General features: G+C 47.9%; 26 protein-coding genes across 46 annotated transcripts; 9 read left to right on the top strand and 17 right to left on the bottom strand.

The window, feature by feature from the left end:
• The first annotated feature begins 4152 nt into the window (after positions 1-4152).
• ALDOA (aldolase, fructose-bisphosphate A) lies at positions 4153-20021 on the top strand. Of its 3 annotated transcripts, none has more exons than XM_069734979.1 (9): positions 4153-4544; positions 17387-17509; positions 17765-17976; positions 18055-18109; positions 18407-18567; positions 18660-18743; positions 18978-19152; positions 19227-19426; positions 19596-20021. In XM_069734979.1, exons 2-9 carry the CDS (start codon positions 17398-17400, stop codon positions 19689-19691), a joined length of 1095 nt encoding a protein of 364 aa, XP_069591080.1. In that variant the 5' UTR covers positions 4153-4544; positions 17387-17397; the 3' UTR covers positions 19692-20021. The 3 variants fall into 3 exon arrangements, with proteins under 3 accessions (XP_069591080.1, XP_069591081.1, XP_069591082.1); XM_069734980.1 differs by lacking the exon at positions 4153-4544 and adding an exon at positions 15393-15719; XM_069734981.1 differs by lacking the exon at positions 4153-4544 and adding an exon at positions 15459-15719 and having other exon boundaries at positions 17341-17509.
• Positions 20022-25954: 5933 nt separating this feature from the next.
• On the top strand, positions 25955-35802 carry PPP4C (protein phosphatase 4 catalytic subunit). The gene is made up of 9 exons (XM_069734978.1): positions 25955-26112; positions 32323-32440; positions 33211-33262; positions 33341-33391; positions 33474-33575; positions 33781-33954; positions 34127-34253; positions 34333-34522; positions 34600-35802. Exons 2-9 carry the CDS (start codon positions 32343-32345, stop codon positions 34727-34729), a joined length of 924 nt encoding a protein of 307 aa, XP_069591079.1. The 5' UTR covers positions 25955-26112; positions 32323-32342; the 3' UTR covers positions 34730-35802.
• A 1125-nt stretch (positions 35803-36927) lies between these two features.
• Positions 36928-112396, bottom strand: LOC138645566 (T-box transcription factor TBX6-like). Its single transcript, XM_069734974.1, has 8 exons — positions 112171-112396; positions 47726-47978; positions 46644-46911; positions 46394-46540; positions 46235-46305; positions 38916-38992; positions 38508-38799; positions 36928-38171 (listed from the first exon to the last, which is right to left on the bottom strand). The coding sequence occupies exons 1-8, from the start codon at positions 112376-112378 to the stop codon at positions 37838-37840; spliced, it is 1650 nt and encodes a 549-aa protein (XP_069591075.1). The 5' UTR covers positions 112379-112396; the 3' UTR covers positions 36928-37837.
• Positions 99461-116531, top strand: LOC138645567 (T-box-containing protein TBX6L-like). The gene is made up of 7 exons (XM_069734975.1): positions 99461-100268; positions 100489-100756; positions 100920-101063; positions 101618-101688; positions 101821-101876; positions 115637-115967; positions 116042-116531. Exons 1-7 carry the CDS (start codon positions 100246-100248, stop codon positions 116247-116249), a joined length of 1101 nt encoding a protein of 366 aa, XP_069591076.1. The 5' UTR covers positions 99461-100245; the 3' UTR covers positions 116250-116531.
• GDPD3 (glycerophosphodiester phosphodiesterase domain containing 3) lies at positions 116502-128376 on the bottom strand. Of its 2 annotated transcripts, none has more exons than XM_069734976.1 (11): positions 127781-128376; positions 125151-125318; positions 124828-124870; positions 121816-121951; positions 121553-121598; positions 121351-121469; positions 120116-120205; positions 119515-119648; positions 119130-119189; positions 117325-117376; positions 116502-116723 (listed from the first exon to the last, which is right to left on the bottom strand). In XM_069734976.1, exons 2-11 carry the CDS (start codon positions 125287-125289, stop codon positions 116538-116540), a joined length of 1005 nt encoding a protein of 334 aa, XP_069591077.1. In that variant the 5' UTR covers positions 125290-125318; positions 127781-128376; the 3' UTR covers positions 116502-116537. The 2 variants fall into 2 exon arrangements, with proteins under 2 accessions (XP_069591077.1, XP_069591078.1); XM_069734977.1 differs by having other exon boundaries at positions 127877-128216.
• A 7987-nt stretch (positions 128377-136363) lies between these two features.
• NUDT9 (nudix hydrolase 9) lies at positions 136364-147492 on the bottom strand. 2 transcript variants are annotated; one of them, XM_069734954.1, is made up of 9 exons: positions 147350-147453; positions 146719-146807; positions 146361-146573; positions 144666-144761; positions 144194-144280; positions 141091-141202; positions 137004-137147; positions 136745-136829; positions 136364-136668 (listed from the first exon to the last, which is right to left on the bottom strand). In XM_069734954.1, the coding sequence occupies exons 2-9, from the start codon at positions 146778-146780 to the stop codon at positions 136523-136525; spliced, it is 945 nt and encodes a 314-aa protein (XP_069591055.1). In that variant the 5' UTR covers positions 146781-146807; positions 147350-147453; the 3' UTR covers positions 136364-136522. The 2 variants fall into 2 exon arrangements, with proteins under 2 accessions (XP_069591055.1, XP_069591054.1); XM_069734953.1 differs by lacking the exon at positions 146719-146807 and having other exon boundaries at positions 147350-147492.
• Positions 147493-147519: 27 nt separating this feature from the next.
• Positions 147520-340933, top strand: CORO1A (coronin 1A). Of its 2 annotated transcripts, XM_069734951.1 has the most exons (15): positions 147527-147591; positions 193278-193428; positions 271069-271184; positions 330891-331044; positions 331787-331977; positions 332330-332535; positions 334704-334826; positions 334954-335083; positions 339024-339205; positions 339341-339460; positions 339571-339675; positions 339761-339906; positions 339980-340037; positions 340109-340330; positions 340406-340933. In XM_069734951.1, exons 6-15 carry the CDS (start codon positions 332338-332340, stop codon positions 340508-340510), a joined length of 1389 nt encoding a protein of 462 aa, XP_069591052.1. In that variant the 5' UTR covers positions 147527-147591; positions 193278-193428; positions 271069-271184; positions 330891-331044; positions 331787-331977; positions 332330-332337; the 3' UTR covers positions 340511-340933. The 2 variants fall into 2 exon arrangements, with proteins under 2 accessions (XP_069591053.1, XP_069591052.1); XM_069734952.1 differs by lacking the exon at positions 193278-193428 and having other exon boundaries at positions 147520-147591.
• LOC138646204 (E3 ubiquitin-protein ligase TRIM39-like) lies at positions 156426-157907 on the top strand. Its single transcript, XM_069735666.1, has one exon. The coding sequence runs from the start codon at positions 156426-156428 to the stop codon at positions 157905-157907; it is 1482 nt and encodes a 493-aa protein (XP_069591767.1).
• Positions 160159-189251, bottom strand: LOC138645558 (sulfotransferase 1B1-like). The gene is made up of 9 exons (XM_069734956.1): positions 189032-189251; positions 188787-188933; positions 188580-188708; positions 170777-170804; positions 168885-168954; positions 168661-168787; positions 168480-168574; positions 163203-163383; positions 160159-161055 (listed from the first exon to the last, which is right to left on the bottom strand). The coding sequence occupies exons 2-9, from the start codon at positions 188926-188928 to the stop codon at positions 160943-160945; spliced, it is 885 nt and encodes a 294-aa protein (XP_069591057.1). The 5' UTR covers positions 188929-188933; positions 189032-189251; the 3' UTR covers positions 160159-160942.
• On the bottom strand, positions 193043-221029 carry LOC138645556 (sulfotransferase 1B1-like). Its single transcript, XM_069734955.1, has 8 exons — positions 220894-221029; positions 220650-220796; positions 220444-220572; positions 201683-201780; positions 201460-201586; positions 201290-201384; positions 194344-194524; positions 193043-193734 (listed from the first exon to the last, which is right to left on the bottom strand). The coding sequence occupies exons 2-8, from the start codon at positions 220789-220791 to the stop codon at positions 193622-193624; spliced, it is 885 nt and encodes a 294-aa protein (XP_069591056.1). The 5' UTR covers positions 220792-220796; positions 220894-221029; the 3' UTR covers positions 193043-193621.
• On the bottom strand, positions 220960-242227 carry LOC138645564 (sulfotransferase 1B1-like). Of its 2 annotated transcripts, none has more exons than XM_069734971.1 (8): positions 242151-242227; positions 239391-239525; positions 239180-239305; positions 238409-238506; positions 238057-238183; positions 237703-237797; positions 237444-237618; positions 220960-221084 (listed from the first exon to the last, which is right to left on the bottom strand). In XM_069734971.1, exons 2-8 carry the CDS (start codon positions 239521-239523, stop codon positions 221068-221070), a joined length of 771 nt encoding a protein of 256 aa, XP_069591072.1. In that variant the 5' UTR covers positions 239524-239525; positions 242151-242227; the 3' UTR covers positions 220960-221067. The 2 variants fall into 2 exon arrangements, with proteins under 2 accessions (XP_069591072.1, XP_069591071.1); XM_069734970.1 differs by lacking the exon at positions 220960-221084 and adding an exon at positions 233184-233459.
• LOC138645562 (sulfotransferase 1A1-like) lies at positions 247482-252666 on the bottom strand. The gene is made up of 8 exons (XM_069734969.1): positions 252601-252666; positions 251638-251814; positions 251392-251517; positions 251211-251308; positions 249550-249676; positions 249062-249156; positions 248658-248838; positions 247482-248573 (listed from the first exon to the last, which is right to left on the bottom strand). Exons 2-8 carry the CDS (start codon positions 251768-251770, stop codon positions 248467-248469), a joined length of 867 nt encoding a protein of 288 aa, XP_069591070.1. The 5' UTR covers positions 251771-251814; positions 252601-252666; the 3' UTR covers positions 247482-248466.
• LOC138645559 (sulfotransferase 1B1-like) lies at positions 256241-269810 on the bottom strand. 6 transcript variants are annotated; one of them, XM_069734957.1, is made up of 9 exons: positions 269544-269810; positions 268948-269113; positions 262747-262888; positions 262383-262508; positions 262111-262208; positions 261166-261292; positions 260803-260897; positions 256589-256769; positions 256241-256506 (listed from the first exon to the last, which is right to left on the bottom strand). In XM_069734957.1, exons 3-9 carry the CDS (start codon positions 262877-262879, stop codon positions 256394-256396), a joined length of 873 nt encoding a protein of 290 aa, XP_069591058.1. In that variant the 5' UTR covers positions 262880-262888; positions 268948-269113; positions 269544-269810; the 3' UTR covers positions 256241-256393. The 6 variants fall into 6 exon arrangements, with proteins under 6 accessions (XP_069591058.1, XP_069591059.1, XP_069591060.1 ...); XM_069734958.1 differs by having other exon boundaries at positions 268948-269048; XM_069734959.1 differs by lacking the exons at positions 268948-269113; positions 269544-269810 and adding exons at positions 263196-263568; positions 264666-264810.
• Positions 283199-303737, bottom strand: LOC138645561 (sulfotransferase 1C2-like). 5 transcript variants are annotated; one of them, XM_069734964.1, is made up of 8 exons: positions 303642-303737; positions 298555-298716; positions 298282-298407; positions 291550-291647; positions 286704-286830; positions 286356-286450; positions 283547-283727; positions 283199-283464 (listed from the first exon to the last, which is right to left on the bottom strand). In XM_069734964.1, exons 2-8 carry the CDS (start codon positions 298685-298687, stop codon positions 283352-283354), a joined length of 873 nt encoding a protein of 290 aa, XP_069591065.1. In that variant the 5' UTR covers positions 298688-298716; positions 303642-303737; the 3' UTR covers positions 283199-283351. The 5 variants fall into 5 exon arrangements, with proteins under 5 accessions (XP_069591065.1, XP_069591067.1, XP_069591066.1 ...); XM_069734966.1 differs by having other exon boundaries at positions 298555-298703; positions 303642-303697; XM_069734965.1 differs by having other exon boundaries at positions 303556-303695.
• Positions 340934-344964: 4031 nt separating the features above from the next.
• On the bottom strand, positions 344965-352912 carry LOC138645565 (bolA-like protein 2). Its single transcript, XM_069734972.1, has 3 exons — positions 352757-352912; positions 352374-352471; positions 344965-345179 (listed from the first exon to the last, which is right to left on the bottom strand). Exons 1-3 carry the CDS (start codon positions 352829-352831, stop codon positions 345080-345082), a joined length of 273 nt encoding a protein of 90 aa, XP_069591073.1. The 5' UTR covers positions 352832-352912; the 3' UTR covers positions 344965-345079.
• Positions 352913-353290: 378 nt separating this feature from the next.
• Positions 353291-363534, top strand: LOC138645553 (structure-specific endonuclease subunit slx1-like). Of its 2 annotated transcripts, none has more exons than XM_069734950.1 (7): positions 353291-353346; positions 354300-354477; positions 355577-355628; positions 356570-356914; positions 360849-360976; positions 361697-361781; positions 361861-363534. In XM_069734950.1, exons 2-7 carry the CDS (start codon positions 354305-354307, stop codon positions 361888-361890), a joined length of 813 nt encoding a protein of 270 aa, XP_069591051.1. In that variant the 5' UTR covers positions 353291-353346; positions 354300-354304; the 3' UTR covers positions 361891-363534. The 2 variants fall into 2 exon arrangements, with proteins under 2 accessions (XP_069591051.1, XP_069591050.1); XM_069734949.1 differs by having other exon boundaries at positions 353293-353387; positions 361861-362071.
• A 1374-nt stretch (positions 363535-364908) lies between these two features.
• SGF29 (SAGA complex associated factor 29) lies at positions 364909-369588 on the bottom strand. Of its 2 annotated transcripts, none has more exons than XM_069734946.1 (10): positions 369094-369588; positions 367821-367914; positions 367105-367180; positions 366837-366909; positions 366319-366383; positions 366044-366173; positions 365826-365972; positions 365720-365755; positions 365315-365492; positions 364909-365165 (listed from the first exon to the last, which is right to left on the bottom strand). In XM_069734946.1, the coding sequence occupies exons 1-10, from the start codon at positions 369240-369242 to the stop codon at positions 365049-365051; spliced, it is 1065 nt and encodes a 354-aa protein (XP_069591047.1). In that variant the 5' UTR covers positions 369243-369588; the 3' UTR covers positions 364909-365048. The 2 variants fall into 2 exon arrangements, with proteins under 2 accessions (XP_069591047.1, XP_069591049.1); XM_069734948.1 differs by having other exon boundaries at positions 365330-365492; positions 369094-369257.
• Positions 369589-395452: 25864 nt separating this feature from the next.
• On the top strand, positions 395453-401687 carry LOC138645551 (nuclear protein 1-like). The gene is made up of 3 exons (XM_069734945.1): positions 395453-395644; positions 395963-396111; positions 401359-401687. The coding sequence occupies exons 1-2, from the start codon at positions 395545-395547 to the stop codon at positions 396106-396108; spliced, it is 246 nt and encodes an 81-aa protein (XP_069591046.1). The 5' UTR covers positions 395453-395544; the 3' UTR covers positions 396109-396111; positions 401359-401687.
• Positions 401688-401747: 60 nt separating this feature from the next.
• LOC138645550 (uncharacterized) lies at positions 401748-409355 on the bottom strand. Its single transcript, XM_069734944.1, has 12 exons — positions 409165-409355; positions 407205-407316; positions 406734-406827; positions 406573-406627; positions 404503-404643; positions 404109-404269; positions 403883-403981; positions 403661-403806; positions 403415-403586; positions 403220-403332; positions 403053-403137; positions 401748-402978 (listed from the first exon to the last, which is right to left on the bottom strand). Exons 1-12 carry the CDS (start codon positions 409280-409282, stop codon positions 402922-402924), a joined length of 1353 nt encoding a protein of 450 aa, XP_069591045.1. The 5' UTR covers positions 409283-409355; the 3' UTR covers positions 401748-402921.
• Positions 409356-415918: 6563 nt separating this feature from the next.
• Positions 415919-420407, bottom strand: LOC138645547 (sulfotransferase 1C1-like). The gene is made up of 7 exons (XM_069734941.1): positions 420142-420407; positions 419877-420005; positions 419469-419566; positions 419253-419379; positions 418370-418464; positions 418117-418297; positions 415919-417756 (listed from the first exon to the last, which is right to left on the bottom strand). Exons 1-7 carry the CDS (start codon positions 420311-420313, stop codon positions 417644-417646), a joined length of 915 nt encoding a protein of 304 aa, XP_069591042.1. The 5' UTR covers positions 420314-420407; the 3' UTR covers positions 415919-417643.
• A 6303-nt stretch (positions 420408-426710) lies between these two features.
• On the bottom strand, positions 426711-435218 carry LOC138645548 (sulfotransferase 1C1-like). Of its 2 annotated transcripts, none has more exons than XM_069734942.1 (9): positions 434686-435218; positions 432731-432903; positions 432434-432606; positions 432234-432347; positions 427858-427955; positions 427561-427687; positions 427389-427483; positions 427137-427317; positions 426711-426893 (listed from the first exon to the last, which is right to left on the bottom strand). In XM_069734942.1, exons 3-9 carry the CDS (start codon positions 432603-432605, stop codon positions 426781-426783), a joined length of 900 nt encoding a protein of 299 aa, XP_069591043.1. In that variant the 5' UTR covers position 432606; positions 432731-432903; positions 434686-435218; the 3' UTR covers positions 426711-426780. The 2 variants fall into 2 exon arrangements, with proteins under 2 accessions (XP_069591043.1, XP_069591044.1); XM_069734943.1 differs by having other exon boundaries at positions 432731-432846.
• A 4864-nt stretch (positions 435219-440082) lies between these two features.
• On the bottom strand, positions 440083-455695 carry LOC138645546 (sulfotransferase 1C1-like). The gene is made up of 8 exons (XM_069734940.1): positions 455558-455695; positions 455272-455444; positions 445194-445319; positions 444998-445095; positions 444526-444652; positions 440916-441010; positions 440661-440841; positions 440083-440529 (listed from the first exon to the last, which is right to left on the bottom strand). Exons 2-8 carry the CDS (start codon positions 455441-455443, stop codon positions 440417-440419), a joined length of 912 nt encoding a protein of 303 aa, XP_069591041.1. The 5' UTR covers position 455444; positions 455558-455695; the 3' UTR covers positions 440083-440416.
• Positions 455696-468543: 12848 nt separating this feature from the next.
• Positions 468544-480788, bottom strand: LOC138645545 (sulfotransferase 1C1-like). Its single transcript, XM_069734939.1, has 8 exons — positions 480657-480788; positions 480340-480512; positions 472935-473060; positions 472742-472839; positions 470956-471082; positions 469161-469255; positions 468907-469087; positions 468544-468786 (listed from the first exon to the last, which is right to left on the bottom strand). Exons 2-8 carry the CDS (start codon positions 480509-480511, stop codon positions 468674-468676), a joined length of 912 nt encoding a protein of 303 aa, XP_069591040.1. The 5' UTR covers position 480512; positions 480657-480788; the 3' UTR covers positions 468544-468673.
• Positions 480789-483918: 3130 nt separating this feature from the next.
• LOC138645544 (sulfotransferase 1C1-like) lies at positions 483919-490024 on the top strand. The gene is made up of 8 exons (XM_069734938.1): positions 483919-484015; positions 485826-486006; positions 486239-486367; positions 486942-487039; positions 488296-488422; positions 488681-488775; positions 488840-489020; positions 489337-490024. The coding sequence occupies exons 1-8, from the start codon at positions 484004-484006 to the stop codon at positions 489447-489449; spliced, it is 936 nt and encodes a 311-aa protein (XP_069591039.1). The 5' UTR covers positions 483919-484003; the 3' UTR covers positions 489450-490024.
• A 5158-nt stretch (positions 490025-495182) lies between these two features.
• LOC138645543 (phosphatidylinositol transfer protein beta isoform-like) lies at positions 495183-501742 on the top strand. Its single transcript, XM_069734937.1, has 12 exons — positions 495183-495392; positions 495647-495677; positions 495820-495965; positions 496047-496138; positions 496242-496249; positions 499981-500055; positions 500130-500213; positions 500290-500367; positions 500483-500593; positions 500984-501106; positions 501202-501276; positions 501396-501742. Exons 1-11 carry the CDS (start codon positions 495373-495375, stop codon positions 501247-501249), a joined length of 816 nt encoding a protein of 271 aa, XP_069591038.1. The 5' UTR covers positions 495183-495372; the 3' UTR covers positions 501250-501276; positions 501396-501742.
• Positions 501719-548212, bottom strand: LOC138645542 (large neutral amino acids transporter small subunit 4-like). Of its 3 annotated transcripts, none has more exons than XM_069734936.1 (14): positions 547947-548212; positions 531394-531450; positions 531125-531308; positions 530977-531032; positions 524475-524551; positions 512304-512396; positions 510187-510320; positions 509961-510121; positions 509608-509763; positions 508751-508877; positions 508556-508670; positions 508264-508337; positions 508062-508185; positions 501719-502274 (listed from the first exon to the last, which is right to left on the bottom strand). In XM_069734936.1, exons 3-14 carry the CDS (start codon positions 531289-531291, stop codon positions 502128-502130), a joined length of 1431 nt encoding a protein of 476 aa, XP_069591037.1. In that variant the 5' UTR covers positions 531292-531308; positions 531394-531450; positions 547947-548212; the 3' UTR covers positions 501719-502127. The 3 variants fall into 3 exon arrangements, with proteins under 3 accessions (XP_069591037.1, XP_069591034.1, XP_069591035.1); XM_069734933.1 differs by lacking the exon at positions 547947-548212 and adding an exon at positions 532126-533741; XM_069734934.1 differs by lacking the exons at positions 512304-512396; positions 547947-548212 and adding an exon at positions 532126-532397 and having other exon boundaries at positions 501988-502274.
• Between the last annotated feature and the right edge of the window lie 21973 nt (positions 548213-570185).

The raw sequence follows: 570185 nt of genomic DNA, 5'->3' as shown, positions 1-570185 counted from the left end.
TAATGTCCGTTTCCCTGGTGGTTTGGGGCAGTGATGGGGTTAATGTCCGTTCCCCTGGTGGTCTGGGGCAGTGATGGGGTTAATGTCCGTTTCTCTGGTGGTCTGGGGCAGTGATGGGGTTAATGTCCGTTCCCCTGGTGGTCTGGGGCAGTGATGGGGTTAATGTCCGTTCCCCTGGTGGTCTGGGGCAGTGATGGGGTTAATGTCCGTTTCCCTGGTGGTCTGGGGCAGTGATGGGGTTAATGTCCGTTTCCCTGGTGGTCTGGGGCAGTGATGGGGTTAATGTCTGTTTCCCTGGTGGTCTGGGGCAGTGATGGGGTTAATGTCTGTTTCCCTAGTGGTCTGGGGCACTGATGGGGTTAATGTCCGTTCCCCTGGTGGTCTGGGGCAGTGATGGGGTTAATGTCGTTTCCCTGGTGGTCTGGGGCAGTGATGGGGTTAATGTCCGTTTCCCTGGTGGTCTGGGGCAGTGATGGGGTTGATGTCTGTTTCCCTGGTGGTCTGGGGCAGTGATGGGGTTAATGTCCGTTTCCCTGGTGGTCTGGGGCAGTGATGGGGTTAATGTCCGTTTCCCTGGTGGTCTGGGGCAGTGATGGGGTTAATGTCCGTTTCCCTGGTGGTCTGGGGCAGTGATGGGGTTAATGTCCGTTTCCCTGGTGGTCTGGGGCACTGATGGGGTTAATGTCTGTTTCCCTGGTGGTCTGGGGCACTGATGGGGTTAATGTCTGTTTCCCTAGTGGTCTGGGGCACTGATGGGGTTAATGTCCGTTCCCCTGGTGGTCTGGGGCAGTGATGGGGTTATTGTCCGTTTCCCTGGTGGTCTGGGGCAGTGATGGGGTTAATGTCCGTTTCCCTGGTGGTCTGGGGCACTGATGGGGTTAATGTCTGTTTCCCTGGTGGTCTGGGGCAGTGATGGGGTTAATGTCTGTTTTCCTAGTGGTCTGGGGCACTGATGGGGTTAATGTCCGTTCCCCTGGTGGTCTGGGGCAGTGATGGGGTTAATGTCGTTTCCCTGGTGGTCTGGGGCAGTGATGGGGTTAATGTCCGTTTCCCTGGTGGTCTGGGGCAGTGATGGGGTTAATGTCCGTTTCCCTGGTGGTCTGGGGCAGTGATGGGGTTAATGTCCGTTTCCCTGGTGGTTTGGGGCAGTGATGGGGTTAATGTCCGTTCCCCTGGTGGTCTGGGGCAGTGATGGGGTTAATGTCGTTTCCCTGGTGGTCTGGGGCAGTGATGGGGTTAATGTCCGTTTCCCTGGTGGTCTGGGGCACTGATGGGGTTAATGTCTGTTTCCCTGGTGGTCTGGGGCAGTGATGGGGTTAATGTCTGTTTCCCTAGTGGTCTGGGGCACTGATGGGGTTAATGTCCGTTCCCCTGGTGGTCTGGGGCAGTGATGGGGTTAATGTCGTTTCCCTGGTGGTCTGGGGCAGTGATGGGGTTAATGTCCGTTCCCCTGGTGGTCTGGGGCAGTGATGGGGTTAATGTCTGTTTCCCTAGTGGTCTGGGGCACTGATGGGGTTAATGTCCGTTCCCCTGGTGGTCTGGGGCAGTGATGGGGTTAATGTCGTTTCCCTGGTGGTCTGGGGCAGTGATGGGGTTAATGTCCGTTTCCCTGGTGGTCTGGGGCAGTGATGGGGTTGATGTCTGTTTCCCTGGTGGTCTGGGGCAGTGATGGGGTTAATGTCCGTTTCCCTGGTGGTCTGGGGCAGTGATGGGGTTAATGTCCGTTTCCCTGGTGGTCTGGGGCAGTGATGGGGTTAATGTCCGTTTCCCTGGTGGTCTGGGGCAGTGATGGGGTTAATGTCCGTTTCCCTGGTGGTCTGGGGCACTGATGGGGTTAATGTCTGTTTCCCTGGTGGTCTGGGGCACTGATGGGGTTAATGTCTGTTTCCCTAGTGGTCTGGGGCACTGATGGGGTTAATGTCCGTTCCCCTGGTGGTCTGGGGCAGTGATGGGGTTATTGTCCGTTTCCCTGGTGGTCTGGGGCAGTGATGGGGTTAATGTCCGTTTCCCTGGTGGTCTGGGGCACTGATGGGGTTAATGTCTGTTTCCCTGGTGGTCTGGGGCAGTGATGGGGTTAATGTCTGTTTTCCTAGTGGTCTGGGGCACTGATGGGGTTAATGTCCGTTCCCCTGGTGGTCTGGGGCAGTGATGGGGTTAATGTCGTTTCCCTGGTGGTCTGGGGCAGTGATGGGGTTAATGTCCGTTTCCCTGGTGGTCTGGGGCAGTGATGGGGTTAATGTCCGTTTCCCTGGTGGTCTGGGGCAGTGATGGGGTTAATGTCCGTTTCCCTGGTGGTTTGGGGCAGTGATGGGGTTAATGTCCGTTCCCCTGGTGGTCTGGGGCAGTGATGGGGTTAATGTCGTTTCCCTGGTGGTCTGGGGCAGTGATGGGGTTAATGTCCGTTTCCCTGGTGGTCTGGGGCACTGATGGGGTTAATGTCTGTTTCCCTGGTGGTCTGGGGCAGTGATGGGGTTAATGTCTGTTTCCCTAGTGGTCTGGGGCACTGATGGGGTTAATGTCCGTTCCCCTGGTGGTCTGGGGCAGTGATGGGGTTAATGTCGTTTCCCTGGTGGTCTGGGGCAGTGATGGGGTTAATGTCCGTTTCCCTGGTGGTCTGGGGCAGTGATGGGGTTAATGTCTGTTCCCCTGGTGGTTGGGGCAGTGATGGGGTTGATGTCTGTTCCCCTGGTGGTCTGGGGCAGTGATGGGGTTGATGTCTGTTTCCCTGGTGGTCTGGGGCAGTGATGGGGTTAATGTCTGTTGCCCTGGTGGTCTGGGGCAGTGATGGGGTTAATGTCCGTTTCCCTGGTGGTCTGGGGCAGTGATGGGGTTAATGTCCGTTTCCCTGGTGGTCTGGGGCAGTGATGGGGTTAATGTCTGTTTCCCTGGTGGTCTGGGGCAGTGATGGGGTTAATGTCCGTTGCCCTGGTGGTCTGGGGCAGTGATGGGGTTAATGTCCGTTCCCCTGGTGGTCTGGGGCAGTGATGGGGTTAATGTCTGTTTCCCTAGTGGTCTGGGGCACTGATGGGGTTAATGTCTGTTTCCCTGGTGGTCTGGGGCAGTGATGGGGTTAATGTCTGTTTCCCTGGTGGTCTGGGGCACTGATGGGGTTAATGTCCGTTCCCCTGGTGGTCTGGGGCAGTGATGGGGTTATTGTCCGTTTCCCTGGTGGTCTGGGGCAGTGATGGGGTTAATGTCCGTTTCCCTGGTGGTCTGGGGCACTGATGGGGTTAATGTCTGTTTCCCTGGTGGTCTGGGGCAGTGATGGGGTTAATGTCCGTTTCCCTGGTGGTCTGGGGCACTGATGGGGTTAATGTCTGTTTCCCTGGTGGTCTGGGGCAGTGATGGGGTTAATGTCCGTTTCCCTGGTGGTCTGGGGCACTGATGGGGTTAATGTCCGTTTCCCTGGTGGTCTGGGGCACTGATGGGGTTAATGTCCGTTTCCCTGGTGGTCTGGGGCAGTGATGGGGTTAATGTCCGTTTCCCTGGTGGTCTGGGGCAGTGATGGGGTTGATGTCTGTTCCCCTGGTGGTTGGGGCAGTGATGGGGTTGATGTCTGTTCCCCTGGTGGTCTGGGGCAGTGATGGGGTTAATGTCTGTTTCCCTGGTGGTCTGGGGCAGTGATGGGGTTAATGTCCGTTGCCCTGGTGGTCTGGGGCAGTGATGGGGTTAATGTCCGTTCCCCTGGTGGTTGGGGCAGTGATGGGGTTGATGTCTGTTCCCCTGGTGGTCTGGGGCAGTGATGGGGTTAATGTCTGTTTCCCTGGTGGTCTGGGGCAGTGATGGGGTTAATGTCCGTTGCCCTGGTGGTCTGGGGCAGTGATGGGGTTAATGTCCGTTCCCCTGGTGGTTGGGGCAGTGATGGGGTTGATGTCTGTTCCCCTGGTGGTCTGGGGCAGTGATGGGGTTAATGTCTGTTTCCCTGGTGGTCTGGGGCAGTGATGGGGTTAATGTCCGTTGCCCTGGTGGTCTGGGGCAGTGACCTGCTGTGGTGGGCCTTATGGTGGATTTCAGCCTTTGATCTCGATGCCGGAGCTGCATGTAGGACCTTAGGTGACAGTGACCCCCTCGGCCATGTTGAGCCGATGTCCCATGGGTGGTCAGGAGCCCCCCGGGCCCGGACTGTTTGAGGTATGCAGCAGTCTGCAGAGCAATGTCTGCGCTGGGTGAGAGGCCACCGGTGGAGTTGGGGTGGGATGCCCCCCAGCATGGGGCGGTTGGCCTCCACCTCTTGGGGCTTTTGCCCTCCTGTGTATCGGAGGGTTATCGGTTGGACCTGGGTAGAACAATGAGGGCCCAGATGGCATACTGCGATGCCGGGCAGACGCCACGAGGAGCCTCTTCACCTCCTGTGAATGTCACCGTCTCTCCGGTTTCACATGCCGAGGACTCGGGCTATATTTACTCGGGTGGGAAAAGGTCAGGGGTTCTCCATGAAGGTCACTTCATACCAAGGAGGCCGCCTTTATAAACCACCGAACACGCAGAGGCCGGGCACTCAGAGCTGAGTCACTGACTAACCGCCTGCTTCTCCAGAGCACCAGGTAAGAGGTGGGGGCACACAGTACGATGTGAGGAGGTGGGGGCCACAAAGTGCGATGTGAGGAGGTGGGGACCACAAAGTGCGATGTGAGGAGGTGGGGGCCACAAAGTGCGATGTGAGGAGGTGGGGGCCACAAAGTGCAATGTGAGGAGGTGGGGGCCACAAAGTGTGATGTGAGGAGGTGGGGGCCACAAAGTGCGATGTGAGGAGGTGGGGGGCACAAAGTACAATGTGAGGAGGTGGGGGGCACAAAGTGTGATGTGAGGAGGTGGGGGCCACAAAGTGCGATGTGAGGAGGTGGGGGCCACAAAGTGTGATGTGAGGAGGTGGGGGCCACAAAGTGCAATGTGAGGAGGTGGGGGCCACAAAGTGCGATGTGATGAGGTGGGGGGCACACAGTACGATGTGAGGAGGTGGGGGCCACAAAGTGCGATGTGAGGAGGTGGGGGCCACAAAGTGCGATGTGAGGAGGTGGGGGCCACAAAGTGCGATGTGAGGAGGTGGGGGCCACAAAGTGCGATGTGAGGAGGTGGGGGCCACAAAGTGTGATGTGAGGAGGTGGGGGCCACAAAGTGCGATGTGAGGAGGTGGGGGGCACAGAGTACGATGTGAGGAGGTGGGGGTACAAAGTGTGATGTGAGGAGGTGGGGGCCACAAAGTGCGATGTGAGGAGGTGGGGGCCACAAAGTGCGATGTGAGGAGGTGGGGGCCACAAAGTGCGATGTGAGGAGGTGGGGGCCACAAAGTGCGATGTGAGGAGGTGGGGGCCACAAAGTGCAATGTGAGGAGGTGGGGGCCACAAAATACGATGTGAGGAGGTGGGGGCCACAAAGTGCGATGTGAGGAGGTGGGGGGCACAAAGTACGATGTGAGGAGGTGGGGGCCACAAAGTGCGATGTGAGGAGGTGGGGGCACAAAGTACGATGTGAGGAGGTGGGGGCCACAAAGTGCGATGTGACGAGGTGGGGGGCACAAAGTGCGATGTGAGGAAGTGGGGGGCACAAAGTGCGATGTGAGGAGGTGGGGGGCACAAAGTGTGATGTGAGGAGGTGGGGGGCACAAAGTACTATGTGAGGAGGTGGGGGCCACAAAGTGCGATGTGAGGAGGTGGGGGCACAAAGTACGATGTGAGGAGGTTGGGGCCACAAAGTGCGATGTGAGGAGGTGGGGGGCACAAAGTGCGATGTGACGAGGTGGGGGGCACAAAGTGCGATGTGAGGAGGTGGGGGCCACAAAGTGCGATGTGAGGAGGTGGGGGGCACAAAGTGCGATGTGACGAGGTGGGGGGCACAAAGTGCGATGTGAGGAGGTGGGGGCCACAAAGTACGATGTGAGGAGGTTGGGGCCACAAAGTGCGATGTGAGGAGGTGGGGGGCACAAAGTGCGATGTGAGGAGGTGGGGGCCACAAAGTGCGATGTGAGGAGGTGGGGGGCACAGAGTATGATGTGAGGAGGTGGGGGCACAGAGTACGATGTGAGGAAGTGGGGGGCACAGAGTGCGATGTGAGGAGGTGGGGGCCACAAAGTGCGATGTGAGGAGGTGGGGGCCACAAAGTGCGATGTAAGGAGGTGGGGGCACAAAGTACGATGTGAGGAGCTGGGGGGCACAGAGTGCGATGTGAGGAGGTGGGGGGCACAAAGTGCGATGTGAGGAGGTGGGGGGCACAGAGTACGATGTGAGGAGGTGGGGGGCACAAAGTGCGATGTGAGGAGGTGGGGGCCACAAAGTACAATGTGAGGAGGTGGGGGCACAAAGAAGAATGTGAGGGGCTGGGGGGCACATAGTACGATTTCAGGGGCTGGGGGCATAAAGTATGATGTGAGGGGTCCGGGGGCATCCAGGATCATTACAGCACTGGGGATGTGACACTGCAGATGTAAAAAACGGAACAGCGCATGATACACAAACTCAGGGGGCAAAGACCCCAATACAAATGATGCGCTGCTTATATAAAAATATATAAAAAAGAGAACGCCGGCAGCGCCAATATTTACCAATAAATAAAGTGGAGATTATTTCGCTCGTGTGACGATGTTTTGGATGCAATTAACCTTTATTCTTTGAGAGACATCGTCACAACACGGGCGAAATAATCTCCACTTTATTTATTGGTAAATATTGGCGCTGCCGGCGTTATCTATCTATCATCTATCTATTATCTATCTATTATCTATCTATTATCTATCTATTATCTATCTATTATCTCTATTATCTATCTATTATCTATCTATTATCTATATCTATTATCCATCATCTATCTATATCTATTACCTATATCTATCTATATCTATCTATTATCTATATCTATCTATATCTATCTATTATCTATATCTATCTATTATCTATCTATTATCTACCTATTATCTATCTATTATCTATCTATCTATTATCTATCTATTATCTATCTATTATCTCTCTATTATCTATCTATTATCTATATCTACCTATTATCTATCTATTATCTATATCTATCTATTATCTATCATCTATATATTATCTCTATCTATTATCTATATCTATATCTATTATCTATCTATTATCTCTATTATCTATCTATTATCTATCTATTATCTATCTATTATCTATATCTATCTATTATCTATCTATTATTATCTATCTATTATCTCTATTATCTATCTATTATCTATCTATTATCTATCTATTATCTATATCTATCTATTATCTATCTATTATCTATCTATTATCTACCTATTATCTATCTATATATTATCTATCTATTATCTCTCTATTATCTATATCTATCTATTATCTATCTATTATCTACCTATTATCTATCTATTATCTATCTATCTATTATCTATCTATCTATTATCTATATCTATCTATTATCTATCTATTATCTATCTATTATCTATATCTATCTATTATCTATCTATTATCTACCTATTATCTATCTATTATCTATCTATCTATTATCTATCTATTATCTCTCTATTATCTATATCTATCTATTATCTATCTATTATCTATCTATCTATTATCTATCTATTATCTATCTATTATCTACCTATTATCTATCTATCTATTATCTATCTATTATCTCTATTATCTATCTATTATCTATCTATTATCTATTATCCATCATCTATCTATATCTATTACACTGGTCAACAGCATTTTTGGTGCCAAAGATATTTCATCGAATTTGGGGTATTTTTGGGCTGCTGATTCTGAATATGTCATCAGTTTTGCCAGATTGGCTCAAGTTTTTGAGATTTTTGGTATCTTATTTATAGCACTTGTTGGTAAATGCGACGCATCATCTCATTAATTTCTTTGGATTAGTACTTGAACTGAGCAGTTCTCAATATAGTTTTGTGTTAATTAGTGTTCTAAAAGTTTGTTCATAGCTTGATTATTGCACTAACTTTATGTTGTTGTCTGTTTTCCAGTGAAAAGCATGAACTCATCAAGAAGAAGTTGTCTTAACGATCCAGACTCATTCTGTTACATTTGTGGTGAATACACACTGCCAAAACATAGAAGAAACATAACAGACTTCGTAAAAAAAAGTGTATTTTGCCTATTTTGGGGTTATGCTTGGGGACCAAGACAAGTTTTGGGCACCACACATAGTGTGCAAAGCATGTATCGAATTATTACGAAAATGGAGCAAAGGACAAAGAAAAAGCTTCAAATTTGGTGTTCCAATGGTGTGGAGAGAGCAAAAAAATCATCATGATGACTGTTATTTCTGTGCAGTGCAAGTGCAAGGATTCAATAAGCATAAGAAACGAAAATGGGAGTAACCTAACATGGAATCTGCAAGAAGGCCTGTCCCTCATTGTGAAGATGTGCCTGTACCTGTGGTTACCATGTTACCTGATGATGATGAAGTGTGTATTCACCACAAATGTAACAGAATGAGTCTGGATCGTTAAGACAACTTCTTCTTGATGAGTTCATGCTTTTCACTGGAAAACAGACAACAACATAAAGTTAGTGCAAAAATCAAGCTATGAACAAACTTTTAGAACACTAATTAACACAAAACTATATTGAGAACTGCTCAGTTCAAGTACTAATCCAAAGAAATTAATGAGATGATGCGTCGCATTTACCAACAAGTGCTATAAATAAGATACCAAAAATCTCAAAAACTTGAGCCAATCTGGCAAAACTGATAGCATATTCAGAATCAGCACCCCAAAAATACCCCAAATTCATTAAAATATTTTGGACACCAGAAAAAATTTTTTTTTTTGTTGACCTGTGTTATCTATATCTATCTATTATCTATATCTACCTATTATCTATCTATTATCTACCTATTATCTATATCTATCTATTATCTATCTATTATCTCTCTATTATCTATATCTATCTATTATCTATCTATTATCTCTCTATTATGTATATCTATCTATTATCTATCTATATCTATTATCCATCATCTATATATTATCTCTATCTACTATCTATATTATCTATATCTATTATCTATCATCTATATATTATCTCTATTATCTCTATCTATTATCTATAACTATTATATTTATTATCTATCTCTCATCTTTCTCCTTCCTTCTCTCCATCCGCCGTGTATTTGGTAATGTCTCCATGTTTCCACCTCCTTCCTCTTTGCACCATTTCTGGCTTTCTCCATCCTCGCGGTCACTTCCTCTCTGTTGATGTCGCGGGTGATCAGATGCCAGTTTGTTGCCCGTTGCCCTGTATAGGTCACATGATGCTCCCACGATGGCGGTGTCCACAGCTGGCGTGTCATCCACGTGTTATCACGGCCTTTCCCGCTGCTCCCGGGGTCCTTGACAGAAGTTTTCATGTGTCACATGACCGCTGCAGCCAGTCACTGGTCCCAGGGGTGACTTTTGCATGTTCAGCATGTGAGCGCTTGGGCCAGTGATTGGCTGCAGAGGTCAGGTGATGGGGATAATGGGTTAATAACGGCACGACCAGCTCTCCCCTGCAGACTGTGAGCCCTCGCGGGCAGGGTCCTCCCTCCTTCTGGACCTGTTGGTGCCTTGTTTTTTGCTCAGGTTTATTGTATTTGTCTATATTTGCCCCTTTTTTCACGTGTAAAGCGCCATGGAATAAATGGCGCTATAAAAATGAATGATAACAACCCTGCAGGGAGTGCTGTGTCGGCCTCTGCCAGGGCCGCCGTGGGCACAGTCGCCCGTTTCTGTGCCATGTTTACACTCCCATTGTATCTGGCTGGGCGCGGGTGGCTGGGCGCGGGTGGGCGGGCCGGGCTCCAGGTTGCGGTGATTGCTCAGCACTTAGTTGTGCCCCCCGGTGCCCCTCCTCTGCTCGGTGCCTGTCCTACGTGTGCGCTGTCACACTGGCAGCAGCGCCTGCTTACCGTAATTACTCATGTCTACCGTAATTGCAGCTGCTCCTGGCCAGTGGGGGGCATCGTCAGAGCCCCCAATATCCCGCTGACTGGCACATTCCTCATTCGGCCTATAATCCCATAGCACAAAACTGCGGGGACAAGTCCAGACTGCTCGTATTGTCTCCTTCCAGACCGCCCCAGGGTGTTGTGCTCGCCCCCACGCACCGCGCCTAGTGTATGGGGGGTGAAGGGGAAGCCTAAAGGGATTGTCTGCGATCAGGGAAACATGGCCGCTTCTTTCCCAGCCTATGGCTTGTGTGTGGATTGATGTGAATGGGGCAGAGCTGCAGTACAACATACGGCCTGCGGGCAGGGGTGGCGCACTCCAGGCGGCCTGTCCTGTAATACTATGCTTTCCCTGGGGGGGGGCTGGTGACCTCTCTGCCCCCCGTGATGGTAATTACGAGCCGGTGTGAGTAGAGGTCCCCCCAGCTCGTAGACCCTCACTGATGATGTGCCCCCTGATGCCCCCCGCTAAGGTCCTGACAGTACAGACATGGCAGGGTCATGTCACTCTCGCCCACCGGACGACCCCGGCTGGCAGCTGCCATTCTCTAAAGGTCACAGCTATTTCTGGGCCCTGGAGATGAAGCTCAGGTTCTGTCACCCGACAGCTGCTAAGTCCGGACCCCCAGCATCGCCCGTATCCCTGTGACCCGGCCGGGGGCTGTGTCTCCCCCTCATTTCTCAGACAAGACCCTTCCAGGGCTAAGTTTAAAGGCAAAGTCTGGGAAGGAAACTGAGTGTCCCCCCATTAATTACCAAATCCGTTACATAACTATTGTGCGGGGGAAGGGAAATGACAACCTGATAATGACTGCTTTGTGCTCAGAGCTACGGGTGTCACATTTCCAATCACTGTACCTGTGAGGTGGAGGTCTGGCCTCTTACACCCTGGGGTGACTGTACCTGTGAGGTGGAGGTCTGGCCTCTTACACCCTGGGGTCACTGTACCTAGGGGATGGAGGTCTGGCCTCTTACACCCTGGGGTGACTGTACCTGTGAGGTGGAGGTCTGGCCTCTTACACCCTGGGGTGACTGTACCTGTGAGGTGGAGGTCTGGCCTCTTACACCCTGGGGTGACTGTACCTGTGAGGTGGAGGTCTGGCCTCTTACACCCTGGGGTCACTGTACCTAGGGGATGGAGGTCTGGCCTCTTACACCCTGGGGTGACTGTACCTGTGAGGTGGAGGTCTGGCCTCTTACACCCTGGGGTCACTGTACCTAGGGGGTGGAGGTCTGGCCTCTTACACCCTGGGGTGACTGTACCTGTGAGGTGGAGGTCTGGCCTCTTACACCCTGGGGTGACTGTACCTGTGAGGTGGAGGTCTGGCCTCTTACACCCTGGGGTGACTGTACCTGTGAGGTGGAGGTCTGGCCTCTTACACCCTGGGGTCACTGTACCTAGGGGGTGGAGGTCTGGCCTCTTACACCCTGGGGTGACTGTACCTGTGAGGTGGAGGTCTGGCCTCTTACACCCTGGGGTGACTGTACCTGTGAGGTGGAGGTCTGGCCTCTTACACCCTGGGGTGACTGTACCTGTGAGGTGGAGGTCTGGCCTCTTACACCCTGGGGTCACTGTACCTAGGGGATGGAGGTCTGGCCTCTTACACCCTGGGGTGACTGTACCTGTGAGGTGGAGGTCTGGCCTCTTACACCCTGGGGTCACTGTACCTGTGAGGTGGAGGTCTGGCCTCTTACACCCTGGGGTCACTGTACCTGTGAGGTGGAGGTCTGGCCTCTTACACCCTGGGGTCACTGTACCTGGGGGGGTGGAGGTCTGGCCTCTTACACCCTGGGGTCACTGTACCTGGGTGGCGGAGGTCTGGCCTCTCACACCCTGGGGTCACTGTACCTGGGGGGCGGAGGTCTGGCCTCTTACACCCTGGGGTGACTGTACCTAGGGGGTGGAGGTCTGGCCTCTTACGCCCTGGGGTCACTGTACCTAGGGGGTGGAGGTCTGGCCTCTTACGCCCTGGGGTCACTACCTAGGGGGTAGAGGTCTGGCCTCTTACACCCTGGGATGACTGTACCTAGGGGGCGGAGGTCTGGCCTCTTACACCTTAGGGTCACTGTACCTAGGGGTGGAGGTCTGGCCTCTTACACCCTGGGGTCTCTGTACCTAGGGGGCGGAGGTCTGGCCTCTTAAACCCTGGGGTCACTGTACCTAGGGGGTGGAGGTCTGGCCTCTTACACCCTGGGGTCACTGTACCTAGGGGGCGGAGGTCTGGCCTCTTACACCTTAGGGTCACTGTACCTGGGGGTGGAGGTCTGGCCTCTTACACCCTGGGGTCTCTGTACCTAGGGGGTGGAGGTCTGGCCTCTTACACCCTGGGGTCACTGTACCTAGGGGGCGGAGGTCTGGCCTCTTACACCTTAGGGTCACTGTACCTAGGGGTGGAGGTCTGGCCTCTTACACCCTGGGGTCTCTGTACCTAGGGGGCGGAGGTCTGGCCTCTTAAACCCTGGGGTCACTGTACCTAGGGGGTGGAGGTCTGGCCTCTTACACCCTGGGGTCACTGTACCTAGGGGGTGGAGGTCTGGCCTCTTACACCCTGGGGTTACTGTACCTAGGGGGTGGAGGTCTGGCCTCTTACACCCTGGGGTTACTGTGCCTAGGGGGCGGAGGTCTGGCCTCTTACACCCTGTGGTCACTGAACCTAGGGGGTGGAGGTCTGGCCTCTTACACCCTGGGGTTACTGTACCTAGGGGTGGAGGTCTGGCCTCTTACACCGTGGGGTCTCTGTACCTAGGGGGTGGAGGTCTGGCCTCTTACACCCTGTGGTCACTGAACCTAGGGGGTGGAGCGGTCTGGGCTCTTACACCCTGTGGTCACTGAACCTAGGGGGTGGAGGTCTGGCCTCTTACACCCTGGGATTACTGTGCCTAGGGGGTGGAGGTCTGGCCTCTTACACCCTGGGGTGACTTTACCTAGGGGGCGGAGGTCTGGCCTCTTACACCCTGTGGTCACTGAACCTAGGGGGTGGAGGTCTGGCCTCTTACACCCTGGGATTACTGTGCCTAGGCGGCGGAGGTCTGGCCTCTTACACCCTGGGGTCTCTGTACCTGGGGGGTGGAGGTCTGGCCTCTTACACCCTGGGGTCTCTGTACCTGGGGGGTGGAGGTCTGGCCTCTTACACCCTGGGGTTACTGTACCTAGGGGTGGAGGTCTGGCCTCTTACACCGTGGGGTCTCTGTACCTAGGGGGCGGAGGTCTGGCCTCTTACACCCTGGGGTCTCTGTACCTGGGGGGTGGAGGTCTGGCCTCTTACACCCTGGGGTTACTATACCTAGGGGTGGAGGTCTGGCCTCTTACACCGTGGGGGTCTCTGTACCTAGGGGGCGGAGGTCTGGCCTCTTACACCCTGGGGTCACTACCTAGGGGGCGGAGGTCTGGCCTCTTACACCCTGGGGTCACTTTTCTGGTATCCTCGCTCTCGGTCTGTGCACATGTGTTTTTTTTCCGTGAAATTACGCATTTTTCTCTCCCAGATGTGAATCCGTTTCTTTTCTACAACTTGTCGGCTCTTTCAGCATTTTTCACCCATTCTAATAACTGGGGGGAAATAAAACCCGTGCGGATGTTATTCAGCTTTTTCTCTGACAAGAGATGAGTTCTGAGTGCAGAAATAGCAGCAAACACTGAACGTGGAGCCGCAGTCACCACACATCAGCTGGAGGACACTGCGCAGCACCGAGCGTTGGTGGTATAGTGGTGAGCATAGCTGCCTTCCAAGCAGTTGACCCGGGTTCGATTCCCGGCCAACGCAGGAAACTGTTTTTTTTTTGTTTTTTTTTATAAAGGGCAACAAGAAATGTCATAAATATCAAAACAATGGAAAAATCCTCCTATCACATCACCGTGAGATGCTCTGCAGTCTGTGAGATGATCTTCAGTCTCTGTGAGATGCTCTGCAGTCTGAGATGCTCTGCAGTCTGTGAGATGCTCTGCAATCTCTGAGATGCTCTGCAGTCTGTGAGATGCTCTGCAATCTCTGAGATGCTCTGCAGACTGTGAGATGCTCTGCAGACTGTGAGATGCTCTGCTGTCTGTGAGATGCTCTGCAGTCTGAGATGCTCTGCAATCTCTGAGATGCTCTGCAGTCTGTGAGATGCTCTGCAATCTCTGAGATGCTCTGCAGTCTGTGAGATGCTCTGCAGTCTGTGAGATGCTCTGCAGTCTGTGAGATGCTCTGCAGTCTGTGAGATGCTCTGCAATCTCTGAGATGCTCTGCAGTCTGTGAGATGCTCTGCAATCTCTGAGATGCTCTGCAGACTGTGAGATGCTCTGCAGACTGTGAGATGCTCTGCAGTCTGTGAGATGCTCTGCAGTCTGTGAGATGCTCTGCAATCTCTGAGATGCTCTGCAGACTGTGAGATGCTCTGCAGTCTGTGAGATGCTCTGCAATCTCTGAGATGCTCTGCAGACTGTGAGATGCTCTGCAGTCTGTGAGATGCTCTGCAGACTGTGAGATGCTCTGCGGTCTGTGAGATGCTCTGCAGTCTGTGAGATGCTCTGCAGACTGTGAGATGCTCTGCGGTCTGTGAGATGCTCTGCAGTCTGAGATGCTCTGCAGTCTGTGAGATGCTCTGCAGTCTGTGAGATGCTCTGCAGTCTGTGAGATGCTCTGCTGTCTCTGTGAGATGCTCTGCAGTCTGTGAGATGCTCTGCAGTCTGTGAGATGCTCTTCAGTCTCTGTGAGATGCTCTGCAGTCTGTGAGATGCTCTGCAGTCTGTGAGATGCTCTGCAGACTGTGAGAAGCTCTGCGGTCTGTGAGATGCTCTGCTGTCTCTGTGAGATGCTCTGCAGTCTCTGTGAGATGCTCTGCAGTCTGTGAGATGCTCTGCAGTCTGTGAGATGCTCTGCTGTCTGTGAGATGCTCTGCTGTCTGTGAGATGCTCTGCAGTCTCTGTGAGATGCTCTGCTGTCTCTGTGAGATGCTCTGCTGTCTGTGAGATGCTCTGCAGTCTGTGAGATGCTCTGCTGTCTGTGAGATGCTCTGCTGTCTGTGAGATGCTCTGCAGTCTCTGTGAGATGCTCTGCTGTCTCTGTGAGATGCTCTGCTGTCTCTGTGAGATGCTCTGCTGTCTGTGAGATGCTCTGCTGTCTGTGAGATGCTCTGCAGACTGTGAGATGCTCTGCTGTCTGTGAGATGCTCTGCTGTCTGTGAGATGCTCTGCAGTCTGTGAGATGCTCTGCTGTCTGTGAGATGCTCTGCAGACTGTGAGATGCTCTGCAGACTGAGATGCTCTGCTGTCTGTGAGATGCTCTGCTGTCTGTGAGATGCTCTGCAGTCTGTGAGATGCTCTGCAGACTGTGAGATGCTCTGCAGACTGAGATGCTCTGCAGACTGTGAGATGCTCTGCTGTCTCTGTGAGATGATCTGCAGCGGGGGAGGGGGGTCTGGGTACCGGAAGGTTGGGGGAGGGGAGAGCTGACTGGCGTTTCCTCGTGCTGGCTGTGCGTGCTGTCACGTACGGCTGATGACGTCACCGCTGCCTCTATGTGTCATCTCCTCCATCCCTGGTATATACTGTATGAGAACTCCAGGGCGCCGTGCTCTGGCCTCGTGTTACTAGCATAGTCTGCTCTGGGTGGGACTACAGGTCCCAGCCTGCCCTGATGAATGTGTGCCTGCCCCACCCCCTCTGCAGGATGACCTTCAGCCTCTGCTGCATAGAATGGCGCTGTGCGGTGCGTGTCCCTTTAAGTGGAAGCCCCGCCCCTCAGCTCGTTACTTGACGTTCTAACATAGAACCCCGAGTGTCAGTCAGTCCGCAGGAGGAGAGCAGAGAGGTGAGAGCTGCGGAGGGGGGAGAACCGGGGAGGGGGGAGAACTGGGGAGAGGAGAGCTGCGGAGGGGGGAGAACTGGGGAGAGGAGAGCTGGGGAGAGGAGAGCTGCGGAGAGGAGAGGTGAGAGCTGCGGAGGGGGGAGAACTGGGGATGGGAGAACTGGGGAGAGGAGAGCTGCGGAGAGGGGAGAGCTGGGGAGAGGTGAGAGCTGCGGAGGGGAGAACTGGGGAGAGGGGAGGACTGGGGAGAGGGGAGGACTGGGGAGGTGAGAGCTGCGGACAGGGGAGAGCTGGGGAGAGGTGAGAGCTGCGGAGGGGAGAACTGGGGAGAGGGGAGAACTGGGGAGAGGGGAGGACTGGGGAGGTGAGAGCTGCGGAGAGGAGAGCTGCGGAGAGGGGAGAGCTGCGGAGAGGGGAGAACTGGAGAGGGGAGAAGTGGGGAGGGGGGAGAACTGGGGAGGGGGGAGAACTGGGGAGAGGTGAGAACTGGGGAGGGGGGAGAACTGGGGAGGGGGGAGAACTGGGGATGGGAGAACTGGGGAGGTGAGAGCTGCGGAGAGGAGAGCTGCGGAGAGGGGAGAGCTGGGGAGAGGAGAGCTGCAGAGAGGTGAGAGCTGCGGAGGGGGGAGAACCGGGGAGAGGTGAGAGCTGGGGAGGTGAGAGCTGCAGAGAGGTGAGAGCTGCGGAGGGGGGAGAACTGGGGAGAGGAGAGCTGCGGAGGAGGGAGAGCTGCGGAGGGGGGAGAGCTGGTGAGGGGTGATGGCAAGACCGGCCAAGGGACGTAAGGTCGGGGTGGTGATCAGGAAGGTGGGAGCCCTGGGAGGTTGCGGCTGATGGTGAGGGGGGGTGTGGTTGGGGTCCAGTGATGAGAGCGAAGGAGTTGGGGACGGGTGATGGCAGAGTCCCATGATGATGATGGCGAGGTGGGGGACCGGGGGTCAGTGGTTGGATCCTGGGGCCTGATGATGACTGGGGGAGTCTTATCTGTGGGGCTGATGGCGAGATGGGGGGGCAATAGTCAAGTCCTAAAGGCCAATGGCTGAGGCTGATGATGAGGGGGGGTCAGGGGCCATTGGGCAGGGACTAGGGTGATGACAAGGACCCCAGGGATGTTTCGGGTGTGGAAGCTGGTAAGGCAGGAGGGGGTCCTGGGGGGCAGCTGCTGGGCCGTACCCTGTACTGTTGGCACACGGTGGGTTAATACAGTGGGCTCTGTGCCCGCACATCCTCCAGAGGTGAGGGATGCCGGGCAGGAGGCGGCCGGCAGTGCAGGGGTTAAGGCCGCTGTGCTCGGTGCTGGACCGGCCGCTGTCGTCCTGCGGAGCTGCGCTCTGCTTCGGTTTCCTCAGGGATTCTGCAACATTTTTTTTTTTTTGCTTTATCATTTCCGTGATGCGGTGACATCATTAACCCCTCGTGGGCCGCTGTTCTCGCCTGTCCTCTACGTATCCTTCACTGTCAGGGCATCTCCTGCTGCGGCGCTTCTTGTGGATCCGTATCTGTGGCCGGACAGTGGGGGAGGGGCGCCGTACATTGTCGCTGCAGGGGCTCTTTACTGTGCTCACGGTGCGGTATCCTGGCACTGCTGGGGTTAACGCTCGTCCTCTGGTCTATCTGGATTTAGGACTATTGACTGACAACAACCCCCATCCTCCGCTCTGTCCCCGCAGAACGCATCGCCATGCCTACCGAATACCCCGCCTTTACTGCGGAGCAGAAGAAGGAGCTCCATGACATCGCCCAGCGCATTGTGGCTACCGGCAAGGGGATCCTGGCGGCCGACGAGTCCACCGGTAAGTGTCATGTCTGCCGCCCCATGACCACTTTAATGGAATGTTTATTCTAAATCCATTGCCATAGCAACTAAAAACAAGAGTCGGCCATATTGGAGTCTGGCGTGAAAGGAGTTGGCCTTCCTTAAAGGGAACCCGTCATGTGCAAAAAAAAAAAAAAAAAAATGCTGTTTATCAGCAGATATAGGGTTAAAGTGGTGCCCGGCCGCCATACTGACCGCGCGGCTACTGGCTGACCCTGCCCTCCCTCCGCAGGAAGCATCGCCAAGCGCCTGAACTCCATCGGAGCAGAGAACACGGAGGAGAATCGCCGCTTCTACCGCCAGCTGCTGTTCACCGCCGACGAGCGAGTCAACCCCTGCATCGGCGGCGTCATCCTGTTCCACGAGACGCTGTACCACAAGACTGACGACGGCACGCCATTCACCAAGGTCATCAAGGACAAGGGGGCGATCGTAGGCATTAAGGTAAGCGGTGCCCGGGGGCGGCACACCGAGCCAATGCTCTCAACGGCCGGGTCATCCATGCTTGTTCTCCTTCTTCAGGTGGACAAAGGTGTTGTCCCTCTTGCCGGAACCAACGGCGAAACCACGACACAAGGTAAGGAGCGGTGAGAGGCCGGCGGGCGATGCCCAGGTGGCACCCCGCCTGCTGTAATGCTGCGGCCGCTTCTTAAGATGGCAGTCTCCACCCGGAGGCTCTCCAGCGGTTGCAAAACTACAACTCCCAACATTCCCAGACAACCACGGGCTTGTCGAGAGTTGTAATTTGTAACTCTTTTGTCAAAGCGGATAACCTTGGGGGGGAGACATCCGGCACGCTAGGTGCGGTGATTATCAGAACACTGGCCCCGTAGAATAAGGTCCCCTTGGTGGTCTCACGTGCTTCTTCCTGCAGGTCTGGACGGCCTTTCTGAGCGCTGCGCCCAGTACAAGAAGGACGGTGCCGACTTCGCCAAGTGGCGCTGCGTGCTGAAGATCTCCGACCACACACCCTCCCATCTCTCAATCATAGAGAATGCCAACGTCCTGGCCCGCTACGCCAGCATTTGCCAGCAGGTACCGCCACATTGGCCTGTGAAGGGTTAGGTGTTCTCCCCTTCCCCCCCGTTATCAGTGCAGGACCCCTGAGCTTCTTCTTGTTCCTGCAGAACGGCATTGTCCCCATTGTGGAGCCTGAGGTCCTCCCCGACGGTGACCACGATCTCAAGAGGTGCCAGTACGTCACGGAGAAGGTGAGTGCGGTGGAGCCGCGGCGGGTGGCAGAGCGGGCGGTGGAGCTGCGGCGGGTGGCAGAGCGGGCGGTGGAGCCGCGGCGGGTGGCAGAGCGGGCGGTGGAGCCGCGGCGGGTGGCAGAGCGGGCGGTGGAGCCGTGGCAGAGCGGGCGGTGGAGCTGCGGCGGGCGGCAGATCGGGCGGTGGAGCCACGGCGGACGCCACAATTTTCTAACCACATCTGTATGGTTTTAGGTCCTGGCTGCCGTATACAAAGCCCTCAGCGACCACCACATCTATCTGGAGGGAACTCTGCTGAAGCCCAACATGGTGACCCCCGGCCATGCCTGCACCAAGAAGTACAGCCCCGAGGAGGTCGCAATGGCAACAGTTACCGCCCTGAGGCGTACCGTGCCTCCCGCCGTCTCTGGTAAGAGGGGGGGATGTCAGAGGTGGTCGGATGAGACGGTCATGGCCGTGACTCATGGCGTCCCCTTCGTGCAGGTATCACTTTCCTGTCTGGAGGTCAAAGCGAGGAGGAAGCCACAGTTCACCTGAACGCCATCAACAAGTGCCCCCTGCACAAGCCCTGGCCTCTGACCTTCTCCTATGGCCGTGCCCTGCAGGCCTCTGCCCTCAAAGCCTGGGGTGGCAAGAAGGAGAACGTCAAGAACGCCCAAGAGGAGTACACCAAGCGCGCGCTGGTAGGTGAAAGTGTTCGCCGCTGCAGTACTCCATGTGTCCACTAGGTGTCATACAACTGTTAGCATGTCTCCTGCTCAGCACGGCTCCAGAGCGGCGCTCACAATGCTGCGGGCTACTGATTAGACCTCTTCAAAGCACTAATTAGTCTTTATTTTTCTATTCTTTTAGGCCAACAGCCTGGCTTGCCAAGGCAAGTACGTGTCCAGCGGCCAGGCAGGAGCCGCAGCCGGAGAGTCTCTGTTCGTGTCCAACCATGCCTATTAGATGTCTTTACCAGCCCCCCATTCTTTGTGTTGGTGTCACTGGATGCTGTTTCTGTATATTGTAGTGTGAGCCCCCCCACCTCTAGCTGTAAACTGCTATTCCCACCGGCAGAGTATTACACGGTTAACCTTAGAGAGCGAGGCCGGTGGAGTGTCGCCGCTCTGCTGGCTGACGTGTGACAGTGCAGAGGGTGTGAATGGTGAGTGCGGCGGCTGCAGAGTGAGTGCGGCGGCTGCAGAGCGAGTGCTCGTGTCTCTGTCCTCGGCTCTGAGTCGTGTCTAACTTATGTCACTGCTGGTGAAGCCTCAATAAAGCCGGTCGATGAACCTCTCTGGCGTCTCATTTATTTATATGGGGTCACAGATTTAATTTGGGTTGGAGGGGCGGTGTTGTATAGAGCCGGCCCGCGAGCTGCGCCTGCCCCGGATTCAGTAGGATTGGGGCTGATAACAGCAGTTTTACCCCCTTCCACATTGAGGTGACCAGCGCTCGTGGCATCTACTGGCCCCATGATCTTTGCTATGGGGGCCCCGGGCTTCCTGTATGCCTCCTGTAATCCCTGGCGGGGGGGTCGGCACCGATCACAGACTAGTCCCAAAACTATAGATTCACAATTTTTGGTATGTGACGCAGCGCCACCTGGTGGGTAATATGTGAAATGTCATGTCCCATGGAGCTGGATACCTGGGTCCACAGAACTTGGACTCCGGGTCCTCCATAGTAATGGATCGGCGTCCATTGACGAGAGATGACGCTGACCGCGGTAGGAGGAGCGGGGGCCGTGCGCTTCTACACAGCCCAAAAAATGTCCGCTGTACATCAGATACTGCACCTACCTCCAAAACTGGCTGACAAATGAAGAAAATAGCGCACAACTTCAAAACCTTCTGTTCCTGCCCCTTCATTGCACGGGTTCATGGTGGGCCCTCGGTGACTGTATGGGGGGCTCCCACCCTGGGGCTGTAGTTATGAGGTCACAGATGAGACGCCGGTGATGTCATCACTCCCACGGCCTCAGGCCGGCTCCGACCTCCATCTTCTATTACTCCCAACTTCCTCGTCTTTCATCATAAACACAAATCCGGCGGCCGAATCGTCGACTGCTCCTCCCGAAATGCAAATAAAGATTTATCTGCCCCGCGCACGGTGATTATACGCCCGTCAGCCACAACAATAAAACCAGCCGCCTAACACCATGGTCACAGGTGACGCAGAAAACCGGCCCAACGTCATCACGGTCCAGTTCAGATGCTCGTGTGCCCAATATAAGAACCTTTCTATCATAGCTGCGATGCTCTGCGGGTCCCGACACCTTTCTATCATAGCTGCGATGCTCTGCGGGTCCCGACACCTTTCTATCACAGGTGCGATGCTCTGCGGGTCCCGACACCTTTCTATCATAGCTGCGATGCTCTGCGGGTCCCGACACCTTTCTATCATAGCTGCGATGCTCTGCGGGTCCCGACACCTTTCTATTATAGCTGCGATGCTCTGCGGGTCCCGACACCTTTATCACAGCTGCGATGCTCTGCGGATCCTGACACCTTTCTATCATAGCTGCGATGCTCTGCGGGTCCCGACACCTTTCTATCATAGCTGCGATGCTCTGCGGGTCCCGACACCTTTCTATCACAGCTGCGATGCTCTGCGGGTCCCGACACCTTTCTATCACAGCTGCGATGCTCTACATGTCCCGACACCTTTCTATCACAGCTGCGATGCTCTGCGGGTCCCGACACCTTTCTATCACAGCTGCGATGCTCTGCGGGTCCCGACACCTTTCTATCACAGCTGCGATGCTCTACATGTCCCGACACCTTTCTATCACAGCTGCGATGCTCTGCGGGTCCCGACACCTTTCTATCACAGCTGCGATGCTCTGCGGGTCCCGACACCTTTCTATCACAGCTGCGATGCTCTGCGGGTCCCGACACCTTTCTATCATAGCTGCGATGCTCTGCGGGTCCCGACACCTTTCTATCATAGCTCCGATGCTCTGCGGGCCCCGACACCTTTCTATCACAGCTGCGATGCTCTGCGGGCCCCGACACCTTCCTATTACAGGTGCGATGCTCTGCGGGTCCCAAAACCTTCCTATTACAGGTGCGATGCACTGCGGGTCCCGACACCTTTCTATCACAGCTGCGATGCTCTGCGGGTCCCAACACCTTTCTATTACAGGTGCGATGCTCTGCGGGTCCCGACACCTTTCTATCACAGCTGTGATGCTCTGCGGGTCCCGACACCTTTCTATCACAGCTGCGATGCTCTGCGGGTCTTGACACCTTTCTATCATAGCTGCGATGCTCTACAAGTCACGACACCTTCCTATCACAGGTGCAATGCTCTGTGGTACCCGACACCTTTCTATCACAGGTGCGATGCTCTGCATGTCCCGACACCTTTGTATCACAGGTGTGATGCTCTGCGGGTTCTAACACCTTTCTATCACAGGTGTGATGCTCTGCGGATCCTGACACCTTTCTATCACAGCTGTGATGCTCTGCGGATCCTGACACCTTTCTATCACAGCTGTGATGCTCTGCGGGTCTTGACACCTTTCTATCACAGCTGCGATGCTCTGCATGTCCCGACACCTTTCTATTATAGCTGCGATGCTCTGCAAGTCCCGACACCTTCCTATCACAGGTGCAATGCTCTGTGGTACCCGACACCTTTCTATCACAGGTGCGATGCTCTGCATGTCCCGACACCTTTGTATCACAGGTGTGATGCTCTGCGGGTTCTAACACCTTTCTATCACAGGTGCGATGCTCTGCGGATCCTGACACCTTTCTATCACAGCTGTGATGCTCTGCGGATCCTGACACCTTTCTATCACAGCTGTGATGCTCTGCGGATCCTGACACCTTTCTATCACAGCTGTGATGCTCTGCGGATCCTGACACCTTTCTATCACAGGTGCGATGCTCTGCGGATCCTGACACCTTTCTATCACAGCTGTGATGCTCTGCGGGTCCCGACACCTTTCTATTATAGCTGCGATGCTCTGTGGGTCCCGACACCTTTATGTCATAGCTGCGATGCTCTGCGGGTCCTGACACCTTTCTATCATAGCTGCGATGCTCTGCGGGTCCCGACACCTTTATATCATAGCTGCGATGCTCTGCGGGTCCTGACACCTTTCTATCATAGCTGCGATGCTCTACGGGTCTCTACACCTTCCTATCACAGCTGCGATGCTCTGCAGGTCCTTACACCTTTCTATCACAGCTGCGATGCTCTGCGGATCCTGACACCTTTCCTCTTCCCGGGGGAGGGTTTTCTACTGCGCTGACACTAGACACCTTGTGCTCCATGTGTAAGACCTGACCACTAACTAGGAATAAAGTGCCCCGATCCAGGGACCTGAATGCTCCATAGGCCGAGGCTGGAAAGGTGTCTGGGAGACCAAAACTCGGATCTCCACCTCCCAGCCAGAGACCTCACACTATTCCCAGTTGATCATGGACCTGGAAACCTCCGAATAGCGCTCGACCTCAGACATCAGCCACCCTGCCTCCTCTCCAGACTACAAAAAGACACGTCAGCACCCTCCGTATACCGGGAACACCCCACAGGACCCTCCGTATACCGGGAACACCCCACAGGACCCTCCGTATACCGGGAACACCTCACAGGGCCCTCCGTATACCGGGAACACCCCACAGGACCCTCCGTATACCGGGAACACCCCACAGGGCCCTCCGTATACCGGGAACACCCCACAGGGCCCTCCGTATACCGGGAACACCTCACAGGACCCTCCGTATACCGGGAACACCACACAGGGCCCTCCGTATACCGGGAACACCCCACAGGACCCTCCGTATACCGGGAACACCCCACAGGACCCTCCGTATACCGGGAACACCTCACAGGACCCTCCGTATACCGGGAACACCACACAGGGCCCTCCGTATACCGGGAACACCCCACAGGACCCTCCGTATACCGGGAACACCCCACAGGACCCTCCGTATACCGGGAACACCTCACAGGGCCCTCCGTATACCGGGAACACCCCACAGGACCCTCCGTATACCGGGAACACCCCACAGGACCCTCCGTATACCGGGAACACCTCACAGGGCCCTCCGTATACCGGGAACACCTCACAGGACCCTCCGTATACCGGGAACACCACACAGGACCCTCCGTATACCGGGAACACCCCACAGGACCCTCCGTATACCGGGAACACCCCACAGGACCCTCCGTATACCGGGAACACCTCACAGGGCCCTCCGTATACCGGGAACACCTCACAGGACCCTCCGTATACCGGGAACACCACACAGGACCCTCCGTATACCGGGAACACCTCACAGGGCCCTCCGTATACCGGGAACACCTCACAGGGCCCTCCGTATACCGGGAACACCACACAGGACCCTCCGTATACCGGGAACACCTCACAGGGCCCTCCGTATACCGGGAACACCACACAGGACCCTCCGTATACCGGGAACACCACACAGGACCCTCCGTATACCGGGAACACCCCACAGGGCCCTCCGTATACCGGGAACACCTCACAGGACCCTCCGTATACCGGGAACACCCCACAGGGCCCTCCGTATACCGGGAACACCTCACAGGGCCCTCCGTATACCGGGAACACCTCACAGGGCCCTCCGTATACCGGGAACACCACACAGGACCCTCCGTATACCGGGAACACCTCATAGGACCCTCCGTATACCGGGAACACCCCACAGGACCCTCCGTATACCGGGAACACCTCACAGGGCCCTCCGTATACCGGGAACACCTCACAGGGCCCTCCGTATACCGGGAACACCACACAGGGCCCTCCGTATACCGGGAACACCCCACAGGACCCTCCGTATACCGGGAACACCTCACAGGGCCCTCCGTATACCGGGAACACCTCACAGGGCCCTCCGTATACCGGGAACACCTCACAGGGCCCTCCGTATACCGGGAACACCACACAGGACCCTCCGTATACCGGGAACACCACACAGGTCCCTCCGTATACCGGGAACACCACACAGGGCCCTCCGTATACCGGGAACACCTCACAGGGCCCTCCGTATACCGGGAACACCTCACAGGGCCCTCCGTATACCGGGAACACCACACAGGACCCTCCGTATACCGGGAACACCACACAGGACCCTCCGTATACCGGGAACACCACACAGGTCCCTCCGTATACCGGGAACACCACACAGGTCCCTCCGTATACCGGGAACACCACACAGGACCCTCCGTATACCGGGAACACCACACAGGACCCTCCGTATACCGGGAACACCCCACAGGACCCTCCGTATACCGGGAACACCCCACAGGACCCTCCGTATACCGGGAACACCCCACAGGACCCTCCGTATACCGGGAACACCCCACAGGACCCTCCGTATACCGGGAACACCCCACAGGACCCTCCGTATACCGGGAACACCCCACAGGACCCTCCGTATACCGGGAACACCACACAGGACCCTCCGTATACCGGGAACACCTCACAGGGCCCTCCGTATACCGGGAACACCACACAGGACCCTCCGTATACCGGGAACACCACACAGGACCCTCCATATACCGGGAACACCACACAAGAGTTGTCGTTTTGGAGACGCTCTGACCCTACAGATGTCAGTATTTCTCCCTTGTCAGACGCTCGGATTGTTTCTTGCTCATTTTCCTGACTATTCACTTATCTCCCACCTGACGCCCCCTCACCCAGCTTTCCTGGATCCCTCAGGGCACGTTCGTACTTTATGGTACCGAGATCAGAACATCAGATCCACAGCTTTTTGGGCCTCATGTTTCTACCAATCACTGCATGTTATTCATAACAACCAATCAGAGCACAGCATTCACACAGAGCAGCCAATCACGGCACAGCTTTTATTTTACCTAATACCTTGACAAATAGAAAGAAAAATAGAAGCTAAACTGTGATTGGTTACTATGTAGTAAAGCTGCATTGCAATTGGTTAGTATGGCGTAAAGCTGAACTGTGATTGGTTGCTTGGTCGCTTTTATTTCTTCTGTTCCTTTGTAACTCCTACACTGTGATTTTACAATGTGGTGGACAGAACAATCTTATTTCTAACGTCGGAGCAATTACTGAAGCGTAGAACTACAAGTCCCAGCTCCCCGCTGAGGTTTGCTGTTCTGACATGTGGAGCCTTCCTGTCAGTCAGGCCTGTGATTGTTGATGACACGGGAGTCAATAAAGTTTCGGGATTCAATAGTGACGATTTCCCGCCTTCTCGCGTCACGACCGGTTGCCAGGCAGGGCTGCAGGAGGAGGAGGAGCCGGCGACACGGAGGTGACGTCATCCTGTCGCGGGGCTTCGCTCTCGGTGTGTGGAGGAGGAAGCGGGAGACACCGGAGCAGGGAGCGCTGTCACCGCCCGAGCTGCACCGGACACAGCGGCAGGTGAGGCCGCCATACTGTCCCCTCGTGCTCCGGTCCAGCGGCCGGTACCGCCCGGGCCTGTGTGTAAGGGGCGACCGTATACGTGTGCGCTTCTCTGTGCACCGCGCCTGTGTATGGGGCTCTATAGACTCGTATCCCACCCTCCATAGGAGCCTTAATATGTAGCTCCGGTATATGGGCCGCTATAGACCTGTATATACTCCTCTATAGCGCCCTTATATAAGTGTATACAGCTCCGGTATATGGGCCCCTATAGATCTGTATATACTCCTCTATAGCGCCCTTATGTGTGTATACAGCTCCGGTATATGGGCCGCTATAGACCTGTATATACTCCTCTATAGCGCCCTTGTGTGTATACAGCTCCTGTATATGGGCCGCTATAGACCTGTATATACTCCTCTATAGCGCCCTCATGTGTGTATACAGCTCCGGTATATGGGCCGCTATAGACCTGTATATACTCCTCTATAGCGCCCTTGTGTGTATACAGCTCCTGTATATGGGCCGCTATAGACCTGTATATACTCCTCTATAGCGCCCTTATGTGTGTATACAGCTCCTGTATATGGGGCCCCTATAGACATGTATATACTCCTCTATAGCGCCCTTATGTGTATACAGCTCCGGTATATGGGGCCCCTATAGACATGTATATACTCCTCTATAGCGCCCTCATGTGTGTATACAGCTCCTGTCTATGGGGCCCCTATAGACATGTATATACTCCTCTATAGCGCCCTTGTGTGTATACAGCTCCTGTATATGGGCCGCTATAGACCTGTATATACTCCTCTATAGCGCCCTTATGTGTGTATACAGCTCCTGTATATGGGGCCCCTATAGACATGTATATACTCCTCTATAGCGCCCTTATGTGTATACAGCTCCGGTATATGGGGCCCCTATAGACATGTATATACTCCTCTATAGCGCCCTCATGTGTGTATACAGCTCCTGTCTATGGGGCCCCTATAGACATGTATATACTCCTCTATAGCGCCCTTGTGTGTATACAGCTCCTGTATATGGGGCCCCTATAGACATGTATATACTCCTCTATAGCGCCCTCATGTGTGTATACAGCTCCTGTCTATGGGGCCCCTATAGACATGTATATACTCCTCTATAGCGCCCTCATGTGTGTATACAGCTCCTGTCTATGGGGCCCCTATAGACATGTATATACTCCTCTATAGCGCCCTTGTGTGTATACAGCTCCTGTATATGGGGCCCCTATAGACATGTATATACTCCTCTATAGCGCCCTCATGTGTGTATACAGCTCCTGTCTATGGGGCCCCTATAGACATGTATATACTCCTCTATAGCGCCCTTGTGTGTATACAGCTCCTGTATATGGGGCCCCTATAGACATGTATATACTCCTCTATAGCGCCCTCATGTGTGTATACAGCTCCTGTCTATGGGGCCCCTATAGACATGTATATACTCCTCTATAGCACCCTTATGTGTGTATACAGCTCCTGTATATACTCCTCTATAGCGCCCTTATGTGTGTATACAGCTCCGGTATATGGGCCGCTATAGACATGTATATACTCCTCTATAGCGCCCTCATGTGTGTATACAGCTCCTGTATATGGGGCCGCTATAGACCTGTATATACTCCTCTATAGCGCCCTTGTGTGTGTATACAGCTCCGGTATATGGGCCGCTATAGACATGTATATACTCCTCTATAGCGCCCTCATGTGTGTATACAGCTCCGGTATATGGGCCCCTATAGATCTGTATATACTCCTCTATAGCGCCCTCATGTGTGTATACAGCTCCGGTATATGGGGCCCCTATAGATCTGTATATACTCCTCTATAGCGCCCTTATGTGTGTATACAGCTCCGGTATATGGGGCCCCTATAGATCTGTATATACTCCTCTATAGCGCCCTCATGTGTTTATACAGCTCCTGTATATGGGCCCCTATAGATCTGTATATACTCCTCTATAGCGCCCTTATGTGTGTATACAGCTCCGGTATATGGGCCCCTATAGATCTGTATATACTCCTCTATAGCGCCCTTATGTGTGTATACAGCTCCGGTATATGGGCCCCTATAGATCTGTATATACTCCTCTATAGCGCCCTCATGTGTGTATACAGCTCCGGTATATGGGGCCCCTATAGATCTGTATATACTCCTCTATAGCGCCCTCATGTGTTTATACAGCTCCTGTATATGGGGCCCCTATAGACATGTATATACTCCTCTATAGCGCCCTTATGTGTGTATACAGCTCCGGTATATGGGCCCCTATAGATCTGTATATACTCCTCTATAGCGCCCTTATGTGTGTATACAGCTCCGGTATATGGGCCCCTATAGATCTGTATATACTCCTCTATAGCGCCCTCATGTGTGTATACAGCTCCGGTATATGGGGCCCCTATAGATCTGTATATACTCCTCTATAGCGCCCTCATGTGTTTATACAGCTCCTGTATATGGGGCCCCTATAGACATGTATATACTCCTCTATAGCGCCCTCATGTGTGTATACAGCTCCGGTATATGGGCCCCTATAGATCTGTATATACTCCTCTATAGCGCCCTTATGTGTGTATACAGCTCCTGTCTATGGGGCCCCTATAGACCTGTATATACTCCTCTATAGCGCCCTTATGTGTGTATACAGCTCCGGTATATGGGCCCCTATAGATCTGTATATACTCCTCTATAGCGCCCTTATGTGTGTATACAGCTCCGGTATATGGGCCGCTATAGACCTGTATATACTCCTCTATAGCGCCCTCGTGTGTATACAGCTCCTGTCTATGGGGCCCCTATAGACCTGTATATACTCCTCTATAGCGCCCTCATGTGTGTATACAGCTCCTGTATATGGGGCCCCTATAGACATGTATATACTCCTCTATAGCGCCCTTATGTGTGTATACAGCTCCGGTATATGGGCCCCTATAGACATGTATATACTCCTCTATAGCGCTCTTATGTGTGTATACAGCTCCTGTATATGGGGCCCCTATAGACATGTATATACTCCACTAAAGCGCCCTTATGTGTGTATACAGCTCCTGTATATGGGCCCCTATAGACATGTATAAACTCCTCTATAGCGCCCTTATATAAGTGTATACAGCTCCTGTATAGTGGGCCCCTATAGACATGTATAATATACTCCTCTATAGCGCCCTTATGTGTGTATACAGCTCCTGTATATGGGCCCCCTATAGACATGTATATACTCCTCTATAGCGCCCTCATGTGTGTGTATACAGCTCCGGTATATGGGCCCCTATAGATCTGTATATACTCCTCTATAGCGCCCTTATGTATGTATACAGCTCCTGTATATGGGACCTCTATAGACATGTATATACTCCTCTATAGCGCCCTTATGTGTGTATACAGCTCCTGTCTATGGGGCCCCTATAGACCTGTATATACTCCTCTATAGCTCCCTCATGTGTGTATACAGCTCCTGTATATGGGGCCCCTATAGACCTGTATATACTCCTCTATAGCGCCCTTATGTGTGTATACAGCTCCTGTCTATGGGGCCCCTATAGACCTGTATATACTCCTCTATAGCGCCCTTATGTGTATACAGCTCCGGTATATGGGCCGCTATAGACCTGTATATACTCCTCTATAGCGCCCTTGTGTGTATACAGCTCCTGTATATACTCCTCTATAGCGCCCTTATGTGTGTATACAGCTCCTGTATATGGGGCCCCTATAGACATGTATATACTCCTCTATAGCGCCCTTGTGTGTATACAGCTCCTGTATATGGGCCCCTATAGATCTGTATATACTCCTCTATAGAGCCCTCATGTGTGTATACAGCTCCTGTATATGGGCCCCTATAGACATGTATATACTCCTCTATAGCGCCCTTGTGTGTATACAGCTCCTGTATATGGGGCCCCTATAGACATGTATATACTCCTCTATAGCGCCCTCATGTGTGTATACAGCTCCTGTATATGGGGCCCCTATAGACCTGTATATACTCCTCTATAGCGCCCTCATGTGTGTATACAGCTCCTGTATATGGGGCCTCTATAGACATGTATATACTCCTCTATAGCGCCCTTATATAAGTGTATACAGCTCCTGTATATGGGGCCCCTATAGACATGTATATACTCCTCTATAGCGCCCTTATGTGTGTATACAGCTCCGGTATATGGGCCCCTATAGACATGTGTATATACTCCTCTATAGCGCCCTTATGTGTGTATACAGCTCCTGTATATGGGGCCCCTATAGACATGTATATACTCCACTAAAGCGCCCTTATGTGTGTATACAGCTCCTGTATATGGGCCCCTATAGACATGTATAAACTCCTCTATAGCGCCCTTATATAAGTGTATACAGCTCCTGTATAGTGGGCCCCTATAGACATGTATAATATACTCTATAGCGCCCTTATGTGTGTATACAGCTCCTGTATATGGGCCCCCTATAGACATGTATATACTCCTCTATAGCGCCCTCATGTGTGTGTATACAGCTCCGGTATATGGGCCCCTATAGATCTGTATATACTCCTCTATAGCGCCCTTATGTATGTATACAGCTCCGGTATATGGGCCCCTATAGACATGTATATACTCCTCTATAGCGCCCTTGTGTGTATACAGCTCCTGTATATGGGGCCCCTATAGACCTGTATATACTCCTCTATAGCGCCCTTGTGTGTATACAGCTCCTGTATAGGGCCCCTATAGACATGTATATACTCTATAGCGCCCTTATATAAGTGTATACAGCTCCTGTATATGGGACCTCTATAGACATGTATATACTTCTCTATAGCGCCCTTGTGTGTATACAGCTCCTGTGTGTAGATGTGCAGACAGCGGTCCCTCTGTAAACATGTATTCGGAGTGTTGCCCCCACTGTGCGGCCCCCCTCTATAAGAGGTCCCTTGTAGATATGTAAAGCCTCTGTAGAGCCCATACGTACCCTGTCCATAGGGGGCTGTGATGCCCCTCACCTGTGTGTGGGGTCTTCAGCCCGCTATATAGATGCGACCCCCAGTATACAGGGCAGGCTGTGATCTGCGTTCCCTCATTGTGCCCGCCACTCTTTCTCTCGTAGATCGGTGGCAGATTCGCCTTTTTAGTTTGTGTCATGTGAGTGGAACCTTCCCCCCTAATAAATGCACGTAGATACTGGGGGTGATCTGTAGGGGGCAGCGGCTGGTGTCCGCGGGTGTCTGGCACCGCGCTGCGTTGGCTCTTGCACTTTGGTCGGCCTGCGCTCTGCTCCAGGACTGTCGCCGGATGGCAGTGGCCCAGGTTCCTGCCGGTGTCTGGATTGTAGGTGATCTTAGGGGTCCTCCGTCTGCACCGTCACTTCTGCGGGGGCTTCTATCAGGACCCATTAATAACGTATGAATGAGAAGTTAGTACACCCCTCTGCAGCCAGTGTGTCAGTCTTCACTGCAGTTCTGGCTTTCTATTCCTGCTTTGTGCTGTGCAGCGATGACCGAGGGAGAAGGTTTTGCTGTCACACATTGTACAGGAGTCCTCCGCGTCCTGGCGTCCGCTGTAACCTGTCACCATGGAGATTTTTCAGATTTACACACCCAAAATACTTTCCTGCAGGGGATGAAACATGCGGCCGCTTCTCCCGGAGGAGAATGTCTGCACGGCTGGGGACGTCCTCAGGATCCCTGATCCCTTAGATAGTCAGGGTCTTCGGTGTTTGCTCTGCACCCGATGGCTTCTTTAGTGGAGGGGGTCTGAATTATTTCCCCCCATAAAGTCCAACTAACTGTTATTCCAGTCCTGTGCTCTTGTCTAGGGGGGCCGCATTGAGATGATGGGGGGGATCGCCTTATACAAGGTGCAGAGAGCATGACTGTGCCCGGAGGAGCGATCGGCCATTAGGTAACTGAGGGCAGAGGCCGGGCTGCACATTGGGGTCTTAGTTTTGCCTCTCTGGGTTGTAGCGAGTCCCCCTTATCCAGTCCTGTGTGCGTACCCTGCGTGTGCTTGGATTAGTCCGTGCGCGCCGCTGTGTGCAGTAGTCATCCTGCCATGTGACTGCTTATGTTCCTGGAGCAGACGGTGTGAACGGCGATTATCCGCTGACTTACTGCTCCTCGCACGTTTACTCTCCTGTCTGTGGCCCCCAGTAATGCACATTAATGGACCGTGGATTTATAAGGGTCCCGGCTGTACTGATTGTCCCCAGTCTTCTCCCTCAGACGCTCGGTAAGGAGAAGCCATGACCGAAATTAGTGACCTCGACCGGCAAATTGAGCAGCTGAGACGCTGCGAGCTCATCAAGGAAAGCGAAGTCAAAGCCCTTTGTGCCAAGGCGCGGTGAGTCTGGGCATGGGCAGAGGAGAGGATGGCGTGGTGCCGGGGCAGAGGAGAGGATGGCGTGGTGCCGGGGCAGAGGAGAGGATGGCGTGGTGCCGGGGCAGAGGAGAGGATGGCGTGGTGCCGGGGCAGAGGAGAGGATGGCGTGGTGCCGGGGCAGAGGAGAGGATGGCGTGGTGCCGGAGCAGAGGAGAGGATGGCGTGGGGTGGGGCCATGGATGGGGCAGAGGATGGCGTGGGGCCAGGGATGGGGCAGAGGATGGCGTGGGGCCAGGGATGGGGCAGAGGATGGCGTGGGGCCAGGGATGGGGCAGAGGATGGCGTGGGGCCAGGGATGGGGCAGAGGATGGCGTGGGGCCATGGATGGGGCAGAGGATGGCGTGGGGCCAGGGATGGGGCAGAGGATGGCGTGGGGCCAGGGATGGGGCAGAGGATGGCGTGGGGCCAGGGATGGGGCAGAGGATGGCGTGGGGCCAGGGATGGGGCAGAGGATGGCGTGGGGCCAGGGATGGGGCAGAGGATGGCGTGGGGCCAGGGATGGGGCAGAGGATGGCGTGGGGCCAGGGATGGGGCAGAGGATGGCGTGGGGCCAGGGATGGGGCAGAGGATGGCGTGGGGCCAGGGATGGGGCAGAGGATGGCGTGGGGCCATGGATGGGGCAGAGGATGGCGTGGGGCCAGGGATGGGGCAGAGGATGGCGTGGGGCCAGGGATGGGGCAGAGGATGGCGTGCGGCCAGGGATGTGCCCAGTAATGTCTCTTCTCTTGCAGGGAGATTCTGGTGGAGGAGAGCAATGTCCAGCGGGTGGACTCCCCTGTCACGGTAAGGGTCGTTGTAACCTGTGTGCTGACGTCAGGTGCCAACAGCGGGTACTGACGGGTCAGATGCTTGTCTCCTCAGGTCTGCGGCGACATCCATGGCCAGTTCTATGACCTGAAAGAGCTTTTCAGGGTGAGTCCTGTGAGATGGCGCGGTGCTTCCCCGTGTGATGGGGCAGGGATGTTATCTCATCTCTCAATCCTTCTACTCGCAGGTCGGGGGCGACGTCCCAGAAACCAACTACCTGTTCATGGGGGACTTCGTGGACCGCGGCTTCTACAGCGTGGAAACATTCCTTCTCCTCCTGGCCCTAAAGGTGAGGAATGGGTTCGTATGACTTGGACCCTGGAAATTCTTGACTCCTGCATGTAGAGTTTTAGAAAGCTTTTGACATCAGGTGGCGCGTGCCGGACAGGAGAGGCTGCAGGGTGACGGTGTGATGTGCGCTGACCCCTCAGCGGTCGCTCCCGGCATATGACCGGTTTATGTCCCTCAGTAATGACGGCTCCTTGTCTGCGCAGGTCCGCTACCCTGACAGGATCACACTCATCCGCGGGAACCACGAAAGTCGGCAGATCACACAAGTCTACGGTTTTTACGATGAGTGTCTGCGCAAGTACGGCTCGGTGACTGTATGGCGGTACTGCACGGAGATCTTCGACTATCTCAGCCTGTCGGCCATTATTGATGGCAAGGTGACAGTTCAGGGTCTTATCGTGAGGGGGGAGCCATGTAATGCCTGACCGGTGGAGGAGAAGACCACCTCTAAGAGCCCTGCAGGGTCTGGGGGTCTCGGGGCGCCCTGCTGTAGAGGGGATACATCGGAGCGTCTTTCTCTCCCGGCTAATTACCATCTCCTTCCCCCAGATCTTCTGTGTACACGGTGGTCTCTCGCCATCGATACAGACCCTGGACCAGATCCGAACCATTGACCGCAAACAGGAAGTCCCTCACGACGGCCCCATGTGCGACCTGCTGTGGTCAGACCCTGAAGGTAGGTCCATCACTGCCCGTGCTTGCCCCCCGAGCTCTGTCAGTGCCACCTGATGAGTCTGACGTATGACCCCCTTCAGATACTACCGGGTGGGGAGTCAGCCCTCGGGGGGCCGGGTATCTTTTCGGCAGCGACGTCGTGGCGCAGTTCAACGCAGCAAACAACATCGACATGATCTGCCGCGCGCACCAGCTGGTCATGGAGGGCTACAAGTGGCACTTCAACGAGGCGGTCCTGACCGTGTGGTCTGCGCCAAACTACTGTTACAGGTGCGTACTGCTGTGTGCACGACCCGTACCGGGTGGTCCCAGCGCGCCCCCTCTCACCTCTGTCTCGCCCCCATTAGATGTGGAAACGTCGCCGCCATCTTGGAGCTGGATGAGCATCTGCAGAAGGAATTCATCATTTTTGAAGCCGCTCCCCAAGAGACCAGAGGCATTCCCTCCAAGAAGCCGGTGGCCGACTACTTCCTGTGACCAGCCCCCTCCGTGCCAGGGCCTCTCCACTGTTTCCTCCCGGTGTCTCGAACTTCTCTGAAGGCCTCTTCTCCCATCTCCCCCTTCATTGACGGTGGGATTGTCACACGGTGCGGGGGGCCGAGGATTCTGCAGACTTTGCCCCTCTTCTCCTTGTTAAGTCTTACTAGGGTTAATGTGCTGAGTCGGGGGAGGGGAGCGTCTGACTCCAGGGTGCTCTAGGTTTTTTTTTTTAACATTTCAGGGGGCGCTCGAAAACTGTTTTTTTTTTTTTTGTTTGTTTTTTTGTGGGTGGGGTATAGAGGAGCAATGCTCTGCAGTTTGGGAGCAATCGTGCTGTGTGTCTCAGGAAAAGGGCTTTTCTCAAGACTTTCACTGGGGTGGGGGAGGGGCGCGGGCAGTGTTATGCAAGGAAACCAAAATCCTTTTAGAATTGTTTTTTTTTCCCCCTCAATTTTTATGAATTCCTAAAATCCCAAATCCAGTCATTCCTCTCCCAGTGCCCCCTGTATTAGGCTGTGGTGGTCTTTCCCTGCTGGGGTGATGATGATGATAGTTTGGAGTGCCTTAGTGCAGCAGACCCTGGGCCTAGGTCCCAGCAGGACTGACAGGTGGGCTCCGTCCCCCACACGTTGCCATATTGAGGTTTTCTGAAGCCACAGTGTTCACCCTCCTCATCCTCTCCATGTGTTGTCCTGAGGGTGGAGGAGTCGCCACCAGGGGGCTCTCTGCTTCTCCAGGGGGGTCTCCACTGGTCCTGGGGTCCCTGTTTCTCCAGGGGTTTCCACTGGTCCTGGGGTTCCTCCTTGTCCAGGGGTCTCCATTGCTTCTCCGGGAGGGGGGGTCTCCACTGCTCCTGGTGTTTCTGCTTCTCCAGGGGTCCCACCTTGTCCCTGTTTTGTAATTTATTCTTTTATATCCTGCTCTTTCCATATGACCCCCCCATCGCCCCCTGGTTATTGTACACATATGTCAGTCAGGTTTTTATTTTTAATTTTACTTTTTGGTAGATAAAGCCACAGACGTCTGCTAATAAAACAAGAAAAGATTAAAAAAAAACTGGAAACGTAAAAGTGTGATGTGATCTGTACCGTATGCTGGGGGCTGTGCACTGACTCCAGAGCTGCACTCACTGTTCTGCTGGTGGAGATACTACATGATGTAATGTATGTGCACGGTGACTGCACCAGCAGAATAGTGAGTGCAGCTCTGGGGTATAATACAGGATGTAACTCAGGATCAGTAATGTAATGTGTGTACACAGTGACTGCACCAGCAGAATAGTGAGTGCAGCTCTGGATGTAACTCAGGATCAGTAATGTATGTACACAGTGAGTGCAGCTCTGGGTTATAACATTATCAGTGACTTTATTCTATGAATATCCTGACTCTCTGGGTAATCTGGTTCTCTGCAGTGACAGGTTCTCAGATTTGACCGGCCGCCCCTGTTCCGCTCCTGATGGTGAAGGCTGCCGTGTTGGGAGCGGATGGGCTGAGCGTTCTTTATGCTTTTCCTATGTTATATCCCGTGCACTAAGGATTTGTATGAGCGGTTGTGGACTGCCCCTGTAAGTTTACTTTGTATGATTCTGCTTGTAATGCTGTTGATCTCAGACTAGACTGGGTACAGTGTAGCAAACCCTCTGCTGTGTGAACAGGGACAGGTCATTCTGCGTTTAATTTTTTTGAATCATGATGTAAACCTGAATTCTTCCCTTTGCTGAAAACGGTGTGTAAATTGAATATTGTCCTGGCAGATCACTTTCTCATATTGTAGAATAGTGCTAGGATCTCAGCGCTGCGAGGGAGTAGATCACATGAGGATTTGGATCCTGTGTTGTGACTGGTGGCAGTCCTGGCTCCTGCTGCTTGTCTCCATTACCTGGACATAATGCAGCATTTTCCTTTTTGACCACTAGGTGGCAGCATCTTTCAATATTCTCATCCAGGACGATGATCTCCCCGGGTAGCTGTATGCAGAGAAGGGGCCGCCTCGCGGTTATGGTGCGTTGGCAACATCTCCGGCTAGCGGTGGCCGTATATAGCAGCCATATGTATTCTGTAGGGGACTGATGCCAGCACTGACCTTATTAGATTGTGTATCCCTAGCACCCAGCCTGTGTAGTGGGGTCGTCAGGCACCAGGACCATAGGGTGGGCTGGAGGATGGTTCCTCTGCTTGTATTCTGCTCCTGTTATCCCCCTGGACTTCATTTACATGACTGCTAGCTATGGGGTCTGTTGCATGCAGTGTCCCCCTCCTCTGTATGAGACCCTCCTAGAAGTGTGAGGATGGGAAGTTTACATGTTCCTGTGAAATGGGGGTCCGGCGGGGAGGATGTGTGGGTGTGAAACAAGACGCCAGGATGAGACAGATGGCGGCTCCAGGAGTAGCACTGCGGGGTGTAACATTACCGTCTGAGCTAGGAGACTACAACTCCCAGCATTTATATCTCTATACCCATTCCTTTTCTATTGATTTGCCGGTCGGGACCCTCACACAGCGGTGCGGGGGTCAGTGTGCTGGAGGCGACCATTGTTGGTTATCCCCTGCATTAAACATGACACGCGGTGTAACATCTCATTTTAATGTAAAACAAAGAAAAAATAAGTCCAAAAATCTGATAAATAAAATACAAGTATAACTGCGGGAAAGTCGTTCCCGGGCCCATGGGGTGAATGCAGCCTTTTTTAGTAATTCCTTTTGTCACACCCCTGCCCCCCCAGTGCTGAGACCCTTCTATGTGACTGTCGGGGGGGGAACATGCCAGCACTGATCTTGGCTGTACATTATGTGGCCTCAGGGGCCACAAGATGCGACTAATCGACTACAAAAAGTTTATCAAAAAATATGTTCTATACAACAGATTACGGGCAAAATGTACAGATCGTGTGGCCTGTGCTCCGATCACAGCCAAAGCTGCATTCACCGCTCTTCCTACTAACCATAAATGCACTAAATGAAGGTGCCTGATCTCCCACCATGCACCACTGCTTACTCTGGACCAGTAGGTGGCAGCAGTGAGCGCTGTGTGGCACCCAGCAGCCTTGTGAGTGCAGCTCTGGATGTGACTGGTGCACCAGCCCTGGTCTCCTGTAGGCTGTCCGATCACATCCAGCCGCCCCCAGAGTACAGGCGCTGAATCTGGGGCCCGGAGAACTGCAGTCCAAGTTTAGCTCCTGAGTTGGGAAGGAAATGCTGGAAGCGCAGGTCGGGGCTCTTCAGGTAACCTCTGAGGGCCCCTTCCTCCTCTCGCCCTGGTGGGGGGATGGCGCAGGAGGCGGCTCCGTAGTCCCCTGCGCAGGCCATGTCCTGCCCGTAAATCCTGTAGTCTGATTGGCTGTCGTAGATCAGAGGGGCTTCCTGAGGGGCTTGGAACGTGGCAATGAAGCGCTGGGCGGTGGACGTCCGACTGACCCCCGAAGCTTGGGCTGCACTTTGGCTGTCAACAGAGAAGACGCTGATCAGATTACCGACTGACGCGACTACTGTACCTTTTTTTTTTTTTCCGTTTTTTTTTTATCCTTCAAGTGCATTTAGTAAAAATGTACGGTAGGTGTAAAATCTGCCGTTTTGTGTATACAGCTCCAAATCACATCTATAGGTCTCCATGGTAGCGGACCGTGAACAAATCCACGTCTCGTCTGATCGAGCTGCCAAGTGTATATTAACGTAGTGTAAGGAAGGAGAATGACTTCTAATATTAGTATGCATCGGAGCTGTAAACCTAAAACGGCAGCAGACCGCTCGTGAAGGCTATTTTGCACTCCGTACCCACCATGTGTATAGGGTGCCATCTAGTCCGGGTGGCATCTCGGGGTAGGCCTCGCTCTCCGGCCGTAAGAAGTTGTCGGCGGTCTGGGGGTCCATCTCCAGTGTCTCGGCTTGCTCCTGATTGGCTGTGATGGTGAGAGGGGAGGGGTTTGCTGCTTCGGTTGAAGGTGTAGTTGGGTTTGGTGGTGTGATGGGATGGAAAGAACAATCCGGACTGGGGAGCGGCAGAGCGAGACCCCCTCCTATATCCAGGGTGGAGTCGCAGGGTCCTGAATACAGCGGCCTCTTACACTCGGCTGCGGGGAATAAAAGAGTGAATAACGGACCCAGACTGCCATGTTGCCTCACCGAACAACAGCGCCACCTAGAGGTAGTAACCTGAGAATACGCAAATGAGACCAGCGTCACCTACCTGGTGGATACAGCTCCTGCTCCTCTTCCTCCTGCTTTGTCGTTGTCGTTTTCCTCTTTACTCGAACGGATCGATCCCTGCAAGGAAGAGATCATCTACCCTCCTCAACATGGACATTGTAACACACGAAGGAAAAATGGTGGCATGATGGAAATTACAGGACGAGACATCACTGATCTGCAAATTTTGGAAACAAAACTTTCACATCTGTCCGTCCTCTGCTGCTATTGAGGTGATTAATGGTCATTTGAGGAAGGTCCTGCCGCTGAATGCCCTTGGGCAAATCATCCGGATCCGCCGCCGGCAGCTCTCATGTAATCGCCAAACATAGACGTCCCGGATGTGCTAGATGGAAACAAGTCTGGAGACGCTGCAGCCGCGGGAGCCGAGTCTGGAGACGCTGCAGCCGCGGGAGCCGAGTCTGGAGACGCTGCAGCCGCGGGAGCCGAGTCTGGAGACGCTGCAGCCGCGGGAGCCGAGTCTGGAGACGCTGCAGCCGCGGGAGCCGAGTCTGGAGACGCGGGAGCCGAGTCTGGAGACGCGGGAGCCGAGTCTGGAGACGCGGGAGCCGAGTCTGGAGACGCGGGAGCCGAGTCTGGAGACGCTGCAGCCGCGGGAGCCGAGTCTGGAGACGCTGCAGCCGCGGGAGCCGAGTCTGGAGACGCTGCAGCCGCGGGAGCCGAGTCTGGAGACGCTGCAGCCGCGGGAGCCGAGTCTGGAGACGCTGCAGCCGCGGGAGCCGAGTCTGGAGACGCTGCAGCCGCGGGAGCCGAGTCTGGAGACGCTGCAGCCGCGGGAGCCGAGTCTGGAGACGCTGCAGCCGCGGGAGCCGAGTCTGGAGACGCTGCAGCCGCGGGAGCCGAGTCTGGAGACGCTGCAGCCGCGGGAGCCGAGTCTGGAGACGCTGCAGCCGCGGGAGCCGAGTCTGGAGACGCTGCAGCCGCGGGAGCCGAGTCTGGAGACGCTGCAGCCGCGGGAGCCGAGTCTGGAGACGCTGCAGCCGCGGGAGCCGAGTCTGGAGACGCTGCAGCCGCGGGAGCCGAGTCTGGAGACGCTGCAGCCGCGGGAGCCGAGTCTGGAGACGCTGCAGCCGCGGGAGCCGAGTCTGGAGACGCTGCAGCCGCGGGAGCCGAGTCTGGAGACGCTGCAGCCGCGGGAGCCGAGTCTGGAGACGGCCACGGGAGCCGAGTCTGGAGACGGCCACGGGACCAGATTTAGGGCACGAAGGCTGCTTACAGGAGCAAATACAACCTGGAGATGTAATAGCTCCTGGGACACTTTGGAGAAATGGCTGCAACAACGCCGAGCTGTTAGTGACCTGGAAGGAAGAGTAGAGTTGTCCGCATACAGGACATTATGCCCACACCATCCCCACCATATTCCCGCGACTTCCCTCTTCATGACGTTGACCACATGGTCTTATCAGATTGGAAGAATGGCGCATAGTGACCTGTTCTGTGCAGCAAGTGAAGTTGAATGTCACAGACACTAAGACGTCATGCAGCGTCTACACGACATTGGGCTGCGAGCCGGACGATCCGCTACAGATGTCCACTGAACTCACGCAACCGTTCTCAAAGGCCACATTGGTGCAGAGCAAGGCAGCAGTGGAGACCGACACAAAAGTCTTTTCTCGGCGATGAGTTCTGCTTCTGTCTTGGACGCAATGAGAGCTGGAGATTAGTCTGGAGATCACGTGGACAACGCCAGTAAGAGGCCTCCATCAGGGAATGCCACACTGGTTCTTCTCCCAAGATTATGGTGAGGGGTGACATAACTTCCTGTAGCCAGACCCCTCTTATCTTCACTCCTGAAGCACCAGCAGCTGTTACATTGGCGAAATGGCTGTGCCACTGGTTCCACCACCAAATCAGTGTCCCAGGAGCCATTTTTTCACATGACAACAGCAGGCCGCATGTACCTCATACTACTGTGAGCCACCTCCATGGCCTAAACCTGCTTTCGCGGCTGCAGCGGCTCCAGACTTGTCTCCCATCGAGAACATCTGGGACATCATTGGTCGGTTATTACAGAGGAGCTGCCAGCAGCGGCTTTTGATGATTTGCCCAAGTGCATTCAGCAGCAGAACCTTCCTTAGATGCAATTAATAACCTCGGTAATAGCACCCGGGGCTGGAAATGCTGGGATTTCTACACCTGGCTCAGACTCCAGAGGTCAGAATGTCAATATTTTTCATCATTTGCAGATCAGTAATGTCTACATCCTGTGGTTGCCAAATTTTCCTTCCTGGTTTTGCAATCTCACTGGTGAGGAGTGAATGTGCCATGAACTGGAATCAAAACCACGCTGCGCTTTACCTTTACTCTGTATGCGATGAGATGGCTCCATAATCTCTGGTCTATATTTCATAATGACCTTGTTTTTAGTCCATTGCCACCGTCTCATGGGTATATGGCTCTATACCAGACAGGACCCCCCCCCCCTCCACCAGATACAGTCATGGCCAAAAGTATTGACACCCCTGCAATTCTGTCAGATAACACTCAGTTTCTTCCTGAAAATGATTGCAAACGCAAATTCTTTGGTATTATTATCTTCATTTAATTTGTCTTAAATGGAAAAAACAAAAAGAATTGTCCTAAAGCCAAATTGGATATAATTCCACACCAAACATAAAAAAGGGGGTGGATAAAAGTATTGGCACTGTTCGAAAAATCATGTGATGCTTCTCTAATTAGTGTAATTAACAGCACCTGTAACTTACCTGTGGCACCTAACAGGTGTTGGCAATAACTAAATCACACTTGCAGCCAGTTGACATGGATTAAAGTTGACTCAACCTCTGTCCTGTGTCCTTGTGTGACCACATTGAGCATGGAGAAAAGAAAGAAGACCAAAGAACTGTCTGAGGACTTGAGAAACCAAATTGTGAGGAAGCATGAGCAATCTCCAGGCTACAAGTCCATCTCCAAAGACCTGAATGTTCCTGTGTCTACCGTGCGCAGTGTCATCAAGAAGTGTAAAGCCCATGGCACTGTGGCTAACCTCCCTAGATGTGGACGGAAAAGAAAAATTGACAAGAGATTTCAACGCAAGATTGTGCGGATGTTGGATAAAGAACCTCGACTAACATCCAAACAAGTTCAAGCTGTCCTGCAGTCCGAGGGTACAACAGTGTCAACCCGTACTATCCGTCGGCATCTGAATAAAAAGGGACTGTATGGTAGGAGACCCAGGAAGACCCCACTTCTTACCCCGAAACATAAAAAAGCCAGGCTGGAGTTTGCCAAAACTTACCTGAAAAAGCCTAAAATGTTTTGGAAGAATGTTCTCTGGTCAGATGAGACAAAAGTAGAGCTTTTTGGGCAAAGGCATCAACATAGTTTACAGGAGAAAAAAAGAGGCATTCAAAGAAAAGAACACGGTCCCTACAGTCAAACATGGCGGAGGTTCCCTGATGTTTTGGGGTTGCTTTGCTGCCTCTGGCACTGGACTGCTTGACCGTGTGCATGGCATTATGAAGTCTGAAGACCACCAACAAATATCGCAGCATAATGCAGCGCCCATTGTGAGAAAGCTGGGTCTCCCTCAGAGGTCATGGGTCTTCCAGCAGGACAATGACCCAAAACACACTTCAAAAAGCACTAGAAAATGGTTTGAGAGAAAGGACTGGAGACTTCTAAGGTGGCAGCAATGAGTCCAGACCTGAATCCCATAGATCACCTGTGGAGAGATCTAAAAATGGCAGTTTGGAGAAGGCGCCTTCAAATATCAGGGACCTGGAGCAGTTTGCCAAAGAAGAATGGTCTAAAATTCCAGCAGAGCTTTGTAAGAAACTCATTGATGGTTACCGGAAGCGGTTGGTCGCAGTTATTTTGGCTAAAGGTTGTGCAACCAAGTATTAGGCTGAGGGTGCCAATACTTTTGTCTGGCCCATTTGTGGAGTTTTGTGTGAAATGATCAATGTTTTGCTTCATTCTCTTTTGTTTTTTCATTTAAGATAAATTAAATTAAGATAATAATACCAAAGAATTTGTGATTGCAATCATTTTCAGGAAGGAACTGAGTATTATCTGACAGAATTGCAGGGGTGTCAATACTTTTGGCCATGACTGTATATTCCTCATGGGTATATGGCTCTATACCTGACAGGACCCCCCCCCCCCCCCCACCAGATATATTCATCATGGGTCTATGGCTCTATACCTGACAGGACCCCCCCTCCCTCCACCAGATATATTCATCATGGGTCTATGGCTCTATATATGACAGGACCCCCCCCTCCACCAGATATATTCCTCATGGGTATATAGCTCTATACCTGACAGGACCCCCCCTCCCTCCACCAGATATATTCTTCATGGGTATATGGCTCTATATATGACAGGACACCCCCCCCCCCCCCCCACCAGATATATTCATCATGGGTCTATGGCTCTATATATGACAGGACCCCCCCCTCCCTCCACCAGATATATTCCTCATGGGTATATGGCTCTATACCTGACAGGACCCCCCCCCCCTCCACCAGATATATTCATCATGGGTATATGGCTCTATACCTGACAGGACCCCCCCCCCCCTCCACCAGATATATTCATCATGGGTATATGGCTCTATACCTGACAGGACCCCCCCTCCCTCCACCAGATATATTCCTCATGGGTCTATGGCTCTATACCTGACAGGACCCCCCCCTCCCACCAGATATATTCCTCATGGGTCTATGGCTCTATACCTGACAGGACCCCCCCCCTCCCACCAGATATATTCCTCATGGGTCTATGGCTCTATACCTGACAGGACCCCCTCCCTCCACCAGATATATTCCTCATGGGTATATGGCTCTACACCTGACAGGACCCCCCCCCAGATATATTCCTCATGGGTATATGGCTCTATACCTGACAGGACCCCCCCCCAGATATATTCCTCATGGGTATATGGCTCTATACCTGACAGGACCCCCCCCCCCCCCCCAGATATATTCCTCATGGGTCTATGGCTCTATACCTGACAGGACCCCCCCCTCCCACCAGATATATTCCTCATGGGTCTATGGCTCTATACCTGACAGGACCCCCCCCTCCCACCAGATCTATTCCTCATGGGTATATGGCTCTATACCTGACAGGACCCCCCCCCAGATATATTCCTCATGGGTATATGGCTCTATACCTGACAGGACCCCCCCCCCCCCCCAGATATATTCCTCATGGGTCTATGGCTCTATACCTGACAGGACCCCCCCCTCCCACCAGATCTATTCCTCATGGGTATATGGCTCTATACCTGACAGGACCCCCCCCCAGATATATTCCTCATGGGTATATGGCTCTATACCTGACAGGACCCCCCCCCCCCCCCAGATATATTCCTCATGGGTCTATGGCTCTATACCTGACAGGACCCCCCCCTCCCACCAGATATATTCCTCATGGGTCTATGGCTCTATACCTGACAGGACCCCCCCCTCCCACCAGATATATTCCTCATGGGTATATGGCTCTATACCTGACAGGACCCCCCCTCCCTCCACCAGATATATTCCTCATGGGTATATGGCTCTATACCTGACAGGACCCCCTCCCTCCACCAGATATATTCCTCATGGGTATATGGCTCTATACCTGACAGGACCCCCCCCCCCAGATATATTCCTCATGGGTATATGGCTCTATACCTGACAGGACCCCCCCCCCCCCCCTCCACCAGATATATTCCTCATGGGTATATGGCTCTATACCTGACAGGACCCCCCCTCCCTCCACCAGATATATTCCTCATGGGTATATGGCTCTATACCTGACAGGACCCCCCCCCCCCCCTCCACCAGATATATTCCTCATGGGTATATGGCTCTATACCTGACAGGACCCCCCCCCCCCCTCCACCAGATATATTCCTCATGGGTATATGGCTCTATACCTGACAGGACCCCCCCCCCCCCCCCCTCCACCAGATATATTCCTCATGGGTATATGGCTCTATACCTGACAGGACCCCCCCCCCCCCCCTCCACCAGATATATTCCTCATGGGTCTATGGCTCTATACCTGACAGGACCCCCCCCCCCCCCTCCACCAGATATATTCCTCATGGGTATATGGCTCTATACCTGACAGGACACCCCCCCCCCCCCACCAGATATATTCATCATGGGTCTATGGCTCTATACCTGACAGGACCCCCCCCCTCCCTCCACCAGATATATTCCTCATGGGTATATGGCTCTATACCTGACAGGACCCCCTCCCTCCACCAGATATATTCCTCATGGGTATATGGCTCTATACCTGACAGGACCCCCCCCCCCCCCTCCACCAGATATATTCTTCATGGGTATATGGCTCTATACCTGACAGGACACCCCCCCCCCCCCACCAGATATATTCATCATGGGTCTATGGCTCTATACCTGACAGGACCCCCCCCCTCCCTCCACCAGATATATTCCTCATGGGTATATGGCTCTATACCTGACAGGACCCCCCCCCCCCCCCAGATATATTCCTCATGGGTATATGGCTCTATACCTGACAGGACCCCCCCCCCCCCCCCCCACCAGATATATTCCTCATGGGTATATGGCTCTATACCTGACAGGACCCCCCCCTCCCTCCACCAGATATATTCCTCATGGGTATATGGCTCTATACCTGACAGGACCCCCCCCCCCCCTCCACCAGATATATTCCTCATGGGTATATGGCTCTATACCTGACAGGACCCCCCCCCCCCTCCACCAGATATATTCCTCATGGGTATATGGCTCTATACCTGACAGGACCCCCCCCCCCTCCACCAGATATATTCCTCATGGGTATATGGCTCTATACCTGACAGGACCCCCCCCCCCCCTCCCCCCACCAGATATATTCATCATGGGTCTATGGCTCTATATATGACAGGACCCCCCCCCTCCCTCCACCAGATATATTCCTCATGGGTATATGGCTCTATACCTGACAGGACCCCCCCCCCCTCCACCAGATATATTCCTCATGGGTATATGGCTCTATATATGACAGGACCCCCCCTCCCTCCACCAGATATATTCCTCATGGGGTATATGGCTCTACACCTGACAGGACCCCCCCCCCCCAGATATATTCCTCATGGGTATATGGCTCTATACCTGACAGGACCCCCCCCCCCCCTCCACCAGATATATTCCTCATGGGTATATGGCTCTATACCTGACAGGACCCCCCCCCCCTCCACCAGATATATTCCTCATGGGTATATGGCTCTATACCTGACAGGACCCCCTCCCTCCACCAGATATATTCCTCATGGGTATATGGCTCTATACCTGACAGGACCCCCTCCCTCCACCAGATATATTCCCCTCCTACCTCTTATTTTTGAGTCCGTCCTCTCGGAAACCTTTTGCAAACGGATTTGTCTGGATCTTCAGCTGCGTTATCTGCGAGGGATAAGATATCACATCATGATTCCCACTTAGGGTCCAGCCGACTGATTGTTCTCCATGGTATAACCCTTCTTTTACCTACCTTCTCATTCTGGTACGCGGTCACAGTCAAGAACATGGTCTCTGGAAAAGTGAAGGAGGAGCAGCCGCCCCATCTGCGGCTAAATACATCCTGGGCTCGGACAATATGGAAACGGGGCTGGTACCGATGCATGGAGTGCAGGATAATCTGAGGGGTAAAAAGATTGTTAAAGTAATCCCTTCCCCCATGATGGGTGGATTGGTGATGGTCATACTAGTGACCACTGACAGCTGCCACGTTTCCTACTCACATGACCCATCTGGTCCAGTGTATTGTTGGTGAGCTTGATCTTGTGGAAGGAGATTGGCTGCTTCATCCAGTGGGATCCAGGCGCTGGAGAATCGGGGTGGATGTAGACTCTCTCGGGTAACCTCGGTTCAGCTCTTCCGCTTGGCTCCCAGTGATCTTCCTGCCACTTGTATCGGGAATTGTCCACCGGGACGATGTCGGCAAGAAGGACGTATTTACCATCTGGATCAAGGCCGGTGATGCTGACTTTACACTGAGGAAACATTCTTCTACAAGTGACAAAGACAAAGATGAAGAAAAATGGAGGATGGGGTGAAGGACAAAATGAAAAAAGATTCAGGATAAGAAGAGGGATGAAATGTAGGAAGATGGAGCATGAGGAGAAGAACAAGACAAGGGAGTATGAGGCAAGGAATAAGAAGATGGAGGATGAAGGTAGATGGAGAATTAGGAAAAGTATGAGAAGAACAAGATGGAGGAACAGGAGAAGGAAAGAATGATTTAAGAAACAAGATGAAGGAAGATGGAAATAGATGGAGAGAAAAGAGGGGGACAAGATAGAAGATTGGGGAGATGGTGAGGTTAAAGAGGGACAAGATGTTAGATGAGGGGAGGAAGAAGATGAATGTAGATGTTGAGGTTTGGGAAGGATGAAGGTAAATTAATGAGATACAAGAGAAGATGAAGTATGTGGAGAAGGACAAGATAAAGACTGAGAAAAGGGACATGATGGAAGATGAGGCTGAAGGAAGATGGAGAATATGGAAAGGAAAAAGATGAAAGATGAGAAGAGGAACAAGAAGTTGGATGGAGGAAAAGGAGAGAGAAGAAGGGTGGGTGGACGGAGAATGAGGAAAGGGACTGGATGGAGAATGAGAAGAGCGATTATATAAAGAAGGATGAGGAGAGGATGAAGAAACATGGAGGATAAGGAGATTGATATTTTGTGGAGGGAGAGGGGTGGGGCAATCCTACCCTCTAGTGTAAAGGGTTTTTGGGATATCATAGTAAAGCCCACTGACTTGTTTTCCCATGACCCTCTTACACATCCCTTGTCCACACCGCCCTTCCTCCTTTCCTCACCTCCCAGACTTCGTGATGATCATTTCGGTTCCTATAATGTGGAACTCTTTCCAGAGATCTCGGTTTTCCAGGGTCATCTTAACATTCCCGGGAAGTTGGGGCGCCTCACATGGGGGCTGCGGTTGACCAAATCCCAGGGCGGGACCTGGGGGCAAGGAGAGGGGTGTGAGGGGGGCAGCTCCAAGAATCCTTTGTGAGGTATCCAGTGCAGTAAAGAGGCCGTCGTATCGCTGACTGGTCGGAATCTCAAGTTCTGTAGGGAAGGAAGCAGTAAATGTAAGGGAATGGTTATATCCCCAAACCTGTCCTGGGGGTGTCCACTACTGTTCAGGGGACACATTGCTACACAAGAGGACTGAAATATCGTTCAAGGATCTGGAAAAGCTGGTTAATGGGGATGCTTGTATTTTAGGGGGAATGTAGATTATTGGAAGGTCTAGTGGTCTGGCCACCTCGCCTCAGAGGCCTCAGGTCACTCACAAGCTGCTCTGCTTGACAGGTATGTGCTAAATGGCCGCCATGTCCTGCTAATTGGACCCCTGCAGAGGTTAATGGTAACGAGATGGGACAGCTCCTCCTGTTCCCATATAAATCTAAGGTAGACCAGATGTCCGGGAAATCACGAGAACCTACAATGTCAGATCAACAAAACCTTGGACCAGATCTTAATAAATACCAGCACCAACAAAACATGCCCTCAGGCCGTGCCTCACAAATACTGGAAACCTCAACGTTGGAGAACTTGTGGCCAGAACCTCAGAAGGTACAGTGTACCTCAGAAAGTGAGGAGGACCAGAATTTCAGATACTGTTAGATCGTAAATTCACATTCCAGAACCTAAGAACTATACTGGAACTGGACCCATAAAGCCTAAAAGTATTACAATAGCCTTAGGTTCCATGACTGTTAGTCCTCGGGACTGCATAACCACCGCTATACAGCACTCATAAAAACTCTAGACCACCAGACCCACAACTATACAGGATCCCCACTACCATACTGTCCACTACCATAAATGTGGAGAAATAAAAAAAATAACATTTATACTATATAGTCCTATAACTTCCAGAACTGCCAGCCTACTGAAGCCACTAAGTCTTAGGACTCTGAGCACCACAAACTTACTAATAGTCTGAACTTGAATAGTCCCAAGGCCACCAGAACCACCATTGTATTGGACCCTAGGAAAATACTGGACTAACAAATCTTTGGGGAAACTCCAGAACCTCCAAATCAAGATTGCATAGTCCCATTTGAGCAGAACCATCATTATACGTGATCCATAAAGTTGTGGATCCACCAGAACATCACTTCTACCCTGGACTTGCAGAGTCACCAGGCCACCAGAAACCACAATACTGTATCCCAGGAGAACCAAGAAACTAATTTTCATGCAGGACCAATAAGTCTGAGCTGAAACTTGAACCTTATATCTAGACTGGACCTGCATAGCCCCATGACTCTAGAACCATCACTATACCAGATACCCAAAATCCTCAGAGCACTATAACTTTCATACTACACTGGACTTGCAGAACTATGGCCACCAGAGCCACGACTATACTAGACACTCATTGCCATGCTGGACCACCAAAGGTCAGGAAACATCAGAAATTCACGATTTGTATTGGACCTACACAATCACCAGAAGACCAGAATGCCTCTACTCTGCTGGACCAACACAGTGTTTAGACCTCCAGAACCTCAATACTATCATGAACTCGCAGTTTTAGTAAAGAAACATGACATCAGAACCAGAACTACAAAGATAAAACCTAAACAAAAAATGGGAAAGTAAAGCTTGTAAAGAACTTAAACACAATCTCAAATACATTAGTCTAGAACCTTACAAATAAACTGGACTCACACAGAACCACATTAGAAGCTTAGGAGTCACCAAAACCACCATTAATATCAGGAGTATCAGGAGACCAATAGCCAAATATATCAGAACCACAAGTTGTTGGACCTCAAAGCACTTCTATAGAGTGTGGAATGTGTTCCATCCCAAGGTTCTCAAAGCTTGTGACCTGATTCAGGAGGAATTGGACTGAACAAGATTTTTGCTTCTAATGAAACATGGAGGTGGACCTTAGATCTATGGATGAGGTATCATGGGCGTCCAAAGACTCCATTGCTCTTCAGAAACTCACCTTATATCTACTGCGATATGAACGCATGATACAAAATACAGAACACACATACAATCGTAGATCTCTCCTGGACATGATGAAAACACAAGGAACCTCAAGAGATGCCTCCAACAACTACTCAACCAAGCATAGTCATACATACCTGGGTACCTGTAGGGTTCATGGTGCCCACTAGCTGATGGGTAGGTTGGTGTTCTCACAGCATAGGGTGGTCCATATTGCTGAAATATGTCGGTGTGATACATGGCGTGTAGGATCAGAGTATGAGCTTCATGAAGATCCTACAAGAAGTGAGGCTGAGGAGAAGGTCCTTGTGATGGGGCCAGTCACTGGGGTGAAGATAACACATTGACTCTTCCTAAAAGTCCGCCCTGCACCTTTTGATGTGGGACCCTCCTGCTAGGTGAGAGGGGGCAGCAGGAGGAGGTCTCTTCACACATTAGAACTGAATTAAACTTTATTAAGGGTCTTTATGGCCGTTCTGAGCCTCAGTTTGACCAGTTGTCAGGAAATGCAGAATTCAGGGAAAGAAGGAGGAGGAAGAAGCAAGAAGGTTGTAATGAGCTGATCTGTCCGACCATGGAAGGTCCTACCACATGGAGGAGAAGAAGACTATGCCTCTACTATGTCTGATACAGGGCGATCAATGGGTCCTGGTGGTATCACAAGGGAAGGCTCGGATACAGTATCACCCATGAAGGGACTAGATACAGTGCGCATGGTAGTAGTGCTCAGTGATATATGATGGGGGTAGTAGTGCTCAGTGATATCATATGATGGGGTAGTAGTGCTCAGTGACATCACATGATGGGGGTAGTAGTGCTCTGTGATATCATATGATGGGGTAGTAGTGCTCAGAGATATCATATGATGGGGTAGTAGTGCTGTGATATCACATGATGGGGTAGTAGTGCTCAGTGATATTGCATGATGGGGGTAGTGCTCAGTGATATATGATGAGGGTAGTAGTGCTCAGTGATATCACATGATGGAGTAGTAGTGCTCAGTGATATCATATGATGGGGGTAGTAGTGCTCAGTGATATCATATGATGGGGGTAGTAGTGCTCAGTGACATCACATGATGGGGGTAGTAGTGCTCAGTGATATCATATGATGGGGTAGTAGTGCTCAGTGATATCATATGATGGGGTAGTAGTGCTGTGATATCACATGATGGGGGTTGTGCTCAGTAATATCACATGAGGGTAGTAGTGCTCAGAGATATCATATGATGGGGGTAGTAGTGCTGTGATATCACATGATGGGCTAGTAGTGCTCAGTGATATATGATGAGGGTAGTAGTGCTCAGTAATATCACATGAGGGTAGTAGTGCTCAGTGATATCACATGATGGAGTAGTAGTGCTCAGTGACTTCACATGATGGGGATAGTAGTGCTCAGTGATATCATATGAAGGGGGTAGTAGTGCTGTGATATCACATGATGGGGTAGTAGTGCTCAGTGATATATGATGAGGGTAGTAGTGCTCAGTGATATTACATGATGAGGGTAGTAGTGATCAGTGATATTACGTGATGAGGGTAGTAGTGATCAGTGATATCACATGATGGGGGTAGTAGTGCTCAGTGATATTTATTATTATTATTATACATTTTTATAGCGCCATTTATTCCATGGCGCTTTACATGTGAATACGGAGCAAATATAGAGAAATACATTAAACATGAGCAGATAACAAGGCACACGAGTACATAAGGAGGGAGGACCCTGCCCACGAGGGCTCACAGTCTGCAGGGGATGGGTGATGAAACACTAGGAGAGGGTAGGGCAGGTTGTGCGGCGGTTCAGTAGGTTGAGGATCACTGCAGGCTGTAGGCTTGTCGGAAGAGATGAGTCTTCAGGTTCTTTTTGAAGGTTTCTATGGTAGGCGAGAGTCTGATATGTTGTGGTAGAGAGTTCCAGAGTATGGGGGAAGCACGGGAGAAGTCTTGTATACGATTGTGGGAAGAGGAGATAAGAGGGGAGTAGAGAAGGAGATCTTGTGAGGATCGGAGGTTGCGTGTAGGTAAGTACCGGGAGACGAGGTCACAGATGTATGGAGGAGACAGGTTGTGGATGGCTTTGTATGTCATGGTTAGGGTTTTGTACTGGTGTCTCATGGAGTGATATCACATGATGGGAGTAGCAGTGATCAGTGATATCACATGATGGGAGTAGCAGTGATCAGTGATATCACATGATGGGAGTAGCAGTGATCAGTGATATTACATGATGGGGGTAGCAGTGATATTACATGATGGGGGTAGCAGTGATCAGTGATATTACATGATGGGGGTAGCAGTGATCAGTGATATTACATGATGGGGGTAGTAGTGATATCACATGATGGGGTAATAGTGATCAGTGATATCACATGATGGGGGTAGCAGTGATCAGTGATATTACATGATGGGGGTAGCAGTGATCAGTGATATTACATGATGGGGGTAGCAGTGATCAGTGATATTACATGATGGGGGTAGTAGTGATATCACATGATGGGGTAATAGTGATCAGTGATATCACATGATGGGGTAGTAGTGATCAGTGATATTACATGATGGGGGTAGTAGTGATCAGTGATATTACATGATGGGGGTAGCAGTCATCAGTGATATCAGATGATGGGGGTAGTAGTGATCAGTGATATTACATGATGGGGGTAGCAGTGATCAGTGATATTACATGATGGGGGTAATAGTGATCAGTGATATTACATGATGGGGGTAGCAGTGATCAGTGATATTACATGATGGGGGTAGTAGTGATCAGTGATATCACATGATGGGGGTAGTAGTGATCAGTGATATTACATGATGGGGGTAGCAGTGATCAGTGATATTACATGATGGGGGTAGCAGTGATCAGTGATATTACATGATGGGGGTAGCAGTGATCAGTGATATTACATGATGGGGGTAATAGTGATCAGTGATATTACATGATGGGGGTAGCAGTGATCAGTGATATTACATGATGGGGGTAGTAGTGATCAGTGATATTACATGATGGGGGTAGTAGTGATCAGTGATATTACATGATGGGGGTAGTAGTGATCAGTGATATCACATGATGGGGGTAGCAGTGATCAGTGATATTACATGATGGGGGTAGCAGTGATCAGTGATATTACATGATGGGGGTAGTAGTGATCAGTGATATCACATGATGAGGGTAGTAGTGATCAGTGATATTACATGATGGGGGTAGTAGTGATCAGTGATATTACATGATGGGGTAGCAGTGATCAGTGATATTACATGATGGGGGTAGTAGTGATCAGTGATATTACATGATGGGGGTAGTAGTGATCAGTGATATTACATGATGGGGGTAGCAGTGATCAGTGATATCACATGATGGGGGTAGTAGTGATCAGTGATATTACATGATGGGGGTAGCAGTGATCAGTGATATTACATGATGGGGGTAGTAGTGATCAGTGATATTACATGATGGGGGTAGCAGTGATATTACATGATGGGGGTAGTAGTGATCAGTGATATTACATGATGGGGGTAGCACTGATATTACATGATGGGGGTAGCAGTGATCAGTGATATTACATGATGGGGGTAGTAGTGATCAGTGATATTACATGATGGGGGTAGTAGTGATCAGTGATATTACATGATGGGGGTAGCACTGATATTACATGATGGGGGTAGCAGTGATCAGTGATATTACATGATGGGGGTAGTAGTGATCAGTGATATCACATGATGAGGGTAGTAGTGATCAGTGATATTACATGATGGGGGTAGTAGTGATCAGTGATATCACATGATGAGGGTAGCAGTGATCAGTGATATCACATGATGGGGGTAGTAGTGATCAGTGATATCACATGATGAGGGTAGCAGTGATCAGTGATATCACATGATGGGGGTAGTAGTGATCAGTGATATTACATGATGGGGGTAGTAGTGATCAGTGATATTACATGATGGGGTAGCAGTGATCAGTGATATTACATGATGGGGGTAGTAGTGATCAGTGATATTACATGATGGGGGTAGCAGTGATATTACATGATGGGGGTAGTAGTGATCAGTGATATTACATGATGGGGGTAGCAGTGATCAGTGATATTACATGATGGGGGTAGTAGTGATCAGTGATATCACATGATGGGGTAGTAGTGATCAGTGATATTACATGATGGGGATAGTAGTGATCAGTGATATTACATGATGGGGGTAGTAGTGATCAGTGATATTACATGATGGGGGTAGTAGTGATCAGTGATATCACATGATGGGGTAGTAGTGATCAGTGATATCACATGATGGGGGTAGCAGTGATCAGTGATATCACATGATGGGGGTAGTAGTGATCAGTGATATTACATGATGGGGGTAGTAGTGATAATAAGTGATATTACATGATGGGGGTAGTAGTGATCAGTGATATTACATGATGAGGGTAGTAGTGATCAGTGATATTACATGATGGGGGTAGCAGTGATCAGTGATATTACATGATGGGGGTAGTAGTGATCAGTGATATTACATGATGGGGGTAGTAATGATAATAAGTGATATTACATTGATGGGGGTAGCAGTAATCAGTGATATTACATGATGAGGGTAGTAGTGATCAGTGATATTACATGATGGGGGTAGTAGTGCTCAGTGATATTACATGATGGGGGTAGCAGTGATCAGTGATATTACATGATGGGGGTAGTAGTGCTCAGTGATATTACATGATGGGGGTAGTAGTGATCAGTGATATTACATGATGGGGGTAGCAGTGATCAGTGATATTACATGATGGGGGTAGTAGTGATCAGTGATATTACATGATGGGGGTAGTAATGATAATAAGTGATATTACATTGATGGGGGTAGCAGTAATCAGTGATATTACATGATGAGGGTAGTAGTGATCAGTGATATTACATGATGGGGGTAGTAGTGCTCAGTGATATTACATGATGGGGGTAGCAGTGATCAGTGATATTACATGATGGGGGTAGTAGTGCTCAGTGATATTACATGATGAGGGTAGCAGTGATCAGTGATATTACATGATGGGGGTAGTAGTGATCAGTGATATTACATGATGAGGGTAGTAGTGATCAGTGATATTACATGATGAGGGTAGTAGTGATCAGTGATATTACATGATGAGGGTAGTAGTGATCAGTGATATTACATGATGAGGGTAGTAGTGATCAGTGATATTACATGATGGGGGTAGTAGTGATCAGTGATATTACATGATGAGGGTAGCAGTGATCAGTGATATTACATGATGGGGGTAGTAGTGATCAGTGATATTACATGATGAGGGTAGTAGTGATCAGTGATATTACATGATGAGGGTAGTAGTGATCAGTGATATTACATGATGAGGGTAGTAGTGATCAGTGATATTACATGATGAGGGTAGTAGTGATCAGTGATATTACATGATGGGGGTAGTAGTGATCAGTGATATCACATGATGAGGGTAGTAGTGCTCAGTGATATTACATGATGGGGGTAGTAGTGCTCAGTGATATTACATGATGGGGGTAGCAGTGATCAGTGATATTACATGATGGGGGTAGTAGTGCTCAGTGATATTACATGATGGGGGTAGTAGTGATCAGTGATATTACATGATGGGGTAATAGTGATCAGTGATATCACATGATGGGGGTAGTAGTGCTCAGTGATATTACATGATGGGGGTAGTAGTGCTCAGTGATATTACATGATGGGGGTAGCAGTGATCAGTGATATCACATGATGGGGGTAGCAGTGATCAGTGATATCACATGATGGGGGTAGTAGTGATCAGTGATATTACATGATGGGGGTAGCAGTGATATCACATGATGGGGGTAATAGTGATCAGTGATATTACATGATGGGGGTAGCAGTGATCAGTGATATTACATGATGGGGGTAGTAGTGATCAGTGATATCACATGATGGGGGTAGTAGTGATCAGTGATATTACATGATGGGGGTAGTAGTGATCAGTGATATTACATGATGGGGTAGTAGTGATCAGTGATATTACATGATGGGGGTAGCAGTGATATCACATGATGGGGGTAATAGTGATCAGTGATATTACATGATGGGGGTAGCAGTGATCAGTGATATTACATGATGGGGGTAGTAGTGATCAGTGATATCACATGATGGGGGTAGTAGTGATCAGTGATATTACATGATGGGGTAGTAGTGATCAGTGATATTACATGATGGGGTAGTAGTGATCAGTGATATTACATGATGGGGTAGTAGTGATCAGTGATATTACATGATGGGGGTAGCAGTGATCAGTGATATTACATGATGGGGGTAGCAGTGATCAGTGATATTACATGATGGGGGTAGTAGTGATCAGTGATATTACATGATGGGGTAGTAGTGATCAGTGATATCACATGATGGGGGTAGTAGTGATCAGTGATATCACATGATGGGGGTAGTAGTGCTCAGTGATATTACATGATGGGGGTAGCAGTGATCAGTGATATTACATGATGGGGGTAGTAGTGATCAGTGATATCACATGATGGGGGTAGTAGTGCTCAGTGATATCACATGATGAGGGTAGCAGTGATCAGTGATATTACATGATGGGGGTAGTAGTGATCAGTGATATTACATGATGGGGATAGCAGTGATCAGTGATATCACATGATGGGGGTAGCAGTGATCAGTGATATTACATGATGGGGGTAGTAGTGATCAGTGATATTACATGATGGGGTAATAGTGATCAGTGATATCACATGATGGGGGTAGCAGTGATCAGTGATATTACATGATGGGGTAGCAGTGATCAGTGATATTACATGATGGGGGTAGTAGTGCTCAGTGATATCACATGATGGGGGTAGTAGGGCCGGACGGTCCCCATCACCCCTTACAATAACAGCTCTGCAGATGTCCCTAGTAAGGAGGTGACATGGGGCTGCAGACGCAGAGCTGCTCCTTTGTACTCATTTCACAGATAGGTGCAAACCTGACCACCATTAACCCCTTTCTCTCCCACACCTTGTGCAGTCACATGTGGACAAACCACCACCTGCCCACCAGGGAGAAAGGACGAGCCCCCACGGGACAGGTGGACATAGCACATTAGAATAATAGAAGGGGGCATTGCCCGGGGGTCCAGCAAGACCCCCTGATCCCAGATATTTAGACACAGAGCAGTGAACTGAATCTGTCTCTTCCAGTGATCCCAGAGAGACTGGACGATGTGAGATCAGGGATCTGTGAGGCCGGATCATCACTCTCAGGACTCTTCGTTATTAATGACATTGGCTGGATGTTGGGGGTTGTTGTCCGGCTGCAGAATACATTTGGAGCCGATCAGACGCCTCCTGATTATATTCCATGATGGCTCAGTGTCTGCCTGTATTTCTCAGCATTGGGGACACCATTATCTGCACCCCGGTTCCTCTGTTTCCATGCAGAGTTGCGTCACTTGTTTCCATGTAGAAGATTTGGGGTTCAGCTGTAACTCTTCCATGAAGACGACTTCTGGCCAAACTTCTCCGAACACAAGATGGGTGCAGCTGGTCCCAATTCTGAGTTGATGGCACTGCTGGACATCTCCTGATTTTAAAGGGAAGTAATCACAATGTGTCATTCATCTGCTGCACTAAGTTTCCTTGGCTCGACCACTGTGTCTGTGGTCCTCAACGATGCCCAATTCTTGGTGCTTCCATCGAGTTTGGATAGCACATCTTGAATTTTGACCCCCCCAGTCTCTTGTCACATCTTTCCTTGGGAGACACCTAGCTGATTCAGTAGAACTACCTTGTGTCTCGTTGCTGTGATCAGTCTTCCTGCGGTGTATGGCCTGCGATGGTCTTCAACAACCTCACCTTTGTGGCACAGTTTGGCTGGTCCTCGTCCAGTTTTAGGTTCATACACAGCTATTTCCACTACTCCGACTACACCTTCTTAAAAACTATATTACCCTTTATAGATTTAGGCTATCTTCACACGTTCCTGATTTCCCTCCTTTTTTTTCAGGACTAAAAACCGCAGCTCTTGGCAGAAAACGCAGGTCCTTTTTTTGGTGCTTTTTTGGTGCTTTTTTTATGCGTTTTTTGATGCGTTTTTTTATGCAGTTTTCTATGCAGAGTCTGTGTGTTTTCTAGGAAGTTTTTTAGGGTTAAAATGGCTGAAAATACCCTAACCCTAACCCTACCCCTAACCCTACCCCTAACCCTAACCCTATTCTAACCTTAGTGGGAAAAAAAAAAAATTCTTAATTTTTTTATTGTCCCTACCTATGGGGGTGACAAAGGGGGGGGGGGGTCATTTACTATTTTTTTTATTTTGATCACTGAGATATAACCTATCTCAGTGATCAAAATGCACTTTGGAACGAATCTGCCGGCCGGCAGATTCGGCGGGCGCACTGCGCATGCGCCCGCCATTTTGCAAGATGGCGGCGCCCAGGGAGAAGACGGCCGGACGGACACCAGGAGGCCGGGTAAGTATAAGGGGGGGAGATTAGGGCACCGGGGGGCGTCGGAGCATGGGGGGGTGGCATCGGAGCATGGGGGGGTGGGATTGGGGCACGGGGGGCAGCCACACTGCAGCGGTTCTGCACCACAAACCGCAGTAAAACCCGCAGATATATTTTTCATCTGCGGGTTTTACTGCGGGTTTGACCTCACAATGGAGGTCAATGGGTGCAGAACCGCTGCAGTTCCGCAAAAAGAAGTGACATGGTACTTCTTTTTTACTGCGGCAATTCAGCGCGGCTTTTTTCACGATTTTCCGCAATGTGGGCACAGCAGTTCCTGTTTTCCATAGGGTACAGTGTAATGTACCCTGCATGGAAAACAGCTGCGGACCCGCAGCGGGAAAATCGCGGCGATTCCGCATGAAAAAAAGGATGGTGTGAACATGGCCTAAAAATACTCAATATTCATTTGAAACAAAAAAGAGGCCATCTATGTAAAATACTGTGTCACTAGCAAAGACTGTAAATCATAGCCTACCACCGTGCCGCATAGTGTGAGCGACCACCACCAAAAATAAGTCCTATGATGTACTTTATTAAAAATAGCAATACAAATAGGCATACAATACAAAATAACAAGACTCCAATGTTTTCCTTGGGGTGGACCCACAGGACAGTGCGCCGCATCATGCTCCCGGCAATCTGCCTCACCCACATGGCTGCGCCGTACAATTTCTCATTGCCACTGCATCACTTTAAAAGCTCTACGTCTTTCCTCCCTCACACATCCCCCCTGAGGGAGTGTTGGAAGAAACGCGCGTCGGGGCTGAGGGACAGCAGGCAGACCGGATCACTATATATCACTTATAAGTTTTATCAGCAGGGTCCCTGCGTATATCAACATTGATAGCATTGTGCTGCTTATACACTATAAAGGCAACAAAGGAATGCTTAGTGGTAATGGGGGTATCAGTAGTACTTACTGTCGCTCTTATTCATTCCCGTCTGGACTACTGTAACTCTCTTCTGATCGGTCTCACTCTTACCAAACGTTCTCCTCTCCAATCCATCTTGAATGCGGCAGCCAGGGTCATATTTCTGTTCAGCCGCTTCACCGATGCCTCCATCTTGTGCCGGTCATTACACTGGCTACCCATTCACTACAGGGTCCAGTATAAACTCATCTCTCTCACCCACAAAGCTCTCCACAGTTCTGCACCGCCTTATATCTCCTCTCTCATCTCTGTCTATCGCCCTACACGTGCCCTCCATTCTACAAATGACCTAAGACTAACATCCCCCGTAATCCGAACCTCGCACCTCCGTCTCCAAGACTTCTCTCGTGCTGCGCCAGCTCTCTGGAATGAACTTCCCCAGACGATCAGACTGATACCTAGCCCCGACCTATTCAAGCGCGCTTTAAAAACCCATCTCTTCAAACAAGCCTACCAAATCAACTACTCAGTAAACTAACTTTACCCTGTTCCCTCCTTCCAAATATTATTCTGAATCTGCCCCCTACTATTCATCTGTCTCCACACCCTCCATGCACACGATAACTGCACTTGATACTTGACTATTGCATCATGTAGCTTTGTATGAAAATCCCTATTTTGGCCTTTGGCCTCACTCAATGGTCCTCTGAGGCCACTCACAAAGATGGCCACACGCTGGACCTCATCTTCACCCGCCTCTGCTCCCTTACTAACCTCACTAACACACCCCTCCCCCTGTCTGACCACAACCTACTGACATTCTCGTCCCTCTCCTCTCCTAGTGTGCAACCCCCACTCCACAAACTCACTCACCCTCGCCGAAATCTCAAACATCTCAACTTACAATCACTCTCTGAGTCCCTTCTCCCTCTCACAGACATAGCTTCCCTTCATGACACAGATGCTGCTGCCACTTTTTATAACACCACAATAACAACAACACTCGATTCGGCCGCCCCACTCATGCATAGTAAAACTCGTACAATTAACAGGCAGCCCTGGCTGACCAGCCTGACCAAAGAATTGAGACGGGCTTCCAGGATTGCTGAGCGGAGATGGAAGCGATCCCACTCTGCCGACCACTTCACTGCATACAAGCAGTCCCTCGCCAGCTTCAAGTCTGCGCTTACTGCCGCAAAACAAACTTACTTCTCATCCCTCATATCCTCCCTGTCCCACAACCCTAAACAGCTTTTCAACACTTTCAATTCTCTACTCCGTCCCCCCGCACCTCCTCCCTCCCCCCTCATTTCTGCTGATGACTTCGCCTCTTTCTTTAAACAGAAGATCAATACGATCAGAGAAAGCTTTGGCCCACAGCTCCCACTGCCCCTCTTAGCTGCTCAACCCTGCTCCTCCAAAACCAGCTTCTCCACCATGACAGAAGATCAGCTCTCCACCCTCCTGCCAAGATCACACCTCACCACCTGCACGCTTGACCCGCTCCCATCCCACCTCATCCCTAACCTTTCCACGGTCTTCATCCCAACCCTAACGCACCTCTTCAACCTCTCACTCACAACAGGTGTCTTTCCCTCATCCTTCAAGCATGCCAAGATCACACCCATCCTCAAAAAGCCCTCCCTCGACCCATCCTCTGTGTCTAGCTATCGCCCAATATCTCTTCTCCCTTATGCCTCCAAATTGCTGGAGCAACACGTCCATCTTGAACTGTCCTCCCACTTCTCCTCCTGCTCCCTCTTTGATCGGTTACAATCAGGCTTCCGTTCCCATCACTCAACTGAAACTGCCCTAACTAAAGTCACCAATGACCTACTAACTGCCAGGAGCAAGCGACACTACTCTGTCCTCCTTCTCCTGGACTTGTCTTCTGCCTTTGACACTGTAGACCACTCCCTTTTGCTACAAATCCTCTCATCCCTTGGCATCACAGACTTGGCCCTTTCCTGGATCTCGTCATATCTGACAGACCGAACATTCAGTGTCTCCCTCCCCCACACCACCTCCTCACTTCGCCCCTTGTCAGTCGGTGTTCCTCAAGGCTCTGTTCTAGGACCCCTACTCTTCTCCATCTACACTTTCGGCCTGGGACAGCTCATAGAATCCCACGGTATGCAGTACCATCTCTACGCTGACGACACGCAGATCTACCTCTCCGGACCTGACCTCTCCTCCTTGCTTACCAAAATCCCGCACTGTCTGTCTGCCATTTCAGCCTTCTTTTCTGCTCGCTTTCTACAACTGAACATGGACAAAACAGAATTCATCATCTTTCCCCCATCTCACTCTACCCCTCCACCAGACCTATCCATCAATGTCAATGGCTGCTCACTATCCCCAGTCCCACACGCCCGGTGCCTCGGGATGATCCTCGACTCTGCCCTCTCTTTCAAGCCACATATCCAAGCCCTTGCCTCCTCCTGTCGTCTCAAACTCAAAAATATTTCCCGGATCCGTGCTTTCCTTGACCGCAACACTGCAAAAACGCTAGTGCATGCCCTTATCATCTCCCGCCTCGACTACTGCAACCTCCTACTCTCTGGACTCCCCTCTAGCACTCTGGCACCACTCCAATCCATCCTACACTCTGCTGCCCGACTAATCTACCTGTCCCCCCGCTATTCCCCAGCCTCTCCCCTGTGTCAAGCCCTTCACTGGCTTCCTATCGCCCAGAGACTCCAGTTCAAAACCCTCACACTGACATACAAAGCCATCCACAACCTGTCTCCTCCATACATCTGTGACATGGTCTCCCGGTACCTACCTACACGCGACCTCCGATCCTCCCAAGACCTCCTTCTCTACTCCCCTCTCATCTCTTCTTCCCATAACCGCATCCAAGACTTCTCCCGTGCTTCCCCCATACTCTGGAACTCTCTACCCCAACACATCAGACTTGCGCCTACCATAGAAACCTTCAAAAAGAACCTGAAGACTCATCTCTTCCGACAAGCCTACAGCCTGCAGTGATCCTCAACCTACTGAACAGCCGCACAGCCAGCTCTTCCCTCTCCTAGTGTATCCTCACCCATCCCCTGCAGACTGTGAGCCCTCGCGGGCAGGGTCCTCCCTCCTTATGTACTCGTGTGCCTTGTTATCTGCTCATGTTTAATGTATTTGTCTATATTTGCCCCGTATTCACATGTAAAGCGCCATGGAATAAATGGCGCTATAAAAATGTATAATAATAATAATAATAATAATAATAATTGCCAAACCTGTAATAACGAGCACTTTTCACCTATTGTGTCCCCCCATTTCCTTGTAGATTGTAAGCTTGTGAGCAGGGACCTCACCCCTAATGTCACTGCTTAAATTGTCTTAACTTGTACTGAATTTATTGTCTGTACATGTCCTCGCTCAATTGTAAAGTGCTGCGGAATATGTTGGCGCTATATAAATAAAAAATTATAATTATATTACTATTAATAGTGAGTGCAGCTCTGGAGTATAATACAGGATGTAACTCAGGATCAGTAATATAATGTATGTACACAGTGACTGCACCAGCAGAATAGTGAGTGCAGCTCCGGAGTATAATACAGGAGGTAACTCAGGATCAGTAATGTAATGTATGTACACAGTGCCTGCACCAGCAGAATAGTGAGTGCAGCTCTGGGATATAATACAGGATGTGACTCAGGATCAGTAATGTATGTACACAGTGACTGCACCAGCAGAATAGTGAGTGCAGCTCTGGGGTATAATACAGGGTGTAACTCAGGATCAGTAATGTATGTACACAGTGACTGCACCAGCAGAATAGTGAGTGCAGCTCTGGAGTATAATACAGGAGGTAACTCAGGATCAGTAATGTAATGTATGTATACAGTGACTGCACCAGCAGAATAGTGAGTGCAGCTCTGGAGTATAATACAGGATGTAACTCAGGATCAGTAATGTAATGTGTGTACACAGTGACTGCACCAGCAGAATAGTGAGTGCAGCTCTGGAGTATAATACAGGATGTAACTCAGGATCAGTAATGTAATGTATGTATACAGTAACTGCACCAGCAGAATAGTGAGTGCAGCTCTGGAGTATAATACAGGATGTAACTCAGGATCAGTAATGTAATGTATGTACACAGTGACTGCACCAGCAGAATAGTGAGTGCAGCTCTGGGGTATAATACAGGATGTAACTCAGGATCAGTAATGTAATGTATGTACACAGTGACTGCACCAGCAGAATAGTGAGTGCAGCTCTGGAGTATAATGCAGGACGTAACTCAGGATCAGTAATGTAATGTATGTACACCGTGACTGCACCAGCAGAATAGTGAGTGCAGCTCTGGAGTATAATGCAGGATGTAACTCCGGATCAGTAATGTAATGTATGTACACAGTGACTGCACCAGCAGAATAGTGAGTGCAGCTCTGGAGTATAATGCAGGATGTAACTCAGGATCAGTAATGTAATGTATGTACACAGTGACTGCACCAGCAGAATAGTGAGTGCAGCTCTGGAGTATAATGCAGGATGTAACTCAGGATCAGTAATGTAATGTATGTACACAGTGACTGCACCAGCAGAATAGTGAGTGCAGCTCTGGAGTATAATGCAGGATGTAACTCAGGATCAGTAATGTAATGTATGTACACAGTGACTGCACCAGCAGAATAGTGAGTGCAGCTCTGGGGTATAATGCAGGATGTAACTCAGGATCAGTAATGTATGTACACAGTGACTGCACCAGCAGAATAGTGAGTGCAGCTCCGGAGTATAATACAGGAGGTAACTCAGGATCAGTAATGTAATGTATGTACACAGTGACTGCACCAGCAGAATAGTGAGTGCAGCTCTGGAGTATAATTCTATGCTGCAGTGCTCCACCATGCTCAGTAATTCTCCTCTGTGTAGGTGCAGGTATGATCGGTGACTCCATCTTAGCTGTGTTGTCTATTAATATTCAGGAAATCTTATATCTTACATCTTGTACTGCTGTTTTTCCTCCATACTTTACACTTTAGCTCTACTTTACTAGAACACAATTTTGTCATTACTCGTAGCTAGTGTTGAGCATTCCGATACCGCAAGTATCGGGTATCGGCCGATATTTGCGGTATCGGAATTCCGATACCGAATTCCGATACTTCCCGCATATCGGATACCGGAATCGGAAGTTCCCAGAATTCAAACAGAACGCAGCAGCCAATGAGGAATGATTGGAAGTGTGGGCACATCCTGTTTAGCATGGTGGGCATGTAAGTACTGGCAAGGCTTGGATTGGCTGCTGAAATGATGTCACTCTGCACTATAAAAAACGCTGCCGCCATTTTGCGCTTACTCTGCTGTGATTTCAGTTAGGGACAGGACGCTGTGTTCTAACAGAGGGCCAGTTGAGCTTGCTAATTGCTTTATTTTCCTTTCCAAAGGCTAATTTAGCAAAACGCTGTGTGTTCTTCACTGTTCACCTTGCTCTTGCCTTGCAGCGCTGTTTTAACAACGTTCTGCAAGGTCTCTGTGTGTGTGTGTGTGTGCAGTTCACTCTGTAGTCTGTGTGCAGCCATATACCCGGTTGTATTCAGCTCAGGGGGGGTTCACACTGCCTCACACAGTTGTCCTTTTTTGCTCATAGTGCAGCCTGCTGCACATTTTTTCTCAAATTTCCTATTAGTGTTTTTCCACCCGTCTCCAGCTAAATTGTGGAAAAACACTACATAGGATAACCTAGAGGAGGGTTTGTTGGCCTTGCAGCGCCGTTTACGGCTGTCTGCACGGTCTCTGTGTGAGCCCAGCTCGCCCTGTAGTCTGTGTGCAGCCATAGCCGGTTGGATTCAGCTCAGGGTTCGTTACTGCCTCATACCTTGAGAAAAATTTTCCTTTTTTTTCAAATAGTGCAGCCTGTTTAAAATTTGAAAAAAAAAAAAATCCTATAAGTGTCTTTCCACTCGTATCCAGCTAAATAGTGGAAAAACACTATATAGGATAACCTAGAGGAGGTTTTTTTGGCCTTGCAGCGCCGTTTACGGCTGTCTGCACGGTCTCCGTGTGAGCCCAGCTCGCCCTGTAGTCTGTGTGCAGCCATAGCCGGTTGGATTCAGCTCAGGGTTCGTTACTGGCTCATACCTTGAGAAAAATTTTCCTTTTTTTGAAATAGTGCAGCCTGTTTAAAATTTGAAAAAAAAAAAATTCCTATTAGTGTCTTTCCACCAGTCTCCAGCTCAATTGTGGAAAAACACTACATAGGATAACCTAGAGGGTTTTTTTTGGGCCTTGCAGCGCCGTTTACGGCTGTCTGCACGGTCTCTGTGTGAGCGCAGCTCGCCCTGTAGTCTGTGTGCAGCCATAGCCGGTTGGATTCAGCTCAGGGTGCGTTACTGCCTCATACCTTGAAAAACAATTTCCTTTTTTTCAAATAGTGCAGCCTGTTTAAAATAAAAAAATAAAAATTCCTATTAGTGTCTTTCCACCCGTCTCCAGCTAAATAGTGGAAAAACACTATATAGGATAACCTAGAGGAGGGTTTTTGGGCCTTGCAGCGCCGTTTACGGCTGTCTGCACGGTCTCCGTGTGATTTAAACTAGCTCTGTAGCCCGATCTGCACCAAAAAAAAAGGAAAGTTCACCAAACACAACTTAACACTTGTGTAGGCCACATTTGAAAAATAATAAAGTTTAGTCCACAATTTACAACATTAGTGTTTCTTACACCTGTTAGGAGGAGCATTACAGGAATAAGCACACTAAGGCCTTAGTACTTTTCTGCTTATCTTTATCTGTCAACCAAGATGAAGAGGGCAGGGAGTAAGGCACGTGGGCGCGGAGCAGGGAGAGGAGCAGGGAGAGGACGTGGTGATTCTGTGCCTGCTGCGGGCGCCGGTGACTCGTCGTCACTCAGTTTCAGCAGGGAACTGTCCTTCATGCGCAGCTTTGTCGGAGAGCGCCGTGCACCGCTGCTGCGTGAAGACCAAATTGAAGCCGTTGTCGGGTGGATGGCAGCTAACGCCTCGGCATCGACTTCAGTTAGTGCCACATCCTCTCAGGCACAGAGCACTGGAGAGCAGCCATCTGTCTCTTCACCACCTGCCAAATTGGCCATGCAGTCAGAGAGCCCAGGACAGGAGCCGTCTCTACTTCTGTTCTCTGAATCTCTTGGCTTGGAAACAGGGGGCCAGCCAAGCAGCATTGGAGAAATGGAAGAAGAGGCAGTGTGCAGTGATGCCCAAAAGCTTTATCTCTCTGACTCTGAAGAGGCAGGTGGGCCAGTGCCTCCGGTGACCACAGCGCAGTACGCATCTGATGATGAAACTCAGGTGCCGCTTTCTCGTGCGTACTGTGCTGCTGAGACTACCCAGGAGGAGCAGTTGGTGGCAGAGGGTAGTGGAGATGATGAGGTCCTTGACCCATCGTGGCGTGAGGAACAGGAAGGTGGTGGGAGCAGCTCTGAGGAAGAGCTTCCCCTTACGGGCCAAAGAGGGAGAGGGAGGGGGAAGACTGCGGAGCCTGTAGCCTCCACTTTGGCACCCGTTAGGAGCCTGTCTCTTTCCAAAGCCAAAAAGGGCGCTCCCAAGACTTGCAGTGCCTGGTCCTTTTTTGACACAGTTGCAGATGACATTTGTTTTGTCAAATGCAAGCTGTGTCATCAGAAAGTAAAAAGAGGTAAAAGTGTCAGCAACCTCAATACCACAAATATGTGGAAACATGTGCGGACCAGGCACGCGGTGGAGTTACAGAAACACAGTGAAGACGTAGGCCAACCAACAGCGGCAGCTACCACCTCTTCATCTCGTGTTGCCTCTTCCTCCACTGTTGTCCAGAGACCTTGTGTAATTCCACCCACAGCACCACCTTCCCAGTCATCCTCACACTCCCAGTCTACTCTACAGCCATCGGTAGTACAGGCATGGGAGAAAAGGCGGGCCTTCTCGGCCAACCACCCCCGAGCACAGGCTCTGAATGCAGGCATTGCCAAACTGTTGTCCCTGGAAATGCTCTCGTTCAGGCTGGTGGAGACTGACAGCTTCCGTGACTTGATGGCATTGGCAGTCCCACAGTACAAGGTGCCCAGCCGCTTTTACTTCAGCAGGCAAGCTGTCCCTGCCCTGCACAGGCATGTTGAGGGAAACATAAAACATGCGCTACTGAACGCCGTCAGTAGCAAGGTCCACCTCACCACCGATGCGTGGACCAGTCAGCATGGACAGGGGCGATATGTTTCCCTCACTGCCCATTGGGTTAATGTTGTTGAGCCAGGTACAGATCGTGCGAGTGGCGCAGGACGTGTCCTGCCCACTCCAAGGATTGCAGGAATCCAGTCTGTACGCGTCGACTCCTCCTCTTACACCAGTTCCTCTGATTCCTCTCTGCAGGATCCGTCACAGTCCACCTCCACATGGACCCGTGAACGTTTACCTATGACCGACATGAGCACAGCCGTGGCCAAACGTCAGCAGGCCGTCTTGAAACTAGTTTCATTGGGGCATCGAAGCCACACAGCGCAGGAGCTCTGGAATGCCATCAAGCAGGAGAGCGATGTGTGGTTACTGCCAGCGAATCTCCAGCCAGGCATGGTAGTGTGTGACAATGGCCGAAATCTGGTGGCAGCTTTGGCCCTTGGCAACCTCACTCACATCCCATGTCTGGCACATGTGCTCAATTTGGTTGTGCAGAGTTTTCTGAGGGACTATCCGGATCTTGATGCCCTGCTGCACAAGGTCCGCCTAGAGTGTGCTCACTTGCGGCGTTCCAGCTTGGCCAGATCCCGCATTGCTGCTCTGCAGCGCCGATTCCGCCTTCCGGAACACCGCATCATATGTGACCTACCTACCCGGTGGAATTCCACGTTACATATGTTGGAGCGGTTGTGTGAGCAGCAGCAAGCAGTTATGGAGTACCAGCTGCATCAGGCGCAAAGAAGTCGCAGTCAGCGCCGATCAGACTTCACAACCACAGAGTGGGCCACTATGAAGGACGTCTGCCAGGTTTTGCGTCCTTTTGATTATTCCACGCGGATGGCAAGTGCAGATGATGCACTAGTCAGCATGACTGTCCCCCTTATCTGCCTGCTTCAGCAAACTTTGCAAGGGTTAAGGGATGATGTTGTGGAAGAGGTGGAGGATGAGGAGTCACCTTTTCCATCAGCTTCTGGAGAGTCAGCGCCACGTGGTTCCTCACAAAGGGGTACGCAGGGGCCAATTTGTGAGGAGGATGAGGAGGAGTCAATGGAGGAGGAAGAGCTCCGTCCAGAGGAGGGAGCGACACAATTGTCCAGTGGTCAGTGTGTACAGCGAGGGTGGGGTGATGACGAGCGGGCAGAGATCATGTCTCAAGCAGGGAACAGCGTTTCTGGGCCAGTTGGCACTCTGCAGCACATGGTGGATTTCATGCTGCAGTGCCTGAGAAACGACCGCCGCATCGACCACATTCTCAACATGCCTGATTATTGGGTGTTCACCCTCCTCGATCCTCGCTACCGGGACAACGTCCAAAACCTCATCCCTGCGTTGACCCGGGAGCGTAAATTGCGGGAGTACCACGACACACTGGTGAATTCCATCATCTTCTCCTGTCCAACTGAGAGGAGTGCTGCTAGTGCTTTACAAAGCAGCTCAGTGCGTCGAGGCAGTGGGGGAGGCTCTGCCCAAAGAGGGAGCAGAAGCAGTGCCTCTGCCCAAGGCAAGCCCAGTATGGCACAACTCTGGCACACTTTTGTGTGCCCGCCCCAAATGTCTACACCATCACCGGCGGCTCCAGTCAGCAGGAGGCGACGGTTCCGTCAGATGGTGACAGACTACATGGCTTGCCCTCTTACTGTACTCCCAGACGGCTCTTCCCCGTTCAAGTTTTGGGTCTCTAATGGATACATGGCCAGAGCTAAGCCAGTATGCATTGGAGGTGCTGGCTTGCCCTGCGGCTAGTGTCTTATCGGAACGTGTCTTTAGTGCCGCAGGTGGTGTACTAACAGACCGTCGCATGCGACTATCCTCCGATAACGTTGACCGGCTTACTTTCCTGAAAATGAACCAGGCCTGGATCTCGCAGGAATTTGCCACTCCTCTGCCTGATTAAGTAATTGGGTGTCATCCAGGTCTCCTGCTGTGTTCATCTTTCTACCACCTGAACTGCTATTCCTGGGCTCCAACACCGCCAGTTGCGGCTCAGAAGTGCAGGCTGCACAGTAAAAACATACGACCCAGTGTTATTGGGTTTCAGTAACGTCAGCTGATCCCCAGCTGTGTAGCCGGCAATGTGTCCTGCGACCGCCACGCTGGCACAACAACCTAAATGTAAGGGAACCTGTCCCCCCCCCCCCCGTCGTTTGTTACTGAAGGAGCCATCTTGTGCAGCAGTAATGCTGCACAAGGAAAAGGTAGCTCTTTTTTTTTAGCTCCTTGCACACGCAGAACTTAACACTTATAAAATGTGTTCACTGATACCGTTATACTGTCCCGGAGCTGGGACTTTCCTTCGCAATGTGACGCAGCACAGCCGTCATTCCTACCCCCTTGGTGCCATGCGCTGCCTCCTCAGCGTTGTTTTAAGCTGTCACGGAGCCTGCGCTGTTCTGTTATCCCTTGGGCATGCCCTATTTGCGCTGCCTGTCTTCTGACATAATTTGGTGTCAGGCTGGCTGCGCCTGTGCGGCCGCGCTGCCCGAGATCCCGCCTCGCTGTGTCTTCTGATTGAGTCACACTGCGGGCCTGGGATCCATGGCCATGCGCAGTGCATATCTTCCCCTCGGGCTCTCGCTCATTTCCCTCCGCCTTCTTTAGACTGTGCGCCGTCAGCTGCTCCCTAATAGCATGCCACGGCCGTGACACCGCACAGTCTGAAGAAGAGGGAAGGAGGGGAGTGAGAGTCGAGGATATGCACTGTGCATGTCCATGGTTCCAAGGCCCGCAGTGGGATTACGTTGGACGAGACTGCGAGGTGGGATCTGGAGCAGCGTGGACGCACAGGCAGTAACAGCCTGACACCAAATTATGTCAGAAGACAGGCAGCGCTAATTGGGCATGGCCAAGGGCTAACAGAACAGCGCAGGCTCCGTGACAGCTTAAAACAACGCTGAGGAGGCAGCGCACGGCACCAAGGGGATAGGAATGTCAGCTGTGCTGTGTCCCATTACGAAGGAAATTCGCACCTCCGGGACGGTTTAACGGTATAAGGGGACACATTTTTAGTGTTTACTTCGGTGTTTGCAAGGAGCATAATTAAAAGAACCACCTTTTCCTTTTGCATCGTTAGTGCTGCACAAGATGGCTCTTTCAGCTACAAACGTCTTGGGGGGGGTTAAAGGTTCCCTTTCAACTTGCTCCAATCAGGCTTCGGCCTACACTCTGTTCCTCTGCTCCTCCTGCTGTCCCTGGGCTCTAACACCGCCAGTTGGTGCCTGGAAGTGCTGTGTGCACAGTCAACAGTCGCTCCTCTGTTATTGGGGTTCAGTAATGTCAGCTGATCCCCAGCTGTGTGTGCGGCAATACCTCTAATCTGCTCCTCCTGCTGTCCCTGGGCTCTAACTCCGCCAGTTGGTGCCTGGAAGTGCTGTGTGCACAGTCAACAGTCGCTCCTCTGTTATTGGGGTTCAGTAACGTCAGCTGATCCCCAGCTGTGTATCCGGCAACATGTCATGCGACCGCCACGCTGGCACAACTAAAATGTAAGGGGACCTGTCCCCCCCCCCCCCCCCCCTAGGCGTTTGTTACTGAAAGAGCCACCATGTGCAGCACTAATACTGCACAAGGGAAAGGTCGCTCTTGAAATTATGCTCCTTGCAAACGCTGAACTACACACTCATGTAATGTGTCCCCTCACACCGTCCAACCGTCCCGGAGGTGGGACTTTCCTTTGTAATGTGACGCAGCACAGCCGTCATTGCTACCCCCTTGGCACCGTGCGCTGCCTCCTTAGCGTTGTTTGATTCCGTCATGGACCCTGCGCTGTTATGTTATCCCTTGGCCATGCACAGTTTGCGCTGCCCGTCCTCTGACATCATTTGTTGTCGTCCTGGCTGCGCCTGTGCGTCCACGCTGCCCGAAATCACACCTCGCAGTGTCGTCTAATGTGATCCCACAGTGGGCCTGGTATCCATGGCCATGCGCAGTGCATATACTAGCCTCTCACTCCCCTTCTTCACGCTTCTTCAGACTAGGTGGCGTCAGCTGATCCCTAATAGCATGCCACGGCCGTGACGCCGCACAGTCTGAAGAAGCAGGAAGGAGGTGAGTGAGAGGCGATGATATGCACTGCGCATGCCCATGGATCCCTGGCCCGCAGTGGGACTACATTAGATGACACTGCAAGGTTGGATCTAGGGCAGCTTGGACGCACAGGCACTGCCAGCCTGACACCTACATGATGTCAGAAGACGGGCACCGCTAACTGTGCATGGCCAAGGGATAACATTACAGCGCGGGCTCCGTGACAGAACCAAACAACGTTGAGGAGGTGGCGCCCGGCACCAAGGGGGTTGGAATGACGGCTGTGCTGTGTCACATTACAAAGGAAAGTCCCACTTCCGGGATGGTTTGACGGTGTGAGGGGACACATTATATGAGTGTGTACTTCAGCGTTTGCAAGGAGCATAATTTTCGGAGCCACCATTTTCCATGTGCAGTATTACTGCTGTACAAGATGGCTCTTTCAGCAACAAATGCCTGGGGGGGGGGTTAAAGGATCCCTTTCAACTTGCTCCACTGCAGGCTTCGGCCTACACTCTGCTCCTCTTTGATTCCCTGGGTTTCAACACTGTCAGTTGCCACCTGGAAGTGTTGTCTACACAGAAAAAAACACTAGGTGATGTGTCAGTGGGGTTCAGCACCGCCAGCTGTTCCCCTGCTGTGTAGTCGGCAACGTGTCCAGCACAAGCCACGCTGGCACAACAGAACAAAAGCTGCCACCAGTGCAGGCTTCGGCCTACACTCTGCTCCTCTCCTCCTCCTGCTGACCCTGGGCTCAAACACCGCTAGTTTTTGCCCGGAAGTGCTAGCTGCACAGAGAAAAACACCAGCCAATGTGTTAGTGGGGTTCAGCACCGCCAGCTGTTCCCCTGCTGTGTAGCCGGCAACGTGACCTGCAAACGCCACGCAGGCACATGAACTGAAATTAAAGGGAACCTGGCCCCACCCCCCCAGGTGTTTCTATGTATAACAGCCACCTAGTACAGCAGTACTGCTGCATTTGTACAAGGTGGCTGACTTTTTCTCCTTGCCCACGTGGAACTCAACACGTACAAAATGTGTCTCATTGAGACCATTCCACTGTCCCTGAGGTGTGACTTTCCTTTCTAATGATACGCAGCACCCCCCTTGGTAGCGTTTCCCGTCTTTTGTCATCATGGTTAGCTGGCTGCGCCTGTGCATCCGCCCTGCTAGAAACAACGCCCCTCGTTGTCATATTTATTTTGTCAGCGAGGGTGTGGTTTATGGGCACGAGCAGTGCATATGTTCGCCTGTCTTAACTCATCTCCTTCCGCCTTCTTCAGACTGTGCGGCCTCCTGGCCATGGTAGGCGATAAGGGATCAGCTGAGGCCGCCCAGTCTGAAGCAGGTGTAAGGACATGTGTGAGCGGCAAACCTATTTACTGCACAAGGCCACGAATCCCAGCCACGCAGTGTGATTTTTTGAAAACACACTGTGGGTCTGGGATTCATGTCCATCGCTAACCGCAACGGCCGACATGAAATGAGGTCAGAAGACAGGAAGCGCTCACAGCGCATGACCAAGGGATCACAATAGCGCAGACTCCTGTACAGCAAATAACAACGCTCAGGAATCTGCGCCCAGCAGCTAGGTGTAAATTTTGACACCTGTACTGCATCTCCTTAAAAAGACAAGTCACGCCTCCACTACTGTTTGACAGTATAATGGGCTAAATAGTGTACGTGTTTTATTCAGCGTGTGCAAGGAGCAAATTAAATAGAGCAACCTTTTACTTGTGCAGCATTAATGCTGCACAAGGTGTGGCTCTTGTACCTTGCAACACCTGAGGGGGGGTTAAAGGTAACCTTTGAAATTGGTTCAACTAGGCTTCGGCCTACACTCTGCTCCTCTCCTGCTGACCCTGGGCTCAAACACCGCTAGTTTTTGCCCGGAACTGCTAGCTGCACAGAGAAAAACACCAGCCAATGTGTTAGTGGGGTTCAGCACCGCCAGCTGTTCCCCTGCTGTGTAGCCGACATCGTGTCCAGCACAAGCCACGCTGGCACAACCGACCAAAAGCTGCCACCAGTGCAGGCTTCGGCCTACACTCTGCTCCTCTCCTCCTCCTGCTGACCCTGGGCTCAAACACCGCCAGTTTCTGCCCGGAAGTGCTAGCTGCACAGAGAAAAACACAAGCCAATGTGTTAGTGGGGTTCAGCACCGCCAGCTGTTCCCCTGCTGTGTAGCCGACATCGTGTCCAGCACAAGCCACGCAGGCACAGGAACTGAAATTAAAGGGAACCTGGCCCCACCCCCCCAGGTGTTTCTATGTATAACAGCCACCTTGTACAGCAGTACTGCTGCATTTGTACAAGGTGGCTGACTTTTTCTACTTGCCCACGTGGAACTCAACACGTACAAAATGTGTCTCATTAGAGACCATTCCACTGTCCCTGAGGTGTGACTTTCCTTTCTAATGACACGCAGCACCCCCATTGTTAGCGCTGCCCGTCTTCTGACATCATTGGTTGGCTGGCTGTGCCTGTGCGTCCGCCCTGCCCGACACAACGAACCTCGTTGTCTCATATATTTTGACTGCGAGGGTGTGATTGATGGGCACGAGCAGTGCATATGTTCCCCTGTCTTCACTCCCCTCCTTCCGCCTTCTTCTGACTGTGCGGCCTCATGGCCGCGGCATGCGATAAGGGATCAGCTGAGGCCGCCCAGTCTGAAGCAGGTGTAAGGACATGTGTGAGCGGCGGACATATTTACTGCACAAGGCCACGAATCCCAGCACCGCAGTGTGACTTTAGGAAAAGGCACTGTGGGTCTGGGATTTATGGCCATCGTTAACCGCACCGGCCAACATGAAATGAGGTCATGAGACGGCCTGCACTAACAGGGTATTGCCAAGGGATAACACAAGAGCGCAGTTTCCTGTACTGCAAATAACAACGGTAAGGAATTTGCGCCCAGCACCTAGGTGTAAATTTGTACACCTGTGCTGCGTCTCCTTAAAAAGACAAGTCACGCCTCCACTACTGTTTGACAGTATAATGGGCTAAATAGTGTACGTGTTTTATTCAGCGTGTGCAAGGAGCAAAATTAAGAGAGCAACCTTTGACTTGTGCATCATTAATGCAGTTCAAGGTGTGGCTCTTGTACCTTGCAACACCTGAGGGGGGGGTTAAAGGTTACCTTTGAAATTGGTTCAACTAGGCTTCGGCCTACACTCTGCTCCTCTCCTCCTCCTGCTGACCCTGGGCTATAACACCGCCAGTTGTAGCCTGGAAGTGCTAGCTGCACAGAGAAAAACACCAGCCAATGTGTTAGTGGGGTTCAGCACCGCCAGCTGTTCCCCTGCTGTGTAGCCGACATCGTGTCCAGCACAAGCCACGCTGGCACAACAGAACAAAAGCTGCCACCAGTGCAGGCTTCGGCCTACACTCTGCTCCTCTCCTCCTCCTGCTGACCCTGGGCTCAAACATCGCCAGTTTCTGCCCGGACATGCTAGCTGCACAGAGAAAAACACCCACCATTGTGTCAGTGGGGTTCAGCACCGCCAGCTGTTCCCCCGCTGTGTAGCCGGCATCGTGTCCAGCACAAGCCACGCTGGCACAACTGACCAAAAGCTGCCACCAGTGCAGGCTTCGGCCTACACTCTGCTCCTCTCCTCCTCCTGCTGACCCTGGGCTCAAACACCTCCAGTTTCTGCCCGGAAGTGCTAGCTGCACAGAGAAAAACACCCACCATTGTGTCAGTGGGGTTCAGCACCGCCAGCTGTTCCCCCGCTGTGTAGCCGGCATCGTGTCCAGCACAAGCCACGCTGGCACAACTGACCAAAAGCTGCCACCAGTGCAGGCTTCGGCCTACACTCTGCTCCTCTCCTCCTCCTGCTGACCCTGGGCTCAAACACCTCCAGTTTCTGCCCGGAAGTGCTAGCTGCACAGAGAAAAACACCAGCCAATGTGTCAGTGGGGTTCAGCACCGCCAGCTGTTCCCCTGCTGTGTAGCCGGCAACGTGACCTGCAAACGCCACGCAGGCACATGAACTGAAATTAAAGGGAACCTGGCCCCACCCCCCCAGGTGTTTCTATGTATAACAGCCACCTTGTACAGCAGTACTGCTGCATTTGTACAAGGTGGCTGACTTTTTGTCCTTGCCCACGTGGAACTCAACACGTACAAAATGTGTCTCATTAGAGACCATTCCACTGTCCCTGAGGTGTGACTTTCCTTTCTAATGACACGCAGCACCCCCATTGTTAGCGCTGCCCGTCTTCTGACATCATTGGTTGGCTGGCTGTGCCTGTGCGTCCGCCCTGCCCGACACAACGCCCCTCGTTGTCTCATATATTTTGACTGCGAGGGTGTGATTGATGGGCACGAGCAGTGCATATCTTCGCCTGTCTTAACTCATCTCCTTCCGCCTTCTTCAGACTGTGCAGCCTCATGGCCGCGGCATGCGAGAAGGGATCAGCAGAGGCCGCCCAGTCTGAAGCAGGTGTAAGGACGTGTGTGAGCGGCCAAAATATTTACTGCTCAAGGCCACGAATCCCAGCACCGCAGTGTGACTTTATGAAAAGGCACTGTGGGTCTGGGATTTATGGCCATCGTTAACCGCACCGGCCAACATGAAATGAGGTCATAAGACGGGCAGCTCTAACAGGGCATTGCCAAGGGATAACACAAGAGCGCAGACTCCTGTACAGCAAATAACAACGCTCAGGAAGCTGCGCCAAGCACCAAGGCGTTATTTGGGACACCTGTGCTGCGTCTCCTTAAAAAGCCAAGTCACGCATCCACTACAGTTTGACTGTAGAATGGGCTAAATTGTGTACGTGTTGCATTCAGCGTGTGCAAGTAGACAAATTAATAGAGCAACCTTTCACTTGTGCAGCATTAATACTGCACATGGTGTGTCTCTTGTAGTTTGTAACACCTGAGGGGGGGTTAAAGGTTTCCTTTGAAATTGGTTCAACTAGGCTTCGGCCTACACTCTGCTCCTCTCCTCCTCCTCCTGCTTCAACACGGGCTCTAACATCGCTAGTTTTTGACCGCAAGTGCTAGCTGCACAGAGAAAAACACCCGCCATTGTGTTAGTGGGGTTCAGCAACGCCAGCTGTTCCCACACTGTGTAGCCGGCAAAGTGTCCTGCAAACGCAACGCAGACACAAAGCTGCCTCCAGTGCAGGCTTCGGCCTACACTCTGCTCCCCCTGCATACCCTTTGCTCCAGCACCGCTAGTTGGGGCTCTAGGAAGACAATCTTTAATAGGCAACGCATCTGGGTTCCAGCACCGCCAGCTGGTTCTCGGCAGTGTTTTTGTCACTGGTACTCCCTCGTGCCAAACCTGGTTCCAGCACCGTCAGCTGTTTCCGGGTAGTGTCAAGCTCACTGAGACGCCTATGCTTGCCCCGTCGTGTTGCGGTCGGGTTAGCCAACTCCAGGGTGCCTCCAGTTTAGGAGCTTCCTATGTGGGCTGCGTGAACTGGTAGTCAAGGCTGGTTCTGTAGTGCCAGTAGGCCCAGCTCCCCCTGTAGGACTGTTGGGGTTCGGTAACTGTGGCTGCCTCGCGGCCTAGCTGTTCTCTCCTCTCCTGTGGACCTTCGGGTCCACCACCTGGTTCCAGCACCGTCAGCTGGTTCCAGGCCGAGCCTTTGGCTTAGGTGCCTCCTCCTGGGTATCCGAGTTCCGCCAACGCCAGGCGGTCCTTGGTAGTGCTTTTAAGCGCGGGCACCTACAGCTTAGTAACCGGGTTCCAGCACCGCCAGCTGGTCCTCGATCGTGCCATTGGCTCTTGCACACTGGGGCAACGCATCTGGGTTCCAGCACCGCCAGCTGGTTCTCGGCAGTGTTCTTGTCACAGGTACTCCCTCGTGCCAAGCCAGGTTTCAGCACCGTCAGCTGTTTCCGGGTTGTGTCAAGCTCACTGAGACGCCTATGCTTGCCCCGTCGTGTTGCGGTCGGGTTAGCCAACTCCAGGGTGCCTCCAGTTTTGGAGCTTCCTATGTGGGCTGCGTGAACTGGTAGTCAAGGCTGGTTCTGTAGTGCCAGTAGGCCCAGCTCCCCCTGTAGGACTGTTGGGGTTCGGTAACTGCGGCTGCCTCGCGGCCTAGCTGTTCTCTCCTCTCCTGTGGACCTTCGGGTCCACCACCTGGTTCCAGCACCGTCAGCTGGTTCCAGGCCGAGCCTTTGGCTTAGGTGCCTCCTCCTGGGTATCCGAGTTCCGCCAACGTCAGGCGGTCCTTGGTAGTGCTTTAAAGCGCGGGCACCTACAGCTTAGTAACCGGGTTCCAGCACCGCCAGCTGGTCCTCGGTCGTGCCATTGGCTCTTGCACACTGGGGCAACGCATCTGGGTTCCAGCAACGCCAGCTGGTTCTCGGCAGTGTTTTTGACACAGGTACTCCCTCGTGCCAAGCCTGGTTTCAGCACCGTCAGCTGTTTCCGGGTTGTGTCAAGCTCACTGAGACGCCTATGCTTGCCCCGTCGTGGTGCTGTCGTGTTAGCCAACTCCAGGGAGCCTCCAGTTTAGGAGCTTCCTATGTGGGCTGCGTGAACTGGTAGTCAAGGCTGGTTCTGTAGTGCCAGTAGGCCCAGCTCCCCCTGTAGGACTGTTGGGGTTCGGTAACTGCGGCTGCCTCGCGGCCTAGCTGTTCTCTCCTCTCCTGTGGACCTTCGGGTCCACCACCTGGTTCCAGCACCGTCAGCTGGTTCCAGGCCGAGCCTTTGGCTTAGGTGCCTCCTCCTGGGTATCCGAGTTCCGCCAACGTCAGGCGGTCCTTGGTAGTGCTTTTAAGCGCGGGCACCTACAGCTTAGTAACCGGGTTCCAGCACCGCCAGCTGGTCCTCGGTCGTGCCATTGGCTCTTGCACACTGGGGCAACGCATCTGGGTTCCAGCAACGCCAGCTGGTTCTTGGCAGTGTTTTTGACACAGGTACTCCCTTGTGCCAAGCCTGGTTTCAGCACCGTCAGCTGTTTCCGGGTTGTGTCAAGCTCACTGAGACGCCTATGCTTGCCCCGTCGTGGTGCTGTCGGGTTAGCCAACTCCAGGGTGCCTCCAGTTTAGGAGCTTCCTATGTGGGCTGCGTGAACTGGTAGTCAAGGCTGGTTCTGTAGTGCCAGTAGGCCCAGCTCCCCCTGTAGGACTGTTGGGGTTCGGTAACTGCGGCTGCCTCGCGGCCTAGCTGTTCTCTCCTCTCCTGTGGACCTTCGGGTCCACCACGAGGTTCCAGCACCGTCAGCTGGTTCCAGGCCGAGCCTTTGGCTTAGGTGCCTCCTCCTGGGTATCCGAGTTCCGCCAACGCCAGGCGGTCCTTGGTAGTGCTTTTAAGCGCGGGCACCTACAGCTTAGTAACCGGGTTCCAGCACCGCCAGCTGGTCCTCGGTGCCATTGGCTCTTGCACACTGGGGCAACGCATCTGGGTTCCAGCACCGCCAGCTGGTTCTCGGCAGTGTTCTTGTCACAGGTACTCCCTCGTGCCAAGCCTGGTTTCAGCACCGTCAGCTGTTTCCGGGTTGTGTCAAGCTCACTGAGACGCCTATGCTTGCCCCGTCGTGGTGCTGTCGGGTTAGCCAACTCCAGGGTGCCTCCAGTTTAGGAGCTTCCTATGTGGGCTGCGTGAACTGGTAGTCAAGGCTGGTTCTGTAGTGCCAGTAGGCCCAGCTCCCCCTGTAGGACTGTTGGGGTTCGGTAACTGCGGCTGCCTCGCGGCCTAGCTGTTCTCTCCTCTCCTGTGGACCTTCGGGTCCACCACCTGGTTCCAGCACCGTCAGCTGGTTCCAGGCCGAGCCTTTGGCTTAGGTGCCTCCTCCTGGGTATCCGAGTTCCGCCAACGCCAGGCGGTCCTTGGTAGTGCTTTTAAGCGCGGGCACCTACAGCTTAGTAACCGGGTTCCAGCACCGCCAGCTGGTCCTCGGTGCCATTGGCTCTTGCACACTGGGGCAACGCATCTGGGTTCCAGCACCGCCAGCTGGTTCTCGGCAGTGTTCTTGTCACTGGTACTCCCTCGTGCCAAGCCTGGTTTCAGCACCGTCAGCTGAATCCGGGTTGTGTCAAGCTCACTGAGACGCCTATGCTTGCCCCGTTGTGTTGCGGTCGGGTTAGCCAACTCCAGGGTGCCTCCAGTTTAGGAGCTTCCTATGTGGGCTGCGTGAACTGGTAGTCAAGGCTGGTTCTGTAGTGCCAGTAGGCCCAGCTCCCCCTGTAGGACTGTTGGGGTTCGGTAACTGCGGCTGCCTCGCGGCCTAGCTGTTCTCTCCTCTCCTGTGGGCCTTCAGGTCCACCACCTGGTTCCAGCACCGTCAGCTGGTTCTCGGCAGTGTCTTTTGCTCTTGTACCTTCTGCTCCCCATCCTGGTTCCAGTAACGTCAGCTGGTTCCGGGCAGAGCCTTTGGCTTAGGTGCCTCCTTCTGGGTATCCAAGTTCCACCAACGTCAGGTGGTCCTTGGTAGTGCTTTCGGGCACGGGTACCTCCTGCTTAGTAACCGGGTTCCAGTAACGTCAGCTGGTCCTCGGTAGTTCCATTGGCTCTTGGACCTTCGGCTACCCATCTGGGTTCCAGTACCGTCAGCTGGTTCTCGGCAGTGTCTTTTGCTCTTGTACCTTCTGCTCCCCATCCTGGTTCCAGTACCGTCAGCTGGTTCCGGGCAGAGCCTTTGGCTTAGGTGCCTCCTTCTGGGTATCCGAGTTCCGCCAACGTCAGGCGGTCCTTGGTAGTGCTTTTTAGCACGGGTACCTCCTGCTTAGTAACCGGGTTCCAGTAACGTCAGCTGGTCCTCGGTAGTTCCATAGGCTCTTGAACCTTCGGGTAGCCATCCGAGTTCCAGTTCCATCAGCTGGTTCTTGGCATTTTCTCAGCCTTCTTGTACCTTCTGCTACATTTCCAAGTTGAAGACCCTAAAGTCGACGACCCGGAAGACCACCCCGATGACGACGACCCGGAAGACCACCCCGATGACGATGACGACGACGGCGGAGACGACGACGGCGGAGATGACGACGGCGGAGACGACGACGGCTGAGACGACGACGGTGGAGATGACGACACTGGAGACGACGACCCTGGAGACGACGACATGGAAGACCGAGAAGCAGAAGAACAAGAGGCTGCAGAACAAAGAGCAGAAGAACATTAAGCATAAGACTTAATATCAGAGCAAAAGATATTATCTAAATTATATGCAGAAGAAGACTAAACAGTGTATGGGGGTGAGTCCGTTCCTCCTCGTGGTGCCCCTGGATAAAGCCTGATGCTGCAGGCCAAACTGAACGCGGACAAATGTAACTTTTGTGACTGGCAGAACGGAAGGTGTAATCTTCCAACTTTTATAGATAACAACTACGGGAATGCCTGTCACAAATGAGAATATGATGAAGAAGTAGAATAGGAAGAATAATAACAGTGGAATAAAATGAATATGTAGAATAGGAAGAATAATAATAGTTGAATAAAATGAATATGAAGAATGTAATAAAAAAAAAAAAAAAAGGTAAAGGATGAAGAAGAAGATGAATAAGGTGAAGAAGAAGTTGATGTCAAAGATGCTGATGATGATGAAGATGAAAGTGTGGGAAAAGAAAAAAAAAAAAGAAAAAAAAGAAGGGGAAGGGCGTGGAATAGTGAAACATCAATATCTGACAAAATAAAAAAAAAAATGTACATAGTCAATATCTTTGTCACTCCGAACGTCTTAAAAAAAAAACATGCTATTCTATTTGATTGGGATAAACCTCTATGACTTTAATGTCTCCGCCACCTCCCCCATACATCCTACATTATTCTTAGTTGTTTTCCTTCATGTAGAATGAACCTACAAGGCAAGAAAGGGTTTATTTTAATTCCGATATTTTGGTCCCATTGACTTGCATTGGGATCGGGTATCGGTATCGGCGATATCCGATATTTTTTGAATATCGGCCTATCCTATCCGATACCGATACTTTCCGATATCGGAAGGTATCGCTCAACACTACTCGTAGCTGATTTGACTATTGATTTGTAAGATGAAAAGGTCTGAAACCTTCCTGACATCTTTCGGGGCTGGAGCGGCTGCTCTGCACGTCCCTTATACTTTACACTTCAGCTCTAATTGTCCTCTGTGCATTGGGGGCTGCAGATCCTGACATAAAGGCTGGAGCTCGGTGACCTCCTGGAAGACGCTGGAGACCGCAGACTGATGACTAATGACAGCGCTCATATTATTAGTGCCGCTCCGGCCGCGTTCACACGGTCAGTATTATCAGGAGACGTGGTGACGAGCTTCTGTGATACTTTCCTCTGATTGTTCCTCTCCTGGTTACAAATACTGACCATATACTGACCATATACTGACCACATACTGACCACATACTGACCATATACTGTCCATATACTGACCATATACTGACCATATACTGACCACATACTGACCATATACTGACCACATACTGACCATATACTGTCCATATACTGTCCATATACTGACCACATACTGACCATATACTGACCACATACTGACCATATACTGACCACATACTGACCACATACTGACCATATACTGACCATATACTGTCCATATACTGACCATATACTGACCATATACTGTCCATATACTGACCATATACTGACCATATACTGACCATATACTGACCACATACTGTCCATATACTGTCCATATACTGACCATATACTGACCATATACTGACCACATACTGACCACATACTGACCACATACTGACCACATACTGTCCATATACTGACCACATACTGACCATATACTGACCATATACTGTCCATATACTGACCATATACTGACCACATACTGACCATATACTGACCACATACTGACCATATACTGTCCATATACTGACCATATACTGACCACATACTGACCACATACTGTCCATATACTGACCATATATTGACCATATACTGACCATATACTGTCCATATACTGACCATATACTGACCATATACTGACCACATACTGACCATATACTGACCATATACTGTCCATATACTGACCATATACTGTCCATATACTGACCATATACTGACCATATACTGTCCATATACTGACCATATACTGACCACATACTGACCATATACTGACCATATACTGACCATATACTGTCCATATACTGACCGCGTGATCGTGGGCTTATGGCGCAGTCGAACGGCTGTATGAATCGGTGCGCGGACTGACCGGCGGCTCTCTCAGCTCGAGTGTGGCAGCCGCATAGAAATACATGAATCTGTCCCGGTCCGGTCCGGTGAGCCGCCAGCCAGTCCATGCACCGCGCTCCCATCTCAATCCGTCTCACTGTGGCCTTGTTTGCAGCCATTGCTCCTCGTTATTAACCATTTCACCCCAGTCAGGGTGGTTTGCAACAGGAACTATAGAAAAGCAACATGAGATTTATTGTGTGCAGCTGAAAAATGTGTCCCCAATGTGATGGGTCCCACTAGCACATACAGAAGGAACCTGTCCGATCGCTGGGTTTATCTCACCCGGCCTCATTATGATCGGGTAATGTGGAAATTTAGACCGTGAGCCCGAATGGGGGCAGAGACCAGAGCGAGCGGTGATCGTCTCTGTGCCACGCTGCGGTATATTCTGGCGCTACACACTCCGAATCCTTGTACACCGCGTGCAGAATTATTAGGCAAGTTGGATTTTAGAGGATTATTTTTATTATTGATCAACAACTATGTTCTCAATCAACCCAAAAGACCCAAATATCAAAGCTTAATATTTGTGGAAGTTGGAGTGGGTTTTTAGATTTGGCTCTTAGGTGTGTAGGTGACTATTACTGTGCAGAATTATTATCAGTCCATAAAACCTGTGAGAAGTCTTCAGATATTTCTTGGCCCAGTCCTGACGTTTTATCTTCTGTTTCTCGTTTTCCAGCCTTCCTTACCTCGGCCGTGTCCCTGAGTATCGCACACCAGTAACGTTGCAGCTCTGAAATATGGCAAAACTGGTGGCAAATGGCATCTTGGCAGCTTCACGCTTGATTTTCCCCAATTCATGGGCAGTTATTTTGCGCCTTTTTTGCCCACCACGCTTCTTGCGACCCTGTTGGCTATTGGCCATGAAACGCTTGATTGCTCGGTGATCACGCTTCAAAAGTTTGGTAATTTCGAGACTGCTGCTCCCTCTGCAAGACATCTCACAATGTGGACTTTTCAGAGCCGTCAAATCTCTCTTCTGACCCATTTTACCAAAGGAAAGGAAGTTGCCTAATAATTACGCACACCTTATATAGGGTTCTGATGTCATTAGACAACTCCCCCCCTCATTACAGAGATGCAATCACCGGATTTACTGCATTGGTAGTTGGCGCTCAGCCTGAACAGCTTGGAGTAGGACAACAAGTATAAGGCCGGCGTCACACTTGCGAGTTTTACGGACGTTAGAGCGCAGAAACTACGTCCGTAAAACTCGCAAAACATACGGCACAATTATTCTCTATGCCCCTTCTCCTATCTGCCGTATTTTCCTGATCAGTATTATCCGGCTTTCTACGGCCGTAGAAAATCGCAGCATGCTGCGTTTGTCACCGTATTGCGCAAATAAAACGCCAATGAAAGTCTATGGAAGCCCCAAAAATACGGATTACACACGGACCAGCAGTGTGACTTGCGAGAAATACGCAGCGCTGTTAGAGAGAAAAGCCGATAATTCAGTGCGGTGTACAGTAAAATCACACTGACAGCTTACAGTAGAAAAGGTAGAATAAATGTGTACACATAGAATAGGTACAGGTCCTTCTCAAAAAATTAGCATATAGTGTTAAATTTCATTATTTACCATAATGTAATGATTACAATTAAACTTTCATATATTATAGATTCATTATCCACCAACTGAAATTTGTCAGGTCTTTTATTGTTTTAATACTGATGATTTTGGCATACAACTCCTGATAACCCAAAAAACCTGTCTCAATAAATTAGCATATTTCACCCATCCAATCAAATAAAAGTGTTTTTTAATAACAAACAAAAAAAACCATCAAATAATAATGTTCAGTTATGCACTCAATACTTGGTGGGGAATCCTTTGGCAGAAATGACTGCTTCAATGCGGCGTGGCATGGAGGCAATCAGCCTGTGACACTGCTGAGATGTTATGGAGGCCCAGGATGCTTCAATAGCGGCCTTAAGCTCATCCAGAGTGTTGGGTCTTGCGTCTCTCACCTTTCTCTTCACAATATCCCACAGATTCTCTATGGGGTTCAGGTCAGGAGAGTTGGCAGGCCAATTCAGCACAGTAATACCATGGTCGGTAAACCATTTACCAGTGGTTTTGGCACTGTGAGCAGGTGCCAGGTCGTGCTGACAAATGAAATCTTCATCTCCATAAAGCATTTCAGCCGATGGAAGCATGAAGTGCTCCAAAATCTCCTGATAGCTAGCTGCATTGACCCTGCCCTTGATGAAACACAGTGGACCAACACCAGCAGCTGACATGGCACCCCACACCATCACTGACTGTGGGTACTTGACACTGGACTTCAGGCATTTTGGCATTTCCTTCTCCCCAGTCTTCCTCCAGACTCTGGCACCTTGATTTCCGAATGACATGCAAAATTTGCTTTCATCAGAAAAAAGTACTTGGGACCACTTAGCAACAGTCCAGTGCTGCTTCTCTGTAGCCCAGGTCAGGCGCCTCTGCCGCTGTTTATGGTTCAAAAGTGGCTTTACCTGGGGAATGCGGCACCTGTAGCCCATTTCCTGCACACGCCTGTGCACGGTGGCTCTGGATGTTTCCACACCAGACTCAGTCCACTGCTTCCTCAGGTTCCCCAAGGTCTGGAATCGGTCCTTCTCCACAATCTTCCTCAGGGTCCGGTCTCCTCTTCTCGTTGTACAGCGTTTTCGGCCACATTGTTTCCTTCCAACAGACTTACCATTGAGGTGCCTTGATACAGCACTCTGGGAACAGCCTATTTGTTGAGAAATTTCTTTCTGGGTCTTACCCTCTTGCTTGAGGGTGTCAATGATGGCCTTCTTGACATCTGTCAGGTCGCTAGTCTTACCCATGATGGGGGTTTTGAGTAATGAACCAGGCAGGGAGTTTATAAAAGCCTCAGGTATCTTTTGCATGTGTTTAGAGTTAATTAGTTGATTCAGAAGATTAGGGTAATAGGTCGTTTAGAGAACCTTTTCTTGATATGCTAATTTATTGAGACAGGTTTTTTGGGTTATCAGGAGTTGTATGCCAAAATCATCAGTATTAAAACAATAAAAGACCTGACAAATTTCAGTTGGTGGATAATGAATCTATAATATATGAAAGTTTAATTGTAATCATTACATTATGGGAAATAATGAAATTTAACACTATATGCTAATTTTTTGAGAAGGACCTGTATATATATATATATATATGTCAGTAGACACATATATGTATATATATTCTTACTTCATACAGCCGCGATATAGCAAAAAGCCGGTAATTCAATTACCGGCTTTTGCTTTCTCCTTCCTAAAACCCGACATGATATGTGACATGATTACATACAGTAAACCATCTCATATCCCCATTTTTTTTGCATAATCCACACTACTAATGTTAGTAGTGTGTATGTGCAAAATTTGGCCGTTCTAGCTCTTAAAATAAAGGGTTAAATGGCGGAAAAAATTGGCGTGGGCTCCCGCGCAATTTTCTCCGCCAGAGTAGTAAAGCCAGTGACTGAGGGCAGATATTAATAGCCTGGAGAGGGTCCATGGTTATTGGCCCCCCCTGGCTAAAAACACCTGCCCCCAGCCACCCCAGAAAAGGCACATCTGGAAGATGCGCCTACTCTGGCACTTGGCCACTCTCTTCCCATTCCCGTGTAGCGGTGGGATATGGGGTAATGAAGGGTTAATGCCACCTTGCTATTGTAAGCTCCCAGGCTTTCTAGGAAAGTTCCCACGATCTATGAACAGCCAGCAGAGGGCGCCTCACCGCAAATGAAGCTAAATATAGATCATTGATCTATATTTAGCTTCATTCCCCGGGGTTTTGCAGCAAGGAGCAGCCTGCATTAGCGGAACTCCTTGCTGCAAAATGTTTTAACCCCTTCAGAAGGATTTACATCGTTGGACTTTCCAGATCTGCGGAAGGTAAGGATATTGTTGGTTTATTATGTTTTTTCTTTTACAGAACAAGGGTCTTCAGTGATTGGATTGGGCGTTAAATAAAATATTACAACAACCTTTGTTTTTATTTCATTAAAATAATTTTTAATAATGTGTGTGGTTTTTTTTTAACCCTTTACTAGTATTGGATTAATAATGGACAGGTGTCATAATTGACGCCTCTCCATTATTAATTAGGCTTAATGTCACCTTACAATAGCAAGGTGGCATTAACCCTTCATTCCCCAATATCCCACCGCTACACGGGAATGGGAAGAGAGTGGCCAAGTGCCAGAATAGGCGCATCTTCCAGATGTGCCTTTTCTGGGGTGGCTGGGGGCAGATGTTTTTAGCCAGGGGGGGGGGGGGGCAATAACCATGGACCCTCTCCAGGCTATTAATATCTGCCCTCAGTCACTGGCTTTACTACTCTGGCGGAGAAAATTGCGCGGGAGCCCACGCCAATTTTTTCCGCCATTTAACCCTTTATTTTAAGAGCTAGAACGGCCAAATTTTGCATAGACACACTACTAACATTAGTAGTGTGGAATCTGCAAAAAAAAATGGAGAGAAGACATGGTTTACTGTATGTAACCATGTCTCATATCATGTCGGGTTTTAGGAAGGAGAAAGAAAAAGCCGGTAATTGAATTACCGGCTTTCAAGCTGTATAGCGCTGGAAAAAATATTAATATATATACATATATGTGTCTACTGACATATATATATATATATATATATATATATATATATATATATATATATATATATATATATATATATATATATATATATATAACAGTATATATGTTTTTTTTTTTTTTTTTACACATGGATCCCTTGTATAGCCGTATGTCGGTTTTGCAAGCCTGCGATAAAAACACGCAGTACGGCTGCCATACGGATTACATACGGAGGATGCCATGCGCAAAAAACGCAGAAACACCCTGCCTACGGAGGAGCTATGGAACACTATTTTCGGGACTTTTCAGCGTATTACGGCCGTAATATACGGACCGTATTGTCTTACGCTGAGTGTGAAGCCGGCCTAAGAAGTATCAAAATACAACTTGTCTAATAATTCTGCACACGGTGTATTCATCCAGGAGTTTCTCACAGGGATATTCCTGGGTGATGGGGCTGCTGTGTGTGGGCTGAATACCAGGATCCGGCCAACAGGTGGCGCCCTGCACACGGCCCGACACTTCACACATAATTAGTGTCTTTATTTTGTATTAGTGCTAATTACTTTATGTTATTACCATGACACCCAGAGACATCACACTGGCTCCATACACTGTCCGGGGTGTGCCAAGTTGTTAGGACGCAGTGACGCCCATCTCACCCATCAGGTACACTGTAAAACTGAACGGTGTGTGATGAGGGTGCTCTTGTTTAGATATTATACTCCAGAGCTGCACTCACTATTCTGCTGGTGCAGTCGCTGTGTACATACATTACATTACTGATCCTGAGTTACATCCTGTATTATACTCCAGAGCTGCACTCACTATTCTGCTGGTGCAGTCACTGTGTACATAACATTACATTACTGATCCTGAGTTACATCCTGTATTATACTCCAGAGCTGCACTCACTATTCTGCTGGTGCAGTCACTGTGTATATACATTACATTACTGATCCTGAGTTACATCCTGTATTATACCCCAGAGCTGCACTCACTATTCTGCTGGTGCAGTCACTGTGTACATACATTACATTACTGATCCTGAGTTACATCCTGTATTATACTCCAGAGCTGCGCTCACTATTCTGCTGGTGCAGTCACTGTGTACATACATTACATTACCGATCCTGAGTTACATCCTGTATTATACCCCAGAGCTGCACTCACTATTCTGCTGGTGCAGTCACTGTGCACATACATTACATTACTGATCCCGAGTTACATCCTGTATTATACCCCAGAGCTGCACTCACTATTCTGCTGGTGCAGTCACTGTGTACATACATTACATTACTGATCCCGAGTTACCTCCTGTATTATACTCCAGAGCTGCGCTCACTATTCTGCTGGTGCAGTCACTGTGTACATACATTACATTACTGATCCTGAGTTACATCCTGTATTATACCCCAGAGCTGCACTCACTATTCTGCTGGTGCAGTCACTGGGTACATACATTACATTACTGATCCTGAGTTATATCCTGTATTATACCCCAGAGCTGCACTCATTATTCTGCTGGTGCAGTCACTGTGTACATACATTACATTACTGATCCTGAGTTACCTCCTGTATTATACCCCAGAGCTGCACTCATTATTCTGCTGGTGCAGTCACTGTGTACATACATTACTGATCCTGAGTTACATCCTGTATTATACCCCAGTGCTGCACTCACTATTCTGCTGGTGCAGTCACTGTGTACATACATTACTGATCCTGAGTTACCTCCTGTATTATACCCCAGAGCTGCACTCATTATTCTGCTGGTGCAGTCACTGTGTGCATACATTACTGATCCTGAGTCACATCCTGTATTATACCCCAGAGGTGCACTCACTATTCTGCTGGTGCAGTCACTGTGTACATACATTACATTACTGATCCTGAGTTACATCCTGTATTATACCCCAGAGCTGCACTCACTATTCTGCTGGTGCAGTCACTGTGTACATACATTACATTACTGATCCTGAGTTACCTCCTGTATTATACCCCAGAGCTGCACTCACTATTCTGCTGGTGCAGTCACTGTGTACATACATTACATTACTGATCCTGAGTTACATCCTGTATTATACCCCAGAGCTGCACTCACTATTCTGCTGGTGCAGTCACTGTGTACATACATTACATTACTGATCCTGAGTTACATCCTGTATTATACCCCAGAGCTGCACTCACTATTCTGCTGGTGCAGTCACTGTGTACATACATTACATTACTGATCCTGAGTTACATCCTGTATTATACTCCAGAGCTGCACTCACTATAATGCTGGTGCAGTCACTGTGTACATACATTACATTACTGATCCTGAGTTACCTCCTGTATTATACTCCAGAGCTGCACTCACTATTCTGCTGGTGCAGTCAGTGTACATACATTACATTACTGATCCTGAGTTACATCCTGTATTATACCCCAGAGCTGCACTCACTATTCTGCTGGTGCAGTCAGTGTACATACATTACATTACTGATCCTGAGTTACATCCTGTATTATACTCCAGAGCTGCACTCACTATTCTGCTGGTGCAGTCACTGTGTACATACATTACATTACTGATCCTGAGTCACATCCTGTATTATACTCCAGAGCTGCACTCACTATTCTGCTGGTGCAGTCACTGTGTACATACATTACTGATCCTGAGTTACATCCTGTATTATACTCCAGAGCTGCACTCACTATTCTGCTGGTGCAGTCACTGTGTACATACATTACATTACTGATCCTGAGTTACATCCTGTATTATACCCCAGAGCTGCACTCACTATTCTGCTGGTGCAGTCACTGTGTACATACATACATTACTGATCCTGAGTCACATCCTGTATTATACTCCAGAGCTGCACTCACTATTCTGCTGGTGCAGTCACTGTGTACATACATTACATTACTGATCCTGAGTCACATCCTGTATTATACTCCAGAGCTGCACTCACTATTCTGCTGGTGCAGTCACTGTGTACATACATTACATTACTGATCCTGAGTCACATCCTGTATTATACTCCAGAGCTGCACTCACTATTCTGCTTGCTTCTTCTGGAATCCGTTAGCATGCTTTTGGACATACACCGGTTTTCCTCCGTTTCCTGTACAGTATGATATATATCTGTACAGCTGACTAGTATCCTTACTTTATGGACACCTTATACGGCGCCTCCAGTGGTTGATTAGGATACGGCAGATCCATTGCTGAGTGTTGTACGTTGTGTGACCCGTAGGTTGATGGTCTGTGGATCTTTTCTTTCCCCATCAAGTGAAATTCTAGAGCAGTAATCTGTAGTCTGTGGCTGTCAGCACATGATGGAGGTGTAAATCTGTAATGGCTGCCGGCCACATGTAGGAGACCACCGCCCCAGAAGATTGTAGAAGATTCATAGCTCGCTCCACTAGATAGATGAAGGGGTTAATGTCATTATCTCAGTAAATTAGAATACTACCATGATTGTGGAGCTACTGAAACAGACTAAGGACCTTTATTAACCCTTAGGAGCCTTTACAGCCATATCTGATTCTGAGGTCAGAGTGACACAGACATTCCCATCATTCTCCTGAAGGATTTTATCATGGGAGGGAAACGCGTCGGGGCGAAGTCTGATTACAGATAAATTAGACCGGCATGGATCGGCATTTTCATTGTGTCGGCTGTTGATTTTTCTCTGGGGCACAGTGCAATAGGTGCGGACTTTGCGTCCAGGGCACGATGCAATAGGTGCTTGTGCTGTATATACATATATTAAACCCTGAGCCACTAACAGGAATAGCTATGATGTAGCTGTTGGGGCACTGAAGACGCTTTATGACATCTGGAAAAAAAAATACTTTTTGTATACAAAAACTAATAACTGATGTGTTATGATGCCTTTGGAGAGGGAATATAAAGGATAAATGGTATTATTACTGAATATATTAAAGTACCCCATACTTATTATACTTAAATGGAATACAAAAAGCATGCTTAGATAACACTGGAAATAAGCATGCTGTTTAGAATTGGTTTCTGGGTTGGGCTGCAAATGGTTTAAACTCAGTGTTAAAGTCACTGGAGATACTATATCATCGGGACGTCGGTGACGTATTGATGAGTGTGGTTTTCACGCAGCCTTGAATATCCTTTTCACTGTGTTTTCATATTTTTGGGCTCGAGATCCCTGAGAGTTGTCTCCAATTTGGAATGCAGAAGATTGATGGCTTATGATTGCCCAGTTTCTGGGTGTATATTTGTTATTATCTATAACCCAGGAGATTTTTAGGGACACGAGGGAGAGCCGGCGAGGAGCGGGGGCGCCACATTGCGTCCAAGAGGGTGCCAACCTCCGCTGACAGGTAGGGTTCAGGTAGGGATTAGAAGGGTGTAACAGGGATACCCATCCCCCAGCCCACCCGTGAGTGTTGTCTAGTGTAGTGGATTCATTATTGCTTGCTGTGGTTTGTTTTTAGGTCATTGGTTATTTTTAAGAGCAATTTAATAAAAACTATTTTTATGGTATTTGTTATTTGGGTGAGACGTTGTTTACACTAATCCAGCAATATAGTGAATATACTTTTTTTTTCGTAACTACTGAGGGGCCTTTATAAACACTTAGGAGCCTTTACAGGTGATTATTGTTAATCATTCTAATTTACTGAGATAATGACTTTTGGGTTTTCATTGGCTGTAAGCCATAATAATCAACATTAACGGAAATAAACACGTGAAATAGATCACTCTGTGTGTAATGACTCTATGGAATGTAGGAGATTCACTTTTTGTATTGAAGAACTGAAATTCACTTTTTGATTATATTCTAATTTTGTGAGAAGCTCCTGTATATGTGCATCTACCTAAAACATCACATCATAGACTATAACAGGTTCTATCCAGAACATCACATCAGGAACTATATCAGGATCTACCTAGAACATTACATCATGGATATATCAGGTTCTACCTATAACATTACATCATGGATATATCAGGATCTACCTAGAACAGTACATCATGGACCATATCAGGTTCTACCTAGAACATTACATCATGGATATATCAGGTGCTACCTAGAACATTACATCATGGATATATCAGGTTCTACCTAGAACATTACATCATGGATATATCAGGTTCTACCTAGAACATTACATCATGGATATATCAGGTTCTACCTAGAACATTACATCATGGATATATCAGGTTCTACCTAGAACATTACATTGTGGACCATATCAGGTTCTACCTAGAACATTACATCATGGACATATCAGGTTCTACCTAGAACATTACATCATGGATATATCAGGTTCTACCTAGAACATTACATCATGGATATATCAGGTTCTACCTAGAACATTACATCATGGATATATCAGGTTCTACCTAGAACATTACATTGTGGACCATATCAGGTTCTACCTAGAACATTACATCATGGACATATCAGGTTCTACCTAGAACATTACATCATGGACATATCAGGTTCTACCTAGAACAGTACATCATGGACATATCAGGTGCTACCTAGAACATTACATCATGGACATATCAGGTTCTACCTAGAACAGTACATCATGGATATATCAGGTGCTACCTAGAACATTACATCATGGATATATCAGGTTCTACCTAGAACATTACATCATGGACATATCAGGTTCTACCTAGAACATTACATCATGGACATATCAGGTTCTACCTAGAACAGTACATCATGGACATATCAGGTGCTACCTAGAACATTACATCATGGATATATCAGGTTCTACCTAGAACATTACATCATGGACATATCAGGTTCTACCTAGAACATTACATCATGGATATATCAGGATCTACCTAGAACATTACATCATGGGCCATATCAGGTTCTACCTAGAACATTACATCATGGATATATCAGGTTCTACCTAGAACATTACATCATGGGCCATATCAGGTTCTACCTAGAACATTACATCATGTACATATCAGGTTCTACCTAGAACATTACATCATGGATATATCAGGTTCTACCTAGAACATTACATCATGGACATATCAGGTTCTACCTAGAACATTACATCATGGGCCATATCAGGTTCTACCTAGAACATTACATCATGGATATATCAGGTGCTACCTAGAACATTACATCATGGATATATCAGGTTCTACCTAGAACATTACATCATGGATATATCAGGTGCTACCTAGAACATTACATCATGGATATATCAGGTTCTACCTAGAACATTACATCATGGATATATCAGGTGCTACCTAGAACATTACATCATGGATATATCAGGTGCTATCTAGAACATTACATCATGGGCCATATCAGGTTCTACCTATAACAGTACACCATGGATATATCAGGATCTACCTAGAACATTACATCATGGATATATCAGGTGCTACCTAGAATATCACATCATGGACCGTACCTAGTTCTACCTAGAACATTGCATCATGGCCATAGCAGGTGCTACCTAGAATATCACATCATGGACCATACCTAGTTCTACCTAGAACACTACATCATGGACCATAGCAATATATAATGTCTGGATTCTGTGTAGAGCTTTCGATTATAGGCTACATCTGATTCTACGTTCTACCCTTTGGTTGCAAACCCTCAGCCTGGTGCTTGCTGGGCCCTCTGGTGAGGGTTGGGAAGCACATAAATTAGAGATCAGAGGACTCAGGAGGGAGTAGCTGGTGTCATGGCTGCTGCTGGGATGGGACACTTGACATTCCCACACTTGCTGGGCAGGTGCAGAATATGACACATAGAGTGTGATGCAGATTAAAGGACCAAGCACCCAGCAACATCCCAGGGGAGAGCATGCTCTGATCACAGGCAGGGAAAATAGGAGGGAGAGAGAAAGTAAAACACAGAGAGGAAGCCGGGGAGATAGAACACCAAGAGATCTGAGCAAATGGCAGCACTTCTGTTGACACAGGCTGCAGGGGTGCCCACTCGGGTATTTATGGGGCCTGCTGAGGGACGTTCACAAGACATCACCTCAAGGGAAGGAGAAAAAGATATAATAATAGAAGATACAAAAAGGCACCATACATGACTACAAATAACATGCAATTAGGATTTTAGTGCCCATGTGCCCTCCATGTTCATACTTGGTATGGTCCAATGGTTCAACTAAGCAGTAGTAATTGATGCTTATGTTTTTCAAACATTTACAACAGTGTTGTCCAGGGAGAAATGAGTCCTGACCATTTCACAAAGAAGCCCAGACCATGCCTCCATGACCACAGCTCAGTCACCATCCCTGATAGACCAAAGTACCCAAACCATGTCTTCAAGACCACAGCTCAGTGACCATCTCTGATAGACCAAGGTGCCCAGACTAGGCCACCATGACCACAGCTCAGTGACCATCCCTGATAGACCAAAGTACCCAGAATATGCTTCCATGACCACAGCTCAGTGACCATCTCTGACAGACCAAGGTGCCCACACCAAGCCACCATGACCACAACTCAGTGACCATCCCTGATAGACCAAAGTACCCAAACCATGTCTTCAAGACCACAGCTCAGTGACCATCTCTGACAGACCAAGGTGCCCAGACTAGGCCACCATGACCACAGCTCAGTGACCATCCCTGATAGACCAAAGTGCCCAAACCATGTCTTCAAGACCACAGCTCAGTGACCATCTCTGACAGACCAAGGTGCCCAGACTATGCCACCATGACCACAACTCAGTGACCATCCCTGATAGACCAAAGTACCCAAACCATGTCTTCAAGACCACAGCTCAGTGACCATCTCTGACAGACCAAGGTTCCCAGACTAGGCCACCATGACCACAGCTCAGTGACCATCCCTCATAGACCATGCCTCCATGACCACAGCTCAGTGACCATCCTTGATAGACCAAGGTGCCCAGACTATGCTTCCATTACCACAGCTCAGTGACCATCTCTGACAGACCAAGGTGCCCAGACTATGCCTCCATGACCACAGCTCAGTGACCATCCCTGATAGACCAAAGTACCCAGAATATGCTTCCATGACCACAGCTCAGTGACCATCTCTGACAGACCAAGGTGCCCAGACTATGCCACCATGACCACAGCTCAGTGACCATCCCTGATAGACCATGCCTCCATGACCACAGCTCAATGACCATCCCTGATAGATCAAGGTGCCCAGACTATGTCTTCAAGACCACAGCTCAGTGACCATTCTTGATAGACCAAGGTGCCCAGACTATGCTTCCATTACCACAGCTCAGTGACCATCTCTGACAGAGCAAGGTGCCCAGACCATGCCTTTAAGACCACAGCTCAGTGACTATCCCTGATAGACCAAGGTGCCCAGATCATGCCTCCATGACCACAGCTCAGTGACCATCCTTGATAGACCAAGGTGCCAAGGCCATGCCTCCATGACCACAGCTTAGTGACCAGATATAGCCCACAAATGCCCAGACCATGCCTCCATAACAACAACACGGTGACCATCCCTGATTATTTCCCCATGACACCTAATTCATACCCCCATGACCACAGCACAATGACCATCCCTGACCATAGCACTAAATGCCCAGATCCCCAGATAATGCTTCAATGACCACAATATATTGGCCGGCCCTGACCATAGTCCGAAGATACCCAAACCATGTCTTCATGACCTCAGCTCAGTGACCATACCTGACCATGCCTCCAAGACCAGCACAGAACATAGCTCTAAAATGCCCAGACTGTGTCCCTATGACCACAGATAAGTGAGCTTCACCTATTCCCTGGTGATCTATTAGTGCTGGTGAACCATCTTGTCCTTGGTAATTTGGAACCCTTTGACTGTATCTAATTTTTGTATGGGGATTCAATCCACTCCTAATGCTAAACTATCATTGTGTTGATCCACTGAGATAATACCCAGCTCCCGTTGGCCCAGTGAGATAATCTCTAAATTCTACTAGGTTCCTGGTGGTCCACTAAGATGGTATTTCTAAATAGTCCCAGGTGGAGTAGGGGGATAGTTTCCCATTCAGTGGTTTGATATAATCCCTTGTGGCCCAGTGAGATAGTCCCTAGTGGTCCATTGTGATAGTGTCCAGCTCCGTCCCCTAGGACATCATCGACCTTCTGATGACCACTTAGTGGTTCAGCCGTGTTGTTGAATAAACCCCCTCATGATCTCATCGCACTATGTATTGCTCCTGGTAAAATGGTGGTCACTGTCCCCCCAACTGCCCAATCCAAAAAATGGAATGTCTCAACCTTTTGTGTGACGGTGGGACTTCTAGGATATTCCATGTATCAGTGCGGACACAAGGAGACCCCCTAGCAGATGTGGTGACAACAGCTGGGGAGGGGTTGCAGTATTATAGGGGGCGGGCAACAAGGTGTTAATTGAGTAATGATGGAGATTAGGTGAATCTAAACATAGAATTACCCTGTGTACAGACTGCCCCCATGTGCGGGGTCACAATGATACACTAATGACCATTTATCATTGGTGTGGGCCTCAGGGTGCCACATGGGGGTCTTGGCATAGGAGCTTGCCCTCTACTGTCCCATGTGAATGATCCTGCCCCCCACCTCTGGGCAGTATGGGGTCTCTCCTCCCACTGTATAAAGCTCTCCCCCCAGGTCCTGGCTGTCAGATCACATCATGCACTCAACTGGAATACTGGGCTGCTGCCTGCGCCCCCCACCCGAGCCCAGGAGAGACATGGGTGAGTACACCGCCACGGTATATGTGTGTGACACGTGTGCGCTATGTGTGTACAGGTGCGGGACAGGGCACAAAACTGGATGGAGTCCTGTGATCACTGAGTACAGATAATGGAGTAGATGTCACCTGCAGTCCTATGTAACACCACAGATAACACAGTGATATCTCTCTGAGTACAGATAATGTAGTAGATGTCACCTGCAGTCCTATGTAACACCACAGATAACACAGTGATAACTCTCTGAGTACAGATAATGTAGTAGATGTCACCTGCAGTCCTATGTAACACCACAGATAACACAGTGATAACGCTCTGAGTGCAGATAATGTAGTAGATGTCACCTGCAGTCCTATGTAACACCACAGATAACAGTGATATCTCTCTGAGTACAGATAATGTAGTAGACGTCACCTGCAGTCCTATGTAACACCACAGATAACACAGTGATAACGCTCTGAGTGCAGATAATGTAGTAGATGTCACCTGCAGTCCTATGTAACACCACAGATTACACAGTGATATCTCTCTGAGTGCAGATAATGTAGTAGATGTCACCTGCAGTCCTATGTAACACCACAGATAACACAGTGATAACTCTCTGAGTACAGATAATGTAGTAGATGTCACCTGCAGTCCTATGTAACACCACAGATAACACAGTGATAACTCTCTGAGTACAGATAATGTAGTAGATGTCACGTGCAGTCCTATGTAACACCACAGATAACACAGTGATAACTCTCTGAGTACAGATAATGTAGTAGATGTCACCTGCAGTCCTATGTAACACCACAGATAACACAGTGATAACTCTCTGAGTACAGATAATGTAGTAGATGTCACCTGCAGTCCTATGTAACACCACAGATAACACAGTGATAACTCTCTGAGTACAGATAATGTAGTAGATGTCACCTGCAGTCCTATGTAACACCACAGATAACACAGTGATAACTCTCTGAGTACAGATAATGTAGTAGATGTCACCTGCAGTCCTATGTAACACCACAGATAACACAGTGATAACTCTCTGAGTACAGATAATGTAGTAGATGTCACCTGCAGTCCTATGTAACACCACAGATAACACAGTGATAACTCCCTGAGTACATATAATGTAGATGTCACCCGCAGTCCTATGTAACACCACAGATAACACAGTGATAACTCTCTGAGTACAGATAATGTAGTAGATGTCACCTGCAGTCCTATGTAACACCACAGATAACACAGTGATAACTCTCTGAGAACAGATAATGTAGTAGATGTCACATGCAGTCCTATGTAACACCACAGATAGCACAGTGATAACTCCCTGAGTACAGATAATAAAGTAGATGTCACCTGCAGTCCTATGTAACACCACAGATTACACAGTGATAACTCTCTGAGTACAGATAATGTAGTAGATGCCACCTGCAGTCCTATGTAACACCACAGATAACACAGTGATAACTCCCTGAGTACAGATAATAAAGTAGATGTCACCTGCAGTCCTATGTAACACCACAGATAACACAGTGATAACTCTCTGAGTACAGATAATGTAGTAGATGTCACCTGCAGTCCTATGTAACACCACAGATAACAGTGATAACTCTCTGAGTACAGATAATGTAGTAGATGTCACCTGCAGTCCTATGTAACACAACAGATAACACAGTGATAACTCTCTGAGTACAGATAATGTAGTAGATGTCACCTGCAGTCCTATGTAACACCACAGATAACACAGTGATCACTCTCTGAGTACAGATAATGTAGTAGATGTCACCTGCAGTCCTATGTAACACCACAGATGACACAGTGATAACTCTCTGAGTACAGATAATGTAGTAAATGTCACCTGCAGTCCTATGTAACACCACAGATAACACAGTGATAACTCTCTGAGTACAGATAATGTAGTAGATGTCACCTGCAGTCCTATGTAACACCACAGATAACACAGTGATAACTCTCTGAGTACAGATAATGTAGTAGTCACCTACAGTCCTATGTAACACCACAGATAACACAGTGATCACTCTCTGAGTACAGATAATGTAGTAGATGTCACCTGCAGTCCTATGTAACACCACAGATGACACAGTGATAACTCTCTGAGTACAGATAATGTAGTAGATGTCACCTGCAGTCCTATGTAACACCACAGATAACACAGTGATAACTCTCTGAGTACAGATAATGTAGTAGATGCCACCTGCAGTCCTATGTAACACCACAGATAACACAGTGATAACTCTCTGAGTACAGATAATGTAGTAGATGTCACCTGCAGTCCTATGTAACACCACAGATAACAGTGATAACTCCCTGAGTACAGATAATGTAGTAGATGTCACCTGCAGTCCTATGTAACACCACAGATGACACAGTGATAACTCTCTGAGTACAGATAATGTAGTAAATGTCACCTGCAGTCCTATGTAACACCACAGATAACACAGTGATAACTCTCTGAGTACAGATAATGTAGTAGATGTCACCTGCAGTCCTATGTAACACCACAGATAACACAGTGATAACTCTCTGAGTACAGATAATGTAGTAGATGTAACCTGCAGTCCTATGTAACACCACAGATAACACAGTGATAACGCTCTGAGAACAGAGAGTGTAGGAGATGTCACCTGCAGTCCTATGTAACACCACAGATAACACAGAATGTAGTATTGTCTGTATATACTGTATGTACTGTCTATATACGGACATCTTTTGGGCCTAGCTCATGAAAACTGAGTAAAGGAGGCGCTGTCCTTCTTGCCCCTAGCGACCAATCACAGCATAGCTCTCATTTCACCAGAGCTGTTTACAGAATGAAAGCTGCTCAGTGATTGGTTGCTAGGGGCAACATCTTGTTTTTGGTCTCTTTTGGTCGATGAGGCCTAAGCACTGATCTGTAGGAGCTTTTGTGACAATTCTCGGCCCCTCCGTCCGCATTGTCTTGTGGGGTCAACTTACGTGTTTTCTTGGGATTTTGTGAATTAATTGATAAGCTGTAAAGGCGGCCATATGTGTGACCTCCCGGCTATCCACAGGTCTCGTCTGTCCAGTTGTCACTACAAGTCCGGGCAGGTGTGTTATGCTGGGAGTTGTAGTGCGCAGCTCTGGACAGGTCTCCCGCTGGTAGATTCCTTGGGCAAACATGGCAGCAGTGTGTGAATTGCGGTAACCTCAGGTCACTTTCTCCTGGGGTCAGTATTTAGCCGGGTTTTTCGGGTGACGCCATTAGTGACATCGGACATTTCTTCTGCTTCACTCAGACACAAAGTTTCCTCATCCCGCTGGATATTATCTCTCTCCGCCATATTGCTCTCCTCCGGGATCGCCAGCCGTGACCGCGCCACAAATCTCTGCCCAATTGGAAAACAGGGAATTATGGGAGAAGTTCAATACCGTGGGAACAGAAATGATACTGACCAAAAATGGGCGGTAAGTGTGTGATGTTCATCCTGGGCCTCCTGGTTCATGAACAGAATGGGAAGGCTGACACGGTACAGGGAGGTATGTGGGCCGCAGTGATTACAACTCACGCGGGCACGGTAATGGGGGCCGACAATGGCCGTCACTCTGCATCTGACCGGAACCTCTGGGGTGGGCTTCAGCCTCCCAGCTCGGGGGACGGGTCTGACTGTCCTTCTTGTCCCGACAGACGGATGTTCCCAGAGTTTTCGGTCTCTTTGTCCGGCCTGGACCCGCATGGTCTCTACTGTCTCTGTGTCCAGGCCGTCCCTGACGGTGAGAACCGCTACAAGTGGCGTGAAGGGACCTGGAGCATGAGCGGCAGGGCAGAGCCAGGACCCCCCACCCGTCTCTACCTCCACCCCGAATCCCCAGCCCCTGGTCACCGATGGATGGAGAGACCCGTCTGCTTCAACAAGATCCGACTGACCAACAACACCCTGAGCCAGGGAGGACAGGTATGGCGGAGAGGTGTCCATAGAACCTATGAGGGTGGCGCCACCTAGTGTCGTATAATCATGAAAAACTGAGAATTATTGTGGTGGCAGGGAGCCCCCTACCAGGACGAGCCTCGTACCCTCATGGCGGCCCTCATAACTTCTCATGATACTTTCTGCTCAGATCGTCCTGCAGTCCATGCACCGTTACTGCCTGCGATTATTCATCATCCCCACATCTAATAACGGACCCCATGCCCGGCCGGCCTCCTCCATCTCTTTCCCAGAGACGTCCTTCATAGCGGTCACCAGCTACCAGAATCCCAAGGTCAGTAAGGGTCATTACTTGTGTATGGACACCCCCTTTAAGAGGGTATTTGTCGGATGGTTCTTGTAAAACCAAGCACTTTGGCAATTTACTATTTGTTAAAATCTGCAGCCGTTCATGAGATATTAACACTTTTCTTTTTGTTTACAGTTCGTTGCCTAGGTGACCGACCACCGCTGCTGCCGAGCTTGTAAGCACTGTGCTGAAGCTTGCTGAGAATAGGAGGTAACAGACTGCTCCACCAATGCTGGGCAGCTTTAAAGCAGCACTTACAAGCTCAATAAAAAAAGAGCTTGTGCACAATCAGTGGTCGATCTCCATAGCAACCAGGTGTAAACTAAAGTGTTCACATCTCCAGAACGGCTGGAAATTTAGCTGTAAATTGCAAAATCGCTTGTATTCACTATTTGGCAACACCCAATTTTGACAATGGGAACAAACCCTTTAAGTGCATTGGGCTTCCTATAAAATCTAAGTTTCATGGCTCCTCCCCCTATCACTGTCTCCTCCCACTTCCTCTAGCTCCTCCTCTCACCCATTCTCCCTCTCTGCAGCTCTCCTTGCTGAAAATAGAAGAAAATCCATTTGCAAAAGGAATTAAATATTTCAAGAGTCAGCAGGAAAAGTAAGTGTCGCCCCCTACTGGCACAATATTGGTCTCTGGGTGGGGTCTGCCCCCATAATGTTTAGATTGTGGAATCGTTTATTAAGGGGAAACTTTATACAACATAACAGTAAAACAAAATCTATATTTTAGCAGCAATCCAAGAAAGAGGCACCACAGGCCGGGACTGGACGGAGATGGGTCCCCAGGTCAGTCCAAGAGCGCGATATTATCTGCACTAAATGACAAGACATTACAATATACTTCCCTTATTTTATACGTAGAACTCATGCTGAGTCACATCCTGCATTATACTCCAGAGCTGCACTCACTATTCTGCTGGTGCAGTCACTGTGTACATACATTACATTACTGATCCTGAGTTACATCCTGTATTATACCCCAGAGCTGCACTCACTATTCTGCTGGTGCAGTCACTGTATACATACATTACATTACTGATCCTGAGTTACATCCTGTATTATACTCCAGAGCTGCACTCACTATTCTGCTGGTGCAGTCACTGTGTACATACATTACATTACTGATCCTGAGTTACATCCTGTATTATACCCCAGTGCTGCACTCACTATTCTGCTGGTGCAGTCACTGTGTACATACATTACATTACTGATCCTGAGTTACATCCTGTATTATACTCCAGAGCTGCACTCACTATTCTGCTGGTGCAGTCACTGTGTACACACATTACATTACTGATCCTGAGTTACCTCCTGTATTGTACTCCAGAGCTGCACTCACTATTCTGCTGGTGCAGTCAATGTGTACATACATTACATTACTGATCCTGAGTTACCTCCTGTATTATACCCCAGAGCTGCACTCACTATTCTGCTGGTGCAGTCACTGTGTACATACATTACATTACTGATCCTGAGTTACATCCTGTATTATACCCCAGAGCTGCACGCACTATTCTGCTGGTGCCGTCACTGTGTACATACATTACATTACTGATCCTGAGATACATTCTGTATTATACTCCAGAGCTGCACTCACTATTCTGCTGGTGCAGTCACTGTGCACATACATTACATTACTGATCCTGAGTTACATCCTGTATTATACTCCAGAGCTGCACTCAATATTCTGCTGGTGCAGTCACTGTGTACATACATTACATTACTGATCCTGAGTAACATCCTGTATTATACCCCAGAGCTGCACTCACTATTCTGCTGGTGCAGTCACTGTGTGCATACATTACATTACTGATCCTGAGTTACATCCTGTATTATACCCCAGAGCTGCACTCACTATTCTGCTGGTGCAGTCACTGTGTACATACATTACATTACTGGTCCTGAGTTACCTCCTGTATTATACCCCAGAGCTGCGCTCACTATTCTGCTGGTGCAGTCACTTTGTACATACATTACTGATCCTGAGTTACATCCTGTATTATACTCCAGAGCTGCACTCACTATTCTGCTGGTGCAGTCACTGTGTACATACATTACATTACTGGTCCTGAGTTACCTCCTGTATTATACCCCAGAGCTGCGCTCACTATTCTGCTGGTGCAGTCACTTTGTACATACATTACTGATCCTGAGTTACATCCTGTATTATACTCCAGAGCTGCACTCACTATTCTGCTGGTGCAGTCACTGTGTACATACATTACATTACTGATCCTGAGATACATTCTGTATTATACTCCAGAGCTGCACTCACTATTCTGCTGGTGCAGTCACTGTGCACATACATTACATTACTGATCCTGAGTTACATCCTGTATTATACTCCAGAGCTGCACTCAATATTCTGCTGGTGCAGTCACTGTGTACATACATTACATTACTGATCCTGAGTAACATCCTGTATTATACCCCAGAGCTGCACTCACTATTCTGCTGGTGCAGTCACTGTGTGCATACATTACATTACTGATCCTGAGTTACATCCTGTATTATACCCCAGAGCTGCACTCACTATTCTGCTGGTGCAGTCACTGTGTACATACATTACATTACTGGTCCTGAGTTACCTCCTGTATTATACCCCAGAGCTGCGCTCACTATTCTGCTGGTGCAGTCACTTTGTACATACATTACTGATCCTGAGTTACATCCTGTATTATACTCCAGAGCTGCACTCACTATTCTGCTGGTGCAGTCACTGTGTACATACATTACATTACTGGTCCTGAGTTACCTCCTGTATTATACCCCAGAGCTGCGCTCACTATTCTGCTGGTGCAGTCACTTTGTACATACATTACTGATCCTGAGTTACATCCTGTATTATACTCCAGAGCTGCACTCACTATTCTGCTGGTGCAGTCACTGTGTACATACATTACATTATTGATCCTGAGTTACATCCTGTATTATACCCCAGAGCTGCACTCACTATTCTGCTGGTGCAGTCACTGTGTACATACATTACATTACTGATCCTGAGTTACATCCTGTATTATACTCCAGAGCTGCACTCACTATTCTGCTGGTGCAGTCACTGTGTACATACATTACATTACTGATCCTGAGTTACATCCTGTATTATACCCCAGAGCTGCACTCACTATTCTGCTGGTGCAGTCACTGTGTACATACATTACATTACTGATCCTGAGTTACATCCTGTATTATACTCCAGAGCTGCACTCACTATTCTGCTGGTGCAGTCACTGTGTACATACATTACATTACTGGTCCTGAGTTACCTCCTGTATTATACCCCAGAGCTACACTCACTATTCTGCTGGTGCAGTCACTGTGTACATACATTACTGATCCCGAGTTACATCCTGTATTATACCCCAGAGCTGCACTCACTATTCTGCTGGTGCAGTCACTGTGTACATACATTACATTACTGATCCTGAGTTACATCCTGTATTATACCCCAGAGCTGTACTCACTATTCTGCTGGTGCAGTCACTGTGTACATACATTACTGATCCTGAGTTACCTCCTGTATTATACTCCAGAGCTGCACTCACTATTCTGCTGGTGCGATCACTGTGTACATACATTACATTACTGATCCGGAGTTACATCCTGTATTATACCCCAGAGCTGCACTCACTATTCTGCTGGTGCGATCACTGTGTACATACATTACATTACTGATCCGGAGTTACATCCTGTATTATACCCCAGAGCTGCACTCACTATTCTGCTGGTGCAGTCACTGTGTGCATAAATTACATCCTGCATTATACCCCAGAGCTGCACTCACTATTCTGCTGGTGCAGTCACTGTGTACATACATTACATTACTGATCCTGAGTTACATCCTGTATTATACTCCAGAGCTGCACTCACTATTCTGCTGGTGCAGTCACTGTGTGCATAAATTACATCCTGCATTATACCCCAGAGCTGCACTCAGTATTCTGCTGGTGCAGTCACTGTGTACATACATTTAATTACTGATCCTGAGTTACATCCTGTATTATACTCCAGAGCTGCACTCACTATTCTGCTGGTGCAGTCACTGTGTACATACGTTACATTACTGATCCTGAGTTACATCCTGTATTATACTCCAGAGCTGCACTCACTATTCTGCTGGTGCAGTCACTGTGTACATACATTACATTACTGATCCTGAGTTACATTCTGTATTATACCCCAGAGCTGCACTCACTATTCTGCTTGTGCAGTCACTGTGTACATACATTATATTACTGATCCTGAGTTACATTCTGTATTATACCCCAGAGCTGCACTCACTATTCTGCTGGTGCAGTCACTGTGTACATACATTATATTACTGATCATGAGTTACATCCTGTATTATACCCCAGAGCTGCACTCACTATTCTGCTGGTGCAGTCACTGTGTACATACATTACATTACTGATCCTGAGTTACATCCTGTATCTCTTTTTATTATAAAAGTACCAAACAAAACTTACAGGCAAAGCTTACAGACAAACTCAAAACAAATTATTTACAATCCCCAAAAAGTCCAATGTCCAGCAGATTTATACAAACAAAATGTTCCTCCATTTCATTAATACCCCCAGCAAGGGAAGAGACCTCAACCTATATCCTTTTTCCCCCTCATACACACATACCCACGCATTCATCCCTAGAAAAATAAACAAGTCGGCCAACTGCCCTAAACAAAGTAAATAGGCCACCTGGCCGAACTTAATCATATATTTTTATATATTTTTAAATTTTATATATTTTTTTTTTTTCCTCCTAAACTATACCACCACCATTCCCCCAAAGGTCCCACGAAAGTTTGTGGCCTATCACACCAGGTCCCACGAGAGTTTGTGGCCTATCACACCAGGTCCCACCAAAGTTTGTGGCCTTTCCTATACAGCAAGGTCCATAAAAGTTTATGGCCTTTTTTTCCTCTTCTTGGCATCCCGCCGGACGTCCATTCTCCAAAACCCATCCCCCCACCCCCCAAGAAACCCCCCACCCCACCTAAACTAAATCCCCCTACACGCATCATAATACACATGTAACATATATATACAACCTTATAATAACATATCAATAATAACATAATAATAATAACCACTACACACCTTAACCATGACCAAAGAACAGGCCCAAGTTCAATGCTTGCAAGCCCTATACCCAGGTTACCAATTACAAAACAAAAATCTGTAAGTGAGGGTTACAGCCCACCACCAGGAACTGGAGACCAGAGGCTCTCACCCTAATCTACCGCACATCACCCTGACCCTCCCTAACAACACAAAAGAGAAAATCCTGTCCCTATAACCCTACCAATCTCTCCCTACCTGCCCCTACCTGTCCCTCACTGACCCTCACTACCAACCTAATACTAACTACCTGTCCCTAAAGACTGTCCCTATAGCCCTACCAATCTCTCCCTACCTGCCCCTACCTGTCCCTCACTGACCCTCACTACCAACCTAATACTAACTACCTGTCCCTAAAGACTGTCCCTATCTGTCCCTCCCTGTCCCTACACATCTATCTGACCCTACAAAATAAAGATAAAAGGATAAAACTCAACGCTATCACAGGCACACAGAACCTAACTCTCCCTAGGGCACATTAAAGGAGAAACCCCTCCATAGAAGAGAGGCCCTCCCTGCACCCAGCCTCTCAAACTCCAGCAAGCGCACTTTTGCCAGGTCACCCAGGATGTTCCTAATCACCTCTTCCCTGGGGAGGACTTTCCGCTGAGTAGACACTAGACACCGTGCATTCCACGTGTGGAACCTAGTTACTAAACTAACTAAGAAAACAGTGCCCCGATCTCGGCCACCAAGGGACCTGAATGCCCCATAGGCCCACTCCGCATAGGAAAGGCCTGCCAGCCTGGGCCAGCCAATGGAAGCACCCACCCTGCTATAGACCTCTGTATTAAAGGGACACCGAAGCAGGAAATGCTCCATGCTTTCAAGCATGCCGCCACACTCCTCGCGGGGACAATCCCGGTCATCAGAGCGTCTGCACTTCAGGTTGTCCCTCACATACAGCTTCCCATGGAAGCAGCGCCAAGCCAAGTCCCAAAACTTCAAGGGGATCCGCTTAGAGTTCAATAACCCGAGCCCCACCTCCAGATCCCAGCTTGGGCAATCCCTGAGCGCCAGGGGCTTCTGAAAGTGGGTCAACAGGACCCTATTGTCAAGAAACCTTCTCAACATGGTCCTGATCTCCCACACTCCCAGACCCCACCGACGGATCACCTTCAGAACTGGGGTAGCATAAGCCGGAAGATGCCCATGAGGTGTACGAAGGTCCTTCACCTGCCCTCCTGTCTCCCATTCCTGGAAGAAAGGCCGAAACCACCCCCTACAGGAGAATACCCACAGAGGAGCCCTCTCTAACCAGAGGTTGGCGATGTTTGCCTTAAGAAAGGTGTTTACTAGAAACACTACTGGGTTGACCATACCCAACCCTCCTAGTCTCCTCGTGCGGTACGTGACCTCCCTCTTGATTAGGTTCAGCCTATTTCCCCATAATAATTGGAAAAACAGGCTGTAAACCCGTGTCCAAAGAGGCTCTGGCAAGATGCAGACGCTGCCCAGATATATTAGCAAAGGAAGCAAATAGCCCTTGGCAAGACTAACCCTTTCCCTTAGGGTCAAAGACCAACCCTTCCACTGATTCACCTTCTGAGTGGCAATCTTAAGTCTGCCCTCCCAGTTTTGCTGGGGATAGTCCCCCGGGCCGAAACTGATGCCTAATATTTTTGCTGTGGCCTGAGGCCCTGGAAGGGTGTCCGGGAGATCAAAACTTGGATCTCCCCCTCCCAGCCAGAGACTCTCACACTTGTCCCGGTTGATCATGGATCCGGATGCCACCGAGTAGCGTTCAACCTCAGACATCACCCAATCTGCCTCCTCTCTCGAGGATACAAAAAGGGAAACATAGTCAGCGTACGCCACTACCCTCAAGGCGGCCTCAGGATCCGCCTGGTCCATCCTGACTCCCACCAACGGTCCACGCTCCACCCTCCTTAAAAGGGGGTCGATCGCAAACACGTATAACAGTGGGCTCAGAGGACAGCCCTGGCGGACACCAGACCTCACCTCAAAAGGGTGTCCGACCCAACCGTTCACGAGCGGAAAAGTCTCTGCCCCATTGTATAAAACTCTCAACCAATCAACAAACCTCCCAGGCAGACCATATCTCAGAAGGACGGACCAGAGGTACTCATGGTTAACCCGGTCAAAGGCCTTCGCCTGATCTAAGGACAGCAAGTACCCCTTCCAGTGACCTGCCCTGCCCTGCTCCACTGCCTCCCGGACACCGAGCACAGCACTAAATGTACTGCGGCCTGGAACAGAGCAGTGCTGGGCCCCCGAAAGGAGCCGGGGCGCAAACTGCACCAACCGATTAAAAAGCACCTTTGCCAGAACCTTTCGGTCCGTATTGAGAAGCGCTATGGGACGCCAATTCTCAATACGGGACGAGTCTTTACCCTTTGACAGGATAATCAGGGCTGACTTCCTCATTGAACTGGGCAGACTGTCCGAGGAGAGACACTCATTAAACATCTCAGTCAAGAGGGGGACCAAAGAGTCCCTAAAAGTCTTGTAGAACTCGGATGTTAAGCCATCCGGACCGGGCGACTTTTTGGGCCGGAGCCCATCAATCGCCCGTCTCACTTCCTCTTCCCTGATTGCTTCTGTCAAAACATGAAGAGAGGGGTCATCCCCTGGCTCAGGGATGGTTTCAGTCAGGAAAGCCGACATCTCATCTCGATCAGGATCCCTCCTCCCCAAGAGGTGCAAGTAGAAGGATCTGACCACCTCCAGAATCCCCGATTTGGATCTGTTCAGGGACCCCGTACTGTCAATCAGTCCTCTCACCATCTTACAATTCACTGACAACCTGCAGTTTCTGTAAGGGTCGGGTGAGCGGTACCTCCCGAAATCCCTCTCAAAAACCAAGGATGTGTGCCTATCATACTGGCACCCCTTGAGCAAGGTCTTCACCCTGGAGATTTCCTCTCGGTCCCCTCCAGTCGAGACGAGCTGCTCGAGTTTCCTCCCCAGCTCCCGATACAGGCGGTACCTGTTCAGGCCCCTGAGGCTCGAGAGCTGACGGAAGAACCCCGCGACCCTTCTTTTGAAGATCTCCCACCACTCAGACTTACTGCTACAAAGACCCAAGAGAGGTACCTGGCTCTGAAGAAATTCCTCAAAGGACTGTCTTACTTCCGCCTCTTCCAGAAGGGACGAATTCAGCTTCCATAGGCCTCTCCCCATGCGGGGGGTCTCTGTAACATTCAAAGTAAAGAAAATGAAACAGTGATCGGAGAACTCCACCTCAACAGCGGACACTGCAGAAGAGACGGCTTCCTCCTTTAAAAAAAACCTGTCTATCCTAGACCTACTGCTTCCCCTAAAAAAGGTGAAACCCCCGTGACCTGGGGTGTGCCGGATGTGGACATCCACCAGGCGAGCTTCGCTTACTATGCTATTCAAGGCTACGCTATCATAAGCCAGCCGGTCTCCGGGGCCTCCCCTATCACGGAGTCTGGTTACAGTATTAAAATCCCCACCGAAGACCACCTGCCGGCTTGTAAAAAGATAGGGCTTGATCCTCAGGAAGAGACATTTACGGTCCCACTTAGATTGCGGGCCATAGATATTGATGAGCCGAAGCTCCTGTCCCCTCATGAAGACGTCAAGGACCAAACATCTCCCCATTTCTACCTCAATCACCCGTCTGCATTCCACCTCCGCAGTCTTAAAAAGGACCGCTACCCCGCTATACGGCTCGGCCGCAAGAGACCAGTATGAGGGCCCACTCCTCCATTCCCTCTTTGCTTTGTAGATGGACCCCAGGTCCGTTAGTCTGGTCTCCTGCAAAAATAAAATATCAGCCTCAACCCGGGTGAAAAAATCAAAGGCCGTAAATCTAGCCGTATCTGACTTTATGCTGGCGACATTAATTGACGCCAGAGTCAACGGGGTAGGTTCCGCCATCATGGGTGATTGAGTTAGATGGCCTGTTTTTTAACCGTACCCCCTGATTTCCTCTTCCCCTCTGAGGAGGAGCCCGATTCACCCCTCCTCTTTAAAGACACCGAGGTGTCCATATCCTCCTTTACAGTACAGGACTTCCCAGAAATAGATTCCTCGCCCCTGGACCCCGAGGTAGTCCCCCCCCCAGAGGAGTGTGAATCCCCCGGAGGACAGACCTCACCATTCCCCGAAGGCACCCCAGATGTTGCGTCCGGCCCCTCACCCCCGACCTCCGACACAGCAGAGTCATCGAGGGCTTGGAACCGATTGGAGAGGGGGATCAGAGGGGAGTCGGTGAGCCCTTCCGTAGGCACCCCAGTGGCCAGGGGGGGGGGCTTAGATTTTTTAGCCTTGTTCTTCTTCTTCTTCCGACTCTTACCGGTACGATTGTCACCCGTTTTTTTAGGCTGCTCCACCACCTCTTCATCCAGACTTTCATACTGGGAAGAGTTATCAGAAGCAGCCAACTCCTCCCTCTCCATCCTCCGGATCTCCTCGCTCACCGCCTTCTCCCCCAGGGCCTCAGAGGCTTCGGCTGCCGCGTCCAGGCTGGGGGCAGTCATCACCCCAGTTGCCTGAGGCTTATCCTGCCCCCTGCCCTTACGACGCCTCACCTGTTGCCACTGGTGGGCAGATGTACCAGCCTCGCCTTTCCTCACTGACCCCTCAGCTCCCCTCAAGCCTCCACCCTCAGCCCCAGCAGAAGCTGCACCACCAGGGACCCCCCCGGGGCTCCCCCCTGCCGGGCCAGAGATGGTGCTGGAAAAGGAACGGGGGCAGCGGCTATACGGGTGACCTAGGTCACCACACAGGTGACACCTAATGTCACCACAGGCTGCGGCAAGATGGCCTACCCCGCCACACAAGGCACATTTCTGCACCTTGCAGCCTGCGCTGAAGTGGCGGGGATCACCGCACCTGTGGCAGACCTTCGGTTGCCCCTGGTAGAAGATCTGGATTCTGTCCCTCCCCAGAAATGCTGAGGAGGGGATGTGGGTGACCGTACCTCCTGAAACCTTCAACTTTACCATGAAGGTCCAGCCCCCTGACCAAATGCCAAACTCGTCCCTATTTTTCTTAGGGACCTCGGTGACTTCCCCATAACGGGAAAGCCACGTCATTATGTCGACCCCAGAGAGTGACTCGTTACCTGTCAGAACGGTCACCCTCTTTACACTATTTTGACGAGACACCGCCTGCACGGCAAAGTCTCGCCAGCCGGGCTCCCCCTTTGCCAGTTCAAAATTCGACCAGAAAAGCTCCAAGCCCTCCGGCCGAACAAAACTGACATCGAAGAAGGAGGTGCCAAACAGATGAATCAGGGCAAAGATGTCCGTTGCCCTGAAGTCCATCTTCAGAAGGAGCTCCACAACCCTCGCTCTTGGCGGGCACGCTTCACTGCCCCTCCACCGAAGACGGACCACATTCCGCCTGGCCACCCCCTGCCCAGCTGTCGGGAGGGACCAAACCGTTTCCCCTTCCCTTTTATCTTGGAAGGCAGCCAGGCCGTGTCTATCCAGCCAAAAGGCCAAGTCCACCACTCTTCCCTCTACTTCGATCGTCCGTTCTCCCTTTCTGAGGGCCTCCAGGAAACGGTGCCGCAAGACGCTATCCCTGAGGTCCAGAGGCGAGGAAACCCCTTGACTAGACGCCGAGGCTCCAGCCACCACCCCCGAATAACTCAGAGGACCTGTGGCCGGGGGGGGCAGATGGACCGGCCCCCTCCCCCCTTCTCCCACTACCATCAGACACCGTACTCACACTTGCCACGATATTCACACTTGCCACCTCAGACGCACTGCCACTCGCATCCTCAACCACAGACACTTCCATACCCGCACCCTCCTCATCCACTCCATCAGTCACCGCACTCTCACTCACATGCACACTGGGGTCAGTATTATTTTGCCTCACCTTTTGGGTATTTCCAGGTTTTGTTTTCCCACTGCTACCGCCACCTACTGGTGGCATCTTCCCTGCTGGGGGGTTTGGAACACACAGCGCTGCTGTCCCTTTAAGAGTCCTGCTGCCATTGGGTTTAAGCAGCACTGTCTTACCTTCCACCACCGCAGGCACAGAGCTTCCTCCCTCACTGGCAGGTAGGAAGTCAGGAGCAGACCCGCCTCCAGCTCCATCCTGCCTTGTGGCCGGAGCCCCCACCGCAGGTAAGCCCCCCGACACAGGGGACCCCGCCAGGCAGGCGCCCTTGCTGCTATCTGCTGCAGATGCAGTTCCTGCACCATTGCTGACCGCAGCTAAGACCATTTTTTTTTCTTTGACTTGGGAAGCCACGCCCCCAGCCTTCAGCTGCACAGCACAGCTATCCAAAGCTGCTCCTACATGGGCAGCGGGTGCCGAGGAGGCCACGCCCCCTGAGACCGGCCGCAGCGGGACCCCCAGAGCCGACCCAGAGCTGGATCCACCCCCAGGAATCCCCCCAGCGGTACCAGTCCCCTGAGGCACAGCACCCCCCACCACCACACCCTGGGCCACAAACAGCCTGGCCACAGCAACTCCAGCAGATGGCCCCAGGCTAGGCCACTCCCCCTCAGCATCCACCAGCGGCGGTGCCCCCAATGCAGGAGACCCCGACTTCTCCGCAGACCCCGCCAGGGGAGCTTCCACCACTTTCTTTTTATGAGCCTGCTCTGCTGGAGCCGCAGGCCCCTCACCCTTTACTTTACTAGGTGCCTGGGTCCCCAGAAGCGATCCAGCTTTAACGGATCCGTAAGTGGGGGACCCAGACACCCCAGCGCTCACCGCCGGAGATGTGGTCCCGGCTGTCACTCTCCTGCCCACCACTGGGCCGCCCTCCACATCATGCTCCATATCAGACACATCACTACCCCCTCCATTACCACAAACAGAGGCAGCGCCCTGCGTGTCATGGCCTGTAATCTCCCCGCTCCCTCGCTGCGGACCCACAACAGAGGCCGAGCCGGGGTGGGTAGCGGGTGCCGCACAGCGGGACCCAGAGAGGGGGACATACACGAATTTCTGCACAGTTGATGTTTTCTGCTTATTCCTCTTCTTAGCCTTTCTCTTCATCCCCCTCCTGGTTGCCTCGTCCTCGCAGATCTCATCCCCGAACCTCAGCTGGTTAAAACGGACCGGGGACTCGATCTGCCGGATCTGCTGCATGACGAGGCAGCCCCCCTCACTGCTACTACCACCATCCTCATCCTCCCCCTCGCTCCCGCTGTCCCCCGAAGGGCCAGAATCTGACGGGAGAGCCACCTGCTCGGGGGCTATCCCGCTATGCGACGCCTGGAGATCTCTTACCAGGCCACCAGATGGTGGGTAGGGCACGACCTCCTCCTCGCATTCCTCTTCCTCATCATCCTCCTCCACCACCTCCTCCACCATCTGGCCAGAGCTCCGTGACCCCTCCAGAGCCCCACCGGCCATGGCTCTGAACCGGTCATCGTTCTCCAGCTTTTCACGGAAGGGCCCGCTGCCATCTAGGATCTCACATCTCCGGCTTTCCAGGTCTTGTATGGATTTTTTGATCTTCTTGACCGCGGCGGATAGCTCGGCCTTCTTATTACCGGAGGCCCTGTCAGACCTCTCCTTAGCTACCCTCAACTCCCCCCAGAGGGATTTTAGTTTCCTTGAGGCGTCCTCATACTCGCAGAGGTGCGCATGGACGCGGGAACCATAGCCCAGGGCGGATTCTCTAGCCACCTTGGTGCCCCAACCAAGAGGCACCCCTGCTCGTACTAGGCCTACCTCCGGGGGAAGGAGCCGCCGCGGCCTCAGGGGTCCTCCGGGTCTTCATGTTGGATCCTTGGCCAGATCTTGTGACCCTAGCCGGAGTTGGAGTCCTCCCACCCCCTGCCGACTTGGACAGGGAGGTGGGAGCCGGGGGCCCAGCCCCGGAGGCCAGTCCCAAAATGAGCCTTCTTTCCTGGGAAGGGGGCAGACAAAAAGTCCTGGATGGAAAACTTTACCTCCCTTCCCAGGAGCTCTCTCTAGGCAGCACACAGACCACACGGCAAACAGGCTCCGCCTCTTCCTGTATGACACTCCAGAGCTGCACTCACTATTCTGCTGGTGCAGTCACTGTGTACATACATTACATTACTGATCCTGAGTTACATTCTGTATTATACCCCAGAGCTGCACGCACTATTCTGCTGGTGCAGTCACTGTGTACATACATTACATTACTGATCCTGAGTTACATTCTGTATTATACTCCAGAGCTGCACTCACTATTCTGCTGGTGCAGTCACTGTGTACATACATTTCATTACTGATCCTGAGTTACATCCTGTATTATACTCCAGAGCTGCACTCACTATTCTGCTGGTGCAGTCACTGTGTACATACATTTCATTACTGATCCTGAGTTACATCCTGTATTATACTCCAGAGCTGCACTCACTATTCTGCTGGTGCAGTCACTGTGTACATACATTACATTACTGATCCTGAGTTACATTCTGTATTATACCCCAGCGCTGCACTCACTATTCTGCTGGTGCAGTCACTGTGTACATACATTGCATTACTGATCCTGAGTTACATCCTGTATTATACTCCAGAGCTGCACTCACTATTCTGCTGGTGCAGTCACTGTGTACATACATTACATTACTGATCCTGAGTTACATCCTGTATTATACTCCAGAGCTGCACTCACTATTCTGCTGGTGCAGTTACTGTGTACATACATTACTGATCCTGAGTTACATCCTGTATTATACCCCAGAGCTGCACTCACTATTCTGCTGGTGCAGTCACTGTGTACATACATTACATTACTGATCCTGGGTTACATCCTGTATTATACCCCAGAGCTGCACTCACTATTCTGCTGGTGCAGTCACTGTGTACATACATTACATTACTGATCCTGAGTTACATCCTGTATTATACTCCAGAGCTGCACTCACTATTCTGCTGGTGCAGTTACTGTGTACATACATTACTGATCCTGAGTTACATCCTGTATTATACCCCAGAGCTGCACTCACTATTCTGCTGGTGCAGTCACTGTGTACATACATTACATTACTGATCCTGAGTTACATCCTGTATTATACTCCAGAGCTGCACTCACTATTCTGCTGGTGCAGTCACTGTGTACATACATTACATTACTGATCCTGAGTTACATCCTGTATTATACCCCAGAGCTGCACTCACTATTCTGCTGGTGCAGTCACTGTGTACATACATTACATTACTGATCCTGAGTTACATCCTGTATTATACCCCAGAGCTGCACTCACTATTCTGCTGGTGCAGTCACTGTGTACATACATTACATTACTGATCCTGAGTTACATTCTGTATTATACCCCAGAGCTGCACTCACTATTCTGCTGGTGCAGTCACTGTGTACATACATTACATTACTGATCCTGAGTTACATCCTGTATTATACTCCAGAGCTGCACTCACTATTCTGTCTTTGTTATTGGAGACATTCAGCACTTGTGGATATAGGCCCCTACATTGCAGAGGACGCTGGGCTACATATAATATGCGCTGATTTTGTTGTCTGTCTTTTTTCAGTTATTAAGAGACATAACGAGAGCGCCGCGGAGCTGACAACCTCTCAGAGAGACAGCAGGGTGGAGAGTCCCGGAGATGAGAACGTGGAGAGACGTCTTGTATCAGCAGAGAGGAGCGGAGCAGAAGAGGAGCAGAGGCCGGAAGTCACAGAAGAGAGACAGACACCTGGAGGAGAGAGTCCCAGAGACATCCCGAGCCTGGCCAAGGGCAGAGACAGGACACACAGGGAGGAGCGGGCACACAGGACAGACAGCCTCGTACAGTGGGACCCCGTAACACAGAGACCCCTGTGGGCAGCCTACAGTCCCCGCGCCTGCCCCCTAGGTCACAGGTAAGGTCGTTGTCTCTGCACGTGACGTGTCCCGCCTGTCGTGCCGCTATCTGACCGCTCCTCTTCATTTCCAGATTGGCTCATCCTCCTCCTTCCGCTTTGGCCCCGTTTCCTCCCTCGGCCTCTAATTTGCCTCCTGTTGCCCCCTATTTTATGCGCTCCTGGGCCTCTCCACCAGTCAGACTGAGTTACCCCTTTTCTGCCCTGAATGCCCCCCTCCTGCATCAGGTGTGCTCGCCGCCCTGGTATCTGCCCCCTCATACCACCTCGGGGGGCCTCTGATGGCACAATCACGGTATGGGACCCTGCACAGCAGCACAGAGGACTACGGTGCCCGGCCTGAGCGGTGACGAGTGACTGCTGAGGATGATAATGGCCGAGACATCCACGAGGGGGTGAAGCGGAAGATGTGCTGCAGCAGAGAGGCCGGGGGATGCTCTGCAGACATGACATTCTCCCATCTCCGGGGTCTCGGCGACGTGTGTGGTCTCCACTATGATGGCCGCCGCCGCCCCCCCATGAGCTGTACAATACTGTATAATAAAGCCTTTATTTACATCACTACATCAGTCACATGTGCTGCTGCTCCCCTCCCGAAGAGGTGGCCGGGGCCTCAGCCCCCCGAGTCCTCTGCTCCCCATCATATTCCTGCAGGAAGGTGTGAAGCTTCGAGGGGTAATCGGTCATGACCCCGGTGACCCCACAGTCCAAGGCTCGCCGGAAATCAGAGTCCTGGTTCAGTACCCAAAGGTAAACCTGTAGGGGGCGCAACAGAGGACACGAAAATAGGTATGCGGAGTATCACACCCATCATATGACTGCTGAAGACTATTGCACTCATCATATGACTGCTGCAGACCATCAGACCCATCGTATGAGCACTGCAGACTATCACATCCATTATCTGACCGCTGCAGACTATCCCACCCATCAGAAGACGTCTGCAGACTATCACATTCATCATATGACCGCTGAAAACTATCACACCCATCATATGACTGCTGCAGCCTATCATACCCATTATATGACCACTGCTGACTATCATACCCATCATAAAACGTCTGCAGACTATCACACCCATCATATGACTGCTGCAGCCTATCATACCCATTATATGACCACTGCTGACTATCATACCCATCATAAAACGTCTGCAGACTATCACACCCATCATATGACTGCTGCAGACTATCACACCCATCATATGACTGCTGCAGCCTATCATACCCATTATATGACCACTGCAGACTATCCCATCCATTATCTGACCGCTGCAGACTGTCCCAGCCATCATAAGACGTCTGCAGACTACCACATCTGCCATATGACTGGGTCGGGTATCACAGGGCTTGGGTACCTGGATGCCTCTGGCCTGGAGGTGCTGGAATAGACTCTTCCTCATTATTAGTCTGTAAGAAAAATGAATGGTGTCATTATAACCGGTGACATCACATAAGGGGCGCGGGGCGTGACGTAATATAATATAGTGCGGGGTCACAGACAAATACAGGCGCATCACACAAAATTAGAATATCATCAAAAACTGAATTTATTCCAGTTCTTCAATACAACAGGTGAATCTCCTATATTCTATAGTCATTACACACAGAGTGATCTATTTCATGTGTTTATTTCTGTTAATGTTGATGATTATGGCTTACAGCCAAAGAAAACCCAAAAGTCATTATCTCAGTAAATTAGAATACTTTATAACACCGGCTTGAAAAATGATTGTAAAATCTGGAATGTCGTCCTACTTAATGTCTGTTCAGTAAATGCTCTCAATACTTGGTTGCGGCTCCTTTTGCATCAATTACTGCATCAATGCGGCGTGGCATGGAGGCGATCAGCCTGTGGCACTGCTGAGGGGTTATGGAAGCCCAGGTTGCTTTGATAGCAGCCTTCAGCTCGTCTGCATTGTTGGCTCTGGTGTCTCATCTTCCTCTTGACAATACTCCATAGATTCTCTATGGGGTTAAGGTCAGGTGAGTTTGCTGCCAATCAAGCCCAGTGATACTGTTGTTTTTACACCAGGTATTGGTACTTTTGGCCGTGTGGACAGGGGCCGAGTCCTGCTGGAGAATGACATTTCCATCTCCAAGAAGCTTGTCAGCAGAGGGAAGCATGAAGTGCTCTACAATGTCCTGGTAGATGGCTGCGCTGACTTTGGTCTTGATAAAACACAGTGGACCTACACCAGCAGATGACATGGCTCCCCAAACCATCACTGATTGTGGAGACTTCACACTAGACCTCCAACAGCTTGGATTGTGGCCTCCACTCTTCCTCCAGACTCCGGGACCTTGGACCACTGACAACAGTCCGGTTCTTTTCTCCTTGGCCCAGGTAAGACGCTTCTGGCGTTGTCTATTGGTCATGAGTGGCCGGACACAAGGAATGTGACACTTGTAGCCCATGTCCTGGACACGTCTGTGTGTGGTGAAGCAATGACCCCAGCAGCAGTCCGCTCCTTGTGAATCTCCACCACATTATTGAATGGCCTTTTCTTAACAATCCTTTCCAGGCTGCGGTTATCCCGGTTGTTTGTGCACCTTTTTCTACCAGACTTTTTCCTTCCACTTTCCATGAATATTCTTGGATACAGCACTGTGTGAACAGCCGGCTTCTTTAGCAATGACCTTTTGTGGCTTCCCCTCCTTGTGGAGTGTGCCAGTGACGCCTTCTGGACATCTGTCAGGTCAGAGTCTTCCCCATGATTGTGGAGCTACTGAAACAGACTAAGGGATCTTTATAAACACTTAGGAGCCTTTACAGGTGTTTGTTGTTAATTCTAATTTACTGAGATAATGACTTTTGGGTTTTCATTGGCTGTAAGCCATAATCATCAACATTAACAGAAATAAACATGTGAAGTAGATCACTCTGTGTGTAATGACTCTGTAATATAGGAGATTCACTTTCTGATGATATTCTAATATAGTGAGAAGCTCCTGTATGACATTATAACTGCATTTCTCAAGATCTTCACCGCAGCTCTGCGGCAGACAGGTGAGACTGGTTTAACCATTCTATTACCTGCAGGCCCATAGTAATAGCTCAAAATCGTCCAGGGGTGACAGATTATCTTTAACCCATCACGTGCTGCCACATACTGTGCAATGTGGAGTTTCCCTGGAAGAAGTGACACAGGGAAGAACTTACTTGTCCTGTAGATAAACCAGAAAGCGGCTCCTCATCAGAGAGTGACTGGGAAAATACGTCCTGTAGAGAGAGAAGAGGTAAGACCCCCGGATACAGCCGAGCCCCCGCCCACACCCTGTATACGGCCAAGACCCCTGTATACGGGCCAGCCCCCACACCCTGTATACGGGCCAGCCCCCACACCCTGTATACGGGCCAGCCCCCACACCCTGTATACGGCGCAGACCCCCTGCACCCTGTATACGGGCGAGCCCCCACACCCTGTGTACGGCGCAGACCCCCTGCACAGTGTATGTGGCTGAGCCCTCGCCCACCCCCTGAATACTGCGCTGACCCCCTGCATACGGCAGAGACCCCCTGCATCCTGTATATACTGCAGTCTGACCTGTTTATAAGGGACGGCATGTACGTTTCCACCACTGACTCTGGCAAATCCACGAACGGCAGCAGCCCCGTGTAATAGAGGAGGAGGAGGATGACGCCGCGGCGGGGGGTGAACATGAACGGCATCTCTGGGTTCTGAGGGAAAATGATGAGAAAGTCGTAGTCGTAGGAGAACGAGCGGTGACTCGGGCAGCATTGTACCAAGCTGAATATGGAGGTAATAACCAGGGAGGAGTAGTGGTGGGAGGATGAGAGTAGTAGTGGGGCTACAGAGGAGGATAAGGGAAAAGGTGACAACTGGTGAGCAGCTGAAAATGATGTAGTAGTAGTAGGGCGGAGATGTGACAGAGGTGGTCAGGAGGACAAGAAAGGTGTGAGGAGTAGTACCAAGGAGGGTGAATAGGAGAATGATGGGGTAGTAGTACTAGACGGAAGGATGATTAGAAAAGAGGAGATGATAGGAAAGTAGTACTGAGAAGGAGGATGGAGTAATACTAGGAGCATGAAGAAGCAGGAGAGCGCAGGATGGGAGTAGTAGTATATGGGATAATGCAGGAGGATGATGGGATAGTAGTAATGATCACTGAGGAGAGTAGTAGTACCTCCTTCCGACATTTCTTCATGACCTTGTCACTGGTGCTGGCCCAGATAGTTCTCTCCGTGCGCTGGTATTTCTTCACAAGCTCCGACACCTGGATATAATGATGAGATTACTGTCTGCGGGCACACAGCGGGTACAAGGGGACACACAGCGGGTACATGGGGGCAAACAGCGGGTACATGGGGCACACATCGGGTACATGGGGCGAACAGCAGGTACATAGGGAGCATGCAGCGCGTACATAGGGAGTAATCTGCGGGTACATGGGGCAAACGGCGGGTACATGGGGACACACAGCGAGTACATGGGGCACACATCGGGTACATGGGGCGAACAGCGGGTACATAGGGAGCATGCAGCGCGTACATAGGGAGTAATCTGCGGGTACATGGGGCAAACGGCGGGTACATGGGGAAACACAGCGAGTACATGGGGCACACATCGGGTACATGGGGCAAACAGGAGCGGGAGCGGGTACATAGGGAGCATGCAGCGCGTACATAGGGAGTAAACTGCGGGTACATGGGGGCACGCAGCGGATACATGGGGAGCAAACGGTGGGTACATGGGGGCACACAGTGGGTACATGGGGAGCAAATGGCGGGTACATGGGGGCACACAGCGGGTACATGGGGAGCAAACGGTGGGTACATGAGGGCACGCAGCTGGTACATGGGGAGCAAATGGCGGGTACATGGGGGCACGCAACGGGTACATGGGGAGCAAACGGTGGGTACATTGGGGCACACAGCGGGTACATGGAGAGCAAATGGCGGGTACATGGGGTACGCAGTGGGTATATGGGGAGCAAACGGTGGGTACATGGGGGCACGCAGCTGGTACATGGGGAGCAAATGGCGGGTACATGGGGTACGCAGCGGGTATATGGGGAGCAAACGGTGGGTACATGGGGGCACGCAGCTGGTACATGGGGAGCAAATGGCGGGTACATGGGGGCACACGGCGGGTACATGGGGAAAACGGCGGGTACATGGAGGAAAATGGCGGGCACATGGGGCACACAGCAGGTACATGGGGGGCAAACGACGGGTACATGTGGGGCATGCAGCACGTGCATAGGGAGTAAACTGGGAACATGGGAGCAAACAGCAGGTACATGGGGCACATAGCGGAGCGGGTACATGGGGCACACAGCAGATCGGGTACATGGGGCACACAGCGGGTACACGGGGAGCAAACGATGGGTACATGGGGGGCACATGTGGCAGTAGTTACCTTTCTTATCAGTTCATCGCTGTCCTCCTTGATCTCCACATTGATGGGTTTATCCGGATGTCTCCTGAAGACCTCCTCCAGCAGAGGGATACTGTGGTCTGCGCCTGACGAGATGTGACCTGGGACACAAACGTCAGAGGGAAAGCTGGGACTTATAGTTCTCCAGCATCCTGAAGCTACCAGATCCTCGACTCCAGCCTACCTGGGAAGAAGGTGACCTCCAGATGCTCGTGATAAGGCGGCAGCTCCTGGGGCAGAAAACACATATAAAGTACACGGCCGCCGCTCAGGACCCCAGAGATGTTCATCCTGAACATGACTAGATACAGTGCAGCAAACCCTCAGCTGTGATAGTGTAAGGTCAGCAGAGATATTGAAATGCAAAGGAGCTGAGACCCGCAGAACGCCTCATTACACTGTGTATATTCAGTATATATCTCTATCCACACACGTCACTGCCGTTACCTCGTATCTCACGTCCTTTATGTTCACATCGTGTCCTGTTTGCCGTAATAAATTGCCGTCATGTGACACCACGACACGTCCGTCTTTAGTCATGTGGCAGTCCAACTCCAGGAGGTCGGTGTGATGGGTGACAGCGCTGCATGAAAAGGAACACTTAAAGGGGTTGTCCAGTAGATATTGGAATTACAACAACACTGCCCCCCCTGACAGATCAACACTTCCCCTCCAGAGATCAATGCTGCCCCACACAGATCAATGCTGCCCCACACAGATCAATGCTGCCCCACACAGATCAACGCTGCCCCTCACAGATCAGTCCCCCCACAGACCAGAGCTGCCCCCACAGATCAATCCCCCCACACAAATCAACGCTGCCCCTCACAGATCAATCCCCCCCACAGACCAGAGCTGCCCCCACAGGTCAATCCCCCCCGCACAAATCAATGCTGCCCCCCATAGATCAATCCCCCCACAGATCAGCGCTGCCCCCTACAGATAAATTCCCCACCCGATAGATCAACACTGCCCCCCCACAGATCAACACTTCCCCAATACAGATCAATGCTGCCCCGCACAGATCAACGCTGCCCCCCACAGATGAATCCCCCACAGATAAATTCCCCACTCCACAGATCGGTGCTGCCCCACACAGATCAACGCTGCCCCCCACAGATTAAGTCCCCACCGATCAGCGCTGCCCCCCCAACAGATCAACATTTCCCCTCCACAGATCAACGCTGCCCCGCACAGATCAATCCCCCTCACAGATCAGCACTACCCCCCATAGATCAATTCCCCACCCAACAGATCAACAGTGCCCCGCACAGATCAACACTGCCCCCACAGATCAACACTGCCTGGCACAGATCAACGCTACCCCGCACAGATCAACACTGCCCTGTACAGATCAATGCTGCCCTGCACAGATCAACACTGCCCCGTACAGATCAACGCTGCCCCACACAGATTAACGCTGCCCCCACAGATCAATGCTGCCCCCTACAGATCAACACTGCCCCCACAGATCAACACTGCCCCCCACAGATCAACACTGCCCCCACAGATCAACACTGCCCCCACAGATCAACACTGCCCCGCACAGATCAATGCTGCCCCCCACAGATCAATGCTGCCCCCACAGATCAACACTGCCCCCCACAGATCAACACTGCCCCGCACAGATCAACACTGCCCTGTACAGATCAATGCTGCCCTGCACAGATCAACACTGCCCCGTACAGATCAACGCTGCACCGCACAGATCAACGCTGCCCCCACAGATCAATGCTGCCCCCCACAGATCAACACTGCCCCGCACAGATCAACACTGCCCCCCACAGATCAACACTGCCCCCACAGATCAACACTGCCCCGCACAGATCAACGCTGCCCCCACAGATCAATGCTGCCCCCACAGATCAACACTGCCCCGCACAGATCAATGCTGCCCCCCACAGATCAATGCTGCCCCCACAGATCAACACTGCCCCCACAGATAAACACTGCCCCGCACAGATCAATGCTGCCCCCACAGATCAACACTGCCCCCACAGATAAACACTGCCCCGCACAGATCAACTCTGCCCCGCATAGATCAACACTGCCCCGCACAGATAAATGCTGCCCTGTACAGATCAACACTGTCCCCACAGATCAACACTGCCCCGCACAGATCAACTCTGCCCCCCACAGATCAACACTGCCCCCACAGATCAACACTGCCCCCACAGATAAACACTGCCCCGCACAGATCAATGCTGCCCCCCACAGATCAATGCTGCCCCCACAGATCAACACTGCCCCGCACAGATCAACACTGCCCTGTACAGATCAATGCTGCCCCGCACAGATCAATGCTGCCCCCCACAGATCAATGCTGCCCCCACAGATAAACGCTGCGCCGCACAGATCAACACTGCCCCCACAGATCAACACTGCCCCCCACAAATCAACACTGCCCCGCACAGATCAACACTGCCCCCACAGATCAACACTGCCCCCACAGATCAACACTGCCCCGCACAGATCAACACTGCCCCGCACAGATCAACACTGCCCCCACAGATCAACACTGCCCCGCACAGATCAACACTGCCCCCACAGATCAACACTGCCCCGCACAGATCAATGCTGCCCCACAGATCAACGCTGCCCCGCACAGATCAACCCTGCCCCCACAGATCAACACTGCCCCCACAGATAAACACTGCCCCGCACAGATCAATGCTGCCCCCCACAGATCAATGCTGCCCCCACAGATCAACACTGCCCCGCACAGAACAACACTGCCCTGTACAGATCAATGCTGCCCCGCACAGATCAATGCTGCCCCCCACAGATCAATGCTGCCCCCACAGATAAACACTGCCCCGCACAGATCAACACTGCCCCCACAGATAAACACTGCCCCGCACAGATCAACGCTGCCCCCCACAAATCAACATTGCCCCGCACAGATCAACACTGCCCCCACAGATCAACACTGCCCCCACAGATCAACACTGCCCCGCACAGATCAACACTGCCCCCACAGATCAACACTGCCCCGCACAGATCAATGCTGCCCCACAGATCAACGCTGCTCCGCACAGATCAACTCTGCCCCCTACAGATCAACCCTGCCCCGCACAGATCAACACTGCCCCGCACAGATTAACTCTGCCCCGCACAGATCAACACTGCCTCCATAGATAAACTCTGCCCCGCACAGATCAACTCTGCCCCGCACAGATCAACACTGCCCCGCACAGATCAACACTGCCCCGCACAGATCAACGCTGCCCCCCACAGATCAACACTGCCCCCATAGATAAACGCTGCCCCTACAGATCAATGCTGCCCCCTACAGATCAATGCTGCCCCCTACAGATCAACGCTGCCCCCACAGATAGATGCTGCCCCCCACAGATCTACGCTACCCCCTACAGATCAATGCTGCCCCCCCTATAGATCAACACTGCTCCTCATAGATCAACGTTGCCCTCCCACTAAACAATGCTGTCCCCCACTTACTTATCAAATGCCTCCATGGTGTTTTCTATCTTCTCTCCGGCTCCTGGAGGACAGGGGGCATATTATAATCAGGTCATTGTGAATATCACCCCAGCTTTCCCAGACTCCTGACCGGCATTTTCTATTCTGAAGTATGGGAAACGTGTCTAACAACCTCAGCAGCAGGTGTAATTACAGCGTCAGTGGTTGTCACCTAACTTCCCCAGAAAGTGACCAGTGTCAGTGACATTACTAACTATAGGGGGGCGCCCCGTAGCTTCTATAATAAAGGGTTACATGTTGGGGCGCTGGGTGGTCTGGGCACCACAGGTGGCATGACTTACCCCCTCGGTGGGAGATGTGGCGGCAGTGGAAGGCCAGTCTCTTCCTCTTCTGCAGGATGTGGGGATTCTTCAGTAAGTAATAGGAGGTGGCAGCGTAGCCCCCCAGGACTGGCACCAGGTAATATAAGGAGCGCACCATGATGAGGATATGGGGCCCGGCAGCAGGACCTGAGGAGAAGACCCCCGAGAGTCATCATCCAGCTGCAGGATGTGAAGGACACAGAGGATGGGAGGAGTGATGCTCCTCAACTACAGCAGCCGCCTCCTCACTGTGTCTGCCATGGGCACTGCCCGGAAAATATCTTCTCAGTGCCCAGGATTAATGTCTGCACAGTAATATGTCTGCTGTACAAAGGAATATGCTGCCACAGGGTATCTTCTATTCTACTGCCACAGGGTATCCTCTACTGCCACAGGGTATCCTCTACTGCCACAGGATGTCCTCTATTCTACTGCCACAGGGTATCTTCTATTATACTGCCACAGGATGTCCTCTATTCTACTGCCACAAGGTATCCTCTACTACCACAGGATGTCCTCTATTCTACTGACACAGGATATCCTCTATTCTACTGCCACAGGGTATCCTCTATTCTACTGCCACAGGGTATCCTCTATTCTACTGCCACAGGATGTCCTCTATTCTACTGCCACAAGGTATCTTCTATTCTACTGCCACAGGGTATCCTCTATTCTACTGCCACAGGGTATCCTCTATTCTACTGCCACAGGGTATCCTCTATTCTACTGCCACAGGATGTCCTCTATTCTACTGCCACAGGGTATCCTCTATTCTACTGCCACAGGATGTCCTCTATTCTACTGCCACAAGGTATCCTCTACTGCCACAGGATGTCCTCTATTCTACTGCCACAAGGTATCCTCTATTCTACAGCCACAGGGTATGCTCTAATGCCACAGGGTATCCTCTATTCTACTGCCACAGGGTATCCTCTATTCTACTGCCACAGGATGTCCTCTATTCTACTGCCACAAGGTATCTTCTATTCTACTGCCACAGGGTATCCTCTATTCTACTGCCACAGGATGTCCTCTATTCTACTGCCACAAGGTATCTTCTATTCTACTGCCACAGGGTATGCTCTAATGCCACAGGGTATCTTCTATTCTACTGCCACAGAATATCCTCTATTCTACTGCCACAAGGTATCTTCTATTCTACTGCCACAGAATATCCTCTATTCTACTGCCACAAGGTATCTTCTATTCTACTGTCACAGGGTATCCTCTACTGCCACTGGGTATCTTCTATTCTACTGCCACAGGGTATCTTCTATTCTACTGCCACAGAATATCATCTATTCTACTGCCACTGGGTATCCTCTATTCTACTGCCACAAGGTATCTTCTATTCTACTGCCACAGAATATCCTCTATTCTACTGCCACAAGGTATCTTCTATTCTACTGCCACAGGGTATCCTCTACTGCCACTGGGTATCTTCTATTCTACTGCCACAGGGTATCTTCTATTCTAATGCCACAGGGTATCTTCTATTCTACTGCCACATAATATCTTCTATTCTACTGCCACAGAATATCATCTATTCTACTGCCACAGGGTATCTTGTATTCTACTATCACAGGGTATCCTCTATTGTCACAGGGTATCTTCTAGTCTACTGCCACACGGTATCCGCTACAGCCACAGGGTATCCTCTATTCTACTGTCACAGGGTATCCTCTATTGTCACAGGGTATCTTCTAGTCTACTCCCACACGGTATCCGCTGCAGGCACAGGGTATCCTCTATTCTACTGACACAGGGTATCCTCCACTGCCACAGGGTATCTTAAATTCTACTGCCACAGGGTATCCTCTATTCTTCTGACACAGGGTATCCTCTACTGCCACAGGGTATCTTAAATTCTACTGCCACAGGGTATCTTAAATTCTACTGCCACAGGGTATCCTCTATTCTACTGCCACAGGGTATCCTCTATTCTTCTGCCACAGGGTATCCTCTACTGCCACAGGGTATCCTCTATTCTTCTGACACAGAGTATCCTCTACTGCCACAGGGTATCCTCTATTCTTCTGACACATAGTATCCTCTACTGCCACAGGGTATCCTCTATTCTTCTGACACAGGGTATCCTCTACTGTCACAGGGTATCTTCTATTCTACTGCCACAGGATATCCTCTATTGCCACAGGGTATCCCCTACTGCCACAGGGTATAATCTATTCTACTGTCACAGGGTATCTTCTATTTTACTGCCACAGAGTATTCTCTTTTACTGCCACTGGGTATCCTCTAGTCTATTGACACAGGGTATCATCTATTCTACTGCCACAGGGTATCCTCTACTGCCACCGGGTATCTTCTATTCTACTGCCACAGGGTATCCTCTACTACCACCGGGTATCTTCTATTCTATTGCCACAAGGTATCCTCTACTGCCACAGGGTATCCTCTATTCTACTGCCACGGGGCATCCTCTACCCTTCACCCGGTTCGTTCCATTCGTGGCTATCCTGGCACAAGATTACTATTAGCCTACTGGTAGGCAGCATCTGATATCTTTACACGCAGCCATGCCCTGATCCGTACCACCTATTCATGCCCTGCTGCATAATGCCAGCTATCCCTATGGCACGAGCACCTACCTGGTTATGTGCTGCTCACTGTCTATCCTCCCGCGTGCTACAGAGGGCTCGGTCCTTCTCGGTTTGTCTCATCACGATCCGATGATCTGCCCTCACCTGGCACACAGCCTCCTGTTCTGGCACAGTCCTCGCCCCTCGGTTTGGCACAGTCTCCACACCTGCCGCTGACTGATGGATCTTCTCGCCTGGCACAGAGCAGTCGGTCCTGCGGGCAGATTGTGGGCGCACTATGGAGACGGCAGCCTGTCGGTGGCTGGCACCGTGCCCACAGCTGTGCCTTTCTACCTGCTTTGTGGATTGGACGGGAAGCTGCAGCTCAGCAGATAGAAGCCGACAATCAGCAGTTTCTGATCAGGCGGGGGGGGGGCAGGCGGTGCCGCGGGCATGACAGAACCGGGTCACCAGAGAAGGCTGCAATCCCCGACTGCACGAGCCGCCCTGGCAGCGAGGAGGTTAATGCCGCTCTGACACACCTGTCCACATTCCAGGCAGGTACAGACCTGCAGCCGCCCGGGACCACAACCGGTCTGGGCAGTGCCCGGGGACCCCCAACCGCATGTCCAGGGGGACCGTGCTGAGGTATCTAAGCCTCGCCTGCGATACCGTCCGAGGACACACACCACGCCATCTATTCTTACAGAATGTCAGTGTATCTAATCCTCTCCTGTGTGATACTGACTGCTGAGCCGTGTATCTAATCCTCTCCTGTGTGATACTGACTGCTGAGCTGTGTATCTAATCCTCTCCTGTGTGATACTGACTGCTGAGCTGTGTATCTAATCCTATCCTGTGTGATACTGACTGCTGAGCCGTGTATCTAATCCTCTCCTGTGTGATACTGACTGCTGAGCCGTGTATCTAATCCTCTCCTGTGTGATACTGACTGCTGAGCTGTGTATCTAATCCTCTCCTGTGTGATACTGACTGCTGAGCCGTGTATCTAATCCTCTCCTGTGTGATACTGTCTGCTGAGCCGTGTATCTAATCCTCTCCTGTGTGATACTGTCTGTTGAGCCGTGTATCTAATCCTCTCCTGTGTGATACTGACTGCTGAGCTGTGTATCTAATCCTCTCCTGTGTGATACTGACTGCTGAGCTGTGTATCTAATCCTCTCCTGTGTGATACTGACTGCTGAGCTGTGTATCTAATCCTCTCCTGTGTGATACTGCCTGCTGAGCCGTGTATCTAATCCTCTCCTGTGTGATACTGACTGCTGAGCCGTGTATCTAATCCTCTCCTGTGTGATACTGACTGCTGAGCTGTGTATCCAATCCTCTCCTGTGTGATACTGTCTGTTGAGCCGTGTATCTAATCCTCTCCTGTGTGATACTGACTGCTGAGCTGTGTATCTAATCCTCTCCTGTGTGATACTGACTGCTGAGCTGTGTATCTAATCCTCTCCTGTGTGATACTGACTGCTGAGCTGTGTATCTAATCCTCTCCTGTGTGATACTGCCTGCTGAGCCGTGTATCTAATCCTCTCCTGTGTGATACTGACTGCTGAGCCGTGTATCTAATCCTCTCCTGTGTGATACTGACTGCTGAGCTGTGTATCTAATCCTCTCCTGTGTGATACTGCCTGCTGAGCCGTGTATCTAATCCTCTCCTGTGTGATACTGACTGCTGAGCCGTGTATCTAATCCTCTCCTGTGTGATACTGACTGCTGAGCCGTGTATCTAATCCTATCCTGTGTGATACTGTCTGCTGAGCCGTGTATCTAATCCTCTCCTGTGTGATACTGACTGCTGAGCTGTGTATCTAATCCTGTGTGATACTGTCTGCTGAGCCGTGTATCTAATCCTCTCCTGTGTGATACTGACTGCTGAGCCGTGTATCTAATCCTCTCCTGTGTGATACTGACTGCTGAGCCGTGTATCTAATCCTCTCCTGTGTGATACTCACTGCTAAGCCGTGTATCTAATCCTCTCCTGTGTGATACTGACTGCTGAGCCGTGTATCTAATCCTCTCCTGTGTGATACTGACTGCTGAGCCGTGTATCTAATCCTCTCCTGTGTGATACTGTCTGCTGAGCCGTGTATCTAATCCTCTCCTGTGTGATACTGACTGCTGAGCCGTGTATCTAATCCTATCCTGTGTGATACTGTCTGCTGAGCCGTGTATCTAATCCTCTCCTGTGTGATACTGACTGCTGAGCCGTGTATCTAATCCTCTCCTGTGTGATACTGACTGCTGAGCCGTGTATCTAATCCTCTCCTGTGTGATACTGTCTGCTGAGCCGTGTATCTAATCTCTCCTGTGTGATACTGACTGCTGAGCCGTATATCTAATCCTCTCCTGTGTGATACTGTCTGCTGAGCCGTGTATCTAATCCTCTCCTGTGTGATACTGTCTGCTGAGCCGTGTATCTAATCCTATCCTGTGTGATACTGTCTGCTGAGCCGTGTATCTAATCCTATCCTGTGTGATACTGTCTGCTGAGCCGTGTATCTAATCCTCTCCTGTGTGATACTGACTGCTGAGCCGTGTATCTAATCCTCTCCTGTGTGATACTGACTGCTGAGCCGTGTATCTAATCCTCTCCTGTGTGATACTGTCTGCTGAGCCGTGTATCTAATCTCTCCTGTGTGATACTGACTGCTGAGCCGTGTATCTAATCCTATCCTGTGTGATACTGTCTGCTTAGCCGTGTATCTAATCCTATCCTGTGTGATACTGACTGCTGAGCCGTGTATCTAATCCTCTCCTGTGTGATACTGTCTGCTGAGCCGTGTATCTAATCCTCTCCTGTGTGATACTGTCTGCTGAGCCGTGTATCTAATCCTATCCTGTGTGATACTGTCTGCTGAGCCGTGTATCTAATCCTCTCCTGTGTGATACTGTCTGCTGAGCCGTGTATCTAATCCTATCCTGTGTGATACTGTCTGCTGAGCCGTGTATCTAATCCTCTCCTGTGTGATACTGTCTGCTGAGCCGTGTATCTAATCCTATCCTGTGTGATACTGTCTGCTGAGGTGTGTATCTAATCCTATCCTGTGTGATACTGTCTGCTGAGCTGTGTATCTAATCCTATCCTGTGTGATACTGTCTGCTGAGCCGTGTATCTGATCCTCTCCTGTGTGATACTGTCTGCTGAGCCATGTATCTAATCCTCTCCTGTGTGATACTGACTGCTGAGCTGTGTATCTAATCCTATCCTGTGTGATACTCACTGCTGAGCCGTGTATCTAATCCTATCCTGTGTGATACTGACTGCTGAGCCGTGTATCTAATCCTATCCTGTGTGATACTGACTGCTGAGCCGTGTATCTAATCCTCTCCTGTGTGATACTGACTGCTGAGCCGTATATCTAATCCTCTCCTGTGTGATACTGTCTGCTGAGCCGTGTATCTAATCCTCTCCTGTGTGATACTGTCTGCTGAGCCGTGTATCTAATCCTATCCTGTGTGATACTGTCTGCTGAGCCGTGTATCTAATCCTATCCTGTGTGATACTGTCTGCTGAGCCGTGTATCTAATCCTCTCCTGTGTGATACTGACTGCTGAGCCGTGTATCTAATCCTCTCCTGTGTGATACTGACTGCTGAGCCGTGTATCTAATCCTCTCCTGTGTGATACTGTCTGCTGAGCCGTGTATCTAATCTCTCCTGTGTGATACTGACTGCTGAGCCGTGTATCTAATCCTATCCTGTGTGATACTGTCTGCTTAGCCGTGTATCTAATCCTATCCTGTGTGATACTGACTGCTGAGCCGTGTATCTAATCCTCTCCTGTGTGATACTGTCTGCTGAGCCGTGTATCTAATCCTCTCCTGTGTGATACTGTCTGCTGAGCCGTGTATCTAATCCTATCCTGTGTGATACTGTCTGCTGAGCCGTGTATCTAATCCTCTCCTGTGTGATACTGTCTGCTGAGCCGTGTATCTAATCCTATCCTGTGTGATACTGTCTGCTGAGCCGTGTATCTAATCCTCTCCTGTGTGATACTGTCTGCTGAGCCGTGTATCTAATCCTATCCTGTGTGATACTGTCTGCTGAGGTGTGTATCTAATCCTATCCTGTGTGATACTGTCTGCTGAGCCGTGTATCTGATCCTCTCCTGTGTGATACTGTCTGCTGAGCCATGTATCTAATCCTCTCCTGTGTGATACTGACTGCTGAGCTGTGTATCTAATCCTATCCTGTGTGATACTCACTGCTGAGCCGTGTATCTAATCCTATCCTGTGTGATACTGACTGCTGAGCCGTGTATCTAATCCTATCCTGTGTGATACTGACTGCTGAGCCGTGTATCTAATCCTCTCCTGTGTGATACTGACTGCTGAGCCGTGTATCTAATCCTCTCCTGTGTGATACTGACTGCTGAGCCGTGTATCTAATCCTATCCTGTGTGATACTGTCTGCTGAGCCGTGTATCTAATCCTGTCCTGTGTGATACTGTCTGCTGAGCCGTGTATCTAATCCTCTCCTGTGTGATACCGTCTGCTGGGCCATGTATCTGATCCTGTGTGATACCGTCTGCGGGGCCGTGTATCTGATCCTGTGTGATACCGTCGGCGGGGCCGTGTATCTGATCCTGTGTGATACCGTCTGCGGGGCCGTGTATCTGATCCTGTGTGATACCGTCTGCTGAGCCGTGTATCTGATCCTGTGTGATACCGTCTGCGGGGCCGTGTATCTGATCTTGTGTGATACCGTCTGCGGGACCGTGTATCTGATCCTGTGTGATACCGTCTGCGGGGCCGTGTATCTGATCCTGTGTGATACCGTCTGCGGGGCCGTGTATCTGATCCTGTGTGATACCGTCTGCGGGGCTGTGTATCTGATCCTGTGTGATACCGTCTGCAGGGCCGTGTATCTGATCCTGTGTGATACCGTCTGCGGGGCCGTGTATCTGATCCTGTGTGATACCGTCTGCGGGGCCGTGTATCTGATCCTGTGTGATACCGTCTCCGGGCCGTGTATCTGATCCTGTGTGATACCGTCTGCGGGGCCGTGTATCTGATCCTGTGTGATACCGTCTCCGGGCCGTGTATCTGATCCTGTGTGATACCATCTGCGGGGCCGTGTATCTGATCCTGTGTGATACCGTCTGCGGGGCCGTGTATCTGATCCTGTGTGATACCGTCTGCGGGGCCGTGCATCTGATCCTGTGTGATACCGTCTGCGGGGCCGTGTATCTGATCCTGTGTGATACCGTCGGCGGGGCCGTGTATCTGATCCTGTGTGATACCGTTGGCGGGGCCGTGTATCTGATCCAGTGTGATACCGTCTGCGGGGCCGTGTATCTGATCCTGTGTGATACCGTCGGCCGGGCTGTGTATCTGATCCTGTGTGATACCGTCTCCGGGCTGTGTATCTGATCCTGTGTGATACCGTCGGCCGGGCCGTGTATCTGATCCTGTGTGATACCGTGTCCGGGCTGTGTATCTGATCCTGTGTGATACCGTCGGCGGGGCCGTGTATCTGATCCTGTGTAATACCGTCTGCGGGGCTGTGTATCTGATCCTGTGTGATACCGTCTGCTGGGCCGTGTATCTGATTCTGTGTGATACCGTCTGCGGGGCCGTGTATCTGATCCTGTGTGATACCGTCGGCCGGGCCGTGTATCTGATCCTGTGTGATACCGTCTCCGGGCTGTGTATCTGATCCTGTGTGATACCGTCGGCCGGGCTGTGTATCTGATCCTGTGTGATACCGTCTGAGGGGCCGTGTATCTGATCCTGTGTGATACCGTCGGCCGGGCCGTGTATCTGATCCTGTGTGATACCGTCGGCCGGGCCGTGTATCTGATCCTGTGTGATACCGTCTCCGGGCTGTGTATCTGATCCTGTGTGATACCGTCGGCCGGGCTGTGTATCTGATCCTGTGTGATACCGTCTGCGGGGCCGTGTATCTGATTCTGTGTGATACCGTCTGCCGGGCCGTGTATCTGATCCTGTGTTATACAGTGTGCTGAGCCGTGTATCTGATCCTGTGTAATACCGTCTCCGGGCTGTGTATCTGATCCTGTGTGATACCGTCTGCGGGGCCGTGTATCTGATCCTGTGTGATACCGTCTGCAGGGCCGTGTATCTGATTCTGTGTGATACCGTCTGCGGGGCCGTGTATCTGATTCTGTGTGATACCGTCTGCGGGGCTGTGTATCTGATTCTGTGTGATACCGTCTGCGGGGCCGTGTATCTGATCCTGTGTGATACCGTCTGCGGGGCCGTGTATCTGATTCTGTGTAATACCGTCTGCGGGGCCGTGTATCTGATTCTGTGTGATACCGTCTGCGGGGCTGTGTATCTGATTCTGTGTGATACCGTCTGCGGGGCCGTGTATCTGATCCTGTGTGATACCGTCGGCCGGGCCGTGTATCTGATCCTGTGTGATACCGTCTGCGGGGCCGTGTATCTGATCCTGTGTAATACCGTCTGCCGGGGCCGTGTATCTGATCCTGTGTAATACCGTCTGCGGGGCCGTGTATCTGATCCGGTGTGATACCGTCTGCGGGGCCGTGTATCTGATCCTGTGTAATACCGTCTGCTGGGCCGTGTATCTGATTCTGTGTGATACCGTCTGCGGGGCCGTGTATCTGATCCTGTGTGATACCGTCTCCGGGCCGTGTATCTGATCCTGTGTGATACCGTCTGCGGGGCCGTGTATCTGATCCTGTGTGATACGGTCTCCGGGCCGTGTATCTGATCCTGTGTGATACCGTCTGCGGGGCCGTGTATCTGATCCTGTGTGATACCGTCTCCGGGCCGTGTATCTGATCCTGTGTGATACCGTCTGCTGGGCCGTGTATCTGATTCTGTGTGATACCGTCTGCGGGGCCGTGTATCTGATCCTGTGTAATACCGTCTGCTGGGCCGTGTATCTGATTCTGTGTGATACCGTCTGCGGGGTCGTGTATCTGATCCTGTGTTATACAGTGTGCTGAGCCGTGTATCTGATCCTGTGTTATACAGTGTGCTGAGCCGTGTATCTGATCCTGTGTGATACTGTCTGCGGGGCTGTGTATCTGATCCTCTGTGATACCGTCTCCGGGCCGTGTATCTGATCCTGTGTGATACAGTCTGCGGGGCCGTGTATCTGATTCTGTGTGATACCGTCTGCGGGGCCGTGTATCTGATCCTGTGTGATACCGTCTCCGGGCTGTGTATCTGATCCTGTGTGATACCGTCTCCGGGCCGTGTATCTGATCCTGTGTGATACCGTCTGCTGGGCCGTGTATCTGATTCTGTGTGATACCGTCTGCGGGGCCGTGTATCTGATCCTGTGTTATACAGTGTGCTGAGCCGTGTATCTGATCCTGTGTAATACCGTCTGCGGGGCCGTGTATCTGATCCTGTGTGATACTGTCTGCGGGGCTGTGTATCTGATCCTGTGTGATACCGTCTCCGGGCCGTGTATCTGATCCTGTGTGATACCGTCTGCGGGGCCGTGTATCTGATCCTGTGTGATACTGTCTGCGGGGCTGTGTATCTGATCCTGTGTGATACCGTCTCCGGGCCGTGTATCTGATCCTGTGTGATACCGTCGGCGGGGCCGTGTATCTGATTCTGTGTGATACCGTCGGCGGGGCCGTGTATCTGATCCTGTGTGATACCGTCTGCGGGGCCGTGTATCTGATCCTGTGTTATACAGTGTGCTGAGCCGTGTATCTGATCCTGTGTGATACCGTCTCCGGGCCGTGTATCTGATCCTGTGTGATACCGTCGGCGGGGCCGTGTATCTGATCCTGTGTGATACCGTGTACCTAGTGGCGGATACCTCGGGCCGTACAGAATACTCGCGGCCTCCTCAGCCTCCAGGACCGGTTACGAGCCGCCGTGAGGCCTCACAGATGTCTTCGTCGTCCATAGCAACCAGTGCTTCACTCTGTATGCAGAGATCTGATTGGCTGCACACAACAACCAACCAAAGTCAGGCTTCTTTCGTCTAGTGCAGCGGAGATGTCTGCTGATTGGCTGCCGTGTTCACATATAAGGTGAGGTGTGAGGCGGCCTCCTCAGTAGTGCGGACGCTCCTCTCGGGGTGGGAACCGCTCCTCAGCTCATGAATACAATGAGAAAAGTGCAGTAGACTGACGCCGGCGGGTCCAGCTCACGGGGAGCGATCCCCCGGGGAGAGGCTGTTACATGATGGCGGCAGCCACCACACACACGGCACTGTGGGCCAGAAATGTCGGCTCTGCGGCTCATACCATGGCCCGAGGGCGGAAGGTGCTGTCACAGACGGCAAACACCGGCGACTAAGTGCGAGATCGGAGGTAACCCTCATCCTCAACATATCCGATCACCGAGTTACCGCCTTCACTGTGCTCCAGAGCTGCACGCACTGTACCTCTGTAGTGGAAACAGTCAGCAGGCGTGTCGTCTGAGAGCCATTCATCATCTACCAAGCTTTAATCCTGACTGTTGTGATCACCGGGGCAAGCACGGAAGGCCGGGGGCGCTCGGAAGTGGCAGAATCATGATTGCAGCTCTGGGGTATGTCTAATATCACATTATGAGAGGTGGAAGGTACACGTGACTCCGGGGGGCAGCACGGGCAGTGTTCTTGGGTGGGGTCGCCCCTCCCGGGCAGCGGTTGCACAATATTTATCTTTCGCAGAGAATGAACACGATGCCAATCAGCAAACTTCTTTTATTACAATCCAAAGGTTGGTGATGACGGATGTCTGCTCTGAGGGCGGATGGTGAACCCGCTGCCGAGGTGACGGAGAGCTGGAGACGCCGGTAACACCCGCAAGATGGGCAGAACGTGGCAAAAGGGCAAGCAGTCCTGCCAGCTACCAGTGGGCGCCCCTCTTCTCTGCCACTATCTGCAGGAACTGGGCATGGTTGGCGTAGAGGCTGCAGCTGCCGCTGACGTCCACCCACTGCACCTTGCCCGCGTCGTCCCCGGCCTGTAAGGCCAACCGGTCCAGGATGTGCCCTGATGGGAGAGGGCAAACGCGGGCATCAGAGGATGCAGGACCGGGGCAGGTAACGAGACCGCCCCGAATACCCACCTGTCTCATCGTGGTAATTCACAGCCTGCGTCTCCATCCAGGCGTTGTCCGTGTTACGAGGGTCGTCCACGTAGCCCCTGTACACCTGCAATGGACGGTCACACACGAAATTCAGCTCATCCTGAACCTCAGAAGATGACAGTAAAGACTGACACGAAGGCAAAAAGAGAAAGGCGGCGTTCAACAGCCAAAGAGCCTGAAGAGTGCACGAGAACGAGCCCCCCGAGAACAATGCCAGGGACCACCAGGCAAACATTACCGGCAAGTGCTCCTGAGAGAAGAGGCTCTGGATCCTCTGCTCTGTGTCCGGCTCTTCTCCACAGCTCTCCAGAGAGTTCAACGCTTCCTCACAGAACTCCCTGCGCAGCGTCGCCGTCACCAGCTCCCCCGGATCCACCATCCCCTGCAACACACACACAGAGGGGGCAGTATTACAGGTCCTTCTCAAAAAATTAGCATATAGTGTTAAATTTCATTATTTACCATAATGTAATGATTACAATTAAACTTTCATATATTATAGATTCATTATCCACCAACTGAAATTTGTCAGGTCTTTTATTGTTTTAATACTGATGATTTTGGCATACAACTCCTGATAACCCAAAAAACCGGTCTCAATAAATTAGCATATTTCACCCATCCAATCAAATAAAAGTGTTTTTTAATAACAAACAAAAAAACCAACAAATAATAATGTTCGGTTATGCACTCAATACTTGGTCGGGAATCCTTTGGCAGAAATGACTGCTTCAATGCGGCGTGGCATGGAGGCAATCAGCCTGTGACACTGCTGAGATGTTATGGAGGCCCAGGATGCTTCAATAGCGGCCTTAAGCTCATCCAGAGTGTTGGGTCTTGCGTCTCTCAACTTTCTCTTCACAATATCCCACAGATTCTCTATGGGGTTCAGGTCAGGAGAGTTGGCAGGCCAATTGAGCACAGTAATACCATGGTCAGTAAACCATTTACCAGTGGTTTTGGCACTGTGAGCAGGTGCCAGGTCGTGCTGAAAAATGAAATCTTCATCTCCATAAAGCATTTCAGCCGATGGAAGCATGAAGTGCTCCAAAATCTCCTGATAGCTAGCTGCATTGACCCTGCCCTTGATGAAACACAGTGGACCAACACCAGCAGCTGACATGGCACCCCACACCATCACTGACTGTGGGTACTTGACACTGGACTTCAGGCATTTTGGCATTTCCTTCTCCCCAGTCTTCCTCCAGACTCTGGCACCTTGATTTCCGAATGACATGCAAAATTTGCTTTCATCAGAAAAAAGTACTTGGGACCACTTAGCAACAGTCCAGTGCTGCTTCTCTGTAGCCCAGGTCAGGCGCCTCTGCCGCTGTTTATGGTTCAAAAGTGGCTTTACCTGGGGAATGCGGCACCTGTAGCCCATTTCCTGCACACGCCTGTGCACGGTGGCTCTGGATGTTTCCACACCAGACTCAGTCCACTGCTTCCTCAGGTTCCCCAAGGTCTGGAATCAGTCCTTCTCCACAATCTTCCTCAGGGTCCGGTCTCCTCTTCTCGTTGTACAGCGTTTTCTGCCACATTGTTTCCTTCCAACAGACTTACCATTGAGGTGCCTTGATACAGCACTCTGGGAACAGCCTATTTGTTGAGAAATTTCTTTCTGGGTCTTACCCTCTTGCTTGAGGGTGTCAATGATGGCCTTCTTGACATCTGTCAGGTCGCTAGTCTTACCCATGATGGGGGTTTTGAGTAATGAACCAGGCAGGGAGTTTATAAAAGCCTCAGGTATCTTTTGCATGTGTTTAGAGTTAATTAGTTGATTCAGAAGATTAGGGTAATAGGTCGTTTAGAGAACCTTTTCTTGATATGCTAATTTATTGAGACAGGTTTTTTGGGTTATCAGGAGTTGTATGCCAAAATCATCAGTATTAAAACAATAAAAGACCTGACAAATTTCAGTTGGTGGATAATGAATCTATAATATATGAAAGTTTAATTGTAATCATTACATTATGGTAAATAATGAAATTTAACACTATATGCTTATTTTTTGAGAAGGACCTGTATAGCAGTTATATTCCTGTATATAGAGGCAGTATTACAGTAGTTATATTCTTGTACATAGGAGCAGTATTACAGTAGTTATATTCTTGTACATGGGGCAGTATTATAGTAGTTATATTCTTGTACATAGGAGCAGTATTATATTAGTTATATTCTTGTACATAGAAGCAGTATTATAGTAATTATATTATTGTACATAGGGGGCAGTATTATAGTAGTTATATTCTTGTACATAGGGGCAGTATTATAGTAGTTATATTCTTGTACATAGGAGCAGTATTATAGTAGTTATATTCTTGTACACAGGGGGCAGTATTATAGTAGTTATATTCTTGTACATAGGGGCAGTATTATAGTAGTTATATTCTTGTACATAGGGGCAGTATTATAGCAGTTATATTCCTGTACATAGGAGCAGTATTATAGTAGTTATATTCTTGTACATGGGGCAGTATTATAGTAGTTATATTCTTGTACATAGGGGTATTATAGTAGTTATATTCTTGTACATAGGGGCAGTATTATAGTAGTTATATTCTTGTACATATGAGCAGTATTATAGTAGTTATATTCTTGTACATATGAGCAGTATTATAGTAGTTATATTCTTGTACACAGGGGGCAGTATTATAGTAGTTATATTCTTGTACATAGGGGCAGTATTATAGTAGTTATATTCTTGTACATAGGGGCAGTATATAGTAGTTATATTATTGTACATAGGGGCAGTATTATAGTAGTTATATTCTTGTACATAGGGGCAGTATTATAGTAGATATATTCTTGTACATAGGGGGCACTATTATAGGAGTTATATTCTTGTACATAGGAGCAGTATATAGTAGTTATATTCTTGTACATAGGGGCAGTATTATAGTAGTTATATTCTTGTACATAGGGGCAGTATATAGTAGTTATATTCTTGTACATAGGGGCAGTATTATAGTAGTTATATTCTTGTACATGGGGCAGTATTATAGTAGTTATATTCTTGTACATAGGGGTATTATAGTAGTTATATTCTTGTACATAGGGGCAGTATTATAGTAGTTATATTCTTGTACATAGGAGCAGTATTATAGTAGTTATATTCTTGTACATAGGAGCAGTATTATAGTAGTTATATTCTTGTACACAGGGGGCAGTATTATAGTAGTTATATTCTTGTACATAGGGGCAGTATTATAGTAGTTATATTCTTGTACATAGGGGCAGTATTATAGTAGATATATTCTTGTACATAGGGGGCAGTATTATAGGAGTTATATTCTTGTACATAGGAGCAGTATTATAGGAGTTATATTCTTGTACATAGGGGGCAGTATTATAGGAGTTATATTCTTGTACATAGGGGCAGTATTATAGTAGTTATATTCCTGTACATAGGGGCAGTATTACAGTAGTTATATTCTTGTACATAGGAGCAGTATTACAGTAGTTATATTCTTGTACATAGGAGCAGTATTATAGTAGTTATATTCTTGTACATAGGAGCAGTATTATAGTAGTTATATTCTTGTACATAGGGGGGCAGTATTATAGTAGTTATATTCTTGTACATAGGGGCAGTATTATAGTAGTTATATTCTTGTACATAGGGGGGCAGTATTATAGTAGTTATATTCTTGTACATAGGGGCAGTATTATAGTAGTTATATTCTTGTACATAGGAGCAGTATTATAGTAGTTATATTCTTGTACATAGGGGCAGTATTATAGTAGATATATTCTTGTACATAGGGGGGCAGTATTATAGTAGATATATTCTTGTACATAGGGGGGCAGTATTATAGTATATTCTTGTACATAGGGGCAGTATTATGGTAGTTATATTCTTGTACATAGGAGCAGTATTATGGTAGTTATATTCTTGTACATAGGGGGCAGTATTATAGTAGTTATATTCTTGTACATAGGGGGCAGTATTATAGGAGTTATATTCTTGTACATAGGGGCAGTATTATAGGAGTTATATTCTTGTACATAGTGGCAGTATTATAGGAGTTATGGTACTAATCCTTGTTGCACCATGATCTCGGGATACATTAGAGGATACACAGCAGTCGTACATCTCCAGTTTCTGTCAGTGACATTTCCTATGAACGCCCTGGTGCTCAGGTCCTGTCTTGTCTTTGAAGCAGGAGGTGTAGTTCTGTCTATATCTGCTTGGAGCGATGACTGTCAGTGCTCCCTGTGAGAGGGGTCACATTGTGTAATCCTACCTGCGGTGACCTGTGTGTCTGATCAGTACCATCTTCACACATCCTTCACTCAGGGCCTGTAATGTGCTCTGCACTCACCCCCGGGATCGCCCACTGGCCGCAGTCCTTCCTCTGTATTGATACAAACTGTAATACAGGTTTCCCAGTCTCGGAATACTGCATCTTCTCCCCTGCAGTAGATCGTTTCCACCTGGAGGGGGAGCAAAATGTAAAACACATTCTGGTATGATAACTGTGGAGAGTAGCAGCAGCAGCAGTGGTAACATAGTTATTACGGTTGAAGGAAGACCATAATTCCATCTAGTTCACCCCATAGCCTAACCTAACATGCCCTAACATGTTGATCCAGAGGAAGGCAAAAAAACCCATGTGGCAAAGAGTAAGCTCCACATTGGGGAAAAAAATTCCTTCCCGACTCCACATACGGCAATCAGACTAGTTCCCTGGATCAACGCCCTATCAAGGAATCTAGTGTATATACCCTGTAACATTATACTTTTCCAGAAATGTATCCAGTCCCCTCTTAAAATTAAGTAATGAATCACTCATTACAACATCATACGGCAGAGAGTTCCATAGTCTCACTGCTCTTACAGTAAAGAACCCGCGTCTGTTATTATGCCTAAACCTTTTTTCCTCCAGACGTAGAGGATGCCCCCTTGTCCCTGTCTCAGGTCTATGATTAAAAAGATCATCAGAAAGGTCTTTGTACTGTCCCCTCATATATTTATACATTAACATAAGATCACCCCTTAGTCTTCGTTTTTCCAAACTAAATAGCCCCAAGTGTAATAACCTATCTTGGTATTGCAGACCCCCCAGTCCTCTAATAACCTTGGTCGCTCTTCTCTGCACCCGCTCCAGTTCAGCTATGTCTTTCTTATACACCGGAGACCAGAACTGTGCACAGTATTCTAAGTGTGGTCGCACTAGTGACTTGTATAGAGGTAAAATTATGTTCTCCTCATGAGCATCTATGCCTCTTTTACTGCATCCCATTATTTTATTTGCCTTAGTAGCAGCTGCCTGACACTGGCCACTGAAAATGAGTTTGTCATCCACCCATACAACCAGGTCTTTTTCATTGATGGTTTTGCCCAGAGTTTTAGAATTAAGCGCATAATTATACATCTTATTACTTCTACCCAAGTGCATGCCCTTACATTTATCCCCATTAAAGCTCATTTGCCATTTATCAGCCCAAGCTTCTAGTTTACCTAAATCATCCTGTAATATAAAATTGTCCTCCTCTGTATTGATTACCCTGCAGAGTTTAGTGTCATCTGCAAATATTGAAATTCTACTCTGAATGCCCCCTACAAGGTCATTAATAAATATGTTAAAAAGAAGAGGGCCCAATACTGACCCCTGTGGTACCCCACTGCTAACCGCTACCCAGTCCGAGTGTGCTCCATTAATAACCACCCTTTGTTTCCTATCCCTGAGCCAGCTCTCAACCCACTTGCACATATTTTCCCCTATCCCCATTATTCTCATTTTATGTATCAACCTTTTGTGTGGCACCGTATCAAAAGCTTTTGAAAAGTCCATATACACTACGTCCACTGGGTTCCCTTGGTCCAATCTGGAACTTACCTCTTCATAGAAACTGATCAAATTAGTCTGACATGAACGGTCCCTAGTAAACCCGTGCTGATACTGGGTCATGAGGTTATTCCTCTTCAGATACTCCAGTATAGCGTCCCTTAGAATGCCCTCCAGGATTTTACCCACAGTAGAGGTTAAGCTTACTGGCCGATAATTTCCGAGTTCAGTTTTTGTCCCTTTTTTGAATATTGGCCCCACATTTGCTATACGCCAGTCCTGTGGTACAGACCCTGTTATTATGGAGTCTCTAAAGATAAATAATAATGGTCTATCAATGACTGTACTTAATTCCTGCAGTGCTCGAGGGTGTATCCCATCCGGGCCCGGAGATTTGTCAATTTTAGTGATTTTTAGACGCCGCCGCACTTCCTGCTGGGTTAAGCAGGTGACATTTAATGGGGAATTTTTATCACTAGACATTTTGTCTGCCATGGGATTTTCTTGTGTAAATACTGATGAAAAAAGTCATTTAGCATATTGGCTTTTTCCTCATCCTCATCCACCATTTCACCCAGACTATTTTTAAGGGGCCAACACTATCATTTTTTAGTTTCTTACTATTTATGTAGAATATTTTAGGATTATTTTTACTCTCTCTGGCATTGAGTCTCTCTGTCTCAATCTTTGCTGCCTTGATTTGCTTTTTACAGAATTTATTTAATTTTCTGTATTTATTTAATGCCTCCTCACTACCTACTTCCTTTAATTCTCTATATTCTTCTTTCTTTTTGTCCCTTATTGCGCCCCTTACAGCTCTATTTAGCCATATTGGTTTCCTCCTATTTCTAGTATGTTTATTTCCATACGGTATATACTGTGCACAGGTCCTATCCAGGATGCTAATAAACGTCTCCCATTTTCTTTGTGTATTTTTGTGTCTCAGGATATCGTCCCAGTTAATTGCACCAAGATCCTCTCTCATCCGTTGGAAATTTGCCCTCCTGAAGTTTAGTGTCCTTGTAACCCCTCTATTACACATCTTATTAAAGGATACATGAAAACTTATTATTTTGTGATCGCTATTCCCCAAGTGATCCTCAACCCTTACATTTGCTATGCGGTCTGGCCTGTTGGTTAATATTAGGTCTAGCAGTGCCCCCCTTCTTGTTGGGTCCTGAACCAGTTGTGAAAGGTAATTGTCTCTCATAGTTGTCAGACACCGATCACCTTTGCTGGAACTGCAGGTTTCCGTTCCCCAATCTATTTCAGGGTAGTTGAAGTCCCCCATAATAATGATTTCTTGAGTCGCAGCTTCATCTATTTGCTTTACGAGGATATTCTCCATTGCTTCCATTATTTTTGGAGACTTATAACAAACCCCTATCAGTAATTTATCACGCCAGATGGGTTTTAAGGACGATTTTACATACAGACACACCCCTCCCCCTCGCTTATCCGTTTGGTCATTTCTGAACAGACTATAGCCCTGCAAGTTAACAGCCCAGTCATGGCTCTCATCCAGCCACGTTTCAGCAGTAGCGGTAGCAGCAGTAGTAGCAGTGGTGGTAGTAGCAGCAGCGTTAGTAGCAGCAGTGTAAGTAGTAGCAGCAGCGGTATCAGCAGCAGCGCTCACCTGGTTATGATGGGGTCTGCTGCATGGTTAGGTCCCCATCGCCCCAAAAGTCCTCTCCCTATTATCCCTGTGCGCCCCATGGGGTTCCTGTGAAAAGAAGCAAATGCTCGAAGTCAGATCTTGCTGTAGAGGCGGTAGGACGCCCCACTGTATGTCGCCCGCACTCACCTTGGTAGGACGCCCCATTGTATGTCGCCCACACTCACCTCGGTAGGACGCCCCATTGTATGTCGCCCACACTCACCTCGGTAGGATACCCCATTGTATGTCGCCCACACTCACCTTGGTAGGACGCCCCATTGTATGTCGCCCACACTCACCTCGGTAGGACGCCCCATTGTATGTCGCCCACACTCACCTCGGTAGGATACCCCATTGTATGTCGCCCACACTCACCTCGGTAGGACGCCCCATTGTATGTCGCCCACACTCACCTCGGTAGGATACCCCATTGTATGTCGCCCGCACTCACCTCGGCCATCCGTCTATTACTTCGTACGTCCCTTCAAAACTGGTTCTCTCTACTTGTCCGTCGAGAGCGTTGTACTTGGGGCAGAAGTCTTCATTGCTGCAAAACACATGAAGATCCATCTTTTACTGTACTCCAGTCACATCCAAATCTGCAGGCACATTTCTGCTGCTTTTCTGTTGGCTCTCAGGACGCATGTGGTTTAGTGTTAGTACAGAGCACACGGTAATAGAGACGTGGTCCAAGCAAGCAAGTACAGCAGGCGGAGGAATTGTGATTGCAGCTCTGGGTGTAACTCAGTCTTAAAGGGAACCTGTCACCTGAATTTGGCGGGACCGGTTTACGCCTTGCGCAGGCGTGTACTACGGAGAATGAACTTCAATCCAATATTGCGGCCAGCATGCAGCCAGCGGGTAAGGAAAAGGTGAATCAAACACCCGAAAACTCCGCCCATATGACCGAAAACCGGTCCCGCCAAATTCAGGTGACAGGTTCCCTTTAATAAAAAAATGACTAATTCGATAAAGTCACATTCATGGTTTTGTCTTTTTCAGCCACCCACAGGATCGGTAATACACTGCTGATAACTGGGACCCCCACCCACCCTGAGGACGGTCTATGGTGTTCCCCAACAGGATAGACGCATGGTCCCACATGCCCCCCACCCTTGCTCCATGTATTAAAGGGGCTGGTTAATTTTGTTAAATGGATAAAATTGCAACATGCTGGTGAAAAATAAGCAACTTTACAATTTAGCTCTTACTAAAAATCCTCTCCGTTCTCAAAATCAAGGGGAATTTTTAATTTGAGAGCATAATGATTAGGAGGCCAACCACCACTGGTAGACTGCAGAGGTGGCCGGTAACCTTGGCAATGAGCAGTCCCTGACAGTGGTGGTTGGTCTCCTAAGCAAGGAGCAAGCTCCATGCCTTCTAGACCCGTCTGATGCTGCCGAGGCAAAGCGCTCTCTGCATGCGGGACGGGTGAGGGCGCAGCGTGGGACGATGCCGCAGGTCTGAGCTGTCAATCATCAGGAACACCCCGCCCCCAGGCAAGCAGGAAGGAGGTAGAGCAGCACCACGCTTCTGGACTCCGGCACTCACACATTTAAAGGGGTTGTCTCATGTTCTTTGTTCAGGAACGCACAGCTCCTCTGCCTTCCAGCTTCTTATCTGCTGGGGGACAAAAAAACCATGAGCCAACCCCCTTAAATATGAGCGTACTGGAGACAGCCTGACACTGCTCTGTGCCATAGAGAACGAATGGACAGCTGACCTGCATGTGCGACCACCGCACTATTCAAAAAGTCAACACCAAGCCCCTTTATCAGGATCTGTGCGTAATTTGTAATCTTGGTGTGACACCTTTACATATGACAGGGGACCCTGCTCCAGTTTTGGATAATTTTTGGACAGCCTGCTGCAGGAGACGGCCGGCTCGGTGGTGGCTGTTCCACACTTTTACACTAGAGGTCCCCGTTGCTCAGAACACGGTAGCGGCTTTATACGTAAGGGACGCTGTGCTGTATAGTTGGGCGTCATAAGAAGGAATCTGCGATGAACGCTCCTGATGAAGACCCCCGACCCGGGAGTGAACACTGAGAACCCAGAGCCAAAATCCTCGCCCAGCCTGGGTGTTACCAGAAAGCGCTACACGAGACTAGCCGGACTGGTCCGGCGGCTTCCACGCACCTCTCACCTTTGTGGAAGGTCGGCCCAGGGAGGTTGGGCGAGAACGGAGGGGGCAGTGTATTCTACGGGCTGATACTCCGGCCACTCTACAGACCAGCTGACCTTCTCCTGGGGAACCGGCCTCCTCTCCACCTTGGAGCCTGGGTACGGGGAGGTCAACGCCTTGACGTGAGTCGCCATCGCTGGCGGACGGCTGCTGTACCAGTATGACAACAGGACACTGCGGGAGAAAGAACCGAGTCAGGACAAGGACCTGCAGCTGCTCAGCCAGAGTCTCCTGGTGCATGAACACAATTCCAGAAATACGGGGCAGCCTGACACACAGAGAACACAAGGCGGCACTACAACAGTACAGATGAGCGCACCTGACGAGCGCAGCGGTGACGGAGGCCGCGGTAACAACTCGAGTCAGGGCGCTACCCGGCATCCACACGTCCGGTCACACACCTCACCCCTAGACGCAGGCGGGAAGATGCGACAGGATCAGTACAGCATCATAAAACATGGCTCCAACACGCTGAAACACTCTGTGCTGCTGTACAACCTCGGATACAAGCGCCGTCCTCGGATGCAGGCGGCTCGGATCGGTCATTTCCCCATAGTGATGACATCACAGATACCCATGTGACTGCTGCAGCCAATCACAAGCCTCTGGTAGAGGCACAAGATCAGGGATTGGCTGCTGTGGTCACATGATCTCTGGAAACTATTACTGGAAGGGACCATTACAGCGGTGGGCGGGGGAGGTTTAAACAGGTGAAAATGATTATATTATCCCATGGCTGTCAGATGTTACCTTCCCAAGGCCTAGGAGTGCAGTGAGTAATCACCATGGTGACTGGATTACGCCGGCAGGCTGAGGGGCGCGGATGTATACTATGATAGGGGTGATATGATGCCACTACCAGCAGTTCCCAGGGTGATTGGTCGAAATAAACGTCAATCAAGCGGAGCGCGGTTTTGATAGGACGCAGGGGCAGCTCAGGACCCACTTACCTGCCAGGAGCGCTGTGATTGGTCGGGAGTAGCAGGTGCTGAGCGCGGAGCCCGAACACAACGCACCCGGCCTGGAGCAGCTGACTGGCGCAAGCAGGTAGTAGTCGGGACGACATACTGCGCAGGCGCAAAACAGACGGCTACGCCTGCTAGCTCCATGGTAACAGTGGGCGGGGCGTCGTGGCTTCCGAGCGGGCTGTGCGCAGAGGCGTCGAGTTCTTCTGACAGGAACTTGTTCTGAGGTAAATGTGAGAGGAGGCGGCTGCTGAGGGAGCGGATATTACACGTGCCGGGACCGGGGGGCAGCGCTATAGGGAGGGAATGTGTGGAAACCTCACCTTACTAGTTCTACTACTAGTTATCAGTCACCCCCTGGCTAAACTAGTGTGTGGAGGGAAAATGGAGGGAAAATTACCAGGCAGCCAATTTACATGTGTGGAAGAAGCGGCTTTGTGTATTGTATGTCTGCGCGGTCACGATGGCGACAGGTGGCGGACAGGTCAGTCACATGACACAGCAGATACGGCGAGGAGGTCACATGACACAGCAGATACGGCGAGGAGGTCACATGACACAGCAGATACGGCGAGGAGGTCACATGACACGCAGCACATACGGCGAGGAGGTCACATGACACAGCAGATACGGCGAGGAGGTCACATGACACGCAGCAGATACGGCGAGGAGGTCACATGACACACGCAGCAGATACGGCGGGGAGGTCACATGACACGCAGCAGATACGGCGAGGAGGTCACATGACACGCAGCAGATACGGCGGGGAGGTCACATGACACAGCAGATACGGCGGGGAGGTCACATGACACAGCAGATACGGCGAGGAGGTCACATGACACAGCAGATACGGCGGGGAGGTCACATGACACAGCAGATACGGCGGGGAGGTCACATGACACAGCAGATACGGCGAGGAGGTCACATGACACAGCAGATACGGCGAGGAGGTCACATGACACGCAGCAGATACGGCGAGGAGGTCACATGACACGCAGCAGATACGGCGGGGAGGTCACATTACACGCAGCAGATACGGCGGGGAGGTCACATGACACGCAGCAGATACGGCGGGGAGGTCACATGACACAGCAGATACGGCGAGGAGGTCACATGACACGCAGCAGATACGGCGAGGAGGTCACGTGACACAGCAGATACGGCGAGGAGGTCACGTGACACAGCAGATACGGCGGGGAGGTCACATGACACAGCAGATACGGCGGGGAGGTCACATGACACAGCAGATACGGCGGGGAGGTCACATGACACGCAGCAGATACGGCGAGGAGGTCACATGACACGCAGCAGATACGGCGAGGAGGTCACATGACACGCAGCAGATACGGCGGGGAGGTCACGTGACACGCAGCAGATACGGCGGGGAGGTCACATGACACGCAGCAGATACGGCGGGGAGGACACATGACACGCAGCAGATACGGCGGGGAGGACACATGACACGCAGCAGATACGGCGGGGAGGTCACATGACACACGCAGCAGATACGGCAGGGAGGTCACATGACACGCAGCAGATACGGCGGGGAGGACACATGACACGCAGCAGATACGGCGAGGAGGTCACGTGACACGCAGCAGATACGGCGGGGAGGTCACGTGACACGCAGCAGATACGGCGAGGAGGTCACGTGACACGCAGCAGATACGGCGGGGAGGTCACGTGACACGCAGCAGATGCGGTGGGGAGGTCACATGACACACGCAGCAGATACGGCAGGGAGGTCACATGACACGCAGCAGATACGGCAGGGAGGTCACATGACACACGCAGCAGATACGGCGGGGAGGCCACACGACGTCCTGAAGATATCCCTGAGGAGAACAAGAACCCTCGAACATGGGAACATCCGAATATTCAGTCTTCTTTGCCTGGAATCGCTTACCAAGATGAAATCAAAGATTTCCGGTGTAAGAAGATCTTAAAGGGGTTGTCCAGGGCCCAGAGAGAAAGTCTATACGTAAGACGGGTAAACGATATCATATCCGTGAGTTCCTACACCCGGCACCCCCGACTATCAGATTCAGTACACAGGGTACGAGGCCAGAACAGGGCTGTACGGTGGGTTCCTAAACCTAGCACCCCCAACAATCCGGTCCCGTACACAGGGTACAAAGACAGAACAGCGCTTTATGGTGCAGTCCTAAACCCAGCACCCCCAACAATCAGATCCAGTTGACAGGGTACAAAGCCAGAACAGCGCTCTACGGTGGGGTCCTAATCCCAGCACCCCCAACAATCAGGTCCCGTACACAGAGTATGAGGCCAGAACAGCGCTGTACGGTGGGGTCCTAAACCCGGCACCCCCAACAATCACATTCAGTACACTGGGTATGAGGCCAGAACAGCGCTTTATGGTGAGGTCCTAAACCCCAGCCCCAACAATCAGATTCAGTACACAGGGTCTGAGGCCAGAACATCGCTGTATGGTGGAGTCCTAAATCCAGCACCCCCAACCAGCAGATCCCGTACACAGGGTACGAGGCCAGAACAGCGCTGTACGGTGGGGTCCTAAACCCAGTACCCCCAACAATCAGGTCCCGTACACAGGATACGAAGACAGAACAGCGCTTTATGGTGCAGTCCTAAACCCAGCACCCCCAACAATCAGATCCAGTAGATAGGGTACAAAGCCAGAACAGCGCTGTACGGTGGGGTCCTAAACCCAGCACCCCCAACAATCAGATTCAGTACACACGGTATGAGGCCAGAACAGCACTGTACGGTGGGGTCCTAAATCCAGCACCCCCAACAATCAGATCCAGTACACAGGGTATGAGGCCAGAACAGCGCTGTACGGTGCGGTCCTAAATCCAGCACTCCCAATAATCAGATCCTGTACACAGGGTACGAAGACAGAACAGCGCTGTTTGGTGTTGTCCTAAATCCAGCACCCCCAGCGAGCAGATCCCATACACAGGGTACGAGGCCAGAACAGCGCTGTACGGTGCGGTCCTAAATCCAGCACCCCCAACAATTAGGTCCCGTAGACATGGTAAGAAGACAGAACAGCACTGTATGGTGGGGTCCTAAATCCAGCACCGCCAATAATCGGATCCCATACATATAGGGTATGAAGACAGAACAGCACTGTATGGTGGGGTCCTAAACCCAGCATCCTCAACAATCAGATCCCATACATAGGGTCCGAAGACAGAACAGCACTGTATGGTGGGGTCCTAAATCCAGCACCGCCAATAATCGGATCCCATACATATAGGGTACGAAGACAGAACAGCACTGTACGGTGGGTTTCTAAATCCAGCACCCCCAACCATCAGGTTCCATACAAAGGGGAAGAAGCCAGAACAGTGCTGTGTACCATGTATTGGCCGCTCTCCAGTACTGCAGCTCTACTTGCAGTGAAGTAAATGATAGACTCGGCATAGGGCATTGACAACCCCTTTACTGGGTAATTTCTAAACTTCATTCACGCCGACTCTGTTGCAATGGCAAGAAAAGTAGCAGTAGACTGCTCTATGACAACCTAATGCAAACTCAACAGGCCCCATAACAGTCAACGGGCTTCATTTATGGCAGTTATGACTGGTCATAAGGCTATTGTCAATCTATAAACCCAAAAAGAAGTACTCCAATAAAAAATAATGAGGTAAGTATAAAATAATGAGTTTTTATTAAACATATATATAAATAACTAACAAGACATAAAACCGGAATAAAAAGGGGATCTACTGCAAAGTCAAATATGGATGCACGAACAGTATTTATTTATGAATTATTCAATAAATACTCCATGAAACATGAAGTTGAATGTGAGTCCATATGGATACAGGAAAGAAATATAATAATATATAATAATAATTTTTATTTATATAGCGCCAACATATTCCGCAGCGCTTTACAAATTATAGAGGGGACTTGTACAGACAATAGACATTACAGCATAACAGAAATCACAGTTCAAAACAGATACCAGGAGGAATGAGGGCCCTGCTGCTCGCAAGCTACAAACTATGGGGAAAAGGGGAGACGCGAGAGGTGGATGGTAACAATTGCTTTAGTTATTCGGACCAGCTATAGTGTAAGGCTCAGGTGTTCATGTAAAGCTGCATGAACCAGTTAGGCTACGTTCACATTGGCGTTCCGCCAATGTGCGTCGCTGTTGCGCCGGCGACGCAGCGGCGACGCGCCCCTATGTTTAACATAGGGGACGCGTGCGTTGTTTTGGTGGCGTTTTTCGCCACGTGCGTCGTTTCCGACGCTAGCGTCGGACGCAAGAAAACGCTACATTGTAGCATTTTCTGTGCGTCCGATTTTCGTCAAAAACGACGCACGCGTCGCAAAACGCGCGCGTTTGCGCGCGTTTTTACGTGCGTTGCGTCGCCGACGCAGGGCGGCGCAACGCTAGTGTGAACCTAGCCTTACCTGCCTAAGTATGTAGCAGTACAGACACAGAGGGCTAATACTGCATAAAGTGTATGAGAACATGATGCGAGGAACTTTTTTTTTTTTTTTTTTTATTATTATAAATAGGCAACACAGGGATCGTTAGGTTAATGCATTGAGGCGGTAGGCCAGTCTGAACAAATGAGTTTTTAGGGCACGCTTAAAACTGTGGGGATTGGGGATTAATCGTATTAACCTAGGTAGTGCATTCCAAAGAATCGGCGCAGCACGTGTAAATATATCTTGGTACCGTGTTAGCCAGTAGACAGAAAAATATTTAGAATTGAGAGTCCTCAGTGGTTGATACCTTTTAATGGCTAACTGAAAAGATGGTAACAAATTGCGAGCTATCGAGACTACACAGGTCTCTTCATCAGGCAAAGACTAAAAGAAATTCTGAAGAATCACATATTTATGCACAACATGGCGTAGAAAAAAAAGAAAAGAAAAAAACATGGATAAGCCAGGTGACATGAAGCAGAATTACCATGGGTGATAAACAGTTACGTCCATAAATATTGGGCCAATTGTTAGATAAGGATTATTTTATTGTCCTGTGATTAGGGTCTCTGTTGTGATGACCCCACACAGTCTGAAGGGCAAGTTCCTTAGTTGATGTAAAAAGACATAAATCCATGCAACACATTCATTCCTGCAGTGTGAGTGTCAAAGGGCGTCATCAGTTTATATTCCCAGACTCTTCCTTTTTTTTTTTTATGCCATGTTGTGCATAAATGTGATTCTTCAGAATTTGTTTTAGTCTTTGCCTGATGAAGAGACCTGTGTAGTCTCGAAAGCTTGCAATTTGTTACCATCTTTTCAGTTAGCCATTAAAAGGTATCAACCACTGAGGACTCCCTAGTCCATATGGAGAAATTTTGCGTTGTTTTCATATGACATCACAGCCAACAAGTACAAATACGGTATATAGGATGTAAAATACAAATAGCCCATTGCACAATATCCCCACCTCATGGCGACAAATAGAATAACAGACCGACTGAAAGCAGATGGAAATGTAAGCCTAAATATAAACATTGGCACCTCTATCCTCCCTAGTCCTTTCCTATAATCATTTGTATCTAACGACTACCAGATCCTAATTCTTAGGCTCCCTACTATAGGTTTATAGTTTGATTTATGTGGTTCCTAGTTTTAATTATTGTCATTAAAGTATATTTTTTAGGTCTTTTTTGTTATATTTTTGTTTTTTCCTTTATTTTGGTCCACCTGGATCTTGGCCAGTTAGGATCAGCGTAGTGGTCGTACTGTGGAGGGTCTAACAGGCTAAGGGTACAGGCTGTGCGAAACCTAGTGTCACGATATGGTATGAAATATCATAAGTAGTTCTCTTGCTAGCCTGCGTGGGCTAAGCCCCCCTTCTTGGAGTGATACTGCAAATTCCTGGCTTTCCTTCTCAGAGAGTGTGGGGGTTAGGAGAGCCAAAAGTATTTACGACCGGCATTTCCTGTGTAAGCTCTTGTTCAGCTATAAGTGAAGTAGAAACTTCGAGGATCCATGAGAGATTCTTTGTTTAGTTTTTGTTAGATATTAGGCAAACGATTTAAGCTAGACATACGAAAATATATATTCTTATTCTCACTTGGTGTACCTACCCATTCCCCGAAACACGGGCTTCTAACTCCGTCTGGTAAAGAAGTAGGGTTTTCTCTGTAAATATGTATCCCAGATAGGACATCTTTGATCTCATTAGAATGCTCACGTTAATCCGAGATGAATGATGGATTTGTTAGGACTATGAGATGTTTTGTAGCAGAATTATAGAAATTAGATATAGGTTAGGGTAAAATCAGTAAACTGAAGAGGTAGGAGGGACGAGGTGATCCAACCCCTTTCTGGGATGTTACAGGCTTAAGCTATAACTGTCTGCACACATCCCCAGCTTCCTTCTTGTCCTATTTTCCTGGAAGAGCTGAGTACATCCCATGAGTTGGGATGTATGGAAAACTGCCCTAGCCTGGTTGCCTGTCATGCTTTGAACATGTGAGTGTTGCTTTTTCTCATTTATTCCCTTTATGTTATAATTACCCGTGTACCTATTTGCAATTGTCTCATTTGTAATATCTTTATAAAATATTTTTGATAAAGCACTGCCTAATTTTTTATGGGATATAATATTATATGTTAGTTCATTCTCCAGTTCTAAACCGTACCCTACGTCTTCTGAAGGGAAATACGCTACTGTTGTGTTGGGTTAGCTTCGGACCCATTTAATCGAAGCTGGTGGCAGCATACATTTTGTACTGGGTAGTTGGGTGGCGTTATAGCGACTGCGGCGTTGATAATTATTGTTCCTGCCTAAGTGGGAGTAGTTTATCGCGTCGCTGCAGCGTGCCCAATAGCCAGTACATAGCAGGCAGCCTGTCTGGCGACTAATTACCCTAGGTGCAGTACCTAATCTGACCTGAGAGTAAGGGGGGCGCCAGAGAGCTGCAAGTGTTAAGTGGAACTGTAAGCGGGATATACATAAATCCCTGCAGTTCGTGGTATATAGAAAAGCAGTGGGATACCTAAAATAAGCCCCTGCTGTAAACTAAGAGGTCAATAGCCTTGTGTGTGGTTTTTCATCACATCGTGGAGTGGAGGGATAACTAAGATAAGCCCCCCTGCACATGTGATAGCCGTCTGTTGGCCTAAAGTCACCTCAATCCGTGACGTAGGGGTGACGGTCACGGTGTGAATCCTGACCAATTGGTGACAGCGGTCAGGGGAATCGTGACACCTAGACCTTAGTATAGAGGAATCGGACGCACTCTCGTGGAATTTTGAGTCATGCGTGATTTTATTATAGTAGCAGGCACAAACAACATGTCAAAATGCATGGAGATACATATGATGCTAAGGCTACTTTCACACTAGCGTTTTTTTAAATCCGTCACATGGCGTCGTTTTGCAGAAAAAACGCATCCTGCAAAAGTGCTTGCAGGATGCGTTTTTTCCCCATAGACTTCTATTGACGACGCATTTGCGACGGATTGGCACACTTCGCATCCGTCTTGCGACGGATGCGTCGTGCTTTGGCGGACCGTCGGGAGAAAAAAACCCTACATGTAACGTTTATTTCTCCCGACGGACCGCTTTTTCCGACCGCGCATGCGCGGCCGGAACTCCGCCCCCACCTCCCCGCACCTTACAATGGGGCAGCGGATGCGCCGGAAAAATGCATCCGCTGCCTCCATTGTGCAATGCAGCAAACGCTAGCGTCGGAATCTCTCCCCGACGCATTGCGACGGGGAGATTCCGACACTAGTGTGAAAGGAGCCTTAGACGTTTTAACCCGTCCCAGGTTTTTATCACATAGTTGTTATAGAAAATGTGAAAACCTACAGAAAAAATCATTGTGCAATATATACAAAAGAGTAAATAGCGGCTGACAGCACTCTATATCGGAGCGTCCGTTCACCATCCAGGGAACCGTCCCGGACCCAATGTAGTCAGAGAAACGTAGAAAGAACAGCGCTCCATCCGGGTGTAGAATTTCTTAGAACAAATTTATTAAAGCCATAATCAAGCAACGTTTCGACCGGTATACGGTCTTTGTCAAGCATAAACGGATCCTATGATTGGCTGAGTGTCCCTATGGAAACGAATATACAGGAAAGAACACCGTATGAATCCAGGATGAATATGGGAGTAACTCTGCATCTGTACGGCGTTTTGTGGTGTTTTTTATATTATAAGATGGTTCATTTGTGATACATGTAGATATTGAATATTGATGTCTGTTTTTTCTAGATGTTATGTATTATATGTGGGGGAGGTGATCGATGGTGATTGGTGCACTGTGTGGCACCCTTGCTATTTAAGATGGCTGCCCCTGTTGTGTTTTATGCTTGACAAAGACCGTATACCGGTCGAAACGTTGCTTGATTATGGCTTTAATAAATTTGTTCTAAGAAATTCTACACCCGGATGGAGCGCTGTTCTTTCTACGTTTCTCTGTGCAATATATACAATGACATGTACAGTAATATATACAATATTACGATATATGCATTAAAAAATCCCAGAAATTGGTAAAACGTTCCACGAACTGTTCTTTACACTGCTCTTAACAGGCTTTAACCGATGTCTGGGTGGATTGAAGCACTGATCATCTTGCAAAGTAACCATGCCTCGCTGACACCTCAATAAATTCTTCACGTCAACCAAGAACTGTTATGATATTTCCTATATTATCAGTGTAAGTCCCAACCAACTGAATCCCATTAATGGATGTCAAGACAACTGCATCCCATAAATGAAAATTCAGATCATGGCAGACCCCAATAACTTGTTTTGTTCAGATCATCATTATAAGTTGCGCATTGTCTTCGAAGATGATGACAACTAACACAGACAGCAATGAAGGACAAGTTTTTAGGAAACAGCCTCTAGAAACCCCTAGTTTACAACTGGCTTTATCCTGATAAAAACCTGTGACTTCATGCAAATATTGCATAAAGCTGCATGTACGTAATGACCCTTTGTATTATTTACAGGACAGGAATAGAGTTTATCTCTTTATTGCAATGTCTTACAAGTTTCCCTGGGATTCAGGTAAAACAAGTTTGCGTGTATTTCTAGCAAGAAAACAGAAGATCACTCTGTGGATCGCCAGTTCTCTTCCAGGATGGCATCTGCTGCAATGGTTGAAGACCAGACCTGTTTCACCTGCCTATACCTCTGTTCCAGTCTTGTGACTCTGAAATGTGGACATGTTGTCTGTGAAGATTGCACGAATGAGTCCTTTCAGGAACATGAACAATGCTTCGAATGTAAGACAAAAACCGAGAAAGAGTGCGAGGTTTTGTGCACTTACTGCGTGAATCTTTCTGTCCCTGCTGTGAAGTCGTGCCGTGTATGTGAAGCTTCGTTGTGTGAAACACACCTCACCGTCCACAATAATGCACCAGATCACGTCTTAATAGAGCCCACCTTATCATTACGTTGCCAAAAATGTACCATCCACAACGAGATACTTAAGTACTACTGTCCCGAAGATGACTCGGTTATCTGTGTCTCCTGCTTTTTAATTGGAGACCATAAGGGACACACTGTGCAACTACTACAGAGGGCTTCTGAGAAGAAGAAAGAGAAACTTGTGGGCTTGTTGAGAAGACGAATCCTAAGGAAGGAAAAGACTCAAAATAGAATCAAGGACTTAGAGTCAGAAAAGGAAAGCACGAAATATAAAACAAAAGCCATAAAGGAGCAAGTAGACGTTCTCTTTTCTGATATGAGGGCACAGTTAAATGCCCTTGAAAGACGTGTCTTAAGGGAGGTCTCACGGCAGGAAGAGCAAGTTATGCACTCCTTTTGTGAACAGATCCAAGAACTGGAAATAAAAGTGGACAATATATCAAAGCAGATATTCGATATCGAGAAACTCTGTCAGATGACTGACCCATTAACTATCCTAACAGTCCGTCTACCGGAATCTCTGACTGTATCAGATGGCTACGGCAGAAAGATGAGCGATGACCCTTGCAACCAAGTAAAAAGTCTGGATGAAGTTCTCATTTCTTTGACTTTGCACAGAAATCTGGCCAAAATCGTGTCTAATGTAAGTATAATGGAAGAACTTCACTTGTTGGAGGCCTCTGAGATATTACTGGATGAAAAGACAGCTGGAGATTATGTTTTGATCTCAGGAGACCTGAAGACCGCCTGCAAATCAAAGCTTAACTTAAGACGTCCAGAAAGACCAGAAAAATTTTACTGCGTTCAGGTCCTTGGCACCAAAAGCTTTTCTTCAGGACGGCATTCGTGGGAGGTGGAAGCAAGTGACTGTGGGGACTGGATGATAGGGGTGGCCTATTCTACCATAGAAAGGAAAGGTACTCTCTCCTTCCTCGGCATCAATGATCGCTCCTGGGTCCTCAAGAGATCAAGCAATAGGTATTCAGTGACGCATAACTCAGAAGTAATTCACGTAGATGTAGGGTATTCATGTCAGAGATATTTAATCTATCTGGACCATGAGGCCGGTCAGCTTTCTTTCTATCAACTAAGTGACCCCATATGCCACCTGTACTCCTACAAGACCATCTTCAACTCCCCTCTTCATGCTGCGTTTTGGGTGGAGGATGATGCCTGGGTTAAGATAAGCTAGTTCCCACACTTATGACAAATTAGTCAGTAATGTCATTCTCAAAGGGAAAGGGTCATTTTTACTGAGGTTTCCTCAGTGGCGATCAGGAGCAAAGCCATTAATTTATGATTTAACTTTAGTCTTTTCTGCCGTATCTCGACATGTGAGCTCGACCTTGTAATAACTTATTATAATCATGATTACAGTCTTATTCCTCTACATGATTACTTGTATTGATTTCTAAGACTAAGGTCTTAGACTTACTATTTACTTGTAGCCGTTAATGCTTTACCTTAGTTCCAGTAATAAAGTGGCAGTGTGGCGCATCTTAAGCTGTTCGATTCTTGCGTACGAGTGCTAACCGTGATTTTCATGGATAACACTCGTACCTGTTGTAGTTTAAGGGACCAATGAAATATCGGACTTTTTCCTCGAACCAAGTGGACAGCAGAAAATCTCGGACATATGTATAATTTTGATCCAAGGCTCAGATCTAAATCGGCAATGCAAGTCAATGCGTCCGTGAAAAAAATCAGAGTCCGGTCTGAGTTTCACAGACTGTCATGGAGAAGGGGGAGAATTTTTATTTTTTTTATTTTATTTTTTTTATTTCTCCACATACATGAAAAGCGGATAACCCTTGTACCACACTCTGATCAGAGTCTGATTAATCAGTTCTTTTTTTCTTGCATTTGGAAAAATCGGATGTGTGAACGAGCCCTTTATTCTGCGTAAGGCCCCATTCACACGTCTAAGCTCTGTCTGCATTTTTTCCTGCGTAGAATTCATACGTTTTTTGTTTGGTCTCGTTCACATGTCATTTTTTATGAATATATATTTTTTATTTTTGGCGTATGAGAACATAAACTGATTTGTGAATTCGACCTTACTGTGGTTTTGTGATGCGGTTTTTACTGTGTGATTTGTACTTTTCTATCGTACATGCAAAACAGTTTGTGGATGATATGTGCAAAACTGCTGTATTTTGTATACGATCACGACAAAAAATGGAATTTGACTCCATGATATGATAAGTTTCTTTGACATGTATTATGTTCTTGCTTGAAATAGTCAAGGATTTCACAAATGACCCATTTTAAATTTTTCTTATCAAACTTTGCTGTACAGGGGGGTACTAGGCAAAATGTGCATGAGATAATTTTGGGGAGAACGATATACAGCTTACTAAGTAATATGTACAATTTTATGTTGTATTATTTAACCAACATGTTAAAGAAGTGAAAATGGAAATAAAGTTATTGATTGTGGCAATACTTGGTTAATAATTTTACTACAAATATTTATTTTCTAAGCAGAATTCACAAGGAAAGAGAGAAGGGGATTTTCCTCCATAAAGGGGTTTCCAGTTCCTCATTCTCTCAGAGACATCGATATATTTAGCTTTGTGTCTGGCTCAGAAGGTTATATAACTGCATTGCTCACTTGTGGTCTGACTGTATCGAGTAGGCCCGGTTGTGAACTCAGCCACTCATTTATAAGCAGGAAGTTTGCCGTTCAAGTGTCTTGAAAAATTAGGTTAAAGCTTTGATGATAATCCAAATAGTGTTCAACTATATATCTAGGTTGCAGTGGGAAGAAACTCGTTAGGTAACATAGTTAGTAAGGCCGAAAAAAGACATTTGTCCATCCAGTTCAGCCTATACTCCATCATAATAAATCCCCAGATCTACGTCCTTCTACAGAGCCTAATAATTGTATGATACAATATTGTTCTGCTCCAGGAAGACATCCAGTCCTCTCTTGAACCCCTCGACTGAGTTCGCCATCACCACCTCCTCAGGCAAGCAATTCCAGATTCTCACTGCCTAACAGTAAAGAATCCTCTTCTATGTTGGTGGAAAAACCTTCTCTCCTCCAGACGCAAAGAATGCCCCCTTGTGCCCGTCACCTTCCTTGGTATAAACAAATCCTCAGCGAGATATTTGTATTGTCCCCTTATATACTTATACATGGTTATTAGATCGCCCCTCAGTCGTCTTTTTTCTAGACTAAATAATCCTAATTTCGCTAATCTATCTGGATATTGTAGTTCTCCCATCCCCTTTATTAATTTTGTTGCCCTCCTTTGTACTCTCTCTAGTTCCATTATATCCTTCCTGAGCACCGGTGCCCAAAACTGGACACAGTACTCCATGTGCGGTCTAACTAGGGATTTGTACAGAGGCAGTATAATGCTCTCATCATGTGTATCCAGACCTCTTTTAATGCACCCCATGATCCTGTTTGCCTTGGCAGCTGCTGCCTGGCACTGGCTGCTCCAGGTAAGTGTATCATTAACTAGGATCCCCAAGTCCTTCTCCCTGTCAGATTTACCCAGTGGTTTCCCGTTCAGTGTGTAATGGTGAGCTGCGCTGCTGGAACAAATCGCTTCTACAATTAAGATAATTTTTTTAAATTCACAATACATGTCAACGCCGTACCAGCATCTTTATTAAGTGGAAAAAATAAACATCTATGTATCAATTGTGCTTTGTCAGGAAAAAATATTAACCGTTGTCATAATATCTAGCCATTTCTAGAACTGTCCCTCTTTGGTGGTATCAATCTGCAGCCCTTTTTTCATAGCCATTCTTACTCATTTACACCAGATCATCTCTTCCATAATATTGAGTCCAAGGTCCGTTTGCTAATGTCCATAGCGTTTATAGTCCCTATTCGTCATTAAACCTGGTCATACATTTTTTTTTTACTGACAGCAGGTTTCTGGGAACATGCTGAATAAAACATCTTTCATTACAACAAAACATGGTTATTCTAACTATCTTCCGAAGAATTCACAAGTAGACAACTTCTTTCCAGATGAGCGGAGTGTGTCAGCCGTCCGATAAAAGGATTGATATAGGTAAATTTCATCCTTATCGTTGATTATGGTTTTTCATCACCTTTAGTCTACGGTCACCTTACGTCTCATACTCAAATGTGGGAGCACCAATTAGTTGTTAGGAGTTTTGGCTTCCCATCACTAGGACATGGCGCCGCGCTCTATTTAGAGCGTCCACGGCCAGGCTGAGAGTGTGAAGTGTTCTCGAGTCGCTTCAAACCAAGAAGCGGAAAGACAGATCGGTACCGGACATTTGTTTCTGATAATACTCATCAAATTTCTCGCTCTGAGACACGGTGAAGTGGTCTTTCCAATCCCCACAGATTCCTGAGGAAAAAAAACAACAGCGCTTGTCATTCAGTCCCTTAGATACAAGTCAGATATTGTCATTTAGACATAGCTGAAAGTATCCACAACAGAGTTTTCCATAAATATTGCAGTACACCCTCTTTATATAAATTTGGATGCACTGGCATGTTCAGTGAAAAATACATTTTGGTTGAATGCAAAAAAAAAAAAATACCGTAGCTATAATACTTAATGAAAAAACTGCAGTCCCACAAATGAAAAGAAGCTCACAGAAATTGCATTAATGCCACGTGGTTGGGAGCATATTAAATCCATCAAGAATTTTTTTTGTCCCCCATGTAGTTTAAATGGATGGTAATTATATATTCTTGTATAACATGAAAACCCAAAAAGAATGGAGTGCTATACAATATATAAAATTTGTCAAAAATCTTTATTAATCACTTTTTTCGTAAATACTGGCAAAATCACTATTAGAACAGTATAGACAACAGTAGTAACAAAAGGGAAAAAGATTTTGAAAAAGCTTCCGCGAAACGTTCGCCGGGATTGTGCCTGGCTCCTTGACATATCCACTTGCACATCGTGGGTAAGCGTATCATGCATGATGTTATAACCACGTCTTATCTGCTATATCACTAGGATATTTACTATGTTCTGCAGCAGGTTTTACACGCTCTGATCTCTACCATGTGCATCTTGACAGCACAGTCATACTTGAACTGCACTTGCTTATTTACTTGATCTGTTTACACATTACTGGCAGTGCTGCACATGTGTCTTATTGATCAGCCTTTTTATATCTACCATAATGATGTTGGTTACCATGATTACATATGTACCAATAGATATACCTCGGACCCATGCGTTATACTAGGGTTTTTAGTGGAACTACTTGATACTACTGTTGTCTATACTGTTCTAATGGTGATTTTACTAGTATGCACTAAAAATGATTCAGGCTACGTTCACATTAGCGTTGTGTGGGGCTGCGTCGGGCGCAGCCGCGGCGACGCATGCGCCATGCGCCCCTATATTTAACATGGGGAGCGCATGGACATGCGTTGTCTTGCGTTTTGTGACGCATGCGTCTTTTTGGCGCAACAGAAAACGCTGCATGATGCAGTTTTTTTCTGCGCCAAAAATCAAAAAATGAACGCATGCGTCACAAAAAGCTGCCTTTTGTGTGCGTTGTGTCGCCGACGCAGCACCGCACAACGCAAATGTGAACGTAAGCCTAATAAAGATTTTTTTATATGTTGTAGAGTACTCCATTCTTTAGGGGTTTTCAGGTCCCACAAATGAGCAACAGAGGCTAGATTTATATGCGCAATTGTGCTTTAGTATTGATGCATATTCATGTAAGTGTAATTGTGCTATATACCGTATTTTTCTGACTATAAGACTCACCGGACCGTAAGACGCACCCCAATTTTTCAGAAGGAAAATGGGGGAACATAATGTGTCAATTGGGCGTCCGTCTTACAGTCCTGAATTCAGCTTACCCAGGGGATATCAGCAGCGCTGGTGGAGTGGAGTCACAGGGGGTGTTTGGTGGTCCGGCGATGATATGACCCAGACTGGTGCGGCAGGTTCGGTGGTGCGAGGGCTCCGCCGACATTTCGTGAAAGCCCGAAACCCCTTTCCCCCCCCCCCACATCCATTGCTGCGATGCGGTGGTCTCCAGGAAATCCCATCCTATGGCTGATGCTGCAGGTTCGGTGGTGCGGGGGCTCCGGCGACATTTTGTGAAAGCCTGGAGCCCCGGAACTTCCATTGCCTCGATGCGGTGGCCTCTAGGAAAATGGCTGCCAGAGGCTGCGCATGCCCAGATTGAGATGTCATTTCCTGAGATCTCGTTGCCGAGATCTCAATCTGCACATGCGCCGCCTTCGGTGGACTCCGGGAAAATGTCTGCCGGGGGCGGCTCATGCGCAGATGGAGATCTTGGCTCTGAGATCTCATCTCCCGAGATCTTGGTGGCGAGATCTCCATTTGCGCATGCCTCCCCTGGCAGACATTTTCCCGGTGTCCTATTTTTCTCCTCAAAATTTGGGATGCGTCTTATAAACCACAAAATACATAGTAAATACATCTAATATAATCACTGCTGCAGTGAATGAAAACACTGTTGTTCTTGAGGCAACCAGGTGGCCGCGTTTTACCTTTCCTCATAAACGGAGTGACCGACTGGTCCAAGATAGAAGAGGGCATAGCGGTGTAGTTTGTCGTCGGGTTCTCTTTCATAGCCTTAAAGGAAGTGTGTAGACAAATCCTCTCCAGAACATCATCCGAGAGTTCTGTTCCCAGAAACTTCATTACTTTCCGGATCTCTCGCTTTGGGTCCTGTTTACATTAGAAATGGACAAATATTCCAGTGTATCGGAAAGAAGCACTCCCATGAAAGTTTTTATTCCCTCATCCTGTTGAAATGTGTGTGTAATGTAGTGTAAGTGCTTTAATATACTTACTGATCGCCATCTTCCCCGGTTTCTAGCGCCTCTTCTCACTTAAATGGTATATCCGGGGATTTTCTGAAAATCAAAAAATGTTCCAAAGCACTAACGGCACATAGTTCCTACTTACCTGCATGTTGTGCACGGCGCTGTTCTTTCCTGGCACAGAGAGGTCACAGACCGCTTCTGCCGGGGATTCAGTTGCTTCTGCTGACGTCACATCGTCAGAGTGGCTGCTTCTCTTCTGCTCTGCTCTGTCGATGGGGTGGACTTTCGACTTCATTCTAATTGACAGTCGGCTCCCCCAGGTATGCAGTGGGAATCTGGCTGTCAGTCATAATGATGTCGGACGTCCCGCTCTGTCGACTTGACGTCAGCAGAGACTCACAAGTTCTGGTGGGCAGTGGCATATGCACTGACAACGTAGGAGAGATCCTGGCCGCACATATGTATCACAGGGGCGGACACTGACAACCTAAGGCCCCTGTGTAAGAAATGTGTCTTGGCCTCCCCCTCCTTTTATGGCGACAAAACAACATACAGATTTATGTACATACTCTCCTTAATTATGTATGTTGCTGTCTGTTATTAGACAGTGCCCTCTCGTTATATACAGCACCACCCCTTACATATTGGATAATATAATGGCCCATGTCTTTATTGCATAGCGTCCTCTCTTATTAGATATATAATGCAATGACGTCTGATGGAGCACAGGAAAGCGTCTTTTCTAATGGAGGAGCTGATGGACTGATCATCCGGTCACCGACTGCTCCTTCAGCAGTCATTTTATATCTAACAAGAGAGGGTCTATATAATAAAAGAGGGTGCTGTAAATAACAAAAATAACAAGAATACACTATGTAGGAGACAGCACAGTACATAACTGCAGAGGAAGCTATATAATAAGGGACAGCATTATATATAATTAGAGAGGATGGTACGTAATAAGGGACCGTGCTATACATAATAAAAGAGGAAACTAACTAAGGACTGTGCTGTACATAATAAGTGAGTACACTCTATACTAAGGGACTGTGCTGTACATAAGTGAGTACCGTCTATACTAAGGGATTGTGCTATACATAATAAGTGAGTACACTATACACTAAGAGACTGTGCTATACATAATAAGGCTACATTCCTGTATCCGTGTGCAGTGTTGGCGTGCTGCCCGCCTTTACACACACATTAAGCATGTCCTATTTTGAACCTCAAAATCGGATCAGAACAAGACATTCTCAGATCCTTGATTTCCACGGATATGTGAATCTACTATATAATTGTCTAAGGGTCACTTCCGTCTTTCTGTCTGTCCTTCTGTCTGTCATGGATATTCATTGGTCGCGGCCTCTGTCTGTCATGGAAATCCAAGTGCTGATTGGTCGTGGCAAAACAGCCACGACCAATTAGCGACGGCCAAGTCCGGCGGCAACATGGCCGCTCCTTCCTCCCCGCAGTCAGTGCCCGCTCCGTTCTCCCCTCCAGTCAGCGCTCACACAGGGTTAATGGCAGCGTTGACCGCGGTGTAACGCATTCGGTTAACGCTGCTATTAACCCTGTGTGACCAACTTTTTACTATTCATGCTGCCTATGCAGCCTCAATAGTAAAAAGATCTAATGATAAAAATAATAAAAAAAATTAAAAATTGTTATATACTCACCTTCCGGAGCCCCCGGATCAGGAACCGGCCTTTCCTGCTCCTCGCGACGCCCCGGTGACCGCTCCATGCATTGCGGTCTCGCGAGATGATGACGTAGCGGTCTCGCGAGACCGCAATGCACTCTTCAGACCAGAGCATGCGAGGAGCGTCGGTAACCGCTTCGATCCCGAGGCCAACGGAGGGTGAGTATATCACTATTTTTTATTTAAATTTTTTTTTTTAACAGGGATATGATGCCCACATTGCTATATACTGCGTGGGCTGTGTTAGATACTGCGTGGCTGCTATATACTACATGGGCAGTGTTATATACTCCGTAGTCTGTGTGATATACTGCGTGGCTGCTATATAGTACATGGGCAATGTTATATACTGCGTGGGCTGTGTGATATACTGCCTGGCTGCTATATACTACATGGGCAGTCTTATATACTGCGTGGGCTGTGTGATATACTGTGTGGGCTGTGTTATATACCGCGTTGCTGCTATATACTACATGGGCAGTGTTGTATACCGCGTAGCTGCTATATACTACATGGGCAGTGTTATATACTGCGTGGGCTGTGTGATATACTGCGTGGGCTGTGCGATATACTGCGTGGCTGCTATATACTACATGGGCAGTGTTATATGCCGCGTGGCTGCTATATACTACATGGGCAGTGTTATATACTGCGTGGGCTGTGTGATATACTACGTGGGCTGTGCGATATACTACGTGGCCTGTGTTATATACTATGTCGCCTGTGTTATATACTGCGTGGCTGCTATATACTGCGTGGGCTGTGTTATATACTATTTGGGCTGTGTTATATACTATTTGGGCTGTGTTATATACTGCGTGGCCTGTATTAACGCATCGGGTATTCTACAATATGTATGTATGAATGTATATAGCAGCCACATAGTATATAGCACAGGCCACGTAGTATTTGCTATATACTACATGGCTCCTATATACTACGTGGCCTGTGCTATATACTGTGTGGCTTCTATATATATACATACATACATATTCTAGAATACCCGATGCATTAGAATCGGGCCACCATCTAGTGGACCTATAAAACTCTACGAGTCTGTGCGCCGTCCGATAAAAAGATCTGGAAGCACACGGACATAGCACACAAATTAGTGAATGTAGAATGAGGGATATTACAGATAACATCACTCCACGTCACACAGCGCAGATACAGAATAATATTTACATCCAGGCACTTAACGCTGACGTCTCGTCTGATTAGAGCCGCTTTCTGCTGTTTCTTCTCCATCTGGTCAGACCTTCATGTTGACATCTCCCAGCCACGACTCGTCTTGTCAGGATGATCATCGCATCCTGAAAATAAGAAGGTCACATACATTGTATACATACATGTCTCTCCCCCCTCAATACAGATATGTACCCACCATTAAAAATATAAAGTGATAAGCATTAACTAATATTCTCTGCTGCCCAATAATATAAATTATTCAGTCTCTGACTATGCCCAATTAAAGGTAAGGCTATGTGCATACGCTGTGTTTGTTACGGAAAGTACGCAATGTTTTACAGTACAGGAAAAGTGACTGAGATCCCTGACGTCTCATGCACATGTTGCTTATTGTTTCCTTGCAGATTTGCAGCAGATTAAAATCTGCATAATGTCAGTTCTTCCAGTGTATTTCACCCGTACAAATGGGGGGAAAATATGTAACACAAGCATGGCAAAAACATTGCCAAAAAATTAATGTATTTAAACAGCGTCCTTCCTGCCAACACATTAAGAAATGCAGCAGAATTTTCTCCTGCAAATCCTGGACGTGTGCACACAGCCTTAGTCCTGTCCTGTGTCCCCATCCTTCATTATAAGTCCTTGATAGCATCATAATGAATTTGGGGGTGGGAGAAGACACCACCAGGTACTGAGCATCCTCCGCTGCCTCCCAATTCATTACAAGTCCCTGACAGCATCTCCCACCTTTCAGTTCATTACAAAGAGTCCTAGGCACCTTCTGCTCTCCCACTCCCCAATACATTTTAAGTCCCCAATAACATCACAATGAATTATGAGATGGGGGAGGATGCTATCGGAGGCTTAGCACCCTCTTCCACCACCCAATTAATTTCACATCCATATCTGTCCTCCTCTTGTTCATAAATCCATTTTAAGTCCACCTTACTGCCATCCCAATCCCCCACATCCCTCGGTCTTCTCCCCCCACATCCATCATTGTCCTCCCCACCACCTCCATCATTGCACTCTCCACCCCCCCATCATTTCCCTTTCCACCACCTCCATCATTGCACTCTCCACCACCCCTATCATTGCCCTTTCCACCACCTCCATCGCCTTCTCCCCACCACCCTCATCATTGCCCTATCCACCACCCCATCATTGCCTTCTCCCCCACCTCCATCATTGCCCTTTCCACCTCCATCAATGACTTCTCTCCCACCACCCCATCATTGCCCTTTCCACCACCTCCATCATTGCCTTCTCCCCACCACCCTCATCATTGCCCTATCCACCACCCCATCATTGCCTTCTCCCCCACCTCCATCTTTGCCCTTTTCACCTCCATCAATGACTTCTCTCTCACCACCCCATCATTGCTTTCTCCCCCAACACCCACATCATTGCCCTCTTTACCACCTTCACACACACCACTCACCTCTCTGCACGTTACCCCGCAGTATCACCGTCGCCCGCAGCTTTCTGTCTCACACAGAAGCGCGCTGTGTGAGATAGGAAGCGCTGGCAGAACGGACAAATCCCTGTTTCTCCGCACTGCTGCCATTTTCTCCTGTAGGCAGCGGAGCTGCAGGGATCACTCCCTACCCGCCACACATGAGGGCAATCTGGAAATGGGCCATTCGGAGCCGGGAAAAAAGGCCAAATTGGCCTCATTATTAGCTGCCGTGCAGTGGCCCCAACCACCTCCGGGCCCTGATGCAGCCGCACCGGCTGCACATGCGGTATGTCTGCCCCTGATCAGAGTACACAGTGATTCCAAACCATATCCGCGCCCTTCCTTTTGAGCATTACAGGGAGAGGCGAGAACGCAAATGTGAGCAGCTGCACCCTCTAGTGTATAATAGAGAAAAATATCAACAATTTTCATTTAATGTTTCAGATTTTCGGCAATTCAAAAACTAAAAAACATAAAAGAAAAAAAGTTTCAAATTTAATAAATATATACATGTTTTTAACATTACGTTCCCTTTAAGATTCCTCTTGTAACAGCCCAATGCACCAACATGACGAAGCGAGAGTGCCAAAAAACACTATTTATTCCTACTTGAGGCCTTCTAGAAGTACCGTACTAAGCAGAGAAGACTTACCTCCAACATATCTTCATAGAGAATATAAAGGAGGTTTCTTTCTTGTTTTAGGGCCCAAAACTCTTTGACATGCTCACCCCATTGGCCAGATCCCACTAGGACGAACCGGAAAACTTTACGTCAGTGACCAATACATAAAAAGGATATAAAAAGGAGCGACTATTCCACTAAGGGGTCTCACTGTTTCCCTGAATGAACTTCTCGACATATTCCTCCCAGGTTCCCGGCTCCGGATGTAGTTGGTTCATCTTGCTGAAATGATAAAATGACACGGCCACATCTTTAGGATTCCTCGCCACATAGATAATCTGATAAAAGACACAAAGAAATTAAAATGTAAAAAATGGAGCAAGTTGTCGCTGGAGGGATCAGTATGTATGAGGGGATAATGACCAGGTCCAATACCTTACAGTTATTTTCCCACAATGACTTCGGAAAGAGGCGTACTGGGAGATGGGTTTTAATCACCCTAGGACAGTGATTTTCAACCTTTTTTGAGCCGCGGCACACTTTTTATACTTAAAAAATCCCGAGGCACACCACCAACCAAAATGGCACAAAATGGTGCGTCCAGGTTTGAGATGAAAGTCTGCAGTGATTCTATGTGACTGCAGGCTTCTGAATTCTCACAGCGCAAGCACTGCACACTTTCAGGATTCTCCCTTGCCGGTGGACGGTCATGACAGCACAAGTATGTGATTTGGATACTTCTGGCCACATTCTAACTAGACGTGTCCGGCCTCAGTCAATTCATTTTCATTGAATGAGGCCACACATGTCTAGTCAGCACGTGACCGCATGTATGTAAATCACCAACATCAGAGAATTATGATAGCAGTGTGCACTGTGAGAATTCAGAAGTCTGCAGTCACATAGTATGACTGCAGACTCATCACAACCTTGGACATCCCCTTTAATGTTCCTAACAAATAAAAATGAGAATTAGTATCACAAAAAAACACATTTACATCCAGGTACCTGATAGATGATGTTGTTTGTGGAGTCGCCTCTTTCTTTTCATCTTCACCTTGTCCAGATGCCATGATGACTCTTCTCATACACCGGCAGAGCTCGTTTCTGCAGACTTCCATCTTCTCCTGTCTTCTGCAGCACATCTCGACACAACACCCTTAAAGATAGCAGTGTTATTATAATGCTCCGGAATAACAATATCTGCCCTAGGCTGAGCCCCTGAGTAAATAATTGCCCCTCACTTTATTCCCAGCACATAATATGACCCTCACTGTCCCTCTTATGGTACATGCCATCCACACTACCCTCTCTCTCTTTTCCATACTTCACACTGCCTTCTCATACGGTGTCCCTCATAGAGAGCCCAGTCTCTCTACTGTGCCCCTTCATTACACTCCTCCTACTTGGCATACTGTCTCCTCCTGGCTGTTACCCTCACACTACTCAGTATCTATTATGTGTCCACTCACACTTTCATCCCCCCATACTGTCTGCACACATTTCTAATAGCCTCTTCCTGTACATACCCCTTTGCTCTCTCCATATTTCCTCCTCACACATTCCCCCGACTCCCCATACTGTCCTCACACATCCCATCACCGTTGCTCCCAGTACTGTCAGCACACATTTTTCCCCTCGCTACTGTGTCCACCCCCATCTCCCCACTCACCCCCACAGAATATATCCACTGCCCTTCTGATAGAATAAATTCATCCCCTTCCACAGAATAAATGCACCCTGCCCCACACATGCTAAATAAATTCCAGCCCCCCCCACGTACACACTGAATAAATCCCCCCACACACTGAATAAATCCCCCCCACACACTGAATAAATCCCCCCACACACTGAATAAATCCCCCCCACACTCTTAATAAATCCCCCCACACTCTTAATAAATCCCCCCACACTCTTAATAAATCCCCCCACACACTTAATAAATCCCCCCACACACTCCCCATAAACCCACCCCACGCTGAATCTTCGGTGTCTTCAGCTCCACAGCACAGGAGCACTTACCACCAAGTCTCTTCTGTCTCCTGCGCGCCGGATAGTGACGTCAGCAGCGTGATCACATGACTTGATCACGCTGCTGGCGTCGCTCTGACCCAGCGGTCAGAGCCTCAATTGTACTCGCAGCTGGTAGATGTCTGCGAGTACAATTGATCTCCGGGAGCCGGCGCGCTGCAGCTTCTCTGTGCCGGCTGTCAGCTTGACAGTCGGCACAGAGAACAGCTGACTCCCGTTCCCCGCGGCACACCCGACCATGTGTCGCGGCACACTAGTGTGCCGCGGCACACTGGTTGAAAAACACTGCCCTAGGAGAAGGGAGAGAATCTAAACGCCGAGACCCTAAAAAACAAAAGAAAATTTTATATTAAAGGAACTTTTGGCAGAAAGATGAAAAATAACTAATGTCTTCTTAAAAAGTATTAAAGTATACCTATCGTTTCAGGTAACTTTTTAGAAAAGGCCGTTGTGTTTGTACATGAAGAATTACACTATTTCTGGCCGCTGTATGCCTTGTATCATGCAATTTTCTCAATTTTTTTCTCGTCTGCCATGTCTCTTATTTTCAGTTGTGTCTGACCTAGTGGGTGAAGACCCCCTGCCATAATGTCTCCCATATACCGCAAACAGAGACTTTAGGGATTCCTGCTCTTCAGCACAAAGCTAGAAGCATCAGCAGTTTGGAGGAGATTGTACATCAGGTCTAAGCTGAGTCCCTGTGAATCCGGGTCTTGGAGAAACAGAAAGCTGCATCCGAGTATGTGCGTCCATGGTTATGCATCACTCTGCTTCTCCCTCCTCCCCAGCTCTATACACTCAATTCTCAATAGAGAATAATGAGAGCTGTAACCTGACACCTCACTGAGCTAGTGGTTTGATCAAGCTGTTTTTTTTTTTTTCAAGACTCCATGGTTAAAGAGGCAGGGTAGTGGGTATAAGGTGGCAATCAACTGGGAAATGAATCAGATTATTCTCCGATGTGATATATTGCATAGTTTTCTTAGATTTGCTTTCACCACTAATGCATACAAATTTTGTTGATACCATTTAACTGATTATCTATTATTTTTATTAACCCTTAGCCAATATTATTGTAGTTATATTCTTGTACATAGGAGCAGTATTATAGTTATATTCTTGTACATAGGGGCAGTATTATAGCAGTTATATTCTTGTACATAGGAGCAGTATTATAGTAGTTATATTCTTGTACATAGGGCAGTATTATAGTAGTTATATTCTTGTACATAGGAGCAGTATTATAGTAGTTATATTCTTGTACATAGGGGCAGTATTATAGTAGTTATATTCTTGTACATAGGAGCAGTATTGTAGTTATATTCTTGTACATAGGGCAGTATTATAGTAGTTATATTCTTGCACATGGGAGCAGTATTATAGTAGTTATATTCTTGTACATAGGGGCAGTATTATAGTAGTTATATTCTTGTACATAGGAGCAGTATTGTAGTTATATTCTTGTACATAGGGCAGTATTATAGTAGTTATATTCTTGCACATGGGAGCAGTATTATAGTAGTTATATTCTTGTACATAGGAGCAGTATTATAGTAGTTATATTCTTGTACATAGAGAGCAGTATTATAGTAGTTATATTCTTGTACATAGGGGCAGTATTATAGTAGTTATATTCTTGTACATAGGAGCAGTATTGTAGTTATATTCTTGTACATAGGGCAGTATTATAGTAGTTATATTCTTGCACATGGGAGCAGTATTATAGTAGTTATATTCTTGTACATAGGAGCAGTATTATAGTAGTTATATTCTTGTACATAGAGAGCAATATTATAGTAGTTATATTCTTGTACATAGGAGCAGTATTATAGTAATATTCTTGTACATAGGGGCAGTATTATAGTAGTTATAGTCTTGTACGTAGGAGCAGTATTATAGTAGTTATTTTCTTGTACATAGGAGCAGTATTATAGTAGTTATATTCTTGTACATAGGGGCAGTATTATAGTAGTTATATTCTTGTACATAGGAGCAGTATTGTAGTTATATTCTTGTACATAGGGCAGTATTATAGTAGTTATATTCTTGTACATAGGGGCAGTATTATAGTAGTTATATTCTTGTACATAGGGGCAGTATTATAGTAGTTATATTCTTGTACATAGGGGCAGTATTATAGTAGTTATATTCTTGTACATAGGGGCAGTATTATAGTAGTTATATTCTTGTACATAGGGGCAGTATTATAGTAGTTATATTCTTGTACATAGGAGCAGTATTATAGTAGTTATATTCTTGTACATAGGGGCAGTATTATAGTAGTTATATTCTTGTACATAGGAGCAGTATTATAGTAGTTATATTCTTGTACATAGGGGCAGTATTATAGTAGTTATAGTCTTGTACATAGGAGCAGTATTATAGTAGTTATTTTCTTCTTGTACATAGGAGCAGTATTATAGTAGTTATATTCTTGTACATAGGGGCAGTATTATAGTAGTTATAGTCTTGTACATAGGAGCAGTATTATAGTAGTTATATTCTTGTACATAGGAGCAGTATTGTAGTTATATTCTTGTACATAGGGCAGTATTATAGTAGTTATATTCTTGCACATGGGAGCAGTATTATAGTAGTTATATTCTTGTACATAGGAGCAGTATTATAGTAGTTATATTCTTGTACATAGAGAGCAGTATTATAGTAGTTATATTCTTGTACATAGGGGCAGTATTATAGTAGTTATATTCTTGTACATAGGGGCAGTATTATAGTAGATATATTCCTGTACATAGTAGCAGTATTATAGTAACATAGTAACATAGTAACATAGTTAGTAAGGCTGAAAAAAGACATTTGTCCATCCAGTTCAGCCTATATTCCATCATAATAAATCCCCAGATCTACGTCCTTCTACAGAACCTAATAATTGTATGATACAATATTGTTCTGCTCCAGGAAGACATCCAGGCCTCTCTTGAACCCCTCGACTGAGTTCGCCATCACCACCTCCTCAGGCAAGCAATTCCAGATTCTCACTGCCCTAACAGTAAAGAATCCTCTTCTATGTTGGTGGAAAAACCTTCTCTCCTCCAGACGCAAAGAATGCCCCCTTGTGCCCGTCACCTTCCTTGGTATAAACAGATCCTCAGCGAGATATTTGTATTGTCCCCTTATATACTTATACATGGTTATTAGATCGCCCCTCAGTCGTCTTTTTTCTAGACTAAATAATCCTAATTTCGCTAATCTATCTGGGTATTGTAGTTCTCCCATCCCCTTTATTAATTTTGTTGCCCTCCTTTGTACTCTCTCTAGTTCCATTATATCCTTCCTGAGCACCGGTGCCCAAAACTGGACACAGTACTCCATGTGCGGTCTAACTAGGGATTTGTACAGAGGCAGTATAATGCTCTCATCATGTGTATCCAGACCTCTTTTAACCCCTTCCCGACCCATGACGCCACGTAGGCGTCATGAAAGTCGGTGCCATTCCGACCCATGACGCCTATGCGGCGTCATGGAAAGATCGCGTCCCTGCAGATCGGGTGAAAGGGTTAACTCCCATTTCACCCGATCTGCAGGGACAGGGGGAGTGGTAGTTTAGCCCAGGGGGGGTGGCTTCACCCCCTCGTGGCTACGATCGCTCTGATTGGCTGTTGAAAGTGAAACTGCCAATCAGAGCGATTTGTAATATTTCACCCATTATAACGGGTGAAATATTACAATCCAGCCATGGCCGATGCTGAAATATCATCGGCCATGGCTGGAAATACTAGTGTGCCCCCACCCCACCCCTCCGATCGCCCCCCCACCCTCCCGATCTGGCCGGTACACTGCTCCGGCTCCCCTCCGTCCTGTGCTCCGCTCCCCCCCGTGCTCGTGTCCGCTCCCCCCGTGCTCCAATCACCCCCCCGTGCTCCAATCACCCCCCCTGCACTCCGATCCACCCCCCCGTGCTCCGTTCCACCCCCCCGTGCTCCATTCCAGCCCCCCCGTGCTCCGTTCCACGCCCCCCGCGCTCCGTTCCACCCCTCCCGCGCTCCGATTCCCCCCCCCGTGCTCCGATCCCCCCCCCCGTGGTCCCCCCCCACCCTATCATACTTACCGATCCAGCCGTGGTCCCGTCCGTCTTCTCCCGGGCGCCGCCATCTTCCAAAATGGCGGGCGCATGCGCAGTGCGCCCGCCGAATCTGCCGGCCGGCAGATTCGTTCCAAAGTGCATTTTGATCACTGAGATATAATCTATCTCAGTGATCAAAATAAAAAAAATAATAAATGACCCCCCCCCTTTGTCACCCCCATAGGTAGGGACAATAAAAAAAATAAAGAAATTTTTTTTTTTCCACTAATGTTAGAATAGGGTTAGGGTTAGGGGTAGGGGTAGGGGTAGGGTTAGGGTTAGGGTTAGGGGTAGGGGTAGGGTTAGGGGTAGGGGTAGGGTTAGGGTTAGGGGTAGGGGTAGGGCTAGGGTTAGGGGTAGGGTTAGGGGTAGGGTTAGGGGTAGGGTTAGGGCTAGGGTTAGGGTTAGGAATGTGCACACGTATTCTGGTCCTCTGCGGATTTTTCCGCTGCGGATTTGATAAATCCGCAGTGCTAAACCGCTGCGGATTTATGGCGGATTTACCGCGTTTTTTTCTGCGCATTTCACTGCGGTTTTACAATTGCGATTTTCTATTGGAGCAGTTGTAAAACCGCTGCGGAATCCGCACAAAGAAGTGACATGCTGCGGAATGTAAACCGCTGCGTTTCCGTGCAGTTTTTCCGCAGCATGTGCACAGCGATTTTTGTTTCCCATAGGTTTACATTGAAATGTAAACTCATGGGAAACTGCTGCGGATCCGCAGCGTTTTCTGCAGCGTGTGCACATACCTTTAGAATTAGGCCATGTGCACACGGTGCGGATTTGGCTGCGGATTCGCAGCAGTGTTCCATCAGGTTTACAGTACCATGTAAACATATGAAAAACCAAATCCGCTGTGCCCATGGTGCGGAAAATACCGCGCGGAAACGCTGCATTGTATTTTCCGCAGCATGTCAATTCTTTGTGCGGATTCCGCAGCGTTTTACACCTGCTCCTCAATAGGAATCCGCAGGTGAAATCCGCACAAAAAACACTGGAAATCCGCGGAAAATCCGCAGGTAAAACACAGTGCCTTTTACCCGCAGATTTTTCAAAAATGGTGCGGAAATATCTCACACGAATCCGCAACGTGGGCACATAGCCTTAGGGTTAGGGTTGGAATTAGGGTTGTGGTTAGGGTTAGGGGTGTGTTGGGGTTAGTGTTGTGGTTAGGGGTGTGTTGGGGTTAGGGTTGTGATTAGGGTTATGGCTACAGTTGGGATTAGGGTTAGGGGTGTGGGGGGGTTAGTGTTGGAGTTAGAATTGAGGGGTTTCCACTGTTTAGGCACATCAGGGGTCTCCAAACGCAACATGGCGCCACCATTGATTCCAGCCAATCTCGTATTCAAAAAGTCAAATGGTGCTCCCTCACTTCCGAGCCCTGACGTGTGCCCAAACAGTGGTTTACCCCCACATATGGGGTACCAGCGTACTCAGGACAAATTGGACAACAACTTTCGTGGTTCAGTTTCTCCTTTTACCATTGGGAAAATAAAAAAATTGTTGCTAAAAGATAATTTTTGTGACTAAAAAGTTAAATGTTCATTTTTTCCTTCCATGTTGCTTCTGCTTCTGTGAAGCACCTGAAGGGTTAATAAACTTCTGGAATGTGGTTTTGAGTACCTTGAGGGGTGCAGTTTTTAGAATGGTGTCACTTTTGGGTATTTTCAGCCATATAGACCCCTCAAACTGACTTCAAATGTGAGGTGGTCCCTAAAAAAATGGTTTTGTAAATTTCGTTGTAAAAATGACAAATCGCTGGTCGAATTTTAACCCTTATAACTTCCTAACAAAAAAAAATTTTGTTTCCAAAATTGTGCTGATGTAAAGTAAACATGTGGGAAATGTTATTTATTAACTATTTTGTGTCACATATCTCTCTGGTTTAACAGAATAAAAATTCAAAATGTGAAAATTGCGAAATTTTCAAAATTTTCGCCAAATTTCCGTGTTTATCACAAATAAATGCAGAATTTATTGACCTAAATTTACCACTAACATGAAGCCCAATATGTCACGAAAAAACAATCTCAGAACCGCTAGGATCCGTTGAAGCGTTCCTGAGTTATTACCTCATAAAGGGACACTGGTCAGAATTGCAAAAAACGGCAAGGTCTTTAAGGTCAAAATAGGCTGGGTCTTGAAGGGGTTAATGCACCCCATGATCCTGTTTGCCTTGGCAGCTGCTGCCTGGCACTGGCTGCTCCAGGTAAGTTTATCATTAACTAGGATCCCCAAGTCCTTCTCCCTGTCAGATTTACCCAGTGGTTTCCCGTTCAGTGTGTAATGGTGATATTGATTCCTTCTTCCCATGTGTATAACCTTACATTTATCATTGTTAATAATAATAGTAGTTATATTCTTGTACATAGGGGCAGTATTATAGTAGTTATATTCTTGTACATAGGGGTAGTATTATAGTAGTTATATTCTTGTACATAGGGGCAGTATTATAGTAGATATATTCCTGTACATAGTAGCAGTATTATAGTAGTTATATTCTTGTACATAGGAGCAGTATTATAGTAGTTATATGATTGTACATATGGGCAGTATTATAGTAGTTATATTCTTGTACATAGTAGCAGTATTATAGTAGTTATATTCTTGTACATAGGAGCAGTATTATAGTAGTTATATTCTTGTACATAGGGGCAGTATTATAGTAGTTATATTCTTGTACATAGGGGCAGTATTATAGTAGTTATATTCTTGTACATAGGAGCAGTATTATAGTAGTTATATTCTTGTACATAGGAGCAGTATTATAGTAGTTATATTCATGTACATAGGGGCAGTATTATAGTAGTTATAGTCTTGTACGTAGGAGCAGTATTATAGTAGTTATTTTCTTGTACATAGGAGCAGTATTATAGTAGTTATATTCTTGTACATAGGGGCAGTATTATAGTAGTTATATTCTTGTACATAGGAGAATAAAAACATTAGACTCGACCAAAGAAGACCCAGGAAAACATACTCAGAAGGGAGGTAAAAACATTTCTAAAAAAATCCACAGCAAGGAGATTGGAACAAAACAAAATCCTCTAAACTGCATGCTCGCAAACGCCAGAAGCCTGACAAACAAGATGGAAGAACTAGAAGCAGAAATATCTACAGGTAACTTTGACATAGTGGGAATAACCGAGACATGGTTAGATGAAAGCTATGACTGGGCAGTTAACTTACAGGGTTACAGTCTGTTTAGAAAGGATCGTAAAAATCGGAGAGGAGGAGGGGTTTGTCTCTATGTAAAGTCTTGTCTAAAGTCCACTTTAAGGGAGGATATTAGCGAAGGAAATGAGGATGTCGAGTCCATATGGGTCGAAATTCATGGAGGGAAAAATGGTAACAAAATTCTCATTGGGGTCTGTTACAAACCCCCAAATATAACAGAAACCATGGAAAGTCTACTTCTAAAGCAGATAGATGAAGCTGCAACCCATAATGAGGTCCTGGTTATGGGGGACTTTAACTACCCGGATATTAACTGGGAAACAGAAACCTGTGAAACCCATAAAGGCAACAGGTTTCTGCTAATAACCAAGAAAAATTATCTTTCACAATTGGTGCAGAATCCAACCAGAGGAGCAGCACTTTTAGACCTAATACTATCTAATAGACCTGACAGAATAACAAATCTGCAGGTGGTCGGGCATCTAGGAAATAGCGACCACAATATTGTACAGTTTCACCTGTCTTTCACTAGGGGGACTTGTCAGGGAGTCACAAAAACACTGAACTTTAGGAAGGCAAAGTTTGAACAGCTTAGAGATGCCCTTAATCTGGTAGACTGGGACAATATCCTCAGAAATAAGAATACAAATAATAAATGGGAAATGTTTAAGAACATCCTAAATAGGCAGTGTAAGCGGTTTATACCTTGTGGGAATAAAAGGACTAGAAATAGGAAAAACCCAATGTGGCTAAACAAAGAAGTAAGACAGGCAATTAACAGTAAAAAGAAAGCATTTGCACTACTAAAGCAGGATGGCACCATTGAAGCTCTAAAAAACTATAGGGAGAAAAATACTTTATCTAAAAAACTAATTAAAGCTGCCAAAAAGGAAACAGAGAAGCACATTGCTAAGGAGAGTAAAACTAATCCCAAACTGTTCTTCAACTATATCAATAGTAAAAGAATAAAAACTGAAAATGTAGGCCCCTTAAAAAATAGTGAGGAAAGAATGGTTGTAGATGACGAGGAAAAAGCTAACATATTAAACACCTTCTCCACGGTATTCACGGTGGAAAATGAAATGCTAGGTGAAATCCCAAGAAACAATGAAAACCCTATATTAAGGGTCACCAATCTAACCCAAGAAGAGGTGCGAAACCGGCTAAATAAGATTAAAATAGATAAATCTCCGGGTCCGGATGGCATACACCCACGAGCACTAAGAGAACTAAGTAATGTAATAGATAAACCATTATTTCTTATTTTTAGGGACTCTATTGTGACAGGGTCTGTTCCGCAGGACTGGCGCATAGCAAATGTGGTGCCAATATTCAAAAAGGGCTCTAAAAGTGAACCTGGAAATTATAGGCCAGTAAGTCTAACCTCTATTGTTGGTAAAATATTTGAAGGGTTTCTGAGGGATGTTATTCTGGATTATCTCAATGAGAATAACTGTTTAACTCCATAACAGCATGGGTTTATGAGAAATCGCTCCTGTCAAACCAATCTAATCAGTTTTTATGAAGAGGTAAGCTATAGGCTGGACAACGGTGAGTCATTGGACGTGGTATATCTCGATTTTTCCAAAGCGTTTGATACCGTGCCGCACAAGAGGTTGGTACACAAAATGAGAATGCTTGGTCTGGGGGAAATTGTGTGTAAATGGGTTAGTAACTGGCTTAGTGATAGAAAGCAGAGGGTGGTTATAAATGGTATAGTCTCTAACTGGGTCGCTGTGACCAGTGGGGTACCGCAGGGGTCAGTATTGGGACCTGTTCTCTTCAACATATTCATTAATGATCTGGTAGAAGGTTTAGGCTGTGTTCACACGTTCCGGTTTTTTCGCGTTTTTTCCCGATAAAAACGCTATAAAACCGCAAAAAAACCGCATACAAGAAGCATCCCATCATTTAGAATGAATTCCGCATGTTTTGTGCACATGATGCGTTTTTTTCCGCATAAAAAACGCATCAGGCACAAAATCCGGACATGCTCTATCTTTTTGCGGTTTTTTTGCGGATTTCCCACTGTAAAATGCATTGGGAAGTGTCCGGAAAAAAACGCGTCAAAACCGCGGCAAAAAACGCATGCAGTTTTCTTCCGGATTTCATGCAGAAAATGTCCGGTTTTACACAGGAATTTTCTGCATGAATTCCTGAACGTGTGCACATAGCCTTACACAGTAAAATATCGATATTTGCAGATGATACAAAACTATGTAAAGCAGTTAATACAAGAGAAGATAGTATTCTGCTACAGATGGATCTGGATAAGTTGGAAACTTGGGCTGAAAGGTGGCAGATGAGGTTTAACAATGATAAATGTAAGGTTATACACATGGGAAGAAGGAATCAATATCACCATTACACACTGAATGGGAAACCACTGGGTAAATCTGACAGGGAGAAGGACTTGGGGATCCTAGTTTATGATAAACTTACCTGGAGCAGCCAGTGCCAGGCAGCAGCTGCCAAGGCAAACAGGATCATGGGGTGCATTAAAAGAGGTCTGGATACACATGATGAGAGCATTATACTGCCTCTGTACAAATCCCTAGTTAGACCGCACATGGAGTACTGTGTCCAGTTTTGGGCACCGGTGCTCAGGAAGGATATAATGGAACTAGAGAGAGTACAAAGGAGGGCAACAAAATTAATAAAGGGGATGGGAGAACTACAATACCCAGATAGATTAGCGAAATTAGGATTATTTAGTCTAGAAAAAAGACGACTGAGGGGCGATCTAATAACCATGTATAAGTATATAAGGGGACAATACAAATATCTCGCTGAGGATCTGTTTATACCAAGGAAGGTGACGGGCACAAGGGGGCATTCTTTGCGTCTGGAAGAAGAAGGTTTTTCCACCAACATAGAAGAGGATTCTTTACTGTTAGGGCAGAGAGAATCTGGAATTGCTGCCTGAGGAGGTGGTGATGGCGAACTCAGTCGAGGGGTTCAAGAGAGGCCTGGATGTCTTCCTGGAGCAGAACAATATTGTATCATACAATTATTAGGTTCTGTAGAAGGACGTAGATCTGGGGATTTATTATGATGGAATATAGGCTGAACTGGATGGATAAATGTCTTTTTTCGGCCTTACTAACTATGTTACTATGTATTATAGTAGTTATATTCTTGTACATAGGGGCAGTATTATAGTAGTTATATTCTTGTACATGGGAGCAGTATTATAGTAGTTATATTCTTGTACATAGGGGCAGTATTATAGTAGTTATATTCTTGTACATGGGAGCAGTATTATAGTAGTTATATTCTTGTACATAGGAGCAGTACTATAGTAGTTATATTTTTGTACATAGGGGCAGTATTATAGTAGATATATTCTTGTACATAGGGGCAGTATTATAGTAGTTATTTTCTTGTACATAGGAGCAGTATTATAGTAGTTATATTCTTGTACATAGGGGCAGTATTATAGTAGTTATAGTCTTGTACGTAGGAGCAGTATTATAGTAGTTATTTTCTTCTACATAGGAGCAGTATTATAGTAGTTATATTCTTGTACATAGGGAGCAGTATTATAGTAGTTATTTTCTTGTACATAGGAGCAGTATTATAGTAGTTATATTCTTGTACATAGGGGCAGTATTATAGTAGTTATATTCTTGTACATAGGAGCAGTATTATAGTAGTTATATTCTTGTACATAGGGGCAGTATTATAGTAGTTATATTCTTGTACATAGGAGCAGTATTATAGTAGTTATATTCTTGTACATAGGAGCAGTATTATAGTAGTTATATTCTTGTACATAAGAGCAGTATTATAGTAATTATATTCTTGTACATAGGGGCAGTATTATAGTAGTTATATTCTTGTACGTAGGGGCAGTATTATAGTAGTTATATTCTTGTACGTAGGGGCAGTATTATAGTAGTTATATTCTTGTACATAGGAGCAGTATTATAGTAGTTATATTCTTGTACATAAGAGCAGTATTATAGTAATTATATTCTTGTACATAGGGGCAGTATTATAGTAGTTATATTCTTGTACGTAGGGGCAGTATTATAGTAGTTATATTCTTGTACGTAGGGGCAGTATTATAGTAATTATATTCTTGTACATAGGGGCAGTATTATAGTATTTATATTCTTGTACATAGGAGCAGTATTATAGTAGTTATATTCTTGTACATAGGGGGCAGTATTATAGCAGTTATATTCTTATACATAGGAGCAGTATTATAGTAGTTATATTCTTGTACATAGGGGGCAGTATTATAGTGGCTATATTCTGTACATAGGAGCAGTATTATAGTAGTTATAGTCTTGTACGTAGGAGCAGTATTATAGTAGTTATATTCTTGTACATAGGAGCAGTATTATAGTAGTTATATTCTGTACATAGGAGCAGTATTATAGTAGTTATAGTCTTGTACGTAGGAGCAGTATTAGTATAGTGTTAGTATGGTAGAAAACATAAGCAAAATCTCCAAAGTCAGCTCGCCTCCCAGGATTGCACTGCACAGAGAGGACTGTGCATCAGGGGTTAGTAGAGACAAAAAGGAATTCCAGCATCAGGCAGATCCTGTAAAAAAAAAATTCCAAGCGTTCATTCAGATAGTCATTAAAATCCACAAACACACCTCAGCCACCACCACTTATAAGAATGGAAAGTCTGGCAGACAACTTTCGGATACATGTCCTTAGTCATTGCACACAATGATGTTGATTAAGGACATGTATCCGAAACACATCTGCCAGACCTTTAAAAGGGAACCTGTTACCAGGAATAACTCTGATAACTTGCGGATATGGTTAATCTGCAGGTTAACAGCGTTATTATGTTGTCCGGTGCCTGCACGCATCCGAATGCAGCGGGGAGAAAATGATCTTTATTCTCCTGCAGCATTCGGTATTTAGTCGTAGAGGCGGGGTGGCGCTGGTTTAGTCAGCCTCTGTACCCGCTCCTCCTGACTGATAGCCGACCGCAATGCCACACCATCTGTAGAGAAGCCCTATATCTGCAGGTTAACAGCATTATTCCTGCTGAGCGGTCCCCTGTAACCTTACAAGGGGTGGTGGGTGAGGTGTGTTTGTGGATTTTAGTGACTATTTGAATAAATGCTTCGAATATTTTACCGATTCTGTCTGCTCCTGGAATTCCTCACATCTCACTATTATAGAAGTTATATTGTTATATGTATGAGCAATATTATAGTAGTTATATTCTTGTATTTAAGGGATTTCAGTGTTTCCAATTCCTACAATTTAACCCCCAAGGGTGGTTTGCACGTTAATGACCAGGCCATTTTTTACAATTCTGACCACTGTCCCTTTATGAGGTTATAACTCTGGAACGCTTCAACGGATCCCGGTGATTCTGACAATGTTTTCTCGTGACATATTGTACTTCATGTTAGTGGTAACATTTCCTCATCGTTACTTGCTTTTATTTGTGAAAACATCTGAAATTTGGCAAAAATTTTGAAAATTTCGCAATTTTCCAACTTTGAATTTTCATGCCCTTAAATCAGAGATATGTCACACAAAATACTTAATAAGTAACATTTCCCACATGTCTACTTTACATCAGCACAGTTTTGGAACCAATTTTTTTTTTGTTAGGGAGTTATAAGGGTTAAAAGTTGACCAGCGATTTCTCTTTTTTACAACACCATTTTTTTTTAGGGACCACATCTCATTTGAAGTCACATTGAGGGGTCTATATGATAGAAAATACCCAAGTGTGACACCATTCTAAAAACTGCACCCCTCAAGGTGCTCAAAACCACATTTAATAAGTTTATTAACCCTTCAGGTGTTTCACAGGAATTTTGGGAATGTTTAAAAAAATGAACATTTAACTTTTTTTCGCAAAAGATTTACTTCAGATCCAATTTGTTTTATTTTCACAATGGTAACAGAAGAAATTGGACCCCAAAAGTTGTTGTACAATTTGTGCTCAGTACGCTGATACCCCATATGTGTGTGTGTGTGGGGGGGGGGGGGGGAGAACCACTGTTTGGGTGCATGGCAGAGCTCGGAAGGGAAGGAGCGCCATTTGACTTTCCAATGCAAAATTGGCTGGAATTGAGATGGGACGCCATGTCGCGTTTAAAGAGCCCCTGATGTGTCGAAACAGTGGAAACCCCCCACGAGTGACACCATTTTGAAAAGTAGACCCCCTAAGGAACTTATCTAGATGTGTGGTGAACACTGTGACCCACCAAGTGTTTCACAGAAGTTTATAAATGTATAGCCGTAAAAATAAAAAATCATTTTTTTCAAAAAAAATTATATTTTCGCCCCCAATTTTTTATTTTCCCAAGGGTAACAGGAGACCAAACGTTGTTGTGCAATTTGTCCTGAGTACGCCGATACCCCATATGTGGGGGTAAACCACTGTTTGGGCGCATGGGAGAGCTCGGAAGGGAAGGAGTGCTGTTTGACTTTTCAATGCAAAATTGACTGGAATTGAGATAGGACGCCATGTCGCATTTAGAGAGTCCCTGATGTGCCTAAACAGTGGAAATCCCCACAAGTGACAACATTTTGGAAAGTAGACCCCCTAAGGAATATACATATGTGTTGTGAGAACTTTGAACCACCAACTGTTTCACTACAGTTTATAACGCAGAGCCGTGAAAATAAAAAAATCTTTTTTTTTTTCCACAAATTATTTTTTAGCCCCAAAATTTTTATTTTCCCAAGGGTAACAGGAGAAATTGGACACCAAACGTTGCTGTCTGATTTCTCCTGAGTACGCTGATACCCCATATGTGAGGGGGAATCATCGTTTGGGCGCACGGCAGAGGTCTGAAGGGAAGGAGCGCTGTTTTGGAATGCAGACTTAGATGGAATGGTCTGCAGGCATCACTTTGCGTTTGTAGAGCCCCTGATATACCTAAACAATAGAAACCCCCCACAAGTTGTTATCCAATTTGTCCCGAGTACGCTGATACCCCATATGTTGGGGTAAACCCCTGTTTGGGCGCACGGGAGAGCTCGGAAGGGAAGGAGCACTGTTACTTTTTCAACGCAGAATTTGCTGGAATTGAGATCGGACGCCATGTCGCGTTTGGAGAGCCTCTGATGTGCCTAAACAGTGGAAACCCCCCAATTCTAACTCCAACCCCAACCCTAATCCCAACCCTAACAACACCCCTAACCCCAACATAACCCTAATCCCAACATAACCCTAATCCCAACCATAACCGTAACCACACCCCTAACCCTGATACACCCCTATTCCCAACCGTAAATATCCAAACCCTAACTTTATCCCTAACCCTAATGAGAAAATAGAAATAAATGCATTTTTGTATTGTATTATTTTTCCCTAACTAAGGGGGTGATGAAGGGGGGTTTGATTTACTATTTATAGCGGGTTTTTATAGCGGATTTTTATGATTGGCAGCCGTCACACAATGTAAGATGCATTTTATTGCAAAAAATAGTTTTTGCATCACCAGATTTTGAGAGCTATAATTTTTCCATATTTTGGTCCACAGAGTCATGTGAGGTCTTGTTTTTTGCAGGACAAGTTGATGTTTTTATTGGTACCATTTTCGGGCACATGACATTTTTGATCTCTTCTGATTTTTGGGAGACAGAATGAACAAAAACCAGCAATTCAAAAATTTCTTTTTTTTTGGGGGGGGGGGGGGGAGCGTTTATACCGTCCCGCATTTGGTAAAATGGATAAAGCAGTTTTATTCTTCGGGTCAGTACGATTACAGCGATACCTCATTTATATCATTTTTTTTATGTTTTGGTGCTTTTATCCAATAAAAACGATATTATATAAAAAATAATTATTTTTGCACCGCTTTATTCTAAGGACTATAACTTTTTTTATTTTTTGCTGATGATGCTGTATGGCGGCTTTTTTTGCGAGACAAGATGAAATTTTCAGCGGTACCATGGTTATTTATATCCGTCTTTTTGATTGTGTTGTTCCACTTTTTGTTCGATGTATGATGATAAAGCGTTGTTTTTTGCCTAGTTTTCATTAATTTTTTCAGTGTTCAGTGAAGGGGTTACCTAGTGAGACAGTTTTATTGGTCGGGTCATTACGGATGCTGCGATACTAAATATGTGTTCTTTTATTGTTTTTTTTTTTATTTGCATAAAGAAATGTATTTTTTTGGAAATATATATATATATATATATATATATATATATATATATAATTTTTTTTTTTTTTTTTTTCTTTATTTAGGAATGTTTTTGAAATATTTTTATACATGTTAAAAAAAATTTTTTTTAACTTTTTTACATTGTCCCAGGGTGGGACATCATTATATATTGTCAGATCGCTGATCTGACACTTTGCACAGCACTGTGTGTGCAAGCCACCTCCCTGCATGACCCGGAAGGACCCCGCGGCCATTTTGGAACCGGGGCCTGCAGGGAAGAGACCCTCGGAACAACGCGATCACATCTCGTTGTTCTGAGGGTCTCAGGGAAGCACGCAGTGAGCCCCCTCCCTTCGCGATGCTTCCCTATGCCACCGGAACGCTGCGATCATGTATGATCGCAGTGTTCCTGGGGTTAAAGTGCCGGGAACGGTCCGTGACCACTCCTGGCACATAGTGCCGGGTGTCAGCTGTGATGATCAGCTGACACCAGGCCGCGATCGGCCGCGCTCCCCCCATGACCATGGCTGATCGCCTATAACATACTCTCCCGTCAATGGGAATTAAGTCCCAGGTCACATGGATGGGATAGTACGTCATATGGCAGTAAGGGGTTCATATTTTCTATATTTTCTCGCTGATTTAATGTATGGACATTATCTATGTTTGGGCTGGTAAATTTTGGTAATACAGTTAGCTTCAGAAATATTTGGACAGTGACACAAGTTTTGGTATTTTAACGGTTTACTAAAACATGTTCAAGATACCTTTTATATGATCAATATGGGCTTAACGTGCAGATTCTCAACTTTCATAGATACCTTTTATATGATCAATATGGGCTTAACGTGCAGATTCTCAACTTTCATAGATACCTTTTATATGATCAATATGGGCTTAACGTGCAGATTCTCTACTTTCATTTGAGATTTGGGATTCACATTCTAATTGGAGTAAGGGTTTAGGAATTACATCTCTTTAACCCCCGGAGCTTTTTTCATTTTTTTCGTTTTTGTTTTTCTCTCCCCTTCTTTCCAGAGCCATAACTTTTTTTTATTTTTCTGTCAATATGGCCATGCGATTGCTTATTTTTTGCGGGACGAGTTATACTTTTGAACGACACCATTGGAAACAGGAAAAAAATTCCAAGTGCCATGAAATTGCAAACAAAAGTGCAATCCCACACTTGTTTTTTGTTTGGCTTTTTTGCTAGGTTCACTAAATGCTAAAACTTAGCTGCCGCTATGATTCTCCAGGTCATTACGAGTTCATAGACACCAAACATGTCTAGGTTCTCCAGAACACAGAACACATGAGCTGCACGCACAGTGAACAAGCCCGTAGAGACATGTTCACACCACCAAGAGACATGAAAACACAAAAAAGCACAGTAAAACCAAAATCACTTTCATGCAAAAAAAATCACAGTGGACAGCATGTACTAGCAATAAGATGGGAAAACAGGGTATTTGCTTGATACGTTTTTTGCAAAAAAATGTATATTAAGCCGCTCTACCAAACGTCAAGGTATACCCATATCAGAGCAGTCCTAGCTAATGTATGTAATCCCTATCTGATGTATTTTAAAACCTGGTCATATGTACAATACCTGTATGAGCAGGATTCAGAAAATGAATGTCCATGTGGACACACTGGACAGGTTCTCTGGACAGGTGTCTAGGTTCTCTTTTATCTAAGTCCAAAGTTTGGTAAAAAAAAAAAATTGCGCAATTTTCTGATACCCATAGTGTTTTCCATGTTTCATTATCTTGGGTTGGGTGAGGGCTTATTTTTTGTGTGCCGAGCTGACGTTTTTAATGATACCACTTTTGTGCAGATACGTTCTTTTCATCGCCCGTTATTGCATCACAAGGTGCAAACCAGTAATCAGCCTTAGAAATAGAATACTAGATTAGACTATGGCAAAAAATATCTAAAGTAGCTGCCCAGATGTGGAAAAGCAAAACTAAGATCAACCTGTGCCAGGATGATGAGAAGAAGAAAGTATGGAGAAGGCTTGGAACGGCTCATGAGCCAAAGCACGGAACATCATCTGTAACACATGGTGGAGGCAGTATAATGGCGTGGGTATGCATGACTGCTAATGGCATCGGGACACTAGTGGTTATAGATGTGGCTGAAGAAAGAAGCAGGGCAATACTTTTTGCTCAGATTCAATCAAATGCAGCAAGGTTGATTCGATGGCGCGTCACAAGATAGATGGACAATGACCCAAAACATTCTGCGAAATGGGCAAGTCATCATCAGATCTCACCCCATCGAGACGCTTGCACAGGCTGAAGACAAAACCGAAAGCAGAAACAACTGAAGTCAGCCGCAGTAAAGTTCTGCAAAGCCTGACACCAAAGGGAACTCTGCGCTTGGCGACGTCCATGGCTTCAAGACTTAAGGAAGAATTAAAAATGAACATTTTATTTATAGTAAAGTTAATTTGTCTAATTACTTTTGAGAACCTGGAATGAGTAGTCTTTCCGGAAAAGTGGTTGCAGTTCCTAAACATTTCACAGGATAGTTTTGTTCAACCCCTTTAATTAAGCCTGAAAGTCTCCAATTCTATCTCATTTTAAATAAAAAAAATTGCGGCCTGCAGAGCTGAAATCACGAAAATTCCTCACTGGCCAAAGATTTCGGGACCTAACTGTAGTTACTTAAATTACACTTTAACTTTCAGAATGTGATTTATAAGAAAGAGAATTTTTTTCATAGATACCTAGGGGCAATATACCAGGCGCCCATAACTCCAACATTGGAACCTTGTTGAAAATGGCATCTCTCCTGCTCTTCTCCGTGTCCCCGTCATTCAAGATAACATCCACAATCTCACTCATCCATGTTGTGCCTTAAAGATACAATCACCTTAATAAAAATGTGCATTTGCTAACTCAATTCTCTGCAGATCAAGAAATTCACAACTGACCTGATTTGGGGTATGTGGCAATGACAATATCATCTTTTCTCGCTTGGAAATTATCAATCCTCTCCCAGTTTTGAGAAAAAGCGCAGACTATTGGGACACCACGGACCTTAACCCAATCTTTCCGATGCCATTCTGAGTTCATCTTGTCTGATATGAGCCATTTGGAAAAAGAAGTGTTAAGAAGAGAATAAAACTGTGTCTAAAACACCTTCAACTTTGTCTGTTCCTCCAGTTTATGTCTTTACCTCAGTATCCTATGGATAATTCCTTTACGTTTCCCGTCCAGTCGGTTTCACCAGCCTATTATGATATCACTCACCAGTCCGCAGCTCAGTCCACACCGTTCCCAGAACTTTGTATTTCTCCCTGTCAGAGAACTCTTGATTTTGTCCCCAAAAGAAAGAAACGCCACTTCCCCCTCTCTCCTCCTCCATCACTGTCAGGCCATGAACTCGCAGTTATTGCATAAGCTTTTATTGGCTACAAGAGGCTTCTAAGCGATCTACAAATGAACAAATGGTGACAAAGATTAGTTCAGCACAAAGTGTTTGCTTTGCTATTGAGATTTGAGTCCATTAAAGTCAACAGTGAAGAAATTTCCACAAAAATAAAACATTCTATGTCTATTGAGGAGAGTCGCAGCTTGTGTTCACAAAGTGATCTGCGTGGTTTTACATGATGTCTGATGTATTAGCAGCGGGTGTGATGTTACTTGGGATAGCATGGTAGTTAAGGAGGAAAGACAGTGGGAAGTGATGTAGGTTGATTAGTGACCCCTTATGGGGGGGTGCTGGTAACATGGATGTGTGACTAGGAGAGGGGGCCACAAGTGAAGGAAAGATCCTGGTGGGAGCAGATTGTAAAAAATCTTCTAGACCTTAACTACTTCACCATCTGCAAAGGTAACGCATTGGATGTAAATGGACAGCTGAGGCCTGGATGAAGTGTAAGCGAGATGAGGTGTAAGCATTGGGCTTTTCCTAAGTCATAGGAAAGAAGTTATGGCACATGTACATCACAAACGGAGGGGGTCAATCCAAAGGTTGCAACTAGAAATGGGCGAACTTGAACGGAAAAGTTCGCAGTACGTACTGAACACTTAGTGTCTGTGCATGGACCCCGAACACAGACTTCTTCCCTGAAGCCAGCTCACCTACCATAGTTCGTGTGTGGAGCTCGGGTGCCGTCATGACCAGACGTGGAAACTGCAGAAACCAAGAGGAAAGTCCAGCTCCCGGTAAAATCAATGCATTTAGTGGAAAAATAGATTATTATTTTTAAATACATCCTTGTCGTGAACAAATACACCTTCACCTTTCTGTTTTTTCACGACAAGGATGTATATATTTTTTTAAATCTATTTTTCAAATAAGCGCATTGGTTTTACCTGGACCTGGACTTACCTCTTAATTTCTGTGGTTCTTCCCTGAAGTCCGTGTTGCTGATTGGGTTCGGCAGCCTGAACATGCGATGCTTCCTACGCTATCATCTGTGCGACAGCGCAAGAAATACCAGCTCTGGTCAGTGGTAAGTTCTTTACTGCCGGTCAGAGCGTTGCTGTAACCACGCTGTCATACAGATGACAGCGTGTGAGACACCAACTTTGACCGATGTTAAAATGGTTACCGCTGGGCACAGGCGTCAGCTGAAAGCAACGAGAGTAGGCATACAATGGCAAGAAATTAATCAGCTGGCACCTGTGCAATAAAAAAAAATGGCATGGTGTCCCCTTTATTTTTGCTACCCAGCGCAGACAAAGTAGACAGCTGTCAATGTTAACTTGGCTGGTTATCAAAAGTAAACGTGTCCTTGCTCCATTTTTTTAAATTATTTACACAATTTAAACAAATGTAGCGTCTCCCCCATTTTTGACAACCAGCCAAGTTAAAGCAAACAGCTGGTGGCTGGTATTCTCAGACTGGGAAGGGGCCATGGATATTGGCCCTCCGCAGCATAAAAATAGCAGTCTGCAGTCGCCCCAGGAAAGACAGATCTGTATGGCATCAGTGGAAGTCCAGTAAAGAGGTTATACTTATCACTCTGGACTGGTGAATGGTGGTGCTCAATGGAAGGATGAAGAACACAACTCTCCTTAGTTGTAGTGAAGAAAATTACATTTATTGATCTCTTCACATGTCATGTTCTTGGGTGAGAAGATGGCCAACATTTCAGTCTGCCCGAACCTTGGTCATGGCTTGTTAGAAGCAGTGAGCTGGAGAGGCTGATGACGGTCTGTCATGGCCTTCATTTCCGTCCACCTTGGCTAATTAGGAACAGGGTAATGGATGTTCTGTGGAGTGTGTAACAGGCTAAATGTACAGGCTGTGCAAAACCTAGACCTTAGTAGAGTGGAAACGGACGCACTCTCGTGGAGTTTTGAATCTGGTATGATTTTATTATAGGAGCAGGCACAAACAACATCTCAAAATGCATGAAGATACATGTGATGCTAAGACGTTTCGACCCGTCCCAGGTCTATATCACATAGTGGCTGCAGAAAATGTGACAAAATATATAAATTGTGCAATAGGAACTGATCTTAACAGGCTGTGACCGATGTCTGGGTGGATTGAAGCACTGATCATCTTGCAAAGTAACCATGCCTCGCTGACACCTCAATAAATTCTTCACGTCAACCAAGAAATATTATGATATTTCCTATATTATCAGTGGAAGTCCCAACCAACTGAATCCCATCAATGGATGTCAAGACAACTGCATCCCATAAATGAAAATCCAGATCATGGCAGACCCCAATAAGTTGTTTTGTTCAGATCATCATTTTAACCTGCGTATTGTCTTCGAAGATGATGACAACTATCACAGACAGCAATGAAGGACAAGTTTTTAGGAAACGGCCTCTAGACATCGCTAATTTACAACTGGCTTTAGCTTCCTAATAAAAACCTTTGACTTTATGCAAATATTTCATAAAGCTACATGTACGTAATGACCCTTTGTATTACTGCAATGTCTTACAAGTTCCCTGGGCAATAAGGTAAAACAAGTTTGCGTGTATTTCTAGCAAGAAAACAGAAGATCACTCTGTGGATCGCCAGTTCTCTTCCAGGATGGCATCTGCTGCAATGGTTGAAGACCGGACCTGTTTCACCTCCCTATATCTCTGTTCCAGTCTTGTGACTCTGAAATGTGGACATGTTGTCTGTGAAGATTGCACGAAGGAGTCCTTTCAGGAACATGAACAATGCTTCGAATGTAAGACAAAAACCGAGAAAGAGTGCGAGGTTTTGTGCACTTACTGCGTGAATCTTTCTGTCCCTGCTGTGAAGTCGTGCCGTGTATGTGAAGCTTCGTTGTGTGAAACACACCTCACCGTCCACAATAATGCACCAGATCACATCCTAATAGAGCCCACCTTATCATTGCATTACAAAGAACCCCTCAAATGAGGAAAAGTCAATTAATCACAAGTTTCAGATCCGCATAATAAATAATCTGCGGGGTCTCAAATTTAATTTTGGGTCATATGGACCGGAACAGAAGAGCAGAGTTTCAAGAGAGGTCTCACGGCAGGAAGAGCAAGTTATGCAGTCCCTTTGTAAACAGGTCCAAGAACTGGAAATAAAAGTGGACAATATATCTGATGACTGACCCTTTAACTATCCTAACAGGTCGTCTACCGGAATCTCTGACTGTATCCGATGGCTACGGCAGAAAGATGAGCGATGAACCTTTCAGCCAAGTAAAAAGTCTGGATGAAGTTCTCATTTCTTTGACTTTGCACAGAAATCTGGCTAAAATCGTGTCTAATGTAAGTGTAATGGAAGAACTTGACTTGTTTCTCCTATGTGGAATAATCGGATGTCTGAGCGAGCCCTTATTCTGCGTAAGGCCCCATTCACACGTCTAAGCTCTGTCTGCATTTTTTCCTGTATTAATCACATACCTTTTATGTTTGGGCTTGTTCACAAGTCGTTTTTGTTATTTTTTTTTCCTTTTTTTTTTTTTTGCGCATGACATTATAAACCAATGTGTGAATTCGACCTTACTGTGGTTTTGTGATTCTGTTTTTACTATGTGATTTGTACAGGTGAAAGCCCTTGTACGTGCAAAACAATTTGTGGATTACGTTTGGTGCAAAACTGCTGTATTTTGTGTACAATCGTGACAAAATGTCACTCTGCAGCACGTTTTTTTTTCTCTCTGTTTTTACTCATTTACATCAGATCATCCCTTCCATATAATGTTGACTCCAAGGTCTTCACTCCGTAATAATCTAAGACAAAACGACCAAATGATTGGACATTAGTTTAATTGGTATTTGGATCGATGCATTGCAATTCCTCCTGGGGCTTTGATGGACGTTGATTGTCTTGGTGTCGTAGCTCATATTGAGTTGTCATAGGTTGGTGGAGCAAGTTTTAGGGGTGTAACGTTCCTAAAGGTAGGACTATACCTAATGTACAAGTCGAGCGATAGTTGTATGAGCGATTGGATCAGTTTGATAATGTTCATACCCTTATTTTACAGGAAAAAAAAAGTCTGCGAATGTGTTCGATAAAAGATTTGTCATTACAACAAAGCATGGTTATTCTAACTATCTTCCGATGAATTCACAAGTAGACAACTTCTTTCCAGATGAGCGGAGTGTGTCAGCCGTCCGATAAAAGGACGGATAGAGGTAAATTTCATCCTTATCGTTGATTATGGTTTTTCATCACCTTTAGTCTACGGTCACCTTACGTCTCATACTCAGATGTGGGAGCACCAATTAGTTGTTAGGAGTTTTGGCTTCCCATCACCAGCACATGGCGCCGCACTCTATTTAGACCGTCCACGTCCAGGCTGAGGGTGTAAAGTGTTCTCGAGTTGCTTCAAACCAAGAAGCGGAAAGACAGATCGGTACCGGACATTTGTTCCTGATAATACTCATCAAATTTCTCGCTCTGAGACACGGTGAAGTGGTCTTTCCAATCCCCACAGATTCCTGAGGAAAAAAGCAACAGTCCCTTAGATACAAGTCAAATGTTCAATTGTAATTTGGGGTAAGGTTTCTCCTTGTGGAGAGTGACATACCAGCTCTGGCTTCTCAAGGTAAGGAGGCTTATTTGCCGTGCAATGCTCCTCTGGGAAATTTAATATGCAAATTGTCTCTTCTGAGAAAAAGATGACTTGAATTCTATAGCGCCACCTGTACGTCCAACAGGTGGCGCTATAGAGTTCAAGTCCGCAGTTGTACTTTAGCATTGATGCATAGTCATATCAGTGTGATATATATGTATATATCCACAGAATGTGAAGGCTGCGCTGAAAATAATTGCAACCGGCCTAGACTTTATGTCTATAAAGGTTAACATTGCCACTCCACTAGATAAATTGTTTCTGAAAATTGACTTCTAAAAATGTTATGTCCACCCCTGCTGTTTACGAAATTACATGATGATGTCTGTAATGCACTGTGGAATTATTGGCGCTATACAAGTGCACAAAATAAGCGAATACATTAATATTTTGAAGTTAGTATAAGTATATACATCTAATCAATACTGTAGTGAATGAACGCGATTGTTGTAGCCTCCAGGTGGCAGTGTTTTACCTTTCCTCATAAACGGAGAGACCGACTGGTCCATGATGGAAGAAGGGATAGCGGTGTAGTTTGTCGTAGGGTTCTCTTTCATAGCCTTAAAGGAAGTGTGTAGACAAATCCTCTCCAGAACATCATCCGAGAGTTCTTTTCCCAGAAACTTCATTACTTTCCGGATCTCTCGCTTTGGGTCCTGTTTACATTAGAAATGGACAAATATTCCAATGCATAGGTTAAAGAAACACTCCCATGAAAGTTTACATTCCCTAAACCTGTGGAAATGTATAAGTATAGTGTAAGTAATGTATAGTATAAGTGCTTTAATATAGTTACTGATCACCATCTTCCCCGGTTTCCAGCGCCACTCCGGTTCTTTTCTCACTTAAGTGACTGCAATTCCAACTCTCCGGGTCACACTGTCATCCAGAAGTTGATTTTACAATGGAAACCTATGGAGCCTCTGTAAAAGCGACTTCGAGGTCACACATAGTGAGCAGTGCGATCCAGAGAGTTGGAATTGCAGTCACCTGAGTGAGAAGAGGACCGAAGCGGGGCTGTAAACAAGGGAAGATGGCAGACAGTAGATATATTTCCCACATGTGTTTGCTTCCGTGATACGTGTCAGTGCACAACACTTACATAAAGCAAGTAGGGCAAACTATGGGCAAAGTGGAGTAGGGACGGTCTCCGACCTTATCTCATGTGCTCCGGCTTTATCAGCCGTGCAGCTTGCTGGTAGTACTTTTCTGGAGTAATGTTTGTGAAGTCTACCATGATTTGTAACACTCCACTGACCCTGGAAGTAATTTTGACAGCACCAGCCTCTGACAATACAGGTCTTGGCCAGTATGGATATGTTCGTAACAGAAGGGCCATGGCGGTACATAGGGACACTGCTAACTGGAACTTGGGAGTAACCTTGGACTCAAGGTCAGGGAGGCACATTTGCAGGTAATTTTCATCCGACGAGTCGCTCCTGAGTTCCAGGTTGCTCACAAGCTCTGGAGGTCAGTGACATTCACAGACAATGTGTAAGAGAGCCTGATTGCACATACGTATCACAATGCTATGACCAGCAATGCTAGACTGTACAGTGACTTCACACTGCTTAAGGAACAGATCCAAATACAGACAAATGACCCAACAGATGCAGAGATAACCAGACTGAAGTGTGTACTGCACTCAGCAGTGCAGGAAATCAAACATGAACTATGTGAACTACGGCAAGAAAATGCTAAATTAAAAGGAGAAATAGAAAGACTAAAGAGCCAGACACCACCCCTAACACAGGAGGGGGACCCAGGGAAGGAGATAGGTGAAGACACAATGAGAGAGTCATGGGGCTACCGCGACAAAGAGGTTCCAGAGAACCGCAGCGCTCTGGGCCTCGTTCACACACGGTGAACAGAAGCTCTTCACCTGTATTCTGACTTGGTTGCTTTGTGCCAGCAGTGCAGGAGTTAACCTTATTGCTGAGAGCTGGGTCTCTCTCAGCTGAAGTGGATTTTGTAATCTGATCCTCTATATAGACCCAGTCCTGACTTCAGCTATTGTCAGTGATCAGTTCTACTGCCTGGCTTGGAGGTTGAAGGAGCGTAGTGTTGGTGTTGGAGGTTTATTTCCAGAGATTGGTGTCTGCTGTTTTGGTTGCATGTTAAACCTGTTTTCCTTCCTAGTTTATTCCTTCTCTTCCCTTCTCTGTGTTTCCTCTGTGGTTGTGTGAGCATTTGGTGAGTTTGAGACTTTTAGTTACCTTGTCTGTTTACCCTGTTATTTGTTGTATTATTACACTGGTGCAGTCCACCTCCTTTGGGGGGAGAGGGGGCCACTGATAGGGCCTGCACAGGAGACAGGGATACGCTGGCGGCTCAGGCCTCCTAACCATCATAGGTACCCCCAAGATAAGGGAAAGCCAGGGCCCCATTAAAGTGGTAGGGACAGGTGCGGGTCCCAGTACGCCGTCCTTCCCCTTTAACGCCGCTTACGGCGTGACAGAGAGCTAACAGCCACACCACCACTAACTTAAATAACTGGCTAAATATTGAGAGCAAAATAGAAAATAACCAAGAACCACAGGATTGGCCAGACCCAAGCACCAAACAAACCCCAAGTCTAGAACAACAGCAGACCACAACAACAGGACAGAGCAACAAGAAGAACGCAAACAGAAGCTCCCATAGGAGCAGCCAACCAACATGTCCTGATATAGTCCTGATTATAGACTCCAACGGAAAATACCTCAATACAAGGCGACTCTTCCCAGGAAAAAGGGTCTCCAAAATCCGCTGCTCAACTATAGAACAAGCAAAGGCCGTAATTGACAATCCATATTTCACCAACCCAAACCACATCATCATACATACAGGCACCAACAATCTCCAGGACCAATACCAGCAGGTAGCAGGACAATTGTGTCAGCTAGCAGAGACCACACAACAGAAGTTCCCCGGCAACAAGATCATCCTGTCATCTCTGCTGCCAAGAAAAGATTCCTTCCAATACATCACCCAAGATGTCAACAGAGAACTAATAGCCAAGATCACTACGATGCTAGAATTCACCCTGGCCCAACATCTTGTCATAAACCTCCACCACCTGTATGATGACAAACATCTTAACCAAGGAGTCAGCCTTCTTGCCAAAGAACTTAAAGACATTGTACTCAACAGAGTCCCCGGACCAAGAACCCATACAAACCGAAAACCTATAGAAAGAACACCAACTAACAGTCCTAAAACGGTATATTCTCAACGAACTGGAAACTGCAACCTTTATGCAAAGCCAGTCTATGAGAGACACAAACCATGGAAGACACCACCCTCCCCACACAGAGTGAAACAGTGAGCTGGCAGAAATAAAGACCATGATCAGCTCCATGTGCAAGAAACTCACGCGACTGGACCAATTGCCTACAACAAGGTCACCAGCCAGCAACCCAAGATGTCCTATGCAGGACAGCCCATTACAAGGTATACAGCTACACAATGTCAACCCTAATCATCAGTAGCTGGAACATCCAGGGCCTGAACACATCAGCCTTCGGATACAAGACAAACGACCCAGGCTTTAACCAAAGACTGAAAGACATTGATATACAGATCCTCCTTGAAACATGGACTAAGGCCAATAATGAATCCTATGTCTCCACCGGATACAGGGAATTCTCTGTCTCCGCCCTGAAAAACATCAAACAGGGCTGGAGCTCAGGAGGATTATTAGTATGGTACAAAGAAGAGCTCCATGAACATATCAGAGCAGTGAAGAGAGGAGACAGCCACATCTGGATAAGAATAAGCCGCTCCATCCTCACATCAGGGGCCGACATCTACCTCTGCAGTGTACGTAGCTCCTCCAGAGTCTCCATACTTCAACCCAGACAGCTTTGAGACCCAAAAGACTGAAGCTGCCCATTTCCAGACTCTTGGCAACGTTCTCATCTATGGAGACCTCAACGAAAAAACGGGAATCGAAAGAGACTACCTGACCACTGATGGAAACATCTATATACTTGGAGCAGATACCGACTGTGACAACCCATTGCACACCAACAGGAACAGCTATGATTGCACAGTTAATAAAAGCAGCAGAACGCTGTTGAACCTATGCCGAAGCCTTGGACTTCGTATCCTCAATGGCCGCACCAAGGGAGACTCACTGGGAAGACATACCCTAAACTCCCATGTTGGCAGCAGTATGATAGACTATGCCATCACAGATATGGACCCTACAAATATTGGCGCCCTTATAGTCACCCCCCCAAAACATCTATCAGACCATAACCAACTGCTCCGATACATCAAATCCACAAAGAAATCACCCTCACAAACACTGCAAAAGACCGGCCTCTTTAGCCTGCCACCTTCCTTCAAATGGTCCAAGATGTCGGCCCCAAAATACAAAGATGCCATCAACAGACCACAGATCAAGGAGAAGCTCCAATGCTTTCATAATAACGTGTATAATCTTAACCCAGAAGGAGTACACCTAGTGGTAAGAGACCTTAATGACATTCTATATGCCATGGCAGAAATGTCTGACCTGAAAAGAAGCAACAACAAGAGACAGAGTAAACAAAATCCCAACAACTGGTTTGACAAAGAATGCAAGACCATACGGAAGGCCCTAAGAATGGCCTCAAATAAAAAACACAGAGACCCCAACAACCCCACTCTGAGAGAAGCCTACCACACCGTACAACAAAATTACAAAGCCATCCTCAGAAAGAAAAAGCAAAATGACATCTCTACCAAACTCCAAATGCAAGATGCCCTTGAAGACAAATTTTGGGAACTGTGGAATCACCTTGGATCCAACCAGAAAAGCAACAGCCTCCATATCCAGAGTGTCAGCATCTGGCTCCAGTACTTAAAGGACCTCTACAATGACATCCCAAGTGAAGACCTGAACCTGGCACAAAAAGAGCTTGTGAAAAAACTGAAAGATATGGGGGAAAAGTTCAAAGATTTCCAAAATCCTCTGGATACACCAATCACACTGACAGAAATAACAGAAAGGATCACACAGATAAAAGGTAAAAAAGCCAGCGGTCCAGATGGGATCCTCCCAGAAATGCTGAAATACAGCCCTCCAGACATCCAGGCTGCAATAACAAAACTATTTAATATTGTACTGCAGGCCGGCTGCTTCCCTAAAAACTGGAACCAAGGCCTCATAACCCCTATACACAAAAATGGGGACAAGTACGACCCAGCAAACTACCGAGGGATATGTGTCAGCAGCAACCTGGGTAAACTCTTCAACTGCATCCTGAACAAGAGGATCCTCACCTTCCTCACCGAGCACAACGTCCTCAGCAAGAGCCAAGCAGGGCTCATGCCAAACCACCGCACCACTGACCACATCTACACTCTGCACAGCCTCATCAAGAGCCACGTCCACAATACAAAGAACGGGAAGATATACGCTTGTTTTGTGGACTTCAAGAAGGCCTTCGACTCAGTGTGGCACCCAGGACTATGCCTAAAACTGCCGGGGAGCGGAATAGGAGGCAAAACATATGACGTCATCCGAAGCTCCTACACTGAGAACAGTTGCAGTGTGAAGGTCAACGGAAGGAGGACGGCCTATTTCCAACAAAGTCGAGGAGTGAGACAGGGCTGCAGCCTCAGTCCAACGCTCTTTAACATCTACATCAATGAGCTGGCAGTGGCCCTAGAGTCCTCCTCAGCACCAGGACTCACCCTCCATGACACCCAGGTGAAATTTCTGCTGTATGCAGATGACCTTGTGCTGTTATCACCAACTGAGAAAGTCCTCCAAGATCATCTGAAAATCCTAGAGACCTTCAGTAGCACATGGGCACTGCCAATCAACGAGAAAAAAACTAATATGGTGTTCCAGAAAAGAAAGCAGAAACCCACTGGCCATCCTACCTTTATGATAGACAACCGTCCACTTACTGAAACCAACAGGTACACCTACCTGGGCCTAGAACTCAGCCAGTCAGGGAGCTTCAAGCAAGCCATAGAGTTACTAAAAGACACGGCATCCAAAGCCTTCTATGCCATCAGAAGGCATCTGTACCATCTCAAGGCACCAGTAACCGTCAGGCTAAGAATCTTTGACTCCATCATTGCCCCAATCCTTCTGTACGATAGTGAGGTCTGGGGCCCAGTCTTATACCCAAACTGGTCAAAGTGGGACGCTGGGCCGACAGAAATATTCCACCTAGAGTTCTGCAAGCATCTTCTCCAAGTCCATCGGAGCACATCAAATAGCGCCTGCTGAGCAGAGCTGGGCAGATTCCCAATACACATCACAATAAAGAAGAAGGCACTGTCATTCAAGGTTCGTCTACAAAGTAGCAGTCCCAGCTCCTACCATCACAAAGCCTTCCTACACCAGGAAGCCTCCCAAGAAAAAGTACCCAAAGCCAGTCTGACCAAGCCATCAACCCCCATGGCCTGACAAAAGGTGAAATCCAGAAGATGGTACACAAAGTCAAAATGGAATATCTCAGCATCTGGAGGAACGACATAAACAAATCCAAGAAACTGACTATACCAGAATCTACAGAGGGAGTACAAACTGGCCCCATATCTAGAGTAACTAGAAAACCCCAACGATTGACAGATCCTGAGCCGGTACAGACTGAGCGCCCACAGCCTACTCATCGAATCCGGGCGGCACCGACAGAACTACAAGCCTCGAGAGAGCAGACTCTGCCAGCAGTGCCCCCAGGAGGCCGTGGAGGATGAGGCCCACTTCCTGCTGAGGTGCCCCAAATACTCCGCAGTGAGGGACACTCACTTCAAGAGACTGTCTGATCTCCTCCCAGACTTCACCTCCATGGAGGAGGAAGAGAAACTGCCGATAATACTGGGGGAAGAGGAAAGTGCAGCGGCCATAGCAGCGGAATATGTCAGTGCCTGCCACAGACTAAGAGGAGCCCGATATGTCATGGACTCCTGTACCCCAACACTGGACATATCCCTATCCCCCGACTAAAGAGCCTGATATGTCATGGACTCCTATACCCCACCCTGGAAACATCCCCTATCCTCTAAAAGGAGTCTGATATATCCTGGACCTCTATATGCCTCCCACCCCCATATTTTTACCATATGCTTTGGCAATGCTAACATGTACTTAGTCCTGCCAATAAAGCTCATTTGAATTTGACTCCAAACCATATCCGCTCCCTTCCTTTTGGGCATTACAGGGAGAGGCGAGAAAGCAAATGTGAGCAGCTGCTCCTTCTAGTGTATAATACAGGAAAATATCAACAATTTTCATTTCATGCTTTATATTTTCTGCAATTTTTAAAACTAAAACATATAAAGATAAAAAAAGTTTCAAATTTAATATATATGTTTTTAACATTACGTTCCATTTAAGATTCCTCTTGTAGAAACCCAATGCACCAGCTTGACGAAGTGAGAGTGCCAAAAAACACTATTTACTACCAACTTCTAGAAGTACTAAGTAGAAGACTTACCTCCAACATATCTTCATAGAGAATATAAAGGAGGTTTCTTTCTTGTTTTAGGGCCCAAAACTCTTTGACATGCTCACCCCATTGCCCAAATCCCACTAGTATGAACAGGAAAACTTTACGTCAGTGACCAATACATAAAAAGGAGTGAATATTCCACTATGGGGTCTCACTGTTTCCTTGAATGAACTTCTCGACATATTCCTCCCAGGTTCCCGGCTCCGGATGTAGTTGGTTCATCTTGTCGAAATGATAAAATGACACGGCCACATCTTTAGGATTCCTCGCCACATAGATAATCTGATAAAAGACACAAAGAAATTAAAATGTAAAAATGGAGAAAGTGGTCACTGGAGGGATCAGTATGTATGAGGGGATAATGACCAGGTCCAATACCTTACAGTTATTTTCCCACAATGACTTCGGAAAGAGACATATTGGGAGATGGGTTTTAATCACCCTAGGAGAAGGGAGACAATCTAAAAGCTGAGACCCTAAAAAATAAAAGAAAATTTTATATTAAAGGAACTTTTGGCAGAAAGATGAAAAATAACTAATGTCTTCTTAAAAAGTATTAAAGTATACCTATCGTTTCAACCCTTTCTCACTCCCATCGCTTGGGCTCGATAAAATTAAAAAAAGCTTATGCGCCCCTCCCGTGCTGGAGCCATTCCTGCGGTGTCGGCACTTGTCCTGGGGCAGACGAGTGGGACAGTGACCCCACGCTGATTGTGCACCAGTCTTATTCCTGTGGTGTCGGCACTCGTGGTCCTGGGGCAGACGAGTGGGACAGTGACCCTACGCTGATTGGGCGCCAGTCTTATTCCTGCGGTGTCGGCACTCGTGGTCCTGGGGCAGACGAGTGGGACAGTGACCCAAGGCTGATTGGGCGCCAGTCTTACGTGTTATTACAACCGCACGACAGCCCTCGGACTGACAACACTGCAGGAATGACGCCTGAACTGGAGGTGAGTATAGGTGTCTCTGCTTTACCGTGACATCTAAAAAGGAAGTCGGAGTGCGCTACAATAATATTAATAATAATAATCTTTATTTTTATATAGCGCTAACATATTCCGCAGGGCTTTACAGTTTTGCACACAATAGTCTATAATATAAATATGAGTTTTACATCCAGTAGTAGAACACAAATGCAATATCAAAGAAGAAAAAAAGGAACTACAGAATGATGTGCACACTCCAAAATATACAGCAAATATTTTTTATTGGTAAACAAAAAACAGACATTTAAAAACAAGTAAAACCAATGGTCCAGGTCCTAATGTTCACAGCAATATAGTGGGCAAAATAAGCAATTTACTCCGCAGTCAGGGAAGGCACAAAGACCTTCCAAATAATGGCGACACAGCTGTAGTGTATACCCTCTAACAAATGCAGATAAGATAGAGGTCCAGAGATATATGAACATATAGACATACAATATAGTTTTGTATCAAGACCTAAGCTAAATAATAATAATCTTTATTTATATAGCGCCAACATATTCCGCAGCGCTTTACAGTTTAACAGTTTCAAACACAAAAGTCATAAGTAACAACGTTAACAATACAATAATTAAAGCAAAATAAGAAGACCCTGGTCGTGAGAGCTTACAATCTACAATAAATAGTACTCCAGTCCCCAGCTAAGACTGATGAAGCAAAGGTAGTGCCCCGACATCAGTGAATAAAGACGGTAAGGCCAGAACCCTCCTATTAAATCACATAATAGACAGCAGAACCCAAACACTGGGTAGCACAAGCGGAGACGAGGACATTTTAGGACTGGCCAAATCTACAGTTTAGTACATTCTGAAAAAAAGCTTACTGATGAGCTTGGGAGCTCAAAAATGCATGGTTCTCCCTGGAAGACATTGGTGGATGATCACAGAATCCTTTCCATGGTGAAGAAAAACCCCTTCACAACATCCACTCAAGTGAAGAACACGATCCAGGAATTAGGCGTTTCAGTATCTAAGTCTACCATAAAGACCAGACTCTATGAGGTCAAAAATAGAAAATTCACCACAAGGTGCAAACAAACCATTGTCAGCCTTAGAAATAGAAAGGCCAAATTAGACTTTTCCCCAAAAAAACTTAAAGAAGCCACACAGGTCTGGAAAAGCTAAAGCAAGATCAACCTGTAGCAGAATGATGGAAAGAAGAAAGTATGGAGAAGGCTTGGAACGGCTCATGGTCCAAAGCACACCCTCTGTAACACATGGTGGATGTGGTGTCCCTGCGTGTGCATGGATGACTGCCAGTGGCACTGGGTCACAAGTGTTTATTGATGGTGTGCCTGAAGACAGAAGCTGCTGGATGAATCCTGTGTGTACGGGGAGATACTTTCTGCTCAGATTCAACCAAATACAGCTAGGTTGATTGGATGGCGCTTTAAAGGACAGATGGATAATGACCGAAAACATTCTGCGAAAGCAAGGAAATGGAATATTCTGCAATGGTCGAGTCATCACCAGATGTCAGCTCATCGAGCTTCATTTCACAGGCTGAAGACAAAACATAAGGCAGAAAGACCCACAAACAAGCAACAACTGAAGTCAGCTGCAGTAAAGGCGGCAAAGCCTCACGAAGGAGGGAACCCGGCGTTTGGCGATGTTCATGGCTTCCAGACTTAAGTCCGTCATTGTTGCAGAGGATTCTGTACAAAGTATTGAAAATGAACATTTTATTTATGGTAAATTTAATTTCTCCAATTACTTTTAGGCCCCTGAAAGGAGACTTTTGTAGAAAAATGTAAATGTGCTTATTTGCGCTATGGTCCACTTCCACAGTCAGACAAGGGGGATAAGAGCATGTACCAGAGGTCGTGGTTTTAGTACTGGGAGCCGTAGTTATAGTACTAAATGATGTGTCAATATGATGAACCAGTCAATGTAGTGAATTTAGTCAATAGAGCACACAATGGTGCAGAGTTCCACTTAAATGCAGAGTTAAAAGTATATTAAGAGAATTACCACTTTCACTTCTTATGAGTGTGCTGTAATTCAGGTGTCTACTCATTCTCCCAGGATCTTCTAGTCCACCCAGGTAACGTGGATGAGAAATTGTTTGGGACTGGGCAGTGCAATCCTTGCAGCTCCTCCAGTCCTAAGTAAGCGTGTGCGTGTAGGCACTGTGGGTGAATCTTCATAGCGCAGCAACAGGACCTTTGTGACAAGGGCGACTACCTGATGCAGGACCTTCGTGACGTAGATGGTCACTGTGATGGTGTGATATGTTATGTGGGTATCATTTTGTGTATATTTATATTTTACTGATTTTCTTAGTGTTCTCTTGTTGCCCTGTATCATTCCGTGTATTCCACATATTGTCTAGAGTCTCAATTACCTTCCAAAAGGCTGATAATTGAATTAGCTCACTGACTGTCTGCAGCCTGACTGTATCTGTGCCTCTTGATGAGCCCCTGTAGTGCCTTAATCCCCGAGGCAACTTTGTCAGGTCTGGGAGGCCTGAAAACCACCCCTACTTGTCTGACTACCCCTGGACAAGGAGGGGGCTGAGGAGGACAGGAGCTGGGAAGTCAGTTCCCGTGTGGTGAGGATGGTGTGAACACAGCACATCAGAGAGAAAGGGAAGCATATGGATTTTTTATCCTGTCTGCTGGAGTATTCGGCTCTCATCTCCTTGGACATTTTATCCTGTTGCTGAACTGTGTTGTGAATTCTGTTTTTGGGCTCCCTCTGGTGGTTACTGATGGTACTGGGTGACTTGTGTTCTCTGCGGTCTCTGGCGTCCACCTGTTCCATCAGGATATGGGAGTTTCCTATTTAACCTGGCTTTCTTGTCATTTCCTCGCTGGCTATCAATGTAATCAGTGTGTCTTATTACCTCTGCTACCCGCTTTTGTATTCTTCAGGACAAGCTAAGTTTTGATTTTCCTGTTCCATGTTTTGCTTAATTTTTGTCTTAGTCCAGCTTGCAGATATGTGATTCTTTGCTGCTGGTTGCTCTAGTGGGCTGAAATTACTCCTCATGTTCCATGAGTTGGCACATGAGTTCAAGTAATTTCAGGATGGTTTTTTGAAGGGTTTTTCGCTGACCGCGCAGTTCACTTTTGTATCCTCTGCTATCTAGCTTTAGCGGGCCTCATTTTGCTGAAACTGTTTTCATAACTACGTATGTGCTTTCCTCTCATTTCACCGTTATTACATGTGGGGGGCTGCTATTTCTGTGGGGTGTTTCTCTGGAGGCAAGAGAGGTCTGTGTTTCTTCTAATAGGGGAAGTTAGTCCTTCGGCTGGCGCGAGACGTCTAGGAATCATCGTAGGCACGTTCCCCGGCTACTGCTAGTTGTGTGTTTAGGTTCAGGATCGCGGTCAGCTCAGGTTCCATCATCCTAGAGCTTGTTTTGTTTTTGTGCTTGTCCTTTTGTGATCCCCTGCCATTGGGATCATGACAGTATAGCCGGCCCAAGTGGTAATCGTATTGGCTGAAGTAGGAGGAAAAGTAGTCTGAGGAAGTTTTTTTTTTTTTCCCCTCAGAGTTTGCTGCCTAGCCTTAATTGCAGCCTGGCTGCTTTTTACCTCCTCTTAATCCTTGAATGGCTCTGACCTCAGCTGTTTATCATGGACGTCCAGAGTTTGGCTTCCAGCCTGAATATTCTTGCTGCTAAGGTTCAAAATATACAAGATTTTGTTGTACAGGCTCCTATGTCTGAACCTAGAATTCCTATCCCAGAGTTTTTTTCTGGAGATAGATCTAGTTTTCTGAATTTTAGGAACAATTGCAAGTTGTTTCTTTCTTTGAAATCTCGCTCCTCTGGAGACCCTGCTCAGCAGGTCAAGATTGTTATATCTTTCCTGCGGGGTGACCCTCAGAATTGGGCATTTGCATTGGCACCAGGGGATCCTGCGTTGCTCAATGTGGATGCGTTTTTTCTGGCATTGGGTTTGCTCTATGAGGAACCTAACCTAGAGATTCAGGCTGAAAAAGCTTTATTGGCTCTCTCAGGGGCAAGATGAAGCAGAAATATATTGTCAGAAATTTCGGAAATGGTCGGTGCTTACTCAGTGGAATGAGTGCGCCCTGGCTGCAAAATTCAGAGATGGCCTTTCTGAGGCCATTAAAGATGTTATGGTGGGGTTCCCTGCGCCTGCATGTCTGAATGAGTCCATGACTATGGCTATTCAGATTGATCGGCGTTTACGGGAGCGCAAACCTGTGCACCATTTGGCGGTGTCTTCTGAACAGGCACCTGAGACAATGCAATGTGATAGAATTCAGTCCAGAAGTGAACGGCAAAACTATAGGCGGAAAAATGGGTTGTGTTTTTATTGTGGTGATTCAGCTCATGTTATATCAGCATGCTCTAAACGCACAAAAAAGGTTGATAAGTCTGTAGCCATTAGTACTTTACAGTCTAAGTTCATTCTGTCTGTGACTCTGATTTGTTCATTATCATCCATTTCCGTCGATGCCTATGTGGATTCAGGCGCTGCCCTGAGTCTTATGGATTGGTCATTTGCCAACCGCTGTGGGTTTAGTCTGGAGCCTCTGGAAGTTCCTATTCCTTTGAAAGGAATTGACTCTACACCTTTGGCTATGAATAAACCTCAGTACTGGACACAAGTGACCATGCATATGACTCCCGTTCATCAGGAGGTGATTCGCTTCCTGGTACTGTATAATTTACATGATGTCTTAGTGCTTGGTCTACCATGGTTACAAACTCATAACCCAGTCCTGGACTGGAAAACAATGTCTGTGTTAAGCTGGGGATGTCAGGGGGTTCATGATGATGCACCTCCGATTTCTATCGCTTCATCTACTCCTTCTGAGGTTCCTGTATTTTTGTCTGATTATCGGGATGTTTTTGAGGAGCCTAAGCTCAGTTCGCTTCCTCCTCACAGGGATTGCGATTGTGCTATAGATTTGATTCCTGGCAGTAAATTTCCTAAAGGTCGTTTGTTCAATCCGTCAGTGCCAGAGCATACTGCTATGCGGGATTATGTTAAGGAGTCCTTGGAAAAGGGACATATCCGTCCATCTTAGTCCCCTTTGGGAGCAGGTTTTTTTTTCGTGGCCAAAAAAGATGGTTCCTTGAGGCCTTGTATAGATTATCGTCTTTTGAATAAGATTACAGTCAAATATCAGTATCCTTTGCCATTGTTGACTGATTTGTTCGCTCGCATTAAGGGGGCTAAATGGTTCACTAAGATTGATCTTCGGGGTGCGTATAATCTTGTGCGGATAAAGCAGGGTGATGAGTGGAAAACCGCATTTAATACGCCTGAGGGCCATTTTGAGTATTTGGTGATGCCTTTTGGACTTTCTAATGCTCCTTCTGTCTTCCAGTCCTTTATGCACGATATTTTCCGTGAATATCTGGATAAATTTATGATTGTGTATTTGGATGATGTTTTGGTTTTTTCTGATGACTGGGAGACCCATGTTCAGCAGGTCAGGAAGGTGTTTCAGGTCCTGCGGGCCAATTCTTTGTTTGTAAAAGGTTCAAAGTGTCTCTTTGGAGTCCAGAAGATTTCTTTTTTGGGGTATATTTTTTCCCCTTCTACTATTGAGATGGATCCCGTCAAGGTTCAGGCTATTTGTGACTGGACGCAGCCTACATCTCTTAAGAGTCTACAGAAGTTCTTGGGCTTTGCTAATTTTTATCGTCGTTTCATAACTAATTTTTCTAGTGTTGTTAAGCCTTTGACGGATTTGACTAAGAAGGGTGCTGATGTTGCTGATTGGTCTCCTGCGGCTGTGGAGGCCTTTCAGGAACTTATGCACCGGTTTTCTTCTGCTCCTGTGTTGTGTCAGCCAGATGCTTCGCTTCCTTTTCAGGTTGAGGTTGATGCTTCCGAGATTGGAGCGGGGGCGGTTTTGTCACAGAGAAGCTCCGATGGCTCAGTGATGAAGCCATGTGCGTTCTTTTCTAGAAAATTTTCGCCCGCTGAGCGGAATTATGATGTTGGTAATCAGGAGCTTTTGGCCATGAAGTGGGCATTTGAGGAGTGGCGTCATTGGTTTGAGGGTGCTAGACATCATGTGGTGGTCTTGACTGATCACAAAAATTTGATTTACCTTGAGTCTGCCAAGCGTCTGAATCCTAGACAGGCTCGTTGGTCACTGTTTTTCTCCCGTTTCAATTTTGTGGTTTCATACCTGCCGGGTTCAAAGAATGTGAAGGCGGATGCTCTTTCTAGGAGTTTTGTGCCTGACTCCCCTGGAAATTCTGAGCCCACTGGAATCCTTAGGGATGGGGTGATTTTGTCGGCTGTCTCCCCAGACTTGCGACGTGCTTTGCAGGAGTTTCAGGCGGATAAACCTGATCGTTGTCCGCCTGAAAGACTGTTTGTTCCGGATAGTTGGACCAGTAGAGTCATCTCCGAGGTCCATTCTTCTGCGTTGGCAGGTCATCCTGGAATATTTGGTACTAGAGACTTGGTGGCCAGGTCTTTTTGGTGGCCTTCCTTGTCGAGGGATGTGCGTTCTTTTGTGCAGTCTTGTGAAGTTTGCGCTCGGGCTAAGCCTTGCTGTTCTCGGGCCAGTGGATTGTTGTCACCTTTGCCTATCCCGAAGAGGCCTTGGACGCACATTTCCATGGACTTTATTTCGGATCTCCCTGTCTCTCAAAAAATGTCCGTCATCTGGGTTGTGTGTGACCGCTTTTCTAAGATGGTTCATCTGGTACCCTTGCCTAAGTTACCTTCCTCCTCTGAGTTGGTCCCTCTGTTTTTTCAGAACGTGGTTCGTTTGCATGGGATTCCGGAGAACATCGTTTCTGACAGGGGATCCCAGTTTGTGTCTAGATTTTGGCGGACGTTCTGTGCTAAGATGGGCATTGATCTGTCCTTTTCGTCTGCATTCCATCCTCAGACGAATGGCCAGACGGAACGAACTAATCAGACCTTAGAAACTTATTTAAGGTGTTTTGTTTCTGCTGATCAAGATGACTGGGTTACCTTTTTGCCGCTTGCCGAATTTGCCCTTAATAATCAGGCTAGTTCTGCTACCTTGGTTTCTCCTTTCTTTTGTAATTCGGGGTTTCATCCTCGTTTTTCCTCTGGTCAGGTGGAGCCTTCTGATTGTCCTGGAGTGGACATGGTGGTGGATAGGTTGCATCAGATTTGGAGTCATGTGGTGGACAATTTGAAGTTGTCCCAGGAGAGGGCTCAGCAGTTTGCTAATCGCCGTCGCCGCGTGGGTCCTCGACTTCGTGTTGGGGACTTGGTGTGGTTGTCTTCTCGTTTTGTTCCTATGAAGGTCTCTTCTCCTAAGTTCTTCAAGCCTCGGTTCATCGGTCCCTATAGGATCTTGGAAATTCTTAACCCTGTGTCGTTTCGTTTGGATCTCCCGGTATCGTTTGCTATTCATAATGTGTTCCATCGGTCGTTGTTGCGGAAGTATGAGGTACCTGTTGTTCCTTCGCTTGAGCCTCCTGCTCCGTTGCTGGTGGAGGGAGAATTGGAGTATGTTGTTGAGAAGATCTTGGATTCTCGTGTTTCCAGACGGAAACTCCAGTATTTGGTCAAGTGGAAGGGTTATGGTCAGGAGGATAATTCTTGGGTGGTTGCCTCTGATGTTCATGCTGCTGATTTGGTCCGTGCATTTCATAGGGCTCATCCTGGTCGCCGTGAGGGTTCGGTGACCCCTCCTCAAGGGGGGGGGGGGGGGGGTACTGTTGTGAATTCTGTTTTTTGGGCTCCCTCTGGTGGTTACTGATGGTACTGGGTGACTTGTGTTCTCTGCGGTCTCTGGCGTCCACCTGTTCCATCAGGACATGGGAGTTTCCTATTTAACCTGGCTTTCTTGTCATTTCCTCGCCGGCTATCAATGTAATCAGTGTGTCTTATTACCTCTGCTACCCGCTTTTGTATTCTTCAGGACAAGCTAAGTTTTGATTTTCCTGTTCCACGTTTTGCTTAATTTTTGTCTTAGTCCAGCTTGCAGATATGTGATTCTTTGCTGCTGGTTGCTCTAGTGGGCTGAAATTACTCCTCATGTTCCATGAGTTGGCACATGAGTTCAAGTAATTTCAGGATGGTTTTTTGAAGGGTTTTTCGCTGACCACGCAGTTCACTTTTGTATCCTCTGCTATCTAGCTTTAGCGGGCCTCATTTTGCTGAATCTGTTTTCATAACTACGTATGTGCTTTCCTCTCATTTCACCGTTATTACATGTGGGGGGCTGCTATTTCTGTGGGGTGTTTCTCTGGAGGCAAGAGAGGTCTGTGTTTCTTCTAATAGGGGAAGTTAGTCCTTCGGCTGGCGCGAGACATCTAGGAATCATCGTAGGCACGTTCCCCGGCTACTGCTAGTTGTGTGTTTAGGTTCAGGATCGCGGTCAGCTCAGGTTCCATCACCCTAGAGCTTGTTTTGTTTTTGTGCTTGTCCTTTTGTGATCCCCTGCCATTGGGATCATGACAGAACTGCATCCGTGTTCTATACTATTGTATCCGCAGTGTGGTGGATTGTTTATGGACCTTTTAGTTTTGCCTATAATAAAGTTCTTGGGATTGTTCACACTTCCCTCTCTCTGTTGATTGTGTGGTATCGGAGAAGGACAGTCATGTATGGCACACGTGACATAGACCAGTAAAGAGCGCTAAGAGGACCACAATTCCTACGCGTTTCAGATACCCTGAGGAAGACACACCTTTGTGTCAATATGAGTGGGTCCATGTACCCACAAAACCAGACTGCTTGCCTTAAAGGGATGACCACCTGACTGAAATGGGGCTAAGTATAAGCTAACCCTGACCTAGCTGACCCTGATCTAGGTCTCTGATATATTTACTGCAGGAGAACTTTTGAGGAGGTGGTAACATTGGGATCATGTTATTACTTGTTGTATTGCTATTTACTTATGTATATTACCAACGTTGGCATTAATATGTGTATATTGCTTTTGGGACATGGTATATACCTTGTCTTAATCTTTGGTCAAGCTATTTATAATCCTGTTGTTGATATATAGCAATCTATGTTGTATTATTGGCTTGTGAGTCTATGAGTGTTTGACTCGTTATTATGGATCTCTTTTTCTCAGTATCGCATCTATGTGTGACTTTTAATTGTTTTTAAATTTATTGTATGTTGCTTTCCAATAAAATTGTTTATTTTTATGGTGATCCCTTGTGGTCTGCATATGCTTTTGTATTTTCCATTGGAGTCTAGGTTGTATGTATGCAGTAGGTGATCCCAATAATTAGTATTGCATGGATGGTGCCCGCATGTCTATTTCATGGGTTTGTTGTTGTGGCTTGCTTCCTTTAAGCCAGTCTTTCTAGCGGTGACACATTTTGTGTTATTGCAATATAGACATTATGGATTTGAAAGCCAGAGAGGCGTCTTGGCAGGATCAAGTTGTGGACATTTTTGGCCAGAATGACATTACTGTGGTCAACTAGGGATGGGTTTCAAAAATTGACCACGGAGATTATTAATTTTACATAAAATATTAACAAAAACGTGGTGGAACATAAAAAGATTGATAAAAAATCAGCAGAGTAATCTCTCAAGAGAGGAGCAGATAGCACTTTTTAAATCGAAGAACAATGAGCTCTTTGGAAAAAAAAGGGGGAATATTGTCCTGTGGCCAATAGATGTGTGTTGTCTGGAAGCTAGACGACAACTAAATAACACACATTATTACCAAGCCTTACCTTCAGATCCAACAATGGTTTTGAAATCTCAATTGGACAAATTATTGTCTAGTGCTTTCCTACATGGGATCATCAGCAAAAAGGAACTGGATTTTCTAACTACGAAATTTCCTGTGATACCAGCATTTTATATGGTACCAAAGGTACACAAGTCTGTGACACAACGCTCGGGTAGGCCCATCATCTCGGGAATAGGCGGGTTGTATGAAAAACCATGTATTTATGTGGATTTCTTTCTTCAGCCGGTGGTTGTCACACTGGATTCGTACATACGTGACTCATCGTATTTGATACAGGAATTGGATGGTTTGGTGATTCCTCAGGATACTATTCTAGTCACATTCAACATGGAGGCCCTCTACGAATATCAGCCACAATCTAGGTATTTCAGCAGTCTCTTATTTTTTTGACAAATGTACCACTGGAGATAGGAGTCATTACTCCTTTATTCTTCATTTGCTTAAACTGGTTCTTGAAAAGACCTATTTTGGATTTGACAGTGTTTTACAAACAAATCTTGGGGACCGCGATGGGGGCTAGATGCGCACCCTCCTACGCTAACCTCTTTATGAGGTGGTGGGAGGAGACCTATGCGAAAAAATACAACATTTCAATCTTATGTCATAAGATGGTATCGATTTATCGATGACATCATTATCCTTTGGACAGGCAATATGGAACAACTGAACACCTTTATTGGGTAGTCGAACAATAACAGTTGGAATATTGTACTAACTACTCATTTTTCTACCAGATCCTTAGAACTTCTTGGACCTTAAAATTGTATGGGAAAATAGGATTACCACCACTTTACATTGGAAGGAGACGGACACCAATAACTTGTTGCATTATTTATGCTTCCACCCAGCCCATCAGCGCCACGGAATTCCCATGGGCCAATTTTTGCGTCTTAGGAGAAACTAGCCGTAGAGAGGATTTCCGGACAGAATCTCAAGCACTTACAAATAGGTTTAGAGAGAGAGGCTACCCACGGAAGATTGTATGAAACTGGACTTGCTGAAACCTCGGGTGAGAGAACCCTCTAACACATTGAGACTGATTACCCAATATAACAACCAATGGGGGGAAGTATATCGTATTTTGGAGAGGGACTGGGGGATTCTTTTGAGCGAGTCCAGACTCAGACCATTTATAGAGGAGAGATCCAAGATAGTGGCCAGGAGGGCAAAGAATTTGAAAGATCATCTCTCCAACAGTCATTTTAGAAGATCGAGGAACAAATTGAGGGTGGGGAACCCAAATTCAGGCTCTTTCCCATGCGGCAATTGTTTAGTTTGTCCCCTTATGATAGCTAATGTTGGCATCTCAGTACCTCATTTATCCACACAGGTCAAATCAGTTGTGTACTTTAATTGCCGCCCTCGCAATTTGGTCTACGCGATGATCTGTGGGTGTAATAAGATATACGTGGGACAAACTACTCAAGAATTACACCGAACCATACAGCAACACATATCAAATATAGCTACAGCCAGAACAGACAGAATAAAAGCTAAAGTATTAACTTCAGTGGCATCACATTTTCTAGAATGCCATAATGGACTTTCAGGTTCTATTCGTGTTAGAAGGGATTTATAGTAACATCAGGGGGGGCAGAATCACAGATGATCTACTTAGGCGTGAGGCAAGGTGGATCTTTGATCTACAGAGCCTTGCTCCAAGGGGTCTTAATGAGGAATTACTCTACACAGGGTTTTATAAAAAGATCTAGCCTGGTTGAGCTTTGTCTCTTTGTTTTTCTATGTACAAAAGAAGAGTTACTGAGGTGCTAAACTCTACAGATATCTTACACTTTTTAATTTTTCAGTACAGGTCTCTAATCTGAGAATCACAGGGTTTTTTTCAATCTGGAGAAGAAGGAGCAAGAAATTAAAATTCACCTGGCATCTTTTTGTGCATCCAGAGGACACCAATTTTAGGACTATGAAAGAATTGCTTGATACAAATTAGTATCCGCTCATTTGTATATGGACTAATTGCACAAAGTGCACATCTTTTATTTTTTATATTTTTTTTATTGTTAATTTCTGATTATTGTTTAGTTGTTTTTTAACACTTATGCACTTTATAAGTGCGGTTTACTTAATGACTGACCTTATGAGTTGAGGTCTATTCATAGCTATACACAAATCATGGCCACTGAGGTGTGATTGGGTGCGCACCAAAACTCAATATATGTTGACTAGTGTTATACATATTTAACTGTGTGGGGGTTCACCAATCCATTCTATACATTTTGAAACACCAGGGTAAAAGCTGCCTATCTTTGACTAATCTTTGCTAAAAAGTCTGTAAAACAACAATTACGTCTCCACAAATACTTTTTTATTAAGATGGAGATATTTTCTTTTATATTATCTAGTGTCTTATATATGATATACATTTGACAGATCAGGCTGTTATATTTGATAAATCTATAGCGCAATTGGAACATTCTTTCCTAGACATATTTGGAACAGCGATCAGCGCATGCGCATAAACCACAGATTGAGTATAGTGAGTCGGAACATTGACTTCCGACTAACACTTGGCCAGCGCATGTGCATAGTAACTATTGTTTAGTGACAATGTGAATTTTTTTTATTATTATTATACATTTTTATAGTGCCATTTATTCCATGGCGCTTTACATGTGAAAAAGGGAGCAGCTATAGACAAATACATTAAATGAGCAAAAAACAAGGCACACAGGTACATAAGGAGGGAGGACCCTGCCCGCGAGGGCTCACAGCTGCAGGGGATGGGCTTGGATAGACTTGGAGAGGGGAGAGTTGGTCGTGCGGCGGTTCATTAGGTTGGGGATCACTGTAGGTTGTAGGCTTGTCGGAAGAGGTGAGTATTCAGCTTCTTTATGAAGGTTTCTATGGTAGGCAGGAGTCTGTTGTGTTGTGGTAGAGAGTTCCAGAGAATGGGGGAAGCACAGGAGAAGTCTTGGTTGTGGGAAGAGGAGATAAGAGGGGATTAGAGAAGGAGATCTTGTGAGGATCGGAGGTTGCGTGTAGGTAAGTACCGGGAGACGAGGTCACAGATGTATGGAGGAGACAGGTTGTGGATGGCTTTGTATGTCATTGTAAGGGATTTGAACTGGAGTCTCTGGGCGATAGGAAGCCAGTGAAGGGCTTGGCATAGGGGAGAGGCTGGGGAATAGCAGGTTCATTAGTCGAGCAGCAGAGTGTAGGATGGATTAGAGTGATGCCAGAGTGCTCAATGATTTTTTCCAGGGAAAACAAAACCCCGCGCATGCGCACTGACATACACAGGACGCTATACAAGCTAATACATGGTCCAGACCTGACCTGACTGCCACACAGCTGGTATGAATCTTTTGAATATTAATTACTAGTCATTAAATGTATAAGGATGATATGCAACGTTCTATACCATATACCCTGAGGAAGACACACGTTTGTGTTGAAACGCATGGGTCCATGTACCCACAAAACCAGACTGCGTGCCTTAAAGGGATGACCACCTGACTGAATGGGGCTAAGTAAAAGCTAACCCTGACCTAGCTGACCCTGATCTAGGTCTCTGATCTGTATTTACTGCAGGAGAACCTTTGAAGTGCTTCTAGACCAAGTACAATACCATAAAGAATCCATACGCCTTCTAATTGATCAACAAACATATGCAAGTAGATAATGACCCGACATTGACCTTTGTCAGTGAGATAATGGAGATAATTACTAGAGGGCTAAATGCTGTTTTTTTAAACAAATCTGAATGTGAACTTATTAACACTATACATCCTAGAACTGCAATTATTTACTACATACCGAAAATCCACTAAAGTCTTACAAACTCACAAGGATGTCCAATAATTTCAGGGTTTCAGTGTCTTCTAATTTGTCACATTAAGTAGATTGACACCTACAAAATATAGTAACAATACTCCCAGCTTACCTCAAAAACAGCACCCACAATCTGCAATTATTGGATCATATACAGTGGCAAGACAACTACATTTTAGGCACCTTGGATATCATGTCACTTTACACTGTGACCCAACGTGACAAAGGCTGTGAAGCAGCATTATATTTTTAAATAAATTTGAACAACTGCCCAGTGAGCAAATTTATTTTTATTAGAGATTGTATTTTTTATCTTAACTCACAACTTTTTCAAATATGAGGCAGACTACTACATCCGGCAGTGGGGCACCGCCATGGGGACCAAGTTCACGCCCAGCTATGTTAACCTCTACATGGTGTTATGGGAGGGCTGCGGCCCAGTGGGGGGCTGCGTGCAAACCTGATCTCCTGACAACGCTTCATAGATGATATTTTATTTATTTAGTCGAGGAAGCATGAATCACTTTCTGCATTTTTAAACGATATTAATAAAAATGAATTTTATTTCAAATTTATCTCCACAACAAGTAGACAGTCAATTTCTTAGACCTGAATATCTTCATTGAGGAAGGTTCTATACACAGGTGTACCTTTAACCCCTTCACGACATGCGCCGTGTCATGTCTCCCCCTTTGATGTGGGCTCCGGCGCTGAGCCCACATCAAAGCCGCAACATGTCTGCTGTTTTGTACAGCTGACATGTGCCCGCAATAGCAGCGGGTGGAATCACGATCCACCCGCCGCTATTAACTAGTTAAATGCCGCTTTCAAACGCTGACAGCATTTACCTAGCGCTTACGGCCATCGGGCCGGACATGCGTGCATCGCTGACTCCCGTCACGTGATCGTGGGTCAGCGATGTGTCAGCATGACAAACAGAGGTTTCCTTGAGACCTCTATGGTTGTTGATGCTGGATTGCTGTGAGCGCCACCCTGTGGTCGGCACTCATAGCAATGCAGGAATTCAGCTACATAGGAGCGATCTGAGAATTACTTCTAAACACCAGAATTAGGTTTTTTTTGGTCACTGCAGCATTACATTAAAATGCAATAACAGCCAACTGTGTTACTTATATGCAATTCAATAAATTTGATTTACGAAAAATGCAATAACAGCCAATCAAAAGAACGTATCTGCACCAAAATAGGATAATTAAAAACGTCACCTCGGCCCCCAAAAAATAAGCCCTCACCCGACCCCAGATCCTGAAAAATGGAAACGCTACAGGTATCGGAAAATTTATACAGACTAACATTACAAGGTCCAGAAAGTGGTGCATATACAGAAGACACAACCACTGTAGTAACACAGGGGGTATACTAAACGGATATCCAAAAGTCAACAGTAAAAAGTTCGCTAGCATATATCAATAAGGTACTATATGTCATACATGGTATCAGGGTATATAGTAACCTCTACCCATTCTGATTACCAATCTCCACATGCTGCCTATCACATATAGGGTTAAATGCTAGCATAGATGGAATGTGCGCCGTTAGTCTTACCCGTATACATGTGCCAGTGGGTGTCGCCAGCAGCCCCGACGCGCGTTTTGCGTTGGGCTTCCTCGGGGGGCTGTGATGGTATGTGTATTCAGAGCGGTTATTTAAGTAAGAGGGACACCTGTCTGCAATAAGCGACGCAATTAGCGGCGCATGCGCGGTGATATGCAGGCTTGCGTATAACACATCACATCCTGCTCTTCCTGTGACGTGACGGGCAGAGGGAAATCCCTCCTGACATCACTAGCCCGCCGCGTCACATCCTGGAGGCAGGGAGAGATGTGTCCTGGATCCTGCCACACCGCGCACGCGCACTCGCTGCGGCCACCATTTTGGAAAGGGGCAAAGACGCCATGATATTAAACACTAGGGCGATAGTGCATACATTAATAATTATCGATACATATACTGGTATAATGGCGACTAGTAATCTGCTGATGTGGTAAGAATAATATTGTATATAACATACCCACCGCGTCCTATCTGTAACCAGGAAAAGATACGCGCCGGAGCCTGTTATACCGAGCATGCGCACGCGCCGCGGCCGCCATGTTGAAAACAGGAAGGATAACCAAAGGCAAGTATGGTAGGTGAATCTAAAGTGATACGTGCTAAGAATGCGCCTACAAATAAGAGACTCTTATATATTTTTATATTTTGCTCATCCGTATGGGATGATTTTTTGTATTTTTTTGTTATCTTCTTTATTTATTATTATATATGCCTTAACGTTTACCTGCTGGAATTATGCAGTCTTTTTGCGGATCCCATACGGATGAGAAAAATATAAAAATATATAAGAGACTCCTATATATTTTTATATTTTTCTCATCCGTATGGGATGATTTTTTGTATTTTTTTGTTATTTTCTTTATTATTATATATGCCTTAACGTTTACCTGCTGGAATTATGCAGTCTTTTTGCTAGTAATTGATATGTAAGTTCGCCCCTTATAGTGGGCATTATCACTTTGCACATTATCACTTTAGTTACATCTCTTTATCATTGGCTGCCCTTGCGCAAGCGCACTTATTTGTAGGCGCATTCTTAGCACGTATCACTTTAGATTCACCTACCATACTTGCCTTTGGTTATCCTTCCTGTTTTCAACATGGCGGCCACGGCGCGTGCGCATGCGCGGTATAACAGGCTCCGGGGCGTAGTGACGTCAGGAGGGATTTCCCTCTGCCCGTCACGTCACAGGAAGAGCAGGATGTGATGTGTTATACGCAAGCCTGCATATCACCGCGCACGCGCCGCTAATTGCGCCGCTTATTGCAGACAGGTGTCCCTCTTACTTAAATAACCGCTCTGAATACACATACCATCACAGCCCCCCGAGGAAGCCCAACGCGAAACGCGCGTTGGGGCTGCTGGCGACACCCACTGGCACATGTATACGGGTAAGACTAACGGCGCACATTCCATCTATGCTAGCATTTTATTATTATTATTATACATTTTTTATAGCGCCATTTATTCCATGGCGCTTTACATGTGAATACGGGGCAAATATAGACAAATACATTAAACATGAGCAGATAACAAGGCACACGAGTACATAAGGAGGGAGGACCCTGCCCCCGAGGGCTCACAGTCTGCAGGGGGTGGGTGAGGATACACTAGGAGAGGGAAAAGCTGGCTGTGCGGCTGTTCAGTAGGTTGAGGATCACTGCAGGCTGTAGGCTTGTAGGAAGAGATATATACATATATCTCTTATATATATATATCTTATATATATATATATATATATCACATATAGGGTTAAATTTAACCCTATATGTGATAGGCAGCATGTGGAGATTGGTAATCAGAATGGGTAGAGGTTACTATATACCCTGATACCATGTATGACATATAGTACCTTATTGATATATGCTAGAGTACTTTTACTGTTTACTTTTGGATATCCGTTTAGTATACCCCGTGTTACTACAGTGGTTGTGTCTTCTGTATATGCACCACTTTCTGGACCTTGTAATGTTAGTCTGTATGTATTATATCTGTTTAATAAAATTGCTATATATTTTTCTATATTTGTGTATGGGACTTGTTACTCCTCGTTCTCTGTAGAATTAGCGTTTCTGGAGTGTCCTGGTGACTAATATATTGTCCAAAGTAATATGGGATTTTATCCCGGTATTTTTCTAAGTTATGTATCAGTGGTACTTGTTCTTAGGTATCGGAAAATTGCCCAATTATTTTTTTTTTTCAGCAAAGTTTACAATTATTTTTCACCACTTAGATAAAAAATAACGTAGACACGTTTGGTGTCTATGAACTCGTAATAACCTGGAGAATCACAATGGCAGGTCAGTTTTAGCATTTAGGGAACCTAGCAAAAAAAGTCAAACAAAAACAAGTGTGGGATTGCACTTTTTTTTGCAATTTCACCACCCGTTTTCTAGTACAAGACATGCTAAAACCAAATTTTTTTAAAAATAAAGGATACACTAGGGACCTCCTTATGGAAGCAAGAAAGAAATATACTTTTAACTCTGTATTTTAGTGGAACTCTGCACCATTGTGTGCTGTATTGCCTACATTGGCCGGTGTTCCTATTTTGCAGCTGGTCCTTCCCATCTATACCGGAGCCACTATTTGAAAAAAGCTTGTACAACCTAACAACCACCTTAGCGTTATAAGCTTGACAACTACGGGGGATTTGTGGTCAGACAGGAAAGACCGCATACGTTACATTCATAAATTCTTCAATTTGACTCACAAACTAGCTCCCACCCGTACTAATACCGAAAACGTCAGCATGACGAAAGAATCATTGAAAACACTAGAACAATCATTGCTGAAGGAAACGCGCGACCTTTGTGACGTTGCCACTCTTGAACGCTATTTAGCGTATGGCTGTATCCCTAAAGGCCTAACTGAATGCAAACCCTGAACACCATTTTGTAGAAAAATGTTTGCAATTCCTAAACGCTTCACTGGATAGTTTTGTTCAAATGAGCCTGAAAGTCTCCACTTAAATTGCATCTCAGTTGTTTCATTTTAAAGAAAAAAAAAAATGGCCTGCAGAGCTGAAATCATGAACATTCCTCACTGGCCAAAAATTTCTGGACCTAACTGTAGTTACATCATTTACACTTTAACTTTCAGAATGTGATTTACAAGAAAGAAGGGATTGTTCTTAGATACCTGGGGGCACTGTATCAGGCACCCAAAACTCCAACATTGGAACCTTATTGAATATGGCATCTCTCCGACTCTTCTCCGTGTCCCCGTCATTCAAGATAACATCCACAATCTCACTCATCCATGTTGTACCTTAAAGATACAATCACTGTAATTAATAAAAATAAATGTGCATTTGCTAACTTAACTCTCTGCAGACCACAACTGACCTGATTTGGGGTACGTGGCAACGACAATGTCATCTTTTCTCGCTTGGAAATTATCAATCCTCTCCCAGTTTTGAGAAAAAGCGTAAACTATTGGGACACCACGGACTTTAACCCAATCTTTCCGACGCCATTCTGAGTTCATCTTGTCTGATATGAGCCATTTGGAAAAATAAGTGTTCAGAAGAGAATAAGCCTGTGTCTAAAACACCTTCAATTTGTCTGTTCCTCCAGTTTATGTCTTTACCTCAGTATCCTATGGATAATTCCTTTACGTTTCCCGTCCAGTCGGTTTCTCCAGCCTATTATGATATTACTCACCAGTCCATTGCTCACTCCACACCATTCCCGAGAACGTCACCCCCTCTCCCCTCCTCTATCGGTGTCAGGCCATGAGCTTGCAGTATTGCATAAGCTTTTATCAGCTACAGGAGGCTTCTAGGGATATACGAAGGAATGAATGGTGACAAAGATTAGTTCAGCTCAGCGTGTTTGTTTTTGCTATTGAGTTTTGAGTCCATTAAATCAACACGAAAAAAAACCTGCAATTGGACATTCTACATCTATTGAGGAGAACCACGGTCACCCAGATAGGTAGCCAAAATGAAGAGATCCCGAATAAAGTGAATTAAAGCTTTTATTGGAAAAATTGTAAAATGCCCAAGCACCCTAACATAAGGTGGAAGTACATCATTCAATAATATCAAATGCACGGTAGAAGCTCCATAGTCCCATATTGTCCGGTACACCTCTAGCTGCCTAAGCATGCCCGTAATGCATAAAATACCAGTGTACATAATCCAGACTTTATAATGATATCTACCTGCAATCAGCACAGCATTCCACCTCACCCCAACGCGCGTTTCGCAACAAGCTTCTTCCGAGGGCGAAGAATGATGTACTGCACTCAGCCTTCCACCTTATGTTAGGGTGCTTGACAATTTTTCCAATAAAAGCTTTAATTCACTTTATTCTGGATCTCTTGGTTTTGCCTACCTATCTGGGTGTCCGTGGTTCTTTATAGTGTATTTAGAAGTGCCAGCTTTATCATTTGGACGTTGATTATCATATCTATTGAGGAGAGTCGCAGCTTGTGTTCACAAAGTGAGCTGTGTGATTTTACATGCTGTCTGCTATATTAGCAGTGGGTGTGATGTTACTTGCGATAGTGTGGTAGTTAAGGAGGAAAGAAAATGGGAAGTGATGTAGGTTTATTAGTGGCCCCATATAGGGGGGTGCTGGTAACATGGATGTGTGAATAAGGAGAGTGGGCCACAAGTGAATGAAGGATCCTGGTGGGAGCAGATTGTAAAAAATCTTCTAGAATTTAACTACATCACCACCTGCAAAGGTAACGCACATCGGACAGGTTATTGTATCAGCTGAGGTCTGGATGAAGTATAACCGAGATGAGGTGTAAGCATGGGGCTTTTCCTAAATCATAGAAAAGCAGTTATGGCGCAAACAGAGGTGGTGAAACCAATGCTTGCAATATTGGTGAATGTTCCTAACAATATTTCTGCATGCGATCCCCGCTTCTAGAATGAGTCTGCATTGTCTCCAAGATTTCCAATACCATGAGCTGAAAGTAAGCTGGACTGCTGTGAGATTACTCCTGGTATGCCACAGTCTTGTGTCAAAGGATTACCTAGACTGAGTAAAAGTCTTGGTCAAGGCAATGCAGCTAGAGTAAGCCGATTACCATAAATCTATGGAGAAAGCCATTAAAGGTGTTTGAAGAAAAAAACAACTAAGAATTACACAGTTCTCACTGAAGGAGGCTTTCTGTGTAATGCAAAGCCGGTCAAATCCTCCTTTAGGAGAAATGCTTTTAGAATTTAGGCTGATGATGCTACCTAGAGTTGGAAGCACAGCTTTGTAATATACAGTACCGTTCAAAAGTTTACGGTCACTTAGAAATTTCCTTATTTTTGATAGAAAATCAGTTTTTTTCCCAAAAGCTAACAGTAAATGACTCAGAAATACACTCTATACATTGTTAATGTGGTAAATGACTATTCTAGCTGCAAACGTCTGGCTTGTAATGCAATATCTACATAGGTGTATAGAGGCCCATTTCCAACAACCATCACTCCAGTGTTCTTATGGTACTTTGTGTTTGCTAACTGTGCAAGAAGGCTAATGGATGGTCAGAATACCCTTGAAAACCCTTGTGCAAGTATGTCAGCATAGCTGAAAACAGTTTGGCTGATTAGAGAACCTGTAAATCTGACCTTCCTTTGAGCTAGCTGAGAATCTGGAGCATTACAGTTTCATTAAACTCTCAAAATGGCCAGAAAAAAGAACTTTCATGTGAAACTCGACAGTCTATTCTAGTTCTTAGAAATGAAGGCTATTCCATATGGGAAATTGCCAAGAAACTGAAGATTTACTACAACGGTGTGTACTACTCCCTTCAGAGGAGAGCACAAACAAGCTCTAACCAGAGTAGAAAGAGAAGTAGGAGGCCGCGCTGCACAACTGAATAACAAGACAAGGACATTAGAGTCTCTAATTTTAGAAATCGACAGGTCCTCAACTGGCAGCTTCATTAAATAGTACACGCAAAACGCCAGTGTCAGCGTCTACAGTGAAGAGGCGACTCCAGGATGCTGGCCTTCACGGCAGAGTGGCAAAGAAAAAGCCATATCTGAGACTGGCTAATAAAAGGAAAAGATTAATATGGGCAAAAGAACACAGATATTGGACAGAGGAAGATTGGAAAAAAGTGTTATGGACAGTCAAATCTAAGTTTGAGGTGTTTGGATCACACAGAAGAACCTTTGTGAGATGCAGGACAGCTGAAAAGATGCTGGAACAGTGCCTCACGCGATCTGTCAAGCATGGTGGAGGTAATGTGATGGTCTGGGGTTGCTTTGGTGCTGGTAAAGTGGGAGATTTGTACAAGGTAAAAAGGATATTGAATAAGGAAGGCCATCAATCCATTGTGCAACGCCATGACATACCCTGTGGACAGCGCTTGAATGTTCATCTGCTATACAGGGCGGCACATATAGCAATTTGGAAATGACAACCCAAGGAGGTCTCCTGCAGACCCTGGGTTATCATGCTAACCCATCGGCACCTCATGATCATGTGACAGGGCAGAGTTAGTGACATACTTCTGGCATGATCATGTTAAATGCCGCTGTCAGAGATTGACAGCGGCATTTAACACGTTAACAGCCGCAGATGGATCGTAATTCCACCCGCGGCTGTTAGAGTCACATGTCACCTGATCAAATCAGCTATCATGTGCTGGAAAACATGCAGGCTCAATGCCAGAGCCCGCTTCAAAAGGGGAGTCAGACATATGACGTGTATATATATATATATATATATATACGTCATATGTCATGAAGGGATTAAATTTAATTTGCCACGTCTTTGCCCATTCAGACATCTTATCCAGATAGTTCTGTAATATTATCCTGTCAAGGTCAATTTTTAGTATGAAGGTCCAGGAAGAGACCAGCGCTCGCTTCATCCATAGAAAAGGCTTTTTTTCAATGAAGTTTGGCAGAGACTAAGGACGGCAGCGGTCAGAAACGCGTTGCCTCACCGATTTCCTCCATGCCTCGGGGAGTATTGCTGTGTGAATTTTTATGGATGAATCTCGTCTCTTCCTGTCCTGGTCTTTCTGCTCTGAGCTTTTTGACCGTGCACTAAACATGTGATCTGAAGAACCATTTATTCAATCTTTAATATCCCACATGGTTTGGTGTCGTCAGTAAAGACTGACACTTTACTCTCAAACCGGTCCTCAAGGTAATTAATAAAGAGATTAAAAAGAATGTAATGTTCTCACCTTCTACACCCATTAGCTCCAGGTGACAATGTTTACATGGTAATGATACCAGACAAAATGTCTCCAGCAATTTGTTTTTTTTTTGGCAAGTACAAAATGTCAAGCATTCCCTAAAGATAGGGCATATGAGCCAATGTACCTAAGCCGGTTATGTGTGAACGTTGGCATTTTCTCCATCTTTTCTAGGTCACATATTATAAAATCATTTGGCAGAATCCCAAGATACTGTTAGGAGAGGTTTTTGTGCACATCTATCGGCAGATTATGAACCTGCTTAGATAAAATTCTATAAAAATGCAAAAAAAGAGAAAAAATAGCCCAAGGATAGAGTGTTATCAGAACCTGTATCGATATGTGCTGACCTGATCCAAGGTTGAAAGGCAGTTGTGGATCCACGGGTGATTTCACCATTGGAGCAAATAAAACATGGAAAGTCCGTGGTCCGTATCCGCACTGCCAGAAAATATTCTAAAATAACAGTTTATTCTATTTTTCTACACTTTACCAAGTTTAACCCACTTTTGGGTGAGGTCTGAAATAAGGTGCTAAAAATAAGGTCACGTGGCAGTGTGTGATGTGTCAGAGTCCGTAGGAGAGGGACATGATAAGGTTCAAGTTGAGAAAAAATGTTATATATAGTCAAAAAGCAAATAATTGAAAACCGCAAACACATATGAATAAAAACAATAAGAAAAACAAGTGCAAAGATATAAACTTCCTACGATTAATATACTGTTGATAAAAACTTTTCTTCCCTTTCTTGTATTTTTTTAAAAGAAAAATATATAAAAATATACTTGTATTTTCCGGTTTGTCTGGACTTAATCAGATAAATTGCACTTTAGACTTGGATTTTGAATTGCAATCAAGAATTCTATGAGAGATTCTGATCCCAAAAATGTAACCAGAAATCATTCCTGATAAAAATAAATAAATGCTACACTAGAGTGTGGAAAACAGTACAAATCCAAATTTCGTCACCCAGTTTAATTCCTGCCAGATTTTTCTACAATACTGACCCATAATCCGAAATGACCATATTCTCGGGAAAGTCTTACCCAGAAATCCTGCTGTAACATTTTGCAGGGCACAAACAGTAAAAAAAAATATTGGCTCCAAGCCGCCTTCGAACGAATGGTTACACCACCTGCTGCAAATACAGCTGATGGCATTTGTCATGATTAAAGGTTGTTTATGCCTCCTGTCCATCAATCACAACATGGATAGCTTGTTCTCCTCTACTGCGGAAAATATCATAAATAACCGGCATCTGACATGCAGTACAGACTATGTGATATATGTGATTACCTGAGGATGGAACAAACAATATGTGGGTAGAACAATTCAACTACGACATAAAAAAATGCACTCGCGTAGGTATAATACTCAGAAAAGCTTTCTGAAATATGGCCTATAAAGACATTGTTCTCTCAAACATAACAGGGATTATAAACAGCTAAAGATGAGCCCGATCGATCACATCCCGACTACATCGAGAATGTAAAAAGAAAACAGATTTACTGGATGTATAGGTTAAACACATCGAAACCTCACAGATTTAATTAGGAATCCAAAGCCTTTTTATAAATTATCCTTTTTTGGATTATAACATCCTCGATTTTTTTGAACACGTGTGTCCATATCTCAATGACATGCCAAGGATTTATAATACAACCGAACCACTGCACGACCAGCTCTACCCTCACCTACTGTATCCTCACCCATCCCTTGTAGTTTGTGAGCCCTCGCGGGCAGGGTCCTCTCTCTTCCTGTATCCTCACCCATCCCTTGTAGATTGTGAGCCCTCGCGGGCAGGGTCCTCTCCTCCTGTATCCTCACCCATCCCTTGTAGATTGTGAGCCCTCGCGGGCAGGGTCCTCTCACCTCCTGAATCCTCACCCATCCCTTGTAGATTGTGAGCCCTCGCGGGCAGGGTCCTCTCTCCTACTGTATCCTCACCCATCCCTTGTAGATTGTGAGCCCTGGTGGGCAGGGTCCTCTCTCCTCCTGAATCCTCACCCATCCCTTGTAGATTGTGAGCCCTCGCGGGCAGGGTCCTCTCTCCTACTGTATCCTCACCCATCCCTTGTAGATTGTGAGCCCTCGCGGGCAGGGTCCTCTCTCCTCCTGTATCCTCACCCATCCCTTGTAGATTGTGAGCCCTCGCGGGCAGGGTCCTCTCTCCTCCTGTATCCTCACCCATCCCTTGTAGATTGTGAGCCCTCGCGGGCAGGGTCCTCTCTCCTCCTGTATCCTCACCCATCCCTTGTAGATTGTGAGCCCTCGCGGGCAGGGTCCTCTCACCTCCTGAATCCTCACCCATCCCTTGTAGATTGTGAGCCCTCGCGGGCAGGGTCCTCTCTCCTACTGTATCCTCACCCATCCCTTGTAGATTGTGAGCCCTGGTGGGCAGGGTCCTCTCTCCTCCTGAATCCTCACCCATCCCTTGTAGATTGTGAGCCCTCGCGGGCAGGGTCCTCTCTCCTACTGTATCCTCACCCATCCCTTGTAGATTGTGAGCCCTCGCGGGCAGGGTCCTCTCTCCTCCTGTATCCTCACCCATCCCTTGTAGATTGTGAGCCCTGGTGGGCAGGGTCCTCTCTCCTCCTGAATCCTCACCCATCCCTTGTAGATTGTGAGCCCTCGCGGGCAGGGTCCTCTCTCCTACTGTATCCTCACCCATCCCTTGTAGATTGTGAGCCCTCGCGGGCAGGGTCCTCTCTCCTCCTGTATCCTCACCCATCCCTTGTAGATTGTGAGCCCTCGCGGGCAGGGTCCTCTCTCCTACTGTATCCTCACCCATCCCTTGTAGATTGTGAGCCCTGGTGGGCAGGGTCCTCTCTCCTCCTGAATCCTCACCCATCCCTTGTAGATTGTGAGCCCTCGCGGGCAGGGTCCTCTCTCCTACTGTATCCTCACCCATCCCTTGTAGATTGTGAGCCCTCGCGGGCAGGGTCCTCTCTCCTACTGTATCCTCACCCATCCCTTGTAGATTGTGAGCCCTCGCGGGCAGGGTCCTCTCTCCTCCTGTACCAGCTGTGACTTGTATTGTTCAAGATTATTGTACTTGGTTTTATTATGTATACCCCTCACATGTAAAGCGCCATGGAATAAATGGCGCTATAACAATACATAATAATACAACAGTTTTTTTCTATATATGCTTTTATCCATTTATGCTTTTACATTTTTTACTCTAGTTTTTACAGGAACAAAGTTGTGTAGAATTTAAATTTTTTTTCCAATGTTAAACTTCCTTCTAGCTTCATGTTGTAAATTTTATAGTAGTCACCGGAAATGGTTTTCACGTCACAGGTGTGGCCTGTCAGGTTTAATAAGTGGGATGTCTTGCCTTATAAATGGGGTTGGGACCATCAGTTGTGTTGTGCAGAAGTCTGGTGGATACACAGCTGATAGTCCTACTGAATAGACTGTTAGCTTCTTTTTTCTTGCCATAATACAAATTCTAAGTAAAGAAAAACGAGTGGCCATCATTGCTTTAAGAAATGAAGGTCAGTCTGAAAAATTGGGAAAACTTTGAAAGTGTCCCCAAGTGCAGTGGCAAAAACCATCAAGCGCTACAAAGAAACTGGCTCACATGAGGATAACCCAAGGAAAGGAAGACCAAGAGTCACCTCTGCTTCTGAGGATAAGTTTATCCGATTCACCAGCCTCAGAAATCGCAGGTTAACAGCAGGTCAGATTAGAGACCAGGTCAACGCCACACAGAGTTCTAGCAGACAAATCTCTACAACAACTGTTAAGAGGAGCCTTTGTGCAGCAGGCCTTCATAGTAAAATAGCTGCTAGGAAACCACTGCTAAGGACAGGCAACAAGCAGAGGAGACTTGTTTGGGCTAAAGAACACAAGGAATGGACATTAGACCAGTGGAAATCTGTGCTTTGATCTGATGAGTCCAAATTTGAGATCTTTGGTTCCAACCACCGTGTCTTTGTGTGACACAGAAAAGTTGAACGGATGGACTCTACATGCCTGGTTCACACCGTAAGGCATGGAGGAGGAGGTGTGATGGTGTGGGGGGGCTTTGCTGGTGACACTGTTGGGGATTTATTCAAAATTGAAGGCATACTGAACCAACATGGCTACCAAAGCATCTTGCAGCGGCATGCTATTCCATCCGGTTTGCGTTTAGTTGGACTATCATTTATTTTTCAACAGGACAATGACCCCAAACACACCTCCAGGCTGTGTAAGGGCTATTTGACCAAGGAGAGTGATGGGGTGCTACGCCAGATGACCTGGCCTCCACAGTCACCAGACCTGAACCCAATCGGGATGGTTTGGGGTGACCTGGACCGCAGAGTGAAGGTAAAAGGGCCAAGAAGTGCTAAGCATCACTGGGAACTCCTTCACGATTGTTGGAAGACCATTCCCGGTGACTACCTCTTGAAGCTCATCAAGAGAATGCCAAGAGTGTGTAAAACAGTCATCAAAGCAAAAGGTGGCTACTTTGAAGAACCTAGAACATCAGACATATTTTCAGTTGTTTCAAACTTTTTTGTTAAGTATATGATTCCACATGTGTGAATTCATAGTTTTGATGCCTTCAGTGTGAATTTACAATTTTCATAGTCATGAAAATACAGAAAAATCTTTACATGAGAAGGTGTGTCCAAACTTTTGGTCTGTACTGTATATATAATATATACATTGCTCAAAAAAGTAAATGGAACACTTAAAAATCAGAATATATCGCCAAGTAAATCAAACTTCAGTGAAATCAAACTGTCCACTTTGGAAGCAACACTGATTGACAATCAATTTCACATGCTGTTGTGCAAATAGAATAGACAATAGATGGAAATTGTTGGCAATTATCAAGAAACCCTCAATAAAGGAGTGGTTCTGCAGTTGGGGACCACAGACCACATCTCATTAACAATGCTTTCTGGCTGTTTTGGTCACTTTTGAATGTTGGTTGTGCTTTCACACTCATGGTAGCATGAGACGGACTCTACAACCCACACAAGTGGCTCAGGTAGTGCAGCTCATCCAGGATGGGACATCAATGCGAGCTGTGGCAAGAAGGTTTGCTGTGTCTGTCAGTGTAGTGTCCAGAGGCTGGAGGCAGTACCAGGAGACAGGCCAGTACACCAGGAGATGTGGAGGGGGCCGTAGGAGGGCAACAACCCAGCAGCAGGACCGCTATCTCCACCTTTGTGCAATGAGGAAGAGGAGGAGCACTGCCAGAGCACTGCAAAATTACCTCCAGCAGGCCACAAATGTGCATGTTTCTGTACAAACGGTTAGAAACTGACTCCATGAGGATGGTCTGAGTGCCCGATATCCACAGATGGGGGTTGTGCTCCCAGCCCAACATCATGCAGGATGCTTGGCATTTGCCACAGAAGACCAGGATTAGCAAATTCACCACTGGCGCCCTGTGCTCTTCACAGATGAAAGCAGGTTCACACTGAGCACATGTGACAGACGTGACAGTCTGGAGATGCAGTGGAGAGCGATCTGCTGCCTGCAACATCCTTCAGCATGACCGGTTTGGCAGTGGGTCAGTAACGGTGTGGGGTGACATTTCTTTGGAGGGCCGCACAGCCCTCCATTTGCTCACCAGAGGTAGCCCGACTGCCATTTGGTACCGAGATGAGATCCAAAGACCCCTTGTGAGACCATATGCTGGTGCGGTTGGCCCTGGGTTCCTCCTAATGCAGGACAATGCCAGACCTCATGCGGCTGGAGTGTGTCAGCAGTTCCTGCAAGATGAAAGCATTGAAGCTATGGACTGGCCCGCCCGTTCCCCAGACCTGAATCCAATTTAACACATCTGGGACATCATGTCTCTCACCATCCACCAACGTCATGTTGCACCACAAACTGTCCAGGAGTTGGCGGATGCTTTCTTCCAGGTCTGGGAGGAGATCCCTCAGGAGACCATCCGCCGCCTCATCAGGAGCATGCCCAGCTGTTGTAGGTTGGTCATACAGGCACGTGGAGGCCACACACACTACTGAGCATCATTTCCTTGTCTTAAGGCATTTCCACTGAAGTTGGATCAGCCTGTAATTTCATTTTCCACTTTGATTTTGAGCTTCATTCCAACTCCAGACCTCCGTGGGATATTAGTTGTGATTTACGTTGATCATTTTTAGATTTTATTGTTCTCAACACATTCCACTATGTAATGAATAAAGATTTACAATTGGAATATTTCATTTAGTGATATCTAGGATGTGGGATTTTAGTGTTTCCATTTTTTTTTTGAGCAGTGTACTATAATACTGCCTGTATGTACAAGAATATAACTACTATACTACTGCCCCTATATACAAAAATATAACTGCTATAACACTGCCCCTATGTACAAGAATATAACTACTATAATACTGCCCCCTATGTACAAAAATATAATTACTATAATACTGCCCCTATATACAAGAATATAACTACTATAATACTGCCCCCATGTACAAGAATATAACTACTATAATACTGCCCCTATGTACAAGAATATAACTACTATAATACTGCCCCTATGTACAAGAATATAACTACTATTATACTGTCCCTATGTACAAGAATATAACTACTATAATACTGCCCCTATATACAAAAATATAACTGCTATAACACTGCCCCTATGTACAAGAATATAACTACTATAATACTGCCCCCTATGTACAAAAATATAATTACTATAATACTGCCCCTATATACAAGAATATAACTACTATAATACTGCCCCTGCAGACTGTGAGCCCTCGCGGGCAGGGTCCTCCCTTCTTATGTACCCGTGTGCCTGTTATCTGCTCATGTTTAATGTATTTGTCTATATTTGCCTCGTATTCACATGTAAAGCGCCATGGAATAAATGGCGCTATAAAAATGTATAATAATAATAAAAAAATAATAATATGTACAAGAATATAACTGCTATAATACTGCCCCCATGTACAAGAATATAACTACTATAATACTGCCCCTATGTACAAGAATATAACTACTATAATACTGCTCCTATGTACAAGAATATATCTGCTATAATACTGCCCCCTATCTACAAGAATGTAACTACTATAATACTGCCCCTATGTACAAGAATATAACTACTATAATACTGATCCTATGTACAACAATATAACTACTATAATACTGCCCTTATGTACAAGAATATAACTACTATAATACTGATCCTATGTACAAGAATATATCTACTATAATACTGACCCCTATGTACAAGAATATAACTACTATAATACTGCCCCCTATGTACAAGAATATGACTACTATAATACTGCCCCATGTGCAAGAATATAACTACTATAATACTGCTCCTATGTACAAGAATATAACTATTATAATACTGCCTCTATGTACAGGAATATAACTACTATAATACTGTTCCTATGTACAAGAATATAACTACTATAATACTGCTCCTATGTACAAGAATATAAGTACTATAATATTGCCCCTATGTACAAGAATATAACTACTATAATACTGCCCCTATGTACAAGAATATAACTACTATAATACTGCTCCTATATACAAGAATATAACTACTATAAAACTGCTCCTATGTACAAGAATATAACTACTATAATACTGCTCCTATGTACAAGAATATAAGTACTATAATACTGCCCCTATGTACAAGAATATAACTACTATAATACTGCCCCTATGTACAAGAATGTAACTACTATAATACTGCCCCTATGTACAAGAATATAACTACTATAATACTGCTACTACGTACAAGAATATAACTACTATAATACTGCTCCTATGTACAAGAATATAACTACTATAATACTGTCCCTATGTACAAGAATATAACTACTATCATACTGCTACTACGTACAAGAATATAACTACGATGATATTGCTTACAATGCAAATATAATGTTACAGTAGTTATTGTGTTTACCACTTGCAGACCACAGAAGGTGATTAGTATCTGAGTGGACGGTGACTACACGTCATAATAACCCACAGATAGAATCTAGAATCTCTTAGACCCTGCAGCCTTACCGTCTCTATATTAGTACTGCATTGTCGCACCCTTAATTGTACTTGTTAGATTTGTTAGTGAGGCAATGTCTAGTCTAAGGGTACCGTCACACAGTGCAATTTTGATCGCTACAACGGCACGATTCGTGACGTTCGAGCGATATAGTTACGATCTCGCAGTGTCTGACACGCTCCTGCAATCAGGGACCCCGCTGAGAATCGTACGTCGTAGCAGATCGTTTGAAACTTTCTTTCGTCGTCTAGTGTCCCGCTGTGGCGGCATGATCGCATGGTGTAACATATATCGTATACGATGTGCGCATTGTAACCAACGGCTTCTACATCGCACATACGTCATGAAATTATCGCTCCAGCGTCGTACATTGCAATGTGTGACAGCAGTCTACGACGCTGGAGCGATATTTTTACGATGCTGGAGCGTCATGGATCGTACCGTCGTAGCGATCAAAATGCCACTGTGTGACGGTATCCTTAGTAAAAGTATAAAATCTGTACAGGAACAAAGAGCGCACAAGACCATTGGGTGATAGCCGTAGCTACAAAGGAAAGTAAAAGGAAGGAGCTCCCCTGAGCAGGTTGTGTGCAGGCACAGCTCCCATGAACACCTGATAGCTGCTGCCTAGTGGCTGAGGGATGGTCTCCTCTAGAGTTGTTGACCAGTTTGGACGATAACATGATATCAGGCTGCGCTGCTGTAATAAGAATCCTTGGGACCAGGATGAGTGAAACGGATTTTATTTCCAGAGTCTAAGAAAAAAAAAACACTTTATTGAAAAGTAACACAAAAGTTGGAACATGATGACATCATGGAGAATGAATGTTCACGCTTTTGCTTTTGTCCATCCAGATGTCCAGTTCTCCTGGGAAGATTTTATGCATTTTTGGTTCCTACATGCGGAACTTCAGGTCTGTATTGGCCATCTCTTGCCGATAATATTCGTCAAACTTCTCATTCTGGGACACTGAGAAATGAGTCTTCCAGTCTCCAAAAATTCCTAAGATGTAAACCTCCCCAGTCAGAAGCTAAGAGAACTGTTCTCAATTACATACACACTCTGACAGAAGTTATGTTGCTTATCCATGTTATGTAAATAAAAGCTTATAACCTGACGTTAAATTCATCCATTGGTTATATAAATTATTCTTTTAAAAGCTGAAACCCTCCGAAATGTGGTTTAGGTTAAGAAAATAAAATGGCATCAATGCAGAAATATTGATCAGTTAATGGACACAGAATGGTCAGATTTTGGCAAGACAAAAGGTTTGTCGCCTTGTCATATAATGCACCCAATCCTAGTTTACATCATCACCTGTGCTGAGTAAATGATTGGTTAATTAGTGTGTGTATAAAAAGAAACCCAGCACCCCAGACCTTCACTTGAACTGCAACTTGAGCTCTGACAACATGCCAAAGATCCACCCTGTGACCAAAGCCTGGATTATCAACAGGCTGAAGACCAGATCCACTGCAGAGGTGGCTGGCACCTTTAATGTGTCTCAGCGTCAAGTGCAAAGAATTAAAAAAAGTTTTGAAGAGACTGGAGATGTGTTTGACAAGCCCAGATCCGGCAGACCCCCCAAGACAACTGCTCAGGAGGAACGTTTGTTGGTTAGAAATTCCAAAGCAAGCCCCTCTTCCACTGCAGCAGAGCTCCAACAGGCCTGGTCACCTCAAGTCCCTGTGTCAACTAGAACAGTTTGTAGGATTCTGTCTCGAAATGGCCTCCATGGTGGAATCAGTGCCCAGATGCCAGCACTTAACAAAAGGCAAATAAAAAACCGTGTGGCATTTGCAAAGTCCCACAGCCTGCTAAACAGATGGACACTGGAAAAGTGGCAGAAGGTGTATTTCTCTGATGAATCTTCAGTAGAATTACACCACAAATACTGCAGGAGATTACATGGTGCATTATATGACCAGGCAACAAAACTTTTGTCTTGCCAAAATCTGACCATTCTGTGTCCATTAACTGATCAATATTTCTGCATTGATGTTAATTTATTTTCTTAACCTAAAACACATTTCGGAGGGTTTCAGCTTTCAAAATAATAATTTATACAACCAATGGATGAAATTCATGTCACGTTATAAGCTTTTATTTACATAACATAGATAAGCGACATAACTTCTGTCAGGGAGTGTATAACAATAGAGGCATCACTGTAATATTACCCGGACCATCAGTTATATCCTGTCAGGCAGTACAAGATCAGTTTTGTATGTACACAGCGACTGCACCAGCAGTGAGTGCAGCTCTGGAGTATAATACAGGATGTAACTCAGGATCAGTAATGTAATGTATGTACACAGTGACTGCACCAGCAGAATAGTGAGCGCAGCTCTGGGGTATGATACAGGATGTAACTCAGGATCAGTAATGTAATGTATGTACACAGTGACTGCACCAGCAGAATAGTGAGTGCAGCTCTGGGGTATAATACAGGATGTAACTCAGGATCAGTAATGCAATGTATGTACACAGTGACTGCACCAGCAGAATAGTGAGTGCAGCTCTGGAGTATAATACAGGATGTAACTCAGGATCAGTAATGTAATGTATGTACACAGTGACTACACCAGCAGAATAGTGAGTGCAGCTCTGGAGTATAATACAGGATGTAACTCAGTATCAGTAATGCAATGTATGTACCCAGTGACTGCACCAGCAGAATAGTGAGTGCAGCTCTGGGGTATAATACAGGATGTAACTCAGGATCAGTAATGTAATGTATGTACACAGTGACTGCACCAGCAGAATAGTGAGTGCAGCTCTGGAGTATAATACAGGATGTAACTCAGTATCAGTAATGCAATGTATGTACACAGTGACTGCACCAGCAGAATAGTGAGTGCAGCTCTGGGGTATAATACAGGATGTAACTCAGGATCAGTAATGTAATGTATGTACACAGTGACTGCACCAGCAGAATAGTGAGTGCAGCTCTGGAGTATAATACAGGATGTAACTCAGGATCAGTAATGTAATGTATGTACACAGTGACTGCACCAGCAGAATAGTGAGTGCAGCTCTGAAGTATAATACAGGATGTAACTAAGGATCAGTAATGTAATGTATGTACACAGTGACTGCACCAGCAGAATAGTGAGTGCAGCTCTGGGGTATAATACAGGATGTAACTCAGGATCAGTAATGCAATGTATGTACACAGTGACTGCACCAGCAGAATAGTGAGTGCAGCTCTGGAGTATAATACAGGATGTAACTCAGGATCAGTAATGTAATGTATGTACACAGTGACTGCACCAGCAGAATAGTGAGTGCAGCTCTGGAGTATAATACAGGATGTAACTCAGTATCAGTAATGCAATGTATGTACCCAGTGACTGCACCAGCAGAATAGTGAGTGCAGCTCTGGGGTATAATACAGGATGTAACTCAGGATCAGTAATGTAATGTATGTACACAGTGACTGCACCAGCAGAATAGTGAGTGCAGCTCTGGAGTATAATACAGGATGTAACTCAGTATCAGTAATGCAATGTATGTACACAGTGACTGCACCAGCAGAATAGTGAGTGCAGCTCTGGGGTATAATACAGGATGTAACTCAGGATCAGTAATGTAATGTATGTACACAGTGACTACACCAGCAGAATAGTGAGTGCAGCTCTGGGGTATAATACAGGAGGTAACTCAGGATCAGTAATGTAATGTATGCACACAGTGACTGCACCAGCAGAATAGTGAGTGCAGCTCTAGAGTATAATACAGGATGTAACTCAGGATCAGTAATGTAATGTATGTACACAGTGACTGCACCAGCAGAATAGTGAGTGCAGCTCTGGGGTATAATACAGGAGGTAACTCAGGATCAGTAATGTAATGTATGTACACAGTGACTGCACCAGCAGAATAGTGAGTGCAGCTCTGGGGTATAATACAGGATGTCACTCAGGATCAGTAATGTAATGTATGTACACAGTGACTGCACCAGCAGAATAGTGAGTGCAGCTCTGGAGTATAATACAGGAGATAACTCAGGGTCAGTAATGTAATGTATGTACACAGTGACTGCACCAGCAGAATAGTGAGTGCAGCTCTGGGGTATAATGCAAGATGTAACTCAGGATCAGTAATATAATGTAAGCAGGGGTGAACCTAGCCTCTCTGCTGCCTGAGGCGACCTGCAAAATGGCGCCTCCCCCGTACACCCCGTACACACATGGCTCTGCTCCGCTCCGTACACATACACGGGTCAGCTTCATGCACTTTGCACACACAGGGCTTCATTTTGTAGACACACGGCTCCGCTCCGTACACCCCATACACACACGGCTCAGCTCCGCACACCTTGTACACACATGGCTCGGCTCCATACACCTTGTACACACGAGGCTCAGCTCCGCACACCTCGTACACACGCTGCTCAGCTCCGCACATCTCATACACACGCAGCTCAGCTCCGCACACCTCCTACACACACAGCTCCGCTACATCCTCACTGTAAACCCCTCCTGACCCCACACATAAGCTTACCCTCTTCCAGCACCATGACAACCAGCACAGCAGAGTCCTGCATACACTGAGGCCACTGATCATGTGACCACTGACTCCTCCCATCCGGTTACATCATCACAGGTCCTGTGCGCACAGAACAGTCTTCTATGAGCAGCCCCAGCAGATGAAGGAGAGGAGTGACTTCAGGTTGAGGACCTGTGATGATATCACGATCACGTGACCGGTCCCATGAGCTGGGGAAGGCTGGATGAGGGGATTCAGCCATTCGGGACGGTTGGGAGCCTTGAATACAGTAGTAACTGAACCTGCGTCTACGATGCAAATTCAGTTACTACCCGGCAGAATCTGCCGCCCCCTCTCTTCATTGAAGGCAGTGCCGCCTGAGGCAAAGTACCTAACTTGCCACATGGTAGCGGCGCCCCTGAATGTATGTACACAGTGACTGCCTCTCTAGAATGTTTAAATGACTTTGTTGCAGCTATGAAAATTGTATTGTACCTTTCCTCATAAATGGGGAGATGGAGTGATCCATGAATGGGAAGGTGCTATAATTGCTCATAGGGTTTTCCTTCATGGCCTGAAAGGACGTGTGTTTGAGAATCTTCTCCAGAACGTTTTCTGATAATTCCTTCCCCATAAACTTTGATACCTTCTGTATCTCACGTGTTGGATCCTGCCAGAAAAAAAAAAAACACTGGTTATTTATTTGACACCTGTTAAGAAAATAAGAGCAGTTTGTGCTATGGCCACATCTCACCTCCAGCATGTCCTCATAGAACAGATACAAGATGTCTCGTTGCTGCCTCAGCTTCCAGTAGCCTTTCACATGTGAGCTCCAGCGTCCAAAAGCAACTGCAGTGACGAATATAGTGCGTAGTGTGAACATACGTGTACACACAGCCATCAATAACACATACTACATACAGTAATGCCATCTCTGTCCTTTTGTGGTTGCTCTTCAGGATCATCAAAGATACGAGACTTTTACAAAATGAATAGGAAGACATATACTGTATATAGAAAGATGGCTTCAGCGTCGCCTCGAGTACAGCGGGACATTACCTTCTGCTGATACTCACCAAGACCTTGTTTTACAAAGCTATATTCTCACCATTGCCTTCCATATAGCTGTTCAGGAATTCATCCCATGTGCCTGGTTCTGGATGTCCATACGCCATCCTGTAGAAGTGATAGTAGGACACCGCTACGTCTTTCGCATTCCTGGCTACGTAGATGATCTAGATAGATATGTGTGTGGTTATTACATCATTGTCTTCTACCATCACACCAGTGTTAGGGCCCCAGGATATTAGTCATTGGCTCTAGAAATGTCCTTCATTGTAACAATATAACCAGTCTGTGAAGTCATCTGGAACCAAATAGTGATAAGACTGTGGATAGAGGCTGAAACTGGGCCCAAAACCATAAATAAGAAGGACAAATTGGTCAAAATAAAAAGCAACCTTGCAGTTCTTGTCCCAGAAGCTCTGAGGAAGGACGTCCGCCTGAAGATGGGTTTTGATCACTCTCGGGAAGTTTTGTTTGTTAAGGATCTCTGTTCCTGTGGAAGGAAAAAAAATGTGGAAACATTTTTATTGGTAAAGATGGATATGACCTTCAATTCCGTCAATGAAAAATTGAATTATGACTTTTCAAAAATGTATCTGCTTTCTTAATAGTAAATTTCATGGACACTTTCTAAATTATTGAACTTACTCTAAAGCCAGGTTCACACAACGTTCATTCTCCTTTCATGACTGTCAGGGAATTCTGTCTGAATCTCCAAAAAAGAAGATTCAGAAATGTCCCTGACAGAGCCATTAACTTCAAGGGGACAAATTGAGTAAAGAAATATGAAAATCGACTCCATTAGTCCTAATTTTTGGTGGTATCCATCCTCTATAGTGCAAAATATGAAACTTTGGCCTCTTTACATTTTTCGCAGGACACAATTGTGTAGTCAAATAAAACAGATACAGCCAGAAAGGGTTAGAAATGACTACCGCTGGGAAAAAAAGACCAAACAGAATCAATTTTTTTTAAACATTTTGCCTCCGTACGCCTCATGTAGGAATCTTGTTATTTTAGACAGAAACTTCAGACAAGTCAGGAATCGGGGCCAAGACATGGCAGTGAACCAGACTTCAGTACCGCGTATGTCAAAGATGCTTACATGAAGAGGATTAGTCATAAAATGAGTTAGTTTGGTGAAACATTACTATTAAAAAAAATACCTGATGGAACGGATGGACCTGAACACTCCAGAAATGGCACCCGCTCAAAAATGGCAGCTTTCTGACTTTCCTCTGTATCACCATTACTCAATATCAGATCCACAATCTTACTGACCCAAGTTGTGCCTGAGAATAACGAGATCATCATTTAATTGTGGTGCGTGCACACAATGGCGGCATTAATCGTGCCTGTGTCTATGTCAATGTTTACCTGATTTTGGATAAGTAGAAATCAGCAGATCGTCTGCTCTTGCCTGGAACTGTTCTACTTTTTCCCAGTTCTCTGCAAAGGTTCCGAGAATGGGCATGCCCCTCACCAGCTGTAAGGGTGGGCGATAATCCATAGCTGGAGATAAGAAGTACAGTCTCAGCTGAGCATAAGGGATAATGTCTTGAGTGTTCCTGCAAGTCTCTTACCTACTGTAAATTACAGTTAAAGAGACACATCTCGATCAGCTCCATGATTGCACAATTGTCAATTTACGGGGCTGATAAGATGGTCGAGTTCGATCAAAAAGTGATAAAAGGAAAGTTATGAGACAAGTTTTTACATTTTCTTGATGATCATGTCCACCTTCCACTTTTTTTTTTTTAATCTCCTGTTCTGGTGTGCTCTTCTGCATGACCCCCCTGTACTATGGGTGCAACATATTTAGGTGGGAGGTATGAACAGGACACAGTTGAAGTATTGCAACCCTGGAAATTTCCAATATAGCCATATTATGGACAGTCATGCCCAAACTTGCGCTGTAGCATTAGATGTTTTTTTTTTTTAGTAGTCGTGTTGTAATACGCTGAGTGGCCTTTGTGCTTATTCATGTTCTGCCAACTTTGCTCACATGATGCCAGGTATGCTGCCTTGAACGAGTGCCAAACTCCAGCCCGGCGATGTGGTCTCATGGCGTGTCCCTCCTGCTTGCTGGTGTGCGCGCACCAGTTCCTGGCGGCGTGCCTATTGTGCACACACGCCCCTGCTCTTAAATGGGCAGCGCGCACATTTTGCTATATTCCCTCAGCTTGTTGTTGGGAGAAATTTAGCATAAGTTGTCACCTGCAAGATGGCTCCCAGTCAATAGTTGGGAATCATCTTGTATAAAAGACTACCTCTTCCATAGTAAGTCGCCAAGCAACGTGTAGAATCATTAGTCACTAAGGTGTACTACTACTGACTTGTTAAGTCTACTGGTCCTGGTGCAGCCAGTGTCCTGAACCTGTATCCCTGGTCAGTGCCTGAACTTCATCCATTTGTCCCAGAGGGCCAGGGCCTGAACCTCTTCCCCTGGTCCCAGAGTGGCCACTCCTGAACCTCATCCCTTTGTCCCAGAGTAGCCAGGGCCTGAACCTTGCCCCTTGGTCCCAAAGTGACCAGTGCCTGAACCTCATCCCCTTGTCCCAGAGCAACCAGTGCCTGAACCTCATCCCTTTGTCCCAGAGTGGCCAAGGCCTGAACCTCATCCCTTTGTCCCAGAGTGGCCAAGGCCTGAACGTCATCCCTTTGTCCCAGAGTGGCCAAGGCCTGAACGTCATCCCTTTGTCCCAGAGTGGCCAAGGCCTGAACCTCATCCCTTTGTCCCAGAGTGGCCAAGGCCTGATCTTCATCCCCTTGTCCCAGAGTGGCCAGTGCCTGAACCTCATCCCTTTGTCCCAGAGTGGGCAGGGCCTGAACCTCGCCCCTTGGTCCCAGAGTGACCAGTGCCTGAACCTCATCCCGTTGTCTCAGAGTGGCCAGGGCCTGAACCTCATAACTTTGTCCCAGAGCAACCAGTGCCTTAACCTCATCCCCTTGTCCCAGAGTAACCAGTGCCTGAACCTCATCCCCTTGTCTCAGAGTAGCCAGTGTCTGATTCTCATCCCCTGGTGCCAGAGCGACCAGTGTCTGATTCTAATCCCCTGGTCCCAGAGTGGCCAATGCCTGAACCTCTTCCTCTAATCCCAGAATGGCCAGTGCCTGAAAGTGCCCCTGGTCCCAGGGCAACCAATGCCTGAACCTTTTCCCCTGGTCCTGGAGCTGCCAGTTTTCTGAACATTGTCCCCTGGTCCCAGTGCGGCCAATTTCTGAACCTCTTCCTCTGGTCCCAGAGTGGCCAATGCCTGAACATCGCCCCTGGTCCCGAGGCGGCCAGTTCCTGAACCTGTTCCCCTGGTCCTGTAGCGGCTATTCCCTGAACATTGTCCCTGGTCCCGATGCGGCTAGTCCAGTTCCTGAAGTGCGCTTGTGACCAGGGCATGAACATTATCCCCCAGTCCGTATTTTTTCCAGTCCCTGTTCCAGTATCCTAGACTGGTGTGTCTGAACTAAGCCCTAAATCAGTGTCAGCGTACCTGGCCCCTGGGGTCAGCAGCTGCCATATCGGGTCTGCCCAGGAGTGGTGCCCAGTGGCTACCTGTAGCCCAGTCTGTCTCCACCATCAGGAGCTCCAGTGAATACCAGGTAGCCACTTTGCTTCGCTCCTTCCTGGGCAGGTCGGTCCTGTGGCAGAGTGGGTCCACAAACACACATGGGCCACTGTTGGGCGTAACACAAAGACAAATGTGAATGACCCGTAAAGACTTTTCAGATTTACATCACCTATATGTAGGAGGAGGTGATCAAACAGATTATTGAAAGATCTCCAGATGAGAACAGACCACACTGTTGTGGCCGCTGTGTTTGGAGTTATGGGAAAGTGCGTCTCTGACGTGGCCAGTGGACTCACTTCAGATTAATATTTGCTCGGATCCTGCTATGCTGATACCGGGAAGGATTGTGCATTATGGAATATGAATATTCAGTACCAAGGACATCCATGCCAAAGATTCACCGAGGTGGGTACCAACCTCTTTTGCATTAAGCACTGTGAACCTTTACGGGGCTCTTAGTCTCTAAAACCATCACACAGTTTTCAAGCAGGACAGAGAGAATTGTCGAGAAAGGTTCGGGAGGTGACAAGTTCCTAGAATTTACAAAATGTGACCTGTATTAAACTCTTACCTCCGACTAATCGGCCCCGGAAGGAGGAATACTTGGATGGCTGCTTCTGGTTCAGTCCTTGGAGTTGACTGCCAGGACCACGTATCTCCAGTGCTAGAGGCAGGCGGGGATTATACCGAGACGATTACTCCGTCCATTCAGAAACGACGAACATAAAACTACAAGACATATTAACCCAAGACACCTCGGACTTTGCTTTATCCAGACGTATAACCTCTGTATAACCATGAGCTGACTCTAAATATTGTATACAGAATATCCTCAGGTTATACCAGCATGGTCCATATCACGGTTTGCCAGAAGATGTACTACTTATTTAATTATATACAGGAAATGCCCAGGTTATACCAGCTGTACATATAGAATTATATACAGGAGAGATACCCAGGTTATACCGGCTGTACATATATAATTATATACAGGAGATGTCCAGGTTATACCGGCTGTACATATATAATTATATACAGGAGATGCCCAGGTTATACCAGCTGTACATATAGAATTATATACAGGAGAGATACCCAGGTTATACCAGCTGTACATATAGAATTATATACAGGAGAGATACCCAGGTTATACCAGCTGTACATATAGAATTATATACAGGAGAGATACCCAGGTTATACCAGCTGTACATATAGAATTATATACAGGAGAGATACCCAGGTTATACCAGCTGTACATGTAGAATTATATACAGGAGAGATACCCGGGTTATACCAGCTGTACATGTAGAATTATATACAGGAGAGATACCTGGGTTATACCAGCTGTACATGTAGAATTATATACAGGAGAGATACCCGGGTTATACCAGCTGTACATGTAGAATTATATACAGGAGAGATACCCAGGTTATACCAGCTGTACATGTAGAATTATATACAGGAGAGATACCCAGGTTATACCAGCGTTACATGTAGAATTATATACAGGAGAGATACTCAGGTTATACCAGCTGTACATGTAGAATTATATACAGGAGAGATACCCAGGTTATACCAGCTGTACATATATAATTATATACAGGAGATACCCAGGTTATACCAACTGTACATATAGAATTATATACAGGAGAGATACCCAGGTTATACCGGCTGTACATGTAGAATTATATACAGGAGAGATAGCCGGGTTATACCAGCTGTACATGTAGAATTATATACAGGAGAGATACCCAGGTTATACCAGCCATACATGTAGAATTATATACAGGAGAGATACCCAGGTTATACCAGCTGTACATATAGAATTATATACAGGAGAGATACCCAGGTTATACCAGCTGTACATGTAGAATTATATACAGGAAAGATACACAGGTTATACCAGCTGTACATGTAGAATTATTTACATGAGAGATACCCAGGTTATACCAGCTGTACATATATAATTATTTACAGGAGAGATACCCAGGTTATACCAGCTGTACATATATAATTATATACAGGAGAGATACCCAGGTTATACCAGCTGTACATACAGTACATAATTATATACAGGAGATGCCCAGGGTATAACACATCATGAGACAAGAGTAGAAGAGAGTAACCTCACCCACTTGGAGGATCTGGAGGCACAGAACAGTATGTGCAGCAAATAATGTCCAGGATTAATCCAGATTCCAGGAAAGTCTATTTTATAAAATTACAGATACATTTTCATTAGAAAAATATGATAAGTATCGCAGCTACAATCCTCAATCTAAAAGACGCTACCGTCTGTAGTCAGGCAATGACGAAGGACAGCTTCATCTGAGCCGCGTCTGCTTTAGATTGAGAGTGGTAGCTGCGATACATTTCATATATTTTTCTAATAAAATTTATGTGGATTTTTATAAAATGTCATCAGACAGTTCTCCATGTCACCTCATCTCACTTTATCTACGTAATCACTGTTATAGGGGTAAAGTTCTCTTTCAGCTTTTTCATGGTTTCATCTACATTGTCATAAACTTCTGACACACCGGCAGGAGGATATATTTATATGGCCGCAGGTCTCTGTCTTGCCACGTGTACCCTTTTTTCCCAAACTTCTGCCGTTTGCCCCAGTGGCTGTACATCGACTTCTGGGCAGGACCTTACTGATGACCATCCGTTCTGGTCTCATCAGAGCCTGAAGGTCATTACAATTTTTGTGGTTTTGTTTGTCGCCTTTTGAGGATTGACTGCAGGTTCTCAATATAATTGAGATCTGGGTATTTTTACGGTCATGGATTGAAAATGTCAATGTTTTGTTCCCCGAGCTACTTAGTTATCACTTTGACTAGTGACATGGTCTCCATCATGTGGGAAAAATATTTGTTACCTCATTGTTCATGGATGATGGAAGAAGTTGCTCCTGGAGGGCGTTTAGACCCAGCTCTTTATTCATAGCAGGGACCTTAGACAAAATTGTGAGTGAGTCCCCTCCATGGATGAGAAGACCCCACACATGAAGGGTCTCTGGAGGCTTTACTGCTGGCAGACACAGGAGTAATGATGGTGCTCACTGTCTCTTCTCCGGACAATCAGTCTTCCACTTGTCTGGAGGGTCTTCATCAGAGAAGATAACTTTGCAGGAAGTACAGGAATTGGACTGCAGAAGATCAAGTAACATCCGGCCTTGTCTGCATTGATTTGCGCTCCACGGGGTGGAACGCATGTCTCTTGCATGCGGCTGAACTCCGCCCAGGATGTGATGCGCACGGCGCGTCAACATCCGGCCCATGGACGCTCCACATGTCTATGAGAATGGCCGCTTGGCGTCCCTCGGAAGAGCTGGGGTAAGATTTCACTCCGCCCCCTCCCAGTACTTGGAGCTTTAGCTAAGGTGGGGGCGAACGTCTAGAGACACAGGCAGTTTGTGTATGTAATCGCTGGAGTGGAATATGTCCCACATGAGGATATGTCACTATCCACAAGGCGCTATCCCGGGTTTTGCTATACTCTTAGGGGCGGACATATATCTTTATATAGAGCGACTTCCGTGAGACAATTGAGGATTCATTTTAGACTGTGGACACAGCCAGTCACTCTGATTTGTTGGGGTATCAAGCCACTGCATGACCCTTTATATGGACGGACCTCCATGTTGATTACATTTGGACTACTTTTGGGCCTATTGGCCTATATTTGGACTTTCTTTTGGCCTACTGGCATGTTTTTTCAGTAAACTCCCCTGATAATTCTCCGTGACTGGAGTTGAAATGCGTAGGGAAAAAAGGATCCATGTCCGGGAGAATAAATATACTCTGCCTTCACGTACATATTGGTGTGGCGGGTTCCCATAGCAGGGTCCATGTGGGGCCTGTCCTTGTGAGGACAGGAGTTACACAGGGGTAACAGGGTAGACAGTGCTTTTTCAGCCCGGCCCTCACCCCACACTCCTGGACCCTATTCCCACAGTTGGAAGCGTTCGGCTGTCCGTCATTTTTGGTGAGACCAATCCAAATTTTAACCTTGAGCACTGGTTCACTTGAGCACTTTTTTGTATTTGTGTGTGTCCTGTTTACTTTGGGTGTGCCATATTTTATACTTATTATTAAAAGTTATGTTTTAACAGTGGACATCCTCCACAGCTGATAATATTGAAGAGTACTTGTCATTTCAGGTGATTGTTCATGGTAGAATTAGCATGTCACACTCAATAAAGAGAAATGTTACCCCCTTAGAATAACAACCTGCCCATTTTATATTTTGTACCCTGCGTTTTCACCAGTTTTTCCTTCTGTAAGCTTTATCTCTAATTTTCTGTTATCTCTGAGAATCGCTGTTGGTGATTATGACTAAACCTTCTTCCATCTAGACGCAGAGGATGCCCATAGTCATCGTTGAACGCTTCGGCATAATTGGATCAGTAGAAAGATCTCTGTACTGTCTCTTCACATATTTGATTTCGTAATAACATTGCCCCTAAGCCTTCGTTATGTGTAATAACCTGTCTTGGTATTACAGGTCACCTATTCCCTTAATAACTTTGGTCGCTCTTTTCTGTACCCAATCTTGTTCAGCTCTGCCATTCTTATACACCAGAGACCAAAATTGTACCCATTATTCTAAGTGTGGTCGCACTAGTGACTTGTATAGAGGCAAAACCATGTTCTTGTCATGAGCGTCGATGCCTCTATGAATGCATCCCATTATTTTATTTGCTTTGGCAGCAGCTGCCTGGCATTGGTCACTAAAGTTGAATTTGCCTTGCACCCAAGTCTTTTTCCGTGACAGTTTTACCCAGTGTTTTACAATTTAGTACATAAAGTGTATAGCCTCATATTTATCTACATTAAACTTCAATTGCTATTTCTCAGCCCAAGTCTCCAGCTTATATAATTTTTTTCTGTAACATTATACAGCTCTAGGTTAATTTACTTGCAAAGTTTAGTATCATTGGCAAATAATAAATATTGTATATAAAAAGAGGGCCCAATACTGACCCTTGTGATACCCCACTGTTACTGGTGACCTAATCTGAGTGTGCTCCACTAATAACCACCCTCAGTGTTAATTCACTTGCAAAGTTTAGTATCAACTGCAAATACTAAATATGTATATAAACAAAGGGCCCAATACTGACCCTTGTGATAACCCACTGTTACCAGTGACCTAATCCAAGTGTGCTCCACTAATCACCATCCTTTGTTTCGAATCACTGAGCCAGTTGGTAAACTAATTACACATATTTTACACTAGTCTTACTACTCTGATTTTATGTACCAATTTTTGATGTGGCCCCGTATCAAACGCCTTTGAAAAGTCCATATAGACAACATCCACTACGCTCCCCTGGTCCAGTCCAGTCTAGAAGCTGATGAGGTTAGTCTAACAGGACCAATCCCTCATAAACCATGCTGATGCTGCGACATGAGGTTATTCTTATTGAGATACTCCAGGACAGCGTCTCTTAGAAAATCCTTCTGGATTTGTCTACTATAGAGCTTTTGAGGTGGCGCCATATTTCCTGCTGGGTTAAGTGGGTGACTTTTAATATAGAACTTCTGGTTTCCCTGATTGTCACCTGTCATGGGATTTTGTTGTGCAGAATAGCTTTCGTCCTGCTACGTTTCCATTATACCAACAATATTATAGTTTTATCCCTGCACTATCATTTCTAATTTGTTGGTGAGGCTTCTAGTATTAGTATATATGCACGTGTTGTTTTAATCAAGATGGATTTTAGTCATTTTTCAGAGCGATGAGTTCAGGAGATGGGGAAGACAAAGTGGCTTTTACGTGGAGAAAGAATTGTGTGTCTTTGATGAGATCTATTGCAATGTTTCTTATATTTCCTCGTACTGTTGTGTTCTGCAAATCCTTGTAACGACGGTGACCATTAAGATAAAATATGTAATTTATGGAAGATATAAATTTATATATAAGGTGATGATGACATCACAAGATTTAACATACAAAAATGATTTTACTCTTGGAAAATTACGTTGACAAGTTATTATTATTATACATTTTTATAGCGCCATTTATTCCATGGCGCTTTACATGTCATTACTGGGCAAGTATAGACAAATACATTAAACATGAGCAGATAACAAGGCACACGGGTACATAAGGAGGGAGGACCCTGCCCGCGAGGGCTCACAGTCTGCAGGGGATGGGTGATGAAACACTAGGAGAGGGTAGGGCAGGTTGTGCGGCAGTTCAGTAACTTCAGGATCACTGCAGGCTGTAGGCTTGTCGGAAGAGGTGGGTCTTCAGGTTCTTTTTGAAGGTTTCTATGGTAGGCGAGAGTCTGATTTGTTGGGGTAGAGAGTTCCAGAGTATGGGGGAAGCACGGGAGAAGTCTTGGATGCGGTTATGGGAAGAAGAGATGAGAGGGGAGTAGAGAAGGAGGTCTTGAGAGGATCGGAGGTTGCGTGTAGGTAGGTACCGGGAGACCATGTCACAGATGTATGGAGGAGATAGGTTGTGGATGGCTTTGTACGTCAGTGTGAGGGTTTTGAACTGGAGTCTCTGGGCAATAGGAAGCCAGTGAAGGGCTTGACATAGGGGAGAGGCCGGTGAATAGCGGGGAGACAGGTAGATTAGTCAAAGTCCAAGAGATGTTGAGGATTGTAACTGAATATATCTCTGTATATTACAACAAAAGTCTTGTGTATATGATGACAAAGACTCCTGTGTCTTCCGAACCTGCCTTTCCTCAGGGCAGGCCCAATATTCTTGAGGCACTACTAGGGGTGTACAAACTTTAGCATTTAGTCTTTTATACAGTGAATGGTCATATTATATTTATTACAAAAATAGATAAAAGTCTAAAAGAAGAAGCGTATCTGAATCTCAAAATTGGAACATACAAGAGGTAGGAACAAGGTGACTTTATGGTCCTAGAAGCGGAAGGTCAGGTCGGTGTCAGCCATCTCTTTCTTATAATATTCATCAAATAACTCATTTTGAGCCACTGTTAAATAACCTTTCCAGTCTCCGTGAGTTCCTGCAGAAATGGAAATACAAGATTAATGACTGACATGTCTACTGCTGACAAAGTCCTTCAGATTGTATCTGACGTCATCCATACCTTTTCGCATGAATGGTGAGATGGTGTGGTCCATGACAGTGGAAGGGATGGTGGTGTAGTTGGCCATATGATTTTCTTTCATGGCCTTGAATGTGGTGCTCTGGTGGATCTTCTCCACAATGTCTTCAGATAGCTCTTTCCCTAAGAACTTCATCACTCTCCTGATTTCACGTTTTAGGTCCTAAATAGAGGTTTAGAAGTTCTGGTCACTCTCACATATCCTGTGGCCTTCAAAAATATGTTGTCCGGTATGTTAGACATGAGCCACAATTGCATTAGTGGATCTCCAGCATTGTAGGCAGTGTGCCCGCTCGCAAACTAGAGCAAGGCAGTCACTATCAATGTTAGCAATTCAAAAAGAAGCCATTATAAAAATTGGGTCATATAGTAAGTATTCTCCTCACCTCTATCATGTCCTCATAGAAGAGATAGAGGATGTCTCTGTGTTGTCTCATCTTCCACCAGTCCTTCACGTGATCGGCCCAAGATCCAAAAGAAACTAGAGAAGCAAGAATGGCACATAGTCAAAATGGTATCCTGCATGTTAATTGGGGTCTTCAATGCTTAAAATTTACAGTGGTGGGTAAGAGGGTGAGCTGTTTAGACACAAAAGCTTAATAAAGGAGCTTCGCAAAGTTGGACATAACTCTTAATATAATCGCTTTAGATTTAATTTCATTCTCCTGAAGTCCAAAACGAACGAGAAGAGTTGATCCCCAACACCCGGACTCCTCCGAAGAAAGACTCAAATGGTTTCTGAGCTGTGCCACTACTTAAGAGAGTTTTAGGGAATCTTTTTCAGTAGGATGTGGAGGATTCCTTGTTATTAGGAAACATGCGAGATGTCTGTGGTTGCAACCCAACAGATAATGTATTTAGATCATATAGTTACCTTGCCCTTTGATGAACTTTTGAAAAAATTCTTCGAATGTCCCCGGCTCTGGGTGCACAACGGCCATGTGGTAGAAATTATAATATGACACCAACACGTCTTTAGGATTTCGGGCAACGTAAATCGCCTGGGGGAAGAAGATGAAGTTTTCTATATCAATGTCACGAGCTGGATAATAAAATGAGTGACCATGGTACAGAGAAATTCAATGGACCCAATTTATAAAAAGGAGATTACTCTTTAAGTAATAATATCCCAAAATCAATACTGAGAGGTGAAAGAAAGATGACGCAGGTGGCACTGCAAGAGATACATCTGGATGAGGATGCATATGAGGAGTCAACTTCTATGGAATGAAAACTAGACCTAGACTCATAAACTAAACAAAGGAGCAAAAGATGGAGCAAGAGTCATAACCCAATGTATAAAGCAGGTGTGGACCCATCAAGTAGGATGTATATGAGGAGCCAAGCTCTACGTAAGGAAGACTAAACTTAGACATGTAGAGAAACAAGACATTGGAACAAAAGATGGACCTAACCATATAGCAAGAGGAATAACCCTCTATGTAAAGTAGATGAACCACACAAAAAAGCTATCCAAATGGACCTGGATGTTGGACGTATTTGAGAAGCCAAGGTCTACAGAAGGAAAACTAAACCTAGACATATAAAGAGACAAGACAATGGAACAAAAGATGGACCTAGCCGTATAGTAAGAGACATGACCCTATATATAAAGTAGATGGACCACACAAGAAGAATGGAGGATTTCAATGTATATGAGAAGCCAAGCTCTACAGAATTAAAACTAAACCTAGACATATAGAGAGACAAGACAATGGAACAAAAGATGGACCTAGCCGTATAGTAAGAGACATGACCCTATATATAAAGTAGATGGACCACACAAGAAGAATGGAGGATTTCAATGTATATGAGAAGCCAAGCTCTACAGAATTAAAACTAAACCTAGACATATAGAGAGACAAGACAATGGAACAAAAGATGGACCTAGCCGTATAGTAAGAGACATGACCCTATATATAAAGTAGATGGACCACACAAGAAGAATGGAGGATTTCAATGCATACGAGAAGCCAAGCTCTACAGAATTAAAACTAAACCAAGACATATAGAGAGACAAGACAATGGAACAAAAGATGGACCTAGCCGTATAGTAAGAGACATGACCCTATATATAAAGTAGATGGACCACACAAGAAGAATGGAGGATTTCAATGCATACGAGAAGCCAAGCTCTACAGAATTAAAACTAAACCAAGACATATAGAGAGACAAGACAATGGAACAAAAGATGGACCTAGGTCGTATAGTAAATTACATGACCCTATATAAAAAGTGTATGGATCACACAAGAAGGCTAGGCAATAGATGGACCAGGTTAAAGAACCGTAGAGAAGGACCTAACTATACAAGAGATGGATGAAGTAAAGGGAGGACCAAACACCACAACACATAAATCATAATCCTGGTTACCTTACATAAGAAAATCTAAAAAAGACAGTATATTATGGAACATAGTAACACCAACTTCTTCTGTAGCATCGGAGCTACAGAGAAATGAAATATTGGACAGATACGAACAAGCTGTTCTAACCCACCAAGGTCTGGAATGAGTCCATGTCATACTTCCAATACCTTGCAGTTCTTTTCCAATAAGCTGGCAGGCAAGAGCTGCACGGGTAAATGAGATTTGATCAATCGGGGAGGCTTCCTCGTATTAAGGATCTCTGTACCTGAGAAAGAGATGGCAAGCTGCATGATATGGATCTTATATCATAAATGAGGCAGGTGTAGCACAGGTATCTGCATTGCTTACCTGTGGGCATGTCTGGTACTGCAAACTCCAGAAAGGGCACACGCTCATATATGGGTCCACGTTTGGATTTCTCGGTGTCTCCATTATGTAGAATTAAGTCTACAATTTCACTGATCCAGGTAGTACCTAGGAAGCAGCAACAGAACTCAGCGGGGCAAGGGACCATTTAGGCCCTCCTTAGGCTCCACGCCATAGACGCAACCTCTGGAGCCCATTATTAGAAACAGAAAAATTCAATGGTCTCACCAGATTTAGGGTAGGTGTCTATTATCAGGTCTCCATCTCCTGCCTGGAAACATTGTACGTTTTCCCAATTTTCTGCAAAATGTCCCACGACGGGCAGCCCACTCACCAGTCTTAGAGGTGGGCGATTAGCCATATCTGGAGGTCTATTAGCCCAGGTGGACGGGGTACAGTATTTAGCTATAATGACAAATAGATGGCGTCTGTGTAAAAGACGTGGAGAGACAACGTCAGGAGAGAGTAGGAAAGTAAGAGTTAACCAGGAGTTGGCTCCAAACTTTATTGGTTAAATCTGTGTATGATGTTGAGTAACTTCACCGCTCTTATCTCCTGACCTGAATGCACAAGGTTGTGTGTCCTGATGAAGCACAGTACCTGCATTACTACCTCATTGGCACCCAGAGCTGCAATCACAATTCTTCAGGCTGCAGCTCTGGATATGAGTGGAGATATACTTCGTCAACTGCTGTAGCCTTCTATGCTGGTATCTACATTTTTGCCGATCAGGTATTACCAGCCCGTTTAATTATTGAAAGGTTTATTCCCATCTTCATAGATGGATATTGTGAATACAAGCACATTTGCAATTTACTGCTCGTTAAAATCTGCGGCTGTTCTTGAGATATTAACACTTTTGGATACAGCTCGTTGCCTTGGAGACCGACCAACACTGCTAATATCTCAAGAATGGAGGCAAATTGTAATATTTCACTACTTTATGCCGTACTCGGGAGTTCGGAAAAACACATAAATATCTTGTTGCACCTTGATAAATCATTTACAGATATGCTTTGGTAAATTTATTGTCGCAAAATCTAGAACAAGATCCAAAAAAACAAAATATATATATATATATATATATATTTATTTATATATATATATATATATATAATTAAGGTTACAATGCTGCAAAATCATCTGGTGCTAAAACAGACATGAAGTTGTCTTACTCAGGGGGATACCTACCTGAGGGATGGCAGAGACAGACAGACAGAGCCTGGCAGAGCGAGGAGTCACACCAGTGTCTGAGGGAGGAGGTCGGACACCGGCATTAAAAGGATAACCAAGGGGTGGGTGCTGGCCTGATGCCAATAACAGAACTATGTGTACTGCTCAATCTACCTCCAGTGATACTTCCTCTACTAGGAAACCTCATCAACATATTTTATATACAAGAAGAAGGTCAGAAGTGATGAAATACGTTAGCCAGAGGTGTCACCAGGATTAGCTACCATAGCTCTGTAAGGTTCTATCAGGTACGCGGGATGCAGTGACAAGCAGGAGGCAGAGCAAGAGTTTACGGGTTTTTATGTATATAATTACCACAGTAGTAAATACTCCACGCAGGAACTAAAGGGTAACGGTATACACTTAGATACACTGCTCAGCAAACGGTATCATACAGGATAGGATTAGATACACGGCTCAGCAGTCAGTATCACACAGGATAGGATTAGATACACAGCTCAGCAGTCAGTATCACACAGGATAGGATTAGATGTACAGTTCAGCAGAAAATATCACACAGGATAGGACTAGATACATAGTTCAGCAGACAGTATCACACAAGATGGGATTACAGTACCTTGAAAAAGCACTCATACCCGTGAACTTTTCCACATTTTTTCACATTACTCTCACAAACGTAATTGTATTTTATTGGGAGTTTCTGTGAAACCAACACAAAGTAGCAAGCATTTGTGACGACTAAAGGAAATGATACATGTATTTCTAAGCATTTGAAAAATATAAACCTGAGAATTGTAAAGTTCATTTGTTATCAGCATCCCCACAGCATGATGCTGCTACCACCATGTGTGATGGTGGGGATGGAGTTTTCAAGGTGATGAGCAGTGTTAAGTTTTTCATCACACATAGTGTTTTGCATTTAGTGCAGAAAGTTCTACTTTGGTATCATCTGACCAGAGCACCTTCTTTCACATCCTATATAGGGAACACAACGAGCATGTGGAAGATGGTGCCCTGGTTAGATGAGACCAAAATATAACTTTTTTGGCTAAATGGTGTAGGCACCATCATGCTGTGGGGAAGCTTTTCTTCAGCAGGGGCAGTGAAGCTGGTCAGAGGTGATGGAAAGATGGATGGAGCTAAATATAGCGCAATCTTGGAGGAAAACCTGTTAGAGGCTGCTAAAGACAAGAGACTGGGACATAGCTTCACCTTCCAGGAGGACAACAACCCTAAACATCCTGCCAGAGCTACAATGGAGGGTTTAGATCAGAGCATATTCCTGTGTGTGAACGGCCCAGTCACCGTCCAGACCAAAAGATTTGCAAATTGCTGATCACAGATGTCTCCATCCAATCTCACTGAGTGAGAGTGAGTGTACAAAGAAGGGGCAAAATGTCACCTACCGAGCACTGTATGAGCCCATTATACTGAATTGTGCAATATATGGGGCCTGTAAAGGATGGGGGGATGTAATAGAAGCCTTAGATTGTCCTGTAAGCATGTGTAGCTGTAAGAAGACACCGGGCTCCGCACCTCCCAGCTGCAAACCCCATCTCATCTGCTCACTGGGCCCCTACCGGCGCTGCGGCAGTTTAACGCTATTGACGTGCCTGCCCGCACATCAATAGTTAACAGCTGCCAGCCAATTGGAGGCTGGCAGCTGATGTCAGCCGCAGCGCGCACGTTGCCGGCGAGTGCGCGCCTCAGCTGCGAGGAGTGAGCTTCGCCGAAGGAGCGCGGTAGGGTGAGAAGAACTTTTTTTTTATTATTGAGAGCGGCAATCCGGGGGACCCAGGCCAGAATGCTGGAAACTGGGGGCAGAGATTCTGGACCCATTGGGGCAGAGATGCTGGACACATTTTGGGCAGAGATGCTGGACACAGATGAGGGCAGAGATGCTGGACACATTTTGGGCAGAGATGCTGGACACATTTTGAGCAGAGATGCTGGACACATTTTGCGCAGAGATGCTGGACACATTTTGCGCAGAGATGCTGGACACATTTTGGGCAGAGATGCTGGACACAGATGAGGGCAGAAATGCTGGACACATTTTGCGCAGAGATGCTGGACACATTTTGAGCAGAGATGCTGGACACATTTTGCGCAGAGATGCTGGACACATTTTGCGCAGAGATGCTGGACACATTTTGCGCAGAGATGCTGGACACATTTTGCGCAGAGATGCTGGACACATTTTGTGCAGAGATGCTGGACACATTTTGAGCAGAGATGCTGGACACATTTTGCGCAGAGATGCTGGACACATTTTGGGCAGAGATGCTGGACACATTGAGGCAGAGATGCTGGATATAGACGAGGGCAAGGATGCTGGATAAAGATGAGGGCAGAGATGCTGGACACTGGGAGAAGAGATGCTGGACACATTTGAGGCAGGGATGCTGGACACATTTGGGGCAGAGATGCTGGACACATTTGGGGCAGAGATGCTGGACACATTGGGTCAGAGATGCTGGACACTGGAGGCAGAGATGCTGAACACACTGGGGGCAGGACTGGAGACAGATGGGGCAGGATTGGAGACATGGGCAGAATGTAGATACGGGGCATGATTGGAGACACGGGGCAGAATGAAAGACGTGGGGCAGGATTGGAGACATATGTGGCTGGATGAAATGATGGCGGTCTGTGCTGGATGAAAGATGAAGGACTTCACCTATTGACTTCCTTGGTGAGTCAGTGTTACCTATACACTGGCACTTTACACTGTATACTATATACAGAGGTCCTGTGTACAATGTCACCGGTGATCACTGTATTACCTCTACACAGACACTGCATACTAAGTACAGATCTCCTGTGTATAATGGCACTTATGGTGATAGTATTGTGGTTTTTTTTTTTATTACTGATCAGTATTGTAGTATCCAGTCACTATGTGGTGGTAATATGTGGTCTGGTCATGGTGTTGCGGTATTTGTCCCTTGTATGTGTTATTTAGTCACTATGTGGTGGTAATATGTGGTCTGGTCATGGTGTAGCGGTATTTGTACTTTGTATGTGATATTATTCGGTCACTGGTGGTAATATGTGGTCTGGTCATGGTGTTGGATTTGTTCCTTGTATGTGATATTATTGGTCATTTTAAAAATTGAAAAAATAAATAAAAATACACCTAAATTGTATTGCATAGTTTAACAAATATTTAATAGGTTACAGTAGAGTAGGGCCCGGCCAAAAGTGTCTACCGTGTTATGGTGGCGGCTTAAAAAATCTTTTGACCAAAACAAAATCTGCCGGTTATATGTGTGATCTGGTGATGGGAACTGTTAATGTGTGATAGGTGAGAAGTGGAGTTTCACTCAGCAACTATTTTTCTGGAATAATCTGGTTCAGGTATATGATGACCCCGTCACATGACCGGGGAGCGCACAGAGCCGGAACAGCCCGGGGCCCTGGCTACCCTTAATCCACCCCTGAAAACAGTCATCATCTTCTATGGTTGATGCTGGCTTAGCTCCTGAGCCCATATCATACATGGGGACCCGATGCATCCAATGTCAGGACAGTGTTAATCTCCCAAAGTTTCCCTTTCCGGTTCTTTCTCCCGGAGAATACATATTGCAGTTTCCTAGTATTACTTTATGACTATGAATCATGTAACACCGGCAAGTAACAGAATGTCTTTTATTTTCACTGGATGTAAAGTACAAACAAGAAGCTGATAATGGCAGCGTCATTACTGTTCGTGACTACAACCTATAAAATATCTTCATGTGCAAAGATAAAGATTGAGATGAGGAGAAGGGCTTTGCAGGTCGCAGTCTCAGTCCTCGAAGTGGAAGGTTAGGTCGGTATCGGCCATCTCCCTTTTATAATACTCATCAAATAATTCATTTTGAGCCACCGTGAGATGGTTCTTCCAGTCTCCGCAAATCCCTAAAAAGGCAGAAATACAGGATTGGACAACTATAAATACCAACTAGCATCAGTACGGAATATCCCCAGAAGCACCTGGTACCTTTCCTCATGAAGGGAGATATGTTGTGGTCCATGACGAAGGAAGGGATGGAGCTGTAGTTGGCCATGGGGTTGTCTTTCATGGCCTTGAAGGTGGTGCGTTGATTGATCTTTTCCAGGACATCTTCAGGAAGATCCTTCCCTATGAACTTCATCACCTTCCGTATCTCACGGTCTTGGTCCTGCACCAAATAGATGGTAAGAGTTTAGAAAGTTTTCCCAGCTCCTTGTCTAATCCCGTCCTTATCTTTATGGTCACACTGCCGCTGCGTTGGACAGAGCTGGTTGTGGATTGTACATATGCGCCATTCAGCGGCATGGGTAATTAAAGTTTCAGACTGAATTCAGTTGTATGGAAATTCAAAGGAGCCAAAGAGAGAGGAGGAGCCATAAATAGTGGCGGAGAAAAGAGAAGAGGAGCCACAGAGAGAGAAGGAGCCATAAATAGTGGCGGAGAAAAGAGAAGAGGAGCCACAGAGAGAGGAGGAGCCATAAATAGTGGCGGAGAAAAGAGAAGAGGAGCCACAGAGAGATGAGGAGCCATAAATAGTGGCGGAGAAAAGAGAAGAGGAGCCACAGAGAGAGGAGGAGCCATAAATAGTGGCGGAGAAAAGAGAAGAGGAGCCACAGAGAGAGGAGGAGCCATAAATAGTGGCGGAGAAAAGAGAAGAGGAGCCACAGAGAGAGGAGGAGCCATAAATAGTGGCGGAGAAAAGAGAAGAGGAGCCACAGAGAGGAGGAGCCATAAATAGTGGCGGAGAAAAGAGAAGAGGAGCCACAGAGAGAAGAGGAGCCATAAATAGTAACATAGTTAGTAAGGCCGAAAAAAGACATTTGTCCATCCAGTTCAGCCTATATTCCATCATAATAAATACCCAGATCTACGTCCTTCTACAGAACCTAATAATTGTATGATACAATATTGTTCTGCTCCAGGAAGACATCCAGGCCTCTCTTGAACCCCTCGACTGAGTTCGCCATCACCACCTCCTCAGGCAAGCAATTCCAGATTCTCACTGCCCTAACAGTAAAGAATCCTCTTCTATGTTGGTGGAAAAACCTTCTCTCCTCCAGACGCAAAGAATGCCCCCTTGTGCCCGTCACCTTCCTTGGTATAAACAGATCCTCAGCGAGATATTTGTATTGTCCCCTTATATACTTATACATGGTTATTAGATCGCCCCTCAGTCGTCTTTTTTCTAGACTAAATAATCCTAATTTCGCTAATCTATCTGGGTATTGTAGTTCTCCCATCCCCTTTATTAATTTTGTTGCCCTCCTTTGTACTCTCTCTAGTTCCATTATATCCTTCCTGAGCACCGGTGCCCAAAACTGGACACAGTACTCCATGTGCGGTCTAACTAGGGATTTGTACAGAGGCAGTATAATGCTCTCATCATGTGTATCCAGACCTCTTTTAATGCACCCCATGATCCTGTTTGCCTTGGCAGCTGCTGCCTGGCACTGGCTGCTCCAGGTAAGTTTATCATTAACTAGGATCCCCAAGTCCTTCTCCCTGTCAGATTTACCCAGTGGTTTCCCGTTCAGTGTGTAATGGTGATATTGATTCCCTCTTCCCATGTGTATAACCTTACATTTATCGTTGTTAAACCTCATCTGCCACCTTTCAGCCCAAGTTTCCAACTTATCCAGATCCATCTGTAGCAGAATACTATCTTCTCTTGTATTAACTGCTTTACATAGTTTTGTATCATCTGCAAATATCGATATTTTACTGTGTAAACCTTCTACCAGATCATTAATGAATATGTTGAAGAGAACAGGTCCCAATACTGACCCCTGCGGTACCCCACTGGTCACAGCGACCCAGTTAGAGACTATACCATTTATAACCACCCTCTGCTTTCTATCACTAAGCCAGTTACTAACCCATTTACACACATTTTCCCCCAGACCAAGCATTCTCATTTTGTGTACCAACCTCTTGTGCGGCACGGTATCAAACGCTTTGGAAAAATCGAGATATACCACGTCCAATGACTCACCGTGGTCCAGTCTATAGCTTACCTCTTCATAAAAACTGATTAGATTGGTTTGACAGGAGCGATTTCTCATAAACCCATGCTGATATGGAGTTAAACAGTTATTCTCATTGAGATAATCCAGAATAACATCCCTCAGAAACCCTTCAAATATTTTACCAACAATAGAGGTTAGACTTACTGGCCTATAATTTCCAGGTTCACTTTTAGAGCCCTTTTTGAATATTGGCACCACATTTGCTATGCGCCAGTCCTGCGGAACAGACCCTGTCGCTATAGAGTCACTAAAAATAAGAAATAATGGTTTATCTATTACATTACTTAGTTCTCTTAGTACTCGTGGGTGTATGCCATCCGGACCCGGAGATTTATCTATTTTAATCTTATTTAGCCGGTTTCGCACCTCTTCTTGGGTTAGATTGGTGACCCTTAATATAGGGTTTTCATTGTTTCTTGGGATTTCACCTAGCATTTCATTTTCCACCGTGAATACCGTGGAGAAGAAGGTGTTTAATATGTTAGCTTTTTCCTCGTCATCTACAACCATTCTTTCCTCACTATTTTTTAAGGGGCCTACATTTTCAGTTTTTATTCTTTTACTATTGATATAGTTGAAGAACAGTTTGGGATTAGTTTTACTCTCCTTAGCAATGTGCTTCTCTGTTTCCTTTTTGGCAGCTTTAATTAGTTTTTTAGATAAAGTATTTTTCTCCCTATAGTTTTTTAGAGCTTCAATGGTGCCATCCTGCTTTAGTAGTGCAAATGCTTTCTTTTTACTGTTAATTGCCTGTCTTACTTCTTTGTTTAGCCACATTGGGTTTTTCCTATTTCTAGTCCTTTTATTCCCACAAGGTATAAACCGCTTACACTGCCTATTTAGGATGTTCTTAAACATTTCCCATTTATTATCTGTATTCTCATTTCTGAGGATATTGTCCCAGTGGCGGAGAAAAGAGAAGAGGAGCCACAGAGAGAGGAGGAGACACAAATAGTGGCGGAGAAAAGAGAAGAGGAGCCACAGAGAGAGGAGGAGCCATAAATAGTGGCAGAGAAAAGAGAAGAGGAGCCACAGAGAGAGGAGGAGCCATAAATAGTGGCGGAGAAAAGAGAAGAGGAGCCACAGAGAGAGGAGGAGCCATAAATAGTGGCGGAGAAAAGAGAAGCCACAGAGAGAGAAGGAACCATAAATAGTGGCGGAGAAAAGAGAAGCCACAGAGAAAGGAGGAGCCATAAAGAGTGGCGGAGAAAAGAGAAGCCACAGAGAGAGAAGGAACCATAAATAGTGGCGGAGAAAAAGAGAAAAGGAGCCACAGAGAGAGGAGGAGCCAAAAATAGTGGCGGAGAAAAGAGAAGCCACAAAGAGTAGGAGCCACAAATAATGGTGGAGAAAAGAGAAGAGGAGCCACAGAGAGAGAGGAGGAGCCATAAATAGTGGCGGAGAAAAGAGAAAAGGAGCCACAGAGAGAGGAGGAGCCATAAATAGTGGCGGAGAAAAGAGAAAAGGAGCCACAGAGAGAGTAGGAGCCATAAATAGTGGAGGAGAAAAGAAAAGAGGAGCCAGAGAGAGAGAGGAGGAGCCATAAATAGTGGCGGAGAAAAGAGAAGCCACAGAGAGGGTAGGAGCCATAAATAGTGGAGGAGAAAAGAGAAGAGGAGCCACAGAGAGAGAGGAGGAGCCATAAATAGTGGCGGAGAAAAGAGAAGCCACAGAGAGGGTAGGAGCCATAAATAGTGGAGGAAAAAAGAGAAGAGGAGCCACAGAGAGACAGGAGGAGCCATAAATAGTGGCGGAGAAAAGAGAAGCCACAGAGAGCGTAGGAGCCATAAATAGTGGAGGAGAAAAGAGAAGAGGAGCCACAGAGAGACAGGAGGAGCCATAAATAGTGGCGGAGAAAAAGAGAAAACAAGCCACAGGGATGAGCCACAAATAGATAAGTCACATAAAGAGGAAGAACCACAAAGAAAGGAGGAACCACAAATAGCAGACGAGAAAAACAGAAGAGGAGTCACAGATAGAGGAGGAACTACAAATATTGTTGGAGAATAAGAGAGAAAGACCCAAAGATAAAGGATGAGATACAAAAATAGTGGTGGAGAAAAAGAGAAAGAAGGAGTCACAGATAGAGTAGTCACATAAAGAGAAAGTTCCACAAATAGTGAAGACCAAGAAAAAGGAGAAGACACAAATAGAATTGATGACGATATCTCGCACATCTAACATGTCCTCATAGAAGAGGTAGAGGATGTCTTTCTGATGTCTGTTCTTCCACCAGCCCTTCACGTGATCACTCCATGGCCCACAGGCAACTACGGGGGTAAAAGGAGAAGGATAATCAATAACGATCTCGAAGTTTATCAATCAAAAGCAGAGGAAGGTTTTCAGTGCATGTTGAGAGTCGTAGTTTCAGAATAGCTGGGGGATCGCAGTCTGCAGACTACCGGTATAGTAACTGGTCTGAGTAACTCAATATTATATTTATCTGCATCCAAGAAGGTTACAGTCCAGGTTCCATTATAGGATTTAACCCCTTATGTTACCAGCGTGTCACACCTTGGGTGGGTATACTATATCTACCTTTCCCTTCTATGAACGTGTGTAGGTATTCTTCAAAAGTCCCCGGATCTGGGTGCACAGCGGCCATACGATGAAAATGATAATACGACACCAACACGTCCTTAGGATTACGAGCCATGTAAATGATCTACAGAAGAAGTAGAAATAAAGTTACTGTACACAGTAGTTTACAATTGTAGGTGTGGATTGGCTCAGCAACAAGTTGTAAAGAATAAATTATGGTCCTTGATATACAGCGACAGAGTGTGACCAAGGTTTATAGAAGGATAGGTGAACGTTTTATATCAATGGAGTATGGAAAAAGCCAACAGAAGGACCTATGGGTGCGTTTTATCAATAGAGTGTGGCCAAGATCTACGATCGTATAGATGGACCCAATATAGTATATAATTTTCTGTTGCTGCTTTTTCAGTAATTAAATTAAAAGAAACCAGCCAATGACAAATATCTTTTGGAAAATACATTTGTCGTATTGTATTTTTTGACATGTCGTAGAGGTGGCTAAAGCTTAAAATTTGTTACTGCTTTATAGATCTGCATCCCATCCCAACAAGGCCAAGATTGCATGTCAAGAAAAACAGCTCTTAAAAAAAAGGAAAACATTCATCCGACAGCTATCTAAGGTGTATGACAGGAGAACCAGGCTCTAAAGCGCAAACGACCGACATGGCTGAAGCAGTATGATAGACCTTTTATGGAGAAGCCTGTATACAAAAAAAGATAGGTCACATATAAAATAAGAGGAATAAACAGGCCTTCCATGGAGGCAAAGACCAAGATTTACAGGAAGAAAAATTGGCCACAGAGAACGTGAAAGGAAGACCTAAGCAGATGGCGAGAGAATAAGGAAATCAAGGCTCCACGTCACTCCAGACTGATGAAGAAGATGCGGGGTTATGGTCTACGATCTCGATCTACAAGGAGCTCACGTCACACTTCCAGTACCTTGCATTTCTTTTCCCAGAAGCTTCTTGGCAGGAGGTGCACGGGTAAATGAGTTTTGATGATACGCGGAGACTCCATTGCCTTCAAGATCTCAGTTCCTGAGGGAAAGGTAACAAGTTGGACTTGTAAAATCAAAGAACATCTTGGACAATGAAAGAAATGAACTTCTGGAAGATACATGGCCAAGAGTTCAACCAGTTCACCACTGGAGCTTCTGACTTGTAACCTGGTCATTTGTAGAGAAGATAACCAACCATTGTAACATCAGATACCTGTGGGCATGTTGGGCACGGCATACTCCAGAAAAGGCACCCGCTCATAGATCGCTCCACGTTGGGTTTTCGTTACATCTCCATTATGTAGCATTTGGTCCAAAATCTCACTGATCCACGTGGTACCTATTAGGAGATAACGTGTTGAGCATGGACATAAGTCATACATACAGTGGGGAAAATAAGTATTTTATGCCTATTTTGCAAGAATGGAGAGGGGGGAAAAAATCGTCAATGTATCAAATACTTATTTGACCCACTGTATATGTTAATATCCAAATCACCAGGACATAATCAGCAGTGACACCCCAGGATGATGCTCTTAGAACTTTATATTATACCTGGGGGAAAAAAATGGTCTCACCTGATTTAGGGTAGGTAGCTATCAGCAGGTCCCCGTCTCTGGCCTGGAAGCACTGAACATTCTCCCAATTTTCTGCAAAGGATGCCAGGGTGGGCATCCCACTCACCACTTTTATTGGAGGACGATCAACCATGTCTGCAACCTAGGAGATAGGTGGAGAACCTTTACCAGAGCTGTGAGATCTGGATAGGGCTAAGAATACAACTTGAGAGGTGAAGAGGACGCAAGAAATTATGGAAACACAGGATCGGCAGAAGATGAATATAGCAATTTTTTCTTAGAAGGTCAAAAAGTCCGGGTCTCTTGGAGTACTGTCAACACATCTGCAAGCAAATCTGTGCTGAAAACTCATCCAAGCCCTATTTTATCAAGCATTACAAATTGGCGGATTTACATAATAACTCTAAGACCGTGTGCATACAGTGTCTGTTAGACGATCGTGTACTCACCGAGTTCTCCAAAGAAAAATAACGTCAAGAAAACATCAGCTGTGTTATTGCTCAAGCATCTTCGTTGGCATTTTCCTTCAACATTTTCGTGACGGCTTCATCACCGACGTATTATTTTAATGTAAACTGTAACTTGTCATCTCCTTCCGGGCAGAGTCCGTCACCTCTTGGTTCTGCTTGCAATTGGTAAAGGTTTACACAAGCGCTGATCTTCTGCGGAGGGACTGCTAATGCAGCGGACGGGTGATGGAGCTGCCTACTATTCACCCGCACTAGTCCCGTCTATAAAGGATGAGCACGTGCTGCAATATTTGTCTTACGTGGAATATGTGGAAAATGCCAATGTACATGAGGCTCCAATTCATGAAACATTCTGCATTGAAAAACTGAAGTAAAACTGTTGCATAACAACATAAAATGTTTGCATAACGTAGTGCCAGAAAAGATAAAGATTTTTTGTGTTTATAAGTTGTTTTGCCAGGAGAGTCTTGGCCTGGGGTGTAAATTCTAACAGTACATGTCTTACACTGGCACACACCACTGAATTAATTCTACTGTATAAAGAAGGCGGTATTACAGTACTTATATTCTAGTACATAGGGGCAGTATTATAGAAGTTATATTCTAGTACATAGGGGCAGTATTATAGTAGTTATATTCTTGTACATAGGAGCAGTATTATAGTAGTTATATTCTTGTACATAGGAGCAGTATTATAGTAGTTATATTCTTGTACATAGGGGGCAGTATTATAGAAGTTATATTCTAGTACATAGGGGCAGTATTATAGTAGTTATATTCTTGTACATAGGAGCAGTATTATAGAAGTTATATTCTAGTACATAGGGGCAGTATTATAGTAGTTATATTCTTGTACATAGGAGCAGTATTATAGTAGTTATATTCCTGTACATAGGGGCAGTATTATAGTAGTTATATTCCTGTACATAGGGACAGTATTATAGTAGTTATATTCTTGTACATAGGAGCAGTATTATGGTAGTTATATTCTTGTGCATAGGAGCAGTATTACAGTACTTATATTCTAGTACATAGGGGCAGTATTGTACTAGTCATATTCTTGTACATAGAGGGCAGTATTATAGTAGTTATATTCTTGTACATAGAAGCAGTATTATAGTAGTTATATTCTTGTATATAGGAGCAGTATTATAGTAGTTATATTCTTGTACATAGGGGCAGTAGTATAACAATATGACTGTCGGTTCGGAGTTCTCTGCCGTCACTTTCTGGCTCTATCCATGGTCACACAGTTCTGACCTTTGAGCTGGACACTTATGAAAGAGATTCATTGAATTTATAGTCACAATAACTCGGTCGCTCAGTTAGTAGATCCCGCCCTTTGTGTGTTCGGATCATCAGAACCAGCCCAGGATTTATAGGAATCCCCTCCACATAGTTTTCCCCTGACTGCTGTAGTTTCACTAGGAAGAATTGAACAGTTCTCACCGGGCCTCGGGTTCTGGCTGTGTTCTGATAGTCGGACTTGGTTCTGAGGTCCGGGACGGCACATCCAGCATTAACCCTGCACGTACCTGAGGATGGCAGCAGCCGCACTCCCAGCACTCATCAATGAGAGGACTGACTGAGCAGAAGAGCAGGGGCGGCACCTACAGCGCTGGAGCGACCATGTGACCTCATTGTTAACCCTTTTACCCTGACTGCTGCAGCGTCCTCTAATTATCTGATTATTACCGAGAACCTTGGTGATTCTGAGATTGTTGATTCTGAGATTGTTTTTTTCATGACATATTGTACTTTATGTTAGTCGTAAATTTTCTTCGATATAACTTGCGCTTATTTTTGAAGAAAAAAAAAAAAAAAGGAAATTTGGCAAGAAAATTTGGAAAATGTCGCAATTTCCCAACTTTGAATTTTCATGCCCTCCGCACACCTTTCCGCAACGTGTGCACATACCCAAAAGGTTGACCAGCGATTTCTCATTTTTACAACAAAATTTACAAAACTGTTTTTATAGTGACCACCTCACATTTGAAGTGACTTCGAGAGCTTTATATGATAGAAGATACCCCAAAGGTGACGCCATTCTAAAAACTGCACCCCTCAAGGTGCTCAAAACCACGTTCATGAGGATTATTAACCCTTCAGGCGCTTCACAGGAATTGAAGTAATGTGGAAGGAAAAAATGAACATTTAACTTTTTGTCACAAAAAATTTACTTCAGATCCAATTTGTTTTATTTTGACAAGGGTAACAGGAGAAAAATAGACTCCAAAATTTGCTGTGTAATTTCTCCTGAGCATGCTGATACCCCATGTGAGGGAGAAAACTCCCGTTTGGGCGCACGGCAGGGCTCGGAAGGGAAGGAGCACCATTGGACTTTTTGAATGCAAAATTTCCTGGAACCATTGGTAGATGCCATGTCACGTTTGGAGATCCTCTGATGTGCCTAAACAGTGAAAATTCCCCACAACATGGATGCTATACAGTGGGGCAAAAAAGTATTTAGTCAGTCAGCAATAGTGCAAGTTCCACCACTTAAAAAGATGAGAGGCGTCTGTAATTTACATCATAGGTAGACCTCAACTATGGGAGACAAACTGAGAAAAAAAATCCAGAAAATCACATTGTCTGTTTTTTTAACAATTTATTTGCATATTTTGGTGGAAAATAAGTATTTGGTCAGAAACACACAATCAAGATTTCTGGCTCTCACAGACCTGTAACTTCTTAAGAGTCTCCTCTTTCCTCCACTCATTACCTGTAGTAATGGCACCTGTTTAAATTTGTTATCAGTATAAAAAGACACCTGTGCACACCCTCAAACAGTCTGACTCCAAACTCCACTATGGTGAAGACCAAAGAGCTGTCAAAGGACACCAGAAACAAAATTGTAGCCCTGCACCAGGCTGGGAAGACTGAATCTGCAATAGCCAACCAGCTTGGAGTGAAGAAATCAACAGTGGGAGCAACAATTAGAAAATGGAAGACATACAAGACCACTGATAATCTCCCTCGATCTGGGGCTCCACGCAAAATCCCACCCCGTGGGGTCAGAATGATCACAAGAACGGTGAGCAAAAATCCCAGAACCACGCGGGGGGACCTAGTGAATGAACTGCAGAGAGCTGGGACCAATGTAACAAGGCCTACCATAAGTAACACACTACTCCACCATGGACTCAGATCCTGCAGTGCCAGACGTGTCCCACTGCTTAAGCCAGTACATGTCCGGGCCCGTCTGAAGTTTGCTAGAGAGCATTTGGATGATCCAGAGGAGTTTTGGGAGAATGTCCTATGGTCTGATGAAACCAAACTGGAACTGTTTGGTAGAAACACAACTTGTCGTGTTTGGAGGAAAAAGAATACTGAGTTGCATCCATCAAACACCATACCTACTGTAAAGCATGGTGGTGGAAACATCATGCTTTGGGGCTGTTTCTCTGCAAAGGGGCCAGGACGACTGATCCGGGTACATGAAAGAATGAATGGGGCCATGTATCGTGAGATTTTGAGTGCAAACCTCCTTCCATCAGCAACGGCATTGAAGATGAAACGTGGCTGGGTCTTTCAACATGACAATGATCCAAAGCACACCGCCAGGGCAACGAAGGAGTGGCTTCGTAAGAAGCATTTCAAGGTCCTGGAGTGGCCTAGCCAGTCTCCAGATCTCAACCCTATAGAAAACCTTTGGAGGGAGTTGAAAGTCCGTGTTGCCAAGCGAAAAGCCAAAAACATCACTGCTCTAGAGGAGATCTGCATGGAGGAATGGGCCAACATACCAACAACAGTGTGTGGCAACCTTGTGAAGACTTACAGAAAACGTTTGACCTCTGTCATTGCCAACAAAGGATATATTACAAAGTATTGAGATGAAATTTTGTTTCTGACCAAATACTTATTTTCCACCATAATATGCAAATAAAATGTTAAAAAAACAGACAATGTGATTTTCTGGATTTTTTTTTCTCAGTTTGTCTCCCATAGTTGAGGTGTACCTATGATGTAAATTACAGACGCCTCTCATCTTTTTAAGTGGTGGAACTTGCACTATTGCTGACTGACTAAATACTTTTTTGCCCCACTGTATGTGGTTTAGGTACACTGTGTGTAAAACTCCATGGGATCCATTCACTATAATGAGGCAGCAGAGTTACTCTGGACTCCCCCTGGCTTCTGCTCAGCGGTTTCCTTTTCAGAAGTGCACAAAACTGAGGCCGACAGCACTTTTATGCAATCCTAAAAAGACGGAGGTCAGACAGTGTCCACAGTGCCTCCATCTGTCTCATATCATTGTCTCATTATAGAGAATCTTTCGCCGGAGATTCCGTCTGAATCACATGATTCAGAGATTTACACGGAAACCCTGGTGCAATCGCTCAGCGCAAAGCGCAGGAGAAATGTGCACCGAGCCTTACTGCAATATTTGGGAGTCAGAATGAAACAATCAACATCAGGTGAAGAATTGGCTTTATTTATTTTTTACGCCTTTCCTCATGTGGTATAAGTGATTAGGCGACTTTATTCTTCAGGTCAGTGCGATTACAGCGATACCAGATTTATGGCGGGTTTTTAGGTTTTGCTGCTGTCACACACTAAAAGACGCTTTTTATTGCAAAAAATAGTTTTTGCGTCCCCATATTTTGAGAACTCTAATTTTTTTCATATTTTGACCCACAGAATCATGTGAGGGTTTTTTTTGAGAGACGAGTTGTCGTCTTTACTGACACCATTTTCGGGCACATGACATTTTGTGATCACTTTCTATTCCGTTTTTTGGGAGGCAGAATGAACAAAAACCAGCAATTCAGTTTTTTGGGGGAGGGATTTATACCATTCCGTGCGTGGGAAAATTGATAAGGCAGTTTTATTCGTTGGGTCAGTTCTATTTCAGCGATACCTCATTTATATCGTTTTTATTTTATGTTTTAGCGCTTTTACACAATAAAAACTATTTTACAAAAAAATATATATTTTTGCATAGCTTAATTCTGAGAGCTATAACTTTTTATTTTTTCGCTGATGACGCTGTATGGCGGCTCGTTTTTTGCGGTACAAGGTGATGTTTTCAGCGGTACCATGTTTATTTATATCTGTCTTTTTGATCGCGTTTTATTCCACTTTTTGTTCGGCGTATGATGATAAAGCGTTGTTTTTTGCCTTGTTTTCTTTCATTATGGTGTTCACTACAGGGGTTAACTAGTGGGACAGTTTTATAGGTCTGGAAGCTGCGGATGCGGGGATACCAAATAGGTGTACTTTTATTGTTTGTTTGTTTTTTTTTCATATAAATATTTATAGCTAGAATATATTTTTATTATTTTTGATATTTTAAATAATATTTTTTACAATTATTTAAATAATTATGTTTTTATTTTATTTTAGTATTACTTTTTTACTTTGTCCAACTATGGGACTATCATTTCTTGCAGGCTGATTGCTGCTATAGCAGCAGCATCCCCATGCTGTAGAAACTGTCATCACTGACACTGACAGGGAAAGTTGCTGCTCATGCAGTTCTCTTTTTCTCTGAAGAGGCAATTTGCATATCCTGAATATGAATATGAATATGAACGATAACACTAAATCTTTTTCCCCATTCATGGTTAGTGGTTATTGTCAAACTACTGTGTTTTCTCTTTTTAAATCATAATGACAACCCAAAACATCCAAATAACCCTGACCACATACCCTGGTGATTTTGGCCTGATAACATGCACAGAAGTTGACACAAATGGGTGTAAATGGCTACTTAAGGTAACATCCTCACCTGTGACCTGTTTACTTGTAATCAGGGTGTGTGAATAAAAGTTGAGTGAGTTTCTGGAATCCAGACAGACTCTTGCATCTTTCATCCAGCCACTGACCTTTCTGGATTGTGATTCATAGGGAAAGCAAAAGAATTGTCAATCCATCTACGGGAAAAGGTAGTTGAACTGTATAAAACAGGAAAGGGATACAAAAAGTTATCCAAGGAATTGATAATGCCAGTCAGCAGCGTTCACACTGTGTAACAAATGGAAAATTAGGGGCCCTGTAAAAACAAAACCACAGTCATGTAGACCAACAAAAATGTTGCCCACAACTGCCAGGACAATTGTTCGGGACGCAAAGAAAAACCCACAAATAACATCAGCTGAAATACTGGACTCTCTGAAAACTAGCGGTGTAATAAAGGTTATGCTAATGTTCTATGGAGACCGATGACGTGAGTCAGAATGACGACAAACACGGTATATCACAGTTCAAGATATATATATATATATTGTAGGAAGATGATGAACTTCAGATAACTGATGCAAACTGCAGCTTTACAGATGAGCAAGTAAACAGTCTCAAGAATATGCAGATATTAGAGGTACAGACCGAGGGTGCAAGTACAAGTCCAGCAATGCAGTATCCAGAGGTCAGAGCCTGGGCTGGCTCCTAGCAGAGAGGCAGACCGTAGCAGAGGTGGGTGCAGAGCAGGTGAAGAGTAACAAGAGTCTTTCCGGTGATATGTAGATCCAGAAGCAAGCGGGGTATCCCGAGGAGTAGAAGAACAAGCAGGTTGCAAGTCCTTGAGCTTGGCAGCAAGTGAGATACAAGATACACAAGGTATAGTGTGCAGAGTTCCTTTATATATGCAGCAGACAGGAAACAAGGAGTATCAGACAGGAAACAAGATGGCCCCCATGAAGCCAGCCACTCCATCTTGGGTAAGGGCAAAATCCAACAGAACTAAGGGCAAGAACAGACAAAAACAGGTATGCAGTCTCAGTCCTTACAAGCGGTGTGGTTGTTTCAAGATGCACAATAGGGAGGCACTTGAAGAAAAATGGGCTGCATGGTCGAGTCGCCAGAAGAAAGCCATTACTGCGCAAATGCCACAAAGTATCTCACCTACAATACGCAAAACAGCACAGGGACAAGCCTGAAACATTCTGGAAGAAGGTAATTTGGAGTGATAAGACCAAAATTGAACTTTTTGGCCACAACCATAAACGTTACATTTGAAGAGAGGTCAACAAGGCCTATGATGAAAGAAACACCATTCTTACTGTAAAGCATGGAGGTGGATCAATTATGTTTTGGGATGCGTGAGGTACAAATGAACAGGAAACGTATTCATAGTTGAAGGAAAGATGAATGCAGCACGTTATCAGCAAATACTGGAGGCAGATTTGCAATCATCAGCTAAGAAGCTGCGCATGAGAGGTACTTGGACATTCCAACGATCCAAAACACAAGGCCAATTCGACTTGTCAATGGCTACAGCAGAACAAAGTGAAGGTTCTGGAGTGTCCGTCTCAGTCTCCTGACCTCAATATCATTGAGCCACTATGGGGAGATCTCAAGCGCACAGTTCATGCTAGACAGGCCAGGAATTTACAGGAACTGGAGGCTTTTTGCCAAGAAGAGTGGGCAGCTTTACCATCTGAGAAAATAATGAACCTCATCCACAACTACCACAAAAAAGTTAAAGTGGTCATTGATGTTAGAGGGGGCAAAATACGGTATTAAGAAATGGGATATGTGAACTTTTGATCAGGGTTATTTGGATGTTTTGGGTTGTCATTATGATTTAAGAAGAGAAAATACAGTAGTGTGACAATAAATGGCTTCACCCAACCACTAACCATGAGTGGAGAAAAAGTTTTGGTGTTATCATTCATATTCTCTGAAAAAAGGCTAAGAAAGCAAAAATTCTGCTGGGGTATGTAAACTTTTGAGCACGACTGTATATAGTCACACACATACATGTATATATACGTAGTCTCCTTTATCATGTATATTATTTCCCTTATTACACAGTGCCCTCTCGTCATGTTCAGTACTGTACCTTACCTATCGAATTATATAGAGCAGTGTTCTTTATTACATAATTATTACTTTATTATTGTCTTGTTAGATGTATAATGCAATAACGGCTGATGAAGCATGGGAAAGCTTATTTAAAGGAGGAACTGATGGACTGGTCGTCTGGTCAGATGCTGATACACTAAGGGACTGCGCTATACATGATAAGTGAGTACACAATATGCTAAGAGACTGTGCTATACATAAAAAGTGAGTACACGATATACTATGGGACTGTGCTATACATAATAAATGACTACAGTATATTCTAAGGAACTGCGCTATACATAATAAGTGAGTACACAATATACTAAGGGACTGTGCCATACATAATAAGTGAGTACACTATATTCTAAGGGACTGCGCTATATATAGTAAGGCTACATTCCCGTATCTGTGTGCAGTGTCGGTGTGCTGACCACTTTTACAGGCGCAATTATCATGTCCTATTCTGATCCTCAAAATCGGATCAGAACAGAACATTCTCTGACTCTCACGGATCTATTAATCTCTGGGAGTCCATGTGCCGTCTGCAAAAAAAATCTGGCAGCACAAGGACATTTCACACAAATGTGAGAATGTAGAATGAGGGATATTACAGATAACACAGAGCAGATACAGAATAATATCTTCATCCAGGCACCGCTGACGTCTCATCTGATTAGAGCCGCTTCCTCCTGTTTCTTCTCCATCTGGTCAGACCTTCATGTCGACCTCTCCCAGCCACGACTCATCTTGTTAGGATGATCGTCGTAGGCCTAAAAATAAGGTCACATATATTGTATATACCTGTGTCTCCTCCTGGATACAGATATGCTTCCAGTATTAAAAATATAAACTGATAATCAGCACTGTGCCCCATTAATTATAATCTCTGACTATTCAGTCTGTGACTCTCCCCAGTTACCTGTTCGGCTTTGTGCACACGGAATATATAGAAGGTTTTACAGTACAGGAAACGTGACTGAGATCCCTGATCTCTCGTGCACACGCTGATTATTTTTTTCCTTTCAGATTTGCAGCAGATTAAAATCTGTCAATTCTTGCAGCGTATTATACCCGTACTAAAGAGTGGGGGGAAATACACAACAAAAGCACGGCAAAAACATGGCAAGAAAATGTATTTTACCCAGCTTTCTTCCTGCAAACACATTGGGATATGCAGCAGAACTTTCTCCTGCAAATGCTGGACGTGTGCACACAGCCTTAGTCCTGTCCTGTGTCCCCATCATTCATTATAAGTCCTTGACTAGTTGGCCCATAATTTCGCACATTGGTTGTCGGGGGCGCCGGCAATTTCAGGAATATCAAGCTGGTCAAATGTAAATGTATTTAATGAGATGATGAACACAGAGAGGTATATGCGTCACTGACTATATATATATATATATATACTGTATATATAATGTCAGTGACGCATATACCTCTCTGTGTTCATCATCTCATTAAATACATTTACATTTGACCAGCTTGATCATATATATATATACATATATATATATATATATGTTCTCATGAATATTTGAGCCCAAGGATCCATTATATGCCCATTTTGCAAGCCGGTGAGAAAATCTCGCCATGTGGCTGTCACACGGATGCTTACATGCGAGAAAATCGTATCCTCGCATTGCACACGGATGACATACGGCTCACTCCCCCAACATTAAACATAATGGTATTTTACTTACTGATCAGAAGGGGTCTGATTGTCAGGACCTTGCAAAAGACAGGGGCAGCAGCATTTTTTCCCCTCCACAACAGCGCTGCCATCTATCTGCAGTGTAGGTAAGTGCAACACTCCCTGTACAGCAGTGCCACTTTGGCAGTAAACATGATGGAGGAGAACTGACCCCATAACTGAGCGCATTTACACCATTGTATAATAATTGGGAATATCCCTTTAAAAAAAAAAAGTAATATCTGCAGATTGTTTTACCTTTTTTTCCCCCTAAGGTTGGATATTTTTTTTCAATTTTTGCAAGGTTGTTTCCACCAATCTCTCCCATCAGGAAACAATGTACAGTCTGAGTTATGTCAACACTGCAGTTTTTTTTACTTGGAACCAAAGGTGACTCCAGGTCACCAATAAGCTGCATCCTTAGAAGGAAGATAGACTTTTCAATGACTGCCCAATAATACGGAAAATCTGATGGTTCAGAACCTGTCCGGTCCCTTTTAGGCTGCGTTCATTTATATCTTCAGTTTTGAAGCTGAAGTCTTAAACAGGTGAACTTTTACTTTTATTCTACTTCCACATATGTAGCAAATATTTTATATGTATCTGCCTGAAATCGGCTGAGCAAGGAGGTCAGCAAGCTGGAAAGCCCCCAAGGCAAATGTTCGGATTTGTTTCAGCTTTGTGGTATTGTGCTTTGGGGTAGTGTGGTGCCACCTGCAGGTCAATTTTCCTTACTGCAGTTTTATGAAAATTAATGTTTAAAGTGTATTTTGTGATCACATCGTGGATGTGTGGTTTGTTTGGCTATTTTCTTGCTGAAGGGGGCAAGTTTACCTTTTAAATGGTGTTTCATTTGTGTGTGTGGGTGCAGTATGAACGGAGATACAAAGGAATTACCGAAAAAGAGTGTTTTGAAATAATATAAAAGGATAGCATCATAATGAATTTGGGGGTGGGAGAAGATGCCATCAGGTACTGAGCATCCTCCGCCGCCTCCAAAATCATTACAAGTCCCTGACAGCGTCTTCTTCCACCTTTCAATTCATTATAAAGGGTCCTATGGAACCTACCCTCTCCTCTCTCCAATAAATTTGTAGTCCCTGATATCATCCACCCCATCTCAAAATTCATTATGACACTATCAAGGGATAGCACCCTCCTCCACCACCCAATTAATGTTATATCCATATCTAATTACCTCCTCCCCTTCCCCGTGTTCATAGGTCCATTATAAGTCTCCCTTACTCCCATCCAAATCCCACACCCCATCATTGTCCTCTCCTTTACATCCCTTGTTGTCATCTCTCCCACCCCATCATTGTCCTCTCCCCACCCCCATCATTGTCCTCTCCCTTACATCCCTTGTCATTATCTCCCAGCCCCATCATTGCCCCTCCCCCACCCCCATTATTGTCCTCTCCCCCAACCAACTCATTGTCCTTTCCCCCACCCCCATCATTGTCCTCTCCCCCAACCAACTCAATGTCCTCTCCCCCACCCCCATCATTGTCCTTTCCCCACCTCCATCATTTTCTTCACATCACCCCATTATTGTTTTCCCAATCTCCATCCATATCCTCTCCCCCAACCCTATCATTGTTCTCCCCACCACTCAATGTATTGGTAAAAAAAACACACTCACCTCTCCGCCCGTTCCCCCGCAGCATCGTTGTTGGCAACTTTCTCTGTGACACAGGTGTGCGCTGCATGCTGACATCATAAAGTCGTGCTCACGTGTGCCAATGAAAAAGCACCAGACAGGAAGCAGAGGACGGATTCCTGCATCTCAGCTTCCAGTGTCTCCTGTAGGCAGCGGAGCTGCAGGATCACTCCCTGCCCAGCATGCCACACATGATGAGGGCAATCTGGCCATGGGCTCCATGGAGCATCTGTCCCTGAGAAACAGGCCAGCATGCCCTCATTATTAGCCACCCTGCAAGGGCACCCCTCCACTTCCTTGCCCTTGTTTAGCTGCATCGGAGGTATGTCCGCATCTGCCTCACACACACAGTATGATTTCATAGTGCTCCGAACTCTGTATAATCCACTCTCTGCCCCCATACTATTATGTCCCCATAGTTCCCCTACAGTCACACCACACACTGTATGATGTCCCCATAGTTCCCCCACAGTTACACCACACACTGTATGATGTCCCCATAGTTCCCCCACAGTTATACCACACACTGTATGATGTCCCCATAGTTCCCCTACAGTCACAACACACACTGTATGATGTCCCCATAGTTCCCCTACAGTCACACCTCACACTGTATGATGTCCCCATAGTTCCCCCACAGTCACACCACACACTGTATGATGTCCCCATAGTTCCCCCACAGTCACACCACACACTGTATGATGTCCCCATAGTTCCCCCAGTCACACCACACACTGTATGATGTCCCCATAGTCCCCCCACAGTTACAGTGTGTGGTGTATGATGTCCCCATAGTTCCCCCCCCCAGTCACACCACACACTGTATGATGTCCCTATAGTTCCCCCACAGTCACACCACACACTGTATGATGTCCCCATAGTTCCCCCACAGTTACAGTGTGTGGTGTATGATGTCCCCATAGTTCCCCCACCGTCACACCACACACTGTATGATGTCCCCATATTTCTCCCCCAGTCACACCACACACTGTATGATGTCCCCATAGTTCCCCCAGTCACACCACACACTGTATGACGTCCCCATAGTTCCCCCAGTCACACCACACACTGTATGATGTCCCCATAGTTCCCCCACAGTCACACCACACACTGTATGATGTCCCCATAGTTCCCCCACAGTCACACCACACACTGTATGATGTCCCCATAGTTCCTCCACAGTCACACCACACACTGTATGATGTCCCCATAGTTCCCCCACAGTTACAGTGTGTGGTGTATGATGTCCCCATAGTTCCCCCACCGTCACACCACACACTGTATGATGTCCCCATAGTTCCCCCACAGTTACAGTGTGTGGTGTATGATGTCCCCATAGTTCCCCCACCGTCACACCACACACTGTATGATGTCCCCATATTTCTCCCCCAGTCACACCACACACTGTATGATGTCCCCATAGTTCCCCCAGTCACACCACACACTGTATGACGTCCCCATAGTTCCCCCAGTCACACCACACACTGTATGATGTCCCCATAGTTCCCCCACAGTCACACCACACACTGTATGATGTCCCCATAGTTCCCCCACAGTCACACCACACACTGTATGATGTCCCCATAGTTCCTCCACAGTCACACCACACACTGTATGATGTCCCCATAGTTCCCCCACAGTTACAGTGTGTGGTGTATGATGTCCCCATAGTTCCCCCACCGTCACACCACACACTGTATGATGTCCCCATAGTTCTCCCCCAGTCACACCACACACTGTATGATGTCCCCATAGTTCCCCCAGTCACACCACACACTGTATGACGTCCCCATAGTTCCCCCAGTCACACCACACACTGTATGATGTCCCCATAGTTCCCCCACAGTCACACCACACACTGTATGATGTCCCCATAGTTCCCCCACAGTCACACCACACACTGTATGATGTCCCCATAGTTCCTCCACAGTCACACCACACACTGTATGATGTCCACATATCGGGCCTGGAAAAGGCATTTTGGTGCACTAGGCAGAGGAAGCCAATGGCGCACCCCCCACATCATTTACGTTGAGCAATAACCACATAGTCTGCCATTATCAGTTGTGACCGACACGCCGTCTGCCCTTATGAACCATAGACTATACCATGGCTGTCACATCTTCACTGTTTTCCCTTACATTCTCTATATCTCAACACTGTCTTCCGCCATGCTCACCTCTCTGCATACTGTGCCACCGTTCCATGCTGCCCTTTCTCTATATCCATTCTGTGACCCCTCTTCACACTATACCCTCATACTGCCCACCACACTGTCCTCTCCAAACTTTACCCCCTCCTCACACTGTACCTCCACACTGTATGATGGTCACCACAGCCCCCAATATACACTATGGTGTCCATCACAGCCCCCCATGCAGTATGATATCAGCCACAGCTTCCATTACATAGCACAGTCAGTGCTACAGCCGCCATATAGAATGATGTCCCTACAGTACCCCATATAGTATTGTGACCCCCTCAGTCATCTATACAGGGGCCGCCACAGCCCCTTATATATAATACAATGTACCCCACAGCTCCGCACAGAGTATGATGTCCACCACAGCCTGCCAACATACAATTTGATGTCCACCATAGCCCCCTATACAGTATAATGTACTCCAGGGAGCCCTATACAGTTTGTGCACCACAACCCCCAATATATGGTCCCCTACAGCCCCTTATGCAGTTTGGTCAGCATAGCCCCCTTTACAATATTTTCATCACAGACCCCAGTATGTCCACTACAGCTCCGTATACAGTATGGTGTTCACAGCCCCCAATATAAGGTCCTCAATAGCCACCAATACAGTATGGTCAATACAAGCCTGAGTAGCCCCCTGTGAAGGATAGCACCAGAGAGATCACACAGAATCCCACCGCTGTCACCACATGTGAAAAACCTGTACCTCGCCACCCCGCCTGACGTCACTATTACGTCTGAGGGATCACGTGGTACGTTGTCTTCACTTGTACCAACGGGACGTCCCCTGGAGACAAGGTAAGGTCTGCTTGACACAGCTTTACACAGAGGATATGGCGCACGCAGTCACCGACGTGGCACCACACTCGCTTACAATCCTGAGAGGCTCCTTTCACTAGTGTTAGGAGGGTCTTCCGTTTCTCCAGGTTTTTCTGTCTGGGGTACCCAAGCTATGAAGCAATAATCAGAGGCAGACTGCTCGTTGTCTTTCCAAATAGTCTCTGTTTAATGAATTGAGAGGGTGGTCTTTTATGTGACAATATCAAAGGGAAATGAAGCATTACTCAGTAATCAGGCAGAAATATGAGTTATACAATGGGTTGTCAAACACATCCTGGGATATGAGAAACTACATGAGAACATGTGGGGGAACGTCCATATGTCAGTGTCACACGGTTCAAAAGTTGAAGTTCTGAAAAGAATTTAGGCTGAGTTCACAGAATTTGGAAACAACAATATGTCCTTGACTAATTTCTAGGAGTTGTAAGAAAAACCTCAGGCCATAAAAATATGGGCACATAGACAGATAACTGAGAACATGGGCCATTCTTGCATAGCACTAATTTTCTTGTATTTTATTCAGAACAGAAATTAACCATTTCTTTCACAACGCCCCTCTTTTTATCATCTGGTCTACCTTGCCCTAGATAGTCCCTTCCTGTTAGGCCGGCGTCACACTCAGCGTATGAAAATACGGTCCATATTTTACGGCCGTGATACGCAGAAATGTTCCCAAAATAGTGGTCCGTAGCTCCTCCGTAGGCAGGGTGTGTCAGCGTATTTTGTGCATGTCATCCTCCGTATGTAATCCGTATGGCATCCGTACAGCGAGATGTTTTCGCAGGCTTGCAAAACCGACATACAATGGATCCTTGGGCTCAAATATTTGTTAAAGTATATATAAGTGAGACACATATATATATATATATATATAGAAAAGCCGGTAATTCAATTGACGGCTTTTGCTTTCTCCTTCTCAAACCCGATAGGATATGAGACATGGTTACATACAGTAAACCATTTCATATTCCTTATTTTTTACACATTCCTCATTAGTAATGTTACAAGTGTATGTGTGTAAAATTTGGGGGCTCTAGCTATTAAAATAAAGGGTTAAATCACGGAAAAAAATTGGCGTGGGCTCCCGCACAATTTTCTCCGCCAGAGTGGGAAAGCCAGTGACTGAGGGCAGATATTAATAGCCTGGAGAGGGACCATGGTTATAGGACCCCCCCCCCCCCTGGCTAAAAACACCTGCCCCCAGCCACCCCAGAAAAGGCACATCTGGAAGATGCGCCTATTCTGGCACTTGGCCACTCTCTTCCCATTCCCGTGTAGCGGTGGGATATGGGGTAATGAAAGGTTAATGTCACCTTGCTATTGTAAGGTGACATTAAGCCAGGTTAATAATGGACAGGCGTCAATAAGACACCTATCCATTATTAATCCAATAGTAGTAAATGGTTAATAAAACACACACACATTAGGAAAAAAGTATTTTAATTAAATAAAGACACAGGGTGTTGGAATAGTTTATTATACTCTCAATCCAATTGAAGACCCTTGTCACCTGAAACAAAGTTAAAATAAAAAACCAACAATATCCCATACCTTCCGTCGTTCAGTCTTGTCCCACGCTGTAAATCCATCTGAAGGGGTTAAATAATTTTAGAAGCAGGAGCTCTGCTAATGCAGCTGTGCCCCTGCCTGTAAAAACTGGGGAATGAATGGAAAGCAGGGGAACGTAGCTACCTAGACTTGCGGTGCTGTGCCCCCTGCTGGCATAACCTCAGATGAACTCGAGCGTGGGAATTTTTCTGAATATTTTCTCACAAATATCTGTACATGTGCTGCGGTGTTCTTTTTTATCTATATAATGCAGCTTGCACGTATTCACATTAGGAGTGATGGTTGGCTATTTTTCTCTATTTAATACATGGATGTGGCTGCATCCAGACTGATCTTGCACTCCTCCCATTGACCTTGCAGGTGGCGGTAATCAACTCTACCTGCCCATAAATTGTAGGTTTAGCCCAAAGTGACATGTTTTGTCTAGAGCTGTAGGCTGGTGGCCCAAAAGTGGCATGTATGGTAGAGTAGGACCCATCAGAGGGAGATCACCTTGCCGTGGTTGATGGACACACATGAATTGGCCAATTTATGCGCTAAGAATCTTCATTTCATCTATAACTGTAAGTTTTATGAAAAAAATTTTTGTGAAAAATATTTTTAAGAAGTATAATTCATATTGAATATTTGTCTGTGTTTTCACATGGCCTAGATTCATGTACATGTGCTGCTGTGTTCTTTTTTATCTATATGATGCAGCTTGCACGTGTTCACATTAGGAGTGCTGGTTGGCTTTTTCTCTCTCTCTCTCTCTATATATATATACCCCTATACTATGTGGAGATATTTATTCTATCTATTCTAACCTGTCAGTGTGATTTTACTGTACACCGCGCTTTTCTATAGAACACCGCTGCGTATTACTCGCAAGTCACACTGCTGGTCCGTGTGTAATCCGTATTTTTCTGGCCCCCATAGACTTGCATTGGCGGATTTTTTGCGCAATACGCTAACAAACGCAGCATGCTGCGATTTTCTACGGCTGTACAAGACCGTATAATACGGATGCGTAATATACGGCAGATAGGAGCTGGGCCATGGAGAAGCATTGTACCGTGTGCAATCCGTATTTTCTGCGCCTCTCATACGTCCGTAAAACTTGCTAGTGTGAGGCCGGCCTTACTCAGGTCTGCAGGATAACCCTGCTTATCCTATGTGTATCATGGTATATCAGTGAGTCAGACCTTCTGTTCCTTCTAACCCTATTTCTATCAGGGGATTATTATGAGGGGATGACATAGATATATTTTTATGACATAATATAATAGACATTTTCATTAATACAGTAAAATATGTCTTAGAAAATAGAATATAGTTTTTGTTAGTGTAATTCATAGAGTCCATATTGTCAGTGAGTCTTTGTAAGTTCTCTGTGGGTTCTTTGTCTTTTATCAGGCCATTGGTTTTCCACAATACAATCAGCCACATCTACGGAAGTTTGCTTGTTGCAGAAGATGTATTCACGTTGGAGCGCGGTTATCGAGGCAGTCATTCACTCAGTTTGCCTTATCTCAGAGTCAGTATTGACTTTAGCTTTACCTTTACCTGGAAAACATTTGCAATTAGAACTGAGAATTTTCTTGGAAAGCATAACAAATAACTCGTATCATTCCTGCAATGATCAGTAGCAGTAAAACGGCTTGAATTAGGAAATGAATTACACCCGATATCCATCCACCTATTGAACAGGTTAAAGGGATTTAACCATGAGAGCCATTCGGGAATTCGCTTTTCGCCCCCCTTCCTTTATCATTTCACCTTGTTCTATATCATGGGTAACTCTCATTAGTCCTGAAGGATCTATGTAGTGGCAACAGGCAGGTCCTACTGCGACACCCGCTAGGGCCGTGGGGTACTCGAAACGGGGTTGGACGGTTCTTAAAGGGGTGGTCACGGCAGCGGTGACCCGGTCCGTGGCCCTGGGCACGGAATAAAAGTGATGATGATGGAATGTTTGTAGGGGATAGGGGAATTGTTCGTGACACCACCGGTGGTGCTCGGCTAGGGATAGCAGGCGCTGCGTAAGGAGACCGCTGGGGCTGATGGTGATGCAGCACAGTTGGCACAGCTCTCCACAGGTACAGCTCAGTCCCAGGGCACCTATGATGGTAAAGATGGTGATGGTGGATGCAGTGCAGGGTAAATGGCGCAATATAGAAAGGAAACAGCAAGGTGCAGTCTTCACGTTTTACTCACAGTACGAGTACGGTATCCAGCCGGGTGCGGTGTCCTCCGGGTTAGTGGTCCAGCCAAGTCTCCAGTAACATGGGACACTTGTCCAGATCCCCCTTAGTATGTGCCTTTACTGGCTGCCTCGCTGCGCTGGCTCTCGCCTCTCCTGCCCTTCGCTTCACACTTAGTGTCCCAAGCCGGTAGTCGTGGGTCCTGTCGGGTGACATCTTCACTGTCCCCTTCACCCTCTGACTCCCTTTTCTGCGAAATAGATGTACTTGTGGCCGTTGCCCTAGCAAACAGATCAGCCTCCGGGTTCCTAGCTGGGACTTGAAGTTCCTCCACTAGATCAGGGGCCGGTTCCCCTACTGCGACTTGGTCCCTTCCACCTGGCAATGGTCAGCATGGATGCGGGCCCCACGGGGGGTTTCCACACTTCCGGTGCCCCTTGGACCACTTAGTTTCTCCTGTGATCTTCTCTCCCTTCTCTCTCACAGCTCCAACCCTCTCTCTCGTCTGCGCTTTTCTCTTCCTTCCCGCAGACTCCTGACTTACTCACTCTCCCCTCCTCTTCTTCACTTTCTCCACCCACACCTTCTACCTAACCCCTCCCTGGCCTGGAGAGGTCTAGTGATGGGTGCAAGTTTTAGGGTTCTGTGCAGTGTCCCCTCCGTGCCAGAGAGTTGGGGCACCACACCTCTGGCTGAGGTGCAGTACCTCTGTGGCAACTTGACCCTCAGGGGCGCCACACTACCATCTTACAGAATCCTCCTTGAGAGGCTGTGAGAAAATTATATACCATGGAATGATTAATCAGAACTATAAGCTGCTTCATGTAGACTGATTCAACATTTAGAGCATCAGATAATCGGTTATACTATCAAAAATGTCACCTAGTCGATGCATACCAACACATAATCATAGAGGCCTACCTTTGGAAGCTGTATGAAATTTTTTCCACATTTAGGCATACACAGATTACGCATCCCTATATGATTTTAGGAGCAGCACAATGGAATTCTGGGGCCACCCGATTAGCTTTTACCTGACTTACCATTGTGGCCTTAGACCGGTGTGTCAGAAAGGGCCCACGCAATGAAGAATAGTGCCCGAGGCGGGCAGTACTTACTGTCCGCTCTCCGCAGTCCATCCTCTTCTTTAGCACCTGAGTGCTTTTGACATTCTTCTTTTTACCCTGTTGAAAGAAGAAAATAGGCGGGCACCAAGAAAATAGGCGGGCACCGCTCATGTAAACAATGATAATGAAATGGTGGTGCAACCACATGAGCCCGAGGACAAACAATGAAGGGGAGGAAAAAGCAGCGCAAATAACAGTGCCCACACCATGTAATACCAAGTGAAAAGGCTTTATTGCAGACATAAAGTGCACAAAAAAACACATTTAAAAACTTTTAAAACAAAGAGCCATGAAGGTAAAAAAAAAAAAAACGTATCGCCATTTTCCGAGACCTGTAACATTTTCATTTTTATGTCTATGAAGCGGTGTTAGGATTTGTTTTTAGCTGTTCTATTGATACTATTTTGTCGTAGATATCCCATTCTGATCGTGTTTTTATTGCAGTTTTAGGTAGAATTGCCGTGACTGGAAAAGTTCAATTCTGGCATTTCATGTTTTTTTTTTTCTCTCTTTATTGCTTTTAACATTTGGGTGAATTAATTTAACATTTTGATAGACTTGACTTTTACGGACGTGGTAATGCTAAATATATTTATTTATTTTCAATTTCCTAGTTTTTAATAAAGGAAAATTAGCAGGATTCAAATTTTTTTTTCCATATTTTTAGAAATGTATATTTTTTTATTTTAAGTACCATTAGGGGGACTTGATATTGCGTTCCTCCTATCACTTATTCTATATATTGCAATATTAAAGAATTGGGAGTATATGATCGAAATCATGGTCTCCTATCTTCACGGCAGGCACAGGAGCTTTCAGCCGTGGTGACCCATGGGCGCCTCGTTCTCTTCTCCCGGAGAATACATATTGCAGATTCCTAGTATTACTTTATGACTATGAATCATGTAACACCGGCAAGTAACAGAATGTCTTTTATTTTCACTGGATGTAAAGTACAAACAAGAAGCTGATAATGGCAGCGTCATTACTGTTCGTGACTACAGCCTATAAAATATCTTTATGTGCAATGATAAAGATTGGGATAAGGAGAAGGGCTTTGCAGGTCGCAGTCTCAGTCCTCGAAGTGGAAGGTCAGGTCGGTATCGGCCATTTCCCTTTTATAATACTCATCAAATAATTCATTTTGAGCCACCGTGAGATGGTTCTTCCAGTCTCCGCAAATCCCTAAAAAGGCAGAAATACAGGATTGGACAACTATAAATACCAACTAGCATCAGTACGGAATATCCCCAGAAGCACCTGGTACCTTTCCTCATGAAGGGAGATATGTTGTGGTCCATGACGAAGGAAGGGATGGAGCTGTAGTTGGTCATGTCGTTATCTTTCATGGCCTTGAAGGTGGTGCGTTGATTGATCTTTTCCAGGACATCTTCGGGAAGATTCTTCCCTATGAACTTCATCACCTTCCTTATCTCACGGTCTTGGTCCTGCACCAAATAGATGGTAAGAGTTTAGAAAGTTTTCCCAGCTCCTTGTCTAATCCCGTCCTTATCTTTATGGCCACACTGCCGCTGTGTTGGACAGAGCTGGTTGTGGATTGTACACGTGCACCGTTCACATGCATGGGTAAATGAATATCCATGCAACGGAATTCAGTCTGAAATTTTAAAGGAGCCACAGAGAGTGGAGGTGCCACAAATAGTGGTGGAGAAAAAGAGAAGAGGAGCCACAAATAGTGGTGGAGAAAAAGAGAAGAGGAGCCACAGAGAGAGGAGGAGCCACAAATAGTGGTGGAGAATAAAAAGAGAGGAGGAGCCACAGAGAGAGGAGGAGCCACAAATAGTGGTGGAGAATAAAAAGAGAGGAGGGGCCACAGAGAGAGGAGGAGCCACAAATAGTAACATAGTAACATAGTAACATAGTTAGTAAGGCCGAAAAAAGACATTTGTCCATCCAGTTCAGCCTATATTCCATCATAATAAATACCCAGATCTACGTCCTTCTACAGAACCTAATAATTGTATGATACAATATTGTTCTGCTCCAGGAAGACATCCAGGCCTCTCTTGAACCCCTCGACTGAGTTCGCCATCACCACCTCCTCAGGCAAGCAATTCCAGATTCTCACTGCCCTAACAGTAAAGAATCCTCTTCTATGTTGGTGGAAAAACCTTCTCTCCTCCAGATGCAAAGAATGCCCCCTTGTGCCCGTCACCTTCCTTGGTATAAACAGATCCTCAGCGAGATATTTGTATTGTCCCCTTATATACTTATACATGGTTATTAGATCGCCCCTCAGTCGTCTTTTTTCTAGACTAAATAATCCTAATTTCGCTAATCTATCTGGGTATTGTAACATAGTAACATACTATAGTAGTGGTGGAGAATAAAAAGAGAGGAGGGGCCACAGAGAGAGGAGGAGCCACAAATAGTGGTGGAGTAAAAGAGGAGTCACAGAAACAGGAAGAGCCACAAATGGTGGAGAAAAGGAAAAAGGATTAGCGACAAATAGTGTCAATTAATTTTTGGATTTGTAGCAGCTCTGGTTCCACTATGATTTAAATGTAGCTTTTTCCCTTCAGGCCAGCAGAGGTTAATGTCAGTTTCCCTTGCTGCAACTGCAGAGTTGCTAGGTCAGCTGATGTGGGTGGTGACCACTCCCACCATCCTTTAAATAGTCACCTGATGCATCAGCTGACTGTCGGTGATAGAGCAATCTATGTAGACCAAGCCTAGAGTAAGAAGCTTGCTGGATGTAGTGGTGAATCAGCTAGTTTCGCGGAGTTCATGGTCTGGGTGCCTTTCCTCTGCTGTGCAGTGCATTGCAGCAGAGAAGGCTATTAAGCTAAGTTTAGTGTTTTTTTCCTCGTCTACCTCGTGTTTGTCACTCCCCTGTATTGTTCCATCTGCAGTGGTGAGGCTAACGCCCTTGCCTGCCAGTGCACTAGCCAGGGCAGTGCTAGGTGACAGCGTGGGACGAGGTTCCAGATGGTGGTGGTGGGAAGGACCCACTTGGGGCGTTAGGGGAGTGCAGGGTCAGGCTCAGGTTTGAACAGGAGGTGACCATCCCTCATTCCCTATCAGTAGGGCCTTTCTCTCCCCATTTCCATCCCAATGTGCTGTGCAGTGATCGACTACCTGGTGGAATTATGACATAGTAGTGGAGCAAAAGGGAGAAGTTGAGCCACAGTAAGGAGGAGCCACAATAAGTAATGGAGACAAAAAGATACGAGCCACAAATAGAGAAAGAGAAAGGGAGAGTATGGGAGACACAGATAGAAAAGCCACATAAAGAGGAGAGACAAAGAAAGGCAGAACCACAAAGAGCGGAGGAAAAACACAGAAGAGAATCCACAGAGAAAGAAGGAGTCACAAATAGCGGTGGATAGAAAGAAGAGCCACAATGAGCAAAAGCCACAAATAGTGGTGGACAAAAAGCGAGAAAAGGAGCCACAAATAGTGGTAGTGAAAAAGCGAGAAGAGGAGCCACAGAGATAGGAGGATCCATAAATGGTGAAAAGGAGATGAGGAGCCACAAAGAAAGGAGGAACCAAAACTAGTGGTGGATAAAAAGCCAGAAGAGAAGCCACTGAGACAAGCCACAAATAGTGTAGGAGAAAAAGAAAAGAGAAGCCACAGGGAAAGAAGGGGGCACAAATAATGGTAGAGAAAAAGTGAGAAGAGGAGCCACAGAAGTGGTGGAGAAAAAAAAGATAGTAAAGGAAACGCAGAAAAGCCACAAATTAAATAGTCACGTAAAAAAGGAGCCACAAAGAAAGGAAGAGCCAAAAATAGAGGAAGTACAACAAATAGAGGAGAGTCCACAAAATAGAGAAACCCAAATAAGAGGAGACAGAAATAGAGGAGCAGCCAACAGAACCAATGTGTTTCTATGAAGCGCGAGTGGCTCAGCGATTGCTCTGCATCTGCATGTACATGGTGACTATAGCCGTACCGCCGCCCTCTTTGCTCACCCTAATAAGGTTCATTCTGCCCGTCTAATACAACCCAAACATACTTTTTTCCCCACATATGGCCGTGTCCATTCAGCTAATCTACACCGGGTCTATAACATGCTATTAAGGATTACTGGAATTGATAACGATATCTTCCACCTCTAACATGTCCTCATAGAAGAGGTAGAGGATGTCTTTCTGATGTCTGATCTTCCACCAACCCTTCACGTGATCACTCCATGGCCCAAAGCCAACTACAGGGAAAAAGGAGAAGGATAATAAATAATTAGGTCAAAGTGTGAACAATCAAAAGCAGAGGAAGGTTTTCAGTGCATGTTGAGAGTCGTAGTTTCAGAATAGCTGCAGACTACCAGTATAGTAACTGGTCCGAGTAACTCAATATTATATTTATCTGCATCCAAGAAGGTTACAGTCCAGGTTCCATTATAGGATTTAACCCCTTATGTTACCAGCGTGTCACACCTTGGGTGGGTAAACTATATCTACCTTTCCCTTCCATGAACGTGTGTAGGTATTCTTCAAAAGTACCCGGATCTGGGTGCACAGTGGCCATACGATAGAAATGATAATATGACACCAATACGTCTTTAGGATTCCGAGCCATGTAAATGATCTACAGAAGAAGAGGTCAAAAAGTTACTGAAATTCTCTACAGTGAAACGGCAAAGAGGAAAACAAAGTAATTGTAGGTGTGGATCGGCTCAGCCGCAAGTCGTAAAGAAAAAATTATGGTCCTTGATAGAGATGGGTAAACCTGAACAGTAAAGTTCGGCGCGCATACCGAACACCTACTGTTCGGGCACAGACACCGAACACTGACTTCACCAGGAAGTCCGTGTTACTGTTCAGGTTCGGCTGCCCGAACACCGGGCGTTTGTCACAGTCTCATGTGCATGACAGCTTGGCAAACACTGCTTCTGATCGGCAGTGGAATCATCCCCGCCGGTCAGGGAGCCGCAGTTCCCACGCTCTAAAAAAAAGACAGTGTGAGAGCTGAGCTGTGATTGGAGGTATAAAGTTTACCTCCAGTCACTGGTGTCAGCTGATGGGACTACTGGTGCCATCATCAGACGCCTGCTGCCGCTAATAACAGCCAGAGCAGGAGCGGATGATGGAAGTATTCATTAGCCAGCTCCTGCTCTGTAAATAAATAATTTTAAAAAAAATGGCGTGGGTTACCCTGTATTCTTGATAACCAGCCAGGCAAAACTCACAGTTGGGGGCTGCAACCTTCAGCTGTCAGCTTCAGCAAGGCTGCTTGTCAAGAATAGTGCATATAGTGCAATAGAGCAATTCTGGTGCTTTGCCCGGCTCTTCCCACTTGCCCTGTAGCAATGGTAATCTGGGTTCATATTTGTGGGGTTGATGTCACCTTTGTATTGTCTGGTGTCATCAACGTCCGTGTGCGGTACGTGTTTTACACAGACCCATTGACTTTAATGGGTCCGTGTAATCCGTGCGCTCCCACAAACACTGACATGTCTCCGTGTTTGGCACACGGAGACACGGTCCGCAGAAAATCAATGACACCTGCACAGATGCATTGATTTCACTGTGTCTACGTGTGCCAGTGGCTCCGGTACGTTGTATTTTTTAATTGTTTAAATTTTTTTTTTTAATGGCGAAGTTCTCCCATTTTTGACAACCAGCCTTGCTAAAGCAGAAATCTGGGGGCTGGTATTCTCAGGCTGGTAAGGGGCCATGGATATTGCCCCCACCCAGCCTAAAAATAGCAGCCCGCAGCCACCCAGAAAAGGTAAATCTATTTGAGGTGCCAATTCTGGTGCTTTGCCCGGCTCTTCCCACTTGCCCTGTAGCAATGGTAATCTGGGTTCATATTTGTGGGGTTGATGTCACCTTTGTATTGTCTGGTGTCATCAAGCCCACGGCTTAGTAATGGAGAGGCGTCTATAAGACACCTATCCATTACTAATTCAATAGTTGTATGGTAAATAAAGACACAGCAAGTATAAAGTATTTTATTTGAAATAAAACAAAAGCATTTTTACTTTTTTATTTAAATATGACAAACATTTATACTCACCTAACGCCTATTCCACCAAAGACCTCATCTCCTGTAAAAAATAAAATTAAAACAAAAAACAAAAAAAACAATATCCCTCACCTGTCCGTCGCTCTGTCTCACGCTGTAATCCATGTCTGGGGGATAAACAGTTTTCAACCTGAACGGTGCCAAGATGCGACCATCCAGGCTGAGAACCACAGGTGACTGAACTGCTGCGAGCGCAGCCTCAGTGACGTCATCCCTGCATTCCCTGCATTCCCTGCTAGCCTGAATTGACGTGACCTCGGGGAGATCCCCGCTAGCACCATGTGCGTTTTTCTCACGGTATGAAAAAACCTACAGAAGGACTTTTTAGCAATAGAGTATGGCCAAGATTTGCGATAGGATAGACCCAATATAGCATGTAAAGTCATGACCAAAAGTGATGGCACCCGTGAAATTATTCCAGAAAATTAAAGTATTTCTACCAGAAAATGATTGCAATTGCACACGTTTTGTTATACACATGTTTACTTCCTTTGTATGTATTGGAGCAATAAAAACAAAACAAAACTGAGGAACAAATGGCAAATTCGACAATTTCACACAAAACCCCAAAAAGGGGCAGGATAAAGCTGTTGGCACCTTTCCAAATTTGTGGGTAAACAACTTTGTTTCAAGCATATGATGCTCGTTCAAACTCAACCTGTGGCAAGTAACTGGTCTGGGCAATATGAAAGTCACACCTGAAGCCAAATAAAAAGCACAGAAGTTGACTCAATCTTTGCATTGTGTGTCTGTGTGTGCTGCACTAAGCATGGAGAACAGAAAGAGGAGAAGAGAACTATCTGAGGACTTGCAATCTCAGTGTTGCGAGCCCATCTCTAGAGATCTTAATGTTCCTTTGTCCGTGAGGTGCAACATTAATCAAGAAGTTTACAACCCATGGCACTGTAACTAATCTCCCTGGACGTGGAAGGCAGACAAAAATTGATGAAAGGTTGCAACGCAGAATAGTAGAGATGGTGATAAGCGTCTGCAATCAAGTTCCAAATAAATTACAGCTGTCCTGCAGGCTCAGGGGGCATCAGTGTCACCACAAACTACCCACTGACATTTGAATAAAATGAAACGCTATGGCAGGAGACCCCTGGAGGACCACACTGCTGATACAGAGACATTAGAAAGCTAGACTGCAGTTTGCCAAAATGTACGTGATTAAGCCAAAATCCTTGTGGGAAAGTGTCTGGTGGAGAGATGAGACAAAGAAAGTTTTTTGGTAAAGTACATCATTCTACTGTGTACCGAAAATGGATTGAGGCCTACAAACAAGAAAACACAGTACCTACTGTCAAATATGTTGGAGGTTCAAAGATGCTTTGGGGTTGTTTTGCTGCCTCTGGCACTGGGTGTGTTCAATGCATCATGAAATCTGAAGATTAGCAAGGGATTCTGTGTGGCAATGTAGTGCTCAGTGTGAGAAAGCTGGGTTTATGTCCTAAGTAATGAGTCTTCCGTCAGGACAATGACCAATCATATACTTCAAGAAGCCCCCAGAAATGGATGGAAGTAGCAGCAATTAGTCTGGATCTAAATCTCATTGATCACCTGTAGAGAGATCTTAAAGGGCACCTGTCACCCCAAAAATCGCGGGTGAGGTAATCCCACCGGCATCAGGGGCTTATCTGCAGCATTCTGTAATGCATTCTGTAATGCTGTAGATAAGCCCCCGATGCTACCTGAAAAAGGAGAAAAAGACATTATATTATACTCACCCAGGGGCGGTCCCGCTGCTGGTCAGGTCGGATGGGCGTCTCTGGTCCGCTGCGGCGCCTCCTATCTTCTTTCCATGACGTCCTCTTCTGATCTTCAGCCACGGCTCCGGCGCAGGCGTACTTTGCTCTGCCCTGTTGAGGGCAGACAAAGTATTGCAGTGCGCAGGCGCCGGGCCTCTGACCTTTCCGGCGCCTGCGCACTGCAGTACTATCCTCTGCCCTCAAGAGGGCAGAGCAAAGTACGCCTGCGCCGGAGCCGTGGCTGAAGATCAGAAGAGGACGTCATGGAAAGAAGATGGGAGGCGCCGCAGCGGACCGGAGACGCCCATCTGACCTGACCAGCAGCGGGACCGCCCCTGGGTAAGTATAATATAACGTCTTTTTCTCCTTTTTCAGGTAACATCGGGGGCTTATCTACAGCATTACAGAATTCTGTAGATAAGCCCCTGATGCCGGTGGGCTTACCTCACCCGCGATTTTCGGGGTGACAGGTTCCCTTTAAAATTGTTTATGGGGGAAGGCGCCTTCACATATGAGAGACCGCGAGCAGTTTGTAAGAAGAGTCATCCAAAATTCTAGCAGAGAGGAGTAAGGAGCTTGTTGGTGGTTATAGGAAGCGATTGATTGCAGTTATTTATTCCAAAAAGGGTGCAACCAAATATTAAAGTTGAGGGTGCCAACAATTTTGTCCGGCCCATTTTTGGGGTTGTGTGTGTGAAATTATGTCCAATTTGCCTTTTTCTTCTTTTTTTTTGCGTTGTTCCAAAACACACAAAGCAAATAAAAATGTGTATAACAAAACATGTGTAATTGCAATAATTTTCTGGGATAAATATTTCACTTTCTGGAACAATTTCGGCTAATTTTGAACATACATTTTTTAATGAATTATTAAAACCTAATTTTTAAAAGGGTATTTTTTCTTGTCAAACTGTTTTATAGATCTGCATCCCTTCCCAATGAGGCCAAGAATGTATGTCGGGAAAAAGAACTCTTCGTCAAAAAAAAAAAAAAAAATCATTAATCTGACTATCGAAGGTGTATGGGCGACTTGGGGCAAGAGTGAAAGCGCAACTTGTTCTATAGCAATAGGATAGTAAGTCTCTGCTGCAAATAGACCTGGGTACGTTACAAGAGAGAGAGAAGGCTTGACAAAAAAAAAATGGCCAACTTAGTTTAAGAAAGAAATGGACTTGGCTCGCCAGTTGGCACAGTCATTGGAAAAGAAATGGGTCAATCCTACAGGAAGTGAGATCACAAAACAACACAAATGATGGACATGGTTGGAGCAGTATGATAGACCTTTTATGTAGAAAAAAATATGTAGGCAAAGATAGGTCACATATAAAATAAGAGGAATAAACAGGCCTTCCATGGAGGCAAAGACCAAGATTTACAGGAAGAGAAATTGGCCACGGAGAACGTGAAAGGAAGACCTAAGTAGATGCCAAGAGAATAAGGAAATCAAAGCTCCATGTCACTCCAGACTGATGAGGAAGATGCAGGGTTATGGTCTACGAGCTCCAAGGAGCTCACGTCACACTTCCAGTACCTTGCAGTTCTTTTCCCAGAAGCTTCTTGGCAGGAGGTGCACGGGTAAATGAGTTTTGATGATGCGCGGAGACTCCATTACATTCAAGATCTCCGTTCCTGAGGGAAAGGTAACAAGTTGGGCTTGTATAATAAAAGAACGTCTCGGACAATCAAAGAAATGAACTCCTGGAAGATACATAGCCAATGGTTCATCCAGTTCACCACTGGAGCTTCTGACTTGGTGTAACCTGGTCATTTGTAGAGAAGATAACCAATCATTGTGACATAAACATGGAAAGAACTTTCTCCAGTGAGGTGAGAAAAGCTTCACACTTATTAGTAACGCATTAAAAAGGCATATGGGAAGCACATGGAGACATCAGGAGGGATTAACGACCAACGCGTTTCGACTGTGGGGTCTTAGTCATGGTCTGTGTTAGAAAGAGGAACCACAGGATTTAAATACATTGCCAAACTTTAACAGGTGTTTTCACTAATTAAGGGGAAGCGAGGCTTTCGATCCCGGTGTTTCCATGAACAAATAACAATTGACATACACAACAAGTAAGGATAAAATAATAGTAAAGGGAGAATTTCTGAAGAGAAATACAAAAGTTAATTATCTTGGAATATGAGATCCTGATGTACATTCAGTCCTTGCCGTGATCTCGTCTGCAACTTAAAAATCCAATGTGACTCGTGGTTTAGAATTTTTGGTTGGCGGGAAAACCTTCTCTATTCCTGTGATTGTAAGCGAGCGCGTATTATAGCCTCCATGTGCTTACTTGCAGTACCTAGAAACCGCAGTGATGTTATGTGAGGTCAAACTACATCAGATAGGCGTCTTCTAAAGCGGGTTTTTAAGGGGCCGATGGTACAACCTACATTGTACCAACCAAAATGGAATTAGTATCTGTTAGTTTTCTGCAAGGGTAAATAAGAATGGATTGTGTTGGTAAATGGCCAACTAGTGTTACATCCAAATAATTAATTTTCTAATTAGACACAAAATAAGTGAACTTATTATTATTGAGGTGTCTGACAAATGTGTTGGCCTCCTCCGCTGTGTTTTGCCTAATGTTGATCAGATCGTCGATGTATCGACTGTAAAATTCTATAGAATTTTTGAAAGGATTAGTGTCACCAAAAATTATTTTTTCCTCCCAAACTTCCACTGTAATGAGACATCCAAGTAGGAAAAGAGGAAGGGATGAATTCGGCACATCGACTTGTAGCATAAAATCCAAAAACTTTATTCAAAATGTCAAGCCATGTTTAAAATGATTAAAAATAAACCTGACGCGTTTCAGGTCATTTCTGAAGCTCATCCCATTGGGATGTTTAGTGTTTAATTTCAGAATCCAGACTGCTTCCCTCATAGTGAGGTGTCTCCGGTTATCACCTCCACGGATAGGATTAGTAAACCGTTCAACGCCGTAAAATCTGAAACATCGTCCTCATGGCGGCGAACAAAATGTTGTGAAGGGTTAGGGTGAAACCCTGTGAGTGTCAGCCATGAAGTTGTGTGATGCGGCTGTGTAATCAAGCTAGGAGATATAGAGTCGCCCCCTCCGGACCACCTACCTGCAGCCCTGATTAATAATATTGTGCAATGTATCATCCTGATTTATAACAGGTTAGTAGTTTTTTATTATAGATTTTATTTCGTTGAATTGGAGACTGTGCGACTTGGTAAAGGTCAAAAATTGAATTAGTATTGTGAGAAGGGGGGAGACAGAAGCATTATGAGAAATTAAAGATCTGGGTCTATTAGATACTTTATTAGAAGCACATTTTACATCATGTTCTTTATAACCCCATCACTTAATCACTTTTTAATAGTTTTACTTTCAGAAAGAAAGGATTCATAGATCAATTGCGTCTTGTGCGATTGAATTCACAATAGGGTATGGCTTTTATCGTATGACGTGGATGTGAAGAAGATAATAAACTAGTATTACCAGAAACATCCTTACTATATAGGGAAGAAGTCACACAATGTGTAACAGGGTTACCTGATAACTATATGTCCAAAATCGGAATTTGGATGTCACAGGCACTTATGGTGAACCTTAAATTCAGATCATTAGAATTAGAAAATTCTCCACATTCATGGATTCACCCTGCCATACAAGCAATAAATCGTCCACGTATCTCCCGAACCAAAAAAATGGAATCATAGAAGGGGTTAGAATCGGTTAAAATGAACAATTCTTCCCACCATGCCATATAGAGAACGGCAAGGGATGGGGAGAATCTTGAGCCCATCGGGGCACCAAGTGTCTGTAAAAAAAAAAATTGAGAATCAAACATTTTAAAAAATGATGAAGTAGAAGATATGAAAGGGGTTTTAAAATAGTAATTATTCTTTGCAATTGATCAAATTTAGATTTGTTTAAATAAGAGAAAATAGCTTGAATAGCCAAATCATGAGGTATAGTAGAATATAAATTGACAACATCACAAGTAATAAATTTGAAACGTTCTTCCCAATGGACGTTATCAAAAAACATGCAAAACGGAAGAAGTATCTTTCAGATCACCCAGAATTCTGGTCACCAGGGGCTGAAGGTGTTCATTAACCCATAGATTTAAGTTTTCGTTGAGAGATCCAATGCTGGAAGTTATAGGGCGAAGGTGCATTTGTGTACCCGCGGAAGACCATGGAAGGTGGGGACAATAAGATGATCAAGAAGGAGCCACGTACGAATCTCATTATTGAATAAACCCAAACTGACACCTTCATCGAGAATGCTGGACAAGATGAGCTTGTATGACAGGGTGGGATCTGTAGACGGGTTTGTAGGTGGATCCATCATCTAAAATAGTATGTACGGACATAACATAGAATGCGGTGTCAAGCACCACAGTGCAGCCCCCTTGTCAGACTGTCTTACAATGAGGTTAGGATTACTTATTATTTCACTAATGGCCTTATATTCCAAATTAGTTGCATTTTTATAATATTGAGAACCACTGGGACGTTCATGCAGTAAACGTAAATGTCTTTCAACCAAAGATTGGAAAAGATCCAAGGACGGAGCTCTGGATTGTATCGGATAATACGAGGAGTCTTGTGGTGTAATATTAATGTCACTGTCCTGTGTGAGGTTTGCGTTACATATCGGGTCAAAATGGCATTATGGTAGAAATGGATTGTACAGGTAGGAGGACTGTTTCTTGATTGTCCAAGTATTTTCACTGTAAGTAATCTAGTAAACTTATTGACATCTTTAGGTCGAATTTCCTACTGGGAACAAAATTAAGACCTTTATTAAGAATGTCAATTTGTGCTTGAGACTAAATTGTAGGAGTTAGAATCTCCACACTGGACGATGACGGGGAATGTTTCAGAATGGTTTCCTCTTGTTCCACATTGTCTCCATGGTGCGCTTCCTGCCCCCTCTCCTACATCTCTCCTGCGTTTTTTCATACTGACATCGTTGGATTGCGTCTTTGATCTGCAGTCGGAAAAAGACTTGATTGTGAATTGTCCGTGTCACAATCGGTGCTGTTATAATCAGAGGAGGAAAGATGAACCCATCTACTGTATTTAACGGTCCGATTGAAATTTAGAAGAATGATTCTTCAAAATGGATTTAATATGATGGTCGTGTACTGGGGTTTTGCTCCATGCGTACACTATCATTTTTATAGTTCATAGTGTCTCTGGATAATTTGGGATTTCTTTATTTTTACAATATTATCCTCAAGGGCTTTAATTTTGTCCGTGATCTTTTTGCACAAGTTGTTGAATTCTGGAGCGTTGTTGTAATGTAAGTAATCTAGTACACTTATTGACATCTTTTTGGATCTTTTTGGACAAATGTAATGTAAGTAATCTAGTAAACTTATTGACATCTTTTTGGATCTTTTTGGACAAATGTAATGTAAGTAATCTAGTAAACTTATTGACATCTTTTTGGATCTTTTTGGACACATGTAATGTAAGTAATCTAGTAAACTTATTGACATCTTTTTGGATCTTTTTTGGACAAATTGTTGAATTCTGGAGCGTTATTGTAATCTAAGTAATCTAGCAAATTTATTGACATCTCAATAAGTTCAATATTTACTTTGATCAACGTTTGATAATGTCAATAAGATCAATATTTAGTTTGTCAATGTTTGATTTCAAATCCGTGAGACGGGACCCAGATCTTTAATTTCTCATAATGCTTCAGTCTCCCCCTTCCCACAATACTAATTCAATTGTGACCTTTACCAAGCCGCATAGTCTCCAATTCAACGAAATTAAATCTATAATAAAAAAAATTCTTACCTGTTATAAATCAGGATGATTCCTTGCACAATCTTATTAATGAGGGCGGCAGGTAGGTGGTCCGGAGGGGTCTCCCCCTGGGTGACTATCACACGACTTCATGGCTGACGGTCACAGGGGTTCACAAACATTCCGGCAGCAGATGCAATGTCTGCGCATACGCTTACACAAAACGAAATCTATCCAATTGGTCTCTGGTAATTTCCAAGAGATCAAACCTTTTATTAACGGTGACACTCGGTATGAGGTTTTCTGCATCTGCTGCCAGAAATGACAACTGGAATACATTGGTTGCGCTATACGTAAATTAATAATAGTGCAACATGTCTCCAACATCAACAATACCAATGCCTCTTATTCAGGTGCTTCACAACATTTTGTTCGCCGCCATAAGGGCGATGTTTCAGATTTTACGGCGTTGAACGGTTTACAAATCCTCTCCGTGGCGGTGATATCCGGAGACACCTCACTATGAGGGAAGCAGTCTGGATTCTGAAATTAAACACTGAGCATCCCAATGGGATGAGCTTCAGAAATGATTTATTTTACATTTATTGATCGGCATTTCTGTTATTTTTTTGCTTTATATTAATTACGCCATTTCTGTTGTCCATGATGTCAGTGCGGCACACGCATTGTGTATACAAATGCAATCATGTGCTGCTGTATTGTGATTGGTCTTTCTTCTATATAAGTATATGCCATCATGTGCTGCTGTATTGTGATTGGTCTTTCTTCTATATAAGTATATGCCATCATGTGCTGCTGTATTGTGATTGGTCTTTCTTCTATATAAGTATATACCATCATGTGCTGCTGTATTGTGATTGGTCTTTCTTCTATATACGTATATGCCATCATGTGCTGCTGTATTGATTGGTCTTTCTTCTATATAAGTATATGCCATCATGTGCTGCTGTATTGTGATTGGTCTTTCTTCTATATAAGTATATGCCATCATGTGCTGCTGTATTGTGATTGGTCTTTCTTCTATATAAGTATATGCCATCATGTGCTGCTGTATTGATTGGTCTTTCTTCTATATAAGTATATGCCATCATGTGCTGCTGTATTGTGATTGGTCTTTCTTCTATATAAGTATATGCCATCATGTGCTGCTGTATTGATTGGTCTTTCTTCTATATAAGTATATGCCATCATGTGCTGCTGTATTGTGATTGGTCTTTCTTCTATATAAGTATATGCTATCATGTGCTGCTGTATTGTGATTGGTCTTTCTTCTATATACGTATATACCATCATGTGCTGCTGTATTGTGATTGGTCTTTCTTCTATATAAGTATATGCCATCATGTGCTGCTGTATTGTGATTGGTCTTTCTTCTATATAAGTATATACCATCATTTGCTGCTGTATTGTGATTGGTCTTTCTTCTATATAAGTATATGCCATCATGTGCTGCTGTATTGTGATTGGTCTTTCTTCTATATAAGTATATGCCATCATGTGCTGCTGTATTGTCATTGGTCTTTCTTCTATATAAGTATATGCCATCATGTGCTGCTGTATTGTGATTGGTCTTTCTTCTATATAAGTATATACCATCATGTGCTGCTGTATTGTGATTGGTCTTTCTTCTATATACGTATATGCCATCATGTGCTGCTGTAATGTGATTGGTCTTTCTTCTATATAAGTATATGCCATCATGTGCTGCTGTATTGTGATTGGTCTTTCTTCTATATACGTATATGCCATCATGTGCTGCTGTATTGATTGGTCTTTCTTCTATATAAGTATATGCCATCATGTGCTGCTGTATTGTGATTGGTCTTTCTTCTATATAAGTATATGCCATCATGTGCTGCTGTAATGTGATTGGTCTTTCTTCTATATAAGTATATGCCATCATGTGCTGCTGTATTGATTGGTCTTTCTTCTATATAAGTATATGCCATCATGTGCTGCTGTATTGTAATTGGTCTTTCTTCTATATAAGTATATGCCAACATGTGCTGCTGTATTGTGATTGGTCTTTCTTCTATATATAAGTATGTGCCTTTTTCTGTATCCTATGACTAAGGGCGCTATTATCGCACCTAAAACGCGTCAGTTTTTTTTAATCATTTTAAACATGGCTTGACATGTTGAATAAAAGGTTTTTGATTTTATGCTACAAGTCGATGTGCCGAATACATCCCTTCCTCTTCTCCTACCCGGCCGCGCTTCTCCGCGGGAGCGGCACTCACCGGCAACACCTTGGGCAGCGGCGGGCACGCTCCCTGACCCGCTCTCGTGTCCCGATGTCTCAGTGTGCGTCACATAGGCCTTTATAATGCATCACTAATAAATGTGACGTTTTCCCTCACCTGGCTGGAGGCATTTCTTTCCATATTGCCTCCAATACGCCGAGGACCGGGGTGACTGCTAGGAATCTACTCTCCTGAAGAGACTTCAGTGGTGACTCTCCCATGTCCCTATTCCTCACATAATTGTGACATCAGATACCTGTGGGCATGTTGGGCACGGCATACTCCAGAAAAGGCACCCGCTCATAGATCGCTCCACGCTGGGTTTTCGTTACATCTCCATTATGTTGCATCAAATCCAAAATCTCACTCATCCACGTGGTACCTATTAGGAGATAACATGTGTTCAGCATGGAGATAAGTCATATATATATATATGCTAATATGCAAATCACTAGGACATAATCAGCAGTGACACCCCAGGATGATGCTCTTAGGACTTTATATTATACCTGGAAAAAAATGGTCTCACCTGATTTAGGGTAGGTAACTATCAGCAGGTCCCCGTCTCTGGCCTGGAAGCACTGAACATTCTCCCAATTTTCTGCAAAGGGTCCCAGGGTGGGCATCCCACTCACCACTTTTATTGGAGGGCGATCAACCATGTCTGTAACCTAGGAGCTAGGTGGAGAACCTTTACAAGAGTGGCGGTAATATAGTAGTTATACTCTTATACATAGGGGCAGTATTATAGTAGTTATATTCTAGTACGTAGCAGCAGTATTATAGTAGTTATATTAACTTTGGCAGACTCGTTGTAAGACAGGTTCTTGTGATCAGTATTGACAGTGATACGATGGACAGCCCCCTCCAAAAAATGCTTCCATTCTTCAAACGCCAATTTAATGGCCAATAGCTCCCGGTTACCCACATCATAATTCATCTCAGCAGAGGAAAATGTTCTCGAAAAGAAGGCACAGGGTTTTAAGTTAGTCAACGTGGTGGGCCCCTGAGACAACACAGCCCCCACTTCCACCTCCGAGGCCTCCACCTCTACGATAAATGGTTTAGGCAAATCAGGTTGAACCAATACAGGGGCAGTCATGAAACAGTTCTTCATGGAAGAATACGCTGTCACAGCTGGAGCTGACCAGTTCTTGAGATCAGCCCCATTGCGAGTTAAATCAGTGAGGGGTTTGACCACCTGAGAAAACCCCTTTATGAATTTTCTAGAATAATTAGCGGAACCCAGAAAACGCTGAATACCCTTCAGATCTCTGGGTTGCACCCAATCCACAATAGCCTGTACCTTCCTAGGATCCATGCGAAACCCCTCAGCAGACAAAATGACCCCAAGGAAGGACAATTCTTGAGCAAAAAATGAACACTTCTCCGGTTTAGCAAATAGTGAGTTCTCCCTAAGCCTCAGAAGAACTGCACGGAGTTGGCCCATGTGACTGTTTGCCAGAAGAATATATGAGGATGTCATCCAAATAAACTACCATGAAACACCCAATAAAATCTGAGAAAACATGATTCATAGAATCCTGGAACACTGCTGGCGCGTTAGCCAGGCCAAAGGGCATAACCAAATTCTCAAACAAACCCTCAGAGGTGAGAAATGCAGTTTTCCACTCATCCCCCTCACGCATAAGGATGAGATTGTATGTTCCCCTAAGGTCCAACTTAGAGAACCACCTGGCCCCCGACAATTGATTGTACAAATCGGGTGGGAGGGGATAAGTGTTTCTTATAGTGATTTTATTCAGGTTTTCGAAAATCAAGGCATGGGCGCAAACCACCATCCTTTTTCTTCACAAAAAAGAACCCCGCCGCCACAGGAGAGACAGATGGTCGAATGTGCCCTTTACGGAGGCTTTCAGAGATCTACTCCTTCATAGCGGCTCATTCAGGGCCGGAAAGGTTGTACAGACGGGCTTTGGGAAATTTTTGAACCGGGAACAAGATCAACAGCACAATCGAATGGGCGGTGTGGTGGTAGAACCTCAGCCTCCTTTTCAGAGAACACATCCTCAAAGTCCTTCAGATACTCTGGAATACCCTCCAGACTGACGGATGACACAAGTACAGTAGTGAGACAATTTTTACTAGAATTAGGACCCCATTTAACAAGTCCCGAGATTCTCACTTTATCACAGGATTATGTAATTGTAACCAGAGAACCCCAACACCAGTCCCACAGGCAGATTGTCCATAACAAAACATGAAATACGTTCCTGGTGTAGGGAATAGTGATGAGCGAATATACTCGTTGCTCCGGTTTTCCCGAGCACGTTCGGGTGGCCTCCGAGTATTTGTTAGTGTTCGGAGATTTAATTTTCCTTGCCGCAGCTAGATGATTTGCGACTACTAGACAGCTTGATTACATGTGGGGATTACCTAGCAACCAGGCAACCCCCACATGTACTCAGGCTGGCTAATAGCTGTAAATCAAGCAGCTGAATCAACAAAAACGAAATCTCCGAACACTAACAAATACTCGGAGATCACCCGAGCGTGCTCGGAAAACCCGAGCAACGAGTACACCCGCTCATCACTAGTAGGGAACTCACTTTAAGGAGAAACTCCTCTGAAACAAATTTGAAGACATTCTTAGCCAGAGGTGTTTTGTCAATGGCAACAGTATGAATAGGAGTCTCCAGCCTAACTTTCCCTAACTTACACTTGGACACCAGATCAGAGTAAATAAAGTTCATGGACGACCTGCAATCCACGAAGGCAGAAGTGGGAGCCACTCCCACAACAAAGTTCCACTTCCAACAAAATTTTTGAAACTGCAAAAATAGGTACCTGAGAGTCTGGGTGACTTCCATGACAATCACCCAGACTCAGCCGCTTGATAGTCGGTGGGCAGGAGAAGAAGTCCTTTTTCCAATGTCCGGGATCTCCGCAGCAAAAATACAGCTTTCCTACACGTCGCCGTCTCCTCTCCTTGAGGTTGGTGGCCCCCACCTCCATAGGTTCAGAGGGAGGCAAAACAACAGGACCAGCAGGGAGCAACAGAACCTCTCGCTGTGTAACACCTCTCTCCCACAGCCTCCGACCCATGCGGATAGCCTGAGTCATACCTTCCTCCAATGAGCTGGGAGGTGGATGGAGAGCCACAGCGTCCTTCTGGTAATCCGACAGTCCACTCCTGAACTGACATCTCAGCGTGGAGTCATCCCAGGACACCTCAGTGGACCATCGACGGAACTCGGAGCTGTACCACTCGGCTGAGCGCTTTCCCTGAACCAGACCCATAATAGGGTCCTCTACCAACCTGACATGGTCCGGTTCATCATAGATAAGTCCTAGGGCCTCAAAGAACCTATCTACCGACATCCGTTCAGGGGCAGTAGGGGCAGCGAGAAAGCCCAAGATTGGAGATCCTCCCTAAGTAAGGAGATAATCCCTACCCGCTGAGTCTCATTCCCAGACAATAGGGGTCTAAGGGAAAACAATAATTTACAACCCTCCCTGAACGTACGAAATTAGTCTTTTTCGCCAGAAAAGGTGTCAGGAAGCTTAACCGAGGGTTCGGGAGAGTGCAAAACAACATCTAATGAATCACCAGGTCGACTAACAGCATGAAGGGTGGTTCCCTGCACGGTCTTAACAGTCTGCGTCAGCTTTTTTCTTAAGTGAGAATGAGACGTGACGAGGGTCTGATGTTCAACCGAAAAATCCCTCATTTGTGTCAAACTGGACACTTGATCCGCCAAGTTACAAAGAGAATCCATGACCAGAGAAAAAAAAATGTAAAATCATCTTTAAATGTGGGGTCAGTGATAATGTGATGCGACTGTAGTGCAGTATAGTGCAACCTCTACCACGGGGAGCTGGTGAGGGAAGAGAGACCACACACTCACAGCGCAGCAACACTGAGCAGCTGCACAGGTGTCACAGGTAACGAAAGAGTGGTCAGACGAGTCGAGTCAGAACCTGTCAGGAGCAGAAGTAACAACAATGCACGTAGTCAGAGACCAGCCAGAAATCAGAGCCAAACGGGAGTGCGGTATCCAAAACGTGAGATGTAAGACGAAGTCGGGGTACAAGCCAGAGAGTCAAAGCCAGTTGGGGAACGTGATATCAGAGACGGAAAACAAGAGGCAGGGTGCAGAGATCAGGCCGAGTCATACACTGTAGGGAAAGAACCAGACGAACACTAGCGAACGGGTCTAATACAAATACGGGAAGTCAGAGGCAGAAGGATCACCAGGGTATACGGGTCAGCTTCTATATCCTGGAAGACCGAACTATCACTGATGCAGGCCAGCAGAGGACTGAAAAAGCCAGCTCCAAAATGAGGCCGAGGGGATTAACCTCTGCATGACCAGTCCAGAGAGATGAAATCAGAAAACAAACTCCAGACTGGATCATGACAGTTATATTCTAGCTAGTACATAGAGAGCAGTATTATAGTAGTTATATTCTTGTACATAGGGGCAGTATTATAGTAGTTATATTCTTGTACATAGGGAGCAGTATTATAGTAGTTATATTCTTGTACATAGGGGCAGTATTATAGTAGGTATATTCTTGTACATAGGGGCAGTATTATAGTAGTTATATTCTTGTACATAGGGGCAGTATTATAGTAGTTATATTCTTGTACATAGGGGCAGTATTATAGTAGTTATATTCTTGCACATAGGGGCAGTATTATAGTAGTTATATTCTTGCACATAGGGGCAGTATTATAGTAGTTATATTCTTGCACATAGGGGCAGTATTATAGTAGTTATATTCTTGTACATAGGGGCAGTATTATAGTAGTTATATTCTTGTACATAGGGGCAGTATTATAGTAGTTATATTCTTGTACATAGGGGCAGTATTATAGTAGTTATATTCTTGTACAGAGGAGCAGTATTATAGTAGTTATATTCTTGTACATAGGGGCAGTATTATAGTAGTTATATTCTTGTACATAGGGGCAGTATTATAGTAGTTATATTCTTGTACATAGGGGCAGTATTATAGTAGTTATATTCTTGTACATAGGGGCAGTATTATAGTAGTTATATTCTTGTACAGAGGAGCAGTATTATAGTAGTTATATTCTTGTACATAGGGGCAGTATTATAGTAGTTATATTCTTGTACATAGGGGCAGTATTATAGCAGTTATATTCTTGTACATACAGTAGGGGCAGATAATATTATCAGTACGTGGTGTCTGTTGCTTTTTGGGACAGATAAGAATATTATCTTTAGTTGTGGACGATATGAGTTAGCAGAAATGTTCCATCTCCTTTTTCTAGTCTACAAACAATATGACTGTCGGTTCGGAGTTCTCTGCCGTTACTTTCTGGCTCTATCCATGGTGAGACAGTTCTGACCTTTGAGCTGGACACTTATGAAAGAGATTCATTGAATTTATAGTAACAATAACTCGGTCGCTCAGTTAGTAGATCCCGCCCTTTGTGTGTTCGGATCATCAGAACCAGCCCAGGATTTATAGGAATCCCCTCCACATAGTTTTCCCCTGACTGCTGTAGTTTCACTAGGAAGAACTGAACAGTTCTCACCGGGCCTCGGGTTCTGGCTGTGTTCTGATAGTCGGACTTGGTTCTGCGGTCCGGGACGGCACATCCAGCATTAACCCTGCACGTACCTGAGGATGGCAGCAGCCGCACTCCCAGCACTCATCAATGAGAGGACTGACTGAGCAGAAGAGCAGGGGAGGCACCTACAGTGCTGGAGCGACCACGTGACCTCATTGTTAACCCTTTTATCCCGACTGCTGCAGCGTCCTCTAATAATCCGATTAAACTGGATTAAAGAGAATTTGTATGTAGTCAAAATTAGATACAGCAAAATGTATCCCTTACAAGATTAGATACATGGCTCAGCAGACGTATCACCAGGGAGCTACATAAAAATCATCGGGCCCCAGTAAAATTCCAAAGTGCTTTCGCCTGAAAAAAAAAAAAATATTTGGTGCAGTGTATGGGATCACGGCACAAAGTCACAGTCACAGAAGAGCAGACACACTGTATGAGGTCCCCATAGTTCCCCCACAGTCACACCACACACTGTATGATGTCCCCATAGTTCCCCCCAGTCACACCACACACTGTATGATGTCCCCATAGTTCCCCCAGTCACACCACACACTGTATAATGTCCCCATAGTTCCCCCAGTCACATCACACACTGTATGATGTCCCCATAGTTCCCCCACAGTCACACCACACACTGTATAATGTCCCCATAGTTCCCCCACAGTCACACCACACACTGTATAATGTCCCCATAGTTCCCCCACAGTCACACCACACACTGTATAATGTCCCCATAGTTCCCCCACAGTCACACCACACACTGTATGATGTCCCCATAGTTCCCCCACAGTCACACCACACACTGTATGATGTCCCCATAGTTCCCCCACAGTCACACCACACACTGTATGATGTCCCCATAGTTCCCCCACAGTCACACCACACACTGTATGATGTCCCCATAGTTCCCCCAGTCACACCACACACTGTATAATGTCCCCATAGTTCCCCCACAGTCACACCACACACTATATGATGTCCCCATAGTTCCCCCACAGTCACACCACACACTATATGATGTCCCCATAGTTCCCCCACAGTCACACCACACACTGTATGATGTCCCCATAGTTCCCCCACAGTCACACCACACACTATATGATGTCCCCATAGTTCCCCCACAGTCACACCACACACTGTATGATGTCCCCATAGTTCCCCCACAGTCACACCACACACTATATGATGTCCCCATAGTTCCCCCAGTCACACCACACACTGTATGATGTCCCCATAGTTCCCCCACAGTCACACCACACACTGTATGATGTCCCCATAGTTCCCCCAGTCACACCACACACTGTATGATGTCCCCATAGTTCCCCCACAGTCACACCACACACTGTATGATGTCCCCATAGTTCCACCAGTCACACCACAGACTGTATGATGTCCCCATAGTTCCCCCAGTCACACCACACACTGAATGATGTCCCCATAGTTCCCCCACAGTCACACCACACACTGTATGAGGTCCCCATAGTTCCCCCAGTCACACCACACACTGAATGATGTCCCCATAGTTCCCCCACAGTCACACCACACACTGTATGAGGTCCCCATAGTTCCCCCAGTCACACCACACACTGTATGATGTCCCTATAGTTCCCCCACAGTCACACCACACACTGTATGATGTCCCCATAGTTCCCCCAGTCACACCACAGACTGTATGATGTCCCCATAGTTCCCCCAGTCACACCACACACTGAATGATGTCCCCATAGTTCCCCCACAGTCACACCACACACTGTATGATGTCCCCATAGTTCCCCCAGTCACACCACACACTGTATGATGTCCCCATAGTTCCCCCACAGTCACACCACACACTGTATGAGGTCCCCATAGTTCCCCCAGTCACACCACACACTGTATGATGTCCCCATAGTTCCCCCACAGTCACACCACACACTGTATGATGTCCCCATAGTTCCCCCAGTCACACCACAGACTGTATGATGTCCCCATAGTTCCCCCAGTCACACCACACACTGAATGATGTCCCCATAGTTCCCCCACAGTCACACCACACACTGTATGAGGTCCCCATAGTTCCCCCAGTCACACCACACACTGTATGAGGTCCCCATAGTTCCCCCAGTCACACCACACACTGTATGATGTCCCCATAGTTCCCCCACATTCACACTACACTGTATGATGTCCCCATAGTTCCCCCAGTCACACCACACACTGTATGATGTCCCCATAGTTCCCCCACAGTCACACCACACACTGTATGAGGTCCCCATAGTTCCCCCAGTCACACCACACACTGTATGATGTCCCCATAGTTCCCCCACATTCACACTACACTGTATGATGTCCCCATAGTTCCCCCAGTCACACCACACACTGAATGATGTCCCCATAGTTCCCCCAGTCACACCACACACTGTATGAGGTCCCCATAGTTCCCCCAGTCACACCACACACTGTATGATGTCCCCATCGTTCCCCCACAGTCACACCACACACTGTATGATGTCCCCATAGTTCCCCCAGTCACACCACAGACTGTATGATGTCCCCATAGTTCCCCCAGTCACACCACACACTGAATGATGTCCCCATAGTTCCCCCACAGTCACACCACACACTGTATGAGGTCCCCATAGTTCCCCCAGTCACACCACACACTGAATGATGTCCCCATAGTTCCCCCACAGTCACACCACACACTGTATGAGGTCCCCATAGTTCCCCCAGTCACACCACACACTGTATGAGGTCCCCATAGTTCCCCCAGTCACACCACACACTGTATGATGTCCCCATAGTTCCCCCACATTCACACTACACTGTATGATGTCCCCATAGTTCCCCCAGTCACACCACACACTGTATGATGTCCCCATAGTTCCCCCACAGTCACACCACACACTGTATGAGGTCCCCATAGTTCCCCCAGTCACACCACACACTGTATGATGTCCCCATAGTTCCCCCACAGTCACACCACACACTGTATGAGGTCCCCATAGTTCCCCCAGTCACACCACACACTGTATGATGTCCCCATAGTTCCCCCACAGTCACACCACACACTGTATGAGGTCCCCATAGTTCCCCCAGTCACACCACACACTGTATGATGTCCCCATAGTTCCCCCACAGTCACACCACACACTGTATGATGTCCCCATAGTTCCCCCAGTCACACCACACACTGTATGAGGTCCCCATAGTTCCCCCAGTCACACCACACACTGTATGAGGTCCCAATAGTTCCCCCAGTCACACCACACACTGTATGATGTCCCCATAATAATAATAATAATAATTTTATTTATATAGCGCCAACATATTCCGCAGCGCTTTACAAATTATAGAGGGGACTTGTACAGACAATAAACATTACAGCATAACAGAAATACAGTTCAAAACAGATACCAGGAGGAATGAGGGCCCTGCTCGCAAGCTTACAAACTATGGGGAAAAGGGGAGACACGAGAGGTGGATGGTAACAATTGCTTTAGTTATTCGGGCCAGCTATAGTGTAAGGCTCAGGTGTTCATGTAAAGCTGCATGAACCAGTTACCTGCCTAAGTATGTAGCAGTACAGACACAGAGGGCTAATACTGCATAAAGTGTATGAGAACATGATGCGAGGAACCTTTTTTTTTTTTTTTTTTTATTATAAATAGGCCACACAGGGATCGTTAGGTTAATGCATTGAGGCGGTAGGCCAGTCTGAACAAATGAGTTTTTAGGGCACGCTTAAAACTGTGGGGATTGGGGATTAATCGTATTAACCTAGGTAGTGCATTCCAAAGAATCGGCGCAGCACGTGTAAAGTCTTGGAGACGGGAGTGGGAGGTTCTGATTATTGAGGATGCTAACCTGAGGTCATTAGCGGAGCGGAGGGCACGGGTAGGGTGGTAGACTGATACCAGGGAGGAGATGTAGGGTGGTGCTGAGCCATGGAGTGCTTTGTGGATGAGGGTAGTAGTTTTGTACTGGATTCTGGAGTGGATGGGTAGCCAGTGTAATGACTGGCACAGGGTAGAGGCATCGGTGTAACGGTTGGTGAGGAATATGATCCTGGCTGCAGCATTCAGGACAGATTGGAGCGGGGAGAGTTTTGCAAGAGGGAGACCGATTAGTAGAGAGTTACAATAGTCCAGACGAGAATGAATAAGTGAAACAGTCAGAGTTTTTGCAGAGTCGAAATTAAGAAAAGGGCGAATTCTAGAAATGTTTTTGAGATGCAGGTAAGAAGAGCGAGCCAGTGATCGGATGTAGGGGGTGAATGAAAGGTCAGAATCAAGGATGACCCCAAGGCAGCGGGCATGTTGCTTTGGAGTAATGGTGGAACCGCACACGGAGATGGCAATGTCAGGCAAAGGTAGGTTAGTAGAGGGAGAGAACACGAGGAGTTCAGTTTTTGACAGGTTTAGTTTCAGATAGAGGGAGGACATGATGTTAGAGACAGCGGTAAGACAATCACTGATGTTTTCTAAAAAGGTCGGTGTGATATCGGGAGCAGAAGTGTATAATTGGGTGTCGTCAGCATAGAGATGGTACTGGAAACCAAATCTACTGATTGTTTGTCCAATAGGGGCAGTATACAATGAGAAGAGTAGGGGGCCTAGGACTGATCCTTGAGGAACCCCAACAGTAAGGGGAAGGTGAGAGGAGGAGGAACCAGCAAAACATACAGTGAAGGATCGGTCAGAGAGATAGGAGGAGAACCAGGAGAGAACGGTGTCCTTGAGGCCGATGGAGCGGAGCATAGTGAGGAGGAGCTGATGATCCACAGTGTCGAATGCTGCAGAGAGATCCAAGAGAATTAGCATGGAGTAGTGACCATTAGATTTAGCTGTTAGTAGGTCATTAGAGACTTTAATGAGGGCAGTTTCAGTAGAGTGTAAAGAGCGGAAGCCAGATTGAAGAGGGTCGAGAAGAGAGTTATCTGAGAGATAGCGGGTAAGACGGGAGTGGACCAGGCGTTCGAGGAGTTTAGAGATGAAGGGAAGATTAGAGACAGGTCTATAATTAGCGGCACAGTTTTGATCGAGGGATGGTTTTTTAAGTAATGGATGTATGATGGCATGCTTAAATGAGGAGGGAAAAATACCGGAAGTGAGGGAAAGGTTGAATATTTTTGTTAGGTGAGAGGTGATAGCCGGGGAAAGGGACTGGAGGAGATGTGACGGAATGGGGTCACTGGTGCAAGTGGTCGGGCGCGAAGATGCAAGGAGCCTGCTTACTTCTTCTTCTGTAACTGCTTCAAAGTCAGAGAGTGAACTAGATGCAGTGGGGGAGGGAGGACAGTGCATGGTATGAAGAGATTGGGAGATGATTTCCTGTCGAATGTGGTCAATTTTTTCTTTGAAGTAATTGGCCAGATCGTCAGCACGGAGATCCGTGGTTGGGGCCTGCTCTCTTGGGTTGAGTAGGGACTGGAACGTGTCAAAGAGACGTTTAGGGTTATTGGACAGGGAGGTGATGAGGGTGTTGAAGTAGGTTTGTTTGGAGAGGTGAAGGGCAGAATTGTATGTCTTTAGCATGAACTTATAATGGATGAAATCTTCGGGTAGATTAGATTTTCTCCACAGACGTTCTGCGCACCTGGAGCACCGCTGCAGGAAACGTGTTTGCAGCGTGTGCCACGGTTGTTGCCGTCTGTGCCGAGTTGTTTTATGTATAGGAGGAGCAGCTTCATCCAGAGCACTTTGCAGGGTTTCATTGTAATGCTTCAATGCAGAATCAGGACATAAGATGGAGGAAATAGGGGCCAATGAGGACTGCAAGTTCATCATAAGTTTCTGGGTGTTAATGGCCTGTATGTTTCTATAGGTGTGGAAAGTGGGGGTGACCTGAGCGGGATGGCAGTTCTTGATAGAGAATGAAAGAAGGTTGTGGTCAGAGAGCGGGAGAGGGGAGTTTGTGAAGTCATCCACTGAGCAAAGTCGGGAGAAGACCAAGTCAAGGGAGTTTCCATCTTCATGTGTTGGAGAGTTAGTATGCTGCGAGAGGCCAAAAGAGGAGGATAGAGATAAAAGGTGAGAAGCAGATGGGGAGAGGGGAGAGGCAATGGGGATGTTGAAATCACCCATGATAAGGGTAGGGGTGTCACAGGAGAGAAAGTGTGGAAGCCAGGTGGCAAAGTGATCCAGGAACTGATGAGAGGGGCCGGGAGGACGATACACCACCGCCACTCGCATGGAGAAGGGGACGTAGAGTCTGACCACATGGACCTCAAAGGAAGGGAAGACAAGTGAGGGTACTTGGGGGATAACTTGGAAAGTACATTTGGGTGAAAGGAGCAGACCAACGCCTCCACCTGCTCTGTTGTCTGATCTTGGGGTATGAGAAAAGTGCAGTCCACCATATGAAAGAGCAGCAGCAGCGGTGGTGTCTGACTGCTGGATCCAGGTTTCAGTAAGAGCCAAGAGATTAAGAGAATTAGAAAGGAAGAAGTCATGAATGAAGGAGAGTTTATTACACACAGAGCGAGAATTCCAAAGGGCACAATTGAAAGAGACAGCAGGCATGCAGGGAATATTAATAAGGTTAGAGGGGTTTCTGGGTGTAGCAATTGGGAGGTTTGACTGGCTATAACATGGGGGGCCAGGGTTTGGAGATATGTCTCCAGCGACTAGGAGAAGGAGGATCGAAAGAGTGAGCAGATGGTTAAGTGATTTGTGAGAGCGTCTCTTGTGTTGGATGTTGGGACTGAATGGATCTGTGCTGTTAAGCAATGTGAATAGAGCATGAGTGCTATACATAGGAGAGGCAAGGACAGAGGGGCCGATATGGATGGAGTGTAGAGAGTTAATGCAAGGGCGGTGAATGTGAGTGAATGCAGCAGCCAGAATATAGATTATACAAATAAATATGGTGAGTATTTGTGCTGTTTCAAGTGAATATGGATTAGATTTAGTTTTTCTTACCTGTCTCCTGCCCTGTCTAACTGCCATGTTATAACTGCCGAGTACTTAGAAAAAAAAAGTACTTTGAATAAAAAATACACGAATAACAGTGCACGAATGCATCCCCAAGCTACATCTACATTTATAGAAGGCTAGCCCTTAGATCTCTTTTTTTTTTTTTTTTTTTTTTTGTGTTAAAGCTCGTTAGCAATCAATCTAACTCAGTTGAGACAACAGGACACAATAAATGTAGTGATCAGATAAACAAATGTCCAGGTCTACATGGATCATAAAGCACTTTGAAACAGTTATGTGATCTCTCTGAGTAAGGACATGCAAAAGTGAGTTAAATATCTATAAACACAAAGGCATAATAGTATGACTAACATATATAGATACATGCAGGATTCAATGCCGAAGATAGAATGACTCAGATACCATCCAAGCTGCTTGCTGTCAGGGACTGGAGCAATAGACATGCAGGATATTTCAGCTCAGAGAATGAATGATATGTTTACCATCCAAGCTGCTTGCTGTCAGTTCATAGTTCCCCATAGTTCCCCCACATTCACACTACACTGTATGATGTCCCCATAGTTCCCCCAGTCACACAACACACTGTATGATGTCCCCATAGTTCCCCCACAGTCACACCACACACTGTATGAGGTCCCCATAGTTCCCCTACAGTCACACCACACACTGTATGATGTCCCCATAGTCACACCACACACTGTATGATGTCCCCATAGTCACACCACACACTGTATGATGTCCCCATAGTTCCCCCAGTCACACCACACACTGTATGATGTCCCCATAGTCACACCACACACTGTATGATGTCCCCATAGTTCCCCCAGTCACACCACACACTGTATGATGTCCCCATAGTTCCCCCACAGTCACACTACACACTGTATGATGTCCCCATAGTTCCCCTACAGTCACACCACACACTGTATGATGTCCCCATAGTTCCCCCACATTCACACTACACTGTATAATGTCCCCATAGTTCCCCATAGTCACACCACACACTGTATGATGTCCCCATAGTTCCCCCAGTCACACCACACACTGTATGATGTCCCCATAGTTCCCCATAGTCACACCACACACTGTATGATGTCCCCATAGTTCCCCCACAGTCACTCCACACACTATATTATGTCCCCATAGTTCCCCCACAGTCACAGTCGCTGCCAACAGGTTATGGGCCCAGAGACCTTGGGACAGAAACCCAAAAGACACAGAGAACAGGCCAAAGGAGAGAGAACAACAGTGTACTAAGAAGAAGAAGCAAAGATGACCGCCAAAACTGACTAACCAGAACTACCAATCCTGGAAATTCAAGGTAAAGATGCTGCTGATAAGAGAAGGCATGTTTAAATCCACACAGGAGTGTCGAACTGACCCACTACAAGAAGAATGGGTAGAGAAGGATCAGAAAGCAGGGCAGGAACACTTTATTGGACCGTCTGGTACTTTAAAGGGAACCTGTCACCCCCGTTTTTTGAGATTGAGCTATAAATACTGTTAAATAGGGCCTGCGCTGTGTGTTCCTATAGTGTATGTAGTGTACCCCGATTCCCCATGTATGCTGAGAAATAACTTACCAAAGTCGCCGTTTTCGCCTGTCAATCAGGCTGGTCAGGTCGGGAGGGCGTGGTGACATCGCTGGTTCTTCCTCAGCTTTACGTTGGTGGCGTAGTGGCGTAGTGGTGAAGACACAGCGCGCGATCTGCGCTGTCATCCCTTTCGTCGGTGGGGGCGGCCATCTTCCTGGGGCCGCGCGTGCGCAGATCGAGTGCTCTGCTGCACGGGGCTTCAGGAAAATGGCCGCGGGATGCCGCGCGTGCGCATTAGAGATCGCGGCGGCCATTTTCCCAAAGCCGAGTTTGCATCTCGGCTTTGGGAAAATGGCCGCCTCGATCTCTAATGCGCACGCGCGGCATCCCGAGGCCATTTTCCTGAAGCCCCGTGCAGCAGAGCACTCGATCTGCGCACGCGCGGCCCCAGGAAGATGGCCGCCCCCACCGACGAAAGGGATGACAGCGCAGATCGCGCGCTGTGTCTTCGCCACTACGCCACCAACGTAAAGCTGAGGAAGAACCAGCGATGTCACCTCGCCCTCCCGACCTGACCAGCCTGATTGACAGGCGAAAACGGCGACTTTGGTAAGTTATTTCTCAGCATACATGGGGAATCGGGGTACACTACATACACTATAGGAACACACAGCGCAGGCCCTATTTAACAGTATTTATAGCTCAATCTCAAAAAACGGGGTGACAGGTTCCCTTTAATATTGATGTCCTATTCTTAGGTTATCAATACCGGATCAGTGCGGGTGCGACCCTTGCCAATCAGCGACTGCTCCCACTGCCGGATGTATTTAGGTGCAGAGCAGTACTTATCACTCATCTGTATAGTGTCCACGACCAGGTGCTGCAAATCTGCCTCTATTCAGATTGAAAGGGATGGATCTGCAGTACCCGGCCGTGACCACTAGAAAGGCGATGGAGCTGTAGTGCTCTGCTCCGCAACGGAGCACATCCGGCCGCCACTGACCCTGGTCTTCTGCAGGTTGTAACCTCACTTTGTTTTTTGTTTGGATTTTTTTTGCTAGGTTCACTAAATGCTAAAACTCAGCTGCCATTGTGATTCTCTAAGTCACTACGAGTTCATAGACACCAAACATGTCTAGGTTCTTTTTTATCTAAGTGGTGAAAAAAATTCCAAAGTTTGTAAAAAAAAAAAAAGTTGCCATCTTCCCAGATCCGTAGCGTCTACATTTTTAGTGATCTGGGGTCGGGTGAGGGCTTATTCTTTGTACTCCGATCTGACATTTTTATTGATACTATTTTGGTGTAGATACGATCTTTTCATTGTCTGTTATTGCATTTTATTGCAATGTTGTAGCGACCAGAAACCGGTTTTTACTTACCGGTAATAGGATTTTACAGAGTCCACGACAGCACCCACTACGAGAGAGGGGATCCGCCCACCATCCGGACAGGAACCTACAGGTTAAAAAGGGGCGGTCCCCCTCGCTTCTCCAGTTTGTGTTCCAGAGTACAAGGGATACCGCCAATGAATCAGTACATGATAACAATATCTTAAACAATACTAAATACCATCACCTCTATAGAGTGATTCCAAAGCACACCTTCCAATAAAGTGCAAGAATTAGTGATTAAATACGGGGGGGGGGGGGGGGGGAGTCTACGGGTGCTGTCGTGGACTCTGTAAAATCCTATTACCGGTAAGTAAAAACCGGTTTTCCTATCGCCACGACAGCACCCACTATGAGAGACTTTCAAAGACTATTTATCTGGAAGGGACCACAGCACTAAGTACTGAACGCCCAAAGTGTAGGCTGGAATTGGCAGATAGATCCAGACGATAGTGCTTATAAAAGGTGGAAGGTGATGACCACGTTGCCGCCTTACATATCATATCAATGGGAACATCCACCTTCTCCGCCCAGGATGATGCCATAGCCGGAGTGGAGTGTGCCCTGATGCCCTCTGGTGGTGTCTCTACTTTGGCAGAATAGGTAAGACATATCGCATCCCTGATCCATCTAGCGATAGAACTTCTTGTGACACTCGAACCTTGCTTCCGATTCTTGAAAGAAACAAACAAAGCCCTACTCTGCCTCCAGCTTTGTGTTCTATCCAAATACTCTAATACTGCTCTTTTAACATCTAGAGTATGACATCTTTTATCCTCCTCTAAAACTGGATTATCATAAAAGGTCGGTAAATATATCTCCTGACTCCTATGAAACCTAGACGCTACCTTTGGTAAGTATGCAGGATCTGGTTTCAAGACAAGGTTGTCCTGAAGGATCATTAGATAGGGAGGATCAACTGATAACGCTTGGATATCGCTATCCCTCCTAGCAGACGTTAATGCTAACAGTAGAGCTGTCTTTAGGGTTAGAATTTTAATTGAAGTAGATTCTAAAGGCTCGAAAGGGGGTTGTGTTAGCGCATCAAGAACTAAATTTAGGTCCCAAGGTGGCAATCTAGCAATATGAATTGGGTTACTATGCTCAATTGCTTTAATAAACCTAGAAATCCACCTATTCCCCGCCACATTACTATTATACAGGGCTCCTAAGGCTGACACTTGGACCCTAAGATTATTAACTGCGAAACCCAACTCCCGGCCCTTCTGCAGGAATTCCAGAATGGCCCGAATTGGAACATGGTCAGTCAGAGGTTGCTGATGGAATGTAAGAAATTTTTTCCAGACCCTAGAATAGATTCTTGTAGTGACCTCTTTCCTGCTTTTTAGCAAAGTAGATATTAAAGCTTCTGAACAATCCCTTTGCCTTAATAACTCCCTCTCAAGTTCCACGCCATCCAGGTACGGACTGGGACTAAAATTCAGCCCTGGCATTTGCAATCACACAGGCCCACGTTGTTCTGTTTCCAAGCACCAGATGGGATATATCACTAACATTATCGTGGATAGAGGAAAGCAAGATTTACTACAAGACCAATATTTCTAATGATACCCGTGGCTGCTGGGGTAAGTGACGGAGTCAGCGACTTTGTGCTCCATCACAACTGTTAACAGTATGGGTGTCTTGAGAACACTGATTCTGCTAACAACGTAGCAGACAAGGCAGCCCATGACCAGACAGGCCCTTCTGGCATTTGCCAGAGTTGCCCAATGGCCAGTCCGGCCCTGACGCCATCAAATGAAGATTCTCCGTATTGGGATGATGAAATGGACCTTGAGAAAGGAGCCCCGGAACCACTGGTAATACCCAAGGATCGGTCACTGACATCGCTCTGAGCCTCTTGGGCCAGAAGGGTGCAATTAGAATTACTCTTGCCCCCTCTTCCCTGATCTTCCTGAGAACTAGAGGAACTAAGCACATCGGGGGAAACGCATAAGCTAGAGGAAAGCCCCAATAGACTTGCAGGGAATCTACTATGCATGGTCGGTCTATTACACGGAGTGATGCAAACTCCCTGACCTGCCTGTTTTCCCTCGTGGCAAACAGATCTATGACTGGTAACCCCCAGAGCCTGACTATCTGTTTGAATATCTGTCGGTCCAGACACCATTCCATCTGCCGAAAGGAATGCCGACTGAGATCGTCTGCTTCTACATTGTACTTTCCCTTTATATGAACCGCTGAGAGGGAAAGGAAGTGAGCCTCGGCTAAAGTAAGTATTTGAGCCGCGGTGAACATTAGAGATGGCGACCTTGTCCCTCCTTGATGGTTGAGGTAGGCCACCACTGTCATATTGTCGGTCTGCACCCGTACATGTGAACCCTTCAGGGATGGTAGGAAGTGAAGGAACGTATATCTGACCGCCGAGAGTTCTTTTAATTTTGAAGAGTTTTGGGATTCTAGACCTGACCATTGCCCCTGGGCCGGAATCTCCCCCATGTGGCCCCCCAACCAAATGGGCTGGCATCGGTCGTGACCACTCTGTCTGGTTTGATACTCCATTGAACCCCTTTTGACAGATGGAGCATGTCTAGTCACAATCTTAGATCGTAAAGAGTGGCTGGTGATAGCATGAGTCTCCCATCTAGATAACCCTGAAGTTTTCCTTCTGGTTCTAGGATCTCGGACTGCAGTACTTGGGTATGGGCTTGTGCCCATTGTACAGCCGGTATACATGAGGTCAATGACCCTAGCAGGGACATTGCGTCTCTTAAGGTTAGCTCCGGATTCTTCCACACTGCTTTGACTTTGCAAACAATCCTTTTTTTCTTGTCTTCTGGTAGAAAACATGCTTGCTCTTCTGCGTCTAGAAGAATACCCAGGAAAACTTGACCGTGGAAGGTTCTAGTTTTGACTTTTCTATGTTGATCATCCAACCGAGGTCCTGCAGAGACGATATTATAGCGTTTACACGGGCCTTACACTGGGAGATTGAATTCTCAACTATTAAGAAATCATCCAAGTAGGGTACCACAAGGGTATCCTTTTCCCTGACATGGGCCATTACCTCAGCAATAATTTTAGTAAATATTCTTGGAGCCATGGAAAGGCCAAAGGGCATTGCCACAAACTGAAAATGCCTAACCTGATCTTCAAACCGCACCGCCATCCTGAGGAACTTCTGGTGATCCCTGTAAACTGGTAGTACGCATCTTTTAGATCCAGTACCGACATGTAACACCTGGGAAATAAAAGTTTAGTCGTCGACTTAATGGACTCCATCTTAAAAGCGTGATATTGGAGAAATATTATTTAATTTTCGTAAATTTATGATAGTCCTAAAGGACCCATCAGGCTTAGAAATCAAAAATAGATGAGAATAAAACCCTTCTTTCTCCTGACCCCTTGGAACTTCTACAATAACCTGCTTTTTAATTAATTGCTAGATCTCTACTTCTAAGGCCCGTTGCTGATCTGAAACTCCAACTTCAACCCTGATGCAAGTACTGCCAGGATCCAGCTATTAGAAGTTATCTTGGTCCACTGGTTAAGGAAGTATCCTAATCTACCGCCTACTGGGAGATCAGTTTTATCTATAGTTGCGTCTACGTCTTGACGATGAAGAAGGGGCTCCTGAAGTATGCACCTTTTTTCTTCCGTTCCGCTGGTTCCCAATCTCGACTACAGCCCGGGTGGTCAGACTGAAATCTTCGGAAAGGCATCAGTCTTCCAAAGACGTTTCTAAAAGTAGGATTAAACACCTTAGGAAAGCCTTTCTTCCTTTCCTCTGCCTTCGCCAGGATATCATCCAGTACAGGGCCAAATAGGTACTCACCCCTGCATGGAATAGTACACAACTTGGCTCTAGCCTGAGCATCCCCTTTCCAGGTTTTAAGCCAAAGTGCGCGACGGGCAGCATTCGAAAGACCAGCTAATCTTGCTGCTAACTTCAAAGAGTCTACCGACGCGTCTGCTAGGTAAGCTACCCCCTCACGGATCTGAGACAAGGAGTCTAGCAGTTTATCCCTGGGAACTCTTGGTTTAAGCTGGTCCTCCAGCTGACTTACCCAGACCATAATAGATCTGGCAGTGCGGGTACTGGCAATCGCAGGCTTAAAGGCTCCCGAGGATGACTCCCACACTTTCTTCAGGAACATATCTGCTTTCCTGTCAGATGGGTCTTTAAGGAGACCTACATCCTCAAGTCGCAAAGAGGCAGATTTTGAGGTGCGTCCACTTTAGGGACCTTTACCCACTGGGCCAAAAGCTCGTCATCAAAGGGGTATCTTCTTTTCGCGGCTGACGGTAAAAACCCCTTATCTTGCTTATCCCATTCTCGTCTAACCAGATCTTTCACTGTATCTACTACTGGAAAAGTTCTGTGATTCTTCTGACATAATCCAGCAAACAATCTCCTGGGTGGATCTAGGTTCTCTATTGTCTGTGACACCCATGTTTGACCGAACCGCCTTAACTAATGCTTCCATATTTTCCATAGAAAAGCACGGTCTTAATTCCTCATCCGAGGAGGATGGTGATGAAGCGTCCGAACATTCACCTTCTTGCAGAGAGGGGCTAGAATCAGACACCACCTCCACACTGGTCCTCATGCCATCTAAGGGAACATCTGATCTCTTCTCTAATGACCTCCCTTAAACTTGACGTACGGAGGGGAGCTTCCTCTTCTAAAGTACGGCAAATGCAAGCCTGACACAACGTCTTAATATAGCTGTCGGGCAATGGTTCCGTGATTAATGCACACTGCTTGTGCTTTGTTTTTGAGGCTTTCTTAACCTATAACAAAGCATAGGAAAACGGAACAATCAGCTACCAGGTGTGGAATCGTACACTCACCCAAGGCTGATGGAAGAGTACCGGCTCCGGTGGGGGTGAAGTGCCACGAGACGCTGGGGTGCTTGAACCCTGCTTCCCACGCGTCTTATCACTGCTGCGTGAGCGGCTGCCACCGCTCTTCCTCTGCTGCTGCTCGGCGTCCCCTACAGAGGACATCTCGGCGCACACTTACTCCCTGCTGTGGCTCGGATTTACACAACGCCGCGCGCCTCCTGCCGGCCTCCCCCGGAAGTACTTGAACTACTTCCGGGTCACAAGCGCTCCAACCTCCCGGATCTCAGCCGCGCCGCGCATATGCGACCCAGGACGCCACTTCCCCAGCACCTGGGATCGCATGAACATTCCTGCCAGCCGAGGGGGGGTTTGCACACAGTACACCCCCGACGCTGCTTCCAGTGTCCCCGATTCTGCTGTTCTCATGGAACCCGCACAGAGGCATGGCGGACCCGGGAAAGCATTAACCTGCAGGCTCCCGCCGGACAGGAAACCAAACTGGAGAGGCGAGGGGGATCGCCCCTTTTTAACCTGTAGGTTCCTGTCCGGATGGTGGGCGGACCCCTTCTCGTAGTGGCGATAGGAAAAGACCTAATTCTGGCTTTTCGATTTTTTGGCTCTCGCTACGCCATTTAGCGATCAGGTTAATCCTTTTTTTTATTGATTAGGAGATTCTGAACTAATGTGTGTATATTTGATTTTTTATTGTTTTATTTTGAGTGGGGCGAAAGGGGGGTGATTTGATGATTTTATATATATATATATATATATATATATATATATATATATATATATATATATTTAAAAAAATAAAATAAATATATATACAGTGGGGCAAAAAAGTATTTAGTCAGTCAGCAATAGTGCAAGTTCCACCACTTAAAAAGATGAGAGGCGTCTGTAATTTACATCATAGGTAGACCTCAACTATGGGAGACAAACTGAGAAAAAAAAATCCAGAAAATCACATTGTCTGTTTTTTTAACATTTTATTTGCATATTATGGTGGAAAATAAGTATTTGGTCAGAAACAAACAATCAAAATTTCTGGCTCTCACAGACCTGTAACTTCTTCTTTAAGAGTCTCCTCTTTCCTCCACTCATTACCTGTATTAATGGCACCTGTTTAAACTTGCTATCAGTATAAAAAGACACCTGTGTACACCCTCAAACAGTCTGACTCCAAACTCCACTATGGTGAAGACCAAAGAGCTGTCAAAGTACACCAGAAACAAAATTGTAGCCCTGCACCAGGCTGGGAAGACTGAATCTGCAATAGCCAACCAGCTTGGAGTGAAGAAATCAACAGTGGGAGCAATAATTAGAAAATGGAAGACATACAAGACCACTGATAATCTCCCTCGATCTGGGGCTCCACGCAAAATCCCACCCCGTGGGGTCAGAATGATCACAAGAACGGTGAGCAAAAATCCCAGAACCCTGCGGGGGGACCTAGTGAATGAACTGCAGAGAGCTGGGACCAATGTAACAAGGCCTACCATAAGTAACACACTACGCCACCATGGACTCAGATCCTGCAGTGCCAGACGTGTCCCACTGCTTAAGCCAGTACATGTCCGGGCCCGTCTGAAGTTTGCTAGAGAGCATTTGGATGATCCAGAGGAGTTTTGGGAGAATGTCCTATGGTCTGATGAAACCAAACTGGAACTGTTTGGTAGAAACACAACTTGTCGTGTTTGGAGGAAAAAGAATACTGAGTTGCATCCATCAAACACCATACCTACTGTAAAGCATGGTGGTGGAAACATCATGCTTTGGGGCTATTTCTCTGCAAAGGGGCCAGGACGACTGATCCGGGTACATGAAAGAATGAATGGGGCCATGTATCGTGAGATTTTGAGTGCAAACCTCCTTCCATCAGCAAGGGCATTGAAGATGAAACGTGGCTGGGTCTTTCAACATGACAATGATCCAAAGCACACCGCCAGGGCAACAAAGGAGTGGCTTCGTTAGAAGCATTTCAAGGTCCTGGAGTGGCCTAGCCAGTCTCCAGATCTCAACCCTATAGAAAACCTTTGGAGGGAGTTGAAAGTCCGTGTTGCCAAGCGAAAAGCCAAAAACATCACTGCTCTAGAGGAGATCTGCATGGAGGAATGGGCCAACATACCAACAACAGTGTGTGGCAACCTTGTGAAGACTTACAGAAAACGTTTGACCTCTGTCATTGCCAACAAAGGATATATTACAAAGTATTGAGATGAAATTTTGTTTCTGACCAAATACTTATTTTCCACCATAATATGCAAATAAAATGTTAAAAAAACAGACAATGTGATTTTCTGGATTTTTTTTCTCAGTTTGTCTCCCATAGTTGAGGTCTACCTATGATGTAAATTACAGACGCCTCTCATCTTTTTAAGTGGTGGAACTTGCACTATTGCTGACTGACTAAATACTTTTTTGCCCCACTGTATATATTTTTTACTTTTTACTTGCTTTAATAGCCTCCATGGGAGACTAGAAGCTGCTATAACCCGATAACCTCTGCTACATAGAGCAGGGCTGCAGCAATTCCACCCGCGGCTGTTCTGGGCAGATCACATTGGCCATCATGTGCCGGAAAAGATGCGGGCTCATCGCCAGAGCCCGCACCAAACAGGAGGAGGCGTCCAATGACGGACTGTTTCCATCATTGGACGTTAAGAGGTTAAAGCTATGGTTTCCCTGAAATCCTGCGGTGCTTCAGAACATTTAGAACTGCATTCAGAACCGGGCTCGGATTCCGGCTGCTCGTGGTTTGGTCAGCATGAACCATGTGACAGGTTCCCCGTAACAAGGGAACTATTCAGATTTAAAATAAATAAATAAATTCACTGTCCAAAACATTTAATATTGAAAAAAAAAAAAGCATTGGCGTCTTATCTTCTGGGCTACTATGGGGAGCCCCAGGGCCGGCGCCTCCTGCATGATGTGATACCACCGAGTCCGTTATCCACGGGATAACACGGAGATACTATTACAGGACGCGATGGTCTGATATAAACTAATTACTGCACTATTCTAAGCCTTTTTTGTGGGTTCTACATATTGAGGGCAAGATGGTGCGCACTCAGGTCTGTTGAGGCGAGGTGCTGGTGGAATGGGCTATTGAAGTCCCAAAATCAAAGAACCGTAATTCACTGCACACTCTACTAGAATGTTTGCAAAAAAAATATTCCAAGTTCATTCAACAATTAATAAAATGTCCAAAATAAGTTCCAAACAAGAATGGGTACAAAATTGACTGAAAAAAAAAAAAAAACACAACGTTTCGACCCTCCTGGGTCTTCGTCATGTTACTGTTCACAGCAAAGAGGGAGCTCCAGAGAAACTTGAAATATTTCTCGCTGAAGAAAATTTGGGAGAATGTCAACAATTCTGGATGTAGAGAATGGAACTGAGACAAGTAATGAGGCACAAAGCGTTTTAAGGAAAAATGGAATTGTTTTCAGACCTCTGTAGAATACAACCCTGAACAAAATGGTGTAGAGGAAAGAAGGAACCGGACGCTTTGTAAAAGTGAAGAAGTAGGCGATGTGACCCAGATTTGCCAACAAAACATTGGGGTGAAGACATCATGACAGCATGCGATCTCCAAAACAGACCCCCAGGTAAAGCGACTGAGAAGACTCCATGTGAGCAACGGAACAGCAAGAAGCCTGAACGACAACACATGAGAATATTCCGAAGTGTTCGTACTTATTCCCGTAGAAAAACGTACCAAGCGGGAATCTCATGAAAAAGAAGGTCTCCTGGTGGGCGATAGTGGAACCCAGAAAGGATCTAGAATCCGGCACCCAGAAACAACACGGTCACAATACGCAGAGATGTGATGGTTGATGAGAACTTTATGACATCGTACCAGCGCTCCGGCTGAAGCAACAGAAAAATTACGTGGACTAGAAGTCAGGAGATCTTCGAGATCAAACAATGATATTGTCCGGATTCAAACCCAGCAGCTCCTGTGCACCAGGCGGCAGCTCTTCCCTGAGTTATTCAGCTCTCTGGACAGGTCCGTGCTAACCCAAGTAATTGTATCTATATTGTTTCTGATGGTCTCCACCCCGAGTTCCTGATTGGCTCCACCCTGATTGAACACCCTACTTAAACCTGGCCTTGCTCCCTTCCTTGCTCGGTTATTAAGCTCCCAGCTTCTAGTCAAGCTTCCTTTCACCTGCTGCTCCGTGTACTGACCTGTGGCTATATCCTGCCAGTGCGGCCCCTAGTTATTGCAACACCACTACTCCAAATCAGGTCACTCCATAACCGATATACCAGCTAATTTGTCAAATCACTCCATAGCCCCCAGAATAAAGCCCCCCACAGCCCAGGTATAATGTCTCCCACATCCCCCTTTCACAGCCCGATTGTGATCGCCCTCATTCAGTGGCAAAATAATAAAAGAAAAATAAATAACAGCTTATCGTCACCTAATCTAAACCCGATGCAGCACAGCGCCCGGCTCTTCTGTCTGGTACGGCACTGGGCGCGAGACAGCGCATTGTAGTGATGTAATCACGCCGTCTACCATCCCCTCCATGTGTCACCTCCAGCAGGACGGAAGCAGCGCAAATACAGCGGAGTGCGGGGAGAGAGTCACAGCTGGGGCGCAGGAGAGAGGGGTGCACCGTGTCACTGTCTGCTCACCTCTGTGCCTGCGCCCAGGCTGCCGGTGTGAGGAATTCGTGTGGCCGGAGGAAGGTGTTGAGCAGTGAGGGGTTTTTTTTTTTTCACAAAGTGCGCCCCCTTGGGGAGACAATGGCCAGCGTCCTAGGCGGGTGCCTACATTGTCTACCCCCTCATACCACCTCTGTCCCTGTAGTTCTCCCACAGACCCTCCACCCACAGCTCAGCAGTCAGTATCACACAGGAGAGGATTAGATACACGGCTCAGCAGGCAGTATCACACAGGAGAGGATTAGATACACGGCTCAGCAGTCAGTATCACACAGGAGAGGATTAGATACACGGCTCAGCAGTCAGTATCACACAGGAGAGGATTAGATACACGGCTCAGCAGTCAGTATCACACAGAAGAGGATTAGATACACGGCTCAGCAGTCAGTATCACACAGGATAGGATTAGATACACGGCTCAGCAGTCAGTATCACACAGGATAGGATTAGATACACGGCTCAGCAGACAGTATCACACAGGAGAGGATTAGATACACGGCTCAGCAGTCAGTATCACACAGGAGAGGATTAGATACACGGCTCAGCAGACAGTATCACACAGGAGAGGATTAGATACACGGCTCAGCAGACAGTATCACACAGGAGAGGATTAGATACACGGCTCAGCAGTCAGTATCACACAGGATAGGATTAGATACACGGCTCAGCAGACAGTATCACACAGGAGAGGATTAGATACACGGCTCAGCAGACAGTATCACACAGGATAGGATTAGATACACGGCTCAGCAGTCAGTATCACACAGGATAGGATTAGATACACGGCTCAGCTGTCAGTATCACACAGGATAGGATTAGATACACGGCTCAGCAGTCAGTATCACACAGGATAGGATTAGATACACGGCTCAGCAGTCAGTATCACACAGGATAGGATTAGATACACGGCTCAGCAGTCAGTATCACACAGGATAGGATTAGATACACGGCTCAGCAGTCAGTATCACACAGGAGAGGATTAGATACACGGCTCAGCAGTCAGTATCACACAGGAGAGGATTAGATACACGGCTCAGCAGTCAGTATCACACAGGATAGGATTAGATACACGGCTCAGCAGTCAGTATCACACAGGAGAGGATTAGATACACGGCTCAGCAGGCAGTATCACACAGGAGAGGATTAGATACACGGCTCAGCAGACAGTATCACACAGGATAGGATTAGATACACGGCTCAGCAGCCAGTATCACACAGGATAGGATTAGATACACGGCTCAGCAGTCAGTATCACACAGGATAGGATTAGATACACGGCTCAGCAGTCAGTATCACACAGGATAGGATTAGATACACGGCTCAGCAGTCTGTATCACACAGGAGAGGATTAGATACACGGCTCAGCAGTCAGTATCACACAGGAGAGGATTAGATACACGGCTCAGCAGTCAGTATCACACAGGAGAGGATTAGATACACGGCTCAGCAGTCAGTATCACACAAGATAGGATTAGATACACGGCTCAGCAGTCAGTATCACACAGGAGAGGATTAGATACACGGCTCAGCAGGCAGTATCACACAGGAGAGGATTAGATACACGGCTCAGCAGACAGTATCACACAGGATAGGATTAGATACACGGCTCAGCAGCCAGTATCACACAGGATAGGATTAGATACACGGCTCAGCAGTCAGTATCACACAGGATAGGATTAGATACACGGCTCAGCTGTCAGTATCACACAGGATAGGATTAGATACACGGCTCAGCAGTCAGTATCACACAGGATAGGATTAGATACACGGCTCAGCAGTCTGTATCACACAGGAGAGGATTAGATACACGGCTCAGCAGTCAGTATCACACAGGAGAGGATTAGATACACGGCTCAGCAGTCAGTATCACACAGGAGAGGATTAGATACACGGCTCAGCAGTCAGTATCACACAGGATAGGATTAGATACACGGCTCAGCAGTCAGTATCACACAGGAGAGGATTAGATACACGGCTCAGCAGTCAGTATCACACAGGAGAGGATTAGATACACGGCTCAGCAGTCAGTATCACACAGGATAGGATTAGATACACGGCTCAGCAGTCAGTATCACACAGGAGAGGATTAGATACACGGCTCAGCAGGCAGTATCACACAGGAGAGGATTAGATACACGGCTCAGCAGACAGTATCACACAGGATAGGATTAGATACACGGCTCAGCAGCCAGTATCACACAGGATAGGATTAGATACACGGCTCAGCAGTCAGTATCACACAGGATAGGATTAGATACACGGCTCAGCAGTCAGTATCACACAGGAGAGGATTAGATACACGGCTCAGCAGTCAGTATCACACAGGAGAGGATTAGATACACGGCTCAGCAGTCAGTATCACACAGGATAGGATTAGATACACGGCTCAGCAGTCAGTATCACACAGGAGAGGATTAGATACACGGCTCAGCAGGCAGTATCACACAGGAGAGGATTAGATACACGGCTCAGCAGTCAGTATCACACAGGATAGGATTAGATACACGGCTCAGCTGTCAGTATCACACAGGATAGGATTAGATACACGGCTCAGCAGTCAGTATCACACAGGATAGGATTAGATACACGGCTCAGCAGTCAGTATCACACAGGATAGGATTAGATACACGGCTCAGCAGTCAGTATCACACAGGATAGGATTAGATACACGGCTCAGCAGTCAGTATCACACAGGAGAGGATTAGATACACGGCTCAGCAGTCAGTATCACACAGGAGAGGATTAGATACACGGCTCAGCAGTCAGTATCACACAGGATAGGATTAGATACACGGCTCAGCAGTCAGTATCACACAGGAGAGGATTAGATACACGGCTCGGCAGGCAGTATCACACAGGAGAGGATTAGATACACGGCTCAGCAGACAGTATCACACAGGATAGGATTAGATACACGGCTCAGCAGCCAGTATCACACAGGATAGGATTAGATACACGGCTCAGCAGTCAGTATCACACAGGATAGGATTAGATACACGGCTCAGCAGTCAGTATCACACAGGATAGGATTAGATACACGGCTCAGCAGTCTGTATCACACAGGAGAGGATTAGATACACGGCTCAGCAGTCAGTATCACACAGGAGAGGATTAGATACACGGCTCAGCAGTCAGTATCACACAGGAGAGGATTAGATACACGGCTCAGCAGTCAGTATCACACAAGATAGGATTAGATACACGGCTCAGCAGTCAGTATCACACAGGAGAGGATTAGATACACGGCTCAGCAGGCAGTATCACACAGGAGAGGATTAGATACACGGCTCAGCAGACAGTATCACACAGGATAGGATTAGATACACGGCTCAGCAGCCAGTATCACACAGGATAGGATTAGATACACGGCTCAGCAGTCAGTATCACACAGGATAGGATTAGATACACGGCTCAGCTGTCAGTATCACACAGGATAGGATTAGATACACGGCTCAGCAGTCAGTATCACACAGGATAGGATTAGATACACGGCTCAGCAGTCTGTATCACACAGGAGAGGATTAGATACACGGCTCAGCAGTCAGTATCACACAGGAGAGGATTAGATACACGGCTCAGCAGTCAGTATCACACAGGAGAGGATTAGATACACGGCTCAGCAGTCAGTATCACACAGGATAGGATTAGATACACGGCTCAGCAGTCAGTATCACACAGGAGAGGATTAGATACACGGCTCAGCAGTCAGTATCACACAGGAGAGGATTAGATACACGGCTCAGCAGTCAGTATCACACAGGATAGGATTAGATACACGGCTCAGCAGTCAGTATCACACAGGAGAGGATTAGATACACGGCTCAGCAGGCAGTATCACACAGGAGAGGATTAGATACACGGCTCAGCAGACAGTATCACACAGGATAGGATTAGATACACGGCTCAGCAGCCAGTATCACACAGGATAGGATTAGATACACGGCTCAGCAGCCAGTATCACACAGGATAGGATTAGATACACGGCTCAGCAGTCAGTATCACACAGGATAGGATTAGATACACGGCTCAGCAGTCTGTATCACACAGGAGAGGATTAGATACACGGCTCAGCAGGCAGTATCACACAGGATAGGATTAGATACACGGCTCAGCAGACAGTATCACACAGGATAGGATTAGATACACGGCTCAGCAGTCAGTATCACACAGGATAGGATTAGATACACGGCTCAGCAGTCAGTATCACACAGGATAGGATTAGATACACGGCTCAGCAGTCAGTATCACACAGGATAGGATTAGATACACGGCTCAGCAGTCAGTATCACACAGGAGAGGATTAGATACACGGCTCAGCAGGCAGTATCACACAGGATAGGATTAGATACACGGCTCAGCAGACAGTATCACACAGGATAGGATTAGATACACGGCTCAGCAGTCAGTATCACACAGGATAGGATTAGATACACGGCTCAGCAGTCAGTATCACACAGGAGAGGATTAGATACACGGCTCAGCAGTCAGTATCACACAGGATAGGATTAGATACACGGCTCAGCAGTCAGTATCACACGATAGGATTAGATACACGGCTCAGCAGACAGTATCACACAGGAGAGGATTAGATACACGGCTCAGCAGTCAGTATCACACAGGATAGGATTAGATACACGGCTCAGCAGTCAGTATCACACGATAGGATTAGATACACGGCTCAGCAGACAGTATCACACAGGAGAGGATTAGATACACGGCTCAGCAGTCAGTATCACACAGGATAGGATTAGATACACGGCTCAGCAGACAGTATCACACAGGAGAGGATTAGATACACGGCTCAGCAGTCTGTATCACACAGGAGAGGATTAGATACACGGCTCAGCAGGCAGTATCACACAGGATAGGATTAGATACACGGCTCAGCAGTCTGTATCACACAGGAGAGGATTAGATACACGGCTCAGCAGGCAGTATCACACAGGATAGGATTAGATACACGGCTCAGCAGTCAGTATCACACAGGAGAGGATTAGATACACGGCTCAGCAGTCAGTATCACACAGGATAGGATTAGATACACGGCTCAGCAGTCAGTATCACACGAGAGGATTAGATACACGGCTCAGCAGGCAGTATCACACAGGATATGATTAGATACACGGCTCAGCAGACAGTATCACACAGGACAGGATTAGATACACGGCTCAGCAGACAGTATCACACAGGACAGGATTAGATACACGGCTCAGCAGACAGTATCACACAGGACAGGATTAGATACACGGCTCAGCAGACAGTATCACACAGGACAGGATTAGATACACGGCTCAGCAGACAGTATCACACAGGACAGGATTAGATACACGGCTCAGCAGACAGTATCACACAGGAGAGGATTAGATACACGGCTCAGCAGACAGTATCACACAGGATAGGATTAGATACACGGCTCAGCAGACAGTATCACACAGGATAGGATTAGATACACGGCTCAGCAGTCAGTATCTCACAGGAGAGGATTAGATACACGGCTCAGCAGTCAGTATCACACAGGAGAGGATTAGATACACGGCTCAGCAGACAGTATCACACAGGAGAGGATTAGATACACGGCTCAGCAGTCAGTATCACACAGGATAGGATTAGATACACGGCTCAGCAGTCAGTATCACACAGGAGAGGATTAGATACACGGCTCAGCAGTCAGTATCACACAGGAGAGGATTAGATACACGGCTCAGCAGACAGTATCACACAGGATAGGATTAGATACACGGCTCAGCAGACAGTATCACACAGGATAGGATTAGATACACGGCTCAGCAGTCAGTATCACACAGGACAGGATTAGATACACGGCTCAGCAGACAGTATCACAAAGGATAGGATTAGATACACGGCTCAGCAGACAGTATCACACAGGACAGGATTAGATACACGGCTCAGCAGACAGTATCACACAAGATAGGATTAGATACACGGCTCAGCAGACAGTATCACACAAGATAGGATTAGATACACGGTTCAGCAGTCAGTATCACACAATATAGGATTAGATACACGGCTCAGCAGTCAGTATCACACAGGAGAGGATTAGATACACGGCTCAGCAGACAGTATCACACAGGAGAGGATTAGATACACGGCTCAGCAGACAGTATCACACAGGATAGGATTAGATACACGGCTCAGCAGTCAGTATCTCACAGGAGAGGATTAGATACACGGCTCAGCAGTCAGTATCACACAGGATAGGATTAGATACACGGCTCAGCAGTCAGTATCACACAGGAGAGGATTAGATACACGGCTCAGCAGTCAGTATCACACAGGAGAGGATTAGATACACGGCTCAGCAGACAGTATCACACAAGATAGGATTAGATACACGGCTCAGCAGACAGTATCACACAGGATAGGATTAGATACACGGCTCAGCAGACAGTATCACAGGAGAGGATTAGATACACGGCTCAGCAGACAGTATCACACAGGATAGGATTAGATACACGGCTCAGCAGTCAGTATCACACAGGACAGGATTAGATACACGGCTCAGCAGACAGTATCACAAAGGATAGGATTAGATACACGGCTCAGCAGACAGTATCACACAGGACAGGATTAGATACACGGCTCAGCAGACAGTATCACACAAGATAGGATTAGATACACGGCTCAGCAGACAGTATCACACAGGACAGGATTAGATACACGGCTCAGCAGACAGTATCACAAAGGATAGGATTAGATACACGGCTCAGCAGACAGTATCACACAGGATAGGATTAGATACACGGCTCAGCAGTCAGTATCACACAGGACAGGATTAGATACACGGCTCAGCAGACAGTATCACAAAGGATAGGATTAGATACACGGCTCAGCAGACAGTATCACACAGGACAGGATTAGATACACGGCTCAGCAGACAGTATCACACAAGATAGGATTAGATACACGGCTCAGCAGACAGTATCACATAGTGCTCGTTTTCTTGCTGTTTGTCGTCGTCTCTGTGCCTTTTTTGGGGCTCAGACGACCTCAGACCCCGTTGGACAATGCAGCTCAGTTGGAATCACCGTTAGGACTCGTGTTGTAACATTTGGAGCATTTTTTTTGTATTTTCTGTAAAATATAGACAATTCTAATGAAGTGAATGTGAATCGTCCTCATATCTGGAGTCACGCAGCCATTAGAGCTTGCACCTGTTCACACTTGTCGGATATTTCTACATCGGCTTCTGACCGGGCGCTCCACCCATCACTGTGGCGGTATTATCACAGCTTGTTCCCACCGTCCGCCCAGGAGCGGCGTCATTTGCAGAGGAGATCGGTCTGTTGTTGGCTGCTGGATACACATGAATTGGCCAATTTATGCGCTAAGTATCTTCATCTTTATTCCAATCTCAGATCTTCCATGTTTGCAGGTTACAGCGCAGAGTGCAGCTCGGTTAGTGATGCTGCGCACAGTGACCGCCAGCAGAGGGCGCTGCGCAGCGGTCCCAGAATATGGGCTGCGGTTACATGGCCACTCGCCCTCTAGATGGCGCCATTTCACAGGCACATACGGGCGGACTGGGGAACACAATTTTTTAAGAGTTAGGTCAGACAACTGTTCTCAGTTTTTCTCTATCACGTCAAGTTTTTGAACTATAGGATTTTTGTCTTCTCAAAACTATGTAAACTACTGTACCTAAAAAGTGTTTGTTTTTTTTTAAATAGTACAAATATGTTAAAAAAATGAAATATATAAGAAATAGGCATGACAAAGTTGTGACTACTCTTACAAGTTGCCCCGTAGCTCTATATGAGTCGAATTGTAATCAGATAACAAGTCTTATTACAGATATCAGTGCAATTGTGCTTCTCTGGCAGGTAAGTTGTGGAGGAAAAACGTGACGTGCTAGAAAAAAACTGACTACATTTTTGGAATCAGCATGCCAATGTTAGTATAAATCAGCTCAAAAACCGAACTCAACAGAAAATGTTTTTCAAATTGTTCCCCAGTGTTATAGAAATGACCCTACAGACGTGTGCTGCTCCAGACACTGTGGGACTACAACTCCCAGCATGCCCTGAAAGCAGCCCTCAGGAGTTATACCGCCCCCAAGAGTGAACATGAGGCAATTAGAAGACGACTCTGTGCCCACTGCGGGATGTGGTAAGGGGGTGACACAATCCGGGTGAGGCAATGAGCGGGTTACATCAGAGCCCCCGGAAGGACGACGAGAGGTAAAATAGCAGCACGTCCGCCATAATGAGCGCAGCCGGGACCACCCGTAATGTAATAACTCCCAGTGATGGTCCGTGCACCCCCCCAGTGCGGGTCCGTGCCCCCCCGATGCCGGTCCGTGCCCCCCGGTGCCGGTCCGCGCCCCCCAGTGCCAGTCCGCGCCCCCCCAGTGCCGGTCTGTGCCCCCCAGTGCCAGTCCGTGCCCCCCGGTGCCAGTCCGTGTCCCCCCGGTGCCAGTACGTGCCCCCCCGATGCCGGTCCGCGCCCCGCAGTGAACCCAGTTAGCCAGTGTTGACCACTGTGACTATATAGGGCAAATGATTGCAGATATGCCCCAGCTGCTGCAGAACCCCTTTGATTGACATTACGTCAACTTCTATTGCAGACTGACACAATAAAGTGAATGTAGAAGTACAATGGACCCCTCATGCGGGACCCCCTATAGTGCTGCCCACTAGACGGTGACATTCGGAGCCTCCCTGGACCACGGAGCTGACGATCTGCACCTCCCCCACCCCCCCCCCCCCCTAGTGTCACAGGCAGAGATTTAGGGATCACCATCACCTCGCGACCTTGACTGGGGGTCCACATCTTGGGGACCCCCTCCATTCCGCACCCCTCGTCATTAATGTTCGCTTTTTACGATATTTAACCCTTTATCTGCTTTGAGCCTGGGGACCAGATTTTGAATCGCAGTTAACCCCTCCCCTGCCGAGGAAGAAGATCTGACCCCCACCCGGCTTCCTGCACTCCTCCTCCTCCGTCTTACAGAATATTCTCCTAAAAAGCAGAAGTTTGATGCAGACTCCGAGCAGCTGACGCCGAGCATCACCCTCCATCGTACCCCGCTCCGCACACCAGGTAAGAGGCGGGGGGCTGCCATTGTACCCGGCACTGCGGCCGCATTTACTGATCCCCTCGACACGACCTATTTGGGGCATCAACAGGTTCTGGGTCATCTTGGAGAATGTGGATCCTCTACCCCTGCAAGGCGGCCACGTAATTATGGGGTCTTGTCACTTATATCGGACCCCCGTGATTGCAGGACGTTGTGCCGCCATTAGGCTGCAGTCTCCAGATCATCGCAATTGGGGGCGAATGATAAAATAAGACGTTGCCATTGATGACCACGACGTGCTTTACGCGGCCTCCTCCTGGCACCAGCACTGTATATTTGTGCCCCCCACATTCATCCCTTCTCCCCGTCTCTCAGGCCTCGTCATGAGCAGGAAGGTCGTCCGCAGCAGTAAATTCCGCCACGTCTTCGGGCAGCCGGTGAAGGCCGACCAGTGCTACGACGACATCCGCGTATCGCAGAACACATGGGACAGCAACTTCTGCGCCGTCAACCCCAAGTTTCTGGCCATCGTGGTGGAGGCCAGCGGCGGAGGAGCCTTCATGGTGCTGCCCCTGTCCAAGGTGGGTGATGGCAGATGAACGGTCGGGGGAGCAGGGCGCATTCATTTTACAGAAGTTCCTGCAAGAGCTGAAAGCGTTGGCTGTGGTCAGGATGTGGTGGTTTTGTCACAGGAAGTGGAGAGAGCTGATGCAGGTGAAAAGGCTGCGAGGCTGCGCCAGCGACATATATGTGCATAGATCTCGGCGGCCGATCGCCCACGTTGCTGCCAATCACAGGTGCCGTCTGCTGGCCCCCATGGCCCATTAATTCACGGTACGAGTGGCACCAGATCGGTAAAGACGCCGTCATACACCCGAGCCCGGTGCTGAGGATGGCGCAGACAGGGCCGGAGCGGCGACTGATACACAGGGATCACACGGGGGCCGCACCAGCGACATACATGTGCATAGATCTCGGCGGCCGATCGCCCACATCGCTGCCAATCACTGGTGCCGTCTGCTGGCTGCCATGATTCCGTGCATTCACGGTACGAGTGGCACCAGACAGGTCAAGACGCCGTCATACACCCGAGCCCGGTGCTGAGGATGGCGCAGACAGGGCCGGAGCGGCGGCTGATACACACGGATCACACGGGGGCCGCGCAGTGATCGCAGCGCACAATGGCCCCTGTGTGTCCCCGTGACATGCCCGCTGTGTGAGCGATGGGGGGGTAGAACATCTTATGACCATCATTAAATCTGCAGAGCGGCCGAGGACGAGCATTTAACCCCTTCAGCCATTTGTATTACTAGCGCGTGAAAATTAAACGTGGTTCCTGCCAGCGCGACCCTTTATCTGGTGCTGAGGCGAAACGGGCACCCGGAGACAGATGTGTGTCTGACAACCTAACAGGATTGTGGACCCTGAAAAAAGGGGGTACCCCCATGACTTGTGAGTGTTCACCCCCATCCCGACTCTACAGTGATAGAGGAAGTGCGGTGACTCCGTGCCGCTCAGACTTGTCCTTATTTGGTCCTGAAGGTCGATTCTCGCGACACCTTCCTCGTACAAACCACAGCGATGGGAGGAACGAGCGTGAAAACCCACATCACTAATGTCACCAGCATCGCTGCAGAGCATCCGACCGCAGCTCATCGCACAACGAAGTGTTTGCGCCTCCCTGTGAGGAGCGGGGGAAGGGACGACTACTCCTAGCACATCTCTGACTCACTATCCTGGTTAGCATATCAGTCCATAACCATTTACCACACGGTCCAACGCCGTATCAGAACCTATAACACATAATCCAGATTAACAAAATCCGGGAAAAAAAAGGAGTGACTGAAAAATAGATGATATTTTATTAAAAAATGGGAGCAGAGTCTATTTTTTACCTGAAATCAGAGCAAGTGTTGGACCGTCACTGCGTCTCCCCACCCCAACGCGCGTTTTGCCTATTCTCCCAGGGGCGCGTCAGGAGACGCAGTGGCGGTCCAGCACTTGCGACTTTGTATTTGTATGATAGCCGCACACTAGATTTCCCCGGGCATGTATCTGCAGTAATGCACTGACTATAACAGAGACCTGCATGTACTTATAGCACCTTAATGATGTTACCAATGATCACGTGGACCCTCAAACTTCAGTTTGGCTCAGTGCCTATTGAGATATATATATCGTTGACATACGGCACCTTTCTAACTCATTTATTTGTTTTTGACATTTTTAAATAAAATATCGTCTATTTTTCTATATAATTCAGATAATTCAGTCACTCCTTTTTTTTTTTTCCAGGATTTTGTTAATCTGGATTATGTGTTATATATTACTATCCAGGTTGTCAGAGCTGCATTCACAATTCTGCTGGCTTCCTGTAAACTTCTGAGTTACAGAAGCCCCAAATCTCACCACCACCCCCTTGCGTGGGTATACAGCATGTCTGCTCTGTATTGTAGGAGATGCAGTGTTCACAGCAGGTCGTAGATAGAAGGGCTGAGATACTGTGGGGGCGGGGCTGACTGGTGGTCTGCGGGGGCGAGAGGTGCTCTGCGGGGGCGGGGCCGAGAGGTGCTCTGCGGGGCTGAGAGGTGCTCTGCGGGGGCGGGGCTGAGTGGTGCTCTGTGGGGGCGGGGCTGAGTTGTGCTCTGTGGGGGCGGGGCTGAGTTGTGCTCTGCGGGGGCGGAGCTGAGAGGTGCTCTGCGGGGAGCACACACGTGCCAGGTTCTCTTCATGTGTCGTCTCTTCGCAGACAGGACGGTTGGATAAGTCTCAGCCTGTGGTCTGTGGGCACACGGCTCCGGTGCTGGACATTGACTGGTGCCCCCACAACGACAACGTCATTGCCAGCGGCTCAGAGGACTGCACGGTCATGGTAAGAGTGGGGGCAGTTAATGGTGGCGAGATGATGGGTGCTGCCCCCTCATGGTGGCCCTTCTGTGTGATGTCATGGCCAGACACCAGTGCACAGCCAGTTACTCGTGCCTCCACTTTCTCACCAGGTGTGGGAGATTCCGGACGGTGGTCTCACCCGCTCCCTCACAGATCCCCTTGTCACTCTGGAGGGTCACACAAAGAGGGTGGGCATCGTTTTGTGGCATCCGACTGCTCAGAACGTCCTGCTGAGTGCAGGTAAGAAATGGGCACAATATAACCCAAATCATACCGCATAGGCGGCAGCGGGAGCCGTGGGGGAAGGGTAGTGGTGCTCGGTAAGGGGGCAACGTGTAACCCACACCATACAGCACCGGCTGCACTGTTAGTCATGTGCAATGTGTATATACGTATGCATGTGCTGTGTGTACGTGTGTATGTATGCATATGCTGTGTATACATGCATGTGCGCATACATGTGCTCTGTGTATACATGCGTGTGCATGCATGTGTGTGCGCATGTGCTGTGTATATATTTGTGTGCGTATGCATGTGCTGCGTATTTGTGTGTGCATGTGCTGTGTATACATGTGTGCGCGTGTGCATGTGCTGTGTATACATGTGTGTGCGCGTATGCATGTGCTGTGTGTGCATGTGCTGTGTATATATTTGAGTGCGTATGCATGTGCTGTGTATATATTTGTGTGCGTATGCATGTGCTGTGTATACATGTGTGAGCGTATGCATGTGCTGTGTATACATGTGTATGTGTATGCATATGCATGTGCTGTGTATACATGTGTGAGCGTATGCATGTGCTGTGTGTGCATGTGCTGTGTATATATTTGTGTGCGTATGCATGTGCTGTGTATATATTTGTGTGCGTATGCATGTGCTGTGTATACATGTGTGAGCGTATGCATGTGCTGTGTATACATGTGTATGTGTATGCATGTGCTGTGTATACATGTGTGAGCGTATGCATGTGCTGTGTGTGCATGTGCTGTGTATATATTTGTGTGCGTATGCATGTGCTGTGTATATATTTGTGTGCGTATGCATGTGCTGTGTATACATGTGTGAGCGTATACATGTGCTTTGTATACATGTGTGTGTATACATGTGCTGTTTATACATGTGTGTGCGTATGCGTGTGCTGTGTATACATGTGTGCGTATGCATGTGCTGTGTATATATTTGTGTGCGTATGCATGTGCTGTGTATACGTGTGCGTATGCATGTGCTGTGTATACGTGTGCGTATGCATGTGCTGTGTATACATGTGTGTGCGTATGCATGTGCTGTGTATATATTTGTGTGCGTATGCATGTGCTGTGTATACATGTGTGTGCGTATGCATGTGCTGGGTATACGTGTGTGTGCGTATGCATGTGCTGGGTATACGTGTGTGCGTATACATGTGTGTGCGTATGCATGTGCTGGGTATACATGTGCGTGCGTATACATGCATGTGCTGTGTGTACATGTGTGTGCGTATACATGTGTGTGCGTATGCATGTGCTGGGTATACGTGTGTGCGTATGCATGTGCTGGGTATACATGAGTATTCACATTTATTAATCCCGGCAGACGAGGGTTCATAGATATAAAAATGTCGGCAATCGCCCAACAAACAAGTAAAATGCTGCTCAGTGATCGAGTCGTTGGATTGTTTATGCTGGAACAGAATGATTGTTCTCGGCAGCACATCGCCGCTGTGATCTGCAGATGTGCTGCCGATGCCATGATCCTGCATGGCGACGGATTGATCTATTACTGATCGTTTTCTCCATCATTGTTCTTCAGAGGTCGGAAACAAGCGATAAACGACTTCAGTATTATCGATCGCGCTCATGTAACGGCCCGAGCTCAGAGCACGGAAATACAACCGAAACGATGGAGTGAGGGGGCAACATGTGGGCACAGCGGGACCCTCGTCATATAGCGCAGGCGGCACTGTTAGCTGTGGGGGAGGGTAGTAATGTTCTGTACGGGGTGCGGGTAATAAGTGGGCACAGCGGGACCCTCGTCATATCGCGCAGGCGGCACTGTTAGCTGTGGGGGAGGGTAGTGATGTTCTGTACGGGTGATAAGTGGGCACAGCGGGACCCTAGTCATATAGCGCAGGCGGCACTGTTAGCTGTGGGGGGGGGTAGTAATGTTCTGTACGGGTGATAAGTGGGCACAGCGGGACCCTCGTCATATAGCGCAGGCGGCACTGTTAGCTGTGGGGGAGGGTAGTAATGTTCTGTAGGGGGGGGAAAGTGGGCACAGCGGGACCCTCGTCATATAGCGCAGGCGGCACTGTTAGCTGTGGGGGAGGGTAGTGATGTTCTGTACGGCGTGCGGGTAATAAGTGGGCACAGCGGGACCCTCGTCATATAGCGCAGGCGGCACTGTTAACTGTGGGGGAGGGTAGTAATGTTCTGTAGGGGGGGGAAAGTGGGCACAGCGGGACCCTCGTCATATAGCGCAGGCGGCACTGTTAGCTGTGGGGGAGGGTAGTAATGTTCTGTACAGGGTGCGGGTGATAAGTGGGCACAGAGGGACCCTCGTCATATAGCGCAGGCGGCACTGTTAGCTGTGGGGGAGGGTAGTAATGTTCTGTACAGGGTGCGGGTGATAAGTGGGCACAGAGGGACCCTCGTCATATAGCGCAGGCGGCACTGTTAGCTGTGGGGGAGGGTAGTAATGTTCTGTACAGGGTGCGGGTGATAAGTGGGCACAGAGGGACCCTCGTCATATAGCGCAGGCGGCACTGTTAGCTGTGGGGGAGGGTAGTAATGTTCTGTACAGGGTGCGGGTGATAAGTGGGCACAGCGGGACCCTCGTCATATAGCGCAGGCGGCACTGTTAGCTGTGGGGGGGGGTAGTAATGTTCTGTACGGGTGATAAGTGGGCACAGCGGGACCCTCGTCATATAGCGCAGGCGGCACTGTTAGCTGTGGGGGAGGGTAGTAATGTTCTGTACAGGGTGCGGGTAATAAGTGGGCACAGCGGGACCCTCGTCATATAGCGCAGGCGGCACTGTTAGCTGTGGGGGAGGGTAGTAATGTTCTGTACGGGTGATAAGTGGGCACAGCGGGACCCTCGTCATATAGCGCAGGCGGCACTGTTAGCTGTGGGGGAGGGTAGTAATGTTCTGTACGGGTGATAAGTGGGCACAGCGGGACACTCGTCATATAGCGCAGGCGGCACTGTTGGCCGGGGGGAGGGTAGTAATATTCTGTACGGGGTGCGGGTGATAAGTGGGCACAGCGGGACCCTCGTCATATAGCGCAGGCGGCACTGTTAGCTGTGGGGGGGGGTAGTAATGTTCTGTACGGGTGATAAGTGGGCACAGCGGGACCCTCGTCATATAGCGCAGGCGGCACTGTTAGCTGTGGGGGAGGGTAGTAATGTTCTGTACGGGGTGCGGGTGATAAGTGGGCACAGCGGGACCCTCGTCATATAGCGCAGGCGGCACTGTTGGCCGGGGGGGGACCATGTACCGTGTTCTGTACGGGGTGCGGGTGATAAGTGGGCACAGCGGGACCCTCGTCATATAGCGCAGGCGGCACTGTTAGCTGTGGGGGAGGGTAGTAATGTTCTGTACAGGGTGATAAGTGGGCACAGTGGGACCCTCGTCATAGCGCAGGCGGCACTGTTAGCTGTGGGGGAGGGTAGTAATGTTCTGTACGGGTGATAAGTGGGCACAGTGGGACCCTCGTCATATAGCGCAGGCGGCACTGTTAGCTGTGGGGGAGGGTAGTAATGTTCTGTACGGGTGATAAGTGGGCACAGTGGGACCCTCGTCATAGCGCAGGCGGCACTGTTAGCTGTGGGGGAGGGTAGTAATGTTCTGTACGGGTGATAAGTGGGCACAGTGGGACCCTCGTCATATAGCGCAGGCGGCACTGTTAGCTGTGGGGGAGGGTAGTAATGTTCTGTACGGGTGATAAGTGGGCACAGTGGGACCCTCGTCATAGCGCAGGCGGCACTGTTAGCTGTGGGGGAGGGTAGTAATGTTCTGTACGGGTGATAAGTGGGCACAGTGGGACCCTCGTCATATAGCGCAGGCGGCACTGTTAGCTGTGGGGGAGGGTAGTAATGTTCTGTACAGGGGGCGGGTGATAAGTGGGCACAGCGGGACCCTCGTCATATAGCGCAGGCGGCACTGTTGGCCGGGGGGACCATGTACCGTGTTCTGTATCCCCAGGGTGCGACAACGTCGTCCTGATCTGGGACGTGGGCTGCGGACAGTCCATCATCTCCATAGACGAGACTCACACCGACCTCATATACAGCGTGGCCTGGAACAGGAACGGGTCCCTCATCTGCACCTCCTGCAAAGACAAGAAGGTCCGGATCATAGAGCCCAGAGCCGGGACCGTGATAACGGTGAGCGCAGAGCATTGCACCTGCAGAGCATCCTGTCATTGTCAATGTAGAGGCAATACCCGAATCCACCAGCAGGGCGGCAGCAGCACACATTGCCCCAGTGATTGCATCCAGCGCTCTGTCCTCTTCCTGCAGGAGAAGGAGAAGCCCCACGAGGGCAGCCGGCCAGTCCGCGCCATCTTTGTGTCCGATGAGCAGATACTGACCACAGGGTTCAGCCGGATGAGCGAGCGACAGGTGGCCCTATGGGACACGGTGAGTCACTGCGGAGTGCCGCCACCTTCTGGCTGCCCGCAGTGTGACACCTGCAGATGTCTGCACCCGCAGAGCATCTCACCTCCACGTCTTGTGTTTCTCCTCTACAGAAGGCCTTCGACTCTCCGCTGACCCTGCAGGAGCTGGACACGAGCAGCGGCGTCCTCATCCCCTTCTTCGACCCTGATACGAATATCGTCTATGTGTGCGGGAAGGTGGGCGATGGCGATTCTGCACAGTGCCCGTCTTTATGGGGGGGGTCGGACGCGGCAGGGGTCACATTTCTGTGTCTCGTCACAGGGGGACAGCAGCATCCGCTACTTCGAGGTGACGGACGAGGCGCCCTACGTTCACTACCTGTCGCTGTACAGCAGTAAGGACTCCCAGCGGGGGATGGGCTACATGCCAAAGCGCGGCCTGGAGGTGAACAAGTGCGAGATCGCCAGGTAGGTGTCATGGCGGAGCGGCGCCCACTGTCGGCTCGGCGGTGCCATCTTTACGGGGAATATATCGTTTCAGATTCTACAAGCTGCACGAGAGGAAATGTGAACCCATCGCCATGACGGTGCCCAGGAAGGTGAGACCCTGCTCCGGCGGGCATCGGACGGGCACAGGGGCAGGACTGACTGTCACTCCTATCCTCCGCAGTCTGACCTGTTCCAGGACGATCTGTACCCGGACACCATCGGCCCAGACCCCGCGCTCACCGTGGACGAGTGGCTGTCGGGCCAGAACGCCGAGCCGCTGCTCATCTCCCTGAAGGACGGATACGTCCCGAGCAAAAGCCGAGAACTGAAGGTCACCAAGAACGTCCTGAACGTGCGGCTGCCGAAACGCAGCCAGTCGTCCAACGGGAGCGGGGCCAGCGGGGTAAGAGGCGTCACACACGGGGTGCTGCGGGCCACAATCCGCCGTCCACTGACGCATCTGTCCTTCCACACACAGGACTCCAGCCTGGAGCAGCTGATGGAGGAGATAAAGCAGCTGAAGGCCACCGTCACGGAGCAGGGGCAGCGCATCGCCGAGCTGGAGGGCAAAGCGTCCAACTAGCCGGGAGACACCCTCCATCCTCCTGAAGGACATCACAAGGGGCCATCAATCCGACCTCAGACCAGGCGACCGCGGACAACAGCACAGACGGGGGGCTAATGACACCGACATCGTACAGTCTGCCCACCGCAGTCCTCTGCGCCAATCTGGGGGGCACAGCAAGGTGTAAATATTACTGATTATGATACCTGATATCATTTCCCAACCCCAAAAAGACCCCTCGAGCCATCATCTTGTCAGGTTCTTCTATGTCTAATCCCTGGTGACAGCATCCAGCTTTCCTGCGGTACCGAATGGCAAAGCTGCCCGATCATAGAGACAATACTGCAGCAATGTGGAAACAGAAGTGAACGGCAGGATAGTTCATCTTTTTATAAATAAATTACTGTTTAATAATAAAATACAAACCAGAAAAATAGTAAATTGTCTACAGCCTCAAACTGTATGTATAGAGCTACATGATAAGATCCTGTCTGCAGCCACCACTAGGGGGAGCTCCCTGTATACAGAGATACATGATAAGATCCTGTCTGCAGCCACCGCTAGGGGGAGCTCCCTGTATACAGAGATACACGATAAGATCCTGTCTGCAGCCACCACTAGGGGGAGCTCCCTGTATACAGAGATACACGATAAGATCCTGTCTGCAGCCACCACTAGGGGGAGCTCCCTGTATACAGAGATACACGATAAGATCCTGTCTGCAGCCACCGCTAGGGGGAGCTCCCTGTATACAGAGATACACGATAAGATCCTGTCTGCAGCCACCGCTAGGGGGAGCTCCCTGTATACAGAGATACACGATAAGATCCTGTCTGCAGCCACCACTAGGGGGAGCTCCCTGTATACAGAGATACACGATAATATCCTGCCTGCAGTCACCACTAGGGGGAGCTCCCTGTATACATAGATACACGATAATATCCTGTCTGCAGCCACCACTAGGGGGAGCTCCCTGTATACAGAGATACACGATAAGATCCTGTCTGCAGCCACCACTAGGGGGAGCTCCCTGTATACAGAGATACACGATAAGATCCTGTCTGCAGCCACCACTAGGGGGAGCTCCCTGTATACAGAGATACACGATAATATCCTGTCTGCAGCCACCACTAGGGGGAGCTCCCTGTATACAGAGATACACGATAAGATCCTGTCTGCAGCTACCACTAGGGGGAGCTCCCTGTATACAGAGATACGTGATAAGATCCTGTCTGCAGCCACCACTAGGGGGAGCTCCCTGTATACAGAGATACAGGATAAGATCCTGTCTGCAGCCACAACTAGGGGGAGCTCCCTGTATACAGAGATACATGATAAGATCCTGTCTGCAGCCACCACTAGGGGGAGCTCCCTGTATACAGATACGTGATAAGATCCTGTCTGCAGCCACCACTAGGGGGAGCTCCCTGTATACAGAGATACGTGATAAGATCCTGTCTGCAGCCACCACTAGGGGGAGCTCCCTGTATACAGAGATACGTGATAAGATCCTGTCTGCAGCCACCACTAGGGGGAGCTCCCTGTATACAGAGATACGTGATAAGATCCTGTCTGCAGCCACCACTAGGGGGAGCTCCCTGTATACAGATACATGATAAGATCCTGTCTGCAGTCATCACTAGGGGGAGCTCCCTGTATACAGATACATGATAAGATCCTGTCTGCAGTCATCACTAGGGGGAGCTCCCTGTATACAGAGATACATGATAAGATCCTGTCTGCAGCCACCACTAGGGGGAGCTCCCTGTATACAGATACATGATAAGATTCTGTCTGCAGCCACCACTAGGGGGAGCTCCCTGTATACAGAGATACATGATAAGATTCTGTCTGCAGCCACCACTAGGGGGAGCTCCCTGTATACAGAGATACATGATAAGATTCTGTCTGCAGCCACCACTAGGGGGAGCTCCCTGTATACAGAGATACATGATAAGATCCTGTCTGCAGTCACCACTAGGGGGAGCTACCTGTATACAGAGATACATGATAAGATTCTGTCTGCAGCCACCACTAGGGGGAGCTCCCTGTATACAGAGATACATGATAAGATCCTGTCTGCAGTCACCACTAGGAGGAGCTCTCTGTATAGAGATACGTGATAAGATCCTGTCTGCAGCCACCACTAGGGGGAGCTCCCTGTATACAGAGATACATGATAAGATCCTGTCTGCAGTCACCACTAGGGGGAGCTACCTGTATACAGAGATACATGATAAGATTCTGTCTGCAGTCACCACTATGGGGAGCTCCCTGTATACAGAGATACATGATAAGATCCTGTCTGCAGCCACCACTAGGGGGAGCTCCCTGTATACAGAGATACATGGTAAGATTCTGTCTGCAGCCACCACTAGGGGGAGCTCCCTGTATACAGAGATACATGATAAGATCCTGTCTGCAGTCACCACTAGGGGGAGCTACCTGTATACAGAGATACATGATAAGATTCTGTCTGCAGCCACCACTAGGGGGAGCTCCCTGTATACAGAGATACATGATAAGATCCTGTCTGCAGCCACCACTAGGGGGAACTCCCTGTATACAGATACATGATAAGATTCTGTCTGCAGTCACCACTAGGGGGAGCTCCCTGTATACAGAGATACATGGTAAGATCCTGTCTGCAGTCACCACTAGGAGGAGCTCTCTGTATAGAGATACGTGATAAGATCCTGTCTGCAGCCACCACTAAGGGGAGCTCCCTGTATACATAGATACGTGATAAGATCCTGTCTGCAGCCACCACCAGGGGGAGCTCCCTGTATACAGAGATACGTGATAAGATCCTGTCTGCAGACACCACTAGGGGGAGCTCCCTGTACACAGAGATACATGATAAGATCCTGTCTGCAGTCACCACTAGGGGGAGCTACCTGTATACAGAGATACATGATAAGATTCTGTCTGCAGCCACCACTAGGGGGAGCTCCCTGTATACAGAGATACATGATAAGATTCTGTCTGCAGCCACCACTAGGGGGAGCTCCCTGTATACAGATACATGATAAGATTCTGTCTGCAGCCACCACTAGGGGGAGCTCCCTGTATACAGATACATGATAAGATTCTGTCTGCAGCCACCACTAGGGGGAGCTCCCTGTATACAGAGATACATGATAAGATTCTGTCTGCAGTCACCACTAGGGGGAGCTCCCTGTATACAGAGATACATGATAAGATCCTGTCTGCAGTCACCACTAGGGGGAGCTCCCTGTATACAGAGATACATGATAAGATCCTGTCTGCAGTCACCACTAGGGGGAGCTCCCTGTATACAGAGATACATGATAAGATCCTGTCTGCAGTCACCACTAGGGGGAGCTCCCTGTATACAGAGATACATGATAAGATCCTGTCTGCAGCCACCACTAGGGGGAGCTCCCTGTATACAGAGATACATGATAAGATTCTGTCTGCAGTCACCACTAGGGGGAGCTCCCTGTATACAGAGATACATGATAAGATCCTGTCTGCAGTCACCACTAGGGGGAGCTCCCTGTATACAGAGATACATGATAAGATCCTGTCTGCAGCCACCACTAGGGGGAGCTCCCTGTATACAGAGATACATGATAAGATTCTGTCTGCAGTCACCACTAGGGGGAGCTCCCTGTATACAGAGATACATGATAAGATTCTGTCTGCAGTCACCACTAGGGGGAGCTCCCTGTATACAGAGATACATGATAAGATCCTGTCTGCAGTCACCACTAGGGGGAGCTCCCTGTATACAGAGATACATGATAAGATTCTGTCTGCAGCCACCACTAGGGGGAGCTCCCTGTATACAGAGATACATGATAAGATCCTGTCTGCAGCCACCACTAGGGGGAGCTCCCTGTATACAGAGATACATGATAAGATCCTGTCTGCAGCCACCACTAGGGGGAGCTCCCTGTATACAGAGATACATGATGAGATCCTGTCTGCAGTCACCACTAGGGGGAGCTCCCTGTATACAGAGATACATGATAAGATCCTGTCTGCAGCCACCACTAGGGGGAGCTCCCTGTATACAGAGATACATGATGAGATCCTGTCTGCAGTCACCACTAGGGGGAGCTCCCTGTATACAGAGATACATGATGAGATCCTGTCTGCAGCCACCACTAGGGGGAGCTCCCTGTATACAGAGATACATGATGAGATCCTGTCTGCAGTCACCACTAGGGGGAGCTCCCTGTATACAGAGATACATGATGAGATCCTGTCTGCAGCCACCACTAGGGGGAGCTCCCTGTATACAGAGATACATGATGAGATCCTGTCTGCAGCCACCACTAGGGGGAGCTCCCTGTATACAGAGATACATGATATGATTCTGTCTGCAGCCACCACTAGGGGGAGTTAATAACATAGCTCCCCCTAGTGGTGGCTGCAGACAGTCTTGTGCATCGCTGTATGTGCGGAGCTGTTTTACGTTGGAAGGTGAAAGGAAATGTAAGAACTACTAGAACACATTTTATTTTTACATCAGATTAACTCTGTAAGTGCCGGTCCGTCCTCCCAGGTTACAGAATGTCCACAGAGACTCTCCAGTCCATGTAACTGTCTGTGATCTCGTCACTTTTGCTTGTCTTGTTCCCATTGTGCTGGAGTCAGTGTCTTCTGTTCAAAGGCGTGAATGATCTTCAGCTCTTCTGCAAGACAGCTATTAACAAGCCTGTAGAGGGCAGCAGAGAGACACAAACCTGTGAAGAGATCTGGGGCCTCAGGGTATGTTCACATGGTCAGTAAATGCTGCGGATTGGACTCTGTACATCTGCAGCGTCTAAATGTTACAGCACAGTGGGGTAGGGGGGGGGGTTAAAGAAATCCCATGTCCACTATCCATGCACCAACACCTGCGGCTTCCCTGTGGAGACGGACAAGTGGCGCATCTCTCCAGACAGCAGCATATCTATCTTCTGGAGACGCTCGGTCTCTAAGATCTCACCGTACAATGTATAAAACATGGTGATTCTGCACAGTTCAATGATCACAGAGGATTCACCCGTGTTCAAAAGCCGACATGTGCTGCATCAGCAGAATAGTGAGTGCAGCTCTGGGGTATAATACAGGATGTAACTCAGGATTAGTAATGTAATGTATGTACACAGTGACTGCACCAGCAGAATAATGAGTGCAGCTCTGGAGTATAATACAGGATGTAACTCAGGATCAGTAATGTAATGTATGTACACAGTGACTGCACCAGCAGAATAATGAGTGCAGCTCTGGGGTATAATACAGGATGTAACTCAGGAACAGTAATGTAATGTATGTACACAGTGGCTGCATCAGCAGAATAGTGAGTGCAGCTCTGGGGTATAATACAGGATGTAACTCAGGAACAGAAATGTAATGTATGTACACAGTGACTGCACCAGCAGAATAGTGAGTGCAGCTCTGGAGTATAATACAGGATGTAACTCAGGATCAGTAATGTAATGTATGTACACAGTGACTGCACCAGCAGAATAGTGAGTGCAGCTCTGGGGTATAATACAGGAGGTAACTCAGGATCAGTAATGTAATGTATGTACACAGTGACTGCACCAGCAGAATAGTGAGTGCAGCTCTGGAGTATAATACAGGATGTAACTCAGGATCAGTAATGTAATGTATGTACACAGTGACTGCACCAGCAGAATAGTGAGTGCAGCTCTGGGGTATAATACAGGAGGTAACTCAGGATCAGTAATGTAATGTATGTACACAGTGACTGCACCAGCAGAATAGTGAGTGCAGCTCTGGGGTATAATACAGGATGTAACTCAGGATCAGTAATGTAATGTATGTACGCAGTGACTGCATCAGCAGAATAGTGAGTGCAGCTCTGGGGTATAATACAGGAGGTAACTCAGGATCAGTAATGTAATGTATGTACACAGTGACTGCACCAGCAGAATAGTGAGTGCAGCTCTGGAGTATAATACAGGAGGTAACTCAGGATCAGTAATGTAATGTATGTACACAGTGACTGCACCAGCAGAATAGTGAGTGCAGCTCTGGGGTATAATACAGGATGTAACTCAGGATCAGTAATGTAATGTATGTACGCAGTGACTGCATCAGCAGAATAGTGAGTGCAGCTCTGGAGTATAATACAGGAGGTAACTCAGGATCAGTAATGTAATGTATGTACGCAGTGACTGCACCAGCAGAATAGTGAGTGCAGCTCTGGAGTATAATACAGGAGGTAACTCAGGATCAGTAATGTAATGTATGTACACAGTGACTGCACCAGCAGAATAGTGAGTGCAGCTCTGGAGTATAATACAGGAGGTAACTCAGGATCAGTAATGTAATGTATGTACACAGTGACTGCACCAGCAGAATAGTGAGTGCAGCTCTGGGGTATAATACAGGATGTAACTCAGGATCAGTAATGTAATGTATGTACGCAGTGACTGCATCAGCAGAATAGTGAGTGCAGCTCTGGGGTATAATACAGGATGTAACTCAGGATCAGTAATGTAATGTATGTACGCAGTGACTGCACCAGCAGAATAGTGAGTGCAGCTCTGGGGTATAATACAGGAGGTAACTCAGGATCAGTAATGTATTGTATGTACACAGTGACTGCACCAGCAGAATAGTGAGTGCAGCTCTGGGGTATAATACAGGAGGTAACTCAGGATCAGTAATGTAATGTATGTACACAGTGACTGCACCAGCAGAATAGTGAGTGCAGCTCTGGGGTATAATACAGGATGTAACTCAGGAACAGTAATGTAATGTATGTACACAGTGGCTGCATCAGCAGAATAGTGAGTGCAGCTCTGGGGTATAATACAGGATGTAACTCAGGAACAGTAATGTAATGTATGTACACAGTGACTGCACCAGCAGAATAGTGAGTGCAGCTCTGGGGTATAATACAGGAGGTAACTCAGGATCAGTAATGTAATGTATGTACACAGTGACTGCATCAGCAGAATAGTGAGTGCAGCTCTGGGGTATAATACAGGATGTAACTCAGGAACAGTAATGTAATGTATGTACACAGTGGCTGCATCAGCAGAATAGTGAGTGCAGCTCTGGGGTATAATACAGGATGTAACTCAGGAACAGTAATGTAATGTATGTACACAGTGACTGCACCAGCAGAATAGTGAGTGCAGCTCTGGGGTATAATACAGGAGGTAACTCAGGATCAGTAATGTAATGTAATGTATGTACACAGTGACTGCACCAGCAGAATAGTGAGTGCTGCTCTGGAGTATAATACAGGATGTAACTCAGGATCAGTAATGTAATGTATGTACACAGTGACTGCACTAGCAGAATAGTGAGTGCAGCTCTGGGGTATAATACAGGATGTAACTCAGGATCAGTAATGTAATGTATGTACACAGTGACTGCACCAGCAGAATAGTGAGTGCAGCTCTGGGGTATAATACAGGATGTAACTCAGGAACAGTAATGTAATGTATGTACACAGTGACTGCACCAGCAGAATAGTGAGTGCAGCTCTGGAGTATAATACAGGATGTAACTCAGGATCAGTAATGTAATGTATGTACACAGTGACTGCACCAGCAGAATAGTGAGTGCAGCTCTGGGGTATAATACAGGATGTAACTCAGGATCAGTAATGTAATGTATGTACACAGTGACTGCACCAGCAGAATAGTGAGTGCAGCTCTGGGGTATAATACAGGAGGTAACTCAGGATCAGTAATGTATGTACACAGTGACTGCACCAACAGAATAGTGAGCGCAGCTCTGGAGTATAATACAGGATGTAACTCAGGATCAGTAATGTAATGTATGTACACAGTGACTGCACCAGCAGAATAGTGAGTGCAGCTCTGGGGTATAATACAGGAGGTAACTCAGGATCAGTAATGTAATGTATGCACACAGTGACTGCACCAGCAGAATAGTGAGTGCAGCTCTGGGGTATAGTGCAGGATGTAACTCAGGATCAGTAATGTAATGTATGTACACAGTGACTGCACCAGCAGAATAATGAGTGCAGCTCTGGGGTATAGTGCAGGATGTAAGTCAGGATCAGTAATGTAATGTATGTACACAGTGACTGCACCAGCAGAATAGTGAGTGCAGCTCTGGGGTATAATACAGGATGTAACCCAGGATCAGTAATGTATGTACACAGTGACTGCACCAGCAGAATAGTGAGTGCAGCTCTGGGGTATAATACAGGATGTAACTCAGGATCAGTAATGTAATGTATGTACACAGTGACTGCACCAGCAGAATAGTGAGTGCAGCTCTGGAGTATAATACAGGATGTAACTCAGGATCAGTAATGTAATGTATGTACACAGTGACTGCACCAGCAGAATAGTGAGTGCAGCTCTGGAGTATAATACAGGATGTAACTCAGGATCAGTAATGTAATGTATGTACACAGTGACTGCACCAGCAGAATAGTGAGTGCAGCTCTGGAGTATAATACAGGATGTAACTCAGGATCAGTAATGTAATGTATGTACACAGTGACTGCACCAGCAGAATAGTGAGTGCAGCTCTGGGGTATAATACAGGATGTAACTCAGGATCAGTAATGTAATGTATGTACACAGTGACTGCACCAGCAGAATAGTGAGTGCAGCTCTGGAGTATAATACAGGATGTAACTCAGGATCAGTAATGTAATGTATGTACACAGTGACTGCACCAGCAGAATAGTGAGTGCAGCTCTGGAGTATAATACAGGATGTAACTCAGGATCAGTAATGTAATGTATGTACACAGTGACTGCACCAGCAGAATAGTGAGTGCAGCTCTGGGGTATAGTGCAGGATATAACTCGGGATCAGTAATGTAATGTATGTACACAGTGACTGCACCAGCAGAATAGTGAGTGCAGCTCTGGGGTATAATACAGGATGTAACTCAGGATCAGTAATGTATGTACATAGTGACTGCACCAGCAGAATAGTGAGTGCAGCTCTGGAGTATAATACAGGATGTAACTCAGGATCAGTAATGTAATGTATGTACACAGTGACTGCACCAGCAGAATAGTGATTGCAGCTCTGGAGTATAATACAGGATGTAACTCAGGATCAGTAATGTAATGTAATGTATGTACACAGTGACTGCACCAGCAGAATAGTGAGTGCAGCTCTGGAGTATAATACAGGATGTAACTCAGGATCAGTAATGTAATGTATGTACACAGTGACTGCACCAGCAGAATAGTGAGTGCAGCTCTGGGGTATAATACAGGATGTAACTCAGGATCAGTAATGTAATGTATGTACACAGTGACTGCACCAGCAGAATAGTGAGTGCAGCTCTGGGGTATAATACAGGAGGTAACTCGGGATCAGTAATGTAATGTATGTACACAGTGACTGCACCAGCAGAATAGTGAGTGCAGCTCTGGGGTATAATAAGGGATGTAACTCAGGATCAGTAATGTATGTACACAGTGACTGCACCAGCAGAATAGTGAGTGCAGCTCTGGGGTATAATACAGGAGGTAACTCAGGATCAGTAATGTAATGTATGTACACAGTGACTGCACCAGCAGAATAGTGAGTGCAGCTCTGGGGTATAATACAGGAGGTAACTCGGGATCAGTAATGTAATGTATGTACACAGTGACTGCACCAGCAGAATAGTGAGTGCAGCTCTGGAGTATAATACAGGATGTAACTCAGGATTAGTAATGTAATGTATGTACACAGTGACTGCACCAGCAGAATAGTGAGTGCAGCTCTGGGGTATAGTGCAGGATGTAACTCGGGATCAGTAATGTAATGTATGTACACAGTGACTGCACCAGCAGAATAGTGAGTGCAGCTCTGGGGTATAATACAGGATGTAACTCAGGATCAGTAATGTAATGTATGTACACAGTGACTGCACCAGCAGAATAGTGAGTGCAGCTCTGGAGTATAATACAGGATGTAACTCAGGATCAGTAATGTAATGTATGTACACAGTGACTGCACCAGCAGAATAGTGAGTGCAGCTCTGGGGTATAATACAGGATGTAACTCAGGATCAGTAATGTAATGTATGTACACAGTGACTGCACCAGCAGAATAGTGAGTGCAGCTCTGGAGTATAATACAGGATGTAACTCAGGATCAGTAATGTAATGTATGTACACAGTGACTGCACCAGCAGAATAGTGAGTGCAGCTCTGGTGTATAATACAGGATGTAACTCAGGATCAGTAATGTAATGTATGTACACAGTGACTGCACCAGCAGAATAGTGAGTGCAGCTCTGGAGTATAATACAGGATGTAACTCAGGATCAGTAATGTAATGTATGTACACAGTGACTGCACCAGCAGAATAGTGAGTGCAGCTCTGGAGTATAATACAGGATGTAACTCAGGATCAGTAATGTAATGTATGTACACAGTGACTGCACCAGCAGAATAGTGAGTGCAGCTCTGGGGTATAATACAGGATGTAACTCAGGATCAGTAATGTAATGTATGTACACAGTGACTGCACCAGCAGAATAGTGAGTGCAGCTCTGGAGTATAATACAGGATGTAACTCAGGATCAGTAATGTAATGTATGTACACAGTGACTGCACCAGCAGAATAGTGAGTGCAGCTCTGGAGTATAATACAGGATGTAACTCAGGATCAGTAATGTAATGTATGTACACAGTGACTGCACCAGCAGAATAGTGAGTGCAGCTCTGGGGTATAGTGCAGGATGTAACTCGGGATCAGTAATGTAATGTATGTACACAGTGACTGCACCAGCAGAATAGTGAGTGCAGCTCTGGGGTATAATACAGGATGTAACTCAGGATCAGTAATGTATGTACATAGTGACTGCACCAGCAGAATAGTGAGTGCAGCTCTGGAGTATAATACAGGATGTAACTCAGGATCAGTAATGTAATGTATGTACACAGTGACTGCACCAGTAGAATAGTGATTGCAGCTCTGGAGTATAATACAGGATGTAACTCAGGATCAGTAATGTAATGTATGTACACAGTGACTGCACCAGCAGAATAGTGAGTGCAGCTCTGGGGTATAATACAGGAGGTAACTCGGGATCAGTAATGTAATGTATGTACACAGTGACTGCACCAGCAGAATAGTGAGTGCAGCTCTGGGGTATAATACAGGATGTAACTCAGGATCAGTAATGTAATGTATGTACACAGTGACTGCACCAGCAGAATAGTGAGTGCAGCTCTGGGGTATAATACAGGATGTAACTCAGGATCAGTAATGTAATGTATGTACACAGTGACTGCACCAGCAGAATAGTGAGTGCAGCTCTGGAGTATAATACAGGATGTAACTCAGGATCAGTAATGTAATGTATGTACACAGTGACTGCACCAGCAGAATAGTGAGTGCAGCTCTGGGGTATAATACAGGAGGTAACTCGGGATCAGTAATGTAATGTATGTACACAGTGACTGCACCAGCAGAATAGTGAGTGCAGCTCTGGGGTATAATACAGGAGGTAACTCGGGATCAGTAATGTAATGTATGTACACAGTGACTGCACCAGCAGAATAGTGAGTGCAGCTCTGGGGTATAATACAGGATGTAACTCAGGATCAGTAATGTAATGTATGTACACAGTGACTGCACCAGCAGAATAGTGAGTGCAGCTCTGGGGTATAATACAGGATGTAACTCAGGATCAGTAATGTAATGTATGTACACAGTGACTGCACCAGCAGAATAGTGAGTGCAGCTCTGGACTATAATACAGGAGGTAACTCAGGATCAGTAATGTAATGTATGCACACAGTGACTGCACCAGCAGAATAGTGAGTGCAGCTCTGGGGTATAATACAGGATGTAACTCAGGATCAGTAATGTAATGTGTGTACACAGTGACTGCACCAGCAGAATAGTGAGTGCAGCTCTGGGGTGTAGTGCAGGGTGTATTCGGTTCTCACCTGTGCCTTTGGAGCAGCGCTTTTCCTTCAAACTGTGCTGAGACCACTAACACCCGGAAGCTGGTGGAGCAATGATTTGGGGACGTGTCTTCTACTTCCTGGAGGACACAGAGATACACGAGATCAGAAACTACACAGTAATATACACCTGGCGGACTACAATGCTCAGCAGTCACACAGTCACATGATCCGGCTGTCTCTGCTCCGGGGAGGTGATGATTGGCCGCGGCTGTAACTAGAAGTCTAATTAAAAAGTCATGTCACGTGACAACCACTCCCCCATCTGTTACTAAGGGGACTACACCATCGTGACAGGAAAATCTGGGAAGGTTGTGTGAGACTTGTAGTCCTCATAGTCATGTGACCCCGGCCTCGCTCCTCACCACATGTTCCGCCTGCAGCTCCCGCATCAGTTTCTCCTTCAGGGTCTCCGCACATATTGCGCCGTCCGCAGCCATGATCCCACAACTTGTCTAACTGCGCATGTGTAAACCACTACGGCATCGCGCGGGGCTTCGACTCTTTTCATTGGCCACTCGGTCTCCAGACAGCGGTGAATACAGTGACTGACAGGATTTCCGTCCAATTAGTGAGCACTAGGTAAAGAAAGAGGCGGAAACAATTCCGAAACAGCCAATGAGAAACGGCATCGATTTAGGACCCAGCGTTTCTGGCCTGAGCTGCCTTCAATATTGCCTGAAAATATTATTTTTTTAATTTGCAAATTTTCATCGACGTGAGATAAAATTCTCACATTTAATATGATTATAATAATAGAATAATTGTCACGGATAGCGTGGAGTGTGTCACTGCGGGAGCATGAGGGGTTAATGACATAGATTCATACAGGCGATTGTGCAGGACGTGTCTGTCACTATGGAAGCTGCACACGGAGGACCCGTAACCAGGAAGTGGGCGGGAAGCCATAATCATCACCATTAGCAGAAGTAACCCGTGACATGGATCCCTCTGTGTAATGAGAATAGGAGATTCACTTGTTGATGATTGTCTGAGGTAGTGAGCGCCCCCTGCAGGCAGCAGCGGGCTGTGCAGTGCGGATCCGTATACCCCCTGTATCTGCCCCTCTGTCCCCTGCAGGCAGCAGCGGACTGTGCAGTGCGGATCCGTATACCCCCTGTATCTGTCCCTCTGTCCCCTGCAGGCAGCAGCGGACTGTGCAGTGCGGATCCGTATACCCCCTGTATCTGTCCCTCTGTCCCCTGCAGGCAGCAGCGGACTGTGCAGTGCGGATCCGTATACCCCCTGTATCTGCCCCTCTGTCCCCTGCAGGCAGCAGCGGACTGTGCAGTGCGGATCCGTATACACCCTGTATCTGCCCCTCTGTCCCCTGCAGGCAGCAGCGGGCTGTGCAGTGCGGATCCGTATACACCCTGTATCTGCCCCTGTCCCCTGCAGGCAGCAGCGGGCTGTGCAGTGAGGATCCGTATACCCCCTGTATCTGCCCCTCTGTCCCCTGCAGGCAGCAGCGGACTGTGCAGTGCGGATCCGTATACCCCCTGTATCTGTCCCTCTGTCCCCTGCAGGCAGCAGCGGACTGTGCAGTGCGGATCCGTATACCCCCTGTATCTGCCCCTCTGTCCCCTGCAGGCAGCAGCGGACTGTGCAGTGCGGATCCGTATACCCCCTGTATCTGTCCCTCTGTCCCCTGCAGGCAGCAGCGGGCTGTGCAGTGTGGATCCGTATACACCCTGTATCTGCCCCTGTCCCCTGCAGGCAGCAGCGGGCTGTGCAGTGTGGATCCGTATACACCCTGTATCTGCCCCTCTGTCCCCTGCAGGCAGCAGCGGACTGTGCAGTGCGGATCCGTATACACCCTGTATCTGCCCCTCTGTCCCCTGCAGGCAGCAGCGGGCTGTGCAGTGCGGATCCGTATACCCCCTGTATCTGCCCTCTGTCCCCCCGCAGGCAGGATGGTCGTGGATGTGGAGGGGTTCTTCGGCGTTTACCTCCTTTTCTGCACCAACCCCAAGTATAAAGGTCGGATCTACATCGGCTTCACTGTGAATCCAGAGAGAAGGATCCAGCAGCACAACGGAGGCAAACAAAAAGGCGGAGCCTGGAAGACAAGTGGGCGGGGCCCCTGGTAAGCAGCGTCCATGTTGTGTCCTCCTATTACACGGTGTCTCCTTCCCTCTGCTCGTGGTCCGGGAATGTGGACTCCTCTGGAGCCTGTCAGTGTCACACAGCTGAGGTGTTGTTACAGTATCATCCAGACATTCCCGTCCTGATAGTGCGGAGTGTTCGCTCACAGAGCGCGGTGTGCACTGGATGCTTTGTAGCAAACCTTTAGCTGTGAGAAGCATCAGGGCAGCTGGTGTCCAGCGCTATTCACCCACAGCGGCCGAAAATCAGAAGGAAGGAAATCGGGGAGGGCTCAATATTTACTGCATCCAGTACGGAGGGGAAGCGACCTGTCGGGGCCCTCCATTGTAGTGAGCGGTCGGGGCCCTCCATTGTAGTGAGCGGTCGGGGCCTCCATTGTAGTGACCGGTCGGGGCCCTCCATTGTAGTGACCGGTCGGGGCCCTCCATTGTAGTGAGCGGTCGGGGCCCTCCATTGTAGTGAGCGGTCGGGGCCCTCCATTGTAGTGAGCGGTCGGGGCCCTCCATTGTAGTGACCGGTCGGGGCCCTCCATTGTAGTGAGCGGTCGGGGCCCTCCATTGTAGTGAGCGGTCGGGGCCCTCCATTGTAGTGAGCGGTCGGGGCCCTCCATTGTAGTGAGCGGTCGGGGGCCTTCATTGTAGTGAGCGGTCGGGGCCCTCCATTGTAGTGAGCGGTCGGGGCCCTCCATTGTAGTGAGCGGTCGGGGGCCTTCATTGTAGTGACCGGTCGGGGCCCTCCATTGTAGTGAGCGGTCGGGGCCCTTCATTGTAGTGAGCGGTCGGGGGCCTTCATTGTAGTGAGCGGTCGGGACCCTCCATTGTAGTGAGCGATCGGGGCCCTCCATTGTAGTGACCGGTCGGGGCCCTCCATTGTAGTGACCGGTCGGGGCCCTCCATTGTAGTGAGCGATCGGGGCCCTCCATTGTAGTGACCGGTCGGGGCCCTCCATTGTAGTGACCGGTCGGGGCCCTCCATTGTAGTGAGCGATCGGGGCCCTCCATTGTAGTGACCGGTCGGGGCCCTCGGCTCCTGACACCAGAGAGACGTTTACAATGTCAGTGACTTTTCCTTCTCTTACAGGGACATGGTGCTGATCGTTCACGGATTCCCTAATGACATTGCTGCCTTACGGGTGAGAACCATGTGGTACAGGAATAAGGAGCAGGCTGAAGTGTGAGCGCAGCTCTGGGTGTAATTGCAGTACTGGAGTTCTGGGTGCAGCTTTGGGTGTGATTGCAGTACTGGAGTTCTGGGTGCAGCTCTGGGTGTGATTGGAGTACGGGAGTTCTGGGTGCAGCTCTGGGTGTGATTGGAGTCCGGGAGTTCTGGGTACAGCTCTGGGTGTGATTGGAGTACGGGAGTTCTGGGCGCAGCTCTGGGTGTGAGTGGAGTACGGGAGTTCTGGGTGCAGCTCTGGGTGTGATTGGAGTCCGGGAGTTCTGGGCGCAGCTCTGGGTGTGATTGGAGTATGGGAGTTCTGGGTGCAGCTCTGGGTGTGATTGGAGTACGGGAGTTCTCGGTGCAGCTCTGGGTGTGAGTGGAGTATGGGAGTTCTGGGTGCAGCTCTGGGTGTGAGTGGAGTATGGGAGTTCTGGGTGCAGCTCTGGGTGGGATTGGAGTCCGGGAGTTCTGGGCGCAGCTCTGGGTGTGATTGGAGTACGGGAGTTCTCGGTGCAGCTCTGGGTGTGAGTGGAGTATGGGAGTTCTGGGTGCAGCTCTGGGTGTGAGTGGAGTACGGGAGTTCTGGGTGCAGCTCTGGGTGTGAGTGGAGTACGGGAGTTCTCGGTGCAGCTCTGGGTGTGAGTGGAGTACGGGAGTTCTGGGCGCAGCTCTGGGTGTGATTGGAGTACGGGAGTTCTGGGTGCAGCTCTGGGTGTGAGTGGAGTACGGGAGTTCTGGGTGCAGCTCTGGGTGTGAGTGGAGTACGGGAGTTCTGGGTGCAGCTCTGGGTGGGATTGGAGTACGGGAGTTCTCGGTGCAGCTCTGGGTGTGAGTGGAGTACGGGAGTTCTGGGCGCAGCTCTGGAGGGGCTTGCTGCTCTGGATGTAACCGGGTCTTCGCCTCTCTCCTCAGTTTGAGTGGGCCTGGCAGCACCCGCACGTCTCTCGCCGGCTCACCCACGTCCCACGCAAGACAAAGAAACAGTCCAGCTTTGACTTCCACCTCCTGGTCCTCTACCACATGCTGCGCGTGGCCCCCTGGAAGCGCTTACCCCTCACCCTGCGCTGGCTCCGACAGGAGTACCACAGGGCGCTGCCTCCCCTCCTCCAGCCTCCGCTGCACATGCCCCTGGCGTACGGACAAGTGAGGGCCAAGCCCATAGGCAAGACACCAGGAGAAAAGGGTGACGGAGAGGAGACGGGCGGCCAACTGCAGGGCGTCACCCAGCGGTGCAGGGTCTGCTCCGACAAACTACAGGTGAGGGGCGCAGCACAGGGGAGTACTCACATGCTGCACGGGGTGTACGATGAGGGGTGCAGTACAGGGGAGTACTCACATGCTGCACGGGGTGTACGATGAGGGGTGCAGTACAGGGGAGTACTCACATGCTGCACGGGGTGTACGATGAGGGGTGCAGTACAGGGGAGTACTCACATGCTGCACGGGGTGTACGATGAGGGGTGCAGTACAGGGGAGTACTCACATGCTGCACTGGGTGTACGGTGTACGATGAGGGGCGCAGTACAGGGGAGTACTCACATGCTGCACTGGGTGTACGATGAGGGGTGCAGTACAGGGGAGTACTCACATGCTGCACTGGGTGTACGGTGTACGATGAGGGGTGCAGTACAGGGGAGTACTCACATGCTGCACTGGGTGTACGGTGTACGATGAGGGGTGCAGTACAGGGGAGTACTCACATGCTGCACTGGGTGTACGGTGTACGATGAGGGGCGCAGTACAGGGGAGTACTCACATGCTGCACTGGGTGTACGATGAGGGGCGTAGTACAGGGGAGTGCTCACATGCTGCACTGGGTGTACGGTGTACGATGAGGGGCGCAGTACAGGGGAGTGCTCACATGCTGCACTGGGTGTACGATGAGGGGCGCAGTACAGGGGAGTGCTCACATGCTGCACTGGGTGTACGATGAGGGGCGCAGTACAGGGGAGTGCTCACATGCTGCACTGGGTGTACGATGAGGGGCGCAGTACAGGGGAGTGCTCACATGCTGCACTGGGTGTACGATGAGGGGCGCAGTACAGGGGAGTGCTCACATGCTGCACTGGGTGTACGGTGTACGATGAGGGGCGCAGTACAGGGGAGTGCTCACATGCTGCACTGGGTGTACGATGAGGGGCGCAGTACAGGGGAGTACTCACATGCTGCATGGGGTGTACGATGAGGGGTGCAGTACAGGGGAGTACTCACATGCTGCATGGGGTGTACGATGAGGGGCGCAGCACAGGGGAGTACTCACATGCTGCACGGGGTGTATGATGAGGGGCGCAGTACAGGGGAGTACTCACATGCTGCATGGGGGGTACGATGAGGGGTGCAGTACAGGGGAGTACTCACATGCTGCACGGGGTGTACGATGAGGGGTGCAGTACAGGGGAGTACTCACATGCTGCACGGGGTGTACGGTGTACGATGGGGGTGCAGTACAGGGGAGTACTCACATGCTGCACGGGGTGTACGGTGTACGATGGGGGTGCAGTACAGGGGAGTACTCACATGCTGCACGGGGTGTACGGTGTACGATGGGGGTGCAGTACAGGGGAGTACTCACATGCTGCACGGGGTGTACGATGGGGGTGCAGTACAGGGGAGTACTCACATGCTGCACGGGGTGTACGATGGGGGTGCAGTACAGGGGAGTACTCACATGCTGCACGGGGTGTACGATGGGGGTGCAGTACAGGGGAGTACTCACATGCTGCACGGGGTGTACGATGGGGGTGCAGTACAGGGGAGTACTCACATGCTGCACGGGGTGTACGATGGGGGTGCAGTACAGGGGAGTACTCACATGCTGCACGGGGTGTACGATGGGGGTGCAGTACAGGGGAGTACTCACATGCTGCACGGGGTGTACGATGGGGGTGCAGTACAGGGGAGTACTCACATGCTGCACGGGGTGTACGATGGGGGTGCAGTACAGGGGAGTACTCACATGCTGCACGGGGTGTACGATGGGGGTGCAGTACAGGGGAGTACTCACATGCTGCACGGGGTGTACGATGGGGGTGCAGTACAGGGGAGTACTCACATGCTGCACGGGGTGTACGATGGGGGTGCAGTACAGGGGAGTACTCACATGCTGCACGGGGTGTACGATGGGGGTGCAGTACAGGGGAGTACTCGCATGCTGCACGGGGTGTACGATGGGGGTGCAGTACAGGGGAGTACTCACATGCTGCACGGGGTGTACGATGGGGGTGCAGTACAGGGGAGTACTCACATGCTGCACGGGGTGTACGATGGGGGTGCAGTACAGGGGAGTACTCGCATGCTGCATGGGGTGCCTGGAGTACGGCGAGGGACATAAAAGTTGTGATTTTGAAAAAGAGTGGTATTCACCTGCGCTGTCTACAAAAACGAACAATAAAATGAAAAATAGATGAATAAATGAATAAGAGAGCACTTACTTAATGAGTAATCATTGGTTATGCAGTGGATGTTGCAATGGGTCCTTAAAGTACTACCAGAATCTTAGGGGAATGAGGAGAGAAAAAAAAAAAAAAAAGGGGGTAAATGTTTGTATTGGTGAATATAGTGAGACTAAATAGATTTATAATATATACTCACTCAGATATTAGATGGAAATGTGCAATGAAGAGACGTGATCCCTGTGTATCTGCAATTGATGCGGGTATTGTGATGACCACGGTTGCTTAATCTTCAGAGGTTTATAGTAGATGCCCCTGCTTAGATAAATGTACAACCTTTATAGGTAATGGTGGTTTTAAATAAATGTGGTCTAGTTTTCCCAGTACACAATAAACTTACTGCTGGTGGGAGTAGCGCAGGATTCCGTCAGGTGCTGGCTGACAAGGACTACTGTGATTAGAATGGATTGCCCATATGTGGAGATGAGGAGAAATGCTCCCCTAGTATGCTGGAGCACTAATATGCCACAATTGCTATGTGCACATAAAATATGCTGTACTCACTGCGGTGCTGAGTGCGGAGGGAAGCGGTTCCGGAAAGTCTGAGCCACCGCTAGGTGTACCGCTATGACAGAGCGGTGGGTTAAGGAGAGAGTGGCGGCAGAAGCCGTGCGACCGCGAGACCTCGCGTGCCCCGGCCGGATGCAGCGCTGAGGGTTAACCCTGATGAAGAGGGCCTGAGCCCTTGAAATGCATTGGTTTGCTGACTAGCTATACTAGCACACCTGTCCTCTTTAGCCCCGTAGCGTGGTGACGTCACCAGTAGCTCTGCCCACCCTCTCCGACCGCTACCTCAGCGCTGCATCCGGCCGGGGCACGCAAGGTTTCGCGGTCGCACGGCTTCTGCCGCCACTCTCTCCTTAACCCACCGCTCTGTCATAGCGGTACACCTAGCGGTGGCTCAGACTTTCCGGAACCGCTTCCCTCCGCACTCAGCACCGCAGTGAGTACAGCATATTTTATGTGCACATAGCAATTGTGGCATATTAGTGCTCCAACATACTAGGGGAGCATTTCTCCTCATCTCCACATATGGGCAATCCATTCTAATCACAGTAGTCCTTGTCAGCCAGCACCTGACGGAATCCTGCGCTACTCCCACCAGCAGTAAGTTTATTGTGTACTGGGAAAACTAGACCACATTTATTTAAAACCACCATTACCTATAAAGGTTGTACATTTATCTAAGCAGGGGCATCTACTATAAACCTCTGAAGATTAAGCAACCGTGGTCATCACAATACCCGCATCAATTGCAGATACACAGGGATCACGTCTCTTCATTGCACATTTCCATTTAATATCTGAGTGAGTATATATTATAAATCTATTTAGTCTCACTATATTCACCAATACAAACATTTACCCCCTTTTTTTTTTTTTTTTTCTCTCCTCATTCCCCTAAGATTCTGGTAGTACTTTAAGGACCCATTGCAACATCCACTGCATAACCAATGATTGCTCATTAAGTCAGTGCTCTCTTATTCATTTATTCATCTATTTTTCATTTTATTGTTCGTTTTTGTAGACAGCGCAGGTGAATACCACTCTTTTTCATTTTATATACTTTACAGGTCTACACAGAACCTGTCACAATCACCAGCAGCACGCTACATTCAGCAATTTTGTTTCCCCACTAGGGACTATCAGGAGCGCCAGTGCTTTTTACTTTCTTTTTTAGTATTAAAGTTGTGATTTTCCCATGTGATGGTGGCATCTCTTCTTCTTCTTCCTCCCAGAGTCAGGATGACGCCCTGCGCTGCCTGCACCCCGGCTGCTCCATGACCGCCCATATCTTGTGCCTGGCCAAAGTCTTCCTCCAAAGCGAACCAGAACATCTGATCCCCGTGGAGGGTCTGTGCCCCAGGTCAGCCTCTAACCCTGCCCCCTGGTCAGCCTCTAACCCTGCCCCCTGGTCAGCCTCTAACCCTGCCCCCTAGTCAGCCTCTAACCCTGCCCCCTGGTCAGCCTCTAACCCTGCCCCCTGGTCAGCCTCTAACCCTGCCCCCTGGTCAGCCTCTAACCCTGCCCCCTGGTCAGCCTCTAACCCTGCCCCCCCCTGGTCAGCCTCTAACCCTGCCCCCTGGTCAGCCTCTAACCCTGCCCCCTGGTCAGCCTCTAACCCTGCCCCCTGGTCAGCCTCTAACCCTGCCCCCTGGTCAGCCTCTAACCCTGCCCCCTGGTCAGCCTCTAACCCTGCCCCCTGGTCAGCCTCTTACCCTGCCCCCTGGTCAGCCTCTAACCCTGCCCCCTGGTCAGCCTCGCCCGAGCCCCCGCACAGTCCCGCTCGAGCCTCTGCCAGCAGAGTATACCGCCATCACACACCCTCACTCTGCTGCGTTATGTGCCACCTCCGCCTTTCATTGCTCTTTAGATCTGGCTGCCTGTTACATTGTAACAAACCCTCAGCTGTGAGACATTGCTGTCACCTTGCATTTGGTCCAAACCCCCAATTCTAGAAGCTGCAGAAGAAATAACTGCGGCCTCATCCTGCGACCCCTCTATGGGTCTGTGCTGCTCGGAGTTCTGCTCTGAAGGACGAGCGCATTATGTCGCCCCCTGACCTCTGCCGCCTCCTTTCTTGCAGCTGTGGAAACTCCGTCCTGTGGGGAGACCTGATCCGATATAAGAAGGGTTGCTATGGCGATCTGGAGGAGATATCGCAGGCGCAGGTGGAGTAGACCCGATCTTACCGGCGGCCATCGCTGCTGTAATCGGACCGTGGCTATAAACTCTGCTCCTTCTCTGCAGAATCACTGGGTGGACGAGCTGCACGGCTGATCGCTGCGGTGCCGGAGGCCGCCTGCGGGGGGCGGCGCGGTGCAAAGGTCTGCAAGATGTATATATTGTACAGCGACCGTCGTCTTATCTGTATGGGCCTGCTGGGAGGTGTAGTGCTACAGCAGCAAGTTTTTATTGTATGTACTTTGATATGAAATAAATCGCACTATATTTTGGCCACAAGAGCAAAGGTTACTGGAAGAGAGTGAGGGGCTATAGTGCAGAGGGGACACGCTGCATCTGAGGGGGCACAATGGAAAGAGTCCCAGTCCTCAGTAGATGTGACGCTCCCCGGCGGCTGGATATCGGCAGATCCATCAGTGATCGGTTCTCACATTTCTGGGCTTTTATTTGTCGCTCTGAGGATTCTCCGCAGGTTCTCCATGGGACCGAGATCTCGGGAGTTCACCCACCCAATTAGTTCTCACTTCTGCATGTGATCTGGTCTCCATCCTAGGGGAAAAGCATCACCCCCACATTGTCCTGGATGATGGGAAACGTTGCACCCGGAGGAGGTTTCGACCCCGTGGTCTTAGGTATATTGTAAGTGAGCCCCCTCCATGGATGAGAAGCCCCCACACATGAAGGGTCCCGGGTGGCTTCACTGCTGGCAGACACAGGACTCACGGCAGAGTTGTCTTCTCCGGACAAGCTTTCTTCCAGACGTCCCAGTTGCATAGAGGTCACTCGTGTGGGGGCTTCTCATCCATGGAGGGGTGCCAACACAATTTTACCTAACAACAAAGAATGAGATACAATCATTCTCCACAATCCATGTGGTGATGATGCTTCTCACGATAATGTAAAAACGTCATATTGTGAGTTTAGTTTCAGAAGGTTACATGGCTTTCCAGATGCACGCTGCTGCTTTGACCCCTTTCTCCCCCTCTATGGCAGACACTCTGTGCAACTTGATACCAATGTGTGAGCAGTTTATGGCTTTTAGCTGCAGCAGATAAATTCCCCTAACACTTCTCGTTCCCTCCTCCCACCCAATACCAGTCCAAACTGGTATAGCCCCTTCCAAACTGCAGGAGATCCTTCGTTCTATTAACATGATATATATGGGCACCAATCTGGGCTAGAGATATAAGAAATACATTCCGGAGGTCCACCTGTAGATCTATCACTCACTGAAAGCGTTAGCAGCTAAACCCAACGAGTGCAAAGCATGGATTTATTTGTAAGCGGTTCAGTTAATTACACTTAACAGAATCTCCATGATGTGGGGCACATTCTGATCATTGTGTCTTTCTTATAAGAGGTTCATACAGCGAGCTAGGCATAAAAATAGTTTTCATATTCTAAGTAAAGGGGAGGTGTCAGCCTCTAAGTGATGTCACCACAGCAGGAGTGCCTGGGTTTTAGGCTAGGGAATAACTTAGTGAGACAGCATTCTTGCAGTGTTTTTTGTCCAGGGTCCTGCTGCTGTACAGAGGGGTGCTATGCATCTGGATATATGCCCACCCTTCCCCCCCCAGCACACAGCAAGTCAAGATGATAACGATTTGTAAGTGTTCTTTTCAATTTTAATCTCATTTGTAATCTGTATTGTACATATGATATTGTCTCCTTTATAGTTTTTTTTTTTATATACTTTGTTAACACTGCCTACTTTTTTTTGGAGTAAAATATACAATTTGCTAGCTTGTCTCTCCTTGTTCTATAATGAACTGTCACATCCTCTGAAGTGAATTACGCTACTGATTTGGGTTGGCTCCAGACCAGTTAATAATTGGAAAATCGGAGCTGGTGGCAGCATACTTTGTCCTGTGCAATCGGGCATCTTTGCAGCGACAGGCGGCATTGATAATTATTGTTCCTGCCTGAGTGGGAGTAATTATATCGCCCTCGCTGCAGCGTGGCCAAAAGCCAGTACGTAGCAGGCAGCCTTTCTGGCTACTAATTATCCTAGGTGCAGTACCCTGACTGACCTGAGGGTAAGGGGGCGCTAGAAAGCTGCTAGTTCCAACCCGGAACTGGGATATAGATAAATCCCCTTGAGAAAGAACCAGGGGCAACCACACAACCCCGGTTCATGACAAATTGGTGTGAGTATCCTCCCCGTGAACCGTGATAGATTGGTGGCAGCCCGGTGGAATTCTTGACAAGAGATTTTGAGTCCACGACCAAGAAACTTCCCAGATTTCAGTCCCATGGAGAACCTGTGGACAATCCTCAAAAGCCCAGAAATTGTGATAACTGCGATCACTGGTGAGACAAGAACGGGCGGCCATCAGTCAGGATGTGCCCAGAAGCCGATCTCCAGCGCCGGGGCGAAGGGCAGAAGTCTGGAGAATAAGGGGCAGCGCAGGGAACATTGAGGCCTCACAGAAACTTCATGGACTTGTCTATAAAACTTACCAAATCATTGTCCCTCAGTAATAGGAAAAACATCTAACAAAAGAGCGAAAAGCAAACATACACACAAAACCCTCCCCCCTGAAATGTCAGGCTCCCAAAATTTGGCCAGGATTGAGAAGTCCATTTTCTCGTTGGATGGTGCACAGACTGGGGACACGCGAGTGCAGACGAGCCCTAAAAGGGACTTTGTCAGTGACTGTTCATACTAAGTCCAGGCGCTCGGTGCATCGTGGCGCAGACAGGTCAGTGCAACTTCCCATCATCTGCATGAGGCCAGAGGGAGGGGAGCAGTGAAGACATCTTGTCCTTAAATGTTTGCCTGTGCTTTGTTTGAACAGTCGTTCTGTGCTGACCGAGGCCTGGTTACAGATACGGCTTCAGTTTTCTACCAGCAGCCCCGCACCCGTCAGTCCAAGACACTCAGGCTCCGGTCATGGGTGGATTGGAGTCACAATCCAATGGTGCCGCAGGGTTAGAAGGCTGAAGTCACGTTATTATCCCTACTTGATCGGAGCCGCCATTTATCTTCCCTACCGCTATTGACACTACACGGGAAAGGGAAAAATCTTCTTATAAAGCTCCCGACCACTTCTGTAAACCCCCCTCAGCCGCCACTGGTTACTATGGTGTAAAGCCAGACTCCACACTGCTGAATTAAAGCTGCTCTGTTTATTTCACCTTGTAACAAATTCACTGGAATATTAAAGGATCATTTCATCCCCCCCCCCCCCCCTCCCAAAAAAAAAAGAAACAATAATCCAAGCGAACACCAAAGGTCACTTTCGCCCCCGCTCTCACTTTTTCTTTGGCTCCTTGCAGGCCACCACGTATCTCTGGGCGACATTGAGGGGGGGAGAGTAGCCGTCGGCATAGGACGTGTCCTCAAACAGCACAGAGTAGTCGTCCTGGGGCTGAGGATACAGAAAGGAAAGGGTTACTAAAAGTGACCGTCCTGCCCCAGACGGTGGCCTCTCCACCCCACCCGTGTGCAGGTCAGTCTGTAGGACTGGAAGTAGCTGTCGGGAATCACCACCACCACCACCATCATTGTCATCCCTACCTGCCGCGCACTCACCCGTTGTGGGGGTGTGTGGATCAGGGCTCGGTAGAAGCAGGTGGTCTGGGGGTACAGGGCCAGCACTAGCTGATCTTTCTGGAACAAAGCCTCCGGGTCAGTCTCGGGGTTCGCTTTCCACTGCGGCAGAGGGATGATCCTCCGGCGACTGAGGGTGTGACGCCTGGAGGAGGGAACAGACTCATGTGAGGGGTCATCCAGATATAGGAATCAGCGTACAAGAGCACCCGAGTCCTCCAGTCACAACCAGAGCTGCAGTCATAAATTACTGCAAGGAGAAGGGCATCACGGGATCTTCACTTATTGGTGAGCAGTGGTCTTATGGGGTGCAGCTCTGGGTGTGAGTGGAGGCAGTGACCGCACGGTTCCTCCCGATCATGTGACACTTACTCCTTTCCTTCCTCATCGATGTCATCCACCTCGTACCTGGAAGAGAGTGAAGGGGTTAACTAATGCCCGGCCATGACACCCACCTTAGACTAGAGCAGGAACCTACTTGTTGGCAGTGTGGCTGTAGCTGACCACCTCGGCCAGGATCCACTGCTCGTCCCCGTCCACAGCCTTCACCCGAGCGGCCACCTTGTCTCCAGGTTTGGCTACGTAATCGCTGGATGCTGGGATCGCTCCACACAGCGGCGGGGGCCTGGGCGGAGGAGATGACAGGCATTATAGCGGCCGTGCACAGCGGCTCACACCCCAGGAGCGCACACTCACTTCTCCCCAGGCTTCCCGATCCACAGGGGCAGGGTCATGGCCGACTGCTGCAGGAGGGTCATCAGCACCCCGCGCCTCATGGTCTTCCTGGGCGGCTCAGAGTCGTGGTACAGGCCGGCCATCTTGGCAGCTGGAAAGAGACGGAATGGAGTATAGCCAGGAAGCCTCCGCACACGGGCAGCAGATGAGAGGACAGCTCGATGGGCACCGTCCCTTTAATACACAATATATACGGAGGGTACTCTGCAGGGTTCGGCTGCGGTCGGGGCACTCACCAATGCGACGCTCCTCCAGCGACGACTTAATCTCCGCGATTTTATCCAATGATCTCCGCAGAATGCTGAAGGGAGAAGAAACGAGCGAGTCAGCACCCAGGGGTCATGGGGGGGTTGGGTGGGGGAAGGGGGCAGCGACTAGGGGTCACTGGGGGGCAGTAGTGCCGCACATTCTTGGATCAGGGCCTGTGTGCTCCCTTGGGCATCACCGACCGGACATGCAGCTGCTTCTTCCCTGGAGACAACAGATGATCACTAGGCCCCCCGTGGTTTCAGGAGGAGTCTGACCCCCCCTGGGAGGACCCCCGTGGTTTCAGGAGGAGTCTGACCCCCCCTGGGAGGACCCCCGTGGTTTCAGGAGGAGTCTGACCCCCCCCCCCCCCCCCGGGAGGACCCCCGTGGTTTCAGGAGGAGTCTGACCCCCCCCCCCCCCCCCCCCCCCCCCGGGAGGACCCCCATGGTTTCAGGAGGAGTCTGACCCCCCCCCCCCCCCAGGAGGACCCCAGCCCCTCACTCACTTGCATTCGGCTTCCGCGTCGGCCTTGGCTGTGGAGTAGAGACCGCGCAGTTTGGTGCGATAATACGGGGAGACTGAGGAGAGAGCAGGACCCATATTAGGCAATGACACCATTAACTTTCAATATAACCGGGTTCCACCATCGCCCCCCACTAGGGACGCAGCCACTCAGATGACTCCAGAGATTTCCCTCCAGGAGTCAGAGCTGAAGCCGACCATTATCTACAGACACTAAGGAGCAGGGTCGTCCCTCCGGCCGCTGCACTCACTCTTGTTCTCCGTCTGCATCCGCTCGTGTGTTTTCTGGATGTTCACCAGGTTGTGTTCACTCCGCGATCGCTCCTCCTGAAAGTGAATGGGAGCGGCGGGTGAGAGCGGCACCGTACAGGGACCTCAGCGCAGCAGATGACGATTATACACAGCCCGTGCAGAGCGGCACTGAAGGCCGCCCCGCCCGCACACAGCGGCACTGAAGGCCGCCCCGCCCGCACACAGCGGCACTGAAGGCCGCCCCGCCCGCACACAGCGGCACTGAAGGCCGCCCCGCCCGCACACAGCGGCACTGAAGGCCGCCCCGCCCGCACACAGCGGCACTGAAGGCCGCCCCGCCCGCACACAGCGGCACTGAAGGCCGCCCCGCCCGCACACAGCGGCACTGAAGGCCGCCCCGCCCGCACACAGCGGCACTGAAGGCCGCCCCGCCCGCACACAGCAATGGTGCACTGAAGGCCGCCCCGCCCGCACACAGCAATGGTGCACTGAAGGCCGCCCCGCCCGCACACAGCAATGGTGCACTGAAGGCCGCCCCGCCCGCACACAGCAATGGTGCACTGAAGGCCGCCCCGCCCGCACACAGCAATGGTGCACTGAAGGCCGCCCCGCCCGCACACAGCAATGGTGCACTGAAGGCCGCCCCGCCCGCACACAGCAATGGTGCACTGAAGGCCGCCCCGCCCGTACACAGAGGCACTGAAGGCCGCCTTACCTGCGTCTGCTTTATCAGCTGATGGAGTTCGCCCAGATCCTCCGAGATCTTCGTGTCGGCCGACACCAGCGCCATCTTCGCCTTTTCTATCGTCCTTGTGGGGGAAGAAACGAGAAGTCAAGATGATTCACGGAAAGGAAAAGGCGAAAACTGTAAACAAGACACCCACAACCCACTGGGCCTGGACTACAACTCCCAGCATGCTCCAATGTTCAAAAGGCTCTCAGAGCATGCAGGGAGTTGTAGTATTGGTGAGGGGGGAGGAGGATGCTGGGAGTTGTAGTCTTAGCATTAGTGAGAGGGAGGAGGATGCCAGGAGTTGTAGTCTCTGCATTAGTGAGGGGGAGGAGGATGCCGGGAGTGGTAGTCTCGGCATTAGTGAGGGGGAGGAGGATGCTGGGAGTAGTAGTCTTGGCATTAGTGAGGGGGAGGAGGATGCCGGGAGTAGTAGTCTTGGCATTAGTGAGGGGGAGGAGGATGCCGGGAGTAGTAGTCTTGGCATTAGTGAGGGGGAGGAGGATGCTGGGAGTAGTAGTCTTGGCATTAGTGAGGGGGAGGAGGATGCCGGGAGTAGTAGTCTTGGCATTAGTGAGGGGGAGGAGGATGCCGGGAGTGGTAGTCTTGGCATTAGTGAGGGGGAGGAGGATGCCGGGAGTAGTAGTCTTGGCATTAGTGAGGGGGAGGAGGATGCTGGGAGTAGTAGTCTTGGCATTAGTGAGGGGGAGGAGGATGCTGGGAGTAGTAGTCTTGGAATTAGTGAGGGGGAGGAGGATGCTGGGAGTGGTAGTCTTGGCATTAGTGAGGGGGAGGAGGATGCTGGGAGTGGTAGTCTTCGCATTAGTGAGGGGGAGGAGGATGCTGGGAGTGGTAGTCTTGGAATGAGTGAGGCCGGGAGGAGGATGCTGGGAGTTGGAGTCCTGCAGCCACGAGGCAATACATAGATACATTGCCTCAAAACCTAGAATATGCGGCCCAGACATGCTGAGACTTATAGTCCCCCCATGTGTCACATTGCCGTCATCACAGCAAATCTCAGCTCGTTCCCATAACAATCCCAATAATATGCAGTTAAATCCCAGAGCCGTGCTCTATCGCGATACATACAGCGACATGGCGGACAAGTCGCACAACGCGTCCCACTCCTCCTCACTCGACTGAGCCTCGGCCATCAGGAATGATTACTAGCCAAGGGCCGGGAGGTGGAGCGTTATATATCACGACACACGCCTGCGCAGGAGCCAATAATATCGCGACACAGAACAGCAGCACTTACCGGGGAGAGCAGGCCGCAGAGAACAAGCGCACAGCACGTCCGGACCGCGGCGCGGAGTGATGACGTCCTGTAGCCATGGAGACCGCGGCGGGAGCTCGCGGGGCATGCCGGGAGTGCAGTGCAGGTGTTGTCAGACGTCTACTGCGCATGCGGGAATGTCTCTGTTATTAGTAGTATTATTAGTATTAATATTAATTATTTTTTGTCAAATGTTTTTTCTGGATTTTCCTCCCAGACATTACAGTTTTTTGGTGACTGGAGCTGTGACCACTGCACCTAACGACCGTAAACATGGCGGAACCAATAACGAACCGTGACATCCGTTACCATGGCGTCAGAAACAGGCGGGTGTGAACAGTCCCTTAGCCCAGGGCCACGCGGCGACTCTGGACCCTCAACACAAACATCGTATTGGGCCGGGGCGACGCAGAATGCGGGAAACGCCTCTCGGTATGCGGCTGCAATGGGGCACGGCCGGGAGATCCGCGGAAAATCACCTGCGCGGCGGCTCACAGCGATCGTCAGCGGCGGGGCGGCTCACAGCGATCGTCAGCGGCGGGGCGGCTCACAGCGATCGTCAGCGGCGGGGCGGCTCACAGCGATCGTCAGCGGCGGGGCGGCTCACAGCGATCGTCAGCGGCGGGGCGGCTCACAGCGATCGTCAGCGGCGCGGCGGCTCACAGCGATCGTCAGCGGCGGGGCGGCTCACAGCGATCGTCAGCGGCGCGGCGGCTCACAGCGATCGTCAGCGGCGGGGCGGCTCACAGCGATCGTCAGCGGCGGGGCGGCTCACAGCGATCGTCAGCGGCGCGGCGGCTCACAGCGATCGTCAGCGGCGCGGCGGCTCACAGCGATCGTCAGCGGCGGGGCGGCTCACAGCGATCGTCAGCGGCGGGGCGGCTCACAGCGATCGTCAGCGGCGCGGCGGCTCACAGCGATCGTCAGCGGCGCGGCGGCTCACAGCGATCGTCAGCGGCGGGGCGGCTCACAGCGATCGTCAGCGGCGCGGCGGCTCACAGCGATCGTCAGCGGCGCGGCGGCTCACAGCGATCGTCAGCGGCGGGGCGGCTCACAGCGATCGTCAGCGGCGCGGCGGCTCACAGCGATCGTCAGCGGCGGGGCGGCTCACAGCGATCGTCAGCGGCGGGGCGGCTCACAGCGATCGTCAGCGGCGCGGCGGCTCACAGCGATCGTCAGCGGCGCGGCGGCTCACAGCGATCGTCAGCGGCGGGGCGGCTCACAGCGATCGTCAGCGGCGGGGCGGCTCACAGCGATCGTCAGCGGCGGGGCGGCTCACAGCGATCGTCAGCGGCGGGGCGGCTCACAGCGATCGTCAGCGGCGGGGCGGCTCACAGCGATCGTCAGCGGCGGGGCGGCTCACAGCGATCGTCAGCGGCGGGGCGGCTCACAGCGATCGTCAGCGGCGGGGCGGCTCACAGCGATCGTCAGCGGCGCGGCGGCTCACAGCGATCGTCAGCGGCGGGGCGGCTCACAGCGATCGTCAGCGGCGCGGCGCCTCACAGCGATCGTCAGCGGCGGGGCGGCTCACAGCGATCGTCAGCGGCGGGGCGGCTCACAGCGATCGTCAGCGGCGGGGCGGCTCACAGCGATCGTCAGCGGCGCGGCGGCTCACAGCGATCGTCACCGGCGCGGCGGCTCACAGCGATCGTCAGCGGCGGGGCGGCTCACAGCGATCGTCAGCGGCGGGGCGGCTCACAGCGATCGTCAGCGGCGGGGCGGCTCACAGCGATCGTCAGCGGCGGGGCGGCTCACAGCGATCGTCAGCGGCGGGGCGGCTCACAGCGATCGTCAGCGGCGCGGCGGCTCACAGCGATCGTCAGCGGCGGGGCGGCTCACAGCGATCGTCAGCGGCGCGGCGGCTCACAGCGATCGTCAGCGGCGGGGCGGCTCACAGCGATCGTCAGCGGCGGGGCGGCTCACAGCGATCGTCAGCGGCGCGGCGGCTCACAGCGATCGTCAGCGGCGCGGCGGCTCACAGCGATCGTCAGCGGCGGGGCGGCTCACAGCGATCGTCAGCGGCGGGGCGGCTCACAGCGATCGTCAGCGGCGGGGCGGCTCACAGCGATCGTCAGCGGCGGGGCGGCTCACAGCGATCGTCAGCGGCGGGGCGGCTCACAGCGATCGTCAGCGGCGGGGCGGCTCACAGCGATCGTCAGCGGCGGGGCGGCTCACAGCGATCGTCAGCGGCGGGGCGGCTCACAGCGATCGTCAGCGGCGCGGCGGCTCACAGCGATCGTCAGCGGCGGGGCGGCTCACAGCGATCGTCAGCGGCGCGGCGCCTCACAGCGATCGTCAGCGGCGGGGCGGCTCACAGCGATCGTCAGCGGCGGGGCGGCTCACAGCGATCGTCAGCGGCGGGGCGGCTCACAGCGATCGTCAGCGGCGCGGCGGCTCACAGCGATCGTCACCGGCGCGGCGGCTCACAGCGATCGTCAGCGGCGGGGCGGCTCACAGCGATCGTCAGCGGCGGGGCGGCTCACAGCGATCGTCAGCGGCGGGGCGGCTCACAGCGATCGTCAGCGGCGGGGCGGCTCACAGCGATCGTCAGCGGCGGGGCGGCTCACAGCGATCGTCAGCGGCGCGGCGGCTCACAGCGATCGTCAGCGGCGGGGCGGCTCACAGCGATCGTCAGCGGCGCGGCGGCTCACAGCGATCGTCAGCGGCGGGGCGGCTCACAGCGATCGTCAGCGGCGGGGCGGCTCACAGCGATCGTCAGCGGCGCGGCGGCTCACAGCGATCGTCAGCGGCGCGGCGGCTCACAGCGATCGTCAGCGGCGGGGCGGCTCACAGCGATCGTCAGCGGCGGGGCGGCTCACAGCGATCGTCAGCGGCGCGGCGGCTCACAGCGATCGTCACCGGCGCGGCGGCTCACAGCGATCGTCAGCGGCGGGGCGGCTCACAGCGATCGTCAGCGGCGCGGCGGCTCACAGCGATCGTCAGCGGCGCGGCGGCTCACAGCGATCGTCAGCGGCGGGGCGGCTCACAGCGATCGTCAGCGGCGGGGCGGCTCACAGCGATCGTCAGCGGCGGGGCGGCTCACAGCGATCGTCAGCGGCGCGGCGGCTCACAGCGATCGTCACCGGCGCGGCGGCTCACAGCGATCGTCAGCGGCGGGGCGGCTCACAGCGATCGTCAGCGGCGGGGCGGCTCACAGCGATCGTCAGCGGCGGGGCGGCTCACAGCGATCGTCAGCGGCGGGGCGGCTCACAGCGATCGTCAGCGGCGGGGCGGCTCACAGCGATCGTCAGCGGCGCGGCGGCTCACAGCGATCGTCAGCGGCGGGGCGGCTCACAGCGATCGTCAGCGGCGCGGCGGCTCACAGCGATCGTCAGCGGCGGGGCGGCTCACAGCGATCGTCAGCGGCGGGGCGGCTCACAGCGATCGTCAGCGGCGCGGCGGCTCACAGCGATCGTCAGCGGCGCGGCGGCTCACAGCGATCGTCAGCGGCGGGGCGGCTCACAGCGATCGTCAGCGGCGGGGCGGCTCACAGCGATCGTCAGCGGCGCGGCGGCTCACAGCGATCGTCACCGGCGCGGCGGCTCACAGCGATCGTCAGCGGCGGGGCGGCTCACAGCGATCGTCAGCGGCGCGGCGGCTCACAGCGATCGTCAGCGGCGCGGCGGCTCACAGCGATCGTCAGCGGCGGGGCGGCTCACAGCGATCGTCAGCGGCGCGGCGGCTCACAGCGATCGTCAGCGGCGGGGCGGCTCACAGCGATCGTCAGCGGCGGGGCGGCTCACAGCGATCGTCAGCGGCGCGGCGGCTCACAGCGATCGTCAGCGGCGCGGCGGCTCACAGCGATCGTCAGCGGCGGGGCGGCTCACAGCGATCGTCAGCGGCGGGGCGGCTCACAGCGATCGTCAGCGGCGGGGCGGCTCACAGCGATCGTCAGCGGCGGGGCGGCTCACAGCGATCGTCAGCGGCGGGGCGGCTCACAGCGATCGTCAGCGGCGGGGCGGCTCACAGCGATCGTCAGCGGCGGGGCGGCTCACAGCGATCGTCAGCGGCGGGGCGGCTCACAGCGATCGTCAGCGGCGGGGCGGCTCACAGCGATCGTCAGCGGCGCGGCGGCTCACAGCGATCGTCAGCGGCGGGGCGGCTCACAGCGATCGTCAGCGGCGCGGCGCCTCACAGCGATCGTCAGCGGCGGGGCGGCTCACAGCGATCGTCAGCGGCGGGGCGGCTCACAGCGATCGTCAGTGGCGGGGCGGCTCACAGCGATCGTCAGCGGCGCGGCTGCTCACAGCGATCGTCACCGGCGCGGCGGCTCACAGCGATCGTCAGCGGCGGGGCGGCTCACAGCGATCGTCAGCGGCGGGGCGGCTCACAGCGATCGTCAGCGGCGGGGCGGCTCACAGCGATCGTCAGCGGCGGGGCGGCTCACAGCGATCGTCAGCGGCGGGGCGGCTCACAGCGATCGTCAGCGGCGCGGCGGCTCACAGCGATCGTCAGCGGCGGGGCGGCTCACAGCGATCGTCAGCGGCGCGGCGGCTCACAGCGATCGTCAGCGGCGGGGCGGCTCACAGCGATCGTCAGCGGCGGGGCGGCTCACAGCGATCGTCAGCGGCGCGGCGGCTCACAGCGATCGTCAGCGGCGCGGCGGCTCACAGCGATCGTCAGCGGCGGGGCGGCTCACAGCGATCGTCAGCGGCGGGGCGGCTCACAGCGATCGTCAGCGGCGCGGCGGCTCACAGCGATCGTCACCGGCGCGGCGGCTCACAGCGATCGTCAGCGGCGGGGCGGCTCACAGCGATCGTCAGCGGCGCGGCGGCTCACAGCGATCGTCAGCGGCGCGGCGGCTCACAGCGATCGTCAGCGGCGGGGCGGCTCACAGCGATCGTCAGCGGCGCGGCGGCTCACAGCGATCGTCAGCGGCGGGGCGGCTCACAGCGATCGTCAGCGGCGGGGCGGCTCACAGCGATCGTCAGCGGCGCGGCGGCTCACAGCGATCGTCAGCGGCGCGGCGGCTCACAGCGATCGTCAGCGGCGGGGCGGCTCACAGCGATCGTCAGCGGCGGGGCGGCTCACAGCGATCGTCAGCGGCGGGGCGGCTCACAGCGATCGTCAGCGGCGGGGCGGCTCACAGCGATCGTCAGCGGCGGGGCGGCTCACAGCGATCGTCAGCGGCGGGGCGGCTCACAGCGATCGTCAGCGGCGGGGCGGCTCACAGCGATCGTCAGCGGCGGGGCGGCTCACAGCGATCGTCAGCGGCGCGGCGGCTCACAGCGATCGTCAGCGGCGGGGCGGCTCACAGCGATCGTCAGCGGCGCCTCACAGCGATCGTCAGCGGCGGGGCGGCTCACAGCGATCGTCAGCGGCGGGGCGGCTCACAGCGATCGTCAGCGGCGGGGCGGCTCACAGCGATCGTCAGCGGCGCGGCGGCTCACAGCGATCGTCACCGGCGCGGCGGCTCACAGCGATCGTCAGCGGCGGGGCGGCTCACAGCGATCGTCAGCGGCGCGGCGGCTCACAGCGATCGTCACCGGCGCGGCGGCTCACAGCGATCGTCAGCGGCGGGGCGGCTCACAGCGATCGTCAGCGGCGCGGCGGCTCACAGCGATCGTCAGCGGCGGGGCGGCTCACAGCGATCGTCAGCGGCGGGGCGGCTCACAGCGATCGTTAGCGGCGCGGCGGCTCACAGCGATCGTCAGCGGCGCGGCGGCTCACAGCGATCGTCAGCGGCGGGGCGGCTCACAGCGATCGTCAGCGGCGGGGCGGCTCACAGCGATCGTCAGCGGCGGGGCGGCTCACAGCGATCGTCAGCGGCGGGGCGGCTCACAGCGATCGTCAGCGGCGGGGCGGCTCAAGAGCGATCGTCAGCGGCGGGGCGGCTCACAGCGATCGTCAGCGGCGGGGCGGCTCACAGCGATCGTCAGCGGCGGGGCGGCTCACAGCGATCGTCAGCGGCGGGGCGGCTCACAGCGATCGTCAGCGGCGCGGCGGCTCACAGCGATCGTCAGCGGCGGGGCGGCTCACAGCGATCGTCAGCGGCGGGGCGGCTCACAGCGATCGTCAGCGGCGGGGCGGCTCACAGCGATCGTCAGCGGCGCGGCGGCTCACAGCGATCGTCAGCGGCGCGGCGGCTCACAGCGATCGTCAGCGGCGGGGCGGCTCACAGCGATCGTCAGCGGCGCGGCGGCTCACAGCGATCGTCAGCGGCGCGGCGGCTCACAGCGATCGTCAGCGGCGCGGCGGCTCACAGCGATCGTCAGCGGCGCGGCGGCTCACAGCGATCGTCAGCGGCGGGGCGGCTCACAGCGATCGTCAGCGGCGCGGCGGCTCACAGCGATCGTCAGCGGCGGGGCGACATCTGTGCAGGAAGGATGAATCGGCCACAGTCACCTGGAAAAGGAAAACCTAATACAAGGAAATATACATAAAGGAGGCGCAAGAAAAAGAGCGGTGGAAACCCAGAAAACTGGACAAAATAGGAGCAAATGCCACAGAGACAGCCAGGAAAATGGGGCAGAGTAAGAACCGACGGGAGCCTCCAGCCATAGAAGGGTTAATAGACAATTACAGCATGCAACGAGAATGCACAAAAGCCTCCATCATCAGTACCTGGTGACCGCCCGTCTCCTCCATCATCAGTACCTGGTGACCGCCCGTCTCCTCCATCATCAGTACCTGGTGACCGCTCGTCTCCTCCATCATCAGTATCTGGTGACCGCCCGTCTCCTCCATCATCAGTACCTGGTGACCGCCCGTCTCCTCCATCATCAGTACCTGGTGACCGCCCGTCTCCTCCATCATCAGTATCTGGTGACCGCCCGTCTCCACCATCATCAGTACCTGGTGACCGCCCGTCTCCTCCATCATCAGTACCTGGTGACCGCCCGTCTCCTCCATCATCAGTATCTGGTGACCGCCCGTCTCCTCCATCATCAGTATCTGGTGATCGCCCGTCTCCTCCATCATCAGTACCTGGTGACCGCCCGTCTCCTCCATCATCAGTATCTGGTGACCGCCCGTCTCCTCCATCATCAGTACCTGGTGACCGCCCGTCTCCTCCATCATCAGTACCTGGTGACCGCCCGTCTCCTCCATCATCAGTATCTGGTGACCGCCCGTCTCCTCCATCATCAGTACCTGGTGACCGCCCGTCTCCTCCATCATCAGTATCTGGTGATCGCCCGTCCCCTCCATCATCAGTATCTGGTGATCGCCCGTCCCCTCCATCATCAGTATCTGGTGATCGCCCGTCCCCTCCATCATCAGTATCTGGTTTCCTCCATCATCAGTATCTGGTCTCCTCCATCTTCAGTATCTGGTCTCCTCCATCTTCAGTATCTGGTGACCGCCCGTCTCCTCCATCTTCAGTATCTGGTCTCCTCCATCATCAGTATCTGGTCTCCTCCATCTTCAGTATCTGGTGATCGCCCGTCTCCTCCATCTTCAGTATCTGGTCTCCTCCATCATCAGTATCTGGTCTCCTCCATCTTCAGTATCTGGTGACCGCCCGTCTCCTCCATCTTCAGTATCTGGTCTCCTCCATCATCAGTATCTGGTCTCCTCCATCTTCAGTATCTGGTGATCGCCCGTCTCCTCCATCATCAGTATCTGGTCTCCTCCATCTTCAGTATCTGGTGATCGCCCGTCTCCTCCATCATCAGTATCTGGTGACCGCCCGTCACCTCCATCATCAGTATCTGGTGACCGCCCGTCTCCTCCATCATCACTATCTGGTGACCGCCCGTCTCCTCCATCATCAGTATCTGGTCTCCTCCATCATCAGTATCTGGTGATCGCCCGTCACCTCCATCATCAGTATCTGGTGACCGCCCGTCTCCTCCATCATCAGTATCTGGTGACCGCCCGTCTCCTCCATCATCAGTATCTGGTCTCCTCCATCTTCAGTATCTGGTGATCGCCCGTCACCTCCATCATCAGTATCTGGTGACCGCCCGTCTCCTCCATCATCAGTATCTGGTGACCGCCCGTCACCTCCATCATCAGTATCTGGTCTCCTCCATCATCAGTATCTGGTGACCGCCCGTCACCTCCATCATCAGTATCTGGTCTCCTCCATCTTCAGTATCTGGTGATCGCCCGTCTCCTCCATCATCAGTATCTGGTGACCGCCCGTCACCTCCATCATCAGTATCTGGTCTCCTCCATCATCAGTATCTGGTGACCGCCCGTCACCTCCATCATCAGTATCTGGTCTCCTCCATCTTCAGTATCTGGTGACCGCCCGTCTCCTCCATCATCAGTATCTCGTGACCGCCCGTCACCTCCATCATCAGTATCTGGTCTCCTCCATCATCAGTATCTGGTGACCTCCCATCTCCTCCATCATCAGTATCTGGTGACCGCCCGTCTCCTCCATCATCAGTATCTGGTCTCCTCCATCTTCAGTATCTGGTGATCGCCCGTCACCTCCATCATCAGTATCTGGTCACCTCCATCATCAGTATCTGATGACCGCCCGTCACCTCCATCATCAGTATCTGGTCTCCTCCATCTTCAGTATCTGGTGACCGCCCGTCTCCTCCATCATCAGTATCTGGTGACCGCCCGTCACCTCCATCATCAGTATCTGGCCTCCTCCATCATCAGTATCTGGTGACCTCCCGTCTCCTCCATCATCAGTATCTGGTGACCGCCCGTCTCCTCCATCATCAGTATCTGGTCTCCTCCATCTTCAGTATCTGGTGATCGCCCGTCACCTCCATCATCAGTATCTGGTCACCTCCATCATCAGTATCTGGTGACCGGCGGTCTCCTCCATCATCAGTATCTGGTGACCGCCCGTCACCTCCATCATCAGTATCTGGTCTCCTCCATCATCAGTATCTGGTGACCTCCCATCTCCTCCATCATCAGTATCTGGTCTCCTCCATCATCAGTATCTGGTGACCGCCCGTCTCCTCCATCATCAGTATCTGGTCTCCTCCATCATCAGTATCTGGTGACCGCCCGTCACCTCCATCATCAGTATCTGGTGACCGCCCGTCTCCTCCATCATCAGTATCTGGTCTTCTCCATCATCAGTATCTGGTGACCTCCCATCTCCTCCATCATCCGTATCTGGTCTCCTCCATCATCAGTATCTGGTGACCGCCCGTCACCTCCATCATCAGTATCTGGTGATCGCCCGTCTCCTCCATCATCAGTATCTGGTGACCGCCCGTCACCTCCATCATCAGTATCTGGTGACCTCCTGTCTCCTCCATCATCAGTATCTGGTGATCACCCGTCTCCTCCATCATCAGTATCTGGTGACTGCCCGTCCCCTCCATCATCAGTATCTGGTGACCGCCCATCACCTCCATCATCCTCTATCATCAGTATCTGGTGACCACCCATCGCCTCCATCATCAGTATCTGGTGGTCGCCCGTCTCCTCCATCATCAGTATCTGGTCTCCTCCATCATCAGTATCCGGTCACCTCCATCATCAGTATCTGGTGACCTCCCATCTCCTCCATCATCAGTATCTGGTCTCCTCCATCATCAGTATCTGGTGACCGCCCGTCACCTCCATCATCAGTATCTGGTGACCGCCCATCTCCTCCATCATCAGTATCTGGTGACCGCCCGTCTCCTCCATCATCAGTATCTGGTGACCTCCTGTCTCCTCCGTCATCAGTATCTGGTGACCGCCCGTCTCCTCCATCATCAGTATCTGGTGACCTCCTGTCTCCTCCGTCATCAGTATCTGGTGACCGCCCGTCTCCTCCATCTTCAGTATCTGGTGATCGCCCGTTACCTCCATCATCAGTATATAGTGACCTCCCGTCTCCTCCATCATCAGTATCTGGTGACCGCCCGTCTCCTCCATCATCAGTATATAGTGACCTCCCGTCTCCTCCATCATCAGTATCTGGTCTCTTCCATTATCAGTATCTGGTGACCGCCCATCGCCTCCATCATCAGTATCTGGTGGTCGCCCGTCATCTCCATCATCAGTATCTGGTGGTCGCCCGTCACCTCCATCATCAGTATCTGGTGGTCGCCCGTCACCTCCATCATCAGTATATAGTGACCGCCCGTCACCTCCATCATCAGTATATAGTGACCGCCCGTCACCTCCATCATCAGTATATAGTGACCGCCCATCACCTCCATCTTCTGTATCTGGTCTCCTCCATCTTCAGTATCTGGTCTCCTCCATCTTTTTTTTTAATTTAAATAGATTTTTATTAACAATATAAAGAAGAACATCCGGATGCCATTTACATTGCATTATATCACATACACATTTTCTTATTTAATACACCCCAACATTACCCCAACTACCCCCCTCCCCCCTACGACAGCTCAGTCCCAATCTCCACCCCACCGAGGCCTTCTCTGCCTCGTGTAATTTATCCTCTTCCAGGTCTTAGGAAACTCGACGTCTATACTCCTCAATCCAAATCAAGCCAAGGAGACCATATTCTATTAAACATTTCTATTCTCCCCCTTTTTTTGTACACCCCCTTTTCCAATTTTAGAACATATTGGAGAAATTCCCTTCTCACAGGTGGTTCCGCCTTTATCCAGTTTCGTGCTATTACTTTCCTGGCCATGTAGAGTAGCCTAGCGATTGCAATCTTCCAAGTATTGTCAACTCCAATTTCTTCCACATATCCCAGCACACATACTATCGGGTCTCTAAGAACTCTGCACTTATACGCTGCTTCAACCCGGCTCAAAACCACCACCCAAAAAGCAGCCAGTCTCGGACACGTCCACATCATGTGATATATTCCTGCCTTCTCACTCGCACACCTCGGGCACTCAGAATTGGCACGCAATCCCGCTTTGTATAGCACTTCCGGAGATTTATATACCCTATGCAGAATGTATAGCTGCGAGAGCCTATATGGTTCACTCAAGGATAGTCGCGGAACCCACTCCATCACCGATTCCCAGGTTTCATTTTCCATCGGCCCTACGTCCCTCTCCCACTTAGCTCTCGCCTTTATAGGGAAATCTAGCAGGAATGTGTGCATAAGGTCCTTATACAGAGTGGAAATAACTCCCCTTGTAGTACCCTCACCACACACATACTCCAACACTATATCATCTTGAACCCTGATATCAGCCTTCTTATTCTGAGCTCTAAAGGCATGTCTCATCTGCGCATACTGATATTCCCCTGTGGATCGCAGCCCAAATTCTTCCTGCAATTGGGAAAAGGACTTCAATGCCTGCTGCTGAATTATCTGGTGAACAAAGCAAATTCCCTTATTCTGCCATTCCATCAGTCCTCCCAGAGCCTCAAATTCCTTTAAATTGTTATTAGACCATATCGGTGTGAATTTAGTCAACCCTGTAACCCCGCGAATCTGCCTTAGTCTATTCCATAATTTACGAATCAGGAACAGGGTTGGGTATACTTTCCCCAAAGCGCCCAAGGAGCCATCCTCCAAACACCTGACCATCGGTCGTCGGTCCGTCACCTCTTCCATTAGATGTTGTACTGCACTGGATGACGCCCCTCGCGCCCAGCCCTTCAAATGCTGGCTCTGGGCCGCAAGGAAGTATATTTCCGGGTTGGGCAAAGCCAAACCACCATCCTCCTTGGGTCGCTGAAGCGTCTCCAGGCTAATACGTGGATATTGTCTTCCCCATATCAAACTTCTAAAGAGGGCATTAATCTGCCTGAACTTCCCCCGAGGGATCCAAATTGGTGCGTTATGTAGAACATATAGAATTTTAGGCATCAGGACCATTTTAATAAGGTTTACCCTACCGACGACCGATAGATGTAGTTTATTCCAGGCATCTACCTTTGCCTTGAGTACCCCCATAACAGGAGCCAAATTCCTTTGTAGGTACTCCGCAATTGGCACCGAGACATATATTCCAAGGTATTTAAATTTGGAAACCACCTGTAGCCTTTCATCACCAACATCCTCACTCACATTCTCTCCTACGTCATCCACCCTAAAAAGAACCAACTTATCCCAATTAATTGTTAGTCCCGACACAGCACCAAATCTCTCAACAATTTCAATGGCCCCTCTTAGTGAATCGTCTGGATCTGCCAGGAACAGCAAAACATCATCCGCGTATAACGCTACTTTTTCCTCTATTTTCCCATACCTAAACCCAAGGACCCTATCAGACTGCCGAATCTTAGCAGCAAGAGGTTCTACAGCCAGCGCGAACAGGAGGGGTGAGAGCGGGCATCCCTGCCTAGTACCCCTAGCCAGCCCTATAGGTCGAGACAGCTCCCCGTTCACTCTAATTCTAGCCAACGGTGATGAATACAACAGCTGTATCCAGGCCACAAACTGCGGACCAAAACCCATACATTCCAACACCTGCCAGAGGTACCCCCACTCTACACTGTCAAACGCCTTATGTGCATCCAGCGATACAATCACTCTTCGACCACCGTTATCAGACTCTACCTGCATATTTACATATAACCTCCGCAAATTGATCGCCGTTGATCTATCAGGCATAAAGCCAGATTGGTCCGAATGTACCAGACTCGCAATAACACTAGAGAGTCGGAGAGCCAACACCTTGGCCAGAAGCTTGACATCAATAGTTAGTAACGAAATTGGGCGGTACGACTCCGGTTTCCCCAAGTCCTTATCCTTCTTTGGAATGACCACTATTATGGCCTCTCTCATAGAGGCTGGCAAACACCCACAGGACCTAGCTTCCTCCAGTACCATTTTTAATCTAGGAATCAACACTTCTGCCAAACCTTTATAGATCTCAGCGGGTAGCCCATCGACCCCAGGCGCCTTCCCATTAGCCATAGACATCAATGCCCGACTCAATTCCTCCTCAGTGATAGGGGCCTCAAGGCTCTCCCTATCTGCCTCACTCAGTCTCGGCAAATCCAGACCCTCCAAGAAAGTCAGTGTGTCCTCGACCGATTCACCAACCCGAGAGGAATACAAATCTGCATAGAAGTCCGCAAAGGCCCTCAAAATTTCAGGCGTTTCCGTTATTCTACCTCCACTTACAGATCCCAAAGAGTGTATATATGAAGAACTTCTCTGAGCAGCAGCCACTACCGACAGCATATGACCCACTGTTTCTCCCTCCTGATAAAACAATGGTCTCCTCCATCTTCAGTATCTGGTCACCTCCATCTTCAGTATCTGGTCACCTCCATCTTCAGTATCTGGTCTCCTCCATCTTCAGTATCTGGTCTCCTCCATCATCAGTATCTGGTCACCTCCATCTTCAGTATCTGGTCACCTCCATCTTCAGTATCTGGTCTCCTCCATCTTCAGTATCTGGTCTCCTCCATCTTCAGTATCTGGTCTCCTCCATCATCAGTATCTGGTCTCCTCCATTATCAGTATCTGGTGACCGCCCATCACCTCCATCTTCAGTATCTGGTCACCTCCATCTTCAGTATCTGGTCTCCTCCATCTTCAGTATCTGGTCACCTCCATCTTCAGTATCTGGTCTCCTCCATCTTCAGTATCTGGTCTCCTCCATCTTCAGTATCTGGTCACCTCCATCTTCAGTATCTGGTCTCCTCCATTATCAGTATCTGGTGACCGCCCGTCACCTCCATCTTCAGTATCTGGTCACCTCTATCTTCAGTATCTGGTCTCCTCCATCTTCAGTATCTGGTCACCTCCATCTTCAGTATCTGGTCTCCTCCATCTTCAGTATCTGGTCTCCTCCATCTTCAGTATCTGGTCACCTCCATCTTCAGTATCTGGTCTCCTCCATCTTCAGTATCTGGTCACCTCCATCTTCAGTATCTGGTCTCCTCCATCTTCAGTATCTGGTCTCCTCCATCTTCATTATCTGGTCTCCTCCGTCTTCAGTATCTGGTCTCCTCCATCTTCAGTATCTGGTCACCTCCATCTTCAGTATCTGGTCTCCTCCATCATCAGTATCTGGTCTCTTCCATCTTCAGTATCTGGTCTCCTCCATCTTCAGTATCTGGTCACCTCCATCTTCAGTATCTGGTCTCCTCCATCTTCAGTATCTGGTCTCCTCCATCTTCAGTATCTGGTCTCCTCCATCTTCAGTATCTGGTCACCTCCATCTTCAGCATCTGGTCTCCTCCATCTTCAGTATCTGGTCTCCTCCATCATCAGTATCTGATCTCTTCCATCTTCAGTATCTGGTCTCCTCCATCTTCAGTATCTGGTCTCCTCCATCTTCAGTATCTGGTCACCTCCATCTTCAGTATCTGGTCACCTCCATCTTCAGTATCTGGTCTCCTCCATCTTCAGTATCTGGTCACCTCCATCTTCAGTATCTGGTCACCTCCATCATCAGTATCTGGTCACCTCCACCATCAGTATCTGGTCACCTCCATCATCAGTATCTGGTCACCTCCACCATCAGTATCTGGTCTCTTCCATCTTCAGTATCTGGTCTCCTCCATCTTCAGTATCTGGTCTCCTCCATCTTCAGTATCTGGTCACCTCCATCTTCAGTATCTGGTCACCTCCATCTTCAGTATCTGGTCTCCTCCATCTTCAGTATCTGGTCACCTCCATCTTCAGTATCTGGTCACCTCCATCATCAGTATCTGGTCTCCTCCATCATCAGTATCTGGTCTCCTCCATCTTCAGTATCTGGTCTCCTCCATCTTCAGTATCTGGTCACCTCCATCTTCAGTATCTGGTCTCCTCCATCATCAGTATCTGGTCTCTTCCATCTTCAGTATCTGGTCACCTCCATCTTCAGCATCTGGTCACCTCCATCTTCAGTATCTGGTCACCTCCATCATCAGTATCTGGTCTCTTCCATCTTCAGTATCTGGTCACCTCCATCTTCAGTATCTGGTCTCCTCCATCTTCAGTATCTGGTCACCTCCATCTTCAGTATCTGGTCACCTCCATCTTCAGTATCTGGTCTCCTCCATCTTCAGTATCTGGTCACCTCCATCTTCAGTATCTGGTCACCTCCATCATCAGTATCTGGTCACCTCCATCTTCAGTATCTGGTCACCTCCATCTTCAGTATCTGGTCACCTCCATCTTCAGTATCTGGTCACCTCCATCATCAGTATCTGGTCACCTCCATCTTCAGTATCTGGTCACCTCCATCTTCAGTATCTGGTCTCCTCCATCTTCAGTATCTGGTCACCTCCATCTTCAGTATCTGGTCACCTCCATCATCAGTATCTGGTCACCTCCATCTTCAGTATCTGGTCTCTTCCATCTTCAGTATCTGGTCTCCTCCATCTTCAGTATCTGGTCTCCTCCATCTTCAGTATCTGGTCACCTCCATCTTCAGTATCTGGTCACCTCCATCTTCAGTATCTGGTCTCCTCCATCTTCAGTATCTGGTCACCTCCATCTTCAGTATCTGGTCACCTCCATCATCAGTATCTGGTCACCTCCACCATCAGTATCTGGTCACCTCCATCATCAGTATCTGGTCACCTCCACCATCAGTATCTGGTCTCTTCCATCTTCAGTATCTGGTCTCCTCCATCTTCAGTATCTGGTCACCTCCATCTTCAGTATCTGGTCACCTCCATCTTCAGTATCTGGTCTCCTCCATCTTCAGTATCTGGTCACCTCCATCTTCAGTATCTGGTCACCTCCATCATCAGTATCTGGTCTCCTCCATCATCAGTATCTGGTCTCCTCCATCTTCAGTATCTGGTCTCCTCCATCTTCAGTATCTGGTCACCTCCATCATCAGTATCTGGTCACCTCCATCTTCAGTATCTGGTCTCCTCCATCATCAGTATCTGGTCTCTTCCATCTTCAGTATCTGGTCACCTCCATCTTCAGCATCTGGTCACCTCCATCTTCAGTATCTGGTCACCTCCATCATCAGTATCTGGTCTCTTCCATCTTCAGTATCTGGTCACCTCCATCATCAGTATCTGGTCACCTCCATCTTCAGCATCTGGTCACCTCCATCTTCAGTATCTGGTCACCTCCATCTTCAGTATCTGGTCACCTCCACCATCAGTATCTGGTCTCCTCCATCTTAAGTACATGGTCACCAGATTCTGATGGTATTTCCATTTCTCTTTGGTCACTTTTCTTGTTACTGATTAATGTTACCACTTCTGCATGAGACTTCTTCCTTTCCTGCATGGTTTCCACACCTGCCTAACACTTTTGCACAGGACTGCCTGCCTCAGCTCGGTGGCTCTGGGTCGGTGACAGGCGGAGCAGGCAGAGTCACGTTCCGCTGTTGTGGCTGACGGACTTGTTTGTTTGCAGCGGTCACGTGCTCGGCGGCGGAGGACGAGGCGCCCTGACTCACGTCTGATAATGACACATGGCGGGAGGTTCTCGTCCTCAGAGCTGCAATCACAACAATCTCCCCACATTCCCCGGACTCGTCTTGTTCTATCAGTATCTGGGAAAGATGGGTGACCAGTAGTGATGAGCGAGTGTGCTCGGGTGGTCTCCGAGTATTTTGGGCGTGCTCGTAGATTATGTTTGTGTTCCTGCAGCTGCATGATTTGGTGTTCGGGTGTCTGGGAAAGCTGGGTGACGGCGGCCATATTGGGGCAGGTGTTATGTGCTGTCCGCTGTTACTCATTACTGGGAACGCAAACATCCCGTGTCCTCTCCCCCCGCGCTCTCACCCCGCACAGCCTGTTTATTTGCTGCCATGTTTGCGGTGGATGGCCGCCAGCCCCCGCTCCGCCCCAGGGAAGAATCTGGAAAATTACAGAAACTTCTCCGAGCACGTGACATTGTTAGAAAGCGTTAATCGCACATTGTGGTGAGCACAGGGTTAATGCCGCCGCCGGGGACAATCAGGACGAGGAGTCATAACGTCCCGTGCGTGGAAACCAGGACTCAGCGGCGGATGTGACTCCCGCGTGACTCCACGCCATCGGCGTACGTCACCCTGCAGATCGCCGGCACCGGAGGGGTTAATGCAGACATGGCCGCCGTGGGAAGGGGTCGCTCTGCAGCCTTCTCTCCACAGCCGCGGCTTCATGCATGCCACTTGTGCGATACTCTGCAAATTACTGTAAAAGATTGCAATGCTCTGCAGAATAGAACTCGATCCTTAGCAGAATGCGACGATCTGCAGAGCAACACATGATGAGGTAGTCATCAGAAGTGTACTAAAAATATGGTGCAATGCTCTGCACAATGCTGTTACACTGAGACGCTCTGCAGAGCAGTACGGGGTGTGATTCCCCAGGTGAGATGCTCTGCAGGGCAGTACGGGGTGTGATTCCCCAGGTGAGATGCTCTGCAGGGCAGTACGGGGTGTGATTCCCCAGGTGAGACGCTCTGCAGGGCAGTACGGGGTGTGATTCCCCAGGTGAGACGCTCTGCAGGGCAGTACAGGGTGTGATTCCCCAGGTGAGACGCTCTGCAGGGCAGTACGGGGGTGTGATTCCTCAGGTGAGATGCTCTGCAGGGCAGTACGGGGTGTGATTCCCCAGGTGAGACGCTCTGCAGGGCAGTACGGGGTGTGATTCCTCAGGAGAGATGCTCTGCATGGCAGTACGGGGTGATTCCTCAGGTAAGACGCTCTGCAGGGCAGTACAGGGTGTGATTCCCCAGGTGAGATGCTCTGCAAGGCAATACAGGGCGTGATTCCTCAGGTGAGACGCTCTGCAGGACAGTATGGGGTGTGATTCCCCAGGTGAGATGCTCTGTAGGGCAGTACGGGGTGATTCCCCAGGTGAGACTCTCTGCAGGGCAGTACAGGGTGATTCCTCAGGTGAGACGCTCTGCAGGGCAGTACAGGGTGATTCCTCAGGTGAGACGCTCTGCAGGGCAGTACAGGGTGATTCCTCAGGTGAGACGCTCTGCAGGGCAGTACAGGGCGTGATTCCTCAGGTGAGACGCTCTGCAGGGCAGTACGGGGTGATTCCTCAGGTGAGACGCTCTGCAGGGCAGTACAGGGTGATTCCTCAGGTGAGACGCTCTGCAGGGCAGTACAGGGTGATTCCTCAGGTGAGACGCTCTGCAGGGCAGTACAGGGCGTGATTCCTCAGGTGAGACGCTCTGCAGGGCAGTACGGGGTGATTCCTCAGGTGAGACTCTCTGCAGGGCAGTACAGGGTGATTCCTCAGGTGAGACGCTCTGCAGGGCAGTACGGGGTGATTCCTCAGGTGAGACGCTCTGCAGGGCAGTACAGGGTGATTCCTCAGGTGAGACGCTCTGCATGGCAGTACGGGGTGATTCCTCAGGTGAGACGCTCTGCAGGGCAGTACAGGGTGTGATTCCCCAGGTGAGACGCTCTGCAGGGCAGTACAGGGTGTGATTCCCCAGGTGAGACGCTCTGCAAGGCAATACAGGGTGTGATTCCTCAGGTGAGACGCTCTGCAGGGCAGTACGGGGTGTGATTCCCCAGGTGAGATGCTCTGCAGGGCAGTACAGGGTGATTCCTCAGGTGAGATGCTCTGCATGGCAGTACGGGGTGATTCCTCAGGTGAGACGCTCTGCATGGCAGTACGGGGTGATTCCTCAGGTGAGACGCTCTGCAGGGCAGTACGGGGTGTGATTCCCCAGATGAGATGCTCTGCAGGGCAGTACGGGGTGTGATTCCCCAGGTGAGACGCTCTGCAGGGCAGTACGGGGGTGTGATTCCTCAGGTGAGATGCTCTGCAGGGCAGTACGGGGTGTGATTCCTCAGGTGAGACGCTCTGCAGGGCAGTACAGGGTGTGATTCCTCAGGTGAGACGCTCTGCAGGGCAGTACAGGGTGTGATTCCCCAGGTGAGACGCTCTGCAGGGCAGTACGGGGTGTGATTCCCCAGGTGAGACGCTCTGCAGGGCAGTACAGGGTGTGATTCCCCAGGTGAGACGCTCTGCAGGGCAGTACAGGGTGTGATTCCTCATGTGAGACGCTCTGCAGGGCAGTACGGTGTGATTCCCCAGGTAAGACGCTCTGCAGGGCAGTACGGGGTGTGATTCTCCAGGTGAGATGCTCTGCAGGGCAGTACGGGGTGTGATTCCTCAGGTGAGACGCTCTGCAGGGCAGTACGGGGTGTGATTCCCCAGATGAGACGCTCTGCAGGGCAGTACGGGGTGTGATTCCCCAGGTGAGACGCTCTGCAGAGCAGTACAGGGTGTGATTCCTCAGGTGAGACGCTCTGCAGGGCAGTACGGGGTGTGATTCCTCAGGAGAGATGCTCTGCATGGCAGTACGGGGTGATTCCTCAGGTAAGACGCTCTGCAGGGCAGTACAGGGTGTGATTCCCCAGGTGAGACGCTCTGCAAGGCAATACAGGGCGTGATTCCTCAGGTGAGACGCTCTGCAGGACAGTATGGGGTGTGATTCCCCAGGTGAGATGCTCTGCAGGGCAGTACGGGGTGATTCCTCAGGTGAGACCCTCTGCAGGGCAGTACAGGGTGATTCCTCAGGTGAGACGCTCTGCATGGCAGTACGGGGTGATTCCTCAGGTGAGACTCTCTGCAGGGCAGTACAGGGTGATTCCTCAGGTGAGATGCTCTGCATGGCAGTACGGGGTGATTCCTCAGGTGAGACGCTCTGCAGGGCAGTATGGGGTGTGATTCCCCAGGTGAGACGCTCTGCAGGGCAGTACAGGGTGTGATTCCCCAGGTGAGACGCTCTGCAAGGCAATGCAGGGTGTGATTCCTCAGGTGAGACGCTCTGCATGGCAGTACGGGTTGTGATTCCCCAGGTGAGATGCTCTGCAGGGCAGTACAGGGTGATTCCTCAGGTGAGATGCTCTGCATGGCAGTACGGGGTGATTCCTCAGGTGAGACGCTCTGCATGGCAGTACGGGGTGATTCCTCAGGTGAGACGCTCTGCAGGGCAGTATAGGGTGTGATTCCTCAGGTGAGACGCTCTGCAGGGCAGTACAGGGTGTGATTCCTCAGGTGAGATGCTCTGCAGGGCAGTACAGGGTGTGATTCCTCAGGTGAGACGCTCTGCAGGGCAGTACGGGGTGATTCCTCAGGTGAGACGCTCTGCAGGGCAGTACAGGGTGTGATTCCTCAGGTGAGATGCTCTGCAGGGCAGTACAGGGTGTGATTCCCCAGGTGAGATGCTCTGCAGAGCAGTAAGGGGTGTGATTCCTCAGGTGAGATGCTCTGCAGGGCAGTACGGGGGTGTGATTCCTCAGGTGAGACGCTCTGCAGGGCAGTACGGGGTGTGATTCCTCAGGTGAGACGCTCTGCATGGCAGTACGGGGTGATTCCTCAGGTGAGACGCTCTGCAGGGCAGTACAGGGTGTGATTCCTCAGGTGAGACGCTCTGCAGGGCAGTACGGGATGTGATTCCTCAGGTGAGACGCTCTGCAGGGCAGTACGGGATGTGATTCCTCAGGTGAGACGCTCTGCAGGGCAGTACGGGATGTGATTCCTCAGGTGAGACGCTCTGCAGGGCAGTACGGGGTGTGATTTTTCAGGTGAGACGCTCTGCAGGGCAGTACGGGGTGTGATTCCTCAGGTGAGACGCTCTGCAGGGCAGTACGGGGTGTGATTCCTCAGGTGAGTCGCTCTGCAGGGCAGTACGGGGTGTGATTCCCCAGGTGAGACGCTCTGCAGAGCAGTACAGGGTGTGATTCCTCAGGTGAGACGCTCTGCAGGGCAGTACGGGGTGTGATTCCTCAGGTGAGACGCTCTGCAGGGCAGTACGGGGTGTGATTCCTCAGGTGAGTCGCTCTGCAGGGCAGTACGGGGTGTGATTCCCCAGGTGAGACGCTCTGCAGAGCAGTACAGGGTGTGATTCCTCAGGTGAGACGCTCTGCAGGGCAGTACAGGGTGTGATTCCTCAGGTGAGACGCTCTGCAGGGCAGTACGGGATGTGATTCCTCAGGTGAGACGCTCTGCAGGGCAGTACGGGGTGTGATTTTTCAGGTGAGACGCTCTGCAGGGCAGTACGGGGTGTGATTCCTCAGGTGAGACGCTCTGCAGGGCAGTACGGGGTGTGATTCCTCAGGTGAGTCGCTCTGCAGGGCAGTACGGGGTGTGATTCCCCAGATAAGACGCTCTGCAGGGCAGTACGGGGTGTGATTCCCCAGGTGAGACGCTCTGCAAGGCAGTACGGGGTGTGATTCCCAAGGTGAGACGCTCTGCAGGGCAGTACGGGGTGTGATTCCCCAGGTGAGACGCTCTGCAGGGCAGTACGGGGTGTGATTCCCCAGGTGAGATGCTCTGCAGGGCAGTACGGGGGTGTGATTCCTCAGGTGAGATGCTCTGCAGGGCAGTACGGGGTGTGATTCCTCAGGTGAGACGCTCTGCAGGGCAGTACGGGGTGATTCCTCAGGTGAGACGCTCTGCATGGCAGTACAGGGTGTGATTCCTCAGGTGAGACGCTCTGCAGGGCAGTACGGGATGTGATTCCTCAGGTGAGACGCTCTGCAGGGCAGTACGGGATGTGATTCCTCAGGTGAGACGCTCTGCAGGGCAGTACGGGATGTGATTCCTCAGGTGAGACGCTCTGCAGGGCAGTACGGGATGTGATTCCTCAGGTGAGACGCTCTGCAGGGCAGTACGGGATGTGATTCCCCAGGTGAGATGCTCTGCAGGGCAGTACGGGGGTGTGATTCCTCAGGTGAGATGCTCTGCAGGGCAGTACGGGGTGTGATTCCTCAGGTGAGACGCTCTGCATGGCAGTACGGGGTGATTCCTCAGGTGAGACGCTCTGCATGGCAGTACAGGGTGTGATTCCTCAGGTGAGACGCTCTGCAGGGCAGTACGGGATGTGATTCCTCAGGTGAGACGCTCTGCAGGGCAGTACGGGATGTGATTCCTCAGGTGAGACGCTCTGCAGGGCAGTACGGGATGTGATTCCTCAGGTGAGACGCTCTGCAGGACAGTACGGGGTGTGATTTTTCAGGTGAGACGCTCTGCAGGGCAGTACGGGATGTGATTCCTCAGGTGAGACGCTCTGCAGGGCAGTACGGGATGTTTCCTCAGGTGAGACGCTCTGCAGGGCAGTACGGGATGTGATTCCTCAGGTGAGACGCTCTGCAGGGCAGTACGGGGTGTGATTTTTCAGGTGAGACGCTCTGCAGGGCAGTACGGGGTGTGATTCCTCAGGTGAGACGCTCTGCAGGGCAGTACGGGGTGTGATTTTTCAGGTGAGACGCTCTGCAGGGCAGTACAGGGTGTGATTCCCCAGGTGAGATGCTCTGCAGGGCAGTACGGGGTGTGATTCCTCAGGTGAGACGCTCTGCAGGGCAGTACGGGGTGTGATTTTTCAGGTGAGACGCTCTGCAGGGCAGTACAGGGCGTGATTCCTCAGGTGACACGCTCTGCAGGGCAGTACGGGGTGTGATTCCTCAGGTGAGAAGCTCTGCAGGGCAGTACGGGGTGTGATTCCTCAGGTGAGATGCTCTGCAGGGCAGTACGGGGTGTGATTCCCCAGGTGAGATGCTCTGCAGGGCAGTACGGGGTGTGATTTTTCAGGTGAGACGCTCTGCAGGGCAGTACGGGATGTGATTCCTCAGGTGAGACGCTCTGCAGGGCAGTACGGGATGTGATTCCTCAGGTGAGACGCTCTGCAGGGCAGTACGGGATGTGATTCCTCAGGTGAGACGCTCTGCAGAGCAGTACGGGATGTGATTCCTCAGGTGAGACGCTCTGCAGGGCAGTACGGGGGTGTGATTTTTCAGGTGAGACGCTCTGCAGGGCAGTACGGGGTGTGATTCCTCAGGTGAGACGCTCTGCAGGGCAGTACGGGGTGTGATTTTTCAGGTGAGACGCTCTGCAGGGCAGTACGGGGTGTGATTCCTCAGGTGAGACGCTCTGCAGGGCAGTACGGGGTGTGATTTTTCAGGTGAGACGCTCTGCAGGGCAGTACAGGGCGTGATTCCTCAGGTGAGACGCTCTGCAGGGCAGTACAGGGTGTGATTCCTCAGGTGAGACGCTCTGCAGGGCAGTACGGGGTGTGATTCCTCAGGTGAGACGCTCTGCAGGGCAGTACGGGGTGTGATTCCTCAGGTGAGATGCTCTGCAGGGCAGTACGGGGTGTGATTCCTCAGGTGAGACGCTCTGCAGGGCAGTACGGGGTGTGATTCCTCAGGTGAGACGCTCTGCAGGGCAGTACGGGGTGTGATTCCTCAGGTGAGACGCTCTGCAGGGCAGTACGGGGTGTGATTCCTCAGGTGAGATGCTCTGCAGGGCAGTACGGGGTGTGATTCCCCAGGTGAGACGCTCTGCAGGGCAGTACGGGGTGTGATTCCTCAGGTGAGACGCTCTGCAGGGCAGTACGGGGTGTGATTTTTCAGGTGAGACGCTCTGCAGGGCAGTACAGGGCGTGATTCCTCAGGTGAGACGCTCTGCAGGGCAGTACAGGGCGTGATTCCTCAGGTGAGACGCACTGCAGGGCAGTACAGGGCGTGATTCCTCAGGTGAGACGCACTGCAGGGCAGTACGGGGTGTGATTCCTCAGGTGAGTCGCTCTGCAGGGCAGTACGGGGTGTGATTCCCCAGGTGAGACGCTCTGCAGAGCAGAACAGGGTGTGATTCCTCAGGTGAGACGCTCTGCAGGGCAGTACGGGGTGTGATTCCTCAGGTGAGACGCTCTGCAGGGCAGTACGGGGTGTGATTCCTCAGGTGAGTCGCTCTGCAGGGCAGTACGGGGTGTGATTCCCCAGGTGAGACGCTCTGCAGAGCAGTACAGGGTGTGATTCCTCAGGTGAGACGCTCTGCAGGGCAGTACAGGGTGTGATTCCTCAGGTGAGACACTCTGCAGGGCAGTACGGGATGTGATTCCTCAGGTGAGACGCTCTGCAGGGCAGTACGGGGTGTGATTTTTCAGGTGAGACGCTCTGCAGGGCAGTACGAGGTGTGATTCCTCAGGTGAGACGCTCTGCAGCGCAGTACGGGGTGTGATTCCTCAGGTGAGTCGCTCTGCAGGGCAGTACGGGGTGTGATTCCCCAGATGAGACGCTCTGCAGGGCAGTACGGGGTGTGATTCCCCAGGTGAGACGCTCTGCAGGGCAGTACGGGGTGTGATTCCCAAGGTGAGACGCTCTGCAGGGCAGTACGGGGTGTGATTCCCCAGGTGAGACGCTCTGCAGGGCAGTACGGGGTGTGATTCCCCAGGTGAGATGCTCTGCAGGGCAGTACGGGGTGTGATTCCTCAGGTGAGACGCTCTGCATGGCAGTACGGGGTGATTCCTCAGGTGAGACGCTCTGCATGGCAGTACAGGGTGTGATTCCTCAGGTGAGACGCTCTGCAGGGCAGTACGGGATGTGATTCCTCAGGTGAGACGCTCTGCAGGGCAGTACGGGATGTGATTCCTCAGGTGAGACGCTCTGCAGGGCAGTACGGGATGTGATTCCTCAGGTGAGACGCTCTGCAGGGCAGTACGGGGTGTGATTTTTCAGGTGAGACGCTCTGCAGGGCAGTACGGGATGTGATTCCTCAGGTGAGATGCTCTGCAGGGCAGTACGGGATGTGTTTCCTCAGGTGAGACGCTCTGCAGGGCAGTACGGGATGTGATTCCTCAGGTGAGACGCTCTGCAGGGCAGTACGGGGTGTGATTTTTCAGGTGAGACGCTCTGCAGGGCAGTACGGGGTGTGATTCCTCAGGTGAGACGCTCTGCAGGGCAGTACGGGGTGTGATTTTTCAGGTGAGACGCTCTGCAGGGCAGTACAGGGTGTGATTCCCCAGGTGAGATGCTCTGCAGGGCAGTACGGGGTGTGATTCCTCAGGTGAGACGCTCTGCAGGGCAGTACGGGGTGTGATTTTTCAGGTGAGACGCTCTGCAGGGCAGTACAGGGCGTGATTCCTCAGGTGAGACGCTCTGCAGGGCAGTACGGGGTGTGATTCCTCAGGTGAGACGCTCTGCAGGGCAGTATGGGGTGTGATTCCTCAGGTGAGATGCTCTGCAGGGCAGTACGGGGTGTGATTCCCCAGGTGAGACGCTCTGCAGGGCAGTACGGGGTGTGATTCCTCAGGTGAGACGCTCTGCAGGGCAGTACGGGGTGTGATTTTTCAGGTGAGACGCTCTGCAGGGCAGTACAGGGTGTGATTCCCCAGGTGAGATGCTCTGCAGGGCAGTACGGGGTGTGATTCCTCAGGTGAGACGCTCTGCAGGGCAGTACGGGGTGTGATTTTTCAGGTGAGACGCTCTGCAGGGCAGTACGGGATGTGATTCCTCAGGTGAGATGCTCTGCAGGGCAGTACGGGATGTGTTTCCTCAGGTGAGACGCTCTGCAGGGCAGTACGGGATGTGATTCCTCAGGTGAGACGCTCTGCAGGGCAGTACGGGGTGTGATTTTTCAGGTGAGACGCTCTGCAGGGCAGTACGGGGTGTGATTCCTCAGGTGAGACGCTCTGCAGGGCAGTACGGGGTGTGATTTTTCAGGTGAGACGCTCTGCAGGGCAGTACAGGGTGTGATTCCCCAGGTGAGATGCTCTGCAGGGCAGTACGGGGTGTGATTCCTCAGGTGAGACGCTCTGCAGGGCAGTACGGGGTGTGATTTTTCAGGTGAGACGCTCTGCAGGGCAGTACAGGGCGTGATTCCTCAGGTGAGACGCTCTGCAGGGCAGTACGGGGTGTGATTCCTCAGGTGAGACGCTCTGCAGGGCAGTATGGGGTGTGATTCCTCAGGTGAGATGCTCTGCAGGGCAGTACGGGGTGTGATTCCCCAGGTGAGACGCTCTGCAGGGCAGTACGGGGTGTGATTCCTCAGGTGAGACGCTCTGCAGGGCAGTACGGGGTGTGATTTTTCAGGTGAGACGCTCTGCAGGGCAGTACAGGGTGTGATTCCCCAGGTGAGATGCTCTGCAGGGCAGTACGGGGTGTGATTCCTCAGGTGAGATGCTCTGCAGGGCAGTACGGGGTGTGATTTTTCAGGTGAGACGCTCTGCAGGGCAGTACAGGGCGTGATTCCTCAGGTGAGACGCTCTGCAGGGCAGTACGGGGTGTGATTCCTCAGGTGAGACGCTCTGCAGGGCAGTATGGGGTGTGATTCCTCAGGTGAGATGCTCTGCAGGGCAGTACGGGGTGTGATTCCCCAGGTGAGACGCTCTGCAGGGCAGTACGGGGTGTGATTCCTCAGGTGAGACGCTCTGCAGGGCAGTACGGGGTGTGATTTTTCAGGTGAGACGCTCTGCAGGGCAGTACAGGGCGTGATTCCTCAGGTGAGACGCTCTGCAGGGCAGTACAGGGCGTGATTCCTCAGGTGAGACGCTCTGCAGGGCAGTACGGGGTGTGATTCCTCAGGTGAGATGCTCTGCAGGGCAGTACGGGGTGTGATTTTTCAGGTGAGACGCTCTGCAGGGCAGTACAGGGCGTGATTCCTCAGGTGAGATGCTCTGCAGGGCAGTACGGGGTGTGATTCCTCAGGTGAGATGCTCTGCAGGGCAGTACGGGGTGTGATTCCTCAGGTGAGATGCTCTGCAGGGCAGTACGGGGTGTGATTCCTCAGGTGAGATGCTCTGCAGACGATGCTGTAATCAGATGTAAACACTGGAGTCTGATGCAACGTGGGGGCGTGGTCAGGGGCGGAGCAGGACAGAGTGGGCGGAGTCTCCATAATATAAACTCCAGCCAAAGAAGAGACACAAAAACAACCTGAGAATCTGAGAGCGACAGACGCTGAGAGACCCCCAGAGAGAGACCCCCAGAGACGCCACCATGACCTCCTACGTACAGGCCGACAAGCTGCAGCCCACCGACTTCGAGGTTCGGTACTTCGATGACTACGACTACTACAACCTCACCGACCGCTACGCCTGTAAGTAACCTCTGACCCCGAGAGCCCCCATATAATCCCCTCGAGATTGGGGGCTTCACATCTACGGGAGGGGGGGGGGGGAACGTGTAATAATACTGTATCTGGCGTCATCTTACACGCTACAATCAGCGTTATGTTGTGAAATTTCACCATTTAAAGGGCCAGCGCCCCCATTATACAGAACGCTGATTGTCGGGCTCATCTGGCAGATCTGTGCAATAATAGTCACAGAAGTCAGAGGAACCGGAGAGCGGGACCAGACACCGACCCAAACCGATCACTGTCCTCACCGCTAACAAGGAGTCTTCATCCCCACAGTAACGTCGTCAGCCAGGAAGGGGCGGACGAAGAAAGAGGCACAAGAGAACACAAATAAAGACAACGCCGCGGGCCACGAGAGGAAGATTGTGGAGAAACTGCAGAAGACGGAAAACAAGAAAAAGAGTAAACCTGGAAAAGAGTGATGGGTGAGAGTAAAAGAAGCGTCACATGGTATAAAATAATACTGCCTCCTATATAAGAGAATATCAGTGCTATAATACTGCCCCCTATGTACAGGAATATAACTGCTATAATACTGCCCCTATGTACAAGAATATAACTGCTGTAATACTGCTCCTATGTACAAGAATATAACTACTATAATACTGCCCCTATTTACAAGAATAGAACTACTATAATACTGCTCCTATATACAAGAATATAACTACTATAATACTGCTCCTATGTACAAGAATATAACTAATATAATACTGCTCCTATGTACAAGAATATACCTACTATAATACTGCTCCTATGTACAAGAATATAACTACTATAATACTGCTCCTATGTACAAGAATATAACTACTATAATACTGCCCCTATGTACAAGAATATACCTACTATAATACTTCTCCTATGTACAAGAATATAACTACTATAATACTGCTCCTATGTACAAGAATATAACTACTATAATACTGCTCCTATGTACAAGAATATAGCTACTATAATACTGCTCCCTATATACAAGAATATAACTGCTATAATACTGCTCCTATGTACAAGAATATAACTGCTATAATACTGCCCCTATGTACAAGAATATAACTGCTATAATACTGCCCCTATGTACAAGAATAGAACTACTATAATACTGCCCCTATGTACAAGAATAGAACTACTATAATACTGCCCCTATGTACAAGAATAGAACTACTATAATACTGCCCCTATATACAAGAATATAACCACTATAATACTGCTTCTATGTACAAGAATATATCTACTATAATACTGCCCCTATGTACAAGAATATAACTCCTATAATACTGCTCCATATATACAAGAATATAACTACTATAATACTGCCCCTATGTACAGGAATATAACTACTAATATACTGCCCCTATGTACAAGAATATAACTCCTATAATTCTGCCCCTATGTACAAGAATATAACTACTATAATACTGATCCTATGTACAGGAATATAACTCCTATAATACTGCCCCTATGTACAGGAATATAACTGCTATAATACTGCCCCTATGTACAAGAATATAACTACTATAATACTGCCCCTATGTACAAGAATATAACTACTATAATACTGCTCCTATGTACAAGAATATAACTACTATAATACTGCTCCTATGTACAAGAACATAGCTACTATAATACTGCTCCCTATGTACAAGAATATAACTACTATAATACTGCCCCTATGTACAAGAATATAACTGCTATAATACTGCTCCTATGTACAAGAATATAACTGCTATAATACTGCCCCTATGTACAAGAATATAACTGCTATAATACTGCCCCTATGTACAAGAATAGAACTACTATAATACTGCCCCTATGTACAAGAATAGAACTACTATAATACTGCCCCTATGTACAAGAATAGAACTACTATAATACTGCCCCTATGTACAAGAATAGAACTACTATAATACTGCCCCTATGTACAAGAATAGAACTACTATAATACTGCCCCTATGTACAAGAATAGAACTACTATAATACTGCCCCTATGTACAAGAATAGAACTACTATAATACTGCCCCTATATACAAGAATATAACTGCTATAATACTGCTTCTATGTACAAGAATATATCTGCTATAATACTGCTTCTATGTACAAGAATATATCTACTATAATACTGCCCTTATGTACAAGAATATAACTCCTATAATACTGCTCCATATATACAAGAATATAACTACTATAATACTGCCCCTATGTACAGGAATATAACTACTAATATACTGCCCCTATGTACAAGAATATAACTCCTATAATTCTGCCCCTATGTACAAGAATATAACTACTATAATACTGCTAGGTACAAGAATATAACTACTATAATACTGCTCCTATGTACAAGAATATAACTACTATAATACTGCTCCTATGTGCAAGAATATAACTACTATAATACTGCCCCTATGTGCAAGAATATAACTACTATAATACTGCCCCTATGTACAAGACTATAACTACTATAATACTGCCCCCTATGTACAAGAATATAACTACTATAATATTGCTCCTATGTACAAGAATATAACTACTATAATACTGCCTCTATGTACAAGAATATATCTACTATAATACTGCTCCTATGTACAAGAATATAACTGCTATAATACTGCCCCTATATACAAGAATATAACTACTATAATTCTGCCCCTATGTACAAGAATATAACTACTATAATACTGCCCCTATGTACAAGAATATAACTCCTATAACTCTGCCCCTATGTACAAGAATATAACTACTATAATACTGCTCCTATGTACAAGAATATAACTACTATAATACTGCTCCTATGTACAAGAATATAACTACTATAATACTGCCCCTATATACAAGAATATAACTACTATAATTCTGCCCCTATGTACAAGAATATAACTACTATAATACTGCCCCTATGTACAAGAATATAACTCCTATAACTCTGCCCCTATGTACAAGAATATAACTCCTATAACTCTGCCCCTATGTACAAGAATATAACTACTATAATACTGCCCCTATGTGCAAGAATATAACTACTATAATACTGCCCCTATGTACAAGACTATAACTACTATAATACTGCCCCCTATGTACAAGAATATAACTACTATAATATTGCTCCTATGTACAAGAATATAACTACTATAATACTGCCTCTATGTACAAGAATATATCTACTATAATACTGCTCCTATGTACAAGAATATAACTGCTATAATACTGCCCCTATATACAAGAATATAACTACTATAATTCTGCCCCTATGTACAAGAATATAACTACTATAATACTGCCCCTATGTACAAGAATATAACTCCTATAACTCTGCCCCTATGTACAAGAATATAACTACTATAATACTGCCCCTATGTGCAAGAATATAACTACTATAATACTGCCCCTATGTACAAGACTATAACTACTATAATACTGCCCCCTATGTACAAGAATATAACTACTATAATATTGCTCCTATGTACAAGAATATAACTACTATAATACTGCCTCTATGTACAAGAATATATCTACTATAATACTGCTCCTATGTACAAGAATATAACTGCTATAATACTGCCCCTATATACAAGAATATAACTACTATAATTCTGCCCCTATGTACAAGAATATAACTACTATAATACTGCCCCTATGTACAAGAATATAACTCCTATAACTCTGCCCCTATGTACAAGAATATAACTACTATAATACTGCTCCTATATACAAGAATATAACTCCTATAATACTGCCCCTATGTACAAGAATATAACTACTATAATACTGCTCCTATATACAAGAATATAACTCCTATAATACTGCCCCTATGTACAAGAATATAACTACTATAATACTGCCCCTATGTACTAGAATATAACTACTATAATACTGCTCCTATATACAAGAATATAACTCCTATAATACTGCCCCTATGTACAAGAATATAACTACTATAATACTGCTCCTATATACAAGAATATAACTACTATAATACTGCCCCTATGTACAAGAATATAACTACTATAATACTGATCCTATGTACAGGAATATAACTCCTATAATACTGCCCCTATGTACAGGAATATAACTGCTATAATACTGCCCCTATATACAAGAATATAACTGCTATAATACTGCCCCTATGTACAAGAATATAACTACTATAATACTGCTCCTATGTACAGGAATATAACTCCTATAATACTGCCCCTATGTACAGGAATATAACTGCTATAATACTGCCCCTATGTACAAGAATATAACTGCTATAATACTGCCCCTATGTACAAGAATATAACTACTATAATACTGCCCCTATGTACAAGAATATAACTACTATAATACTGCCCCTATGTACTAGAATATAACTACTATAATACTGCTCCTATGTACAAGAATATAACTACTATAATACTGCCCCTATGTACAAGAATAAAACTACTATAATACTGCCCCTATGTACAGGAATATAACTGCTATAATACTGCCCCTATATACAAGAATATAACTACTATAATACTGCCCCTATGTACAAGAATAAAACTACTATAATACTGCCCCTATGTACAGGAATATAACTCCTATAATACTGCTCCTATGTACAAGAATATAACTCCTATAATACTGCCCCTATGTACAAGAATATAACTACTATAATACTGCTCCTATGTACAAGAATATAACTACTATAATACTGCTCCTATGTACAAGAATATAACTACTATAATACTGCCCCTATGTACAAGAATATAACTGCTGTAATACTGCCCCTATGTACAAGAATATAACTGCTGTAATACTGCCCCTATGTACAAGAATATAACTGCTGTAATACTGCTCCTATGTACAAGAATATAACTACTATAATACTGCTCCTATGTACAAGAATATAACTACTATAATACTGCTCCTATGTACAAGAATATAACTACTATAATACTGCTCCTATGTACAAGAATATAACTACTATAATACTGCCCCTATATACAAGAATATAACTCCTATAATACTGCTCCTATGTATAAGAATATAACTCCTATAATACTGCTCCTATGTACAAGAATATAACTCCTATAATACTGCCCCTATGTACAGGAATAGAACCCCTATAATACTGCCCCTATGTACAAGAATATAACTGCTATAATACTGCCCCTATGTACAGGAATAGAACTCCTATAATACTGCCCCTATGTACAAGAATATAACTCCTATAATACTGCCCCTATGTACAGGAATATAACTGCTATAATACTGCCCCTATGTACAAGAATATAACTACTATAATACTGCCCCTATGTACAAGAATATAACTCCTATAATACTGCCCCTATGTACAAGAATATAACTCCTATAATACTGCCCCTATGTACAGGAATATAACTGCTATAATACTGCCCCTATGTACAAGAATATAACTGCTATAATACTGCTCCTATGTACAAGAATATAACTCCTATAATACTGCCCCTATGTACAAGAATATAACTACTATAATACTGCCCCTATGTACAGGAATATAACTGCTATAATACTGCCCCTATGTACAAGAATATAACTGCTATAATACTGCCCCTATGTACAGGAATATAACTGCTATAATACTGCCCCTATGTACAAGAATATAACTGCTATAATACTGCCCCTATGTACAGGAATATAACTGCTATAATACTGCCCGGGTGATTTCCCTGCAGGTTTCCTCTCCGGACGGCTCTAGGGCGCAGGATTTGATGGCACGTGACAGGCTCAGAGATATTGGTGAATGTGGACAGAAGTCTCCGCCGTTCACCAGGGAGACACGGAGCAGACGCAGGCGGCCGCTGGCCCTACCCCCGCTGCAGAGCATCGCTCCGGCACACCGCCTCCACACACGATGGTAGCGAAGCGCTGCAGCACATCACATCTGGTCGCAGCGGTGTAGAGGAGACGCAGAGCGCTGCTCCGCCTGCTGCAGTGTATTCCGGTCATAGCTTCGTTAACCCCTTCGTGGCTGCAGGAGCTGGAATAAAGGTGTGATGTACTAGTCGTGCTTCTGTGTTCATTCACTGACAACAAGCGCTGGGCTTGAAAAGCGACACAAAAATCTATTAGTAAATAATTTATTCTCTTGTACAAAAAAAAAAAAAACAAACCTCGAAGAAGGCGGATGAGAGTTCACAACGCGGGAGACGGAGGGGGCGCCCCCTGCTGGGCAATACTGGCGGGATCAGGAATGCCCGATAAAAAAAGGGAACCAGCGACGAGAGTCTAAATCTATACTGGAGTGTACTAGGCACAGATGTAGCAGAGCCGAATGTGTCACTGCAGCGCACGGGGAAGAGATGATGGAGCAGGTGGTGCCTGCAGTCCTACGTAACAGCACAGATAATGTAGATGTGCTCTGCAGTCCTATGTAACAACACAGATAATGTAGATGTGCTCTGCAGTCCTACGTAACAACACAGATAATGTAGATGTGCTCTGCAGTCCTATGTAACAACACAGATAATGTAGATGTGCTCTGCAGTCCTACGTAACAACACAGATAATGTAGATGTGCTCTGCAGTCCTATGTAACACCACAGATAATGTAGATGTGCTCTGCAGTCCTACGTAACAACACAGATAATGTAGATGTGCTCTGCAGTCCTACGTAACAGCACAGATAATGTAGATGGGATCTGCAGTCCTATGTAACAACACAGATAATGTAGATGTGCTCTGCAGTCCTACGTAACAACACAGATAATGTAGATGTGCTCGGCCGTCCTACGTAACAGCACAGATAATGTAGATGTGCTCTGCAGTCCTACGTAACAGCACAGATAATGTAGATGTGCTCGGCAGTCCTACGTTACAGCACAGATAATGTAGATGTGCTCTGCAGTCCTACGTAACAGCACAGATAATGTAGATGGGATCTGCAGTCCTACGTAACAACACAGATAATGTAGATGTGATCTGCAGTCCTACGTAACAGCAGATAATGTAGATGTGCTCTGCAGTCCTATGTAACAACACAGATAATGTAGATGTGCTCTGCAGTCCTACGTAACAGCACAGCTCTGCTACATCTGCACCACATTGCTTGGCACAGTTTGGCAGTGTCTCGTCCCTATAGGACGCCATGATTCGGGCAGTCTGTTCTTGCATAATTGGGGGGCAGGAGCGGCGCTCCGTAGTTATTGCTGGTGGTGACGTCCCGCGGACGGTACCGTCGTGCCGGTGGGCAGGGTGGCACCGTGTAGTGTGGGGGTCCCTGTGGGTGACGGCCGCCCTCAGCTCATGTCGTGTTCGCCCACGCTCTGCTTCAGGTAATCCTCGTACAGCCGCTTCTGATGGGAGAGATAACGGTGAGAAGCAGCCGACGGGCGGCACCATGTGCAGCGCTGCAGACAGTCGCTCTTACCCGCTTGTGCTCCACCACCTCGGTGACGTAGGCGCGGCGGTCCAGCAAGTAGCGGCGTTGTTTCTTGCTCAGAGTCTCCTGGGTTCTGGGAAGGAAAGAGAAGAGTGCGGGTCAGACGACGGGGGGGCGCTCGCTCGGGAGAACGGCCAGGAGGGGGCGCCGGGTACCTGAAACATCTCTGCGCCAGGAGCAGGAAGAGCAGGGTGAGGAGCAGCAGCCCGAGGAAGGTGTAGAGCACGTAGTCCTCCGGGACCATGGACCACAGCGTGTGCAGCGGAGACTGCGGCGGGAAAGAACAGCAGCGGCGGTAAGTTCTTCTGATGAGACGACCCCATAGTAAGGACTACTCCCCCCATCCTCACCAGGTAGAGCTCCAGCGTCTCCACTCCGGACAGCCCCAGGAGACTCAGCCACAGCTGGCGGGGGAGGACCCCGAACAAGATGGAGGCGAAGAGGAAGAGCGGGAGCAGGAATCCCGTCAGCCCGAAGAGGCAGCCGCGCAGCCGGGCCCGTCTGTTCCTCCACACGGTGTCACTGCGGTGGGAGGAGAGGGTCACACACACGCTCCGGACTAGCCGAGACCCCCCACCCCTGTGACCGGCGCTCACTCGTCCTCCCGCAGTTTGCTCTCGATGCCCTCGCTCAGTTTCTGGCAGTCTCTGCCCAGGGCGTTGAGGGTGGTCTGCACGGTCTGGGTGATGGTCTTCTCGATGGTCTTACACACGTCCTCGATCTGATTGACGCAGCGACTCGGCTGGAACGAGTCAGTATAACTGTCAGCGGACACCAGGGGGCAGCAGCGCCTCCTGCCGTCAGTCCGGGGGTCTCACCTTATTGGGGTTCGGGATGTAGATGGTCGGCATGTCGAAGCCGCACTTGTTCAGCCCCGGCCGCTTGCACAACTCCTGGACAATCTGCATCAGGACTCTCTGCAAGGAAAGACACGGGTCACATCCAGAGCTGCGATCGTAATTCAGCCTCCTGCGAGAAAAGTAGTGTCCAGAAAGCAACAACAGCCGCAGCTTTGGAGGCGACTAGAGCAGCACTGGCGCTCACCTGCCGGTCGCTCTCCCCTCCGGCCTCGTCCGCTTTGCTCAGGTAGAAGTGCAGTTTGTCCCCGTGGCTCTCGTTGATCTTCTCCACGATGTCCAGGGTGCGCTTACACAGCGCCTGCCCCATGGGGTCGAAGAAGACCAGCACCAGGTCGCAGAGCTCCCCTGAGAGACACGGGCCGGATTATCGGACTGTCGCCTCCCACTGATAATCTGCTACAGAGATTCCCCGCTCGTCCCGCGCTCTCTAAATGGTCAATGGGGGTCCGAGTGTCAGACCCTCACTTCTCATCCCATCCCGGATTAGCAGAATTTCCATACAGTTGGACACCAGATTAAAATGCAGCAATCTGGTCCGCTGCACCCCATAACCGGCTCTACTACAGCAGTACACTCACCCAGCCACAAGAGGGCTCTGTTCACATCAAAGGGGTATTTCATGTCCCCGTCCACCAGCCCCGGGGTGTCCACGAACGTCACCAGGCTGAACTTCTTCTGCCGCGAGGTGGAGATCTCCGTGCACAGGTATTCAGACACGCCTGCGGGAGAGGGGGCACGAGTCAGGAGAGGCCGAGCAGAGGACACCAGGGGGCGCCCTCCTCATCAGCAGTGGCAGACACCGGTCAGACGCCCTCCTCATCAGCAGTGGCAGACACCGGTCAGGGGGCGCCCTCCTCATCAGCGGTGGCAGACACCGGTCAGGGGGCGCCCTCCTCATCAGCAGTGGCAGACACCGGTCAGGGGGCGCCCTCCTCATCTGCGATGGCAGACACCAGTCGGTGAGCAGGCGCCCTCCTCATCTGCGATGGCAGACACCGGTCAGACGCCCTCATCAGCGGTGGCAGACACCGGTCAGGTGCCCTCATCAGTGATGGCAGACACCGGTCAGGGGGAGCCCTACTCATCAGTGGTGGCAGACACCGGTCGGTGAGCGAACATTTCAAAAACCTGACCGGCACATCCAAACAGACTAAGTGTGAACAGGTGCTGAACCCAGAGTCGCCAACTCGTATATAGTTAAGTAAATAAGGCAGCACACTGTAGCGCTGAAACATGCAAATATGAAACACGAAAATTGAACTGCATTACTGCACTAGAAATATGAAAAATGAGAGCGTTTAGCGCATAAAAATGGCCAATTTTATGTGTACCTGGTAGCCCCTTTACGGCATCTCTCTTATACCAGGTCCTACGCTTGCCTTACCTCGCTGAGAATAAACGTCTCCATCTGAATGGGTGCATGTGAAACCTCTTCCTAGACTAAAATTCTCTCTCTCTGTGGAGGGGTATTGGACCTGCTCAGCGAGGTAAGGCAAGTGTAGGACCTGGTATAAGAGAGATGCCGTAAAGGGGCTACCAGGTACACATAAAATTGGCCATTTTTATGCGCTAAACGCTCTCATTTTTCATATTTCTAGTGCAGTAATGCAGTTCAATTTTCGTGTTTCATATTTGCATGTTTCAGCGCTACAGTGTGCTGCCTTATTTACTTAACCGGTCGGTGAGCGGGCGCCCTCCTCATCAGTGGTGGCAGACACCGGTCGGTGAGAAGGCGCCCTCCTCATCAGTGGTGGCAGACACCGGTCGGTGAGAAGGCGCCCTCCTCATCAGTGGTGGCAGACACCGGTCGGTGAGAAGGCGCCCTCATCAGTGGTGGCAGACACCGGTTGGTGAGAAGGCGCCCTCCTCATCAGTGGTGGCAGATACCGGTCGGTGAGTGGGCGCCCTCCTCATCAGCGGTGGCAGACACCGGTCGGTGAGTGGGCGCCCTCCTCATCAGCGGTGGCAGATACCGGTCGGTGAGTGGGCGCCCTCCTCCTCAGCGATGGCAGACACCGGTCGGTGAGAAGGCGCCCTCCTCATCAGTGGTGGCAGACACCGGTCGGTGAGAAGGCGCCCTCCTCATCAGCGATGGCAGATACCGGTCAGGCGCCCTCCTCATCTGCGATGGCAGACACCGGTCGGTGAGAAGGCGCCCTCCTCATCAGTGGTGGCAGACACCGGTCGGTGAGTGGGCGCCCTCCTCATCAGCGGTGGCAGACACCGGTCGGTGAGTGGGCGCCCTCCTCATCAGCGGTGGCAGACACCGGTCGGTGAGTGGGCGCCCTCCTCATCAGCGGTGGCAGATACCGGTCGGTGAATGGGCGCCCTCCTCCTCAGCGATGGCAGACACCGGTCGGTGAGCGGGCGCCCTCCTCATCAGTGGTGGCAGACACCGGTCGGTGAGAAGGCGCCCTCCTCATCAGTGGTGGCAGACACCAGTCGGTGAGAAGGTGCCCTCCTCATCAGTGGTGGCAGACACCAGTCGGTGAGAAGGCGCCCTCCTCATCAGTGGTGGCAGACACCAGTCGGTGAGAAGGCGCTCTCCTCATCAGTGGCGGCAGACACCAGTCGGTGAGAAGGCACCCTACTCATCAGCGGTGGCAGACACCGGTCAGGTGCCCTCCTCATCAGCGGTGGTTCCTTACCCTGGAAGGACTGCAGGGGCTTGAAGTGCGGGTACAGGTGGAGGGTGGCGTCGCCCTGTGAAAGATCAGAGACAGGAGTGAGAGCGGTGGGAGCCGCCCCGACGCTGACAATCTGACCCCCGTCCCTGGAGAATGTCCGATCCCCGCCGCCCTCTGCTCACCGTCAGTGACTCCCTCTTGCGGCCGCTCGTTATGAAGGCAAATCCTTGTGTTTCTATGGCGACGCCGGTCCGCTGTATGTGCTCCTCTATGTACCTGCGGAGGACGGAGACACCATGAGGGGCCGGGGCCCAATAATCTGCCGGGACCAAATCAGGAGTTGGAAACGCACATGAAAGAATAAGCAGTTGTGGGGGAAGGGTACAGATGTTGGGGGTCATTATACTCCCCCGAATATGTGTCACACGTCCTGGTCACAAGCGGGGGGAGCGGTTAACGCCGGACCCTCCGCAGGACGCACCAGTCCACGCTCATACTCGCCTCCCCCGGGTAGCTGCAGCGCACCCCCTCACTAGCAGCAACGCACCCCACCAGGAGCGGAACCCCCCCACCACCACCGTTAACAGACCCAGGGGCAACCCCCGAGCAGCAGAGCACCCCACCGGGACCACCACACCCCGGACCACCCTCACCAGTTGATGAAGCTGCTCTTCCCGGCCGAGTGATTTCCCATTAACATCACGGTGATCTTCTTCCTCGGGGGGAGGAACGTGAGGCCGAGGTGCGAGGCGAGAGCAATGAGACCTGCAGAGAGGAGACGAGCGGTGAAATGTGCACACACGGGGGGACGGGACTGTATACTGGGGGCCAGGACCCAGCCAGGAGGGGCCACAGTGTTAGGGTCCGAGCACACGGTCAGGAATCGGCAGCACTTTGGACGCAGCACATGTCCGCTGCCGGCTATTGGACGCAGGTGAATCCTTTGTGATCACTGAACTGTGCGGAATCACCGCGTCTGATACATTGTACGGTGAGATCATAGGCTACGTTCACATTAGCGGTTTGCGGGGCTGCGTCGGGCGCAGCCACGGCGACACATGCGTCATGCGCCCCTAAATTTAACATGGGGGCGCATGGACATGCGTTGTCTTGCGTTTTGTGATGCATGCGTCTTTTTTGGCGCAAGCGTCAAGGCGCAGAGGACGCAGCAAGTTGCATTTTTTTTGCGTCCAAAATCAAGCCAAAAATGGACGCATGTGTCACAAAACAATGCGTTTTTGCGTGCGTTTCACGTCCAAAGACGCGAATGTGAACGTAGCCTTACAGAGACCGAGCGCTTCCACAAGATAGATATGCTGCAGTCTGGAGAGACGCACCACATGTCTGTCTCCGCGGGTGAGCTGTCGGCGTCGGTGCACTCAGTGGAGATGGGATTTCTTGAAGACAGCCACTATACTGTACACAAGTCCAACCCGCAACGTGTACTGACCGTGTGCACGTAGCCAAGACACAGGCCAGCTACCGGGGGCATCTAGCACAATACAATAATCCAGGGCGCACAGGTGCCCAGGAGCGGACACACACACACACAGTGCCGGGGCACAGGAGCGGACACACATACACACCGTGCAGGGGCACAGGAGCGGACACACACACACACCGTGCCGGGGCACAGGAGCGGACACACACACACACCGTGCAGGGGCACAGGAGCGGACACACACACACACAGTGCAGGGGCACAGGAGCGGACACACACACACACAGTGTCGGGGCACAGGAGCGGACACACACACACACAGTGCCGGGGCACAGGAGCGGACACACACACAGTGCCGGGGCACAGGAGCGGACACACACACCGTGCAGGGGCACAGGAGCGGACACACACACAGTGCCGGGGCACAGGAGCGGACACACACACAGTGCCGGGGCACAGGAGCGGACACACACACACACAGTGCCGGGGCACAGGAGCGGACACACACACACCGTGCAGGGGCACAGGAGCGGACACACACACACCGTGCAGGGGCACAGGAGCGGACACACACACACCGTGCAGGGGCACAGGAGCGGACACACACACACCGTGCAGGGGCACAGGAGCGGACACACACACACCGTGCAGGGGCACAGGAGCGGACACACACACACCGTGCAGGGGCACAGGAGCGGACACACACACACCGTGCAGGGGCACAGGAGCGGACACACACACACCGTGCAGGGGCACAGGAGCGGACACACACACACCGTGCAGGGGCACAGGAGCGGACACACACACACCGTGCAGGGGCACAGGAGCGGACACACACACACCGTGCAGGGGCACAGGAGCGGACACACACACACCGTGCAGGGGGCACAGGAGCGGACACACACACACCGTGCAGGGGCACAGGAGCGGACACACACACACACCGTGCAGGGGCACAGGAGCGGACACACACACCGTGCCGGGGCACAGGAGCGGACACACACACACCGTGCAGGGGCACAGGAGCGGACACACACACACCGTGCAGGGGCACAGGAGCGGACACACACACACCGTGCAGGGGCACAGGAGCGGACACACACACACCGTGCCGGGGCACAGGAGCGGACACACACACACTGTATATACAGACACACGCTGCCGGTTCTCACCGTTCTCAGCGTCCGTGTACAGGTTGTGGCAGTCTCTCAGGATCCGCTCATTAACGGACACGGTCCCGGCCATCGCCTCCGCATTAGCAGCGGCCCGAACCTTCACTTTCCCGGACATGTTCACGTATCCGCGCCTCGCTCTACTACAGAGCCGGCTTCAATTACTACTCCAGAGACAACGTGGAGCCGGGACTTGTAGTCCGCGTACGTACGGATCCTCAGTTAAATCAAAGGATGACGTCACTCAAGAACACTACATTTCCCAGAATGCTCCGGCCTGGTGACGTGGCCTGACGTGCAACGTGTCAAAATTAGATAAGAGAAATCATAGAGTTCCGAAATGCTGACTCCGGAGAGGCACTTCCGGAAAAAGTGGAAGTTCCGTATCCGCCATCTTTGTTAAGGGTACAGACTTTATTAATTTTATAGTCATATGAGGATTATAAATTTGTCACAGTCAGAGATGAGATGATGGGGGGAGTAGTGCTGAGGGGTTACCGAGACGGTATCACACAATATAGGATTAGATACACGGCTCAGCAGTCAGTATCACACAGGAGAGGATTAGATACACGGCTCAGCAGTCAGTATCACACAGGAGAGGATTAGATACACGGCTCAGCAGTCAGTATCACACAGGAGAGGAATAGATACACGGCTCAGCAGTCAGTATCACACAGGAGAGGATTAGATACACGGCTCAGCAGTCAGTATCACACAGGAGAGGATTAGATACACGGCTCAGCAGTCAGTATCACACAGGAGAGGATTAGATACACGGCTCAGCAGTCAGTATCACACAGGATAGGATTAGATATACGGCTCAGCAGTCAGTATCACACAGGATAGGATTAGATACACGGCTCAGCAGACAGTATCACACAGGATAGGATTAGATACACGGCTCAGCAGACAGTATCACACAGGAGAGGATTAGATACACGGCTCAGCAGTCAGTATCACACAGGAGAGGATTAGATACACAGCTCAGCAGTCAGTATCACACAGGAGAGGATTAGATACACAGCTCAGCAGTCAGTATCACACAGGATAGGATTAGATACACGGCTCAGCAGTCAGTATCACACAGGAGAGGATTAGATACACGGCTCAGCAGACAGTATCACACAGGAGAGGATTAGATACACGGCTCAGCAGACAGTATCACACAGGAGAGGATTAGATACACGGCTCAGCAGGCAGTATCACACAGGAGAGGATTAGATACACAGCCCAGCAGTCAGTATCACACAGGAGAGGATTAGATACACAGCTCAGCAGTCAGTATCACACAGGAGAGGATTAGATACACGGCTCAGCAGACAGTATCACACAGGAGAGGATTAGATACACGGCTCAGCAGGCAGTATCACACAGGAGAGGATTAGATACACAGCCCAGCAGTCAGTATCACACAGGAGAGGATTAGATACACAGCTCAGCAGACAGTATCACACAGGAGAGGATTAGATACACGGCTCAGCAGTCAGTATCACACAGGAGAGGATTAGATACACAGCTCAGCAGTCAGTATCACACAGGAGAGGATTAGATACACGGCTCAGCAGACAGTATCACACAGGAGAGGATTAGATACACGGCTCAGCAGTCAGTATCACACAGGGTAGGATTAGATACACGGCTCAGCAGACAGTATCACACAGGAGAGGATTAGATACACAGCTCAGCAGTCAGTATCACACAGGATAGGATTAGATACACGGCTCAGCAGTCAGTATCACACAGGATAGGATTAGATACACGGCTCAGCAGGCAGTATCACACAGGAGAGGATTAGATACACAGCTCAGCAGTCAGTATCACACAGGATAGGATTAGATACACAGCTCAGCAGTCAGTATCACACAGGAGAGGATTAGATACACAGCTCAGCAGTCAGTATCACACAGGGTAGGATTAGATACACGGCTCAGCAGACAGTATCACACAGGAGAGGATTAGATACACGGCTCAGCAGTCAGTATCACACAGGGTAGGATTAGATACACGGCTCAGCAGTCAGTATCACACAGGAGAGGATTAGATACACGGCTCAACAGTCAGTATCACACAGGGTAGGATTAGATACACGGCTCAGCAGTCAGTATCACACAGGAGAGGATTAGATACACAGCTCAACAGTCAGTATCACACAGGAGAGGATTAGATACACGGCTCAGCAGATAGTATCACACAGGAGAGGATTAGATACACAGCTCAACAGTCAGTATCACACAGGGTAGGATTAGATACACGGCTCAGCAGTCAGTATCACACAGGAGAGGATTAGATACACAGCTCAACAGTCAGTATCACACAGGAGAGGATTAGATACACGGCTCAGCAGATAGTATCACACAGGAGAGGATTAGATACACAGCTCAACAGTCAGTATCACACAGGGTAGGATTAGATACACGGCTCAGCAGTCAGTATCACACAGGAGAGGATTAGATACACGGCTCAGCAGTCAGTATCACACAGGAGAGGATTAGATACACGGCTCAGCAGTCAGTATCACACAGGAGAGGATTAGATACACAGCTCAACAGTCAGTATCACACAGGAGAGGATTAGATACACGGCTCAGCAGATAGTATCACACAGGAGAGGATTAGATACACAGCTCAACAGTCAGTATCACACAGGGTAGGATTAGATACACGGCTCAGCAGTCAGTATCACACAGGAGAGGATTAGATACACGGCTCAGCAGTCAGTATCACACAGGAGAGGATTAGATACACGGCTCAGCAGTCAGTATCACACAGGATAGGATTAGATACACGGCTCAGCAGTCAGTATCACACAGGGTAGGATTAGATACACGGCTCAGCAGTCAGTATCACACAGGAGAGGATTAGATACACAGCTCAGCAGACAGTATCACACAGGAGAGGATTAGATACACGGCTCAACAGTCAGTATCACACAGGGTAGGATTAGATACACGGCTCAGCAGTCAGTATCACACAGGAGAGGATTAGATACACGGCTCAGCAGACGGTATCACACAGGATAGGATTAGATACACGGCTCAGCAGACAGTATCACACAGGAGAGGATTAGATACACGGCTCAGCAGTCAGTATCACACAGGAGAGGATTAGATACACTGCTCAGCAGTCAGTATCACACAGGATAGGATTAGATACATGGCTCAGCAGTCAGTATCACACAGGAGAGGATTAGATACACAACTCAGCAGACAGTATCACACAGGAGAGGATTAGATACACGGCTCAGCAGACAGTATCACACAGGGGAGGATTAGATACACGGCTCAGCAGACAGTATCACACAGGAGAGGATTAGATACACGGCTCAGCAGTCAGTATCACACAGGAGAGGATTAGATACACAACTCAGCAGTCAGTATCACACAGGATAGGATTAGATACACGGCTCAGCAGTCAGTATCACACAGAAGAGGATTAGATACACAACTCAGCAGACAGTATCACACAGGAGAGGATTAGATACACGGCTCAGCAGTCAGTATCACACAGGATAGGATTAGATACACGGCTCAGCAGTCAGTATCACACAGGAGAGGATTAGATACACGGCTCAGCAGACAGTATCACACAGGAGAGGATTAGATACACGGCTCAGCAGACAGTATCACACAGGAGAGGATTAGATACACAACTCAGCAGTCAGTATCACACAGGATAGGATTAGATACACGGCTCAGCAGTCAGTATCACACAGAAGAGGATTAGATACACAACTCAGCAGACAGTATCACACAGGAGAGGATTAGATACACGGCTCAGCAGTCAGTATCACACAGGATAGGATTAGATACACGGCTCAGCAGACAGTATCACACAGGAGAGGATTAGATACACGGCTCAGCAGTCAGTATCACACAGGAGAGGATTAGATACACGGCTCAGCAGTCAGTATCACACAGGATAGGATTAGATACACAGCTCAGCAGTCAGTATCACACAGGAGAGGATTAGATACACGGCTCAGCAGTCAGTATCACACAGAAGAGGATTAGATACACAACTCAGCAGACAGTATCACACAGGATAGGATTAGATACACAACTCAGCAGTCAGTATCACACAGGAGAGGATTAGATACACAACTCAGCAGACAGTATCACACAGGAGAGGATTAGATACACAACTCAGCAGTCAGTATCACACAGGAGAGGATTAGATACACAACTCAGCAGACAGTATCACACAGGATAGGATTAGATACACAGCTCAGCAGTCAGTATCACACAGGAGAGGATTAGATACACGGCTCAACAGTCAGTATCACACAGGAGAGGATTAGATACACGGCTCAGCAGACAGTATCACACAGGATAGGATTAGATACACGGCTCAGCAGACAGTATCACACAGGATGGGATTAGATACACGACTCAGCAGTCAGTATCACACAGGATAGGATTAGATACACGGCTCAGCAGTCAGTATCACACAGGAGAGGATTAGATACACGGCTCAGCAGTATCACACAGGATAGGATTAGATACACGGCTCAGCAGACAGTATCACACTGGATGGGATTAGATACACGACTCAGCAGTCAGTATCACACAGGATAGGATTAGATACACGGCTCAGCAGACAGTATCACACTGGATGGGATTAGATACACGACTCAGCAGTCAGTATCACACAGGATAGGATTAGATACACGGCTCAGCAGTCAGTATCACACAGGAGAGGATTAGATACACGGCTCAGCAGTCAGTATCACACAGGGTAGGATTAGATACACGGCTCAGCAGTCAGTATCACACAGGAGAGGATTAGATACACGGCTCAGCAGTCAGTATCACACAGGAGAGGATTAGATACACAGCTCAGCAGACAGTATCACACAGGAGAGGATTAGATACACGGCTCAGCAGTCAGTATCACACAGGAGAGGATTAGATACACGGCTCAGCAGTCAGTATCACACAGGATAGGATTAGATACACAGCTCAGCAGACAGTATTCCACAGGAGAGGATTAGATACACAGCTCAGCAGACAGTATTCCACAGGAGAGGATTAGATACACAGCTCAGCAGTCAGTATCACACAGGAGAGGATTAGATACACGGCTCAGCAGACAGTATCACACTGGATGGGATTAGATACACGACTCAGCAGTCAGTATCACACAGGATAGGATTAGATACACGGCTCAGCAGTCAGTATCACACAGGAGAGGATTAGATACACGGCTCAGCAGTCAGTATCACACAGGGTAGGATTAGATACACGGCTCAGCAGTCAGTATCACACAGGAGAGGATTAGATACACGGCTCAGCAGTCAGTATCACACAGGAGAGGATTAGATACACAGCTCAGCAGACAGTATCACACAGGAGAGGATTAGATACACGGCTCAGCAGTCAGTATCACACAGGAGAGGATTAGATACACGGCTCAGCAGTCAGTATCACACAGGATAGGATTAGATACACAGCTCAGCAGACAGTATTCCACAGGAGAGGATTAGATACACAGCTCAGCAGACAGTATCCCACAGGAGAGGATTAGATACACGGATCAGCAGTCAGTATCACACAGGATAGGATTAGATGCATGGCTCAGCAGACAGTATCACACAGGATAGGATTAGATACACGGCTCAGCAGTCAGTATCACACAGGATAGGATTAGATACATGGCTCAGCAGACAGTATCACACAGGAGAGGATTAGATACACGGCTCAGCAGACAGTATCACACAGGAGAGGATTAGATACACGGCTCAGCAGATAGTATCACACAGGAGAGGATTAGATACACGGCTCAGCAGACAGTATCACACAGGAGAGGATTAGATACACGGCTCAGCAGTCAGTATCACACAGGAGAGGATTAGATACACGGCTCAGCAGTCAGTATCACACAGGAGAGGATTAGATACACGGCTCAGCAGTCAGTATCACACAGGAGAGGATTAGATACATGGCTCAGCAGTCAGTATCACACAGGATAGGATTAGATACACGGCTCAGCAGTCAGGATCACACAGGAGAGGATTAGATACACGGCTCAGCATACAGTATCACACAGGAGAGGATTAGATACACGGCTCAGCAGTCAGTATCACACAGGAGAGGATTAGATACACGGCTCAGCAGTCAGTATCACACAGGAGAGGATTAGATACACGGCTCAGCAGACAGTATCACACAGGAGAGGATTAGATACACGGCTCAGCAGTCAGTATCACACAGGAGAGGATTAGATACACGGCTCAGCAGTCAGTATCACACAGGAGAGGATTAGATACACAACTCAGCAGTCAGTATCACACAGGATAGGATTAGATACACAGCTCAGCAGTCAGTAGCACACAGAAGAGGATTAGATACACGGCTCAGCAGTCAGTATCACACAGGATAGGATTAGATACACGGTTCAGCAGTCAGTATCACACAGGAGAGGATTAGATACACGGCTCAGCAGACAGTATCACACAGGAGAGGATTAGATACACGGCTCAGCAGTCAGTATCACACAGGAGAGGATTAGATACACAACTCAGCAGTCAGTATCACACAGGATAGGATTAGATACACGGCTCAGCAGTCAGTATCACACAGAAGAGGATTAGATACACAACTCAGCAGACAGTATCACACAGGAGAGGATTAGATACACGGCTCAGCAGTCAGTATCACACAGGATAGGATTAGATACACGGCTCAGCAGACAGTATCACACAGGAGAGGATTACATACACGGCTCAGCAGTCAGTATCACACAGGAGAGGATTAGATACACGGCTCAGCAGTCAGTATCACACAGGATAGGATTAGATACACTGCTCAGCAGTCAGTATCACACAGGATAGGATTAGATACACGGCTCAGCAGTCAGTATCACACAGGAGAGGATTAGATACATGGCTGAGCAGACAGTATCACACAGGAGAGGATTAGATACACAACTCAGCAGTCAGTATCACACAGGAGAGGATTAGATACACGGCTCAGCAGTCAGTATCACACAGGAGAGGATTAGATACACGGCTCAGCAGTCAGTATCACACAGGAGAGGATTAGATACACAACTCAGCAGACAGTATCACACAGGATAGGATTAGATACACAACTCAGCAGTCAGTATCACACAGGAGAGGATTAGATACACAACTCAGCAGACAGTATCTCACAGGAGAGGATTAGATACACAACTCAGCAGTCAGTATCACACAGGAGAGGATTAGATACACAACTCAGCAGACAGTATCTCACAGGAGAGGATTAGATACACAACTCAGCAGTCAGTATCTCACAGGAGAGGATTAGATACACAACTCAGCAGTCAGTATCACACAGGAGAGGATTAGATACACAACTCAGCAGACAGTATCACACAGGATAGGATTAGATACACAGCTCAGCAGTCAGTATCACACAGGAGAGGATTAGATACACGGCTCAGCAGTCAGTATCACACAGGAGAGGATTAGATACACGGCTCAGCAGACAGTATCACACAGGATAGGATTAGATACACGGCTCAGCAGACAGTATCACACAGGATGGGATTAGATACACGACTCAGCAGTCAGTATCACACAGGATAGGATAAGATACACGGCTCAGCAGTCAGTATCACACAGGAGAGGATTAGATACACAGCTCAGCAGTCAGTATCACACAGGATAGGATTAGATACACGGCTCAGCAGTCAGTATCACACAGGAGAGGATTAGATACACGGCTCAACAGTCAGTATCACACAATATAGAATTAGATACATGACTCAGCAGTCAGTATCACACAGGATAGGATTAGATAAACGGCTCAGCAGTCAGTATCACACAGGAGAGGATTAGATACACTGCTCAGCAGACAGTATCACACAGGATAGGATTAGATACACGGCTCAGCAGACAGTATCACACAGGAGATGATTAGATACACGGCTCAACAGTCAGTATCACACAATATAGGATTAGATACACGGCTCAGCAGTCAGTATCACACAGGATAGGATTAGATACACAGCTCAGCAGTCACTATCACACAGGATAGGATTAGATACATGGCTCAACAGTCAGTATCACACAATATAGGATTAGATACACAGCTCAGCAGACAGTATCACACAGGAGAGGATTAGATACACAGGTCAGCAGAGAGTATCACACTGCATGGGATTAGATACACAGCTCAGCAGGCAGTATCACACAGGATAAGATTAGATACAGCTCAACAGTTTGTATCACATAGGATTAGATACACAGACCCTGGTGTAATGGACGGATCTGCACTCGTCTCTCTTCTCTGGAGTCTTTGGTGGGATTATAATTCCTATGACAGGGTGCAGTGTCCGTTCTGTGCTGGGACTTATAGTTCAACACCAGCGCCGGTATCAGACCACTACTATACAAGTCCCAGAAACCTTCCTGTGTAATGTCTGTGTGTCCGGAGATCTGTCCGTCTGTGCGCACATTGGGCAGTGCGATGACGATGCTCCCGCTGACGGAATCTTCAGAGACGAGTGCGGAACGTCAGCGCCGTCCTCTCCATTCTTCTGCCATATTCCTCCTCAAACACCTCATCCTGCGCCACCGTGAAATGATTCCTCCAGTCTCCCACAACACCTGGAGTAAGAGAGGTCTCTGTAAGGCCACGTTCACACCTCGGTCTGAGGGCCGGGCCTCACATGCACCAATGTTCCACAATAAGCCGAGGGGCCGTGTGGAGAAACATCACAGGCGACAGCGTTGTGTACCATATATCGGGCGAGACTCACTGATACAAGTCTACGGGTGTGCTGGGGGCACTGCGGATGCCGCCTTTATTTTGGGGGAACTGTAGATAGCACTGTTATGGGGCACTGTAGATTCCACTGTTATGGGGCACTGTGGATATCACTGTTATTATGGGGGCACTGTGGATATTATCTTTATTATGGGGGCACTGTGGATGTTGCCGTTATTGGGGCACTATGGGCCATTTACCTTTTCTCATGAAGGGCGATATGGATTGGTCCATGACGAACGAAGGAATGGTGCTATAATTGGCCATTGGATTTCCCCTCATGGCCTGGAAGGTGGTCTGCTGGTAGACCTTCTCTAGGATGTCCTCGGAAAGCTCCTTTCCCAGGAACCTCATCACTTTCTCAATTTCTCGCCTCATGTTCTAACAAAAATAAGAATTTGCAGATTGACCTGGGAATACTATCCTCTTTTCACTCAGTATTTCACCTCTTACCTCCATCATGTCCTCGTAGAAGATGTAAAGAACCTGATGATTATTCTTTGCTTCCCACCATCCTTGCACGTGGTCAAACCAGCTCCCCCAAAAGACTGTAAGATGAGGAAATCCTAAATCTTTAGCATAAAATGTCACAGCCCCACCCAATTATTGACATCACTCATTAACCAGAATATTATTAAGTGTTGTCAAAGCCCCCATCCTCCCCCTTTATTGACATCACTCTATATTTATATGATCCTATTTTAATTATTTTTTTTTTAGGGACTGCCATGGGCACGCACCAGGGGCCTGGTTTTGAGTTTGTCCTCCCTCTTTGTATACACACTTCACTGACACAGCTGGATTTACACCAGAGCTGGTGTTTGTTTTTTATATTCACATTCAGAGCTGCTCTCAAAATTTTCCAATTTGCCCTTGAGAACAGACAGAGGTGGAACTCCATCCGTTATTCATTTATGGGCTCATACTTGTATTCCCCCAATGCTCTGCTTTCTGATACCCATCGAACCAGCAGAATTGTGAATGGACGTAAATGCTGTAAAAGACCGAATGTCACTCAGGATCAGTTTAAGAAATCATTCACAAGGCCATTTCTTTGCTTAAAGAGAACCTGACGGCTCTTCTGACATTTTGGTTCTAATATAGAATTGAATTAGTCTCAAAATACCATTGTTGGGACAGTTTTTTGTAGGACCCTGTATTTTACCAATCATCTGTTGTGATTTCTGGAAATATGTGAATAAATTGACAACCGAGTGACATGATTCCACTTGTCAACAGGGATCAGCAGTGTCACTCTCTTTCTACAGGAACATTACAGATAATTACTGGAGTTCCCCTTTAATTTACTGCTGATGATTGAAACCCTGACACCCACCTTTTCCAGAAAGGAAGGTTGAGAAGTAGTCGCCCCAGTCTCCGGGGTCCGGGAGACCTTTGTTCATTCTCTGGAAGTGATAGTACGACACCATGCAATCCTTGGCGTTCCGCGCCACGTATATCATCTGCGCAGAACCAGAAAATAGCATCTACCTCTGGACCAATCCAAAACAACCTGACGACGGGGACCCGGGTGGTTCTTCAACCCCTTTACCTTACAGTCCTGCTCCCAGAAGGATGGCGGCAGCAGCTGGACGGGAAGGTGGGTTTTTAGGATGCGCGGAGGCGCCATGTTCTCTGCCAACTGCAGACCTTAAAGAGAGCAAGTCAAGGGACAGCTCAGCCTTCACCAATGCAGCCACGGACCAGTCAAGGAGGAGGAGTCAAGTTGGAGCAGGGGCTGTGCAATTCCTTGAAGCCTGGATGAAAATGGTGGCTGGAACTGGACCCTACATTTAGCCATAAATAGTAGTTTCCATCAATTTTATTGCTCCCTGTTATCAGCCAGAATTAAGTGGCTGATTAGAGGGAGAAATAGAATCCAAATGTGGAGAAAGAAGAGTTTAGGATTGGAGTCAGAAAGATGTAAATGGTGCAACATATAGATTTATATATTCCTCACCTGATGGAACGGGTTTTGGCGCCACGGCTTCCAGAAATGGGTGCTTGTCATAGGTGGGCGCCCGGCGGCATTTTTCCACGTCGCCTTCCTGACAGATCATATCCACGACCTCCTGCATCCAGGTGATGCCTTCGAGAAAGAGTCTTCTCAGGTATAAAATACCGATTATCCTCCAGTCACATCCACAGCTGCGCTCACAATTCTGTGTTGACTATGCAGCTTTGGCTGTGACTAGAGTATACAGACAGTATGGTCTCCCTTGTACCTGCTTTTGGATAAGCGGCCACCAGGACGTCTTCCGGATGCGCCTGAAATCTCCAGATGTCGTCCCATGTGTCACACGTGTTCTGGTCCAGCGGGACGCCGGAGACGTGTCCAGTGCGCGGCCTCGGCATTACGTAACCGCCAAAGTGCTGGGCGTTTTGCGCAAAAGCCATGAGGACGGCGCCGGACGAGCCGTCGGTGAAATACGGAGAAATTCAAATGTGGTGAAAGCGGAAAGACATCGGCAGGAATTCCTCTTCAGATGGTTTCTAGGGAGCGTCGCAGCCTAAATAATAGAGATTTCCCCACGTGACCCTCAAGTCTGGACTCGCTGGCCTGTGAAGTCCTGCACTTGCCAATTAAAGGGACATGTCGTGCCTCCGATGAGATTATTCCCCTCCACACACCAACCTCCATTGTGGACCATATTGTACACTCCACTCACATCCAAATCTGCATTAAAAATGTTGGCGTATGTCTAAGCTTTATCTAAACCTCACAAACGAGCTTGTGACATCACATGACATCCCACCATGCTCTGCTCCCTGGCGATAGAAGAACAGCAGAAGTATAAATGCAGCTCTGAGGGTGACGTACCTGCACTCCGACAGAGAAAATAATGGCTACTGGATCATGTGAGCGGCGGGTTAATCATAAACCTTTCTCATTCAATGATTGACTAAAGGACTTTCTTGTATACATTGTAGGATTATTTGGGTTTTATTTGTGGTTTGTCTAGGTTACAGCTCGTGTAGCTAACAGGCTGTTGAGGTGACGGTCATCTAGGTGGTGGGTCATGTAGTTGGCAGATCATCTAGGTGATGGTTCACGGAGGTAACAGGTTGTATAAGTGATTAACGACCTGTGACAAATCTCGGTGATGGATCATTTACTTTGCCAGTTGTCTAGGTGATGGATCATTTACTTTGCCGGTTGTCTAGGTGATGGATCATTTACTTTGCCGGTTGTCTAGGTGATGGATCATTTACTTTGCCTGTTGTCTAGGTGATGGATCATTTTCTTTGCCGGTTGTCTAGGTGATGGATCATTTACTTTGCCGGTTGTCTAGGTGATGGATCATTGTCTTTGCCGGTTGTCAAGGTGATGGATTATTTACTTTGCCAGTTGTCTAGGTGATGGATCATTTTCTTTGCCGGTTGTCTAGGTGATGGATCATTTACTTTGCCGGTTGTCTAGGTGATGGATCATTTACTTTGCTAGTTGTCTAGGTGATGGATCATTTACTTTGCCGATTGTCTAGGTGATGGATCATTTACTTTGCCGGTTGTCTAGGTGATGGATTATTTACTTTGCCGGTTGTCTAGGTGATGGATCATTCACTTTGCCGGTTGTCTAGGTGATGGATTATTTACTTTGCCGGTTGTCTAGGTGATGGATTATTTACTTTGCCGGTTGTCTAGGTGATGGATCATTTATTTTGCCGGTTGTCTAGGTGATGGATTATTTACTTTGCCGGTTGTCTAGGTGATGGATCATTCACTTTGCCGGTTGTCTAGGTGATGGATTATTTACTTTGCCGGTTGTCTAGGTGATGGATCATTTTCTTTGCTAGTTGTCTAGGTGATGGATCATTTACTATGCTGGTTGTCTAGGTGATGGATCATTTACTTTGCCGGTTGTCTAGGTAACAGAATGTCTAATTCCTCAGTCATCCAGCTAGTAGGCAGGTTGTCGAGGTGGCAGGTTATCTATGTCATGGGTCTCGGTTCATATTTGAAGCAATGACTGGATGATGGAATCAGAGACTCTTGGAGGACAGGTTACAGACGAGACTTGGCTAGTCCATGAGGAGCCGGCCTATGCTGGGGATAAATGGTACTGACATAGAATGATAGAGTTGGAAGGGACCTCCTGGGTCATCTGGTCCAGCCCCCTGCTCAAAGCAGGAGTCACTAAATCATCCCAGACAGATGTCTGTCCTGCCTCTGTGTGAAGACTTCCATTGAAGGAGAACTCACCACCTCTCGCCTGTTCCACTCATTGATCGTCCTCACTGTCAAAAAGTGTTTTCTAATATCTAATCTTTGTCTCCTCCCATTCAGTTTCATCCCATTCCTTCTCCTGTTTCCATGTGCAAATGAGAATAAAGCTGATCCTTCTACACTGTGACAGCCCTTCAGATATTTGTAAACAGCTATTAAGTCTCTTCTCCGTCTTCTTTTTTGCTGCTAAACATTCCGAAATCCTGTAAACGTTCCTCATAGGACCTGGTTTGCAGACCGGTCACCATTCTGGTCTTTCTTCTCTGAACTTGCTCCAATTTGTTGATTTCTTTTTTATAATGTGTTGCCCAATTCTGGACACAGTATCCAGATGAGTCCTGACCAAAGAGGAGTAGAGGGCAATAATGACTTCTCGTGATCTTGACTGTATGCTTCTGTTAATACATCCCAGAATTGTATTTGCCCTTTTTGCTGCTGCATCACACTGTTATCATTATGTTGAGTCACCATTCTGATAGAAGGGGTGGTGGGCAGCCATATAAAAAGGCTTTTTGGTGCCAATTTGGGAGTGTGGACTAACTGCATGAGGTGTTAGACCGGGATACTGAGGGTTCGTATGACTTGGTAGCCCCAAACCTGAGCCAGATCCATATTGGGTCCCAGTGACCCAGAGAAGAGCCCCAGGCTGCCCCGAGGCCTGTCAGTCATTTTGTTATAAATTTAGTGCTCAGTGCAGTGGAGATCAGTATCATGGGTCAGAAAAGAGGCCGAGAGACAACAGGTTAAGAGTTCAAGAATATTTATGATGGTATGCAGGTAAACAGCTATGACACCGCAGGTTAATAATAATAATAATAATAATAATTTTTATTTATATAGCGCCAACATATTCCGCAGCGCTTTACAAATTATAGAGGGGACTTGTACAGACAATAGACATTACAGCATAACAGAAATACAGTTCAAAACAGATACCAAGAGGAGTGAGGGCCCTGCTCGCAAGCTACAAACTATGAGGAAAAGGGGAGACACGAGAGGTGGATGGTAACAATTGCTATAGTTATTCGGACCAGCCATAGTGTAAGGCTTGGGTGTTCGTGTAAAGCTGCATGAACCAGTTAATTAATTTTTTTTTTTTTTAATATAGGCCACACAGGGATCGTTAGGTTAATGCATTGAGGCGGTAGGCCAGTCTGAACAAATGAGTTTTTAGGGCACGCTTAAAACTGTGGGGATTGGGGATTAATCGTATTATCCTAGGTAGTGCATTCCAAAGAATCGGCGCAGCACGTGTAAAGTCTTGGAGACGGGAGTGGGAGGTTCTGATTATTGAGGATGCTAACCTGAGGTCATCAGCGGAGCGGAGGGCACGGGTAGGGTGGTAGACTGAGACCAGAGAGGAGATGTAGGGTGGTGCTGAGCCATGGAGTGCTTTGTGGATGAGGGTAGTAGTTTTGTACTGGATTCTTGAGTGGATGGGTAACCAGTGTAATGACTGGCACAAGGTAGAGGCATCGGTGTAACGGTTGGTGAGGAATATGATCCTGGCAGCAGCATTCAGGACAGATTGGAGTGGGGAGAGTTTGGTAAGAGGGAGGCCGATTAGTAGAGAGTTACAATAGTCCAGACGAGAATGAATAAGTGAAACAGTAAGAGTTTTTGCAGAGTCGAAAGTAAGAAAAGGGCGAATTCTAGAAATGTTTTTGAGATGCAGGTAAGAAGAGCGAGCCAGTGATCGGATGTGGGGGGTGAATGAAAGGTCAGAATCAAGGATGACCCCAAGGCAGCGGGCATGTTGCTTTGGAGTAATGGTGGAACCGCAAACGGAGATGGCAATGTCAGGCAAAGGTAGGTTAGTAGAGGGAGAAAACACGAGGAGTTCAGTTTTTGACAGGTTTAGTTTCAGATAGAGGGAGGACATGATGCTAGAGACAGCGGTAAGACAATCACTGTTGTTTTCTAATAAGGCAGGCGTGAGATCAGGAGAAGAAGTGTATAGTTGGGTGTCGTCAGCATAGAGATGGTACTGGAAGCCAAATCTACTGATTGTTTGTCCAATAGGGGCAGTATACAAAGAGAAGAGGAGGGGGCCTAGGACTGATCCTTGAGGAACCCCAACAGTAAGGGGAAGGTGAGAGGAGGAGGAACCAGCGAAACATACAGTGAAGGATCGGTCAGAGAGATAGGAGGAGAACCAGGAGAGAACGGTGTCCTTGAGGCCGATGGAGCGGAGCATAGTGAGGAGGAGCTGATGATCCACAGTATCAAATGCTGCAGAGAGATCCAAGAGAATTAGCATGGAGTAGTGACCATTAGATTTAGCTGTTAGTAGGTCATTAGAGACTTTAGTGAGGGCAGTTTCAGTAGAGTGTAAAGAGCGGAAACCAGATTGAAGAGGGTCGAGAAGAGAGTTATCTGAGAGATAGCGGGTAAGACGGGAGTGGACCAGGCGTTCGAGGAGTTTAGAGATGAAGGGAAGATTAGAGACAGGTCTATAATTAGCGGCACAGTTTTGGTCGAGGGATGGTTTTTTAAGTAATGGATGTATGATGGCATGCTTAAATGAGGAGGGAAAAATACCGGAAGTGAGGGAAAGGTTGAATATTTTTGTTAGGTGAGAGGTGACAGCCGGGGAAAGGGACTGGAGGAAATGTGACGGAATGGGGTCACTGGTGCAAGTGGTCGGGCGAGAAGATGCAAGGAGCCTGCTTACTTCTTCTTCTGTAACTGGTTCAAAGTCAGAGAGTGAACTAGATGCAGTGGGGGAGGGAGGACAGTGCATGGTATGAAGAGATTGGGAGATGATTTCCTGTCGAATATGGTCAATTTTTTCTTTGAAGTAATTGGCCAGATTGTCAGCACGGAGATCCGTGGTTGGGGCCTGCGCTCTTGGGTTGAGTAGGGACTGGAACGTGTCAAAGAGACGTTTAGGGTTATTGGACAGGGAGGTGATGAGGGTGTTGAAGTAGGTTTGTTTGGAGAGGTGAAGGGCAGAATTGTATGTCTTTAGCATGAACTTATAATGGATGAAATCTTCGGGTAGATTAGATTTTCTCCACAGACGTTCTGCGCACCTGGAGCACCGCTGCAGGAAACGTGTTTGCAGCGTGTGCCACGGTTGTTGCCGTCTGTGCCGAGTTGTTTTATGTATAGGAGGAGCAGCTTCATCCAGGGCACTTTGCAGGGTTTCATTGTAATGCTTCAGAGCAGAATCAGGACATGAGATGGAGGAGATTGGGGCCAATGAGGACTGCAAGTTCTTCATAAGTTCCTGGGTGTTAATGGCCTGTATGTTTCTATAAGTGTGGAAAGTGGGGGTGACCTGAGCGGGAAGGCAGTTCTTGATAGAGAATGAAAGAAGGTTGTGGTCAGAGAGCGGGAGAGGGGAGTTTGTGAAATCATCCACTGAGCAAAGCCGGGAGAAGACCAAGTCAAGGGAGTTTCCATCTTCATGTGTTGGCGAGTTAGTATGCTGCGAGAGGCCGAAAGAGGAGGTTAGAGCCAAAAGGTGAGAAGCAGATGGGGAGAGGGGAGAGGCAATAGGGATGTTGAAATCACCCATGATAAGGGTGGGGGTGTCACAGGAAAGAAAGTGTGGAAGCCAGGTGGCAAAGTGATCCAGGAACTGATGAGAGGGGCCGGGAGGACGATACACCACCACCACTCGCATGGAGAAGGGGACGTAGAGTCTGACCACATGGACCTCAAAGGAAGGGAAGACAAGTGAGGGTACTTGGGGGATAACTTGGAAAGTACATTTTGGTGAAAGGAGCAGACCAACGCCTCCACCTGCTCTGTTGTCCGATCTTGGGGTATGAGAAAAGGTTAGTAGCAGGTTAGTAGCAGACAGAGCTGGATAAGCAGTAAGCACGTGTACAGACCGTGGAAGTCCAAGTATGTCAGGTCCAGAGACCTGGAGACCAGGCCAGGCCTCCTAGCAGGGAACAGTCCAGCAGCAGAGAGGAGTGCAGAGCAGATGCAGGGAAACAAGTCTTACGATGAAGAGATGTAGATCCGGAGACAGACGGGGTATCCCAAGGTAACAAAGAACCAGCAAGATAGCAGTTCTTCCAGCTTGATCACAAGTCCAGGAACAAGATACTCAAGCAATGAGTAATGTACAGAGCTCCCTTATATACACCACAGACAGGAACAGGGAAAGTCTGACAGGAAGCAAAATGGCCCCCGTGAGGCCAGTGACTCCATCTTAGGTAACTGAACTGAGGGCAACAGCAGACATGAACAGATGTACAGTCCAAATCCTTACACATTTCCTGGGGCCAGTGGTCATCTTAACAGGGGTGTTTGCCCTGAACACGGGCATGGAATATGGAGGAAACATTTCTTGGCAATGACCTTTGCCCTGAAGGACACTTATGTCTCGTGAGGTGCCCTCCAGGATCTTGGTCTGAGGGAGAGATCTTCCATGGCTTGGAGACTCCTGCATCTGACATCACCCGAAATACTAAACTACGAAAGACTAAAAGGAAGGTGCAAAAGTCCATGGAAGTAAGGAAACGGCAGGAACAACTTAAAGATAACGTCATGGAGCAGAGCCAATGAAATGACCGCCCTAAGTCCAGTTATAAAAGAGTCAGCAGAGACCTTCGTTTCACATACTATATTACATACAGTATATATTACATATAGATAAGGTAACGTCCGGATACAATCAGTCAGAGCTCGTTACGGAAGACCAGACCGCTGCCCGCCATCTTCTTCTGGTACTCTTCATCAAAAACAATGTTCTGAGATTCAAGGAAATGGTTCTTCCAATCTCCGACAATTCCTGAAAGCAAAGGGATAGCTTAGGATTTCTTTGGCAGTTCCAATGGTACAACATTGTTGGCCGAGAAAGGCCATCTTGGTGTAGAACTTATTTTTATTATTACTAGAACATTCTATACGTCACGTAATGAGAACCTCTTGGAGAACCTCTAAAGAGAACTACTTGGAACCTATAAATACAGGAGATTTTGGGGGCAACCTTAAGGATGTAGGAATAATTCACACTCCCTCTTCGGCTACCTACCTTTCCTCATAAAAGATGACACAGACTGGTCCAGGACCGTCTCTGGGAGGGTACCAAAGTTGGCCATTGAGTTGTCTTTCATGGACTCGAAGGAAGTGTAGAGAAGGATCTTCTGAATGATGTCTTCAGAGAAGTCTTTACCCAAGAACGTCATCACTTTCCGGATCTCACGTCGAGAGTCCTGTCCAAGGAAGAGTTGGAAGTATAAACACCTCACATGATAACTCCTGACCAGATGAGAGTCTCCTTTACCTCAATCATGTCCTCATAAAAGACGTAGAGGACCTTGTGTTTGTCCTTTGCCTGCCACCATCCAACCACATGGTCAAACCAGCTGCCCCAGTTCACTATGTGGGGAAGTTAGACAATTTCAGAACAATAAATACAAGGTATGAATATCTGAAGAGTACAGATCTAGAATTACCATCTCCAGCCAGGAACATCGAGAAGAAGTTGTCCCAACTCCCGGGATCTGCCATCGACTGGTCCATCTTGTGGAAGTAGTAGTAGGACACCATGCAATCCTTAGGATTCCTCGCAATGTATACAATCTGCCAGAGAACAATACGAGACGAGTCCACTTGACACCTACCATATAGACAAAACTCACCAGTGTGGAGGTCTACCTTGGCCACCATTGCAGACCAACCCAACCTTATGCCTGGAACTACACGCCAGAAGATGATGACTGGGAAGTTTCTGCCCATCTCCCATCTCTCACCTTGACGTCTTTCTCCCAGAACGAAGGTGGCATTAAGTGAACGGGAAGATGAGTTTTCAGGACACGAGGATACGGCATAGAATTGGCCACGGCCAGAGCTGGAAATACATGAAATATTCACGTGATGGTCATTATCGGTCAATGCAAAAACTGGCAGCACAGTAAGGTACTAGTCTCACCAAGATCCTATGGAAGTGCTGCCGGTCTGTGCATTTTATGTTTTGGGGTCCCTGGATCTGCACCTTATATTTTATTAGTGCGGCTTTATTTTATCTATCGCACATCCATGTAATGTGTCATTATTCTGCCCGGCTGTGTAAAAGGGAAGGGTCACGGCCATGACGAGAGATACACTTAAATAGTGCATGCAGTGTACACTGCGATATACAGAGATTGCCTAGAAAAAAAGGCTTCACACCCTGTGAACTTTTCCACTTTTTTTTCCTGTTACACTCCCAAACTTAAATGTAATTTATTGGGATTTTCTGTGACACAACACGAAGTATCAAGTATTTGTGTCACGTAAAATAAATGGTAGAACGTTTTCTAATGATTTTAAATCTGACAATTGGGAGGTGCATTTATATTCAGTCCCCCTAGGTCAGTGTTTTGTAGGACCACCTTTATCTACAGTCTTTTGGGGTCTGTCTCTCCAGCTTAGCACATCTAGAGGTGACATTTTTTCTCCCTCGCTCTCTCTCTCTCTGTGAGATTGGATGGAGAAGTCTGTGATCAGCAATTTTCACAGATTGTCTGGGATTTGAGTCATTGTAGGTGAACCTACGCCCCAGTCTGAAGTCTTCTGCAGCCTCTAACAGGTTTTCCTCCAGGACTGTCGTGTATTTATCTCCATCCATCTTCACATCACCTGTGACCAGCTTCCCTGCCCCTGCTGAAGAAAAGCCTCCCCACAGCAAGATGTGGCCTCCATCATGTATAACGGTGGGGATAATAATAATAATAATAATAATCTTTATTTATATAGCGCCAACATATTCCGCAGCGCTTTACAGTTTAACAGTTTCAAACACAAAAGTCATAAGTAACAACATTAACAATACAATAATTAAAGCAAAATAAGACGACCCTGCTCGTGAGAGCTTACAATCTACAATGAGGTGGGGGAGATACAAAGTACAGGTGTGTATTTACAATGATGTATTTACAATCATGGTCCAGCCATCTTCAGGGGTTGGGGAATAGATGGGGATAGTGAATGGGCTACACACAAACATAACATAACTTTGATTAGTGAACGTGATAGGCCGCTCTGAACAAATGTGTTTTGAGCGAGCGCCTAAAACTATGCAAATTATGGATGGTCCTAATATCTTGGGGTAGAGCATTCCAGAGGATTGGCGCAGCACGGGAGAAGTCTTGGAGTCGGGAGTGGGAGGTACGGATTAGTGCAGAGGTTAGCCGAAAGTCATTTGCAGAGCGCAGTGGTCTGTTAGGCTGATAGACAGAAATGAGGGAGGAGATGTAAGGGGGTGCCGCACTGTGGAGAGCTTTGTGGGTGAGAACAAGTACTTTGAATTGTATCCTGTAATGAATGGGCAGCCAGTGTAACGACTGGCGAAGAGCGGACGCGTCCGAGTAACGATTAGCCAGATGGACGACCCTGGCTGCTGCATTAAGGATGGACTGGAGAGGGGAAAGTCGAGTGAGGGGGAGGCCAATTAATAGAGCGTTACAGTAGTCCAGGCGGGAGTGGATCAGGGCGACCGTGAGGGTTTTAGCTGTCTCCATGGTGAGAAAAGGGCGGATTCTAGAGATGTTCTTTAGGTGTAAGCGGCACGAGCGGGCAAGAGATTGTATATGGGAGGTGAAGGAGAGATCGGAGTCAAACATAACACCCAGACAGCGCGCCTGCTGCCGGGGTGTTATTATGGTGCCACCCACGGAGAGGGAAATGTCAGATTTAGGGAGGTTAGTAGATGGTGGGAGCAGAAGAAGTTCAGTTTTGGAGAGGTTGAGTTTCAGATAGAGAGCGGACATGATGTTGGAGACTGCGGACAGACAGTCAGTGGCATTCTGTAGTACAGCGGGGGTAAGGTCAGGGGATGACGTATATAGTTGTGTGTCGTCGGCATAAAGATGGTACTGAAAGCCAAATCTGCTGATGGTCTGTCCAATTGGGGCCGTGTAGAGAGAGAACAGAAGGGGGCCAAGGACTGAGCCCTGAGGTACCCCAACAGTGAGAGGAAGAGGAGATGAAGTGGAGCCAGAGAACAGAACACTGAAGGAGCGGTCGGAAAGATAGGAGGAGAACCAGGAGAGAGCAGTGTCCTTAATGCCTAGTGACTGGAGCCTAGAGAGCAGGAGAGGGTGGTCAACAGTGTCAAAAGCTGCAGAAAGGTCGAGAAGAATGAGCAGAGAGTGGTCACCATTACGTTTTGCTGTCAGAAGGTCATTGGTCACTTTGATGAGTGCAGTTTCTGTCGAATGTAGGGGGCGGAAACCGGACTGTGAAGGGTCTAGGAGGGAGTGAGTGGAGAGGTAACGGGTAAGGCGGGAGTATATCAGGCGCTCCAAGAGTTTAGAGATGAAGGGGAGATTGGAGACCGGTCTGTAGTTGTTTGTGCAGGATGGGTCGAGGGTGGGTTTCTTTAGTAATGGAGTAATGATAGAGTGTTTGAAGGAGGAGGGGAAAATGCCAGAGGAGAGGGAGAGATTAAAGATTGTAGTTAGGTGACTTGTGACAACTGGAGAGAGAGACTGGAGGAGATGTGAGGGAATGGGGTCGGTAGTGCATGTAGTCGGACGAGAAGAGGAGAGGAGCTTGGAGACTTCTTCTTCTGTGATGGGATCGAATGTGGAGAGTGAGCCAGGGGCAATGAGGGGAGGGATGGGAGTCACTGAACTTAGTTGTTGGGAGCGGATTTCCTGACGGATATTGTCTATTTTCTCTATAAAGTGGGAGGCCAGGTCACCAGCACAAATATCTGTGATAGGGGCTTGTGCTTTTGGCCTGAGGAGGGAGTGAAAAGTGTCAAAAAGTTTCTTGGGGTTGTTGGATAGTGAGGAGATCAGAGTGGTAAAGTAGGTCTGTTTAGCGAAGTGAAGGGCAAAGTTATAGGTCCTTAACATAAATTTGAAGTGTATGAAGTCTTCTGGTGTGCGTGTTTTCCTCCATAAGCGTTCAGCACACCTAGAGGATCGCTGGAGAAATCGGGTTTGCGATGTAAGCCAGGGCTGTTTTATTCTGTGTTTGGAGGTCCTGAGGGTGAGGGGAGCTACTTGGTCAAGGGTGCTTCTAAGAGTGTCATTGAAGTGATGTACAGCCAGATCAGGACAGGAAAAGGAAGAGATTGGGGACAATGATGAGCGTAGGGAGTCTGAAAGTGTAAGAGGGTTAATGGCTTGTAGATTTCTGACTGAATGGTGTGTAGGAGGGTGCTGGGGTGAGCGAGGATATGTGAGTGTGAAGGAGAGAATGTTATGGTCAGAGAGGGGAAGCGGTGAGTTATCTATGTAGGAGATTGAGCAGAGCCGGGCAAAAACCAGGTCCAGGGTGTTACCGTCCTTGTGTGTCTCAGAGGTTGAGAGCTGTGAGAGGCCGAGAGAAGTGGTTAGTGACAGAAGCTGGGATGCAGATGTGGAAGTGGGGCTGTTAATGGGGATGTTGAAGTCTCCCAGGATAAGGGTTGGTAGTTCTGAGGACATGAAGTGCGGCAGCCAGGCAGAGAAATGGTCCAGGAAGCGGGTGGGTGAGCCTGGGGGCCGGTATATGACCGCTACTCTGAGGGAGAGGGGGCGAAAGAGCCTGATGGTGTGGACCTCAAAAGAAGGGAATGAGAGTGATGGAACTGAGGGGATGACCTGGAAAGTGCATTGTGGGGACAGGAGTATGCCAACTCCACCACCAGGTCTGTTTGTTGGTCTCGGGGAATGGGAGAATTGTAAGCCACCATGGGTAATGGCAGCATGAGAGACAGTGTCAGAATCCTGAATCCAGGTTTCCGTGAGGGCCAGCAGATTCAGAGAGTTTTTCAGAAAGTAATTGTGTAGGAAAGGAAGCTTGTTACATACAGACCGTGGATTCCAAAGGGCACAATTAAAAGAAGGAGGGGATGAAGGAGTGCAATTAATATTAGTAAGATTAGTAAGGTTTCGATGTGAGGTAGGGTAGGGGTTGAGGTTGGTGGATGGTGGACCGGGGTTTGGGGAGATGTCTCCTGGGGATGGTGATTTCAGGGTGATGTGCAGTGTTAGTTTTCCACCACATATAGTGTTTTGCTTTTAGCCTAAAAAGTTGTCCTTTGGTCTCATTTAAGCAGAGCTCCTTCTTCCCTGTATAATTTCCTTTACACGTAACCAATACTTTCTACTTTGTGTTGCCATCACACGTGATCCTTTGTGTCCTCTGTACTCACACGTGTGCCCCATCTCTAGGCATGGCACCCTGATGAAGCCTGGCGCTCTCAGGCTCTTCTCCACGTCACCGTCCTGGACGATCAGATCCAGAATTTCCTGCATCCAGGTGGTTCCTGCCAGGAGATGTCACATCCATCACATCCACTCATGTTTCCATGATCTGCTCTTACCGCAGAGAATCCTTCCCGCTCCCTCTCACCTGATTTGGGGTAAGACACCACCACAATGTCGCCGTCCCGAGCCTGGAAGTTATATATTGTGTCCCATATGTCACAGATTCCCTTGAGGAGAGGAGTCCCCTCAATTTTGCTCATTTCGGGGGTGAAGTTCGCCATCTCCTGCACTACTTTCTCTATGATTTCAGGATCCATCCTGGGCGGAGAGAGCAGAAATCAACGACCAGGACATAATCCGACAGCCGTCATCCATCAACACCGTCACTGAGGCGCAAAGTCCTGCAAAGGTGACAATCACATATCGAGGACGCGGCACTGACCTGTGTCCAGGAGCGAAGCCGAAACGCTGGAGGGAACCGAGAATCTGCCACCGAGGATGGGAAAAGGTCAGTAACAGACTGACGGAACCAAGGAGCGCTGCCGAATTCACGAGACACTGCGGATACAAAGGGGGTATTCACAGGGAGCAAAGCGAAGGCCTCGGGGTCCAAAACTAAAATTATAGCACCCCACCCATCAGTATATAGTGAACCCCACCACATTTATACAGTAATCATTCTGTAATGTAGCCTGCATTATACTCCAGAGCTGCACTCTCTATTCGGCTGGTGCAGTCACTGTGCACATACATTACATTACTGATCCTGAGTTACATCCTGTATTATACTCCAGAGCTGCACTCACTATTCTGCTGGTGCAGTCTCTGTGTACATACATTACATTACTGATCCTGAGTTACATCCTGTATTATACCCCAGAGCTGCACTCACTATTCTGCTGGTGCAGTCACTGTGTACATACATTACTGATCCTGAGTTACATCCTGTATTATACTCCAGAGCTGCACTCACTATTCTGCTGGTGCAGTCACTGTGTACATACATTACATTACTGATCCTGAGTTACATCCTGTATTATACCCCAGAGCTGCGCTCACTATTCTGCTGGTGCAGTCACTGTGTACATACATTACATTACTGATCCTGAGTTACATCCTGTATTATACCCCAGAGCTGCACTCACTATTCTGCTGGTGCAGTCACTGTGTACATACATTACATTACTGATCCTGAGTTACCTCCTGTATTATACCCCAGAGCTGCACTCACTATTCTGCTGGTGCAGTCACTGTGTACATACATTACATTACTGATCCTGAGTTACATCCTGATTATACCCCAGAGCTGCACTCACTATTCTGCTGGTGCAGTCACTGTGTACATACATTACATTACTGATCCTGAGTTACATCCTGTATTGTACTCCAGAGCTGCACTCACTATTCTGCTGGTGCAGTCACTGTGTACATACATTACTGATCCTGAGTTACATCCTGTATTATACTCCAGAGCTGCACTCACTATTCTGCTGGTGCAGTCACTGTGTACATACATTACATTACTGATCCTGAGTTACATCCTGTATTATACTCCAGAGCTGCACTCACTATTCTGCTGCTGCAGTCACTGTGTACATACATTACATTACTGATCCTGAGTTACATCCTGTATTATACTCCAGAGCTGCACTCACTATTCTGCTGGTGCAGTCACTGTGTACATACATTACATTACTGATCCTGAGTTACATCCTGTATTATACTCCAGAGCTGCACTCACTATTCTGCTGGTGCAGTCACTGTGTACATACATTACATTACTGATCCTGAGTTACATCCTGTATTATACTCCAGAGCTGCACTCACTATTCTGCTGGTGCAGTCACTGTGTACATACATTACATTACTGATCATGAGTTACATCCTGTATTGTACTCCAGAGCTGCACTCACTATTCCGCTGGTGCAGTCACTGTGTACATACATTACTGATCCTGAGTTACATCCTGTATTATACTCCAGAGCTGCACTCACTATTCTGCTGGTGCAGTCACTGTGTACATACATTACATTACTGATCCTGAGTTACCTCCTGTATTATACCCCAGAGCTGCACTCACTATTCTGCTGGTGCAGTCACTGTGTACATACATTACATTACTGATCCTGAGTTACATCCTGTATTATACCCCAGAGCTGCACTCACTATTCTGCTGGTGCAGTCACTGTGTACATACATTACATTACTGATCCTGAGTTACCTCCTGTATTATACTCCAGAGCTGCACTCACTATTCTGCTGGTGCAGTCACTGTGTACATACATTACATTACTGATCCTGAGTTACATCCTGTATTATACTCCAGAGCTGCACTCCCTATGTCAGTATGTTGGTCCAGCATTTGTCCATGTTCTCTGTCCGCTGTCTGACACTCACCTCCTGCTCGCTGTGATCTGTCAGTGGCTTGGTTCCGGCTCCCGGAGTCACATCGAGCGCTCGTGACAAAGTTCTGACTTCTGGCCAATCAGGTGCTGCGCTCACAAGATGGCATAGTGCGACTGGACCGGCGCCACATATGGTGAAATGCCAGAGGGTGAGTATATGACCGGGGTTACATTTAAAGCGCCACTCCAGTGCTGAAAAATAACAAACAAAAAAAAAAGCTGGAGTGGCGCCACAACTAGAAGTGCAGAAGAAAGTGGAAAGTTATAGAATGAGCGACTTATTGTCCTGGATGATATCATACATGTGGCGCCACCTTCTGGTACAGACGAATTATTGCACACGAAGGAAACTGAATCCCAAAAGCTCGATCACTACCACTCCTATTTTACTCCAGTATATGGTGGCAACATATTCCTGATTAGATACACAGCTCAGCAGTCAGTATCACACAGGATAGGATTAGATACACGGCTCAGCAGACAGTATCACACAGGATAGGATTAGATACACAGCTCAGCAGTCAGTATCACACAGGATAGGATTAGATACACGGCTCAGCAGTCAGTATCACACAGGATAGGATTAGATACACAGCTCAGCAGTCAGTATCACATAGGATAGGATTAGATACATGGCTCAGCAGTCAGTATCACACAGGATAGGATTAGATACACAGCTCAGCAGTCAGTATCACATAGGATAGGATTAGATACATGGCTCAGCAGTCAGTATCACACAGGAGAGGATTAGATACACGGCTCAGCAGTCAGTATCACACAGGATAGGATTAGATACACGGCTCAGCAGTCAGTATCACACAGGATAGGATTAGATACACGGGTCAGCAGTCAGTATCACACAGGATAGGATTAGATACACAGCTCAGCAGTCAGTATCACACAGGAGAGGATTAGATACACGGCTCAGCAGTCAGTATCACACAGGATAGGATTAGATACACGGGTCAGCAGTCAGTATCACACAGGATAGGATTAGATACACGGCTTAGCAGTCAGTATCACACAGGAGAGGATTAGATACACGGCTCAGCAGTCAGTATCACACAGGATAGGATTAGATACACAGCTCAGCAGTCAGTATCACACAGGAGAGGATTAGATACACGGCTCAGCAGACAGTATCACACAGGAGAGGATTAGATACACGGCTCAGCAGTCAGTATCACACAGGAGAGGATTAGATGCACGGCTCAGCAGTCAGTATCACACAGGATAGGATTAGCTACACGGCTCAGCAGTCAGTATCACACAGGATAGGATTAGATACACGGCTCAGCAGTCAGTATCACACAGGAGAGGATTAGATACACGGCTCAGCAGTCAGTATCACACAGGATAGGATTAGATACACGGCTCAGCAGTCAGTATCACACAGGATAGGATTAGATACACAGCTCAGCAGTCAGTATCACACAGGAGAGGATTAGATACACGGCTCAGCAGTCAGTATCACACAGGATAGGATTAGATACACGGCTCAGCAGTCAGTATCACACAGGAGAGGATTAGATACACCATTCCTGTGGTATTTGGGGCGGTAGTTCCTGTCTCGGGCCCCTGTTTCGCCACCTTTGCTGCAGTGTGTATCACAGATATGAGCTTGTCTGTATCTAATCTGCTGTACCCGAGCTGTCTGCCCACAGATAAGTCGTGTCCAGCTCTCTGACTGCTCCTTGTGATCGCTCCCTATGACCGGTTATAACATCCATGATCCCACACTCCGGGGCGCCCCCTCCATATAGCGGGGGATCGGGGGCCTCAGTGTATAGTGTTAATACCAGAAATCAGATGCCCCCGACCATAACGTGGTGTCACACCCCAGCCCTGGGGGAACATCCCTTTAAATCAGCGTATTCCTGCAGCCGCCAGAGCAGTATAGCACATGCGGCTAGCTCCCCCTAGTGGGGTCCCCCAGTAGCACCTGTGGGTGTAGAGGGCCCCCATAACGTGAGCAGCGGCTGCATGTCACTGTTCACACACAGACACGATGTCCTGCCGCCGCGATGCGTCCCGATCCCCGCCGCTCGTGCCTGAGCCGCAGCTGACTGACCGCAGACCGCTCTGACCGGCGGCCGGTGTGGAATCGGGGAGGGATCTACCTCTAGGGCCTGTTATCAGCGCCCTCTGGTGGGGAGGGAGGAAGCCTCAGCCTGCAGTGCTCCTCAGGGGTGTGACCCAGAACATGGGGCCAATGTTACCAGCCGGGAGGCCGGCCTTACCATTAACCCTTTCCGGGAGGCCGTCCTTACCATTAACCCTTTCCGGGAGGCTGTCCTTACCATTAACCCTTTCCAGGAGGCCGGCCTTACCATTAACCCTTTCCAGGAGGCCGGCCTTACCATTAACCCTTTCCGGGAGGCCGGCCTTACCATTAACCCTTTCCAGGAGGCCGGCCTTACCATTAACCCTTTCCGGGAGGCCGGCCTTACCATTAACCCTTTCCTGACACGGCTATTTTCCATTTCCGTATTTTTTTCCCAGAGCCATAACTCCTTTATTCTTCCCTCCCTGCAGCCGTGTGACGGCTCGTATTTTGCAGGACGAGTTGTACTTTTGAGTGACTCCGTTCGTTTTATTGTGATGTATTAGAAAATTATTTTAAAAGAATTCCAAATGCAGAAAAATTGCAAAAAATGGCGCAATGACACGATGATTTTGTTTTTTTTTTATTTACAGGGCACACGATGTGGTAATAATTCCTCAACAATGCGATTTTCCAGGTTCACACAATTACGGCGACATTAGACAATATTTTTTATTTTTCTTGTGAAAAAATGTTTTTAAATTTGTGAAAAAAAAAAATATATATATTTCACTTGTGGCGCCATTGTCCAAGACCTGTAGCGTTTTCAGTGTCCGGTCAGGGATTATTTTTTGCACCCTTAGCCCATGTTGTTATTGATAAGATTTCGGGGTGCACACGATGCTTTTATCGTCTTTTTTCCATTTTTTTATAGAGTTACGACGGCCCCAAAAAATCTAATTCTGGTGTTTTTATTTTTTCACTTACCGGTTGGGTCATTTCATTTTTATATTTTGATAATTCCGACCTTTATAGATGCAGTGACACCAAATATGTGGATTTATTTTTATGTTTTTTATTTTTTCCATCACATTATTTTCTGACTTTCTTACCCCTATTAGAGGCTTGTACCAGTCGCTGCTGTATAGAGCGAAAATCACCGTCTCCTGTGACCGCCAGTCACAAGATGGCATCCACAGGAGGACCACCAGGACCGGCCATTGGTGCCCTGCATTCATTGCGGGATCCTCTCATCCCCCAGGGAGCCAGTCTGCTTCACACAAAGAGGTGGAGTCACATAGAGGTGGAGCTACAGAAAGGGGTGGAGTCACAAAAAGGGGTGGGGTCACACAAAGAGGTAGAGTCACATAGAGGTGGAGCACAGAAAGAGGTGGAGTCACAGAAAGAGGTGGAGTCACAGAAAGGGGTGGAGCTACAGAAAGAGCTGGAGTCACACAAAGAGGTGGAGTCACATAGAGGTGGAGCACAGAAAGAGGTGGAGTCACAGAACGAGGTGGAGCCACAGAAAGGTGAAGCTACAGAAAGAGGTGGAGTCACACAAAGAGGTGGAGTCACATAGAGGTGGAGCACAGAAAGAGGTGGAGTCACACAAAGAGGTGGAGTCACAGAGGTGGAGCACAGAAAGAGGTGGAGTCACAGAACGAGGTGGAGCCACAGAAAGGTGAAGCTACAGAAAGAGGTGGTCACAGAAAGGTGGAGTCACAAAGAAGTAGAGTCACAAAGAGGTGGAGCTACAGAAAGGGGTGCTCACATAAAGAGGTGGAGTTACAGAAAGAGGTGGAGTTACATAAAGATGGGCACACAGAAAGGTGTGGAGCTACAGAAAGAGGTGGAGTCACATAAAGAGGTGGAGTCACAAAGAGGTGGAGGTACAGAAAGAGGTGGCGCTACAGAAAGGGGTGGTCACATAAAGAGGTGGAGCTACAGAAAGAGGTGGAGTTACATAAAGATGGGCACACAGAAAGGGGTGGAGCTACAGAAAGAGGTGGAGTCACGGAAAGGGATGGGGTCACATAAAGGGGTGGGGTCACATAAGGAGGCGGAGCTACAAAACGGTGGAGTAACATAAAGAGGTGGAGCTCCAGAAAGAGGTGGAGTCACAAAGAGGTGGAGTTGCAGAAAGAGGTGGAGCTACAGAAAGAGGTGGAGTCACAGAAAGAAATGGAGTACAAAAAAAGGTGGAGTCACAGAAAGATGGGCACACAGAAAGGGGTGGAGCTACAGAAAGAGGTGGAGTCACATAAAGAGGTGTGGCTAGCAGGGGCTGTGCACGTGGATGGAGCTTGGGTGACTGACAATATGACATCTCCATAGCTGAAAATGGCTGCAGAGTCCTGGCTGCTTTCTGCATCCGGCTACTTAGTGAAAAATAGCTGAAAGTTAAAAAGTGTTAGCCTTCTTAGTAGCGAGCGTCCTCCTTGGACGACCCCTGTTATGAGTTATGATTAGGCAATTACCACAATGGACATAGCGGTCAGAGCACATACAGTGATCTGACAATAACCCAAAAATATAGAACGAGCTCTGAGACGTGGGAACTCTGTTGACCGCAATCCCTGATCCTCTCCAACAACACTAGAGGCAGCCGTGGATTGCGCCTAACGCTCCCTATGCAACTCGGCACAGCCTGAGAAACTAGCTAGCCTGAAGATAGAAAATAAGCCTACCTTGCCTCAGAGAAATACCCCAAAGGAAAAGGCAGACCCCCCACATATAATGACTGTGAGTAAAGATGAAAAGACAAACGTAGCGATGAAATAGATTAAGCAAAGTGAGGCCTGACTTTCTGAACAGAGCGAGGATAGGAAAGGTAACTTTGCGGTCAACACAAAACCCTAAAAAACCACACAAAGGGGGCAAAAAGACCCTCCGTACCGAACTAACGGCACGGAGGTACACCCTCTGCGTCCCAGAGCTTCCAGCAAAACAAATAGATAAGCTGGACAGAAAAAACAGCAAACAAAATAGCAAAGGAAAACTTAGCTATGCAGAGCAGCAGGCCACAGGAACAATCCAGTAGAAAACAAGTCCAATACTGGAACATTGACAGGAGGCCAGGATCAAAGCACTAGGTGGAGTTAAGTAGAGCAGCACCTAACGACCTCACCACATCACCTGAGGAAGGAAACTCAGAAGCCGCAGTACCACTTTCCTCCACCAACGGAAGCTCACAGAGAGAATCAGCAGAAGTACCACTTGTGACCACAGGAGGGAGCTCTGCCACAGAATTCACAACAGACCCCGCACTTAGAATCTCAGACCCAAATTATTAAGCATTCATGTAATCTATATACGCCACACCCCGAGCACAGAAACTCAGAGAGATGTATGTAAACTGTTCTTTATGGAGGGTTTGTTACAATGTACAAGTTTGCTGCTTTGCCTCCGGGAGGCTGAGGTAGTCTGAATGTCACCTCCTGTAACGGGAAGTCAGTACGTGGAGAACCACAAGGACAGAGTGATCAAGAGCCACAAATGAAAGAATTCAGAAAACTGTCGTACATAGACAAAGGGGAGGAGCCACAATGAGGGGAGGAGCCTACGTATGTGGGAGGTGTATTATAATCAAGTATCCCAGGAATCAACTAGATCCTTCATACAGATTTGCTGAGGGTGAGAGGTGGTTGTGGTCATTTTTCCGCCATCCACATGGCTCCTCTCACAGCTCGGTGCGGAAGCTCAGCCCGCTGCCCTCCATCTTCTTCTTGTATTCCTCATCAAATACAATATTCTGGGACACCGAGAAATGATTCTTCCAGTCCCCAACTTTACCTGAAAATAAACAACAAAGGGTTAATAACCAGCAGTTAGAAGCATATGTACTGAAGGTCTGGCTCATGAAGCAGGCTGCTCAGGATGATCACATCTCCAATCTACAATAGTCCTTCCTCCCACAAGCTCACCTTTCCTCATGAAGGGCGAGATGGACTGGTCAAATATAAAGGACGGCAGGGCACTGAAGTTGGCCATCGGGTTTTCCTTCATGGCTGAGAAGGATGTGTGGTGCAGAACGGTCTCCAGTACCCCCGCACTCAGCTCTTTGTCCAGAAATTTTGCTATTTTTGTGATTTCTCGTTTTGGGTCCTAATGACAGAATTTATAGTTAAATACAAGATGCCGAGCGTCCTGGTGCGTGATGTGGAAGTCACCGTCCTCACCTCAATCATGTCCTCGTAGAAGACGTAGAGAATCTGGTGCTGGCCTTTTACCTTCCACCATCCGATGACGTGGTCAAACCAACAGCCCCAAGCAACTGAAAGAAGGGAACAAGGTGAGGAGCATAGTGAGGACAAGCATGGAGAGGAAACAAGCAGGAGCACAGCGAGGAGGAATATGGAGAGGAGCAACATGGAGAGGAAACAAGCAGGAGCACAGCGAGGAGGAATATGGAGAGGAGGAACATGGAGAGGAAAGAAGCAGGAGCACAGCGAGAAGGAATTTGGAGAGTAGGAATATGGAAAGGAAACAAGCAGGGGCACAGCAAGGAGGAATATGGAGAGGAGGAACATGGAGAGGAAACAAGCAGGAGCACAGCAAGGAGGAATATGGAGAGGAGGAACATGGAACAGAAACAAGCAGGGGCACAGCGAGGTGGAACATGGAGAGGATATGAACCAAGAAGGAGAATGGCAAGGAGGAACATGGAGAGGAGAGAAAATGAGGAGAATGGCGAGGAGGAACAAGAAGAGAAAACAAGAAGGAGAACCGTGAGGAGGAACAAGTAGAGGAGAGACAATGACGAGCATGGCAATGAGAATGATGAAGAGTAGAGAAAACAAGCAAGAGCAAGGCAAGGAGAAGCATGACATGGAGAGAAAACAAGAAGGAGCATAATGAGGATGAACAAGATGAGAGAAAATGAGGAGCATGGTAAGAAGGAACATGGTGAGGAGAGAAAACAAGAAGGAACATGGCAAGGAGGAAGATAAAGACGAGCGAAAACTAGGAAGATAACGGCGAGTAGGAACATGAAGAGGAGAAAAAACAAGGAACACGGTGAGGAAGAAGATGGAGAGGAGAGAAAGTGAGGAGCACAGCAAAAAACAAAATGGAGAAAAGTCAAAACAAGGAGCTGCATGACGAGGAGGAACATGATGAGGAACAGAGAGAGAAAATTAGGAGGAACATGATAGAAGCAAGGTGAGAAATTGAGGAGGATGAGGTGAAGAAATGATGAACATGGTGAGGAAAGATAGAATTTAGAGGGACTAAGAGGAACACAGACAAGATAGGAAATGAAGAACACGGAGAGGAGACAAAAGGAACATGGCGAGGAGAGGAGCAGCAGATGAGAAAAACAGAGAAAACAATGAGCATCATGGTGAGTAAACAAGGAGGAACAAGTAGAGAAGAAACAGAAGAAGAACATGGGGAGAATACAATGAGGAACATGGAGAGGAAACAAAGAAGAGCACGGTGAAGAGGAACATGGAGTGGAGAGGAAGCAAGGAGAAGAGAAAAACTGTCAGGAAGGAAGATGAAAAGGAGACAAATCAAAAAAGGAATATGGGGAGAAGGAAGATGAAGAGGATGGAAAGCTAGCAAGAGCACGGCAAGGAGGAATATGAAAAAAAATGCAAGGAAAAGCACGGCGAGTAGGAACATGTAGAGGAGAAAAACGAGGAGCATGGCGAGGAGTAACATGAAGAGGAGAGAAAATGAGCCGCATAGCAAAGAAAAAATGGAGAAAAGTAAAAACAAGAAAGAGCATGATGAGTAGTAACGTGATGAGAAGGAGCACAACAAGGAAAAGAGGAGGGACACGGTAGGAAAACTCTGATGAGGAGGAACATGCTAAAGAGGAGCGCAGTTATGAAGCGATGAGGAACCAAGGAGGAGCATGGTGAGGAAGTGAAGAGGATCTTTGTGGCAAAACAGTGAGTAATAAGGAGAGGAAGGTAAACAAGCAGGAATATAGAATTTCAGAACAGGAGCATGGGGAAGGAGCACAGCAAGGTAATGCGGATAAACATGGTGGGAAAACAATGATGAGCATTTTGAGGAGGAACATGGTGAAGAGAGGCTGAGAAGGAACTTGATAAGGAGGAACATGGAGATGAGAGAAAACAAGGAACCCAGCAATGAAACAAGGAGGAATGGCAAAGAAGGAAAGTGCTGAGGAGTAGCATGGTTAGGATGAAGAGGAACATGATTAGGGGATGAAGAGGAACAATGCAAGAAATCAACGAGGAATAAGATGAAGAACATGGAAAAGAAAAGTAGAATGTAGAGGGACTAAGAGGAACAGACAAGATAGGAAACAAAGAACACAAAGAGGAGATGAAAGGAACATAACGAGGAGAGGAGCACTAGATGAGGAAAACAGAGAAATCAATGAGTAACATGGTGCATGAACAAGGAGGAACAAGTAAAGGAGAAACAGAGGAAGAACATGGGGAGAATACATGGAGGAACATGGTGAGGAAACAAGGAAGAGCATGGTGAAGAGGAACAAGGAGGAGCACAGCGAGGAGGAGCATGGAGAAGAGAAAAAACGTCGAGAAGGATAATGAAAGGAGAAAATAAAAATAGGAATATGGGGAGAAGGAAGATGAAGAGAATGGAAAGCTAGTAGGAGCACGACGAGGTGGAATATGAAAAACAGAAAATGCACGGATGAGCACAGTGAGGAGTACATGAAAATGGAAAAAAATAAGGAGGAGCACGGCAAGCAGGAACATGAAAATGAGTGAAAACAATGAGGAGAACGATGAGGATGAAGATAGAAAGAGAATCGAGGAGGATCAATGCAAGGAGCAGCAAGGATTGGCAGAGAAGGAACATGGTGAGGAGGAGAACAGGGAGGAAATGTGTAGGAACATGGTGGGAAAACAGTAAGAATCGATTAAGAAGGAACATGACGAAGAGAGGCTGAGGAAGATCATGATAAGGAGGAGAATGGAGAAGAAACGAGGAGAAACAAAGGAGGAGCACGGTGAGTAAGAAAATGAGTAAATGAGTAAGAAAATGGTGGGAAAACAGTGAGTAACATGTAGAGAAAGGGAAACGGGAACATGAAATGCCAGAAAAAGGAGTGTAGTGAAAAGGAGCATGGCAACGAAATGTGGATGAATGTGGTGGGAAAACAGTGATGAGCCGTTAAGGAGGAAGACAATAAAGAGAGGCTGAGAAGAAACATGATAAGGCAGAGGAGCATGGGGAGGAAATCAGAAAGAATATGGAGAGGAGACAAGGAACCCAGAGATGAAACAAGGAGGAATGACAGAGAAGAAATGTGAGGAGAAGCACGGTGAAGAGATGCTGAGGAAGAACATGAAAAGGAGGAGCAAGGCGAGAAATCAAGGAGGAACGAGGTGAATAATGAGGAATATGGTGAGGAAAGGTAGAAGAATGTAGAGAGAATACATTGAGGAACACACGGAGGAAACAAGAAGAAACACAGAGAGGAGGAGATGAAAGGAACCTGGTGAGAAGAGGAGCAGCAGATGAGGAACACAGAGGAAACAATGAGGAACATGGTGAGTAAACAAGGAAGAACATGGAGAGGAAACAAGGAGGAACATGGTGAGTAAACAAGGAAGAACAAGGAGAGGAAACAAGGAGGAACAAGAAGAGGAGAGGAAGGAAAACATGGAGGAAGACGGTGAGGAAAGGCTCAGGATCTCCATGGAAACATAATGAGGAAATGATGAGGAACATGGTAAAGTAATGAGGAGGAACATAGGAAGCAGTGAAGGACATGGAGAACAAAAAAGGAAAAACAAGGTGGTGAAACACTCAGGAATGTTCTGAGCCTCTTGCATCCACCTTTTCCAGATAAGAACGTTGAGTAAAATTCATTCCAGGTCCCAGGATCTGGTAATCCTTTATTCAACCGATGGAAGTGGAAGTAGGAGACCATGCAGTCTTTGGCGTTCCGAGCAACGTAAATCACCTGATATAGAGGAAAAACACAAAGAAGGAAACACTGACAATAACATGACGTGTTCAGCTTGTTCCCACGTGCCCTAAACTATGGTCACCTCAACCTTCAGATGACAAACACAACCTCTTTATCGCCGCACGGTTACGTGCCACACGGCGAAGACCTCAACACCTTCCCCTGGTGAGAGGCTCACAAGGAGTAATGTCTGAAGATCTCATGGGTGAAGATCTTGGTGTCCGTGAAGAACATGGGCAAAATCTCTCAGCGTGCTCGACTATACTTTAAGGCAGAGCAATGAGATCTGGCAGAATTCCCCTTTAGATCTTAAACTCTTCATCATTTCTTCACGCTCACCTTGGCGTTCTTCTCCCAGAAAGATGGCGGCAAGAGCTGTATCGGTAAGTGAGTTTTCAGGAGGCGCGGTGACTCCATGGCGTTAGCGGCGTTCACACCTAAAATGTCAGAAGATCAGAAACGAGTTGTGTTTTCGTCACAGTTTTTCTTTTCACCTTTGCAGCTTACAGCTATAGACCTGAGGTCTCTCTCGTACCCGACATCCCGGGATCCACATTTAGTTCTATGAACGGCACCTTGATAAAGCACGGGGCCCGCATGCTCTTCTCCACATCCCCATTCAGCATTATCAGGTCCACAATCTCCTGCATCCACGTAGTCCCTGCAAGAACACAGCCACAGGAAGAACCTTTACACCCTAAACTGAATTTTATATTAATGTGCATGTCCCCTTTAAATCTTAAAGTGACATGCAACCATAATTCATAAATTTTTAGTCTTATTTAAATTCCATTCTATTCTGTCTCCAGAGCCTCCTGGAATGACACAGCTGAATTACCATGTATTGTACTGTCCCTTTAAACAGCTGACTAGTCCCTGACATGGTGTGACTTGGTGCAGCTGGCGTTGACAGTAAGGGTGTGCAGCACATATTATGGTATCACATGTAATAACGGTCGTATTATTTCAGATGATCGTGTTCTGTCTCCTCTAAACAAAAATTTAAGATATTAACCGTCTTATTCCTGGGGGCTTCATCTGACTCCATAGAAAAATCGTAATGAGGAGAAGAGGGGGGGCACATAATTCTGGATAACACCATTATGCCCGATTATATTTCAATGATCTGACAGAGGAAGATGATTTCTAGGATGATGGGCCCTTTAATTCCCCTCCCCATATAATTTCCTCAAGTTTATTTTTTTCATGAGGATTCAGCAAAAGAGACTGAAATGAGACTGAGGCGACCTCTGACCTTTCCCTCCTCTCTTCCAAATATAAATATGGCCCTGACCTCAGGTAAGCTACCTGGGCAAACCGCAGCATTACAGGATCAGCTACATCTGACACAGATGTAAAGCCAACACCTGATCCCAAACACTAGGGGGAGCTCCCTGTATACAGAGATACATGATAAGATCCTGTCTGCAGCCACCACTAGGGGGAGCTCCCTGTATACAGAGATACATGATAAGATCCTGTCTGCAGCCACCACTAGGGGGAGCTCCCTGTATACAGAGATACATGATAAGATCCTGTCTGCAGCCACCACTAGGGGGAGCTCCCTGTATACAGAGATACATGATAAGATCCTGTCTGCAGCCACCACTAGGGGGAGCTCCCTGTATACAGAGATACATGATAAGATCCTGTCTGCAGCCACCACTAGGGGAAGCTCCCTGTATACAGAGATACATGATAAGATCCTGTCTGCAGTCAGCACTAGGGGGAGCTCCCTGTATACAGAGATACACGATAAGATTCTGTCTGCAGCCACCACTAGGGGGAGCTCCCTGTATACAGATACATGATAAGATCCTGTCTGCAGTCACCACTAGGGGGAGCTCCCTGTATACAGAGATACATGATAAGATCCTGTCTGCAGCCACCACTAGGGGGAGCTCCCTGTATACAGAGATACATGATAAGATCCTGTCTGCAGCCACCACTAGGGGGAGCTCCCTGTATACAGAGATACATGATAAGATCCTGTCTGCAGTCACCACTAGGGGGAGCTTCCTGTATACAGAGATACATGATAAGATCCTGTCTGCAGCCACCACTAGGGGGAGCTCCCTGTATACAGAGATACATGATAAGATCCTGTCTGCAGTCACCACTAGGGGGAGCTCCCTGTATACAGAGATACATGATAAGATCCTGTCTGCAGTCACCACTAGGGGGAGCTTCCTGTATACAGAGATACATGATAAGATCCTGTCTGCAGCCACCACTAGGGGGAGCTCCCTGTATACAGAGATACATGATAAGATCCTGTCTGCAGCCACCACTAGGGGGAGCTCCCTGTATACAGAGATACATGATAAGATCCTGTCTGCAGCCACCACTAGGGGGAGCTCCCTGTACACAGAGATACATGATAAGATCCTGTCTGCAGCCACCACTAGGGGGAGCTCCCTGTACACAGAGATACATGATAAGATCCTGTCTGCAGCCACCACTAGGGGGAGCTCCCTTTATACAGAGATACATGATAAGATCCTGTCTGCAGCCACCACTAGGGGGAGCTCCCTGTATACAGAGATACATGATAAGATCCTGTCTGCAGTCACCACTAGGGGGAGCTCCCTGTATACAGAGATACATGATAAGATCCTGTCTGCAGCCACCACTAGGGGGAGCTCCCTGTATACAGAGATACATGATAAGATCCTGTCTGCAGCCACCACTAGGGGGAGCTCCCTGTATACAGAGATACATGATAAGATCCTGTCTGCAGCCACCACTAGGGGGAGCTCCCTGTATACAGAGATACATGATAAGATCCTGTCTGCAGCCACCACTAGGGGGAGCTCCCTGTATACAGAGATACATGATAAGATCCTGTCTGCAGCCACCACTAGGGGGAGCTCCCTGTATACAGAGATACATGATAAGATCCTGTCTGCAGCCACCACTAGGGGGAGCTCCCTGTACACAGAGATACATGATAAGATCCTGTCTGCAGCCACCACTAGGGGGAGCTCCCTGTATACAGAGATACATGATAAGATCCTGTCTGCAGCCACCACTAGGGGGAGCTCCCTTTATACAGAGATACATGATAAGATCCTGTCTGCAGCCACCACTAGGGGGAGCTCCCTGTATACAGAGATACATGATAAGATCCTGTCTGCAGTCACCACTAGGGGGAGCTCCCTGTATACAGAGATACATGATAAGATCCTGTCTGCAGCCACCACTAGGGGGAGCTCCCTGTATACAGAGATACATGATAAGATCCTGTCTGCAGCCACCACTAGGGGGAGCTCCCTGTATACAGAGATACATGATAAGATCCTGTCTGCAGCCACCACTAGGGGGAGCTCCCTGTACACAGAGATACATGATAAGATCCTGTCTGCAGCCACCACTAGGGGGAGCTCCCTGTATACAGAGATACATGATAAGATCCTGTCTGCAGCCACCACTAGGGGGAGCTCCCTGTACACAGAGATACATGATAAGATCCTGTCTGCAGCCACCACTAGGGGGAGCTCCCTGTATACAGAGATACATGATAAGATCCTGTCTGCAGCCACCACTAGGGGGAGCTCCCTTTATACAGAGATACATGATAAGATCCTGTCTGCAGCCACCACTAGGGGGAGCTGTTGTGAATTCTGTGGCTGAGTTCACTTCTGTGGTCACAAGTGGTATTGCAGTCTCTGGGCTTCCTCCCTCAGGTGTTTTGGTGAGCTCGTTGGCTGCCTTGCTATTTAGCTCCACCTGAGTCTGTCTTCCTTGCTCCTTGTCAATGTTCCAGTGTTGGATCTGAGCTACTGCATCTTTCCTTGGGCCTGCTGCTCTGCTAGATAAGTGCTTCTAGTTTGTTTTCTGTTTTTTCTGTCCAGCTTGCTATTAACTTTTGCTGGAAGCTCTGAGAAGCAAAGGGGTGCACCGCCGTGCTGTTAGTTCGGCACGGTGGGTCTTTTTGCCCCTTTGCGTGGTTTTCGTTTTAGGGTTTTTTGTAGACTGCATAGTTCTCTTTGCTATCCTCGCTCTGTCTAGAATATCGGGCCTCACTTTGCTGAATCTATTTCATTCCTACGTTTGTCTTTTCATCTTGCTAACAGTCATTATATGTGGGGGCTGCCTATTCCTTTGGGGTATTTCTCTGAGGTAAGTCAGGCTTGTATTTCTATCTTCAGGCTAGTCAGCTCCTCAGGCAGTGCCGAGTTGCATAGGTAGTTGATAGGCGCAATCCACTGCTGCTTACAGTTGTGTGAGGATAGATCAGGTACTGCAGTCTACAGAGATTCCACGTCTCAGAGCTCGTCCTATTGTTTTGGGTTATTGCCAGATCTCTGTATGTGCGCTGATTACTGCACGCTGTGTTGCCTGATTGCCAGCCATAACAGTACAAGGAGCCACACCAATGATTCCCAATAGAGGGAAAAAAGAAATCCTGACATCATTTTTTTTTCTTAGCTCTGTCTTCAGTCTTTTTTTTCCCCTAGACATTAGAGTGCTTCAGGACACAGCTGTGGACATGGATATTCAGGCTCTGTGCTCCTCAATGGATAATCTCGTTGTAAATGTACAAAAGATTCAAGATACTATTGATCAGAAATCGATGCTAGAACCAAGAATTCCGATTCCTGATTTGTTTTTTGGTGACAGAACTAAGTTCCTGAGCTTCAGAAATAATTGTAAGCTATTTTTGGCCTTGAAACCTCATTCTTCTGGTAATCCTATTCAACAGGTTTTGATTATTATTTCTTTTTTGCGCGGCGACCCACAGGACTGGGCGTTTTCTCTTGCACCAGGAGATTCTGCATTGAGTAATGTTGATGCATTTTTCCAGGCGCTGGGATTGCTTTACGATGAGCCTAATTCAGTGGATCAAGCTGAGAAAAATCTGCTGGCTTTATGCCAGGGTCAGGATGATGTAGAAGTATATTGTCAGAAATTTAGAAAATGGTCAGTACTCACTCTGTGGAATGAATCTGCACTAGCGGCTTTGTTCAGAAAGGGTCTCTCTGAAGCTCTTAAGGATGTAATGGTGGGATTTCCTATGCCTGCTGGTTTGAATGAGTCTATGTCCTTGGCCATTCAGATCGGTCGTCGCTTGCGCGAGCGTAAATCTGTGCACCATCTGGCGGTATTGTCTGAGAGTAAGCCTGAGCCTATGCAGTGCGACAGGACTATGACTAAAGTAGAACGGCACGAACACAGACGTCTGAACAGACTGTGTTTCTATTGTGGTGATTCTACTTATGCTATTTCTAATTGTCCTAAACGCACTAGGCGGTTCGATAGCTCTGCCGTTATTGGTACTGTACAGTCCAAATTCCTTTTGTCCATTACCTTAATGTGCTCTTTGTCATCATATTCTGTCATGGCGTTTGTGGATTCAGGCGCTGCCCTGAATCTGATGGATTTGGATTATGCTAAACGTTGTGGATTTTTCTTGGAGCCTTTGCGGTGTCCTATTCCGTTGAGAGGAATTGATGCTACACCTTTGGCCAAGAATAAGCCTCAGTACTGGGCCCAGCTGACCATGTGCATGGCTCCTGCACATCAGGAAGTTATTCGCTTTTTGGTACTGCATAATTTGCATGATGTGGTCGTGTTGGGGTTGCCATGGCTACAAACCCATAATCCAGTATTGGATTGGAACTCTATGTCGGTAACCAGCTGGGGTTGTCAGGGAGTACATGGTGATGTTCCATTTTTGTCTATTTCGTCATCCATTCCTTCTGACATCCCAGAGTTCTTGTCGGACTTTCAGGATGTATTTGAAGAGTCCAAGTCTGATGCCCTACCTCCGCATAGGAATTGTGATTGTGCTATCGATTTGATTCCTGGTAGTAAATTCCCTAAGGGTCGTTTATTTAATTTGTCCGTACCTGAACACACCGCTATGCGCAGTTATGTGGAGGAGTCCCTGGAGAAGGGACATATTCGCCCATCGTCGTCACCATTGGGAGCAGGGTTCTTTTTTGTAGCCAAGAAGGATGGTTCGCTAAGACCGTGTATTGATTACCGCCTTCTTAATAAGATCACTGTTAAGTTTCAGTATCCCTTGCCATTGATTTCTGACTTGTTTGCTCGGATTAAGGGGGCTAGTTGGTTTACTAAGATTGATCTTCGTGGTGCGTATAATCTGGTGAGAATCAGGCAGGGAGATGAATGGAAAACGGCATTTAATACGCCCGAGGGTCATTTTGAGTATCTGGTGATGCCGTTCGGACTTGCCAATGCTCCATCTGTTTTTCAGTCTTTTATGCATGACATTTTCCGTGAGTATCTGGATAAATTCTTGATTGTTTACTTGGATGACATTTTGATCTTCTCAGATGATTGGGAGTCTCATGTGAAGCAAGTCAGAATGGTTTTCCAGGTACTGCGTGCTAATTCCTTGTTCGTGAAGGGATCAAAGTGTCTCTTCGGTGTGCAGAAAGTTTCATTTTTGGGGTTCATCTTTTCCCCTTCTACTATCGAGATGGATCCGGTTAAGCTTCAGGCCATCCAGGATTGGACTCAGCCGACATCTCTAAAAAGTTTGCAGAAATTCCTGGGCTTTGCTAATTTTTATCGTCGCTTCATCTGTAATTTTTCTAGCATTGCCAGACCATTGACCGATTTGACCAAGAAGGGTGCTGATTTGGTTAATTGGTCTTCTGCTGCCGTGGAAGCTTTTCAGGAGTTGAAGCGTCGTTTTTGCTGTGCCCCTGTGTTGTGTCAACCTGATGTTTCTCTTCCGTTCCAGGTCGAGGTTGATGCTTCTGAGATTGGTGCAGGGGCGGTTTTGTCACAGAGAGGTTCTGGTTGCTCAGTGTTCAAACCATGTGCTTTCTTTTCCAGGAAATTTTCTGCTGCTGAGCGTAATTATGATGTGGGCAACCGAGAGTTGCTGGCCATGAAGTGGGCATTCGAGGAGTGGCGTCATTGGCTTGAGGGTGCTAAGCATCGCGTGGTGGTTTTGACTGATCATAAGAACCTTACTTATCTTGAGTCTGCCAAGCGCTTGAATCCTAGACAGGCCCGTTGGTCGTTATTTTTTGCTCGTTTTGATTTTGTGATTTCATACCTTCCGGGCTCTAAAAATGTGAAGGCGGATGCTCTGTCTAGGAGTTTTGTGCCCGACTCTCCGGGGTTATCTGAGCCGGCGAGTATCCTCAAGGAAGGAGTCATTGTGTCTGCCATCTCCCCTGATTTGCGGAGAGTGTTGCAGAAATTTCAGGCTAATAAACCTGATCGTTGTCCGGCCGAGAAACTGTTCGTCCCTGATAGGTGGACTAGTAAAGTTATCTCTGAACTTCATTGTTCGGTGCTGGCCGGTCATCCAGGAATCTTTGGTACCAGGGAGTTGGTTGCTAGATCCTTCTGGTGGCCATCTCTGTCACGGGATGTGCGTGCTTTTGTGCAGTCCTGTGGAATTTGTGCTAGGGCTAAGCCCTGCTGTTCACGTGCCAGTGGGTTGCTTTTGCCCTTGCCGGTCCCGAAGAGGCCTTGGACACATATTTCGATGGATTTCATTTCTGACCTTCCCGTTTCTCAAAAAATGTCTGTCATTTGGGTGGTCTGTGATCGCTTTTCTAAAATGGTCCATCTGGTGCCCTTGGTTAAATTGCCTTCCTCCTCTGATTTGGTGCCTTTGTTCTTCCAGCATGTGGTTCGTTTACATGGCATTCCTGAGAATATTGTTTCTGACAGAGGTTCCCAGTTTGTCTCGAGGTTCTGGCGAGCCTTTTGTGGTAGGATGGGCATTGACCTATCTTTTTCCTCGGCCTTCCATCCTCAGACTAATGGCCAGACCGAACGAACCAATCAGACCTTGGAAACATATCTGAGATGTTTTGTTTCCGCTGACCAGGATGATTGGGTGTCATTTTTGCCGTTGGCTGAGTTCGCCCTTAATAATCGGGCCAGCTCGGCTACCTTGGTCTCTCCATTTTTCTGCAATTCTGGGTTCCATCCTCGTTTCTCTTCAGGACAGGTTGAGTCTTCGGACTGTCCTGGTGTGGATTATGTGGTGGACAGGTTGCAGCAGATCTGGACTCAGGTAGTGGACAATTTGACCTTGTCCCAGGAGAAGGCTCAGCTTTTCGCTAATCGCAGACGCCGTGTGGGACCCCGACTTCGTGTTGGGGATCTGGTTTGGTTATCTTCTCGTCATATACCTATGAAGGTTTCCTCTCCTAAATTTAAACCTCGTTTTATTGGTCCGTATAGGATTTCTGAGATTCTCAATCCGGTGTCTTTTCGTCTGACCCTCCCAGACTCCTTTTCCATACATAATGTATTCCATAGGTCGTTGTTGAGGAGATACGTGGCACCTATGGTTCCATCTGTGGAGCCTCCTGCCCCTGTTTTGGTGGAGGGGGAATTGGAGTATATTGTGGAGAAGATTTTGGATTCTCGTGTCTCTAGACGGAAACTCCAGTATCTGGTCAAATGGAAGGGTTATGCTCAGGAAGATAATTCCTGGGTTTTTGCCTCTGATGTCCATGCCCCAGATCTTGTTCGTGCCTTTCATGTGGCTCATCCTGGTCGGCCTGGGGGTTCTGGTGAGGGTTCGGTGACCCCTCCTCAAGGGGGGGGTACTGTTGTGAATTCTGTGGCTGAGTTCACTTCTGTGGTCACAAGTGGTATTGCAGTCTCTGGGCTTCCTCCCTCAGGTGTTTTGGTGAGCTCGTTGGCTGCCTTGCTATTTAGCTCCACCTGAGTCTGTCTTCCTTGCTCCTTGTCAATGTTCCAGTGTTGGATCTGAGCTACTGCATCTTTCCTTGGGCCTGCTGCTCTGCTAGATAAGTGCTTCTAGTTTGTTTTCTGTTTTTTCTGTCCAGCTTGCTATTAACTTTTGCTGGAAGCTCTGAGAAGCAAAGGGGTGCACCGCCGTGCTGTTAGTTCGGCACGGTGGGTCTTTTTGCCCCTTTGCGTGGTTTTCGTTTTAGGGTTTTTTGTAGACTGCATAGTTCTCTTTGCTATCCTCGCTCTGTCTAGAATATCGGGCCTCACTTTGCTGAATCTATTTCATTCCTACGTTTGTCTTTTCATCTTGCTAACAGTCATTATATGTGGGGGCTGCCTATTCCTTTGGGGTATTTCTCTGAGGTAAGTCAGGCTTGTATTTCTATCTTCAGGCTAGTCAGCTCCTCAGGCAGTGCCGAGTTGCATAGGTAGTTGATAGGCGCAATCCACTGCTGCTTACAGTTGTGTGAGGATAGATCAGGTACTGCAGTCTACAGAGATTCCACGTCTCAGAGCTCGTCCTATTGTTTTGGGTTATTGCCAGATCTCTGTATGTGCGCTGATTACTGCACGCTGTGTTGCCTGATTGCCAGCCATAACAGGGAGCTCCCTGTATACAGAGATACATGATAAGATCCTGTCTGCAGTCACCACTAGGGGGAGCTCCCTGTATACAGAGATACATGATAAGATCCTGTCTGCAGCCACCACTAGGGGGAGCTCCCTGTATACAGAGATACATGATAAGATCCTGTCTGCAGCCACCACTAGGGGGAGCTCCCTGTACACAGAGATACATGATAAGATCCTGTCTGCAGTCACCACTAGGGGGAGCTCCCTGTATACAGAGATACATGATAAGATCCTGTCTGCAGCCACCACTAGGGGGAGCTCCCTGTATACAGAGATACATGATAAGATCCTGTCTGCAGCCACCACTAGGGGGAGCTCCCTGTATACAGAGATACATGATAAGATCCTGTCTGCAGCCACCACTAGGGGGAGCTCCCTGTATACAGAGATACATGATAAGATTCTGTCTGCAGCCACCACTAGGGGGAGCTCCCTGTATCCAGAGATACACGATAAGATTCTGTCTGCAGCCACCACTAGGGGGAGCTCCCTGTATGCAGATACATGATAAGATCCTGTCTGCAGTCACCACTAGGGGGAGCTCCCTGTATACAGAGATACATGATAAGATCCTGTCTGTAGCCACCACTAGGGGGAGCTCCCTGTATACAGAGATACATGATAAGATCCTGTCTGTAGCCACCACTAGGGGGAGCTCCCTGTATACAGAGATACATGATAAGATCCTGTCTGCAGCCACCACTAGGGGGAGCTCCCTGTATACAGAGATACATGATAAGATCCTGCCTGCAGCCACCACTAGGGGGAGCTCCCTGTATACAGAGATACATGATAAGATCCTGTCTGCAGTCACCACTAGGGGGAGCTCTCTGTATACAGAGATACATGATAATATCCTGTCTGTAGCCACCACTAGGGGGAGCTCCCTGTATACAGAGATACATGATAAGATCCTGTCTGCAGCCACCACTAGGGGGAGCTCCCTTTATACAGAGATACATGATAAGATCCTGTCTGCAGTCACCACTAGGGGGAGCCCCCTGTATACAGAGATACATGATAAGATCCTGTCTGCAGCCACCACTAGGGGGAGCTCCCTGTATACAGAGATACATGATAAGATCCTGTCTGCAGTCACCACTAGGGGGAGCTCCCTGTATACAGAGATGCATGATCAGATTCTGTCTGCAGTCACCACTAGGGGGAGCTCCCTGTATACAGAGATACATGATAAGATCCTGTCTGCAGTCACCACTAGGGGGAGCTCTCTGTATACAGAGATACATGATAAGATCCTCCTCCTCCATTTGATCACTTACCTGCTTTAGGAAATGTAGAGATCAGGATATCGTCCTCTCGGGCCTGAAAGTTATATATTTGGTCCCAGGAGTCGCAGGTGGTTTTGGGGAGCAGAATTCCTTCGATCTCCCCTATTTTTACCGTCATGTTCTTCATGCCTTCGGCTAATTTCTCCAGTAATTCAGGATCCATTCTGGAATCACACAAGCTAATTTTAGTCGTCAGACGTTTTCGGGGCGATGTGACTTTAAATGATCAAGTTCCGAACAAAACCTTCTGTGAACACTTCCCAGAGTCTTCTCTCACCTGCCGCTCGCCTCCTCTTCGGTCTCCGCTGCTTTTTCTGCTCCTTCGTTTTCTTTTCCACCTTTGTCCAGTTATTTACTACCTTGGAATAACTCGTTGTCATCTTATAGCGTCACTTACTGGCCCCTCCCACAACAGTAGCTCCGCCCCCTTGCCGCACTGACCCTATGTAAGAGCCCAGCTTTTACCCTGCTCCTCTGTAACATGGCGAGCTGATCCCTCCTTGATCTCCACTTTTCGGCATCCATATCCGTTTTCCATCTTGCAGCCCAGTATCTCTGTATAGGAGCTCGCTAAGGTCTGTGTTCTCTAGTTACAGCCAAAGCTGCATCCTACCCTCTCCGGCTTCCTTGTTGTGCAGCTGCTATAGAAGGTGAAGGGTTAATGTTGCGCGGTCGGACCCTGTCCGGGGCAAGGTGTACTACATGGGCTGCGGGTGTAGCGGGCGCGTCGCTATCAGAGAGGCACATTGTACCGCTGCTATCAGTCATGTGGCGGGGGCCGCGGGCCGGGATCGGGGTGGAAGGTGACGGCTCCTGATCTGCACCTTTGTATCGTGTGCGAACGTGCAATCAGCGCCGACACATTGTGACGCAGCCGCCTCTGCGCACAGATCTGAGCGTCCTCCCGCCTCGGAGTTCAGGAAAGTTCCTGTGATTTTCTCTGGTTTATCATCCGCGAGTCGTTTTTATTGTTTGTTTTTCTCTTGTGGTTTTTATTGCTGTTTCTTTATTATGGCAGCGGGGGGGAGGGCGGAGGTCCTGAATTTGGCACAAAATCAAATATCCGGTATTTTTGGGTCTCTGACCAACGTCATGGCTATTTAGCAAAAAAAATAAAAACACGTTGCAAAAAGTGTGCCTAAATAACAGGGAAAATACAATCTCCCCCGGGGACGGAATGGAGAACACCGGCGCCAATATTTGGAATTCTTTAGAATGTTACACTTGATAATAAATTTTATACCATCGAGGATTCCTCTTTCCTGAAAGCGCAGCCCCCGATACTTGGACATCTATACACGGCGCACGCGGAACACAGAAAATCACAAGAGATTTCTCCAAACTGTTCTTTATGGAGGGTTTGTTACAGTGTACAAGTTAGGATTAGTGACTCCAGCTTTGCCCCCAGGAGGCTGAGGGGGTCTGAATGTCACCTCTCTTGTATTTATAGGGTTAAAGCCAATGCTCCAGCTCTTCGCCATGCTTTATGCAGCGCCCCAGAGTCCTGGTCGTTGCAGTAATGTCGCTCTGCCACTAGGGGGAGTGATGTTATGTCTGATTGCACTGAAGGAGTTCACCTGACCAGGTATCACAGTCACACATTACACTTCACACTCCGGCCACCAGGGGGAGCAAAAGGCACTATGTATTAGGCCACTCCTCACACTGGTAAATCTGGGGGTTGGATAGGAAGTTAGGGAGAACGCAGCCTGGGAGAGTTCCAGGGAGGACCTGTCAGAACTGGGAAGCTGGCAGGTACCTAGCAGAAAGGACAGATCGTTACGGAGCCGCGCCTGCACTACCTTGCGGCGGCATCCTAAGGAAGGACACAAAGCGAAGTATATTGTGGAGAAGTGAGAAGCGGGATCGTAGTACGAAGGAGATAGAACCAGAAGGAGTCGTGCCCCGAGATCGGCAACATCCTACTGAGGCGCATAGCCGGTGGCCGGAGCACCGAGGAAGTAACAGACTCCACGTAGTACTTCAAACAGCGGCAGGACAGCTAATTGTAGGTTGGCTGTCTGACTTAAATCACCTAAGAAGACATAGGAAGCAACGTGGGAGAGGGGCGACACTAGGGTCCCAGAATAACTCCAGGCCTACCTGTCATAAAGCTGCGTCCTAACCATATAATCTGGGGGACGGAGAGAGGAAGAACAGATACGACAGTTGTGAGGACTATCCTGTGGTGCTCAGCAGGGAAGGACTACAACACACAGGCGCTAGAAGGTAGACACTGATTTCCACCTGCAAGGGGAACTCTGGATGTGCCTTCGGACCGGCCGGTGTCAGACAGCCCCGTTAGCCGTGCTCTGGACTGCGGACCCCGAAGCCTTCAGTAAAAAGGTAAAGAGACTGCAACCCTGTGTCCTCGTTATTCCTCGCACCTTGCACCACGCACCATCACCTTTCATTGGACGCCCCTTAGCAGGATCACGGACCGGGTCCAGCCACCGTGACAACCCCGGACCGAGTACCCCGCGGCCCTGTGTCTGGGGGCGCTCCAACTTGGCGTCACGAACAGGATCTACTTAAGCCTGAAGAATCAGGTCATGTGTGCCTTGTAACTGTGATTGAACTGTGACTTATTGCAAAGACTGTGTATCGCTATTTGCCGCCAAAAATCCGCCATTGCCGCGCTGTGTGGAGCGCGAGGGGAGGAGCCATAGCTTCGTGGGTGGAGCCGGCTGGAAAAGAGCGCGGAGCAGGGAGACGCGGTGAGGTGCCGATCTCGGAAGAAGAACCCCGACCCCGGCAGGTTAGCAGGGGGGGAAGAACGGCCATGTCGGATCCCGGAGGAGCGGAGGCGGCGGCCACGGCTGCAGACTCGGGAGCACTTCCGGATTCCGTGGTAGACGCAGCCGCGGGTCTGGTATCACCGCCGTATGCCGCGGGGCTTGCCGCTCCCATCAACCAGCCGGATACTGCTGCAGCTACCACAGCCATAATGCCCTTCTCTATGCCGTACCTACCTGGGGCCGCCTGGCTCCCGCGATACTCCGGAGAAGCTCATACGTTAACTGACTTTAAAGAAGGGATTTATAGCCTGCTCGAGTTTTATCCCTTGACGGAGCCTCAGAAAGTTCATATGATAACCGGCCAACTCTTTGGAGCGGCGTTGAGGGAAGTGAAGTCCTGGCCCGCTGCGGATAAGAAAACTGCGCAACAATTATTTGCAAAGCTTAAAACCACCTTTGACACCCGCACCGCTACGGAAATTAAATTGACGTTCTATGGGTGCAAGCAGAGGCCGCAGGATAGCTTACGGGACTATGCCCTTAATCTGCAGGAGGCGCTGCGGGCAATCAAGCAAAGTGAGCATGCAAGATGAAGATAAACTCCTGAAAGAGCGGTTCATCGAAGGGCTCCTGTGCAGTAATCAAAGGGCCCAGCTACACTTCCTGGCCATGCAGAATCCAGACCTGACTGGAGGGCGACCAGTTCTCCCCATCGTGATCGACGGTATCCCCATGAACGCTTTGCTGGACACCGGTTCCCAGGTGACAACTATGCCCTACATTCTTTATAGACGTTATTGGGAGGACACCTACATCACCCGTGCCCCCGATGATGATCTTACCTAGCATTCTCATGGTATGTCTATCCAGCCTGCTCCCCTGCGCTGTCTGTCTATGAAGTGCACATAATTACATCACCCAGCTTTCCACACAGACTTTCCTCTGCTCCTAGCATTCTCATGGTATGCTTTTCAGCTAACCCCGGCTTACCCTGTGTTATTTATGACCTTGTTTACTCAGGCCTGATTGTATGCATCTGGTCCACCCTTAATTCTCTGACCAAGATGAGCAGAGACCACTCCTCTCTGCTTCACACCTGAACGCACTTAGTTTGCCATATATTGCATAGTAGAAGTCTGCATGGACTTCAGTCTGCAGTGTGATCCCTTAGAAGTGTGTCCTTAAAAGTGTGGATTACAGTAGAATTAAAACCTGAATTGGAACTGGCCACAGTCTTTGAAAAGAATGTTTCTGTTTGTTTTCACTTTCACCCCTATAATCCTTCACTTTCTGCTACCTCCCCTGATCCCTACACAAAGTAAGGAACTGTTCATCTCCTCTTCAATCCTCCCCATCCACCTCACCTCCTCCTCCAAACTGTTCCTTAACATACAATCCTCTGTCTCCAAGCACAGACAGCCCCCTCATGCCCTCTCCTGCTCCCACCTGCTAACACTTTCTCTGCTCCTTCTTACTGCTGGTGATATCTCTCCAAATCCTGGTCCTCCTCACCATATTCCCACAATCATTTCTACCTCCCATCCACGCTCTAGCACAAACTTCCGTAACCTCTCTAACCTAATACCCATTCACCCAGCCCCCGCCTCCCCAGTCCCACTAACGGGAGCTCTGTGGAACGCTCGCTCTGTCTGCAACAAGCTCTCCTACATCCATGATCTCTTTGTTACTACCAAACTTTCCTTCCTCGCCATCACCGAAACCTGGCTCACCCCCTCTGACTCAGTCTCCCCTGCTGCACTCTCTTACGGTGGCTTCCACTTTCCCACACACCCCGCCCCAGCAGCAAACATGGCGGAGGAGTTGGTTTTCTCCTGTCAGATAACTGCTCCTTCACCCCAATCCCACTGCCACCCTCTGTTACCCTCCCTTCCTTTGAGGTGCACTCTGTGCGCATCTACTCCCCCACCAACCTCCAACTGGCTGTCATTTACCGCCCCCCAGGGCCAGCCACCATCTTCTTTGAGCACTTCACCACCTGGCTACTTCATTTCCTTTCTGCGGACATCCCCACTATCATCATGGGCGACTTCAACATACCCATTGACACTTCCCTCTCAGCTGCCACTAAACTTCTAACTCTCACTTCCTCCTTCGGCCTCACTCAATGGTCTTCTGCAGCCACTCACAAAGACGGTCACACACTGGACCCCATCTTCACCCGCCTCTGCTCCCTATCTAACCTCTCTAACTCACCTCTTCCACTCTCTGATCACAACTTTCTCACATTCTCATCTCTCTCCACTCCATGTCTACAATCCCCACCCCACAAACTTTCACACCCTCGCAGAAATATTAAACATCTTGACCTACATTCATTATCTGAATCCCTCCTCCCCCTCACAGGCATAAGTTCCATACACAATGCGGATGACGCTGCTGCTCTATATAATACCACAATAGCTGTAGCTTTGGAATCTGCTGCCCCACTTACACATACCAAAGCTCGCAAAATCAACAGACAGCCCTGGCACACCAGCCTGACCAAAGAACTTAGGCGAGCTTCCAGGGCTGCTGAGCGCAGATGGAAAAGATCCCACTCTAACGAGCACTTCATCGCATTCAAACAGTCCCTCACTACTTTCAAGACCACACTTGCCACAGCTAAACAAACCTACTTCTCATCTCTCATATCCTCCCTCTCTCACAACCCTAAACAGTTATTCAACACCTTCAATTCTCTCCTCCGTCCCCCAGCACCTCCTCCCTCCCCACTTATCTCTGCTGAAGACTTTGCCTCATTTTTCAAGCAGAAGATTGATAGCATTAGAGACAGTTTTGGTCAACAACCCCCAGAGCCCTTCCTCCCGATTTCCCAGCCCTCCACCTCCAAAACCAACTTCTCCACCATTACAGAAGATCAACTCTCCACTCTACTCTCAAGATCACATCTCACCACCTGTGCACTTGACCCGCTCCCATCCCACCTCATCCCAAACCTCACCACAATCTTCATCCCAACCCTAACCCATCTCTTCAACTTATCTCTAACAACTGGTGTTTTCCCCTCAAGCTTTAAACATGCCTCAATCACACCTATCCTCAAAAAGCCCTCTCTTGACCCATCCTCTGTATCTAGCTATCGCCCTATATCACTTCTCCCCTATGCCTCCAAACTACTGGAGCAACACGTCTACCTTGAACTGTCCTCCCATCTCTCTTCCTGCTCCCTCTTTGACCGCCTACAATCTGGCTTCCGGTCACACCATTCCACCGAAACTGCCCTAACTAAAGTCACCAATGACATCTTAACCGCCAAGAGCAAGCGACACTACTCTGTCCTCCTCCTCCTCGACCTGTCGGCTGCCTTTGACACAGTGGACCATTCCCTATTATTACAGACCCTCTCATCCCTTGGCATCGCAGACTTGGCCCTATCCTGGATCTCATCATACCTAACAGACCGGACATTCAGCGTCTCCCACTCACACACCACCTCCTCACCTCGCCCTCTATCTATCGGAGTCCCACAAGGTTCAGTCCTTGGGCCCTTGCTCTTCTCCATTTACACCTTTGGCCTGGGACAGCTCATAGAATCTCATGGCTTTCAGTATCACCTCTATGCTGACGACACACAGATCTACATCTCTGGACCAGATATCACCTCCCTACTAACCAGAATCCCTCAATGTCTGTCCACTATTTCATCCTTCTTCTCCGCTAGATTTCTGAAACTTAACATGGACAAAACAGAATTCATCATCTTTCCCCCATCTCAGGCGACCCCCCCAACGAACCTATCCATTACAGTAAATGGCTGCCCACTCTCCCCAGTCCCACAAGCTCGCTGCCTCGGGGTAATCCTTGACGCTGATCTCTCCTTCAAACCACATATCCAAGCCCTTTCCACTTCCTGCCGACTGCAACTCAAAAATATTTCACGAATCCGTTCATTCCTCAACCATGAATCTGCAAAAACCCTAGTCCATGCCCTCATCATCTCTCGCCTTGACTACTGCAACCTCCTGCTCTGTGGCCTCCCCGCTAACACTCTCGCACCCCTCCAATCTATTCTAAACTCTGCTGCCCGACTAATCCACCTGTCCCCCCGCTATTCCCCGGCCTCTCCCCTCTGTCAATCCCTTCACTGGCTCCCCATTGCCCAGAGACTCCACTACAAAACCCTAACCATGACGTACAAAGCCATCCACAACCTGTCTCCTCCATACATCTGTGACCTCGTCTCCCGGTACTTACCTACCCGCAACCTCCGATCCTCACAAGATCTCCTTCTCTACTCCCCTCTTATCTCCTCTTCTCACAATCGTATACAAGATTTCTCTCGCGTATCACCCCTACTCTGGAACCCTCTACCACAACACATCAGACTCTCACCTACCATCGAAACCTTCAAAAAGAACCTGAAGACCCACCTCTTCAGACAAGCCTACAACCTGCAGCTACCACCGATCGACCAAACCGCTGCATGACCATCTCTACTCTCTCCTCCTGTATTCTCACCCATCCCTTGTAGATTGTGAGCCTTCGCGGGCAGGGTCCTCTCTCCTACTGTATTCTCACCCATCCCTTGTAGATTGTGAGCCCTCGCGGGCAGGGTCCTCATTCCTCCTGTACCAGTTATGACTTGTATTGTTTAAGATTATTGTACTTGTTTTCATTATGTATACCCCTCCTCACATGTAAAGCGCCATGGAATAAATGGCGCTATAACAATAAATAATAATAATAATAGCTAGTAACGGTCAGCCGCTGCCGCAAGTGGGGTATAAAGAGGTCACTATTAAGGTGGGGCGGGTAGAATTGGAGGCCCAGGGAATTGTCATTGTTGATATTGACCAACGTGAATGTAACCCCATGATGACCATCGGTACTAATGTCATAGAAAATTGTCTGTGAAATTCAAGGGAAAAGAAAGCGGTCACTAGGGAGCACTGTGAGGGTCACAGTTAGAATTGAAAGCAAAAGGTCCACCGCAGCTCCAGCCGTTAACCTTCTAGGAGGATACAAAATGCAGTAAATAGTAATAACGGTCCTAGGAGCGCTGGAAATGAGTCCAAAACAAGGATTTTAGTGTTGAACCACAAACAACACTAAAATCCTTGTTTTGGTCTCATTTCCAGCGTTCCTAGGACCGTTATTACTATTTACTGCATAGAAAATTGTCTTGCAGAAGTTATTGTTTTGTTGCAGCAAGTAGCAGAGACAGCTGGTCACAGTGAACAACGTGCCCTACAGAAAGAAATCAGAGCCCTAATGCGGAGACAGCAAGTGGAGCTGACTGGTGGTGAAATTGGCCGGGTCACAGTGAGTGATTCGAACCCCATTGCAATACCCCCCAGGAGTGAAATGTTAATATGGTGTCGGGCAGCCATAGGCCTCGGGGGTAAAGACTATCAGGCCCTGGTAGAACCCGTGTATTCGGAGAATAGGCCTACCCTCCTGACAGCCAGAGGGGTGGTCGACGTCCGCAAGGGGAGGGTGCCAGTACGTGTCCTTAACTGTGGGGAGGAAGAAGTCCACCTAACCAAATATGTCACACTTGCCAAGCTGTTTACTGTTAATAATAGCGTGATACAGGCACCCGGGCCCTTGGTCCCGTCCAATCCGGCGGAGAACAACGGCTCTGCAGGGCAATCGAAAGATTGGTGTCGGGAATTACATGTGGGCACTGATTCTACTCCATCTCACCAGATACAGGGGGCCTACAGAGTGGTTCACGAGTATGAGCGGGTATTCAGCAAGCACTCCCTTGATTTCGGGCGGGTAAAAGGGATTCAACATCACATCCCCACAGGAGATCACCCACCCATAAAAGAAAGATACCGTCCTGTACCCCCAGCTCATTATCAGTGTGCCAAGGACATGTTGCGAGAGATGAAGGAGGCTGGGGTAGTGAGAGACAGCTGTAGCCCCTGGGCAGCTCCATTAGTCCTCGTTAGGAAGAAAGATGGCACCATGAGGATGTGTGTGGATTATAGGCAGTTATAGGCATAATTTCCCACGGGATCAATAAAGTGTATCGTATTGTATCGTATCGTATCGTAAACCGCATTACACATAAGGACGCATACCCCCTGCCTAGGATAGAGGAGTCCTTGGCTGCGTTAAAGTCTGCTAAATACTTCTCTACCTTAGATCTCACCAGTGGGTACTGGCAGGTTCCCGTGGCAGAGGCGGACAAGGAAAAAACGGCCTTCACGACGCCGATGGGTCTCTGCGAGTTCAACTACATGCCCTTCGGATTGTGTAACGCCCCGGGGACGTTCCAGAGGATGATGGAGTGCTGTTTGGGACACAAGAACTTTGAGACCGTGCTGCTGTATCTGGACGATGTCATTGTCTTCTCTAAGACCTATGAAGACCATTTGAAGCACCTGGCCAAGGTGTTTGAAGCTCTGTCCAACTTTGGCTTAAAGGTGAAACCGTCCAAATGCCATCTGCTAAAACCCAAAGTACAGTACCTGGGCCATGTGGTGAGTGCCGAAGGAGTGGCCCCAGACCCCGACAAGGTCACGGTGATCAAGGACTGGCCGCAGCCCGGTAACCTCCATGAAGTCCAGCAGTTCCTCGGGTTGGTGGGCTACTACCGGAGGTTTATCAAAGATTTCACCAAGAAGGCCGCGCCATTGCAAGACCTGCTGGTGGGCCAACCCAAGAAACCCAAGGGTAAGAATACCCCGTTTGATTGGAACGACGGACTGGAAGGATCGTTCACCTGCTTAAAATCGGCACTGACGAGAGAAGAAGTACTAGCCTACCCTGAATATGACCAACCGTTTGTATTGTATACGGATGCCAGCAACGTGGGGCTGGGAGCTGTGCTGTCCTAGGTCCAGAAGGGAAAGGAAAGAGTAATCGCTTACGCCAGCAGGAAGCTTCGCCCCACCGAAAGGAACCCAGACAACTACAGTTCCTTTAAGCTGGAGTTCCTCGCCATCGTTTGGGCCGTGACGGAGAGGTTCAAGCATTACCTGGCCTCAGCAAAATTCACCGTCTTCACGGATAATAATCCACTAACGCACTTGGACACAGCAAAACTCGGTGCCTTGGAGCAGCGGTGGATGGCCCGGTTGTCCAATTACGACTTCACCATCAAGTACCGGGCGGGGCACAAGAATGCGAATGCCGATGCATTGTCCCGAATGCCTCACTTGCCCGAAACGGGGGAAGATCCAGAAGCATTTGAAGAAGTAGAGCTGCCCACTTTACATCGCCCCAAGGCAACCCAGTCACATCAGGTGGAGAACAGGCGCAGAAATAAACAGGGCGCCCCGTTGAATCCCCTGCCCCATCACGGGTGGACAGAGAACCAGGATGGTGACCCTGCGGTCTGTCGGGTGAAAGAGCTCCTGACGCAGGCAGGTTTGCATCCCGGCCCACATGATCCACCAGAGTCATTACAGTTGTGGAAGGAGAGGGGCAAACTGTTTATTCACGATGGCAAGCTGTGCCGAAGGAGCATCGACCCCCACACTCATGAATTGGTATGGCAGATTGTGGTCCCAAGACAAGATGTGCCAATGGTCCTGGGAGCGTACCACGATGGGGCAGGACACTTCGGATGGAGGAAGCTGGAGAGGCTACTCCGTGGGAGGTTCTACTGGATCGGCATAAAGAAAGCCATCGAGAAGTGGTGTCGAGAGTGTGGCCCCTGTAGCCTACGCCGGAAGGATCGTGACAGCCAACGGGCTTCCTTGCAGCCCATCATCACCAAACGGCCGCTCGAGTTGGTCGCGCTGGATCATGTAAAGCCAACATCTAGCCGGTCAGGTTATATCTACGCTCTCACCATTGTGGACCACTACTCCAGATTCCTGGTAGTCGTGCCGGTCAAAGATCTAACGGCTAGGACGGCTGCCAAAACCTTCCAGCAGTACTTCTGTAGACCCCATGGGTACCCGGAGAAGGTGCTGACCGATCAGGGACCAGCATTTGAAGCGGAGGTGTTCCAGGAGTTCTGCAATTTGTACGGGTGTAAGAAGATCAGAACCACGCCATATCATCCATAGACCAACGGGATGTGTGAGAAGATGAACCAAGTGGTGATCGACTTACTGAAGACCTTACCTGTAGAGGAGCGGAACTTGTGGCCCACAAAGTTACAAGACTTGGTAGATATGTACAACCACATCCCGGTGAATTCCACCAACTGCACCCCAGCGTACCTGATGCGAGGAAGGTCTAGCAAGTTACCCATCGATCTGGACATGGGGGTCCTGACCCCCGAAGATATATCGCCAGATGCGGATTGGGATACCGAGAGGCAGCAAAGGTACAGCAAATTACAGGAATGTGTAGAAAGAAGTCTCGCCCAAGCCAGACAAAAACAAGAGAGGGACTACAACCAGTATGCTTCCGCGGCTCCATTGTCACCTGGTGAGCAGGTACTCAAACGAAAGAGGAGACTACACAAGCTTGATGACCAATGGGAAGCGGAACCGTATACCATTCTGCCCTCCGATTTCGACAATACGAAGGTCTGTCTCATCAGCAAAGATGGAGGGGAAACCTCAACGGCCATATCCAGAGACCACCTTAATATATGCCCTGATAAGCTGAGAGATGGGGAAACAGATCCCAGGACTTCTCCGCCCGTGGAAGAGGAGAAGATGATACACACGGTTCTTGGCGATTTTCCCCGGTCTTGGACTCAAATAAATCAGGCCATTGTGGTGCCTGTCTTAATGTTTCGTCAACTGAAACCGCCAGAACTAAATGTGGTGCCAGGGCATCCAGACCCGAAAGCGCAGTCGATCCCACCAGAAGATGCAATGCCAACAGTCGAACCAACGGGCCCTCCCTCTGCTATCTGTGAATCTGCCATGCCCACCATTAGTAGTGGCAGCTCGGAGAACTCCAGTATGCCAGTGCTGCCCAGACTCACTAGAAGTGTAGCTAGAAGACAGTGCACTACACCAGCGATAGCAAGCGTAGCGGGCCCCGTCAGGCCAATAGCAACCCCTGCGCTGCGGAGGTCTACGCGTAGCACCAAGAATCAGACTCCACTTCGCTACAAAACTTGGCGATACTAACGATAGTTGCTATTTGGTTGAAAATGTTTGTGTAAATATTTGTGTTATAGGTTAAAAATGGACAATGGTGTGATGAACAGTGAATCACTCCAAAACTTTCACAGGGGCCCCTTTGTTTACCCGCGGTCCCTGCTGTTCTATGGTTGCACCTACTGAACTGGGAGTCATGAACTGTGCATGACCAATCTTTTGCAACGTTCAAGCGTTCTCACCTTCCATAACGGAAAGCACTGTTATATTTACTTGTTCATAGTATTTAAAAAATGTTGTGTGTTTTCTATTAACATGTATTGTTGTTCTTCTTTTCCCAGTCCGGGAGTACTGGATTTAACCGGGGGGGGGGGGGGGGGGGATGTGCAGCGCCCCAGAGTCCTGGTCGTTGCAGTAATGTCGCTCTGCCACTAAGGGGAGTGATGTTATGTCTGATTGCACTGAAGGAGTTCACCTGACCAGGTATCACAGTCACACTTCACACTCCGGCCACCAGGGGGAGCAAAAGGCACTATGTATTAGGCCACTCCTCACACTTGAGAAACTGGGGGTTGGATAGGAAGTGAGGACAGAACGCAGCCTGGGAGAGCTCCAGAGAGGACCTGTCAAAAGTGGGAACCTGGCAGGTACCTAGCAGAAAGGACAGATCGTTACGGAGCCGCGCCTGCACTACCTTGCGGCGGCATCCTAAGGAAGGACACAAAGCGAAGTATATTGTGGAGAAGTGAGAAGCGGGATCATAGTACGAAGGAGAAAGAACCAGTAGGAGTCGTGCCCTGAGATCGGCAACATCCTACTGAGGCGCATAGCCGGTGGCCGGAGCACCGAGGAAGTAACAGACTCCACGCATTACTTCAAAGAGCGGCAGGACAGTTAATTACAGGTTGGCTGTCTGACTTAAATCACCTAAACAGACATAGGAGGCAATCGTGGGAGAGGGGCATCTCTAGGGTCCCAGAATAACTCCAGGCCTACCTGTCATATGGGTGCGTCCTAGCCAGATATACCTGGGGGACGGAGACAGAAAGAACAAATACGACCATTGTGAGGACTATCCTGTGGTGCTCAGCAGGGAAGGACTACAACACACAGGCACTAGAAGGTAGACACTGATTTCCACCTGCAAGGGGAACTCTGGATGTGCCTTCGGACCGGCCGGTGTCAGACAGCCCTGTTAGCCGTGCTCTGGATTGCGGACCCCGAAGCCTTCAGTAAAAAGGTAAAGAGACTGCAACCCTGCGTCCTCGTTATTCCTCGCACCTTGCACCACGCACCATCACCTTTCATTGGACGCCCCTTAGCAGGGTCACGGACCGGGTCTAGCCACCGTGACAACACCGGTACCGAGTACCCCGCGGGCCTGTGTCTGGGGGCGCTCCACTTTACACTGCAGCTTTGGTTGTTCAGATTGTCTGCCGAGTACAAAGTCTGTGCACAGAGAACTGCGAGGACACAACGATCAAAAAACACAGGTAAAAGCAGCAAGGCAACCGCCACACATATACAAAGGGGAGGAGCCATGATGAGGGGAGGAGCCTCCATAAGTGGGAAGTGTATTATAATCAACTATCCCAGTAATCAACTAGATCCTACAGACAGTTGTGGATAATTTTTCCACCATCCTACAAAATAACAAGATGTTTTTGGCTCCTCTTATAGCTCGGTGCGGAAGCTCAGCCCACTGCCCTCCATCTTCTTCTTGTATTCCTCATCAAATACAATATTCTGTGACACCGAGAAATGATTCTTCCAGTCCCCAACTTTACCTGAAAATTAAAAAACAAACAAACAAAGGGTTAATAACCAGCATTTGTACTGAAGGTCTGGCTCATGAACCAGGCTGCTCGGGATGAACACAGAAATAGTCCTTCCTCCCACAATCTCACCTTTCCTCAAGAAGGGCGAGATGGACTGGTCAAATACAATGGACGGCAGGACGCTGAAGTTGGTCATCGGGTTTTCTTTCATGGCTGCGAAGGATGTGTGGTGCACAACGGTCTCCAGCACCCCCGCACTCAGCTCTATGTCCAGAAATTTTGCTATTTTTGTGATTTCTCGTTTTGGGTCCTAATGACAGAAGTATAGGTAAATAAAAGATGCCGAGCGTCCAGGTGCGTGAAGAGAAAGTCACCGTCCTCACCTCAATCATGTCCTCGTAGAAGACGTAGAGAATCTGGTGCTGGTCTTTTACCTTCCACCATCCGATGACGTGGTCAAACCAACTGCCCCAAGGAACTGAAAGGGGGGGGGGGAACAAGGTGAGGAGCATAGTGAGGAGAAATATGGAGAGGAAACAAGCAGGAGCACAGCGAGGAGGAATATGGAGAGGAGGAACATGGAGAGGAAACAAGCAGGAGCACAGCGAGGAGGAATATGGAGAGGAGGAACATGGAGAGGAAACAAGCAGGGGCACAGCGAGGAGGAATATGGAGAGGAGGAACATGAAGAGGAAACAAGCAGGAGAACAGTGAGGAGGAATATGGAGAGGAAACAAGCAGGAGCACAGCGAGGAGGAATATGGAGAGGAGGAACATGGAGAGGAAACAAGCAGGAGCACAGCGAGGAGGAATATGGAGAGGAGGAACATGGAGAGGAAACAAGCAGGGGCACAGCGAGGAGGAATATGGAGAGGAGAAACATGGAAAGGAAACAAGCAGGAGCACAGGGAGGAAGAATATGGAGAGGAGGAACATGGAAAGGAAACAAGCAGGAGCACAGGGAGGAGGAATATAGAGAGGAGGAACATGAAGAGGAAACAAGCAGGAGCACAGCAAGGAGGAATATGGAGAGGAGGAACATGAAGAGGAAACAAGCAGGAGAACAGCGAGGAGGAATATGGAGAGGAGGAACATGGAGAGGAAACAAGCAGGGGCACAGCGAGGAGGAATATGGAGAGGAGGAACATGAAGAGGAAACAAGCAGGAGAACAGTGAGGAGGAATATGGAGAGGAAACAAGCAGGAGCACAGCGAGGAGGAATATGGAGAGGAGGAACATGGAGAGGAAACAAGCAGGGGCACAGCGAGGAGGAATATGGAGAGGAGGAACATGGAGAGGAAACAAGCAGGGGCACAGCGAGGAGGAATATGGAGAGGAGAAACATGGAAAGGAAACAAGCAGGAGCACAGGGAGGAGGAATATGGAGAGGAGGAACATGGAAAGGAAACAAGCAGGAGCACAGGGAGGAGGAATATAGAGAGGAGGAACATGAAGAGGAAACAAGCAGGAGCACAGCAAGGAGGAATATGGAGAGGAGGAACATGAAGAGGAAACAAGCAGGAGAACAGCGAGGAGGAATATGGAGAGGAGGAACATGGAGAGCAAACAAGCGGGAGCACAGCGAGGAGAAACATGGAGATAAGCGAAAACAATGAGGACTTCAGTGACGAGGAAGAAGGAGAGAAAACGATGAAGAGGAAAAAAAGGAGGAGATGCAGAGGAAGGACAAGGTGAGAAGAGAAAGGAGGAACACAGTGAAGAAGAACATGGAAGGGTGAGGAACAAGGAACATGATGAGAAAACAAGAAAATGTACAACAAGATGGCATATAGAGAGGAGTGGAAACGAGGTACACAGAGAGGATGAACAGTGACGAGCGTCATAGGGGAGGAACGTAGTGAAGAATAGCATGGTGAGGAAAGGCAGAGGAGAAACATGGTGGAAAAACAATAGAGACCATGGTGAGAAAAGTCAGAGGAAGAACAGTGAGAAAAATGGTGAGGAAAGGAAACAAGGGCAAACCTGTATAGAGAGGCTGAAGAACATGGTGAATAGGAGCTTAACAAGGAGGTAGATGGCTAGGAGAAGTAGAGGAGGAACACAGCCATGAAATATGGAGGAGCACTACGGAAAAACACAGTGAGAAAATGATGAGGCTTGTGGTAAAGAAATGAGGAACACTGAAGAAGCCCTCAGTGTTGAGACTGATGAACGCACCTTGTCCTGAGGAGAATGTTGAGAAGTATTCATTCCAGGTCCCAGGATCTGGTAAAGTTTTATTCAACTTCTGGAAGTGGAAGTAGGAGACCATGCAGTCTTTGGCGTTCCGGGCAACGTAAATGACCTGAAATGAAAAACATAAAAATTAGCGTCATGAACAACCGGCTACTGGTGGAGGAGAACACCGTGGGAAATATGGACAGATCTGCCATACTTGGGGCTTCTACTGTGGTCTGACACTGATGTGTGGTAGATGGGATGTTATAAAGGGTCTCACCAGACCCCTCACTCCTCCCTCCACTGAGGTGATTACGGGACGACTGACTCGGGTCTAATCTTGGTTTAGTCCTCATTTCTGCTGTGGGCCATATTTCCCCCCAGGAACCTCCTAGAGAAACAATATGGCCATCATCTCACCGGACCCCTCACTCCTCCCTCCACTGAGGTGATTACGGGACAGCTGACTCGGGTCTAATCTAGGTTTAGTCCTCATTTCTGCTTTGGGTCATATTTTCCCCCCAGGATCCTCCTACAGACACAATATGGCCGTCATCTCACCGGACCCCTCAGTCCTCCCTCCGCTGAGGTGAGTATGGGACGGCTGACTCGGGTCTAATCTTGGTTTAGTCCTCATTTCTGCTGTGGGCCATATTTCCCCCCAGGAACCTCCTAGAGAAACAATATGGCCATCATCTCACCGGACCCCTCACTCCTCCCTCCACTGAGGTGATTACGGGACAGCTGACTCGGGTCTAATCTAGGTTTTGTCCTCATTTCTGCTGTGGGCCATATTTTCCCCCAGAAACCTCCTAGAGAAACAATATGGCCATCATCTCACCGGACCCCTCACTCCTCCCTCCACTGAGGTGACTACGGGACAGCTGACTCGGGTCTAATCCAGGTTTTGTCCTCATTTCTGCTGTGGGCCATATTTTCCCCCAGAAACCTCCTAGAGAAACAATATGGCCGTCATCTCACCGGACCCCTCAGTCCTCCCTCTGCTGAGGTGAGCACGGGACGACTGACTAATCTAGGTTTAGTCCTCATTTCTGCAGTGGGTCATATTTCCCCCCAGGATCCTCCTAGAGAAACAATATGGCCATCATCTCACTGGACCCCTCACTCCTTCCTCCACTGAGATGGGAAGAGGAGGAGGACGGCAGATCAGATCCTAATCCAGATTTACTCTTCATTTCTGCTGTGGGTCATATTTTCCCTCAGGATCCTCCTAGAGAAACAATATGGCCGTCATCTCACCGGACCCCCAGCACTCTATACAGACCACACAGGAGGGAGATAGACCCATAATTCAGGGAGCGATCGCGCTCCTGGGGGTCGTCAGCTACCAACACTCTTGCGATTTTACCCACAGATGTGGACATGTTGCCTGATCACGGATCTATCCATGGGTGGTGTCAGGCTTAGGGCAGACATCTTCCCTCTAGTAGTATAAGGATGTGCAGTCACAGACGTCCTCAGCTCGCTGCCAAGAGCGGTAAACGACATCACAGAAACAACCAGATTACAGACGCGACCCCTTTAATGACGCACAATTCTGGGCTACGTGGTGGAGACCCCAACATCTGACGAGATAATTCCAGGAAACCATGTAATAAGACCCCACGGGTGATGATCCAGGGGCTAATTAAGGACAAGGATCTTAGATCTACACGGCAGGACTACCCCTTCAAGAGAACATTTGATTATATATTATATTATATATATATATATTATATCTTATAAAGCAGAGGAGCGAGATCCTCAATCTCTTCATGGCCCTCACCTTGACGTTCTTCTCCCAGAAAGATGGCGGCATGAGTTGTATCGGTAAGTGAGTTTTCAGGAGGCGCGGTGACGCCATGGCGTTGGCGGACTCCACACCTACAATGTCAGAAGATCGGAAACCAATTAAGTTTTTGTCACAGTTTTGCCACAAATAAAAACTGTCAACTAAACCCTGGTGGTCTCTCTTGTACCTGACGGCATGGGCTTTGGATATAGTTCTATGAACGGCACCTTCATAAAGCACGGGGCCCGCATGCTCTTCTCCACATCCCCATTCAGCATTATCAGGTCCACAATCTCCTGCATCCACGTAGTCCCTGCAAGAACACAACCACAGGAAGAACCTTTACACCCTAAAGTACATTTTTTTTATTAATGTGCATGTCCCCTTTAAATCTTAAAGTGACATGCAACCATAATTCACAGATTTGTCTTTTTTTCAATTTATTTAATATTCAATCTCTGTTCATCTCCAGCGCCTCCAGGAATGGCACAAATGAAATAACATGCAATATACTGTTCCTTTAAATATCTGACTAGTCCCTGTCGTGGAGGACTTGGTGCAGTTCGGATTTTGCAGCAGGGGTGTGCAGAACATATTAGGGCCGTGAAGATGAGAAAATGATCGTATGATATCAAGTGATCGTCTTTGGTTTCCTAATAACCTACAATTAAGATATTAACAGTCTCAGATTCTTGGGAAATTCATCCAACGCCATAAAAAAGGCACAATGAGAAAAAGAGAAATAGAGTGGGGAGGGGGGGGGGCACATACTTCACTCCGGATTACAGGATTGTGCCTCATTAAGTTTCAATGACCTGATGGAGGAAGAGGATTGCCAGGATGACGGGCCCTTTAATTCCCCCCCCCCCCCCTTCCTCCCCGGATTCATTGCCACATTCCTGGCGCTGAAATTTATGTTTCATGATGATTCAGCAAAAGTGATTGAAAGAAAACTGAGGCGAACTCTGACCTCTGCCCCCCTCCCCACCTATAAATATGGGCCTGACCTCCAGTGACTTACCTGGTGAGCCACAGCATTAATGGATCCACTGTACCAGACCTCATGTATCTCAGCAAACCATGTGCGGTATTGTCAGAGCCATGGGATCTAATCAGTGGCAAAACCACAGTCTAATCGGCCCACGTGCAAAATATGGACCTGAGGACCCGAGCTCCCATAACCAAGATCACCAGTACATGACAATATACTGTGTGCGGCCACCACTAGGGGGAGCTCCCTGTATACAGAGATACATAAGATCCTGTCTGCAGCCACCACTAGGGGGAGCTCCCTGTATACAGAGATACATGATAAGATCCTGTCTGCAGCCACCGCTAGGGGGAGCTCCCTGTATACAGAGATACATAAGATCCTGTCTGCAGTCACCACTATGGGGAGCTCCCTGTATACAGAGATACATGATAAGATCCTGTCTGCAGCCACCACTAGGGGGAGCTCCCTGTATACAGAGATACATGATAAGATCCGGTCTGCAGCCACCACTAGGGGGAGCTCCCTGTATACAGAGATACATGATAAGATCCTGTCTGCAGTCACCACTAGGGGGAGCTCCCTGTATACAGAGATACATGATAAGATCCTGTCTGCAGCCACCACTATGGGGAGCTCCCTGTATACAGAGATACATGATAAGATCCTGTCTGCAGCCACCACTAGGGGGAGCTCCCTGTATACAGAGATACATGATAAGATCCTGTCTGCAGCCACCACTAGGGGGAGCTCCCTGTATACAGAGATACATGATAAGATCCGGTCTGCAGCCACCACTAGGGGGAGCTCCCTGTATACAGAGATACATGATAAGATCCTGTCTGCAGTCACCACTAGGGGGAGCTCCCTGTATACAGAGATACATGATAAGATCCTGTCTGCAGCCACCACTAGGGGGAGCTCCCTGTATACAGAGATACATGATAAGATCCTGTCTGCAGCCACCACTAGGGGGAGCTCCCTGTATACAGAGATACATGATAAGATCCTGTCTGCAGCCACCACTAGGGGGAGCTCCCTGTATACAGAGATACATGATAAAATCCTGTCTGCAGCCACCACTAGGGGGAGCTCCCTGTATACAGAGATACATGATAAGATCCTGTCTGCAGTCACCACTAGGGGGAGCTCCCTGTATACAGAGATACATGATAAGATCCTGTCTGCAGCCACCACTAGGGGGAGCTCCCTGTATACAGAGATACATGATAAGATTCTGTCTGCAGACACCACTAGGGGGAGCTCCCTGTATACAGAGATACATGATAGAATCCTGTCTGCAGTCACCACTAGGGGGAGCTCCCTGTATACAGAGATACATGAAAAGATCCTGTCTGCAGTCACCACTAGGGGGAGCTCCCTGTATACAGAGATACATAGTAAGACCCTGTCTGCAGTCACCACTAGGGGGAGCTCCCTGTATACAGAGATACATGATAAGATCCTGTCTGCAGCCACCACTAGGGGGAGCTCCCTGTATACAGAGATACATGATAGGATCCTGTCTGCAGTCACCACTAGGGGGAGCTCCCTGTATACAGAGATACATGATAAGATCCTGTCTGCAGTCACCACTAGGGGGAGCTCCCTGTATACAGAGATACATGATAAGATCCTGTCTGCAGCCACCACTAGGGGGAGCTCCCTGTATACAGAGATACATGATAAGATCATGTCTGCAGCCACCACTAGGGGGAGCTCCCTGTATACAGAGATACATGATAGGATCCTGTCTGCAGTCACCACTAGGGGGAGCTCCCTGTATACAGAGATACATGATAAGAGCCTGTCTGCAGTCACCACTAGGGGGAGCTCCCTGTATACAGAGATACATGATAAGATCCTGTCTGCAGACACCACTAGGGGGAGCTCCCTGTATACAGAGATACATGATAAGATCATGTCTGCAGCCACCACTAGGGGGAGCTCCCTGTATACAGAGATACATGATAGGATCCTGTCTGCAGTCACCACTAGGGGGAGCTCCCTGTATACAGAGATACATGATAAGAGCCTGTCTGCAGTCACCACTAGGGGGAGCTCCCTGTATACAGAGATACATGATAAGATCCTGTCTGCAGACACCACTAGGGGGAGCTCCCTGTATACAGAGATACATGATAAGATCCTGTCTGCAGCCACCACTAGGGGGAGCTCCCTGTATACAGAGATACATGATAAGATTCTGTCTGCAGACACCACTAGGGGGAGCTCCCTGTATACAGAGATACATGATAGGATCCTGTCTGCAGTCACCACTAGGGGGAGCTCCCTGTATACAGAGATACATGATAAGATCCTGTCTGCAGTCACCACTAGGGGGAGCTCCCTGTATACAGAGATACATGATAAGATCCTGTCTGCAGCCACCACTAGGGGGAGCTCCCTGTATACAGAGATACATGATAAGATCATGTCTGCAGCCACCACTAGGGGGAGCTCCCTGTATACAGAGATACATGATAGGATCCTGTCTGCAGTCACCACTAGGGGGAGCTCCCTGTATACAGAGATACATGATAAGAGCCTGTCTGCAGTCACCACTAGGGGGAGCTCCCTGTATACAGAGATACATGATAAGATCCTGTCTGCAGACACCACTAGGGGGAGCTCCCTGTATACAGAGATACATGATAAGATCCTGTCTGCAGCCACCACTAGGGGGAGCTCCCTGTATACAGAGATACATGATAAGATCCTGTCTGCAGCCACCACTAGGGGGAGCTCCCTGTATACAGAGATACATGATAAGATCCTGTCTGTAGCCACCACTAGGGGGAGCTCCCTATATACAGAGATACATAATAAGATCCTGTCTGCAGACACCACTAGGGGGAGCTCCCTGTATACAGAGGTACAGGATAAGATCCTGTCTGCAGCCACCACTAGGGGGAGCTCCCTGTATACAGAGATACAGGATAAGATCCTGTCTGCAGCCACCACTAGGGGGAGCTCCCTGTATACAGAGATACATGGTAAGACCCTGTCTGCAGTCACCACTAGGGGGAGCTCCCTGTATACAGAGATACAGGATAAGATCCTGTCTGCAGCCACCACTAAGGGGAGCTCCCTGTATACAGAGATACAGGATAAGATCCTGTCTGCAGCCACCACTAGGGGGAGCTCCCTGTATACAGAGATACACGATAAGATCCTGTCTGCAGTCACCACTAGGGGGAGCTCCCTGTATACAGAGATACATGATAAGATCCTGTCTGCAGCCACCACTAGGGGGAGCTCCCTGTATACAGAGATACATGATAAGATCCTGTCTGCAGTCACCACTAGGGGGAGCTCCCTGTTTACAGAGATACAGGATAAGATCCTGTCTGCAGCCACCACTAGGGGGAGCTCCCTGTATACAGAGATACAGGATAAGAGCCTGTCTGCAGCCACCACTAGGGGGAGCTCCCTGTATACAGAGATACATGATAAGATCCTGTCTGCAGTCACCACTAGGGGGAGCTCCCTGTTTACAGAGATACAGGATAAGATCCTGTCTGCAGCCACCACTAGGGGGAGCTCCCTGTATACAGAGATACAGGATAAGAGCCTGTCTGCAGCCACCACTAGGGGGAGCTCCCTGTATACAGAGATACATGATAAGATCCTGTCTGTAGTCACCACTAGGGGGAGCTCCCAGTATACAGATACGTAAGATCCTGTCTGCAGCCACCACTAGGGGGAGCTCCCTGTATACAGAGATACAGGATAAGATCCTGTCTGCAGCCACCACTAGGGGGAGCTCCCTGTATACAGAGATACATGATAAGATCCTGTCTGCAGCCTCCACTAGGGGGAGCTCCCTGTATACAGAGATACATGATAAGATCCTGTCTGCAGCCACCACTAGGGGGAGCTCCCAGTATACAGATACGTAAGATCCTGTCTGCAGCCACCACTAGGGGGAGCTCCCTGTATACAGAGATACAGGATAAGATCCTGTCTGCAGCCACCACTAGGGGGAGCTCCCTGTATACAGAGATACAGGATAAGATCCTGTCTGCAGCCACCACTAGGGGGAGCTCCCTGTATACAGAGATACATGATAAGATCCTGTCTGCAGCCTCCACTAGGGGGAGCTCCCTGTATACAGAGATACATGATAAGATCCTGTCTGCAGCCACCACTAGGGGGAGCTCCCAGTATACAGATACGTAAGATCCTGTCTGCAGCCACCACTAGGGGGAGCTCCCTGTATACAGAGATACATGATAAGATCCTGTCTGCAGCCACCACTAGGGGGAGCTCCCTGTATACAGAGATACACGATAAGATCCTGTCTGCAGTCACCACTAGGGGGAGCTCCCTGTATACAGAGATACATGATAAGATCCTGTCTGCAGCCACCACTAGGGGGAGCTCCCTGTATACAGAGATACATGATAAGATCCTGTCTGCAGTCACCACTAGGGGGAGCTCCCTGTTTACAGAGATACAGGATAAGAGCCTGTCTGCAGCCACCACTAGGGGGAGCTCCCTGTATACAGAGATACAGGATAAGATCCTGTCTGCAGCCACCACTAGGGGGAGCTCCCTGTATACAGAGATACACGATAAGATCCTGTCTGCAGTCACCACTAGGGGGAGCTCCCTGTATACAGAGATACATGATAAGATCCTGTCTGCAGCCACCACTAGGGGGAGCTCCCTGTATACAGAGATACATGATAAGATCCTGTCTGCAGTCACCACTAGGGGGAGCTCCCTGTTTACAGAGATACAGGATAAGAGCCTGTCTGCAGCCACCACTAGGGGGAGCTCCCTGTATACAGAGATACAGGATAAGATCCTGTCTGCAGCCACCACTAGGGGGAGCTCCCTGTATACAGAGATACATGATAAGATCCTGTCTGCAGTCACCACTAGGGGGAGCTCCCTGTATACAGAGATACATGATAAGATCCTGTCTGCAGCCACCACTAGGGGGAGCTCCCTGTCTACAGAGATACATGATAAGATCCTGTCTGCAGCCACCACTAGGGGGAGCTCCCTGTATACAAAGATACATGATAAGATTCTGTCTGCAGTCACCATTAGGGGGAGCTCCCTGTATACAGAGATACATGATAAGATCCTGTCTGCAGCCACCACTAGGGGGAGCTCCCTGTATACAGAGATACAGTATAAGATCCTGTCTGCAGCCACCACTAGGGGGAGCTCCCTGTATACAGAGATACATGATAAGATCCTGTCTGCAGACACCACTAGGGGGAGCTCCCTGTATACAGAGATACAGTATAAGATCCTGTCTGCAGCCACCACTAGGGGGAGCTCCCTGTATACAGAGATACATGATAGGATCCTGTCTGCAGTCACCACTAGGGGGAGCTCCCTGTATACAGAGATACATGGTAAGACCCTGTCTGCAGTCACCACTAGGGGGAGCTCCCTGCATACAGAGATACAGGATAAGATCCTGTCTGCAGCCACCACTAGGGGGAGCTCCCTGTATACAGAGATACATGATAAGATCCTGTCTGCAGTCACCACAAGGGGAGCTCCCTGTATACAGAGATACATGATAAGGTTCTGTCTGCAGTCACCACTAGGGGGAGATCCCTGTATACAGAGATACATGATAAGATCCTGTCTGCAGCCACCACTAGGGGGAGCTCCCTGTATACAGAGATACATGATAAGGTTCTGTCTGCAGTCACCACTAGGGGGAGATCCCTGTATACAGAGATACATGATAAGATCCTGTCTGCAGCCACCACTAGGGGGAGCTCCCTGTATACAGAGGTACATGATAAGATCCTGTCTGCAGACACCACTAGGGGGAGCTCCCTGTATACAGAGATACAGGATAAGATCCTGTCTTTAGCCACCACTAGGGGGAGCTCCCTGTATACAGAGATACATGATAAGATCCTGTCTGCAGCCACCACTAGGGGGAGCTCCCTGTATACAGAGATACATGATAAGATCCTGTCTGCAGCCACCACTAGGGGGAGCTCCCTGTATACAGAGATACAAGATAAGATCCTGTCTGCAGCGACCACTAGGGGGAGCTCCCTGTATACAGAGATACATGATAAGATCCTGTCTGCAGCCACCACTAGGGGGAGCTCCCTGTATACAGAGATACATGATAAGATCCTGTCTGCAGTCACCACTAGGGGGAGCTCCCTGTATACAGAGATACATGATAAGATCCTGTCTGCAGCCACCACTAGGGGGAGCTCCCTGTATACAGATACATGATAAGATCCTGTCTGCAGCCACCACTAGGGGGAGCTCCCTGTACACAGAGATACATGATAAGATCCTGTCTGCAGCCACCACTAGGGGGAGCTCCCTGTATACAGAGATACATGATAAGATCCTGTCTGCAGCCACCACTAGGGGGAGCTCCCTGTATACAGAGATACATGATAAGATCCTGTCTGCAGTCACCACTAGGGGGAGCTCCCTGTATACAGAGATACATGATAAGATCCTGTCTGCAGTCACCACTAGGGGGAGCTCCCTGTACACAGAGATACATGATAAGATCCTGTCTGCAGTCACCACTAGGGGGAGCTCCCTGTATACAGAGATACATGATAAGATCCTCCTCCTCCATTTGATCACTTACCTGCTTTAGGAAATGTAGCGATCAGGATATCGTCCTCTCGAGCCTGAAAGTTATATATTTGGTCCCAGATGTCACAGGTGGTTTTGGGGAGCGGGATGCCTTCGATCTCCCCTATTTTTACGGTCATTTTGTTCATCTCCTCCACTAACTTCTCCAGTAATTCAGGATCCATTCTGGAATCACACAAACTAATTTTAGTCATCAGACATTTTTGGGACGATATCACTTTAAATAAGTTTGTAATAAAGTCTCTTAAAGGGCCAGCGGCCACACTCCCTTTTTGGCTGCTGTCCCTCTTTCCCAGGGTCTTCTCTCACCTTCCTCTTCGGTCTTCGCTGCTTTTCCTGCTTCTTCGTTTCCTTTTTCCTCCTTTGTCCAATTCTTTCCTACTTCTTATTGGCTCCTCGCCCAGCAGTAGCTCCTCCCCCGGTCCCGCCCCCTTGTATAAGAGCCCACCATGTGCCCTGCCCTCCCTCACATGGGCAGAGCATTAACCCTTGGGTGGCCGGGCCGGAGCTTTTGCTCTTTCCTTGGTCCCCACGTTGCAGCCCTTTAGTATAGGAGCTCGGTCATGTCCATCTACTCTAGTTACATCCAAAGCTGCCTCCAAACCTCTGGCTGTGGCCGGTGTAGGGTTAATGTTGCGTGCTTGCCCTGGGCGGACTTTGCGCTATGGATTCCATACATTGTGGCCCTATATCAGGGTGTGTCCTGCGGGCACATTGTACCGCTGCTATCAGTCATGTGGTGCAATCAGCGCTGACACATTGTGACGCAGCCGCCTCTGCGCACAGATCTGATCATAGATCGCGGCTCAACGTTCACAGCTGATGGTTTGATACAATGTATCAGTGCAGACAAACAAGCGAGAACAGGGGGGTTATAGGTGGGTTCTATTCACTGTCCGCAAGCAGAGGACGGCCCGTCTGACACCAGTCCTGGGCCCATCGCTGATGGTTTTGTTACAATGTATCAGTGTAGGAAGGAGACATCCTGTAATACAATGTACCAAACCCTCAGCTGTGAGAAGTTTTGGGTCCGGACGGGTTGTTTCCATTTACCCCCAGTAAGCAGAGATGTGGAGCCGTGACGGGCAGAGATGCAGTTCACTGGGCGGCCATCATGTGCTGGAGACGGCGGCACTGTAGGACCCACGGCGTGACCCGACGTCCCGGACACACCCAATGAGACACAGTATTACCCCGATGTAGCAGAGCCGAGCTTGTCATCTGTTACATGGGACTGCAGGTGACATCTACTACATTATCTGTACTCAGAGAGTTATCACTGTATTATCTGTGGTGTTACATAGGACTGCAGGTGACATCTACTACATTATCTGTACTCAGAGAGTTATCACTGTGTTATCTGTGGTGTTACATAGGACTGCAGGTGACATCTACTACATTATCTGTACTCAGAGAGTTATCACTGTGTTATCTGTGGTGTTACATAGGACTGCAGGTGACATCTACTACATTATCTGTACTCAGAGAGTGATCACTGTGTTATCTGTGGTGTTACATAGGACTGCAGGTGACATCTACTACATTATCTGTACTCAGAGTTATCACTGTGTTATCTGTGGTGTTACATAGGACTGCAGGTGACATCTACTACATTATCTGTACTCAGAGAGTTATCACTGTGTTATCTGTGGTGTTACATGGGACTGCAGGTGACATCTACTACATTATCTGTACTCAGAGAGTTCTCACTGTGTTATCTGTGGTGTTACATAGGACTGCAGGTGACATCTACTACATTATCTGTTCTCAGAGAGTTATCACTGTGTTATCTGTGGTGTTACATAGGACTGCAGGTGACATCTACATTATCTGTACTCAGAGAGTCATCACTGTGTGATCTGTGGTGTTACATAGGACTGCAGGTGACATCTACTACATTATCTGCACTCAGAGAGTGATCACTGTGTTATCTGTGGTGTTACATAGGACTGCAGGTGACATCTACATTATCTGTACTCAGAGAGTCATCACTGTGTTATCTGTGGTGTTACATAGGACTGCAGGTGACATCTACTGCATTATCTGTACTCAGAGAGTTATCACTGTGTTATCTGTGGTGTTACATAGGACTGCAGGTGACATCTACTACATTATCTGTACTCAGAGAGTTATCACTGTGTTATCTGTGGTGTTACATAGGACTGCAGGTGACATCTACTACATTATCTGTACTCAGGGAGTTATCACTGTGTTATCTGTGGTGTTACATAGGACTGCAGGTGACATCTACTACATTATCTGTACTCAGAGACTTATCACTGTGTTATCTGTGGTGTTACATAGGACTGCAGGTGACATCTCCTACATTATCTGTACTCAGGGAGTCATCACTGTTATCTGTGGTGTTACATAGGACTGCAGGTGACATCTACTACATTATCTGTTCTCAGAGAGTGATCACTGTTATCTGTGCTGTTACATAGGACTGCAGGTGACATCTACTACATTATCTGCACTCAGAGAGTGATCACTGTGTTATCTGTGGTGTTACATAGGACTGCAGGTGACATCTACATTATCTGTACTCAGAGAGTCATCACTGTGTTATCTGTGGTGTTACATAGGACTGCAGGTGACATCTACTGCATTATCTGTACTCAGAGAGTTATCACTGTGTTATCTGTGGTGTTACATAGGACTGCAGGTGACATCTACTACATTATCTGTACTCAGAGAGTTATCACTGTGTTATCTGTGGTGTTACATAGGACTGCAGGTGACATCTACTACATTATCTGTACTCAGGGAGTTATCACTGTGTTATCTGTGGTGTTACATAGGACTGCAGGTGACATCTACTACATTATCTGTACTCAGAGACTTATCACTGTGTTATCTGTGGTGTTACATAGGACTGCAGGTGACATCTCCTACATTATCTGTACTCAGGGAGTCATCACTGTGTTATCTGTGGTGTTACATAGGACTGCAGGTGACATCTACTACATTATCTGTTCTCAGAGAGTGATCACTGTTATCTGTGCTGTTACATAGGACTGCAGGTGACATCTACTACATTATCTGTACTCAGAGAGTTATCACTGTGTTATCTGTGGTGTTACATAGGACTGCAGGTGACATCTACCACATTATCTGTACTCAGAGAGTTATCAGTGTGCTATCTGTGGTGTTACATAGGACTGCAGGTGACATCTACTACATTATCTGTACTCAGAGAGTTATCACTGTGCTATCTGTGGTGTTACATAGGACTGCAGGTGACATCTCCTACATTATCTGTACTCAGAGAGTGATCACTGTGTTATCTGTGGTGTTACATAGGACTGCAGGTCACATCTCCTCCATTACTCTGCTCGGAGTTGTCCCTGTTATCTGTGGTGTTACATAGGACTGCAGGTGACATCTCCTACATTATCTGTACTCAGAGAGATATCACTGTGTTATCTGTGGTGTTACATAGGACTGCAGGTCACATCTCCTCCATTACTCTGCTCGGAGTTGTCACTGTGCAGGACATTCCCGGCTCTGCTGCATGTGTCGTTGCCGCCCCGGCTCTGCCCCGTTCTCGCCTCTTCACACCCTCTGTGACGTAGCCGGTTATGTCCCTTATATTTCTCCGGGATGCGGCGCGGTGAGAGCGGAGCCGGGGCAGAGAGGCGACTGCGGAGCTCAGGATGGAGACGTATGTGAGTACCGCAGAGCGAGGGGTGACACATCTGCTTAGTTGTGCGTGCGGGCGTTTTTCCTGTCTGTGCTGTCAGTCTTCACTGCAGTTCTAGAATTGTATTCCTAATTCGCCTCTATGGCCTGAAGTGGCTGATAACAGGGAGTAATAGATACAGTTCTCTGCACAGTAAATAAATGTTCATTAAAGGGAGAATGTTCTCTGAATGCAGCCTGCAGTGTAAAGCATGAAACAACCTTTTATTAAAATCCTATCACCCAATATAACAAGTCCTCTGCCTTCTTATTTGGTTCTTTACCCCGGGGCTCCCCTGGTCAGGGCTCAGTGTTATATTAGAGGGCAGGCGTCTCGCTGGGGTCTTTTGTTTTGGCAGTTTAGGTTCTGACCACCAGGTGGAGACAGTGCGCAGACCTTCCTATGTGTTGATTTCTTAATCTTATCTGCTTCTGAGAAAGCTGGGTGTCGTAGACAAAAGTTTAAATCCATACAGACATCTTCGGGGAGGGGACATATCACCTGCACATTGAACATGGGATTAATTATAACTGGGGTAGTGGGAAACTAATTATAACTGGGAAAATGGCAGAGAGCTGACACTTCAATCTCCATTGAAGTAGAGAGCTCCTGCAGTGACCAGGTAATTACAAGAGGAGATTTTCTCTGAGAGCCAGACGCTAAGCTTGGGATTCATTTATTCAGAGGTGGAGAAGTTCACTTCTAAGGCATGAGCTTACACTGATCAAGGCCCTGTCTGAGACTCTTTGGAGCCAGTGGTTAGTGATGAATATTGGGGTTTGCATCGATCCAATATTTATGGCAGGTATATTTTCGGTGTCGTAGCAAAAGCATGAACATAATGCATTCCCTTACATCACCGTAAGGCCGTTTTAACCCCTCCAACATAATACTGGACAAATGGATGATGCTATCCATGCCATGTTTCACCTCCATAGAAAGGTTATGAGAACAATATCTCCTGCCTGGGACCTCCAGAGGTGAAGATATCCTGAAAGATGGGGATCTCATAATCCTCTAAAACAACCAGCACATCCCAAAACCAGTCTTCATATGAAGCCACTAAGGGGAGGAATGAGAGCGTAACCTTCATCTAAAAAAAATGAGTTTGGGTTTCTGTCATTGTTCATTCTGGAAGATGTAGTTTGCTGTGACAGTGTTCCTCTTTCCTAATCACAGTTCTTCCCTCCATAAAGACAAGAACCGTTCTTGTGACATCAGGTTTAGGAATTCTCTTTTGTTATCCCTATTATTCTATGTAATTGTAAATGTTTTCTTCCCGTATTGTATCATCTTTGTATATTCGTTATAAACACGGTCTTTCTGGATTAAACATTTAATAGTTCTGTTCCTCTTGTTCTGTAAACCGCACCCCTGAAGCCATTCACTGCCTGTAAAGGGTATAAACGATTGGTGGCGGCAGCGAGTAGTTCTTTTGTTATTGTGGAGCTGGCAGTGACTGTATCGGGGTACGTCTACAGCCTAGTAGTGGAAGCCGCCGCCGCGGCCTCGTCAATCACTCGTCAGTCAATGATGTAATAGTCCTGACGATTGGAGGCAGGGGAATTGCATCTCCTGAACAGACTGGCGGCAGCAGTGGGATCTAGGCGCTATCTCTTTGGTGTTACCCCTAACACTAGGTGACACCGGTGCGGCCGCTGTAGGGGCTTAAGGTTGGCGTTTTCCATCTTTCCGAGACTCCTGATAATCTAGTGATACAGGATGAAGCAAATCTGGAGTGTGGGAAAGCTGGGCTACGCCTGTTCACTCTGACTACAACCCTCTCCCCATTCCAGGACACCTCCAAAGAATACTCCGACTTCCTCTCCGCGGTTCCGGAGGGCACGTTCTATAGGTTCCCCCTCATCCCGGTTCATGGCGTTCCCCTGATGAAGCCGATCGCGACATCCTGGGAGAGGATAGAAAAGTTCCAGGCGCGGCCGGATGACCTCCTGATCGCCACTTACCCCAAAGCAGGTAAGGGCCGCCCCATCATTAGGGCTCCGACTCCGGGTTGTTACAATGTATCAGCGTAGACACTCTTCTGTGTCCTGATAGTTTGTTACAATGTATCAGTCTGAATCCCAAAAGATTGTCATAGTTGGACTCATTGCAACGAAGCATCAGCTGTGAGAACTTTGAGGGTTCAATTCGCTGTCAGTTATCAGAGGTAGTGATGGTAAACTCCTCTGGCCACCGTTCTGTGCAGGGACCACATGGATGCAGGAGATCATCGACTCCATAATGAACGAGGGAGAAGTGGAGAAAACCAAGCGTGCCCCCACACACGTGCGCTCGCCCTTCCTGGAGATCTGCTCTCCCCCTCCGGTGCCATCAGGTGAGTACACGGTGCCATCAGGTGAGTACACGGTGCCCTGCGGAGCCCCCTACTGGTAACTAATGTAGGGTTCTTACTCCAGAGCTGTATTCACAGTTCAGCTAAATAATCTTTATTTTATAATAATCTTTATTTTTATATAGCGCTAACATATTCCGCAGCGCACACATCATCATTACTGTCCCCGATGGGGCTCACAATCTAAATTCCCTATCAGTATGTTTTTGGAATGTGGGAGGAAACCGGAGAACCCGGAGGAAACCCACGCAAACACGGGGAGAACATACAAACTCCTTGCAGACGTTGTCTGTGGTGGGATTTGAACCCAGGACCCCAGCGCTGCAAGGCTGCTGTGCTAACCACTGAGCCACCGCGCTAAATGCTGCTTGCATTGCTGACATCCTGTTGCGTGGCATTGTTGTGTGGGGCGTGTAGATTATTTGTACAGAAGTTTGATGAGGAGTCTCCCAGCAATTCATGCTCTCTATAGATAGAAGTCTGCAGAAGTGTGATTGCAGCTCTGGAAGTGGCTACATGTAAAACACTGGACTCTGACTCCATTTCTTCTCTATAGGGATTGACCTGCTGGAGGTGACGCCGTCCCCGCGGCTGGTGAAGACCCATTTACCCTACGAACTGGTGCCGGAGTCCTTCTGGAAGGAGAAGTGTAAGGTCGGGAGCCGCTCCTCATTACCCTACAAAGCAGCCCCCATAGCAGAGACATCCACGGCACCCGCACCCCACTGCCACAATAGTGACATCCACGGCACCCACACCCCACCGTCACAAAAGTGACATCCACGGCACCCGCACCCCACCGCCACAATAGTGACATCCACGGCACCCGCACCCCACTGCCACAATAGTGACATCCACGGCACCCGCACCCCACCGCCACAATAGTGACATCCACGGCACCCGCACCCCACTGCCACAATAGTGACATCCACGGCACCCGCACCCCACTGCCACAATAGTGACATCCACGGCACCCACACCCCACAATAGTGACATCCACGACACCCGCACCCCACTGCCACAATAGTGACATCCACGGCACCCGCACCACACTGCCACAATAGTGACATCCACGGCACCCGCACCACACTGCCACAATAGTGACATCCACGGCACCCGCACCCCACTGCCACAATAGTGACATCCACGGCACCCACACCCCACCGTCACAATAGTGACATCCACGGCACCCACCGTCACAATAGTGACATCCACGACACCCACACCCCACCGTCACAATAGTGACATCCACGACACCCACACCCCACAATAGTGACATCCATGGCACCCGCACCCCACCGTCACAATAGTGACATCCACGACACCCGCAACCCACTGTCACAATAGTGACATTCACGGCACCCGCACCCCACCGCCACAATAGTGACATCCGCGGCACCCGCACCCCACCGTCACAATAGTGACATCCACGACACCCCCACACTCACATCTCAACAAAGACCTATAAGCCCCCCTATTATAAGAGACATCCATGATGCACCCCACCATCATAACAGGGGTCCACAGTGCTCCCACACCTTACCATCACAACAAAGACATCAACAGTGCCCCCACCATCATAACATACCCCGACACCACACTATCACAACAGACATCCACTGCGCACCCACCATCATCATAACAGGGCCATCCATAGCGCCCCCATACCCAGCTGTCCCAGCAGAGACATCTCCAGTGCACCCACACCTCAATACCACCACAGACATCCATGGCCCCTTCCCCATCACAGCAGAGACATCCCTGGAGCCCTTCCCACTGTCACAACCGAGGTGTCCTCAGCGCCCCCCATTCAACGCAGAGACATCCTTGGCGCCCCCTCACCAGTGACTACTTCTCGTCATTCACGGTCAGACTTTGCCCGTTCCACCTTTTGTCTCCTCTTGTTGTAGACGATCTACGTTGCCCGTAACGCCAAAGACAACGCGGTGTCTTATTACTTCTTTGATGTGATGAACAAGACGCAGCCGGACCCCGGAACGTGGGAAGAATATGTGCAAAAATTTCTGAAGGGTGACGGTGGGTGACTTCTACATCCAACTTTCTCCATACATCCAGCCTTATACTCCAGAGCTGAATTCACAGTTCTGCCTCTAGTCATTAATAATCGGCGCTCCCTCTCTTGGTTAATATTGACCCAATGAATTGAGGGTGAGAACCCTACATCTGAGGATTTGGGATCTCTAAAAACCACAGAGGCAGCAAAAAGCTCCCATGTCTGCAGCCTGAGAGCTAACAGCGAAGCAGCGCGGCTCCTGACACTCTCTCTTCTTCCAGTGGCCTGGGGGAGCTGGTTTGACCATGTCCTTGGCTGGTGGAAAGCCAGAGAGAAGCATGAAATCCTGTACATGTTCTATGAAGACATGAAGGAGGTGAGGAACTGGCTGACTCCAGAGAGAAGTAGCCGAACGTCACTGAATGTCACTATTTATACAGGACCCCAAACGTGAGATCAGAAAAGTCATGAAGTTCTTAGGGAAGAAACTATCGGAAGAGTCCGTGGAGAAGATCTACAAACACACGTCATTTAGCGCCATGAAAGAGAATCCGATGGCCAACTACAGCAGCCTGCCCGATAACGTGCTGGACCAGTCTCTGTCCCCCTTCATGAGGAAAGGTGCGTCCAAAAAAAATGGATGGGGTATTAGAATAAAAATAAAAGAAAAATAGCAGTTTTCATAGTGGCCACTAGATGTCAGCAAAGAGGAAACAGCTCAATTTAAGGCTGCTCGCTTTATGGCAAGCTGTAAATTCGCTGCTCTAAGCCTTTTCAGCAGTTTATCAAGCAGAAAAAGGTGTAAATCACAAGAGGAGCCTGACCAGGGGCTGTATACAGCACAGTACCATCATACAAGGCCCCCTACCTGTGTACTGGAGTCTCCCCTTGAAATTATCAATTGAATAATTAATTTTGCTTTCCTTTACAATTTTAGGGGAAGTTGCCGATTGGATGAATCACTTCACTATATCTCAGAATAAGATATTTGATGAGGAATATCAGAGGAAGATGAAGGGATCCACCCTGAAGTTTCGCAGCAACATCTGACGGCGCACAGAAGAGTTCACTGATGTTTCGAAGATCTCTGCTTGCTGTCAATCACTTCCACAGCTTCTGCTCTAGTCCTACGTACGGCTACTGCGGCTCCCCCGGACGCCATGGTATACAGCGCCTGATGCTGAGCTGCCACAGACAGGGCAGCTCCATCTATTTGTCTACTTACTGTGCATAAAAGGAAAACCCCACCGGACGTCCTCTATGGACAGGCCCCTTACATACCCCCCTCTTTTGTCCTGGTCGTAGGCAACGATGCAGTGTCTCCGCACCTTCTCTCCCCTTATAACACCCAGGACTTCAGCCTAATGCATTTTACCTGCGCTGATACACTGTAACAAAGTATCAGCACAAGATCGACACCTGAGCTGCCGATGAGTTCACCTCGCAGAGGATCACCTAAGCCGGACACAACTGTAACAAACTCTCAGCAGCTGAAGTTCTAGGTCTGTAGCATAATCTAGAATGTTCCCGCTCACTGACAGAAAGCGGAGATCCTGAGGTCAAAGCTGATGGCAGCTGAAAATTATTAATTTTTGCAATAAACTTATAAAAGTTTGTATCGGCAACTTCTTTCTTGCATCTGTTTGTTACACTGTGAGGGGATAAATGGGGCGAAAGCTCTGGAGCATCCTTCTAAGAATCAGAGGAAGAACTTGTCTCCTCCACTATGCTTTACACTGCAACTCTGCTTCAAGAAGGAGCTTAAATAAGGACAAGAAGGAGGAGCCTCAATATGAGGAGCAGCTTCAATGAGGCAGGAGTCCCAAGAGTAGATGTGTAGTTGAGGGGTGGAGGAGCTCCGGTGTTGGTGAGGCGGTAGCTCCGGTGTTGGTGAGGCGGTAGCTCCGGTATTGGTGAGGCGGTAGCTCCGGTGTTGGTGAGGCGGTAGCTCCGGTGTTGGTGAGGCGGTAGCTCCGGTGTTGGTGAGGCGGTAGCTCCGGTGTTGGTGAGGCGGTAGCTCCGGTGTTGGTGAGGCGGTAGCTCCGGTGTTGGTGAGGCGGTAGCTCCGGTGTGGGTGAGGCGGTAGCTCCGGTGTTGGTGAGGCGGTAGCTCCGGTGTTGGTGAGGCGGTAGCTCCGGTGTTGGTGAGGCGGTAGCTCCGGTAGTGGTGAGGCAGTAGCTCCGGTGCTGGTGAGGCGGTAGCTCTGGTGTTGGTGAGGCGGTAGCTCCGGTAGTGGTGAGGCGGTAGCTTCGGTGCTGGTGAGGTGGTAGCTCCGGTGCTGGTGAGGCGGTAGCTCCGGTGTTGGTGAGGCGGTAGCTTCAGTGTTGGTGAGGCGGTAGCTTCGGTGTTGGTGAGACGGTAGCTCCGGTGTTGGTGAGGCGGTATCTCTGGTGTTGGTGAGGCGGTGGCTCCGGTGTTGGTGAGGCGGTAGCTCCGGCGTTGGTGAGGCGGTAGCTTCGGTAGTGGTTAGGAGGCAGCAGGGTCAGTGCAGGCTGTAGGCTTTCCTGAAGAGATGGGTTTTCAGGTTCCGTCTGAAAGATCCGAGGGTGGTTGATAGTCGGACGTGTTGGGGCACTGAATTCCAGAAGATGGGGGATATTCGGGAGAAGTCTTGGAGGCGGTTGGGTGAGGATCTGATAAGTGTGGAGGAGAGAAGGAGGTCTTGGGAGGACCGGAGATTACGTGAGGGAAGATATCGGGAGATTAGGTCAGAGATATATGGAGCAGACAGGTTATGGATGGCTTTGTAGGTCAGTATTAGGAAAGAAATATATCTTGGTACCGTGTTAGCCAGTGGATAGAAAAACATTTAGAATTTCTTTTAGTCTTTGCCTGATGAAGGGACCTGTGTAGTCTCGAAAGCTTGCAATTTGTTACCATCTTTTCAGTTAGCCATTAAAAGGTATCAACCACTGAGGACTCTCAATTCTAAATATTTTTCTAGGTCAGTATTAGTAATGTGAACTGGATACGCTGAGGGAATGGGAGCCAGTGAAGAGATTTGCAGAGGGGGGAAGCGGAGGAGTAGCGAGGAGAGAGATGAATTAGTCGGGCAGCAGAGTTAAGGATGGACTGGAGAGGTGCAAGGGTGTTAGCAGGGAGGCCACAGAGGAGGATGTTGCAGTAGTCGAGGCAGGAGATGATGCACAAGCATTTTAGTAGATTGACGGTTGAGGAAAGGACGGATTCTGGAGATATTTTTGAGCTGGAGGCGACAGGAGGTGGAAAGAGCTTGGATGTGCGGTTTGAAGGACAGGGCAGAGTTGAGGGTTACTCCGAGGCAGCGGACTTCCGGTACGGGGGAGGGCGTGATGTCATTGATTGTGATACATAGGTCAGGTATAGAAAGATCTATGAGATGGAGGAAAGATGATGAGTTCAGATTTGTCCACATTGAGGTTGAGGAAGCGAGAGGAGGAGGAGGAGGAGGAGGATATGGCTGAGAGACACTCTGGGATTCTGGACAGCAGAGAGCAGAGTCTGGACCAGAGAGGTAGATCTGAGTGTCATCAGCATATAGATGGTACTGGAATCCATGGGACTCTATGAGTTGTCCCCGGGCATCTAGAACATTCCGCAGATCTGGCTGCTTCTTATCATTGGACTCATTCCAAGTAACATCAAAAATCCACACAGCGAGGACGGAGCGTACTGTGACCCCAGATAAGAACACACGAGAGCAGCCAAGAGGTTCATTCAAACAGTGAATAGAATGACAGTCACAGTGTGGACTGACAGCAAGTGATAGTGGGAGCAGGAATATAGCTCTTATAACATTCGGGGGGCTCGGAAGGCTTAGTGGTGCCGCCCAGAATAATAGATGGGGGTTAGAGGTTCTGTTTCCGCAGTAATCCCTCATCCTGTTCTCTGATTTCCAAGGTATCATTGTCCTGTACAGTGCTGATGGGAGTAATGAGGATATACTACAGCAGTGATGTCACCGCTCTCCTGATATAAGTGATATACTACAGCAGTGATGTCACCGCTCTCCTGATATAAGTGATATACTACAGCAGTGATGTCACCGCTCTCCTGATATAAGTGATATACTACAGCAGTGATGTCACCGCTCTCCTGATATAAGTGATATACTACAGCAGTGACGTCACCGCTCTCCTGATATAAGTGATATACTACAGCAGTGATGTCACCGCTCTCCTGATATAAGTGATATACTACAGCAGTGATGTCACCGCTCTCCTGATATAAGTGATATACTACAGCAGTGATGTCACCGCCTTCCTGATATAAGTGATATACTACAGCAGTGATGTCACCGCCCTCCTGATATAAGTGATATACTACAGCAGTGACGTCACCGCTCTCCTGATATAAGTGATATACTACAGCAGTGATGTCACCGCTCTCCTGATATAAGTGATATACTACAGCAGTGATGTCACCGCTCTCCTCATATAAGTGATATACTACAGCAGTGATGTCACCGCCCTCCTGATATAAGTGATATACTACAGCAGTGATGTCACCGCCCTCCTGATATAAGTGATATACTACAGCAGTGACGTCACCGCTCTCCTGATATAAGTGATATACTACAGCAGTGATGTCACCGCTCTCCTGATATAAGTGATATACTACAGCAGTGATGTCACCGCTCTCCTGATATAAATGATATACTACAGCAGTGATGTCACCGCTCTCCTGATATAAATGATATACTACAGCAGTGATGTCACCGCACTCCTGATATAAGTGATATACTACAGCAGTGACGTCACCGCCCTCCTGATATAAGTGATATACTACAGCAGTGATGTCACCACTCTCCTGATATAAGTGATATACTACAACAGTGATGTCACCGCCCTCCTGATATAAGTGATATACTACAGCAGTGACGTCACCGCTCTCCTGATATAAGTGATATACTACAGCAGTGATGTCACCGCTCTCCTCATATAAGTGATATACTACAGCAGTGATGTCACCGCCCTCCTGATATAAGTGATATACTACAGCAGTGATGTCACCGCCCTCCTGATATAAGTGATATACTACAGCAGTGACGTCACCGCTCTCCTGATATAAGTGATATACTACAGCAGTGATGTCACCGCTCTCCTGATATAAGTGATATACTACAGCAGTGATGTCACCGCTCTCCTGATATAAATGATATACTACAGCAGTGATGTCACCGCTCTCCTGATATAAGTGATATACTACAGCAGTGATGTCACCGCACTCCTGATATAAGTGATATACTACAGCAGTGATGTCACCGCTCTCCTGATATAAGTGATATACTACAGCAGTGATGTCACCACTCTCCTGATATAAGTGATATACTACAGCAGTGACATCACCGCTCTCCTGATATAAGTGATATACTACAGCAGTGACGTCACCGCCCTCCTGATATAAGTGATATACTACAGCAGTGATGTCACCACTCTCCTGATATAAGTGATATACTACAACAGTGATGTCACCGCCCTCCTGATATAAGTGATATACTACAGCAGTGACGTCACCGCCCTCCTGATATAAGTGATATACTACAACAGTGATGTCACCGCCCTCCTGATATAAGTGATATACTACAGCAGTGATGTCACCGCTCTCCTGATATAAGTGATATACTACAACAGTGATGTCACCGCCCTCCTGATATAAGTGATATACTACAGCAGTGATGTCACCACTCTCCTGATATAAGTGATATACTACAGCAGTGACGTCACCGCTCTCCTCATATAAGTGATATACTACAGCAGTGATGTCACCGCCCTCCTGATATAAGTGATATACTACAACAGTGATGTCACCGCCCTCCTGATATAAGTGATATACTACAGCAGTGACGTCACCGCCCTCCTGATATAAATGATATACTACAGCAGTGATGTCACCGCTCTCCTGATATAAGTGATATACTACAGCAGTGACGTCACCGCTCTCCTGATAAGTGATATACTACAGCAGTGACGTCACCGCGCTCCTGATATAAGTGATATACTACAGCAGTGATGTCACCGCCCTCCTGATATAAGTGATATACTACAGCAGTGACGTCACCGCTCTCCTGATATAAGTGATATACTACAGCAGTGATGTCACCGCTCTCCTGATATAAGTGATATACTACAGCAGTGATGTCACCGCTCTCCTGATATAAGTGATATACTACAGCAGTGATGTCACCGCTCTCCTGATATAAGTGATATACTACAGCAGTGACGTCACCGCTCTCCTGATATAAGTGATATACTACAGCAGTGATGTCACCGCTCTCCTGATATAAGTGATATACTACAGCAGTGACGTCACCGCTCTCCTGATATAAGTGATATACTACAGCAGTGACATCACCGCTCTCCTGATATAAGTGATATACTACAGCAGTGATGTCACCGCTCTCCTGATATAAGTGATATACTACAGCAGTGATGTCACCGCTCTCCTGATATAAGTGATATACTACAGCAGTGATGTCACCGCTCTCCTGATATAAGTGATATACTACAGCAGTGACATCACCGCTCTCCTGATATAAGTGATATACTACAGCAGTGATGTCACCGCTCTCCTGATATAAGTGATATACTACAGCAGTGATGTCACCGCTCTCCTGATATAAGTGATATACTACAGCAGTGACGTCACCGCGCTCCTCACGTCCTTCCTGCAGCCGCACCGGAACCTCGTTTCTGACGTTTTTTGTTGCTGTTTTCTGGGAACTGTCGCACAAGCCCCGCCTCCTCCTCCTCCTATTGGCTGAATCTCCCTCTGCTCATCGCACCCCTTGCTCTTAGTAACCAAGCAGCCCCCTAGCAACCAGCGGCCGTGCGGCCACATACAGCACTTTCAGATTGCGCGTCGCTGGACAGTGACGTCACCGGCCGCCGGCTCCCTCCGAGCACAAGCATGTGTCCCTCCCTCCAGCCTGGGCGGCCTGGTTTCCGGTTTCCGGCCTGTGTTGCAGGGGCTGGTGAAGCGGAGGGAGGAAAGGATGGTCCTGATTAAGGAATTGTGAGTGCTCCCGGCCCGCGGGCCGGCCTGGGCATGTGGGGACCCCCTGGTAGGGACTGTGGGGGGCTGCCCGGTGAGGGAGGGGGCTGGTGACATATGGGAGGGGGCTCAGCTGTAGTGTCTGGGCATGCTGGGGCTTGTGGTTCTGCCCCCTGTAGTGTATGTGCACAATATGGCGGTGTCCCCCGGTTACGTCACATGGAGGTTTGGGATTCGCTGGACTCTTCTGACTTTCTCCGTTTTTTCTCTTCCAGCCGCGTCTTTCTGCCCATCTCGGTGGAGGAGGTAAGTGCGACACTTCCCCTTTAAATCCAGGCTCCTGCTTTACGGCCGCCGCGATGTTGGCCACCAGCTTGGACCGAAGAGCGCGCTGACCAATGAGGAGGCTTCGGCGGTCGCCCCGGTAACGTGCGGCTTCTCTCTCCAGTACCAGGTCGGGCAGCTGTTCTCGGTGGCGGAGGCCAGTAAGGACAACACCGGGGGAGGGGAGGGCATCGAGGTGCTGAAGAACGAGCCGTACGAGCGCGACGGGGAGAAGGGGCAGTACACCCACAAGATCTACCACCTGCAGAGGTGAGCGCCGTTACCCATAGCAACCGGCCGCCGCTCGCAGGAATGGTGAGACGTGTGGTGACGTGTGTTCTCGCCTCGCAGTAAGGTCCCCAGCTTCGTGAAGATGATCGCCCCCGAGGGATCGCTGGTGTTCCACGAGAAAGCCTGGAACGCGTATCCGTACTGCCGCACCAGTGAGTGTCGGGGGGCTGCATAGTGAGAGGTAATAGTGTGCGGGGGTCTCGTAACCATGTCGTCTCTCTTCTCCCCCCTCCCGCGGCTGCAACCGGACATCAGTCGTCACTGTGAGTATATACAGCGCATCCTGTCTGCACCGCCCGCTAATGTGCACCGCCCGCTGTGCCATACCTGCCCACTAATGTGCCCCTACCTGCCTGCTAATGTCACCACCCGCTAATATGCCCTAGCTGCTGTGCCATACCTGCTCGCTGTGCCCTCACCACCCGCTAATGTTCCCTGCCCGCTGTGCCCCTACCTGCTTGCTGTGCCATAACTGCCCGCTGTGCCCCTACCCACCTGCTGTGCCATACCTGCCCACTAATGTGCCCTACCTGCCCACTGTGCCGTACCTGCCCACTAATGTGTACCGCCCGCTGTGCCGTACCTGTCCACTAATGTGTACCGCCCGCTGTGCCGTACCCGCCCCCTGTGCCCCTACCCGCCCGCCAATGTTCACCACCCGCTAATGTGCCGTACCTGCCCGCTGTGCCGTACCTGCCCGCTGTGCCGTACCTGCCCGCTGTGCCGTACCTGCCCGCTGTGCCGTACCTGCCCGCTGTGCCGTACCTGCCCGCTGTGCCGTACCTGCCCGCTGTGCCGTACCTGCCCGCTGTGCCGTACCTGCCCGCTGTGCCGTACCTGCCCGCTGTGCCGTACCTGCCCGCTGTGCCGTACCTGCCCGCTGTGCCGTACCTGCCCGCTGTGCCGTACCTGCCCGCTGTGCCGTACCTGCCCGCTGTGCCGTACCTGCCCGCTGTGCCGTACCTGCCCGCTGTGCCGTACCTGCCCGCTGTGCCGTACCTGCCCGCTAATGTGCCCCTACCTGCCCGCTAATGTGCCCCTACCTGCCCGCTAATGTTCACCACCCGCTAATGTGCCCTCACCGCCCGCTAATGTGCCCTCACCGCCCGCTAATGTGCCCTCACCACCCGCTAATGTGCCCTCACCACCCGCTAATATGCCCTGCCCGCTGTGCCCCTACCTGCTTGCAGTGCCGTAACTTCCCGCTGTGCGCCTACCTGCCCTCTAATGTGCACCACCCGCTGTGTGCCTACCTGCACAGTCCCTCATGTCCCAGTTCTCTCACTCCCTGTCTGCACTTATGCTCTCCCCTCTTCCTCATTTCCCTCTCGCGATCGCCGCCTCCCCTCTGCGCCGCCTCCCCTCTGCGCCGCCTCCCCTCTGCGCTGCCTCCTCTCCGCGGTTTCAGTTTCTTGGACAGTATGTAGCTGTGGGACCTTCCTGGTCCGGCTGCTGTTTTGTGCCATGTATCTTCTTCTCCTCCTCCCTCTTTCTGCTCCTCCTGGCCATAAATCCCTGTGGGAGCCTCCTCCAGTCTCTCTCTGTGGTGACGTGATGATTTTTTTTCCTGTGTGAGATGTTCTGATACCGGTGATCAGTGTACATCAGGTGGTCTCAGACAGCGGAGCCCCCCCCACCACCACCTGTACAGGATCCGGGGTACTTTGGCTTTTAAATAAACATTAGGGATTATAGACCACTGGTGATGGCTGTGACCTGAGTAGATGTGATGATTTCACTCGCTGGATGGTGAACTTTTTCTCTCTATCCCCTCTGCATCCCTTCCCACACTTGCTCTCCTTTCTGCTTCCCTTCCCGCGTTTTTTCTCTCGCTGTTGCTCCCTTCCCTCTCTCTCTCCCCTCTGCCTCCCTTTCCTCGCGCTCTCCCCTCTGCCTCCCGCTCCTCGCGCTCTCCCCTCTGCCTCCCGCTCCTCGCGCTCTCCCCTCTGCCTCCCTTTCCTCGCGCTCTCCCCTCTGCCTCCCTTCCCTCGCGCTCTCCCCTCTGCCTCCCTTTCCTCGCGCTCTCCCCTCTGCCTCCCTTTCCTCGCGCTCTCCCCTCTGCCTCCCTTTCCTCGCGCTCTCCCCTCTGCCTCCCTTTCCTCGCGCTCTCCCCTCTGCCTCCCTTTCCTCGCGCTCTCCCCTCTGCCTCCCTTTCCTCGCGCTCTCCCCTCTGCCTCCCTTTCCTCGCGCTCTCCCCTCTGCCTCCCTTTCCTCGCGCTCTCCCCTCTGCCTCCCTTTCCTCGCGCTCTCCCCTCTGCCTCCCTTTCCTCGCGCTCTCCCCTCTGCCTCCCTTTCCTCGCGCTCTCCCTTCTGCCTCCCTTTCCTCGCGCTCACCCCTCTGCCTCCCTTTCCTCGCGCTCTCCCCTCTGCCTCCCTCTCCTCGCGCTCTCCCCTCTGCCTCCCTCTCCTCGCGCTCTCCCCTCTGCCTCCCTCTCCTCGCGCTCTCCCCTCTGCCTCCCTCTCCTCGCGCTCTCCCCTCTGCCTCCCTCTCCTCGCGCTCTCCCCTCTGCCTCCCTCTCCTCGCGCTCTCCCCTCTGCCTCCCTCTCCTCGCGCTCTCCCCTCTGCCTCCCTCTCCTCGCGCTCTCCCCTCTGCCTCCCTCTCCTCGCGCTCTCCCCTCTGCCTCCCTCTCCTCGCGCTCTCCCCTCTGCCTCCCTCTCCTCGCGCTCTCCCCTCTGCCTCCCTCTCCTCGCGCTCTCCCCTCTGCCTCCCTCTCCTCGCGCTCTCCCCTCTGCCTCCCTCTCCTCGCGCTCTCCCCTCTGCCTCCCTCTCCTCGCGCTCTCCCCTCTGCCTCCCTCTCCTCGCGCTCTCCCCTCTGCCTCCCTCTCCTCGCGCTCTCCCCTCTGCCTCCCTCTCCTCGCGCTCTCCCCTCTGCCTCCCTCTCCTCGCGCTCTCCCCTCTGCCTCCCTCTCCTCGCGCTCTCCCCTCTGCCTCCCTCTCCTCGCGCTCTCCCCTCTGCCTCCCTCTCCTCGCGCTCTCCCCTCTGCCTCCCTCTCCTCGCGCTCTCCCCTCTGCCTCCCTCTCCTCGCGCTCTCCCCTCTGCCTCCCTCTCCTCGCGCTCTCCCCTCTGCCTCCCTCTCCTCGCGCTCTCCCCTCTGCCTCCCTCTCCTCGCGCTCTCCCCTCTGCCTCCCTCTCCTCGCGCTCTCCCCTCTGCCTCCCTCTCCTCGCGCTCTCCCCTCTGCCTCCCTCTCCTCGCGCTCTCCCCTCTGCCTCCCTCTCCTCGCGCTCTCCCCTCTGCCTCCCTCTCCTCGCGCTCTCCCCTCTGCCTCCCTCTCCTCGCGCTCTCCCCTCTGCCTCCCTCTCCTCGCGCTCTCCCCTCTGCCTCCCTCTCCTCGCGCTCTCCCCTCTGCCTCCCTCTCTTCGCGCTCTCCCCTCTGCCTCCCTCTCCTCGCGCTCTCCCCTCTGCCTCCCTCTCCTCGCGCTCTCCCCTCTGCCTCCCTCTCCTCGCGCTCTCCCCTCTGCCTCACTCTCTTCGCGCTCTCCCCTCTGCCTCCCTCTCCTCGCGCTCTCCCCTCTGCCTCCCTCTCCTCGCGCTCTCCCCTCTGCCTCCCTCTCTTCGCGCTCTCCCCTCTGCCTCCATCTCCTCGCGCTCTCTCATCTTTAGTTTCTACCTGTGTGAGATGTTCTGATACCGATGATCATTGTACATCAGGCGGTCACAGACAGCAGAGCCCCCAATCCCCCCACCTGTACAGGATTGGTGCTATTTTGGCCCTTATAGCCATGCTGGGGATTGTAGTACGCTGATGACGGCTGTGGCCTGAGTGGATGTGGTGATTTCGCTCTCAGGATGGTGGACTCGTCCTCCAGTTATTTTTGTGGCAGTGATGGCCGTTTCCTGGGCCGGTCCCATCACTTCCCCTCTAGCAGCAGCGTGTCCCTCCCGTCCGGTGTGCTGATGTTGTTGTGTCAGCAGGGGGCGCTGTTCCATAGAGGTCTATGGAGAATCCTGGCTGCTTTTTGCATATTTTTTAATCCTGACTTTTCCCCCCAGAACGAATACATGAAAGACGACTTCTTCATCAAAATCGAGACTTGGCATAAACCCGATTTTGGAAGCCTGGAAAACGTGAGTCTTCCCTCGCCCATCCCCCGTATGCAGGTTTGTGCCCCCTAATTCCCGGACCTTCCCGTCCCCTGCAGGTCCATGGACTGGATGCCGAGACCTGGAAGGAAGTGGAGGTGGTACCTATCGACATTGCAGACCGCTCCGAGATCGCCGAAGATGTGAGTGCAACGACTGCGGCTGTGTCCTCCTGACGTGGGACTGCACATTTACCCAGGTCTGACTGTGTCTCAACAGGACTATAAACCAGAAGAGGATCCTGCGACCTTCAGGTCGGAGAAGACGGGGAGAGGTCCCCTAAATAAGGACTGGATGGTACGATCCTTTCACTTTCTTTAAATGGACAGTACCATGGAGCAGCAGTGCTCATCCTGAGCCTCCTGGTTCACGGACGCAGTGAGCTAATCCTCTTTTTGGTCCTTGGCTGTAGAAAGAAGTGTTGAACAACCCCTCGTGCCCTCACATGTGTGCCTACAAGCTGGTCACCGTCAAGTTCCGGTGGTGGGGTCTTCAGGGCAGAATGGAGAAATTTATCCACAAGGTGAAAACTCCCTTTAAGGATTTCCCAGAATTCCTACAGCATTGCATTGTGGGAGATGTTGGATGTAGGAAACCCTACTCTACAGTGTTAAACGCCCACAATGCACCCCTCTCCTGGAGAGAGAACCTGAGATGTTGGCCTGAGAGCTAACAGGAAAGCAGCAGAACCTTGATTGCAGCTCTGGATGTGACGAGGATGTAATTCAGTGATCCAGCCACAATGTGAGAGCTAATAGGAAGGAGCAGAAGTCCAGCAGCAGCTTTGGTTGTGACTGGAGTGTGATGTGTATTACCATAAGTACCATCTTTCACATCCAGAGCTGCGCTCAAGCTTCTGCTCCTTCCTGTCCTCTCTCAGGCTCAACAAAAACCTCTACATTTTGTATTCTAGCAAGAGAAGCGCCTCTTCACCAACTTTCACCGCCAGCTCTTCTGCTCGTTGGACCGGTGGGTGCACCTGAACATGGACGACATCCGTCGGATGGAAGACGAGACGCAGCGAGAACTCGACGAGGTGCGTTTTTTTTTTTTGGCGGGGGGGGGGGGGGATCGGTCTTAAGTCGTCCTTTTATTTCTAGGACTCATCGATTTTATTATCTTCTCTCCCAGATGAGGCAAAAAGGACAAGTCAGAGGAATGTCTGCCAAAGATGAATAAAGCCCTGGGGTCCTCGGAAAGGAACAAGTAAGAAAAGGGTTAAATCAGCCGAGCAGTGCAGTACCGGCAGTGACCACTGGGTGGTGTGCTTTGCAATGTCGCCATCTACAGGCAGAATAGGTAATTACATCTATGTTTTTCTTCAGATCCCTCTGGGGCGGAGTCTGGACCACCTTCCTTCTCATTGGCTGATCTGCGCAGGGGGCGTGTCTGAAAGGAGCAATGACTGGAGAGGAAGATCTGCTGAGCCGTCCCCCGCGGACTCCTTCCTGCCCGATCCTTTCATGTTTTGGCCTCTCGTCAATGTTTTTTTTTTTTTTTCCTACTTGCCCTCATCATTGCCAGACTCTGTTAACCTCTTCACTGCCCCAGGACTCAGCTGCCTAATGTGTAACCCTTCCTTGTTGGAGACGGACACTGAGAGGCGGAGCAAACCCCGCCGCCCCCTTAACGGTTCTTAGAATGTTCCGCCAGACCGAAAAAAAGAGTTTTATTACGAGATTTATTATGAGACTATCGGTGCATCCGCCGTGACTGATGTCCAGCAGTGGAGCGGTTAATGCTGCCACAGTCCAGCGGCACAGGGGTTAATGTCTTTCCTTCTCGTGGATTGTTCCATTTCTGGGATGGCGGGCGGGGGGGGGTGTTGCTTGGTGCGGTCCGGTAGGGGAGGCCGGCGGGGCAGCACTTCAGGGTCCAGAGACGCAGGTTATAGAGAAGAGACCAGGAGGGCGGAATCATCCGGGGGGACGGGATGGAGGGGCTTTAGTAATTTTTTTTTTTTTTTTAAAGTTATCATGTGACCGCATTTATGAAAATAAAATTAAAAAAAAATCCTTTATTTCGGCCTCGATCGTCTGTGATCTACCGGATCTGCCTCAGGCCTTGGCGCAAGTGGACGGTGGCAGCGGGCGGAGGTGGATGGGGCGCGAGCGGGGGTCACGGTGCCGGCGGTGATTCTTCACGATGAGGTGGAACGGAAGAGCGACGGCGACCAGAGACAAAGCCAGGAAGCCAGCGTGGATCTACAGCAACGGGAGAAGAGGTTACAGGGAGAAGGGATCTACTCCAGAGCAGAATAGTGAGCGCAGCTCTGGAGTATAATACAGAATGTAACTCAGGATCAGTAATGTAATGTATGTACACAGTGACTGCACCAGCAGAATAGTGAGTGCAGCTCTGGGGTATAATACAGAATGTAACTCAGGATCAGTAATGTAATGTATGTACACAGTGACTGCACCAGCAGAATAGTGAGTGCAGCTCTGGGGTATAATACAGGAGGTAACTCAGGATCAGTAATGTAATGTATGTACACAGTGACTGCACCAGCAGAATAGTGAGTGCAGCTCTGGAGTATAATACAGGATGTAACTCAGGATCAGTAATGTAATGTATGTACTCAGTGACTGCACCAGCAGAATAGTGAGTGCAGCTCTGGGGTATAATACAGGAGGTAACTCAGGATCAGTAATGTAATGTATGTACACAGTGACTGCACCAGAATAGTGAGTGCAGCTCTGGAGTATAATACAGGAGGTAACTCAGGATCAGTAATGTAATGTATGTACACAGTGACTGCACCAGAATAGTGAGTGCAGCTCTGGAGTATAATACAGGATGTAACTCAGGATCAGTAATGTATGTACACAGTGACTGCACCAGAATAGTGAGTGCAGCTCTGGAGTATAATACAGGATGTAACTCAGGATCAGTAATGTAATGTATGTACACAGTGACTGCACCAGCAGAATAGTGAGTGCAGCTCTGGAGTATAATACAGGATGTAACTCAGGATCAGTAATGTAATGTATGTACACAGTGACTGCACCAGCAGAATAGTGAGTGCAGCTCTGGAGTATAATACAGAATGTAACTCAGGATCAGTAATGTAATGTATGTACACAGTGACTGCACCAGCAGAATAGTGAGTGCAGCTCTGGGGTATAATACAGGAGGTAACTCAGGATCAGTAATGTATGTACACAGTGACTGCACCAGCAGAAGAGTGAGTGCAGCTCTGGAGTATAATACAGGATGTAACTCAGGATCAGTAATGTAATGTATGTACACAGTGACTGCACCAGCAGAATAGTGAGTGCAGTTCTGGGGTATAATACAGGATGTAACTCAGGATCAGTAATGTAATGTATGTACACAGTGACTGCACCAGCAGAATAGTGAGTGCAGCTCTGGGGTATAATACAGGAGGTAACTCAGGATCAGTAATGTAATGTATGTACACAGTGACTGCACCAGCAGAAGAGTGAGTGCAGCTCTGGAGTATAATACTGGATGTAACGCAGGATCAGTAATGTAATGTATGTGCACAGTGACTGCACCAGCAGAATAGTGAGTGCAGCTCTGGGGTATAATACAGGATGTAACTCAGGATCAGTAATGTAATGTATGTACACAGTGACTGCACCAGCAGAATAGTGAGTGCAGCTCTGGAATAAAATACAGGATGTAACTCAGGATCAGTAATGTAATGTAGGTACACAGTGACTGCACCAGCAGAATAGTGAGTGCAGCTCTGGAGTATAATACTGGATGTAACTCAGGATCAGTAATGTATGTACACAGTGACTGCACCAGCAGAATAGTGAGTGCAGCTCTGGGGTATAATAGAGGAGGTAACTCAGGATCAGTAATGTAATGTATGTACACAGTGACTGCACCAGCAGAATAGTGAGTGCAGCTCTGGAGTATAATACTGGATGTAACTCAGGATCAGTAATGTAATGTATGTACACAGTGACTGCACCAGCAGAATAGTGAGTGCAGCTCTGGAGTATAATACAGGATTTAACTCAGGATCAGTAATGTAATGTATGTACACAGTGACTGCACCAGCAGAAGAGTGAGTGCAGCTCTGGAGTATAATACTGGATGTAACTCAGGATCAGTAATGTATGTACACAGTGACTGCACCAGCAGAATAGTGAGTGCAGCTCTGGGTTATAATACAGGATGTAACTCAGGATCAGTAATGTAATGTATGCACACAGTGACTGCACCAGCAGAATAGAATAGTGAGTGCAGCTCTGGAGTAAAATACAGGATGTAACTCAGGATCAGTAATGTAATGTATGCACACAGTGACTGCACCAGCAGAATAGTGAGTGCAGCTCTGGAGTATAATACAGGAGGTAACTCAGAATCAGTAATGTAATGTATGCACACAGTGACTGCACCAGCAGAATAGTGAGTGCAGCTCTGGGGTATAATACAGGATGTAACTCAGGATCAGTAATGTAATGTATGTACACAGTGACTGCACCAGCAGAATAGTCAGTGCAGCTCTGGGGTATAATACAGGAGGTAACTCAGAATCAGTAATGTAATGTATGCACACAGTGACTGCACCAGCAGAATAGTGAGTGCAGCTCTGGGGTATAATACAGGATGTAACTCAGGATCAGTAATGTAATGTATGTACACAGTGACTGCACCAGCAGAATAGTGAGTGCAGCTCTGGGGTATAATACAGGAGGTAACTCAGGATCAGTAATGTAATGTATGTACACAGTGACTGCACCAGCAGAATAGTGAGTGCAGCTCTGGGGTATAATACAGGATGTAACTCAGGATCAGTAATGTAATGTATGTACACAGTGACTGCACCAGCAGAATAGTGAGTGCAGCTCTGGAGTATAATACAGGAGGTAACTCAGGATCAGTAATGTAATGTATGTACACAGTGACTGCACCAGCAGAATAGTGAGTGCAGCTCTGGAAGATAATACTGGATGTAACTCAGGATCAGTAATGTATCTACACAGTGACTGCACCAGCAGAATAGTGAGTGCAGCTCTGGAGTATAATACAGGATGTAACTCAGGATCAGTAATGTAATGTATGTACACAGTGACTGCACCAGCAGAAGAGTGAGTGCAGCTCTGGAGTATAATACTGGATGTAACTCAGGATCAGTAATGTATGTACACAGTGACTGCACCAGCAGAATAGTGAGTGCAGCTCTGGGGTATAATACAGGATGTAACTCAGGATCAGTAATGTAATGTATGCACACAGTGACTGCACCAGCAGAATAGTGAGTGCAGCTCTGGGGTATAATACAGGATGTAACTCAGGATCAGTAATGTAATGTATGTACACAGTGACTGCACCAGCAGAATAGTGAGTGCAGCTCTGGAGTATAATACAGGATGTAACTCAGGATCAGTAATGTATGTACACAGTGACTGCACCAGCACAATAGTGAGTGCAGCTCTGGAGTATAATACAGGATGTAACTCAGGATCAGTAATGTAATGTATCTACACAGTGACTGCACCAGCAGAATAGTGAGTGCAGCTCTGGAGTATAATACAGGATGTAACTCAGGATCAGTAATGTATGTACACAGTGACTGCACCAGCAGAATAGTGAGTGCAGCTCTGGGGTATAATACAGGATGTAACTCAGGATCAGTAATGTAATGTATGCACACAGTGACTGCACCAGCAGAATACAATAGTGAGTGCAGCTCTGGAGTAAAATACAGGATGTATCTCAGGATCAGTAATGTAATGTATGCACACAGTGACTGCACCAGCAGAATAGTGAGTGCAGCTCTGGGGTATAATACAGGATGTAACTCAGGATCAGTAATGTAATGTATGCACACAGTGACTGCACCAGCAGAATAGTGAGTGCAGCTCTGGGGTATAATACAGGAGGTAACTCAGGATCAGTAATGTAATGTATGTACACAGTGACTGCACCAGCAGAATAGTGAGTGCAGCTCTGGGGTATAATACAGGAGGTAACTCAGGATCAGTTATGTAATGTATGTACACAGTGACTGCACCAGCAGAATAGTGAGTGCAGCTCTGGAGTATAATACAGGATGTAACTCAGGATCAGTAAAGTAATGTATGTACACAGTGACTGCACCAGCAGAATAGTGAGTGCAGCTCTGGAGTATAATACAGGAGGTAACTCAGGATCAGTAATGTAATGTATGTACACAGTGACTGCACCAGCAGAATAGTGAGTGCAGCTCTGGAGTATAATACAGGATGTAACTCAGGATCAGTAATGTATGTACACAGTGACTGCACCAGCACAATAGTGAGTGCAGCTCTGGAGTATAATACAGGAGGTAACTCAGGATCAGTAATTTAATGTATGTACATTGTAACTGCACCAGCAGAATAGTGAGCGCAGCTCTGGAGTATAATACAGGAGGTAACTCAGGATCAGTAATGTAATGTATGTACACAGTGACTGCACCAGCAGAATAGTGAGTGCAGCTCTGCAGTATAATACAGGATGTAACTCAGGATCAGTAATGTATGTACACAGTGACTGCACCAGCAGAATAGTGAGTGCAGCTCTGGAGTATAATACAGGATGTAACTCAGGATCAGTAATGTAATGTATGTACACAGTGACTGCACCAGCAGAATAGTGAGTGCAGCTCTGGGGTATAATACAGGATGTAACTCAGGATATGTAATGTATGTACACAGTGACTGCACCAGCAGAATAGTGAGTGCAGCTCTGGGGTATAATACAGGATGTAACTCAGGATATGTAATGTATGTACACAGTGACTGCACCAGCAGAATAGTGAGTGCAGCTCTGGGATATAATACAGGATGTAACGCAGGATCAGTAATGTAATGTATGTACACAGTGACTGCACCAGCAGAATAGTGAGTGCAGCTCTGGGGTATAATACAGGAGGTAACTCAGGATCAGTAATGTAATGTATGTACGCAGTGACTGCACCAGCAGAATAGTGAGTGCAGCTCTGGGTTATAATACAGGATGTAACTCAGGATCAGTAATGTAATGTACACAGTGACTGCACCAGCAGAATAGTGAGTGCAGCTCTGGAGTATAATACAGGAGGTAACTCAGGATCAGTAATGTAATGTATGTACGCAGTGACTGCACCAGCACAATAGTGAGTGCAGCTCTGGGGTATAATACAGGATGTAACTCAGGATCAGTAATGTAATGTATGTACACAGTGACTGCACCAGCAGAATAGTGAGTGCAGCTCTGGAGTATAATACAGGATGTAACGCAGGATCAGTAATGTAATGTATGTACACAGTGACTGCACCAGCAGAATAGTGAGTGCAGCTCTGGAGGATAATACAGGATGTAACTCAGGATCAGTAATGTAATGTATGTACACAGTGACTGCACCAGCAGAATAGTGAGTGCAGCTCTGGGGTATAATACAGGCTGTAACTCAGGATCAGTAATGTAATGTATGTACACAGTGACTGCACCAGCAGAATAGTGAGTGCAGCTCTGGAGTATAATACAGGATGTAACCCAGGATCAGTAATGTATGTACACAGTGACTGCACCAGCAAAATAGTGAGTGCAGCTCTGGAGTATAATACAGGAGGTAACTCAGGATCAGTAATGTAATGTATGTACACAGTGACTGCACCAGCAGAATAGTGAGTGCAGCTCTGGAGTATAATACAGGATGTAACTCAGGATCAGTAATGTATGTACACAGTGACTGCACCACCAGAATAGTGAGTGCAGCTCTGGGGTATAATACAGGATGTAACCCAGGATCAGTAATGTAATGTATGTACACAGTGACTGCACCACCAGAATAGTGAGTGCAGCTCTGGGGTATAATACAGGATGTAACTCAGGATCAGTAATGTAATGTATGTACACAGTGACTGCACCAGCAGAATAGTGAGTGCAGCTCTGGAGTATAATACAGGATGTAACTCAGGATCAGTAATGTAATGCATGTACACAGTGACCAGCAGAATATTGAGTGCAGCTCTGGAGTATGATGCAGGAAGTGACTGTTTCCTTACCCAGAATGGGTCTTTCTTCAGGGGTCCTGTGACCAGTAGGAAGAGTGGATGCTGGACAAGGGACAGGATTGATGAGATGAACGTGTTGATTCCCAGCAAAGCGCCGAAATGTTGGCTGGGGAACCTGAGGGACATATTGGACATTGTAACACCTGCATTATTGGAGTGTGGTGGGGTCATGTCACCAGAGCATTATACTCACACACACAGATAAAGAGTGGCGCCAACTAAAAACATGGACGTTCTCATCGCCACGTGGAGGATGAAGCCGATAACCTCGGGGGCAAAGAGAAAGGTAAAAGTCAAAAGGAGAAAAGCACAAAATCTCCCCACTGCTGCTATCCTGAGCGTAGTACCAGTCACTGCCTGCAGGTGGAGATGCGAGGAATGTGTATGAAGGTGACGCATCACCATCTGCTGGCTGTGAGGTGGTACTACATGCATCTTGGATCGTTGGGCTGAGCCTGGTGTGATCATTGCCTTCCTCCGTTTACCTGGATGTGAAGAGATGGAACGAGACAAATGATCCCAAAACAAATGACCAGAAGAGTCCGGAGGATATAGACGGCAGCCAGCCTCCTCACGCTGCATGCTCTCCGGGGAGGATTCCTACAAGACACCATCACATCATGAGGATTACAGCAATCTAGTCCGGAGAGGATGGAGCGCAGTATACAACATGGAAGCACCTGGCGGGGGGTTGGTCACTCGGTTTTCCCATTTTTCGGATGCGATGGTTATGGAGTAAAACAGAGATCATCGGCGCGGCAAACAGTCCGATCATCTGCAGCGCCCCAAACACGGAGGAGTAGAGATCTGCAAGGGCGAGACACCATTATAGGGACATAAAAGGGCTGAGACTAAGATCGATCTGCCTGGCAGGGGCAGTCAGGAGCTCAAACATGGCAAGCAGAAGCCGGGGGATCTCCAGGCTCGGCCAGTCTGGAGCTCTCACATGGCAAGCAGAAGCCAGGGGCTCTCTCCAGGTGGGGCCAGTCGGGACCTCTCTCTCCAGGCAGGGGCAGTAGGGAACTCTCCAGGCAGGCAGTGCCAGTCAGGAACTGTCTCCTAAAGGAAGGGCCAGTCAGGAGCTCTCTCCTGGCAGGGGCAGTTGGGGACTCTCTCCACGCAGGCCAGTCTGGAGCTCTCTCTCTCCAAGTAGGGGCCGTCGAGAGCTCTCTCTCAAGGCAGGGGCAGTTTAGGGTTCTAACCTGGCAGGGCCAGTTCGGAGTTTTCACCTGGCAGGGGCAGTCGGGGGCTCTCTCTCCAGGCAGGGGCAGTCAGGGGCTCTCTCTTCAGGCAGGGGCAGTCGGGGGCTCTCTCACCAGGCAGGGGCAGTCGGGGGCTCTCTCTCCTGGCAGGGGCAGTCGGGGGCTCTCTCACCTGGCAGGGGCAGTCAGGAGTTTCCTCTCCAGGCAGGGGCAGTCGGGGCTCCCACCTGGCAGGGCCAGTCGGGGGCTCTCACCTGGCAGGGCCAGTCGGGGGCTCTCACCTGGCAGGGCCAGTCGGGGCTCTCTCACCTGGAAGGGGCAGTCGGGGCTCTCACCTGCCTGGGGTCCATGTTCCTCCGCCTTACTCTGAAGATGTGAGTTCACCGAGGAGACGTAGAAGTAGATCCAGGTGAGCAGCGCGGTGTCGGACAGCAGGTGAAGAAGGAACGTGGGACAGGTGAGACTTTCCAGGAGCGGCGTCGGGGCAGGAACTAGAAAAGAGGAGCCATGGTCAGCAGACGGTTCTGAGAGTAGCCTTGGTCCTCGGGGGACGTCCTCTGCTGGACTTCATGGGCCTCTTGGGGCAGAACATGGCGCTGCTCGCGATATTACTGTGCTATAACTGGCGACATGATGAAGAGACCTGACATTGGTCCTGGCCCGGCAGTGGTTAGTAGACGCCGCTTACCGTGTGGCCTCCGGAAGCTGAGTGTCCTCCTCTGACTCAGGATTCTTTCTTTGTCCCTCAGAGATTCCTGGAACTTGAGTTTCAGAGACTTCTGGCACCAGTTGTCCTCCTGCGGCTTCTTCTTCTTCATGGCCTCGTAGCAGTTGAGCTGCAGCCTGACGCTGAGGAGACACCGCACGGTAATGACCGGTCCCCTCCGCACTCGCCAGCCGCCCGCCTCACTCACCTGTACACGTTGTCCTCTGGCTTCTCAGGGGGCTTCAGGTGCCAGCAGAGGGAGCTGTTCAGGAACACAGCACAGGACAAGGCCCCGTATGACAAAATGATGGGGACAATAGGGACCCCCGAATAATACAGGACCTGGACGGAGACAGGAGGGAAGCAAAACTGTAATGTTATCCCCAGAGTGAGGTCACGGGACCACCAGGGACGGACAACTATATACACCACTAGGGACAAAACACTATATACACCACTAGGCCACCAGGGACAAAGCACTATATACACCACTAGGCCACCAGGGACAAAGCACTATATACACCACTAGGCCACCAGGGACAGAGCATTATATGCACAACTAGGCCACCAGGGACAGAGCATCATATACACCACTAGGCCACCAGGGACATAGCACTATATACACCACTAGGCCACCAGGGACATAGCACTATATACACCACTAGGCCACCAGGGACAGAGCATTATATACACCACTAGGCCACCAGGGACAGAGCATTATATACAACACTAGGCCACCAGGGACAGAGCACTATATATACCACTAGGCCACCAGGGACAGAGCACTATATACACCACTAGGCCACCAGGGATGGAACACTATATACACCACTAGGCCACCAGGGACAGAGCACTATATACACCACTAGGCCACCAGGGATGGAACACTATATACACCACTAGGCCACCAGGGACAGAGCACTATATACACCACTAGGCCACAAGGGACGGAACACTATATACACCACTAGACCACCAGGGACAGAACACTATATACACCACTAGGCCACCAGGGACAGAGCACTATATACACCACTAGGCCACAAGGGACGGAACACTATATACACCACTAGACCACCAGGGACAGAACACTATATACACCACTAGGCCACCAGGGACAGAGCACTATATACACCACTAGGCCACTGTTATAACCTGGTGGTAAGTACAATAATGGACCTGGTGGTTAAGAGCACACGGAATGACCTGATAGTTACTAATAATATAGGACGAGCTCTGAGACGTGGGAACTCTGCTGACCGCAATCCCTAATCCTATCACACACACTAGAAATAGCTGTAGATAGCTCCTAACGCTCCCTATGCAACTCGACACAGCCTAAGAAACTAGCTAGCCCTGAAGATAGAAAAATAAAGCCTACCTTGCCTCAGAGAAATTCCCCAAAGGAACAGGCAGCCCCCCACATATAATGACTGTGAGTAAAGATGAAAATTACAAACACAGAGATGAAATAGATTTAGCAAAGTGAGGCCCGACTTACTGAACAGACAGAGGATAGGAAAGGTTACTTTGCGGTCAGCACAAAAAACTACAAAAAGACCACGCAGAGGGCGCAAAAAGACCCTCCGCACCGACTCACGGTGTGGAGGCGCTCCCTCTGCGTCCCAGAGCTTCCAGCAAGCAAGACAAAAATCAAAATAGCAAGCTGGACAGAAAAATAGCAAACCAGAGAAAAACAAGCAGTAACTTAGCTTCTGCTGGGAAGACAGGTCACAAGAACGATCCAGGAGCGAACAGACCAATACTGGAACATTGACAGGTGGCATGGAGCAATGATCTAGGTGGAGTTAAATAGAGCAGCCAGCTAACGAATTAACCTCGTCACCTGTGGAAGGAAACTCAGAAGCCGCAGCCCCACTCACAACTACCAGAGGAAGCCCATGGACAGAACCAGCCGAAGTACCATTCATGACCACAGGAGGGAGCTTGACAACAGAATTCACAACAGGCCACCAGGGACAGAGCACTATATACACCACTAGGCCACCAGGGACAGAGCACTATATACACCACTAGGCCACCAGGGACAGAGCACTATATACACCACTAGGCCACCAGGGATGGAACACTATATACACCACTAGGCCACCAGGGACAGAGCACTATATACACCACTAGGCCACCAGGGACAGAGCACTATATACACCACTAGGCCACCAGGGACAGAGCACTGTATACACCAGGGGCTGAATGATTTATATATATATATATATATATATATACATATATATATATATATATATATACAGTGTATATGACACAGTGCCACGGTGTGAGAACCGACGTCGTCAAGTTCGGTTTTACCTTAATGAGGGTGAAGATTGTCGCTGAGGAAGAGAAACTCGCAATCACCAGAGAGGAGAAGAGCAACGGGACGTCCTCCAGGAGGTGAGAAAGCTGAGAGCAGACACAGGGCTACATCAGAGGGTCTGCTACAGTGTACCACACAGGATAGGATTAGATACACGGCTCAGCAGTCAGTATCACACAGGAGAGGATTAGATACAGCTCAGCAGTCAGTATCACACAAGAGAGGATTAGATACAGCTCAGCAGTCAGTATCACACAAGAGAGGATTAGATACACGGCTCAGCAGTCAGTATCACACAGGAGAGGATTAGATACACGGCTCAGCAGTCAGTATCACACAGGAGAGGATTAGATACACGGCTCAGCAGTCAGTATCACACAGGAGAGGATTAGATACACAGCTCAGCAGTCAGTATCACACAGGAGAGGATTAGATACACGGCTCAGCAGTCAGTATCACACAGGAGAGGATTAGATACACAGCTCAGCAGTCAGTATCACACAGGAGAGGATTAGATACAGCTCAGCAGTCAGTATCACACAAGAGAGGATTAGATACACGGCTCAGCAGTCAGTATCACAGAGGAGAGGATTAGATACACGGCTCAGCAGTCAGTATCACACAGGAGAGGATTAGATACACGGCTCAGCAGTCAGTATCACACAGGAGAGGATTAGATACAGCTCAGCAGTCAGTATCACACAGGAGAGGATTAGATACACGGCTCAGCAGTCAGTATCACACAGGAGAGGATTAGATACAGCTCAGCAGTCAGTATCACACAGGAGAGGATTAGATACACGGCTCAGCAGTCAGTATCACACAGGAGAGGATTAGATACACGGCTCAGCAGTCAGTATCACAGAGGAGAGGATTAGATACACGGCTCAGCAGTCAGTATCACACAGGAGAGGATTAGATACAGCTCAGCAGACAGTATCACACAGGATAGGATCAGATACACGGCTCAGCAGTCAGTATCACACAGGAGAGGATTAGATACAGCTCAGCAGTCAGTATCACACAGGATAGGATTAGATACACGGCTCAGCAGTCAGTATCACACAGGAGAGGATTAGATACACGGCTCAGCAGTCAGTATCACACAGGAGAGGATTAGATACAGCTCAGCAGTCAGTATCACACAGGATAGGATCAGATACACAGCTCAGCAGTCAGTATCACACAGGATAGGATTAGATACACGGCTCAGCAGTCAGTATCACACAGGAGAGGATTAGATACAGCTCAGCAGACAGTATCACACAGGATAGGATCAGATACACGGCTCAGCAGTCAGTATCACACAGGAGAGGATTAGATACAGCTCAGCAGTCAGTATCACACAGGATAGGATTAGATACACGGCTCAGCAGTCAGTATCACACAGGAGAGGATTAGATACACGGCTCAGCAGTCAGTATCACACAGGAGAGGATTAGATACACAGCTCAGCAGACAGTATCACACAGGAGAGGATTAGATACACGGCTCAGCAGTCAGTATCACACAGGATAGGATTAGATACACGGCTCAGCAGTCAGTATCACACAGGATAGGATTAGATACACGGCTCAGCAGTCAGTATCACACAGGAGAGGATTAGATACACAGCTCAGCAGTCAGTATCACACAGGATAGGATTAGATACACGGCTCAGCAGTCAGTATCACACAGGAGAGGATTAGATACACAGCTCAGCAGTCAGTATCACACAGGATAGGATTAGATACACGGCTCAGCAGTCAGTATCACACAGGAGAGGATTAGATACACGGCTCAGCAGACAGTATCACACAGGAGAGGATTAGATACACGGCTCAGCAGTCAGTATCACACAGGAGAGGATTAGATACACGGCTCAGCAGTCAGTATCACACAGGAGAGGATTAGATACACGGCTCAGCAGTCAGTATCACACAGGAGAGGATTAGATACAGCTCAGCAGTCAGTATCACACAGGAGAGGATTAGATACACGGCTCAGCAGTCAGTATCACACAGGAGAGGATTAGATACACAGCTCAGCAGACAGTATCACACAGGAGAGGATTAGATACACAGCTCAGCAGACAGTATCACACAGGAGAGGATTAGATACACGGCTCAGCAGTCAGTATCACACAGGATAGGATTAGATACACGGCTCAGCAGTCAGTATCACACAGGATAGGATTAGATACACGGCTCAGCAGTCAGTATCACACAGGAGAGGATTAGATACACTGCTCAGCAGTCAGTATCACACAGGATAGGATTAGATACACGGCTCAGCAGTCAGTATCACACAGGAGAGGATTAGATACACGGCTCAGCAGTCAGTATCACACAGGAGAGGATTAGATACACAGCTCAGCAGTCAGTATCACACAGGATAGGATTAGATACACGGCTCAGCAGTCAGTATCACACAGGAGAGGATTAGATACACGGCTCAGCAGTCAGTATCACACAGGAGAGGATTAGATACACGGCTCAGCAGTCAGTATCACACAGGAGAGGATTAGATACACAGCTCAGCAGTCAGTATCACACAGGATAGGATTAGATACACGGCTCAGCAGTCAGTATCACACAGGAGAGGATTAGATACACGGCTCAGCAGTCAGTATCACACAGGAGAGGATTAGATACACAGCTCAGCAGTCAGTATCACACAGGAGAGGATTAGATACACGGCTCAGCAGTCAGTATCACACAGGAGAGGATTAGATACACGGCTCAGCAGTCAGTATCACACAGGAGAGGATTAGATACACGGCTCAGCAGTCAGTATCACACAGGAGAGGATTAGATACACGGCTCAGCAGTCAGTATCACACAGGATAGGATTAGATACACGGCTCAGCAGTCAGTATCACACAGGATAGGATTAGATACACGGCTCAGCAGACAGTATCACACAGGATAGGATTAGATACACGGCTCAGCAGTCAGTATCACACAGGAGAGGATTAGATACACAGCTCAGCAGTCAGTATCACACAGGAGAGGATTAGATACACAGCTCAGCAGACAGTATCACACAGGAGAGGATTAGATACACAGCTCAGCAGTCAGTATCACACAGGAGAGGATTAGATACACGGCTCAGCAGTCAGTATCACACAGGAGAGGATTAGATACACAGCTCAGCAGTCAGTATCACACAGGAGAGGATTAGATACACGGCTCAGCAGTCAGTATCACACAGGAGAGGATTAGATACACGGCTCAGCAGTCAGTATCACACAGGAGAGGATTAGATACACGGCTCAGCAGTCAGTATCACACAGGAGAGGATTAGATACACGGCTCAGCAGTCAGTATCACACAGGATAGGATTAGATACACGGCTCAGCAGTCAGTATCACACAGGATAGGATTAGATACACGGCTCAGCAGACAGTATCACACAGGATAGGATTAGATACACGGCTCAGCAGTCAGTATCACACAGGAGAGGATTAGATACACAGCTCAGCAGTCAGTATCACACAGGAGAGGATTAGATACACAGCTCAGCAGACAGTATCACACAGGAGAGGATTAGATACACGGCTCAGCAGTCAGTATCACACAGGAGAGGATTAGATACACAGCTCAGCAGTCAGTATCACACAGGAGAGGATTAGATACACAGCTCAGCAGTCAGTATCACACAGGAGAGGATTAGATACACAGCTCAGCAGTCAGTATCACACAGGAGAGGATTAGATACACGGCTCAGCAGTCAGTATCACACAGGAGAGGATTAGATACACAGCTCAGCAGTCAGTATCACACAGGAGAGGATTAGATACACTGACTTCACAGATTACTGATATGTACAGTGCCTTGTGAAAGTATTCGGCTCCCTGGAACTTTTCAACCTTTTCCCACATTTCATGCTTCAAACATAAAGATACCAAATGTAAATTTTTGGTGAAGAATCAACAACAAGTGGATCACAGTTGTGAAGTTGATCGAAATTTATTGGTTATTTTAAGTTTTAGTGGAAATTCAAACACTGAAAAGTGGGGCGTGCAATATTATTCGGCCCCTTTATTTTCACTCCAGAAGTTCATTGTGGATCTCTGAAGGATCCAGTGTTGTCCTAAATGCCTAATGATGATAAATATAATCCACCTGTGTGTAACTAAGTGTCCGTATAAATGCACCTGCTCTGTGATAGTCTCAGGGTTCTGTGTGAAGCATCATGAAGACCAAGGAACACAACAGGCAGGTCCGTGATACTGTTTTGGAGAAGTTTAAAGCTGGATTTGGATACAAAATGATTTCCAAAACTTTAAACATCCCAAGGAGCACTGTGCAAGCGATCATATTGAAATGGAAGGAGGATCATACCACTGCAAATCTACCAAGACCCGGCCGTCCCTCTAAACTTTCATCTCAAACAAGGAGAAGACTGATGAGAGATGCAGCCAAGAGGCCTATGATCACTCTGGATGAACTGCAGAGATCTACAGCTGAGGAGGGACAGTCTGTCCATAGGACAACAATCAGCTGTACACTGCACAAATCTGGCCTTTATGGAAGAGTGGCAAGAAGAAAGCCATTTCTCAAAGATATCTATAAAAAGTGTTGTTTAAAGTTGGCAACAAGTCACCTGGGAGACACCAAACATGTGGAAGAAGGTGCTCTGGTCAGATGAAACCAAAATCAAACTTTTTGGCAACAATGCTAAATGATATGTTTGACATAAAGGCAACACAGCTCATCACCCTGAACACACCATTCCCACTGTCAAACATGGTGGTGGCAGCATCATGGTTTGTGTCATGTCTCACGACTTGAGAAATCATTTAATATTTGCATTGCTTGTGTTCGTTCCTTCTTTCTAGGCAGAAGTTTGCCTTTCCCTGTATTTTGTCCCAACTCTCTCACTGTAGTCTTGTGATGTATGTTTGTTCACGCCCTTATTCTCCATTTTGTTATCATTCCTCCATCTGTATGCATCCTACTACATGTCCTCTGTTGAATATTCCTTTTTACCTGCTACTTTCATCATAATACAAGAATTTCAGTTAAAGCAACCCTCTTTTCCTGGAGTCTTCTTACATGAGATCGTGGCTGAGTTAAGCTGTCTGATTAATCGGTATGAACGTGAGTACAGGTGAATACGGAAGCGCCTAAAAAGAAGGGTCTATCCAGGCACCACTACGTTCTACATATCCATGAGTCAGAATAGTAAAAAGGAATAGCCTGCCTTCAGAGACAGTAACTCAAGGTCTGTGCTGAACCTCAGTGGAAAAGGACATTTCCCAGATAGATATTAACCCAGTTCCCAGCCAGACCCCAGCATGCATAGAAGCACGCACTGCAGATAAACAGGGAGAAGTATAACCCTCATCCTCCACTCTTCCTGCCTGCAATCAAATCATGTCTGAAGCAAGGAATACAATGTCCCTACCAGAATTACAAACACAGGAAAGAGACCCAGATCCCCATCCACCAGCTAGTGAAAGGGGAAAACGTACAGTCAAACCTACATGGAAAGTCATGGAGAATTTAGAGACTGCAAAATGTGTCGTATATAGTGAGGTGTCTTCACTGTGGGAGAAAGTGCTGAATCACATAGACACTGTATCAAGGCCTGCTTCTCATGAGTTACCACTTGAGGGAGTCCTAGAACAATTATGCACAGCATACCAAATGTATATGGAGAAGACTGACCAATACATTATTCTCCTGAAAAAACTGAATCTGCCAGAGACTTTAAACGAATTGCAAAGTTTCCAGCAGCTTAATTCTGAAAGAGACTGCACTGTACATGACATTAAAACCAAGTTAGAGGCTAAAATTGCACGGACACCAGATGCATCAACTCGCTCATCCAAATTGTCCAAGCACTCAAAACGCTCATCTAGGTCTAGTTCATCAAAATATTCCACTCTCAGCGAGCAGCTTATAAGAGCACGTGCTAAGGCTGAAACGTCTAAGATACAAGCTGCCTTTGCGCAAAGGAGAGCAGAAATGGATGCAGCCACAGCACAAAAGAGAGCAGAAATGGATGCGGATGCAGCACGCAAGGAAGCTCTGGAGAAGGAATGCGAGCACGCGACAGCCATGGCAGAGTTAAGGATCCTGGAGCGAGCTATCAGTGGGAGTCAAAGAGACAGCATCAGTTTGTGTGAAGTGGAGGCAGAAGACCCTATTGAACGCACAAGAGACTACGTGCTAAGCCAAAATGGCGAACCGCAGACCATTACTAACATTCCTGATGGCGTTCATGCTTCTCCAGGGCACCAGGATGCCGATCCACTTACAGAACCCTACATTCAAGGTCAGTACAATGCTCCCAAACTTAAACTTCCTTCGTATTCCAGTATGCGCCAAGACCCCGCATCTCACCAAACTCCACAGGCTATTATCTACACGCAACCCAATATGCCGGCAGGTCATTATACTCTCGACAACCGCGCAGTGCCAGCTCCGCATGTAGCAGAGACTATACCCACCAAACCGGTTGCTGGACTAAATGCATATGCCACTCCATACTTACCCATGTTTCAAGGCCAGGACGTCTCCACCCCTATGTACAACACTGCTCAGCCTACATTTGTGCATCCTAAGTCAGAAAGAACAGACATGTCCGACTTCGCAAGGTACATGATTCGCCGCGAACTTACTAAAACCGGTCTCACAAGGTTTGACGACCAACCTGAAAATTACAGAGGTTGGAAAAATGCCTTTAGAACCGTAACTAGTGACCTCGGCATCACTGCTACCGAAGAGCTGGACCTGCTAATCAGATGGCTAGGACCACAATCCACAGAGCGTGTCAAGAGACTCAGGTCTGTACATATCAGTAATCCAATGGCTGGTCTCATGGCTGCATGGGAAAGACTAGAGAAAAACTTTGGCAGTCCAGAAGCCATAGAGGATGCACTGTTCAAGCGATTACAGAGTTTTCCAAAGATATCAAGCAAAGACAGTTCAAAGTTCCTAGAGCTCAGTGACTTGCTGTTAGAGCTCCAGCTGGCCAAGGCAGACACCCACCTACCTGGCCTCAGCTACCTGGACACTGCTCGTGGAGTAAATCCCATTATCTCCAAGCTACCGTACAATGTACAAGAAAAGTGGACTACACTAGGGTCAAAATACAAGAAAGACCATCAAGTGTCATTTCCTCCATTCTCCTACTTCTGTGAGTTTATAAAAGACGTGGCAGAGCGTAAGAACGACCCAAGCTTTTCCTACGAAGAATCCAGTGGCCCAGCTTCACCTCCTTCTAAGTACGTCAGCGCACGCTCGAATGACAGAAACCGCAGGGGTCCAGTGTCAGTGAAGAAGACGGATATTCTTCCCTTACCAACATCAGCCCCAGGCAACAGTAACAAGGGTGAAAAGATAGAGAACCCAAATCGTGAATGTCCCATCCACAAGAAGCCACATCCCTTAAAAAAGTGCATCGGCTTCAGGAAGAAACCGCTCGAAGAACGCAAGGAGCTTCTAAAGAAGTTCGGGGTATGCTACAGATGTTGTGCTTCTACTGAACACCTTGCTAAAGACTGTAAAACTACAATTAAGTGCATGGAGTGTGACAGTGAGGACCACGTACAAGCACTCCACCCATTCCGTCCTGACTCTACACTTACTCCTTCCCTCACCATGAGCCATGGCGGGGAGGACGCAGCTCAAACTGCAAGCCATACCACAATATCTTCTTCATGCACAGAAGTCTGCGGAGAAGACCTCTGGGACAAGTCCTGTGCGAAGATTTGCCTGGTGAACGTGTATCCCAACGGTCACCCAGAGAAAGCCGTGAAGGTGTATGTCCTTCTGGATGATCAGAGCAACCGATCACTTGCAAGGTCAGAACTCTTTGATATGTTTAACTTAAAGGGAAATGCTTACCCTTACACCTTAGGTACCTGCAGTGGTGTTACAGAGGTTTCTGGGAGAAGGGCCAGTGGCCTTACAGCGACATCTCTCGAGAACACCGTCGAGATACCGTTACCTACACTGGTCGAGTGCAACCAGATTCCATCCAATCGAGAAGAGATCCCAACGCCAGAGGCTGCTCTTCATCATCAACATCTCAAGAGGATAGCAAACAAGATACCAGCCCTCAACAACAAAGCAGATATCCTGATTCTGCTGGGCAGAGACATTCTCCGGCTGCACAAGGTACGTCAGCAAATTAACGGACCACACGACGCACCATTTGCCCAACGCTTAGATCTAGGCTGGGTAATCGTAGGCAACGTTTGCATACACAAGATGAAGAGACCTAACAACATCTCCTCTTACAAAACACACATCTTGTCAAATGGTCGCAGCACCCATTTCCAACCATGCCCACATCACTACTGGGTGAAAGAGAAAGTGAGCAACACCAACTGGCAACAGGAATCCTTCAACAACATGAACACGCACCAGCCCTGGGATGAAAACCTCGGGTCATCAGTGTTCGACTCTACAAGTAGTGACAACAAGTTGGCACCCACAAGGGAAGATAAAGAGTTCATAAAGGTTATGAATACAGAATTTGCTCAAGATGACTCCAACAGTTGGGTAGCTCCTTTACCCTTTCGTTTCCCAAGAGTGAGGTTGCCGAACAACCTGCAGCAAGCAACTGCAAGGTTCTCATCCTTAAAGCGTACCCTAAAGAGGAAACCAGAGATGGAGAAGCACTTCATTGACTTTATGCAGAACATCTTTGACAGAGATCATGCTGAACCTGCGCCACCACTGAGGGAGGGAGAAGAATGTTGGTATCTTCCATCCTTTGGTGTCTATCACCCTCGCAAACCTAATCAGATCAGAGTCGTGTTTGACTCCAGCGCTCAGTTTGAAGGCCTCTCTCTCAATAACCTGCTCCTAACTGGGCCCAACCTGAACAATAGCCTCCTTGGAGTATTGATCCGCTTCAGACAAGAACCTGTCGCCATAATGGCCGACATTCAGCAGATGTTTCATTGCTTCATCGTGAAAGAAGACAACAGAAATTATCTTAGGTTCCTATGGCACAAAGACAACAATGTCAACAATCCGGTCATAGACTACCGGATGAAGGTCCATGTCTTCGGGAATAGTCCCTCACCTGCTGTGGCGATCTATGGTCTGAGACGGACAGCCCAGGAAGGTGAGAGAGAGTACGGATCCGATGCTCGGCAATTTGTAGAGAAGAACTTCTACGTGGACGATGGGCTCAAGTCCTTACCCACAAGTGAAGATGCTATTGACCTACTCTCCAGGACACAGGAAATGCTATCCACATCAAACCTCAGACTCCACAAGATTATCTCTAACAGTCAAGAGGTAATGAACGCGTTTCCATCTGAGGACCATGCCACAAACCTAAAAGACCTCGACTTGGGTTCTGATGTTCCTCCAACACAGCGCAGCCTTGGTCTACTGTGGGATATCAAACGGGACACCTTCACCTTCCAAGTGTCACCCTATGACAAACCCTTTACCAAACGAGGAGTCCTATCTGTCATAAATAGCATCTATGATCCTCTCGGGTTTGTAGCACCCGTCACTATTCAAGGCAAGATACTGTTAAGACAGCTTACGGCCGAGAACACGGATTGGGACACCCCGCTTCCAACTCAGAAACAGCAAAGGTGGGAAGCATGGAAGAAGTCTCTGGAGTTCTTACAGCAACTCCAAGTTCCACGTTGTTATTCTCCAAGACCACCTATGACTGCAATCAGAAGAGAAGTCCATATTTTCTCTGATGCATCTACTGAAGCCATAGCCGCAGTAGCTTATCTGATGACCTTAGGAGCCAATAAGGTGCATTGTGGTTTCATCCTGGGTAAGACCAAATTAACTCCAAAGCCTGCACACTCTGTACCCAGACTCGAGCTTTGCGCTGCGGTATTGGCAGTAGAAATTGCTGAAGTTATACGAGACGAAATGGACATTACAATTGATTCCTTTACCTTCTACACAGACAGCAGGGTGGTACTCGGGTACATACACAACCAAACGAAGCAGTTCTATACATATGTGAGCAACAGAGTAGAGCGCATCAGAAGTTTTTCTACCCCTGAGCAGTGGCATCACATCTCCACACTCTTCACACATGGGTGGATCTTGGGAACGCATGATTGGCGTTGCACGAAGGATCCTCGACTCCATGTTGCTGGACCATAAACTTCCCCTTACTCATGAAGTTCTGGTCACTTTTCTTGCAGAAGTGTCAGCCATAATAAATGCTAGACCTTTGGTTCCAGTATCATCCGACCCCGATGCTCCAGCGATCCTTACTTCAGCTACACTTCTTACACAGAAGACTGGAGCTGCTACAGTTCCGCCTGGGAATTTCGATAGCAAGGACATTTACAAACGTCAGTGGAGGCAAGTACAACATCTGGCTAACGTGTTTTGGCATCGCTGGAAGACCGAATATTTGCACTTGCTTCAAAACCGTCACAAATGGCAGACACCCAGTCCCAATCTCCAAGAAGGAGACCTCGTTCTCTTAATGGACAAAGAGGCTCATCGCAATGACTGGCCAATGGGACTTATCGCCAAGGTCCTACCAAGTGAGGACGGAAAGACTCGTAAGGTAGAAGTTAAGGTGACAAAAGGGGGCTCTACCCGAATCTTCTTCCGCCCGGTCACTGAACTCGTGCTGCTTCTACGAAAGGAGGACATCACATGAACTGAACATGCTCCTGGACGTTGCTTACGGCGGGGAGCATTCCTCCTCATCTCCCAGTTTATTGAATATTGACATTTTCCATTGGATTGAACTGTTAACATTCCCATTGGATTCTGGGTTGGTGGAAGAGTTGGCATGTTTGCGGCTTCCCCAATCTGAAGATGGGTTTAATATATTTGGACTTATCTTTCGGTTTGATCTACAGGTCGACAACAACGAGTTTGGACTTTAAAATCTTAGATGTTTATTATTGCATGTATGTTTTCTTTCCTCTTGTTTTTCATTTTCAGCTTCGAACGACTTCGAAGAATTACGGACATCGTGAAATCCAAGGACTTCAGACGGGGAGTGTCATGTCTCACGACTTAGGAAATCATTCAATGTTTGCATTGCTTGTGTTCGTTCCTTCTTTCTAGGCAGAAGTTTGCCTTTCCCTGTATTTTGTCCCAACTCTCTCACTGTAGTCTTGTGATGTATGTTTGTTCACGCCCTTATTCTCCATTTTGTTATCATTCCTCCATCTGTATGCATCCTACTACATGTCCTCTGTTGAATATTCCTTTTTACCTGCTACTTTCATCATAATACAAGAATTTCAGTTAAAGCAACCCTCTTTTCCTGGAGTCTTCTTACATGAGATCGTGGCTGAGTTAAGCTGTCTGATTAATCGGTATGAACGTGAGTACAGGTGAATACGGAAGCGCCTAAAAAGAAGGGTCTATCCAGGCACCACTACGTTCTACATATCCATGAGTCAGAATAGTTTGGGCCTGCTTTTCTTCTGCAGGGACAGGGAAGATGGATGGAGCCAAATACAGGACCATTCTTGAAGAAAACCTGTTGGAGTCTGCAAAAGACCTGAGACTGGGACGGAGATTTGTCTTCCAACAAGACAATGATCCCAAACATAAAGCAAAATCTACAATGGAATGGTTCACAAATAAACGTATCCAGGTGTTAGAATGGACAAGTCAGAGTCCAGACCTCAATCCAATCGAGAATCTGTGGAAATAGCTGAAAACTGCTGTTCACAAACGATCTCCATCAAACCTCACTGAGCTGTTTGCCAGGAAGAACGGGCAAGAATTTCAGTCTCTCTATGTACAAAACTGATAGAGACAAACCCCAAGAGATTTGTAATCGCAGCAAAAGGGGCGCAACAAAGTATTAAGTTACAGGGGCCGAATAATATCCCACACCCCACTTTTCAGTTTTTGAATTTCCACAAAAATTTAAAATTAACCAATAAATTTCGATCAACTTCACAATTGTGTTCCACTTGTTGTTGATTCTTCACCAAAAATTTACATTTGGTATCTTTATGTTTGAAGCCTGATATGTGGGAAAAGGTTGAAAAGTTCCAGGGGCCGAATACTTTCGCAAGGCGCTGTATATTGCTATAATCTCCTGCTCTTGGGCGCCATAAGGCATCTGTTGTGTAAACGCTTTGGATGTTTGTAGGTGACACATTAGACATCACAAACAGTTCACATAAAAAACACAATAAATTGGTCGCTGATAACATAGTTTGTGTCACTAAAGGCTAAATGTGGTATTATCCTTACCAGGAGGGAGGAAAAGAGAATGCAGCTTCCCCCGAGACCCTGAGACATCAAAGCAAACGGCAGAAACAGAGAAAGGTCTGAAAAAAATGAATGTACAAGAATATAACTACTATAATACTGCCCCTATGTACAAGAATATAACTACTATAATACTGCTCCCTATGTACAAGAATATAACTACTATAATACTGCTCCTATGTACAAGAATATAACTACTATAATACTGTCCCTATGTACAAGAATATAACTACTATAATACTGCCCCTATGTACAAGAATATAACTACTATAATACTGTCCCTATGTACAAGAATATAACTGCTATAATACTGCCCCTATGTACAAGAATATAACTACTATAATACTGCCCCTATGTACAAGAATATAACTACTATAATACTGCTCCTATATACAAGAATATAACTACTATAATACTGCTCCTATGTACAAGAATATAACTACTATAATACTGCCCCTATGTACAAGAATATAACTACTATAATACTGTCCCCTATGTACAAGAATATAACTACTATAATACTGCCCCTATGTACAAGAATATAACTACTATAATACTGCTCCTATATACAAGAATATAACTACTATAATACTGCCCCTATGTACAAGAATATAACTACTATAATACTGCTCCTATGTACAAGAATATAACTACTATAATACTGCTCCTATGTACTAGAATATAACTACTATAATACTGCTCCTATGTACAAGAATATAACTACTATAATACTGCTCCTATGTACAAGAATATAACTACTATAATACTGCTCCTATGTACTAGAATATAACTACTATAATACTGCCCCAATGTACAACAATATAACTACTATAATACTGCCCCAATGTACAAGAATATAACTACTATAATACTGCCCCAATGTACAAGAATATAACTACTATAATACTGCCCCTATGTACAAGAATATAACTACTATAATACTGCCCCTATGTACAAGAATATAACTACTATAATACTGCCCCTATGTACAAGAATATAACTACTATAATACTGCTCCTGTGTACAAGAATATAACTACTATAATACTGCCCCTATGTACAAGAATATAACTACTATAATACTGCCCCTATGTACAAGAATATAGCTACTATAATACTGCTCCTATGTACAAGAATATAACTACTATAATACTGCCCCTATGTACAAGAATATAACTGCTATAATACTGCTCCTATATACAAGAATATAGCTACTATAATACTGCCCCTATGTACAAGAATATAACTCCTATAATACTGCTCCTATATACAAGAATATAACTGCTATAATACTGTTCCTGTGAACAAGAATATAACTACTATAATACTGCTCCTATGTACAAGAATATAACTATTATAATACTACCCCTATGTACAGGAATATAACTACTATAATACTGCCACTATGTACAAGAATATAACTGCTATAATACTGCCCTCTATGTACAAGAATATAACTACTATAATACTGCTCCTATGTACAAGAATATAACTACTATAATACTGCCCCTATGTACAGGAATATAACTACTATAATACTGCCACTATGTACAAGAATATAACTGCTATAATACTACTCCTATGTACAAGAATATAACTATATAATACTGCCCCTATGTACAAGAATATAACTACTATAATACTGCCCTATGTACAAGAATATATCTACTATAATACTGCTCCTATGTACAAGAATATAACTACTATAATACTGCCCCTATGTACAAGAATATAACTACTATAATACTGCCCCTATGTACAAGAATATAACTACTATAATACTGCCCCTATGTACAAGAATATAACTACTATAATACTGCCCCTATGTACAAGAATATAACTACTATAATACTGCCCCTATGTACAAGAATATAACTACTATAATACTGCCCCCTATGTACAAGAATATAACTACTATAATACTGCCCCCTATGTACAAGAATATAACTACTATAGTACTGCTCCTATGTACAAGAATATAACTACTATAATACTGTCCCTATGTACAAGAATATAACTACTATAATACTGCCCCTATGTACAGGAATATAACTACTATAATACTGCTCCTATGTACAAGAATATACAGTAACTACTATAATACTGCCCCTATGTGCAAGAATATAACTACTATAATACTGCTCTTATGTACAAGAATATAACTACTATAATACTGCCCCTTTGTACAAGAATATAACTACTATAATACTGCCCCCATGTACAAGAATATAACTACTATAATACTGCCCCTATGTACAACAATATAACTACTATAATACTGCTCCTATGTACAAGAATATAACTACTATAATACTGCTCCTATATACAAGAATATAACTACTATAATACTGCTCCTATGTACAAGAATATAACTACTATAATACTGCACTCCTATGTACAGGAATATAATACTATAATACTGCCCCTATGTACAAGAGTATAACTACTATAATACTGCCCCCTATGTACAAGAATATAACTACTATAATACTGCTCCTATGTACAAGAATATATATACTATAATACTGCCCCTATGTACAGGAATATAACTACTATAATACTGCCCCCTATGTACAAGAATATAACTACTATAATACTGCCCCTATATACAAGAATATAACTACTATAATACTGCTCCTACGTACAAGAATATAACTACTATAATACTGCCCTTATGTACAAGAATATAACTACTATAATACTGCTCTTATGTACAAGAATATAACTACTATAATACTGCCCCCTTTGTACAAGAATATAACTACTATAATACTGCCCCCTTTGTACAAGAATATAACTACTATAATACTGCTCCTATGTACAAGAATATAACTACTATAATACTGCCCCTATATACAAGAATATAACTACTATAATACTGCTCCTATGTACAAGAATATAACTACTATAATACTGCCCCTATGTACAAGAATATAACTACTATAATACTGCCCCCTATGTACAAGAATATAACTACTATAATACTGCTCTTATGTACAAGAATATAACTACTATAATACTGCCCCCTATGTACAAGAATATAACTACTATAATACTGCCCCTATGTACAGGAATATAACTACTATAATACTGCCCCCTATGTACAAGAATATAACTACTATAATACTGCCCCTATATACAAGAATATAACTACTATAATACTGCTCCTATGTACAAGAATATAACTACTATAATACTGCCCCTATGTACAAGAATATAACTACTATAATACTGCCCCCTATGTACAAGAATATAACTACTATAATACTGATCTTATGTACAAGAATATAACTACTATAATACTGCCCCCTTTGTACAAGAATATAACTACTATAATCATGCCCCCTTTGTACAAGAATATAACTACTATAATACTGCTCCTATGTACAAGAATATAACTACTATAATACTGCCCCTATGTACAAGAATATAACTACTATAATACTGCCCCCTATGTACAAGAATATAACTACTATAATACTGCCCCTATGTACAAGAATATAACTACTATAATACTGCCCCCTATGTACAAGAATATAACTACTATAATACTGCTCTTATGTACAAGAATATAACTACTATAATACTGCTCCTATGTACAAGAATATAACTACTATAATACTGCCCCCTATGTACAAGAATATAACTACTATAATACTGCTCCTATGTACAAGAATATAACTACTATAATACTGCTCCTATGTACAGGAATATAACTACTATAATACTGCCCCTATGTACAAGAATATAACTACTATAATACTGCTCCTATGTACAGGAATATAACTACTATAATACTGCTCCTATGTACAAGAATATAACTACTATAATACTGTCCCTATGTACAAGAATATAACTACTATAATACTGCCCCTATGTACAAGAATATAACTACTATAATACTGCTACTATATGCAAGAATATAACTACTATAATACTGCCCCCATGTACAAGAATATAACTACTATAATACTGCCCCCATGTACAAGAATATAACTACTATAATACTGCCCCCTATGTACAAGAATATAACTACTATAATACTGCTCCTATGTACAAGAATATAGCTACTATAATACTGCCCCTATGTACAAGAATATAACTACTATAATACTGCCCCTATGTACAAGAATATAACTACTATAATACTGCTACTATATGCAAGAATATAACTACTATAATACTGCCCCTATGTACAGAATATAACTACTATAATACTGTCCCTATGTACAAGAATATAACTACTATAATACTGCCTCTATGCACAAGAATATAACTACTATAATACTGCCCCTATGTACAAGAATATAACTACTATAATACTGCTCCTATGTACAAGAATATAGCTACTATAATACTGCCCCTATGTACAAGAATATAACTACTATAATACTGCCCCTATGTACAAGAATATAACTACTATAATACTGCTACTATATGCAAGAATATAACTACTATAATACTGCCTCTATGTACAAGAATATAACTACTATAATACTGCTCCTATGTACAAGAATATAACTACTATAATACTGTTCCTATGTACAAGAATATAACTACTATAATACTGCTCCTATGTACAAGAATATAACTACTATAATACTGCCCCTATGTACAAGAATATAACTACTATAATACTGCCCCTATGTACAAGAATATAACTACTATAATACTGCCCCTATGTACAAGAATATAACTGCTATAATACTGCTCCTATGTACAAGAATATAACTACTATAATACTGCCCCTATGTACAAGAATATAACTACTATAATACTGCCCCCTATGTACAAGAATATAACTACTATAATACTGCTCGTATGTACAAGAATATAACTACTATAATACTGCCCCCTTTGTACAAGAATATAACTACTATAATCATGCCCCCTTTGTACAAGAATATAACTACTATAATACTGCTCCTATGTACAAGAATATAACTACTATAATACTGCCCCTATGTACAAGAATATAACTACTATAATACTGCCCCCTATGTACAAGAATATAACTACTATAATACTGCCCCTATGTACAAGAATATAACTACTATAATACTGCCCCCTATGTACAAGAATATAACTACTATAATACTGCTCCTATGTACAGGAATATAACTACTATAATACTGCCCCTATGTACAAGAATATAACTACTATAATACTGCCCCCTATGTACAAGAATATAACTACTATAATACTGCTCCTATGTACAAGAATATAACTACTATAATACTGCTCCTATGTACAGGAATATAACTACTATAATACTGCCCCTATGTACAAGAATATAACTACTATAATACTGCTCCTATGTACAGGAATATAACTACTATAATACTGCTCCTATGTACAAAAATATAACTACTATAATACTGTCCCTATGTACAAGAATATTACTACTATAATACTGCCCCTATGTACAAGAATATAACTACTATAATACTGCTACTATATGCAAGAATATAACTACTATAATACTGCCCCCATGTACAAGAATATAACTACTATAATACTGCCCCCATGTACAAGAATATAACTACTATAATACTGCCCCCTATGTACAAGAATATAACTACTATAATACTGCTCCTATGTACAAGAATATAACTACTATAATACTGCCCCCCTATGTACAAGAATATAGCTACTATAATACTGCCCCTATGTACAAGAATATAACTACTATAATACTGCCCCTATGTACAAGAATATAACTACTATAATACTGCTACTATATGCAAGAATATAACTACTATAATACTGCCCCTATGTACAGAATATAACTACTATAATACTGTCCCTATGTACAAGAATATAACTACTATAATACTGCCTCTATGCACAAGAATATAACTACTATAATACTGCCCCTATGTACAAGAATATAACTACTATAATACTGCTCCTATGTACAAGAATATAGCTACTATAATACTGCCCCTATGTACAAGAATATAACTACTATAATACTGCCCCTATGTACAAGAATATAATTACTATAATACTGCTCCTATGTACAAGAATATAACTACTATAATACTGCCCCTATGTACAAGAATATAACTACTATAATACTGCCCCCTATATACAAGAATATAACTGCTATAATACTGCTCCTATGTACAAGAATATAACTACTATAATACTGCTACTATATGCAAGAATATAACTACTATAATACTGCCTCTATGTACAAGAATATAACTACTATAATACTGCCCCTATGTACAAGAATATAACTACTATAATACTGCCCCCTATATACAAGAATATAACTGCTATAATACTGCTCCTATGTACAAGAATATAACTACTATAATACTGTCCCTATGTACAAGAATATAACTACTATAATACTGCCCCCTATATACAAGAATATAACTGCTATAATACTGCTCCTATGTACAAGAATATAACTACTATAATACTGCTCCTATGTACAAGAATATAACTGCTATAATAATCAGGTTTATGCTCACTTTGAGGATTGGTAAGACAGTACGCCAGCATCAGGTAGGAGACGGACACCAGGGCTCTGTTGGGGAGACGTGTTGGTGATGAGTGGCGGTGACGGACACAATATGGCGGCTATCATGTGTGGGGGTCTACAGTCAGTATAGTCCTCACCCTCCTATCTGACGCAGGGACCTGATGTGAGCGTATCCCAGAAGTAGCTGCAGGGGGAGGAAAGCCCCCCACACGAAGAAGGTTCCTACTGTGAAGCCTACGTTGAGGTTCTTCTCTTGGGGTGAGCAGGAGTCTTGTGGGTCGCGGGGTCCCGGCTCTTCCTCCATCAGGGGAGACACCAGCTCTAAGTAAGAAAACCATAAGGAAGAGATGAAGAGAGACCTGAGAGGAGAGAGAACAGACACACAGTATATAGGGGGTGTTCTTACCCACACGTGCAGAGCGCTGCCCTCCAGAGCTGTCATTGCCCCCGACCTCCAACCGCTCTGGGGGACATAGAGAGGACCATGACTTTCTAGGTGACGCCGTGCACAAAGACAATAGTGACTAGAGAGTAGCTGTCTCACGTCCCATAAAATTACAAGTGACAATCGGTGAGCACAGTGCAGCCAAAGTTATCTCAGTTTCTGCCTATGCAGAGCGCAGATATTATTTTATCTGCGGCTGTGATGCTCTGCATAGGCAGCGACCAAGACGAAAACGTTAACTTCTTCATATAACCAGCTTAATCAAATCAACTGCTGTGCTCTGCATAGGCAGCAACTGAAAGAGAAAGCTCATTTGCTACTAACAGTGCTCTGCATAGGAACCTGCAGCATAGCGGCACCGACCCATAAAGTGAAGCAGCTCCTGGTTACTTATCTCATCCAGCTCAATGGACCCACTTTGCCCCTCCAAAAAATAACGGCAAGTGGGGGTTGGCAAATGTTTGCGCACCATAGAATTAAGCACCGGTGGTCCTGCCCTCACTGACCGCCACTTCTTACCGCATATTGGAGGTATACGTATAAATCCTGCGCTGCTCACCCACACGTCCACGACTCCGACCGCCGGAGCTTCCGTTACTCCGCGCCTCCGACGGCTCCAGCTCCGGGGGACACACAGACAACAAACTGACGATGCGCTATAACGGCGAGATAATGGATGAGGCGGATACAGACCTGAGGGACAGTCGCGGTACAGCACCCCCTCATCCACCAAGATGGGGCTCAGGGAATTCCATCCGAGCAGACACCCCGAGAAGAGCAGAGTTTCCACGAGGGCCGAGCTCAGCAGCCACAGGCGAAGTACTCGCCCCATGTCACAGCGGGGAAAGATGATAGGAAAAGTGGCGGGTGCTGCCGAGTGTTCAGCGGTGTATCCGAAGCTATGTATCCCAGGCGGTGTATCCGAAGCTATGTATCCTAGGCGGTGTATCCCAGGTGAGGTATCCCAGGCGGTGTATCCCAGGCGGTGTATCCGAAGCTATGTATCCCAGGCGGTGTATCCGAAGCTATGTATCCTAGGCGGTGTATCCCAGGCAGTGTATCCCAGGCGGTGTATCCCAGGCGGTGTATCCCAGGCGGTATATCCCAGGCGGTGTATCCCAGATGGAGTATCCCAGGCGGTGTATCCCAGGCGGTGTATCCCAGGCGGTGTATCCCAGGCGGTGTATCCCAGGCGGTGTATCCCAGGTGGTATATCCCAGGTGGTGTATCCCAGGCGGTGTATCCCAGGCGGTGTATCCCAGGCGGTGTATCCCAGGCTGTGTATTCCAGGTGGAGTATCCCAGGCGGTGTATCCCAGGCGGTGTATCCCAGGCGGTGTATCCCAGGCGGTGTATTCCAGGTGGAGTATCCCAGGTGGTGTATCCCAGGCGGTGTATCCCAGGCGGTGTATCCCAGATGGAGTATCCCAGGCGGTGTATCCCAGGCGGTGTATCCCAGGCGGTGTATTCCAGGTGGAGTATCCCAGGCGGTGTATCCCAGGCGGTGTATCCCAGGCGGTGTATCCCAGGCGGTGTATCCCAGGCGGTGTATTCCAGGTGGAGTATCCCAGGCAGTGTATCCCAGGCGGTGTATCCCAGGCGGTATATCCCAGGCGGTGTATCCCAGGCGGTGTATCCCAGATGGAGTATCCCAGGCGGTGTATCCCAGGCGGTGTATCCCAGGCGGTGTATCCCAGGCGGTGTATCCCAGGCTGTGTATTCCAGGTGGAGTATCCCAGGCGGTGTATCCCAGGCGGTGTATCCCAGGCGGTGTATCCCAGGCGGTGTATCCCAGATGGAGTATCCCAGGCGGTGTATCCCAGGCGGTGTATTCCAGGTGGAGTATCCCAGGCGGTGTATCCCAGGCGGTGTATCCCAGGCGGTGTATCCCAGGCGGTGTATCCCAGGCTGTGTATTCCAGGTGGAGTATCCCAGGCAGTGTATCCCAGGCGGTGTATCCCAGGCGGTATATCCCAGGCGGTGTATCCCAGGCGGTGTATCCCAGATGGAGTATCCCAGGCGGTGTATCCCAGGCGGTGTATCCCAGGCGGTGTATCCCAGGCGGTGTATCCCAGGCTGTGTATTCCAGGTGGAGTATCCCAGGCGGTGTATCCCAGGCGGTGTATCCCAGGCGGTGTATCCCAGGCGGTGTATTCCAGGTGGAGTATCCCAGGCGGTGTATCCCAGGCGGTGTATCCCAGGCGGTGTATCCCAGGCGGTGTATCCCAGGCGGTACACAATAGTATATAGTTCTTGCTGGTCTATGACAAGGAGGGCAGCTCCGCTCTGAGTGCCGCCGAGGTTTGCGCTGCTCGCACACATGTGACTTTATATTTACAGGTAACACAGTCCGGACCCACAGCTGTAAATCGCCAATCATGGCTGACAGGAGGGAGCGATGGCGTGTGTACAATACAGGAGGACCATAAACATACACAAACAGCCGCACAATTAGCTCTATAGACCCGAGTGGCCCCATGAACCCGTCCCTGACGTCAGACCGTCCCTCGCACACATTTGGACAATCCCTTTTTCCTCTGCGGGTTTCTAGCGTCTGGGATCTCCCATTACTGAAGAACGCGAATCTTCTCTTACTGAAACCAATACCGGTGACCAATGGTCATCCATTGCAGCAGGGTATCCCTCCCCCCCACCAGAGGGCAGTAAGGAGGGGGTGTCCAAATTTCTGCAAACCTCCAATCATTTCACCGACATTATATGGGGTGACATCGGGGACTTTTCAGAACCCTTGGTTTCACGAATTTCCACCTACGGCCATACCGCTCCCACTGACGTAGAGTCTCCCGCCTACAACGGTGCCCAGCAAGAGCACCCAGCCACAATATGGTGTCCACAATGCAGGAGTCATCTCAAGCCGGAGGGCCCTAATGGCATAGTATGGTGGGAGCCACAAGGGCGGATAACCCGGCTGCCAAATTCCACGGGTGCCCAAAATTTCCCCCTTTTAACACCTCTGTCAAATGATTGATCCAGCACCAATTAATGCTTCTTCTTGGAGCAAACGCACCTTCCCATCAGCCATCAAGCCAAATGAGTACAGCAGCCAACAGATGCCTGTTTCTATGCAGAGCGCAGCAGTTGAGTTTTTATTTGGGCCTTGTTGCTTCTATATTCTTTTGGTATTTTTTTAATATTTTGTTAGCGCCCTTAGATTTTGGTTCCAATATAGGTTTTCTAAGGTTTCGGTTAGGGCTAAAGTTGGGGCTGTAGTTAGCGTTAGAACTACGTTAGGATTACGGATAAAGTTAGGGCTTGGGTTTAGATTAGGGCTATGGTTACATTTAGGACTAGGTTTAGGATTATGGATAGGATTAGGGTTTAGATTATGGATAGGGTTACAGTTTTTGGACTAGGGTTAGGATTAGGAATAAGATTAGGGCTAGGGTTCAGATTAGGGCTAGGGTTAAGGTTAGGGTTAGGTTTAGAGCTGGGGTTAGGATTAGGGATAAGGTTAGGGTTTAGATTAGAGATAGGGTTACAGTTAGGACTAGGGTTAGGATTAGGAATAAGGTTAGGGCTAGGGTTTAAATTAGGGCTGGGGTTAGGATTAGGAATAAGGTTAGGGCTAGGGTTAAGGCTAGGGGTACAGTTAGGACAAGGGTTGGGATTATGGATAAGGTTAGGGTTTAGATTAGAGATAGGGTTACAGTTAGGACTAGGTTTAGGATTATGGATAAGGTTAGGGTTAGGGTTTAGATTAGGGCTAGGATTACAGTTTGGACAAGGGTTAGGATTATGGATAAGGTTAGGGTTTAGATTAGGGCTAGGATTACAGTTATGACTAGGGTTAGGATCATGGATAAGGTTAGGGCTAAGGTTTGGATTAGGGTTAGGGTTAGGTCTGGGGTTAGGATTAAGGCTGATATTAGGTTTAGGTTTATGGATAGTAGCGCAACATTGATCCGGCACCATCAAAAAGCCTCGTTCTCCGGTAGCTGGGACACACGACGTGACTAATGGGATCTCGAGGTGAAAAACATTGGCGCTCTAGGTTTATGGTTCGGGCCATTGTCAGGTCCAGGGCTAAGGTAAGGGTTAGAAATAGGGCTAGGGCTAGGGTAATAGATAGGCTAGAATTAATGTGATTGTTAGGCTTAGGCTCAGGACGAGGTTAAGAAAATAGTTATATAAATAAACACAAAAATATATAAGTAAGTAAAAAACATAATATATAACGTTTATTTTTTTAATTATATATTTGATTGCAGAAAAAAAAGCTGGAAAAAAAAATAAAAGTGAAGCTTTAATTCTGTGAGTATTTTTTAATATTATAATACATATGCTTGTCTGGTGGGAAGAGCTCATGGAGGGGTGCAGTCCTCGGATTTGGGGGTGCGCTAACAGCCCACCCTGTGCCACCGCCTCTGCGCCCCCTATAGCTGCACTCCCTGCTGATCAATTAAAGGGATATTCCGCATGTATCTACTGAAGACGAATAATCCGTCTCTATACATTGTGCAATACGACAAAAACATCTGCACCTCAGCAGTTTCTACGGGGCGACCGCAGAGGGAGGTTTTTATACGATTTCATGGAAATATTTTTTCTTTCTTTGTAAATGTTAATCTGAAAAGAAACAACGACCAAAAAAAAAGTGATCACAGCATAAAAATATCAAAAATAGCGAAATCTAAAATGTGCTCAAAAACAAAGTTAAATCCTAAAGTGAAAATGTATAATAAAATAAATAATATATATATAAAATTATGAAATATACAGTGGGGCAAAAAAGTATTTAGTCAGTCAGCAATAGTGCAAGTTCCACCACTTAAAAAGATGAGAGGCGTCTGTAATTTACATCATAGGTAGACCTCAACTATGGGAGACAAACTGAGAAATAAAAATCCAGAAAATCACATTGTCTGTTTTTTTAACATTTTATTTGCATATTATGGTGGAAAATAAGTATTTGGTCAGAAACAAAATTTCATCTCAATACTTTGTAATATATCCTTTGTTGGCAATGACAGAGGTCAAACGTTTTCTGTAAGTCTTCACAAGGTTGCCACACACTGTTGTTGGTATGTTGGCCCATTCCTCCATGCAGATCTCCTCTAGAGCAGTGATGTTTTTGGCTTTTCGCTTGGCAACACGGACTTTCAACTCCCTCCAAAGGTTTTCTATAGGGTTGAGATCTGGAGACTGGCTAGGCCACTCCAGGACCTTAAAATGGTTCTTACGAAGCCACTCCTTCGTTGCCCTGGCGGTGTGCTTTGGATCATTGTCATGTTGAAAGACCCAGCCACGTTTCATCTTCAATGCCCTTGCTGATGGAAGGAGGTTTGCACTCAAAATCTCACGATACATGGCCCCATTCATTCTTTCATGTACCCGGATCAGTCCTCCTGGCCCCTTTGCAGAGAAACAGCCCCAAAGCATGATGTTTCCACCACCATGCTTTACAGTAGGTATGGTGTTTGATGGATGCAACTCAGTATTCTTTTTCCTCCAAACACGACAAGTTGTGTTTCTACCAAACAGTTCCAGTTTGGTTTCATCAGACCATAGGACATTCTCCCAAAACTCCTCTGGATCATCCAAATGCTCTCTAGCAAACTTCAGACGGGCCCGGACATGTACTGGCTTAAGCAGTGGGACACGTCTGGCAGTGCAGGATCTGAGTCCATGGTGGCGTAGTGTGTTACTTATGGTAGGCCTTGTTACATTGGTCCCAGCTCTCTGCAGTTCATTCACTAGGTCCCCCCGCGTGGTTCTGGGATTTTTGCTCACCGTTCTTGTGATCATTCTGACCCCACGGGGTGGGATTTTGCGTGGAGCCCCAGATCGAGGGAGATTATCAGTGGTCTTGTATGTCTTCCATTTTCTAATTATTGCTCCCACTGTTGATTTTTTCACTCCAGGCTGGTTGGCTATTGCAGATTCAGTCTTCCCAGCCTGGTGCAGGGCTACAATTTTGTTTCTGGTGTCCTTTGACAGCTCTTTGGTCTTCACCATAGTGGAGTTTGGAGTCAGACTGTTTGAGGGTGTGCACAGGTGTCTTTTTATACTGATAACAAGTTTAAACAGGTGCCATTACTACAGGTAATGAGTGGAGGAAAGAGGAGACTCTTAAAGAAGTTGTTACAGGTCTGTGAGAGCCAGAAATCTTGATTGTTTGTTTCTGACCAAATACTTATTTTCCACCATAATATGCAAATAAAATATTAAAAAAACAGACAATGTGATTTTCTGGATTTTTTTTTCTCAGTTTGTCTCCCATAGTTGAGGTCTACCTATGATGTAAATTACAGACGCCTCTCATCTTTTTAAGTGGTGGAACTTGCACTATTGCTGACTGACTAAATACTTTTTTGCCCCACTGTAAATGAGGAATATGATCAAATATCAGAGTTATATGTATAAAATAAAATAAAAAAAAAATCTACCCTTAGTTATTAGGGGCCGTCTGGTCAGAATATATTGAAGATCTATCTACAGGATAGGTGATCGATATCAAATATGTGGGGGTCCAACCGCGCCGGCCCCCACCGATCAGCTGTGACAATAATAGGAGCTGGATAGCGGCCGGTAGGGACCTCCATTCAATATGTCTCCATCTGGCCCCCGCCGGGGCTCGTCTGGACCTGGAAATAGGTAAACATGAGCGGCCTCATTTACCAGCCAACCAGAGCTGAGCTTTCATTTTACCACAGCATTGTTAGAAATAAAAGCTGAACTCTGATTGGTTTCTAGAGGCAAGCAATCAGAGCTCAGCTTTCATTTTACCAGAGCAACCAATCAGAGCCGAGCTTTCATTTTACCAGAGCAACCAGTCAGATCTCAGCTTTCATTTTACCAGAGCAACCAGTCACATCTCAGCTTTCTTTTTACTACAGCAGTGTTAGAAATAAAAGCTGAACTCTGATTGGTTTGTATAGGCAACAAAGATAGTGCGCTAATGTCAGACTGTATTCTATTTATACTGTGTATACATATATTTGTTACCCAGGGCAACCAATCAGATCTCAGCTTCCATTTCACACAGTCAGAGCTCACCTGCCGTGTGTTGCCTAAACAGAGCTCAGCTTCCATTTTACCAGGGCAACCAATCAGCGCTCAGCTTTGCTTTCAGTTTACCTCAGACGTGTGAGAAATGACTGAGGCCGCCGTCTCCTTGCTGTCAGTCAGTGTTTCTCTGTGAAGGGCGCTCGTGTGTGTAGGCTACTTTCACACTTGCGTCGTTTGCTGTCCGTCGCAATGCCTCATTTTTGGGAAAAAAACGCATCCTGCAAATGTGCCCGCAGGATGCGTTTTTTTCCCATAGACTTGTATTGCCGACGGATCGCGACGTATGGCCGTACGTCGCGTCCGTCGTGCACTGGATGCGTCGTGCTTTGGCGGACCATCGTCACGAAAAAAACGTTCAATGTAACCTTTTTTTCGTACGTCGGGTCCGTCATTTCCTACCACGCATGCGCGTCCGGAACTCCGCCCCCTCCTCCCCGGGACATAGAATGGGGCAGCGGATGTGTTAAAAAACTGCATCCGCTGCCCACGTTATGCCGAATTTGCACAACATCCGTCGGTACGTCGCGCCGACGCTTTGCGACGGCCGCGTACCAACGCAAGTGTGAAAGTAGCCTTACATGGCGGGTTGTGATACTGGAGACGATGGGACACAGGATCCTTCGCGGACGCACACGACTTTCTGTCGGTTTAGTGCAGAAGTGACGTAACGCCGGACCTGTGGTCAATAGCAAGAAACGACTTCTCTCCTTTCTTATGGAGACACGTCTCCAGCACGAGCGAGCGGAGTTCAGCTCCGGAGCAGCGGGTTTCACTGTTACCGTGTCATCGTCTTCATTTGTTACTTCCCTATGATTCTCGTGGTCGGTGGCCGGGGCTGGGGGCTCCTTATAGTCACGGTGGAGCTTGTATCTCCAGCACATAACCAGGAAGGGTTCCCCGAGTCAGAGCACTCATATTCAGCAGTGTGACAGGACTAGCTGGCATGGCGGTAATATCTCTAGAAGAGGGTGGCGGAATTATTTATGATGGTAAATTCTGCACAGCACAGAGATATTCCTGATTCTCTTCATGACAATAGTATATACTGCATAATCAAATATAAGTGGGATACAAACAGAGTATTCCTAACAAAAGGTGATGCCAGTACATACTACAAATAGCTGGGCCTAAAAACAAAAACCCCTAAAAATATACCCCTTGCCAACGACAATTGCTATGACTATTGCTAAATCTATTTTAGCCAAGAAAAAGGATCAAGTAACGTATTTACATCAAGCTGGTATATAGATATTTAGGGGTAAAGTACATATGTGCTGGCCCACCAGCCCCAACGCACGTTTCACCCAAGGCTTCTTCAGGGGGCGCTTTCCATTATTGCCATCCCCATGTACATTTACATTATGTGCTCACTATAAAATACTGTTATGCAAGCACTATGTGGCAGTATTATGTAGGGACTGTATGGTTTTGTTATTTGCGCACTGTATATGGTATTATTTTATATGCACTGTGTGGCAGTATTATGTTATTATAGAAGTAAATAATTAACCCCTGAAGCATCTCAAATGTACAGCGTCTTGTCTACGGTATATGGTCAGATATTCAGATCCAAAATGTCTATAATAGCGTCATTATGGGAACACCGAATCCTGTCGTGAAGGAACTTGTAGACCTCCATGCCAGACACATAGGACACTTCTACTATCTCATCATTCGTAATAAGATTTTTCTATATGGCAAGTGGGTAAGTTTAAAACTTTATATACAAGAATATAACTACTATAATACTGCCCCTATGTACAGGAATATAACTACTATAATACTGCCCCTAGGTACAAGAATATAACTACTATAATACTGCTCCCTATGTACAAGAATATAACTACTATAATACTGCTCCTATGTACAAGAATATAACTACTATAATACTGCTCCTATGTACAAGAATATAACTACTATAATACTGCCCCTATGTACAAGAATATAACTACTATAATACTGCTCCTATGTACAAGAATATAATTACTATAATACTGCCCCTATGTACAAGAATATAACTACTATAATACTGCTCCCTATGTACAAGAATATAACTACTATAATACTGCTCCCTATGTACAAGAATATAACTACTATAATACTGCTCCTATGTACAAGAATATAACTACTATAATACTGCCCCTATGTACAAGAATATAACTACTATAATACTGCTCCTATGTACAAGAATATAATTACTATAATACTGCCCCTATGTACAAGAATATAACTACTATAATACTGCCCCTATGTACAAGAATATAACTACTATAATACTGCTCCCTATGTACAAGAATATAACTACTATAATACTGCTCCCTATGTACAAGAATATAACTACTATAATACTGCTCCTATGTACAAGAATATAACTACTGTAATACTGCTCCTATATACAAGAATATAACTACTATAATACTACCCCTATGTACAAGAATATAACTACTATAATACTGCCCCTATGTACAAGAATATAACTACTATAATACTGCTCCCTATGTACAAGAATATAACTACTATAATACTGCTCCTATGTACAAGAATATAACTACTGTAATACTGCTCCTATATACAAGAATATAACTACTATAATACTACCCCTATGTACAAGAATATAATTACTATAATACTGCCCCTATGTACAAGAATATAACTACTATAATAGTGCCCCTATGTACAAGAATATAACTACTATAATACTGCTCCCTATGTACAAGAATATAACTACTATAATACTGCTCCCTATGTACAAGAATATAACTACTATAATACTGCTCCTATGTACAAGAATATAACTACTATAATACTGCCCCTATGTACAAGAATATAATTACTATAATACTGCCTCTATGTACAAGAATATAACTACTATAATACTGCTCCCTATGTACAAGAATATAACTACTATAATACTGCTCCCTATGTACAAGAATATAACTACTATAATACTGCTCCTATGTACAAGAATATAACTACTATAATACTGCCTCTATGTACAAAAATATAATTACTATAATATCGCTCCTATGTACAAGAATATAACTACTATAATACTGCTCCCTATGTACAAGAATATAACTACTATAATACTGCTCCCTATGTACAAGAATATAACTACTATAATACTGCTCCCTATGTACAAGAATATAACTACTATAATACTGCTCCCTATGTACAAGAATATAACTACTATAATACTGCTCCTATGTACAAGAATATAATTACTATACTGCTCCTATGTACAAGAATATAACTACTATAATACTGCCCCTATATACAAGAATATAATTACTATAATACTGCCCCTATGTACAAGAATATAACTACTATAATACTGCCCCTATGTACAAGAATATAACTACTATAATACTGCTCCTATGTACAAGAATATAACTACTATAATACTGCTCCTATGTACAAGAATATAACTACTATAATACTGCCCCTATGTACAAGAATATAACTGCTATAATAATAATAATAATTTTTATTTATATAGCGCCAACATATTCCGCAGCGCTTTACAAATTATAGAGGGGACTTGTACAGACAATAGACATTACAGCATAACAGAAATACAGTTCAAAACAGATACCAGGAGGAATGAGGGCCCTGCTGCTCCCAAGCTTACAAACTATGAGGAAAAGGGGAGACACGAGAGGTGGATGGTAACAATTGCTTTAGTTATTCGGACCGGCCATAGTGTAAGGATCGGGTGTTCATGTAAAGCTGCATGAACCAGTTAACTGCCTAAGTATGTAGCAGTACAGACACAGTGGGCTATTAACTGCATAAAGTGAATGAGAACATGGTGCGAGGAACCTGATTTTTTGTTTTTTTTTATAAATAGGCCACACAGGGATCGTTAGGTTAGTGCATTGAGGCGGTAGGCTAGTCTGAACAAATGAGTTTTTAGGGCACGCTTAAAACTGTGGGGATTGGGGATTAATCGTATTAACCTAGGTAGTGCATTCCAAAGAATCGGCGCAGCACGTGTAAAGTCTTGGAGACGGGAGTGGGAGGTTCTGATTATTGAGGATGCTAACCTGAGGTCATTAGCGGAGCGGAGGGCACGGGTAGGGTGGTAGACTGAGACCAGGGAGGAGATGTAGGGTGGTGCTGAGCCATGGAGTGCTTTGTGGATGAGGGTAGTAGTTTTGTACTGGATTCTGGAGTGGATGGGTAGCCAGTGTAATGACTGGCACAGGGTAGAGGCATCGGTGTAACGGTTGGTGAGGAATATGATCCTGGCTGCAGCATTCAGGACAGATTGGAGCGGGGAAAGTTTGGTAAGAGGGAGGCCGATTAGTAGAGAGTTACAATAGTCCAGACGAGAATGAATAAGTGAAACAGTAAGAGTTTTTGCAGAGTCGAAAGTAAGAAAAGGGCGAATTCTAGAAATGTTTTTGAGATGCAGATAAGAAGAGCGAGCCAGTGATCGGATGTGGGGGGTGAATGAAAGGTCAGAATCAAGGATGACCCCAAGGCAGCGGGCATGTTGCTTTGGAGTAATGGTGGAACCGCATATGGAGATGGCAATGTCAGGCAAAGGTAGGTTAGTAGAGGGAGAGAACACGAGGAGTTCAGTTTTTGACAGGTTTAGTTTCAGATAGAGGGAGGACATGATGTTAGAGACAGCGGTAAGACAATCACTGGTGTTTTCTAAAAAGGTCGGTGTGATAACAGGAGAAGAAGTGTATAATTGGGTGTCATCAGCATAGAGATGGTACTGGAACCCAAATCTACTGATTGTTTGTCCAATAGGGGCAGTATACAACGAGAAGAGGAGGGGGCCTAGGACTGATCCTTGAGGAACCCCAACAGTAAGGGGAAGGTGAGAGGAGGAGGAACCAGCAAAAGACACAGTGAAGGATCGGTCAGAGAGATAGGAGGAGAACCAGGAGAGAACGGTGTCCTTGAGGCCGATGGAGCGGAGCATAGTGAGGAGGAGCTGATGATCCACAGTATCGAATGCTGCAGAGAGATCCAAGAGAATTAGCATGGAGTAGTGACCATTAGATTTAGCTGTTAGTAGGTCATTAGAGACTTTAGTGAGGGCAGTTTCAGTAGAGTGTAAAGAGCGGAAGCCAGATTGAAGAGGGTCGAGAAGAGAGTTATCTGAGAGTTAGCGGGTAAGACGGGAGTGGACCAGGCGTTCGAGGAGTTTAGAGATGAAGGGAAGATTAGAGACAGGTCTATAATTAGTGGCACAGTTTTGATCGGGGAATGGTTTTTTAAGTAATGGATGTATGATGGCATGCTTAAATGAGGAAGGAAAAATACCGGTAGTGAGGGAAAGGTTGAATATTTTTGTTAGGTGAGAGGTGACAGCCGGGGAAAGGGACTGGAGGAGATGTGACGGAATGGGGTCACTGGTGCAAGTGGTCGGGCGAGAAGATGCAAGGAGCCTGATTACTTCTTCTTCTGTAACTGCTTCAAAGTCAGAGAGTGAACTAGATGCAGTGGGGGAGGGAGGACAGTGCATGGTATGAAGAGATTGGGAGATGATTTCCTGTCGAATGTGGTCAATTTTTTCTTTGAAGTAATTGGCCAGATCGTCAGCACGGAGATCCGTGGTTGGGGCCTGCGGTCTTGGGTTGAGTAGGGACTGGAACGTGTCAAAGAGACGTTTAGAGTTATTGGACAGGGAGGTGATGAGGGTGTTGAAGTAGGTTTGTTTGTTTGTTTGTTTACTATAATACTGCCCCTATGTACAAGAATATAACTACTATAATACTGCCTCCTATATACAAGAATATAACTACTATAATACTGCTCCCTATGTACAAGAATATAACTACTATAATACTGCCTCCTATATACAAGAATATAACTACTATAATACTGCCCCTATGTACAACAATATAACTACTATAATACTGCCTCCTATATACAAGAATATAACTACTATAATACTGCCCCTATGTACAAGAATATAACTAATATAATACTGCCTCCTATATACAAGAATATAACTACTATAATACTGCCCCTATGTACAAGAATATAACTACTATAATACTGCCTCCTATATACAAGAATATAACTACTATAATACTGCTCCCTATGTACGAGAATATAACTACTATAATACTGCCCCTATGTACAAGAATATAACTAATATAATACTGCCTCCTATATACAAGAATATAACTACTATAATACTGCCCCTATGTACAAGAATATAACTACTATAATACTGCCTCCTATATACAAGAATATAACTACTATAATACTGCTCCCTATGTACGAGAATATAACTACTATAATACTGCCCCTATGTACAAGAATATAACTACTATAATACTCCCCTATGTACAAGAATATAACTACTATAATACTGCTCCTATGTACAAGAATATAACTACTATAATACTGCTCCTATGTACAAGAATATAACTACTATAATACTCCCCTATGTACAAGAATATAACTACAATAATACTGCTCCTATGTACAAGAATATAACTACTATAATCAGGTGCGGACTGGGAATGAAATTCAGCCCTGGCATTTGAAATCACACAGGCCCATGCTGTTCTCACCCCCAAGCACCAGATGGGATAAATTACTAATATTACCCTTCATGGAGGAAAGCAATATTTACTACTAGACTGATATTGCTAATGATACCTCCATCACAACTCTTAATAGTATTGTTGTCTTGAGAACACAGATTCTGTTAGCAATGATGCAGACAAGGTGGCCCACAACCAGAGTGGCCCTTCTGGCATTTGCCAGAATTGCCAGATGGCCAGTCCGGCCCTGACTATAATACTGCCCTCTATATGCAGGAATATAACTCCTATAATAATGCATCTTGTCGTGTCGCTCGCCCTGGACGCCTGGTGCGGCAGGTTGCAGCCAGTGTGGTAGGGTTGCATCCTCTCACTATTGCACAATCCTCACAGTGTGACGGTCTTGTATCAGTAGAAATCTCGGCTCTGCGTCCCTCACATGTGAGGAGAGCACTGAAACCCGTTCTCTCTCTGTATCACCAGAAGCGTTTCTCTTTAGATTGTTTCGCTCTCATTTTCTTTTTCGTTTTTTTTTTTGCTGTTTTTAACTTTCTCGTTACTCACGACTCTGATTTTGGGTTCCTCTTTATGCTACAAATTTTTTTTAGGTGTTATAAAAAGTTTATTAGATGACTAAGTGTTACTGGTAATATTAAGTTTCCTAATAAGCACAAAAATTGCCCTGGACACTATTTTCGAATGTATCAGGTCAGGAAAAGTCGCGTGCTCCTGTAAGGATATAATGAGAAAAGGAATAGTGAGGAGTGGAGGACTACGGTTTCTTGATTTCCATGTAACACTTTACTTTAACAGTAGAGATGGGAAACACATAATACACAATGTTATAGTGGATTTTTCCAGTAAATGTTAACTCCCAGGCATCTATAATGGAAGCTTCAGTGTGGTTACATTGACGACGTAATTCGCGGCAAGGACCATGACAGTGACGATGGCAGCTGTGGTAGCATCTCATGCAAATGGCCAAAGGCACCACTGAGCCAAAATGTTCTTATTAACACATTTACTGCCCTAGAACCCCAGGGTTGTTCATTTTAACATTGCCAGCGCCCTAGACCACCAGGACTTAAGGTTTTTATTGCCCTATCCCACCATCAATGTTCGGATTAACATTTTTACCACCCAGGCCCACCGGCGATGCTTTTATTAACACCCTTAGAATGGCATACTACCATCGATGTTCCTATTTTGTAACATTTTTATTGCCCTAGACCTCAGGTAATATTCCTATTAGCACTTTTACTCCTCCAGACCACCAGGGATGTTCTTGTTAACACTTGTATTCCCCTGGACCACTAGTTAAGACTTTTACTGCCTTACACCATCAGAGATGTTCTTTTTAATGATTTTACTGCCCTAGACCACCAGGGACGCTCCTTTTAATGTTTTACTGCCCTAGACCACCGGGGATGCTCCTTTTAATGTTTTACTGCCCTAGACCTCTGGGGATGCTCCTTTTAATGTTTTACTGCCCTAGACCACCAGGGATGCTCCTTTTGATGCTTTACTGCCCTAGACCACAGGGATGCTCCTTTTAATGTTTTACTGCCCTAGACCACCAGGGATGTTCCTTTTGATGCTTTACTGCCCTAGACCACAGGGATGCTCCTTTTAATGTTTTACTGCCCTAGACCACCAGGGATGTTGCTTGTAATGTTTTACTGCCCTGGACCACCAGGGATGCTCCTTTTGATGCTTTACTGCCATAAACCACATGGATGCTCCTTTTAATGTTTTACTGCCCTAGACCACCGGGGATGTTCCTTTTAATGTTTTACTGCCCTAGACCACCAGGGATGCTCCTTTTGATGCTTTACTGCCCTAGACCACAGGGATGCTCCTTTTAATGTTTTACTGCCCTAGACCACCATGGATGCTCCTTTTGATGCTTTACTGCCCTAGACCACCAGGGATGCTCCTTTTAATGTTTTACTGTCCTAGACCACTGGGGATGCTCCTTTTAATGTTTTACTGCCCTAGACCACCAGGGATGTTCCTTTTGATGCTTTACTGCCCTAGACCACCAGGGATGCTCCTTTTAATGTTTTACTGCCCTAGACCACCAGGGATGTTCCTTTTGATGCTTTACTGCCCTAGACCACCAGGGATGCTCCTTTTGATGCTTTACTGCCCTAGACTACCAGGGATGCTCCTTTTAATGTTTTACTGCCCTAGACCACCAGGGATGCTCCTTTTAATGTTTTACTGCCCTAGACCACCGGGGATGCTCCTTTTAATGTTTTACTGCCCTAGACCACCAGGGATGTTCCTTTTAATGTTTTACTGCCCTAGACCACCAGGGATGCTCCTTTTGATGCTTTACTGCCCTAGACCACCAGGGATGCTCCTTTTGATGCTTTACTGCCCTAGACCACCAGGGATGCTCCTTTTAATGTTTTACTGCCCTAGACCACCAGATATGTTCCCTTTTAATGTTTTTACTACCGTTTCCAGAGGTCTCCATCATATGGGGCTGAGTTTATCGGCTTCCTGGTGGACAGCGACCACGGTGATCAATCCTTATCCAATACAGAAATGCACAGGCAACGCAATCGGTGCTGAACTGCAATGCTACGAAGTTCTGCATCTATTTTAAAGTTCCTCAATTTTATTTTGAGCTGACCTAATCTATGGAGGAAACCCCAATTGTGAGAAATGTGAACGAGGGAATCCCCATACTAGACCCCAAATAATGAGAACAGACAACGCGAAGTTTCTCTAAGGGACCAGAAAACGAAAGTCTTCAGGGTATAAAATCCCAGATGGAGCCTTCAGAGCTCAGACACACAAGGAACAGGTCCTCGGACAAGGTCTACACTCACGATGAACACCATAATTGCAGGTAGGAGGCTTCTAGGACTATGTGAAGATCAATTTGCACTCTACAAGAGACTATCTGGTCTGTGAAAAATAGGTAGCATCCATCAACAATGTCCTGTCGATCACTGACCTTCATTATTTCATCACCTTATCTGCACCGTAGATTGTGAGGAGGGGTAGTTTTTATTCTTCTTTGGTGGCAACAAAGCACTTGCATGAGGATAAGGATCAACCTTCAGAGTCCAAGTCTTGGAAAATGTCAAAAATCCTTGACTTTCATTTTATAGATTTTTTTCAAATTAGGATATACAATATAGAGAAAAGAGACCACAAATAATTAATAAGATGGGAGATTGCAGACGAGCGTCTTCAGACAAATAGGTCTTTGCCTTTTGTGGGTTTGACTTGATAATCTCTTGCTCAAAAGGAAGGAAATTTGCAACTTCCAAAAACTGCTCGTAGATGATTGTGGAAGGAAGATGAGACAACGTAGAGAAAGGGAAGGGAGTGGAAAAGGCAAAGAGGAGAGACGTCGATCAAGAAAGTAGGCGGCTGTGACTGTCGATGAGACAGAGTTAACTGGGAGTAGACATAGACATGAAACGCAGGGAGACGTGAAGGCCAATTTTTCTTCTAAGACAAGCAAACTTGGAATAACCTTGGTAAATCGACTCAAGGAAGGGAGATCAGGAAGGTCTCCTGTACATACGAGGAGATTGTTGTGTCCTATCACAAATTCTTTGCTTTATTTATATAGGTGGATTCTGGTTGTCCATAATTTTCTCCAGCATGGTCCTTGGGTGGGTAGCGGAAGGGGCTCCTATAAGTACCAGCACTCCATCGAAGAGCGTCAACCTCGGCCATGAATTTGGGAAGACGTTAAAACTGTCCAGGAAGCTCTTACGGGAGAGCAGACTGTTGACCCATCAGTATGTAAGTGACTAATATCAGCTGTATTCTTGTATCGGTGACTGTTCAGAGTTTCGGTACTTTTTTTTTTGGATTTTGCCTCATGAAACCTCCTTCTTGTAGCACTTAATGTATTATGAGGCTTGAATTGTAACTTCCCCAAAATCTGGAATGATTTTCCGTAATTCTATACTACAAGTCACAAGCTTTGACCGTGATGCAACGTAATGTTTTTATACAAGGGATTGTCCACTTTGGGCAGCCCCTTATGTTTGTCCACATGTGTAAAATTAGTCACTATGGTCCTAAAGCAATGCCTCTATGAAGACCATCAAAACTAGTAAGCTGCTATAGATTTCAAGAGATGTTGGGGTTAATTCAGGGTAAAGGGTCACCTTTGGTCAATAAAGGGAACCCTAAAGAACCCTAATCATGGACCTTCATTACCTTTGTAGGTTGCTTTACATGGGGTCTGTCTAAAATGTCAACTCTTCTGACTTATTTGTCTGACCTGAAGCCTTCTTCTTATATGGAAGCTTGAAAAAAATGCACCTTCTTTTTGAAGGTGTTCATTTTCTCCTCCATTCTTCAATTCATCCAACGATTTTCTCCAAGCTCAAGTGTTGATGTTCTCCTCAATGTTTTTACTATTGTAATTTCTGTTTTTACTTCATGAACACTTTTTCTTTAGATAATCATCTTCATAACAACCGTTCTGTTTGTCTTTAGCGTATGTGGAAATTGCCAGGGTCCCACCTGGACTTCACCGGAACCTCTCTGAACCTCACCTCAGTTGCTGTCAACATTACTGTATGGCTGAAGTTAAAGGTGAGTCTTGGCTGTTCTCTGACCATTCCATTATTTTCTTGACCCTTAATGTCTTAGCTTATAACCTCTTCTACTTTCTTTAGCCGAGTGACCGTCTCAGGTTCCTCAGTGATGCTCTCCAGGTCTATCCCGTGTATTTGGAGGAGCTAGAGAAGTGGGAGAAGAGGGAGACCAAGGAGGACTCAGCGCCACTCACAAGAAGCATCTCCTGCGTACGTCTTGACCTCCGAGATCTCCTGCATCACATTCATAGACAGGTCAGTGAGCAATCACAAGCAGCATTATTGGTCACCAGATTTACATCCATTCAAGGGTTATGACCAGATGGGTGATATCCTGGGGGTTTTAGATTATTCTATCTCCTAAATAAAGGAGATGTTTAATAATGCTTCATCTTTTTTATAGATGTCGTCACTTGGACTCAATCATACCAAAGCTTCGTCCCCGGAGAGTCTATGGGGTGGTGCCAATGACTGGTGCACCCGTGTGAAAATGTACCAAGTTCTTCGTACCATGGAACAAACCCTACTTCGGGCGGTGAGGGAGTACACCATATTGCAACGTTTCCACGGCTGAAAGTGGGGATAAGTTTGAGTGTGGGGGAAGTGGGTTGTTACTCGTGTGGTTTCCTTCATCCTCCCTATTCTATGGATAATACTGATGACTGATACACTATTACCCCCTCATACTGTAAGCTGAGGAAGGTGAGGCGGGACGCTCAGCTGGGAAAAGGCCTGAAAAAATCAGGACAATGACACATCGATAACCCCAAGTGTCAGTGTCATTATCCTGTACCCCGAGTGTCAGTGTTATTATACCGTACCCCGAGTGTCAGTGTTATTATACTGTACCCCGAGTGTCAGTGTCATTATCCTGTACCCCCAGTGTCAGTGTTATTATCCTGTACCCCGAGTGTCAGTGTCATTATCCTGTACCCCCAGTGTCAGTGTCATTATCCTGTACCCCGAGTGTCAGCGTCATTATCCTGTACCCCGAGTGTCAGTGTTATTATCCTGTACCCCGAGTGTCAGCGTCATTGTCCTGTACCCCCAGTGTCAGTGTCATTATCCTGTACCCCGAGTGTCAGTGTCATTATCCTGTACCCCAAGTGTCAGTGTCATTATCCTGTACCCCGAGTGTCAGCGTCATTGTCCTGTACCCCCAGTGTCAGTGTCATTATCCTGTACCCCGAGTGTCAGCGCCATTATCCTGTACCCCGAGTGTCAGTGTCACTATCCTGTACCCCCAGTGTCAGTGTCATCATCCTGTACCCTGAGTGTCAGCATCATTGTCCTGTACCCCGGGTGTCAGAATCATTGTCCTGTACCCCCAGTGTCAGTGTCATTATCCTGTACCCCGAGTGTCAGTGTTTTTATACACCCCGAGTGTCAGCATCATTGTCCTGTACCCCGGGTGTCAGAATCATTGTCCTGTACCCCCAGTGTCAGTGTCATTATCCTGTACCCCGAGTGTCAGTGTTATTATCCTGTACCCCGAGTGTCAGCGTCATTGTCCTGTACCCCCAGTGTCAGTGTCATTATCCTGTACCCCGAGTGTCAGTGTTTTTATACACCCCGAGTGTCAGCATCATTGTCCTGTACCCCGGGTGTCAGAATCATTGTCCTGTACCCCGGGTGTCAGAATCATTGTCCTGTACCCCCAGTGTCAGTGTCATTGTCTTGAACTTCAAGGACCGTTTTCTGGTATCAGTGACCTACGGTAATTTGCCAGTTTCCCAGCTGATGATCTCCCTCCTTGTCTTCCGCCTCCTCCGTTATCTGTTCTGACAATATTTATGATGTTAGTATATGTAATTATTTATTATTATTTATTGCCTTGGATATTGCACTGACATTCGGACAATAAGCCGCTGATTTTCCTGATGCTTCTGTGACGAGTAATGGGCAGTATTGTCGCTTTCAAAGCGTTTTCTCACAGTGTTACTTGTCGTCGAATGAAACACATTGTAATGGTTATTGCACTGCCGAAAATCCTAGAAATGTGAAGATTTTATCACTTTTACAGGATATTTTATATATTTTTACACTTTTTATATTTATGATATATTTTATATATATATATATATATATTTTTTTATGGAAAAACTTCTTATTTTATCAATGTACCCACAATGTGTGCCTCTATACTACAGCCTACCAGGCTACCCAACATGTCCACCTTACCAAACCACGTCCATCAGTCTCATCAAGACATTATCTAAAAGGAATCACCATGTAGACTGTTAAGCTACCAATACATATTACTTTAAAGTTGATGAAAAATGGATGATTTCAACCAAAAATATAGATTGTTGGGTGAAAGATAAGAACGAACGATCATCTGACCTGATTGATAGGAAAGAAGGTGCCCACCTTCCCGACATGTAGACCTTTCTGTGACAGAATATTTCTAGAGAGATCTTCCCTCCATTTATGGAGCTTCACCAAACTTTAAATGGATGTTCAACCATCAACCTCATAAGTCTAAGGAGTACGACAACCTATCACCTCAGAGTGCTACCGATGCTCCTGGGACAATCACGCTCTTATCCACCACTACTTGTAGACATCATCTCCTATGAAGATAAACCCTACACTCTACTCCACCATTTCCTAATCTACAACTCTTATCATCCTTCAAATCGACTCAACGTGTAACATGTCCCACTTCCCAACATGTCAGAGACTTCAAGATCATCTCTTCAACTTGTTTGTAGGCCAATAATCCGAAACAAACATTTCTACGATTGACCCTTCATCAGTTCTACACATCAAGTTCAATTCCTATATTACAGCTTCCTTCACAATTATGTGTCAGTAGGTCAACACTTCCTCATGTCATAGTCCATAACCTTCTTCATCTACATGTCCCAGTTGGCCAACTCTTCATCAACATGCCCCATATCCGCACCCACGTCCCCGAAGATGTAGATAACCATCACCGACGCATTGACACGAGTCCTTCATATGACCTCGTTCCTTATCGATGTCATGTAAGACACCCAGTCTGGTCCACCCTCTTTCCCAGCTTTGTCCCACGTGGGTGGCCAAATCATCTCATAGACCGGTCTGTCCTCGGAGTGGTTAATCACACCATTAGGCAATTCTGTTTAGTCATAGTCTGATTTTTGTGGAAGTGCTTTTCGTTGTTAGGAAAGCCACTGACCATACATTGGAGCTTTTTTTTTTTCGAAAACTCAGGACTCTATTTCATCATGTGGTTGGAGAAAACTGTGTGTTTTTTTTTTCAGAGATTAATTTATGGTAAATAATGTGTCTGTTACATTTCGTGACTCTTTTATCTATTAGTTCTTGTTTTACTTTTGTTAACATAAATAAAAAAAAAATCAGCATTTGGAAATTTTCTTGTCTCTTATTGATGGGTGAAAAAAAAAAAACGTGGATGGTTGTGAAAGCCCCACAATTAATGGGACAAGTAACCCTTCTAGGCTTACACCTTCATTATCATGTTCCTCATCGACCTCCTTTTCCTTAAAAGGAAGGATACGATGAGAACTTGGAAGATCCCTACCGGCGGCGCTCAGATCAGTTGTTTTGAGTCACTGAATAATTGGGGGAAATCCTGTGTCTTGCCAAAAACACAACTCACGGCCCCCCAACAAGGACGACGTATAAAAATATCACACGGTTGCCCATCCGCCATCTTGTTCACACTTGATATAGAGTACAAATACTTGGGTAGCGCAGGAGCGGAAGGGTACAGTATAAGCATAGAGCTAGGAGGAGATATCTCACGTCACGTGTCTCCTGGATCCTGAGGGACTGGACTTGGTACAAGACATGATGCTTACGGGTACTTTGGTTGGTACCACACTAGGTCGCTGGGGAAGACACTATATAGAGCTGTGTGGCTCGTACAATATGGGGCTCGGTAATGCTGCTATACGGGGGTTCTAAGGTCAGCCATAAATGAGGTCTACATGAATAGCACTGTATGGGGTCTCTATAGTTAGTAATATATAGGGTCACTGTTATGGGCACTGTATAAGATCTCTCAGATTGACACTGATGAGGGTCTCTAGGGTCATCAATATTATGTGGGCTTTGTGGATTAGAATATATGAAGTTGTTATGGACACTGTATGGGGTCTCAGTGGTTAGCCTTGTATGGGGTCTCTGGTATTGGCACGGTTATGGGGGTTTATGGTTGGTAATACATAGGGACACTGTGATGGGCACTGTATGGGGTCTCTGGTGTTGGAACTGATATGTGGTCTCCATGGTTGGTAACATATGGGATCTCTGGTTTGCACTGTATGGGGTCTCTATGGGTAGTAATATAGGGTGGTCACTTTGATGGTCACTGTATGGGGGTCTTGGGTTGGAATTGTTATGGAATCTCTATTAGTTATATATGGGGTCATTGTGATGGACACTGTATGGGGCTTTTGTGGTTAGCTATATGGGGTCCCTGGTACTGGCACTGTTATGGGGATCTGTGGTTGGGAATATATAGGGACACTGTGATGGGCACTGTATGGGGTCCCTGGGGTTAGCACTGTATGGGGTCCCTGGTACTGGCACTGTTATGGGGATCTGTGGTTGGTAATATATGGGGTCGCTGTGATGGGCACTGTATGGGGTCTCTGGGGTTAGCACTGTATGGGGTCCCTGGTACTGGCACTGTTATGGGGATCTGTGGTTGGGAATATATGGGGTCGTTGTGATGGGCACTGTATGGGGTCACTGGGGTTAGCACTGTATGGGGTCCCTGGTACTGGCACTGTTATGGGGATCTGTGGTTGGTAATATATAGGGTTGTTGTGATGGGCACTGTATGGGGTCACTGGGGTTAGCACTGTATGGGATCTCTGGTACTGGTACTGTTATGGGGATCTGTGGTTGGGAATATATGGGGTCACTGTGATGGGCACTGTATGGGGTCTCTGGGGTTAGCACTGTATGGGGTCCCTGGTACTGGCACTGTTATGGGGATCTGTGGTTGGGAATATATGGGGTCGCTGTGATGGGCAATGTATGGGATCTCTGGTACTGGCACTGTTATGGGGATCTGTGGTTGGGAATATATGGGGTCACTGTGATGGGCACTGTATGGGGTCTCTGGGGTTAGCACTGTATGGGGTCCCTGGTACTGGCACTGTTATGGGGATCTGTGGTTGGGAATATATAGGGTCGTTGTGATGGGCACTGTATGGGGTCACTGGGGTTAGCACTGTATGGGATCTCTGGTACTGGCACTGTTATGGGGATCTGTGGTTGGGAATATATGGGGTCACTGTGATGGGCACTGTATGGGGTCTCTGGGATTAGCACTGTATGGGGTCCCTGGTACTGGCACTGTTATGGGGATCTGTGGTTGGGAATATATAGGGTCATTGTGTTGGGCACTGTATGGGGTCTCTGGGGTTAGCACTGTATGGGGTCCCTGGTACTGGCACTGTTATGGGGATCTGTGGTTGGGAATATATAGGGTCATTGTGATGGGCACTGTATGGGGTCCCTGGGGTTAGCACTGTATGGGGTCCCTGGTACTGGCACTGTTATGGGGATCTATGGTTGGGAATATATGGGGTCACTGTGATGGGCACTGTATGGGGTCTCTGAAGTTAGCACTGTATGGGATCTCTGGTACTGGCACTGTTATGGGAATCTGTGGTTGGTAATATATGGGGTTGTTGTGTTGGGCACTGTATGGGGTCTCTGGGGTTAGCACTGTATGGGATCTCTGGTACTGGCACTGTTATGGGGATCTGTGGTTGGGAATATATAGGGTCGTTGTGATGGGCACTGTATGGGGTCTCTGGGGTTAGCACTGTATGGGATCTCTGGTACTGGCACTGTTATGGGGATCTGTGGTTGGGAATATATGGGGTCGTTGTGATGGGCACTGTATGGGGTCCCTGGGGTTAGCACTGTATGGGATCTCTGGTACTGGCACTGTTATGGGGATCTGTGGTTGGGAATATATGGGGTCACTGTGATGGGCACTGTATGGGGTCTCTGGGGTTAGCACTGTATGGGATCTCTGGTACTGGCACTGTTATGGGGATCTGTGGTCGGGAATATATAGGGTCGTTGTGATGGGCACTGTATGGGGTCTCTGGGGTTAGCACTGTATGGGATCTCTGGTACTGGCACTGTTATGGGGATCTGTGGTTGGGAATATATGGGGTCGTTGTGATGGGCACTGTATGGGGTCTCTGGGGTTAGCACTGTATGGGGTCCCTGGTACTGGCACTGTTATGGGGATCTGTGGTTGGGAATATATAGGGTCGTTGTGATGGGCACTGTATGGGGTCTCTGGGGTTAGCACTGTATGGGGTCCCTGGTACTGGCACTGTTATGGGGATCTGTGGTTGGGAATATATGGGGTCGTTGTGATGGGCACTGTATGGGGTCTCTGGGGTTAGCACTGTATGGGGTCTCTGGTACTGGCACTGTTATGGGGATCTGTGGTTGGGAATATATAGGGTCACTGTGATGGGCACTGTATGGGGTCTCTGGGGTTAGCACTGTATGGGGTCCCTGGTACTGGCACTGTTATGGGGATCTGTGGTTGGGAATATATGGGGTCACTGTGATGGGCACTGTATGGGGTCTCTGGGGTTAGCACTGTATGGGGTCCCTGGTACTGGCACTGTTATGGGGATCTGTGGTTGGGAATATATGGGGTCGCTGTCATGGGCACTGTATGGGGTCTCTGAAGTTAGCACTGTATGGGGTCCCTGGTACTGGCACTGTTATGGGGATCTGTGGTTGGGAATATATAGGGTTGTTGTGATGGGCACTGTATGGGGTCACTGGGGTTAGCACTGTATGGGGTCCCTGGTACTGGCACTGTTATGGGGATCTGTGGTTGGGAATATATGGGGTCACTGTGATGGGCACTGTATGGGGTCTCTGGGGTTAGCACTGTATGGGGTCCCTGGTACTGGCACTGTTATGGGGATCTGTGGTTGGGAATATATGGGGTCACTGTGATGGGCACTGTATGGGGTCTCTGGGGTTAGCACTGTATGGGATCTCTGGTACTGGCACTGTTATGGGGATCTGTGGTTGGTAATATATAGGGTTGTTGTGATGGGCACTGTATGGGGTCTCTGGGGTTAGCACTGTGTGGGATCTCTGGTACTGGCACTGTTATGGGGATCTGTGGTTGGGAATATATGGGGTCATTGTGATGGGCACTGTATGGGGTCACTGGGGTTAGCACTGTATGGGGTCCCTGGTACTGGCACTGTTATGGGGATCTGTGGTTGGTAATATATAGGGTCATTGTGATGGGCACTGTATGGGGTCTCTGGGGTTAGCACTGTATGGGATCTCTGGTACTGGCACTGTTATGGGGATCTGTGGTTGGGAATATATGGGGTCGTTGTGATGGGCACTGTATGGGGTCTCTGGGGTTAGCACTGTATGGGATCTCTGGTACTGGCACTGTTATGGGGATCTGTGGTTGGGAATATATAGGGTTGTTGTGATGGGCACTGTATGGGGTCTCTGGGGTTAGCACTGTGTGGGATCTCTGGTACTGGCACTGTTATGGGGATCTGTGGTTGGGAATATATGGGGTCACTGGGGTTAGCACTGTATGGGGTCCCTGGTACTGGCACTGTTATGGGGATCTGTGGTTGGGAATATATAGGGTCATTGTGATGGGCACTGTATGGGGTCTCTGGGGTTAGCACTGTATGGGGTCTCTGGTACTGGCACTGTTATGGGGATCTGTGGTTGGGAATATATAGGGTCACTGTGATGGGCACTGTATGGGGTCTCTGGGGTTAGCACTGTATGGGGTCCCTGGTACTGGCACTGTTATGGTGATCTGTGGTTGGTAATATATGGGGTCATTGTGATGGGCACTGTATGGGGTCTCTGGGGTTAGCACTGTATGGGGTCCCTGGTACTGGCACTGTTATGGGGATCTGTGGTTGGGAATATATAGGGACACTGTGATGGGCACTGTATGGGGTCCCTGGGGTTAGCACTGTATGGGGTCCCTGGTACTGGCACTGTTATGGGGATCTGTGGTTGGGAATATATGGGGTCACTGTGATGGGCACTGTATGGGGTCTCTGGGGTTAGCACTGTATGGGATCTCTGGTACTGGCACTGTTATGGGGATCTGTGGTTGGTAATATATGGGGTCACTGTGATGGGCACTGTATGGGGTCCCTGGGGTTAGCACTGTATGGGATCTCTGGTACTGGCACTGTTATGGGGATCTGTGGTTGGGAATATATGGGGTCACTGTGATGGGCACTGTATGGGGTCTCTGGGGTTAGCACTGTATGGGGTCCCTGGTACTGGCACTGTTATGGGGATCTGTGGTTGGGAATATATGGGGTCACTGTGATGGGCACTGTATGGGGTCTCTGGGGTTAGCACTGTATGGGATCTCTGGTACTGGCACTGTTATGGGGATCTGTGGTTGGGAATATATAGGGTTGTTGTGATGGGCACTGTATGGGGTCTCTGGGGTTAGCACTGTATGGGATCTCTGGTACTGGCACTGTTATGGGGATCTGTGGTTGGGAATATATGGGGTCGTTGTGATGGGCACTGTATGGGGTCTCTGGGGTTAGCACTGTATGGGATCTCTGGTACTGGCACTGTTATGGGGATCTGTGGTTGGGAATATATAGGGTTGTTGTGATGGGCACTGTATGGGGTCTCTGGGGTTAGCACTGTGTGGGATCTCTGGTACTGGCACTGTTATGGGGATCTGTGGTTGGGAATATATGGGGTCACTGGGGTTAGCACTGTATGGGGTCCCTGGTACTGGCACTGTTATGGGGATCTGTGGTTGGGAATATATAGGGTCATTGTGATGGGCACTGTATGGGGTCTCTGGGGTTAGCACTGTATGGGGTCTCTGGTACTGGCACTGTTATGGGGATCTGTGGTTGGGAATATATAGGGTCACTGTGATGGGCACTGTATGGGGTCTCTGGGGTTAGCACTGTATGGGGTCCCTGGTACTGGCACTGTTATGGTGATCTGTGGTTGGTAATATATGGGGTCATTGTGATGGGCACTGTATGGGGTCTCTGGGGTTAGCACTGTATGGGGTCCCTGGTACTGGCACTGTTATGGGGATCTGTGGTTGGGAATATATAGGGACACTGTGATGGGCACTGTATGGGGTCCCTGGGGTTAGCACTGTATGGGGTCCCTGGTACTGGCACTGTTATGGGGATCTGTGGTTGGGAATATATGGGGTCACTGTGATGGGCACTGTATGGGGTCTCTGGGGTTAGCACTGTATGGGATCTCTGGTACTGGCACTGTTATGGGGATCTGTGGTTGGTAATATATGGGGTCACTGTGATGGGCACTGTATGGGGTCCCTGGGGTTAGCACTGTATGGGATCTCTGGTACTGGCACTGTTATGGGGATCTGTGGTTGGGAATATATGGGGTCACTGTGATGGGCACTGTATGGGGTCTCTGGGGTTAGCACTGTATGGGGTCCCTGGTACTGGCACTGTTATGGGGATCTGTGGTTGGGAATATATGGGGTCACTGTGATGGGCACTGTATGGGGTCTCTGGGGTTAGCACTGTATGGGGTCCCTGGTACTGGCACTGTTATGGGGATCTGTGGTTGGGAATATATGGGGTCACTGTGATGGGCACTGTATGGGGTCTCTGGGGTTAGCACTGTATGGGATCTCTGGTACTGGCACTGTTATGGGGATCTGTGGTCGGGAATATATAGGGTCGTTGTGATGGGCACTGTATGGGGTCTCTGGGGTTAGCACTGTATGGGATCTCTGGTACTGGCACTGTTATGGGGATCTGTGGTTGGGAATATATGGGGTCGTTGTGATGGGCACTGTATGGGGTCTCTGGGGTTAGCACTGTATGGGGTCCCTGGTACTGGCACTGTTATGGGGATCTGTGGTTGGGAATATATAGGGTCGTTGTGATGGGCACTGTATGGGGTCTCTGGGGTTAGCACTGTATGGGGTCCCTGGTACTGGCACTGTTATGGGGATCTGTGGTTGGGAATATATGGGGTCGTTGTGATGGGCACTGTATGGGGTCTCTGGGGTTAGCACTGTATGGGGTCTCTGGTACTGGCACTGTTATGGGGATCTGTGGTTGGGAATATATAGGGTCGTTGTGATGGGCACTGTATGGGGTCTCTGGGGTTAGCACTGTATGGGATCTCTGGTACTGGCACTGTTATGGGGATCTGTGGTTGGGAATATATGGGGTCGTTGTGATGGGCACTGTATGGGGTCTCTGGGGTTAGCACTGTATGGGATCTCTGGTACTGGCACTGTTATGGGGATCTGTGGTTGGGAATATATGGGGTCACTGTGATGGGCACTGTATGGGGTCTCTGGGGTTAGCACTGTATGGGATCTCTGGTACTGGCACTGTTATGGGGATCTGTGGTTGGGAATATATGGGGTCGTTGTGATGGGCACTGTATGGGGTCCCTGGGGTTAGCACTGTATGGGATCTCTGGTACTGGCACTGTTATGGGGATCTGTGGTTGGGAATATATGGGGTCGTTGTGATGGGCACTGTATGGGGTCCCTGGGGTTAGCACTGTATGGGATCTCTGGTACTGGCACTGTTATGGGGATCTGTGGTTGGGAATATATGGGGTCACTGTGATGGGCACTGTATGGGGTCTCTGGGGTTAGCACTGTATGGGATCTCTGGTACTGGCACTGTTATGGGGATCTGTGGTCGGGAATATATAGGGTCGTTGTGATGGGCACTGTATGGGGTCTCTGGGGTTAGCACTGTATGGGATCTCTGGTACTGGCACTGTTATGGGGATCTGTGGTTGGGAATATATGGGGTCGTTGTGATGGGCACTGTATGGGGTCTCTGGGGTTAGCACTGTATGGGGTCCCTGGTACTGGCACTGTTATGGGGATCTGTGGTTGGGAATATATGGGGTCGTTGTGATGGGCACTGTATGGGGTCTCTGGGGTTAGCACTGTATGGGGTCTCTGGTACTGGCACTGTTATGGGGATCTGTGGTTGGGAATATATAGGGTCACTGTGATGGGCACTGTATGGGGTCTCTGGGGTTAGCACTGTATGGGGTCCCTGGTACTGGCACTGTTATGGGGATCTGTGGTTGGGAATATATAGGGTCGTTGTGATGGGCACTGTATGGGGTCTCTGGGGTTAGCACTGTATGGGGTCCCTGGTACTGGCACTGTTATGGGGATCTGTGGTTGGGAATATATAGGGTCGTTGTGATGGGCACTGTATGGGGTCTCTGGGGTTAGCACTGTATGGGGTCCCTGGTACTGGCACTGTTATGGGGATCTGTGGTTGGGAATATATGGGGTCGTTGTGATGGGCACTGTATGGGGTCTCTGGGGTTAGCACTGTATGGGGTCTCTGGTACTGGCACTGTTATGGGGATCTGTGGTTGGGAATATATAGGGTCACTGTGATGGGCACTGTATGGGGTCTCTGGGGTTAGCACTGTATGGGGTCCCTGGTACTGGCACTGTTATGGGGATCTGTGGTTGGGAATATATGGGGTCACTGTGATGGGCACTGTATGGGGTCTCTGGGGTTAGCACTGTATGGGGTCCCTGGTACTGGCACTGTTATGGGGATCTGTGGTTGGGAATATATGGGGTCGCTGTCATGGGCACTGTATGGGGTCTCTGAAGTTAGCACTGTATGGGGTCCCTGGTACTGGCACTGTTATGGGGATCTGTGGTTGGGAATATATAGGGTTGTTGTGATGGGCACTGTATGGGGTCACTGGGGTTAGCACTGTATGGGGTCCCTGGTACTGGCACTGTTATGGGGATCTGTGGTTGGGAATATATGGGGTCACTGTGATGGGCACTGTATGGGGTCTCTGGGGTTAGCACTGTATGGGGTCCCTGGTACTGGCACTGTTATGGGGATCTGTGGTTGGGAATATATGGGGTCACTGTGATGGGCACTGTATGGGGTCTCTGGGGTTAGCACTGTATGGGATCTCTGGTACTGGCACTGTTATGGGGATCTGTGGTTGGTAATATATAGGGTTGTTGTGATGGGCACTGTATGGGGTCTCTGGGGTTAGCACTGTGTGGGATCTCTGGTACTGGCACTGTTATGGGGATCTGTGGTTGGGAATATATGGGGTCATTGTGATGGGCACTGTATGGGGTCACTGGGGTTAGCACTGTATGGGGTCCCTGGTACTGGCACTGTTATGGGGATCTGTGGTTGGTAATATATAGGGTCATTGTGATGGGCACTGTATGGGGTCTCTGGGGTTAGCAGTGTATGGGATCTCTGGTACTGGCACTGTTATGGGGATCTGTGGTTGGGAATATATGGGGTCGTTGTGATGGGCACTGTATGGGGTCTCTGGGGTTAGCACTGTATGGGATCTCTGGTACTGGCACTGTTATGGGGATCTGTGGTTGGGAATATATAGGGTTGTTGTGATGGGCACTGTATGGGGTCTCTGGGGTTAGCACTGTATGGGGTCTCTGGTACTGGCACTGTTATGGGGATCTGTGGTTGGGAATATATGGGGTCACTGGGGTTAGCACTGTATGGGGTCCCTGGTACTGGCACTGTTATGGGGATCTGTGGTTGGGAATATATAGGGTTGTTGTGATGGGCACTGTATGGGGTCTCTGGGGTTAGCACTGTGTGGGATCTCTGGTACTGGCACTGTTATGGGGATCTGTGGTTGGGAATATATGGGGTCACTGGGGTTAGCACTGTATGGGGTCCCTGGTACTGGCACTGTTATGGGGATCTGTGGTTGGGAATATATAGGGTCATTGTGATGGGCACTGTATGGGGTCTCTGGGGTTAGCACTGTATGGGGTCTCTGGTACTGGCACTGTTATGGGGATCTGTGGTTGGGAATATATAGGGTCACTGTGATGGGCACTGTATGGGGTCTCTGGGGTTAGCACTGTATGGGGTCCCTGGTACTGGCACTGTTATGGGGATCTGTGGTTGGGAATATATAGGGTCACTGTGATGGGCACTGTATGGGGTCTCTGGGGTTAGCACTGTATGGGGTCCCTGGTACTGGCACTGTTATGGGGATCTGTGGTTGGGAATATATGGGGTCACTGTGATGGGCACTGTATGGGGTCTCTGGGGTTAGCACTGTATGGGGTCCCTGGTACTGGCACTGTTATGGGGATCTGTGGTTGGGAATATATAGGGACACTGTGATGGGCACTGTATGGGGTCCCTGGGGTTAGCACTGTATGGGGTCCCTGGTACTGGCACTGTTATGGGGATCTGTGGTTGGGAATATATGGGGTCACTGTGATGGACACTGTATGGGGTCTCTGGGGTTAGCACTGTATGGGATCTCTGGTACTGGCACTGTTATGGGGATCTGTGGTTGGTAATATATGGGGTCACTGTGATGGGCACTGTATGGGGTCCCTGGGGTTAGCACTGTATGGGATCTCTGGTACTGGCACTGTTATGGGGATCTGTGGTTGGGAATATATGGGGTCACTGTGATGGGCACTGTATGGGGTCTCTGGGGTTAGCACTGTATGGGGTCCCTGGTACTGGCACTGTTATGGGGATCTGTGGTTGGGAATATATGGGGTCACTGTGATGGGCACTGTATGGGGTCTCTGGGGTTAGCACTGTATGGGATCTCTGGTACTGGCACTGTTATGGGGATCTGTGGTTGGGAATATATAGGGTCATTGTGATGGGCACTGTATGGGGTCTCTGGGGTTAGCACTGTATGGGGTCCCTGGTACTGGCACTGTTATGGGGATCTGTGGTTGGGAATATATGGGGTCATTGTGATGGGCACTGTATGGGGTCTCTGGGGTTAGCACTGTATGGGGTCCCTGGTACTGGCACCGTTATGGGGATCTGTGGTTGGTAATATATAGGGTTGTTGTGATGGGCACTGTATGGGGTCTCTGGGGTTAGCACTGTGTGGGGTCTCTGGTACTGGCACTGTTATGGGGATCTGTGGTTGGGAATATATGGGGTCGTTGTGATGGGCACTGTATGGGGTCTCTGGGGTTAGCACTGTATGGGGTCCCTGGTACTGGCACTGTTATGGGGATCTGTGGTTGGGAATATATGGGGTCACTGTGATGGGCACTGTATGGGGTCTCTGGGGTTAGCACTGTATGGGGTCCCTGGTACTGGCACTGTTATGGGGATCTGTGGTTGGGAATATATGGGGTCGCTGTGATGGGCACTGTATGGGGTCTCTGAAGTTAGCACTGTATGGGGTCCCTGGTACTGGCACTGTTATGGGGATCTGTGGTTGGGAATATATGGGGTCACTGTGATGGGCACTGTATGGGGTCTCTGGGGTTAGCACTGTATGGGATCTCTGGTACTGGCACTGTTATGGGGATCTGTGGTTGGTAATATATAGGGTTGTTGTGATGGGCACTGTATGGGGTCCCTGGTACTGGCACTGTTATGGGGATCTGTGGTTGTGAATATATAGGGTCGTTGTGATGGGCACTGTATGGGGTCTCTGGGGTTAGCACTGTGTGGGATCTCTGGTACTGGCACTGTTATGGGGATCTGTGGTTGGGAATATATGGGGTCATTGTGATGGGCACTGTATGGGGTCACTGGGGTTAGCACTGTATGGGGTCCCTGGTACTGGCACTGTTATGGGGATCTGTGGTTGGTAATATATAGGGTTGTTGTGATGGGCACTGTATGGGGTCTCTGGGGTTAGCACTGTATGGGATCTCTGGTACTGGCACTGTTATGGGGATCTGTGGTTGGGAATATATGGGGTCACTGTGATGGGCACTGTATGGGGTCTCTGGGGTTAGCACTGTATGGGATCTCTGGTACTGGCACTGTTATGGGGATCTGTGGTTGGGAATATATGGGGTCACTGTGATGGGCACTGTATGGGGTCTCTGGGGTTAGCACTGTATGGGGTCCCTGGTACTGGCACTGTTATGGGGATCTGTGGTTGGGAATATATAGGGTCATTGTGATGGGCACTGTATGGGGTCTCTGGGGTTAGCACTGTATGGGATCTCTGGTACTGGCACTGTTATGGGGATCTGTGGTTGGTAATATATAGGGTTGTTGTGATGGGCACTGTATGGGGTCTCTGGGGTTAGCACTGTATGGGGTCCCTGGTACTGGCACTGTTATGGGGATCTGTGGTTGGGAATATATGGGGTCGTTCTGATGGGCACTGTATGGGGTCTCTGGGGTTAGCACTGTATGGGGTCTCTGGTACTGGCACTGTTATGGGGATCTGTGGTTGGGAATATGTAGGGTCACTGTGATGGGCACTGTATGGGGTCTCTGGGGTTAGCACTGTATGGGATCTCTGGTACTGGCACTGTTATGGGGATCTGTGGTTGGTAATATATAGGGTTGTTGTGATGGGCACTGTATGGGGTCTCTGGGGTTAGCACTGTATGGGATCTCTGGTACTGGCACTGTTATGGGGATCTGTGGTTGGTAATATATAGGGTTGTTGTGATGGGCACTGTATGGGGTCTCTGGGGTTAGCACTGTATGGGATCTCTGGTACTGGCACTGTTATGGGGATCTGTGGTTGGGAATATATAGGGTCATTGTGATGGGCATTGTATGGGGTCTCTGGGGTTAGCACTGTATGGGATCTCTGGTACTGGCACTGTTATGGGGATCTGTGGTTGGGAATATATGGGGTCACTGTGATGGGCACTGTATGGAGTCTCTGGGGTTAGCACTGTATGGGGTCCCTGGTACTGGCACTGTTATGGGGATCTGTGGTTGGTAATATATAGGGTTGTTGTGATGGGCACTGTATGGGGTCACTGGGGTTAGCACTGTATGGGGTCCCTGGTACTGGCACTGTTATGGGGATCTGTGGTTGGGAATATATAGGGTCGTTGTGATGGGCACTGTATGGGGTCTCTGGGGTTAGCACTGTATGGGATCTCTGGTACTGGCACTGTTATGGGGATCTGTGGTTGGGAATATATGGGGTCATTGTGATGGGCACTGTATGGGGTCTCTGGGGTTAGCACTGTATGGGGTCCCTGGTACTGGCACTGTTATGGGGATCTGTGGTTGGTAATATATGGGGTTGTTGTGTTGGGCACTGTATGGGGTCTCTGGGGTTAGCACTGTATGGGATCTCTGGTACTGGCACTGTTATGGGGATCTGTGGTTGGGAATATATGGGGTCGTTGTGATGGGCACTGTATGGGGTCTCTGGGGTTAGCACTGTATGGGGTCCCTGGTACTGGCACTGTTATGGGGATCTGTGGTTGGGAATATATGGGGTCACTGTGATGGGCACTGTATGGGGTCTCTGGGATTAGCACTGTATGGGGTCCCTGGTACTGGCACTGTTATGGGGATCTGTGGTTGGGAATATATAGGGTCGTTGTGATGGGCACTGTATGGGGTCTCTGGGGTTAGCACTGTATGGGATCTCTGGTACTGGCACTGTTATGGGGATCTGTGGTTGGGAATATATGGGGTCGTTGTGATGGGCACTGTATGGGGTCTCTGGGATTAGCACTGTATGGGGTCCCTGGTACTGGCACTGTTATGGGGATCTGTGGTTGGGAATATATGGGGTCGTTGTGATGGGCACTGTATGGGGTCTCTGGGGTTAGCACTGTATGGGATCTCTGGTACTGGCACTGTTATGGGGATCTGTGGTTGGGAATATATGGGGTCGTTGTGATGGGCACTGTATGGGGTCTCTGGGGTTAGCACTGTATGGGGTCCCTGGTACTGGCACTGTTATGGGGATCTGTGGTTGGGAATATATAGGGTCGTTGTGATGGGCACTGTATGGGGTCTCTGGGGTTAGCACTGTATGGGGTCCCTGGTACTGGCACTGTTATGGGGATCTGTGGTTGGGAATATATGGGGTCGTTGTGATGGGCACTGTATGGGGTCTCTGGGGTTAGCACTGTATGGGGTCTCTGGTACTGGCACTGTTATGGGGATCTGTGGTTGGGAATATATAGGGTCACTGTGATGGGCACTGTATGGGGTCTCTGGGGTTAGCACTGTATGGGGTCCCTGGTACTGGCACTGTTATGGGGATCTGTGGTTGGGAATATATGGGGTCACTGTGATGGGCACTGTATGGGGTCTCTGGGGTTAGCACTGTATGGGGTCCCTGGTACTGGCACTGTTATGGGGATCTGTGGTTGGGAATATATGGGGTCGCTGTCATGGGCACTGTATGGGGTCTCTGAAGTTAGCACTGTATGGGGTCCCTGGTACTGGCACTGTTATGGGGATCTGTGGTTGGGAATATATAGGGTTGTTGTGATGGGCACTGTATGGGGTCACTGGGGTTAGCACTGTATGGGGTCCCTGGTACTGGCACTGTTATGGGGATCTGTGGTTGGGAATATATGGGGTCACTGTGATGGGCACTGTATGGGGTCTCTGGGGTTAGCACTGTATGGGGTCCCTGGTACTGGCACTGTTATGGGGATCTGTGGTTGGGAATATATGGGGTCACTGTGATGGGCACTGTATGGGGTCTCTGGGGTTAGCACTGTATGGGATCTCTGGTACTGGCACTGTTATGGGGATCTGTGGTTGGTAATATATAGGGTTGTTGTGATGGGCACTGTATGGGGTCTCTGGGGTTAGCACTGTGTGGGATCTCTGGTACTGGCACTGTTATGGGGATCTGTGGTTGGGAATATATGGGGTCATTGTGATGGGCACTGTATGGGGTCACTGGGGTTAGCACTGTATGGGGTCCCTGGTACTGGCACTGTTATGGGGATCTGTGGTTGGTAATATATAGGGTCATTGTGATGGGCACTGTATGGGGTCTCTGGGGTTAGCACTGTATGGGGTCCCTGGTACTGGCACTGTTATGGGGATCTGTGGTTGGGAATATATGGGGTCGTTGTGATGGGCACTGTATGGGGTCTCTGGGGTTAGCACTGTATGGGATCTCTGGTACTGGCACTGTTATGGGGATCTGTGGTTGGGAATATATAGGGTTGTTGTGATGGGCACTGTATGGGGTCTCTGGGGTTAGCACTGTGTGGGATCTCTGGTACTGGCACTGTTATGGGGATCTGTGGTTGGGAATATATGGGGTCACTGGGGTTAGCACTGTATGGGGTCCCTGGTACTGGCACTGTTATGGGGATCTGTGGTTGGGAATATATAGGGTCATTGTGATGGGCACTGTATGGGGTCTCTGGGGTTAGCACTGTATGGGGTCTCTGGTACTGGCACTGTTATGGGGATCTGTGGTTGGGAATATATAGGGTCACTGTGATGGGCACTGTATGGGGTCTCTGGGGTTAGCACTGTATGGGGTCCCTGGTACTGGCACTGTTATGGTGATCTGTGGTTGGTAATATATGGGGTCATTGTGATGGGCACTGTATGGGGTCTCTGGGGTTAGCACTGTATGGGGTCCCTGGTACTGGCACTGTTATGGGGATCTGTGGTTGGGAATATATAGGGACACTGTGATGGGCACTGTATGGGGTCCCTGGGGTTAGCACTGTATGGGGTCCCTGGTACTGGCACTGTTATGGGGATCTGTGGTTGGGAATATATGGGGTCATTGTGATGGGCACTGTATGGGGTCTCTGGGGTTAGCACTGTATGGGACCTCTGGTACTGGCACTGTTATGGGGATCTGTGGTTGGGAATATATGGGGTCGTTGTGATGGGCACTGTATGGGGTCCCTGGGGTTAGCACTGTATGGGATCTCTGGTACTGGCACTGTTATGGGGATCTGTGGTTGGGAATATATGGGGTCGTTGTGATGGGCACTGTATGGGGTCCCTGGGGTTAGCACTGTATGGGATCTCTGGTACTGGCACTGTTATGGGGATCTGTGGTTGGGAATATATGGGGTCACTGTGATGGGCACTGTATGGGGTCTCTGGGGTTAGCACTGTATGGGATCTCTGGTACTGGCACTGTTATGGGGATCTGTGGTCGGGAATATATAGGGTCGTTGTGATGGGCACTGTATGGGGTCTCTGGGGTTAGCACTGTATGGGATCTCTGGTACTGGCACTGTTATGGGGATCTGTGGTTGGGAATATATGGGGTCGTTGTGATGGGCACTGTATGGGGTCTCTGGGGTTAGCACTGTATGGGGTCCCTGGTACTGGCACTGTTATGGGGATCTGTGGTTGGGAATATATAGGGTCGTTGTGATGGGCACTGTATGGGGTCTCTGGGGTTAGCACTGTATGGGGTCCCTGGTACTGGCACTGTTATGGGGATCTGTGGTTGGGAATATATGGGGTCGTTGTGATGGGCACTGTATGGGGTCTCTGGGGTTAGCACTGTATGGGGTCTCTGGTACTGGCACTGTTATGGGGATCTGTGGTTGGGAATATATAGGGTCACTGTGATGGGCACTGTATGGGGTCTCTGGGGTTAGCACTGTATGGGGTCCCTGGTACTGGCACTGTTATGGGGATCTGTGGTTGGGAATATATGGGGTCACTGTGATGGGCACTGTATGGGGTCTCTGGGGTTAGCACTGTATGGGGTCCCTGGTACTGGCACTGTTATGGGGATCTGTGGTTGGGAATATATGGGGTCGCTGTCATGGGCACTGTATGGGGTCTCTGAAGTTAGCACTGTATGGGGTCCCTGGTACTGGCACTGTTATGGGGATCTGTGGTTGGGAATATATAGGGTTGTTGTGATGGGCACTGTATGGGGTCACTGGGGTTAGCACTGTATGGGGTCCCTGGTACTGGCACTGTTATGGGGATCTGTGGTTGGGAATATATGGGGTCACTGTGATGGGCACTGTATGGGGTCTCTGGGGTTAGCACTGTATGGGGTCCCTGGTACTGGCACTGTTATGGGGATCTGTGGTTGGGAATATATGGGGTCACTGTGATGGGCACTGTATGGGGTCTCTGGGGTTAGCACTGTATGGGATCTCTGGTACTGGCACTGTTATGGGGATCTGTGGTTGGTAATATATAGGGTTGTTGTGATGGGCACTGTATGGGGTCTCTGGGGTTAGCACTGTGTGGGATCTCTGGTACTGGCACTGTTATGGGGATCTGTGGTTGGGAATATATGGGGTCATTGTGATGGGCACTGTATGGGGTCACTGGGGTTAGCACTGTATGGGGTCCCTGGTACTGGCACTGTTATGGGGATCTGTGGTTGGTAATATATAGGGTCATTGTGATGGGCACTGTATGGGGTCTCTGGGGTTAGCACTGTATGGGATCTCTGGTACTGGCACTGTTATGGGGATCTGTGGTTGGGAATATATGGGGTCGTTGTGATGGGCACTGTATGGGGTCTCTGGGGTTAGCACTGTATGGGATCTCTGGTACTGGCACTGTTATGGGGATCTGTGGTTGGGAATATATAGGGTTGTTGTGATGGGCACTGTATGGGGTCTCTGGGGTTAGCACTGTGTGGGATCTCTGGTACTGGCACTGTTATGGGGATCTGTGGTTGGGAATATATGGGGTCACTGGGGTTAGCACTGTATGGGGTCCCTGGTACTGGCACTGTTATGGGGATCTGTGGTTGGGAATATATAGGGTCATTGTGATGGGCACTGTATGGGGTCTCTGGGGTTAGCACTGTATGGGGTCTCTGGTACTGGCACTGTTATGGGGATCTGTGGTTGGGAATATATAGGGTCACTGTGATGGGCACTGTATGGGGTCTCTGGGGTTAGCACTGTATGGGGTCCC

The sequence above is a fragment of the Ranitomeya imitator genome, chromosome 7 (assembly GCF_032444005.1).
Source record: "Ranitomeya imitator isolate aRanImi1 chromosome 7, aRanImi1.pri, whole genome shotgun sequence".
Classification (NCBI taxonomy): Eukaryota; Metazoa; Chordata; class Amphibia; order Anura; family Dendrobatidae; genus Ranitomeya; species Ranitomeya imitator.
Note: the sequence above shows the minus strand (reverse complement) of the source record. Positions and strands in the feature narration are given on the sequence as shown.

Excerpts from the sequence above, each read along its gene's own strand:
- ALDOA (XM_069734979.1), top strand. The coding sequence starts at position 17,398 with ATGCCTACCGAATACCCCGCCTTTACTGCGGAGCAGAAGAAGGAGCTC. Across the intron at positions 17,977-18,054 it reads GGGCGATCGTAGGCATTAAG|GTGGACAAAGGTGTTGTCCC; the intron begins GTAAGCGGTGCC and ends CTCCTTCTTCAG. Across the intron at positions 19,153-19,226 it reads CGTGCCTCCCGCCGTCTCTG|GTATCACTTTCCTGTCTGGA; the intron begins GTAAGAGGGGGG and ends CCCTTCGTGCAG.
- PPP4C (XM_069734978.1), top strand. The coding sequence starts at position 32,343 with ATGACCGAAATTAGTGACCTCGACCGGCAAATTGAGCAGCTGAGACGC. Across the intron at positions 33,263-33,340 it reads GGGTGGACTCCCCTGTCACG|GTCTGCGGCGACATCCATGG; the intron begins GTAAGGGTCGTT and ends TTGTCTCCTCAG. Across the intron at positions 33,576-33,780 it reads TTCTCCTCCTGGCCCTAAAG|GTCCGCTACCCTGACAGGAT; the intron begins GTGAGGAATGGG and ends TTGTCTGCGCAG.
- LOC138645567 (XM_069734975.1), top strand. The coding sequence starts at position 100,246 with ATGATACTGACCAAAAATGGGCG. Across the intron at positions 101,064-101,617 it reads CCAGCTACCAGAATCCCAAG|CTCTCCTTGCTGAAAATAGA; the intron begins GTCAGTAAGGGT and ends CCCTCTCTGCAG. Across the intron at positions 101,877-115,636 it reads GGACGGAGATGGGTCCCCAG|TTATTAAGAGACATAACGAG; the intron begins GTCAGTCCAAGA and ends GTCTTTTTTCAG.
- LOC138645566 (XM_069734974.1), bottom strand. The coding sequence starts at position 112,378 with ATGGTCTTAGCTGCGGTCAGCAATGGTGCAGGAACTGCATCTGCAGCA. Across the intron at positions 47,979-112,170 it reads TGTGCCTGCGGTGGTGGAAG|AACTTGAGATTCCGACCAGT; the intron begins GTAAGACAGTGC and ends CCTTCCCTACAG. Across the intron at positions 46,306-46,393 it reads CCGCGTACCAGAATGAGAAG|ATAACGCAGCTGAAGATCCA; the intron begins GTAGGTAAAAGA and ends TATCCCTCGCAG.
- GDPD3 (XM_069734976.1), bottom strand. The coding sequence starts at position 125,289 with ATGGTGCGCTCCTTATATTACCTGGTGCCAGTCCTGGGGGGCTACGCT. Across the intron at positions 121,599-121,815 it reads TAAAGGACGTGAGATACGAG|GAGCTGCCGCCTTATCACGA; the intron begins GTAACGGCAGTG and ends TTTCTGCCCCAG. Across the intron at positions 119,190-119,514 it reads ATGCCGTCCCTTATAAACAG|GACGTATTTTCCCAGTCACT; the intron begins GTCAGACTGCAG and ends CTCTCTCTACAG.
- NUDT9 (XM_069734953.1), bottom strand. The coding sequence starts at position 147,465 with ATGTCGTCCCGACTACTACCTGCTTGCGCCAGTCAGCTGCTCCAGGCC. Across the intron at positions 141,203-144,193 it reads GCAGACCCCATCATAACCAG|GTGGAAACGATCTACTGCAG; the intron begins GTGAGCGCTGCT and ends CTCCCCCTCCAG. Across the intron at positions 136,830-137,003 it reads TCTCTCAGGAGCACTTGCCG|GTGTACAGGGGCTACGTGGA; the intron begins GTAATGTTTGCC and ends CGTCCATTGCAG.
- LOC138646204 (XM_069735666.1), top strand. The coding sequence starts at position 156,426 with ATGGCATCTGCTGCAATGGTTGAAGACCAGACCTGTTTCACCTGCCTA.
- LOC138645558 (XM_069734956.1), bottom strand. The coding sequence starts at position 188,928 with ATGAACTCAGAATGGCATCGGAAAGATTGGGTTAAGGTCCGTGGTGTC. Across the intron at positions 168,575-168,660 it reads GAAGTTCATTCAGGGAAACA|TGGGATCTGGCCAATGGGGT; the intron begins GTGAGACCCCTT and ends GGTTCGTCCTAG. Across the intron at positions 161,056-163,202 it reads CACTCCGTTTATGAGGAAAG|GAATCTGTGGGGATTGGAAA; the intron begins GTAAAACGCGGC and ends TTTTTTCCTCAG.
- LOC138645556 (XM_069734955.1), bottom strand. The coding sequence starts at position 220,791 with ATGAACTCAGAATGGCGTCGGAAAGATTGGGTTAAAGTCCGTGGTGTC. Across the intron at positions 220,573-220,649 it reads TGCCACGTACCCCAAATCAG|GTACAACATGGATGAGTGAG; the intron begins GTCAGTTGTGGT and ends TGTATCTTTAAG. Across the intron at positions 194,525-201,289 it reads TCTATGAAGATATGTTGGAG|GACCCAAAGCGAGAGATCCG; the intron begins GTAAGTCTTCTA and ends TAATGTAAACAG.
- LOC138645564 (XM_069734970.1), bottom strand. The coding sequence starts at position 239,523 with ATGGATTATCGCCCACCCTTACAGCTGGTGAGGGGCATGCCCATTCTC. Across the intron at positions 239,306-239,390 it reads TTCTACTTATCCAAAATCAG|GCACAACTTGGGTCAGTAAG; the intron begins GTAAACATTGAC and ends CGTTATTCTCAG. Across the intron at positions 237,619-237,702 it reads TCTATGAGGACATGCTGGAG|GATCCAACACGTGAGATACA; the intron begins GTGAGATGTGGC and ends TTTTTCTGGCAG.
- LOC138645562 (XM_069734969.1), bottom strand. The coding sequence starts at position 251,770 with ATGGCTAATCGCCCACCTCTAAGACTGGTGAGTGGGCTGCCCGTCGTG. Across the intron at positions 251,309-251,391 it reads AGTACCAGACATGCCCACAG|GTACAGAGATCCTTAATACG; the intron begins GTAAGCAATGCA and ends TCTCTTTCTCAG. Across the intron at positions 249,157-249,549 it reads AAAGTTCATCAAAGGGCAAG|TTTCTTTTGGATCTTGGGCC; the intron begins GTAACTATATGA and ends TTGCTTCTCTAG.
- LOC138645559 (XM_069734957.1), bottom strand. The coding sequence starts at position 262,879 with ATGGTTGATCGTCCTCCAATAAAAGTGGTGAGTGGGATGCCCACCCTG. Across the intron at positions 262,509-262,746 it reads AGCTACCTACCCTAAATCAG|GTACCACGTGGATCAGTGAG; the intron begins GTGAGACCATTT and ends ATCTCCTAATAG. Across the intron at positions 261,293-262,110 it reads TCTGGGAAAAGAAATGCAAG|ATCATTTACATGGCTCGTAA; the intron begins GTACTGGAAGTG and ends CTTCTTCTGTAG.
- LOC138645561 (XM_069734964.1), bottom strand. The coding sequence starts at position 298,687 with ATGGTTGATCGCCCTCCAATAAAAGTGGTGAGTGGGATGCCCACCCTG. Across the intron at positions 286,451-286,703 it reads CACGTTCATGGAAGGGAAAG|TTGGCTTTGGGCCATGGAGT; the intron begins GTAGATATAGTT and ends TTTTCCCTGTAG. Across the intron at positions 283,728-286,355 it reads TCTATGAGGACATGTTAGAG|GACCAAGACCGTGAGATAAG; the intron begins GTGGAAGATATC and ends TATTTGGTGCAG.
- CORO1A (XM_069734952.1), top strand. The coding sequence starts at position 332,338 with ATGAGCAGGAAGGTCGTCCGCAGCAGTAAATTCCGCCACGTCTTCGGG. Across the intron at positions 335,084-339,023 it reads GAACGTCCTGCTGAGTGCAG|GGTGCGACAACGTCGTCCTG; the intron begins GTAAGAAATGGG and ends CTGTATCCCCAG. Across the intron at positions 339,206-339,340 it reads GAGCCGGGACCGTGATAACG|GAGAAGGAGAAGCCCCACGA; the intron begins GTGAGCGCAGAG and ends CTCTTCCTGCAG.
- LOC138645565 (XM_069734972.1), bottom strand. The coding sequence starts at position 352,831 with ATGGCTGCGGACGGCGCAATATGTGCGGAGACCCTGAAGGAGAAACTG. Across the intron at positions 352,472-352,756 it reads AGCTGCAGGCGGAACATGTG|GAAGTAGAAGACACGTCCCC; the intron begins GTGAGGAGCGAG and ends TGTGTCCTCCAG. Across the intron at positions 345,180-352,373 it reads GCGCTGCTCCAAAGGCACAG|GCTTGTTAATAGCTGTCTTG; the intron begins GTGAGAACCGAA and ends TGCCCTCTACAG.
- LOC138645553 (XM_069734950.1), top strand. The coding sequence starts at position 354,305 with ATGGTCGTGGATGTGGAGGGGTTCTTCGGCGTTTACCTCCTTTTCTGC. Across the intron at positions 355,629-356,569 it reads ATGACATTGCTGCCTTACGG|TTTGAGTGGGCCTGGCAGCA; the intron begins GTGAGAACCATG and ends CTCTCTCCTCAG. Across the intron at positions 356,915-360,848 it reads TCTGCTCCGACAAACTACAG|AGTCAGGATGACGCCCTGCG; the intron begins GTGAGGGGCGCA and ends TCTTCCTCCCAG.
- SGF29 (XM_069734946.1), bottom strand. The coding sequence starts at position 369,242 with ATGCGCAGTAGACGTCTGACAACACCTGCACTGCACTCCCGGCATGCC. Across the intron at positions 367,915-369,093 it reads TCTGCGGCCTGCTCTCCCCG|GACGATAGAAAAGGCGAAGA; the intron begins GTAAGTGCTGCT and ends TTCCCCCACAAG. Across the intron at positions 365,493-365,719 it reads ATCGATGAGGAAGGAAAGGA|GCGTCACACCCTCAGTCGCC; the intron begins GTAAGTGTCACA and ends TCCCTCCTCCAG.
- LOC138645551 (XM_069734945.1), top strand. The coding sequence starts at position 395,545 with ATGACCTCCTACGTACAGGCCGACAAGCTGCAGCCCACCGACTTCGAG. Across the intron at positions 395,645-395,962 it reads CCTCACCGACCGCTACGCCT|TAACGTCGTCAGCCAGGAAG; the intron begins GTAAGTAACCTC and ends TCATCCCCACAG.
- LOC138645550 (XM_069734944.1), bottom strand. The coding sequence starts at position 409,282 with ATGTCCGGGAAAGTGAAGGTTCGGGCCGCTGCTAATGCGGAGGCGATG. Across the intron at positions 406,828-407,204 it reads AAGAGCAGCTTCATCAACTG|GTACATAGAGGAGCACATAC; the intron begins GTGAGGGTGGTC and ends CGTCCTCCGCAG. Across the intron at positions 406,628-406,733 it reads GCAAGAGGGAGTCACTGACG|GGCGACGCCACCCTCCACCT; the intron begins GTGAGCAGAGGG and ends GATCTTTCACAG.
- LOC138645547 (XM_069734941.1), bottom strand. The coding sequence starts at position 420,313 with ATGGCTTTTGCGCAAAACGCCCAGCACTTTGGCGGTTACGTAATGCCG. Across the intron at positions 419,380-419,468 it reads TCTGGGAGCAGGACTGTAAG|ATGATATACGTGGCGCGGAA; the intron begins GTAAAGGGGTTG and ends GGTTCTGCGCAG. Across the intron at positions 418,465-419,252 it reads AACCTTCCTTTCTGGAAAAG|TCTTTTGGGGGAGCTGGTTT; the intron begins GTGGGTGTCAGG and ends CTCATCTTACAG.
- LOC138645548 (XM_069734942.1), bottom strand. The coding sequence starts at position 432,605 with ATGGATCCTGAAATCATAGAGAAAGTAGTGCAGGAGATGGCGAACTTC. Across the intron at positions 427,688-427,857 it reads TCTGGGAGAAAGACGTCAAG|ATTGTATACATTGCGAGGAA; the intron begins GTGAGAGATGGG and ends GTTCTCTGGCAG. Across the intron at positions 427,318-427,388 it reads TTTATGAGGACATGATTGAG|GACTCTCGACGTGAGATCCG; the intron begins GTAAAGGAGACT and ends TTCCTTGGACAG.
- LOC138645546 (XM_069734940.1), bottom strand. The coding sequence starts at position 455,443 with ATGGATCCTGAATTACTGGAGAAATTAGCCGAAGGCATGAAGAACATG. Across the intron at positions 445,320-455,271 it reads CTCTACATTTCCTAAAGCAG|GGACTACGTGGATGCAGGAG; the intron begins GTAAGTGATCAA and ends GTGTTCTTGCAG. Across the intron at positions 441,011-444,525 it reads AACGTTCTTATCTGGAAAAG|TTGCTTGGGGCTGTTGGTTT; the intron begins GTGGATGCAAGA and ends CCCTTCTTTCAG.
- LOC138645545 (XM_069734939.1), bottom strand. The coding sequence starts at position 480,511 with ATGGATCCTGAATTACTGGAGAAGTTAGTGGAGGAGATGAACAAAATG. Across the intron at positions 471,083-472,741 it reads TCTGGGAGAAGAACGTCAAG|GTCATTTACGTTGCCCGGAA; the intron begins GTGAGGGCCATG and ends TTTTCATTTCAG. Across the intron at positions 469,256-470,955 it reads AACATTCTCCTCAGGACAAG|TTCCTTGGGGCAGTTGGTTT; the intron begins GTGCGTTCATCA and ends CCCCCCTTTCAG.
- LOC138645544 (XM_069734938.1), top strand. Across the intron at positions 488,776-488,839 it reads TCTATGAAGACATGAAGGAG|GACCCCAAACGTGAGATCAG; the intron begins GTGAGGAACTGG and ends CTATTTATACAG. Across the intron at positions 489,021-489,336 it reads GTCCCCCTTCATGAGGAAAG|GGGAAGTTGCCGATTGGATG; the intron begins GTGCGTCCAAAA and ends TTACAATTTTAG.
- LOC138645543 (XM_069734937.1), top strand. The coding sequence starts at position 495,373 with ATGGTCCTGATTAAGGAATT. Across the intron at positions 495,966-496,046 it reads AAGATCTACCACCTGCAGAG|TAAGGTCCCCAGCTTCGTGA; the intron begins GTGAGCGCCGTT and ends CTCGCCTCGCAG. Across the intron at positions 500,594-500,983 it reads TGGAGAAATTTATCCACAAG|CAAGAGAAGCGCCTCTTCAC; the intron begins GTGAAAACTCCC and ends TTTGTATTCTAG.
- LOC138645542 (XM_069734933.1), bottom strand. The coding sequence starts at position 532,264 with ATGGGGCGAGTACTTCGCCTGTGGCTGCTGAGCTCGGCCCTCGTGGAA. Across the intron at positions 512,397-524,474 it reads TTCTCTTTTCCTCCCTCCTG|CTTTCTCACCTCCTGGAGGA; the intron begins GTAAGGATAATA and ends GTCTGCTCTCAG. Across the intron at positions 508,186-508,263 it reads GCCACTCTTTATCTGTGTGT|GTTCCCCAGCCAACATTTCG; the intron begins GTGAGTATAATG and ends TATGTCCCTCAG.